Source organism: Bos indicus x Bos taurus, chromosome 9, assembly GCF_003369695.1.
Source record: "Bos indicus x Bos taurus breed Angus x Brahman F1 hybrid chromosome 9, Bos_hybrid_MaternalHap_v2.0, whole genome shotgun sequence".
NCBI lineage: Eukaryota > Metazoa > Chordata > Mammalia > Artiodactyla > Bovidae > Bos > Bos indicus x Bos taurus.
In genome coordinates, this window is record NC_040084.1 from 39,835,895 (window position 1) to 40,412,610 (window position 576,716).

A 576,716-nucleotide genomic window follows, 5' to 3' on the forward strand; every position below is an offset into this window, starting at 1 on the left:
TCTACAGACAGGGAGCCTGGTGGGCTACAGTCCATGGGGTCCCAAAGAGTCAGACACAACTGAGCACACAGAGCATCCTCCCAGCACGTGGATGTGCTCACCAACCTGGAAGCTCCCCAAGCCCTGTTTAGGGATTTTTATGGTGATTTCATTGCAAGGGTATGATTGATCAAATCACTGGCCATTGGTGACTGAATTCCATCTCTAGCCCGTCTCCTCAACCCTCTGCAGAGACTGAGCGGGGGTGGGGTGGGAGTGATGTTCCAACCCTCTAATCAAGGCTTAGTCTTTTTGGAGGCCACTCCTGATCCTGAAGCCACCCAGAGGTCCATGAAGACTCACCTAATGAGCACAAACTCGGTTATGGTTGAAAGGGGCTTGCAGTGAATAACAAAAGACACTCTCTGTCAGTCAGAAAATTCCAAGGGTTTTAGGAGCTCTGTGCCAAGAGTGCGTGGAGAAGGACACAAAGACCAAACATAATTTCCTACAATATCATAATGAATTTTGAATTTTGATCTACTTATACACAGGCACATACACACTAAATAGTCTTAAAATATTGGAGCTGGAGGAATGCTCAAGAGGCCTAAGTTAACCAAGTGCACATAACTTGTGAGAGTTAGACCTGGGCCTCAGATTTCCTTACTTCTATTTAAAGATACTTTACAATATGTCATAATTATTTTTAATTTCTTTGAAGATGTTTACTGCTTTTGTGACTTCAAGGATCTGACATTTCTAGTTTTCATATTTTAAAAAGATGAGTCCTCCAGACTTTGGGGGAAATGGGACACCTGAGGGAGATCAACATTCATGTAGTTTTTCTCCAATGATCAGTGCAAGACATAGTATACAGAGACAGCTATTTATATCATGCAGATTGGAAAAGACTTGGAAACTGTCCCATCCAAAAATGCTCTTTACTGCTCTGTTCAAAGACCTGAAATAAATCCTATTACTGTAAATCTCTTAAGAGCAATGCAGATATTTCTAAGGGAGGTATGTCCACACTCTGAATAACCATTACTAACTCTTGAAAAAATGAATTTATTAGGTTCCTACCTCCAGGTCAGATTTCAAGAGCAAGTTCCTACAGGAATGGGACTAAGGATAATAAATTTTGGTAAAAAAGAAACTTCTAAGGATCAGTTTAATCATCTGTAAAATGAGTGAGCTGGACTGGTGTGTCCGCAGATTTTCTTCCTACAGGGCTCTGCTAAATACCTTATTTCATTTATTCCATGGAAAAACTGGGATATGTGGGAAAGTGGGGGGGGGGGTTGCTTTTCTCACTTGTCAGATAATGAAACTGAGGCTCAAAAGAGGGGAATCTCTTATCCAAGATCACCAGCCAAGGATTCTGCTTCACATGATTATTTAACTCCAGGTTCAGTGACCTTTCCACTGTATCATACTTATTCCTCCATCTTTTGAACCATATTAATGGTATGGTGCTGGGATTCAAAACAAAGATGAGGCTCCTGCCCTGTTGGGGTCTGCAGCCATTCACATCAGATCAGTCGCTCAGTCGTGTCGGACTCTTTGCGACCCCATGAATCGCAACACACCAGGCCTCCCTGTCCATCACCAACTCCCGTAGTTCACTCAGACTCACGTCCATCGAGTAGGTGATGCCATCCAGCCATCTCATCCTCTGTCGTCCCCTTCTCCTCCTGCCCTCAATCCCTCCCAGCATCAGAGTCTTTTCCAATGAGTCAACTCTTCGCATGAGGTGGCCAAAGTACTGGAGTTTCAGCTTTAGCATCATTCCTTCCAAAGAAATCCCAGGGCTGATCTCCTTCAGAATGGACTGGTTGGATCTCCTTGCAGTCCAAGGGACTCTCAAGAGTCTTCTCCAACACCACAGTTCAAAAGCATCAATTCTTCGGTGCTCAGCTTTCTTCACAGTCCAACTCTCACATCCATACACGACCACAGGAAAAACCATAGCCTTGACTAGATGGACCTTTGTTGGCAAAGTAATGTCTCTGCTTTTGAATATGCTATCTAGGTTGGTCATAACTTTCTTTCCAAGGAGTAAGTGTCTTTGAATTTCATGGCTGCAGTCACCATCTGCAGTGATTCTGGAGCCCAGAAAAATAAAGTCTGACACTGTTTCCACTGTTTCCCCATCTATTTACCATGAAGTGGTGGGACCAGATGCCATGATCTTCATTTTCTGAATGTTGAGCTTTAAGCCAACTTTTTCACTCTCCACTTTCATCAAGAGGCTTTTGAGTTCCTCTTCACTTTCTGCTATAAGGGTGTTGTCATCTGCATATCTGAGGTTATTGATATTTCTCCTGGCCATCTTGATTCCAGTTTGTGTTTCTTCCAATCCAGCGTTTCTCATGATGTACTCTGCATATAAGTTAAATAAACAGGGTGACAACATACAGCCTTGACGAACTCCTTTTCCTATTTGGAACCAGTCTGTTGTTCCATGTCCAGTTCTAACTGTTGCTTCTTGACCTGCATACAAATTTCTCAAGAGGCAGATCAGGTGGTCTGGTATTCCCATCTCTTGAAGAATTTTCCATAGTTTATTGTGGTCCACACAGTCAAAGGCTTTGGCATAGTCAATAAAGCAGAAATAGATGTTTTTCTGGAACTCTCTTGCTTTTTCTATGATCCAGTGGATGTTGGCAATTTGATCTCTGGTTCCTCTGCCTTTTCTAAAACCAGCTTGAACATCAGGAAGTTCACGATTCACATATTGCTGAAGCCCAGCTTGGAGAATTTTGAGCATTACTTTACTAACACGTGAGATGAGTGCAATTGTGCGGTAGTTTGGGCATTCTTTGGCATTGCCTTTCTTTGGGATTGGAATGAAAACTGACCTTTTCCAGTCCTGTGGCCACTGCTGAGTTTTCCAAATTTGCTGGCATGTTGAGTGCAGCACTTTCACAGCATCATCTTTCAGGATTTGGAATAGCTCAACTGGAATTCCATCACCTCCACTAGCTTTGTTCATAGTGATGCTTTCTAAGGCTCACTTGACTTCACATTCCAGGATGTCTGGCTCTAGGTCAGTGATCACACCATCGTGATTACCTTGGTCATGAAGATCTTTTTTGTACAGTTCTTCTGTGTATTCTTGCCATCTCTTCTTAATATCTTCTGCTTCTGTTAGGTCCATACCATTTCTGTCCTTTATCGAGCTCATCTTTGCATGAAATATTCCTTTGGTATCTCTAATTTTCTTGAAGAGATCCCTAGTCTTTCCCATTCTGTTGTTTTCCTCTATTTCTTTGCATTGATCGCTGAAGAAGGCTTTCTTATCTCTTCTTGCTATTCTTTGGAACTCTGCATTCAGATGTTTATATCTTTCCTTTTCTCCTTTGCTTTTTGCTTCTCTTCTTTTAACTGCTATTTGTAAGGCCTCCCCAGACAACCATTTTGCTTTTTTGCATTTCTTTTCTATGGGAATGGTCTTGAGCCCTGTCTCCTGTACAATGTCACAAACCTCATTCCATAGTTCATCAGGCACTCTATCTATCAGATCTAGGCCCTTAAATCTATTTCTCACTTCCACTGTATAATCATAAGGGATTTGATTTAGGTCATACCTGAATGGTCTAGTGGTTTTCCCTACTTTCTTCAATTTCAGTCTGAATTTGGCAATAAGGAGTTCATGGTCTGAGACACAGTCAGCTCCTGGTCTTGTTTTTGCTGACTGTATAGAGCTTCTCCATCTTTGGCTGCAAAGAATATAATCAATCTGATTTTGGTGTTGACCATCTGGTGATGTCCATGTATAGAGTCTTCTCTTGTGTTGTTGGAAGAGGGTGTTTGTTATGACCAGTGCATTTTCTTGGCAAAACTCGATTAGTCTTTGCCCTGCTTCATTCCATATTCCAAGGCCAAATTTGCCTGTTACTCCAGGTGTTTCTTGACTTCCTACTTTTGCATTCCAGTCCCCTCTAATGAAAAGGCCATCTTTTTTGGGTGTTAGTTCTAAAAGGTCTTTAGGTCTTCATAGAACTGTTCAACTTCAGCTTCTTCAGTGTTACTGGTTGGGGCATAGACTTGGATTATGTGATATTGAATGGTTTGCCTTGGAAACGAACAGAGATCATTCTGTCGTTTTTGAGATTGCATCCAAGTACTGCATTTCGGACTCTTTTGTTGACCATGATGGCCACTCCATTTCTTCTGAGGGATTCCTGCCCGCAGTAGTAGATATAATGGTCATCTGAGTTAAATTCACCCATTCCAGTCCATTTCAGTTTGCTGATTCCTAGAATGTCGACATTCACTCTTGCCATCTCCTGTTTGACTACTTCCAATTTGCCTTGATTCATGGACCTGACATTCCAGGTTTCTATGCAATATTGCTCTTTACAACATCGGACCTTGCTTCTATCACCAGTCACATCCACAGCTAGGTATTGTTTTTGCTTTGGCTCCATCCCTTCATTCTTTCTGGAGTTATTTCTCCACTGATCTCCAGTAGCATATTGGGCACCTACTGACCTGGGGAGTTTCTCTTTCAGTATCTTATCATTTTGCCTTTTCATACTGTTCATGGGGTTCTCAAGGCAAGAATACTGAAGTGGTTTGCCATTCCCTTCTCCAGTGGACCACATTCTGTCAAATCTCTTCACCATGACCCACCCGTCTTGGGTTGCCCCAGGGGCATGGTTTAGTTTCATTGAGTTAGACAAGGCTATGGTCCTAGTGTGATTAGACTGACTAGTTTTCTGTGAGTATGGTTTCAGTGTGTTTGCCCTCTGATGCCCTCTTGCAACACCTACCGTCTTACTTGGGTTTCTCTTACCTTGGGCGTGGGGTATCTCTTCAGGGCTGCTCCAGCAAAGTGCAGCCATTGCTCCTTATCTTGGACGAGGGGTATCTCCTCACCGCCGCCCTTCCTGACCTTCAATAAGACAAATACTTAGCCACATCATCACCTCCCTGCTAGAGAGAGAGAGAGAGAGAGAGAGGGAGGGGGGGGGGAGAGAGAGCAAAGGGGGAGAGAGAGAGAAGGAGAGGGAGAGGAGGATGGAGAGTTGGGAGCAGGGATCAGCAAAAGCATCACATAAGAGGTATATCACTGAAGCTGAACTAGGAAGGATGAGCAGGTGTTTGGTATAAAGAAAGGTTGCGCCAGTGCTCTCAGGTGAAAAGACTTCAACTTAAAATGGAACACAAGGTGCTCTGTCAGTTTTCTGCTGCAGACAGAGACAAACTATGGGGCAGAGGGGTCTTTCAACCTCTTTTGGATAACATCATTTGTCATCCCCTTGTTCAGGTCTGCGCCAGATTGTTGAGGGTCATAGACTCCTTCTAACTGGCTCCTCTGCCATCACTGTGCTTAGTTGTTCAGTCATGTCCGACTCTGCAACCCCATGGTCTGTAGCCCGCCAGGCTTCTCTGTCCAAAGGGATTTTCCAGGCAAGAATACTGGAGTGGGTTGCCATTCCCTTCTCCAGGTGGTTTTCTGAACACAGGGATCAAACCCAGGTCTCCCACATTGCAGGCAGATTCTTTACCATCTGAGCCACCAGGGAAACCTCCTCTTCCATCCCTATGTGGTCCTTTATTTAAAGGGCTATATTATGAAAGAAGATGGAAAGTGACAGACAATGCCATAACTTTTTCAGTTGCTTAATACTTAGTTTTACTTCCCAGATTATGGTGTAGGGGATTGGAAGCCCTCTTGAAGTTTTCACAAGACTCAGTAACCCACCCAGATAACAAGTGAAAGACAAGAACAAGTTTTCATCATTGATCAAAAAAGAAATCCATCATGGCTACAGCCTGGACCAGCTGGAGCTTTGGGTGAGGGCTTCTGGAGCAGGTTGCTACCTGATGGTTTTGAGACACCTCATTGTGCAACCCTCCCCTTAACATCCCAGTCTCATAAGAAACATACTTCAGAAGCAGAACTAAGAAGTATCTTTCTTCCCTTCCTCACACTTGCTTCAAAAAACAAATTTTGACCACTTTGGTTAGTATCATGCTGACATACAACTACCTTCAAGGTGTCAGTGGTTCTCTAGCTCACTTACAGACCTGAAAACACAAACACACACAGAGAGACTTCTTGCACTTCCTTGAGTGAAATCCATCTTTTGCTACATTCTTTACATTTCTAACACAGATAAATACTAAGGGTTCCTGATCAAAACTCCAATTCATTTCATGCTCTTAAAAGAGACAAAGGTTATTCCAAATCTTCTGCAAGTTCTACAAATGCGTTTTGTTTGCTTGCTTGCTTTTATGGTAAGAGGGGAACATTGCATTAACCTGAATCTTTAACACATTGCAATTGTTTATAAATCAGTACTTTTAAAGCTACTCCAGAAAGAGTCCTTGGTGGGTGTGCAAGTGAAATATACCCAAGAAAGACTGTGCTGTGTAGGATAAGAGAAAATTACATAGCTCCTGAAAGAGAGAGGGGAGGGAAGGTTAAGGCAAAAAAGAGGAAGGAGGAAAAGAGAGGAATCTGAGTGGCCAGGCCACCATCTTCCCTGTCAACCAGGTTTATAACCTCAGGGACTGCTCACCTCCTGACATTGATGTGCCCTCCCCAGGCAGTCAAAACCTGCCATTCTTCCTTCTCTGCCATTTAAGTGGGAATTCCCTTCATTCTGTTCCTACCATCACATCTGTAACCTGGATCCTCAACACTGAACTCAGAATACATCAGCTTCCCAGCTGACCTTCCTACCACCAAATTCTCTACTCTCTGTCACACTCCCACTATCAGACCAATCTTCCTAAAACATTTTGTTCACCACACTGGACAAAGCCTTCAGTGGCTCACCACTGCCCTTTAACTTAAACTCAATCGTTTTAGCCTAGAATTCAAGGCCTCAGGCGTGTGGCCCTAACTTGTCCTTTTTGGCCTATCTTCATAGCATTAGCTTTTAGTAAACACTTACCAAAGATCAGGCACTCTGTTAAAAGCTTCTAAATGTTATTTGTCCTGTTGGGATCCCTTTCCAGGTAAGATGTTATGACCCCCACATTTGTGAGATCCTGTCGGGTGGCCATTGGGGGGAGCTGAACATGTGATGCAGCCCAGCCAATCAGAGCATTCGTCCACCAAAGGCCAGCCAATCAGAACATTCTACTCGCCGTCTCTCCTCACCGCCCCGCCCCCCCCTCCCCGCCCCCCGCCCCACAACCCATCTCCAAGCCCAGCTGTAGGAAATTTGAATTTTAGGTGTGGGAGAGAGTGGGTTTCTTTCTTCTGGAGTTAAATCTACACAGAAAAGCATAAAAGAGATGAGATAAAGAATGACAGAGGAGGGGGAAGCCTGATGACATTGTTTGTCCCTCTGGATCCCACCACACTGGCAGCTAGTTCTATATCTGGACTTTTCCCATAAGGAGTCAAAAAGTCCCTTCCTTACTTAAGCTTGTTTGAGTTAGGTTTGCTGTTATTTGCAACTGAAATGTTGATTAGAGCCCTTTACAGGGCTCTGATTTAACCCTTAACTCATTTAACCCTGACCACAGCCCCGTGAATTAGGACTGTCACTTTCAACCAATTTGATGGGGGCAGTGACACCAGAGAGATGTGACTTGCTAGAGGTCTCACAGTTTTTAATGTGGAGATATTTTCAACCATGCCTTTAATGGTGTCTTCTAAGACCCTTCAGGAAGACATGCCCTGTGTTTCTGTGTGCCAGGCACCAGGCTGAGCACCACACAATTCTGCCATCCCATCTGCTGCTGTGCTGCACACCAGGACCTCACACAGGTCCTGACTTTTTACACCTGGATCTTTACTCAGGCTATTTTCTCCACTTCAGATATGCAGATGACACCACCCTTATGGCAGAAAGTGAAGAGGAACTAAAGAGCATCTTGATGAAAATGAAAGAGAAGAGTGAAAAAGTTGGCTTAAAGCTCAACATTCAGAAAACTAAGATCATGGCATCCAGTCCCATCACTTCATGGCAAATAGATGGGGAAACAGTGGAAACAGTGGCTGACTTTATTTTGGGGGGCTCCAAAGTCACTGCAGATGGTGACTGCAGCCATGAAATTAAAAGACGCTTACTCCTTGGAAGGAAAGTTATGACCAACCTAGAGAGCATATTCAAAAGCAGAGACATTACTTTGCCAACAAAGGTCCGTCTAGTCAAGGCTATGGTTTTTCCAGTGGTCATGTATGAATGTGAGAGTTGGACTATGAAGAAAGCTGCATATTGAAGAATGATGCTTTTGAACTGTGGTGTTGGAGAAGACTCTTGAGAGTCCCTTGAACTGCAAGGAGATCCAACCAGTTCATCCTAAAGGAGATCAGTCTTGGGTGTTCGTTGGAAGGACTGATGTTGAAGCTATAACTCCAATACTTTGGCCACCTGTGCGAAGAGCTGACTCATTTGAAAAGACCTTGATGCTGGGAAAGATTGAGGGCAGGAGAAGGGGATGACAGAGGATGACACGGTTGGATGGCATCACCGACTCAATGGACATGAGTTTGGGTAAACTCCAGAGGTTGGTGATGGACAGGGAGGCCGGGCATGCTGTGGTTCATGGAGTTACAAAGAGTCAGACACGACTGAGTGACTGAACTGAACTGAACTGAGCCTGGTCCAACTCTGCCTGGCTATATTTACTTATCCTTCAAATTTGAAATCAGATGTCAGATCCTTCTAGAAGTCTTTGAGGTTACCCCACCCAGAAGAAATTACTTCCTCCTTTGAGTTTTAAAGACTTTGACTTGAACAGGGGGCAAATGGGTGTCTTCCAGAGCTTACTGCCTAGTAACTTGTGGGCATTTCTTATGGACCTTCAAGGACTAGTGGTTTGAAGTCACCAGATTTCCACTCCAGTCATTTCAATGGTAACTCTGCAAAGCCACACTTTTTTTTTTTTTTTAACCATACTTTTTTTAAACAAGTAGTGCCAGTGTTGTCATGAGCAGTAGCTTTAGAGTAAGACCGGGCTACATTGGCACCTGGCTCTGCAACTCTCAAGCTTGGGCAACCTTAAACAGATTGCTTATTCTCTGGGACTCACATTTCTTACCTGAGTATGAGGATGAGAACAACTTTGATCTTAGAGAGATATAAGAAGTAAATGAGATAACCAACATTAAGTTCTTAGCATAGTGCCTGGCATATAGCATATATATCTATTTCTATATCTATCTATCAAATTTTTATGTAAGGGATCATACCTTCTACTCATGTTGCCTCCACACACAGAGAAGAGACAAATAAAACATATATTTACTAAATGAAGGACCAATCTTACAAATAGCCACTCCCTTAAAACTTCTCCCAGGCTTCTACCGAAAATGACCAATAGCAGGTGCTTGAGGAAATGAAAGAGAATTGGAAGAAGCAAGCTGGGATAGAGGTGGGGAGAAGGAAGAGGGAAATGCTGGTCAGGAAATAAAAGCCCCTTCTAAGAAAGAGTATCCTAAGAGCAGTGAAGGTAATCAGGGTGAGCAAAAACCAGAATTATTTTTGTTCCTTAGACTACCCCCCGCCATCTCTTACTTGTCTTCTCTCAGTGGATATCAGGTGAGATAGCCAGTGACATAGGCTCTAGTATCTTTTGAAATTGTGCAGCATTCCCCCTTCAGTCCTCCTCTTGTAAGTGGGCACAGGGCAATTGTGCTGCAGTAGTTACAGCTTTGGAGAAGCCAATGGCAACCCACTTCAGTACTCTTGCCTGGAAAATCCCATGGACGGAAGAGCCTGGTAGGCTGCAGTCCATGGGGTCGTGAACAGTTGGACACGACTGAGCGACTTCACTTTCACTTTTCACTTTCATGCATTGGAGAAAGAAATGGCAACCCACTCCAGTGTTCTTGCCTGGAGAATCCCAGGGACGGGGGAGCCTGGTGGGCTGCCGTCTATGGGGTCACACAGAGTCGGACACGACTGAAGCGACTTAGCAGCAGCAGCAGCAGTTACAGCTTACAGTGCTTGCAGCTGCAGCAACTTCCTGATCTCTGGGCTGCAACTATGGTGGTGTGACCTTGAAACAAATATTCAGGTTGTGGCCCCTGACTTCTCCTCCAGCCCTTCCAACAATATTGAAAGTATACAGTCCCTTTTATTGTATCCCTCTCTTCTTGAAATACGTAGAGAGGTTTCTGTTTCCAGCACTAACTTCTACTCAATACATGTAATATATTTAAAACAAGCATATTAAAGTTAGTTTTAAATGTTAGTCAATTTAAAGTTTATTTTAAAATATGTTTATAAAATTATGATATATAGATAAACGGTCACTAATGGCTGTATACTAAAGAAAGGACTTGGAGCTTCATTTTATTGTCATCAAGAATCTGACATCGAGCAGCAGCTGAGCTGTGTCCTGAAGAATTCATTGATTTGGCCAGAAAGTGGGGTGCTGGGGTGAGGTCAGCTTGGACATATACATTTGGGAGTCATTAGTATTAAGTTTTGAAAACCAGAAGACTAGATCATGGGTTTGCAAATCCATGCAAACTTTTTTCTGTAAAGGGCCAGATAGTAAATATTTTAGGCTTTGTGGGCCAGTCTGTCACAACTACTTAGGTCAGCCATTGTAGTTTGAAAGTAGTTATAGATAATCTGAATGAATGAACGTGACTATGTTCCAATAAAAGTTCATTTGTATAAGCAGGTGGCAGGCCAGATTTAGCCTGTGTGCTATAGCTTACCAGCTCTTGGACAACACGATGCTACTCGGGAAAGTGTAAAAAGAGACAAGAGAGCTCAGAGTCCTGGGGTTCTCCAACACTTAGGGAAAATTGAAAGAGGAAAATCAAGAGGTTAGGATGGCATAGACGCAAAGGAAGATGTTTCAAGAAGGACAATATGATACTGTGGTGCTAGTAAACATTCTGAAAGATTTTGAAATGCCCTCTCAAAAAAAAAAAAAGAATATTTGTTTAATACCCTTTCTTAGGGTTATCTTCATATTTCATAGGATTTGACCTTTTTATAACTTTGTAAGTTGTCAAAAACTAATAATGCAATAATTCTTGTTCATAGAAATGAATTGTTTCCTGTGGAAAGCATTGATAGTGTTGGTGGTAATGGTGAAATGCATTTACTCTTTGGATAGACCATTTCTGCATCTATTTGTAACTTGTTATAGCATTCCTTATTGCTTTAAAACATGGACTTTATTGAATTCTTCTTTGAACTGATTGTAATATCTTATTAATGTTCTTATTAAATAATGAGTAAAATAAGATCATTGATAAGTGTTCATTGTATATTTGTATGTGAGCCATGGTTTTAATAACTTTTTTAGCGGTGGAGATTGGGTAAAATAAGGATTGAAAATTGACCATTGAATTTGGCAACACAGGTCATGGCGACTTTAATAAGTTACTTTGGAGGAAGGAGTAGTAAAAGATTGGAGTAGATTGCATAAAACTGTAAAAATAAAGACATAGGCACAGGGAAAATAAATAGACCAATGGAACAGACTTAGAGATTACAGAATAAACCCAAAGGTGAATAGAAACTTTATAGATGACAGAGGTGGAAATGTAGTGAAAAGGATGGAGTTTGTTCAATAAGTGGCGCTGGGACAATATTTTACCAGTATGGAGAAGCCAAAATTGAAACTTCGTGTGTGTGCTAAGTGGCTCTAGTTGTGTCCACTCTTTGCAACCCTATAGACCATAGCCCAGTAGGCTCCTTTGTACACAGGAGAACTGAATCTTTACCTCAAATCAAATAATCTGTTCTAGTGGCTTTAAGCCTTACATAAGAAAAGCCAAAGGCTAAAACTTTCAGAAGAAAATAGAATATTTTTTTATTTCATGGTAAAGCCAAAAATTTTAAACCAGGTGCAAAATCACAAGCTATAAAGGAAAATATTTATGAATTTGACTTCATTAAAATAAAAAATACCACTTCTGATCACCAAAAAACCATAAAGAGATCGAAAATACACTTATTTCCAGTGCTTAAGTGACAAAGGTATCTGGACTATGCAAAGAACTCTTACAAATCAAAATAAATAAAATAAATCTGGTAGGAAAATGCACAAAAATATGAATAGGCAATTCTCAGGAAAGAAAATCCAAATGATCAATGAACATATGAAAAGATGTACAACCTCAGTACTAATAGAGGAAATGCAGATTAAAACGGCAGTGCAATACCATTTCACATCTCTGAAACTGACTAATATTTAAGAGTTTGATGAGCCAAGTATTGGTAAAGAAAGGTACAGGGAAATTACAAATTTTATACTCTTCTGATTGGAAGTCAAGTTGGTGAAACAACTTTGGAGAGCAATTTGGCAATAGTTGCTAGTTGATGCATGTACTTCACTACACAACTCCATTCCTAAGAATATACTTTGGAAAAACTCCAGTATATGCACATAGGGACTCTTTACAGCAGCACTGCTATAGTAAAAAATCAGAATACAATCTGCAAGTCCATCAATTAGAAAACTGTTAAGTAAACTGTAATCTGTTGGAACAATGGAGTACTAAATAGCAAAGAAAAAGAAATGGACTAGTTGTTGTTTAGTCATTAAGTTGTGTTTGACTCTTTTGCAACCCCATGGACTGTAGCTCACCAGGCTTCTCTGTCCATAGGATTTTCCAGGCAAGAATACTGGAGTGGGTTGCCATTTCCTTCTTCAGGGGATCTTCCTGACCCAGGGTTCTAACCTGAGTTTTCTGCATGGACAGGTGGATTCTTTATCAATGAGCCACCAGAGAAGCCCACATTCGGGTAACCAAGTTGGTATTTGCAGAGTTGGAGAATTAGATGTTGGTATGAGGAAAACACCCACACATTTCATGTCAGAAGTGTTCTATGATATATAGAAAACTATAAAACACTGATGAAAGAAATCAAAGATGACACAAATAGATGGAGAAAATACCATGTTCATGGATCAGAAGAATCAATATAGTGAAAATGAGTATACTACCCAAAGCAATCTATAGATTCAATGCAATCCCTATCAAGCTACCAATGGTATTTTTCACAGAACAAGAGGGCAATGGCACCCCACTCCAGTACTGTTGCCTGGAAAATCCCATGGATGGAGGAGTCTGGTAGGCTGCAGTCCACGGGGTCGCAAAGAGTCGGACACGACTGAGCAACTTCACTTTCACTTTCCACTTTCCACTTTCATGCATTGGAGAAGGAAATGGCAACCCACTCCAGTGTTCTTGCCTGGAGAATCCCTTGGACGGAGAAGCCTGGTAGGCTGCAGTCCATGGGGTCACACAGAGTCGGACATGATTGAAGCGACTTAGCAATTAGAACAAATAATTTCCATAATTTGTGTGGAAACACAAAAAAACCTTGAATAGCCAAAGCAATCTTGAGAAAGAAGAATGGAATGGGAGGAATCAACCTGCCTGACTTCAGACAATACTACAAATCTACAGTCATCAAGACAGTATGGTAGTGGCACAAAGATAGAAATATAGATCAATGAAGCAAAATAGAAAGCCCAGAGATGAATGCAAGCACCTGTGGACACCTTATCTTTGACAAAGGAGGCAAAAATATACAATGAAGTATAGACAATCACTTTAGCAAGTGGTGCTGGGAAAAGTGGTCAACTACCTGTAAAAGAATGAAACTAGAACACTTTCTAACACCATGCACAAAAATAAACTTAAAATGGATTATAGATCTAAATGTAAAACCAGAAACTATAAAACTTCTAGAGGAAAACATAGGCAGAACACTCTCTGACATAATCACAGCAAAATCCTCTATGACCCACCTCCCAGAGTAATGGAAATAAAAGCAAAAATAAACAAATGAGACCTAATTAAACTTAAAAGCTTTTACACAATGAAGGAAACTATAAGCAAGGTGAAAAGACAGCCTTCAGAATGGGAGAAAATAATAGCAAATGAAACAACTGACAAAGAGTTAATCTCAAAAATATACAAGCAGCTCATGCAGCTCAATACCAGAAAAACAAATGACCCAATCAAAAAATGGGCCAAAGAACTAAATAGACATTTCTTCAAAGAAGACATAAAGATGGCTAACAAACACATGAAAAGATGTTTAACATCACTCATTACCAGAGAAATGCAAAATCAAAACCACAATGAGGTATCATCTCACGCTGGTCAGAATGGCTGCCATCAAAAAGTCTACAAACAATAAATGCTGGAGAGGATGTGGAGAAAGGGAACCCTTTTACACTATTGGTGGGAATGCAAACTAGTACAGCCACTATGGAGAACAGTGTGGAGATTCCTTAAAAAACTGGAAATAGAACTGCCATATAACAAGCATGACCATCCCCATGGAATAGACCATACCCTTGGAAAAGAAATGTGAAAAAGCAAAATGGCTGTCTGGGGAGGCCTTACAAATAGCTGTGAAAAGAAGAGAAGCGAAAAGCAAAGGAGAAAACGAAAGATATAAGCATCTGAATGCAGAGTTCCAAAGAAGAGCAAGGAGAGAAAAGAAAGCCTTCCTCAGTGATCAATGCAAAGAAATAGAGGAAAACAACAGAATGGGAAAGACTAGAGATCTCTTCAAGAGAATTAGAGATACCAAGGGAACATTTCATGCAAAGATGGGCTCGATAAAGGACAGAAATGGTATGGACCTAACAGAAGCAGAAGATATTAAGAAGAGATGGCAAGAATACACAGGAGAACTGTACAAAAAAGATCTTCACGACCCAGATAATCACGATGGTGTGATCACTGACCTAGAGCCAGACATCCTGGAATGTGAAGTCAAGTGGGCCTTAGAAAGCATCACTATGAACAAAGCTAGTGAAAGTGATGGAATTTCAGTTGAGCTATTTCAAATCCTAAAGGATGATGCTGTGAAAGTGCTGCACTCAATATGTCAGCAAATTTAGAAAACTCAGCAGTGGCCACAGGACTGGAAAAGGTCAGTTTTCATTCCAATCCCAAAGAAAGGCAATGCCAAAGAATGCTCAAACTACCGCACAATTGCACTCATCTCACACGCTAGTAAAGCAATGCTCAAAATTCTCCAAGCCAGGCTTCAGCAATATGTGAACTATGAACTTCCAGATGTTCAAGCTGGTTTTAGAAAAGGCAGAGGAACCAGAGATCAAATTGCCAACATCTGCTGGATCATGGAAAAAGCAAGAGAGTTCCAGAAAAACATCTATTTCTGCTTTATTGACTATGCCAAAGCCTTTGACTATGTGGATCACAATGAACTGTGGAAAATTCTGAAAGAGATGGGAATACCAGACCCCCTGACCTGCCTCTTGAGAAACCTGTATGCAGGTCAGGAAGCAACAGTTAGAACTGGACATGGAACAACAGACTGGTTCCAAATAGGAATAGGAGTATGTCAAGGCTGTATATTGTCACCCTGCTTATTTAACTTCTATGCAGAGTAAATCATCAGAAACGCTGGGCTGGAAGAAGCACAAGCTGGAATCAAGATTGCCGGGAGAAATATCAATAACCTCAGATATGCAGATGACATCACCCTTATGGCAGAAAGTGAAGAGGAACTTAAAAGCCTCTTGTTGAAAGTGAAAGAGGAGAGTGAAAAAGTTGGCTTGAAGCTCAACATTCAGAAAACTAAGATCACAGCATCTGGTCCCATCGATTCATGGGAAATAGATAGGGAAACAGTGGAAACAGTGTCAGACTTTATTTTTTTTTTGGCTCCAAAATCACTGCAGATGGTGATTGCAGCCATGAAATTCGAAGACGCTTACTCCTTGGAAGGAAAGTTATGACCAACCTAGATAGCATATAAAAAGCAGAGACATTACTTTGCCAACAAAGGTCTATCTAGTCAAGGCTATGGTTTTTCCAGTGGTCATGTGTGGATGTGAGAGTTGGACTGTGAAGAAAGCTGAGCACTGAAGAATTGGTGCTTTTGAACTATGGTGTTGGAGAAGACTCTTGAGAGTCCCTTGGACTGCAAGGAGATCCAACCAGTCCATCCTGAAGGAAATCAGTCCTGGGTGTTCATTGGAAGGACTGATGCTAAAGCTGAAACTCCAATACTTTGGCCACCTCATGCGAAGAGTTGACTCATTGGAAAAGAATCTGATGCTGGGAGGGATTGGGGGTAAGAGGAGAAGGGGATGATAGAGGATGAGATGGCTGGATTGCATCATCGATTTGATGGACATGAGTTTGAGTGAACTCCAGGAGTTGGTGATGGACAGGGAGGCCTGGCATGCTGCGATTCATGGGGTGGCAAAGAGTCAACTGAGCGACTGAACTGAACTGACTGATGACCCAGCAATCCCACTGCTGGGCATACACACTGAGGAAACCAGAATTGAAAGAGACATGTGTACCCCAGTGTTCATTGCAGCACTGTTTACAATAGCTAGGACATGGAAGCAACTTAGATGTCCATCGACAGATGAGTAGATAAGAAAGTTGTGGTACATATACACAATGGAATATTACTCAGCTATTAAAAAGAATGCATTTGAGTCAGTTCTAATGAAGTGGATAAAACTGGAGCCTATTACACAGAGTGAAGTAAGTCAGAAAGAAAAACACCAATACAATATATTAACGCACATATGTGGAATTTAGAAAGATGGTAACAATGATCCTAAGTGCAAGACAGCAAAGGAGACAAAGATATAAAAAACAGTCTTTTGGACTCTGTGGGAGAAGGCAAGTGTGGGATGATTTGAGAGAATTGCATTGAAACATGTATATCACCATATGTAAAATAGATGACCAGTCCAAGTTTGATGCATGAAATAGGGTACTCAAAGCTGGTGCACTGGGATAACCCAGAAGGATGGGATAGGGAGGGAGGTAGAGGAGAGTTCGGGACAGGGGAATACATGTACACCCATGGCTGATTCATGTTGATGTGTGGCAAAAACCACCACAATATTGTAAAGTAATTAGCCTCCAATTAAAATAAATAAATTAATTTAAAAAAGAGAAGTGTTCTATGGGCAGAAACAGATCATAATACTTTCTATTCCAGGTTTGTTGAGTGTTTTTATTATGAAAGGGTGTTCGGGTTTTTGCCAAATTCTAATTTTTTTTGGTATCTATTGAGATGATTATATGGTTTTTCCTTTTTAGTTTGTCATTATGGTGAATTTTATTGATTGATTTTTCAGATGTTAAATGACTCTTGCTTTCTTGGGGTAAACCTTACTTGGTCATGATGTATTGTCTTTTTTATATAAAGATGCATTCAATTTGCTAAAATTTTGTTAAGAATATTTTATATCTATGCTCATGAGGTATATTGGTTTGTAGTTTTCTTATGTCCTGCCTGGTTCTGGTATCAGGGTAATAGAATGAGTTGGGAAGTATTCCCTACTCTTCAGTTTTCTTGAAGAGTATGTGTGTGCTGAATAAGTATTGTTTCTTTCTTAAATGTCTGGGCCTGGGGTTTTCTTTGTGGGGAGTTTTAAATTATTTATTTATTCATTTTTGCCTGTGCTGGGTCTTGGCTGCAGCACATGGGCTTTCCCTAGTTGGAGTGCAAGGCCTCCAGAGCGCGAGGGCTCAGTAGCTGAGTCTTAGCTGTGGCTTAGCCCCACGGCATGTGGGATCTTAGTTCTCCTACCAGGGGACTGAATCCATGTCTCCTGCTGCTGCTGCTGCTAAGTCACTTCAGTTGTGTCCGACTCTGTGTGACCCCAGAGACGGCAGCCCACCAGGCTCCTCCGTCCCTGGGATTCTCCAGGCAAGAACGCTGGAGTGGGTTGCCATTTCCTTCTCCAATGCATGAAAGTGAAAAGTGAAAGTGAAGTCACTCAGTTGTGTCCGACTCTTAGCGACCCCATGGACTGCAGCCCACCAGGCTCCTCCGTCCATGGGATTTTCCAGGCCAAGAGTATTGGAGTGGGTGCCATTGCCTCATGTCTCCTGCATTGGAAGGCAAATTCTCAACCACTGGACCACCCGAGAAGTCCTTGAAGGAAGGTTTTCAACTACACATACAATTTCTTTAATAAATACAGAGCTGTTTTGGTTATCTTTTTTTTTTTTTTCTTGAGTGGGTGTTTGTAGTTTGTGTCCTTCTAGGAATTTGTTCTTTTTATCTGTGTTGTGCTATTTCTATTTGCTGTAATCAGAACAGCAGAGCTATTTCCCCATAGTTCTCCTTGCCCCCAACCCCCCATATCTTTTCCAGGTAAATCTCCTATTGGTGCTTTGAAACAATATAGGGTCTTGACTGGGCCCTGTGGTTCCCATCTTTCCCTCCTAGGGTCAGCTTTTGCCCAAACTTCTCACTCTCACTCTGTCCTCCTCTCCCCACCACTTGAACCTCCCAAGCAACCTTTGCAACCTTAAGACTTTCTGGTTAGCAAGAATCTACCCAATTATAAAAAAATCCATTCCAAATTGCTTATTATTTAATGGATTAATCATTCCAGTAGTATTTGCATTTCAAAAGAAAATAGAATTATTCATAGCAAAAATAAATCTTTAATGGTGTTATTTCCGGCTCTGTGGCAAGTAGGTGAGGGAAGTACTTTGGGTGATGGGCTTTCCTCTCTTTCTAGTGTAAGTTGGCTGTTTTCGCTATTCTGCTTGTTTCTACCCAGGGAGTTCCCTTTGCCCTTCGGTTATTACAAGATGTTTCACACAGTTCTGCAAGATCCTGCCACTTCTCAGGGTCATCAGAATCCATTCTTTGTGCTCTGCTCTTGTAGGCCCCAAACGGGTGGACTTCTCTCAGAAAACGATGTTTGTGCCCAAGAGTGGAGTCTGCGTTCCCCACCTTGGGCTGCCGGGTGGACCACCCTTCCCAGGCACCGGCGCGCCTCTCGAGAGCGGCGACCGAAACAGACGCGGTGTTAAGGGTCTGATGGGGCGGCGGGGAGGGCGCGGGAAGTGGCGGGGCTGGGGATGGCGCACCGTGCCACCGCGGGCTCCGGGAGCACGGCGCGCCGCGCAAGAGGCTGCTGCGGCGGGGACTCGCTAGAGGGGAAGACAGAGGAACAGAGCCTGGCCCCGCGCGCGGCTCGAGCCCTTTGACGCGCGGGAGACGCCAAAGCCGGGGCGGGCGGGCCGGCGGGGGCCGGGCGGGGCGGGGCAGGGCACCGCTGTGCCCGCAGTCCCCGGCACTAGGCGAGCTTGGCGCGTCCCGCTTCGGAGCGTGGTGCACGGCGGCACCATGGGGTCCAGCAACTTGGAGCTGATTTTTGACAGCGTGGGGCACTTCGGCAGGTAGGGAGATGGGGTAGGGGTGGAGAGGGAGGACGGTGCCGGGGGAGCCGGAGCTACGTGGGTGGAGGCGCCGGTGGGGTCTGTTTCTTTCCGTTGCGGTGGGGTTCTTGCGCGCGCAGAGCTCGCGATCCGAACACATCTCCCCACCCCTCCTTTCCGGGAAAAGTCCAGAGGCCTGGGTCTTGATTCTTGGCCCCGGACCAGGGCCAGTTCGAGATCCTCTCGAACTCTGGCGGCCGGACGCCCCCAGAGCGAGCCGCGGGCGCTGGGGGCTCGCTTCGGGAGTGGTGTGTGCGGGGTCCCCCGGCGCGCCCTCTGCCGGTGCCGGAGTCCGAAGCCCCGGCTGCAGAAGCCAGGTCACAGGAGGAACGCCTGTTCTTGGCAGCTCATTTCTCTTATCTGCCAAATGGGCTCCTCTTTCACTTCCCCAGACGGCTGCTGTCCCGCCCCAACCCGTGGTAGAGTCTCCTTCAGTGCCTGGCAGGTATTGAATTGCTCTAGGAACAACCGTTTAAAGTTTGTTCGTTCTTTTTCTGTGTGTGTGTGTGTGTGTGTGTGTGTGTGTGTGTGTGTGTGTTTTCGATTTATGGAAACCTAGTATGTGCCAACTACACAGTGCGGAATCTTACAAAGGGGTGGAGGTGAATCCTTATTTTAATGATTGGGAAACCGAGGCTAGGTCAAGGACCCACAGTTACTGCAGGGTGGGACCTAGGTTTGACCTTTGTATGATTGTCACCCTCTTTTCATTTGTCAAATTAATTTAAAAAATTTAAAGTGTATTCATTCATTTATTTATTCATTCATTCTTGGAATACTACTTTGACCCAGAACGTTTTGGGAGAAGGGGTAGCTGGGCGAGGAGCCATAGAAAGTGTGGATCCAGAGGTTTGGGGCTCAGTCTGAATCCTGGCCTGCCACTCACTGCTAAGGTGACCCTGGGAATACTGTGTCTCAGTTTCCTATGCACAAAGTGAGAATTATAATCATTCCTGCCTTTAGCTCCCTTCCAGGCTCGTGATGAAGAGCTGATGCTGTGCTGTTCTCCAGGGTGAAAAGTTGCACAGATGTTGGTTATGATTCCCAGTGTCCACAAGAAAAGAGTGGTGAAGCAGGCCGGGAAGGGGCAGGAGGCCCCAACTCTCCCCTACTTCCTCCTGATACCTGCATTATTGAATGTTCAGTTGTGCCCGGCTCTGTCCTAAGTTTTTTGTACATGTTACCTTCTTTTACCTTCATCGCAGCCCTTTGAGACTAGTGGTAATCACTCTCATTTTACACATGAGGAAACCAGGTCTTGCGCCTAAATCACAAATCTCTTAGTAGCAGAGCAGAATTCGATGTCATTGGATGTCCATTGGCCTCCGCAGCCCATGCTGTCAACTAGACGCTCTCCTGAGTGCAACCCTGGGATTCAGCCAGGTCCTTCATTTATTATCTCATCTTATCTTCCTTGAAGCAGAATAGCATAGGGATTACAAAATCAGCTCTGGGAATGGATGTCCAAGTTCCAATCCTGGCTTACCACGTATTAACTATATGGTCTCACGAATTTGACTTACCACTTCCTCATCTGTAAAATGGGGGTAATGATAGTACTACACATGTTTGTTATAAGGACTCCACATGCAGCTCTCATTTCATCCTCATGATAACCTTAAGAGGTAGTAGTTACTAATACCATTCTTTCCCCATGTATTTTAGGGATTAATCACCATACTCAGGAGCTGTAACAAAGAGACCCCTCAATTGGATTTTGTTTCTGGTAACTGTCCAGGGCAGTTGTGCTCCATGGTGTCATCCAGGGACCCAAGTGGGTGAGGCAACTCCACCATCCACAGCATCTGGGGCCGCTGCTCCGTGTCCTCACCCACATGGTCAGATGTGGCTCCGTGTGGTGGGAGAAAGGGAGAATGGGCCTGGGGAGACAGCTCTTAGCCAGTCACAGTAGAGTATGCAAATCTTATCATTCTGTAAGTTATCAATAAATCATGACTATTATTGTTACCTGAGTCCCCATTCTGGTAGGAAAGGTAGATTGGGAAAGCTACTTATAGGAAGGAAAAGGGTAACATGTCAATGCTTATAGCAAAAGGTGAAAATAGTGTGACCATATCATAGCAGCCCATATTTTCTCTGGCATTCACTCTCATTGGTCTCTTTATTGTCTATAAATAGAGAGGGAGGTTATCGTGTATTGTTATCTAGTCTTAAGGAAACCTAGCGACAGCGTTAAGTAGAAAGCCCTAATTGTCTCTCATTTCTCACTGGTCATTTCTAAGGTGAGGAAACACTGTCCAAATCACCTTTAAAAGAGGAAAGCAGGACACCTAAGAAGAATTACGTGTTGTTCAATACAAAATACAAGTTTGTATTGAAGTTACAAACTCTCCACGGTTTAAGCCCCATGTCAGAGGGAATTGAGGAAACTGAGATTCAGGAATAGTGTTGAGGGAACTAAGAGCCTGGATCTTTGAGTTATCTTGGAATAAAGACAGAGAGAGTTTAAAATTTCAGAGTTGGAATGATGAGCCTGTGGCTGACTTAGATGTATGGATATAGGTGGTGGCTTTTTTTTTTTTTCAGTCAGTATATGACCCTTTACCCACTCCAGTGTTCTTGCCTGGAGAATCCCAGGGACGGCGGAGCCTGGTAGGCTGCCGTCTATGGGGTCGCACAGAGTCGGACATGACTGAAGTGACTTAGCAGCAGCATATGACCCTTTTAGGCTCTTTTTTGACTTCACCTTATGAACATCATAGTATCTAACACTTACACGTACATAAAGGGTAAGGATCTTGCCCAAAAGACCCAGGCGGTAAGTAACCGGAGACAAGCTTCAAACCTTGGTAGTCTGGTTCTGGAGTCCATACTGTTAACCACAGTGGTATAATACTAGTTATGTTTTACTGTGGGCTACCCAGGTAGTGCTAGTGTTAAAGAACCTGCCTGCCAATGTAGGAGACATAAGAGATGCAGGTTCAATCCCTAGGTGGGGAAGATACTGAAGGAGGGTGTGGAAGCCCACTCCAGTATTCTTGCCTAGAGAATCCCCATGGACAGAGGAGCCTGGCAGGCTACGGTCCATGGGGTCACAAAGAGTTAGACACGACTGAAGCGATTTAGCACATACACAGGCATATTCTATTATATAGAATGATATCAATCTAGGACTGAATGTAATTTTCTTTACCTGTCACCCAGATAGCATAGGTCTGTTTCCTGGAGGTTCTGGTCATCTTTCTTTTACTTACCTCTGGTTTTCCTGTCTATTCTTTTTCCATTAGGGTTTCTCTTGGCTGTGGGCATAGTGATGTGTTGTGTCTAAGTCTGTTGTTCTGAAGGAGCCTTGGGCTGGGTAGACGCTTGGTGGACAGCAATCTTTATAAGGGAGAAAATGATTTGTTAGAATGCTAGACACCTAAGGAAGTAGGATTTTCTTTTTTTTAGGAAGTTATCCCTGTGACTTCCCTGGTGGCTCAGGTGGTAAAGAATCCTCCTGCAACGCAGGAGACCTGGGCTTGATCCCTGGGTTGGGAAAATCCCCTGGAGAAGGGAATGGCAACCCACTCTAGTACTCTTGCCTGGAAAATTCCATGGACAGAGGAGCCTTTTGGGCTACAGTCCATGGAGTCACAAAGAGTCAGACATGACCGAGAGACTAAGCAGAGCACATCCTTGTGACAGGAAAAGGGAAATTTGAACTGAAAGCGTGCTTAAGACCTTCTCAGCCACCTGTGGGCGGGGCAGAGAAGACAGATCCTAGCTTCAGAGGCCTGCCAGGGGAGGCGCTCTGTTGGGGGGACTGGGTGTGAATGGAGAACGTGAATAGAGAACTTGTGCAACTCTGTGGAAAAAACTAGTGACAACCATGGGGCTCAGGCTGGCTGGGGAAGGAGTGAGGCCAGGAAGGTGGCAGTAAACTAGAGAAGCTGGTGGGCGCCAAAGGCTGGAGCCCAGAAGAGTGCCAGGGATGGGGCCAATGGGAGGGGCGTGGGAGCTGGGAGGATGGGAAGCTGTGGTCAGACAATGTGAGTTTTGCAGCAGGGGAGCCTCTCCAGGTGATGAGACTACTTAGGTACCAAACCTAAACGCCTCCAGGGGCAGGCAGGTAAACTTCACACAAACAAAACAAACATCACAAAAAAAAATCTGTCTGCTCTTTGTGGGGACTGTGTCGAGTTTGAGCACTGGAATTTGTGAAGTGGGGAGGAGTTGAAGTATAAAATTGTATGTCATATATGATGTATGTTACCTTCTCAGTCATATTCATAGGGTTGTCATTATGGGATGCCTCTTAGGTCCCTAACAGGATTTGGTTGCAAATGGTGATTGCAGCCATGAAATTAAAAGATACTTACTCCTTGGAAGGAAAGTTATGACCAACCTAGACAGCATATTAAAAAGCAGAGACATTACTTTGCCAACAAAGGTCCGTCTAGTCAAGGCTATGGTTTTTCCAGTGGTCATGTATGGATGTGAGAGTTGGACTTCGAAGAAAGCTGAGCACCGAAGAATTGATGCTTTCGAACTGTGGTGTTGGAGAAGACTCTTGAGAGTCCCTTGGACTGCAAGGAGATCCAACCACTCCATTCTAAAGGAGATCGGTCCTGGGTGTTCTTTGGAAGGAATGATGCTAAAGCTGAAACTCCAGTACTTTGGCCACCTCATGTGAAGAGTTGACTCATTGGAAAAGACTCTGATGCTGGGAGGGATTGGGGGCAGGAGGAAAAGGGGATGACAGAGGATGAGATGGCTGGATGGCATCACTGACTCAATGGACGTGAGTCTGAGTGAACTCCGAGAGTTGGTGATGGACAGTGAGGCCTGGCATGCTTCGATTCATGGGGTCGCAAAGAGTCGGACACGACTGAGCGACTGAACTGAACTGAACTGAACTGATTCCTTTATTCAAGCTAAGCATAATGGAGACCCTTCTCCGTTTTTGCCTATGTGTGTGTGTGTGTTTTAGCCCATAGGTCAGCTATAATAACTTGTTTCTTTTCCTCTCTCTTTGCAGATACCAAATATTCCTCTATTTCATATGTGCCTTCCAGAATATCTCTTGTGGTATCCACTACTTGGCTTCTGTGTTCTTGTCAGTGTCCCCCCAGCATACCTGTAGGCCCCCAGGCAATGTGAGTCAGGTTCTTTTCCAAGACCTCTCTACTTGGCAGTTGGAGGACATCTGGACCCAGTTCTCCGTAGGCCGTGAGGATCGCATTCTCGTGCAGCTGCAGGATGGGGAGATCTGGGAGCTTACCAGCTGTCAGAGGTTCCGGAGGGATGACCAGTCGAGCCTGGACTATGAGTACAGCGGCCAGAAGAGCAGCTTCCCTTGCTTGGATGGCTACATCTACGACAGAAGCAAGTGGCTCAGCACTGTGGTGACCCAGTGGGACCTGGTGTGTAACCGAGAGTGGTTTGGAAGGCTGATCCAGCCCACGTTTATGTTTGGAGTCCTGCTGGGAGCAGTGATCTTTGGCTACCTCTCCGACAGGTAACGTGAAGTCTTTTGTATTGTTTCATCCATCCATCAGTGTAGGGTTCGTTTTCTCATCTCATTGTCTTAGGGGACAGGGAATTATGTTCAAAACTTTAGTCATTTTCATACTTCCTATCTAAATACGTACTTCTTTGCTGATCTGGTATTTAGGGACACAAAGTAACATTAAGGGGATGGGTTCTGAAGACAGTCCGCCTGTGTTCTGCCATTAGCTGCGGACCTTCGCTCATTGCCTGACCTGCATTTCAGAATCTTGTGTGTAAGCTGGCAATGAAAATAACAATACTCATCTCAGAGGGTTATTGCAAAATTAACACAGAAAAGTACCTTGGACATATAACCACTCAGTAGCTACTGGTTATTACTTTGAACATTTTTTCTTTAAATAGACTTGCTTTTTAGGAGGATAGTCTGGCCCTATGCAGTGATGTCTATGAAATTTTGTGATGTAGCAACCAAATTTTTAAAAAATATACTTTAAAATGAACATATAGCTCTTAAAATAAGGCAGAGTTCGTCTGTGTATGGACATGGACCACACTTTTAGTGCCTGTCCCAGAGCACAGAGATAAACTTATTTATTTGACACCATAGTTGTGAATTTTACAGGCATGTCCTGGGCACTGGGAACCTAAATACAACTGATTAGGTCAGAAATCCCTGCCCTCAGTGTGTGCTAGTCACATGGGACCAACAAACACGTCGAAAGAAAAATTACAGGGCTTTGTTGTGTCTGGGGCCATATTAGAAGTGAAGGCCATGGAGACAAGACTGCTGCTGCTAAGTCGCTTCAGTCGTGTCCAACTCTGTGTGACCCCGTAGACGGCAGCCCACCAGGCTCCACCGTCCCTGGGATTCTCCAGGCAAGAACGCTGGAGTGGATTGCCATTTCCTTCTCCAATGCAGGAAAGTGAAAAGTGAAAGTGAAGTCACTCAGTTGTGCCCGACTCTTAGCGACCCCGTGGACTGCAACCCACCAGGCTCCTCCATCCATGGGATTTTCCAGTCAAGAGTACTGGAGTGGGGTGCCATTGCCTTCTCCACTATGGAAGCCTAAAGGGAGGAGGACCCAGGTCTTTCCCCCCACCTCCCACATCCCCTTCAGGAGATGGGGTTTGAATAATGAAATTGCAACAGAAGTGGAGTCTATTAGTAAAATAGTTATTATTTGGTGACTGAAGTTACCATTTCAGTTTTTAAGAATCTTCTGCTTCATAAACTTCCGGGGAAGGATGGAAGTTGGGTTGTCAGTGGGGAGAGGAGCAAAACAGGAGTCGAGGAGATAGATACTCCCTTTTGGAAAGTCCATCAGTGAAGGAAATGCAAGATGCAAGGTGGCTACAGGAATGATGGGGATCCAGAGAAGGTTCTTGTCTTTGGCTAGAAGAGACTTCAACTGAAAGGGAGGAGTCAGAGGAGTAATTGGTAGAAGTAATTGGTAGAATAAGGCCTCAGAGGAGATGGGAAGAGACATGATCCAATACAAAGATTGCAGAATGTATTTGAAGAGAAAAGAGTGTGTGTCTCTGGACAGGAGGGAAGGAAAAAAGGCTGCAGGCAGCAGCAGGTCTTGTTGGCAGCTGGGCAGAGCAGGAAATTGCAGAGCTTTCTCTTTGATGTTCTCTGTTCTCTGCTCACCATCAAGAGAGTTGCTCATCTGTTACAGAGAACAAAAACGTTGTGGGTAGAAGAGGGATGGATGAAAATAGTTTAAAATGACATTCAGGGCTCAAATGAGATTGGGAAACCTTTATATGTAGGGCCAACAATCCCTGCTAGTGCCCGTGGGAGCAGAGCAGGCTGAGGCTGTGAATTTGACAGTTTCCAATTTGCTTACATACTCTCTGCCACAATGGGCAAACCTTTTGCTTGAAATCTCAGGACTGTATTCTTTTGCCTTAAAATGATCTGTCAGGGACTTCTTACAGGGAGAAAATATTTGCAAATCATATAGCTAAAGACAGTCCAGTATCTAGAATACATAAAATACTCTTAAAACTCAACAATAAAAACACCAATAACCCAATTCAAAAATGGACAAATGATTTGGATGGATATTTTGCCAAAGAATATATACAGATGGCCAATAAGCACATATAAAAATGTTCAACATCAATAACCATTAGGGAAATGTAAATCAATACTATAGTGAGATACCCCTGGTCACTAGAATGGCTGTAATCAAAAAGATAGTAACAAGTGTTGTCAGTAACAAGTATGGATATGGAGAAATTGGTGGGATGGTAGAATTAGGGCAGCCACCCTGAAAAACAGTTTGGCAGCTCCTCAAAAATTAAACATAAAGTTAGCATATGACCCAGCAATTCCACCCCTAGGTACATATCCAGGAGAATTGAAAACATAACTTGACATAAAATCTTGTTCACAAATGTTCATGGCAGCATTATTCCTTATAGCCAAAAAAGTGGAAACAATGTCCAAATGTCCATCTAGGGATGAATAGATGAACAAAACGTGGTATAGCCATGCAATGGAATATTGTGTGTTAGTTGCTCAGTCGTGTCTGACTCGTTTGTGACCCCGTGGACTGTAGACCACCAGGCTTCTCTGTCCATGGAATTCTCCAGGCAAGAATACAGGAGTGGGTTGCCATTCCCTTCTCCAATGGAATGTTATGAGTCATAAAAAGGAATGAAGTACAGTAACATGGATGAACCTTGAAAGCATAATAAAATAAGCCAGGTCTTATAGTGTGCAATTCCATTTATATAGAATGTCCAGAAGAGGCAACTCTATAAAGACAGAAAGTAGATTGTGACTGTCAGGGGACAGAGGGAACAGAGAATAAGAAATGATGATTCCTGGGTGCACAGTTTCTTTTTGGAGGGATGAAAATGTCTTGGAACTAGATAGTGATGAGTTGCACAACTCTGTGAATCTACTAAAAAGCCACTGAATTGTATACTTTAAAACTGTGGTCCCCAGCCTTTTTGACATCAGGGACTGGTTTCATGGAAGACAGTTTTCCCATGGACCAGGGAAGGTGGGGGACGGTTTCAGGATGATTCAAGTGCATTATGTTTATTGTGCACTTTATTTCTATTCTAATGCTGCTGCCGATCTGATCTGACAGGAGGTACAGGTCTGCGGCCTGAAGGTTGGGGATCCCTGCTTTAAAAGACTGGATTTTATATCATGTGAATTACATCTCACTTTTTAAATCTGCAGGCATGTAATTGTTATTTGTTTGCTTTTTAAAGAAGGAAATACCCTTCCCAATTATGAAAATATAGGGCAAATAGGCAACTTATTCTACTAGCAGAATGTCGCTAGACTTCTGTTTTTAGAGGGACTTGTTAAGAGTTGCCTCCCCCTTGGTGGGCAGAGCCAGCCCAGCAGGGAAGATGACCCAGCAGGTAACAGAGCATATCCTGACAGGGAAAGGACAGATCTTCCCTCTCCTTGGTCCTTTGGGGACCACCCAGAGTGATCGTGTGTGTATATTCGCAGCTTAGGTGGAGACTTGGCCACTGAAAAACTGGCCTTTTGAAAAAATTGTGTGTTAACTCATGATTTACCCAAAGTAAATAAGTCAAATACATAAGCTACTAAAAATATAGGTAAAATTTATCTTTCTTGAATTAGAGTGGATGTTTTAAACTGTTGCAGCCACACCTTTCTCCTTCCACTGTGTGATTCTTATTTTTCAGGGCAGGAAGACGACTTGTTTTGTGGGCCTCAAGCACCGGTGTATTTTTGTTTGGCATAGCGGCGGCATTCACATTTGATTATTACAGCTTCATAGTCGCACGCTTTCTTCTTGCTATCGTGAGTTGGGTTGTTGTTGGGGTTTCTGTTTGTTTGTTTGTTTTTGCCTCTTTAATTCCACTGCAGTATTTTTATATTAAACCTTAACTCTCTTAGTTGTGCTTATTGAGAATCTAATGAGATAGAGATCAAGGACTAATCTTTGTTCACTGCCCAAGTCTTTCTGTAGAATATTAGTGCCCTGGAGAAGGCAATGGCACCCCACTCCAGTACTCTTGCCTGGAAAATCCCATGGATGGAGGAGCCTGGTAGGCTGCAGTCCATGGGGTCACTGAGGGTCAGACACGACTGAGCAACTTCACTTTCACTTTTCACTTTCATGCCTTGGAGAAGGAAATGGCAACCCACTCCAGTGTTCTTGCCTGGAGAATCCCAGGGACGGGGGAGCCTGGTGGGCTGCCGTCTCTGGGGTCGCACAGAGTCGGACACGACTGAAGTGACTTAGCAGCAGCAGCAGCATGCTTAAAATGGAAGCTGTTAAATGAAAAATTGTTGCTTAGCAGGCTGAAACATTTCATTTGACTCTGTGATCCACATTCTGTGCCTGACATGTGATCCACATTCCACCATTACTAGCAGCAGGGATCTGTGAGACATCACTTCCAGTTGGCATTTTACTGGAGATTCTGGCCAACTGTTGTTGTTGTTTAGTTGCTCAGTCGTGTTCAACTCTTTTGCAACTCCGTGGACTATAGCCCACCAGACTCCTCTGTCCATGAGAATCCCATGGATTCTCCAGGCAAGAATACTGGAGTGGATTGCCATTTCCTCCTCCAGGGGATCTTCTTGACCTAGGGATCGAACCCTCGTCTCCTGCATTGGCAGGCATATTTTTTACCTCTGAGCCACTAGGGAAGCCCATTCTAGCCAATACTGTAAGGCAAAAGATAGAGAAGAGACAGGGAAAACAAGAGGAAGAGAGGAAAGCACAAGGGGACAGAAAGAAAAAAAGTCATTGTTTATACCCACTACAAATAATAGCTACCAATTATTTTACTTCTGAGCAGTTATGTCAGTCTAAATGTATGCATGAGCCAAACAGACAGTTAAGGCATATTGTTAAGAATGTCATTTGTATAATGTGCAGGAAGGGTGAAAACAAAGCTTCAGACCTTTTTGTTCTGGGGAACAGGAGAGGATAGTGGAAAGGGCATGTGTTTGAATTCCAGCATTGTCATATATTGGCTTCTCGGCTGTGTGACCTTGGGCAAATGCCTTATCCTCTTTGAACCTTAACTTCTGATCTGTAAACTGTAGAAAAGAATACCTATTTCACTGGGTTGTTACCAGGACTCACTTGAGATTCAGGGAAATGTCTGCAGTTCAGTACCTGGCATGGAGTAAAGCTGACTGTTGCTGGAAGTGGACCAGGGAGTTTCCACACTCAGCGAGGCTTCCGGACAGGCTCCACACTACCTCACAGCAGCAACAGCGATTCTCTTTGGAGGTCACTGTTCAAGGATAACAGAGTGAAGTTTTCTCTTCTGGAGGAGCTTGTGATCTTGCTGAACACAGAGCAGGGCATGCATCCCCTCTCACCGGAGCAGATGACCTAAGGGTGTGGGGAGAAGCCAAGGACTTCAACCTCAGAAGAAGAGGTCACTGTGCCCCCTCCAAGGGCAAGGTGGTATATTCTCTTTTGGAGTCCTCATCAACAGCTAGGAGGGGCCCCTAAGAAGCCACACTTAGATGGTCAAGGATAGAAGGATGCATTAAAAACAATTTAGGAGAATCGAAGGTGTTGTATCTTTAAAAAGTGTAATATTTTGGGGAATGCAGAGAGTTTTTAACACAAGAGATAACAACCAGCAGTTCTGTCTCCACTAAGGACAGAATAAGAGGAAATGACTCTGTAGCTTCAGGGTGAGGTTTGATAATAAACCTTCTGGTGGGAATGATTGTACAGCAGAGGCAAAGATAGGTCTTGAGAGAGTGTGGAGTCCTCTTTTGGAATAATTAAGAGAATAATTCTAAAATCTTCTTGGTCTTGCGAAATACCTTGAGTTGATTTCCAGAGCCAAGAAAATCAGACAGCCACCCATAGAATAAATACTTCTGTAAAATGTGGTATTAATTTTCTGTGGCTCTTTCCTTTGGTTTTTATGGGAAATATATTTGTGATGCAATTCTGATTAGGGAAGATGCAGGCAGATTCATTTACTCAGCATATTTATTGATCTACCTACAGTCATGCTAAGTAAACCTGACCAGGATGTTTCAATAACCCTATAGTGTAGCAGGAAGGCAAGATGCTGACGGACCATTGTAAAAAATCCATACAGTGTTGACAGTAAGGACCAGCAGTGGGGGGAGGGGCTCCACACAGTGGGGGATGGGATGGGGAGTCTAGAGAGTCAGGGTCTTTTTAGTCTGAGGGATAGGTGAGAGAAGAACCTTATAGGCAGAGGGAGTAGCAAGTGAGAAGGCCCAGAGATGTGAAGGAACTGAAGGTCTACATACCAGGAGAATAGAGAGGAGGTGAAATGCACGGTGAGGCTGAAGGAGAGAGAGCTGACTAGGCAGACCTTGTAAGATGACAAAGGGTTTGCCTGGTTTCCTAAAGGTAATGAGAATCCTCTGAAGGGGTTCGGTGAATTCAGTGGTGAAGTGGTCATTCTGACTGCTGTGTCGGAGGTGGGGTCAGGGTAGATGTGAGGAATTGAGTATTATTACTGGAGGTGACAGGTGCAAATGGGATCAAAGGAGTCTTTCAGAATTATTCAGGCAGTTGTGCATAGATTGTTTGAACCCAGTGACAGAAGTAACTGGTAAAAGTGGGAGGGAACTCCGAAAGAACTGGCCTTGAAAAAAATATCTTGAGGACTGATGTTATAGCTTACCTTAGTGAGGAATTAAAGGGGAAATTTGTAGCGTTTGAAGGTTTAAATTTACCAAACCACTGGATTCTTCGATATGGGAAGCCTCATTATCAGGCTTCATTATCTGAGTCTTGCAATTACAAGGTTGCATGGGGAAATAAAAGCTCAAAATGTGCAACTGACCATTCATACAGTCATCCCTATCAAGCACCTCTCTGCTTACTGCTACTGGGCTAACCTCTTTCCAACTCTGATGCAAAATGAAATTGCAGATCTTACAAAAGATGCTAAGCTACAAAGAGTCTTTGAAAGCAGCGGGAGAAAACTGCCTGAATGCTATACAGATCCCTTGACCAACTGGGACCTGGTAGAGATAGACCAATTAACTTTTGAAGAAATGATATCCATAAAGATAATGACAAGACAAGCCTTCAAAAGAGTATGATTTGAATATCAAAGGATTAAGAGAGGACTTTGGGGAAGTCAGTGGTACCCCAGAATAATTTTTCAAAAATTAATTTTATGATTTAATTTATATTAATAAAAGTCAAATGTGAAATAATTTTGTAGAACTTCTAGTCCTTTCACCACCACCCTCCTCCACAAAAAAAATCCATTTGTTTCATTCTTTGTTTATTCCTTGAGTAGTCACATAGTATTATTATAATCTGAATTTTGTTAAATTTAATATAGGCCTGCTTTTAAAATAAAGTTTTTCCTCCATTCTTTTTAATGTTCTAAAATGCATATTATATTATTTACCATCATAACTATTTTAAGTATTTACAGTTCAGTGATATTAAATACATTCATACTGTTGTACAACCATCCCCACCATCCAACTCCAGAATTCTTTTTGTCTTGCAAATCTGAAAGTCTATATTCATTAAACAGTAGCTCCCCATACTCCTTTCCCCGCCAGCCCCTAGCAACCACCATTCTACTTTCTGTCTCTGTGAATTTGACTACTCTAGATACTAGGCCTGATATAAATGGAATCATACAATATTTGTCTTTTTGTGATTAGCTTATTTCACTTAGTGTAATGTCCTCAAAGTTAATTCATGTTGGAGCGTATGTCAGAATATTCTTTTCTTAAAGCTAAATAATACTCCATTGTGTGTTATCTATTCATCTGTTGATGGATTGCTGTTGATGGGAGCTTGGATTGCTTCCGTATTTTAGCTACTGTGAATAATGCTGTTATGAACATAAGTGTAAAAATATTTCTTTGAGATCCCACTTTAAATTCTTTTGGGTATATTCCCAAAATGGGATTTCTGGATCATAAGGCAATTATATTTTTAGTTTTTTGAGGACTCTCCATACTGTTTTCCATAGTGGTTGTACCATTTTACATTTCTGCCAACAGTGCATAAGGGTTCTGATTTCTCCATATCCTCACCAACACTTACTTTATTTTATTTTATACTAGCCATCCTAATGTCCATGAGGTGGCATATCAAATCATGATTTTGATTTGCATTTAACCTAATGATTAGTGATGCTGAGCATCTTTTCGTTGCTTAATGGCCATTCCTGTATTTTCTTTGGAGGAATCCAAGCCCATTGTTGAATTTGATTGTTTGTTTGGTTAGCAGATATTTGGTCCTATCCAAACCATCCATAAGATATTTGGTCCATGCCAAAAGGTAGTTGATATCTGATCTTATCCAAAACCATTTGGCTTGGACCAAATATACTTATAGGTCTTTTGGGTAGGACCAAATTTCCAGGACCTTTTGGTGTGGACTGAATGTTTTATGAATGTTTCTGACAGGACCAAATATCATGTAAGGTTTTGTTTTATTGTTGAGTTTTAGAAGTTCTCTGTGTATTCTGGATATTAGTCTCTTATCAGATATATGATTTGCACATCTCTTGTTCCATAAGTTGCCTTTTCACTCCACTGATAGTGTCTTTTGATGCAAAGACGTTTTGAATTTCCCCGAAGTCCAATTTGTCTGTTTTTTGTTGTTGTTGTTGTTGTTGTTGCATGTCAAAATGAAATTTTAATCAAATCTTTTTTCTTCTCACTAATTACTATATAAATGGTTTTTTCCCATTTAGAATTTAGGATTTAATAAAAAAGGCTCTTCTATGTATAGATAAATTAATACACATATTTGCAGGGACCTGAGATGTAAATTCACACTGTAAAGGAAATGAAGCAAAAGGCAGTGTCTAACATTTATATCACACAAAACCACTCAAGCTTTGCCTTTTGCAGTAGACAGGGTGTGGGGAGATGAGAGGACACGTTTAAAGAAGAAGGATGGATTGGATTAAATTCCATTGTATGAATGTGATATGGGTTTCAGAAAACAAAGCTTTCTTTTCTTTCTGGTGTGATTTGTAGAGGGTCAAACTCCTTAGTAGTTATGTGTGTGACCTTAAATCTGGCCCACCCTCCCTGCTTTGTTTTGCAGTCTGGAAGTGGCTATCTCGTGGTGGTGTTTGTCTATGTGACAGAATTTGTCGGCATGAAGTCTCGGACGTGGGCGTCCATCCACTTGCATTCCTTTTTTGCTTTTGGAACCATGGTGGTGGCTTTGACGGGCTACTTCGTCAGGACCTGGTGGATCTATCAGATAGTCCTCTCCTCCGTGACTGTCCCCTTTGTCTTGTGCTGTTGGATGCTCCCAGAGACACCTTTTTGGCTTATCTCAGGGGGAAAATATGAAGAAGCACAAAAAGTAATTGATACGATGGCCAAGTGGAATAGGACGAGACCCTGTAAACTGTCAGAAATTTTGTCACTGGATCACGATGGTTCTGCTGGTAATAAGCCCTCTCAAGTTGAGAAGCACACCCTGTCAGAACTGTTTTATGACTGGAGTATTGGAACAAGGACACTTATTCTTTGGCTGATTTGGTTCACAGGGTGTTTGGGGTTCTACACCTTCTCCTTGAATTCTGTTCATTTGGGAGGCAGTGAATATTTAAATCTCTTCCTTATGGGTAAGTGGTTAAACTATATTAAGTGTAGCTGCGAAGTGAAATTTCTACCAAGTTTTGAGAGTGTTTCTATTGTCTTTATTTCTACCAGGAACAACACTGCCGGCTATGTCATTATGGTCTTTTTTAGTATTTTGTGTGTGTGTGTGTGTGTGTGTGTGAGTAGCTCAGTCATGTCCGACTCTTTGCGACCCCATGGACTGTAGCCCTCCAGATACCTCTGTCCAGAATTTTCCAGGCAAGAATACTGGAGTGGGCAACCATTCCTTCTCCAGGAGATCTTCCTGACCCAGGGATTGAACCTAGGTCTCCTGCACTGCAGACAAATTCTTTACCATCTGAGACACCAGGGAAGCCCCTTTTAGTGTTACACAGGTATATATTTTCTTTTAAAAAAATGCAAAATTGAAGACTTGAGTCCCTCCTTCCTTTCCTGCCTCTTCTTGCTTACTTCCTTCCTTTAAGCCCATTGCCATCCCAGAACTGTAGTTCAGAGGTACCTTCTATAACCTTTGGCCTGTACTTTCAGATTTCTTTTTATGCATCTCCATACATTTGTACAGATAAATGTTTTATATTTTAACATAAATGAGATTATTCACTACATATTTTCTTTGCAAGTTTCATTCCTTTTAAAATTCAACATGTCTTGGAGATCTTCTGGCATCTTTCTACCTTCTAATTTAGGAATTTTAGTCAGTAAAATAACCTAAACACGTGCAACTGTAGTTTATGATGTCATGCTTCTTTTAATTCAGTGGCGGGTTAAAATAGCTCTGAAGCTGTGATAGCCTGAGCTGAGTGTGACTCCTAACCAAATTCACACCAGACATGAGAGAATTATCAGAAATGCATTTGTGCAGCTGGTTATTTCTGTGTAGGCTACTTGCATTTGATATCATCCCCAGAAAAGTTTGCTTTAAAATTGTTATACATAAATATCATCCTTTCTCATTAAAGTGCTCTGATGAGACACCTGTTTTTGTTGATTCTAGCACAAAGAAATTATAAGTCATTTTAAGAAAAAGAACTACTCTTTTTTGAGAGGGGACAGACCAACAAGTTTATAAAAAGAGCCCATCTTGACTTCAAACACATTTTATGAACAAGTGAACGCATTCTATGTGTCAGTTTGAGAAACAGGGATTGAACCCGGGTCTCCCGCATTGTAGGCAGACGCTTTCCCATCTGAGCCACCAGGGAAGCCCAGTATTTCTAGAACAGAGCAGCAAATGGTAGCAGAATCAGGTGGGGTGGGGTGTGACATCAGGAAGTTTAGGAATGCTGGGGTTTTAGATCTTTATGATATAGTCTGTTCAATTTGATGGAGATGTATCACTTCTCAAGGAAACAGGCAATCTCATAAATATAAAAATGTTTCCAAGACAAATAGCATTGTTTTATAGCCACTGGGCTTCCCCGATGGCTCAGGAGTGAAAAAACCTACCGACAATGCAGGAGACGGGGGTTTGATCCCTGGGTCGGGAAGATCCCCTGGAGGAGAGTATGGCAACCCACTCCAGTATTCTTGCCTGGAGAATCCCATGGACAGAGGAGCCTGGTGGGCTACAGTCTACGGGGTTGCAAAGAGTCAGACAGGACTGAAGTGACTGAGCACGCACATAGTCTCTACTGCCTTTGCCTTTTTCATGTCATGACCCTTGCCAGTAGCCCTCTGCTTGTCAAGCTCTTCTAGTCAGTACTTTTGTGCTGTGCAAATTTTGAAGAAGATTTCAGCTCCTGAGATGGTCAGGGGATTTCAGTTCAGGTTTTGTGCTACTTGCAGGTGATGAATGCTACAGTAGCCTCAGGACACACGTTTGGGGTTATATAGAGATAGGATCAGAATGGGGTCTGAGTGATTAGAGAGATTATACATTATAAAAGTGAAGAAAATAATGGCACATTGTCCTAATCCCAGAAGGGTTCATTGGTTGCACCATTTCTAGCCCAGACATAGTCAAGTCAAAAATATAGACGCGGCATCTCTACAACAACTCAAGAAGAATCAAGGTGAAATATACTTGACAAGGTCTCTTCAGCTTTCCCAGTAGCTGTGCAGCTTTGCTGCTGCTGCTGCTAAGTCGCTTCAGTCGTGTCTGACTCTGTGTGACCCCATAGACGGCAGCCCACCAGATTCCCCATCCCTGGGATTCTCCAGGCAAGAACTGGAGTGGGTTGCCATTTCCTTCTCCAAGGCATGAAAGTGGAAAGTGAAAGGGAAGTCGCTCAGTCGTGTCCGACTCTTAGCGACCTCATGGACTGCAGCCTACCAGGTTCCTCCGTCCATGGGATTTTCCAGGCAAGAGTGCTGGAGTGGGATGCCATTGCCTAGGCTCCAGGAATTCAACTGGTGGCCTTGCACACAGTGCTGGAGAGAGGAGAGTCCTGAGTCAGACGTGGAGGGAATCACACATGAGGGAGGGAGGTGGCAGGAAAGGCTTGGCTCCCAAAGACCAGTCCCTGAGCTGTCACTTACTCATTTGGCTCAAGTCATTTAGTGTTGGGAATGATTGAAGGTGGGAGGAGAAGGGGATGACAGAGGATGAGATGGTTGGATGGCATCACCAACTTAATGGACATGAGTTTGAGTAAGCTCCAGCAGTTGGTGATGGACAGGGAAGCCTGGCATGCTGCAGTCCATGGGGTCACAAAGAGTTGGACAAAACTGAGCGACTGAACTTGGAGAAGGCAATGGCACCCCACTCCAGTACTCTTGCCTGGAAAATCCCATGGATGGAGGAGCCTGGAAGGCTGCAGTCCATGGGGCCGCTGAGGGTCGGACATGACTGAGCGACTTCACTTTCACTTTTCACTTTCATGCATTGGAGAAGGAAATGACAACCCACTCCAGTGTTCTTGCCTGGAGAATCCCAGGGACGGGGCATCCTGGTGGGCTGCCGTCTCTGGGGTCACACAGAGTCGGACACGACTGAAGTGACTCAGCAGCAGCAGCAGCAGAGCGACTGAACTAAACTGACTAATTTAATGTTAGTTGGAAAGTGGAGGTGATAATCCAGGCCTATTCCTAGGAGGTTCTTTTGAGAATCATTGTTTTATTTGATCTTGAAAAGTCCTTAAAAAAAAAAAAAAAGCAGAGTAATAGATGAACCTACTGTTTGGTCCAGATGCACCAGACCTTACAGCAGGGTCTGTGAAGGGGAGGCATTTTCTCTGGAGTTGTTTATTTCTCATGTTAATGAAGAGAAGGTCAAGGCTATGGTTTTTCCAGTGGTTATGTATGGATGTGAGAGTTGGACTGCGAAGAAAGCTGAGCGCCGAAGAATTGATGCTTTCGAACTGTGGTGTTGGAGAAGACTCTTGAGAGTCCCTTGGACTGCAAGGAGATCCAACCAGTCCATCCTAAAGGAGATCAGTCCTGGGTGTTCCTTGGGAGGACTGATGCTGAAGCTGAAACTCCAGTACTTTGGCCATCTCATGTGAAGAGTTGACTCATTGGAAAAGACCCTGATGCTGGGAGGGATTGGGGGCAGGAGGAGAAGGGGACGACAGAGGATGAGATGGCTGGATGGCATCACTGACTCGATGGACGTGAGTCTCAGTGAACTCCGGGAGTTGGTGATGGACAGGGAGGCCTGGCATGCTGGGATTCATGGGGTCACAAAGAGTCGGACATGACTGAGCGACTGAACTGAACTGAACTGAATTGAAGAGAAGGGAGACTCATATCTCCAGAAGGGCTCAGAATGTTATTTTTTGTCTTTGCCCAGCCTTTTTTTTTTCCTGAGCAGCTGCAGCAGAGTTTAATTTCTGATGTACTGCTAACTCAGGAAATATGTATCCACCGCAGTGATATGTTCCCAAAGCCACAGAAGACATGGAGACCCAGACCTGCCAGTCCAGGTGCTAATAGCATTCTGTGGTTAAACAGGCAAGCGCACACCAGCCCTCAAAGGCAGTGGTGGGTAGCGTCCTGAGGTTAGGCAAGCTGCAGAGTGTCGAAAGAAGGGACCTTTCAGTTACGTGGACAATCTAGGCTAATAAGCAGTGACAAGTTCTCAGAGGCTACTGGGTTTGCTCAGTTTTGCTGAGAAATCTTGCTTGCTCCCTGTTGTGTTCTGGGTGATAGATGTAAAGCTTTTTGGTTCTGGATCTAAGATTCAAACTTTGGTTCTTCAACGGAAGGGCTTTTAAGTCAGTTCCGGACTTTGTTTTTTGTTGAAGGGGAGTAAAAGGAGATCCAAGACAAGGTCCTTGCTCAGTGGGGGATTCATATTAGCTTAACTTTTAGGTTTAAAATCCATCAAACAGTTATCATTACTTTATGTACCTAGCTGCACTGAATTTTCTACCTTAATTTCTAAGTTCGAAGTTACTGATACAAACATTTCCCCATAGTTCTGTCAAGCAGAAGAAGCCAAAGATCAGAAAAGATCAGTGTTGGCTATTAATTTACATATTTGTTCGTTCCATTGCCTTGCCCTCCAGGCACTGTGCTGTGTCCTGGGAGCTTCCAGCCTCACTGGGGATAAGATTCTGAGGAGAGATGATAAGTGCTAAGCAGATTATGTGAGCATTAGTGCACATCACAGTAAACATTCTCCCCACTCCAGTGAGTTTAAAAGTCATGGGCCTTGCTGCCTCTTAGGTAGTTGTTAGATAGTTCTTAGAAGTCCGTGAGATCAGAGAGAAGGCTGACCATTCCGTTGGGTTAGAAGGCAGGGTCCCCCTGTTCAACTGGATGCTCTGGCTTATAGAGATGTGTCATTTTGCTCTATCACAGGTGTAGTGGAAATTCCTGCCTATGTCCTTGTGTGCTTGGGGATGGACCGTGTGGGGAGAAGAAACATTCTGATTTTCTCCCTTCTGTCAAGCGCAGTGACCAGTGGTGTGATTATGGTGATCCCCAAGGTGAGTTCTTTTATGTTTTACTTAGGGAATGGTTAGTTATACTGTGACAGTTTGATGGGGACATTTTCAGCTTATGAATACGAAGATGAAATAAGACATAGGGATAGATTATATACATAATATTTTAAATGTTTTCTTTAAAAAAACCCATTCCTTCTCTGTTATAATAAATAGTAGAAAATTTAAGGGAAAAAGAAATGTGGGAGTTGGGGGCGAAGCCCCAAATCCAACTTCTCAGAGATGGTCAGTGTTGTACTGTGTAAACATGGTCATCTTGAGTGAGGAGAGTAGATTGCACTTTGCAGTGAGTATCGTCATCTTAAACTTTTATTCATTCATGAAAGTTCTATCCAGCATCTAGTATGTACCAGATTCTTTTCTAGGTACCGAAGACGTGCAGTAAGTCAAGTTTCTCTGAGTAAAATGAAGAAAAACAAAATTGAATGAGGGATGGAGAGTGAGTGTGTTTGGAGGGGGAATGCACATGCGTACTGTTATTTTATCTAAAGTGGTTGAGGATGGTGTGCCTCTCAGAGAATGTGACATTTGATCAGAAATCTGAAGGATCAAGGGAGTCATGGGGACAGATGAAAGATACTATGAGTCTTATGTTCAGAATTGTTCCAGTTTAAACAGTCTTGTTTTTCACTGTGGTAGGTTAGTAGTTTCCAAGTTCTATTGTGCGTGTATTTCCCAAGGATCTTGTTTCTAAGAATGTAATTTCTTAGTGAGAAACGGTGCCATAAACTACTGAAATGACTTCCTCATTCCTGTATTTTGGCAAACTCTTTGGCCTAGAATACCTCTTGCACCCAGAAGAACTCTTCCTTTTTTCACCCCAAATGTTACTAGAACCTGTATTTTCATTCTCAATATAGAAAATATGGTCACTATAACAATACTTTAAAATAATTTATATTTTATATATATAATTATAGTGATTATATAATTATAAAGCAATAGTATCTCAACATTTAGATCAAGGCATTTTAAGTTTTGTATATTGTTTGAAATCTAATTTAAGCTAACCAGTGACTTCCTTTTATGCTTCACTTAATTATCAGTGAATGGTGAATCAAATATGCTATGGATTGAAAATTCCAGGTGATTGATACATGCAACTGATTCACATTAGTTAAAGTTACTTAAGACTTGGAGGTCTCTGCCACTTTGAGGGAGCTTCATCCATACCTTTTTTGCATGTGTTTTAAAGCAGCTTGCAGTTATATTAGTTGAGTTGATGGCAACTGTCTTTGAGCCAGTGAGGATTTAGGGGAACCCTAGAACCTTTCACCTCTACAGTGGTTAAGCCCCAGCAGTAATGTGGAAGACCAGGAAAGTGGCTGATGGCATTTCTAGAAATAGAGCACTAACCCTTAATCACAAAAATTTCCCCTCTAATAAAACTTCTCTCCAAATGGTAATGTCAACACAATACAATTTTTCTGAGTTCCATTAATTCATTCAACAAACACTGAATGCAAAGTAATGACGGTGATAGGAGACACTGGCTGCTTAATACAGGCACCCCCAAATCTCAGTGAGTTCACATCATAGATGTTTATTTCTTGCTCACAGAAAGTTTGATGTGGCTCCTCGCTGGTGGGTGTAGGGGTGGTGAAGGGGGTGTTTGGCTCCCTGGAGCCACTCAGGAACACAAGTTGACAGAGGTACTGCCACCCCTAATGCATGAACTCCACGGTCACCTGGGTCTCAACACCCAGCTGGCAGACAGGGGAGGAGAGAAAAGATGGACTGTGAGACGTCTCTGAGAACTACTTCAGGAAGTGGAATACATCAAGGATGACAGCAGAAACTATCTGGGAGGCTCTTATTCCACAGTGTCTCTTCCCAAATGGCTTTTCTTAGTTGGTAATTTGTAATCTGCTAGGCAGAGGAGGCACAGTAAAACTTTTCTCTAAATCTCATAAAGAGGGAAAGCTTTTGCAGACCATGAGCAGAATTTACAAAATAGATTCAAACAAAAATGAAACTGTTCTGAAAGACACCAGAGGATGAGAAAGTTTTAAGTAATAATTTTGAGGATTTTCTCTTTTTCTTTTAAAAATATTACTTGATGACAAAATGATGGTCTATTTTACCAATATATACATTTTCAGGATTACCATGTTTGGCTAGTGGTGGCAAGTATGGCTGGAAAATTTTTCATCGGGGCAGCATTTGGCCTTATATACCTTTATACAGCGGAGCTGTATCCAACCATTGTAAGGTAAGAGTTACTTATTTTTGTGTTGTTTTCTTATTATCTTTCACTTATGTGTCATATCCTTACATTCAGTCTCTGAGTATAAATGCTTTCTTTTGTAGAAGTAGGGGAACTCAGAGATGTGGGAAGATTACATGATGATACTAATTCTGAATCAGAGGCTTTGTCTATACGTCATTAACAAGGATATTAGAGAATTTGTTTTGAAATAATGCTGCTGCTAAGTCACTTCAGTCGTGTCTGACTCTGTGTGATCCCATAGACGGCAGCCCACCAGGCTCCCCCGTCCCTGGGATTCTCCAGGCAAGAACACTGGAGTGGGTTGCCATTTCCTTCTCCAATGCATGAAAGTGAAAAGTGAAAGGGAAGTCGCTCAGTCATGTCTGACTCTTTGCGACCCCATGGACTGCAGCCCACCAGCTCCTCCATCCATGGGATTTTCCAGGCCAGAGTACTGGAGTGAAAATAATGCTGTATTGTCCTAAAACCATTTAAAATCTCAAACACCGTTGACTTACACCGACTCAGGGCTAATGTTCTAAGGACATGTCTCTTGGTGTCCTGATGTCAGTTGTGTCAGGGCTGCCATAACAAAACACCACAGATTGAGGGCTTCAAACAATAGGAGTGTGTTTTCTCATGGTTGTGAAGATTAGAAGTCTGAGATCAGGAGTCTGGCATGTTTGGTTTCTCCTGGAGCCTCTCTCCTAAGCTTAATAAGAGATACTTACTCATGTTGAACGGCTTCCCTGGTGGCTCAGATGGTAAAGAATCTGCCTGCAATATGGGAGACCTAGGTTTGATCCCTAGGTTGGGAAGATCCTCTGGAGGAGGGCCTGGCAACTCACTCCAGTATTCTTGCCTGAAGAATCCCCATGGACAAAAGTGCCTGGTGGGCTACATCCCACAGGGTTGCAAAGAATTGGATATGACTGAGTGATATCATGTTGGAAGCACATTCTTTGCTTCCTACTAGAAATTCTATTGGAGAAGGCAATGGCAACCCACTCCAGTACTCTTGCCTGGAGAATCCCATGGACGCAGGAGCCTGGTAGGGTGCAGTCCGTGGGGTCACTAAGAGTCGCACACGACTGAGCGACTTCACTTTCACTTTTCACTTTCATGCATTGGAGAAGGAAATGGAAACCCACTCCGGTATTCTTGCCTGGAGAATCCCAGGGATGGCGGAGCCTGGTGGGCTGCCGTCTATGGGGTCGCACAGAGTCGGACACGACTGAAGTGACTTGGCAGCAGCAGCAGAGATTCTATAGTTGTCTATAAATAAGTTTTAAAGGAAAGTACATTAAGATATTGCTTGACTTTAAAAAATTGAAATAGAATGATCCATAGATATAAATCTTTTGGTTTCCCAAATCCCCACTTCCTATTCTAAATAAACTTCAGCTGTAGAAGACTGATGTTATCCTTAGTGTTAGACTGAATGAGTATCGTAAGAGCTTCATTTGCATAGCTGACGAAGACTGGTTTACCTTTCTTTTGTCTTGAATTATCTGTGTGTTTGTAGACACTGATATTTCACAGAATGTGAATATAAATCATGAACATGTGTGCTCAGTCGCTCAGTCATGTCTGACTCTTTGTGACCTCATGGACTGTAGCCTGCCCGGCTCCTCTGTCCGTGGGATTTCCCAGGCAAGGATACTGGAGTAGGTTGCCATTTTATCTTCCAGGGGAAATCATGAACAACTCTTGAAAAATTAAAGTTAATTTCCAAGTATATTAAGCTGACTTAAGCTTTAGTATTTATTCCCTGTGGGGAGGGTGGACGGGGATCTGGGCAGCTGTTCTCTCACTGTCTGTATCACATGTCCCTTGTCTTCTGTTCCTGCTGCTGTCTTAATTCTCTCTGTGTTTCCAGGTCGCTGGCCGTGGGGAGTGGCAGCACGGTGGGCCGTGTGGGAAGCATCGTGGCCCCATTGTGCATTTATCTCTCCAGCGTTTGGATCTTCATGCCACAGGTGTTCATCAATTTATAGAACTTGACTGAGATAGCGGTGAGGCACAGCAGCCAACTGCCTTCTATATTTTGATTTATTAGGCTCCAACTTATAATTTGGTTTGGGGATTTCTAGCATCCTTGTTCGGAGAAGGCTATGACACCCCACTCCAGCACTCTTGCCTGGAAAATCCCATGGACGGAGGAGCCTGGTGGGCTGCAGTCCATGGGGTCTCGAAGAATCGGACACAACTGAGTGACTTCACTTTCACTTTTCACTTTCCTGCATTGGAGAAGGAAATGGCAACCCACTCCAGTGTTCTTGCCTGGAGAATCCCAGGGACAGGGGAGCCTGTAGGGCTGCCGTCTTTGGGGTCACACAGAGTCGGACACGACTGAAGGGACTTAGCAGCAGCAGCAGCAGCAGTATCTTTGCTAACAGCTCATCAGTTGTTAAGTAGGGTGGTGGTTGCTGTTTCTCTTGTTTGTTGATTGCCTTCCCCCCTCTCCCCACTGTCAGCTGTTAATTGCAACTCAAGTAGGCTCAAGTAGGGCCTCTCCTCAGCACATCACAAAGCCAGGAGCTCTGGTCTCTGGTCTCTGAGCCTGTGCTCCTTCATCGGGATCCGCCGACTGCCTCCCACCCCAGCCTTTGTGATGTCTAATCAAGGCCAGTTCTGGAGGCTGCTGCTTCTGGAAGAATCTGGTGGTATCTGGTGGAAAGGTGTAGGGGTGTGTGGTTTGCAGCTTATCTGAAACTTGAGGGGCTCTTCCTGGTCGGGGCTGCCTGTGTGCCTCCTCTGGGCGCTGGCAGTGTGAGCTGTTCACCTGCTTATGAAGCCTGAGGGCGCTTCTGCTCAGTTTGCAGATTCCCTCCTGGCCCGGTGGTGAGTTTGGGAAGGCATACAGAGCACTGTTACACAACCGGGGCAGGAGGAAGACAGGTGACGGGAGTTGAGGGGCAGGGAGGTGGGGATGGTGGGGGTGGCTGGAGGTGCTGCAGTGACTCCTGGGGGAGCCCCGGGGGTGCTGGTCCTCTCCCTCCTCCTCCAGGCTCCCTTTCTGGAACTTCCTGCTTGGAGCTCTCTCTAGGCTGTTCGCTCTCTGTCGTCTCTTTGTTTTTCTGATTGCCTCACTCTCCAAGAGCCATCCTGGCTGTCTTTCCCAATCGCTGTGTGGATAACTGCTTCTGAGTGCTGACTTGGCTTCCAAGCTGCAGACTCACTAGTCCTGTGGATATCCTCCCTGGGCATCTTATAGCTTCACCATTTCCCAAACCCAGCTGGCTCCTCCTTTTGTCTCCACCGTGAGGTGGGAGTTCTTGGCCTCCCACATGACACTGGAGCGCCAGCTTTTATCCCCGCCCACCCCACTCCTCTCAATCCATGACACCAAATCCTCCTCGCTCAAAACCTCCCGATTCACCTGCTTCCAGTCCAGCTCCTCATCACTGCCTGCCTCCCAGGTTCCCTCCCCTCACTCTACCCCCACCCCCACCCCCACCCCATCAGGGTAGTTTGCTGAACCCACAGCTCCAGTCCAGCTGCCCCTCACGTTCAGCACAAACCCCAGCTCTGCCTGATCCTCACGTCCTTTCCAGATTGACCCCTTCCCATCTTCCCTATTTTGTTTCTTCACACACTTCCTCTGCCTCTCCACACCCACCCTGCTCTCAATGATACCCTGCCCCACCTCCTTTGCTGGAACATCCCCTCTGCAGAGAATGCTTCTTGCCCACCTCCCCCAAGCTTTCATGTACCTTTTTTTTTTCCCTTAAGAGAAAGAGACCCCTTTTCCACAGACTTTCTGTAACTATACAAGTTAAAACCAGGAAAACTGATGGGGCTAATTGACTAAACCAGGACCCCCTCCTGTGGAGGAGGGAGGGACAGGCTTCTGGGGTTCGAGCAGTGTTTTCTTGTGGGTGATCAAGACCATGATATGTTTGCTTTGTAATTATTTCTTTTCTTTTCAAACTTTAAACTTTTGTATTAGGGTAGAGCCTATTAACAATGTTGTGGTAGTTTCGGGTGAACAGTGTAGGGACTCCACGTACATATACGTGTATCCATTCTCCCCCAAAACCCCATCCAGGCTGCCTCATAACATTAGCAGAGTTCCATGTGCCATACAAAAGGTCCTTGCTGGTTATCCATTTTAAATATAGCAATATGTACTATAATTATTTCTTAAACTGTACATTTGTTTTATGCATTTAAAACGTATATTTTATGGTAGATAGGTAGATAGATATAGACCTTTTTTTTTTTTCCTTTTTAAGAGGTAAATCCAAGAACCATTAGGACCCAGGCTGCCTCAGAAGCTGGCACTGCATCTGGGTCAGAACCGTGAAGGGCTCCCAGAACTGGAAGATGCATTATGGCTGCAATTTCTCTCCAGTACTCCTAAGAGGTCCCTTTCACAGCATCTTCCCAGGTTTGGCAGAGAGCAGTTCTCCTGGATGATGGTGTCCTGGAGCTTTAAGTGGCTGTGACTTACACAGCTGGGGAGCTGAGACCAAAACTGGTCCCACTTGCTTCGTTTCCAGTTTGTCCTCCTGCTCTGACTCTGCCGGATGACTAGTGGGGGCTGAATGCTCTAGGGGTGTAGATGAGGCAGCCCCCATGTATTGATAGCTTTTAGGACACGGAGCAAACCCCACTTCTTCAAGAAGGCCACCCAGACCCAGTGACCCAATCTCCCTCTTTCCCAGGTCCGCATAGCATTTTGTGTGTACCCTTTCCACAGCCTACTGTGGCACTTTGGCTGTAACATTTGCACGTCTTTGTCTCCCATTTAAACCGTTGAACTCTTGCAGAACAGGGCATTTTGTATCAACACAATTGGGTCCAGTAAAGCATTTCTCTTACTTTGTTTGCCATTCATGTTATAATTTATAATATTTAACATTTTAAATGAGATACACTGGCTTTTATAATTTAGATTTGCCCTAAGCAACAATAACAGTGAAATTATGGGTGTTATACTAGTTACATGGCGAAGGTAATGGCAACTCACTCCAGTATTCTTGCCTGGGAAATCCCATGGACAGGGGAGTCTGGTGGGCTACAGTCCATGGGGTCGCAAAGAGTCAGATACTACTGAGCGATTAACACACATGCATACTAGTAATATGTGTTATACACTAGCAAAATCCTACAAGTAATAAATTGTTGGAGATGACCTTAAAAAAAAAAAAATCATTGTGCACCCACAGGTGGTATGCATCTACTTTTTGGGAATCATTGGTTCAACGTGTTTCTCTCTTATGTCTCTGCAACAGGCACCCAGTCAAGTGTGCTTAAGTCGCTCAGTCGTGTCCAACTCTTTGCGACCCCATGAACCAGAGCATGCCAGACTTCCCTGTCCATCATCAATTCCTGGGGTTCACCCAAACCCATGTCCATTGAGTCAGTCATGCCATCCAACCATCTCATCCTCTATCGTCCCCTTCTCCTCCTGCCCTCAATCTTTCCAAGCATCAGGATCTTTTCAAATGAGTCAAATCTTCACATCAGGTGGCCAAAGTATTGGAGTTTCAGCTTCAACATCAGTCCTTCCAATGAACACCCAGGACTGATCTCCTTTAGGATGGACTGGTTAGATCTCCTTGAAGTCCACGGGACTCTCAAGAGTCTTCTCTAACACCACAGTTCAAAAGCATCAATTCTTTATAGTCCAACTCTAACATCCGTACATGACCACTGGAAAAACCATAGCCTTGACTAGATGGACCTTTGTTGACAAAGTAATGTCTCTGCTTTTTAATATGCTGTCTAAGTTGGTCATAACTTTCCTTCCAAGGAGTAAGTGTCTTTTAATTGCATGGGTGCAATCACCATCTTCAGTGATTTTGGAGCCCCCCAAAATAAAGTCAGCCACTGTTTCCACTGTTTCCCCTTCTATTGCCATGAAGTGATGGGACCAGATGCCATAATCTTCGTTTTCTGAATATTGAGCTTTAAGCCAACTTTTTCACTCTCCTCTTTCACTTTCATCAAGAGGCTCTTTAGTTCTTCTTCACTTTCTGCCATAAGGGTGGTGTCATCTGCATTATATGAGGTTATTGATATTTCTCCCAGCAATCTTGATTCCAGCTTGTGCTTCCTCCAGCCCAGCATTTCTCATGATTTACTCTGCATAGAAGTTAAATAAGCAGGGTGACAATATACAGCCTTGACGTACTCCTTTTCCTATTTGCAACCAGTCTGTTGTTCCATGTCCAGTTCTAACTGTTGCTTCCTGACCTGCATACAAGTTTCTCAAGAGGCAGGTCAGGTGGTCTGGTATTCCCATCTTTTGGAGAATTTTCCAGTTTATTGTGATCCATGCAGTCAAAGGCTTTGGCATAGTCAATAAAGCAGAAATAGATGTTTTTCCAGAATGCTCTTGCTTTTTCCACAATCCAGCAGATGTTAGCAATTTGATCTCTGGTTCTACTGCCTTTTCCAAAACCAGCTTGAACATAGGGAATTTCGTGGTTCATGTATTGCTGAAGCCTGGCTTGGAGAATTTTGAGCATTGCTTTACTAGCATGTGCGATGAGTGCAATTGTGCGGTAGTTTGAGCATTCTTTGGCTTTGCCTTTCTTTGGGATTGGAATGGAAACCAACCTTTTCGAGTCCTGTGGCCACTGCTGAGTTTTCCAAATTTGCTGACATATTGAGTGCAGTACTTTCACAGCATCATCCTTTAGCGTTTGAAATAGCTCAACTGAAATTCCATCACTTTCACTAGCTTTGTTCGTAGCGATGCTTTCTAAGGCCGACTTGACTTCACATTCCAGGATGTTTGGCTCTAGGTGAGTGATCATACCATCTTGATTATCTGGGTCATGAAGATCTTTTTTGTAGAGTTCTTCTGTATATTCTTGCCACCTCTTCTTTATATCTTCTGCTTCTGTTAGGTCCATACCATTTCTGCCCTTTATTGAGCCCATCTTTGCATGAAATATTCCCTTGGTATCTCTAATTTTCTTGAGGAGATCTCTAGTCTTTCCCATTCTGTTGTTTTCCTCTGTTTCTTTTCACTGATCACTGAGGAAGGCTTTCTCATCTTTCCTTGCTATTCTTTGGAACTCTGCATTCAGATGCTTGTATCTTTTCTTTTCTCCTTTGCTTTTTGCTTCTCTTCTTTATGTTCCTCATTAACAGAAGATGAAAGTGGAAAAGATGTTTTTAAAAAATAAGCCAAGACACATAGAAGAAGATAGATAAATCTATAAAAGCAAACTGCTATAAAGTCACTAAAACCAAATAAAGATTTTTTTTTAAGGATATCCATAAAGATCCATTACAGACTATAAAGTTAAAAGGGATTTTAAATTTTATTTAACAGCTACTCTAATAGTGCATGTTATATGACAAGCTCTATTTCACTTGCTTTACGAAAAGCAGTCTTCACAGAATGTTGTTTTTGTTCAGTTGCTCAGTCGTGTCCGACTCTTTGGGACCTCATGGACTGCAGTACACCAGGTTTCCCTGTCCTTCACTACCTCCCGGAGTTTGCTCAAACTCATGTCCACTGAGTCAGTGATACCATCCAACCATCTTTTCCTCTGTAGCCTACCTCTTCTCCTGCCCTCAAGCTTTCCCAGCATCAGGGTCTTTTCCGTTCATAGAACGTAGGTGCTGTTTTTGCTATCACTATTTAAATGACATGTTCTGTGCTGTGCTTAGTCGCTTAGTCGCTTAGTCATGTCTGACTCTTTGTGACCCCATGGATTATAACACGCCAAGCTCCTCTGTCTGTGGGGATTCTCCAGGCAAGAATACTGGAGTGGGTTGCCATGCCCTCCTCCAGAGGATCTTCCCAACCCAGGGATCGAACCCATGTCTCTTACATTGCAGGTAGATTCTTTACAATCTGAGCCACCAGGGAAGCCCTTAAATGACATACCTGGGTTCAAATCCAAATACCATGCCTTTTTCGTAGGTTAAACAAACAGTCCTAAAGGGGGTGCAGAGAAAAAAGTTCTTCCACTTTGACCCTCATGCCCCCTCCCCCAGGACCACCTCTGTCATCACGGTCTTGTGTGTATTTGCAAAAATATTCTGTGAATGTGCTTCCTTTGGATGTAGCAGATGTAGCTTGTTATTTTTAATGAGTAAAAAAATAAATTATTAAATTTCTCATTAAGCTTATTTATGGGTGTCAAACTGCCCAGGGAGCCAGTATTTTCCTTTCGAGGAATAGATGTAATTATCTAGAAGATAAGTTTATATTTTCTCTTTCCAGAAGAAGTACATGAGCATCATTCCTTCTGTTGCTTTTATTTTCAACCACTATTTTTAAGTAATCTAAGGGAAAAAGTGGACATCTAATTCACATAATCTTTGTATTTGTGAACTCATTTGGCAAAGGTTGAGTGTTGATTTTGAATTAGGTGATAAGGAGCAGGGATGAAAGAAACAGCATTTGTCCTGAAAGATTTCCAAACTGGTGTGGAAGGCAGAGGTCCCAGAGAAGAGGGCTGGGGTAGGGAATGTTGGGGTTATGGGGTTGCAGGAGAGGGCTACCAACCCAGCTAGGGCCAGAGGAAAAGTTTCCTGCAAGAGGGGCCTTTCATCTGTGTCTGGAGGGGCCGGTGAGAGTCAGCCAGGTGGAAGAGGAGATAAGGGAATTCCATGCAGAGGCAACAGAAAGGCAAAAACTTAGAGGGGAAAAGAAACATGGCCAGTTTGGGTCTGGGTGCAAGCATTGCTGCCAACACCCAGGGTGGTGTGGGTGTCAGGAGGTAAGGGTGAAAGGATGCAGGGATCTCAAAGGAGGTCAGAATATCAGACTAAAGGCGGGTTGGAGCGGACAGAATGGAAAAGTGTTACCCCCTGGACCCGTGACAAGTTGGGTATGGTGGAGGGGGACAGCAGGAGGGGTGGAAGGTTGTTCTCAGGGCTGTAGGGGACTCTAGGAGGAGCAACAAGGCTGAGGTGGGGAGGAACAGTGCACTTGAATTGTGGGTGAGGAGTGGGAGGTGCCTGCTTGATGGCTGGGGAGGGGGCAGCGGGGTGAGGGGCAGAGGGGAGGCTGGTGCCTTTACAGGTCTGGAACTCCGAGGGGTACAGGCTTGAGAATCAGCTTATGACGGATGAGGGAAAAGGGAGGGAGACTGAAGAGCAGAAGCCTGGAAACAGTGGCATTTAGCGCCAGATGGGAAGAGGGGTTCAGGGCAGAAACTGAGGGGGCAACAGGGGAGGTGACTGGGACCCCAAAGGAGGCAGGGAGGCGAGGAAGGCAGAACGGCTCCCAGCTTCCGGCTGTCAGGTTTGGCAGCTAGGAATCTGTGGCCTGGGAAGAGCAGCGTCCATGGGTGTTGGGTGGGGCCATGCTGCTGGGGGTGGGGGAGGCGGGGGCGGGCAGGATGGAAGGAGAAGCAGGGACTGCTGTGGAGAAGATGGGCGGGGGCTGCAGTGGATGTGGGCTGAGGCGGAGAGCCTCTTGCTTGTTTCAGAAGATAGAGAGTAGTAATGACAGCTACCGTTTATTGGCTCCTCAACTGTTACTGTTTTAAGTGCCCTAAATGTGTTATTTAATTTAATCCTTTCAACAGTCCTTTGGGGGCAGGTAGTATTATTTGGAGAAGGCAATGGCACCCCATTCCAGTACTCTTGCCTGGAGAATCCCAGGGACGGGGGAGCCTGGTGGGCTGCCGTCTCTGGGGTCTCACAGAGTCGGACATGACTGAAGCAACTTCGCAGCAGCAGCGGCAGTATTAATTATTTCTATTTTACAGATAAGGAAACTGAGGAGCAGAAAAATTAAGTCACCTGCCCAGGGCCATACAGGTAGCAAGTACAAGTTCCCAGGCAGAGTGGGTACAGAGATTGTAAGAAGCTCAAGAAATTTATTTTTACTGAGGGAAACTAGCCAGTGGAAAGGAAAAGATCAAAAGTTTGTGAGAAAGAAGGGAGATCTATTGATGGGGGAAGACCCCGCCCCTCCACCGCCCTCCCCCAGGAGAAGGTGAGAGGGGACAAAGGCTCCTCCTGGTCAGGGGGAGGGAGAGGTGGGATTGAGGGGGTTGTTGGAGTGCTTGTGTGGGGTAGCGAGGGCTGGCCATAGGGATGGGGGACCTGCTTGGAGTGAAAGGAGAGATGCAAGGTTCTGAGTTTATTCAGTGCCTGACTATTCTCACTACTCACTACTATGCTTGCTCCTTGGAAGAAAAGTTCTGACTAACCTAGACAGCATACTTTTCAGCAGAGACATTACTTTGCCAGCAAATGTCCATCTAGTCAAGGCTATGGTTTTTCTAGTGGTCATGTATGGATGTGAGAGTTGGACTATAAAGAAAGCTGAGCACCGCAGAATTGATGCTTTTGAACTATGGTGTTGGAGAAGACTCTTGAGAGTCCCGTGGGCTGCAAGGAGATCCAACCAGTCCATCCTAAAGGAAATCAGACCTGAATATTCATTGGAAGGACTGATGTTGAAGCTGAAACTCCAATTGTTTGGCCACCTGATGCAAAGAGCTGACTCATTTGCAAAGACCCTGATGCTGGGAAAGATAGAAAGCAGGAGGAGAAGGGGACAACAGAGGATAAGATGGTTGGATGACATCACCAACTCAATGGACATGAGTTTGAGTAAACTCCGGGAGTTGGTGATAGATAGGGAGGCCTGGCATGCTGCAGTCCATGGGGTCACAAAGAGTCAGACACGACTGAGTGACTGAACTGAACTGAATTGAACTGATTCTACCAAGTTAAAAAAGAAAATCCAGTCTTGTCTTGAATTGTCCATTTGATTCTATTTCTTGTTTAGACTTGTTCAGTGTTTTTCAGACCCTGACAGAGGTCTCTCTTGGGATTTCTACGTCCTTTGTAATATCACTTTAAATTCTGTTACTGTTTCTTGGCTTACTCATGCATTTCTGGAATTAGGTTATCAGTGTTTTGCAAAACAAGTCAAGAACTGTCTTCCCAGGTCACATCTGTACCTGATGTGGCCTCATGTCGTGTCTCAATTTACACTGCATCTCAGAGACTATAAAAGCACCAAACATGCAGATTTATCAGAAAGCCTATGCCTTAATTTATTTTTATGGGCTCTTCTCAGTACTTTTTGCTAAAGGAGTTTAAATTATGTAAAAACAAAGTTTTTACAGACTATAACCAGATTTAGTTCTAAAACCCACCCATATCTTCATAGTGGTCAACAGAGAAGAGATATACAGACTTTAGTTTTTTAATGTGATTTGCATTTTTGAAAGCAAACACCTTGGTGGTAGTCTAAAAGGTTGCCTTTCATGTGTCAAAACCTGGAAGGTAAAGAAATACTGAATTTTTATAAGAAATCACTTGGAAACTGTCGTTCAGTTCAGTTCAGTTCAGTCGCTTGGTCGTGTCTGACTCTTTGTGACCCCATGAATTGCAGCACGCCAGGCCTCCCTGTCCATCACCAACTCCCGGAGTTCACTCAGACTCACGTCCATCGAGTCGGTGATGCCATCCAGCCATCTCATCCTCTGTCGGCCCCTTCTCCTCCTGCTCCCAATCCCTCCCAGCATCAGAGTCTTTTCCAATGAGTCTAGTCTTCACATGAGGTGGCCAAAGTATTGGAGTTTCAGCTTTAGTATCATTCCTTCCAAAGAAATCCCAGGGTTGATCTCCTTCTGAATGGACTGGCTGGATCGCCTTTCAGTCCAAGGGGCTCTCAAGAGTCTTCTCCAACACCACAGTTCAAAAGCATCAATTCTTCAGTGCTCAGCCTTCTTCACAGTCCAACTCTCACATCCATACATGACCACTGGAAAAACCATAGCCTTGACTAGTGGACCTTTGTTGGCAAAGTAATGTCTCTGCTTTTCAATATGCTATCTAGGTTGGTCATAACTTTCCTTCCAAGGAGTAAGCGTCTTAATTTCATGGCTGCAGTCACCATCTGCAGTGATTTTGGAGCCCCCAAAAATAAAGTCTGACACTGTTTTCACTGTTTCCCCATCTATTTCCCATGAAGTGATGTTCCCCCCACACAAAGTAGCAGCTAGTTTCCATTGCCTCTGTTTTGTTTCCCCCTAAATGCTACAGATTTTGGTTCATTGAACTGTTCATTGGTGCATGCATGCATTTATTCAGTCCCCACCATTTACTGAATACTGATAGCGTGTCCATTATTGCGGGCAGGAGCAGGGTTGACTAAGACAATCCCTGACCATCAAGTCCAAATCCAAGATGCTGGGTTCTCCCATGAGGCTCTGGAGCCTGGCAAGACAGGGCAGGGAGTTTTTTTTCTTCAGTGTAGCTCCTAGGACTGTGCCTACAAGAGTAATAATGCAGGCAGTAACTGGGATTTATTGAGTAGGTGCTCCATGGTGGTTGATGAATGATCAGATTAAGCTTAGTCAACTAATTAAAAGTAACCAAAAAGGTCATCAGTTCAGTTCAGTCGCTCAGTCATGTCTGACTCTTTGTGACCCCATGAATTGTAGCACGCCAGGCCTTCCTGTCCATCACCAACTACCGGAATTCAAAAAGGTCTTACTGAGAAACAAAAATGCCAGCTGTTATGTCAATTTCAATTCTATTGCCCTCTGAACAAAGTTCAGAAATGATTATTCTCTGAAGAGCACATTTCTTTCTGGATGTGTCACTTTTGGTTTTTTTGCTTCCTTCTAGTTGCTTGTTGGGACTTTGGCCTTAGTGAGTGGAGTTCTAACATTCTTGCTTCCGGAAACCCTCAGGAGGCCTCTGACAACTACTTGGGAAGAGACTGAAAAGGAGAGCAGTTCAGGCAAATTACTTTCCACAACCAGTAATACTGTGTTAGAAAATGTCACAGTGGAGAACTCTGAGGATTCTAGTCTTAATAAATAAACGGGCCAGAAGTGCTATCCAGCACCCAAAATATTGTTTAATGCTTTTGTATTAGAGGAACATTATTCTCATCTCCTACATGTCATGTATATGTGTCTTTTTAAAGTTTTTGTAAGAAAGTTTTGAAACAGTTGTTTTGTAAAAGTAGAAGAAATAAAACACAAGATGAGAATTCTGGTTTTTTTTATACTGCTTTCTTACTGCCACAAAATACTTTTCCGTGTTTGTTCTTCTGTGTCATTAATTCTTGCAGGACTGAGGGACTGCTACACGGCTCCCTTCAGTATTGGGACCCCCTCCCCCCAACACCTGGACTGTTGACTGGGAGGAGGGGGCATGTGAGAGTGTGTTTCTTTTGACAAAACCACTTGCTGATTCTATTTATGATATTCCTTCCTCTCTTAGGAGAATCATAGCTCTAAATTCAAGTCTTATTAAAAATGCTCCATCAAAAAGCACTTGTCTAACTATAAAAACTATAGTTATCTTGCTTTCCAGCACCCTGAAGGCTTGAATGTACAGACAAATGTACTTATGTTTGGTCTACTTAAGGGACTCACACTTGGTAGGGGCCAGGAGTGAGTTTCCTTGTCTGAATTTCCTATTTTTCCTAAATTTACCAATTTCTCCCCATAGGTCTCATTCCTTGTGCATAGAAGCTGTGGCATTTTGGTGTTACAAAAGTATTGCAAATTTTTTTAACTTTCTAGATCATCTAGGAAATTGACATCTGGATGTGTTCCCAATATAAAATAATTTTTAAGTATTGTTACCTTTTAAAAATAATTTATAGAAAGGTTTTACTTTCTTTTAAACTAATAAATTTTGTTTCCTTAGCTTCACTTATATTTTGCAAAAACAGTGTAAGATCCTAAACATTTCAACTGCAGAAATATGGCATATGGTATTATCTATTATAGGAGTATGCATTCCATATAAGTTGCACATAGGTTTGGGGTATTTTCTTTACTTGGGTTTCATCAGAAATTCGTAATTTTTGTTTTCTTTGCTCTTGAAATTTAGCTGTTGGATACATCTTATGTCCAGTATATTAAAATTAAGGAAGCATTAGTGTTATCTGTAGAGGCAAGTGAAAGAAAGATTATGACAATTGTAAAGGAGTACGTCAAGGCTGTATATTGTCACCCTACTTATTTAACTTATATGCAGAATACATCATGAGAAACGCTGGGCTGGAGGAAGCACAAGATGGAATCAAGATTGCCGGGAGAAATATCAATAATCTCAGATATGCAGATGACACCACCCTTATGGCAGAAAGTGAAGAGGAACTAAAGAGCCTCTTGATGAAAGTGAAAGAGGAGAGTGAAAAAGTTGGCTTAAATCTCAACATTCAGAAAACTAAGATCATGGCATCCGTTCCCATCACTTCATGGCAATAGATGGGGAAACAGTGGAAACAGTGTCAGACTATTTTTGGGGGCTCCAAAATCACTGCAGATGTGATTGCAGCCATGAAATTAAAGGACGCTTACTCCTTGGAAGGAAAGTTATGACCAACCTAGATAGCATATTAAAAAGCAGAGACATTACTTTGCCAACAAAGGTCCGTCTAGTCAAGGCTATGTGCCGGGGTCCAGCCCCAGAAGGATCCAGGGTTACCCTCAGGATGACGGCATCGGGAATAAGAGAGAAAGAGAGAGAGAGAGAAAGAATGACACGGGGAGACCAAGCTTCGGTGAACGAGGCCCATAACTTTATTTTCAAAAGGAACTTTTATACCTTGACTTGTACATAGAGGCAAATGAAAGATGCAAAGTCATACAGAGTCAGCCCAAACATTACATCTGTTTTGTCTTTATCGAAACCAGGATTTTTTCTGCATACCTTTCCCATAAACAATGTTGTGTACATTATCTTCTGGCCTTGGAGGCCTGTGGACATTTTATGACTCTTTTTTGATAAAAGCTGCTCAATAAGAAAACTTATTTTCCCTTGAAGTGTTTTTTCTTTATATTTCTAATCTATGTCAGCCTCAGAAAGTGCTAAACAGAGTTACATTCTCAGGGAGCAAAGGTGCAGTGAGTTACAACAAAGAACCAATTAGCTCAAAGGTCTGATGTGGTTAATTCCAAGGTTGCTACTTGTTTTTCTTACATTCCAACTATGTTAACCAATACACTCCCAGGTGCACAATGGATAAGAGATATGGGAACTTGGCAGCAAGCATTGGCTCAACAATGAAATCCTACACCAGCACTACTCTAATAGTTTTTAACTCTTCGAAAGGCTCTATATTTTTAGAATGTTTTAGGCTTCCCGTGTCTCTCATGGTTGGGAGGCTGTGAACAATCACATGCGCAGCTGCAAGAATCTGGATAAACCTGTCAGGCAAGCTAAAAGCCATCAGAGGGGTTTGAATTGAAACACTCCTATCATGCCCAGGAGACCTATTAACTAAAGCCCTAAGTTGACTTTTTCCAGAGAAAGGCGGTCGGGGATAGCCCCCTGTTAATGTCAGAAGAGTTGGTGAAAGGCACAAAATAGTAAGACAGACAGATTCTGGTTTGGGGGTAGATGCTCGAGCAGATCCAGGGGGTCCCTCGAGTTCTGATCTGCCTTGCTCGTCAGATCTCTTCCACATGACCTTGTCATGGGTGGGATCTCCCGTGGTGGCTCCCGGCAGCTCTGGTTTTTCCAGTGGTCACGTATGGATATGAGAGCTGGACTATAAAGAAAGCTGAGTGCCAAAGAAATGATGCTTTTGAACTGTGGTGTTGGAGAAGACTCTTGAGAGTCCCTTGGACTGCAAGGAGATCCAACCAGTCCATCCTAAAGGAGATCAGTCCTGGGTGTTCATTGGAAGGACTAATGTTGAAGTTGCAACTCCAGTACTTTGGCCACCTGATGAGAAGAGCTGACTCATTGGAAAAAACCCTGATGCTTGGAAAGATTGAGGGCAGGAGAAGAAGGGGACGACAGAGGATGAGATGGTTGGATGGCATCACCAACTCAATGGACATGGGTTTGGGTGGACTCTGGGAATTGGTGATGGACAGGGAGGCCTGGCGTGCTGCGCTTCATGGGGTCACAAAGAGTTGGACACCACTGAGCGACGGAACTGAACTGAACTGAGAGATACTGTAGTTTAAAAAAAGGGATTTGACTTGAGTTATTTAGACTTTTTATATTAATTCAGTTCCCTGGATAATCACTCAATTATTCACTTGGCCTTTCTGCTTGTAAAATAAGAATAAAAAACTTTTTTTCCTTTTGTAAAAGAAAAGAAAAAACAGATAGGAGGATATGAGAAGAAAGGAGGAAGACATTTTATAATCCTTTCTGTCGTCTTATTTTGTCTCCCTTTCTTTTATTCCTTCAAACTCAGCCTGTTCTACTGTCATTTAGTTTTCATTTTAGTTAATATTTGATATTTTATTGACTTTCTTTTTTTGTTCTGGGTTAGTTTTCTAGGTAAAGTACCACAGACAAGGTGATTTAAACAATGGAAATTTATTTCTCACAGTTTTAGAGGTTGGAACTCCAAGATTAAGGTGTTGCCAAGGTAAATTTTGTTCTGAGGCTTCTTCTCTTGGCTTGCAGGCAGCCACCGTCTGGCTGCGTGCTCCTATGACCTCTTTTGCTCTTGCAGAGAAGAGTGGCGGAGGGTGGTGGGGGAGATAGAGCAGGTGTTTTGTTGCCCCACCTTATAAGGGTACTAATCCCTACTCTCATTACCTCGTTGAATTCTACATTTTGTCCATAATACTCATGTGTGTGTTTGGTGTATGCACACAAAGTCACTTCAGTCATGTCCGACTCTGCGTCCCTATGGAACGTAGCCCCACCAGGCTCCTCTGTCCATGAGATTCTCCAGGCAAGAATTCTGGAGTGGGTAGCCATGCCCTCCTCCATGGGATATTCCAGACCTAGGGATCGAACCTGTAGCTCCTGCGCCTCCTGCATTGCAGGCAGATTCTTTACCTTTGAGCCACCAATGTCCAGTCCAAAAAAAACCCATCACATTTTGCACTGGCAGTGGATGCAGGGAATATAGGCTTGGGGCTCCCAGCCCAGTGATGGCAGTGACTGATCTCTGGGTAATTTCTCCTCCATTTATTCCACCAATCCTTCCTATACTTTTGTAACTAATGCCCTATATTCAATTTCTCCTTACTTGAAATATCTTAGAGTTTTCTGTTTTCCTATTTTCTAATTACTTTCTACTGCTTATTGCATAACATAAAGGAAAGTGCTTGATTTTTGTATGTTACTGTCTCAACCTTCATAAAAAGTGTTACTAACTCCAAAGGAAAAGAAAACACACAGCATAACAATTCACACATATTAGTCATAGAGAAAGCCAAACACACTTTGTTCCTCTAGCATTTCTTAATATGTACAGCTTTCTGATTTTATACTTGAAAAAGAATAATGTATGTCTGTAATAATGTGTGCTCAGTTGTGTCCGACTCTTTGTGACCTCATGAACTGTAGCCCACCAGGCTCCTCTGTGCGTGGGATTTTCCAGGCAAGAATACTGGAGCAGGTTGCCATTTCCTACTGTAGATGTTTATAATCGTTGGAACCTGGCTGTGTATGTAGCACATCACATCTATCTCCGGTTGTAAACATTTCAAGGAGCACTTTACCACAGACTTGGAAAGCTCAGAGAAGAGCCCACATACTAGTAGGTAAACTTCAGGCAGGTGACCTCATTACCAATGGAGGCATGTGGATAAAACACAAAACAAAGTAAACCTGGCCATCAGCCTTCTCACTTGGGCAAATCAATTTCTCTCTGCTTCGGTATTTTCATTAGAAAATTCAGGATCATATTAAAACGTCACTTCTTTATCCACATATCTCCACTGCCCCTTACATGTCATTGCCTGTTGAGGTCAAGTCGATGCATGGACCACAGTTATGCTGAACTGGTAATAAGTAAGGTCACCAGAGATACTATATATCTACATCATTTAATGCCACATTGCACAGCCCAGATGCGGTACTGTGCCGTTTCTCCATGCGCTTTGTATGATTCCACCATGCTGTCAAGGAGTGTGGCGGGCGTCCTGTCCAGCCTTGGTCTTGGCCAGTCAGCATTTGGAGCCTGTCATGCTGTCCCTGTTCTGAATCAATTGTGTCCTACAATATACGTTTCTTCCTTGAGGACTCGCAGTTTAGATGGTTCTGGTGGTAGTTTCGGCCCGTAAAAGCTGCAGTGAAGACTTGTGTGCTCAGTCACTTCAGTTGTGTCCAACTCTTTGTGACCCTATGGACTGTAGCCCACCAGGTTCCTCTGTCCATGGGATTTTCCAGGCAAGAATACTGGAGTGGGTTGACATTTCCTTCTCCAGGAGATTTTCCCGACTGAGGGATTGAACCTGCATCTCCTGCATTGCAGACAGGTTCTTTACCCACTAAGCTGGGATGCCTGCAGGGAAAATTTGCTGTGAGGCCAGTAAAGCACAAATTTCAGACTTAATTCCCTCACTTGCACACGCTTTTGAGAAAGACCTTAGCAATCATTTGGTCGTAAATCTTGGTAAATTTTATAAATTTTGCAAAAGTAATATATAGTAACTGCAATCAGTGAAGACTGCTATCTCTTTCCACTCTTTTCCTTCTGTAATAGGTCATCTCTATCAGATGGCATCAAAGTGGTCACAGACATTTTTTTCTTTAATGATTTTGTGTATAGACATAAAAGAGAGCTTTTAAAACTGTAGAACTTCAGACCCCCTAAAAGCTGAATCTGTCCTCCTCCCCCCACCCCTCCAATCTTTGTTAAAAGCTATGTTGTTAGGTGTAAGTTCATATTAAAAATATACTCTGAATGTATTTAATTGAATGGTAGGTTCTGAGGGACTGACTTGTCCCCTTTTGATTGGTCTTATCAAGTATAAACTTACCACATACTCAATACAAAGAGTTCATTCTATAAAATGGCAATATGCAAAGAGGGTTACTTAGATTCTTGTGGGTGGTTAAGAGGAACTTTTCTTATTTAAGATTGTGAATGCTGACTTAGAAGCCATGGTAACTATGGCTAACGATGGTTACTCCTCCAACTGAGTGTCTGGGAGTTGTAGGTGTTCATGTCTTACCTGAATTTTCCAGAAGTCAGTAACGACTGCTCATTTTATCTCTGAAGTCCACACTGCACCAGTATATGATGACAATTTCTAGTTCCCTAAAGTAACTCCATCCTCTTCATTCATTCCCTGCCTCTCCCTGGGCCCACCTACCCCATTAGGGACCAAATGCCAGAGATTTTCTTGGATGTACAGTTAAGCCTTAAAAATCTTATTTATAAGGAAGAAAGAGTTCAATCATAGACTCTGCTTTCCTTCTGTGTCCAAGTCAGAGCTAAGCCAATGTATCAGAGGCTTTAATCTCCCTAAACTCACCCCTTCCATGCTTTCCTGCCCTAATCTGCAGCCATACAAGGCTGAATCCCTGGTCCCATGAGCCTCACTTCCTCAATAGCCTCCAAAGAATTGAAGTTCTCTTGGCTTAAAGGCCTTGATTTCCTGGCAAACTAACACACCAGCAAGGCTAACATGTCTCAAGCAGTGCAGGAGGAACTGGTGGGCAGGGAGGCCCCCAACACGCTGCACAGATGAAGCTCCGGTGACCTCCAGAGCCCAGAGTAAATTTGGGCTGAAAAACTGTTGGGCAGGAGTGTGAAGCTGACCTCACCTACAGTCTCAGGGAGATCACATCACCCCCTGGACCTCAGCCCCTTGGCATCCGCATGTCTGTGAGTCTATTTCTGTTCTGTAGATAAGTTCATTTGTATCATGCTTTAGATTCCACACCAAGTTATTTTGTATGATGTTTGTCTTTTTCTAACTCACTTTGTTTAGTATGATAATCTCTAGGTCAATCCATGTTGCCGCAAATGGTGTTATTTCATTCTTTTGGCTGAGTGGTATTCTATTGTATATATGTACCGCATCTTCTTTATTCACTCCTCTGTCACTGGATATTTGGGTTGCTTCCATGTCTTGGGTATTGAAAATAGTGCTGCTATGAATACAGGGGTAAATGTATCTCTTTAAATTATAGTTTGTCTGGATATATGCCCAGGAGTGGGATTGCTGGATCATAAGGCTACTCTACTCTTAGTGTTTAGAGACACTTCCATACTGTTCTCCCTGGTGGCTGCACCAATTTACATTCCCGTCAATAGTGTAGGAGGGTTCCCTTTTCCCACACCCTCTCCAGCATTGGTTATTTGTAGAAGGAATTTTGAGCAGGTGCTCAAAAAATTTATTTCATTTCTATTTTCAGATGGGGAAAATGAAACTCAGAAGGTGGCTTGTTCAAGGTAAAACAGACAGGTCTCCTGATACCAAAGTACGTGCTTTTGTTAAGAATTTGAGCCTTGGAATCTAACACTCATATGAAATTTTGCCACTAAAGAGACTTTGGGACTGTCCTTAGTCTTTTGGAGCCTCTATTTGCTCATCTATAGAATGGGAGTACTATTAATAATACCTCATAGGCTGATTGTGTTATATGGTGTCATGCATGTGTCTGGCAAAGGGTTAATGCTAAATACATATTAGTTACAACATTATTATCACTATTTCGACACTTCAAACGGCTTCCCTGTAAACAAACCTGTTGACTGTAAAGTGTCTACTGCACATGGACACTCAGCAAATATTTGAATACATGGGCAAAAACAATCATTTGATTCTTATCCTAGATTACCTTCTGAATCATTTTTCCAGCTGCAATCAGGTCATCAACTTGATGATCAACAAACATTATTCTGCCCTCACGCTCCACCCTCCCCTCACTCCCCCCTGCACCAGCTGACCCAGCAGAGCCAGGCACCAGCGGGAGAGGGCAGCCAACACTGCTGGGGAAAACAGTGTCTGCTTCTAGTCGGGACTTGCTGGAATCTGGACAGGTTCACCCCTTATTTGCCACGCTTACAAATCAGCTGGAGAAATACCAGATGTGTGGCAAGGCAGAGGGTTTGTAAACTAGAAAGAGAAGGGCTGCTAAGCGTGGACCAGCCAGGGGACCGGCAGAGCTGCAGTTCCACGGGCGAGAGGAGGTCAATTGCTCATTTCTCTGGAGAATTAAGTGACAGAGACACAGGCGAATGGGCCAATGGAGGTTCAGCATAGAGGGAATGTCCTTAACAAACTCCCCAATGGGAAGCAGTTTTGCTTTTCCTGGCCCTCAGGGCGCTAGACCAGCCACTAGCTGGGAAAACAAGCGCTGGTGCCAGAGCCTTCTGTGGGTTCCAAGGCTGCTTTTTCAGAGACAGGTACTTGAATCCTCCCTGCTTTCGGCTCAGGGGTGGTTCTGGACCTACTCCATGAGTTTGGGGTGTGTCTCCGTGGGGTCAGGTGACAGTGATTCACAGGTCACTGGGCCAGAAAGTACCTACCTTGCTGGGTCATTTTTTCTTTCCTGGTAGCTGGATATTCTCAGCCACGGGTTACTTTCCCTCTCAATTTATTTGAGCTATTTTAAGAAAGTTTCTGGGAAGGGGAGGCCATTGTGAAATAAGAAAGCTGGTAAGGGGACAGGTGTCTGCCTTCTGCCTCTGGGGGACATGCACGGGGCTACGCTCCAAAAGCTTGCCCCTCACATGTGGGTCTGCTGCTTGCCCGGGACCCGTCTCTTCCCTCTGCCCTGGCAATCCTGTTCTTTCTCAGCTAGCCAGCCCACTGGGGAGCAATCAGATAAACATATGGCTGAGGAAACCGCATAGTGCCTGAGAAACCAAAATAACATGCACTAAACCACATTGGAAGACTCTGATATCTCTCAGTGCCAGAGACCTTCAGAGAGAGAAGAGAGCACTGACTGCCTTTGCGCTGCTCACAGTGAAGGAGCCACCCAGCCCCCTCCTGAGAAAAGGTGAATTTTATGTGCAGGTGGCCATGATTTGTACCATGTGACCTGATGCCCTGGCTATTGCTGATTGGATAACGACGGGAAATCATGCCAAGGAAGATTTAGAGCCTCTCTCAGCCCGATAAACTGGGCTGGGGCTAGAGCTTTGTTTAATAGGGATGATGACGACCAACTGGACTAATTGCATTTTTTTTCTCTCTGGAGTTCCACCTGAGACCTATTAGGGGAAGTTAGCAAGAACCAGAAGTGGAAAGATAAGCAGGGAAGCATAGGAGGACTTGGGTGCTGACAGTGGACAGGGCTCAGTGGACTCCTGCTGCTAAGAGGTGAGGGGTTGGGAGGGCTTTGAGCCCTCATCAGTCCTCTGGTTTCTACCCTGGGAAGAGAGTATCAGGATGCCCAGCCCAGGCCCTGGATGTCTGTCTCCTGTATTTCCATAGGGACTCTCAGAAGAAGTCTCCTTTATGAGACAACCTCAGTGCATCACTTATTTACCACCTGCAAGAACTAATAAAAAACTCACGAGGCCTGGCTTAGAGATGAAGGAGTTGAGGCAAGGAGCCCATGGTTGTGCCCCAGGTTATAGAATCAGAACTCAAATCTGTGAAGGAATCCAGGCTCCTTATCTGGAAAGCCTGCTGTTAGAGGGTGAGATTTGAGGACTGGAATGTTGGGGAGAGTGGAGGGTTGGGGTGTGGGTGAGGGGGGTTGGTTTCCAGTTAAGAGTGAAGAGCAGGAGAGGAGATGTTGGGTTCGGTGGTTCAGACCTGGTGTCACATCGTTACAATTAAAAAGCAGTTTGTAAACAGTAAGAGCTGAGTTCTAAATTGCCTGTGAGCCATGCCCTCTCAGTGGCTGCTCCTCAGGAGGTCTCTGGGAGCAGACGCAGCAGTCCTGCTGCTCTTGTCCACCTCGCTGACTTCACCAACCTTCCCTTGGCCGTGCCCACAGGGAAGGTGCTTTAGGAATCAGCAGAAATCTCCTCCCAAATGCAGACGTACTTGCCTGTCCTGTGTTCTCAAGACAACTCCAGGCTGGTTTGGGGCTAATGTCTAAACTCCATGGAGACCTGCTTGCCCTCACTTTTAATGGGAAGAGAGCCCACAGGAGCTTTCTTTATCCCATGAGAAATGCTGGTAGGAAAGGTCAGATTTGAAGAGGCTGTGGACCTAGGGAAAGAACTCTCAGGGCCAAACTTTGTTCTGGATGGAATAATTCTTTTTTTTTTTTTTTTTCTTTTTTGGCCACGCTGCATGGCTTGCAGCATCTTAGTTCCACAACCATGAATTGAACCCACGTCCTCAGCAAGGAAAATAAGAAGTTCTAACCACTGGACAATCAGGGAATTCCCAAGGATGGACTAATTCTTAAAACAAGGTTTTGCAGCTCATACTTTGCCTCCTCACAGGCCCATGGATACAGTACGGATTGCAGTTGTGGGGGCTGGCGTGATGGGGCTTTCTACTGCTGTGTGCATTTCCAAAATGGTCCCAGGATGCTCCATTACAGTCATTTCAGACAAATTCACTCCTGAGACCACGAGTGATGTGGCAGCTGGAATGCTTATTCCTCCTACTTATCCAGGTGAGAGAGGGATTTTTGCTCCTCTGTCAGATATGATAGATGTGAGATAGAATGGTGTTGATGTTGGTTGACTGCCGTTTACAAAGACAGCTGGACATTTGTGTAAGTGTAACGTGTGCCTTTGACATCTTGTTGGTTCATCTGTTAGGAAAGATTCAGTTATGTTGCAGGATAGAAAGAACCTCCAAATCTTAGCAGCTTAAAAAGCAAAGGTTTATTTTTCTCTCATACTATATGTGGATTGAATATCAGCAAGGGTTCTGTTCAGTACCCAGGGGCCTAAGCTGATGAAGCAGCCACAGTCTTGAAGGTGATCAAGCCTGTAGCTGGGTGGGTGAGAGCTTTGGGGCTCCTGCCTTAGCAATTAAAGGCTCTGATCAGGAAGCAACATTCATCACTTATGATGACAGCTCATTGGCCAGTGCTAGTCACATGCTCCCACTCTTCAGAAGGAAGCCAGGAAGTACAATTCTATAAGGCTCCTAGAAGGCAGACAGACAGAAGCACTTGGTGAACAGCACTAATGGCTGCCACAGTTGGTAACTCTAAATCTTTCCACTGATAACAGTAATAACCATCAAGTCAGAAAATACTTGTAATGGGACTAACATCGTCACTTCTAAGCCAGTATAAAAAAAATTGGTCAATATGTATTCAGGACTAAAAATGCATTAATTTTTAAAAACATGTCCATGCATCTTTTCCATTTTGTATTCTTCATAAGAAATGGGAGGAGGAGGAAACAGAATTTAATAGGAAACAAAACCACTTTGCAACTAATGAAGTTTATACCCACTGTCTCCATTTCTTCATTTCCACTCTCTTTTCTCCCCTTTAATTTTTGTTTTTGTTTTTGCATCAAGGTTATACGAGCACACAGTCTAAGTAGTCAAACAGTTATAAGTTATTATCACCCCCCACCCCCAACTGCCCCAGCAATCTGGACTATGAATTGCCATGTCCATTTAATCCAGAAACTTATGTCTCCAGTCCAAGGTACAGTCTCTGAGTTACCCAACTGCTGACTCCTCCCTCCTGCTGTCTCTGCCTCTCTTTCTGGAATTGCTGTTATGCTGGGCCTCCTGGTTGGATCCTCCATACTCTTAGCTTTTTTCTCTTCCTATTTCTATTCCTCTTTTTATTTACTTTCTAGGAGAATTTTCTCAGTTTTTTCTTTTCCCTTGCTGTTGGATTTATTATTTTTCATATAGCGTTTTAATATTCCAAAGCTCTTTTTTAGTCTCTAAATTTCCCTGTGTTCTAACATACTATTTATGTTGTATGGTTGCCATCTTATCTTTCTGAAGACACTAGTCATGGTTTTAAAAAAGTTTCTTCTCCCTGCACAGTTTCTGTTGTCTCCAAGTTGTGTTTTTTATTTGATGTGCTCATTTTTCATGTTACAGGTTTTCCTTGGCTTCGTGGTCATCTTTACCTGTCTGTTGACATTTAGGAGCAGGGTCCTGACAGGAGTTTCTGAGCCTTGTATGGCGCTTGTTATCTTGAGGCTCATTGCACTGGGATGGGGGAGCTGTTTGGTTGAGGAACCTCTGATGTCACTGTATTTAGTCTTTCTTCTTGTGTAGGTCATGTTCCCCAGAGAAGAGGCTTTCTGTCTCCTGGCTGGGGTGGGTGAAGGCCTGGCTGGCAGCATTCTAGAAGGAGGAGGAGAAGCGGTCTGGGGTCTTAGCATCCAGTTTGCATGTGTTCCCTTAACACTCTTGTTTTTACTATGGTATCCTGACTTTTGTGCTTAGGGTTCCTACCCCCAAGCCCCCCCTGTTTCACCTAACAGAGAATAAACCCATCTTCTGCCAGGGTAGGAAGGGCTGTGACCTCAGCACTGCCATCTAGGAACTTGGCTTTGTCAGCAGCAGGTGCTGATGTACCTCCTAGGAGCTGCCTCGCAGGAAACAAGCACAGGAGCCTGGTGTGTGTACAGAATGCTAGTTCACTCTGGACACCTTTCTTGTGACCAGAGTCCTGGTGTCCATTTTCCAGGCATTTCCTTGCTGTGTCAGGACCAGGTGAGTGGTGAGAAGGCTGCCCAATAATCATGGAATCATCTTCAAAGAAGGAGGCTTACCTGGGAGATCATTCAGTCCATGGAGGCCCAGCTTACCCTTTGACGGGGTGGTCAGGGCCCCTGGATCAGGGTCTTTCTCTCTAGTGCTGCTGATAGACTTTGGTTTTCTCCCTGAGCTTCTTTTGGACCAGCCCCAGTGATGTCAATACTATATGGGGACCATCCTGTTCCATAGGGTTTTTATAAAGATTAAATGGGTTAATACTTGTAAAGCATTTAGAACAGTGCTGGGACACAGAGTTATGTTGACATTTCCTTTTTTAAAATTAATTTATTTAATTGGAGGCTAGTTACTTTACAATATTGTGGTAGTTTTTGCCATACATTGACATGAATCAGTCATGGGGGCATGTGTCCCCCCATTCTGAACCCACCTCCCTCTTCCCTCCACCCTTTTCCCTCCCCTCTCCCCACCCCATCCCTCTGGGTTGTCCCAGAGCACCGGCTTTGAGTGCCCTGCTTCAGGCATTGAGCTTGCACTGGTCATCTATTTTACATATGGTGATATATGTTTCAGTGCTGTTCTCTCAAATCATCCCACCCTCGCCTTCTCCCACAGAGTCCAAAAGTCTATTCTTTACATCTGTGTCTCTTTTGCTGTCTTGCATATAGGATCATCATTACCATCTTTCTAAATTCCATACATATGCGTTAATATACTATATTGGTGATTTTCTTTCTGACTTACTTCACTCTGTATAATAGGCTTCAATTTCATTCACCTCATTAGAACTGACTCAAATGTATTCTTTTTAATAGCTGAGTAATATTCCATTGTGTATATGTACCACAACTTTCTTATCCATTCGTCTGCCAATGGACATCTAGGTTGCTTCCATGTCCTAGCTATTGTAAACAGTGCTGTGATGAACATTGGGGTACACGTGTCTCTTTCAATTCTGGTTTCCTCAGTGTGTATGCCCAGCAGTGGGATTCCTGGGTCATATGGCAGTTCTATTTCCAGTGTTTTAAGGAATCTCCATGCTGTTCTCCATAGTGGCTGTACTAGTTTGCATTCCCACCAACAGTGTAAGAGGGTTCCCTTTTCTCCACACCCTCTCCAGCATTTATTGCCTGTAGACTTTTTGATGGCAGCCATTCTGTATGTCGACATTTTCTACTGTCAATACTGATAGTCTGGCTACAGTTTTCTTTTACCAGCACTTGAACATGAATTAGGTCACCAGATTTGTTTTACTCATCATTGAACTGGGATTGTCTGTTCTTTTGAGATGACTTTTGCAGTGTGTGAGTAGCAGTCACTATTTTGTGTCTTCAAGTTTGGAGTGGGAAGGGAGGGTACATTTCAATATATCCTCAGATCAGATCAGTCACTCAGTCGTGTCCGACTCTTTGCGACCCCATGAATCGCAGCACGCCAGGCCTCCCTGTCCATCACCAACTCCTGGAGTTCACTGAGACTCACGATTGTTGGGGTGTAATCCATATGAGGTCTAATTCAGTTCTTTGTGGCTTATTTTTTAATTTCCTCCTTATTTCTGAACCAGTTGATCCAGTCTGCAGTTTTGAGAATGCATTCACATGGGCACTTATTTAAAGACAATAGCAGAGATCCACTAGTAAAGAAACGTTTCCTGGCTCCTGAACAAGTGAATTGCTTTAAAGCCTACTAAGGAAATGCCCCCATTCACTTGGAAACAGGATGCCTCCAGGGGCTTTTCATCTCTACTTTCAGTGAGCTCTAGGGACTTCTCTCCAAGCAAAGCTGACCCAGGATCCTCTGCTCTGCTGCCCTTGTCTGCTCTGTGGCTCCCCTACATTTCAGCCCCTCAGGATTACTGTTCCTCAGTCCCTGTCCTGCCCCTGGATTCTCTTTCATGACCCTCCCTCAGGGTCAGATGGCCAAATACTCCATCCATAGATTTATCTACGCTTCTGGGTCAGGCTTGCTCTCTGTGCCTACACTGGGCACTATTATTTTGAGGCTTGAACCCTGATCCTGATTTCCTCCCTGGCAGGCCTGGAACCCTTCCAGAAGCTGTGTCCAGGTCCAATCCTGGACAAGGATGCCTGGGGGGTAGGGGACACTGGTCCACAGGACTCTGACAGAGAGGAGGTTCCTGGCGTGGTCCCTGCATACCCCTGGTGACCCCAGGAATGCTGCTCCAAGCTGGTCTGTGATTCCATGGAGGGGGATGGAGGTAATGGCAGCCTTGGATGGGGCTGTAGGGAGCTTAGTTTCACAATGCAGGCCTCCTCTCCTTGTATCAGGAGGGTGAGCAACCTGGGTTTCCCACTCATATGCTGTCTGTTCTTCGACCTGGTTGACCTGGGCTCCAAAGATCTCCCCTTGTCTCCTGCTGTGCTTTCAGCTTCCAGGAAAGAGGCCCTATGTTATTTCTCTCATCATCTCAATGGTGTAGCCAGCTGCTTGCCTCAGCCAGATCAGCTAACGTGGCTCAGGTTGGTTATGGACATTTCTAGGGCCTCTGGAATACGCTGAGTGCCAAAGACCCCTTTGCAGGTGGCCTGTGTATTAGACTTTTCCCTCATTGGTTGATTTCCCCTCTGTTGATTAGTCATTATATGAACTGAATCTGATAGAGCATGTCAACATTCAAAACTTCGGTCATCGTTCACCACAATGTGGTACTTTATCTAAATGTTTCTCCCTGCCTTTTTGGTTTTTGCCAGTTTGTAGAAAGAAGCTTCTCTCAAGCACAGTCATTGTCATCAGTTCCCTTTTTGTTCTGCTTTGTTTTTCTCCACCATCGCAGACACACCCATTCAGAAGCAGAAGCAGTGGTTCAAAGAGACCTTTGATCACCTGTTTGCAATAGTCAATTCTGCAGAAGCTGAAGATGCTGGTGTTATTTTGGTGTCTGGGTAAGAGAGGAAATCTGAAATTATTTTGGAATTTAGAATGATCTTAACACACTTTAGAGTTTAACAGAAAATATTACTGAGTACCTGCTGTGAGCACGGGGTAAATGTCTGAGACATAGAGGTAGACTTATCCGCCAGGGCGTAGGCAACATGGATCTGGATCTGGTTTGAGTTCAGGAGAGAGAAGAGGGCTGGAGATGTAGCCTTCTGAATGTTTGGCCTGTAGATGAAAAAAGGGAAGTGGGTGATCTAGTACAGGAGAGTGTTCAGAATGAGACAGAAAGAAAGCCTGGTATTGAGACCTGCAGCAAACAATCTTTACATCTTCCACAGGACCTGTGTTGAATGAATCACTTAGAGATATAAATTCCAATACCTTAATGACCACACCATTAGAAACCATGTATAGCACTCAAATGATTTTCCTTGCTATTTTAGAGCAGCCATGCTTTACAACATTTATTCCTATTGATGTAATGAACCCAATACTTATAAATCCAAAGATATGCCTAGCAGCTATTGATAGTATGATTATAGGCTTCTTATTAACAGCTGATATCATTCCACTTCATCAGCTCCAACCATGACTTAAGGATACAGGGTATGACCCAGCAATCCCACTGCTGGGCATTCACACAGAGAAAACCAGAACTAAAAGAGACACATGTACCCCAGTGTTCATTGCAGCACTGTTTACAATAGCTAGGACATGGAAGCAACCTAGATGTCCATTGGCAGATGAATGGATAATAAAGTTGTGGTACATATACACAATGGACTATTACTCAGCTATTAAAAAGAATGCATTTGAATCAGTTCTAATGAGGTGGATGAAACTGGAGTCTACTTTACAGAGTGAAGTAAGTCAGAAAGAAAAACACCAATACAGTATATTAATGCATATATATGGAATTTAGAAAGATGGTAAGGATGACCCTACGCACGAGACAGTAAAAGAAACACAGATATAAAGAACAGGCTTTTGGCCTCTGTGGGAGAAGGCAAGGGTGGGATGATTTGCAGGAATAGCATTGAAACATGTATATTACCATATGTGAAATAGATTTCCAGTCCAAGTTCAATGCACAAAACAGGGCACTCAAAGCCAATACACTGGGACAACCCAGAGGGATGGGATGGGGGACACATGTATACCTGTGGATGATTCATGTCAATGTATGGCAAAAAACTCCACAATATTATAAAGTAATTAGCCTCCAATTAAAAAAAAAAGGATACAGGGCTTCACCTAACAAATCCTGGCCTTTCTTATCAATGACTTTATGTGATCATCTACAGTTTCACTCATAATTCACACCCCTGTCTCCTGCACTCCGCTCATTGCTTATTCTAACTTATATATTTTGTTTGAAATTGAGGCCAACATTTAAACTTTTGATGATTTGTTTACAGTTTATGTAAAGCATTATGCAAAACAGAAAAATCTTTCCCCCAGATGCTGCTGCTGCTGCTAAGTCGCGTCAGTCGTGTCCGACTCTGTGCGACCCCATAGACGGCAGCCCAACAGGCTCCTCTGTCCCTGGGATTCTCCAGGCAAGAATACTGGAGTGGGTTGCCAAATAAGAAAAGCTGGGCAAGAGCTTTTTAGAAAAAGAGAGTTAAATTCAATCTTTAAAAGACACACAGCTTTTTAAATGTCTTATTCCAATGCCTGCCCTCCCCCTACCCCAAACATTTTAAATTTAGCTACTGAATAATATGAATCTAAGTGAACAGAAAAATAGATTTTTTTTCTCTGTACGGGCATAAGAAGTGTGTTTTTAAAATGCTTTAGAGAATGTTACATGGGTTTTACTAGAAATCTCATAAAACTTCAGGAAATTTTTCCACTTAATGTGTTTGAGTTGGCAGATATTTCAGAGTATTCCTACTGAAGAAGTGCCATACTGGGCTGACGTGGTGCTAGGATTTCGAAAGATGACCAAGGATGAGCTGAAGAAATTCCCCCAACATGTGTTTGGTCATGCTTTTACGACACTCAAGTGTGAAGGCCCTGCCTACCTCCCGTGGTTGCAGAAAAGGTTGGTTGAAGTAGACTTTACTGCTTCTTTTGTCTGTCCTACCCACAAATACATTCATACCTTCTCATAACATAGAGACTAAATTCTCTGTTGTGCCTCAGAGCTTCTGTGCACTGTGCCTTGTTGTGTATCAACAGCTGGGGCTTAGTAAACAGTCTGTGAGACACTGTGTCACAAGGAGTGAGTCACACCCAAGTTGGTAACACGTCCATTTTCTGCTTCCCTGTGCATCCTGATGCAGGGGTTGGTCCCTCTCTCCCCACCACTAAGACCCCCTCACTGAAACAGAACCTGTTTCCTCATCTATAAAGTGAGATATTTGGAGAATATGCTTCCAGCTATTCTTTAGAGAATCTTAGGCTTATTATACATTATTTTTGAATTTTTTTCTCATTAATGAAAAAGAAAATAACTCCATTATTTTATTTTGTTATTAACAAGGACTTTAAAACTGAGGGCTTATCTAAATTAGGTAATGTCTTCCTTACCAAGTTCAGCCCAAATTCCAAGAACTTGTATTTTGGCTTGGTTTTCAGGACTTCCTGTTCCAGTTGGTTAGGAAACACATCAAGGGTATCATTATTTAAGACACATTAATAAATCTCTCTTGTTGCATCTGGAAATTGCAAGCATGTTGAGGGTTGTGAAACTGGCCCTTTCAGTGCCTGAATCTGTATATTTGGTAGATGCATAGGAATAATGCAAATTATTATATAAAAGTTGGAAAAGTGACTTGAGGTAAGCAGTGGCAACCATGACTTAGTCCCAGATGTAGGATATAAGATAATTAAATGGAATAATTAATTCCACAATTCTTTGTTGAGCTTCTGTGTATTCCTAGCACTGTACCAGAAGCTAGTCAATTCTACTGAGGGTGATGGTGTATGTGTGTGTATGTGTATTGATATACATGTTAATTAACAATTACAGTAACATGTATGCTGAGTGTTAAATACAAATTTATGAGGGTGGATTGGGAGCACAGAGGAGGGAACCTAAGTCTGTTAGGCACATGTTGGGAACATCATGATATATTTTTGTAGCTTTGTAAGTGCTCATCTCACTTTTACCTCTTAGCAATTTATATGGGGCTTTTTTTTTTTTTTTTTTAAGTTCCAGTTTCATAAAACCTACACTTTTGTGCCTTGTTTGCTGGCCCATAAACCCCTGTTTATATGTGAAATTTAAGCCACTGTATATCAGCTAATAAATGAATATTTGAGCCATCATGTGATGGAGTTACCCATCAGCCAACATTCCAGTTTTCAGGGCATCACCATCTTTTCTGAGTGGCAAGGTTAGATAGTGTTGCACTTTTGTCTTTATGAGAATACCTAGAAAAAGAACTTTGGAAGTGCCAATGCTATTGATACCTAGTTAAGGTATCATTTATCTTATCTTAATAAAATTAAGGGGAAATTATTAGGCAAGCCAGAAGTTACAGAGCTTTACTGTCAATATATGCATATTTATTTTGGGCCACACTCAACTAGTTTCACATGAGAATGTATATTACCTGAACAATTTGTTCTGCCTACTTCTAAAGTATCACCTTCTAGGAAACTTACCCCTTATTTCCATTATAGCTTTATTTTCAGTACTAACTGTGGGATCTGAAGGCCTGGGGAAAATCCTGATATCCTCTCATTAGTTGGAAGCCTGCTGTCAGCATTTTGCTTTACTTAAAATAAAAGTGGTACTTTGTGCCAGTGGGAGCCACCTCCTGACTGCAACACCATCGGGCCTGGTGACCAGCCAGCTGGGGTTCGTGCCTTGGAGCACGCTTCTTCCTGTCTGGTTTTAGGTGACAGAGTCAAGTTGAAGAGGCCCAAGGGGCTGCTCTTGCCCCAGAGAGTCTTGGGGAGGCCTTTTAAGGTCTATTTGTTTGATACACACCTCGACCAGTAACAGTGGGTGGGAACATGAGTGCCTCGGGCAGACAGTACACACATCTGCTGCAGGAAAGCCACGAGGAGACCCTTGTCCTAGCCGTCCACCGCCCCCCCCCCACCGCTTTGACCCCTCTAGGCCTGTAATACCTCAGGCTTCCGCATACTGCGCCCCCCACCCCAGTGAGGGGGCATGTAGGGGCCTCCTCTCTGTAAGATTAGCTGTCCCCTCTTCCCTCAGGCCCTGGCATCTGACCAGAAGGCCAGTGTAGAGGAGGAGGAGGGTCATACCTGAGGAAGACTTTGTAGGGCTGGGACTCCTCTAAGCCCAAGGCAAACCTCTAGAATCAAGGACCTCAGGCCAAGAAGGAGCCCAAGCCGTGTTATGGTGAGGGCGTGGGGTCCTGGGGCTCACTCTGTAGGCTGCCACCCACTCTCCACCACGGGGATGACCCAGCTGGGGAGCCACACAATCCCTGCTTGTTCCTCACGCCCAGGGTCTGTTCTATTGCCTCCTACACCCCTGCCACACAATGTGAGTGTTCAGCCTAAAGCATTCTGACTCAAAAAATGGGCATTTCACTCAGCAAGCCACACAACAATGCCTTCAATCTAAGCTCTATCCTTCTGAAACAATATTAATTTCTAGGAAAGAAAAAAACTGTTCTTAACTGCAAATTAGATCCGTAGTGTTTTTCAAAGAACAGAAGAAATCATCTCCTCAAAAAAAAAAGTATACCCAGTAATACCCAGAACAAACAAACGAACAAAACCCCCTGAAGGTTAATCAGTCATGCAGATCATGTTTTATATCGTTGGCCAGTGGAGTCATATTCTGCTGCTTTGTACTTGCCCTTCCAGGAAATGAATCATAGAGGCAGTACGTCAACTGAACCTGTCTCTTCTCCAGGCATCCTACCTAAATAAATCATCCCAGCTGGAGCAGGATGGTCCTGTCTTGGGCGGCATTCAGAAAGTGGGTGCCCCATTTCAGTGCTGGGGGCCCTGTGATTCTGGTGCATTGCCTCCTTTCCAGGGGGCCGTGCCTTAATTCCGGGGCCCAGCACTGAGCACAGCGCTAACTACACCTTCTCTCTCCTCTATGGAGTCTTCTCAGTTACTTTCCAGTCTCACATCTCCTACAGTTTCTGTTCTCCTGCTTGGCCTGACTGACAGCAGAGCCTACACCACTCCCTCGGCAGATGGACAGAAATGTGGATTGTACATCAGGCAGGAGTCTCTGCCTTACAAATGTCCAACTTGCAAAGGTCCCTTCCTGCTCACAGTGGACTCCTGCTTCCCCACATCCAACATACCCTGTGCCCGCTAGAGCAGTCTTCCTTTTCCAGGGCCCTAGGCTGCGGTCCATGGGGTCGCGAAGAGTCCGACACGACTGAGCGACTTCACTTTCACTTTTCGCTTTCATGCATTGGAGAAGGAAATGGCAACCCACTCCAGTGTTCTTGCCTGGAGAATCCCAGGGATGGGGGAGCCTGGTGGGCTGCTGTCTATGGGGTCCCACAGAGTCGGACATGACTGAAGTGACTTAGCAGCAGTAGCAGCTTAGCAGAGAATTCCTCCTTCGCCCAGCATTGGCTGCTGGCCCCTAACCAGACAAGCCATGGGCAAACATTGGCCTCAGATACAGGTCTAGTGTGAGCAGGTTTCACACCGCCCCCCGCCCCCTCCAGGCTTTCTCCCTGGTTATGCAAAGATGAGGTGGAAGGGCACCAGCCAGAAAAGTGGAAAATGATGTTTATTTTTTCTGACGATGGCAACAAGGTTAGTAGGGAAGAGATGTGGGGCAATGGCCTTGGGGGCTTCCACTGGGCCTCCAGTCGCTGCCCTAAGACAGTTGCAGGAGGAAAACCCCACCTGCTGGACTGACTAAGGGTGCCCAGCTGCTCCCCTCTGGACCACTCTGCCCACAGAAACCTCAGGTCTCCTCCATAAAGGGACCAGAAGCTGCTCTGTGCCTGAACAGGGCTTAGGTCAATTAAAACAGACAAGTTTACGGCATGGACAAGGTAGAGATGGATCTTCTGAGAAGTGGGAGATAGAATTTATTTCCCACTTATCACAGTTTATTTTATTAGAATATGCATTGCAACACAATGAGTGAGCAGTAGGGATTGTTCATCGGATGAGGTTAAAACTTTCAGGTTAAAATTAGAGTATATATGGAGAGAGAGTTATATGCTATATATTTAATTGCTTTGTAAACCTAAAATGCATTTAAAAAATTCTAACTGTGAGAAGTTATTTTAAATATATTAAATATATTTATAATATATTAAATATATTATATTATAAATAATATATTTATATTCCTGACACCAGAATATATATGTTATGTATCATATCATATGTATAATGTATAATTTATATAATATATAATTTTATATATTATAAATATAATATATAATGTATATTATGTGTTATAAACATAATATATAATGTTATATTATATATTATAAATATAATATATAGTGTACATTATGTATTATAAATATATAATGTTATATTATATATTATAAATATAATATATAATGTATATTATAAATATATTAATAGCTACATTGCATTTCTAAGAATAAACAGTGGATTTTCCCCATGAATCTATATGCATAGCATTATTTGCCAACTGAGATTTTCCATTAGTTTTTTTCTCCTCGTCTTCACACAAATGGACTGAAAATAGTTAATTTTCTGATTGCTGTTAGTAAAATATCCTGTTTCAGGCTTGAAGCAAGGATGCCAATGTGGTACCACTCTCAATCTGTTAGGATTCTTCAAAGAAGCAGAACCAATAGACTATATATATACATATATATATATTTAAAGAGATTTACTATAAGGAATTGGTTCACACAGTTATGGAGGCTGAAAGTCCTGAGATCTACAGGGTGAGTTGGCAAGCTGGAGACCTAGGAGAGCCAACGATGTATGGTTCCATCTGAAGGCTGGCAAACACCGGACCCAGGAAAAGCCAGTGTTTTAGCCTGAATCTGAAGACAGGAAAAAGCTGACATACCAGTCTGAACGCAGTTCAGCAGAAGGAAGGTCAGCCTTTTTGTTCTGTTCAAGCCTTCAACTGGTTGGTTGAAACCCACGTGAAGGAGGGCAATCTACTCTACTCAGTCTAACATGTAAATATTAATTGTATCCAAAATATAGTCATAGAAACACCCAAAAGAATGTTTGGCTAAGTATCTGGGTACCTCCATGGTGCAGGCAAGCCAAAGCATAGAATTAGTCATCATATACCCAAACTAGGATTTCATACTGTCTTCAGTATTACCCAACATTCATGTCAAGTTCACTAAGTATTGGGTGCTGAGCTGGGTCATAGGTGTAGTGAGAAGCGTAAGACACTGTCTCTCCTCTTGAGAAATTTTTGGTTTATTGGTATGGGTCTCCTATATCTTGTGAAGCATGTGCGTGCTCAGTCGCTCAGTTGTGTCTGACTCTTTGTGACCCCATGCACTGTAGCCCACCTGGCTCTTCTGTCCATGGGATTCTCCAGGCAAGAATACCAGTGCTGGTTGCCTTTTCCTTCTCTAGGGGATCTTCCCAACCCAGGGGTTGAACCTGAGTCTCCTGTGTTTCCTGCATCGGCAGGCAAAGCTGATTCTTTACCAGCTGAGCCACCAGGGAAAGCCCCTGTGAAGCACTGTCATGCCCATTATTTCATCTGAACTTCACAACCATCTCTGAAGCAGGCAAGGGAGGTGTCACCCCTATAACCCAGATAAGGAAACTGAGGGTCAGAGAAGTGAGATGAGTTGGGCAAGACCTCAAAGCTAAGCTAATGTGAGGCAACTGGGACCTAAATCCCCTGGTTTCTGATTTTACATCACCTCTCATGTGGAACTTCCTTCATTCTGCCAAGCACTTACACTTCTGTCTCCCAGCTCCTTTGTCAAACTTGAGGAAGGGCACTTTGCCTCTAAGCAGTACCTTGAACACAGGCAGTCAGTCTGCATCTGCTGTACAGAGCTGCTGACAGTCTTCCTCTCCTATTAAGTCTTCTATATTCTACAAGTGACCTATGAATAAGATTGTTATTGTTTCATAGGTACATAGTTTCAGTTTCACAAGATGAAAAAAGTTCTGGAGTTGGATGATGGTGGTGGTTGCGCAACAATGTGACTGTATTAAACTTAACACCCTTAAACTGTACACTTCAAAATGGTCAAAATGGTGAATTTTGTGTTACATGTATTTTACTACTATTAAAAAAGATCATAGAACCTAGATGAACTATTTCTTTTCATTATTGACGACTTGGTCTGAAAAATCATTACCAACCACGACTGTTACTTAGTCCATCAACTGTAAATATTTTGGGTTCCTCTCTTGCTGGCATCCCTGTGGGAGATGTAAGTGGGGGACAGTGCATGTGAGCCTAACCATCTTGTTAGGGAGATAAGGGTATCACAAAGGAACATGCAAGAGTTAACAATATGAGACAAAAATGTTGGAGGCGGTAAATCTAAGAGCTAAATAAGTGGCATAAAGCAAAAGCGCTTGGGTATTTTAAAAAATACATCAGGTTAACCTGATATTTATTTAGCATCTAGAATAATATAGGGCTTCCCAGGTGGTGCAGTGGTAAGAACCTGCCTGCCAAAGCAAGAAACACAAGTGGGATCCCTGGGTCAGGAAGATCCCCTAGAGTAGGAAACGGCAACCCGCTCATGTATTCCTCCCTGGAAAATTCCTTGGATAGAGGAGCCTGGCGGGCTACAGTCCATGGGGTCTCGGAGTAGAACATGATTGAGCACACAGGAGCATGAGAATGATATAGAAACTCCATTAAATATAAAAAGGATCAAGCATCTAGTTTGCTTTGCGTTTCTGAAATAGGTTTTTATTTAGGTTCAACTTTAGGAACCTCTGGTTTGCAAGGATGTGAGACACTCAGATAGAGTACCACCTGCTCGGGCCCTGGAAGCGCTGGAGGTATTTGCTCATTGGACGGTCACCTCAGTTTTGTTTCTGAATTCCTGTCTGTCACTTCTGTAAGGGGTTGAGCAGGACGCTGGTAAGGCTCGCCTCATGGTCTCTTGTTCTCCTTAGGGTAAAAGGAAATGGGGGCCTGATACTCACCCGACGAATAGAAGACCTGTGGGAGCTTCACCCGTCCTTCGACATCGTGGTCAACTGTTCAGGCCTTGGAAGCAGGCAGCTTGCAGGAGACTCAAAGATTTTCCCAGTGAGGGGCCAAGTACTCAAAGTGCAGGCTCCCTGGGTCAAGCACTTTATCCGAGATAGCAGTGGGCTGACATATATTTACCCTGGCGTATCCAATGTAACCCTGGGTGGCACTAGGCAAAAAGGAGACTGGAATTTGTCCCCAGATGCAGAAATTAGCAAAGAGATTCTTTCCCGATGCTGTGCCCTCGAGCCCTCTCTCCGTGGAGCCTATGACCTAAGAGAGAAAGTGGGTTTGAGGCCCACTAGGCCAGGCGTACGGCTGGAGAAAGAGCTACTAGCTCAGGACAGCCGGAGGCTGCCTGTGGTCCATCACTATGGCCATGGAAGTGGGGGCATCGCCATGCACTGGGGCACTGCTCTGGAGGCCACCAGGCTGGTGAACGAGTGTGTCCAAGTCCTTAGGACTCCTGCTCCCAAGTCAAAGCTGTAGGTGACCCGAAATGATAGCAAATGGCCCCAGAATCTATTAATCAAAATGTAACTTAAGTACCAGAAGAGATTCAAGTAACTTTTCTGTTGAATGAAAGTTTAATTGGACACGATTTTGTTTTCAAAATTAGAATTGATGCAATAGGTATCAGTAGACTTAAACCTACTACTGATCTAACTTAGTACTAGTTAGTACTAGCTATGACATAGGGCGTTAAGCTCTATTTTTGTTTTTAAAAAAATACTTGCTATAAATATTTCTTTTAAATCTCAGGTCCAAGGATCTAAGCTAATTCACACGGATGCAAGAATTTTGATATATTTTTTTGGCTTATAAATCCACAGGAGGAGATAATGTATGGAAAACACTTAACTCACTGTCAGTTGCAGAGCTGCCGTGATGCTCATAGGTTGTAGTCAAGTGAACACTATAATCCTTAAAAATTACACGGCGATATACAATTCAGGCTCATTCCACTTAGTGGAAGACAAAGGATGAATCCTGCTAGTGTTAATGGCAACCTCTACTTCCCCTCAGCTGGCAGATGGTAGAAGATAGTGATGATGTGTTGTTTACAGGTGTGGCATCAACTCAATTGCTGTCTGGGGTCAGCCACCTAAGGGGTGTACTTTCCATTACCACAAATAATTGAGAGGTGGCTTACTGGGTGGTTGACTTTGCCTAAGCATTTTTGAAGATTGAATTTCATGTGCAGCCAAAGAGCTAATTTGCTAATTAAGATGGAACAATCACTCTGGATGAAATATAACCGAAGAGTTTTCTGCAAGTTGTTAAAAAGTACTGAGAAGGAGTGGGAGTATGTCTCATGACACAATGATTTTGGAATTACTGAATTAATAAATCTAATCTGGATTCTTGGCTTGGTCTTTAATCCGTTCATGTGTGTTGTGAATACTCATGAGGGTTTTTGGCTGAGTGAATGATAAAGGAGATGCTATTCATTAAGATAAGGAAGCTTAGGAGAAATATATGAAATTTTTTTTTAGTGAGAATAGTTTGTTTTATTTATTTTTTAACATTGGAGAATCTCTAAGTTTGACTATATCTAATTTAAATATAGGGCCTAAATAGTTGTCATAAGATGTAATGCGTATGGTGTTTATGCAATAGTTATTGTCAAAAAGGTGTATGAAAAGTGTATACACGAAGATCAAAAAATATATGTAATTCTATTTTTAATTTTGGGGGTATATTTCTCACGTTTAGTAACAATAAGTTCTATTTTAGACATCTTGAGGGGAGTATGGGGTTGGCAAACAGCATGGGAAAGAGCCCCCAGCACAGCTCCATTCTTCTTGTTTTGTTCATTGAACTTTTGTATGTGATTTTGTGTGGGAAAAAAAAAAAACCTGTGCTGGAAGAGACAAAGATGGAGACAGAGCATGCACGCCGAGCTCTTGATCACCCTTGCAGTAATGAAATTCCCAAGTTAAATCAAGGGTGGATTCTTTTCTATGTATTTCCATCAGGGGGCGTTGTTGTATCAAGTTCAGATATACTGGTACATTTGAAAATTTAGAAATGGCTAGAAATAAAAATTGGATATGGAGGTGTGTGGAGTATGTGGGTGATTCTTCTGAGGTTTTAGAGTTTATATGCTCAAACTTCAATTTTTTTTGAATTTTGTTTAGAGTATTTGAGAAATGTACAAGCTCAGATGGACTGAAAATACACACATACACACACACCCATCCATATACACACGTGCACTCACTACACATGATCTGTGAGAAATAATATGATAAAATGGTATTTTGAAGAGGGCATTTAACAACTTTTTAGTGGTTAAAAATGAAAATGATGGGACTTCCCTGGTGGTGCAGTGACTAAGACTCCGTGCTCCCAGTGCAGGGGGCTCAGGTTCAATCCCTGGTCAGGGAACTAGATCCTACATGCTGCAACTAGGAGTTCCCATGCTGCAACTAGGAGTTCCCATGCCACAGCCAAGACCCGATGCAGCCAAATAAATAAATAAATAGAAATATTTTTTAAAAATGAAAATGCTCGGAACAGGTAGATTTTGGTCATTTTTACAAGTCTTAAGTGTACTCAGTTGTTCCTTATGCCCACCGTTTAGATCCTGCAGCATTTTCATTTCCTGTAGGTAGGTTCATACTCTATGATTATTGCCTATTTGCAACAGTCTAAGCAATTACTCTAATTTAACTCTTCATTTTATATTCCTAAAGCCTAACATTATAAGACTGAAAAATTAGAGGCTTCTGGAGAAAGTGGTCATGGCTACATGCCCTGATTTCATTTTTACTATTAAATATGTGATTCTTCTCTTAAATGTTTGTTTATTTTGATCAGTTGCTGGGTTGCATGTTATAGTCACCTGGGAAATTTTGAAAAACTAATGATTCAAGCCCTTCTCTAATAAATTAGCATCATTGGGGTTGGGTGGAGCTCTGGTATCAGTATTTATTCGTAACCCACAGAGTTCTATCCAATAGCTGGGACAGAAGGTTATGAGCACTGCCTCATTCCTCTCCTCATTGGGCTCTGTCACTACTGTAACCACTCTTCTCTCCCTTCTTCCTCTGCACCTTGGGGCACTGAGCTAAGAGTGATGTGCTCACATAAGCAGGTATGTCCTTAGACACGCCTGGGCAAGGTAGCAGGAATTATCTGTTTCTCAAAGTGGCTCTCTAGAAATTCTGGGAACCGTCTTGCTCGCTGTAGCTCAGCTGCTCAGAGACAGCCATCTGCTCAGAGACAGACAGTCTCTCTGAATGAGAGACTGAATATACAAATGAACAATGGCCAGACTATATATAAAGGAACTCTGATCCATGGCCTGCAGCAGCTGGCCCAGGAAGCCACCTTCTTCTTTATAATCACCAGCGAGGGAGCCAGTCTGCTACAGGTCAGATTTGTAAGATGCTAAATTGCTGTCTCTTGTAACGATCCAGAAAGCTTAACAATCATTTCTGGAACAATTGGCCCCAAATGGTCAGTACTTGGTTAATAACTGAGAGTTTCCCTAAAATTTGTCCTGTTTTCAACTTAGGACCAACCAGAGAAAGCCAAATACACCCCTATCCAATCATGCAGGATGCCCCTCTTTGGAGAAAGGCATATGTTTAAAACCTTTTAATTATGTATTGGAGAATAGCCAATTAACAATGTTGTGATAGTTCCAGGTGAACAGGGAAGGGATTCAGCTATACATACACATATATTCATTCTCTCCCAAATTCCCCTCCCATCCAGGCTGCCACTTAATATTGAGCAGCATTCCATGTGCTATACAGTAGGTCCTTGTTGGTTATCCATTTAAAATATGGCAGTGTGTACATGTCTATTCCAAACTCCCTAACTATCCCTCCCATGCATTCTTCCCCCTAGCAGCCATAAGTTCTTCTTTAAGCTTGTGAGTCTCTCTGTTTTGCGAGTAAGTTCATTTGTATCATTTCTTTTTAGATCCCACAGGTAAGGGATGTCATATGATATTTCTCCTCTGACTTGCTTCACTCAGTATGACAATCTCTAGATTCATCTATGTTGCTATAAATGGCATTATTTCATTCTTTATAATGCTTTTACTTTTTCATTGCTGCGCAGGCTTTTCTCTAGTTGCAGTGAGCAGGAGCACCATAACTCTGTAGTTATGGCGCACACGCTTCTCACTGTGGTGACTTCTCTTGTGTAGTATGGGCTCTAGGTCAGCAGTTGCAAAGCCTGGGCTCAGTACTTGCGGTTTCAGGGCTCTAGAGCACAGGCTCAGTAGTTGTAGTGCCTGGGGTTATTTCCCCTGTGGAATGTCAGATCTTCCTGGATTAGAGATCAAACCCATTTTCTCCTGCATTGGCAGGCAGATTCTTTACCACTGAGTCACCAGGCAGGACCTGAGGATGCTCCACTTCTTAATAGCCTGCCAACAGCTTCTGCACACCCGGAGCCTCTATTCAGGGGATACCTGAAGTCTTCTCTTTCGTGACTAAAAGACTTTCCCACACTTCTGCCTTCCTTGGAGAGACGGTGACTGACTCCCTTGCTATAGCAAGCTCTGAATAAATAGTCATTGTTTTTCTCTTTTGGCTGGCCTTTTTTACTGTTTGTTTACACAAAGATTTCCTGTTTTGTAAGTTGAAGTCTTAGATCACTATGCTAAGGCCAAGAATGGGCCCCCATTTTCTATTACAGTCCATTTAAAACTTTTTCTGAACATAGAGAACAACAGATTTCCCTCTCAAATCCCCTTCTTCAAGTGTCTGACATTTGTGGCTGAGCCAGGACCTGCTGTGCCTGTGACCCCGAGGGATACAGCAGCTTTGAGGGTACTAGCATGTACGTACGATGCTTCTTCAGCAGACAGAGTTTATGTACAGACTTTGAGGATTTTATTTGCTTTGCAAGAAAAGAAGTTAAGCAGAAAGGCCATAGTCCAGTAGGACATGGTTATACAGAAGAAAGGCTATTTAAAAAAATGATATAGATTGTTCCTTCTATTGAATGTTAAAGTTTAAGTGTTAGTCACTCAGTCTTGTTTGACTCTTTGGGACTGCAGGGACTGGGGCCCACCAGGCTCTTCTGTCCTTGGAATTCTCCAGGCAAGAATACTGGAATGGGTTGCCATTTTCTCCTCCAGGGGATCTTCCTGACCCAGGGATTGAACTCGTGTTTCCTGCATTGCAGGCAGATTGTTTACCATCTGAACCACCAGGGAAAGTGAAAGTGAAGTCGCTCAGTTGTATCTGACTCTTTGAGACCCCATGGACTGTAGCCTACCAGGCTCCTCTGTCCATGGGATTTTCCTTCTTGAACCACCAGGGAAGCCACAAATAAACACACCCTCTTGGCCTGGAGATGCCAGGGATTGAACCTGGTCTCATGCGCTCTACCACTGAGCTACATCCCTGTTTATGCATTCAAACCAACTGATAGTCGAACCATCATTTTTCTCAATCCATTAAGAGCTTTTAGCGAAAAGGAAGAAGATGATGGTGGGACCTGTGTCCTCTGGGAGTTGTAGCTCTGGGAAACCTGTTTCAGGATTCTGAAACAGATAGTTGAAATGAATGTAGCAACACTTACACTATTTTTCTTGATTCCTCTCATCTTTCTTCTTGAGAATGTAAATGATGAAACCTATTTGAAACCTATTTGAAACCTATTTCCTCTGGGTATCATTCACTTACAAAAAGCCAGTGGAGATGTTTAAGTCGTCTCTTTCTTCCTGAAAAATCTCTGCAGTTTGCCACCAGGCCTGGGGGCTTTATTATCCTAAGCGACTTTGCCATCTACAAATCACCGCCCTAAGTAGCTAAAGGGAATGAGTTAGCCAGAGCTCTGAAAAAGTGTAACCAGTGTTTCTTTAATATTAGTAGAACAATTGACTTCTGCCTGGGCAGGGTACCTGTAGACCTGCCTCGCAGTCATGTTACCTACAACTCCACCACTCAGAGCCTAAATTTCCCTTGAATTACAGTTTTTACTCTGATGGTGTCACAACACAGACACCAATCTGATACCTGATTCTAAGATATCAGTCTACCCTAGAACTTATCATGCATCCTAGTATTTCTCTCCCATACAAAGCCAAGTGGTCTGACAATGGAACTAAGCTAATGGAATATTGTGATGAATATTCTAAATGGTTTACCTGCTCTACTCAGGTCCCCTTTTCTGGGAAGTCTACTCAAACCTGAGAGTTCACTATCTGGGCAGAATCCCTGTTACCCTGTCTCTCTGGTTATAGTTAATGGATCTGAGGAAACTTTTGATTACTTTTAGGTTCAGTTGCAAGTAACAGAAACTCCCCCAAAGCGAAAGTGAAGTCGCTCAGTCATGTCCAACTGTTTGTGACCCTGTGGACTGTAGCCCACCAGGCTCCTCAACCCACAGAATTTTCCAGGCAAGAATTTTGGAGTGGGTTGCTATTTCCTTCTCCAACCAAGTAGTTGCTTAAATAAGATGGGCATGCATTTCTCTCTCACTTGGTAGAAGCCTGGATTTAGGCAGTCCTGGGTCGCTGTGGGAACTTTATCAGTGATCCAGGCTCTTCCTGCTCACATTCTGCTGTTTCAAGGGTGTGGCTCCAAGATGTCAGTTGGAGCTCCAGTTATTCCATCATCACATCCACCCCCAAACTTTCCAGAAGACTCACAATAGTTTTGCTTGTATCTTATTGCATAACCCTACACTAGATTCAAGTGAATCTGGGGGTGTAGTCTTTTGATTTGGTGAGCAATGTAAAAGTTAAGGTTTCAGCAGGCTCTGTGAAAAGTATCAAACTATAAATTGGATTAAGCTAGTCAGATTCTTAAGAATTTGTACCAAGGGATTCTAAATCCTGATAATGGCAGGCTCTGGAGACACATAGACTTGGACCAACAGTGCAGATTGTCCAGGTTTATGTAAAGGAAGCCAGGCAAGAGGGAGGAGACAGATACAAGCAGACAAGGTGAGAAGGAAGCCCAAGGGGACATGTGCTTCTTGGGAAGCATCAGGAATGACCCAGGTCCTGACCCAGTTCCATTTCTCGTGAAGTCTGACTTCATGAGACTGACTTCATGGGACTTCAGAACTGACTTCAGGCAGTTCTGCACTCCTCAGAAACCTCACGGTTTTAAAAACTGCTTTTCAAACATTATGGTATTGAGAAGAGAAAGTGGGGACTTCCCTGGAGGTCCAGGGGTTAAGACTCCATGTTTCCATTGCAGGGGACACCGGATTGATCGCTGGGGAATTAAGATCCCACATGCCCTGCAGCAAAGCCAAAAAGGAAAAAAGATGAGAAGAGGGATGGAAGCTGGAGGGTTTCAGATTCCTCCCAAAAGAAGTTATTTTTCCTGGAGCAATTAAGGATATATTTTATAGCTATAACAATAAGATCTTAATGTAATGAAGCAAATCCAGCATTTGCTGAATTCTATCTTTTACTTAAAAATTTTGTCTTCTTTTCCCAAACAGGGACATTTTACATATCCTTATATCCTTATCTCCTTTATAGTTGTCATCACCCATTGTTAAGATAGACAAAGTCGAAACTACTCAAACAAAGCTCTTGTGTTCTTACATTGCTGCTATCCTACCTTCTGAATATATTATCAGTCCCTGGTCAAGATCATATTATAACCAATGGTGTTCTTGCTGTACTGTGCTTAGTTGCTCAGTCATGCCCAACTCTTTGTGACCCCATAGACTGTAGGCTGCCAGGCTCCTCTGTCCATGGGGATTCTCCAGGCAAGAATACTGGAGCTCTTAGTGATGCTTATTTTTTCCTTTAGTTACTATAATTGAATTAAGGCCAATTTGTATGACTGTAGGAGTAATACCTGTATTTCATTTCCTGTCCGTGGATTCTGTGGGGAAGTAGTTTACCATAATCTGCCTTTCTCCTTGAACCCATTAAGTAGATTCTTTCCTTTCAACCAAAAACTTTTATCTAAGTCTTCTTATGTAAAAAAGAAAAAAATTAGTGGATCTCTGGGATGAGAAAACAGATTTATACTAGCCACTAGACCAGGGGTAGCAAAATGCTTTGGTAAAGGGTTCAATAGTAAACATTCTAAGCTTCACTGGCCATGCAGTCTGTATTGCAGCTTCCTCAACTTTGCCACTATAACCTTGGAGCAGTCAGATTATGTGTAAGCAATGGTCATGACTACGTACCCATAAAATGCTATCTACAAAAGCAGGTAGAGGGCCTGATTTGACCTAAAGGCTGTAGTTTTTGCATGGTGGCAGTGATGGTGCAGAAGTGTGGCCAAGAGCAGCTACCCTACGTCCAAGGTCAGGGTCGGTGGCTGAGAGGAGCTACCCCACGTCCAAGGTAAGGAGCAGAGGCTGTGATTTGCTGGAGCAGCCGTGAAGAGATACCCCATGTCCAGGGTAAAAGAAACCCAAGTAAGATGGTAGGCACTGAGAGAGGGCATCAGAGGGCAGACACACTGAAACCACAATCACAGACAACAAGCCAACCTGATCACACGGACCACGGCCTTGTCTAACTCAGTGAAACTAAGGCATGCCGTGTGAGGCCACCCAAGACGGACGGGTCATGGTGGAGAGGTTTGACAGAATGTGGTCCACCAGAGAAGGGAATGGCAAACCACTTCAGTATTCTTGCCTTGAGAACCCCATGAACAGTATGAAAAGGCAAAAAGATAGGACACTGAAAGATGAACTCCCCAGGTCTGTAGGTGACCAATATGCTACTGGAGGTCAGTGGAGAAATAACACCAGAAAGATTGAAGGGAAGGGGCCAAAGCAAAAACAACACCTAGTTGTGGATGGGACTGGTGATAGAAGCAAGGTTCAATGCTGTAAAGAGCAATATTGTATAGGAACCTGAAATATTAGGTCCATGAATCAAGGCAAATTGGAAGTGATCAAACCGGAGATGGCAAGAGTGAACGTCGACATTCTAGGAATCAGCGAACTAAGATGGACTAGAATGGCTGAATTTAACTCAGATGACCATTATATCTACTACTGTGGGCAGGAATCCCTTAGAAGAAATGGAGTAGCCATCATAGTCAACAAAAGAGTCCGAAATGCAGTACTTGGTTGCAATCTCAAAAACGACAGAATGATCTCTGTTCATTTCCAAGGCAAACCACTCAATATCACGGTAATCCAAGTCTATGCCCTGACCAGTAATGCTGAAGAAGCTGAAGTTGAACGGTTCTATGAAGACCTACAAGACCTTCTAGAACTAACATCAAAAAAGATGTTCTTTTCATTATAGGGGACTGGAATGCAAAAGTAGGAAGTCAAGAAACACCTGGAGTAACAGGCAAATTTGGCCTTGGAGTACAGAATAAAGCAGGGCAAAGGCTAATAGAGTTCTGCCGAGAGAACACACTGGTCATAGCAAACACCCTCTTCCAACAACACTAGAGAAGACTCTACACATGGACATCACCAGATGGTCGACACCGAAATCAGATTGATTATGTTCTTTGCAGCCAAAGATGGAGAAGCTCTATACTGTCAGCAAAAACAAGACCAGGAGCTGACTGTGGCTCAGATCATGAACTCCTTATTTCCAAATTCAGACTAAAATTGAAGAAAGTGGAGAAAACCACTGGACCATTGAGGTATGATGTAAATCAAATCCCTTATGATTATATGAAGTGAGAAATAGATTTAAGGGACTAGACCTGATAGACAGAGTGCCTGATGAACTATGGACGGAGGTTTGTGACACTGTACAGGACACAGGAATCAAGACCATCCCCAAGACAAAGAAATGCAAAAATGGCTGTCTGAGGAGGCCTTACAAATAGCTGTGAAAAGAAGAGAAGTGAAAAGCAAAGGTGAAAAGGAAAGGTATATCCATTTGAATGCAGAGTTCCAAAGAATAGCAAGGAGAGATAAGAAAGCCTTCCTCAGTGATCAATGCAAAGAAATAGAGGAAAACAACAGAATGGGAAAGACTAGAGATCTCTTCAAGAAAATTAGAGATACCAAGGGAACATGTCATGCAAAGATGGGCTCAATAAAGGACAGAAATGATATGGACCTAACAGAAGCAGAGATATTAAGAAGAGGTGGCAAGAATACACAGAAGAACTGTACAAAAAAGATCTTCATGACCCAGATAATCATGATGGTGTGATCACTCATCTAGAGCCAGACATTCTGGAATGTGAAGTCAAGGGGGCCTTAGGAAGCATCACTATGAACAAAGCTAGTGGAGGTGACAGAATTCCAGTTGAGCTATTTTAAATCCTGAAAGATGATGCTGTGAAGTGCTGCACTCAATATGCCAGCAAATTTGGAAAACTCAGCAGATCCAACCAGTCCATCCTAAAGGAGATCTGTCCTGGGTGTTCATTCGTAGGACTGATGTTGAAGCTGAAACTCCAATACTTTGGCCACCTGATGCAAAGAGCTGACTCATTGGAAAAGACCCTGATGCTGGGAAAGATTGAGGGCAGGAGGAGAAGGGGACAACAGAGGATGAGATGGTTGGATGGCATCACTGACTCAATGGACATGGGTTTGGGTGGACTCCGGGAGCTGGTGATGGACAGGGAGGCCTGGTGTGCTGCAGTTCATGGGGTCGCAAAGACTGAGCAACTGAACTGAACTGAACTGAACTGTAAGTTTGCTCCGCGCTGAACTATAAACTCCATTTGGGCAGGGACATATCTGATTTGTTTAACAGTTTATACCCAGCTCCAAATACCAGGTCTGTTGCTCGGTAAACATTTGACTTGATGAGTAAACTATCAATGTGACAACAAATGACAGATTATTCCATCTTAAATTTGAAAAAGAAACAAACAAACAAAAGTGTCTCTCCTGTTGGCTTTCTGACTGATTTTCCTTAAAAATTGTGAAAATCTATGTACTACTAAAATCTCACAATTTGAGAATACCACAGAGAATACATTCATGGCCTGGATTCTCAGGTGACTGAATTATGTAACCAACTATAAAGACTAGGATGAAGAGAATTTCTTAGGAGCAAAGCCATAATGTTTGTGCCCCTAATGGAGTCTGTATATCTCTGGACATTCTACTATGTCTATGTCTGTCATTCTACTGGACAAAGGTTTTGTCATTATGGAACTTACAGTCAATTGGGAGTGGGGTGTATGTGGTTGGATCCAAGCAGACCCCAAACACAGAAGAAGCCCACGTGCCAATGCAGGTAGATGTAAGAGACACAAGTTCAGTCCCTGGGTTGGGAAGATCCCCTGGAGGAGGGCAACCCATTCCAGTATTTTTGGCTGGAGAATCCCATGGACAGAGGAGCCTGGTGGGGCTAACATCCATAGGGACGCAGAGTTGGACACGACTGAAGTGACTTAGCATTCAGCAAGCTCCATGAAGAAGTGGCCCAGGTGCCCATGGTCTCCACTCCGGCTACACTGCCTTCTCTCTCCCAGGCTGCACCTGTGAACTCAGATGCAGTCCTGTATCATCAGTGGAAGAGAAGACTCGGGTGTGGTTTACAGATGGTTCTGTACAACATGCAGGCACCCTCCAAAAGTGACAGCTGCAGCTCTACGGCACATTCTTGAAAGAGCCTGAAGGACAGTGGTGAAGTGAAACTCTCCAGTGGGCACAGGTTTGGGCAGTGCCCCTGGTGGTGTGCTTTGCTTGGAAGTACCACCTGCCTTGGGTCCCTCAAGCCTCTGAATCAACAAGGCAAATAAGGGAGTTCCGGTGTGGACTGAGGTGACTGAGCCTGACTACTATGGGGAAATTGGACTTCACAGTGGAGGTAAGGAAGTACAGGAGATCCCTAGGGCAGGTCTTAGTATCAATATCACCGTACCCTGTGATCAAAGTCAATGGAAAACTATTAATTCAACAACCCAATCAAGGCAGGACTACTAATGGCCTAGATACTTCAGGAATGAAGGTTTGGGTCATGCCAGCATGTGAAGAACTACAACCAGCTGAGGTGCTGCTGAAGGTAAAGGGAGTACAGAATGAGTAGCTAAAGAAGGTAGCTATAAATTCCATGTGACCAGTTAATAGAAACAAGGACTGTAGTTATCATCAGTATTCGTCTTTATTTTGTTATGAATACGTTTGTGTGTATGTGTGTGTGCTATTTGCAGCACAGTAATTAATGTTTATGGTTATTTTGGGGGGTCATTGATAAAAAATAAATTGCATTTTGTCTTTATTTTTTTGAGGCTGGGAAAAGTGGAAAAAATGTTTCACAGAGAATAGTTAAGAGAAATGTGTTTTCATACTTCAAGATTAGCCTTCAGTTTAATTGGAACTTCACTAGTCAGGAATACAATGTAGTAGACTCGTTAAAGCCCTTTTGAGCCAGGCCCCAACATGAGTCCTTTTGTTCACTGTCACTGGAGCCAATAGAACGGGACTGAGTTCTGTTCAGAAGTAAAGGAAAGCTCCGAACAGAGAATGGAGAGCTGCAAACCTGTACTGAAGCACAAGCTCCTGCCATGAGCCAAGGGCGGGGCTGTGGGGAGGGGAAGGGGCAGAGCTCTCCGGGGAGGGCACAGCTCCTGGTCATATCCCTAGCTGGTGTCTCTGCACTCCGGGAGCCACTGCCATCTTGGATTCAGGTGGTGTGTGCGGCCGCGTAGCTGAGGTCTTTGAGGCAGACATTTTACACTAGGAACTTGATTCTGAAGTGACGGGTGCGAAGTCTCTGCACACCATACTCTATGGGCAAATGAAACTAGACAAAGCACAAAGTGGGGGGCAGGTGGAGCGGAGCAACGTTAGACTTTATTACCAGTATATTTTGGGGGAATTGTTATCGGGCTTTCATAGATTCCGTGAATTGGTCAAAACTCATTCTATGTCCTTATAATGTGTTTTTCTGTGAAATAGAGTCTTGAAAGTTAAAAACTACATTTCCGGGGGGAACAAGATGGTGGAGGAGTAGGTGGATGTGGAGTATATCTCTCTCCATGGATACATCAGGAATATATCTTCAGACACAGACGTGCATGCACAACACTAGCTGAGAGTGGACAAGAGTACCTAACCAGCAGGAAAGAATATATAGAAGCGTGCAAAACTCAGTAGGACAAAGGAACTAGGGGAAAAAACAGGAATGTTACTAGGACTGGACCTGCCCTTGGCAGGTGGGGGAACTGAAGCAGGGGTATGATCCCCACATTGGGGCAATTGTCTGAGTCAGAGGAGAAACATTTAGGGTTGAGAATGAAACAGCTGATCTGTGGAACAGCCTAAATGGAATGAGAATCAGACAGTCCTTGCTGCAGCCATACGTACCCAGGACAGTGATGCAGGTACCTAGAAGGCGAAGCAGCTGGGGGCTGGAGTGTAGGGATTGTGGAGCAATCACAGGGCAAGGCCTGCTGTTGGCTGTGGAGAGACAGACGGAGGGGACATGAGGGAGGAGACTGAGGTGGGAAATGCCTGTGAAGGAAAGCCAGGCAGCCATGGAAGCAAGGCAATACTGCTGAGTCATGCATAGGGGGTAGAGCTATCACCATAGCCTCTCTCTTCCCACACGCAAGCATCAGCAGCTGAACAGTAGAGAGGCTGGCCCATCAAGTGCCTGAGGCAGGGAACAACAGAGTAGGACCCCATCCAGGGTGCCCCTTTAAGTGGCTGACTTAATGATATACAAAGTAGGACCCCAGCCGGGGGCGCCCCTCTACCTGCCTGATGTGTTGAACAACAGAGAAGGACCCCAGGCAAGGGAGCCCTCTAAGTGTCTGAATGGGCGGAGCTACAGAGAAAGACTAGCCAAAGAGGCCTTCTGATCACCAGCTACCAGAAGCTCGAAAAAAGACTGATAGGGCCATAACTCATGTAGCTGAGGCAGTCTGTGTCCCTGAACACTTGCTCCCCATGACCAAGCATGTGTGCCACTGTCACACTCAACCCTCACTGGGGCAGAGCTGCCACAGGCAAAAAAAAAAGTCTTGCATCTGTGCATGTGGGGTCGTTTTGGTTGTATCCAACTCTTTTTGACCCTGTGGACTGTGGCCTGCCAGTCTTCTCTGTCAAGGGTGTTCTCTAGGGAAGAATACTGAAGTGTATTGGCCAATACTTGTTGCCATACCCTTCTAGAGCACTATATTTCCTGCTGCTCTAGCTGCCAACTCCCCTGAGTACCTGGTGCTGCCAGAACCCTTGTGACCCAAGCAGCTGTACCACTCTGCACCTGGCCTTCACCGGGGCAGACCCAAGTCCTCCAGGGCAGCCTCAGGAGCAAACCCCAGTGGACAACCCACATTCCGTGAAAGCGAAATCTCTCAGTCGTGTCCAACTCTTTGCGACCCCATGGACTGTGGCCTGCACCAGGCTTCTCTCTCCATGCGATTTTCCAGTCAAGAGTACCAGAGTGGGTTGCTATTTCCTTCTCCCACATGCAGAGGTGGAAATAAAACCACAATTGAAACCCAGGGGCAGTGCGGCTAAGGAAGAAGACCCAAAACCTTCCCACCAGCTGTACAAGCTGCAGATTAAATCCACATGATCAACTAGGCAGACTCTGCGTCTATGGAATATATAAAAGGACATTGAGAGCTCCTACAAAAGAAAACGCACTAGTTCTGATAGCTGTGGACATTGGAGACAAGAACACATAGGAGTCTGACCAGATTAGAATCTGAGCTGCCCCCACAGAAGGTCCACAGACCAGCACAGTGTTGGAGAGCATCCTAGGGAGGTGAGGTGGACTGTGACTCTCAGCGAGGGAAAGCATCCTGACAGCAGTGACTCAAGAAAAACATTTATTATTCTTATGTTTTGACTTATTCTGTAGTTTGTTTTGGATTTTTTTCCCTTCTCTTTCTCCTTTTTACCCCCTCCCCCTCACCACCATTGTAGTTGTCCATTTTATTGGCATTATGAAATCTGATTAAGCTTTTGAGTTCTTTTTTAATCACACTTTTTATTGTTATAAACCTCTGCCTCTATGTTGGGCTTTTGCAGTTCTGGGCGTTTTCCCTTTTTTTTTTTTTCTTTCTTTCCCCTTCCTTTCTTTTTTAATTTTTTAAACCTATTATTATTGTTTCTACATTTATTCCTTTTTTTGGCTTTCCTACTGTTCTTTCCCCCTTGCAGTTAATTTTTAATGTATATAAATCTTACTTATCTACCTCTATTTAACTTTGCATATCTAGTCTTTCTTTCTTTTTTTTCTTTCCTTTCCTCTCAACATATTTGTTAGTTTTGTTTTCATTGCTTTATTCCTCAGTTGGCACCTTGCTTTAGTTTTGTTTTCCAGTTTGTGCTTTAGTTAGTTTTGTTCTTAACTGGTAGATATAATTTTTGGTTCCCTTTGTTCACCAGGTCAACCTACTGTACTTTATTTTTGTTGGACTGTTTTGGTTTTGCTATGGATGTATATATATGTGTGTATATTCCATTATTTTAATTATTATTTGCCTGATTTTTAAACTGCCATCTGTCTGGGGTTCATCTTTGGTTTCTTGTTTTTGGGTATATGTTTTAATCTCACTTAATACCATAACAAACCACTTGTGGAATCTTCGTTCTTGACCAGAGATCAAACCCTGAGCCTTTGGAGTGGGAGCACTGACTCAAAACCCTAGACTACTGGAGAAATAACCCTAGGGAGTATCAAATAATGAGAGCTCCCAGAAAGGAAACCACTTGAATACAAGACCCAGCATCATCCCATCACCAGTAGTACCCTGTGCAGGAAGCTTCATCCAAACAGCAAACAAAACAAAAATGCAAACCCAATCACCAGCAGACAGGATCACCACCTCACTCAGCCTTGCCCATCAGAGGAAAAACAAACAAACAAACAAAAAAATTCAGCATAAATCTCACCCAATATGAAGCTTAAACAAACCACTGCACAAAACTTAGGAGGGGGCAGAAACCAAAAGGAAGAAAGAATTCAACCTTGAAGATTGCAAAAAGGAGACCTCAAAAACAATAAGTTAAAAAAAAAAATAATGAAAAGGCAGAGAAATACCACACAAATGAAGGAACAAACTAGAAACACAGAAGTCCAAATAAATGGAAAGGAAATAGGCAAACTACCTGAAAAAGAATTCAGAATAATGATAGTAAAGATGATAAAAAATCTTGAAAACAGAAGGGAGAAAATGTATGAATAAATTAACGAAGACCTAGAAAAATTAAAGAATAAACATACAGAGACAAACAACACAATTACTGAAATTAAAAATATTCTAGAAGGAATCCAGAAGGAATGATTATTCCCTGGTGGCTCAGATGGTAAAGCATCTGCCTGCAATGTGGGAGACCCAGGTTCAATCCCTGAGTTGGGAAGATCCCCTGGAAAAGGAAATGGCAACCCACTCCAGTATTCTTGTCTGGAAAATTCCATGGGTGAAGGAGCCTAGTGGGCTACAGTCCATGGGGTCACAAAGAGTCAGACGCGACTGAACTTCACTCACTCACTAGAAGGAATCAATAGCAGAATATCTGAAGCAGAAGAATGAATCAGAGAGCTGGAAGATAAAATGGTGGAAATAACTTCTGAAGAGAATAATAAAGTAAAAAGAATGAAAAGATGTGAGGATAGTCTCAGAGACCTCAGGGACAATATCAAATGCTCCAACATTCAAATTATGGGGGTCCCAGAAGAAGAGAAAAAGAAAGGTATGAGAAAATTTTTGAAGAGATTATAGTTTAAAATTTCCCCACCCAAAAATGGAAAAGGAAATAGGCAATCAAGTCCAAGAGGTGCAAAGAATCCCATACAGGATAAACCCAAGGAGACACATACTAATCAAACTAAAAAAGATTAAACACAAAGAAAGAATACTAAAAGCAGCAAGGGAAAAGCAACAAGTAATATACAAGAAACATTCTGCTTTATTGACTATGACAAAGCCTTTGACTGTGTGGATCACAATAAACTGTGGAAAATTCTGAAAGAGAAGGGAATACCAGACCACCTGACCTGCCTCCCGAGAAACCTGTATGCAGGTCAGGAAACAACAGTTAGAAATGGACATGGAACAACAGACTGGTTCCAAATAGGAAAAGGAGTATGTCAAGGCTGTATATTGTCACCCTGCTTATTTAACTTATATGCAGAGTACATCATGAGAAACGCTGGGCTGGATGAAGCACAAGCTGGAATCAAGATTGCTGGGAGAAATATCAATAACCTCAGATATTCAGATGACACCACCCTTATGGCAGAAAGTGAAGAGGAACTCAAAAGCCTCTTGATGAAAGTGAAAGAGAAGAGTGAAAAAGTTGACTTAAAGCTCAGCATTCAGAAAACGAAGATCATGGCATCCAGTCCCATCACTTCATGGGAAATAGATGGGGAAACAGTGGAAACAGTGTCAGACTTTATTTTTTTGGGCTCCAAAATCACTGCAGATGGTGATTGCAGCCATGAAATTAAGAGACACTTACTCCTTGGAAGGAAAGTTATGACCAACCTAGATAGCATATTCAAAAGCAGAGACATTACTTTGCCAACAAAGGTCTATCTAGTCAAGGCTATGGTTTTTCCAGTGGTCATGTATGGATGTGAGAGTTGGACTGTGAAGAAAGCTGAGCGCCGAAGAATTGATGCTTTTGAATTGTGGTGTTGGAGAAGACTCTTCAGAGTCTCTTGGACTGCAAGGAGATCCAACCAGTCCATCCTAATGGAGAGCAGTCCTGGGTGTTCATTAGAAGGACTGATGCTGAGGCTGAAACTCCAATACTTTGGCCACCTCATGCGAAGAGTTGACTCATTGGAAAAGTTCCTGATGCTGGGAGGTATTGGGGGCAGGAGGAGAAGGGGATGACAGAGGATGACATGGTTGGATGGCACCACCAACTCGATGCACATGAGTTTGGGTGAATCCCGGGAGTTGGTGATGGACAGGGAGGCCTGGCGTGCTGCAATTCATGGGGTCGCCAGGAGTCAGACATGACTGAGCGACTGAACTGAACTGAACTTAACTGAACATACAAGGGAAATCCCATACATTTAACAGCTGATCTTTTAGCAGAAACTCTGCAGGTCTGATGGAGAAGGCGATGGCACCCCACTCCAGTACTCTTGCCTGGAAAATCCCATGGATGGAGGAACCTGGTGGGCTGTAGTCCATGGGGTTGCTAAGAGTTGGACACGACTGAGTGACTTCACTTTCACTTTTCACTTTCATGCATTGGAGAAGGAAATGGCAACCACTCCAGTGTTCTTGCCTGGAGAATCCCAGGGACGGGAGAGCCTGGTGGGCTGCCGTCTATGGGGTCGCACAGAGCTGGACACGACTGAAGCAACTTAGCAGCAGTAGCAGCAGCTGCAGGTCTGAAGGGAATGGCAGGATACATTTAAAGTACTGAAAGGGAAAAATCTACAAGCAAGATTACTCTAGCCAGTAAGGATCTCATTCAAAATTGATGAAGAAATCAAAAGCTTTTCAGACAAGCAAAAGTTAAGAGAAGTCAGTACCACCAAAGCAGCTTTACAACAAATGTTAAAGGGACTTATATAGTAAAGAAATACAAGAGAAGAAAGAGATCTACAAAGTCAAACCCCAAACAATTAAGAAAATAGCAATAGGAACATATATACCTATAATTACTTTAAATGTAAATGTATTAAACTCTTCAACCAAAAGACACAGACTGGCTGAATTAATACAAAAATAAGACCCATATATATGTTGTCTACAAGAAACCTACTTCAGACCTAAAGACACACATAGACTGAAAGTGGGAAGATGGAAAAATATATTCCATGCAAATGGAAAGCAAAAGAAAGCTGGAGTAGCAATCCTGATATCAGACAATATAGACCTTAAAGTAAAGAATATTACAAGAGATAAGGAAGGACACTACATAATGATCAAGGGCTCAATCCAAGAGGAAGACATAACAATTGTAAATATCTATGCACCCAGCATAGGAACACCTCAATACATAAGACAAACACTAACATACATAAAAGGAGGAATTGACAGTAACACAATAATAGTAAGAAACTTTAACACCCCACTCACACCAATGGACAGATCATCAAAACAGAAAATTAATAAGGAAACACAAGTCTTAAATTATACATAGATGAGATGGATCTCATTGGTATCTTCAGGACATTACATCCAAATGCAGAAGAATATACCTTATTTTCAAGTGCACATGGAACGTTCTCCAGGATAGACCACATCTTGGGTCACAAATCAAACCTCAGTAAATTTAAGAAAATTGAAATCATATCAAGCACCTTTTCTGATCACATTGCCATGAGAATAGATATCAATTATAAGGGGAAAAAAAGCATAGAAAACACAAACACATGGAGATTAAACAATACATTTCTCAATAACCAACAGGTTACTGAAGAAATCAAAAGGGAAATCAAAAAATTTCTATAAATAAATGACAATGAAAACACAACAACTCAAAACCTATGGGATGCAGCAAAAGTAGTTCTAAGAGGGATGTTTATAGCAATACAATCCTACCTCAAGAAAGAAGAAAAACATCGAATAGACAACCTAACTTTACAACTAAAACAACTGGAAAAAGAAGAACAAAAAAACCCCAAAATTAGCAGAAGGAAAGAAATCATAAAGATCTGAGCAGAAATAAATGCAAAAGAAATGAAAGAAACAATAGTAAAGATTAATAAAACTAAAAGCTGGTTCTTCGAGAAGATAAACAAAATTAACAAACCTTTAGCCAGACTCATCAAGAAAAAAAGAGAGAAGAATTGAATCAACAAAATTAGAAATGAAAAAGGAGAGGTTACAACAGACAATGAAGAAATACAAAGGATTATAAGAGACTATTATGAACAACTATATGGCAATAAAATGGATAACCTGGAAGAAATGGACAGATTCTTAGAAAAGTTCTATCTTCCAAGACTGAACCAGGAAGACATGATACTATACGTAGAAAAGCCTAAAGATAGTATCAGAAAATTACTAGAGCTAATCAGTGAATTTAGCAAAGTTGCAGGATACAAAATCAATACACAAAAATCACTTGCATTTCTATATGCTAACAATGAAAAATCAGAAAGAGAAATTAAGGAGTCAATCCCATTCACCATTGCAACAAAAAGAATAAAATATCTAGAAATAAACTTACCTAAGGAGATAAAAGAACTGTACATAGAAAATTATAAGACACTAATGAAAGAAATCAAAGATGACATAAACAGATGGAGAGATATTCCATGTTCCTGGGTAGGAAGAATCAATATTGAGAAAATGACTAAATACCAAATGCAATCTATGGATTCAATGTGATCCCTATCAAACTACCAATGGCAGTTTTCACAGAACTAGAACCAACGATTTCACAATTTGTATGGGAACACAAAAGACCCAGAATAGCCAAAGCAGTCCTGAGAAAGAAGAATGGAGCTGGAAGAATCAACCTTCCTGACTCCAGATTATACTACAAAGCTACAGTCATCAGACAGTATGGTACTGGCACAAAAACAGAAATAAAGACCAATGGAACAAGATAGAAAGCCCAGAACTAAACCCATGCACCAATGGGTACCTTATTTTTGACAAAGGAGACAAGAATATACAATGGGGCAAAGAGAGCCTCTCAATAAATGATGCTGGGAAAACTGGACAGCTACATGTAAAAGAAAGAAATTAGAACACTTCTTAATACCATACGCAATGATAAACTCAAAATAGATTAAAGACATAAGTGTAAGACCAGAAACTATAAAACTCTTAGAGGAAAACATTGGCAGAACACTCAATGGCATAAATCAAAGTAAGATCCTCTATGAGTAATGGAAATAAAAACACAAGTAAATAAGTGTGACCTGATTAAACTTAAAAGCTTTTGCACAGCAAAGGGAACTATAAGCAAGGTGAAAAGACAGCCCTTAGAATGGGAGAAAATAATAGCAAATGAAACAACTGACAAAGGATTAATTTCCAAAATATACAAGCAGCTCATACAACTCAATACCAGAAACACAAACAACCCAATCAAAAAGTGGGAAAAAGATCTAAACAAACATTTCTCCAAAGAAGACATAGAGATGGCTAACAAACACATAAAAAGATGCTCAACATCATTCATTACTAGAGAAATGCAAATCAAAACTACAAGGAGATATCACCTCACACCAGTCAGAATGGCCATCATCAAAAAGTCTACAAAAAATAAATGTTGGAGAGGGTGTGGAGAAAAGGGAACACTCTTGCACTGTTGGTGGGAATGTAAATTGATACAGCCACTGTGGAAGACGGTATGGAGATTCCTTAAAAAACTAGAAATAAAAGCACCATATGACCCAGCAACCCCACTCCTAGGCATATACCCTGAGGAAACCAAAATTGAAAAAGACACATGTATCCCATTATTCACTGCAGCACTATTTGCAATAGTTGGAACATGGAAGCAACCTAGATGTGCATTGACAGATGAATGGATAAAGAAGTTGTGGCACATATACACAATGGAATAGTACTCAGCCATAAAAAGGAACACATTTGAGTCAGTTCTAATGAGGTAGATGAACATAGAGCCTATTATACAGAGTCAAGTAAGTCAGAAAGAGAAAGATAAATATCATATACTAACACATATATATGGAATCTAGAAAAATGGTACTGAAGAATTTATTTGCAGGGCAGCAATGGAGAAATAGGCACAGAGAATAGACTTATGGACATGGGGAGAGAAGAGGAGAGGGTGAGATGTATTGAGAGAGTAACACGGAAACTTATATTACCATATGTAAAATAGATAGCCAACAGGAATTGCTGTATGTCCCAGGAAACATGTACACCCATGCCTGATTCATGTCAATGTATGACAAAAACCACTACAATATCGTAAAGTAATTAGCCTCCAATTAAAATAAATAAATAATTTTTTTTTAAAAAAGGAAACCCAAAGAGGGACTGTGTATCAACCTAGAGGGGTGGGATGGGAAGGGAGATGGGAAGGAGGCTCAAAACAACAAAATTCTATAAAGCAATTATCCTTCAATTAAAAAATAACTAAATTAAAAAAAAACAAAAAATGAGCTACATTTCCTTGGGAATTCTCTGGTGGTCCAGTTGTTAGGATGCGGTGCTTTCACTGCTAGGGCAGGAGTTGCATCCCTGGTCAAAGAACTATGATCCCACAAGCGGCTTGGTATAGTGGGGGTGGGGGAGGGGCAGACCTACATTTTCTAGACTGTCTTACAGCTAGGGTGCCATATGTGGTTTAGATTCTTTTGAATTTGTGTATTTGCATGAAGCTTGGATTTGAAACTGAGTTAAGGGTGGGAAGAGGTAGGGCCAGAAACAACCAGCTCTGCTGGAGTAGATGGTGGCAGAGGCATCATGGTTCTACATTGGCCACTTTCTGGTTCTGCTGCATCCGACAGCAATGGCAGATGCTTTTTCAAAATTGGCAGAGGTAGTTGGGTGTTGTTCTTAGAAGCTCAGTTAGTACCCATTTCTCTGCCTTTCCGTTTTCTGCTTAAAGTGTAGCATCTGTTGTCTTCAAGCTATATACCAACCATGCCAGGTGCCTGAGAAGCTATATTCTTCACCACCCAGTTTTCAGTGCATAGAACCATGCAGTCCAGTAACCAAGGTTAGGTTAGCCTGTAAATAGAATAGGTAGCCCCCAAATCCAGTGACTTCAGGGGATGTCCTCTGTTCCCTGAGTTTACTGACCTCATATTTCACCTGAAATTCCAGTCTTAGGATTTCATTTCTTTAGTTTAAAGCCTCCTTGTCCCCCTCCCCGTCCCCCTCTTCCCCACCCGCCCGGCTCCTCTAAGCTATTCCTATGTGCATCACACCCATGTTGGACTTTCTCTTACTGTATATAGTAATCTTTAACATTAATGAAATTTCTCCTCTGTGTTCACTAGTGATATGTTGTGGGAGTAAATAGCCATGAAGGATGGGCAGGGAAGAATATCAGAGTCAAAAGGAGATGCTAACAAAGTAAAATTATTTGGGAAGGTGTAACTCCTTAAGCAGATGTTATTGGTTTTCACCTTAATATGCATGAGTTATTGGTCTCAGTTGATTTCTGGTTTTTATTCTGTAGAGCTGGAGCTGAGGAGAGTCATGGAGTAAAAGGTGAAAATGCTTGGGAAATCCACATTTTTCGGGTCTCTTCTGGAGTTGGAAGTGTTTGCTACCTAGGGAGTTGGTGTACAGAGCATGGAGATATTGAAGATACATTTGCTGAGAGTAGGCATGCCTTTATTCTTTAGAGCTTAAGTTAAAAAACAGTATATGCTGATATGGACAGATGTGAAGAGGGTGTGTAAACAGTGGGCAACATTTGCTAGTTCTTATACTTGGAAGTGGGCTTCCCAGATGGTGCTAGTGGTAAGGAACCCGTCTGCCAATGCAGGAGACATAAGAGACGTGGGTTTGATCCCTGAGTTGGGAAAATCTCCTGCAGGAGGGCATGGCAACCCACTCCAGTATTCTTACCTGGAGAATCCCATAGACAGAGGAGTCTGGCGGGCTACAGTCCATAGGGTAGCAGAGTCGGACATGACTGAAGTGACTTAGCATGCACACATACTTGGAAGTAGGTCTTCCCTGGTGGGTGGTTTAGTTGCTAAGCCATGTCGGACTCTTGCAACCCTATGGATTGTACCCCACCAGGCTCCTCTGCCCATGGGATTTCCCAGACAAGAATACTGGAGTGGGTTGCCATTTCCTTCTCTAGGAGATCTTCCAAACCCAAGTATCCAACCCAGGTCTCCTACATTGCAAGTGGTCTCCTGCATTGCAAGTTTGATTCCTGGGTCTGGAAGATCCCCTGGAGGAGGGCACAGAAACCTACTCTAGTATTCTTGCCTGGAGAATCCCATGGACAGAGGAGTCTGGCGGGCTACAGTCCATAGGGTCACAAAGAGTCAGACATGACTGAGCAAGTGAACACACACAAACACACTTGGAAGCACACAAAGGAAAATGTGTTTAGAGGAAAGGAAGGGAGTGGGTAATGGGAGTGTTCCTACTCAGACAGGGTAGAGCTGCTGGGATTTCTCTTCTGACTAATCCAAGAAGGGTTTGGAGTGGGTAGTACAATTCTTTTTTTTTTTTGGTCAGTCACATATTAAATACTTTTGAGCTTCAAGTGGAATGATTTTAAGGAGCTATTTAGAGGCAAGGTAACTCACTGGTTGGTCAGCAGAATCCTGGGCTTTTAATGGGAGAAGGCTGTGAGATGGGATCATTATGACTATTTCAAAGTTTCAATGAACAAGTTTATCCACAAAGCATTTCTCCAGTCTTTCCTAGGAGAATTAGAAACACTTTCACAACTATCTAATTTTAATCTCTCCAACATCTTTGTGAGGTAGGTAAGAAATATTTTTGCACTTTTTTTTTAACAGATGATAAAATTTCATGACAAGTAGTTTCCAAAGAAACCACGTGGGGCCAAAGTGTGAAGCCAGTCCGAACAGTCAGTCTTCTGATAGCAGAGCTGTCTTTCCTGTTGCTGAAGCATCTTGTTCAGCAAGATAAACAAGATGATTGTCCTTTCTTATTTCTGTTCTGATCTCATGGCTATCGATGGCCTTCAGAGTGGTCATGCAGGGCTTTCGTTATGGTTTAGTCACTAAATCGTGCCTGACTCTTTGCAACCCCATGAACTGTAGCCTGCCAGGCTGCTCTGTCCATAGGATTTCCCAGGACAGAATACTAGAATGGGTTGCCATTTCCTACTTCAGGGGATCTTCCTGACCCAAGGATCAAACCCACACCTCCTGCTTGGCAGGCAGATTTTTTACCACTAAGCCACTTGGGAAGCTCAATGCAGGGATTCAGTTCAGTTCAGTTCAGTCACTCAGTCGTGTCTGACTCTCTGCAATCCCATGAACCGCAGCACACCAGGCCTCCCTGTCCATCACCAACTCCCGGAGTTTACCCAAACCCATGTCCATTGAATCGGTGATGCCATCCAACCATCTCAACCTCTGTCATCCCCTTCTCCTCCTGCCCTCAATCTTTCCCAGCATCAGGGTCTTTTCCAATGAGTCAGCTCTTCACATGAGGTGGCCAAAGTATTGGAGTTTCAGCTTCAACATCAGTCCTTCCAATGAACGCCCAGGACTGGTCTCCTTTAGGATGGACTGGTTGGATCTCCTTGCAGTCCAAGGGACTCTCAAGAGTCTTATCCAACACCACAGTTAAAAAGCATCAATTCTTCGGCACTCAGCTTTATTTGTAGTCCAACTCTCACATACATGACTACTGGAAAAACCATAGCCTTGACTAGACGGACCTTTGTTGGCAAAGTAATGTCTCTGCTTTTTAATATGCTGTCTAGGTTGGTCATAACTTTCCTTCCAAGGAATAAGCGTCTTTTAACTTCATGGCTGCAATCACCATCTGCAGTGATTTTGGAGCCCCCAAAAATAAAGTCAGCCACTGTTTCCACTATTTCCCCATCTATTTGCCATGAAGTGATACAGGGATTAGCATCAGCCTATAATGGGTTCATAAGAGTGTTAATTATGAAGGCTTTCCTCTGGATCTGAGAGTAGACTGTGCATAGAATATGCTTTTCTTTTTCTTTTTAATTTTTTGCTGGGTTCTTAGAGAGGTTTCAGAGCTACAGAAAAAATATCTGGTACATGAAGCTGTAGAACCTTAGGAACTTTTATTCAGCAGCTCAAAAAGCCTTTCCTGGAGCATGAACTCTAATGAAAGGCAGAATTAAAAGAAAAGACATGGCTAATCATTATCTTCCTACCTTCTATTATTGTAGAAATAATTCTATTGATCTGCTCCGCTAAGTTTTACCCCGTCAGTAACAAAGACTTAATTTCTAACAACAGCGGATGAATAATAGACGAACAGCCAATTTATGCTGGGATGTTAAAGCCTGAAAGATAATGAAACCTCTCCTCTTTGTTTAAAATAGGATTTGAAACAGGCTACATAAAAATAGCTGTATATCATTAGAGCTTGGTGGTCAACAAGATAGAGACCTTTGTGTTAAAGGGAATTTTCTCTTGTTTTAAAGACAGATTGTGGATTTAGTTTTGATTTTTATTTCCTATCAATGAAACCTTAAGATATTTTCTTTTCATATTTAATTTCACTGTTAAGAAAAGCTTAGGGCTGAAAGACCCTTGTGAAACAACACCCTTTTGCTTTTAAAGCAGAATTAGGCAAATTGAAGGATTTGATTGGTCATATAGATGCCTACAGAGAAGGCAATGACACCCTACCCCAGTACTCTTGCCTGGAAAATGGAGGAGCCTGGTGGGCTACAGTCCATGAGGTTGCTAAGAGTCGGACGCGGCTGAGCGACTTCACTTTCACTTTTCGCTTTCATGCATTGGAGAAGGAAATGGCAACCCACTCCAGTGTTCTTGCCTGGAGAATCCCAGGGACGGCAGAGCCTGGTGGGCTGCCGTCTATGGGGCCCCACAGAGTCGGACACGACTGAAGCGACTTAGCAGCAGCAGCATCATAGATGCCTAATGCTCTCTAGTTCCCTTTATGCTTAAATTGAATGCTGGAATACGACTGCGTGACTTGCAAACTATTTTCATTATCGTCCACCAAATTTAGGAAGGTTCTCATCTAACGTAATAAATATACAAAATCAAGATTCACTTAAAACTTCACTAGTGTTGATTTTAAGAGCTTCAAGAAAGACACATGAGATGGACGACGAGGCCACTCTCAGTGCATTCTGTGAGGCTGAAAAAGTGAGAGGATTGGTTCTGAAATAATTATGCTATGCCATTATTAAATTTCCTGTGAAGAAAATGTATAGTTGGACAATGACCACTTAATTTTCTTAGATCTCTGGGTTCAAATCTTATAAAATTCTATACATTTCTAAGTGTGTGATCTATAGTAAAGAAAGAGGTCCATTCCAGTCTTGGGTGATAAGGAGTAGAGAAAGACCTAGAAAAGCATTCTGTTTTTGTACTCAGCATTTTATGTTCTGAAGATGTAGAACAAAACTTTTTCATCATCGATGTATCTGATGTTTTGTGTTTTAATGTTTGGTACTGTTTTAATTTTGAAGTATACAGATGGGGGTTTGGGATCCACAATCAGTATTCTTGAGGTTTATGAAAGTCTTAATCAGGCTCTACCTTAAACCTATACCAGTGTCTTCTGCTCAAAAACCATCAATAAATCCCATTTCCAATGAATAAAATCCCAACTATTCAGCCTGCTTCTTTCCAAAGCTTCCCAGGACCGTCCTGTCTCTAGGACATGGTGAATTAGCATGACGAAAGGTCCAGAGACAGGAAAGCAGAGGGGGTGTTTGGGGTGTAGCCAATGGGGGCTCCTGGCTGGAATGTGGGGAGCCTGAAGGTTGGGTCCATTTTTACCAAGTCTGGTATCAGAGGGTTCTTCAAACCCTCTGATACACTTATTTTACACAACTCCTTTTTGTGCCAGAGACTGGTTAGAGCAGGGAGGCAAAAATGAATAATTATCATCCATGTCGCCATCCCTGCCTCTACTGTAGGACTTAGACTGGTAAAGAAGCCCTGCAGAGGCAGTTAAGTGCTGTGATACCTGATGGGCCAAAGTTATGGCAATAATGGGAATTTGTTTCCTGGTTTTTACATACTATTTCCCCACATTAAAGGCTGAATTAAAAACCCACAAAGACATCAAAATAAAAGCTGCAGCTATTAAAAACCCATTCCAGTGACCTCATACTTTGTGGTTGAAGCAGCTAATGGTAGCTACACACCCGCAAGTATTAGCAAGACAGAGAAACTTGTCCCCACTGTTTGCAGTCCTTTTCTTTTCTTTTCTGCCGGCTGCCTTTTGTGACGGGAACTATTTCTCCTGTGTTCTCTCCTAGCAACAGCAACATTCTTTAGGACGGCATTTGTCTCCCGCTCTGAGCAACTGTCTAAGTCACTGGGGAAGAGGGGTAGGTGGGGGCGGGGCTGGTTGCTGTCCTTCTGCTCCCTCCTGGGAGAGAGCTGCTCTCTGGAAACACTCAGGAGGCTTCTGCACTGTGAACATTCCTGAAGGAGGTGTGGGGAGAGGTGTGTTCTGCAGTTGGGTTGGTACCTGCTTGATGGTGCAAACTATAGGCAAGTGTTTGGGGACCAGGACTGTGGCTGTTCTGAGGGGCTGGTGAAAAGCAGTCAGAGATGATTGAGCTGGCGCAATATGAAGAGCATGCTTTAAAGAGAAAGTGTAAAAGTGAGCAAGCGAACACAGTGAGAGAGTTAAGGGGAAATGGTGGTCTGCGTCCATGGCACACCAAACCCATAGAAGTTAGAAATGAAAGGAAGAATGGACACAGCTTACAGTACTGCAGGTTGAAGTGGGAAGGAAAAGACCCACTAGTTAAATTGCATCAGTGTGCTTTCCGAGAAACAAAGGAAACCTTAGGAAGATACACCCTGGCTGTGCCGATTCTGAAAGAAAAAGACAATGGGCTTGGGTGGTGACACCAGAAGCAAGTGGTTCTCATTTCCCCTCTTATGCCAGTAAAGACTCAGTAAGTTCAAGCCCCAAACGAACAATCCAACCTAAAGGCAAAAAGAATATAAACTAGTGCAAAACTAAAACAAAAGTCCTTTCTGACTTACTATGAAGTAACACATTACATATGACAGGAATTACCGTAGGCCAGGAACACTAGGTTCTTTAAATACATTAACTCATTTAATCATCCCAACAACTCTATGAGGAAGTTACTAGTATTATCTCTGTTTTATAGATGAAGAAACTGAGGTACAGAGAAGTAAAGTAACTTGCACAGGGTGACATTGGTAGTGAGTGGCTATAAAGAAAGCTGAGCGCTGAAGAATTGATGCTTTTGAACTGTGGTGTTGGAGAAGATTCTTGAGAGTCCTGTGGACTGCAAGGAGACCAAACCAGTCCATCCTAAAGGAGATGAGTCCTGAATCTTCATTGGAAGGACTGATGCTGAAGCTGAAACTCCAACCCTTTGGCCACCTGTTATGAAGAGCTGACTCATTTGAAAAGACCGTGATGCTGGGAATGATTGAAGGCGGGAGGAGAAGGGGACGACAGAGGATGAGATGGTTGGATGGCGTCACTGACTCAATGGACATGAGTTTAAGTAAGCTCTGGGAGTTGGTGATAGACAGGGAAGCCTGATACTGGAGTCCACGGGGTTGCAAAGAGTCGGATACAGTTGAGTGACTGAACTGAACTGAACGCTTAGATTAGGGTCTTCTGCTTCACCTCGTCTTTTGATCTTCACCTCATCTTTTGGCTTTGTTTCCTTTACCTGTCTTCCTGAATCCATCTCTCTTTAACTCTCTGGAATCCTTCAGTGAGCTGAAGGGCATTGTGTCCCAGTAAGGGTTTTGCAGATTTCTAGGTGCTATCATTTAGTTAGAGAAAGCAAGGAGCAGCTTTGCCCATACAATATTCCTGTGGCTGACTCCAGCTCCTTTTCCTTTCATTCTAGAGCTCTGAGAAATTCCCAGAGCAGATAGGGGAAGAAAACTCTCCTCTTGGACTCCCTACATCTTCCCATCAGGTGTCATGGGGAAGAAAAGAACAGCAGACAAGGGAATTTCTGAGTTTTGAGTATCAGGACCCTTTGTCAGTGCCTAACAATTTGTTAGTAACTATACTTAGAGGATTGAGGGAGAACATTTGCACCCACGTGTTCGTTCAGTTCAGTTCAGTTGCTCAGTCGTGTCCAACTCTTTGCAACCCCATTGACCGCAGCACGCCAGGCCTCCCACAAACTCCCAGAGTTTACCCAAACTCATGTCCATTGAGTTGGCAATACCCTCCAACCATTTCATCCTCTGTCGAGCCTCTCAAAATAAAGTCAGCCACTGTTTCCACTGTTTCCCCATCTATTTCCCATGAACTGATGGGACCAGATGCCATGATCTTAGTTTTCTGAATGTTGAGCTTTAAGCCAACTTTTTCACTCTCCTCTTTCACTTTCATCAAGAGGCTCCTTAGTTCTTCTTCACTTTCTGTCATAAGGGTGGTGTCATCTGCATATCTGAGGTTATTGATATTTCTCCCAGCAATCTTGATTCCAGCTTGTGCTTCATCCAGCCCAGCATTTCTCATGATGTACTCTGCATATAAGTTAAATAAGTAGGGTGGTAATATAGAGCCTTGACGTACTCCTTTCCCTATTTGAAACCAGTCTGTTGTTCCATGTCCAGTTCTAACTGTTGCTTCCTGACCTGCATACAGGTTTCTCAGGAGGCAGGTCAGGTAGTCTGGTATTCCCATCTCTTTCAGAATTTTCCACAGTTTATTGTGATCCACACAGTCAAAGGCTTTGGCATAGTCAGTAAAGCAGAAATAGATGTTTATCTGGAACTCTCTTGCTTTTTTGATGATCCAGTGGATGTTGGCAATTTGATCTCTGGTTCCTCTGCCTTTTCTAAAACCAGCTTGAACATCTGGAAGTTCACAATTCACATATTGCTGAAGTCTGGCTTGGAGAATTTTGAGCATTATTTTACTAGCGTGTGAGATGAGTGCAATTGCATGGTAGTTTGAGCATTAATCTCCCTGCTACAAATCACTTTGAAGTCAAAAAGATTCCTGGTTGAAACTTTCCTACAGTTGGAATGAAAACTGACCTTTTCCAGTCCTGTGGCCACTGCTGAGTTTTCCAAATTTCCTGGCATATTGAGTGCAGCACTTTTACAGCATCATCTTTTAGGATTTAAAATAGCTCAACTGGAATTCCATCACCCCCACTAGCTTTGTTCATAGTATTTCCTAAGGCCCACTTGACTTCCCATTCCAGGATGTCTGGCTCTAGGTGAGTGATCACACCATCGTGATTATCTGGGTTGTGAAGATCTTTTTTGTATAGTTCTTCTGTGTATTCTTGCCACCTCTTCTTAATATCTTCTGCTTCTGTTAGGTCCATAGCATTTCTGCCCTTTATTGAGCCCATCTTTGCATGAAATGTTCCCTTGGTATCTCTAGTTTTCTTGAAGCAATTTCTAGTCTTTCTGATCTATTGTTTTCCTCTATTTCTTTGAACTGATCACTGAGGAAGGCTTTTTAATCTCTCCTGGCTATTCTTTGGAACTCTGCATTCAAATGGGTATATCTTTCCTTTTCTCCTTTGTTTTTTGCTGCTCTTCTTTTCTCACCTATTTGTAAGGCCTCCTCAGATAGTCATTTTGCTTTTTTGCATTTCTTTTTCTTGGGAATGGTCTTGATCCCTGTCTCTTGTACAATGTCACGAACCTCTGTCCATAGTTCATCAGGCACTCTATCAGATCTAGTCCCTTAAATCTATTTCTCACTTCCACTGTATAGTCGTAAGGGATTTGATTTAGGTCATACCTGAATGGTCTAGTTGTTTTCCATACTTTCTTCAATTTAAGTCCAAATTTGGCAATAAGGATTTCATGATCTGAGTCACAGTCAGCTCCTGGTCTTGTTTTTCCTGACTGTATGGAGCATCTCCATCTTTGGATGCAAAGAATATAATCAATCTGATCTCAGTGTTAGCCATCTGGTGATGTCCATGTGTTCATGGACACCTTGTAATAACTGCTTCCAACCTTCTACAAGCCCTTCATCCCCCTCAACCATCACCATGGCCTAGGAATCTCCATGTCAAGGCGTCTAAAGATTTTATCACAGACTACCTAAACCTTGTTTAAAAAAGACTTTAAGAACTCATCTCTGACTTAATCTCTGGAGGTGGGGCTTGTAAACCTGCATTTTAAATAACTCCCAGGTGGTTCTCACTCACACTTAAGTTTGAGAGTCTCTGCATTGTGATCTGAAAGTAGTATAGTTAGTTCTTCTGCTCTCTCTTGGGCTAGAGTGGTGATGTGAAGAAAAAGCAAAACGACTTTTGACCTCAGGATTTTTAATATATTCACAAGCTAAGTTGAAATGACAGAGCCCTGAGATGTTTGCCTTTGGGCATGCTGTGCTTCACTTTATCCTGTCAGTTCCCTGGTGATCTTTTCTGACCTTAAAAGGCTTTTTAAGCCCTTGACTTTAGGAAAGTTTCAACCAGGAATGTTTTTGACTTCAAAGTGATCTGTAGCGGGGAGATTATTTCTGGCATGTGTCATAATGATAAGATGAGCTGAGAGTGAGAGAGGGGAAGTGCTCCCAGGTGGTCCTGGTCCTATGAAACAGGGAGTGTTTTGATCATTCTTAACTTAAGCTGCTTTACTGTCACAAAATCCAGGAATGTCTCATCATGAGAGTTGATGTCCATAAATAAACCTAACTAACAACGCTTCAGATATGTTTTCAGAATCCAGGAAAGTGTTTGTGTGTGTGTGTGTGAAGTCTTTTATGAACTTCCTGTCCAGGCCTAGAGCTATCAGGCCTCATAGATTTCACCCTGTCCATACACGTCTTTCCCCCAACACACATGTTTCTTTTTTTTAACCAATGACTTGGGTGAAGCATTCCCTGATCCTTCCCAAGTTCCTTGATGGGAAACGGAACCAGGTTGGAAATATTACTCGTGAGCCATCCAACATGGATTTGAGTATGATAAATTCTGGGAGACAGTGAAGGACAGAGGGGCCTGGTGTACTGCAGTCCACAGGGTTGCAAAGAGTCAGACATGACTTAGCAACTGAACAACAGCAACAACTTTATTGGTTAGGGTGGATAAGCACCAGGATTTGCTGGAGGAAATGTATTTTCTTGGGTCTGATTTCAGCAGGGTTGCTTGTAGTGTCTGTTGTTTGTCGGCAGTTCTAGGCCCATTCTAGGTCCACGAGGTCTGATTCAGGCCCATTCTGAGACTGTAACTCTGGCTGGAACTGAACCCACATGGCCAGGACTCCAACCCATCCAAAACCAAGCTTTGGACTTGAACCTATAGTCTTTTAACTGAGATCACATTTGGTTTCAGGACATAATGAAGCTCAGGTTCTTGATGTCTTATCACAAAAAAGAATTCAGTAGGAGACAAAGTGATAGGTGAGAAGTGAATTTATTTAGAGAGAAACACACTCTACAGACAGAGTGTGGGCCATCTCAGAAGGTGAGAGTGGCCCCCAAATATGGCCTGGTTAATTTTTATGGGCTGGGTAATTTCATAGACCAATTTAAGGGTTTCCCTGGTGGCTCAGTGGTAAAGAATCTGCCTACAAACGCAAGAGACGTGGGTTCCATCCCTGGGTCGGGAAGATCCTGTGGGGAAGGAAATGCAGCGCACTCCAGTATTCTTGCCTGGGAAATCCCGTGGACAGAGGAGCTTGGTAGGCTACAGTCCATTGGGTTGCAAAAGAGTCTGACATGACTTAGCAACTAAAAGAAATAACGATTATTTCGTTATTGGATTATTCCAACTATTTTGGGGAGGGGGGTAGGGATTTCCAGGAACTGGGGCACCTCTCACTTTTTTATTCTTAACAGTTGGCCTCAGAACTGAAATAGTGCTGGTGGATATGTCACTTAGCTTGCTGACGTGTTGTTCAGTCACTAAGTTGTGCCCAACTCTTTGTGAACCCATGGACTGTAGCACTTCAGGATCCTCTATCCTCCACTATCTCCCAGAGTTTGCTCAAATTCATGCCATCGAGTCAATGATGCTATCTAACCATCTCATCCTCTGCTTCAATTCTCTGAGTCATTGATGCTATCTAACCATCTCATCCTCTGCCCCCTTCTGATTTTGTCTTCAATCTTTCCCAGCATCAGGGTCTTTTCTAATAAGCCGGCTCTCTGCATCAGATGGCCAAAGTACTGGAGCTTCACCTTTAGCAACAATCCTTCCAATGAATATTCAGAGTTGATTTCCTTTAGGATTGACTCGTTTGATCTTCTTGCAGTCCAAGGAACTCTTAAGAGTCTTCTCCAGCACCACACCTCCTGTGTAGAGGAAGGATAAAGCAAGTCCAAACTGCTTGAGTAAGACAAACACCAAGAATGAGAGAACACAACATTAGGGGATCCAAAAGAGGCAGGAAAGAGTTCTTTCCCAAGCAGGCCAGGGCACAGAGACATCCTCTGGGCATTTTCCATAAGACTAGCCCAGAGCCAACTTTATTAGGCTGTAGACTGGGCAGGAGTGTGATTTTTAGACAGAGCTCCCAGCCCCAAAGAGTGGTTCCAATGTCTGTCATTCTATTATACTTTGTTTTTCTAGGTCTTTAAAGTTTTCATCTTGATGATTTCTTTCTTTAATGTGGATACTTCTCATGAGGCCTAAGTCATACTGAACTAATATCTTGATATTTAGCTACATCCTTAGGGTGGAGAGGAGGAAACTAATTGACAGTTCAGTGTACACAATCCTATCTAAGCTGAAGCTTGAGATGGGTGTTGAAAGGGAAATAAAGTGTGTTTCAAGTGTAGTGATAGAAGTAGGAGGGAACTAAAAATAAACTGATTAGTTCATCTTAGAAGCTGGCTCAAGCTATCCTTTGAGGTTTCCCACTGATAACAAAGGAGTATTTGATGGGCTTTAAATGGGATTAATGCAGTCTTTTTTGATGGACTGAAAAAATTAATAATAGCCTTTCACATTGAAAGACTTTCAATTTTGCTTTTACTTAGCAATTCTACTCTTAAGAATTTAACATGATAAAATAATTATTAATACTTTGGTTTATTTGGTTTATTATTCACTCTTCAACAGTTATTTATCGAGCACATACTACATTGCCAGGTGCAGTTCTAAAAACTGAGGTTACAGCAATAATCAAAGCAAACAAGTCCCTGACCTCTCGGAAGTCTCTTCCAACTATGTTCTAGTTGGAAGAGACAGGTAATAAGTATGGTGTTACCAAATCTCATTGACAGTTTTCAGCCCACATTTTATTGGACTGCTCTGTGTTTTTCTTCTAGAAATACTTTTTTCACTTGGTTTCTGGGACACTACATTCTTACTTCACTGACTCTCTCCAAATCTTTTGATGGAGTCTTCTCATCTTCCTGACCTTAAATTGGTCATCCCCAGAGCTAAGCCTTCAAATATTTCTTCCCTCCCTCTCTCAACATCAATATACTGATGATTCAAATTTATATTCCCAGGCTTCACTGTACCTCTGAATTCCAGTCTTTCAAATCCAACTGCCTACTTGACATCTCCATTTGGATGGCTTCCCAAATATAATATGACCACAAAAATCAAACCCTTGATTTTTCACCCCACATGACTCTTACTGAGCAGGGTGATTATTGAGCCTTTCCCTTCTCAGTTAATGGCAACTTCATTTTTCTAATTACTCAGGTAAAACCTTGAAAATATCCTTGACTTCTTTCTTTTTCTCATTGTCTACCTCTGACCCATCAGACTTAGCTACAAAGATGTCCATCACAGCATTGTTTAGAAAATGAAAACCTGACAATGATCTAATCATTCAACAGTGAGATTGGCTAAATTATGGTACATGCAGCCATTAAAGATGATGCTCTAGGTTAACAGGTAAATATCTAAAGACATTTCAATTATGGAACATTTCAAACATACTCAGTAATAGAGAGCTGAGAATCCCCATCACCCAGGTACAACAATCATCAGCCCACAGACATTCTTCCTTCATTTACATACCTGCTTATCTCTCACCTCTCCATTGGATTGTTTTTAAGCAAATCCTAGACATCATCTTATGTATTATATGATAAATTACATATTTAAATATGATTTACTATAACCCTGACCACATGGAAACAGGGCCTCACCTGTACAGTAAGAAAGTTGTACATCTTATTCCAAACAAGTATTGGTTTGTCTGGTATTTTTAGAGCTTTACTCTGTTGAAGTGATTCTCAGCTAAACATGTCTGTTGTAGCCTTGGTAAGTATTTCCACTTTTGTTATTTATTAGTGGTATCTTGTTTTGAAGTGTCAAATGTTGTGACTAAAGTAAAATATCATTGTAATTTAAAGTGAAAAAAAAAGATTTAAATATTATATAATTATATATTAAATAATAATATATTTATTATTTAACATATGTAAATATTAATATTATGTTACAAAAACAGATTATAAAGAAGCACAAGTTCACTTTTGTTTTATATGTATATATTGTTGTTGCTTAGTTGCTAAGTTATGTCCAACTCTCGCCATCCTATAGACTGTAGCCCCCCAGGCTCCTCTGTCTATAGGATTTCCCAGGCAAGAATACTAGAGTGGGTTGCCACTTCCTTCTCCAGGGGATCTTCCTAACCCAGGGGTGAAACCCATATTGGCAGGTAGATTCTTTAACACTGGGCCACCTGGGAAGTCCATATAGTACATACTATATACACAGCTTCCCAGGTGGCACTAGTGGTAAAGAACCCACCTGCCAATGCAGGATACATAAGAAATGAGGGTTCCATCCATGGGTCAGGGAGATCCTCTGGAGGAGGGCATGGCAATCACTCCAGTATTCTTGCCTGGAGAATCCCATGGACAGAGGAGCCTGGCAGGATACAGTTAATAGGGCTGCACAGAGTTGGACACGACTGAAGCGACTTAGCACACATGCACACACATATGATGTGTATGTGTGTGTGTGTGTATATATATATATATATATATACACATACATATATAGTATTGGGGCTTCCCTGGTGGCTCAGATGGTAAAGAGTCTGCCTGCAGTGCGGGAGACCCGGGTTCAATCCCTGGGTCGGGAAAATCCCTGGAGAAGGAAATGGCAACCCACTCCAGTATCCTTGCCTGGAAAATCCCATGGACGGAGGAGCCTGGCAGGCTATATATAGTCCATGGGGTCACAAAGAGTTGGACACAACTGAGCGGCTTCACTTTCACTTTCATATATTATATGAATAGGAAAAAATCTGACAGGATAGCTATATCTGGATTGTGATATTATGAATTATTGTTGATATCTTCTTTCGCTTGTGTATATTCTCCACAGTGAACAGGTATTACATGGAGAAAAGAGAATGGGGTTTGGGGGAAGATGTTAATGATAGCTTTGTATCTTTCTAAATTTGATTAATTGAGGTTGGTTACTTCACATTGTGAAATAGAAACAACCACCTAGCCAAAGTAAGGATCCTAGTTAGTCAGCTTCTGTATTCTCTCTGGACAGCCTCTAATCAAATGTTGCTACATTAATATCCACGGCTACAGTTGTTCAGTTGCCAAGTCCTGTCCGAATCTTTGTGACCCCTTGGACTACAGCGTGCCAGGCTCCCCTGTCCTTCACTATCACCTGAACTTTGCTCAAATTCATGTCCATTGAGTCGGTGATGCTATCTAACCATCTCATCATCTGCTGCCCCCTTCTCCTTTTGCCATCTATCTTTGCAGCATTGGGGTATTTTCCAATGAGTTGGCTCTTCGCATCAGATGGCCAGAGTATTGGAGCTTCAGTATTAGTCCTTCCAATGAATAGTTAGGGTTGATTTCCTTTAGGGTTTACTGATTTGATCTCCTTCCTGTCAAGGGGACTCTCAAGAATTTTCTCCAGCACCACAATTTGAAAGCATCAGTCCTTGGGCACTCAGCCTTCTTTATGGTCCCTCTCTCACATCCGTACATGACTATTGGAAAACATAACTTTGACTATAATATGGACATTTGTTGGCAAAGTGATGTCTCTGCTTTTTAATATGCTGTCTAGGTTTATCATAGCTTTCCTTCCAAGGAGCAAGTGTCTTTTCATGGCTGCGGGCACTGTCCACAATGATTTTGGAGCCCCCAAAATTAAGCCTGTCACTGCTTCTACTTTTTCTATTTGCAGTGGCTACAGTTGGGTTTCTCAACTTCAGCTCTATTGACGTTCTGGAGTGGATAATTTTTTGTTGTGGAAAGCTATTGTTTTCACTGAAGGGTGTTTTGAGGTATCCCTTGTCTCTACCCATTAGAAGCCAGTATCATCCTCCCTTGACTCTCACCGGTTGTAACAAAATGTCTTCAGAAATGGTCATTTGTCCTCTAGAAGGCAAAATTACCCCTGGTTGAGAACCACTGCCCTGCAAGCAGCATGTGTATAAATTGAAATACATGGTGTCTAGGAGATTAGCAGTAAAAATGTCCTGTTTCACTCGTTTTTGTTGGCTGAAACCTCAAGGAGGATGTAATTTATGATCCAATGAATGCTGCTTTTGTGGTGTACTGACCTCCATATTTAATTAACCAACCTACAAGCCAGTGGTGAATGATTATCTGCATTTTGGAAACATATCCATAAACGACTGAGACGAGTTCAAGTCTATAACAAAAGCAAAGGTGAAAAATTGCTTGTCAGCTCTGTGAGGGATCTTTAGATTCGTCTCTCCAGACTACCAACTGGTGCATTTCCTGATTCATTACCATCAACAACACATGGAAATACTGGATATAAGTTTAAAATGGGAGATTCCTTCCTAGAAAATTAATGGTGCTACATCCATATAAACTGTTCCTTTTTATTAATAATAAACACATAGAGACAGCTGTAAAAGATAGGAGAAAAGGGCCTTTACATAGTACATTTTATTTGGATAGTAAATATGCTCCCCCCATAATGGAAACATTATTAGAGAGCCATAGACATGAGATAAGGGAAAACATGAGTTCATTTTGCCCATTCTCTTCAAGGGCTCCAGTGTTCTGTGTTCCTCTCCTCCACTCCTAGTTCAGAGTCTCATTAAATATCCCCATTTTAATATTATAGGATACTCTTCATGTTTCCCCTTGAAGAATTCAACAGATAGGCAGAAGGTATAAGTTAGTGGTATCATAAGCTTCAAAAGATGACTTTTTTTGTTAGTGACACTATGATGGCAGCATAGAAATTAAAACTTCTAGGAAAGTCTGTATCAGACATTGGTGATCCACAATCACAAGCACAAGACAAATCATATCTTAAACAGCTTCACACAATTACATAATTTAAGAGTGCAATCGTATATGGAATTTAGAAAGATGGTAACAATAACCCGGTGTACGAGACAGCAAAAGAGACACTGATGTATAGAACAGTCTTATGGACTCTGTGGGAGAGGGAGAGGGTGGGAAGATTTGGGAGAATGACATTGAAACATGTAAAATATCATGTAAGAAACGAGTTGCCAGTCCAGGTTCGATGCACAATACTGGATGCTTGGGGCTAGTGCACTGGGATGACCCAGAGGGATGGTATGTGGAGGGAGGAGGGAGGAGGGTTCAGGATGGGGAACACATGTATACCTGTGGTGGATTCATTTTGATATTTGGCAAAACTAATACAATTATGTAAAGTTTAAAAATAAAATAAAATTAAAAAAAAAAAGAGTGCAATCGAGGGATCTTGAGTTTTAGTGGTTTCTAGCAACTGTTGGGTACTCCTAGTTCAGAGAATACAGTGTAAGATAAATATCTTAAACAAATATTGTTATATTTTCTAATATTTTGAGGCATCTCTGGTCTCTCCCATTAGGTGCCAGTAGGAGAAGGCAATGGCACCCCACTCCAGTACTCTTGCCTGGAAAATGGAGGAGCCTGGTGGGCTACAGTCCATGAGGTTGCTAAGAGTCGGACACGGCTGAGCGACTTCACTTTCACTTTTCGCTTTCATGCATTGGAGAAGGAAATGGCAACCCCCTCCAGTGTTCTTGCCTGGAGAATCCCAGGGACGGGGGAGCCTAGTGGGCTGCCGTCTATGGGGTTGCACAGAGTCGGACACGACTGAAGCGACTTAGCAGCAGCAGCAGCAGCAGCAGCAGCAGCAGCATCCTCCCCTGACCCTCACTGCTTGTAACAAAATGTCTTCAGAAATTGCCAATTGTCTTCTAGGAGGCAAAATTACTTCTTCCTTTGGAATCAATGCTTAAAGCTTGTTTTTCATAACATCCAGAGTTTTCTTTAATGGTAATTAATAAAAATAATCACTATTAATTGAATAACTTCTATAACCATGCATTATATAGGTTTTGAACATTTAATTTTTATGCAATCTTTGTAATCCTATGAGATATATGTCTATTTACACATGAGAAAACTGAGACTCACAGAAGCTATTTTGCCCAAAGTCTCACGGTTTCTGAAAGGCAGGGTCCTGATTCAGTTCAAGTGTAACACCACAGCTCATGTTGTTTAATTAGTCAAGGGATGTGATGTTTTGTCTGAGAGTTTGTGTCAGGAAAAGTGAACTTGATCGGTATCTTTAAAACAGAGCCTATCTGCAATAGCCAGAGAGTTACATCTAGGAAAACACCAAAATTCAACCATAATGAAACCCACAGGAGCCTGAGGACCTAGAGTGCTCAGAGAGTGGACTGTATCAGGTGGAGAAGTTTTGTTACATGCAGATAAATAGCCCAAGTGCTTTGTGCAGTGACAAAGATTCAATTGGGTCTTTCTTAAGCCAGAAGGATTTTAGAAAGGAGGGCTCCTTATGGAAAATTCCTGAAATTGAGACGGAGAGTGTAATTTCCCACCTAGGGGCTGCAGGGTTCCATATTTGTTCTCTGTTGTTCATGCTATAGGCTGTCCATGGGGTCAAGAGTCAGACACAAGGGAGAGACTGAACAACAACAAATAGGCTGTCAAAGGCAGAGGGCAGGTCAGCAAGGGTAGTCTGACATAAAAGCATGGAAAATGAAAGCATAGAGGATGAAAAAATATGCCACAGCTAAAGAAAACAAACTCAAACCCAAACCTCAATTGGGTTGTGAGAAAGAAGTCTACTCACAATTGAAAAGGAACAGTCAACCCTGGACTTCAGGCTGTGAGCATTCAGCCTGATTAATTAAGGTCAAGGTGGTGATGGAAATACCAGCTGGGGAGCATTTTGCTGAAAGATAAATTTGTTCCTCTGTATCTCTGCAAGACAGCAGGGAGGTGTATGTTGGGAGCTAAATTAATTTGATTTACATCATGCCATGGTAACTTCTGTTCTCTCTCCCTGCTGTCAGATGTCTTAGCTGGCTTTTCCCCCTCCTCCTTCACCCCCACACGTTTCATAACACGAGGAGAAAGCACGGGTTGGCTTCAGGCAAAATTTAGAAATGGAATAACTTTAATTTGATTATTCTGCATCCAGCGCTATTCTGTCCTCCCCCTTTCCCTTCTTTCTTGAGGGAGAGAAGTTGTAAACCTGAGCATATAAGTGTGATGTATTTTTACAATGTGCTTCATGGCACAAGCTGCTTGACAATCGGAATTTGTTCCTTGCAGCAAAACCTGGCAGCTCACCTATCCTCCTCCTGTGTTTCTTCAACAACACTAGTACTAGAAAATGAAGTTATGGCCCAGGATCCCGTTAGGACTGTGCTTTTTCTGGCCATGTAGTTTTCAGGCTCCGGAGCCTGGGCTGGAGGGCGCCTCCTCGGGGACCCTCGAGGTGGGGCTGGGCCCGGAGTCTGGCTCGGCTGAGCCGCCTGCGTCCCTGGGACCCCGCCTGGCCCGCCGTTCCGCGCGCCCTTGCCAGCCGGGCTGGATAAGGTTACGCCGAGGCTTCCTTGAACAGAGGAAGAGAGGCGGGTCAGAGCCCGCGCCCCGGCCCGCGGGGGAGTTTCCACAGTTTGCAGCTCGGGCCCGCGGGGCCACATCCCTGCTGCGGGTGGGCGCGTGCGGGCGGCGGAGCGGAGCCCCGGGCCGGGCCGGGCCCAGCCCTCCATGGCGCGGGAGAGGCTGCCCGGGAGGGGCTGCTGTGCCCTGCGCCGCTGTCTGCTCGCCGCCGCTCTGCTGCTTGGCCTGCGGCTCTGCGCGGAGCTGCAGCGCGCCGGGCCCCAGCCCCCAGCCCTCAGCCCCCCGCCAGGCCAGGCCCCCCGACCGCCCGGGTCGCACCTGCAGCCCGCGCCCGGCCAGCTGCGCGGCGCCAGCCGGAGGCAGGTGACCTACGTGCGCAGCGGGCGGCGAGCGCCGGCGGGGGGCAGCAGGAGTGGGACGCCGGAGCCTGGCTGCTGCGCCCTGCGCGGGCGTCCCCGCCTGAAGGTCAGTTGCAAAAGATGCAGTCTTGGTCTTTAGACCGGGATCCCCCTCCCGGACTCGCTCCAGAGCCCTCAACTCCAGGCCTCCGCGGACTGCCCAAACTGCGACCTTCAAAAAAAAAAAATCTTCTGCTTCCTCTCTCACCTCTGTGCTCTCTTAAGCAGCACCACTGGTGGCATCCTTTAATGCCCAGATACGATGAAGTGGGAGCTGGGTTCATTCAATAATCAACCAGTATTTGCTGAGCGTTCACTGTGTGCCAGGCCCACTGTTAGGCGGGCATCCAGCAGCGAAGCGCCAAGCCCTGCTCTCAAGGAGCTTACTTTTTGGGGGGAGGAGGGGAAAGGGCGTGAGCAGTGGACAAGGCAAGGGAAAGAAAGGAGTTCTGGTTTTGTTTGTATTTTCTGCTCTCCCGGTTTTCTCCGTGAGGCCTGCACAAAGTTGAGTAGGTAGCCACTGTGAATTGCTTTTCCACTCTACCTTCATGGCAGTGATGAAGATCCACTCAGTCGAATTTTCCTTGAATTCCACCGCAGACGTCGTCGGCAGGGTGGTGAGCGGAGGGTGAGAAGTCCAGCCCCCAGCACCACTTAATGGAAAATTAATTGGACCTGGAGGACTGAAGTAATAATTCGGATTTGTCTTAGAACACAAACAGTGTTGGTCTCCCTACCTCATTAACTTCTTGGCTCAGGCATTGAGTAGTTATTTTATTCAGTTTTGACCTCTTGAGTTTTAAGCCTCTGGCCTCCTATCCACCTCTTGGAGCTCAGTAATTTACTTGGTACTTGGGAATGAAAAGATTAAGAACTGAAGGTCTGAGCTTGCCTGGTCTTTATACATCAACCCTAACCACATCCTTTGGGGCAACTTCTTTTGCCTTGCTTTTCCTCTTTTCTTTTAAACATCCCCCTATTGGGGAGAGAGAAAAACTCTTCCTTGGACTCTGCTGCTTTCTTTAACTTCTAACCTACTTTTCAGTGGCACGTCTGCCAATTTCTTCTACTGTTTTCCTTTCTCTCACTTCCTCTTCAAGCCTTGACCTCTGTCTTTCCACACCGCTGCTGTCCCTGTCTAATCCATCAGTGTTATCTTCCTGGATTAATTCAGACATCTATATCTGAAACCTCATTTCCTATATTAAGTCTTAATTTGCTCTTCCAGAACGATGTAGTCACTTCCTGCATTCTTCTAATGCACTACCATGTTTTGCCAAAGGCTTTTAAACACCCTTTTGCCAAGGGCTTACCAGGACAATCCTGATGACCATGCTGCACCAGGGCCTGGGGGCACAACATGAGCTCAGGGTCTAGTGGGGAGGCCCAGAGCACAGACATCCAATAATGTGACAAACGCTGTAATTAAGATCTGAACTCTGCTTGAGGAGTCAAGAAAGGCTAACCTGGAGGGGACATTTGACTCAGGACTTGGTATTGCTTAGGAGTTCACGTTCTTTTGTCCCTCTGGATGTTCTCAAATGTTCCATCCTGGGCACCCCTAACGCAACCTTGCACTTGGCATTTCACATCTGCTCTCAGCCTCCATTGCTTCTCTTTTACCTGTTGAAGAATCTTTCTTAAATCTTAGCTTCCACTTCAGACAATAGAATTGATAACTGGAGCCTCAAATGGAAAGGTTTGGAATGCATAGACTCAAAGGGCCTCTGGAGGGCAAGTTCACATCTGCTTCCTTTAGGAGGCTGCTGTAGTGATTCCTGCTGGAGACAGTGGTGACTTAGAGTGGTTTAAGTGGAGGTGTGGGAAGTGGTCCAACATTGGATATATTTTGCAGGAAGATGAGAAAGGAGTAGTTTTTGTTGTTTTGTGTTTTCGGGGGAGTAGATGGAAATCAGGAGTTTTGTTTTAAACATCTTGAGTTTGAGTTATCCTTTGGATATCCATATGGAAATGTCACATAGGCAGTTGGACATAGGAGTCTGAAACTGGAGGAAATGTCCAGGCTGAAAATAAAGACGTGGGAATCCTCCGTGTACAAGTGGCTCTTTCAAAGCTGTGAGACTACAGGAGATCATCTGGGCAGTGAGGGTTGCTCACAAAGACAGAGATGCAAGTCTGAGCCCTGGGACTCAGTTTTAAAAGTAAATTTTAAAGTAATTTAAATTAAATTTAGTAAATTAAATTTAATTTAAATTTTAATTAAATTTAATTTAAGTTTTAATTAAATTAAGTTTTAAAAGTAATTTAAAAGTAAATTAAAAGAAAAAAAAGTACATTAAAAAAAAAGGAAATATTTGCATAGAACCTTACATGTTGTAAGCATTCAATAGTGGTCGCTTTAATTTTCACTAATCTGTCCCAAGTCTTTAGCCTCAGCCGTTCCCTAAATATCATTTGTTATAACTTCTTTCCACTCCTTTGGTTTATGCTGATTCTTTTACCCCCATCCTATGATTCATGCCCTTTCCATCACTGAACATTCAGGTCAAGGACGGTGGCCCAGAAACCTTTTTTCATCATTCCTACTTCCTTGCTAATCTTTGACCAGTTTGGGAGACAACATAAATGCGTTCTGATTTGCGAGTTGCTTTGTATGTGTTGTGACCTAATAATCTATTTTAGATTGAATGTTTTGTCTGTGCAGTTGTTCATGATGGAAAGGATCACATTTCCTAGTGACCCTTAGTAAATGTTTATTCCCAAGACATCAATAAGTAAAAAATAAGAATCTTATTATTTCAACCTATTATGTGTAATTGTAAATGTCTTTGGTTAAAAATATATAAGAAATAATTGAGTGAACATAGAAATTAAAATAACTATTTTTTAAGTATTGTTTTAGGTTTTATTTAGCCTCTTAAAGAAAAAAATTTCCCTGGATTTTCTCCCCCCTAGCTAGTTAGTTATTTTCATATTTTCAGGGTATACAGTATTACTTTCCCAAATTCCTAGATAGTGGGAATCTTGAATTTGTTTCATTTTTCCATTATTTCACAGTCAAATTAAAATGTTCCTCCAAAGTGGAAAGAGCAGCTATCTAGTCTGTTCTCCCAGTTTAGGGAACAGAGTGGAATGTCCCCTATCTCTCCAGGGATAAGTCTTGTTCCTTTTTAGCCTCGCATTGAGATAAGGTGAAATATAAACTGAATGCACAGTTAATTAATATAATAAATTTAGAAGTAATGTGTTAAATTCCTTGAATCCTATTTTATTTAAATTTTGTTTGTTGGGGATAATGATAAACAATATTATTTAGGTTCTTGGATACTTTGCCGTAGGCATCTACCAGATTGGTGAAGGAGAAAAAGTTCCATTCTATTTTGAGGATGGCTTTCTGGGTGAATGAAAACCTGTATGAAATAATTGGGTTGCCAAGTGTTTCTTGTCAATGTGCTTCCTTTGCAGGTGTTAGAGGCACAAAAATTCAGCAATTATATTGCCACTTTAATCATAGCTTATGCTTCTCTTAAAGCAAATAATCTGTTATAAAAAAGAGAAATGTGTAGTCCCCATGTAATTCTTTTCCTCTTTTCTTATCCTCTTCTTTCACCAAGCTATACAAGAAATAGTTCTAAATATTAAACCCTCTTTCACATCAGAGGTTCCAATCTTACAGCATTATGAAATGAGGGCAGATGATACATGGTGGATAAACACTGCCCTGTGGGATTAGGACTCCCCTAGAATCCATACATTTTTCTATATTACAGAAACTTTAAGCATACAAATATCACTATGATTCTTTTTTATTCTTTTACTTTCTCTCTGTTTTCTGTGTTTCTTTCTGGTTTCTCTTTCTTAGATATTTACTATGATTACATGGCTTAAGTTCTTCTGGAGGACATAAATAGAGGACTAATGATGGTCTCCTTGATTATACTTTTTTCTACAATCTTGGGTAGATGTTTCTTTTACAAGTAGGGAATCTACCTGAAAGCAGCAAAATATATGGCTCATATGCCCAGGAGAAGTACTGTTGACAAAAAAATTAATCAGTAGTCAATCTGAGAAAGAAATGGAAAATTTTACTTGAACCAAACTGAGTATTATAACTCAGGAGACAATCTCTCAGAGACCTTTGAGAACTGCTCCAAAGAGGTAAAGGGGGAGGCCAGTATAAGCGATTCTCTAGAAATGGTAGTGCAGTCAAGCACACAGCTTGATGGAGAGTTACTGTGATTCATAAGTAACAGATATCTTTAAAGGTTTTAGCGCTTTTCTAAGTATGGGTTCATGAATTTTCTCCTGAAAATATCTATCTGAAGGCCTATCTTTTCTTAGAGCACAGAATGCCTTATCCTGATTTTGTCCTGAGTTCCAGGGTATTGTAGGTCAGTGAATGTAGTGGCTAATGACTTGATTCTTATAGAACTGGATAGTAGACAACAGTCTCTGTTTTACAGTCCCCTCCCTTTTGGTCTTAATTTTGACCAAGGTTTGAGAGGCATTTCACGACCAACTTGTCCCAAGGCGCTAGGAATGCTCATTCCTAGGTCAATCAGGGATTTCATTGATAGGCTGCTCAGTGCCCTGTTACTGCACTTGGCCCTGTTAACAATAGTCAAAAGCCTCTGGACCATCTGTTTTACTAGTCAGTTATGGTCTAGGATGTCTCTTGTTGAGTCTTCTTATATCTAAAGTTACACTGTTATAATCTTTGATCTTATAGGACAATATATTTGGTCAATTGTTTAAGCTTGCCTAATCATCATTAATTTTATTGGAGGCTCCATCACACATTTGGTAGTATAAGAAATAATAATCTTGTGAAATAGGTAGAATACAAATAATATAGCTAGTAACATTAATAAAGTCCTAAGTGAGTATTTAAGGTAAGAATTTCCATTAAGGGAGGCCCAGTTCTCTCCAGGTCACCTGACCCAGTCTGTTCTGTAGCAGTTGCTCTCCTTTCAGTTCAGTTTAGTTTAGTTGCTCAGTCGTGTACAACTCTTTGTGACCCCATGAACCACAGCATGCCAGGCCTCCCTGTCCATCACCAACTCCTGGAGTTCACCCAAACTCGTGTCCATTGAGTCGGTGATGCCATCCAACCATCTCATCCTCTGTCGGCCCTTCTCCTCCTGCCCACAATCCCTCCCAGCATCAGGGTCTTTTCAAGTGAGTAAGCTCTTCGCATGAGGTGGCCAAAGTGTTGGAGTTTCAGCTTCAGCATCAGTCCTTCCAAAGAACACCCAGGACTGATCTCCTTTAGGATGGACTGGTTTGATCTCCTTGCAGTCCAAGGGACTCTCAAGAGTCTTATCCAACACTACAGTTCAAAAGCATCAATTCTTCGGCAGCTTTCTTTATAGTCCAACTCTCACATCCATACATGACTACTGGAAAAACCATAGCCTTGACTAAACGGACCTTTGTGGATAAAGTAATGTCTCTGCTTTTTAATATGCTGTCTAGGTTGATCATAACTTTCCTACCAAGGAGTAAGCGTCTTTTAATTTCATGGCTGCAGTCACCATCTGCAGTGACTTTGGAGCCCCAAAAAATAAAGTCAGCCACTGTTTCCCCATCTATTTGCCATGAAGTGATGGGACCGGCTGCCATGATCTTAGTTTTCTGAATGTTGAGCTTTAAGCCAACTTTGGGGAAGTACTAAATTGGCATTGTACATAAAGTTACCAAAAAGTCTGTGTGTATAAGCTGAGTGGTGGGTCATCATGGCATTTTACAGGATTGAGAAAAGAAGGTTGCCTTCTAAGAAATTACGTGGCTAGCTCCAGAAGAAAAAAAAATAAGCTTTCTGGTTAAGCTGATATTTCTGCCATTGGGGTGGTCTGGTTAATGCATAATGCAGGTGCACAGTGCACACTAGAAGGGAGGGAGGAGGTCCAGACGGGCAGAGAAAAAAGTTTATTTAAATTTTTATTGTCTTGCCTTAAAATATAAATTTTGTTTCATCAGAACTCATACAGGAGCAAAGCTTCCTGAAGAAATTTCTTCTCTCTTATCGGAGATATTTTGCTTGACATTTAATATGTTGGATAGAAAAGTGACTTCTGAGTCACAGAGCTACAGAACCCAGCAAAGTGCTGGCTTGGTTTGTTAGTTACAGATCGTTTGGAACAGTGTGTCAGGGGGAAAAATGCTCTTTCCTCTTCTCCTGAAAAACCATATGGCAAGATTCTGTCTTGTCTTCATCACTTCTTGTCATCCTCTTAATTTTCTCATTCCATGATTGTCTTCAAGAAGAATGAGGAAAAATGGCATAGTAGGCCCTTGATATATCCAACTGCCTTAAACATCATTATTCTTTACAAAATACTTGAAGGTAGGTTTGAATTGCTTGTAAAATAAGGCCCAGCAGTAGTTTCTAGCTTCTTTAGGCTTCTGCTATTTCCCTACACGTCTGTCCTTCAGGAGCAACATTCATTAATCCTCTCACATTGTCCTCAGGAGGCACAGCATTTTCATTTTAAACAGTCGTGGAGGGTAATTGAATGGATTCCAGCAATATGTGGGTGTGAAATAACACTTGCTTAGTTTCGCCAAAAAAAAAAAAAGCAGGTTCTGATGAAAACTTTGATGGAGAGTAGGCTTCTGCACTCCTTCCAAACCTCACAGCTCCTCTGAGAGCATTCTGTGGGCAAAAGAACTGCTAATGGAGGCCCCACTGGTTTTCAACAATTGGTGATGGAGATTTTAGGTTTTCTGTGTGCAATTTGTCCAGTTCATTTTCTCCAAGAAACAGGAAGCCTTATCAGTTTTCTCGAATTGGATTTCATTTTTGGTCTGTAAAGAGAATCAGAGCTGTGTAGTTCAACTGGAGACTGGTAGACATTTGATTTTTTTCCATCTGTGTTATGACACTTTCGGAGTCCTTGTGCTTAGAAGTAATTTGGCTCTTTATTCTGTGATTCGTAGGAAGTAACAGGTGCCTGCTTCATTACCATGAAACTCACATTAAGGCATATTATCTACCAGCGTTGATAAGCTTCTCTTAAAAGCAGCCGTTGAGTTCTTTTAGATACCTCACATCAATCGTATTAATGACCTGTAGAATTTTCTACTAAAACAAGGAGGGAAAATTTGCTGTCCAAGAAGCGCTTTTATCCTACTCAAATGATTGAAACAAAATTGACTTTTATGAGGTTTCTAGTCTATGACCATATGTAATTTAAACTAAAAGCAAAGTGGCCTGTTAGTTTACGACTCAAGGAGGTAAATTGGGCCTGTGAAGAATTTTGTTTGGGCCACACAGTGTTTCAAGTAACTAAACATAAACATCTTCAGATGCAGCATATAGTGTCCAGTGGAGTCCAGTTCGGCACTGTCTGCCTTCATATTATCTGTCTGATCTGTAAAGGCATTTGAAGTTTCAACCCCTGAGCCAGGTGTCAAAATTTGCAACTACTTTTCCTAAAAAGTGACAAACAGGTTAATGCTGCTAAGCTCAGTGGCAGCTTGGTACATAAATACTGAATACACAGAAGCTAAGGATCCTTTTATGTCATTCCTAGTCAAGAGAGTTCAGTAACCTAAGGCTGGAATTGGCTACTGGGGAGAGTAAGGTTTAGGGGAGTATACTTAGTTGATACAACATTCTTTTGGTTATTAAAAAAAATACTGGGGCCTAGCTTAAGCAGAAAAAAAGAATTTATTGAGAAAATTTCGGAATTTATCACTGAATTGTAGGAAGAGGTAAATGATTATGATGTTGAGGAGAGAAGGAATAAGGTTACTCTGGAAATCTCAGCTTTCCTTGGCCTTCTCCCCACCGTGCCACCATAGTGAGACTCACCTCCCTTGACTCCTGGGCTGGGTCCATTAGATACTCACGCTGGGTCAACCAGTACTAGCCACAGGCCACAAACCTAGCCCAGTATCCAAACTGCACCTCCCCCTCCCCGTCCAGGGAGCCATTCTTAGAGAAAAGAAATTTTCTGAGTGCCATAGGTCTTTTTTTATACATAATAATCTCAGAGCTTAGCCTCTGTGCCTTTCCCTTTGTGTATTTCTTTATTGGTTAACAGTTTCTCTATTTAGAACTGTTAGAGATAAACTCGGAGAAGGCAATGGCAACCCACTCCAGTACTCTTGCCTGGAAAATCCCATGGATGGAGGAGCCTGGTAGGCTGCAGTCCATGGGGTCGCTGAGGGTTGGACATGACTGAGCGACTTCACTTTCACTTTTCACTTCCATGCATTGGAGAAGGAAATGGCAGCCCACTCCAGTGTTCTTGCCTGGAGAATCCCAGGGACGGGGGAGCCTGGTGGGCTGCCGTTTATGGGGTCGCACAGAGTTGGACACAACTGAAGCGACTTAGCAGCAGCAGCAGAGTTAAACTTATTTCCAAGTAGCACTCATCAATAAGTTGGTAACTTGTGATACTTCTGATTTTTTATTCAGTTTGGCATATATACACAAGATATATATCTATGCAATGTTTTTCTTTTCTTTTTAAGTAAGACATTATTTGTGAGGACTTTTGTGGAGAAGATGAATATCATCAGTATTCAGCTCATGATCCCCACTAGGGTTCTCAAACCAAAGTTAGGGTTTTATGTTCTTTGTTTGATTCTTTTGTCTGTCAGTTCAGAGAGTTATTTTGTAAAAAAAAGATCTGAAAAATTCTTCAGAGCATCTGAATATTTACAGTCCTCTTTGCAATTAGTCTGGGATTCTTCAACATATGATTACTTCTGTATCAAGGCTGTAATACAGATCGCAAATGACAGCACCCAACTGAAGCTAGTGAAAGCAGGGATTCACTGGAAGGTCACTTGGGTAGAATTGAAGGAAGACCCGCAGAAACCAGAACAGCTCTCAGAACTTGATTATGGACTAAAATGAGTATTGAGGACATTGGTTATCCATGTTACCCATTTGTGGTGGTGATTTAGTTGCTAAGTCTTGTCTGACTCTTGTGACCTCATGAACTGTAGCCCACCAGGGTGCTCTGTACATGGAATTCCCTAGGCAAGACTACTGGAGTGGGTTGCCATTCTCTTCTCCTCTCCAGAATTACCTATTATCAAATATATAATGGGTATTTGAGCTTTCCTCATAGCTCATTTGGTAAAGAATCTGCCTGCAATGCGGGAGACCTGGGTTTGATTCCTGGGTTGTGAAGATTCCCTGGAGAAGGAAATGGCAACCTACTCCAGTATTCTTGCCTAGAGAATCCCAGGGATTCTGTCAGACTACAGTCCATGGGGTTGCAAGAGTCGGACATGACTTAGCGACTAAACCACCACAACCAGTGGGTATTTATCATTCTTCTAGGCCATACCTTTGAATTCCCTTCCTGTGTTTGAGGAATTCTCCACCTTTCTAAGAAAAAAGGTAAAGAATAAATTTCTTTGGCTCTAAGGAGCATTCTTGTGACCTAGGCGTCACCATTCACATACACCTTCATGAGAGTTTGGATTGGACTTTAGAGACTTGAAGAAGCAAGTTTCAGCACAAGGACCACAGAGCCTCTGGTTCTAGTGGAGGCATCCAGTGCCAAGGGTGGTGGAATGAACAGTGGTGTCTGTGCCCAGTGGTGGGGCAGTGCAGGCTACACTGGTGCCCTTGCTGGTATTCCTCCTGCCCTTGAGATTCTGTAAGCTAATAAATCTTTAGTCAATTCCCTTTCTACTTAACTAGCCAGAGTGGTTTCTATTGTTTACAACCAAGAACCCTGGCAGATCAATAAATTAGAGTTGGCAGTTTGGAAGGTTACAACTGTAGCTTTCCCTCTTCAATTTTGCTTGCTCTATTTAATTCAGATTTTGGAACATGATGATTGGGGTCTGAGTAACTATGGGCTAATGGACCTTTCCCTGACAAGATAATAACATTTAGTGCTAGATACTAAATCATACAAATCTGCTAACTTATCACTAGAGACACCAGGTTCTTTTTCATGGCGTTCTTTTGGGTATCTGGCAGCAGAGGCCAGTTTATGCTGTGATCACAAACAACCCTCGAATCTCAGGGCTCTTACTGACAAAGGTTTGTTTCTTGCTTATGCTGCGTATCTGTTGCGGGTTGGCAGGGGTGGGGCGCTGCTCTGTGCTGTCTTCATCCTCTCTCTAGACCCCAGACTGGAACATTGCCTGTCACCTCGGCAGAGGGATAACTGCTTTGGAGGCTCTTGTGTGGCATTTTTAACTGTCCTGGCCAGAAGCCAGACTTAGCACTTTGCTCACATTCCAATGACTAGAGCTGGTTGCTGGGCCCTACCCATGCAGGGGGCCTGAGATCTGTCATGTGCTCAGAAGTCAGAGAGCAGGAACTGTTCGGTGAGTAGCACTTATGGCCACCACACTATGGTAACCCTTCAATCATCTGTATCTAAATGGACATCATCTAGGTCATGTCTCATGCTCCCTGTTTCCAGTGCCTCGCTGAATCTGCACATTTGGTAGTATTGAATAAAGCATGGGGGGCTCTTTTCAGGGGGCATAGATCTAAAATGAAGCAGACGCCTGAATTTAGCAGAACAGTGAAATAAAACAAGACGCGATTTACATCTTATAAACAGTGCTGTAGCATGTCCTGCAGTTTGTTAAGTACAGTGATTCTCGTTGACATTGTTTATTCTTTGTGTAGAGCAGTGATGGGGTGATGATCTGTAGGTCTTTTTTTCTGGGGGAAAAAAGGCAAGTTATTTGAATAAATAAAACCATAAGTGTAAATGAAACAAAGGCCTCTAGTGAGGTGAATCAAGCTTTGTGTTTAAAATGCATCTTCATGGCAATCACTTACTTATTTTTGGTTAGAGCAAGCTGAAAGGCTTCCAAGCATGTTTTCAGAATCTGGTCACAAATCAGAGACAGTATTCATGTTGTGTAGTGTTTGTTATTGCACACAATAAGACAACAAGTATTTTTAGTTTATTGTTCATATACTTTGAGTTGTTGTTATTGCTGTTCAGTCGCTAAGTCATGTCTGACTATTTGACCCCATGGACTGTAGCATGCCAGGCTCCCCTGTCCTTCACTATCTCCTGGAGTTTGCTCAAATTCTTGTCCATTGTCTGTTGACCCCTCTCCTTTTGGCTTCAGTCTTTCCCAGCATCAGGGTCTTTTCCAATGAGTTGGCTCTTCTCATCAAATGCCCAAACTATTGGAGGTTCAGCTTCAGCAACAGTCCTTCCAATGAATATTCAGAGTTGATTTCCTTTAGGATTGACTGGTTTGATCTCCTTGCTGTCCAAGGGACTCTCAAGAGTCTTCTACAGCACTACAGTAGAGCATAACAAATCAATTAAAAATCCTAATTAGCAAAAACACATACCCGTTGAGTGCAGAATGATTTGGTTACGTATGAAAGGAGGCCTCTTCATTCAGCAATTTTAGGGGTAGAATATGGAGAAGCCAAGTAACACCTGAGGTCCTAGGGGACTTATTTACATGGATTTGCAAATGTCATGAAAACTTTTTATTATCATGCATCCTCACCTATAAGAGGGGCTCATAATTTTACACTTGATGTCAGAAGTTTAAATTCTGCTCCCCTTACTTATTGAATGTGGACAAGTGACATACCCTGTCTGAACTTTAGTTTCTTCCTCTGTAAAAAGTTAGTACTTAACTCATGAAGACTAAAGGAGAGTGTGTAGGTGAAAATGCCTGGCCTATGAAAATAGTTCTGTAAATTAAGTTGTCTCTGTTCAACCTTGTATTGCTGTGATGCTGGCTCCTGAACAGCAAACACATGTAGGCCCATGTAACTGGGTAGTATGAAGCACAATATTCATTGAAATTTTTAATATTCCTTTTATTATTCTTGAAATTTATAGCATATATAATATGCTTTGCTGTCAATATTTCCAATGCTGAAAAAATCTTAAGTAAAAGCTGGAAATAAGCATTAACTTTTTGTTAGCATTTTAATTATAAACTTATTCCTCATGTAAGTCATTTATTATAAAATTGCTAGGGCTTACCTGTTCCTATCAGTTTGTGATTTTTTTTCCCTCAAAACCAATTATAAATATCATTTAAAATATTTCCATTAAATAATTTTGGCCTGTGTTAGGGTTGACAGTATGAAATGTGTTTCCAAGCTTTTGGAATACAATTTTCACTTAAAAGGATGCTTACAACTCGCCTATTTAATACTGCCACTTACTATAACTCTGCTACTTCTTTACTTTAGGGGAGTCCACTGGAGTAATTGTGGGTTAAGGAGCTAATAATTTCTCTATTTTTCCGGTTCCATCTTCCACATTTTAGTCTAATAATAAAGTGCATATTATTATACTTGGCACTTTATATTCATTTAAAAGACAAACTCAACCAACATGATAAACTAAATCTAAGTACAGACCCTGCATATCATATTTTGCATACTATAAGGACTTCAAAATACTTACAATTAAAGTGAGGTGTTAGGGGGCCACTATGCTAGTATCCTTTCATTTAATTTTCACAAAAAATCTGTGAGGTAGGAATTGTCCTCATTTTTCAGATGAGGAAGCTGAGGCTCAGAGACATTAATAAATGTGGGTAAGACATAGCCAACGATGAGATGAAGGTGTAAACTCAATATCCATGACTCTCAATTTGCCCACTGAAAAGGGCAACGGACAACCAAATCTCATGTAAGGTAGATCCTTTACTACCTGAAAATTAAAATCTTCTTTTAAACAAAAGACACAAAGTTAAAAGGCAAATCATAGGCTGGGAGAGAGTATTTGCAATGCATATCATGAATAATGGCTTCCCCAATGGCTTAGTGGATAAAGAATCCGCCTGCAATGCGAGAGACACAGGACATGCAGGGGGTTTGATTCCTGGGTTGGGAAAATCCCCTGGAGATGGGCATGGCAACCCACTCCAGTATTCTTGCCTGGAGAATCCCATGGACAAAGAAGCCTGGTGGGCTATAGTCCAAAGGGTTGCAAAGTGTCGGATATGACTGAGCAACTGCACACATACATCACCACAAATAAGGGGTTAATACCCTAAAGTTTTTTAAAAAACAATAAGAAAAAAAAGATAAACAACTCAACAGAAAAACAAACAGTCTTAACCAGGAATTAACAGAAGAGGAAATCTGAAAGACTAATATATAAATATATATATTATGTAGATTATACATATAGTATATATAATTACTAGATAATATATTATAATACAGTTATAATATGGAAAGAGAGAGGTGAGTACAGAGAGATGATAAATCCTACCAATAAGCAGAGGAAGCAAATCAAAGCACAATGGGATTATATTTTATTGTCCCCCAAGTCACATTGGAAAGAGTATACAATGTCTGATAAAATGAAGAATGAAGAATATTGAGGAAAAGGAACTCCTTACTAAACTACTTTATCCAAAGTAGCTCCCTATCCTGGTTGCTCTCCTGATACCTCCTCTTATATTCTCTGTGGCATCCCCACTCTCTGACATTTTTTCTTTCTCTAATTCTTGTTTACAGTTGCATCCCCTATAAAGGTGGCGGGGGGGCTCATGTGTCCTGGTCACTAATCTATCCCCAGAGACTATGATAGAACCAGCATAAAGCAGGTGCTTAGTAAATAAGGCTAAAAAATGGTTATTTCAATCACTGGGGTAATAGACCAGTGTGTTTGAGGAACATTTGGATCTTTCAAGAGCTATTCCAAGACCCCCTCCAGATCTCTAATTTCTGGATCAGGATTTTACACCCAGACTCTTGGAAGAGAGCTCCCAGCATTGACTTTGCTTCAGACTATGGTACTGCAGAGATTTGGAGCCATATCCAGCCTGTACCCGTTTTGTAATGGCCCATGAGTGAAGAATGGTTTTTATAGATGAATATTTGCAATTGATATGATGTTAGGAAACACTAACTTTGAACCCCAATGAAGCAAAATGCTATCTAAAAATAGTATACTATATTACCAAAAATGTTGTACAGTTTTTATTATATTTTGAATTTCATCAATAAAAATGTAGAAATTTGTCTTCTCATTATGTAAGAATCTATTTAATATCCTTGATTTTGCCTCTTGGCTCACAAAGTCTAAAATATTTACTATTGGACTCTTTACAGAAGACATTTGCCAACTCCTGCTCTGGGAGTAGCCTCAGGCCCACCTAACTAGACTAAGATTGTGGGGGAGACCATTGACCTACCGTGGCCCCAATCTAGTCCTCAAGACCCTTGTGCTAGAGTTTTGCAATCTGCAGCATGAGAAGAATGGGCCGAGGCTTTCCGCAGGGATACTGAAGACATGCTTTAGTCCTCTCTAATCACTCATGGGAATGTCATCATAAAGTCACCCAAGGTCTTTGTTTTGAGGCCATTTCTAGGCAGTGAGTGTTAAAATAATTTAAACCCTGGTGTTTTCCTGTTACCCACACATATATAATTGTTCAGATTTTATTATGACAGTCAGATGAACCCTTTTTTTCCAGCTCTGAGTTCACTCTTCGTTTAATACTTAAAATGGTTTGAACTGTGTGCTGTGAGAGATCCAGTATTTTCTAGTAATATCTAGCATTTAAATTTTCTGATCACTCGCCTAGTTAAATATTTCACCTCTGGCCACTGCCATCTCCTCGGTGTTTTGCACTGCCCACTTCTTTTATCCCCTAGAATGATCTAGGCATTACTGATAGTCTCAGGGTAAGAGAGGGAGATGTCAATGAAGTTCAAAACAAAAATCAACATAAAACTGATTCAGGATTTCTTGCCCATTGTGAATTTCTTACGCTGTCTTTTCTTCTTAGGCTCCTATACTATTGATCTTGCCTTCTCTTATTTACACATCAGTCCCTTTCTTCCATTTTTCAAGCCTTCAAAGCATCACTCCCCATCCAATGCTCTTGAGCTTACAGCAAACAAATCCTAAATGTATGTCATTTTCTTACTTAGGCAATTTAGTTTTCTCCTCTGCATCCAGGCCCAGCATCGGGATGAATTAAGCCACTCTGGCAGGAAGGCAGAATTGGTTGCAATCAGTGTTGATTTTCAAAAATCAAGTTTCCTACATGCTCTGTATGATTAGACAAGCCATATAATGTGCTCAGCATAGTGCCTTGGATGTACATGGTTAGCACTCATTACGTGTTGACTGTGCCCACTTAGGTCCAGTGTTGTTCCCCTCATCCTGGCTATGGCTACTGCTGTTTTGTGATGTAGGGGAAATATATTACTAGTGACGTTTTGGGAACAGTAGTATATTGCTTCATGCATATCTTCTTTTTCCCTTCTTATGCATCTTCGTTACTTCCTTTGGCTTTTGGGAACCCTGGTGAACTGTATTTCCTTCTGTCTGCTGTGGAAGGTAGTTTACACAGAGTGCTAACATGAACTTTAGGGTTCAAGAGCGCCTAGAAATTACCCATCTAGGTATATACCCAAGAGAATTGAAAACATGTTTGTACAAAACTTGTACATGTCCTGATCCATGCTACAGTGTGGATGAACCTTGAAAATACTGTGATAAGTAAGAGAAAAGAGCCCCAGAAGGCCACACATTGCATCACTCCATTTTAATGAAATAACCAGAATATGCAAGTCTATAGAGGCAGGGAATGGATTAGTGGTTGCTAGGGGCTGGAGAGTGGAGAAGGCAATGGCACCCCACTCCAGTACTCTTGCCTGGAAAATCCCATGGACGGAGGAGCCTGGTAGGCTGCAGTCCATGGGGTCTCGAAAAGTCGGACACAACTGATCGACTTCATTTTCACTTTCATGCATTGGAGAAGGAAATGGCAACCCACTCTAGTATTCTTGCCTGAAGAATCCCAGGGACAAGGGAGCCTGGTGGGCTGCTGTCTATGGGGTCGCACAGAGTCGGACACGACTGAAGCAATGCATCAGCAACAGCAGCAGCAGGGGCTGGAGAGAGGGGAGGGAAAGTGGTGAATGGGGAATGGCTGCTACTGGAAATGTTTTTTTTTTTTTCAAGGTGATGAAAATATTCTGGACTTAGTGGTGATGGTTGCCTAATCTGTGTATATATCAAGTGCCACTTAATAGTTCACTCTAAAAATGGTAAATTTTATGGTGTGTTAATTATATCTGTTTAAAAATATTCTCAGAAACCCATGGAATGAATGGCAGGTGTGAAACCACATGTTTTGCTCTGTCCAGATAAAGATAAACTAACTGTGCAATAGCCCTGGAACCCAGTCTGATGGTGCTCACTACTGGGCATGGGCACACTCAGTGGAAAGGTGGAGCCCACATGCTTGCTTTCCTAGGAAGCACCTGGTTTGGTGTCTCAGTGTGGTTACCTGACTACTGGTGAACTGGCTGGTGCTCACTCTCTCATCAGTGCCCCAAGCCTGGAAGATGCATTGTAGCATCAGGCACATACAGCCCTACGTTAGGAATGCAGGAGCTGGCTGTTTGCCAGATAAAGGGGATGCCCCAGCTGCCATTACTGTGAGCTCGCTGGGCTCTTAGTGCATCAGTTTTTTGCATAGAGTCAGAGTACCAAGTGTTTGTCAAAAGAAATGGTCAGTCACTGGTCGGCCCACTGCCCCTCTCCTATGAGTGAGTGCTTCTGCTTAAGGACTTCAACTCCCTTGGCTCTTTCTTTTTCTTGCCTTCGTTTTCACCCAAAGGACACTTGTCACCTCATTCATGATGACTTGTGTGCAGGACACATCCTATACGTTTTGGAGGGCGTTTGTGTTAAAGAGAACAGCAGTTATGCTAATATCTTACTTGTATCACTCTCCCCAGCTTCCACAGGCTTGCTCTGATGTTATTCTACTGGTTCTCATAGTATCTTAATGAGTGAGGTTCTGTTACTTCCATTCCATCAAGAAGAAATCTGCTTAAATAATTGGTTTCAGGAAAATAGAATTATACCCCAGGTTGACTGAGGTCATATTTAGTATAGTGTTTACTATGTGCTGTGACTACCTCCATGCTGAAATCTGTATCTCAGCAAAATCTGTTGACAACTGTAGATGTGAAGTTTGATACAAAGTCTTCTTAGATATTTCCCAAGTCAAATAATGTATTTTAAAGCTTACTTTTAGCCATTTTGTCAGGTTGGGATTTCAAGCATGCCTTGCATTGCTTAAGAACAAATTTGAACTGATTACATAATTATGATAGGGAATGTTCTTTTGAATAGTGAATATTCATTTTGCACAGAAATAGTAAAAAATGGCTTATTTAACTAATGTGCACTTAGAGGACATAACCTCAATCAGGAGCAGACAGCTACATCAGTTTTGATACTGAAGTGCTTGAATTTATTTGGGTACCCTGGATACAGAGAATTGTTTTGGAAAATCTGAGTGCCTAGGCCTTCCTCCTGGACAAAGAATGTTCTTATTTATAAAACCAAACCGCCAGCACAGATTGGAGCCTATTTAACACATACAATATAGTATCATTCCTCGTTATAGTGATGTGTTAAGACAAGGAACAGGAAAAAAAAGTACTATCTCTATGTATGATTTGTTACTTTAAAAATATAGGCAAGCCAGGATGCTGTTAATAAAAATAAAGACACATATGTTTGGTCAAGTTATTAGCCTAATATGAAAAGCAGATCAAAAGTGCTTGTAAGGTTTAAAAAAATTTTTTTAATAACAAAGTCATATAGGAATGGGAGAAATGTTGTAAGGGAAATTGGAAAGTTAATTTTCCCTGTCTTTTATCAGATGAGTTTTTAGATTATAGTTATTTTGAAACCAAAAAATTTCAGTTTAAAAATAGAAGTGAAGAAATAGGAACAGATTGGAGTTTGGAGGGAAAAAAACTAAATCGAAAAAGAGAAATATAACAGGAAGTCTCTGTACAGGGAATGCTTGTGTTCAGCTTCTTCTCAAATTTCCTCTGGTTTACGTAGACAACCAGATTGGTGAAGGCTTGAACTGAGTTCAGAACAATGAATCTTCACATTCTTTGAATTATGAAAATTTGATGAAAACAATTAGATGAAAGCTATGGATAAGTGTTCCAGAATACTGAACATCTGTTTGCAGACATATTTGTTTACAGTTGATTTCAGGGGGTTCACGGACCTCAGAAAAACTCTTAACGTGAGAGTGAATCAGAATCACTCATAGGGGTTTTCAGAATACGGATGCCTCAAGCCCCGCCCCTGCCACCTCAGGCCTCCTGTGAAGGACCACTCCCTCCCTTGGGAGGCTTGAGTGCTGGGTTAAGACAGGTTCAGCTATGATTTGAATGGTTGATTTCTGAAGTTGGGAGTAGGTAATTTAATAACTAGTGTTGGTCTCTAACTGAGAGGTGTGCTTGTGTTATGGATGGGCTTTTGTCTGCTGTAATCATCTCAACTGGGCTGAATCCTCAGGAGGTAGAGCTCAGAGTCCTGGTTAACAGCCTGTGGAGTTGGCACCAGCCCAGGCCTGCCCTGGTGTTGAGATATGTGCTGAGAGGTGCAGCCCTACTGATGGCCTATTCAGCTCTCCTGGGTCTCAAGCTACATCTTAAAGAAGAGCCCCATGGTTTGTTTTCAGAATTGTAGCCAATGGTTCCTCCCTGTTATTGATTTTTATGTCATTTCATTTGTAAAGTCCTTGTTCTATGCTAAATGCTAAAAAATTTTAGCATTGCTAAAATTTTATAGCTTCTTGAGAAGCTATGTTTATTATGTTAGAGTTCATCTCTTCCAGTCTTCTGCCTTGTCCACAGTCCTGCTTTACGTTTACATTTCCTCAGCTATGCACCAACATTAGTCCAGCATCTAAGTTAATTGGTAATGTTGCACTCTCTAACTATGCACTTATGGAATCTCTACAACCATAAAATTAGCAAGTGGACCCGTATACATAGTCATCAATTCACAGTAATCAGTCAATTACATAGACGGTGGTTAAAATAGAGAATAGTATACGCACAGTCCATTTGAACTTAAAACATATGCAAGTGCATTTGTTGGCCAATCTTTGGCTGTGAGTATGTTCCCTTGCTGGAATTCTTGGAAAAACCCATTTGAACTGTATCACCAACCATTTCCAGTTTTGGTTTCTTAAGTAGAGCAAGAATTTGACACTTCTGAAGCAATCTGAGTGCAGAACACCTCTAGATTTTAGGGATTCTGTTATTCTTTTTTACAGTTACTTCACCCATGCTTAACGCAACAGTATTTAAAAATAGCACCTAGCTTTTTCTCAACTTGGTTTCCATAGAAAAGAGAACCCGTTTTCTTTCTGTGTACAGATTTCATCATTTTACCTAAATTTTAAGGAAATGATGTAATTTGAGTAGCTTGTACAACTGACATAAACTGGTTTGGGAACAAATCAAATGACTCCTGGTAAAAATATGACTAAAGCGGTAGCAGCAGGAGTGCACAGGTAGAGAAAATACTGTCAGTTCATCTGACAAGCTGGTGTTGCACAGACAGATTAAGAGTGCTTCTGCTGTAATATACGCTGAAGACGAAAACTGTGTACTACATTCTAAAGTATGTTGGAGTTTATTTATAAAGTGAATTCCTATGATGAGGAATTCTGTTACTTTTAAGAGGATCTACACAGCATTGCTGTATAGACTGAATGAGTAAAACTAGATCAGGTCAATTATGAGCAGAAGGTCAGTCTCTGCAAGGCTTTGTGGGATCAAACCCCATGGCAAACATAGTTTTCACCTTTGTGCTGTGCTTAGTTGCTCAGTGGTGTCTGACTCTGCAACCCCATGGACTGTAGCCCGCCCGGCTCCTCTGTCCATGGGGATTCTCCAGCAAGCATACTGGAGTGGGCTGCCATGCCCTCCTCCAGGGGATCTTCCCAACCCAGAGATCGCACCCAGTTCTCCTGCATTGAAGGTAGATTCTTTACTGTCTAAATCACCAGGGAAGCCTGTTTTCACCTTTACCGAAGCATTAATTTTTCTGCATTTAACAAAATTTATAGTAACAAATATTTATAGTTTCAAGGCTGCACGCCAACAATCTTTAGAATTATGAAAACAAACTTTCTATTTTATAGAAAAAATCTGTGCTCTTTTTAACAAATAGATTTGGATAAAACCTAACTTTATGATTTCAAGATATAGAATATATGCAGATTTAACTTAAATTTTATAACCAATATGTAGATATTTATTAGCCTTTTAATATATTAAAACAGATGTTAATTTTTTACCTGCATAATCTCTAAATATTTTTATTGGAATATAGTTGATTTACAATATTGTATTAATTCCTGCTGTACAGCAAAGTGAATCAGTTACATATATATATATATATATATATATGTATTTCCACTCTTTTTTAGATTCTTTTCCCATATAGGTCATTACAGAGTATCGAGTAGAGTTTCCTGGGTTTACAGTAGGTCCTTATTAGTTATTTATTTTATATATAGTAGTGTGTATATGTCAATCCTAATCTCCCAATTTATCCCTTCCCCGCTTTTTCCCTTGGTAACCGTGGTTTTTTTTTTTACATCTGTGACTCTTTTTCTGTTTTGTAAATAAGTTCATTGTTATCATATTTTTTTGGATTCCACATATAAGTGATATTATTTATTTGTCTTTCTCTGACTTCACTTAGCTGTGATAATCTCTAGGTCCGTCCATGTTGCTACAAATGGCATTATTTCATTTTCTTAGTGGCTAACTAATATTTCATTGTATATATGTACCAAAACAAATGTTAATATTGAATGAAATATCTTAAATTCTCAACAATGCTTGTTTTCTTTCTTTCAAAATGCTTTCTTGGAAACTTTCCCGGTGAAGTTCCAACTTCCCCAGTGATTAAGACTCTGTGCTCCCAATTCAGGGGGCACGAGTTCAATCTCTGGTTGGGGAACTAAGATCCTGCATGCCCAGTGGTACAGCCAAATAACAAACAAACCCACAACAACAGTAAAAAAAATAACAAAAATAAAAAACTCCCCAATGTTTCTTAAAGTTTCTCTCAGAATTCCTGCTAAGCTACTTGTCATCTCTTTTACTTGAATTTGAATCAAAGACATTTAAGTTTGATAACAATTTATTTCCACTGAAATAAATAAATAGTATTTATATTTAGCTAGATTAAGATATTACTGTAAGTACCTGCTAGTAAATTTCCCTACTTTCTTCCAAAGTAGTATAAAAAAAAATTATCCTTAATCCTAAGCATTCTATTATGTTCTTTCCTCGCTGGCATTTAAATCAATGTAAAAACGTCTCTTGAAATCACTTCTGTGGGGGACTGCAAAAGAACTAAAACACACTGTGTCCTCACAAGGCTTGTAATCTGGTTCTAGAAACAAGATTGACACATTTGAAACAAATTATATCAAACATCTGTTGTTGTTATTCAGTCCCTGCATCATGTCCAACTCTTTGCAACCCCATGAGCTGCAGCACGCCAGGCTTCCCTGTCCTTCACTATCTCCCGGAGTTTGCTCAAACTCATGTTCATTGACAGTGATGCCATCCAACTATCTCATCCTTTATCACCCACTTCTTCTCCTGCCTTCAGTCTTTCCTAGCATTAGGGTCTTTTCCAGTGGGTCGGTGCTTTTCCCATCAGATAGCTAAAGTATTGAAGCTTCAGCTTCAGCATCAGTCCTTCCAATGAATATTCAAGGTTGATTTTGTTTGATCTCCTTGCTGTCCAAGGGACGCTCAAGAGTATTCTCCAGCACCACAGTTTGAAAGCATCAATTCTTCGGTGCCCAGCCTTCTTTATGATCCAGCTGTTACATCCATACAAGACTACTGGAAAAGCCATAGCTTTGACTATGTGGACCTTTGTTGGCAAAATGATGTCTCTGCTTTTTAATACACTGTCTAGGTTTGTCATAGACAAACCTATGACTAACAAACATCTGATTAGTTATAAAATGAGAAGTTTAAGCAATAGTTGCTGAAGCACCTGCTTTGCCTAGTTTATTTTGTGTATAGTAGAGGCTTGAGTGGAGAAGGCAATGGCACCCCACTCCAGTACTCTTGCCTGGAAAATCCCATGGATGGAAGAGCCTGGAAGGCTGCAGTCCATGGGGTCACTGAGGGTCAGACACGACTGAGCGACTTCACTTTCACTTTTCACTTTCATGCATTGGAGAAGGAAATGGCAACCCACTCCAGTGTTCTTGCCCGGAGAATCCCAGGGATGGGATCGCACAGAGTCGGACACGACTGAAGTGACTTAGCAGTAGCAGCAGCAGAGGCTTGAGTGATTAAGAAATTTGGGAGAAGTATGTGGGACTAAAACTGGATTCTGATGAGTAAGTGGAATTTGAACCGACTGGGGAATAACAGAGAGAATTTTGGTTAGGAGGAAAGAGGCCTGGCCTGACACTTTAGGGACAAGATGCTCTCAGGAAACAGACTAAAGAGTAGGATCTGTTTGTGTCCTTCTGGTCTTTATCTGAGCATTTCCTAATTTCCCTGAATCTTGTCCTGGCAATGGATTGTCTTTGGTTACACTTCTTTTCTTTCCTTATGGGAGAATCTCCATAAGACCAATGGTCTGTTCTAGCCTATCATCCAATCCCTAATGCCATGGCACTGGAAAGGGTGTGGGGATACATTTAGAATTATGATAGCCATCTTTTACCCGGTGCCTTTTAGGGACCTGTATCAGTCAGGATAGGCTAGGTTATGCAGTAACTAACATCCTCAAAATTTCGGTAGGTTAAAAGAAAAAATATTTATCACTCATACAGTGTTTTCCGTGGGGGTTGGTGGGAATGAGAGGCACGATCTCATCTTCTTGCTATCATTCTGAGACTCAGGCTGCCCTTGTCTCAACTTGGATATACCATTGTCATTCATCAGAAAGGCCTAAATCTTTTCTAATCCTTCTGTTTAACTCACTGAATATTTGTCATGTATGACATTTGCAGAGCCACTGGAGAATTTTCTAATGTATTCCACATCTTCTGGATAAAGAATTTCCTGAGTTTGTTACCCATTGCATCAGTGAGTGTGTTAGTACAAGACACCCATTGTGGTTTTTACCTGGGAATCCCTTCTAAGTTGCTATTGGGCATACAATGTCTATCTTAAGAGGAAAACTAGACATGGCGAAGATGAAGCACTTGAACCTGGGATGGAGGCGGCATCGTCTAGCAGAGCAAGGATGCAACTAGCAGCCTAGAGCCCTGCCCCCTCCTACCTGTGTGGCTTCTGTGTCTCTTCAGATCTCTGAGCTTCATTTTCTTCACCTATATTATTAATATAAAGGAGTTGGTCTAGATCACCCTTAAGTTCTCTTTGAATACAATGATTCTCTGCTACTATGAAACAAATAAAATTTAAGGCTAGAGGTAGTTTCTGTCCCCTGTAGTCTATAACCTGTTTGCTTTTAAAGCTCTTCCTTGTTGATGGAAGTTTGTTTGTTCTTTGATGCAAGAAGGTGTTAGTCCTCCTTTCCCGTACATTTGAGAAATATAGTCAGAATTTCTCATCAGCTAGATCAGACAATTTGTCCCCTTTAGTCTTGTTATTCAGTCTGATATGGGGAAAGGGGACAGGGCTGAGGTCAGATAACACTTTCGGAGCTTCACTTCTAATCTTGGAGAGTCCCACTCTTGTTCGCCAAAGAATTCTCAGTTCAGAGTCACAAACCCGGCAATAATTGACCTCTGAAGAGGTCTGCTTTCTTCAGCAATTCTTCATGTTCCCGAAAAGGGCCACTTAATGATAAAGACTGTAGATCTTTCCTTCCATTTAGGGTTGAAGCTTAAAGTGCTTTTGGTTCCAGAGTTGTCCAGCCAGCTCTCTCTCTGCCTTGTTTTATACTGCTGGCAGCCTTCCACAGATGAAAAAGAAACGTTTATTGGGCTGGTTCTACTTGTCAGGCACTATAACTTACAGTGCACTCAGACAGAAAAATGTTCTATAAATATAGAATCATGTGAGGAATGTCCCAGAACCAGAGTCTTATCTTTAATTGCCAGCAGGATTCACTCAGGCTACCAGATACTGTATCATAATCAAAAAGACCAAGGCCAGAGAATGGCAATATGGACAATATGAGACACAGACAATATGAAGATGACAAGTTAGTTAATAATGAATGAGCGTACACTTAAAACTGAGAAATGCATATATGTATACATACACACGTACAAACACACATACATATGTTGTGTGCAACCGATGGCTTATATACAGGGGGATGTGACAGCCTCATCAGGAAACTGATGATACCCTTGGACCAAGTGTGTGATTTTTCTAGTGTCCTGAACCCACTTTCTTTTCCCCTCACATTCACCCTGGCTGTCCTCCTCATGGCAGAGCACCTTGTCTTGCTTGCTCCATCCTTTTCCAAAGAAGACTGGATGATACCCAGCATCATCCAGCGTCACTGGGTGACTTTCAGGGACGGCTTGTGTCCCATCCATGTGCTGTGCCACGTGCAGCTGCTCTTCCCCACATCAGCCTGCAGGGTGGCCATTGGATGCTACAGCTCTGCACCTAAGATGTGGCCTCTGGGATGCATTCTTTTTGCCATGCATCCCATCCCACTGCACTTGGTGATGCTGGGTGACACATTTTAATTCTTTGTGGTAATAAGAATCATGCCTTGTTTAGGCTCTGGAACTCAAACACTTTCCCTCTGAAACTGCTCAGCAGCACTGAGCTTTACCACTGACAGGCTTTCCGCTCAACATTGTGCCACAGAACCTTGTAAGAGTCTCCGAGGCTGAGAGGCTAAGGTGACATCTGTTTGTCCGTGACTGCCAGCGGCAGGATCAGACTGAGGGAACCTGTGGAGAGACTTGTGGTTTGGCACGAGGTTGAGGACTCATGTGGGCTGAGAGCCGCTGAAGAGTCCTGGGCACCACTTTATGGACAACCCTGGGACCTAGGTCAACGTGTGGGGAGTATGGAGATTTGCTGTGCAGCTGTGAGGGGAGAACCCTTTTTCCTCTCATGCCCCCCTTTTCTAGTTTTCCTTCTCCATTCTTCTCCCCACCCTCTGCTAACTCCACATCTCCTTTGGCTTTGGCAGCTACTCAGGATCCGAGGATCCTTGAAATGGGTTTATAGGGGTCTTGCAGACCTTCCATCCTGAGATGATAATGTTTTTGAAACTGGTAAATATTTGGGGGATATTAACTGGCTGGAGTTTTCAAACTAAAGTAAATCCATGACCTCATAACAGATTGATGTTGATTCAGATGATGTTAAGCTTCTAGGACTTTGAATCTCAAGAGGTGTAGGTAACTTATATGTTTTTAATACAGTGTGTGTGTATGTGTGTGCACTTGCACACGTATAAGGGAGAGAGAGAGAATTCTTAAAAATGTGATAGATGCTGTTTCCACATTCCTATTTGCTTTCTTAGACAAACAGTCTTCTATACTTTTACTTTTGTAAGACAAATGAAACCCTTCCTTTACATGGTTGATATGTAACCCTGGTAAGATCCATGATTGATGTTTGAGTACCACTGTGTATGCAGTTGTTATATAGTTTCTCCATCATGAAAACAAATAAAAACCTCTGCATTTCACTGAATCTACTCCAGGAGTTTGGCTTCTCTTTCTATTGTCCTATGATAAAAACCTAAAATACATTATATGTTTTATTCTCTTCACTACCCTTTTCTGTGTATCAGTCTCACCCAGACGTGAGCTATTTTGCCACACACAGAAAACATAGTGAATTTAAAAATGTCAGTTTGAAAACGAAACCCAACTCAAATTTGGCATTTCTTTCCAACTTACCAAGATAACTTAGAGAATAAATCTAGAGCTGAGAATTTATTCCTTCTTGTCCTTTTATTTTATTTAGAAAAATTTCTTCCTAAAAGTTATCAGGGCCTGCTTGAATGATAGTGCATTTTTTTCTCGTCAGAGTTGATTTCATTTCTGGTTCCCTTGCTTCCCAGCCTACACTCTGTGTAACGTTGCAGAGGCGGCAGATTGATGGGGAAAGGATTCAGAATGTGCTCTGGATTGGGGTTTCAGTGTGTGTGCTGTCTGCTGCCAGAGACATTTAGCAGATGGACTTGGGAAGGTGGGACTGGGCCTGGATGGGGAGGGGGCCTCAGGGTAAGAAGCGCTTTATGAGCTGGGCTGGCTCTGCCTTCTCCATTTAGCCATTAAGACCCTGGCCCACTATGAAGTCTATCACCAGATAAAAGAGACTCAGCTTTTGCTGTCGTTGTCTTTCACTTTCAGCAGTTTGATTATGATGGGTACGGGCGTGGATTTCCTTGTGCCTTTCTGTTAGGGGTTTGCTGAGCTGCTTGAATCTTTAGGTTTATATCTGTTGTCAAATTTGGGAATTGTTTAGCCATTGTATCTTTAAATATTTGTTTCTGTACTGCATTCTTTCTCTTTCTCCTCTGGGATCCCAATAAGTGAGTGTTAGACCTCTTGATATTGTCCCACTGGTCCCTGAGGTTCTTTTCATTTCTTTTTCAAATCATTTTTCTCTTTGTTGTTCAGATTGGATACTCTCTGTTTATCTGTATTCAAGTTCACTGACTCTTTCTTGTGATATATTCTTTCTGCTATTGAGTCCATCCACTGAGATTTTTATTTTGGTTATTGTATTTTTCAGGTCTAAAATGTCCTTTTGGCTCTTTATATATCCTGTTTCTTTGCTGAAACTTTCTATCTTTCCATTGGTTGCAAGAGTGTACACTCCTCTTACTTCTTGGAGTGTTCTGTAATACTTGCTTTTAAGTTTTTGTCAAATAATTCCAGGATCTGTGTCACGTCATTGGCATTTGTCGATTGTCTTTTCTCCACACCAATTGGGATTTTCCTGATTCTTCAAATGCTGAGTAGTTTTGAGTTATATCCTTTTGTGTGTATAATATCATGGAGGCTTCTGTTGTTGTTCAGTTGCTCAGTCATGTCCAACTCTTTGTGACCCCATGGACTACAGCCTGCCAGGCTTCCCTGTCTTTTACCATCTCCCAGAGTTTGCTCAAACTCATGTCCATTGAGTTGATGATGCCATCCAACCATCTTGTCTTCTGTTGTTCCCTTTCCTTCTGAGTCTCTGAGTTATGTTTAAATACTATAAATAATGTCCATATATCAATATTTGTTTTTCCACGTAGTTGAGCTGGTTGGGTTCAGGTCTCAAGGTCCAGCCAGCCTTTTATGAATTAAGATTTCACTATCAGTTGTCAGTTATATTTTTAAAATTTTGCAGTGTTCTTTGGATCTGTCCCACATGCATTACACCCAGTGGCCAGACTCGGACCTGGTGGAGGTCTGTCTATTGGCGGTTCTCCAAGTCTTTGATATGCTAACAGATGCACATGCGCATGCACATATCTAGGTGTCTGGGGATGGGGGAGGGGATTGGTTCTAGCACGCCTGCAGATAAATCAAAATCTGTGGATGCTCACTTCTCATACAGTGATGTACTACCATTGGCCCCCGGTATCCCCAGGATTCTGCATCCACAGATATTGAAGTGAAAGTGAAAGTAGCTCAGTCGTGTCGAACTCTTTGTGACCCCATGGACTATACAGTCCATGGAATTCTCCAGGCCAGAATACTAAAGTGGGTAGCCTTTCCCTTCTCCAGAGGATCTTCCCAACCCAAGGATTGAACCAGGTCTCCCACATTGCAAACAAGTTCTTTACCAGCTGAGCCACAAGGGAAGCCCAAGAATACTGGAGTGGGTAGTCTATCTTCTCCAGCTGCTGCTGCTGTGTCATACTGGTTGTGTTCGACTCTGTGCGACCCCATAGACGGCAGCCTACCAGGCTCCTCCATCCCTGGGATTCTCCAGGCAAGAACACTGGAGTTGGTTGCCATTTCCTTCTCCAATGCATGAAGTGAAAAGTGAAAGTGAAGTCGCTCAGTCGTGTCTGACTCAGCGACCCCATGGACTATAGCCTACCAAGCTCCTCCGTCCATGAGATTCTCCAGGCAAGAGTACTGGAGTGGGTTGCCATTGCCTCCTCCATCTTCTCCAGCAGATCTTCCCAATCCAGGAATTGAACCAGGGTCCCTTGCATCGCAGGTGGATTCTTTACCAACTGAGCTATCAGGGCTGATATTGATATTGAGGGCTGACTGCATTATCTAGTTCCCTGTGTTTCTGAACCTCTGGCTAGAAAGGTTAGACTTTAGTTACAACACCCTTCCTGTGACTATATGCAAGCCCAAAGTCAAGCTGTTTGAGAAGAGAGAAAATACTCAACGAGGTTTTTCCCCTGCCCTCTTGGGGCCACAGCTTCAGATCAGAGAAGAAATTTCCCTTTCCTAAGAGTTTTAGGTGCTTGCAGACTCCTGCTGTGGCTTCCACTACAGTGGGATTGCCTGGGAGTTGGGGTGCTAGAATGGAGGAAAGGAAATACAAGAAGAGGGGTAAATAGGGAATCCTCCTACTTTCTCTGAGCATTAGGAGACCCTTCCCCCCTTGAGCCTGAGCTAGAGGGCTTCTCTGGAGCTCTTGGTCTGTGCAGATGTCTGCCTGCAGTGTGAGACCACCTTGAGTGGGGGCACGAGGGGGATGCCAGAAGAAAACCAGTGGTGCCCTTACTGCTGCTTCCTGATACTTTGAATTCTGGTCTTCTTTCCCAGCCCGCCTGCCAGTATTTACTTTTCAGATTTCTCAAATAGCTGCTTTGATGCATTCTATCCAGGTTTTATTGCTGTATTCACTGCCAGACACAGGGTGAGGGTGTGCTTACCCATGTTATCCAGAACTGAAACTGAGATTTTTTTGGTAACAAAATTTTTGCATGGGGAACCTGAATTTTAAACGTGTGTAACTGACCCTTAATCTTTCTAAAGCAGGGCCCATTCTGAGAGAAAGATCAGTTACATGAAGCTGAGGGGAGGGACATGTGAGCTGCCACCCCAGAGACTCTGAGAATCACACTTGAGTGAAGTCCTAAAAACTATGATTATCCCAGGGCGTCCCAGAAAGGCAGTGGCTGGTGCTCACACGCTCCCCGTTGTGTCTGGATGGCTGCTCTGTCCAGGTCCCATTCTGTGCCTCCCCCTCCCCCAACAATTCCCCCAACTCCCCTTCTCCTTCTAAAAAGGAACAATTTCCTTCAATCTTTGTTTCCTGCCGGCTAACAGATGCTCTTAATTAGCACAAAATTGCTAAATAAATAGATTTTGCTTGTTTTGAGTTTGTTTTTTTCCAGAAAGCTTAGGCTTTCCAACATTAACTCATTGCACACTCTCAGCGTATTGTTTAGTTTGAGTCAAGGACTCACAACCTTGTTCTTTTCCACAGGCACAACCATAATGCAGAAAATCAATTGTTAGCTATCTCCCACAACAGAAAATTGCTGTTTCTAAAACCTTTCAAGAGCTTACTAGCTGTGGGGAATGTGAATTTGAGAGTACCGAAACTTGGCAAAAATACCCCAGACACTCTACCAATTATCAGTCACAATAAAGAAACTGATCATTTAAATCACTTATCATACAATTTCATCCCCAAAGAGCTGTAGAATTGAGACACAGAGGAATGGACCATTAGACTCTTTCTTTGGTTTTTATTTCAAAAGAAAGTAAAAATATGTATGCTTGTCTAAAACTTGCTTGTACAACTGGTGGTGGTACTGTTGCCAGTCTGACCATTTCTGTGTGGCCTACGTGAGGTCATTCATGGGTGTGGGAGAAATGGCTTGTGAAGAAGGAAGCTTTTATGCCAAATTTCAAGGCAAAGAAAGCTTTTGCACAAGACAGAATCCATGATTCTCTTTTCAGGTCATGGGTGGGTTTGCTTTTATATGTATACATATATTTTAATGCAACCAGTTTTGCTTGGGGCTTATGGTCTTGAATTAATATATTTCTATTATGTGCATATGTGTAAGCTGGTAGGCAAAAGAGTATTTTAAAAGATTGCTTTATTTTTTGCATTATCTTTTAATAGTGAAACCTTGGAATTCGGTTTCTTTGGCTTGAAAGAATCATTTTCTTTATCCAGAAACAAATTTGATGCTGAAGTCATAAATTATAAAAATATGTGAAAGCCTCACGGTTGTGCTTGTTGCAGTTTTTGGAGCCAGATCCATTATCTCTGTGCACCGACTTGGGCTGACTCAGCGATTGCTTTTTACCCTTTGGGAAGAGACTCTCAGATGTCTGCAAAATAGCCCCCAAACAACATGAGTTAGCTGTGTATAGAATCCTTTGCTTAATGTTAATTTTTTGGAAATTTTTTCTATATAATCAAACCATTTCCCCTCGTTAGAGGAAGCCAGTTCACTTTGCAATGCATGTTTCCTGGAGGAAGAACCAGATAAATCCTTCACAGACAAAAGTGGGTGGGGACTGCTTCCTTTCCTCTGAAATCTGGGTCCCTGCCTTTCCTGGGATGCTTATCTCTGTTGAAGGAGGTGCTCCTTTGTATGAGTGGCCTCGTGGTTTATGTATGGGGCAGGACCACGGATTGCAAAGGAATTGAGCAACCCCCTGGCTCCACCCCTGCAAGGGCTCAGGAGCCTGAGCACTTCTCTGTGGCAGCACATTGTGGAGGCTCCATTTGACACCAGCTCAAGCCTGTTGGGGACAGATGGATCTGCCCCAATCCCCAGTGACAATACCTCCACCACCTTCTGCTTAAGCTGCTCCTTTACTGATCTGAAGAGGAAGTGGAGGCAACAGAGGGGACCAGGAATCTACCTTCCCACCCCCTGGGGGTGGGATGGGGGTAGCCTTGTCTGGTCACTTGATATTTGGAGCACATGGATAACAGTGTACTTTGGCATTTAGGGAGTTGTTTGGGGGAATTGTTTCTTTTTAAAAGGAAAAGACATTTTTTTTTTTTTTGCCTTGTTGTAGTAAACAGTGTTTTAAGGTGCTCCAAGAATTCTGTTTGTGGGACTTCTTTTTTGTTGTTGTTTTCTTTGTTTGTGGGATTTCTGATGGACAAATATTGATGTGTGCACTAGAGAATTAAGACAAATGATAATTGAAAGAGATGATAAAAGCTAGTGGTTTCCTTGGGGAAATAATCACAAATTGCTGTCAGGCTGATTCCAATGAGAACATTACTTTATGTGAAATGTTTTCTAAACAGCTCAACCAAAGCGTTAAGCCAGAGCACTTTTGAGGGCATCTCTCTGCTGTATATTTCTATTATATCCCCACCTGAGACCCTTCAACTTATTCACCATTCCAGCTGTCGCGTTTAGCTTTGTCATGGTCAACACTCAGTGGAACTGAGAAATATCAGATAGCAAGATGGATATAGTTTGTGGATTCTTAATATAATTGTATAGTTTTATCATATTGAGTCATCCCCCCCATAGATTCACTATTATTGATCCAGAATGTTACCTTTGTGTGTTAGCCCAGGTTAAGTGCTTCTGCTATGTTTAAAGTGTCTCTTTAATGAGAATTTTGGGCTTCTCACATTGGAGACTGCTTCCCATGATCTATATTTGTATTTTCCGGCATTTATTTTGGATTGGCACTTGGATCCTTCACCTCTCTTGTAACACCATTGTGCCTATAGAGGTTTCAGTCAGAGCTCTTGTGGAACTTTGTTGCATTTATTGGTTTACACAGCTGTGTCCTATATTAAATTGTAACCCAGATCCTGGCACAAGGCACAAATGACCACTGAATGAGTGAATGATTCCCTGGTCAAGTCTCAATGCCTCTTTCCAAAGGATGCTGTGTGGGAGAACTTCCACTTGCCTTTCCAGGCCCACTCTCCATCTTGATCCCCTACTCCGTGCCCCAGCAGAGGCTGACCTGTGGACCAACCACAGCCTCCCGCTTCTTTAGCTTCTCCTTCCATTTGACAGTTAGGGTGAGTATGTACTTTCATAGGACTGTATGTGATAGGGTTGGCTGTAATTCTATCAAACACCTTCTCCATGCAGTTTCCCTCTTTGGGTTCCACAAATTTCCCCCTTCTCCTGCTCCTTCCTGCTCAGGATTTGGAAGGGCTCCCTGGTGCTACCAGCCACAGGTATTGCATTACTCCTTATTAGTTTCCTAAACTCTTTCTTCATGAGAAACATTGGGCTGGACGAAGCACAAGCTGGAATCAAGATTGCTGGGAGAAATATCAATAACTTCAGATGCAGATGACACCACCCTTATGGCAGAAAGTAAAGAAGAACTAAAGGGCCTCTTGATGAAAGTGAAAGAGGAGAGTGAAAAAGTTGGTTTAAAGCTCAACATTCAGAAAACAATCATGGCATCCGGTCCCATCACTTCATGGCAAATAGATGTGGAAACAGTGTCAGACTTTATCTTTGGGTGCTCCAAAATCACTGCAGATGGTGATTGCAGCCATGAAATTAAAAGATGCTTACTCCTTGGAAGGAAAGTTATGATCAACCTAGATAGCATATTAAAAAGCAGAGACATTACTTTGCCAACAAAGGTCTGTCTAGTCAAGGCTATGGTTTTTCCAGTGGTCATGTATGGATGTGAGAGTTGGACTATAAAGAAAGTTGAGCACCAAAGAATTGATGCTTTTGAACTATGGTGTTGGAGAAGACTCTTGAGAGTCCCTTGGACTGCAAGGAGATCCAACCAGTCCATCCAAGGAGATCCAACCAGTCCATCCTAAAGGAGATCAGTCCTGAATATTCATTGGAAAGACTGATGTTGAAGCTGAAACTCCAATACTTTGGCCACCTCATGCGAAGAGCTAACTCGTTGGAAAAGACCCTGATGCTGGGAAAGATTGAAGGCAGGAGGAAAAGAGGACGACAGAGGATGAGATGGTTGGATCGCATCACTGACTCAATGGAGATGAGTTTGAGTAAACTCTGGGAGTTGGTGATGGACAGGGAGGCCTGGCGTGCTGCAGTCCATGGGGTCGCAAAGAGTTGGACACGACTGAGGGACTAAACTGAACTGAAACTCTGCCTGCACCTTTGTAAATAGTCTCTCTACTAAATTCTTCCCATCGTATCCTGCTGGGACCTGACCGACATTTCCCAGCTCACCCAAGATAACAAAGTTTTTTGTAACCTAGATATCATAATCTGCGTCTCTTGCATTATTTCAAGTAAACACTCTCTTCTAGGATGGTCTACAACCAAATCAGAGTCAGATAGAGCAGGGGTCAGCAAGCTCCAGCCTTGCAGGCCAAATCCAGCCTGCCAGCTGTTTTTGTAAATGGAGTTTTATTGGAGCACAGTCCTGACCATTTGTTTACTTACTGTCTTTGGCTGCTTTTGAGCTACAACAGGCGGTGAGGAATTGCAGCAGAAACTGCATGGCCTGCAAAGACTGAAATATTTGCTGTTTGATCTCTTATAGAAAAAATTTACAGATCCCTGATTTAGAGGAAAACCATAACGTGAAAACTTTATTGTTTTCATCAAAAGCCTCCTGGGTCAGGCACTGGGGTACTTGTCAGGATCCCATGAGACTGACCTGGGGAGTTTGAAACCCCAGGCCTGGACAAACTTGCAGGCAGCTTTGTGTTGCTGTGCTGACAGCAGCAGCAACCTGGAAAGTCAGTCTTCATCATTAGATGCAAAAGGAGTGTAACCAAGCAAAGCTAAGAGGCATTTGTCTGTAATTTATGATTTCATAATTAATAATTCCCTGGAAAGAATGGCTTTCCCTAATGTTTCAGCATTTCTCTATCAAGCTTATTTTGTATATATCTGTCTCCCCCACCAGACTGTGAGTGCCTCTCAGGAAGTTCTGGGTTTTATTCATATGGGTGCCAACTAGTGCCTGGCACAGAGTGGCTGATGCTCAATAAATATTGTTTGACCAAATGGTAATCAACAACTAACTTAGAGAAGAAAAAAAGAAATAGCGGGGTGGGAGTCATTAACTGGGAAGATTTATTGCTTAATGTTCTCAGACTCTCTCTGGCTGGAGTCTCTGCCTCCTCAGCCTTCATAAACAAGAACAGCTATATGAAAAGCCTATTTCCTAAGAAAAGGTGCCCCTCAGGGCAGACTGACTATATAATTTGCAGGGCTTAGCACAGAATAAAAATGTTGAGCCTCTCGTTTAAAAATTAAGAGTTTTAAGACAGTGTCAGCACTGAGACAAACACAAGCACATCTAAGAATGTACAACCTGCGTGCCTACGAAACTGGCCCTGCGCTGAGGATTCCTGAGGACGAGGCAGCCTGTGGGTGATCAGTGAGGGTTCTTTCAGTCCAGAGGACTGCAGGGTGCTCCACCACTATTTGTCTGGCTGCTGAGACTGTGGACTCTCAGGACTTGGTACAGTGATATGAGTCTTATAATGCCTAACCTGGAATAATGCTTTATCACTTACATAGTGTCTGCATTTATCTCAGACCCACATGCCAGAGTGTACTGTGCTTCCCCAAGCCCACACATTTGGCTTGACACTGACTAATCAGCTTGGCCTTCATTCTTCTTGCTATCTGTTTAACCCCAAGTCACCTAGGCCACCCCGTTTAGGGGCAAAAATATATATATGTACTAAAGTGCCCCGTTTCCAAGGCAATGCCAAATAATGTACCAACTACCACACAATTGCACTCATCTCACACACTAGCAAAGTAGCGCTCAAAATTCTCCAAGCTAGGCTTCAACAGTACATGAACTGTGAACTTCCAGAGGTTCAAGCTGGATTTAGAAAAGACAGAGGAACCAGAGATCAAATTGCCAACATCCACTGGATCTTTGAAAAAGCAAGAAAATTCCAGAAAAACATCTACTTCTGCTTTATGCACTATGCCAAAGCCTTTCACTGTGTGGATCACAACAAACTGGAAAATTCTTCAAGTGATGGGAATACCAGACCACCTGACCTGCTCCTGAGAAATCTGTATGCAGGTCAAGAAGCAATAGTTAGAACTGGACATGGAACAACGATCTGGTTCCAAATCGGGAAAGGAGTATGTCAAGGCTGTATATTGTCACCCTGCTTGTTTAACTTATATGCAGAGCACATCATGTGAAATGCTGGGCTGGATGAAGCACAAGCTGGAATCAAGATTGCTGGGAGAAATATCAATAACCTCAGATACGCAGATGATACCACCCAACTTATGGCAGAAAGCAAAGAAGAACTAAAGAGCCTCTTGATGAAAGTGAAAGAGGAGAGTGAAAAAGTTGGCTTAAAACTCAACATTCAGAAAACTAATGGCATCTGGTCCCATCACTTCATGGAAAGTAGATGGGGAAACAATGGAAACAGTGACAGACTTTATTTTTCTGGGCTCCAAAATCACTGCAGATAGTGACTGCAGCCATGAAATTAAAAGACGATTGCTCCTTGGAAGAAAAGCTCTGACCAACCTAGACATCGTATTTAAAATCAGAGACATTTCCTTACCAACAAAGGTCCACGTAGTCAGGGCTGTGGTTTTTCCAGTAGTCATGTATGGATGTAAGAGTTGGACTATAAAGAAAGTTGAGCACTGAAGAACTGATGCTTTTGAACTGTGGTGTTGGAGAAGACTCTTGAGAGTCTATTGGACTGAAGGGGGATCCAACCAGTCAATCCTAAAGGAGATCAGTCCTGAATATTCATTGGAAAGACTGATGCTGAAGCTGAAACTCCAATACTTTGGCTACCTGATGGGAAGAACTGACTCACTGGAAAAGACCCTGATTCTGGGAAGGATTGAAGGCTGGAGGAGAAGGGGACGACAGAGGATGAGATGGTTGGATTACATCACTGACACATGGGCGTGAGTCTGAGCAAGCTCTGGGAGTTGGTGATGGACAGGGAAGCCTGGTGTGCTGCCGTCCATGGGGTTGCAGAGTTGGACGTGACTGAGCGGCTGAACTGAACTGAACTGAACAGAAAGTGCCCCAGTACGTCTGTTTAGATGTTTCTTTTTGGGTGACAGACAGTTCTTGCCATAAAACCTGTCTTTGTCTCCTGTGGCTGCTGTCACAAAATACTACAGACTGGGTGGCTTATAAGCAACAGAAATTTATTGCTCACCGTTCTGGAGGCTGGGTGTTCAAGATCAGTGTGCCAGCATGGCTGGATCCTGGTGAAGGTCCTCTTTCAGGCTGCAGGTGGCTGCCTTCTTGCTGTGTCCTCACATGGTGGTAGGGCCCAGGGAGCTAGAACACTAATCCTATTCATGGAGGCCCCACCCTCATGATGTAAGCACCTCTCAAAGTCCTGCCTCCTAATATTATCACATTGGGCATTAGGATTTCAACACAGGAATTTTGGGGGTGGGGACACACATCCAGACCATTGCAATGTCTGCCTGGAGAACAATGTGTGTGCATGATCCTTGTTTTGGCCCCAGAACCCTTTCTGCAAGGTGGTTGGGATGGGCTCCTGAACCCGACTTTATGGTGAGGAGGGGGACAGGGGAGGGCCGTGTACATGAATGATCCCCAGAACCCTCCCCTGCCCCCTTCCTCACCATAAAATGAGGTTTGGGAGCCCATCCTAACCACTTTGCAGGAAGCTCTGTTCCAAGACTCCCAAAGTCTTTCCTCACATGAGATGTTCACCCTGCCATCTGCTAGGGCTTCTCCTTGCCCAGGCCCCTGCCCTTCCCCATCCTACACCCTGCACCGTACTCTGCCCTTGGGATCACAGTGAGTCTCCTGGAGGTTTCCGGTGGTGACCACTATGGTGGGAAACTTGAGCTCTAGAAAGGATTTCATGACTAGAGCTTCCTTTTGACTGGAGGTATCCCCAGTTTTGATTCTTCTAGATCACCACTACTTTCCTCCAACCCTTCATCTACTCTACCTTGCCACAAAAGGAGGCTTAGTGTTCTGATCACTCCACTCCTGGGAGCTCCTTGCATCTTCTGCTGAAAGTTGGAGGTTGTCTGGCAGTGCTAGAAGGCCACCACTGCCAGCCCTGGTGGTGCAAGCTCCAAGGTCTGTTGGCAGATGCATGGTGCCAGATGACAGGGGCACTGAGGTCTGGAATACCCAGTGGCACCCCTTGTCCTCCCCCGCATTTCCCTCTGCTAGGAGCAGGGGGTACCCGAGCACCCTGAGGATTCAGGCATTACGGTGTCATGACAACAGAACAGGCCCTTAGGAGGCACCTATTTCTAAAGCTGTAACCCATAGACCGTGGAGGTTTATTCCACAATGGGGAGAAGCTCCGGCTAATACAGAGCTGCAATTGAGAGAGCCTGATGGGGTCAAGTGGAGTTTGCCTTTGATCAGAAGCTTGAGACAGATATCCCATCTGGCTTTTGCAGTCTCCTGCTAAAGCTGGTAGCTGGGCTTTCTCAGGCCTCATTTGTCTCCCTGTGACTGATGTGGCCTTCATGCTGCTGCTGCTGCTGCTGCTGCTGCTAAGTCGCTTCAGTTGTGTCCGACTCTGTGTGACCCCAGAGATGGCAGCCCACCAGGCTCCCCCGTCCCTGGGATTCTCCAGGCAAGAACACTGGAGTGGGTTGCCATTTCCTTCTCCGATGCATGAAAGTGAAAAGTGAAAGTGAAGTCGCTCAGTCGTGTCTGACTGTGACCCCATGGACTGCAGCCTATCAGGCTGCTCCGTCCATGGGATTTTCCAGGCAAGAGTACTGGAGTGGGGAGCCATTGCCTTCTCCGGCCTTCACAATGGCAGCCCCAAACCACCTCCCTGATGCTCAAGAGCGGCAGTGTTTATTTTGCAGGCGGCAGTCTTACCTTCCTAATACTCTGCACCCTTCCCACCCCCCACCCTAACTTCCTGATCCTTTTCATACTAACCTATGTTTTCTCCTTGCAGGGTCCCCGGTGGCAAATAGACCTCCAGCCTTGGGCAGGCCCTGCTCGCTCCCTGGATGAAGAAGCCTTGAGGTTCCTGAGATACATCAGCACCATTCAGGTTGTGTTTCAAGCACAAGTGGGTTTGGAAACTGTAAAAGATGCCAGCTGCCCCTTTTAAAGGATTTGTCAATAAGGGTCTGGGAAGTTTCTCAGTGCCTCCTGATAGATGCTTGATAGGGACAGTTTCTGAGGCCTTACTGCTTAAATATATCTGCTCACCTAGAGGCAGATAATAGGTGCCTTCCATCTGCTTTGGCATCTTATCCCTTCCAGGAGTATCATCACCCCGAGATGTTTTAATGATTCATTGCAATGTGTTTTAAAGATCCACTTTAGAAAATTGCTTTGGGAAACCATTTGAAGTGACAGATTCTTGCCCCTGAGTAGGCAGTCCAGTGTGTCACAAACCAAAACCATCATCTGGAGATTCAAGTCCCAGTTTGGAGAAATCTGCCTTTTCACTTTTCTGCCACAGAAGGTTGGCAGACAGAGACGCGTTAGGCCAGAGAGCCAAGGAGACTTCGCAGGCAGTCAGAAGAGAAGCTAATGAATCCGAAGGCTCTCTGTTCCTAGGGCCCTTTAAATCATTACTGAGCACCGCCTTCATTAGTGACTTAACGCATTGTGGCAGCTCCTGCCCGGTGCCCCGAGCGGGCAGAGACTCTTCATTAAGGAAAGTCTATGGCTCTTGACACATTAATCAGGAGGGTCCATTCTCCAGTAGCCTGATCCTGAGGAAAGAGAGATGGAAAAGGAAATCAAGGCCTGAGGGAAACTTCTCCCTGGACTGAGAGTGCTAGTAAATTAAAAACTCAGACTGCCTGTGAAGCTGCAGCCCTGAAAGCCGTACTGTGGAGCTGTGTGGTACTGAGGGGTCCCCGGGCCTTTTGATCTCCCTCAGCCCACTGGCTCTTGACATCCCACTCTCTCTGCCCAGCCTCACTGGTGGCCAAGCCCATTTTTCATCCATGGAGGAACGTATATTTCTGGAATTTTAGAAGGCTAATTTAGGGGTAAAAAAATTTTCATTTTTCATATGATGCAGTCAGACAACCAGAGATTTCAATACTTGTCACCTAGACATGGAAGTAAAAGCTTGTTGAATTCATCATGAGTAATGGGATGATAAATTGGTCCCTGTGCTTTACATAATTTCATCTTATTTTGCTGCTGCAAATTAATTTGGTGGACTTACACTGACTTAATTAAAATACTGAAGTTTTAATTTTATAGTTTGGTTTTACATAAAGAATAAGAAACTAGACCTCTTAACTGTGACTTTAAGAAGCCCTTAAAAGCCCCAGAGAAAGGTGTTAAAAGTATGAGTTGAATTTGAGAATGGTTGGCTTAACCCCCTGCCCCACCCCCCTGACACACACAAAAATTGACCATGTGAAAGCCTTGAAATTCCATTTTATATGTATTTCAGGTTAATGTTCTGTAACTTATAAAAGGCAAATTAACTTAGAAGAAGCTCTTGAGGCATGAAAGCATCATTTCAAGTCCCTCTTCAAGTTTTCCCATGAGTTATGGACTGAGAGGGAAAAATGCTTTTAAAAAAAGCATCCTGTGATGTGGTCTGATGTTGTGATCCTGGGCAATTTATTTTGCTTGTCTGGTCTGACTGTTCTGATCTTGGAAAGGAAGAGATTGTATCAAATTATTTCTAAGGTCCCTCCCAGCTCCATGAGCTTTTACCATAAGACTGGTGTAGAATTATTATTAACCAAGTATTACCGAACACCTACTCTGTGCCAGAAATGTAGGCCTTGGAAATAGTCTCTGCCTTCAAGTGGCTAACAAACTAGTTGGGAAGGTAGATAAATGGACATATAATTATTATTCACAGTGAGAAGTATAATAATAGAGATTTCGTTGTTGAAGCTCACTAGAAGGCTTTGCATCCTCTAGAAGGCACTAGATAAAGTTCCAGACCTCACAATGGTTTTGTAATCAGAGATCATTTTAACAGCTAAAGTCCTGTGCTTTTGTGTGCTTCTGACTCACTAGCCCAGGAGGTGGGAGCTCATCAGAGATGACACTAACTGGTTTAATCAGAATCCCACTAACCAGTGCTCCCTCCTCTTTTCTCTGTAGTGCAGAGATTTTCAGCTGTGTTGGAACCTTGTGCCTCTTTTAGAACTCATCTCGACAATGAAAGCCTACAAAACTGGCAGAATATTAGAGTCCCTATTACCTAAAATTTTCACAGTTAGCAGTAGTGAGTCATAATGGACAAGCAAAAAAAAAAAAAAAACCACAACAATAAGCCAAAAAAACCTCTGTAGTTATTTGAGCAAATTCCACCTCCATCCTCTTATGCTGGCTTAATATATATATATATATATTTCCCTCAAATCCATATTCAGGCTTGTACAGCAAAACTTAGCATTTGATATGTTCATCACTGATTTATTCATTCATCAATTCAGCAGACATTTGTTGAGTATTTGCTCTGAGGAAGATACGGTGTTAGGCACTGGCTGGGATGTCAAACTTGAATTAAATACCCCCACACACTGGTAAACAGCTAGGGAGCAAGAGAACTGTTGTTCTTTAACAGAGTGGACAGATAGGTGGGTAAGCTTCCCCAGGCCCAGGGAGCTTGGGAACAGGAGCACAGGGCATAGGACAATGTGACATTAGACTGTGGTGGGGAAGGTGCCCATGGACTTGTGCACTGCGGTGACCTTAAAGGTGTGGTTGGGGACCTGCATTTTTTAATGAAACACCAAAGGATATGGTATTTGGTTAGAGTGGGCAGAATATCAGATTCAGTTTTAGTAGGTATTGTTTTCTAGTGTGAAAGGCTGTGATTGCATCTCTGAGTTCTGGCATAGATGATCTGCTGCTCATAAGAAATGGTTAAATCAGAAACCCAGTGCTCTGTTCTAAAGGAAAGCTCCAGATTCAGCTTTTTATGGCAACCCCCAAACCATATGCCTTCAGGAAGCATGGCTTGCGGTACAAAATTAATATAAGCACCAGTTGCTGTTTTGTTGTTTTTTTAAAGTATATTTTAAAGTCAGCCTATCTATCTATCTATCTAATCATCTACCCATCTAACTGTTTCTAAGAATGACATAAGAACCTACGGCTCTGGAGATTCAGATTTTGCACATTTATTAATAAAACAATAGTTTCTATTATATTTACTGCTACACACACATACACACTCACACAAATTTGGATAAGAGCAACAAAAATACAACTCTTTCCTTGATATTTTACCTTTCAAAATAATGTATTACATTAACATACAATTTGATTATTGAAGTGATTCTTGCCAACGTACCCAAAATTTAAGGGCTCCCTTTGCCAGATTCTGGTTATGAGTTGGCAGAAATGCTATTTAGGCTTTTGGGATACAAAATGAAAGGAAAATAAATTAGATCTCTTCAAGTTAAATTAACTAAAAGGCATTTCAGGAAACACTTTTTTTTTCTTGCAATCTGTTTTCCTTTTCCAGGTTTAATTCTTTTTATTTGGCTAAAATTACAAGGGGAATTGGAGGGAGAAAAAAACCCTATATTTACCTAAATTAGAGCTTAGCTAGGACTTACTGCTCTCATTGGTTTTGCTTGCAAGTGACTTCACTGAAGCCCTGGACATAAATCTCAACAAGAAAGTTTGAAAAATCAATATTTAATTAGTTTTTAGGAGCTGAATTTTACTGAGTACTCCTAGTTGTTTTCAAAAGTTAATGTCTATAAATGAGATGATTAATAAATGGTTAAAATGGAAAAAACAAAGAAAGCAAAAACAACACCCAGTGTGGATGTGACTGGTGATGGAGGTAAAGTCCGATGCTATAAAGAACAATAGTGCATCGGAACCTGGAATGTCAGGTCCATGAATCAGGGTAAATTGGAAGTGGCCAAACAGGAGATGGCAAGAGTGAACATCAACATTTTAGGAATCAGTGAACTAAAATGGACTGGAACGTGCAAATTTAATTCAGATGACCATTATTTCTACTACTGTGGGCAAGAATCCCTTAGAAGAAATGGAGTAGCCCTCATAGTCAACAAAAGAGTCCGAAATACAGTACTTGGGTGCAATCTCAAAAAAGACAGAATGATCTCTGTTCATTTCCAAGGCAAACCATTCAATATCACAGAAATCCAAGTCTAAGCCCCAACCAGTAATGCCAAAGAAGCTGAAGTTGAATGGTTCTATGAAGACACACAAGACCTTTCTAGAACTAACACCCCAAAAAGATGTCCCTTTCATCATAGGGGACTGGAATGTAAAAGTAGGAAGCTAAGAGGTACATGGAGTAATAGGCAAATTTGGCTTTGGAGTACAAAAAGAAGCAGGGCAAAGTCTAACAGAGTTTTGCCAAGAGAACGCATTGATCATAGCAAACACTCTCTTCCAACAACACAAGACAAGACTCTACAAATGGACATCATCATATGGTCCTACCAAAATCAGATTGATTATATTCTTTGCAGCCAAAGATGGAGAAGCTCTATACAGTCAGCAAAAACAAGACCGGGAGCTGACTGTGGCTCAGATCATGAACTCCTTATTGCAAAATTCAGACTTAAATTGAAGAAAGTAGGGAAAACCACTAGAACATTCTGGTGTGACTTAAATCAAATCCCTTATGATTATACAGTGGAAGTAACAAATAGATTCAAGTGATTAGATCTGATAGAGTGCCTGAAGAACTATGGATGGAAGTTCATAACATTGTACAGGAGGCAGTGATCAAGACTATCCCCAAGAAAAAGAAATCCAAAAAGGCAAAATGGTTGTCTGAGGAGGACTTACAAATAGCTGAGAAAAGAAGCTAAAGGCAAAGGAGAAAAGGAAAGATATACCCATTTGAATGCAGAGTTCCAAAGAATAGCAAGGAGAGATGAGAAAGCCATCCTCAGTGATCAATGCAAAGAAATAGAGGAAATCAATAGAATGGGAAAGACTAGAGATCTCTTCAAGAAAATAAGAGATACCAAGGGGACATTTCATGCAAAGATGGGCACAATAAAGGTCAGAAATGGTATGGACCTAACAGAAGCAGAAGATATTAAGAAGAGGTGGCAAGAATACACAGAACTATACAAAAAATATCTTAATGACCTAGATAACCACAATGGTGTGATCACTCATCTAGAGTCAGACATCCTGGAATGCAAAGTCAAATAGGCCTTAGGAAGCATCACTATGAACAAAGCTAGTGGAGGTGATGGAATTCCAGTTGAGCTATTTCAAATCCTGAAAGATGATGCTGTAAAAGTGCTGCACTCAATATGCCAGCAAATTTGGAAAACTCAGCAGTGGCCACAGGACTGGAAAAGGTCAGTTTTCATTCCAATCCCAAAGAAAGACAATGACAAAGAATGTTCAAACTGCCACACAATTGTACTCATCTCACACAATAGCAAAGTAATGCTCAAAAATTCTTTAAGCTAGGCTTCAAAAGTATGTGAACCATGAAATTCCACATATTCAGGCTGGCTTTAGAAAAGTCAGAGGAACCAGAGATCAAATTCCCAACATCTGCTGCATCATTGAAAAAGCAAGAGAGTTCCAGAAAAACATCTATTTCTGCTTTATTGACTATGCCAAAGCCTTTGACTGTGTGGATCACAACAAACTGTGGAAAATTCTTCAAGAGATGGGAACACCAGACCACCTGACCTGCCTCGTGAGAAACCTGTATGCAGGTCAAGATGCAACAGATAGAACCAGACATGGAACAACAGACTGGTTCCAAATTGGGAAAGGAGTATATCAAGGCTGTATATTGTCACCCTGCTTGTTTAACTTATATGCAGAGTACATCATGTGAAATGCTTTGCTGGATGAAGCACAAGCTGGAATCAAGATTGCTGGGAGAAATATTAATAACCTCAGATATGTAATTGACACCACCCTTTTGGCCGAAAGCGAAGAAGAACTAAAGAGCTTCTTGATGAAAGTGAAAGAGGAGAGTGAAGAAGCTGGCTTACATCCAGTCCCATCACTTCTTGGCAAATAGATTGGGAAACAATGGAAACAATGACAGACTTTATTTTTGGGGGCTCCAAAATCACTGCAGATGGTGATTGCAGCCATGAAATTAAAAGACGCTTGCTTTTTGGAAGAAAAGCAATGACCAGCCTGGAGAGCATATTAAAAAGCAGAGACATTACTTTGCTGATAAAGGTCCATCTAGTCAAAGCTATTTTTTTTTTTTCCAGTAGTCATGTATGGATGTGAGAGTTGGACTATAAAGATAGTTGAGTGCCAAGGAATGGATGCTTTTGAACTGTGGTGTTGGAGAAAACTCTTGAGAGTCCATTGGACTGCAAGGAGATCAAACCAGTCAATCCTATAGGAATCAGTCCTGAATATTCATTGGAAGGACTGATGCTGAAGCTGAAACTCCAATACTTTGGTCGCCTGATGGAAAGAACTTATTCCTTTGAAAAGACCCTGATGCTGGGAAAGATTGAAGGCAGAAGGAGAAGGGAACGACAGGATGAGATGGTTGGATGGCATCAGCAACTCAATGGAAATGAGTTTGAGTAAACTCCGGGAGTTGGTGATGGTCAGGGAGGCCTGGCGTGCTGTGGTCCATGGGGTCACGAAGAGTCAGACATGACTGAGAGACTAAAATGAACTGAAAATGGAAAAACTTCTGTGTTATATGTTTGCACTAGGAGAGAAAAGGGGAACAATAACAGATACTGAATGGAAAAGAATGTTTTTCCAACAGGGATATCTGAACAAGAGGAAGTCTGTGGAAGAAGAAAGTGTTAACTTTAATAGGATAAAAGCCCACTCCCTAAGGGTCATAAAGGAGGAGCAGCTGAGCCTCAATGCCCTGAATCTTGACCATTAATATTTACCTGGCTCTTGGGGGGCCTCTGGATAACGGTACTGTCACCTCTCTGGCCCCTTGTTAGGGGCAAGGTTGGAAATGCTGCTGTTTTCAGTTGAAAGCTCTAGCTCAAGCATAGCCTCTTCCCTTAATTTGCTAAGGCACGGGTGAGGCCAATCTGGAACGTTTCTGTGGAGCTTTGCAAAAGGCTGCCAGGAAACTCTCAGGACCTCCTGCATAAGAATCACCTAGGAGAGTTTATTAGAGTGCATGTTCACATGCATAAGACTCAAGGATTCTGATTTTATAGATATGGAGTGGGACTCAAAAATTTTTAAGTACTCCCTCATCTATCAGGATGTAGGTGGCCACACCTTTAGAAATATGGTGGGAAAGGCTAGATATTGTTCAGTTGCTAAGTTGTGTCCAACTCTTTTCAACCTCTTGGCTTGCAGCCTGCCAGGCTCCTCTATCCTTCACTGCCTCCCAGAGTTTACTTAAATTCATATCCATTGAGTCAGCGATGCTATCTAATCATCTCATCCTCTGCTGCCCTCTTCTCCTTTTTCCTTCACTCTTTCCTAGTGTCAGGGTCTTTTCCAATGAGTAGGCTCTTCACCTCAGGTGGCCAAGGTATTGGAACTTCAACTTCAGCATTAGTCCTTCCAATGAATATTCAGGACTGATTTCTTTTAGCATTGACTGGTTTGTTTTCCTTGCTGTACAAGGGATCCTCAAGAATCTTCTCCAGCACCACAATTCATAAGCATCAATTCTTCGGCACTCAGCCTTCTTTATGATCCAACTCTCACATCCATACCTGACTACTGGAAAAAAGACAGCTTTGACTATCTGGACCTTTGCTGGCAAAGTGATGTCTCTTGTGTTTTAACACACTATCTAGGCTTGTAGTAGCTTTCCTTTTAAGGAGCCGAGTCTTTTAATCTCATGGGTGCAATTATCATCTGGAGTGATTTTGGAGCCCAAGAAAATAAAATCTGTCACTCCTTTCACTTCTCCCCCTTCTATTTTGCCATGAAGTGATGGGAGCAGATGTCATGATCTTAGTTTTTTGAATGTTGAATTTCAAGCCAGCCTTTTCACTCTTTCACCTCATCAAGAGGCTCTTTAGTTCCTCTTCACTTTCTGTCATTAGAGTGGTATCATCTGCATATCTGAGGTTGTTGATATTTGTCTTGGCATTCTTGATTCCAGCTTATGATTCATCTAAGCTGGCATTTCACATGATGTCCTTTGCCTATAAGTTAAATAAGCAGAATGACAATATATAGGCTTGTCTTACTCCTTTCCCAGTTTTGAACCAGTCAGTTGTTCTGTGTCCAGTTCTGATTGTTGCTTCTTGACCTGCACACAGGTTTCTCTGGAGACAGGTAAGATGGTCTAGTATCTTTAAGACTTTTCCACAGTTTGTTGTGATCCACACAGTCTAAGGCTTTAGTGTAGTCAATGAAAGAGAAGTAGATGATTTTCTGAAACTCCTTTGCTTTCTCCATGATCCAACAAATTTTGGCAATTTGATTTCTGGTTCCTCTGTCTCATTGAAACCCAGTTTGTACATTGGGAAGTTCTTGGTTCACATACTGCTGAAGCTTTGCTTGAAGGATTTTGAGCATTACCTCGCTAGCATGTGAAATGAACTCAATTGTATGGTAGTTTGAACAGTCTTTGGTATTGCCCTTCTTTGGGATTGAAATGAAAACTGACCTTTTCCAGTCCTGTGGCCACTGCTGAGTTTTCCAAATTTGCTGGCATATTGAGTGCAGCACTCTAACAGCATTATCTTTTAAGATTTGAAATAGCTCAGTTGGAATTTCATCACCTCCACTAGCCTTGTTCATAGTAATGCTTCCTAAGGCCCATTTGACTTCACACTCCAGGATGTCTGACTCTAGGCAAGTTATTGCAACATTGTGGTTATCTGAGTCATTAAGACCTTTCTTGTATAGTTCTTCTGTGTTTTCTTGCCATCTCTTCTTTTTTTTTAGGGGGGGGCATGAATACAGTGGGTTTTTTTGTTTTATTGTTTATTAGATAACAATACCCTCAAGCCCTTTATCATCACCATCAAGGCTTAGAAATAATTCCTAAGTAAAGTTGACAAAATCAGAATATTTTAATATATTTCAGTGAAAACAAGCTTGGAGGTCAACTAAAAAGGCCACTGTCAAACAAACACAAGGAAGTTACCTGTCAAATTTTCTCCTGGGGGAAAAAAATACATCAGAATAGGGAAAAAATCGATACACAACAAGAAATGCCCAACAATTAGTCGCTAGAAACATGCAAATTAATTATACTATTTGTCAATCACCAAATGAATACTTGAGACTTGGGATGTTTTAATCCAGAAACTTAAAAAGTAAAAATGTTACATACCTTATTTAACAGCATGAAAAGTAATTTCAATAGTAACAAAAACTAATTGAACTAAGAACAGCTACTCATCTCAGTCAATTAATCTGTGTTTAAAGTTTTGATTTGGGCTTTTTTGTTTCTTTTACTATATTCCAGGAGGGACATTTTGGATATTTTATAAATGGCGAGTCAACATAACCAATGTTATTAACACACATGCTACTAGGCTAAAATCTCCGTATCTCAAAAATAAGGTTTGCAAGCATCAGTGGACAAGCCAAAGTTCTTAGACATGGACAGGTGAAGACATGGGCCATCACGATGCTTGATGCTGAGTATGGGATTATGGTCTTGTCACTCAAAAGCAAAAGAAACGCAGCTCTGTACTATCACAAACAGCATGAGTCTCCACTGACAGCGATAAAACTTAAATTCTGCTTCACGATAACAGGAACTTTTTATTTACCACCCAACACACACCATTATGCTGAAAGGGCAAAGCCCAAGAAAATAGTTTTACAAGATGATTCTTTTAGAATTACATTACTTGGATAAAGTAAATGTTATTAAAACCAAATCTTCTGCATATCAATTACATTTCTACATGGTACAATAAAAATCTGTTAATAGTAAGAACCAGAAACTGACAGAAGTACATTTTAAAGTCTAGAAGCAAACACAAATTAGCAAGAAATTAATAAGTTTATCCTGGAATGGAAGGTTTCGGAGGGCAGAAACCATGACTTTTCATTCTGAAAAATCATACAGAGTGAAGTAAGTCAGAAAGAGAAAACCAAATACTGTATATTAAAGCATATATGTGGAATCTAGAAAAATGGTACAGTATGGACACCAAGGAGGTGAAAGAAGAGGTGGAGTGAATTGCAATTGAATCAGATACACTACCATGTATAAAGCAGCTAACTAATGAGAACCTACTGTATAGCACAGGGAATGCTACTCAGTGCTCTGTGGTCTTCTAAAAGGGACGGAAATACAAAACAGAGGGGTAAATGTGTATGTACAGCTGATTCACTTTCCTGTACAGCAGAAACTATACCACACTGCAAAGCAATTATACGCCAATAAAATTTTAAGTTAAAAAAAATCTAAAACAAAACAGTCCATTCTCCACTTCCAAGAGTAAATAAATGCCTGTGCCTGCTTGTTAGGTCACTTCAGTCATGTCCAACTCTTTTGCAACCCCATGGACTACATAGTCCACCAGGATCCTCTGTCCATGGCACCCCCCAGGCAAGAACACTACAGCGGGCAGCCACGCCCTCCTCCATGGGATCATCCCAACCCAGGTGTCAAACTCATGTCTCTCATGTCTCCTACATTGGCAGGTGGGTTCCTCACCACTAGTGCCACCTGGGAAGCCAGTAAATGGCTGTATCCTACTCTATATAATAAAGTACATTCCCACAAAAGTTGACTTTTAATTTTTTTATCTTGGGTGGATTCATTTTTCTATTCTCTGATGTGGCCCAAGTGTCACAAGCTGTGCAGTGCATTGCCCCCAGCATCTCTGACTTTGAAAATCCAGGCAGTTCCTTAGAGCACCATGCAGCCTTGGATCTACAGCAGGTGGGGTCACAGCATAAGCCAAGAAGAGAACCCAAAATCCAGGGCAATTCAGTCGGAGTCAAACGCCTATGGGCTTCTCAGGTGGCTCAGTGGATAAAGAATCTGCCGGCGATGCAGGCGATGCAGAAGACACAGGTTTGATCCCTGGCTCGGGAAGATCCCCTGGAGGAGGGCATGGCAACCCACTCCAGCATTCCTGCCTGGAGAATCCCACGGGCAGAGGAACCCGGCGGACTGCCATCCACAGGATCGCAAAGAGTTGGACATGAGCGAAGCGACAGAGCATGCACACACACGTACAAACGCCCGCACTGACCCCTGCATGTCATGCTCTTCAGTGCTTCAATCTCACGCTGGAGCTAAAAGAGAAGGGTTCCTACTTCCATGACTCTCGAATTGAGGGACTTATAGCCCCAGAGATGGTGAGCCAATTTGGATTTTCCGTACTTTCCCTGAAGACAGACTCTTCTTTCATGGATGCATATTGTGTCCATGTAAGGCAGTGACTCCTTATAGCCATGTTCCTTTCCTGAGGATTGAACCATGATTCCTCTTCTAACTGGATATTAGGTACCTTTAAAATGTTCACCTTCCTTAAAATTTCTGGAACCACATTCTGACAGACTGCAATCCTCTTTCTATAGATGATCCCTGTTGACACATCTTTTCTTTCCTCCACAATTTTTACAGAGATGACATTTTTATCCATGGGGTTTGGATACTTGTCCTGAAGGATCCCGGACGAGCCCCCAAGATGAAAGGTTGTTGTTGAATCACGCGAATACACCGGGATTCTTGGCCCCCGGAGGAGAAGAATTCAATCCGGGGCCAGAGACGAGGCTTGATCGCTCAGAGCTTTTGTGTAGTAAAGTTTTATTAAAGTATAAAGGAGATAGAGAAAGCTGACATAGGCATCAGAAGGGGGCAGAAAGAATACCCCCATCTCTTCTTAATCTAGAAGATTAAGAGAGGCTAGAGTTAGGTGTAAACGGTATTGGGGGGAATATGATGAACAAGCAGCTGTTGACATCCCTGTCTTTTGGAGGTTCTCAGGGAGGGTCGGAGAAGGCAATGGCAACCCGCTCCAGTACTCTTGCCTGGAAAATCCCATGGATGGAGGAGCCTGGTAGGCTGCAGTCCATGGGGTTGCTAGGAGTCGCACACGACTGAGTGACTTCACTTTCACTTTTCACTTTCATGCATTGGAGAAGGAAATGGCAACCCACTCCAGTGTTCTTGCCTGGAGAATCCCAGGGACGGGGGAGCCTGGTGGGCTGCCGTCTCTGGGGTCGCACAGAGTCGGACACAACTGAAGCGACTTAGCAGCAGCAGCAGGGAGGGTACATAAAAAGAAACAATAGCAAATGGGATCATCATACCACTTTAATAAAGATACCCCAGGAGGCTACCTTAGAATAAATGGTTCAGGCTTAGGAGATCCAGGCATGCCTTTGGGACTCACCAAACTGCCCTGGGTCTAACTGACTGACTGCAGGAGGTTGGGCATGGAACTGAGTGCCAAAGAAGTTTTAAGGCATCACAACATACCTACTAGTAAGAACAAGCTTGATGAACACTGAGTTTTGACTATTAGATTAGCACCCTCTCCTTTGGATGGGTGGGTAGGGACAAGAAGTGGAAGGCAGTGGCATACTTTCCATTTATTTGTGGGAGAATAGTAAGAAATGAATTCTACAAATTGACATGTTGACAGATCCAGTTAATAAATGTGCTCTCTACTAGTTGCTTGGGAGAAGATTCAATTCCATTTTCTATTATTATTTTTCCTTTGAACAGTGATTGCAGATTGAGAAGTAGAAAAAAAACTGGGTTGAGGATGTTGACAAAAATTAGTCAATAGTCAGTCTGAGGAAGAAATTGAAAATTTTATAAGCCAAACTCAGAATTATAAGCTTGGAGATGGTCTCTCAGCTTCTGAGGACTGTTCTGAGTGGGGAGGTTGGTAGATATATGATTTTGACAACAGGGCATGTGCCTGTTGCAAGCACACATCTTGGCAGAAAGTTACTGTTAATAGTGAAAAACACATATATTTTAGTTAATGGTTCTAGTGCTTTTCGTAGTATGGGAAGATATAGGAAACTGGATCCAAACGTTTTCCCCTGAAAATATCTAACTATCTGAAGGCCCATTCTGCCAGTTTTTCCAGAGCACAGAATGTCTCATTCTGATTTTTGCTCTGAATTCCTTTCAGGGTGTTTTGTAGGTCAGTGACTGCAGTGGCAAATAACTTGATTCTTGTAGAACTATATAATGAATAACATTCTTTATTTTACAGTCCCTTCCCTTTTGGTCTTAATTTTGACCAAGGTTTTGGAGGCATTTCATGGCAAGCTTGTCCCAAGGTACTAGGAATGCTTAGTCCCAAGTCAGTCAAGGATTTCATTGTTAGCCTTCTCAATGTGCTATTACTGGACTTGGCCATCAAACTCTGGACCATGTGTCTTACTAGTCCATTATGGTCTAGGAAATGCTTACTTCTTGTTTTATCTAGAGTTACACTATTATAATCTTTGATCTTATAGGACTATATATTTTGTCAAAAGTTTTAAGTTGCCTAATCATCATTACTTTTTTTGGAGGCTCAGTCACACATTTATTAGTACAAGAAATAATAATCTTGTAAAATAGAATACAAGTAATAAAGCTAGTAACATCAATAAAGTCCTACAGACGTATTTAAGCTAAGAACTTCATTGAGGCCCAGAATCTCCCCAGGTTACTTGACCCAGTCTATTCTGCACCAGTTGCTTCTTTAAGGAAAATGATATATTGGCATTGTACATAGAGTTCACCAAAGATGTCTGCACATACAAGGTGAGTGGTGGATCATAAAACTTTATGTTGAAATTTTTATTGCCTTAAAATTTGAATTTTTGTTTCATCAAAAGAAAAGTACAAATAAATATTAGGATTTCACTTTTTAAACTTTCCTATAAAAGCTCCAAATTCTAGCAAGAAGTGCTCTCTCAGTCATTGATAGTGTTAGGATGATTTTGCCAGGTCAGCCCTGCTGCTGCTGCTGCATCGCTTCAGTCGTGTCCGACTCTGTGCGACCCCATAGACGGCAGCCCACCAGGATCCTGTCCCTGGGATTCTCCAGGCAAGAACACCGGAGTGGGTTGCCATTTCCTTCTCCAATGCATGAAAGTGAAAAGTGAAAGTGAAGTCGCTCAGTTATGTCCCACTCTTAGCGACCCCATGGACGGCAGCCTACCAGGCTTCTCCATCCACGGGATTTTCCAGGCAAGAGTACTGGAGTGGGGTGCCATTGCCTTCTCCAGGCCAACCCTAGATTACAGCAAAAGTAAGGGAGACACTGGCTCCACATAATATGCTGTTTTCAGATTAACATTTTGGAAAATAAATTAAAGAATTTAGCAAGCCTAGAATACCTTCTTAAGAAAGAAATCATTTACCATTATGTTTTCCAATGAGTTAAAGCAACGAAACTCAAAACATCCTTTGCCTCTGGAGTGGTCTGTTGTCTGCGATGTGACAGCAAGAACTGCATGATTCATGGGGCATCATGATGACTATGAGAGTTTTGAGGCATTAGAGGGAAACACTGTTGTTCAGTATGATAAATACCTTGGCCACAGAACTTGTTTTCTTTCGTTCCAACAGCCTCAGCCGTGCATACTGTGCCAGGCTCAAACACAAGGCAGAATTCCTTGTGAAGTATATTTACTTAGTGTGCATTTGAAATTAGAAACTGGCTTCCTTCTGCTTGACTTAGATACATGTTCCCTTTGGTTTTCTTATCTAATTTTGATGGATGAGTTAAGAGAAGTGCTTTGGCTAGATCAAGAAGAGCCTCCTTCCCATCTGGGGCTCTTGCCCATCCCTGCTGCTGCTGCTGCTGCTGCTAAGTCGCTTCAGTCGTGTCCGACTCTATGTGACCCCATAGACAGCAGCCCACCAGGCTCCCCTGTCCCTGGGATTCTCCAGGCAAGAATACTGGAGTGGGTTGCCATTTCCTTCTCCAATGCATGAAAGTGAAAAGTCGAAGTAAAGTCGCTCAGTCGCGTCCGACTCTTAGTGACCTCATGGACTGCAGCCTACCAGGTTCCTCCGTCCATGGGATTTTCCAGGCAAGAGTACTGGAGTGGGGTGCCATTGCCTTCTCAGGAGCCCATCCCCGCAGGAGGAAGCTTATTGGACGTGTATCACAGACAGTACTATCTTGTTAGTCAGGGCTTGTATTGTTCTCACTTGACCTCTGATCAGTTGTTTACCTTGATTAACACATGCTACCTTTTTGGAACATGTTGGCCTAACCTTGTCTAAGGAGTAAATAATCTTGTGGTCTTCTAAGATCCATGCCCTCAGCCATATCTCACAACTTCTAATAGGAATGCTGTGAGTAACAGACCTCTGTGGTTTGGGAGCACTGTTCTCCACGTCTGGAATGCTTCTTGGTCTCAGCCTCTTATTCAACTTCTGTTCCTCCTCCAAGACTAACACACCCCTGTAGAGCCTTTCCTGGCTTCTTCTCTCTGCCATCCTTGCTCCTGATTTGTTGTCCTCTGTATACTCTGTGCAAAAGGCTATAGTAGTTTTTTTTTTTTTTTTTTAATAGCAGTTCTTAACTTCCCTTCAAACCTCCCTCTAATCTCCATGAGGTTACCTATAATCTAGTATTTGAAATTCCTCCAAACATTTTACAGCAATCCTGTGATTCCCTGGGGAGGGGGCGTGGTTATCAGTGGAGAAGGATATAACTCTCCCGTTATGGTTTTCAGTGACCAGGAAAGCAGTAAGTCTCTACCTGCCATCTATCATCCAGTACTTTAAATTATTCACATTGATTTCCAATCCTTACAGATTGAGTGTGATCACATGAGCACAGACAGCCTGGCTACTGACTCCAGCCCTACAAAAAAGCCCTGGCCGGTCTGTCTTGATGACAGGTTTGGCTTAGTTCATCAAATCCGCGATAAGCAGTGCCGCCTCTATTCGTTAGGGTAAGTACATTTTATAGCCAAAAAACAAAAAACGCGCCTGTAGGAAGACAAGGTTTTTTCAGCAATACAAATTATGAATGGTTGCAGGGTTTACCAGGTGCTCTGCTTCTTTCCTGCCATCATTTCAGACTCCTCTGTGTTATGTAACCTTAGCACTTGCAGAGCACCAATGGCCAGGGCCACTGTCTCTCCCATTCTGTTGGTAGTAAATTGACAACTTCCATTTTCAGCCTAATGATGATCTCCTTGGTGAAGCCAGTGATTCTCAGCTAGGATTAGAGCATTCTTATGAGAAACAGAAAAATATTAAGAATGCCTCTAGAAAAAAATAACGGTGAGTATATTAGAAATTTTATACATAATTATGATGAGTGATCCAGGACAAATGGCCTCTGTTGGAATTTTTTTTTATTTTATGTGAATGGTAAATATGTGTATACTTTTAGACTAAAAAAAATAAAAATAAAAAGAGGAAGCGTCTGTGAAAATAACAAGGTTTTGTCAAAACTGGGGGAGATACTGATATTCAGTTGTTCAGGCTGAAAATGACCTAAATGTTCAAATAGATTTGGAGGGCTTGTTGTGAAAGGGTACGTATAAAATAATGAGACTATTTACTCAGTGCATCAGTATTCATATAAACAGTCCTGAAAATTTACAAATTATATATATCTCACAAAAAATAAAAGGCAAGAGAGGGTTATTTTTGTTTGGAATACCCTGTTGTGTTGACTCTAGAAGCTGTGAGGTTAGTTTCTCAGGCAAGATCCCTGGAGTCCTTTACAAAATACTGGGGACCCTCACAAGTGTCATGCTTGTCCCTCACCAATAGGTTTCATCTCCTCTGTAGTTTACATTCAGGCTCATGAGTGACAACTGCTAACCAGATTCTTAGATGATGAGGGTTCAGAGCCAACGTTTGGGTGATACAGAGGCTCACCCAAAGGTGCTAATTCCATAGAGGATCACGATCACTGTCAAACTTTACCAAGCAAGAATTCTTAATTGTAGTCATTGTGGATTTAAAAAACAAACAAACAGAGGTTTCAAATAAGAGTCTCAGGATAATGGAAACATTCTTTTATGGGTTAAATGAAGAGCCATGGTGTTTATCAGTGAGGCGTGGTACACACTTCAGTTCAGTTCAGTCACTCAGCCGTGTCCGAATCTTTGTGACCCCATGAATCACAGCATGCCAGGCCTCCCTGTCCATCACCAGCTCCCGGAGTTCACCCAGACTCATGTGCATCGAGTCGGCGATGCCATCCAGCCATCTCATTCTCTATCGTCCCCTTCTCCTCCTGCTCCCAATCCTTCCCAGCATCAGGGTCTTTTCCAATGAGTCAACCCTATGCATGAGGTGGCCAAAGTATTGGAGTTTCAGCCTCAGCATCAGTCTTTCCAATGAACACTCAGGACTGGTCTCCTTTAGGATGCACTGGTTGGATCTCCTTGCAGTCCAAGGGACTCGCAAGAGTCTTCTCCAACACCACAGTTCAAAAGCATCACTCTTTGGTGCTTAGCTTTCTTCACAGTCCAACTCTCACGTCTATACACGACCAGTGGAAAAACCATAGCCTTGACTAGACGGACCTTTATTGGCAAAGTAATGTCTCTGCTTTTCAATATGCTATCTAGGTTGGTCATAACTTTCCTTCCAAGGAGTAAGCATCTTTTAATTTCATGGCTGCAATCACCATCTGCAGTGATTTTGGAGCCCCCAAAAAGAAAGTCTGACACGGTTTCCACTGTTTCCCCATCTATTTCCCATGAAGTGATGGGACCAGGTGCCATGATCTTAGTTTTCTGAAAGTTGAGGTTTAAGCCAACTTTTTCACTCTCCTCTTTCACTTTCATCAAGAGGCTTTTTAGTTCCTCTTCACTTTCTGCCATAAGGGTGGTGTCATCTGCATATCTGAGGTTATTGATATTTCTCCTGGCAACCTTGATTCCAGCTTGTGCTTCTTCCAGCCCAGTGTTTCTCATGATGTACTCTGCATATAAGTTAAATAAGCAGGGTGACAATATACAGCCTTGACATACTCCTTTTCCTATTTGGAAGCAGTCTGTTGTTCCATGTCCAGTTCTAACTGTTGCTTCCTGACCTGCATATAGGTTTCTCAAGAGGCAGATCAGGTGGTCCGATATTCCCATCTCCTTCAGAATTTTCCACAGTGTATTGTGATCCACACAGTCAAAGGCTTTGGCATAGTCAATAAAGCAGAAATAGATGATTTTCTGGAACTCTCTTGCTTTTTCGATGACCCAGCAGATGTTGGCAATTTGATTTCTGGTTCCTCTGCCTTTTCTAAAACGAGCTTGAACATCTGGAAGTTCGTGGTTCACGTATTGCTGAAGCCTGGCTTGGAGAATTTTGAGCATTACTTTACTAGCATGTGAGATGAGTGCAATTGTGTGGTAATTTGAGCATTCTTTGGCATTGCCTTTCTTTGGGGTTGGAATGAAAACTGACCTTTTCCAGTCCTGTGGCTACTGCTGAGTTTTCTAAATTTGCTGGCATATTGAGTGCAGCACTTTCACAGCATCATCTTTCAGGATTTGAAATAGCTCAACTGGAATGCCATCACCTCCACTAGCTTTGTTTGTAGTGATGCTTTCTAAGGCCCACTTGACTTCACTTCCAGGATGTCTGGCTGTAGATGAGTGATCACACCATCGTGATTATCTTGGTCATGAAGATCTTTTTTGTACAGTTCTCCTGTGTATTCTTGCCACCTCTTCTTAATATCTTCTGCTTCTGTTAGATCCATACCATTTCTGTCCTTTATTGAGCCCATCTTTGCATGAAATGTTCCCTTGGTATCTCTAATTTTCTTGAAGAGATCTCTAGTCTTTCCCATTCCGTTGTTTTCCTCTATTTCTTTGCATTGATCACTGAGGAAGGCTTTCTTATCTCTCCTTGCTATTCTTTGGAAGTCTGCATTCAGATGCTTATATCTTTCCTTTTCTCCTTTGCTTTTTGCTTCTCTTCTTTTAACTGCTATTTGTAAGGCCTCCCCAGACAGCCATTTTGCTTTTTTGCTTTTCTTTTCCATGGGGATGGTCTTGATCCCTGTCTCCTGTACAATGTCACGGACCTCCGTCCATAGTTCATCAGGCACTCTGTCTATCACATCTAGTCCCTTAAATCTATTTCTCACTTCCACTGTATAATCATAAGGGATTTAATTTAGGTCATACCTGAATGGTCTAGTGGTTTTCCCTACTTTCTTCAATTTAAGTCTGAATTTGGCAATAAGGAGTTCATGATCTGAGCCACAGTCAGCTCCTGGTCTTGTTTTTGCTGACTGTATAGAGCTTCTCCATCTTTGGCTGCAAAGAATATAATCAATCTGATTTTGGTGTTGACCATCTGGTGATGTCTATGTGTAGAGTCTTCTCCTGTGTTGTTGGAAGTGGGTGTTTACTATGACTAGTGCGTTCTCTTGGCAAAACTCTATTAGTCTTTGCCCTGCTTCATTCCATATTCCAAGGCCAAATTTGCCTGTTACTCCAGGAGTTTCTTGACTTCCTACTTTTGCATTCCAGTCCCCTGTAATGAAAAGGACATCTCTTTGGGGTGTTAGTTCTAAAAGGTCTTGTAGGTCTTCATAGAACCGTTCAATTTCAGCTTCTTCAGCGTTACTGGTTGGGGCATAGACTTGGATTACCGTGATATTGAATGGTTTGCCTTGGAAATGAATAGAGATCATTCTGTCGTTGTTTTTTTTTTTTTAATTTTTTTTTAAACTTTACATAATTGTATTAGTTTTGCCAAATATCAAAATGAATCCGCCACAGGTATACATGTGTTCCCCATCCTGAACCCTCCTCCCTCCTCCCTCCCCATACCATCCCTCTGGGTCGTCCCAGTGCACTAGCCCCAAGCATCCAGTATCGTGCATCGATCCTGGACTTGCATCTCGTTTCATACATGATATTTTACATATTTCAATGCCATTCTCCCAAATCTTCCCACCCTCTCCCTCTCGCATAGAGTCCATAAGACTGTTCTATACATCAGTGTCTCTTTTGCTGTCTCGTACACAGGGTTATTGTTACCATCTTTCTAAATTCCATATATATGTGTTATTATACTGTATTGGTGTTTTTCCTTCTGGCTTACTTCACTCTGTATAATAGGCTCCAGTTTCATCCACCTCACCATCCACCTCATTAGAACTGATTCAAATGTTTTATTTTTAATGGCTGAGTAATACTCCATTGTGTATATGTACCACAGCTTTCTTATCCATTCATCTGCTGATGGGCATCTAGGTTGCTTCCATGTCCTGGCTATTATAAACAGTGCTGTGATGAACATTGGGGTACACGTGTCTCTTTCCCTTCTGGTTTCCTCAGTGTGTATGCCCAGCAGTGGGATTGCTGGATCATAAGGCAGTTCTATTTCCAGTTTTTTAAGGAATCTCCACACTGTTCTCCATAGTGGCTGTACTAGTTTGCATTCCCACCAACAGTGTAAGAGGGTTCCCTTTTCTCCACACCCTCTCCAGCATTTATTGCTTGTAGACTTTTGGATCGCAGCCATTCTGACTGGCGTGAAATGGTACCTCATAGTGGTTTTGATTTGCATTTCTCTGATAATGAGTGATGTTGAGCATCTTTTCATGTGTTTGTTAGCCCTCTGTATGTATGTATAGCCCTTTGGAGAAATGTCTATTTAGTTCTTTGGCCCATTTTTTGATTGGGTCATTTATTTTTCTGGAGTTGAGCTGCATTCTGACGTTTTTGAGATTGCATCCAAGTACTGCATTTTGGACTCTTTCGTCGACCATGATGGCTACTCCATTTCTTCTAAGGGATTCCTGCCCACAGTAGTAGATGTAATGGTCATCTGAGTGAAATTCACCCATTCCAGTCCATTTTAGTTCGCTGATTCCTAGAATGTCGATGTTCACTCTTGCCATCTCCTGTTTGACCACTTCCAATTTGCCTTGACTCAGGGACCTAACATTCCAGGTTCCTATGCAATATTGCTCTTTACAGCATCGGACCTTGCTTCTATCACCAGTCACATCCACAACTGGGTGTTGTTTTTGCTTTGGCTCCTTCCCTTCATTCTTTCTGGAGTTATTTCCAGAATATTTTTGGTGGTACACAGTAGGCACAATATATATATTTGCTACATAAACATTGCCTGAGGTAAGAAGACTCAAGAGGGAAGCTGGTTCTGCCATGAATTAAACTAGGAGGCTAAAGATTAGGAAATGAATTGTTTAGCCAGTTGATTAGAACAGAGCTCTTTTTTTCTTGGAGCCCACCAGCTATGTTGCAAGATTGGAGAAAGAATGGGAAGTTGTGACAGTAGAGTTTATTTTACATCATATTAAAAATGCATGAAAGTAGGTCATAAAAATAATTGCATAGTTCTACATGCAAATTAAAGATCTCAGCTTGGTCCTATTTTCTTGCTCCAAACTGCCTGTATGTTTTGCTTAATATTTTACACCCTGGAATAATTTCATTTAAAGCATATAACTGAGTAAAACAAAACTGGGAAAGCTGTTTTGGGGGAAATTCTTCAAGTTCCTTTTTGCTTTTCTTATATTTCAAAGCCATTAGATAAAGTCGTTCTGGTGTAAAATTTCAGATTATTACATATAAAATGTAGTTTCTTATTTTCATTTAAATATTCACTATTCAAAATCAACTTTGTAAAGAGCAGATAGGAACAGTTCAATTCTACTGGGAAAAGAAATGGATTGGTTTTAAGGGCCAACATTTGATTCAAAACCTAACAATGCTTTAATTGAAAACTGGAAGAAAATATTTCTTATGCCCTAAAAAAGAATGCTTTGGATTATGGGTGTTTATGTTGATTGTATTATTACTCAGGATTGAGAATCTTCTCAGGTGACTTGTTTGCTTCAGTTCAGTTCAGTCGCTCAGTCGTGTCTGACTCTTTGTGACCCCATGAATCGCAGCACGCCAGGCCTCCCTGTCCATCACCAACTCCTGGAGTTCACTCAAATTCATGTCCATTGAGACGGTGATGCCATCCAGCCATCTCATCCTCTGTCATCCCCTTCTCCTCCTATCCCCAATCCTTCCTAGCATCGGGGTCTTTTCCAATGAGTCAACTCTTTGCATGAGGTGGCCAAAGTATTGGAGTTTCAGCTTTAGCATCGGTCCTTCCAATGAACACTCAGGACTGGTCTCCTTTAGGATGCACTGGTTGGATCTCCTTGCAGTCCAAGGGACTCGCAAGAGTCTTCTCCAACACCACAGTTCAAAAGCATCAATTCTTTGGCACTCAGCTCTCTTCACAGTCCAACTCTCACATCCATACATGACCACTGGAAAAACCATAGCCTTGACTAGACGGACCTTTGTTGGCAAAGTAATGTCTCTGCTTTTCAATATGCTATCTAGGTTGGTCATAACTTTCCTTCCAAGGAGTAAGCATCTTTTAATTTCATGGCTGCAATCACCATCTGCAGTGATTTTGGAGCCCCCAAAAAGAAAGTCTGACACGGTTTCCACTGTTTCCCCATCTATTTCCCATGAAGTGATGGGACCAGGTGCCATGATCTTAGTTTTCTGAAAGTTGAGGTTTAAGCCAACTTTTTCACTCTCCTCTTTCACTTTCATCAAGAGGCTTTTTAGTTCCTCTTCACTTTCTGCCATAAGGGTGGTGTCATCTGCATATCTGAGGTTATTGATATTTCTCCCGGCAACCTTGATTCCAGCTTGTGCTTCTTCCAGCCCAGTGTTTCTCATGATGTACTCTGCATATAAGTTAAATAAGCAGGGTGACAATATACAGCCTTGACATACTCCTTTTCCTATTTGGAAGCAGTCTGTTGTTCCATGTCCAGTTCTAACTGTTGCTTCCCGACCTGCATATAGGTTTCTCAAGAGGCAGGTCGGGTGGTCTGATATTCCCATCTCCTTCAGAATTTTCCACAGTGTATTGTGATCCACACAGTCAAAGGCTTTGGCATAGTCAATAAAGCAGAAATAGATGATTTTCTGGAACTCTCTTGCTTTTTCGATGACCCAGCAGATGTTGGCAATTTGATTTCTGGTTCCTCTGCCTTTTCCAAAACGAGCTTGAACATCTGGAAGTTCGCGGTTCACGTATTGCTGAAGCCTGGCTTGGAGAATTTTGAGCATGACTTTACTAGTGTGTGAGATGAGTGCAATTGTGTGGTAGTTTGAGCATTCTTTGGCATTGCCTTTCTTTGGGGTTGGAATGAAAACTGACCTTTTCCAGTCCTGTGGCTACTGCTGAGTTTTCCAAATTTGCTGGCATATTGAGGGCAGCACTTTCACAGCATCATCTTTTAGGATTTGAAATAGCTCAACTGGAATGCCATCACCTCCACTAGCTTTGTTTGTAGTGATGCTTTCTAAGGCCCACTTGACTTCACTTCCAGGATGTCTGGCTGTAGATGAGTGATCACACCATCGTGATTATCTTGGTCATGAAGATCTTTTTTGTACAGTTCTCCTGTGTATTCTTGCCACCTCTTCTTAATATCTTCTGCTTCTGTTAGGTCCATACCATTTCTGTCCTTTATTGAGCCCATCTTTGCATGAAATGTTCCCTTGGTATCTCTAATTTTCTTGAAGAGATCTCTAGTCTTTCCCATTCCGTTGTTTTCCTCTATTTCTTTGCATTGATCACTGAGGAAGGCTTTCTTATCTCTCCTTGCTATTCTTTGGAAGTCTGCATTCAGATGCTTATATCTTCCTTTTCTCCTTTGCTTTTTGCTTCTCTTCTTTTAACTGCTATTTGTAAGGCCTCCCCAGACAGCCATTTTGCTTTTTTGCTTTTCTTTTCCATGGGGATGGTCTTGATCCCTGTCTCCTGTACAATGTCACGGACCTCCGTCCATAGTTCATCAGGCACTCTGTCTATCATATCTAGTCCCTTAAATCTATTTCTCACTTCCACTGTATAATCGTAAGGGATTTAATTTAGGTCATACCTGAATGGTCTAGTGGTTTTCCCTACTTTCTTCAATTTAAGTCTGAATTTGGCAATAAGGAGTTCATGATCTGAGCCACAGTCAGCTCCTGGTCTTGTTTTTGCTGACTGTATAGAGCTTCTCCATCTTTGGCTGCAAAGAATATAATCAATCTGATTTTGGTGTTGACCATCTGGTGATGTCTATGTGTAGAGTCTTCTCCTGTGTTGTTGGAAGTGGGTGTTTACTATGACTAGTGCGTTCTCTTGGCAAAACTCTATTAGCCTTTGCCCTGCTTCATTCCATATTCCAAGGCCAAATTTGCCTGTTACTCCAGGAGTTTCTTGACTTCCTACTTTTGCATTCCAGTCCCCTGTAATGAAAAGGACATCTTTTTTGGATGTTAGTTCCAAAAAGATATTGTAGGTTTTCATAGAACTGTTCAATTTCAGCTTCTTCAGCATTACTGGTTGGGGCATAGACTTGGATTACCGTGATAGTGAATGGGTTGCCTTGGAAATGAACAGAGATGGGGAAGGCAAATAGCCAACTGACAACATCTCAGTTGATGCTGAGGGAAGAAAGAGACCCAGGCCACAAGTGGTGGTTCTGAAATGAAGCAGAAACATTTGGGAGTGTTGGGAGAATTGTGAGGTAGATGGGCTGGGCAGGAGGCAAGTGGGTCATGGTGCTCCTACATTCAGGCCAAGCTCTAAGCCCCAGGGCTGCAGTAGCAGACCATCCAAGCCACTGCTGTGCTTCGCCATTCCTATCCTAACTGAGTGTAATGAATGAAGCTGCAGCTGGAGGTGACCTTCTAGGAGTGTGAGGAAGAAATAATCTCAGGACATACTGATCAGAAGGCAGAGGCTGAATACCCTTCTCTGATCTGTGTCCTACCTTTCTTCCACCTCCAAGGAATGAAGGAGGTATCACCTCTACATTCTCTCTAATGTCTGAAATTTCTTTACTAGGAATCAAAGCTTTTTATTCTGCAGTTAATGTACAAGAATTTTTCTAGGAGTGTACTCTGAGTCAAGTTCAGTTGAAAATTTAAAGCAGATCCATTTTAGTTTTGAAAAGGGATAGAACAGATAGGGGAGGGCCCTGAAAAGAAAGGTTATGTTATGGAGAAGGGGAAAGAGAAGTTAAGTGAGAAGAGGCTGTGCGGTTGCTTGACTTCAGATGGGGTCTGCCCTGCAAGTCTTCTTGTATATAAGGTGGATGGGTGATGGTGGGGAGATGGGGTAGAAATGAAGATGGTAGCTAAAGTCAATTAGGAAAAATCACCTTTTAATCCTTTATATCAAAGATTATATTTCGGGGGTAGGAGTGGGAGTAGAGGAGAAAATTTGAGAAGGGATAAATCTTTTTTGCCTCTTCTTTAGTTTTCTGACATGATGTACCATTGGTTTTAAGACGTAAATTCTCAGCATGAGACAAGAAAACTTGATATGTGGTTTAGGCAACAAGAGCCAATATCTTAGGCAGAAAATCTGGGGCTTCTGGTTACCCTGAGCCTTTCAAGAGGAATGAATGAGCTCTGGAGCCAAAATTTCTATCTTTTAATAGTTTAATTAACACAGTAAGAGCTCATTTTTTATATGAATGAGGAATTAGAAAATCATGTTCCCAAGGACTCTTTTTAGACAATTTTTTCCCCTAATCATCTTCCCCATGAAATTTTAATGCTATACACTATATCTATTTATGTAACATATATATTATCTATACTTTAAACATATACTTCAAGAATCAATCCCCGCTCCTCGCTTAGGGATGATATCATTCCTGTTAAGAATATATGTTTTAGATGAAAATTTTGGCATTTTATGCAAGGTTATTTAATAAAAATAAATAATTATAAAATATTTTTATCCACTATTCATTGTCATTTATGCTTTGGAAAACCTATTACTTTCTCTCTGACAGTGGTAAAAGAATCCTCCTGCAATGCAGGAGATGCGAGTTTGATCCCTGGATTGGGAAGATCCCCTGGAGGAGTGCATGGCAACCCACTCCAATATTCTTGCCTGGAGAAACCCATGGACAGAAGAGCCTGGCATGCCACAGTCCATAGGGTTGCAAAGTCAGACACGACGTGGTGACTGACCACACACAGTTACTTTCTCTCTAGTAGTTGGCAGTTTACAGATCTAGGTGATTATTTGTCCAGATTGTCTGGTTCCTGCTGGAACGAGGAAAGGATGACTGATACTCCTGGGGAAAATACAAATTGTCTTACTTCTTCCAACCTTTCTGTCTTCAATGATGAGAGTTAAAAACTTTCCCTATATATGGTCTGATTTTTTTTCTTTTTAGTTTATTAAACAGCTTTATATTGAGATATAATTCACATACCACACAATTCATCCATTTAGGGTACGATTCAGTGGTTTCTAGTCACTGCAGTCAATTTTAGAACATTATCATCACCCCAAGAAAGAAAGGCCTGTACTCAGTAGTGGTCACTCCCAATTTCCTCTTACCAACTTCCGTCTTTTCATCTCCCACTTCTAGGCAACCTTTAATCTATTTTCTGTCTTTATAGTTTCACCTATTCTGGACATTTCATATAAATGGAAGCATTTAATACGTGGTGTTTTGACTGATTTTTTCATTTAGCATAATACTTTCCAGTTTTATCCATGTTATTACATGTATCTGTACTTCATTCCTTTTTACTGCCAAATAATATTGCACTGTATGGATATAGCACACTTTATTCATTCATTAGCTGATAGACGTTTGGGTTTTTTCCACCTTTTGGCTACTATGAATGATATTGCTGTGAATGCTCATGTATGGATTTTTGTGTGTGGACATATGTATTCATATCTCTTGGTTATACACCATTTTATGTTCCCACCAACAGTGAATGAGGGTTCCAATTTCTCCATATTGTCATCAACACTTACTATTATTGGTCTTTTTGTGTATAGCCATCCTAGTAGCTGTGAAATGGTATCTCATTACAGTTTTGTTTCTCCTACTAGTTAGTGATATTGAGTATCTCTTCATGTGTTTATACTCTGAGTTTCTGCATTTTAGGGAACATAAAGGACAGTTACCCTAATACTCCTAGAAATATTTTTAAAAGAGTAATCAAGGATTTTAAAGTGCCACATACATCCCTTCTGTATAAGGGTATCTGTATCCCATACTGATACCCTTCAGTAGCATCAGAGGGCATGCAATTGCCAGTACTGTAGCTAGTCCAATGGACACTTTTACGCATGTGGGAAAAGGCATCTCCTCCCTCAAGAACTTTTACTACCATCTGTTGGATAATCATTATGATGACTAGGAGTGGTGCCCCCTAGAGTTGTTTAGTGTACAACCCACACAACTACACTTAGGGATCCTGGTTGTTGCTCTCTGAGGAGGGCTAAGATGGTTATTCTGTTATTCTGTTACCTTTGGGTATTTAGCCCTATAATTTGCCCTTTCCTCCCTTCCTGTTTCTTCAACAAATCCCTCAGATTTGACAACCCTTCTGTGCTGAAGAGTTTGTTGTGATCTCAAACCTTTATGTCAACATATATGGAATAATATTAATATTTGTTAATATAAGCCGAGTTATATAATTTATTCTCTCCTCCATATAGAGGGATAGGTTACAATGTTCATGAAGGCTTATATCTTTGAATATACGTATTGACAGCTTACCTGTTTCAAAAATGGCTTGTAGCAGAAATTTCTAGTTGTCCACCAATATTCATTGTTTCATTCTTCTTTGGTAACAGAACCCCAGAGTTTAGCAGGGCACACAGTCACCTTGCCAAAGATTGCGTATTCTAGACTTCCTTGCAGCTGCAAGGGGCCGTGTGACTAGCTTTTAGCAATAGGATATGAGTGCAAGTGATAGGAGCAATTTCTAGGCCATGTCACGAGGAGGAAAGGATGTGACTTTCACCTCCCCTTTTACTTTTCCTGATAGCTGGAGTGCAGTTATGTTGGCAGGAACTGGAACAACTATCTTAAACCTTAAGGTAGAAGCCATACCATCATGATCTGTATTTATAATATACACATAAAATATATATTTAAAAATGTCTGTAAAGAAAAATTTTTCCACAGTGAATTCTCTTTTCAGTTAAATAAGAGCAGAAAATAGTTTCCTTATAGACTAAATACATTTTTGGTATAAATAATAATTTTATTTTAGTTTATTATAGATATTTGTTCAAAAATATTTCTTCTTTACTACTTATGAGTTTCTCCAGATCAAGCATCAGGTTAATTTATCTGTCTCTGGTGTCTAGTGTAGTGTCTTGAACATATAAAGTGTTAAATGTTTGTAAATATACACGAATATCTCAGTGAAATATAGCCCATTCCATGTCACATTGGATATTGGACTGTATATTCTGGCACTTCCAGGCCCTACCTAATAGTTTTCTTTCACTTAGTGCAGCATTTTGTAGGTTTATCTGTCATCATTCATCTATCCCCTCAGCACTAAGGATTCAGAAATAAGCAAGATTGACACAGTCCTTTACTTTATGTAGCTTTATTGTCTGCTGCTGCTGCTGCTGCTAAGTCACTTCAGTGGTGTCCAACTCTGTGCGACCCCATAGATAGCAACCCACCAGGCTCCGCCGTCCCTGGAATTCTCCAGGCAAGAACGCTGGAGTGGGTTTCCATTTCCTTCTCCAATGCATGAAAGTGAAAAGTGAAAGTGAAGTCGCTCGGTCGTGTCCGACTTTTCATGACCTCATGGACTGAAGCCTACCAGGCTCCTCCGTCCATGGGATTTTCCAGGCAAGAGTACTGGAGTGGGGTGCCTAGCTGACAATTTTGTAGACCCCCAAGTTCACAAATATTCCTTCCATAATTCTGTGCCCTGCGCTTATTTGCAGTGAGGTAGAGTGTAGAGCGCACATGCTTTGGAACTGCCTGGATTGAACGTGAGCCTTGCCTTTGCCCCTTTGGGCCACTTTTTGCATCACCTATCTGCATCAAATTTGTTCCTGCTTTTGCATTTTACTCCTGCCACAAACTTGACTCATTTAAACTAAGTGTGAAGAAGTACCATTTTGAATAAAGGAAAATAAGAATTACAGGCATTGATTAAATAAATGTAGTTTATTACTTTCCAATACAGTGCATATTATATATTTAAATTAAGTGGATTTTATTCAGTAAAGGTAGCATAACAAAAAATTTGCAAATTTCAGTAGTTTCATGTTATTTAGTATATCACCCAAAATAGTTCTTCGTCATCTAATAACTAACTTATATATGTATATGTGTACTTATGATATTTCTAATAGAGAATCCTTGTACATGTGTAGAAAATTTCTGGAAGGATACACAAAAAATTGCTAAGTGATTATCTCTGGCAATTGATGGCTAAAATTCTAGTACTAGGAAACTTTTACTTTTTGTTTTATATATTTATGTACAACTTGAACTTTTTAAAGTGCATTTGTTATTTTTTTAACTATAAGAAATGAGTTTAAATTGAAAACATATCAATGTATAATATAATGCTTACTAAAAATTAGTTATACAACTGTGTATGGCTATTCTTAAAATTTTTTGAGGCCTTGATTAAAATATATACATGTTTTACAGTGGAAGATCTTTTCTTGAACTGATATTCTGAAAATTCAAAGAGAAATAAATCATTCACATTTATTTACTCTAGACTTTATCTACAAATTATATTTAATGAGTACTTTTTTGACCAGTGTTTTGATCTCTTAGTAAAACTACCAAACTTCCATTTTTCTGTTGAGTTCCATATTTCCATGAAAACACAAGTTTGCTCACCTAAATTTTGATAAATTCAATTACATGAAAAATCTTTTGGGACAGGTGATTTCTATAACATTCTGATCTATATAGAAACAAATCTGACTACTAAAAAATGCTTTGTAGTATCTCAGTTCAGTTCAGTTCAGTCACTCAGTTGTGTCTGACTCTTTGTGACCCCAAGAATCACAGCACACCAGGCCTCCCTGTCCATCACCAACTCCCGGAGTCTACCCAAACCCATGTGCGTTGAGTCAGTGATGCCATCCAGCCATCTCATCCTCTGTCGTCCCCTTCTCCTCCTGCCCCCAATCCTTCCCAGTATTAGGGTCTTTTCAAATGAGTCAACTCTTCACATGAGGTGGCCAAAGTATTGGAGTTTCAGCTTCAACATCAGTCCTTCCAATGAATACCCAGGTCTAATCTCCTTTAGGATGGACTGGTTGGATCTCCTTGCAATCCAAGGGACTCTCAAGAGTCTTCTCCAACACCACAGTTCAAAAGTATCATTTCTTCGGCGCTCAGCTTTCTTTACCGTCCAACTCTCACATCCATACATGACCACTGGAAAAACCATAGCCTTGACTAGACGGACCTTTGTTGGCAAAGTAATGTCTCTGCTTTTCAATATGCTATCTAGGTTGGTCATAACTTTCCTTCCAAGGAGTAAGCATCTTTTAATTTCATGGCTGCAATCACCATCTGCACTGATTTTGGAGCACCCAAAAATAAAGTCTGAACTGTTTCCACTGTTTCCCCATCTATTTCCCATGAAGTGATGGGACCAGATGCCATGATCTTAGTTTTCTGAATGTTGAGGTTTAAGCCAACTTTTTCACTCTCCTCTTTCACTTTCATCAAGAGGCTTTTTAGTTCCTCTTCACTTTCTGCCAAAAGAGTGGTGTCATCTCCATATCTGAAGTTATTGATATTTCTCCCGGCAGTCTTGATTCCAGCTTGTGCTTCCTCCAGCCCAGCATTTCTCATGATGTACTCTGAATATAAGTTAAATAAGCAGGGTGACAATATACAGCCTTGACATACTCCTTTTCCTATTTGGAAGCAGTGTGTTGTTCCATGTCCAGTTCTAACTGTTGCTTCCTGACCTGCATACAGGTTTCTCAAGAGACAGGTCAGATAGTCTGGTATGCCCATCTCTTTAAGAAATTTCCACAGTTTATTGTGATCCACACAGTTGTGGTATCTATTGCTTCCCTAATAGCTCAGTTGGTAAAGAATCTGCCCACAATGCAGGAGACCTTGGTTCAATTCCAGAGTTGGGAAGATCTCCTGGAGAAGGGATAGGCTACCCAATCCAGTATTCTTGAGCTTCCCTTGTGGCTTAGCTAATAAAGAATGTGCCTGCAAGGCAGAAGACCTGGGTTTGATCCCTGAGTTAGGAAGATCCCCTGGAGAAGGGTACCCACTCCAGTATTCTGGCCTGGAGAATTCCATCGGACTGTATAGTCAATGGGGTCACAAAGAGTTGGACGTGACTTAGTGACTTTCACTTTTACTATTGCAACTCTTGGATTTACATTTAATGCCAGGTTTGTCAGTTAGCTATTGCTGTGTAACAAGTCGCTCTAAAACTCAGTAGCTTAAAACCATTATTTATTATTGTTTATATGTCTGCAAATCAGTTGAATTTCAATCGATCCAGGTTAGGTTCAGCTGAGAGACTCTACTTCAGGCTGAGATGGCTGAGGGCAGCTCTGTGTTTCATAGAAGGTCAGTGGATTGTCTGGGGCAGCTCTGCTTCTTGTTTTTAGTTTCTTTTCTGAGCCCAGCAAACTATCCAGTATGTTTTTTAATCACAATAATGGTACAAGAGAGTAAACTAAAGTGCTCAAAGCCTAGGATTAGGACTAGCATCATGTCCCTTTCTTCTAAAATGCAAGTCACATAGTCAAGCCAAAAAATCCAGGGGCAAGAAAGGACACTCCATCCATGGTGAGCATGGCAGTAGTGTGGATGAAGGGGTGAAGAGTTAGGCCCAGCAAGTCAGCTTGCAACCCCAGATTAGATAATGAACAAACTGGGAAAAAGCTCAGATAGAGACTATGGTGGTCTGAGCTGTGTGGGCTCAGGAGGAGGTTCAATACAGGAAACAGGATCTCTTGGGTAGAAGGAATGGGAGTGTTTGTGAGAAGAGTGCTGAATCTTTTTCTAGCCAAAATTGTCAAGTGAATTAGAGCTGAAGAATAGCAGAAGGCTGATATGACATGGGTCCAATGAGAATGAAGCGATGTAGTGGGAATAAAGGGAAAGAAAGAACAAGGCAAATAGAGTATTAAGAATGTCTAGGTGGAAGATCTCTGTACTGAAGACTTATTTTGGTTAACTAAATTGTCATCTAATGAGCTTATATATTTCCAAATGATAAAATAGTCTAAAATAGTAGAGTCTAAGAGAATGATGCATTTCTGCACTGGGTTCAAGATTGGCCAATGCATTACTGGTACTTGGCGATCTTGGTATCTTTAATCACATCTTTTGGGCACATTTGGGCAGAAAAGTCATACTTACTATTAAAAAATCATCCTCTCTTGGTTAATTTAATGTTTTTCATTCAAAATAATGATTTAATCAAAGCTATGAATCTTACATCACTAAGTAAGAAATATTTCTCAGTAAATTAGAAATTTAAAAGTATATGAATATTCCACAATGTGTTACCTAACTGGGTGCTTAAGTACAATTAATTCCAAATTTCTTCCCCTCGCTTGAGTGAATTGAGGTGATATACCTCTTTTGCTTCTTGAGTACCAGATTCAGTAGAACCACAGACGTCTGCCTTTTTTCTTTAACTGTGCTATTTAAAATATACCCCATTTCTAAAGAAAGCAGCTGTTGTTTAAGTCAAACTGCATGCACAGCACCATGGCCATCACAAGGAAGACAAATTACCTTGTTAGCAGAATGCACCTCTCCCTAAGGGAACTGATGCTTGGACTTTTTATTTTTGACATATTCTGAGAATATCTTCTGAGACGACTAGATAGTCTTTGTTTCATTGATACTATAGCTTATATCTTTAAAAAAATCAATTTGATATGCTTTTACATGTTTGAACATGTGATTCTCTAGTCTGCATTTGGCACCTAATTTCTCTCTTTTATCCAGAAGCTTTTAGCTTTAATGCTTTTTGTGAAGGAAGGTTTATTGAATGTGTATAACCAGCCATGTTCTAAAATAGGAGAAGGCTTGATATGGCTAAGAAAGTTGGCCTCGGCACTATCGTTTCTGTCAGTTAACACTTTTTGTTCATTATATTTTTTTTGTTACTAATTTCTGTCCTCTTTCTTTCAGCCTGGGAAGTGATGATACCCATTTTGAGGTTGGCATGGCCAGCAATGGATGTGAAGTCCATCGTTTTGATCCTAGTGTTAAATCAGCTCATGTTCTGGAAAGTGAGCGTCTTTGGTTTCACCGTTTGTCCATCGATTGGCGGGACCCCCATCCAGCTGTTGCTGCCCAAAAGCCGTATGGCAACACCAGAAAACTGGGAGCCATTTTGAATGAATTTGGGCATCACAAGGTCAGATGTTTCATTTGATTTCATATTTAAAGTGAACAAACTCATAAGCTGTTTGCTTGTTTTTTTAATGCAAATCAAGGATTGGATAGTTGAAAGTTCAGTTTTAACCTTATTATTATTTATAGAGTCTGCTCTGTAGATATAAAATTTTGGCAAGGATAGAGATATTTAAATTGATTTCAAGGTTTTAGTTGCTGTTGAGTAGTGCTTAAGGTTTTGACCAAGACTCGGCAAGGAGAATAAGAAACTAACTCTGATGGTGGGCTCAAGAGTACCGTTTCCATTTGGCAATTGATTTTAAATTTCCAGACAGAGCAAACTACTTATATCTGCTTCAAATACAAAAAGTAATCAGAGCCAGGTTTATGTTTGATAAGAGATTGCTTGTGTATCATGTTTCTCACTGTTGTAACAATGATTTTGGGTCTCCAGGCTCTTAAAGGTCAGAAGATATGTGTAGCTTTGATTAAAATGTACTTTGTAAAACTGAATGGATATTATGTGTATTGCAACTGATACAGTTATATCAAAAGATGTCAAATCTCTATAAATATTGTATTGTGAATGGATAGCAAAAGGAAACTTTATCTTTGAACTGTGTTTTTTGAAAGCAGTTTTTAGTGTAAATGTGACCAACCGCATTCTGTACGTAGATGCTAGAGAAATTCTCCTGAGTGTAGTTGTCTTGCATTTGATTGGCAACCCTTCTTGGGCTTAGCCTCCCTTGGCTTATTATCCCCAGAGATGGCATGTAATTTAGGACATGCCAGAATGGGTGTTCCTGAGACACAGTATATATATGGAATTCAATTTTAAACTTGAATTGGCTGCTTGATCTTTAATAAAAAGACTTCCTCTGCATTGCTCTTTTTCCTTCCCTTCCCCCTCTTCTTCAGCCTCCTCTTTTAAAAAAATCCAAAAAACAGAAAAAACTTTCTTTAATTGGACAGCAGGAACTTCTTCAAGAACAACTTCAAAGAATTTTGTGTTCTTTTAACATGTGTTTTGAATTTTGTGTTTGTATTTTGATTTGCCATTGAGAGAAACTAGCATGGTAGTAGTTAGGAGCCTTAATGAAACACATATAGGAGTTTGGGGATAAAAATCTTTGAACAGAACCCAAAGAAGTGAAAGCATTTTTCAGAATATTATTTTGTTTTTGCTGTTTGTTACCTTCATAGATGGTTTTTTTGGTGGCTGAAGATTATTGCCTTGACCCTTTGACATGTCAACTCTAGATTGTTCAAAGAGCTAACTACTCATTCTTTGCATTCATCTAGGAGTCTTACTGCTCCGCCTTCATGCTTTTTATACCCTGGTCCTCCACCCCCATTCTTCAAAGAAAAGACTGAGTGTCTAGAGGTGAAACACAAAGCCATTTTGCTTTTTTTGATAATATTTTAGCCAAAGATTTGGTAAATGTGAGGCTAAAATGAGACTTCAAAAAGTGATCTGTGGATATAATTTATCTATGCCACATATTGTATGAAAAATGTCTACGAGGTAGGCACCTGAATTGTTTCACTCCATGGGAGCTGCAGTGGGCAAACCTTTATGCTGTAGATAAAATATCATGCTTCTTATAACACTGCTTCTCACATAGAAGAAATATTTACAGAGACTCCTAAAAAGGAAAAATGTTTTAAAGGATTTTTTTTATATTCCTAGGGCTATTATTTTTATTGAAAACACTAATAATGACATGTAAAAATTATTAAGGTGGTAATTTTATGTTATGTGCATTTTACCACAAAAAAAAAAAATGGAGGAAAGAAAACCCCATAAATAATGAAAGTGATCTGGCTCAGAATTGCCATGTATGTATTTTCCCCTTAAAAAAAAACATCCCTTGTTGAAAATTTAAAAGATACTGATATTCTTTCATAAAGATTTTTTTTGGGTAAATGCTTTAAAACAAAAACAACAAAATCTAAAGCCATTGGTGACTGATTGCTTCCATTAGGAACATGCTTCTAGGAGCTACGTGGTGCCAGATAAAAGGAAACCTCGGTTCTGGCCTGCAGCAGACAAGGTCAGTTTTCATTTTTCAGCATGTGTACAGACCCTGATAAATAGGATGTATCTCTGGCAGGGAAAACAAATAGGAAAAACACACTAAAAAATGTCAGTGTGTTTGCCTTGCCTCCTTCACTTATTTTTCCTGAAAGTGACTATAGAAACCAAAGGGGTTTTGTTATTTTGTTTTCACTTCAGGACTTTAAAATATCTCATATAGTTTTGTGATTTTTCCATTTTAGGCGGTTATTTTTCTTATCTTTAATACCTAGATTCCAGTCACTCAGGCAAAAATGTAGGCAAAAATGAAAGGCAGAGTCTTAAGATGGTGACAGTAAGATGCATATGGCTTTCATACTGCTTTTAAAACTCTCTGGTAATTTTAACTTCAAACCGTAAATCAAAAAACCTTTCTAAAGCATCAAGTGAGAAGCAGCTGCATCAGCAAAAACATGTGCTTGAGAAGCCCAGTCTGTCAGGGAATAATATCACCTGGATTTAGCATTATTTGGAATGATTAACTGTCTCCTTTTGGCTGAGTGCTTATTGCTGTAACTAGGCATCCGAATTTTTCCGGAATGTGATTAGAAATATCGAATCTGAGGTTTCTGCTTATATTAATCATAAGACTTTATTACACAGAGTATCCCTAAATGATCCAGGCTGGTTAATGAGAAATTATTTTCAGTCATAATCATGCTGATAATAATATGAATAACAGGACTGCATTAGAGCTTACCTTTGTAAGACTCATTACTCTAGGTTTGAGGCATGGGTTCTCAAGCAAGTCATTTAACCTTTCTGGCCCTCAATTTGATTGTCAATAAAATGGGGACAATGATACTACCTAAATGGATTGTTTCTGAGAATTAGAGCAGAGAACACAGGGTGAAAACTTCCAGCAGAGTGCCTGGAGTGAATTTGTCATTTGATTGTAAATTGAAATTATTTATTAATAATTTCAGTAAGTTTTTTAATTAATTTATTTTTTATTGAAGGATAATTGCTTTACAGAATTTTGCTGTTTTCTGTCAAACCTCAACATGAATCAGCCATAGGTATACATATATCCCCTCCTTTTTGAACCTCCCTCCCATCTTCCTCCCCATGCCACCCCTCTAATAATTTCAGTAAGTTTTTACTAAATTTTATAGAAGCTTTTTTACCTTTCTTTGTTCCAGGGAAAATATATCAGTGATTTCTCTGGAAATTGCTAACTGCACCTAATGCTAGTTACGAGTTTTTTTTTTTTAATGAAATCTTTGTGTGAAATTGAAGGGAATTGGTCCTTCAGATTTGGTCATAGACTATTCTTGTTAACTGACTCAGGGCACCAAACAGCTTTGCTGGCGATTGTATAGAAAGTAAATACTGTGCTGTATGCAAGTGAAAGAAGCTGCTGAGAAGTAATACAGAGCTGATGTAGACCTTGTGGCTGAGGATACCAGTCAGGTGATGAAGCTGGAGCTGGACTTCCTGCCTGTTCAGCCCTGGCAGGTAAGTCCTCCCTTACCCAGGACTCTGTCCCCAAGGTTGTGTGTTGCCTTGGACTCTGAAGGGAATGCCACTTTCTGCTTCCCTGGGCAGAGAGCCTGCCATTAATTACAAAACAACAGTTCTGTTGTGTGGTTGGTGCTGTGTTTAAGAGAATACAAACTTTGAAATTAAACCACAGAAAGATTCCCTTTACTTCTTGCTTATCAAGTTTGCACATATAAGCAATATGTTGATACTCCACTACCCTGAAATGCTTATTAGGAATACTGTTCCTGCTTTGGTGTTGGAAATGGAAAATGATAGACACTTTCAGGAAAAACATTCCACCATGTGTATATATTATGTCTCTTTTTATTTCTAGAAATCCCTTTTGCCTTAAGTTCTGTTTTGTCTGCTGTTGATTCTGCCATACAAACTTTTTTTGGGGGAGGGGGGTTAGTTTTATATGAAATGCTATTATAGAGTCCTTTATTTTCATATTTTTTAGATACAGTTTTAGTTTGTGTACAGCCTGTTGTTATTGTTTTCCAGTCACTAAGTCGTGTCTGACTCTTTGTACTGCAGCACGCCAGGCTTCCCTGTCCTTCACGATCTCTAGGAGTTTGCTCAAATTCATGCCCATTGAATCAGTGATGCTGTTTAACCATCTTATCCTCTGCTGTCACCTTCTCCTCTTGCCCTCAGAAGACCAGCATCAGGGTCTTTTCCAATGAGTCATTTCTTCGCGTCAGGTGGCCAAAGTATTGGAGCTTCAGCTTCAGCATCACTCCTTCCAATGAATATTCAGGGTTGATTTCCTTTAGGATTGACTGGTTTGATCTCCTTGCTGTCCAAGGGACTTCAAGAATTTTCTCCAGCACCATAATTTGAAAGCATCACTTATTCGGCGCTCAGTTTTCTTTATGGTCCAGCTCTCACATCCGCACCTCTCTACTGGAAAAATCATAGCTTTGATTCTATGGACCTTTGTTGGCAAAGTGATGTCTCTGTTTTTTATTTATTTATTTTTTTAGAATTAAAAATTTTTTTTTTAAATTTTACAATATTGTATTGGTTTTGCCATACATCAACATGAATCCGCCCCGAGTGTACACATGTTCCCCATCCTGAACCCCATCCCCCTCCCTCCCCCTCTGTTTTTAAATATGCTGTCTAGGTTTGTCATAGTTTTCCTTCTAAAGAACATCTTTTAATTTCATGGCCAAGTCATCACCCACAGTGATTTTGGACCCTAAGAAAATAAAATTTGTCACTGCTTCCACAGTTTCCCCTTCTATTTGCCATAAAGTGATGGAGCCGGATCCCATGATCTTAGTTTTTTGAATATTGAGTTTCAAATCAGCTTTTTCACTCTCCTATTTCACCCTCATCAAACTGCTCTTTAGTTCCTCTTCACTTTCTGCCATTAGAGCGGTATCATCTGCATATCTGAGGTTGTTGATATTTGTCTCGGCAATCTTGATTCCAGCTTGTGATTCATCCATCCCAGCACTTCACGTGATGTACTCTGTATATTGGGATTTCCTGATAGCTCAGCTGGTAAAGAATCCACCTGTAATGCAGGAGACCTGGGTTTGATCCCTGGGTTGGGAAGATCCCCTGGAGAAAGGAATGGCTACCCATTCTAGTATTCTGGCCAGGAGAATTCCATGGACTGTGTAGTCCATGGGGTTGCAGAGTTGGACACGACTGAACAACTTTCACTTTCACTCTGCATGTAAGTTCAGTAAGCAGGGGGACAAATATACAGCCTTGTCATACTCCTTTCTCAGTTTTGAACTAGTCTGTTGTTCCATGTCCGATTCTAACTGTTGTTCCTTGACCCACACACAGGTTTCTCAGGAGACAGATAAGGTGGTCTGGTATTCCCATCTCTTTAAGAATTTTCCACAATTTGTTGTGATCCACACAGTCAAAGGCTTTAGCATAGTCAGTGAAGCAGAAGTAGATGTTTGTCTGGAATTCTCTTGCTTCTTCTATGATTCAGCGGATGTTGGCAATTTGATCTTTGGTTCCTCTGCCTTTTCTGAAACCAGCTTGTACATCTGGAAGTTCTTAGTTCACATAGTGCTGAAGCTTAGCTTGAAGGATTTTGAGCATAACCTTGCTAGCATATGAAATGAACACAATTGTATAGTAGTTTGAACATCTTTGACATTGTCCTTCTTTGTGATTAGAATGAAAACTGACCTTTTCCAGTCCTCTGGTCACTGCTGAGTTTTCAAAATTTGCTGGCATATTTACTGCAGCATTTTAATAGCATCATGCTTTAGGATTTGAAATAGCTCAGCTGGAATTCCATCACCTCCACTAGCTTTGTTTTAGTAATGCTTCCTAAGTCTCACTTGACTTCACACTCCAGGGTGTCTGTCTCTAGGTGAGTGACCACACCATCATGATTATCTGGGTTGTTAAGTTCTTTTTTGTATAGTTCTACCGTGTATTCTTGCCACCTTTTCTTAATCTCTTCTGCTTCTTCTAGGTCCTGGCCATTTCTGTCTTTTATTGTGCCTATCTTTTCATGAAATTTTCCCTTGATATCTCCAGTTTTCTTGAAGAGATCTCTAGTATTTCACATTCTATTGTTTTCCTCTATTTCTTTGGATTGTTTGCTTAAGAAGGTTTTCTTTTCTCTCTTTACTATTCTCTGGAACTCTGTGTTCATTTGGATATATCTTTTCCTTTCTCCTTTGCCTTTCACTTCTCTTCTTTCCTCAAATATTTTTAAGGCCTCCTCAGACAACCATTTTGCCTTCTTGCATTTTTTTTTCCCTTTGGATGGTTTTGGTCATCACCTGCTGTATAGTGTTATGAACCGCCATCCATTGTTCTTCAGGGACTCTGTCAGATTTAATCCTTTGAATTTATTTGTCACTTCTACTATATAATCATAAGGGATTTGATTTGGTCATAATGGAATGGCCTAGTGGTTTGCCTACTTTCTTCAACTTAAGCCTGAATTTTGCAGTAAGGAGGTGATAATCTGAGCCACAGTCAGCTCCAGGTCTCATTTTTGCTGACTATATAGAGCTTCTTCATTTTTGGCTGCAAGGAATATAATCAATCTGATTTTGGTATTGACCATCTGGTGATGTTTATGTGTAGAGTTGTCTCTTGTGTTATTGGAAGAGCATGTTTTCTATGACCAGTGTGTTCTCTTGAAAAAACTCTGTTAGACTTTGCCCTGCTTTATTTTGTACTCTGAGAAGAAACTTCCATGTTACCCAAGTATCTCTTGACTTCCTGCTTTTGCCCTAAACATACTTAAAATTTAGTCAGACTGTTCAACAAAATTAATTTACTCTCTCAATGAAGTAATGTTCCAGTTATTGTTTTGGTTGGCTGTTTTTCATCATTTGATTTTGTATTTTCAAGTTCAGTCTGTTAGCTCATTTTCAGTGGAAGGTTTTTGGTTTGGTTTTGCTTTTTTCTTTACTTTTTTGTTCCACCCTTCTCTGCCTAGTGATTTTACAATAGCCTTCAGGACCCGGTCTTATATAAGCATCTGGGGGCTCCTGCTTCTTCAGTGATAATGGGAATATCCAGTTACTGAATCGTCTGGACCTGGCTCATTTGCTGTTTGTAAGAGTGAGTCTGTCTTCTCTTACCTCCCTAGACCAATGACTAGTTTTAAGCCATAGCCCCAGTTAGTGGTTTTCAGCAGTTTATTTTGGTCTCCTTTCTGAGTCCAGGGAACTCCACTTCAGCCTTTGGCTTGAATCAGTGAATGTGGCTCAGCTGCTTTGTCATGGAAGTACTTTTAGTTTCTGTTCTTTGTAGGAGATGCACCCCAGGACCTCTGCTACCTGCTTTATAGCAGAGCCCAGCATGTCCCGGCTTCAGTCCTGCTTACTGCTCTATGTTCTGGCCCCTGGAGATGTTCACCTTGTTTTTGAGCCCTGCTTTGACCTTTCTGTCCCCTCCCTCCCTTAGCATTCTCTTTTTTGCTTTGTGTTTGGTACAATGGGGAGGGTGTGCATCTTGCCTTCATTTTTTTTTTTTTAACTGATTCACCTTCCTTCCTTAGAATTACCTACAGAAATAGTATCCACCAACTCAATAGTCAACTGTTCCAGTTGTTTTCCTATATACATTAAAAATGCCTTAATAAAAGATTTTGAAATGCTTATTTATATTGCCTCCAATCATATTCTGTACCAATGTTTCTTGTATATTATTATGTATGTGAACCACCTGGAGAATCTAATGAAAAAGTAGATGTTGACTTAGGAGGTTTGGGGTGAGGTCCGAGACTCTGTATTTCTAGGACGCTCCCAGACAATGCTGATCCTGCTGATTAGGGACCATACATTGAGTAGCAATGTCTGCACCACAGTCTGAGAAACACAGGAGCAGAGGCTATTGACAGTAAATGTCATCGCTCGGACCTGAGCCTCTCTGTGCTCTCCAATGTCCTCTCGCTCTAGCCTGAGTCCTTACCCAGGGTGGAGTGAGGCACATCCATCCTCCAGGTCATTTTCTCCCTATGCCAGCCTATTATACCAGCTTTCTGTACTAGACATGCTGTTTTTCTGGGACAAATTTTTTCTCAGGAGAAATTTTTTCTTCTCCTTCATGAAAATGTCACCTGGTCATCTGCTATACCCGTGCAAGGCCCAGACACACCTGAGTCCTAGATGGCTAATGGCTTTAGCCTGCAGGTGGACTTCTGCTTCTCAGGCGTGTGCTCCCATCTAAACTGTGTATCCAAGATACCCTTTGTTGTATATCGCCCCATCCTGACTACCTAGTGAAGTGCTCAGGAAATATATCCTTGTCCACCTGACTTTCTCCCTGGTACCTTTCTAAATAAAACAGGCAGGATATCAAAATTTGAATAATTTTCCTTTTCCTACAACCTACTATGGAATTAATCAGTAGCAGCATGAGTATCCAGAGGCTTTAGTCACTGATATTTCAAAAGAACATTTGGGTAGAAAACTGCATGGAAACAAGATATGCTGTGATAAAGGTAGAAGTCCAGGTGATTCTTTTACGGTCCAGAGGAATCTTAGACTTGTTTATAGTCCTTTTATTTCAAAGAGAGATGTGTATCTTTCTGTGTATTTGAAGGCAATTTCATCTTGCAGAATAGCTATTATATTTAATCATGATGGTGCTGTGTTTCTGTGAAATAAGCCAGTGGCAATTTAAGAGTAATGAGTCATTCATGGTACTGAATTGCGATTTGAAATGCAGAGACATCTTTCTTCCTCCATCAATCTGCAGTGGACCCTAAGCACAAGTCGTCCTGAAGACGTGAGTCGAGAACTTTGTGCACTCAATATTGAGGAAACGAGTTTTGGGTTTTTACCATATTTACTCATCTATAATGGTGAGATTTGCTGTGAAACAAAAAGTCTTGACTCTTCTTAATGATTTTCAAACCACTCAGTGAATCCGGATTGAGCTACAGTTTTTGTTTCCTTAGATGTTCTCTCCTTTGGTTTCCCTTGGCCAAAAGCCATGACTGGAAAGATTGTGTGTGAACAGTGCTCTGGAATCTGGAGACCCACTCTCACCTGTGTAATTACAGGTTCTCAGATTTCAGAACACCAGAAAACAAACCAAAAGTAACAGTAACATGCCACAGAGAATCCAGTCTTCTTAAGGGACCTTGACTCAGATGTCAGACCCAGGACCAAGCTCAGAGATTCTGATTTAGCTAGTCTGGCATGGAGCTCAGGAAATCTGTATTTTTAACCAACCCCACCCCATTCTTCCCCAGGTGGTATGAAGATCACCATTTGAGAAGCCTCCATGGATAGAGAGGACTTCAGAAGCTCAGCTTCCATTTGCAAATCGCTCATCCCCTGCTATGCATAGGATGCTTTAAACAGGAAGGGGGTCCAGATCCTGGCCGTCAGCTTTTGGGGCCACTCCCTGGCTCCTCACTAAGTCTCTGTGGCCTCTGTGCCTTAGTCTTCCTTATTGTAGGGTGAGTGGTACAGATCTCTGCCATTTGAGAAGACTGTCCAGCAAATAAACTGATGCTGGTGATAGAGATGAATGAGGGGTATTCTTGGAGCCAGCTTTGGGACTTTATTTTATAGAGCATTGTGACTGACTCTCGCTCCTTCAAGACTTTCCGAGGGACCTGTTATTATTACCAAAGAGGAAGATTTCACATATGGAGGAAATTAGCCTCCAGAGAGCCGGCATTTGTTTTTCTTTGTTGCTGTGTACCAAGGTTGGCACATTTGTCTGAGAATCTTGCCATTTTGACAACCTTTGGGGAATGAGAGCTAAGTGAATCCTGAGGGAGGCGAGGGAGGCTCTAAGCTCCAGGTGCCCATAAAAGTTTCCTTTTTCATGACTCCTTTCCTAACAGTAGGTCGACAGAGGAATGTTACTACATTTGGCACTATGCAGCTCAGATTCACTAGGTCAGGCAGCTTGGCAAGTTACTTTATGTGTGTTAAAAAATGCTTAATGCCTTTTGACAGTAAGAGCCCCAAGAAGTTGCTATCATATTAATGAATCCTCTGAGGGAGAGATTCCTGAACAAATCTGTGAGGTCACACCCAGGTTGGTGATTTCTGCCTCAGGAGCACAGCTATGTCAGCCTCTGAGGTGCCCATGCATAATAAACCACCCATGAAGCCGGCTCCAAGTGCTTGGGGAAAGGTGGTCACACTTTTAGTTGGAGGTTAGCTGATTTATTTTTCAGCGGTGAAATATTAGAAAAGGAAATTTTCATTTGCCACTTTTTAGTTAAAAACATAAGGACCTTTTTAAAAAACACATATTTCCTAGCATGGAGTGGCATTCAACATTTTTGCAATTAAAATGATAATGAAACATTTCTTATAAGAACTTCTCTTTAAAATCAGTGCGATAGGTTCACAGCACAACATTAGAAGGAATTATGTAAAGCAGCCTCTCTGTTCCAAGTTTTATTTTAAGATCTAATTTATTCCAGATTCTGCAGGAAAAAACCATTCATGTGACAAGCCTGCTAACAGATGTCAATTTAGTTTTATAGCACATGCCTGCACTTCAGAGTCAGAAAATGGAGATTATTCTTTTTGCCTCTGTTTATTACATGGCGCAGCTTCATAACATTATGCCCTAGAGGACAGCTGATTAATAACCTAGAGGCAAGCAACTTATCACCTGCTTTCCTCTTCTGCAGTGTTGAGTGTAAGCTTTATTTCATATTACCCTTTTGGATTAAGAGAGGAGCTATAAAAAGCAAAGGTGACAGAAAATGGATTTTTCTATTATAATATCATGTAGGTCAGAAGACAGATTATACTGTAGTGAAGAGAAATAAAAGAAAAAATAAGAATTAATCAACTGAATAGAAGTGAATCTATTTTGTGGTGTTGGTTGATAAAACAAAATAATTCTATGTGAAAAATGTTATGTCAAAACCAGTCATAGCAAGAACTTTCCACTTCATATATCCAGGGCCCATTTCTCAATATTTACATGGCATAGTAATTATTGGTTTATATGTTACACTTCTCTTCACATTCCCATCTGTCCAGTCCATCCATCCATTTATCCATTCCTCCATCTGTCTATCTAATAAATATTAAGCATCTTCTATATGCAAGGATTTGTGCTTAAATAATAAAAATATAGGGACAAACAAGTCTTTTGTTAATTAAAAATTGTTTAAAATTGTAGTGACGTGCAAGGGATGATGCTGTAAAAGTGCTGCACTCAGTATGTCAGTACATTTGGGAAACTCAGCAGGAGCCATAGGACTGCAAAAGGTCAGTTTTCATTTCAATCCTAAAGAAGGGCAATGCCAAAGAATGTTCAAACCACCATACAATTGCGCTCATTTCACATGCTAGCAAAATTATGCTCAAAATTCTTCAAGCTAGGTTTCAGCCTTCTGTGAACTGAGAACTTCCAGATGTACAAGTGGGGTTTAGAAAAGGCAGAAGAACCAGAGATCAAATTGTCAACATTTACTGGGTCATAGAAAAAGCAAGGGAATTCCAGAAAAAACATCTGTTTCATTGACTACGCTAAAGCCTTTGACTCCGTGGATCACAAAAAACTGTGGAAAATTCTTAACAAGATGAGAATACCAGACCGCTGTACTTGTCTTCTGAGAAACCTGTATGCAGGTCAAGAAGCAACAGTTAGAATTGAACATGGAACAAGAGACTGGTTCCAAATGGGAAAGGAGTACATCAAGGCTATATATTGTCACCCTGCTTATTTAGCTTATATGCAGGGTACATCATATGAAACATTGGTCCTGGATGAATCACAAGCTGGAATCAAGATTTCAGGGAGAAATATCAGTAACTTCAGATATGCAGATGATACCACTCTAGTGGCAGAAAGTGAAGAGGAACTAAAGAGCCTTTTGATGAGGATGAGAGGAGAATGAAAAAGCTGGCTTGAAACTCAACATTTAAAAAACGAAGATCATGGCATCTGGTCCCATCACTACTTCATGGCAAATAGAAGAGGGAAAAGTGGAAGCAGTGACAGATTTTGTTTTCTTGGGGTCCAAAAGCTCTGTGGACAGTGACTGCAGCCATGAAATTAAAAGACGCTTGCTCCTTGAAAAGAAATCTTTGACAAACCTTGATGGCATGTTAAAAAGCAGAGAGATCATCAGAGAGTCTGTGTAGTCAAAGCTATGGTTTTCCCAGTAGTTATGTATGAATGTGAGAGCTGTACCATAAAGAAAGCTCATGTTTACGAATTGTGGTGCTGGAGAAGACTCTTGAGAGTCCCTTGGACTGCAAGGAGATCAAACCAGTCAATTATAAGGAAGTCAACCCTGACTATTCATTGGAAGGACTGATGCTGAAGCTGAAGTTCCAATACTGTGGCCACCTGAGGTGAAGAGCCAGCTCATTGGAAAAGACCCTGATGTTGGAAAAGATTGAAGGCAAAAAGAAAAGGGGGCAGCAGAGGATGAGATGGCTAGATAACATCACTGACTCAGTGGACACAAACGTGGGCAAGCTCTGAGAGAGAGTGAAGAACAGGGAAGCCTGGCGTGCTGCAGTCTGTGCGGTCACAAAGAGTCAGACATGACTTAGCGACTGAACAACAACAATAGAAAATTTACTATCTTAACTATTTTTAAGTAGTGCTGAGTATGTTCACATTGTTGTGAATCTCTAGAACATTTTCATCTTGCACAACTGAAACTTTACACTCATTAAACACAGATTTCCCTCTTCCCCCAGCCCTTGGCAACCACCATCCCACTTCCTGTTTCAATAAATGTAGCTATGCTAGGTGCCTCTTATAAATGGAATCATACAGTACTTTTCTTTTTGTGACTGATTTATTTCACTTAGCATAATGTCCTCAAGCATCATTCATATTGTGGCATGTTTCTTTCTTTTTAAAGCTGAATAATCCTTTCTTTTTAAAGCTGCATAATCCTTTGTATGTATATACACAATTTTATTTGTCCCTTTATCTGTCAGTGGACAACTGGGTTTATTTCACCTCTTGCCTATTGTGAGAATGCTCACAGTGAGTGTGCAAATATCTTTTCAAAATCCCGTCTCTAGTTCTTTTGGCTGTAGACCCAGAAATGGAATTGCTGGATCCTGTGGTAATTCTATTTTTAAATTTTTTTGAGAAACTGCCACACAGTTTTTCATAGTGGCTGCACCATTTTACATTTCCATGAACAAGTATCTTAAGATTTAACACATGTCTAAAAAGACAGAAATGTGATCCTGTAATGAGTGCTATAAAGAAGCGCAGGGTTCTATGGGGAGTGTTTAATAGAGAAATCCAATCTAATATGCCATTTATTTTTGTATTCCTGATGCCTACAGGTGGAGCAGGGCATGGCAACCCATTCCAGTATTCTTGCTTGGAGAATCCCATGGACAGAGGAGCCTGGTGGGCTACAGTCCATAGGGTCTCACAGAGTCAGACGTGACTGAAGCAACTTAGCAAGTGTGCATGCGTGCACACACATATTGTCTATAGTGGGAACTCCGTAAGTGGTTAGTGGATGGGAGAGTAGGCCCTGGAGACCATTGGTGATTAGGCCCTTTTCCTTTGTTTCCTTCCTGCTATTCAGCTGCCCTCTGTTCTATGGGAATGGGAATGGAGGTCAGGGAGAGCATTTGTTAACAGATTACTAGCTTTTTCTTGGCTGCCTCTACTGCTCTTTGGTGAGATTATGGAAAACATTTCCCCAGTAATGTTCTTTTTCTTATTCTATGCATCGTCTAATATTCAGAGATGTTGAGATGTTGCCACCAGATATGTCCCTGCCTTTTCTTTGGGGGAGAAAAAGAAAGCTGCCTGAGGATGTCAGATGAAAATGTAGTGGTGTTTGGGAGTCATGGGGTATTCAGGGAGAAATGTTCTTTCTATTCTTAGAACACTGCCTCTATTCCCTAAAGAATTTTATTCTATAAAGATAGCAAGAGGGCCTCTCACTCATTTTCTCATTCCACTAACATTTTGCTCAATTTTGTGCTATTTATAGATATTTTGAATTGAAATTTCATTCTTGAGATTTTTCAAGGAGATTTCAGATATTTAATATTATATAGGCATTTATATTTGGAGATAAACTTCTGGTTTTTGGTTTTACAGATGGAATCTGTTTATCTTATCCCTAAACCAATGAAAGACATGGTTAATATTCTGTCCAGTTTTTAATTTTGCTAGCAATTGAGGAAGAGAAAGAAGCTGGCTGCCAAAAGTCTTTGGCAAAGCTCTTTCCTTAGAAACTTTGTATTGGTTTTATTGTTTGCTATGGCATCATTCTGATGTACTAGAGAGATCCAGTTAGATATCCAGGGGTGTTCTCCCAGTTGCTCTGATCACAGTATTTACATGGAAAACAACATTGATGACATTTTCTGAATGCTGTTTGAGGGTAGGTGGGAGTTTGGGCCATGTTGCCCTGTGGGGAGGGGTCACTGGCTCTCAAGCCCAAAGGACCTTGATACCAGCCTTTTCTCTTGTTGGTTGTGTGAAAGACACAAGCAAATTAAGCCCTCTGAGCCATGTTTTATTTTTCTGTAAAACGAGGATGATAGTACGTTTTATGTGAGATTGTTCGTATTAATGACAGAAGATCTATGAAGAACTTAGCACACAGTGTCTGGGCAGTTGATCCCCAGATAGGGGCTGTTTATTAAATAGTTACTGGGTTGAATAGATTGGAATTGCTTCCCTAGTGGCTCAGACTGTAAAGAATCTGCCTGCAATGCAGGAGATCTGAGTTTGATCCCTGAGTCGAAAAGAGAAGGAAATAGCAACCCATTCAAGTATTCTTGCCTGCAGAGGAGCATGGCTGGCTACAGTCCATAGGGCTGCAAAGAGTCAGACATGACTAAGCAATTAACAGTTTTTTAGGAGCTGTTTTTTAAATAGTTATTGGGTAGAATTGATTTGAATTATTTTAGGCCAATATTCAAGTACTTAGAATGGAGTATTATAGCATAGATCATTTGGTATATTCAACAGGCAGGGAACACAGCCCCACCCATCAACAGAAAGTTGGATTAAAGATTTACTGAGCATGGCCCCACCCATTAGAACAAGATCTGAACAAGTTTTCCCCACAGTCAGTCTCTCCCATCAGGAAGCTTCCATAAGCCTCTTATCCTTTTCCATCAGAGAGCAGACAGAATGAAAAGCCCATCACAGAAAACTAATCAAACTGATCACATGGACCATAGCCTTGTCTAACTCAATCAAACTATGAGCCATGCTGTGTAGGGCCACCCAAGATGGACAGGTCATGGTGGAGAGTTCTGACAAAACGTGGTCCACTGGAGAAGGGAATGGCAAACCACTTCACGATTCTTGCCTTGAGAACCCCATGAACAGTATGAAAATGCAAAAAGATATGACTCTGAAAGATGAACTCCCAGGTCGGTAGGGGCCCAATATGCTACTGGAGAAGAGTGGAGAAATAACTCCAGAAACAATGAAGAGACAGAGCCAAAGCAGAAACAACACCCAGTTGTGGATGTGACTGGGGATAGAAATAAAGTCTGATGCTGTAAAGAACAACAGTGCATAGGAACCTGGAATGTTAGGTCCATGAATCAAGGTAAATTGGAAGTGGTCAAACAGGAGATGGTAAGAGTGAACATTGACATTTTAGGAATCAGTGAATTAAAATGGACTGGAACGGGCAAATTTAACTCAGATGACCATTATATCTATGACTGTGGGCAAGAATCCCTTAGAAGAAATGGAGTAGCCCTCATAGTCAACAAAAGTCCGAAATGCAGTACATGGGTGCAATCTCAAAAAAGACAGAATGATCTCTGTTTGTTTCCAAGGCAAACCATTCAGTATCACAGTAATCCAAGTCTAAGCCCTAACCAGTAATACTGAAGAAGTTGAAGGTTAACAGTTCTATGAAGACCTACAAGACCTTCTAGAACTAACACACAAAAAGGATGTCCTTTTCATCATAGGGGACTGGAATGCAAAAGTAGAAAGTTAAGAGGTACCTGGAATAACAGGCAAAATTGTCCTTGGAGTACAAAATGAAGCAGAGCAAAGTCTAGCAGAGTTTTGCCAAGAGAACGCACTGGTCATAGCAAACACCCTCTTTCAACAAAACCAGAGAAGACTCCACACATGGACATCACCAGATGGTCAACACCAAAATCAGATTGATTATATTCTTTGCAGCTAAAGATGGAGAAGCTCTATACAGTCAACAAAAACAAGACCAGGAGCTGATGGTGGCTCAGATCATGAGCTCCTTATTGCCAAATTCAGGCTTAAATGGAAGAAAGTAGGGAAAACCACTAGACCATTCAGGTATGACCTAAATTGAATCCCTTATGATTATACAGTGGAAGTGACAAATAGATTCAAGGGATTAGATCTGACAGACAGAGTGCCTGAAGAACTATGGACGGAGGTTCATGATATTGTACATGAGGCAGTGATCAAGACCATCCCCATGAAAAAGAAATGCAAAAAGACTAAATGGTTGTCTGAAGAGGTCTTACAAATAGCTGAGAAAAGAAGAGATGCTAAAGGCAAAGGAGAAAAGGAAAGATATACCCATTTGAATTCAGAGTTCCAAAAAATAGCAAGGAAAGATAAGAAGGCCTTCCTCAGTGATCAGTGCAAAGAAATAGAGGAAAACAACAGAATGGGAAAGACTAGAGATCTCTTCAAGAAAATTAGAAATACCAAGGGAACATTTCATGAAAAGATGGGCTCAATAAAGGACAGAAATGGTATGGACCTAACAGAAGCTTAAGATATTAAGAAGAGGTGGCAAGAACACACAGATCAGATCAGTCTCTCAGTCGTGTCCGACTCTTTGCAACCCCATGAATCACAGCACGCCAGGCCTCCCTGTCCATCACCAACTCCCGGAGTTCACCCACATCCATCGAGTCAGTGATGCCATCCAGCCATCTCATCCTCTGGTGTCCCCTTCTCCTCCTGCCCCCAATCCCTCCCAGCATCAGAGTCTTTTCCAATGAGTCAACTCTTCACATAAGGTGGCCAAAGTACTGGAGTTTCAGCTTTAGCATCATTCCTTCCAAAGAAATCCCAGGGCTGATCTGCTTCAGAATGGACTGGTTGGATCTCCTTGCAGTCCAAGAGACTCTGAAGAGTCTTCTCCAACACCACAGTTCAAAAGCATCAATTCTTCGGCGCTCAGCCTTCTTCACAGTCCAACTCTCACATCCATACATGACCACAGGAAAAACCATAGCCTAGACTAGATGAAACTTTGTTGGCAAAGTAATGTCTCTGCTTTTGAATATGCTATCTAGGTTGGTCATAACTTTCCTTCCAAGGAGTAAGCGTCTTTTAATTTCATGGCTGCAGTCACCATCTGTAGTGATTTTGGAGCCCAGAAAAATAAAGTCTGACACTGTTTCCACTGTTTCCCCATCTATTTCCCATGAAGTGATGGGACTGGATGCCATGATCTTCGTGTTCTGAATGTTGAGCTTTAAGCCAACTTTTTCACTCTCCACTTTCACTTTCATCAAGAGGCTTTTGAGTTCCTCTTCACTTTCTGCCATAAGGGTGGTGTCATCTGCATATCTGAGGTGATTGATATTTCTCCTGGCAGTCTTGATTCCAGCTTGTGTTTCTTCCAGTCCAGCGTTTCTCATGATGTACTCTGCATAGAAGTTAAATAAACAGGATGACAATATACAGCCTTGACGAACTCCTTTTCCTATTTGGAACCAGTCTGTTGTTCCATGTCCAGTTCTAACTGTTGCTTCCTGACCTACATACAAATTTCTCAAGAGGCAGATCAGGTGGTCTGGTATTCCCATCTCTTTCAGAATTTTCCACAGTTTATTGTGATCCACACAGTCAAAGGCTTTGGCATAGTCAATAAAGCAGAAATAGATGCTTTCTGGAACTCTCTTGCTTTTTCCATGATCCAGCGGATGTTGGCAATTTGATCTCTGGTTCCTCTGCCTTTTCTAAAACCAGCTTGAACATCTGGAAGTTCATGGTTCACGTATTGCTGAAGCCTGGTTTGGAGAATTTTGAGCATTACTTTACTAGCGTGTGAGATGAGTGCAATTGTGCAGTAGTTTGAGCATTCTTTGGCATTGCCTTTCTTTGGGATTGGAATGAAAACTGACCTTTTCCAGTCCTGTGGCCACTGCTGAGTTTTCCAAATTTGCTGGCATATTGAGTGCAGCACTTTCACAGCATCATCTTTCAGGATTTGGAATAGCTCAACTGGAATTCCATCACCTCCACTAGCTTTGTTCGTAGTGATGTTTTCTAAGTCCCACTTGACTTCACATTCCAGGATGTCTGGCTCTAGGTCAATGATCACACCATTGTGATTATCTGGGTCGTGAAGATCTTTTTTGTACAGTTCTTCTGTGTATTCTTGCCATCTCTTCTTAATATCTTCTGCTTCTGTTAGGTCCATACCATTTCTGTCCTTTATTGAGCCCATCTTTGCATGAAATGTTCCTTTGGTATCTCTGATTTTCTTGAAGAGATCCCTAGTCTTTCCCATTCTGTTGTTTTCCTCTATTTCTTTGCATTGATCGCTGAAGAAGGCTTTCTTATCTCTTCTTGCTATTCTTTGGAATTCTGCATTCAGATGTTTATATCTTTCCTTTTCTCCTTTGCTTTTTGCTTCTCTTCTTTTCACAGCTATTTGTAAGGCCTCCCCAGACAGCCATTTTGCTTTTTTGCTTTTCTTTTCCATGGGGATGGTCTTGATCCCTGTCTCCTATATAATGTCACAAACCTCATTCCATAGTTCATCAGGCACTCTATCTATCAGATCTAGGCCCTTAAATCTATTTCTCACTTCCACTGTATAATCATAAGGGATTTGATTTAGGTCATACCTGAATGGTCTAGTGGTCTTCCCTACTTTCTTCAATTTAAGTCTGAATTTGGCAATAAGGAGTTCATGGTCTGAGCTACAGTCAGCTCCTGGTCTTGTTTTTGCTGACTGTATAGAGCTTCTCCATCTTTGGCTGCAAAGAATATAATCAATCTGATTTTCACGTTGACCATCTCAGAAGAACTATACAAAAAATATCTTAATGACCCAGATAACAACGATGGTGTGATCACTCACCTAGAGCCAGACATCCTGCAACGGGAAGTCAAGTAGGCCTTAGGAAGCATCACTATGAACAAAGCTAGTGGAAGTGATGGAATTCCAGGTGAGCTATTTCAGATCCTAAAGGATGATGCTGTTAAAGTGCTGCACTCAGTATGCCAGCAAATTTGGAAAACTCAGCAGTGGCCACAGGACTGGAAAAGGTCAGTTTTCATTCCAATCCCAAAGAAAGGCAATGTCAAAAAATGTTCAAACTGCTGCACTATTGCACTCATTTCATACATTAGCAAAGTAATGCTCCAAATTCTCTAAGTTAGGCTTCAATAGTATGTGAACTATGAAATTCCAGATGTTCAAGCTGGATTTAGAAAAATCAGAGGAACTAGAGATCAAATCGCTAACATCTGTTGGATCATCGAAAAAGCAAGAGAGTTCCAGAAAAACATCTTTTTCTGCTTTATTGACTATGCCAAAGCCTTTGACTGTGTGGATCACGACAAACTGTGGAAAATTCTTAAAGTGATGGGAATACCAGACCACCTGACCTACCTCCTGAGAAATCTGTATGCTGGTCTAGAAGAAACAGTTAGAACTAGACATGGAACAACAGACTGGTCCCAAACTGGGAAAGGAGTACATCAAGGCTGTATATTATCACCCAGCTTATTTAACTTATATGCAGAGTACCTCATGTGAAGTGCTGGGCTGGATGAAGCACAACCTGGAATCAAGATTGCTGGGAGAAATACGTATCATCATGTCATCAGATATGCAGATGACATGACACTTATTTTCAGAAAGACAAGAAGAACTAAAGAACCTCTTGATGAAAAGGAAAGAGGAGAGTGAAAAAGTTGGTTTAAAACTCAACATTCAAAAAGCTAAGATCATGACATCCGGTCTCATCACTTCGTGGCAAATAGATGGGGAAACGATGGAAAGAGTGAGAGATTTTATTTTCTTGGGCTCCAAAATCACTGCAGATGGTGACTGCAGCCATGAAATTAAAAGACACTTGCTCCTTGGAAGAAAAGCTATGACCAACCTGGATAGCATATTCAAAAGCAGAGACATTACTTTGCCGACAAAGTCTGTCTAGTCAAAGCTATGGTTTTTCCAATAGTCATGTATGGATGTGAGAGTTGGACTATGAAGAAAGCTAAGTGCTGAATAATGGATGCTTTTGAACTGTGGTGTTGGAGAAAACTCTTGAGAGTCCCTTGGACTACAAGGAGATCAAACCAGTCAATCCTAAAGAAATAAGTTCTGAATATTCATTAGAAGGACTGATGCTGAAGCTGAAACTCCAATACTTTGGCCACCTGATGTGAAGAGGTGACTCATTCATTGGAAAAGACCCTGATGCTGGGAAAGATTGAAGGCAGGAAGTGAAGGGGATGACAGAGGATGAGATTGTTTCGTGGCATCACCGACTGAACGGACAAGAGTTTGAGCAAACTCTGGGAGTCGAGGTCACAAAGAGTTGGACATGACTGAGTGACTGAATGGAACTCAACTGAAGTGGACTGCAAGGAGATCAAACCAGTCAATCTTAATGGAAATCAGTCCTGAATATTCATCGGAAGGACTGATACTGAAATTGAACTCCAATACTTTGGCCACCTGATGCGAGAGCTGACTCAGAAAAGACCCTGATGCTGGCAAAGATTGAAGACAGGAGGAGAAGGGGACGACAGAGGATGAGATGGTTGGATGGCATCACCAACTCAGTGGACTTGTTTTGAGCAAGCTCCGGGAGTTGGTGATGGACAAGGAATCCTGGTGTGCCGCAGTCTATGGGGTCACAAAGAGTTGGACACAACTGAGTGACTGAACTGAATTGATTGCTCTCCTGCTTTCCTAGTGATATTGAGGGTATTTCCAATAAGCCAACCATTTACTCCAGAAATTGTTAGAGAGTCAGTATTCTGGATTGGATTTTGGAAGTGTTTAGAACAGCAGCAGTGTAAATCTGATGTCCAGACACCCCTTCAGTGTCCTTGGGATTTGTCTTTCTATGGTGATAGCAATAAATATGAATGGTGTGCATTTCAAATAGTTCACCTGCTTCATGCCCATTAGTAGAAATCTTGTAATTCAGTCATTTTTCCCATGTCCATCTCTTGGGTATAAGCCCCATAAACTTATTGAGTATACTGTTGTGGAATCATTTGGGTGGTGAGTGTTAATGTCTTCCAATGTATTTTATATAACAATAACTCTTTAATACTTGTGACTATATTTGTCTTTTGACATTTAGATTCCTCTAGGTTGATCTTATGGCAACCCACTCCAGTGTTCTTGCCTGGAGAATCCCAGGAATGGGGGAGCCTGGTGGGCTGCCGTCTATGGGGTCACACCGAGTCAGAAATGACTGAAGTGACTTAGCAGCAGCAGGTTGATCTTTCTCTCTCTCAAACCCTCTGTTAGGTAATTTTGACTCCTTTTTGGAGACATATCAAGTATAACACCTTGTTGGGTGAACTAAGTTCTAAGGAATATTCTTAATAACTAAATTTTCTAACTAAATAAAAGAGGTTCTGTTTCCTACCCCTGTCTTTATTGTTCTTCTGCTGTGCTAGGAACACAGGGGAATACTTAGTACTGTATTAAGTATAAACAGGTCATCTGTTGTGCAAGGTCTCAATTCAGTTTTCAACTTCTTCATTTTCCACCACTTTTCTATGGATACTCTATGCTCAAATATAACTAGTCAATTTCATTTCCAAGTTATCAAAACTACCTCATCCCATGTAGCTTCAGTCACAATTCCTTTTATCATTAATATTTTCTCTGTATCTGAACAAATCAAAATTTCACTCATCTTTCAAGACCTATTTCAAATGCTGTCTCATTTCCAAAGCTTTTCTAAAAACTATTTGTTTTAGTGTTTTTTAATTATGGAGATGACATATGTTCATTATAGAAAATCTAGATTACAGAGAGTACAGAAAGTAAAAGAATGAAAATTAAAATCACCTTTCATTTTACCTCTAAGATATATACATATAGTCATTTTTTTCATATTATTCTCCCTATTGTATATGTATTTTAATAAAATTAACCTGGCATCATACTCTATGTCTGCATCTCTATTCCGGCCTTGAAAATAGATTCATCAGCACCATTTTTCTAGATTCCACATATATGTGTTAATATATGATATTTTATTTTCTCTTTCTGATTTACTTTGTGTAACAAGCTCTAGGTTTGTCCACCTCAGTTCAAGTGACCCAGAGTCATTCCTTTTTATGGCTGATTAATATTCCATTGTACATACACCACAACCTCTTTATCCATTCTTCTGTCAGTGACATAGCAGGGGAAGAAGAGGGTGGGGCGAACTGAGAGAGTAACATCGAAATACATACTTTACCATGTGTGAAATAGACAGCTAGTGGGAAGTTGCTGTATAATACAGGGAACTCAACTCAACCTGGTGCTCTGTGATGACCTAGAGGGGTGGGAGGAGGGTAGGGTGGGAGGGAGGAGGAAATACATGTGCACTCATGGCTGATTTACATTGTTGAATGGCAGAAACTAGCAACACTGTAAAGCAACTATCCTCCAATTAAGCATATAAAAATGCATGAGAAAAAAAATGGAATTACGCTGTGTATGCTATTTTGTAATCTGCTCTTTCATTATTGACTTTATTTTTTTAGGGTAGTTTTAGGTTCATAATAAAATTGGGCATAGGGTACAGAGATTTCGGTATGCTCCCTGCCTCCATACATGCATAACCTCCCGCGTTATCCACACCCCCCACCAGAGTGGTCCATGGTTTGTAATTCAGTCTTGGTGTTGGGCAAACATAATGACATGTATCATTATTATGGTATCATACATAGTATTTCCACTTCCCTAAAAATCCTGTTTCCATCTATTCATCTCTCCCATTGCCCTCTCACCCCTAACTTCTGGCAATCACTGATTTTTTTATTGCCTCCATAGTGTTGCCTTTTCCAAGATGTCATACAGTTGGAATCATACAGTATGTAGTCTTTTCAGATTGACTTCTTTCACTTGGTAATATGCACTTAAGTTTCCTTCATGTCTTTTCATGCCTTGATAACTCATTTTTTTGGTGTTGAATAATATCCCATCATCTGCATGTATCACAGTTTATCTATTCACCTATTGAAGGATATCTTGATTGCTTCCAAGTTTTGGCAATTATAAGTGCAGCTGCTATAAGTATCCATCTGCTGGTTTTTGTGTGGAGACAAGTTTTCAACTCTTTTGTATCTTATACAAAGAATATGTTTAGTAGTGTATGAAACTGCAAAACTGTCTTCTAAAGGGGCTGTGAAAGTGAAAGTCATTCAGTCGTGTCCGACTCTTTTCGACCCCATGGACTATAGTCCATGGAATTCTCCAGGCCAGAATAAAGAGGCTGTACTATACCATTATATATTCCTACTAGCAATGAATGAGAATTCCTGTTGCTCCACACCCTCGACATCATTTAATGGCATCAGTGTTCCAAATTTTGGTCATTCTAATAGGTGCATAGTGGTATCTGATTGTTTTTTTTTATTGTTGTTTTAATTTGCATTTCCCTGATGAGTGACATATGATGGGGAATATCTTTTCATATGCTCATTTGCCATATGTGAATCTTCTTTGGTGAAGTATGTATTATGGTCTTTGTCTCATTTTTAATCTGGTTGTTTGTTTTCTTATTGTTGAATTCAAAGAGTTCTTTATTTTTGGATGTGTCCTTTGCAGATATTTTTCCCAGTCTGTCACTTATCTCTCTTCTCTTGACATTTTCTTTCACAGAACGGAAGGTTTTAGTTTTAATGAAGTGCAGCTTATCAATTATTTCTTTCATGAATCATGCCTCTAGTGTTTTATCTAAGAAGTCATTCTTACATTCAAGGTTATCTAGATGTTCTTGTATGTTACCTCCTAGGAGTTTCATAGTTTTGTATGTTACATTTAGGTCTGTTATCCATTTTGAATTTATTTTTGTAAAGAGTGTAAGGTCTAGATTCAGGTTTTTGGTTTTGTTTGTTTGTTTGTTTGTTTTTGCAGGAGATGTCAAATTGTTCTCATACCATTTGTGGAAAAACTATTTTTCCCCAATTCTGTCCTTTGCTCCTTTGTTAAAGATCAGTTGACTATATTTATGGGGTTCCATTTCTAGACTCAACATTCTGTTTCATTTATCTATTTGTCTATACTTTTGTCAATACCACACTGTCTTGATTGTCATAGCTTTATGTGCTGTGCTGTGCTAAGTCACTGCAGTCATGTCCAATTCTGTGCAAACGTATGGACTGAAGCCCACCAGGCTCTTCTGTTCATGGGATTCTCTAGGCAAGAATACTGCAGTGGTTTCCCGTACTCTCCTCTAGGGAATCTTCCTGTCCCAGGGATCAAACTCGCATCTCTAATGTCTCCCTGCATTGGCAGGTGGTTTCTTTACCACTAGGGCCACCTGGGAAGCCCCCACCATAGCTTTATAGAAAGTCTTAAAGTCAGTTAGTGTTCATCATCCAACTTTGTTCTTCTCAGTCAATATTACATTGGTGATTCTGGATTTTTTTCTTCTCCATTTAAACTTAAGGATCAATTTATTGACAAAATAAATTGCTGGGATTTTGGTTAGGGTTACACTGAATCTATAGATCAAATAGGGAAGAACTGACACCTTGAAACTGTTGAGTTTTCTAAGCCAGGAACGTGGAATATCTCTCCATTTATTTAGCTCTTACTGGATGTTGCTCATCAGAGTTTTGTGGCTTTCCTCATTTAGATCTTATACATATTTTGTTGGATTTGTATTTAAGTATTTCATTTTGGGAGATGCTAACATAAGTGGTATCGTGTTTTAAATTTCAAATTCCACTGTTCATTGCTGGTATATAGTCTTATTCACTGGACCACCAGGGAAGTCCTTATAATTCCTTCTATATATTGTTGGGTTTGATTTGCCAGTCTATGAGCAATTATGATTTTATCTGGCAGAATATCTGTGGAGCTAGAATGGGTATAACCAATGGGTGACCAATTTATGACTTCATAAATATTGAGTGACTAGTTTTCATCATGTGTATGTTTAGTGACAATTTTAATACCTCATGTATATTTAATGTTTAGTGACAGTTTTAATACCTCACGTATATTTAATGTTTAGTGACAATTTTAGTGTTTACTCAGCATTTCTATCCCTTCCTATGTTCAACACATCTGTATATTTTATTTATGCCTAATGATCCCTGGATCGGGAAGATCCCCTGGAGAAAGAAATGGCAACCCATGCCAGTATTCTTGCCTAGAAAATTCCATGGACAGTGGAACCTGTCGGGCTACAGTCCATAGAGTCACAGAGTCGGACACTACTGAGTGATTAAGCACACACAATGTTTCATAAGTTACTTATCTGTACTTAGCACATATTACAAATTCACCTAAGCCATTTGACTTCTCATTTTCTGTAGCAGAATTGAAATTCTCAAATAAAACAACAAATGCACATTACTAATTTAAAGTTTAAAATTGATAAAATTGTGTTGATTAATTTTTTTGGTCCACTTTAGCACTTAAGTGTTCAAACATCCCCATTCAGTGTTCCACAGGAGCCTGAGACAGTCATTAATAAGCCATAGAATTAATAATAAAAAATTGAGGGAGCATAGTGAGGTAATTCACAATTCTATAAAATCATTCTGAACTTCACTCTTGTGGCACTGAAATTATTCAATAGTTTTAAAAGACAGAACTGGGTATATGCACTTATCTTAGGACCCTCCGTGGAAATTGTTTTTGTTTTTTAAAAGCAAGATTTCTTATATGAATTTATTGTCTTATCAATCAAATCCTTTAAAATTAATCTGCAGAAAAAATTATTTTGGCATATTTTTAAACCCTGTTGTGCCCAAGACAGTACTTTCTGACAAGTAGGAATTTTTTTCCTGTGGTTAGATTCTGTTTAATTGAGACCTTGCTATTCAGCTAATGACTATCATTTCAGATACGGTTGTACTAGAAGGTCTGTGTTTGAGGTACAAATTCTCTGGCTTTAGGTACAGGACAATAAGGATCGTAAAATTTCATAGAAAATTGAAGTTGCTGAATCACAGTCACCCCCTCCTTTAACCATTGGTCTCAGTTTCTTACCTAATCTAGGTTTTGTCGTGAAAGTGAAAGTATTAGTCACTAAATTGTGTCCAACTCTCTGCAACCCCATGGACTGTAGCCCACCAAGTTCCTCTGTCCATGGGATTCTCCAGGCAAAATTACTGGAGTGCGTAGTCATTTCCTTCTCCAGGGGATCTTCCCAACCCAGGGATCGAATCTTGGCCTCCTGCATTGCCTGTGGATTCTTTACCATCTGAGCCACCAGGAAAGCTATAATATAGGTTTTAATACGAGCTATTTCAAAGAGGAAAGTAAGGAGATAAAGTTTAACCTCATCTAGTTTTCTTGTAAAAATTGATATGTGGAGAGGCCAAAAGCATGAGCAAGGGACGCAAACAGAAGGAATATTCTACCCACTGGAGGTTCTACTCTCAGAATCTCCTTTTTTCATTTAACAGACAGGGAACCAGAAATGAAGGACCCAGCACACTCGGTGAAATAATTACTTAGGGCTCATAGAGTTACAGGCAGTAGAGGGGCAGGGATTTGGCCAGCAGTGTGATTTTTACATAAAACAAACATGTGCTCATGTCATGGATAGCACTTTCAGTAAGCTGGCACGGCAGTTTACCCAAACTTTTCTCTCTCATGGTTGGGTCTACGACACACAAAAATTGAAGAACTCCATGTACAGAAAACCAATTATCGTTCTTTTTGCTTCTCACACATTATTATTAAGGATATTCTTTTATTAATGCTTAGGGGAATGTCAGAATAATTTTGAATGGTTTAGTTCAGACTAGATTATTCCAGTTTATGTCATTTGACATGCTCAGATAAGTGTATTTAATTAAGGCAAATTCACTTATTTTTAAGAAGACTCCATATTCAGTAATCAAAATGAAGATATTATGGATAAGAAAATCTCCTATCCAAGTAGAAGAATGTTAGTGTATTGGAACAGCAAGATATATTATAGGAACTTTAGTTTTCTATAACATTTCCTGACAAAGATTCCTGAACTGTAACTTAAAATCGACTTTTTGAGGGAATTTTCCATTTAGAGTGGATTTAAAAATCATAGGTATGATATAGGGTAGCAGTTTCCAAGAAATTATTGAATAGCAAAGAATAAATGAATCCTGTTCCCTAGGCAACCACATGGAGGGGTATAACATCCCTCACGCTCCTGAAATGAAGTTTAAAGTTGCTACTATTTTGGGTTTTGGCTTCCTCTGAAAATGGCTTTTATGCCTTGAAATTTTTTTTTATATAATGAAGTTTGAGCCTGTTCCAACTCTTCTCTCTGTAACATTAGGCTTGTATATAACAGCCTCTCTATCCTTTGATCTCAGCATGTGTGACTATAAGAGGAATGGCCACCCTGGAAATCAGATCAAATTGGGGGATGGAAACTCGTACCATGAGAAGTGAGGGTAGAGCAGAGTCATTTCTAACCATTCAGCAGGCTTTCATAATTTCAGGAAGAAAAGTGCTCTGGGGTTTTCTGATTCACACAATCTTTTATGGCTTTTTTTTTTTTTTTAAGCTAATATGTTATAGGACGCTCAGCTTTTTTTAGGAAAAAAACATTTTAATGTTGAGATGGGTGCATTTCTTATTTTTTCAATAGGTTTTTTGTGTGAGTGCCCAGTGCTGTCTATTTGGGCATTTTATCTCCTATGTGAGTCTCCCAATGTTGACATCCTTTCTCATCTGTCACTCTTTTCTCAACCCTTGTCCTCCTTGCTCTCCTGCCCTAAATCAGTTTGTTTTTTAATGACTGCTTTTCACCATACCAAAAGTGTATATACTGAGTGATTGTGATCTTCTGAGCGCTGACCCTCTAGGGAAGGTACACTGTGAAATCTCTGCATATGAGCCTGGTGTGGGCAACATTTTAGAAATGGGAGGTCTGGTTGCTGACACCATCTCTTCCATCTGGTGGGGCTGGTGGGGTCTAGTGACCCAGAAAGTCCAAGGGACTTCAGGAATGCCTTCCAATAAAAAATACCTCCTCAGTATTCTGCTAGTTAGATTCACTTGAGTTAATTAGCTAATCTTTTAAAAAGGCCTCTCTCTCTGTAAGACTGAGCCTATTCTTGTCCAAACATCAACTTCTTAAATCATATAATCTTATTTGTTTCTCAAGTAGGTGGCTCATAATTCTTGACTGAGGGAGTGGAAGTTGGCCCAGATGGAAAAGTAGGAAATTTTTGTTTCTGGTTTGGTGAATGTTCTGTAGCAAAGAGCTTTGTCCAGCCTGAGGGCATTTGAACGTGAATGCTGTGGGTGTGAAGTTAGAGGAGGTGAGAGAGGAAAGCAGGAGGAGGGCAGGAAAGAGAAATACTTAGGTATAGATTTCCTTCTTTGTCATTTCGATTGAGGCTGCAGACGTGCCCATCAGAAATTTCTTAGCATGCTTTCCTTGTGCAAGGCGGCCATATGTTGTTAATGCTTGTTATGTGCTAAGCACTCTGAAATATTTCGTATTCCATGCCACAGACAAAGAAAGCCTGGATTTTTGTTGTTGTAGTTTACTTTTGTTGGATACTGTTGAACACTTTTTAGGTATTCACTAAACCCTTTTCGAGGCTTTCCTGTAAATCAGGAAATGAACCAGCAATGATGAGCAGCAATGATGAGGGTCCTTGCCCTTCATTGTCTCTATGGGGAGACAAACATTTGTGCAAAAATTATCTAGAAATGTGCTAAGAGCTAATGCAAGAGAAGCAGAAGAGAGAAGCATAGCTCCTTTTTGTTGGGGGGTCAGGGAGATATCAGCTCCAGGTACATGGAATACAGGGTTTCCCTGGTGGCTCAGCAATAAAGAATCTGCCTGCAATGCAGGAGCCACAAGAGACTCAGGTTTGATTCCTGGGTCAGGAAGATCCCTTGGAGGAGGGCATGGCAACCTACTCCAGTATTCTTGCCTGGAGAATCCCATGAATAGAGGAACCTGGCAGACTATAGCCCACAGGGTCACAAAGAGTCAGACACGACTGAAGCAACTTAGCACACACACATGCAGGGAGATCACAGAAGAGATGATATCTTAGCTGGCTCTTGGAAGTTGAATGGGGAGTTGTCAGAGGCAGGAGGGAGGGGAAATAATATTTGCAAGAATGGAGACTTAAGAAGGAGAATCGTGAATTGCAAAAAGGTAAAAAATTCAGCAGAGCTGGCACAAAAGGTGATCTGCGGAGAGAAGGAGGATGTGAGGCATAAAAAGGAAGTTAGGTCCAGGCTGTGAGGGACCTAGTGAGCCCTATAAAGAAGGCTGGATTTCATTTTATAGGTATAGGGAGCCAGCAGAGGCCCTGAAACAGGGGACTTAAATAATTAAGTTTTAAGTTAGGCAGATAATTCTGGAAACATTGTGGAAGGTGGACAGTTCAAGGCTGTGATCTCTTGAGAGAAACCATAATTAGAAATATTAGGCAAGCAAGTATTAAAAAGATTGATAAGAGCCAGTGCTGGTGAAGGTAACATCAGTCAGCCTTGGCATTTTAGCAATAGCTATCATATCTATCAGTCTCTACCAAAACTTAAAATGTGGGCAGGAATAAGGAACTTTTACTTTTTGTTTTATACATTTCTGTCCCAGCTGCATTTTTAACAACCATTCTAATAAAACAAAAAAATTTTTTTTTAAAGTCAAATCCCACTGCACTAAAATAAAGCCACAGCACAAAACATTTTGAAACTCTATTTAATAATTCATTTTAAAAGAAATATTCATTACTAAAACATTTTAAAGTTGCTCTGGGGCTTGCTATAAACAAATTTGAACTAGGTTTTTGTCTATGAAGAAAAGAGAAATAAGTCACATTACCCAGAAATAATGAAAGCTGGTTTTGCATTATCAACAATTTCTTATTTTCCTCCAGGGATCTGACTAATCCATATTATAGATAACTCAAAATAAATATTTGATATTTAGCTATGAAGTGTGTACTTATAACTGCTTTTGAATGTGAGTTTTAAAATTACCCCATAGATAACTGAGAACTGACTTCAAAAAATATATAAACTATATAGATTTTTTTTTTACAATAAACTATGGTCTCTCTTTTCTTGATCCTTCCCTGTAATTTTTTTTTTCAATTTCAAAAGTATCTGGGTGACAACTTCTAGCATATAGATCAAGAAGCTCACAATTGATATATTAATAGTTCATCATTCTCAGTTTTTTAAAACAACAAATTAAGGATATATGCTCTTAACTAAAGACTTTAAGAAGCTGTTTTCATCATGAATTTATTAAACAGCCAGTCACTAAGGAACTCAACTGAATTTGGTGATGCACTTCAAAAGAACCAAGATGGTACTACTCTACCTCCCCTTATGAGAAATAAGACAATTAGACTACCTTTGTCTCCATTTAAGCATGTATGGAAAATACTGGTATGAGGATCACTAATAACTGAAGGAATTTGAACTTGCTAAGTAAAATGTTTTTGTAAGAGTTTTGGTTTTCCAGCAAGTTTACATGTTATTACTACATTATTCAGAGAAGTAGCCAGTAGGCTGTCATTCTGTTAACATGATTCAGATCTATCCTTGATGCCTGAAATATATCTGCCTGAAACCACCCACTCTCTGAAATATAGAGCATCCATTTTAGGGAAGTTGTTCATGATTACAGGTTAACAACAGACCGGCCGCCAAGCTCTGCAAGTGGTGTACACACGTTAGGTAAATGGCACCCTTTCTTTTGTTTCTATTGAAAAAATTCCATCTGGAAAGCTCCTCCAGCTCTGAAAACACTGCATTGCCTCATGGCTGAAAAAAGACGAATAAGAGGATAGAGAATCCTAGGAACTTCGTTTTTGAAAAGTATAAAAACAGCCACCACTGAAATCAGGCAAGATGATGAAGTCCCTTGTTGACAGCCCATAAAACTTTGATGATTACTTCCACTCTGTCTGTGCTGGGTCAACACACAGGCTTAAAAAAATCTATTATATGTATTGATCTCTTTGATTCAGTTGGAAGTGTATAGATTTGGATGATTTTCAAAGATGATCATCTATCAAATGTCCCACATGTCTATTGATAGCAACCAAAGTATTAAAGGCATCTTTTCACTTTAACTACTGGACAGCCATTCTACTGTTTTTCTTGTTGTGTGACTGAGAAATAAGAAAAGATTTTAGGGCTGTTAGAAAGGAGAAATCTCAAGTAGAAGTCCTCTATAAGGCACATGGCAGTTGGAGGATTAAGCTGAGTCTCCTCTCTCTCCTCCTTCTCCTTCACATCCTCTTCTTTTGCCTCCTCCTTGTCAAATAAGTGAGGCTCTCACACACTTTTATCTTGATAAAAGTTTAAATGACTCCTCCACTCCTCTGTATGTGCTGTGTCTCTTCCTTTCTTTTGAATTTGCAATCTTTCCTGCTTGTGTAATTCAGAGATTGCCTGATGTAATCAGTAGACATTATAAAACATGAAAAAATACAGATTTCTTACTAAACTCATATTAGCATGAAAAGATAATGACAATTCTTTTTTTTTTCAGTAAGGTCAGTTCTCATCACATAACTCTGTGGAGGGTCAACTGAATGGGTGCATCTTCACTTCTATGGCGCAAAAAGTCTCAAGACAGCCCAGTGAATTATGCCTAAGAAAAGTCTGGGCTATTTACAGATGTCTCTTGAATGTTCCAGTCAAACTGTTGAAATGACCTTTGCCTGAAAAAAAGGGGCTCCATACATGAGGATTAAGCAGATGGTCTTTTAAAGCAAAACAAAAACAAAAACTCCCCATTAGAAACAAATTTCAGAATTATATATACTGTTTGATCTCAATTCTTTTCTCAGAAATATAACCAAAAAGTGTATAGTTAATTCCACCTCAGACTGGGTTTTTGAACAATTTTTTCTTCTTTATATCTTTCTGTACTTCCCCAATTTTTAACAATTGAATGTCTTATTTTTATAAACACAAACAAACAGCATCCCAAATTATTGTCCTCTAGACAATGGAGAGGCTTGAGGTAGATGGAATATCATATATTTGTTTCTTGGCATATTAGGGTTCAAATTTTTTTTTGGGGGGGACAATTTAACATGTGACATGGTATTGGCTGTAGACCTGGCCCTTTTGATCAGACCTGAACCTGAAATTAAGAATTAAAGGGAATTCACAACCCTTCTTTGGTGTGGAGGGGAAGAATTAATGGGAGGAAATCCCTCTTCAGCAGGAGCAGCAGTCTAGTGGCTGTTGTTTCAGTCTCCACAAATGCAAATGGTGGTTTTCTTCTTATTATGTATTTATATTAATTTGTATAGAACATTATAAAACATGAAGTGGCAAAGAAAATGCCCTAGCCCTAAGTTATGCCTTTTGGTCTTGCAAAAGTTATGAAATGAATATAATGACACTGTTACTATTCTAGAAAAATACATGGAACAAAGGGAAGAGGGCACTAGTTCTAGTGATAAAATAAGCTGAAACTGCTAAAATGTGGGTGCTTTGGCTAAAGGCAGGCCTAATTGCTGTCTTTGGTGGCTCAGACAGTAAAGAATCCACCTATACTGTAGGAGACTTGAGTTCGATCCCTGGGTTGGAAAGATCCCCTGGAGAAAGAAATAGCTACCCACTCCAGTATTCTTTCCTGGAGATTTCCATGGACAGAGGAGCCTGGTGGGCTATAGTTCATGGGGTTGCAAAGAGTCAGACATGACTGAGCAACTAACACTTTCACTTCACCCCCAAGAATGGCAGCAGGGGGACCATGCACATGCTGGGAGCTCAACAAAGACGTATTAGATTAATAAGCACTCCATATGTGGTTTCCTCCTGTCATTTTTGCAAGTTCAGTTCAGTTCAGTCACTCAGTCGTGTCTGACTCTTTGTGACCCCATGGACTGCAGCATGCCAGGCTTCCTTGTCCTTCACCAACTCCCAGAGCTTGCTCAAACTCAAGTCCATCAAGTCTGTGATGCCATCCAACCATCTCATCCTCTGTCATCCCCTTCTCCTCCTGCCTTCATTCTTTCTCAGCATCAGGGTCTTTTCCATTGAGTCAGTTCTTCCATTCAAGTGTCCAAAGGATTGGAACTTCAGCTTCAGCATCAGTCCTTCAAATGAATATTCAGGACTGATTTCCTTTAGGATTGAATGGTTAGATCTCCTTGCAGTCCAAGGGACTCTCAAGAGTCTTCTCCAACACCATAGTTCAAAAGCATCAATTCTTTCAAAAGCTCAGCTTTCTTTATGGTCCAATTCTCACATCCATACATGACTACTGGAAGAACCATAGCCTTGACTAGACGGATGTTAGCAGAGTAATGTCTCTGCTTTTTAATATGCTATCTAGGTTGGTCATAGCTTTTCTTCCAAGGAGCAAGCATCTTTTAATTTCATGGCTGGAGTCACCATCTGCAGTGATTTTGGAGCCCAAGAAAATAAAGTCTGTCACTGTTTCCATTGTTTCCCCATCTATTTGCCATGAAGTGATGGGACCAGATGCCATGATCTTAGTTTTCTGAATGTTGAATTTTAAGCCAACGTTTTCACTCTCCTCTTTCACTTTCTTCAAGAGGCTCTTTAGTTCTTTGCTTTCTGCCATAAGGGTGGTGTCATCTGGATATCTGTGGTTATTGATATTTCTCCCAGCAATCTTGATTCCAGCTTGTGCTTCATCCGGTCTGGCATTTTGCATGATGTACTCTGCATATAAGCTAAACAAACAGAGTGACGATATGGAGCCTTGATGTACTGCTTTCCCTGTTTAGAACCAATCTGTTGTTCCATGTCTAGTCCTAACTGTTGCTTCTTGACCTGAATACAGATTTCTCAGGAGGCAGGTAAGGTGGTCTGGTATTCCCATCCCTTTAACAATTTTCCAGTTTGTTGTGATCGACAAGTCAAGGGTTTTGGCATAGTCAATGAAGTTGAAGTAGATGTTTTTCTGGAATTTTCTTGCTTTTTCTATGAACCAGTGAATGTTGGCAATTTGATCTCTGGTTCCTCTACCTTTTCTAAATCCAGCTTGTACATCTGGAAGTTCTCTGTTCAAGTACTGTTGAAGCCTGGCTTGGAGAATTTTGAGCATTACTTTGCTAGCATGTGAGATGAATGCAGCTGTGCAGTAGTTTGAACATTCTCTGGGATTGGGATGAAAACTGACCTTTTCCAGTCCTGTGGCCACTGCTGAGTTTTCCAAATTTGCTAGCATATTGAGTGCAGCACTTCAAGAGCATCATCTCTTAGGATTTGACATAGCTTGGCTGGAATGGCATCACCTCCACTAGCTTTGTTCATAGTGATGCTTCCTAAGGCCTACTTGACTTCCCATTGCAGGATGTCTGGCTCTAGGTGAGTGATCACACCATCGTTGTTATCTGGGTCATTAAGATATTTTTTGTATAGTTCTTCTGTGTGTTCTTGCCACCTCTTCTTAATATCTTAAGCTTCTGTTAGGTCCATACCATTTCTGTCCTTTATTGAGCCCATCTTTGCATGAAATGTTCCCTTGGTATTTCTAATTTTCTTGAAGAGATCTCTAGTCTTTCCTATTCTGTTGTTTTCCTCTATTTCTTTGCACTGATCACTGAGGAAAGCCTTCTTATCTTTCCTTGCTATTTTTTGGAACTCTGAATTCAAATGGGTATATCTTTCCTTTTCTCCTTTGCCTTTAGCATCTCTTCTTTTCTCAGCTATTTGTAAGACCTCTTCAGACAACCATTTAGTCTTTTTGCATTTCTTTTTCTTGGGGATGCTCTTGATCACTGCCTCATGTACAGTGTCATGAACCTCCATCCATAGCTCTTCAGACACTCTGTCTATCAGATCTAATCCCTTGAATCTATTTGTCACTTCCACTGTATAATCATAAGGGATTTGATTTAGGTCATACCTGAATGTTCTAGTGGTTTTCCCTACTTTCTTCAGTTTAAGCCTGAATTTGGCAATAAGGAGTTCCTGATCTGAGCCACAGTCAGCTCCTGGTCTTGTTTTTGCTGACTGTATAGAGTTTCTCCATCTTTGGCTGCCAAGAATATAATCAATCTGATTTTGGTATTGATCATCTAAAGATGTCCATGCGTAGAGTCATCTCTTGTGTGGTTGGAAGAGGGTGTTTGCTATGACCAGTGACTCTATATGACTGTATAACAGAGTGTCTTGGGAAAACTCTGTTAGCCCTTGCCTTGCTTCATTTTGTACTCCAAGGCCAAATTTGCCTGTTACTCCAGGTCTTTTTGCAAAGGGAAGTGTAAATCTCTCTCCACAGTATCATATTTAGTGCTTGGTTTCCTTAATATTGTGAGGGTATAAGAATATGGTGTTATGAAAGTCTTTTTTTGATGAGAGACCCAGTTAGATTCCTGATTGCACCACTTACTAGTTATGTGCCTTGGGTTTAACTTCTCTGAGTCTTGGAACTCAAATTTCTATGGAAACTGCTTGGATTTGGTTTTAGCTTTACCCCTTACAAATTGTGTGGCCTACCTACATCTCAGTTTTCCCATCTGTAACGTGAAGATAATCAAATGCTTATTTCATTTGTGTTGGGGATGAGTTGGGGGCATTGCATGAGAAGTGCTTAGCATGCTGCTTGGGTGGACACATAGTAAGTATTTAATTAAAGTTGGCTATTACTTTTTTTGTTACCAATAGATATAAGATAGAAATCTGTGTTTTGAGGGATGGCACATCTAAGGCAAATGTTACGGGCTTTTAAATAATATCCAGTGAGAACCAATGAATGGTTATTTCTACATTGTTGTCTTAACATTTTCCCTAAGATGAAGCTTCAGATGCAATCTGTATCTGAATATCTAGCAGATTTCTTTGGGTATTTTAGGGGTAATTTCCATATGTGATGGTCGGCACTGATATTTCTATGTATAAAGTTTTTTTCTCCCCTCATTGTAATTGCTACATAAATTTAGCAGGAAGTTAAAAACTGATACTGCTTGAATTTTTTTCTTATAAGTTTTTAAAAAACCTTTTCATTTTTTCCTTTATTTTCTGGCTTTTAGCTATACATGTATTTATAGTTTGTTATCACTTAATCCTCTCTTTTCACTTGAGTTGAAAACTGTACATATATCTTGATTATAAGGAGAAGTGATTTTTACCTAATTCTGTATTTGCAATTTCATATTCTTTTTTTAAAGATGGTCCTCAAATAAAACAAGCTTCAAGCTTCACAAAACCTGATATACCCTAATTATGTTACACTTGTTTTGCAGATGAAAGACTTGACACATTCAACTTGAAACTGCCTAAAGTGAATGTTATTATGGGAACATTATAAGACTAAAGATACTTTATTTTCTTGTTCCACTTGTTGTTCAGTCACTCAGTCATGTCTGACTCTTTGTAAACCCATGGACTGCAGCACGCGAGGTTTCCCTGTCCTTCACCATCTCCTGAAGTTTGTTCAAACTCCTGTCCATTGAGTCGGTGATGCCATCCAACTGTCTCATCCTCTGTTGTTCCCTTCTCCTGCCTTCAGTCTTTCCCAGCATCAGGGTCTTTTCCAATGAGTCAGTTCTTCGTATCAGGTGGCCAAAATATTGGAGCTTCAGCTTCAGCGTCAGTCCTTCCAATGAATATTCAGGACTGATTTCCTTTAGGATGGACTGGTTTTATCTCCTTGCAGTCCAAGAGACTCTCAAGAGTCTTCTCCAACATCACAGTTCAAAAGCATCAAATCTTTATCTTCTTGTTCTACTTCAGGCCTGACTAAATTTTGCTTTCCTTCTTCAAGGAAAAACATCTGTTCTTTCAGTAAAAACATACAGATGTGTAGGATTCATTGAATGGTCAAAATAAGTCAGTATCTGGCTTCTTATGCATATACTACACTTTCAAATGTATAGAATAGATAAAGAAGAGTACTAACTTCATTAACATGATGCCTCAAGCCTAGATTTTTTAAGGCTAAAGGAACTGATCAGGTGTGATTTTTGCAGATCTGTTTTGTTAATGCATTGTAAATTTCTGGGTTGACAGAGGAAGGGAGAGTGCAGTGTAGTGGTCATGAGAATTCTGAAAGGAGAGGAATTGCCATGGTTTTGGAGTATAGGAGGAGGAAATAAGAAGGAAATAGGTAGGGGATCTACAGGAAGAGTGGCAATTCCAGAATTAGAAAATTGCTTACTAACTCAGTAAGTGATGAATAAGTTAACTTCTAACAGGCATGGGTTGCTGGGCTGTTTCACTGCCCCTAAGTACTTCTTCACAGAAGACTTCATCTCTAAGTAAAATTTCCACAGGGGCAACAACAGCTAAGAATACCATAATAGGTTGAATATATTTAAAATTAGGTTAATTTACATGTGAAAAAAATTATATTGGTTTAAACAGTAGGAAAATTGTCTTCCTCTCTCATAAGAGAATTCTAGAGGTAGGTAGTACAAGTCTTGTATAGAGACTCCATAGTCCTCAGGTATCGAAACTTCATCCAGTTCTTCTTTCTTCTTAGGGTGTAATCCTTCTCCTCATGGTCCAGTATTGCTGCTGCAGCTCCAGCCATCACATACTCCAGGCAAAGGGACAGAGGAAACACTAAGTACAGCCTTTTCCTTAAAGGGAACTTACTGGAACTCCCACATGACACTTTTACTTTTATCTCTTTGGTCAGATTTTAGACACACAGCCAAAAGAGAGATGAAGAAATATAGTCTTTTATCTGGGCAGCAATGTGATCAACTGGAAATGACGGTTTTGTTATTGAGAAAGAAGAATGAATAGTTATGTGGGCAAGTGATATCTCTGCCATGCTATAGTTCCCTTTAAATTAAACAATAGTATATGTTGCTATTTTTCTCTGCTAAGAGGAAAGCATTTTATGGGATATGAATTTGTATTAATGTTCTTAGTGGTGAGCTGGTATTGATCAGAAGCAAATTTAGAAAACGCCAGATTGTGCTTTTCCGGGTACTTCTGGTGCAGAGTGATTCTTGGCAGAGAGAGATCTTGAGAGAAGAAAGGAATCATGCTTCGTTCTCAAATATTGTAGCAGTCATTAAATAAAACACTTCACTAGTCCTTAAGTCTCAAGGAAAATGAAGCTTAGAGTTGTAGACTTGTCTCAAAGCTGTATTAATGTTTGATGAATGTTAATGGGGATGTGTGTGTGTGTGTATGTATATTGTATAGGTGTATCTAAGACTCAGAGCAGAGAGTGATGTTTGAGATGTAGAATATCTGCCACTGATGAATTAATTTGTGATCTTGGACAAATCACTAGGCTTCAGTTTTCCTTGTCTAGAAAATGAGAAAGTTGGACCAAATGTTCACATATAGCTACTAGCTCTAATCTTCCAGAACCTGGATCCTCGGAGGTCCCTTTAACTGTTTGTCCATTCACCTATTCATCCACCTCTCTATGTATTCATTTTTTCAGCCATCCACCTGTCATCTATTTTTGATAATGCCTGGTAGTGAACTAGAAGCTAAGGGTTCAAAAATAAATAAGTTCCCTGGTGGTCCAGTGACTAAGACTCTGTGCTCCCAGTACAGGAGACCTGGGTTTGAGCTCTAGTCAGGGAACTAGATCGCATATGCTACAACTAAGAGTTTGCATGCCACAGCTAAAGATCCTACAAGTTGCAACAAAGATCTAAATGCCGCAACTAAGACCCAGTACAGCCAAATAAATAAATAAGTATTTTAAAAATATACAAACTAAAGATTATAAAAAATAAGTTAATGGCTTCATGCAGCTTAGTGTTCAGTCTAGGGCATAAGAATTCTACCTATTTTGCCCATTGTCAGATGGAAATGTAGTTGAAACTATTTTCAATTTCACCTGCCAATGTGCTGTATAGAGATGATTCTTAACTATCATGTTTGAAATATCTCTGTATATTTCCTGTACAAACCTTTAATTCTATCCCTGAGTTATCTCCCCAAACATAACTGCTACGGTGCAGACAAGGCACATTTTAATGTTAGATTAAACATGATAATGTTAACTGAGGGGAGGGGTGTGAAGGGATTATGGACTACATTAAGAATTGGTAAAATTAATAGCTAACACCAAAGGAGCACATACTCTGTGTTAGGTGCTGTGCATGGTGAGTTATGTACATTTCTCCTTTAATCTCAAGAAAGCCCTGTAGTAGAAAGCCTGTTGTTTTCCTCTGATCCATGGGATAAGGCAACTGGCCTCAGAGGCAAGGTCCCAGGAACTTCAATTTTCATAGAAAAGTGCTCATGGGCATAAACACACATTTTTTTGTACACAGTTTCAAGGAGTTACAAGCCTCACCAACACCTTGATGATATGTTTAGGAATCCCTGAGCTAACTGTATGCTAATTAGGGAAACAACTGGTGTTGGGGAAACAACTGGTGTTGGGAAAACAACATATACCTTCTCAGGCCAAAGATTACCAGCGTGTAGATACTTTCTGCATGTGCTTATGAGGTCAGTTCAGTTCAGCTGCTCAGTCGTGTCCGACTCTTCACGACCCCATGGACTGCAGCACGCCAGGCCTCCCTGACCATCACCAACACCATTACTCAAACTCATGTCCATCGAGTCGGTGATGCCATCCAACCGTCTCATCCTCTGTTGTCCCCTTCACCTCCTGCCTTCAGTCTTTCCCAGCATCAGGGTCTTTTCCAATGAGTCACCTCTTCACAACAGGTATCCAAAGAATTGGAGCTTCAGCTTCAGCATCAGTCCTTCCAATGAATATTCAGGACTGATTTCCTTTAGGATTGACTGGTTGGATCTTCTTGCAGTCCAACAGATCTTCAAGAGTCTTCTCCAATGCCACAGTTCAAAAGCATCAGTTCTTTGGTGCTCAGCTTTCTTTATAGTCCAACTCTCACATCCATACATGACTACTGGAAAACCCATAGCTTTGACTAGATGGACCTTTGTTGGCAAAGTAATGTCTCTGGTTTTTAATATGATATCTAGATTTGTCATAGCTTTTCTTCCAAGGAGCAAGCATCTTTTAATTTCATGGCTGCAGTCACCATCTGCCGTGATTTTGGAGCCCAGGAAAATAAAGTCTCTCACTGTTTCCATTGTTTCTTCATCTATTTGTCATGAAATGATGGGACCAGATGCCATGATCTTAGTTGTGCTGAGGGCAAGTCCTTTGAAAACCATAAAAACTCAACCAATGTCATCAGCTAAGTCCAGTGATTCTCAGTATTGTCTAATGGTTCTCAAAGTGTCATCCTTCAACCAGTGACATCACTATCAGCTGGGGTCCTGATGAAAATGCAAACACTCAGGCCCCACTCCAGATCCACTGAATCAGAACCTGTGCGTTCACACCTCCCCCCGCTCCCGCCCCAACCACCGGCCTCAGCTGATTCATGTGATGCTCACTTGATGTATCTGATGCATGTGATACTCTGAACAGCACTATCCAATAGAACTTTTTATGATCTTGGAAATTCAAGCAGTTGCCTGGTGCTTTCCTTGTTGCTATCTGACTCTGTTCTGGGCCAGGTCCCTTTTTGCAACTTCAATCCCGCCTAAATTTGTTCTTGGTTCCTTTCTGTTGCATGTCACCAGTAGACCTCTGACTTTTTTTTTTTTATTGATGGATAATTGCTTTACAGAATTTTGTTGTTTTCTGTCAAACATCAACATGAATCCCCGCTGACTTCTTTATGTGTCACTGGCTCGCCCATTTCTGTCCCTGACCTACGTTTCTGCTGCTACATGTTATCCCAGTCCAGAAGTTTCTCGCCCAGCAGCTTCAGGTTAGCTCCTTTGGAATAGGCTAGATATTTGACAAAATAAGTCTTTGTTTGTAAATGTTTCCCTAAATTCCTTTAAAATTCATTTACAGAGTGTTGCTCCTTGTAGAGGTCACTTCTGTGAGCTGGTTACTACATAAAATTATTTTCTTTTATTATTAGTTCAGAATTGGTCCTACATTAGCTTAGAGTGACCCTTCATATTTCCTGTACTATGCAGGGCAAGTCTTATCTCCCATTTCTTAGTGGTAGCAGATATTCTGTAATGTTACATTTTTTCCAACGAATGGTGATAATGGGGCCTGATTTAGTGTGTTTAAATTCTAAGGCTCTTAAAGACGTTTTTAATCCTCTTGTTCATTTAAGATGGATTAATTTCTTCTGTTTTTTTTACAAAACATGATCCTCTTTCTAATGTGTTCATTCAGGTTTTAATTTTGTAGGTGCAGAGATATATCTTGCTTTAAGAAGATGCTATTTAAAAGCCTGAATGTGCCTTGCTTTAATCATTAAATAACTTTTCATAATTAAACTAAAAGAGGTTGTATTGATAAAATAATTTTAAAATTATGATTGAATATTGACCTAAACCACAGTGAGTATGGAGAATGAATATAGCATTTATTTTTAGGGTGGTAGGTAATTGCTGATAGATTAATATTAAAATATTAAAATTTGTGAATTTTAATTTTAATTTAAAATATTAAAATTTGTGAATAACTCAGTGAGTAGTTAAATCAGATCAGATCAGTCACTCAGTCGTGTCTGACTCTTTGTGACCCCATGAATCGCAGCACGCCAGGCCTCCCTGTCCATCACCAACTCCCAGAGTTCACTGAGACTCACATCCATCGAGTCAGTGATGCCATCCAGCCATCTCATCCTCTGGCGTCCCCTTCTCCTCCTGCCCCCAATCCCTCCCAGCATCAGAGTCTTTTCCAATGAGTCAACTCTTTGCATGAGGTGGCCAAAGTACTGGAGTTTCAGCTTTAGCACCATTCCTTCCAAAGAAATCCCAGGGCTGATCTCCTTCAGAATGGACTGGTTGGATCTCCTTCCAGTCCAAGGGACTCTCAAGAGTCTTCTCCAACACCACAGTTAAATAAATAATAATTTAAAAAATAGAGCCTAATTCCAAAACTCAATTTCCACACTCTTTTTCAGGAATCTGTCTTTTACAAACTGTGAGATATATCTGTAAATGCCATATACATAGTATATGATTCTGGCTTCAAAACCAGACTGCCCATGTTAAAAGCAAGCAGCTGTGTTTGTAGGTCAATTGTGGCACAAATGAAAGAAGTCCCTTGTTCTGTGTTAGTTGATTGATAAGCTGTGTGGTTAATATTGACATTTTATTGGTGTTATGTAGTTTTGGCTTTTAGCCAGAGATTTTGATTAATATAATGATTAATTAGGATGGCGATTATAAAGGATGGTAAGACACTTGCTCCTTGAAAGAAAAGCTATGACAAACCTAGACAGTGTCTTAAAAAGCAGAGACATCACTTTGCTGACAAAAGTCCGTATAGTCAAAGCTATGGTTTTTCCGGTAGTCATGTATGAATGTGAGAGTTGGACCATAAAGAAGGCTGAACACTGAAAAATTGATGCTTTCAAATTTTGGTGCTGGAGAAGACTCTTGAGAGTCCCTGGAGATCAAACCAGTCAGTCCTAAAGGAAATCAACCCTGATATTCATAGGAAGGACTGCTACTGAAGCTGAAGCTCTAATACTTTGGCCACATGATGTAAAGAGCTGACTCATTGGAAAAGACTCTGATGCTGGGAAAGATTGAGGGCAGGAGGAGAAGCGGGTGACAGAGGATGAGGTTAGTTGGGTGGTTTGGTGACATCGTTGACTTAATGAACATGAGTCTGAGCAAACTCTGGAAGATAGTGAAGGACAGGGAAGCCTGGAATGCTGCAGTCCATGGGGTCACAGAGTCAGACATGACTGAACGACTGAACAACAATAAATAACCAGTTTGAAGCTTTAACGCACATTTTATGGGTGGAAAAGAGAATCTATCTCCTTTTAAAGGTTTAATATGGAACAATAGGGAGCTTCCCAGGTGGCACTAGTGGGAAAGAACCATGCAGGAGACCCAGGTTCAATCTTTGGGTTGGGAAGAACCCCTGGAGGAGGGCAACCCACTCGAGTATTCTTGCCTAGAGAATCCCCATGGACAGAGGAGCCTGGTGGGCTACAGTCCATAGGGTTGCAAAGAGTCGGACACGACTGAAGTGACTTAGCATGCACACACGCAGCACAATAGATAAAGCGTTTTCATTAAAATGTTTTAAATAAATTTTATATAAAGACAGTTTAACATATACTTAGTTAAAATTGATTTGCTTGTTTTTCTCTTCTTTAAATGGCATGCAGTTTTTTGTCTACTCTAGTGAATCACCGGGACATAAAAACATAGGTTTGTTTAGGAATGCTCCAGAGTATCATGTGGCTTTAGGGTAATATAAACAAGCCAGTGATGGCCTAACTAATAACAGTGGAGGGGATTTTTGTGGTGTGTCTGTCTGCACAGATTCCCAGTCTTAGCACAATCTGGTTTGTCCTCAGTTTCTCGAGAGCAGTGACAGGAAGGGGCTACTGGTTAGTAAAATTATTAAGAGTGTAAACTGTGTCTATGTTTTGAACCTGCCAGTTCTCTTCTGGAAGTATTCATATTCTAGGGAAAGAATTGAACAGGCTTAAATATTTAGCTGCAAGTTTATTGAACACCTCAGTTGACAACATCATCCAATTGGAAAGAACCTAAATGACCATTAGAAGGGGGATTTGATTAAGTAAATTAAACCAATATCAGATCAGATCAGATCAGTTGCTCGGTCGTGTCCGACTCTTTGCGACCCCATGAATCGCAGCACGCCAGGCCTCCCTGTCCATCACCAACTCCCAGAGTTCACTGAGACTCATGTCCATCGAGTCAGTGATGCCATCCAGCCATCTCATCCTCTGTCATCCCCTTCTCCTCCTGCCGCCAATCCCTCCCAGCATCAGAGTCTTTTCCAATGAGTCAACTCTTTGCATGAGGTGGCCAAAGTACTGGAGTTTCAGCTTTAGCATCATTCCTTCCAAAAAAATCCCAGGGCTGATCTCCTTCAGAATGGACTGGCTGGATCTCCTTGCAGTCCAAGGGACTCTCAAGAGTCTTCTCCAACACCACAGTTCAAAAGCATCAATTCTTTGGCCCTCAGCCTTCTTCACAGTCCAACTCTCACATCCATACATGACCACAGGAAAAAGTTGTTAAAAACACAAGTTATAGACGGAGGCTTCCAAAAAAATTTTTTTTCTTAGCAGGAAATCTCTTTATCAAGCACAAATTTGCAAAGGATTCTAAGCATATAAAAGAGAGAAAAGGGGAGCTGCTCCTGTTGAACCAAGGTGGAGGGTCTGTTCCTCCCCCGCATCTGCCTCAGTACTGCAGGGGCCTCACTCACCTGCATCACATTCTTATGAAAGCTCCCAGGGACACTGTTTGAGAGAACATTTTAGTTGAAAATGTGTTGGCCTGAAAAAATATTCATGGTCTGTTACATTAAAAAGCAAATTTAAAACAGTATAATTCTAATTTTATAAACAGCATGTGTATCTGAATTATTCCCATGTAGGCTGTAAACTGTGTGTTTTGTGTGTGTGTGTGTGTGTGCGTGTGTGTTGAAGGCAAAGAAAAATGTCTTGCAAGAAATATACCAGGTGTTTTTAAACTCTAGATCACAGGTATTTTAATTCCTTTTCTTTTTGCTTATCTTTAGCTTTAATTTTTATATAATGACTTTGTACCTTTTTTAAGGTTTATTTAGTTTTGGTTGTGCTGGTCTTCACTGATGTGCTCAGGCTTTCTCCAGTTGCACTGAGTGGGGGCTACTCTTCCTTGTGGTGCACTGGCTTCTCACTGCAGTGGCTTCTCTTGTGGAGCACAGGCTCCAGGCGCACGGGCGTCAGGAGATGCAGCTTGAGGGCTCTAGAGCGCAGGTTCAGTAGTTGTGCTGCATGGGCTTTAGTTGCTCCAGGGCATGTGGGATCTTCTGGTGAAAACGTGAAAGTCTTAGTTGCTCAGTAGTGTCCAACTGTTTGCAACCCCATGGACTGTATCTCACTCACCAGGCTCCTCTGTCCATGAAGTTCTCCAGGCAAGAATACTGGAGTGGATGGCCATTCCCTTCTCCAAGGGATCTTCCCAGACCAGGGATCAAACCCGCGTCCCCTGCATTGGCAAGTGGATTCCTATCCACTGTACCACTAGGGAAGTCCCGTACTGTTGTAGTTGTTGTTGTTTTATAAGAAAATATTTTTGGTTAAATATACATTAAAATCTAGAAGTCACAGCTTTGGAATATATAGTATTTGACACTATGCAATTAACTTTTAACATTTCAAAAGAAGGTTTGCATAAATGGCACTTGGTCTCTGTTCTAGTTATCTCCTGCTACATTATGAGTCACCCGCAAAACTTAAGTTTTTTAAAACAACAGTAATTGATCATTGATCTCTCCCAGTTTCTGGGGGTCAGTGTTTGGGGAGGGCTTTTTTGGGTGGTTCTGGCTCAGGGTCTCTTGTCAGGTTGCAGTTGGATGGTGGTTGGAGCAACTGGGGTCGGTCAGGCATCACTCTCTGCAAATTGATTCAGAGTCTCTTTTGTGTGGTCTCTCTGCAAGGGCTAGTTTGGGCTAGTTTGGACTCATAGCATGATGGCCTCAGGGCACTTGGACACTGCCTTGTGGCTGAAGTTTTTAAGAGAGAGAGTATCAGTGAACAAAGCCTGTGCTTGGGTATCATCACCTAGAGTCACTTCTACCATACTTTAGTAGTCACTGGTCATGAGTCCATCAATATTCAAGGGCAGGATCACAGAACAGGATGCATAATTGTGGAGCTGAGTACAAAGTGAAAGTGTAGGGTCACTTGTTCAAAACATATTAAGAAATTCAAGTCAGCAAGAGTAGAGCATGAAACCAAATGTTGAGCCCTTCTAAGTGTGGGGCCTGGTGTGACTATGCAGGTTGCCCACCCCAAGAAGCCATCTTTGGGGAGGGAACATCAACTTCATCTGTTGGTGGGAGGAAGGTCAAGGCCATATTGTAGAAAAGCATGTGAGATGGGATTTAATGGTGAGACCATCTTTGCAAAATAAAATCTGCCACAGATTTTAATTGCCTTCAATTAATGTGAGGTGGCTCACATTTTTACCACCCAGCACTGGAGTTAGCAGTTAGTTATGGAGGAAGACAAACCTAGACAGTGTATTAAAAAGCAGAGACATCACTTTGCCAACAAAGGTCCATATAGTCAAAGCTATGGTTTTTCCAGTAGTCATGTATGGATGTGAGAGTTGGACCATAAAGGAGGCTGAACACTGAAGAACGGATACTTTCGAACTCTGGTGCTGAAGAAGACTCTTGACAGTCCCTTGGACTGTAAGGAGAATGAACCAGTCCATCCTAAAGGAAATCAGTCCTGAATATTCATTGGAAGGACTGATGCTGAAGCTGAAGCTCCAATACTTTGGCCACCTGATGTGAAGAACTGATTCATTGGAAAAGACCCTGATGCTGGGAAAGATTGAGGGCAGGAGGAGAAGGGGATGACAGAGGATGAAATGGTTGAATGGCATCACCGACTCAATAGACAAGTCTGAGCAAGCTCTGGGAGATGGTGAAGGTCAGGGAAGCCTCGCATGCTGTAGTCCATGGGGTCATAAAGGGTCAGACACGACTGAGTGATTGAACAACAACAATGGAGGAGGAGGAACTGCTGATCTTCTCCAGCAGCTGGCCTGCATCAGCAATAACAGGGATGGATTTTAAAACTCTTTCTGAAGAGATACTGGTTGCTTCTAGATAGTGTACAGCAAAAGTACCTGTTTTATATCTGTTATGGACTGAATTGTTTCCCCACCAAAATTCACCCTCAATATGACTGTGTTTGGTGACAGAGCCTTTAAGGAGGTAATTAAGGTTAGTTGAAGTTGTTAGAGTGGGCTGCTGTTCTTGTAAGAAGAGGAAGAGATAGCAGGAGTGCTCCTGATACAGAGGAGAGGACAATGCCCTCATTGTCCATGTGAGGACAGTGAGGAAGCAGCCATCAGCAAGCCACGGGGAGAGGCTTCCGGAGAAATCAAATCTGTTTACACTTTGATGCTGGACTTTCAGCCTTCAGAACTGTGAGAAGACAAATTTTTGATGTTAAGCCACTCAGTTTGTGGTATTTTGTTATAGTAGCCCTAGTAGACTGACATAATATCTAGGACTTATACATATACTTGTTCTTTTCAGAATTTTCTTTATTAGTCATCCTTAATTCATTGGATATCCCAGATTCTCTGTCAGCTTCCAAAGAAAGCCAGATCTAATAGAAAATGCCATGTTTTAATTAACCTGCCTTTTTTGGGGGGAGGAGGGGCCACACTGAGTGGCTTGGAGGATCCTAATTCCTGAATCAGGGATTGAACTCAGCCTTTGGCAGTGAAAGCATGGAGTCCTAACCATTGGATTGCCAGGGAATTCCCTAATGTCCTTTCCTTAATAATATTCTGATGACTAAATGCTTTATTATTCAGTTTTCCTGGAGTATTGCTTGTGTCCAGTTAAGGCTCATGTCTATGGTAATACTGTAGTTCACTCATGGATTTGTATATAAAATAATATTTTTTTCAAAGATTGAAGTCAAGTATATGCAGACATGGCCATGAACAACGACCATCTCACTCTTTCTATGTATGCCACTCCTCCTCTCAAAAGGGGCATCTGTTTCATCTCCCCTTGAATCTGAGCTAGCCTTGTGGTTTGCTTTGGCCAATAGAATGCAGCAGAAATGACGCTGGTGATTTCCAAACCCAGGCCTTTAAAGATGTTGCAGCTTCCACTTTTGCCCTCTCGCTAGTCTGCAGGCATGTAACAAAATCCGCCTACCCTGCTGGAGGGCCCTCTTGAAGGGGAAAAGACTCAGGTGGGGAGTGTAGGCATGAGGAAGCTGACTACTTGAAGGAGTTCTAGAGGAGGGAAAGGAATGAGTTAGGGAACAGGAAGGCATCAAAGACAAGCTGCACCTGCTAGGCCTCATTGTGTGGCTGAGAAAGACCCGGGGATTGAAGCATAGGGGTTTTATGATGGTGGTTTTAATTGGCTTTGGAGGCTTACTGATCTGCTTTAGGTTTGACACTTAGCAAGACTGGAACTTTCAGTGTTGGCTGGGGTAGGGACGGACAGGATAACACCCACAGTTCCCTCAGATAGCTGCTGGCGCTTAGATCTGTGGTACAAGACACTTTCCCTAGGCACTGGCCCCGGGAAATGGGCTCCTGAACACATACTACCTTGCCAAAGCTCTATAGCAGTAGCAATCCCCCCCACTCCCCCCCGCACAGCCACATACATATGCTGAGGTCGAAACTCCTAGCTCCTCAGAATGGGATCTTAACTGGAAATAGGGTCAGGGTCAAGACAGACGATAATTAGTTTAAGTGAAGTCATAATGGTGTAGGATGGGTCCCTAATCCAGTATGACTGGTGTCCTTATAAAGGGGAAATTTGGACTATAGAAACAGGAATAACATTGTGTAAGATGAAGACAGATCAGAGCCATGCAGAGGCCAAGGAATGCCAAAGATTTCCAGCAAACCACCAGAAGCTATGAGAGGGACATGAAACAAAGCATCCTCTATAGCTCTCAGAGGAACCAACACTGTTGGCCACTTTGATTTTGGACGTCTAGTCTACAGAACTCTGAGACAGTAAATTTCTGTTGTTGAAGTCACACAATCTGTGGCACTTTGTTATAGCAGATCTAGCAAGCTAATAGTTGTGCCAATAAACTTTACCACCAACCCCCCTTTCCTCTCATCTTTGCAGTTCTGGGTGGATGAACACAGGATAAACTTGTACCCATGAAGAGGGAGCTGTCAGATAGCCTCACATCTTAATCCAGTTAAAATTAAAATTCTCATTTCCTCAAGAAATTCTATTAAAGGTGATTTATTATATATTTCAGGCACAAAGGAAAGGAGGTAACTTTGATGGGACCTCTGAAGTTATGCTAAGTAGGCTGCTTCATCTACTTTCTTTGAGAATATGTCTGGTTATTCCAGAGTTTACAGAGAGCTAACATTTAGTTGTTTTTTTCAAGAAACCTGATTTAACCTAACTGTATTAGGATTGGCACTTGATTATTCTGATATAATAATTTGCATGATTTTTAGTGCCATAATTGTTGAAAGCTGATATTAAAATGTTAAAAGTGGCATATCTTATTCAGAGATGTTTAGCACCTTATAATAACAATAATATTGGGTGCATTATGCAGTAATAATGGAAATTACACTTGCAAAATTGTTGTGGTAATAGAACATTCTAAAAGGCAAGAAATAGAAAAAGCACCCTGGAAGAGAAGACCATGTTTTATTCATGGCTTTTTGGCTATCTGCGCTCCGAGGCTGGAAGATAGGAAAGAGCTGTGGCCTCCTCAGTACTGTGTTCTCCCTGGGCTGCATGGTCGAGATCAACTTATATCATTCTGATGCTGCTGCTAAGTCACTTCAGTCATGTCCGACTCTGTGTGACCCCATAGACAGCAGCTCACCAGGCTCCCCTGTCCCTGGGATTCTCCAGGCAAGAATACTGGAGTGGGTTGCCATTTCCTTCTCCAATGCATGAAAAGTGAAAAGTGAAAGTGAAGTCGCTCAGTCGTGTCTGACTCTTAGCGAACCCATGGACTGCAGCCCACCAGGCTCCTCCGTCCATGGGATTTTCCAGGAGAGTACTGGAGTGGGGTGCCATTGCCTTCTCCAATCATTCTGATAGAAATGGAGAATTCTATCACTGGATTAAGAAGAGGGTGGGGAGTGTGGTCACATTTGAAATACTTTTTGTAAATGAAAATTGAATTTCTAAAGAAAGCATGCATTTACTATGACTTAACCTAATTATTTTTTCCCAGTTGCTTATAACTTTTGATTAATAGCTTATTTAAAAAATATGTTTGGAAAGAATATGTTAGGTATGTTGGTGGCTTATTTAAAAAATATGTTTGGAAAGAATATGTTAGGCATATTCCCCTATAATTCATCAGTATAGTTTTTAGGTCAATTTTAGGCTGATTAACTTTATCCTGCCCCTTTAATACTTTAATTTTTATAGATCACATTCAATATATTCAAACTCAGAGAAAGTCATGGTGAGAAATGAATCTATAAAGAAACCTAAGAAATTCTTCACTGTGTGAATTGACACAACAAATATTGGCTTTGAGTTTTGGATATTTTCTGTATAAATTAGAAAATTTTGTGAAGTTTTGATTTAATGTTTCTTTCAGCAGCTTACTTATCCTAATTCAGGAATATTCTGCTTAAAACTTCAAAGATTAAACAAAGCCAAGGGATGCACCAGGGCAGCAGAAATGACAAAAGAATGAATTAGCTCTGTTGTATCCAAGTCATGAGAATTATTCCAGCCTTGTGTATGTTCACATGGAACCTTTTCTAAAAGGTCAGTTCCTTTTAGAAAAGAAGATTGTTTTTGTCTTTTTTTAAACTTTTTCTCTTTGATTTTAGAACCATTGAATTTAAGAAAAAAAGCTGGTTTATGGATATCTAGGCAACCCACTCCAGTGTTCTTGCCTGGAGAATCCCAGGGACAGGGGAGCCTGGTGGGTTGCTGTCTATGGGGTCACACAGAGTCGGACACGACTGAAGCGACTTAGCAGCAGCGCAGCAGCAGCCTTTTCCAAGGCCTCTTGATAGTCTTGGGGTTGTTACCGTCACTGTTTCCCTGGTGGACCAGGAGGTACTGTTCAAGGCAAGAGAGTGAAAGCCTTTCCTGACGGGTCTCAGGATGCAGGGCAAAGATCATTTTCTTAGAGCAATTGTATCTAAACTCCATGTTAACTTCTCCAGTCAACTCTGAAATCACATAAGGAATTTTACCACTGGCAGCCTCATGTCTCAGCTGCAAATGAGAAACTTGTTAAATAGACATGCCCTGAGAGAAAGGAGAGGCTGGGGTAGGATTGGTCTTGGTTCTTGTCTATTCTTCTGAAAAGTCACTTTCAAGGCAGAACTTTGGTAACTTCAGTTGGCAGCTTCCTGAAGAGCTGTTTGGGGTTTTGTTGTCACCTCTTGGAACTATAGGCTTTGTTCTGTTGCAGTGATTCCTTCCATCTTAATTATTCCGGTTTGTGTCTGAATGTGCCAGCCTTCTTCTGTGTGATCAAATTATCCCCTTTACTCCCCCTTCCCCCATTTCTTGGCAGCAGGAAAGTCCTTTTTACCAAATCCTTGCCTACCTAGAGGGCTGTTTTGCTGAGATAATGTATTTGGGAAAGTGATTCTTTAAGCTGGAAAATGCTCTGCTGTCCAATGTAAAACGGTGATGCTGGTAACAATACTTGGACTCAGAGACCCTTATTCCCTCACCAATAGCACCTTATTTTCCAAACCAAAAGCCTTTTAGGAACTCTGATTTACCATTTTTCCTTTTGTGGTTTATGGGAATTCAATATCATGTCATGATTAAGAACATGGGCCATGTAAACAGACTCAATTCATGTTTCACCACTGTCTCTTCAATTGTGTGACCAAGGATGGGTTACTCTCTGAGCCTGATTTCCTCAGCTTTAAATAGGGATACACCCTTGCAGAATTGTTGAGAGGAGTAAATGAATATTGCAAGGTGAAGCACTTAGCATAGTGCCAGGATATAGAAGCATTTGGTAAGTAATTAGCTTTCATTGCTTTCTGGAGGTGTCTGGTATTCTGTTATTCTAATGGATTTTGTGCAAAGCCAGCAGAAAGGAGATCCTTCTCATAACTTAATGGCAAACTCTCTCCCATTTTACTTTTCATCCTGTATTCCATCTCACCTGGAATGTGAACTTGTGTTCATTAAATGAACAGGGAATGGTTTTATTAATTTTTTCTTAGAATGCTATACTGACATATACTTTTTTAAAAAGTCACGGAATACTGTTAATACTTTTTTTTTTCCAAGTCGAGTATTCAGAGAGCTGAGAACTCTTCCCCTAGCTTTCAATCCTGATGAAATTGGTGGGGGAAAAGGGGTTGTCAAGGTTTTTGAGGTGGTTTCTATAGGCAGTGGCCCTCTGCCAGTCCTTCTCTACAGGCCACCATTCTGCCAGGACTGAGTTCCCCTAAGCAGCATATTGGTTGCTGGGGAGAAACTGTGGACATGGAGATATACATGCTCCAGCATTTCCTTCTTGGACATCCATGCCCACTGGGCAGAGAGTAAAAGGGTCCATCATGATTTCTGGCTGCTATTTCATTATTTGTGTGTGGAGTGAGGTTAGAGAATCATGTCATAAGTGGCCATTTGAAAAAGACTTCTAACTCTAAAATTTGAAAATTTCTGCTCTTTTGGGAAGCAGCTATATAGTGATGCTCCTGATAGCAATGGTATTTTTAACAATGTTTACTGACTCTGCTAATCTCATTTCATCATTTTGTTACAGATTGATGTTCTCAAAGCAGATCTGGAAAGCGCAGAATGGAAAGTTTTGGAAAATCTTATTCTGGAAGATGTCCTCGAGCAAATTGGACAGCTCATCTTTGAGATCCATCTCCACTGGCCCGGGTTTGAGGTCAGTGGCAGTGACAGCAGTGTTGTGCGGTTCTGGTACAGCCTCCTCAAAGAGTTAGAACTACAGGATTTCAGGCTTTTTCACAGCTACAAAGATTTATCTAAACCTCAGCTTTTCCTGAAAAAAGATATTTTCAATGCGAGTAGCTGTTATACTCTGGGTTGGGTGAATACAAGATGGAAATAGGACACAGGATCTCATCAAGACCTCAAGGAAATATTTGTAGCAGGGAACATGTCCATGATTCTAGTTATTGGTTTACTTGTCTAGTCTCCCACTAGCCTGTGACTTGCTTGAGGCAGAGGTTGTGTTATTGCCTTTGTAGTACATGTAGCTTGGCACATGGTAGGGAAACAGTTAATACATGTTGAGGGGACAGACATAGGCGTCAATCTCCATCTGCCCAAACCTAGGCTCTTTGCCTATTTGCCTCCAACAGAGTGGAAATGCTTGTCTTTCCTCACCTCAACTTGGAAGATAATCCCCCATTTATCTCAGTTTTCCCTAAAATTAATTATGTATCTATAAACCATGAGTTCACCACCATGAAAAAGAAATTATATAACATTTCTATTTTTACTGGGTTGATGAGATCCTTAAATATGTAGCCTGCTGTTTAAAATAAGGCCTTCCATTTGGTATTCACTCACCTCTTTCAAGGATTTTCTTGTTTACTGTGTCAATAACATTCTTTACAGCCTTGTAGATTTCCGTCATTCCTCCTCAACCTTTGCTGAGGCCATGCTGTGACTTTATAAGAACCACTGATTCTGGTTTCTATGAATGCAGACACACCAAATTCTGTGACTGAGTAAGAAAGACTAAACTATCATGTTCTTCAACTCAGGATTCTTTTTATGTTCAGCCTAAATCCCCTCTGTTCCCATGAAACTAAATACAAAACAGATTTGAGTGTCTTCAAACCTGATTTCTCAACTACAGACTTGCCTATGGTGTTATTTTTTTCTTTAATACATTATCTCCAAAATCAAATGAGATTTTCCTTTCTGCCAATTGACATTCATTGTAAGCCTGTGGCCTGAGGGTCAGATTCTGTCTTTTTCCTGGGACAGATACAGTGTGGTAATACCAAACACACTGTATATATTTTATATATTTTAAAAAATTAAGCAGAGAATTCATATTCTCAATAGTTTGAATGATCTCCAACTTTTCCGTCTACAGGAATTAGACATTTACTTCTATAAATGATTTTCAAAAATCCTATTTCAAATAAATTAATTAAATAGTATAAAAATAAATTATTACCTTTGATATATTAAATACATCTTCTGGCATTTTCTATATCCCAAGAGAACAGTAATATATACACTGTTTAAGAAATTTGGGGAGAGCATAGAGTACTGATTACTGCTAGACCTTAATTCCTTATCCCCATTGTTTTACCTCCTTCTACTCTAAACATTCCCTGGGTTGGCTTTTTTGCTTTTTGCAGTGGTTTGAAAATATCATTCCTCAGGTGAGAAGCCAAATATAATAGAGTTATATCGTCTTACTAACTTGACTTCAAAAGGGAATAAGACTTTCTGAATTAGTAGTGAAGATTTTTTAAAAATATAAATGAGGTTTTTTACATTAAAACTTACAGGACACTAACAAAAGTCATTGATGTGAGAGGGCCAGCTTGAATAAGTTAGCAGTTTAGTTGCTTTCAATGTCCCTAGTTGCTTTCAATGTTTTGTACTATTTCAAAAGTACAAAAAGTCCATAAAACTCTAAAGTGGTTTATCTTGTTAGTTTGCATGGTATAGCCTCCAAAACAAAGTTAACTTTAGTCCTAATCCTGTTTGGATTATATCATAAATTGCCTTTCATTTTTAATAAAAATTTTATATATTAAACACAGTAGATCTTTTTTATTTAAACCTTTTAACCCTTCTTGTACACCAAGGTATGAGGTATACTGCTTCCCTGGTGGCTCAGCTGGTAAAGAAATCTGCCTGCAATGCAGGAGATCCAAGTTTGATCCCTGGCTTGGGAAGATTCCCTGGAAAAGGGAATGGCTACCCACTCCAGTATTCCTGCCTGGAGAATTCTATGGACAGAGGAGCCTGGCAGGCTACCATCCATGGGGTCATGAAGAGTCAGGCCTGACTGAAGCAACTAAGCACATGAAGTATACTAAGTGTCTAGTATGATTAGGTTTTAGATGTATTCATACTCATACCAAGGTTCCTAATTCATGGTCTTGAAGAGTAAGAACATTACTGAAAGCTCCCTTTGTACAGCTTAAGTTACCACTTATTCCAGATTGGTGGTACAGAACATCGACTTCATCACACTATATCTATCTATATATGTATCTGAAGCAAGAATGGGTGTACTGTTGAGAAAAAATAAAGACAAACTCAAAATAAATCACAAACACACCCACCCACACCTACCTACTTAGGCAGCCTGTTCAATAGTTATTTGTACTTATTTTATGCTTTTTTCTATGACTGTCCTTCATTCCCTTCATAGATAGTTTGAAATTTGTGATGAATATTCTGACTGTTGCTATGGTTTCCCTGCCTCTAGAATTATTATGATTATTGTGTGGGCCAGGGTTTTTAACCTGAGTGTTATTTCCATTTGGGTTGGATCATTCTTTGTTGGGGGAGGGAAGGAGGGCTAATCTGTGCATTGTAGGATGTTGGGCAGCATCCCTGGCCCTCACCCTGGAGGCCAGGGCCACCACAAAAACGAGACAAACAAAATGCAAAAAACAAACAAGCAGAATCAAGAGCTGCTATTTTCTTAGAGCTTACTATGTGCCTAATACTGTGCATAGATTATTCCTAATCCTCCAAACAACAGTATAAGAAAGTGCAGTTTTTCCAATTACACAGGTAAGGAAACTCTGAGAGGTTAAGTAGCTTATTTAGATTATTCTAATGGTGGAGTAGTTCACATCTCAGCCTGTCAGATCCCAAAGCCCATGCAGATCCCTCCACAGGGCTGCTTCAATAGCATTTGACAAATGCAAAGACATTTTTGCCTCCCGGTTAGTAAATGGGAAGGAAAGTCTACTAATATACCAGGACCAGACCTGCAGATCTGTTAGAGTGGGGATCATTTTTGTAGCAGGCAGGTTTAAACAATCTATTCAATTAAAATATGTCCACCAAATGGAAGCTTACTGAAAAATATGGGGTCCCAAAAGCTTCTCTGACAATATATTCAGGTTGCCAAAAAGATCTTGCAAGGCTTGGAAGTGACTCTTGGCCCTGGCTGGTCCCACATGGCTCCTGGATTTCAAGAAGGGCCCAGTCACTTGGAAGTACAGCTTGCATTTCCTTTGTTTCAAATTCGCCTTTGACGTTCAGATATATGAACTCAGATGCGAATATCTGTGACACACATCTCTTAATTAACTCCTACCAGAATTAATAAATGAATCTGAAAATACAAATTTAATAATGCTCTTATCAAATGATTCTGTTTTAGACGAAAGACATATGAGGATTTAAGAGAGTCAGAGGTCAACCTTTAGGCACAAAGTCTATGTCACAATCTGAGATTAAAGTAAAAGAAAAACAATTTTCTCACTCTCCTTTTTCTTAGAATGATTGTATTTTATGTAGTTATAATAGGTTATCAATAAATATCTGTAACTATTTGACATGTTCAAATAAAGGGAGCCAGGAAGACATAAACAAACTTCTGTTAGACTAAAGGTCCACTAGTCTTTGCATCAGGCTAGAACAAAAGCAAATTTATGAATTTACAGTGTTTAGTTCAAATCAGTTATTCATGTAAGCATTTCTGCTTTGGCTATAAGATTGTATTTATTATATAGTAAATACCATGCAAGATTTGTGTTTCCTAAATACTACGTTTGGATTTTGTAAAGCTTGAATTAATACCAGGGAACCAGCCTCATCATATTTCTCCAGATGAAAAATGAAAGCCTCATTGATAATTCTATTGCTACTTGACCATACAGTGGTACCTACAAGCTCAATTATGTAATATAATTCTCTTCTTTTAGTGATAAGTTTATGTTTGTCTTTAAGCAATAAAATAATTCTTTTTTGTACCAGCCAGTTGCTGGTTCTTTGTGAATTCAGTACGTTTAATTATATGCTAAAATATGTTCCTGTTTCTCACATTTAAAAAGGTATTTGAACTTACCACATGAAATTGTAATCCAAAGATTCAATATATTCTTAAACTGCCTACATTTAGAAATTATAGAAATTATTGTATTGTATTTCTGTCCTTAAGTAAATCAAGCAAGCTAAATATTGTCACATTTTATGTTAAGCACAATACAGGGAAATACGAGTGCTCAACAAATACCTGTTAAAACTAACGCTGTGTTAAACTAGCAGCTTCATATTCTCATAAAATATTTTAAGTTTTTCTTAGTGATAGCTTTTGTGAAATAAGATTGTCTGAAATAGTAAGGGATTTTTTTTTTCTTGCTAAGTTTAAATTCTAGACTATTTTAATAGAGAAGCTTAGTATGTATATGCTGCTGCTGCTGCTAAGTCGCTTCAGTCATGTCTGACTCTGTGCGACCCCATAGATGGCAGCCCACCAGGCTCCCCCGTCCCTGGGATTCTCCAGGCAAGAACACTGGAGGGGGTTGCCATTTCCTTCTCCAATGCATGAAAGTGAAAAGAAAGTGAAGTGGCTCAGTCGTGTCTGACTCGTCGCAAATCCACGGAATGCATGCAGCCTACCGGGCTCCTCTGTCCATGGGATTTTTCAGGCAAGAGTACTGGAGTGGGGTGCCATTGCCTTCTCCTAGGTGGGTATATATCATATAATATCCAAAAGTCTAAGTGAGTTCTATAACATTAGTGAGAAACCACAATTTTGTATCAATAAAAATAAGCTATCTGTACAAGAAAATATTATTTTTCAAGGATTGATGTCAAATCAAACATTGTTTCCTCAGGGACCCCCCCTTATTGAAGGCCCCCAGTTATGTTTCCCTACAATGTCTTCTGGGCTTCCCTGATGGCTCAGCAGTAAAGAAGCGGCCTACAGCCTGCAACGCAGGAGACGTGGTTTCAAGCCCTGGGTCAGGAAGATCTGGAGAAGGAAATGGCAACGCACACCAGTGTTCTTGCCTGGGAAATCCCATGGAGAGAGGAGCTTGGCGAGCTACAATCCACTGGGTCTCAAGAGCTGGACACGACTGAGCGACTAAACCACTACCATCACCACAGTGTCTTCTGTGCTCCCCAGCTTCACACTCCATTTACTTTCATGAGTCTGCTTATGTGATGACTTTCCCTCCATGAGGGTGGGAGTCATGTCTGTATCCCCAGGGCCTACCATGGGACCTGCTGGGTCAAATGTGCTCCATAAATATTGTTGAATATGAATATAAAGAAAGCTATTTCACATAGGATTTTTTCAGTGAGATTATTTCATCATTGTCATTGACTTTTTTTCTGATATTAAAAATATCTTTGGAATTTAGATGAATCAGTCTCTCTCTTTTTGGTTAATTTAAAGCACAAGTCCTTTTCTTGACATGGTTGTTTATTACACTACTTGCAGTAGTCCTCATTCCTGATTAAAGATGCTAACCTGAAGATCTTTCTTGACCTTGGGGACTTGAGAGCTATGTAATAATTGAATCAAATAAGTACGGTAATAATTAAAGGCTCAAGTATTGTTAGAAGTTATCCTAGGATACTAAACCTCAGTCTTCTTTTCTCATTACTCATTCTTTTTTTTTTAAACAGAGAACAACTTTTTAGAGTCACTGTGTTAGATCACAACTCACAGTACCATGGAGAATATTTTTCAGTTTATGAGAGAAAGACAGTATGATGATGTAAGGCTACTTCTGTCAAGGGCAGGGGCAGGCTTTCCTATAAAAGTGATGAAAACCACAGTGGTTTTTTAGGACAAAAAATATTAAGATAGTTTTTCAAAGAGTAAAAAGGAGAGAGAGCATATTATGTTGTCCAGGCTATTTGACTGAAGTCAGAAAAGTCCTTCCCACCAGTTAACCATTTGGTCTAACTCGAGTGGAACAGGCTGTTAGAATGCCTTTTAGTTACAGGTTCTGTTTTACCAAAGGAGGAAATAAACACAGTCTATTAACTACCTCAGAGAAAGCAAGCTGGAAGCCACAAAAATCACGACACAAATATGACAATTTTAAAATACACAATTAAGTGGAAGTATGTAGAGGAGACAGGATAGCGGGATGAAGGGAGAAAGATTCTGACACTGCTGCTAACTAGCTGTGTGATACCAAGCAATTCATCACCCTTATTGGCCTATTTTCTTATCTTAGGTTGGAATATTTGATTTCTAAGTTTCTTCTAGTTTAAGAATCTCATTCTTCTAAGATTTTTGTGATTAGAGAAGGCTTAGAGGGTGGTTAGGTAATTTCTTGATTTGTGTGCTATAAAAGGGAAGTCTTAGGATAAATTCAAGAGAAACCAAATGATATGTTTATTCACAAGAAAAGGCCTAGATTAAAGATGAATTCGTTATGATGGCTCTCCAGTCAACAAGTGAAGTACCCTTAGGTAAAGTACCTTTTTAGGCAGCACACTTAAGCTCCCAAGATTCTAAAAACCAGAATGTTTCAGACTGCACTTGTTTATACTTGTTTTTAGAATGTTCTAACAAAAAAGTGGCAATATTCAAAGATACTAGATTAAGGATGTATTTTCATGGTGATCTTTATGTATATGTGTGAATATATATGTATGCATGTGTATAGACACATGCGCGCACACACACACACGTTTCTGTATATATATGAATGCCCAAGAAAGAAAAACCTTCAGACACAAAAGGTTCAGAGGGACCCTAGAACCTGAGAGGCAGCAGGAACCTACACTGCAGTGGTCTTAAGAGTTCAGTATAACAGTTAAGGGGCCAGGGGCCTAGAGCATTAGAGATAAGGCTTGTGGTTTGGCGCGACAGGATTGGAGCTGATAACCTGTAGCAGTGGGCCCTTTGGAGGGTGACAATCTCAATGGAAGAGGGTTCTAATAAAGGACCTCTATCCCCTTCTTGCAAGCACAAGGAAGTCTACCCTTCCTGTAGCTCTGTAGAAAATCAAAGTTTGTTCTAAGAATTTGAAACCTTCAGTCTAAGAAATTGAATTTATAATCACATGGTTTGGAAATCCATTAGCTGAAAAATTTAGATAAAAAACTGGTTCTAGGGGGTGCTGTCTCAGAGCAATCTTTTGCTAGGTCATTCATTTACCCAATGATCAAGTAAATATTTGATAACATGAATTTTGAGCCAAGTGCTATGATGGAATCTTCCTTCCATTGGCTCCTCTCTTCTTCTTAGGTCCCCTTAGTATTTGCCTTGTTTATACTGTATTTCATCAGTAATTTTATGATCCATTAAGAAAGAATGCTGCCAATTAAATTATGACACATCACTGATTTTAAGATATAGTTGTATTTCAAAGATGACAAAAATGAGAAAAACATGCATTGTTGATGAAAAATAGCATCAGGTTTCCCTAGGTCTCTTTGAGACCCAAAGTTAATACTGCTGATGGATATTTTGACCTGGATGGCACTTCACACTTCCCTCTCCATACCTGAATTCATTATGGTTCCCTAATCATCCACTACTTTCTTCTGAATTCTGTATCTCAGTAAGGGGCACCATCTCCAGGTAGTTCTTAGTCCACATTATAAGAAACAGTATTTTTCAAGTAGAGTCTCTATAATTGTTGCTGGTGTTGCAATTCTTACAGCTACCATAGGGTTTGTTATTTCACTGTCCATGTTTTCTTCCAGGTAATTAATAGCTAAGAACATCAACCAGCCTCACAGAGCATCCTCAAAAATCACTCTATACTTTCATCCTTAGAGAAATGCCTGTTTGATACTACTCCATGTTCCCTATCTTAAAACTGGCTCCTTATTAAGGACAAAATATTCCCAGCTTGTGCTTCACTAAGTAAATATTCATTAAATTTTCTACCAAAGCATCATTACTATCCTTAACTTTTAGGAAGGAAATCTGTCCTGGGTGTGACAAAAGGGTTGCAGTGAGGAAAACGAGCCAGATGGTAATCACTTATTTTCAGTCACAATATGATCTTGAAATTTTTAATGCTGGAAAAGAACCCCACACATTTGTGTACTCTAAAATAGGTGCAATCAAGACTCAGTGGCACCAACTGAATAAATATGGACTGTGTTAAAACTTACTCTGTGTGCTCTGAGAGCATTGTCTTGTATTTTTGTCATTTATTTAGGATAAGCCCATTAATATACTATACTCACCTTTAAAGCATCATTTCTCCCCAGAAAAATCAAAGTGAAAGTGAAAGTCGCTCGGTCGTGTCCAATTCTTTGTGACCCCAAGGAGCCCATGGAATTCTCTAGGCCAGAATACTGGAGTGGGTAGCCTTTCCCTTCTCCAGGGGATCTTTGCAACCCAGGGATCAAACCCAGGTCTCCCGCATCGCAGGCGAATTCTTACCAGCTGAGCCACCAGGGAAGCCCAAGAATACTAGAGTGGGTAGCCTTCTTTCTCCAGCGGATCTTCCTGACCCAGGAATTAAACCAAGGTCTCCTGCATTGCAGGCAGATTCTTTACCAACTGAGCTATCAGGAAAGCCCAGAAAAATGACCCATTTAAAATCTGCAAATGGTTTAATCTGGTGTCTCAGAGTTGAGACTCAAAAGGAGACTAAGAACAAAAATGTTGATAACACTTTCTACAAAAATGCTTTATTTAAAAATACCATCTTTTTTTAAAAAGAGACAACTTTTATATACAGTTCCTTAGTTTAGAAACAGTTAAAAACACAATAAAATAAACCCAGATTTAGAAGTTATGATTTGTAAAATACATAATACTGGTCCTGAACAAGACAGTTCAAATGTATGATTAATTCTTTGTCCCATCACATTTCAGTAATTCACATTTGTTAAAACCAGTGGTTGGGACTACAGAAAAGCTCCTGATTGAATTTTTTTCCTCTTCAGGAAATGGCAGCCACCCTTCCCAGCAGATCAAGAAGTAGAAATGGCAGCAGCAAGGCAGTGTATTATTTGAGTGCTGTGTCCAAAATACATCTCTACAGCTTTTATTCTCTTTTTAAATTTTATTTGAAATTTATATGTGGCTATACCACCTGGTCATCTATACCAGGTCTTTTTAAATTTTAATGTTTAAAAATGGAAGTTCGAAGGGCACGGAGTATAAATTGCTCTTGATAGCACAGGACTCAGGGCTAATGAGTCCTAGGATATCAACACTCAACAAGATTCTGGTCTCCAAGTCAGCAGTCTGAGCAGCTATGAGCCAATCTTTTATCACGTGGCACTGAAATATTTCACACTACATTCAAATATCTGATATAGATTTGTAAAAAAAGAAAGGAGAAATGGCTTGTCAAACTAAAGTGCTATTAGCTACTATATTTAAGAAGCTATCTTGATTTCACAATCTGAAGTTAAAAAAAAATCTTTTTTAAACCAATCACAGTCCTTGCTTCTCAAATTAGGAACCCATCTTCCCAGAGTGTCAATTTTACCCAAAGATTTGGAAAGAAGTTTAACATTTTTCTAATCTTAAAAAGTTCTATTGAATATATTCATAAGCAAAATCAGATTAGTTTTCAAGATAAAACATATAGCTTCAAAGAAATTACAGGCTGACATTTTGAACTATGTTCTCACACCCAATCTCCTATGAGGAGTATTTCAATAGTAACTTCTGTGAACAGTGACCTAGGAGACCCTGATTTCTGAAAGTGTAGCCAGGTCCTTACTGGACAGTAAATACAAATACAATTCAAAGTCTTGATTCATTCTCTTGAGTTCCATTTTCAAAAATAATGTGATTCTCTGATTATATATAGTCCTGTCTATACCGATCAAGAAGAAAGCCAAGGAAAGAACTCTGGACTGATTTTTATTTTACACTGTTTAACAATTAGAGAAATGCTGCAGTCAGAGAAGATTGCTGGCTTACAACTAAGCAGACACAACATAAGTTATAAAAAAATAATGGAACTCCTGAATCAAAAAGATTAGAACTGACCCATGGGAAATAATGGGAACAGTAATTGTGGGTGGTTTCTATCCTTCTTTTCAGATTCACATTAAATCATATCATCCCTGTTCTTTCCTTTCTGTTGAAGAGGTAATCCATTAGGGATTCCTCCTCAGCTCCTAAAAGATCCTTTTAGTACATCATGGGGGTAAACCCAAACCGCCTGCCAGCAATAACCACCTGTCAAATGTAAAGTCAATGGTCATTCTCTGTATAAATAACATCTATAAAGAACAAAATGAAGTTGCTGATGAAATTATATGAGACAAATTTACAAAGTTTTTTTTTAAAACAATGGTTCAACTTCACAAGACCATGTAAGAAAATCATAACCTGTAAATCAAGTTGTCATCCAACACCTTTAATAATTAAATATAGTTAAATATGATATTGGATCAAAAATGATCCTAGTTTAAGGATTAATCCCATTAATCCCACAATTTAATGAGACCATCCCAACCACAAGTTATGACTTTAGATGTTTCATGAGGATGCCACACTGCACCTATACACACTTTATCGTGAGCTTTAAATCTACTGTAGAGTTTTGTGGTCTTCCAGTCCCAGATGTTTAACTTTCCATTTCCATCTCCTGAAATCACATAGCTGTAATGAGAAGAAAAATAAATTCAAATAATTTAAGCACCTTAAAATGGTAAACAAGATGAGGAACAGAGAAACAGTTTATATTTCTTACTTTAACATAAAAAAAAATCAATGTGACTGTATAATATTTGAATAATAAGGTAGTGTATAAAGCATCCTATAATTTAATCTTCTATCAAAAAACCTCCCCATTGAGTGACCAGTCTAAGACAGAAAAATTACTTTCAACTTGGAAAAGTGGGAGACCCATGGGCCACAGTGAATGCAGGATCACAATCACTCTCTAAGACAGTCAGAAACAGTGTAAGGGGGTCAATTTCACACACATGTAGACCGTGCACACACATGTAGACCACGCACACACATGTAGACCAAGCACACACATGTAGACCATGCAAACACATGTAGGCTCATTCAACTATCATCTTTGTAATTATTTTTGGCTCCAAAAGCTTCTGAATATGTCCAATACTCATTCAAAGGTAGGAGTCTAAGTGCCAATTACCAGGCTAAACATACAAGGTTACAGGAATTTATGAATTAGTGACACCCATATATTTTAGCTAACAACAGTGGAATGAATACAGAGTTTCACTCTTAGAAAGGCTCTAGGCTTCAAAAATCTAGTGTGACTGAGAAACATTCAGAGGCTGGATTTGAGGTTTTAGCACAGAAAAGCTGTAGTGAAGTTGTTAACTTCAACCCCATAATACAGGATTAATTCCTCTGGGGCTCATTGAATCATAGCAATATAGTGATTATAGTCCTCTCAGCCTTGCTTAGAAAAGTAGAAAGAAAGAAAGATATTGCCTATATGGACAGGGACTCATTATGTGCTTAAAGGGTACAGAACTAACAATGTAGAGAAATATACTGAAGAACTTAAAAAAAAAAGCGCCAAATATAACTGTCTTAATTTGTTCTTGTCTTTTATCTGGCATTTAGACAATCTGAACAATTCTCATACAATTACATATATAAAAGTGATTTGTACAGTCAGTGTTGCTATTTGTATAGTAGTAGTTTATATCATCATATATGAATACGGGAATAAATGAGAAAGTTTAAACTTACCTCATGTCTGGTGAAAAGTCTACTTGACAAGCATAGCCTGCTACCATATGGCCCTTAAAAATTTTCTTCTTATTCAATCTAAATCTGTTCTGTGCTCCAAAAATTAAGATTTGGTTGTCCATTGATTGGCACGCTAGCCATTTCCCTGTAAATTCAATAAATGAGACATTTTAGAGGAAGACTGAAAAATTTAAAAAGACTTTTATTTAAGTAGGTTCAGTCATTAATATTATTTTGTTTCCAACCACTATATAATAATAGGAAAATAAATTTACCATACTGCCTGTGAAGTGTTACAGATTTGTTGAAAGTGAGTAATAGAGTAAGGGATTTTGCTCATAAAATCTTGTATCATTTAGCATTTTTCCTATAAAAGCTTTCTTCTGTTTAAATAAGGATATACAAAAACTTCCTGAGTTTAGCATTAATAAAACAAAATTAAATTTTAAGAAATGAATTTGTAATAAATATAAATAATAGAACCATGGAGAGAGAAAGACTATTTGTGTTAACTACAGAAAGAGGAAAGATGAACTCCAGGTGAGAAAACCTAGGATTATTAAATAAAACTGTACAAAGATATGATAAAAAAAATCTTTAGTAACTTCAGTAAAAAAAAAATTTAGTAAAACAATTTTAGTAATACTGTAGTAACACAATGCTTTTTTAAAAAGTTTTATTGAAGTAATAGTTGATTTACAATGTAGCATTTAATTTCTGCTATATAGCCAAGTGACTGATATACATATATTCTTTTCCATTATGGTTTATCAAAGATATTGAATATAGTTCCCTGTGCTATATGGAGGACCTTATTGTTTATCCATTCTATTATATAATAGTTTGTATCTGCTAATACCAGACTCCCACACCCTCCCCCCATGTCCCTTGGCAACCACAAGTATGTTCCCTATACCTGAAAATATGTTTTTGTTTTATATATATATATTCATTTGTGTTCTATTTTAGATTTCACATATGTGTGATATCATATAGTGTTAGTTTCTCTCTTTCTGACCTACTCCACTTAGTATGATAATCTCTGTTGTTATTTAGTCACTAAGTCATGTCCAGCTCTTTTTGAGACCCCATGAACTGTAGCCCACTAGGCTACTCTGTCCATGGGATTTCCCAGGCAAGAAATACTGGAGTGGGTTGCCACTTCCTTCTCCAGGGGTTCTTTCTGACAGAGTCTGAACTTGCACTGAGCCACCAAGGAAGCCCATGATAATCTGCAGGTCCATCCATTCTGTGCAATAGCATTATTTCATTCCTTTTTATGGCTGAGTAGTATTCCATTGTATATATGTACCACATCTTTATCCATTCATCTGTCAATGGACATTAAGGCTGTTTCCATGCCTTGGGAATTGTGCAGCCATGAACACAAGGGTGCATGAATCTTTTCAAAATACAGTTTTGTCTGGGTATATGACCAGGAGTGGGACTGCTGAATCATGTGGCAACTCTATTTTTAGTTTTTTGAGGCAACTTCATACTGTTTTCTATAGTGGCTGTACCAATTTACATTCCCACTAATAGTGTAAGAGTCACCTTTCCCTCCATACCCTCTCTAGCATTATTTATAGACTTTTTAATGACATCCATTCTGATTGGTGTGAGGTAGTACCCCACTGTAGTTTTTGATTTGCACTGCTCAAATAGTTAGTGATGAAGAGCATCTTCTAATGTGCCTATTGGTCATCTGTATGTCTTGTTTGGAAAAATGTCAATTTAGGTCTTCTGCCCATTTTTTTTGATTTAGGCCACATTGCTTTCATCTACCTAGGATTCACCAAAACCACTAGAGTCTAAACTGAAGTATCTTTGTATCCTATATGTTATAGACATTATAAAGGATGACCCTAACAATGTTCATAGTCAGACTAAGTAAGTGGCCTTGTTCAAGATGGGCACAGTATTGATGACAGATGGTTTAAAAATACACTGTATGAAATGTAGGTGCACAAATGTGACTGTATACAATATGGTGATTATCAGAACAGCACCCTGTGAGGTTGCTCTTCTCATAAAAATCACAGGACACTTGACAATTGTCCACCGATTTGCCTATGGTAGATGCTTCGACTGGAAGAGCAAACTCTTGCTCCCTCTTCCTTGCTCTATTCTCACAGCAGCTACATGAGCTAACAGTGGCTTTGATGACCATGCTGCCCAAACATCAGGTCCTCCACTTTAATATCCTCATATAAAATTATATCAGTATATCTGGAGTACTCGTACTTAAAAGGCCATGAGTTACTGAATAGAAAACAGTATTAAGCAGACTTATCTTTTTAATTTTTGTCTGAGAAAATCTTTTATGGTGAATTGCTAAGGTGTTCTCATATAAGGAACCAGAACAAAATTACCTATTCCCCAAAAGAAAAAGAGCTCACAGTAAATCACTAAATGAGTTGCTGAACATGATTCTGTTGGAAGAATTATTAAAAAAAAACAAACCCAAAACCCTGATTCTCAGATGGAAATCCTTAGATGCTTGGGCAATGTTGCAAATCATTGTTTCTTTTATTTTTACCTTTTTAAAAAAAAACAAGAGAATGGGTGAGGTGACTCATACATGAAAATCAGTGATTATTTCTAATATACAAGTATGGCACTGTGACAGACCTCCCCCAGGAGGGAATGGCCAAGGCTCTTTTGAAAACAAAAATCACACAGTGTCTTAGAAGCTCATTTAAAAACACTGTAACTACTAACTCACCATTTGGAGACAAAGTCACTGCAGGCATTGAGTGCATACTGGGTTCTGCTATATACTTGAAATCCACAGGGATATCCCTAAAAATTAAAAATAACATATCAGAATAGTAACTTTTAAAAGTACTTTTAGAAGAATAATCTCTGAAACAAAAGAGATGCTCTTGAAATTATATATTTAAACTTTCATGAAACTTCCTGGAGGAAGGAAAACCACGAAACGACATTCTATTATTATAAAGCTTTTACTTATACAAATGACTTTCCATGATAATTACAAGTGTCAGTGATTTAGTTTTCTACTGCTATTTGATTTTAACTTTTCCCTTTATGTTAAAAAATAATCTGTTATTATAAGTTCTCTAATAATGAACTCATCTAAAAATGTACCATGGTAGACAGAATCAAGACGTCTGAGGCAAGCCTGCACGGAAGTATTCTTTTACCCGCCAATCAACCATAACTCGGCACTCTGCAAGCAGGTTCAAGTGCTAAAGAGCCTTCAGCAGTGCAAGTAGATGGTAGGCAAAGCCGCACAGGGATCTGCAAGCAGGCCGAGCCCATCCAGAAATCTCATAATTTCTGGCAGATTAAGCACCTGGACATCTTCTATTTTCAGCTTACATGTAAAGTATTCCAAATGTGTACAGTGTAGGAGAAAAAACATTAAACATTTTTTATGAGAATAAAAGATTACAAAATAAAAAAGAATAAAATGAAAACAACAAAAATTCAAAACTAGTCAAATTCAAAACCTAAATCTAAAACCATCCAAAGTTCTAAGTGTCTTTTCATTTTTAATACTCTCCATGATTAAAAAAAAAAAAAATTCAGTAGTTCTGAAGGATTTTGATCTTGCTGCTTTTCATGAGACATCAGAAATGTTTTTTTTAATAATGCGTGGGGAATGTAATCTGATGACTAATACGGAATATAAAGCACCAATTTCAATTTCAAACTATGGTTCAAGTTCAAAGACTGATTAATTAGAAAACAACAAAGACAATAATAATAATATGCCTTTTAAGTAAGGATCTTCTGTATCCATCTATCACCCCAGAAGAAGTAAACAACTAGAAAAAACTTCTGTCACAGTCTTTGTTGGAGGAAAATATTTTCTGGTATAACCTGAGGAACAGTAAGATTTATCAAATCTCAAACCCTTTATATCTCTAAATAACAGTGAGAAGTGACTTCAAAATGATCCAAATATATTGAGACGAGCTTAATCTTAAAAAGGTTCAACTGCTTTTCCCTTCTCATATTTATTATTAGTAGCTGATAATTTTATAACATGATTTTAAAAAATAAGAGCATTTTGTAAATTAAATTAACAATACTTCAGGTTCATTATCAATCCATGTTTTACTAAAAGTAAACAAAAAAATTTAAACAGATCCTTTATTTCAAGGACTCCTGATACAATGAGCTCTACAACAAGAGATTCTCTATATAAACAATCTGAACACCTATGAACTTCATAATTACTAGTAAAAATGCTAGGTGTAGTTCTATTTAATAATACTGTATTCTAATTAGAAATTATAAATCAGTATAATAAGCTTGTTGGACTGTGAAGAAAGCTGAGCACCGAAGAATTGATGCTTTTGAACTGTGGTGTTGGAGAAGACTCCTGAGAGTTCCTTGGACTGCAAGGAGATCCAACTAGTCCATTCTAAAGGAGATCAGTCCTGGGTGTTCTTTGGAAGGAATGATGCTAAAGCTGAAACTCCAGTACTTTGGCCACCTCATGGGAAGAGTTGACTCATTGGAAAAGACTCATGCTGGGAGGGATTGGGGGCAGGAGGAGAAGGGGATGACAGAGGATGAGATGGCTGGATGGCATCACTGACTCAATAGACATGAGTCTGAGTGAACTCCAGGAGTTGGTGATGGACAGGGAGGCCTGGCGTGCTGCGATTCATGGGGTCGCAAAGAGTCGGACACGACTGAGCGACTAAACTGAACTGAACTGAATATGCCACAAACAGGGCTTCCCTGGTAGCTCTGCTGGTAAAGAATCCGCCTGCAATGTGGGAGACCTGGGTTCAATCCCTGGGTTGGGAAGATGCCCTCAAGGAGGGCATGGTAACCCACTCCAGTATTCTCGCCTGGAGAATCCCCATGGTCAAAGGAGCCTGGCGGCTTCCAGTCCATGGGGTTGCAAAGAGTCGGACACGACTGAGTGACCAAGCACAGCACAGCATGTTACAAATAATCTTCAGCTTGGAAATGAAATCATCAAAAAAAAAAAAACCTAACAAAAATGTATGACATTTTTAAAGATAAAAGAGTAGTGCCAACCTCTGAAATTTTCTTTTAACAAAAATAAATGCCTTTGGGAGAAAACATGCCTATGATAGCTCATGATATAGGATACCACAGGATGCTCAATATCTAATTACATCTCCTGTTCTCCTTTAAAACTGTGTAACAGGCTTAGTTTGTATGATATTGTTTAAGAAAACCAACTTTCCTTTGGATAAACCAGGAGGATGGATATTATGCTAAGTGAAATAAGTCAGATAGAGACAGACAAATACTACATGGTATCACTTATTTGTGCAATCTTTAAAAAAAATAAAATCAAACTCACAGAAATAGAGAGTAGATGGTGGCTGCCAGGGGATGGGTGGAGGGGTGAGTAGGGAATTAGGCAAAGCTAGCAAAAGGGTGCAAACTCTTAGCTGTAAGATGAATAAGGTCTGATGTTCTAGTGTATACCATGGTGGCTATTGTTGATAATACTGTACTGCATAACTGAAATTTGCTAGGAGAGTACAAACTAAGTGTTCTCACCAAACAAAAAGTAAATATGTGAGGTGATGGATATGTTAATTAACTCAGTGTGAAAGAGTTAATTAATTCTTTCACACTGTATATCGAATCATTATGTTGTACACTTTAAATACATTATAATTTTATTTATACCTCAATAAAACTGGGGAGAAAAACAGAAAAGAAAATCTCTAGAACTAGATTGATCTGAGTTTTAAATTCTGGCTCTTTCAAGTTTCTTGGGAACTTGGGCAGATTACTTAATAATATATCTCAGTTTTCTTATCTAAAAAACAGGAAAAGCAAATATACCTGTCTCATAAGATTACTTGCCCATTAAATGAAATAGTTCAGGCAAAATGCTTAGTGTGCCTGGGACACAGAAAGAGCTCAATAAATACAACATCATTAATAATTATGACAATAACGATTTTCTTATATATCTAGTCTGTGCCAGGCACTGTGCTGGTGTTGGAGGCAGATGGCGAGTTGAGGCAGTTCTTTCTCTCATGGTTAAGAACTTGTCAGGATACAACACTGTAAATAAACTATACTTAAAAAATACATATATACCCTACGCCCCATTAAAAAAAAGAGGAATAAATAAGCAAGAGGAATAAATAAGCAAGCACTATTAATAAAAAGCTGTGGGAAGCAAAGGGTTGTTTGTGTGGGATGATAGCGAAGAGGCACCTAATCTCATGTGAGGATTGGTTAGGAAGGCTCTAACGGCAAGTGAGAATTGAACTGAAATCTATAGGATGTCATCATTCATAATGAATCAGTGTTTTGACTCTTAGGAGTATTTCTTAATATCTGAGAAGGGAAAAAAGTCTGTTAACATTTAATTTAATCAAAATATTTTGCTCACCAATGCTCTAATTTAGGAAACACTCACAAGTGTTCTAAAAGCCCTGTAACTGGTGTGTATCATTTAAACAGTTAACGATTTCTTTTATACTACTTCACATTTTCAAATGGAGCTGAAAATACCATCCAAAGATACAAACACCTGAAAGTCACCTGAAAGTTTAAATGTAATCAAACTGTTAGAGTACATAAAAACAAAACAGTTATATGTATGCTAAACTAACTACTTTGTTGTACAAATGGTCTAAGGTGGCCCATATGAAATGATGTCTTAATCGGGTCCTCAGCATGTAACATCATTTCTGAAGTAGGAGAGATCTTAGTTAAAAGATAGTCTCAAATCATGGACCTTAAGAATAATGCTAAGACTTTACGAATAATGCTAAGACTATGTATATAGTAGTCAACTCTCCATTAATTGGAGGTAATGTGGAGGGAGTGTGGGAGAAACTGAAGTTAAATTACATTAAGTCTTCAATTACCCAAACTGTCCTGATGTGTTTACAGATGTGCTCAGGTCCTTCTCTGGTGGCTCAGATGGTGAAGAATCTGTCTGCAATGCAGGAGACCCAGGTTTGATCCCTGGATCAGGAAGATCACCTGGAGAAGGAAATGGCAACCCACTCCAGTATTCTTGCCTGGAGAATCCCCAAGGACAGAGGAACCTGATGGGCTACAGTCCATGGGATCACAAAGAGGTGGACACGACTGAGAGACTAATTTTTACTTTTCACAGGTCCCCAAACAGACTCAGTTTCCGGAGGAAACTGATGCCTGTAGTTGAAGACATCTCACTTCCTACAGCAGAACAACTTCTGGGGGTAGAAAGACACTCTCTAGTCCTTGAAGGCTGTAGCCACAGTTCGGCTATGTCTTATAAGTAACTATAAAAACAAGCTGGGTTCCAACCAAACATTCACTCTGACAAAAAGATTATTATGTACTACTTTGAAAATCGATTATAAAACATGATCTATGATAGATACTTAGTGACATTATTATTTCTTGACTTTAGAAAACTGTTTTTTTTTTCCCCTCTAGGAAAGCATAATTAACCAATATATTCTGATTATACTCTACAAGTAAAACATTTGTATTCTACCATTATAGGCTATGAACAGCAGGACATAAGGATGATGACCTAGGGCAAGTTTTTGAGTAATCAAAATGCAGATGTTTAGAAAATCAAGAGATTTTAAAATAGTTTCTTATTTTCTAAGGATAGGATCTTATACGCAATCCCTAGCATAAGCAATACAGTCTATATGTGTATCATCCCTACTTTTTGCAAAGATGAACAAAATACCTAATAAAGAATGTAAGACAGCACTATATAAGCTTTTAATTAGTATTAGAAAAATGACTCAAAATACATATTCTTTAGATAGGTTAAAGACTATGAAAAGTAGTGTGCTTAAACTTTAATTTTCATATTCTGGAGACTTGAATAGTTAAAACAATTTGATCGACAGGCCAGTGACCACAGTTGTGAAAATATTCAGATTGTTGTGTATTATCAGGCTTTCTCTTTGGCTACAAAATTTCAAGTTGTTTGCTTTATATAAATCAGATTTTTACTGATAAAAACTCACCATTCCCAAACTCTTAGGCTCTTATCATCAGATGTGCTTACAAATCTCCTATTCTCATCGACAAAAACAATGGTGTTGACAGCTCCCAAATGCCGATCATATTCCTGCACAATTTCTCCACTTCGAATGTCCCACTGTATATCAAATAAAGGAAAGGGCAAAGACAGAAGTAGAGCAGACTTATGAAAGCAAAGGTCATAATCATGATAAATGGAGAAGGAAAAGAAATCTCAATATCATCTTTTTTTTTAATTTTTTAACTTTACAATATTGTATTGGTTTTGCCATATATCAACATGAATCCTCCATAGGTATACACATGTTCCCCATCATGAACCCTCCTCCTTCCTCCCTCCCTGTACCATCCCTCTGGGTCATCCCAGTGCACCAGCCCCAAGCTTCCAGTATTGTGCATTGAACCTGGAGTGGGGACTCATTTCATATATGATATTATACGTTTCAATGCCATTCTCCCAAATATCATCTTTTTATACATTTACTGCTTTCTGCTAAGACTAGAGCATCAGCAGACCCTAAAAAGTAGCAAACATTAAACAAGTTAATATTCCTTACCAGTCCCTGATACAATGTAAAGCTCAGGAATCTTAATAAAAATATTATGAAAAGACTTACTTGCACAATCTTCTTATCAGACATCCCAGCCACAAACAGATTTTGCTTATCTTCATCAGGATTAAATTTGACACAATAGGGTACTTTTCGGTTTGTAAATCTTGATATACACTGTCCTAAAACCAAAGACCCAAGTTAAAGTAGGTAAAATAAATTTGACCATTTAAAGACAACCTTGGAATTAAGATCTAGAGATCACTTGCTAATAAACTGGAGAAATGGCAGCCTCTTTGTTCTTTACTGCAAACTACATTGTTCCTTTTCATGAATTTTTAATGATTAAAAATAATATTTTCAAAAGTAAATCTGTATCATCAGTTGCAGAGCAGACAAAACTCTCCAGGTAATTAAAACATGCAGTAAAGAGTTGAGGACCACTGCCGAAGAGGTTAAGAGTATGGGGTTTAGCATTAGAAAGATGTTGGTTTAAATCCAATTTGACCATTACTAGCTGTGTAACCCTGGAAAAGTTACCTCTTAAGCCTCAGTTTCCTCATCTATAACAATATTTAAATTCATAGTGAGTGATATTGTTAGGGCTGAACAAGATACTGCATATAAGTGCTTAGTATAATGCTTGGTAAACAGTGTTTAGTAACTATTAGCTATTTTCTTTATCCTTAAAACTCAGTAGGATGAAAGATGGTTCTCTGATTATATAAAATCACACTAGCCACAATGTGCTAATGTAATCAGTACATCTGTGAATATATAAAACCAATCTGCCCATGGAAGTTTAGACCTACATTTTAACTAATTGGGACAATTAAATTTAATTCTGTTCATCATGTATTTATTGTGCTTCTATTATTGTACAATGCAGCATGGTAGCTTATGTAGGGGATAACCTAAAGATCAAATACATAGTCTATGGAAAATTTCAAATTTCCTTATATATCAATATATTTGCTTTATAAACTGTATTTCATGGAAAGGAAGTTTCATACTCAAAGAGCTACTTTTACAGCTCAGTTTCAACTTTATATACATTTTGTGGTATTAGCTGACGGCCAATGATATGAGAATCAGCAGTTAGAGAAGGTACCATTTTGGCACAGAAGACCACTCACATTGTTCCATTTAAAAGAACTAATTTCTAAGGTAAATATGTGTTAGTATAAGTGAGCTCTTACCTGTCTCAGTGTCCCAGAGCTTAAGATACCTGTCATAAGCTGCGCTGAGGAACTGTGTTCCTGCAGTATTAAAGCAGATGTCCCTAACAGCTTTACTGTGACCTAAAGGCAGAGACAATAGAAATGGAGGTGAGGTGAAGAGTCTTCATTTAAAACATAAGCATCATAAGACAAACAGCATTAAATAGCGTCTTCCAAGCCACGCTGTGAGTCAAAATCACTGGAACTCTACCTCCTGATTTACTGACTCAGAATATGTTATGTGTAGGCTACAGAATGTAGGTGTTTTCCCTCCCTTTGAAAAGCTCCTTAGGTGATTCTGATGCATAACATTTAAGTAAGAATCAAGAGAAAAGATCTAACTTTGTTTTAAAAGGTCTCTCATGGCACTCTCTTAATAATGTAATACATAAAGCTGATGACTGGTCAAGAATCTAAGAAAACGTAACAGTCCAATTATTGCCAATGAAAGAGAAATGACTGGTGACATTTTTAAGGTTCACTCTGAAATTACTAGCCAAGCTGGAAGTGAAAACAAAGTGACCTAAAGCTGATGTTCATGAAAATTGTGGCCTCTGTTCAATAATTGTGTATTTCTGGGATTATATTACTGAATTTCATAGAAGTGGATTCAGCATCTCATAGACTAAACGTTTTTAAAAACAAATATTAACTACATTTAGTTTTAAAATGGCATTTGACAATAAATTTATTTCAAGGTGCTTTGCTTAGAAATCAATCTTACTGGACCAATCAACTCTTTTGAAAGTTATAGGGGTAAATAAAATGTGACTAAATGAAAGCAGAAACTTTCCTATTTTTTACTATCCCACTATGACCAAGACAATTGTACAAAATGTGCATGGCACAAATGGTCAACAGGAGCCCTAAATCACCACCACCACTGCTGACCTCTCGTCATGGCAAGCAGGCATTCTTTCCTACAGCAGGAGTCCTGGTCAGAGCTGTTATCATCTTTCTAAGTAGGAATTTTCAGTTTTCCAGTGAAAAGCAGCAAGAGCAGGGGGGAGAGACGAGGACCAAATCCCCTACATCACAGGAGACATTCCTGTATGCTGCCGAGAGCCTTCCCAAAAGTCTTCTGGGCTGCCCTGGCATCTCGGACAGTATTTATTTGTGCAATGAGGCCCTAAAATCGTAACAAAGCACTACAGAATGGACTCCCACTTAAATCTAAAAACAGAGCCAATATAATTCAAATACCGTTTCATTTCGGTATAGTTAAATTTGGAAATGTAACCAGTCTTCATGCAAAATCTGACAAAGACAATCTACCAAAAGGCTAGTCTGCCACAAAGCTGTCCTCTTTTTGGTCTACTTTCCTTCAAGGAGTTCTCTCAACCTTTTCTTTTTACCTGTGTTTGCTGCCAATTCCTGGCCTCTCTTGAAAGCTCAACATCTGGCTATCTAATTGCTTACAAGACATTTTCATCTCAATATCTCAAAAGCAGCTCAATTTCCCTGAGTCTGAAACCTTATAATCTTCCTAAGATGAATGGCACCACCATTCATCCAGCCACCTGGATTTCCACCTCACTCTTTTTACACTCACTTCTATGCAGATGCTACCACGCTTATGGCAGAAAGTGAAGAGGAACTAAAAAGCCTCTTGATGAAAATGAAAGAGGAGAGTGAAAAAGTTGGCTTAAAGCTCAACATTCAGAAAACGAAGATCATGGCATCTGGTCCCATCACTTCATGGCAAATAGATGGGGAAACAGTGGAAACAGTGTCAGACTTTATTTTTTGGGGCTCCAAAATCACTGCAGATGGTGATTGCAGCCATGAAATTAAAAGACGCTTACTCCTTGGAAGGAAAAGTTATGACCAACGTAGATAGCATATTCAAAAGCAGAGACATTACTTTGCCAGGCTATGGTTTTTCCAGTAGTCATGTATGGATGTGAGAGTTGGACTGTGAAGAAAGCTGAGTGCCAAAGAATTGATGCTTTGAACTGTGGTGTTGGAGAAGACTCTTGAGAGTCCCTTGGACTGCAAGGAGATCCAGCCAGTCCATTCTAAAGGAGATCAGTCCTGGGTGTTCTTTGGAAGGAATGATGCTAAAGCTGAAACTCCAGTACTTTGGCCACCTCATGCGAAGAGTTGACTCATTGGAAAAGACTCTGATGCTGGGAGGGATTGGGGGCAGGAGGAGAAGGGGATGACAGAGGATGAGATGGCTGGATGGCATCACCGACTCGATGGACATGGGTTTGGGTGAACTCCAGGAGTTGGTGATGGACAGGCAGGCCTGGCATGCTGCAACTCATGGGGTCGCAAAGAGTCGGACACGACTGAGTGACTGAACTGAACTGAACTAGTTACTAAGAGCCACTGCTTTTATTTAACTCTTCATTGTTCCTTTCCTCTCTTTCTGCTGCTTTAGTTCTGGCTCTCATCATCTGTAATCCAGACTAATGAAATAACTTTGTAAATCATTTTTTTGTCTCCAGGTCTGCCCCACCAAAGTATCCTCTATACTGCCATTGTGATCTTTGTAAACTTCAAATCTGATCATGATGCTTTCCTGCAAGAGCTGTTCAGTTGTTGGCTTCCAAAGACCCCCAAGACAGACCAAAGGTCTTTCACACTCTGCCCATCTCCACTGCTTTTCTCCCCGCTCACTGTATTCCTCATGCTATGCAGTTCTCATATCACTTCTGCTTCAGCTTCTGTTGCTCTCTCTTCCTAGTTCTTTGCTTACATGGGAGACTTACCCCTCTTTCAAGACTCACTCAAGTCTGCTAAGGCTTTCCTTCACATCAGCAGCAAAATCAGTAGTAGTAAAATTACTGTTGATGATGTTACTGTAGTTTAAAAAGTCTTTCCGAACAGATTTATAGCCAGAGAGAAAAGAAATATTACCAATAAATGTTCGCAGACAGCGCCTGTCTCCATAAACCTCCCATAGCTAGAGGGGAAAAAAAAAAACAACACATAGAAACGTTAAATTTAATACAAGGCTTTGATAAAATGACAACTTTCAACCACTAACAACAGTCATATGCCAGCTATGTGTGTGTACAGGGAACTTAACCAAGGCATTACATATCATTAAACACATTGTTTGGTGCTATTGCCTCAGAAGGTAAAGAATCACCTGCAATGCAGGACACCTGGATTTGATCCCTGGGTAGGGACGATCCCCTGAAGAAGGGAACAGCAACCCTTTCCAATAGTCTTGCCTGGAGAATTCCATGGAGAGAGGAGCCTGGCAGGTTATAGTCCATGGGGGCCAGAGTCGAACACGACTGAGTGACGAACACTGTCACTTTTTGTTTTTTTCACTTTTGGTGCTATTAGTCTGTGTTACACTATCTGGATTACACACATACTCGTGCACATGGATGTATAAACACTTCAAACTCTGAAATTAAGAGAACTTAACTTACATGGAACTTATACAGGTGCTTTTCATTTTCTTCTTCTTTTCTCTATTTGACATTTTCTGTGATGAAAAGTTTCTACTTATGTAATATTATAAACTAGCTTTATAACACGCACATATGGACACCTTATCTTTGACAAAGGAGGCAAGAATATACAATGGATTAAAGACAATCTCTTTCACAAGTGGTGCTGGGAAATCTGGTCAACCACTTGTAAAAGAATGAAACTAGAACACTTTCTAACACCATATACAAAAATAAACTCAAAATGGATTAAAGATCTCAACGTAAGACCAGAAACTATAAAACTCCTAGAGGAGAACATAGGCAAAACACTCTCTGACATACATCACAGCAGGATCCTCTATGACCCACCTCCCAGAATATTGGAAATAAAAGCAAAAAAATAAATAAATAAATAAACTAGCTTTAAAAGAATTAAATGTTATTAAAACTGCCATGTTATAACATTTTGGTAGTGAAAAGTTTTTTTTTTTAAACTCTTCTGAAGTATTAACTATTATAAAAGCTGTTATGAGTGCTTGCTTTCGCAGCACATATACTAAAAGCTGTTATGAAAATGAAAATCTAGACTAAAATGTAACAAGCTCATAGATCTCATTACATCTACAGCGAATTAATACAACCGCTTTGAAACTACCTTTATTCTTGCCTGCCTCAAATCCAGTCCTACACAGTGCTGCTAGTGATCTGAAACAGAAAGCACTTCCTGGCTACCCAGTGCCTGCAGGGTAAAGCCTCAGTTCCTGCAGCACACCAGGAAAACACGCCTGGACCTGGTTCCCTGTTATGACTGTAGTCACTCTATGCCTCTCAGAACCTGCAGTTTTCAGCACACACAATACCGATGCATTCTATTTACTCCTCTCAGACATACTCTACTCCCTGTGTCCACTCCCCCCAACCCATCCCTTACTTACACTTCCTGTTGGAGTATGCCTCCTCTCTGAAATCAGAACACCTCCTCTACAAGGATCATTTACAACATAATGAAATGATCACCATAACAGCAGGGACAGTGCCAAAGTAATTTTTTATCCTCAGTCCCTTGTAAATAATAGGTACCTAATAAATGTACAAAAAGTGTACCTAGACATGAACTCAACTGAATTCTATGCTGGTCTAACTAGGCAAATAGAAGGCTTTAATCTCAATTAACATAGTCTGTATAATTTGAAAGTTAAAGGAAATGAGTCTTGCTACTCCAAGCTGCTGGTTTGTCATTTTAAACCACTAAGTCAAGACAAATGCCTAAATTGTTGCTCTCATAAAAAAATGCTCCCTTTATATTAATATATTGTTACTACCCATGAATTATTTACAAAGGATAAAATTTTCATGAATCAACTTTCCAAGACCACTATAGGGTTGATATTTATTGACCAGTATAATGATCTGGACACAGAAGACATATAAAAGATAAAAACCATTCGACCAGATTTAAGTTTTTAAAAGGCTTTTCCCATATCAAATTGACATGTATTGGCAACTGAGTTTTTTTTCTACCTCACACTATTGCTGAACATCAACTAAGGTAGACCTTCCCAAGACTATATAAAGTGGGAGAAGAGGCTGGGAGCAATTCTGCTACCAGCATTTGGAAGAACAAAAAAGTGAATTATATTATTTACTCTCTAAAAATGGGATTTCTATCAGATATCCTCTCTACCTCTAAGGTACTGAGAAACAAATGAACTCCGTTACATATCCAACACCTCTATAAAAATGCATTATTGGTGATTAAATATTCATGTGCCTAAAGCTAACGTGAGTGATTATGTTCTAATCAGCTATCTAAGCTTACAAAGAGCCTAGCCAATTGGACTACAAAGCCATATCTGAATCAACATGTTTCATAAACATGCTGCATAAACTGCTGCATTCACAGGGCTTAAGAGAAAATAATTAGCCTCTAATTGCCTAACAAACTCAGATCTATTTATAATTAACCAAATAGATTTAACCAAAGCACTAGCTTTGTAGCACTTCTACTCTATTACTGAAAACTCACCTTAATTTTACAGTCCATGGAACAAGACAGCAACAAATGGCCAGAGAGAGGAAACAATCTGACTGCACTGACGCCCTGTAAAAAGGTATTGCAGTTATCAATCAGAAGCATTCCAAAGCTCAGCTAAAATTAAACAAAAGGGAAAGACAGTGTATTTTTAAACCACATAATTTACTATTTTTTTTTCATTTTAAAATTCATACCCTGGAATAACCTTCAGAAGTATTCTAAGAGCAGCCCTTATTGACACTAAGCTTTTCAAGCCTTTTTGAACCTTCATCAGTGGCTCCCTCACCCAGGGGAATTCTGAGTCAATCATGTTGCTCATGCCCTCGCTCCTCTTCCTTCTTTTACTTAGTTCCTTTCTTCTTTGCTAAGAGCTGGAAATTATCAGTTGGAATAGTGAATATGACAAAGAATAGTAACATCAAAGTTTTCAAGTGCCTTGTCTCTGCATTACTTTAAGTATTATCATAGTGTATACACCAGGGAGCATCTAATCTTTGAAGTGTGATAACCCTAAGAGCTAAGGCAAAATTACTGCGACTTTGGTGCTAGTATCAGCCCACTACTCACTGAATTGGTGCCCAACAGGAAGCAGATAATGGCAGGAACTTGGAAGCGAAGGCCTGGGCTAACATAAGGGGGTAAGACACCAAATCATGAATGCTTATGTCATGACCCAATCAGATGACCCTGAAGACTGAGTACTCACTTGTGACTCACATGTGTTAGTACCTCCAAAGTGACTCCAGTTTATCTTTAATGACTTCCTTGCTCTATCTCCCTTCTCTACATCTTCACTAGAAATACTGAATGTCCCACATCAACAGCTGAAGATTTATGTTGGCTTCACTGTTATATTAATGCATTACAACAAATAAAAACAACTAATTCATTTACCTTTGTGTGTCCAGACCACACATGAATTTGTTTTTTGGGAAGATAACATTTCTCAGGTGGCACAGTTGACCGCAGATTAACACCAACATCCTGAGGTATGTGAAGATAGGACCTGCCTTGATAGTCATACATTTCTTTAACTGAAACAAGAAGGCAAAAGAAAGCAGTGAAAAAATAAAAGCTGTAGTTATGAAATCTATATTCTTAAAATAATAAACACTTGGTTCACAAGGATATCACTGCATATTAAAATTTAGGTAATACTATTTTGATGATGTTAAGACCAAGAGACAGCTAAAATTTAACTGCCTGAAATCACGGCTATTATTTCAAACAGAGGTAGTATTTTGGAATCCCTAAATTTCCAGAGAATATCAAACCTTTAAATAAGCTCTTACTTCCTTTATCCAGTTTTAGTAGCGTGTACAAAAGACTCTACTGCAGTATAATTATTGAGAGAAGAAAAGATAACACTTGGGCATTATGAGTCACTGGCAAAGAATCAGAAGCAAAATAGGATTAAAAGGAAGTTAAAACAAAAGTATATAAACTATCCTTTTCCCTGTTTTCCTCCCTTATGCCCTTCCAGGTTCCTTTTCCAATCTCTTTTCTACTTTCAACTAGATTTACAATGAAGTCACATCTGAGAATTAAATGACATAGTATAATATGTATCAAAGCATTTAGTAGCATGCTCCACAGAATAAGCACTCAATAAATGTTGGCTGTTACTGTTATTATGGCTGTAAGCACACAGTACTAAACAGACTCCTTAGAGATAAAACGAGAGCTTGAGAAACTAAAACTAAATATGACCTCATTAAATATATATTTGATAAGTGGTATAACATTAGAGTAATCAATACTATCTGAACTGGATTATTCTTTATAGTCTGGTAACCACTACATAATTTCCCCAATATAACTAGTTAGTAATAAACCAGGTAGTCTAGAATATTTATAATTTATTTTGGTGAATATGTATTTCCTTCTGCAAATCAAAATAAGTATGAGCATGTAAATCTCTAATCTACTTACCTGAAAACAAAGTTTATTCTTTAAAAGTGTTCTTTAGTAACATACCTGTGATCATACCTGGAGAAAATTTGGCTTGGTTAAAAAGAAAAGGTTAAAATGACTGGGGTACTAATTATATGCCAAAAAGAGTCAACTTTATCTTAGGGAAGCACAGATTGTGAACCATAATCTCCTTTATCTATCTTTAAAAAAAATTCATTAGTAATTCAAAAAAATAATCTGTGGCCATCTCTAATTATAACACAGAGGAGTTTGCTATAATTTCTTTGGGATGCAAATTGTCCAATATAATTCTTAATATAATGATTCCCAGTAGCTGATTAGTAAAGGCAATTAATATATGAACAGAGAACAGAGTAAATATCTGAAAGTTTATCACAAAAAAGAAGAGGCATAAAAAATATATTACCATGTAAGATTGTCTTTTCCTCTCCAGGTTTCTCTTCTTCCTGTTTGCCTTTCTTCTGCCTCTTTGCTGTAATTTCATCCAATTCTTTTTGTTCTTCCTAAGGAAATTAAGGAGTGAATTTTTAAAATGGATGTTCCAGAACCCCATCCTGGCCACTGCTGATCATAAATGCTTTACAAGGAGGTGCACTTTTTTGGTGAAGCAATAGCTGCAAGTATATCTCCCAGGATAACAATCTCAACTCTTAGGCAGATTACAAAATGGCATTAAACACACAGTGTTTTTGAACTTTTAAACTCATTTAATACAAAACCTCTCCTTCTAGAACAGCTAGGAGTAATTTAATGTATTATGATAATTATGTAAGTGAAAAAAATGAGGTAATTAGAATACCTAGTATATACCAGAAATACAGTGAATTTGAGTAAACAATGTTCTTCATAAACAGATTTTAATAGTCATAAGGATATAAGCAATGACTACAGATTTGTGACACAACTTTTACGGGAAGAGCAGTAAAAGGAAGTGGGTGGTGGTGGATAGTCGCTAAGTCATGTCCAACTTTTGTGATCCCACGAACTGTAGCCCACCAGGCTCCTCTGTCCATGGGGTTTCCCAGGCAAGAATATTGGAGTGGGTTGCTATTTCCTTCTCTAGGGCATCTCCTCAACCCAGGGATCAAACCTGGGTCTCTTGCATTGCAGGCAGATATATATATATTTTTTTTACCAGATTCTGCCATGAAGGAAGCCCAAAAGGAAGATAAAGTGAGTGAAATCGTTGTGTCTGACTCTTTGCGACCCCATGGACTGTAGCCTAACCAGGTTCCTCCGTCCATGGGATTTTCCAGGTAAGAATACTGGAGTGGGTTGCCATTTCCTTCTCCAGGAGATCTATCCGACCCAGGTATTGAACCCAGGTCTCCCGCATTGTAGGCAGACACTTTACGATCTGAGCCACCAGGGAAGATCCAAAAGGAAGATAGGGTAGTAATAAATCCTTATAGTAACTGAGAAGTCAAAATAAATAAAGAGCAGCATATGTGTATTACTGAGATAATTGGATATGAGATAGAGATAGAAAGTAAGCATCCTGAGGACAGGATTTTCTCTTAATCTTGTTCATTGCTGTATCCCTAAGACCTAGAATAGGGACTGGCTCATAGAGACAGTAGGATTAGGAGGTGGAGAGGGCAAGGTAGGGTTTTATAGTTTTACTTTATACATTTCATAGTATTATGAAGAACACATATATAGATATACTACTGGAAAAAGCAAGAGAGTTCCAGAAAAACATCTTTTTCTGCTTTATTGACTATGCCAAAGCCTTTGACTCTGTGGATCACAATAAACTGTGGAAAATTCTGAAAGAGATGGGAATACCAGACCATCTGATCTGCCTCTTGAGAAATTTGTATGTAGGTCAGGAAGCAACAGTTAGAACTGGACATGGAACAACAGACTGGCTCCAAATAGGAAAAGGAGTACATCAAGGCTGTATATTGTCACCCTGCTTATTTAACTTCTATGCAGAGTACATCATGAGAAATGCTGGACTGGAAGAAACACAAGCTGGAATCAAGATTGCCAGGAGAAATATCAATAACCTCAGATATGCAGATGACACCACCCTTATGGCAGAAAGTGAAGAGGAACTAAAAAGCCTCTTGATGAAAGTGAAAGTGGAGAGTGAAAAAGTTGGCTTAAAGCTCAACATTCAGAAAACGAAGATCATGGCATCCAGTCCCATCACTTCATGGGAAATAGAGGGGGAAACAGTGGAAACAGTGTCAGACTTTATTTTTCTGGGCTCCAAAATCACTGCAGATGGTGACTGCAGCCATGAAATTAAAAGACGCTTACTCCTTGGAAGGAAAGTTATGACCAACCTAGATAGCATATTCAAAAGCAGAGACATTACTTTGCCAACAAAGGTTCGTCTAGTCAAGGCTATGGTTTTTCCTGTGGTCATGTATGGATGTGAGAGTTGGACTGTGAAGAAGGCTGAGCGCCGAAGAATTGATGCTTTTGAACTGTGGTGTTGGAGAAGACTCTTGAGAGTCCCTTGGACTGCAAGGAGATCCAACCAGTCCATTCTGAAGGAGATCAGCCCTGGGATTTCTTTGGAAGGAATGATGCTAAAGCTGAAACTCCAGTACTTTGGCCACCTCATGCAAACAGTTGACTCATTGGAAAAGACTCTGATGCTGGGAGGGATTGGGGGCAAGAGGAGAAGGGGATGACAGAGGATGAGATGGCTGGATGGCATCACTGACTTGATGGACGTGAGTCTCAGTGAACTCCGGGAGTTGGTGATGGACAGGGAGGCCTGGCGTACTGCACTTCATGGGGTCGCAAAGAGTCGGACACGACTGAGGGACTGATCTGATCTGATACTACTTTGTTAAAATTTTAAAAAAATTAAATAAACCCATCATCAATTCTAAAATCATAGAAAGGCTGATTTTGTAATTACTATCTGAACATTGGTATCAGAAAAGCAACCTCCATGGCACCTTAATAGTATTATCAGGGTGATTTTTATTACCAATTGTTCAATACTGTATTTTAGCTAAAAATTATGGAAGAAAATAAATCAGAAAAATATAAACAAAAATTATTCCAAAGAAAAACAAAGGAATCTTATAGTATTTTCTCAGTTAACTAAGGCAGAGAAATTCTGATGAGTCATTTAGTTCTCTAAGGAAACCTCATTTATTAACACAGATATCCTTCATTGAGACATAGCATACAGTTGAACTGGCAGTGAAAAATGTCAAAGCTTACTTCTGAAGGTTTGGCTACATCTTTTTCGTCCACATATTTTGCCCAAGGTCCCAAGAAACCATCAATATTAGATGCATCATTTTCTTTAAATTTTTTCCTCTTTTCTATTTTCTTCTGACCAGTTTCAAACACAGTTAAACCTACATTAAAAAGAAATCACAAATATGGGTATTTCCTAAAGATATACACACACACATATATTTTCATAGATTTATTTAAAACACAAAATAAAAGCTATATGAATCCAGACATATGGACTCATGCTATATATAGAGAGACTCAATCTTCTGGGCAAAGCAGATTTCTACTGCTGCAACTGCAATATTTTACAAATTCTAATATATGTGAAAAAAAGACTCAGCTATGTAATCCTGCCATGGTACACAATCTTTTTAATTAATCACAGACCTTTATCAGTAGATTTTACCACTTTCTGAAAGAAACAGCAATTTAATAATGTTAAGTAATGGAAAATTTACCTCTGAAAGCAAGAATAAACAAATTTCTAATTTAAAGCCAAATTAGATAAAATTTCATTAATAAGTGTTCCTTGCTTCACTTGCTTCACTATATTATAATACAACAATATAAAGAAGGTTTCACAAGAATCTGTATTTCTTCCAAGTGAACTCAATCTAAACTGGACCTCTAATATCATAAATCTTAACAGGAAGAAAGAGGATGTTTCTAGTTGGGATTCTCATTTGATCAATAGAAAGTGGCATGCTGTGTGTAGTCATTAAATTGGAAAAAGAAAGGTTTACCAGAGCCATAGTCAAAATTTCACTGTTAACTGAGAATTTAGCTACATAAAGATGTAACTTGTAGAGGTCTAACAAAGAGAAAAACTTACCTATATTAATTCAAATCAGTTTCCTTTAGGCTGTGTTATAACAAAAGGTTGTTAACATCCTATTTTTACAACAATCTAGCTCATAAACCAAAGGCAGCTTGATCATATAGGCTATAGAGTTACTAAGTGCCCTCATACAAATAGCATATTCTTTTTCTATCCAACATTGTATGTATAAGATTCCAAGGGGCTGATGAGCTTTGTGGCAAGTTAACATTTAGAGTATGATGCTTTGTCTTATAGTAAGTACAAAATGAACACAGGCACAAACATATGTTTTAAAACACATATTCAAACTCGGCTTCAAAGCAACCCTTAAAGGCAATTTCCACAGATATGCACAATGATATTTTTTTCTGCTCTGTTAAAATGGAGCTTTACATTAGTGTTGAGAAATAAATTGCTAAAATTAGTTATACATTCATTTTCATTTCTTAAATGATTTCTACAATGTTGGCACTGTGCCAAGAACTCACCCTCCCTGCCATAGGTATGACTATCTTCCCTACAAGGCTGCACACCTAGTAAGGAGCAAAAGCAAGCTCTACACTAACTATATAAATACATTGCTCTAAACTATATCACTCTACTGTCTCAAGTTTAAAAAAATCAGGAGTTAAATTAAATACTAGTTCTTTCCCTACTTTCCAAAGTCAACTTACAAACAATAAGTATAGTTATGTATATTTGATATTAAATATTTCAAATAAGTTACCTTGATTTTTTTCAGCTTCTTCTACAGAACCAATATACTTAGTAGACACTTGATGATTATCTAATGAAGGGTCCAATGCATAACCTGAAAGGAAAAAAGTACAAATTACTGATTCCATTTTTTTCCCATTTACAATTCATTTTAATTCTATGCACATTTACTCATTTTACATTTTCCTTCCCAAGATGTTGAAAACAGCTTCTTTTGTTTGTCTTCTTGTGACTTTATTTCTTCCTTATTTTCTGAAAGTGTCACAGCTTCTTTTATCATCAAGATGTACATAACAATAATTCTATCAAAAGCAAACCAAATTTTCAATTGTAAAGTTGCCTGTGACGGGCAGCTCAAGATAATTTTAAAGGCCTTCATTGTGTTGGATCTCTCTGAGCTTATCTCCAAAAGAGTTATCACTTTATCACATTCAACTGTCCACTCATACTCTGAGGACCAATTCTTCGTGGGCCATGTTTCTATTCAGAATCATTAACCTGAAGGAACAGGCTAGGAAGCCAAGAAGAAAAGGAAGAATAGGACAAAAGAATTCACACAAACCACTGAGAGACTAAGAACTCAGATAAACACCAAAAATGGGAGCTAAAAACAAAACAGTAGCATAAGTGAGTGGGACGATACAATAAATGAGACTATCTTCTCAGATAAGGAGTAAAGGTGGCTGTGATAAACTAGATAAAATAATACACTTAGATTACAACACTGCTACAACCGTTTAAAAATGGGAAGAAATGTAGGGTTAATGTTTGTTCTGTATCACAGCAGAGTTACAGAGTGATAAGTATGAGACTTGGGTAATGCTGAATTCCTGTGCCATCTCCTTCATGTCTCATGTAACACTAGTACAAGGTCTCAGGAAGGTTTGCTCCCTGGTACTAAGCACATTGGAGAAGGTAACAGAAAGGTCTGTAGCTTTACATTCCATATATAAGAGTGAGAAGAAACAAGTAGATAGGATCTGGAGCTAGACAAGAATTTTTCATGAAAAAATGATAAAACTTTTAAATTAACACAAAGTTATACTTGCTTATTACCTGGAGGGGAAAAAAAAAAAAGGCTGCTAAACCTGAGGTTGGTTAACTTGTTTACTAGTTTAAGTTCAAATAAATGGTGCTCAGTTCTAAGATTTCCATAAGACCATACATTTCTTAGTTTGCAAGAGGCTACTTTTTTACTCCAGGCTGCCTAACATAGTATATCCCACATTCACTTTTTATGTCTTTAACCCACTAAATAGTTCATTCTGTGTCCTAGCCCACTCTCTCTTGATGGAAGAGGCAAAAAAAAAAAAAAATCAGCTATTTTTTTCCCCCCAAATAAGCTATTTCTGAATCTAGGCCTAAAGCCAACTGAATAGCTCTAAATGCTTACTCTTGCTATAGGATAGCTTAAGAAAAGTAGGTATCTGTATGAACTTTGTAGGTATCTGCACTGACTTTTACTTGTTTAAAGATTTAAACTATCTAAGCTATTGCTTAAGGCCCTTCTTTCTAAAGTCTAAAAAAAATATGCAAAATCTTTATAAGTTTGTTTCATTATAGGCTAGGATATAATAAATTCATGATGTAACAGGGTTGATTTTTATGTACTGCACATATATTTTAGGTTTACATGGAATCTCTTATATGTAAGCAATGGGTACAATGCATTTATTTTGTTGGACTGGAAGTGTTATTGAACTCTTTTTGGAGATTTTAGAGGTATAGAGTCTTTCGCTATGAATTTTGTCACCTGGCTTGGTGAAATATAATTTAATATATGACGATCTTTTTTACAACCAGTTTCCAATATATTGTGGATAAACAACTAAGACTATATGTACTAAACCTCTAAACTAATTCAGTGAATCAGTTTACATCACTCTTTAAAAACTAGAAAAAAAAAGAAACCCTTTCCAATATTAGAATAATTACGTAAATTGAGATAAAACCAATCAGAGGGTATTACATAGCTCTTAAAAATAATAAGCTTTGAGATCATAAAGTAACACTGAAAAATGCTTATGACAGAATACTGATTTTAAAAAAGCTGCAAAATTTTCAGTTTAGAAGGATTATAGCTCTATAATACAAAATATGTATAATAAAAAAGACTTGGAGGAATAAATTTCACTAAAAGTAGGCATATCAGTATGGTAGGGTTATAGGTAACCTTTTTTCCCTCTTTCCTAAATGTTTAAAATTTATGTCATTTTTTAGTGAAAACAACTATTATTAAAAAGCATCACTGCATACATATTTCACATGATACTGCTTTCTTAACTTTTGTGGGGCCCTCCCTTAAAATAATGGAAGTTAATGGCAGATAGGACAGAAAAAGATTACAACTACAACAGGCATAAAAACATTCTCAGTTACTTTGCTTAATCACTCTACCAAAAAGTTCTTCAAAGCAGAAGGTGATCAATGTATCTCTCAACCTACACATGTAGATTATATGAAGAGAAAGAAAATGCACCACCAAATATGAACAAATCTGATATAAGTGACCAGACTTCTGTTCTGTAGAACCAACAACAAGGACAATATTATAAAGACCATCTTCTTTCAGAGGGGATTCCCAGCTTTGTATACACGTTAACTTGTAGCCATTCCATTTCTTGATATCCCTCAGTAATCAACAGAAAACTTTTCAGAGAGAAGATTTGAGAAAGAGAGTGAAGTCAACCAGTACATAAAAAAATTAAAATATAACTCTTAAGACTCTCTCCCTCTTTAGTCGCTAAGTCCTGTCCAACTCTTGCGACCCTATGGACTGCAGCCTGCCAGGCTCCTCTGTCCATGGGATTCTCCAGGCAAGAATACTCTTCAGTCTATCCTGTTATTAACCAATTTCAATAGCAATCTGCATATAACAGTCATTCAGTAAGAAGTGCTATCAAAAAGTAGAACAGAAAACATTCTGTTTTTAAGACTGCAGAATATTTCTAGTATTCAGAAATCAGAGCAGGTTTAGAATGACAGCTAAAAACACTAGTGCGCCTTCCCATCTGTATATTTACAGATATGTATAAGAAAACACATTACCCTTTTAAGGCATCCAGATTAATAAATTTAAAAAGCCAGAAGATAAAATTGATTATTACACACACACACACACACACACACACATCATTTCTAATAAGGTTTAACTTGAACTCTCTTATCACCTTACCATAAGTGGCAAAAGTTCTTCTTTGCTGTTCAAACATAAAATCATTGATATGGGCTGGTTCAGCATATCCAGAAAGCATATTTCTAGGGGCAGCCATTTGCTGGGTTCTGAAGGGATTTTCTGGTCCAAACTGCAATGTTATGAGGAAAAAAACAATAAAAAAATTCTCAATAGAATGAGTAGAATTATTGCACAGTGTATTTTCAACTCTAAATTATCAGGGGCCGATTAACCTATTTGCAGACTTGCTCCCCTCACACGATTCAGGACAACCAGTCAGTGGCTTGTTAGCACTGTTTGTCAGCCACTAGCACAGGAGAGCAATTAGCTCACTCTATATGCAGCTATTTAAGTTTAAATTAATTAAAATATTCAGTTCTACAGTCATTCTAGCCATATTCAAGAGCCCAACAGCCACATACAATTATTGATTGCTACATTTTCACCACTGCAGGAAGTTCTATTTGATAGTGTTGCTCCAGATAATTGAAACTCACTATAGTTTTGTCTAAACCATGATTTGGGGATTTTTGGAGTGGTGATATAATTACAAAAACATATGTTTCTCTGCTACTTGATTATGAGTTTCTCAAAGGTGCAGACTTAGAACCCTCATACTTTCCATACTGTCTGGCATATAGAAAACACTAATGAAGGAAAGATTAATCAAAGCCTGACTGGGGGAAGAAGACAGGAAATAGACAATAAAAGTAAACTGCTTGAAAAAGTCCTAGGAAAAGACATTACAAATGTAAACACAACTTTTCCACTCTGAAAAGTCACACTATGAATGTCTGAAAGTTACACAAAATAGTGCCATTATTACCTATTTGTTTACAATGTTTTGAGTTCCAGAATGGCTTTCCAAATGTTATTTAATTTGATGTATACACAAATTCCGGAGAAGGCAATGGCACCCCACTCCAGTACTCTTGCCTGGAAAATCCCATGGATGGAGGAGCCTGGTGGGCTGCAGTCCATGGGGTTGCTAAGAGTCGGACACGACTGAGCGACTTCACTTTCACTTCTCACTTTCATGCATTGGAGAAGGAAATGGCAACCCACTCCAGTGTTCTTGCCTGGAGAATCCCAGGGACGGGGGAGCCTGGTGGGCTACTGTCTATGGGGTTGCACAGAGTCGGACACGACTGAAGCGACTCAGCAGCAGCAGCAGCATACACAAATTCTGGAAAGTTAGAGAGGTATTCTCTTTCTCATGTTAGAAATGAAAAAAAAGTCAAGATGACATATCTTACCTGCCCAGAGTCAATAATTTGCTTAATGCTATTAAAAAAGGTATTAGGAAAATTCAGTTCTTTTCAGTTTTAAAATAAAGAATAAAATGAACTTCCCACTTTGGAAACCATAGAACTATACAGGTCAACTGTTATGATGTTAGAACTGTCATGATGTTAGAAAGATTCTGATGTTAGAACATCTTAGGTCACTACCATGAGAAACCACCTTTTCCATTATATACTTCCAGAGCCATAAATATAAACTACTGACCTTTTCTTAACCAGAATGCTGTGTTCTCTATATATCAACATTATACTATGCACAGAAGTCTGAATTTAAAAGTTAGATTTGCCGTATAATTTTTTCTGCTTTAGAAGAAAATAAATTACTATAATATTCCTTTCTATTGACAGCTTCCATTTCTAGGTTTAAAATGATTCAATCTTAAGATATCTAATTTATAGATAAATATTTTATTACTATTTATTCTAATTAAAATGTAGGACAGGTCAAGACTTCACAGCCCATATTACTTCTTCCTGTGCTGATAGGTGGAAATGCAGGGGAAAAAAAATTAAGATTGCTGAATGCTGGAAGTTACAGTTAACTTCATTTAGTTATTAAATTTATTACAAAAATAAGAACATTCATTAAATTAAAGATAATGAAACAACTTAAGTTTTCCAGATGATCTAATTGCTATAGCCAGTTAACATCTGCAAAGCGGCATGTGATATTTCTGGGGATAAAAAAATTCTAAAACAATAAAAATCTCCATTGCCCATATCATTACTCCTATCATGTATAATTAATTACCAATCATTACGCTTATAACTTCTGATTTGAAAAAGGAAAGTACATTTCCATAGTCTAATTTTATTAAGATTTTACAAAAAGAGAATAATTCTTCTACAGGTCATACATGTCAAACTGTCCATCTTTTACAAAAAAATTCTCAGTGTTATGAACTATGATTTCCATAAGAATATAGATCCATATATTCCAGTAAAGTATATCTTGTGGTACTATTCTTTTTTTTTTAATCAAACCATTTTATTGAGGGGCTTCAAGGGAGGGTTGAAAAGCTGAAAGGACAATTAGATCTGACGTCCTACTCCTGGCTGGGATATGCCCAGCTTCATAGCCACTGAAAGCTGTGGTGCTATTCTTAACACAGTCTGAAAATTTATATGTGCTTGGACTTAACTTATATGCAGAGTACATCATGAGAAACGCTAGGCTGGAAGAAGCACAAGCTGGAATCAAGATTGCCAGGAGAAATATCAATAACCTCAGATACGCAGATGACACCACCCTTATGGCAGAAAGTGAAGAGGAACTCAAAAGCCTCTTGATAAAAGTGAAAGAGGAGAGTGAAAAAGTTGGCTTAAAGCTCAACATTCAGAAAATTAAGATCACGGCATCTGATCCCATCACTTCATGGGAAATAGAGGGGGAAACAGTGGAAACAGTGTCAGACTTTATTTTTTGGGGCTCCAAAATCACTGCAGATGGTGATTGCAGCCATGAAATTAAAAGACGCTTACTCCTTGGAAGGAAAGTTATGACCAACCTAGATAGCATATTAAAAAGCAGAAACATTACTTTGCCAACAAAGGTCCGTCTAGTCAAGGCTATGGTTTTTCCGGTAGTCATGCATGGATGTGAGAGTTGGACTATGAAGAAGGCTGAGCGCCGAAGAATTGATGCTTTTGAACTGTGGTGTTGGAGAAAACTCTTGAGAGTCCCTTGGACTGCAAGGAGATCCAACCAGCCCATTCTAAAGGAGATCAGTCCTGGGTGTTCACTGGAAGGACTGTGATGATAAAGCTGAAACTCCAATACTTTGGCCACCTCATGCAAAGAGTTGACTCATTGGAAAAGACTCTGATGCTGGGAGGGATTGCAGGCAGGAGGAGAAGGGGACAACAGAAGATTCTCATCATTCGTCATGCTTGGATGGCATGACGGACTCGATGGATATGAGTTTGGGTAAACTCCGGAAGTTGGTGATACACAGGGAGGCCTGGCGTGCTGCGATTCATGGGGTTGCAAACAGTCGGACACGATTGAGCAACTGAACTAAACTGAACTGAATTGAAGCTGTGACAACAACAACGACAAAATCTTCCACTGAGACAGGCAGCTGTCTGGGGTAGGATTCATCAACATCTAGCTCTCCTTAACTTTCTGGTTACTGGCAGCCATCAGAGCTTACTTCAAAGATATTGTATGTCAACAGAGGAAGCCAGAGAATGTTATTCAGCAGGGCTCAGCTCTTAAAAATTATTCTCCCAGATGTTCCTGTTCTGTGTGAATATGCAACTCTTAATTCTAGGTTAGCCATTAAAAAATAAAACAATGCCTATTTAAAAATATACAAAGCTGATTTGTAAATGCTTCTTTTCAATTTTTGGTAGTTAACCCAGTTTAAGTGTAAATATATATTCAAATGATTTTTAAAAATAGATATTCAAGTTAATTAGGTATGAGTATTCAATAGTTTTTAGCTCAGATAATACTGAAGTACACTGTTCAGTTCAGTTGCTCAGTTGTGTCCGACTCTCTGCGACCCCATGGACTATATAGCACACGGGCTTCCCGGTCCTTCATTATCTCCCAGAGTTTGCTCAGACTCATGTCCATTGAATCAGTGATGCCATCCAACCATCTCATCCTGTTGCTCCCTTCTCCTCCTGGCCTCAATCTTTCCCAGCCCAGTACAGAAGTACACTGTAGTCAACTGCAATTGTAAATCTCCCATATAAAATATACGTATTTAAGTATTAATTCAGCCATTGTACCAAAAAAGAAAATGTTTCTGATGTAAGCAAGCTTTCATTTGAGTGAAGCAGTGCTTTATTTATAAACTTAGGAGAAAAGCATTTTTAATTTAAGGCATTAGCTGATAAATCTAAGAGACCATGTATTATAAGGCAATGGTTCTCACGTTTTTAGCAGGCAGAGTACTTGAGGGTTGATGCCTTAGTAGTATGGGGCTTCCCCGGTGGTGTTAGAGGTAAAGAACCCACGTGCCAGTGCAGGAGACTAAGAGACATGGATTCGATCCCTGGGTCGGGAAGATGCCCTGGGGGAGGGCATGGCAACCCACTCCAGTATTCTTGCCTGGAGAATCTCACGGACAGAGAAGCCTGGAGGGTTATGGCTCACAGGGTCACAAAGAGTTGGACATGACTAAAGTGACTTAGCATGCATGCCTTAGTAGTATATTATAACACCACAGGAATTAAGAAATTTCATTAAGTAAAAATTGACTATATGAAATAAAACTGTAAGTTCACAGATAGGAAAAAAACCCCTAAGTTATTGAACAAGTAATTATTCTTAGATTGTTGCTAAGTTTTTCATGAATATTTATTGCAGTAATCAATGTATAAAACATTTATAAACAATTTTAAGGTGAGAAGAGTATATTATTATTTTCTACAATTTTGGAAAAGATCACCGCAATTCAATTTTATTGGCAGAATACCTCAATCTTGTAAGACATAAGCACAGTTTAAATATTACAATAGCATATTTTATTAGTGATCTATGACCTTGAACCTCAGTTTCCTCATCTGTAAAATAAAAGTTCTCATCTATCTGACTTCTGAAGCCCATTCTAACATTAATATTTACAGCAGCCCTTCTGGTCAGATCTTAAACAGTAACTGGCATTTCCCCCCTCTAAACTTTTATATTTCTTCTATTCTTAAAAGTAGTGTTATTTTAAGGAGTCTGAAATTTTCTCTGAGGCTTATGGGCTTCTAGAGAAGCTAACAAATATACTTTTCTCTAAGTGGATCCAAAATAAAATAGCAATTTGTTAATTTATAATAGTCAAAACTGCAAACTACACTGTGGCCTTCTAAATGGTCTCATAGTTATGGAGTGATTAAGAATGATCAAATCCCCAAATATGGCACCTGCAGGCAGTATAATCTCAGTTAAATTCCTCACTCTAAAATAGGGATACAAGTACTTCATAGGGTCGTAGAGAGGGCTAAAGGAGATAAGGCATACAAATCCTTCAGGGTGGTACCTGCCATAGAGTTATAAGTGGTTGTTTTATTTCATTAGTCTCCATCCCTGTTCTTTTCCATCATGCAAATCTTTAAAATAAATCTTCCTAAAAACTCATCTATTAAATCAAGACCAAACTCGCTACCTTGGTCCCCACAGCTTGTGCAATACCTTCTGTACAAAGTGCTGTTCTAGTCTTAGCCTGTTCCCCTCTACTAATAATGACTAAAGCACTACTGTTCTTTATATTTTGTGATTTGGCTTATGCTGTTCCCTTCTGCCTAGAACCTTTCCTCTAAAGGCCTACCTAGCCATCAATGTCAATAATATTAACATAAATAATAATAAAGGCTATAATTTATTAAATGCTTATTATTCTGTACCAGAGAGTTTCCTAAGCACAACATATCTTATCTCATTTATTTTTATAATTTAGTAAACAGAAATAATCTTCATTTTACCTATGAAAAAAAATAAGATAATTTAAGATCACAAAAGAACTAATAAGTGGTCTGTGTAGCCCCACATCTCATGTTGTTAACCTGGACTGTATTGGTTGGTCATTCAAAAAAAAAATTGCTAGTTACACACACTATAGAAAATAGTCTGGTCTCTCTCTCTTTTTTTTTTCTTAAAAACAAAACAAAACAAAAAAACATGTGGCATATCCTCTCTGGTAAACACTAGCATGAGGAAAGGGATTAAATCTTGTTTCTAATGATGGATTTTCAAATCATGAGAACTTGAATTTCATCTAGGAAAGCTCTGGTAACACTTTCCAGACTTTGGCAAGTTATGCAGATTCTAGTCAAAAAGTTCAAAGTCGGTAATTTATGTCACAGACAATTTCTTTATAAAACTAATTTTTCTTCATTTTTCAGTCTCATCACTATTTTCTTAAATTGTTGACAATAAGCATTGAAATGTTCCTAACATAAACCAACTGATACATCTAATGTGAGGTTCCCTAACATAGGGTGGGGGGAGAACAAAAAATTAAAGGACTGATAACCCCCAAAACAAGAATGATAAACGTACTGTCTTGTCAATAGCATCCCAAATTTTTTGACCTTTTGAATTTTTCTTGAAAGTTTTGAAAAATAATCACATAGCAGTATGTTAGTTATGCACAGGATCTAAAATTTTAAGAAAAACAGGCTTTATAGGAAATACACTAACAGAAGAATGTCACACATCATGTCACTTTCAAATTTTCTCATTTTCTGAATTCAGTGGCTAAACTGAAGTACTTTACATTAAAAAAATATATATATACATAATAAAAACATATATATAATATACTACCTCTCTTTAAAGCACCAGCTAAAATGGTGCCAAGAGCTAGGAAACAGCCTATAATTCAACAGGTATAAGGATTTAAGAAATAATGGAATAAAATAAAATTGTACCACTCTCGAGAGCATGAGAATGAGATTTTCGCTTATTGCACACTTAAGAGAATACCCAGAGCACTAGCACTGACACCCTTGGAGGCACTACACGGTGCCACTGCCGAATTTTAAGTGACCGTGGAAACCTAAGCAGGCAAAGATTACATGAAATAGCCTATCAAAAAAAAAAAAAAGGGCAATGACTATATGCCAAAAAATGAATAAACATTAAAAAGTACTTTTTTCTCTACCAGGATCAATAAGATACAGCTCCTCATCTCTATCTTTAAAATGCTCTGAAAGATCCTGCTACTGAACTGGTATTATTACTACTTTTTATAATGATCTTTTTCTGACATCTGTATTTTATCAATCAAGCATTCTTTTCTCCTTTTTAAAGGCTAAATATCTAGAAATCTAATCTTTTCTACAAAGGCTTTCCGACAATTTTCATTATTTGTTTTTTTTTTTCTGCAGCTTTTTTAGTGCTTCCATCACCATTTATCATCAAGAAAAAGAATTCATAAGATGTCTGACTCAGAGCAAGCAATAAACAGTGTGACTATTTTGAGCCATGACCACGTCAGCATGGCATCTCTTTTTATTGTTTAACACAGCAGCATTTGTCACTAGATGTTTCATAATATACTATGCATTAATGATGCTAATCAACCACAATTTTTTCCCTCAGTTAACTTGTAACACTCCCTTATCAACACTGAGAGGAAGATGTTAGCTAAGTCTGCCTCTAAGAGTTAGATATATCCTTACAAAAGTGTACTATTTAACTTTTGGAGAATAGAAGGATGTATTTTCCCTTCTTTTTTAAATTGAGATATAAGTAACATATAACAGGAGATATTTTCTGACAGTTTAAACGGTGTACTTTCATGAGAAAACTGAAAAATTCACCAACTGTTTATGTACCTAAGTATGGGCTTCCCAGGGGGCTCAGTGGTAAAGAATCCACCTGCTAAGCAGGAGATGTGGGTTCGATCCCTAGGTCAGGGATCCCCTAGATAAAGAAATGGCAACCCACTCTAGTATTACTGCCTGGGAAATCCAATGGACAGAGGAGCCTAGTGGGCTACAGTCCATGGGGTCACAAAAGAATTGGCTTAGCAACTAAAACAACAATTTAAATACTTCAGCAAAGTACACTCTTAATCTAATACATTTTCTTACCTCAGGAGCAAACATGGTCTCATACGTAGGATTATACTGAACCTCTTTGACAGCAGGGTCAAGGTGAACTCCAGTCTCCAAATCTTCCTATAAGAAAAGCAAATGAACACTAAAGATATGACAAGTAATTATGATATTTTAGAAATTACATTAAGGTCACACTAGCCATCTTAACACCAATTTTATGAAGATTACACTAGTACTTTATGATTAATCATTCTAATAATCAAAGGCTAATAAAAGTACATAATGTAAACAGTTACAGGGGTTAGAATGCATAACAAAATGTTTTTCCTTCCAAAGCACGGACTATCTTATCTGAACAAATTAAAATTTCTAATTAAGTCAACACCACTCAAAGCCTTAATGTAAGAGAGTCCAAAAGAGAGTCCTTTTTTATTAACTCAAAACGTCTGATCTTCTGGTTCCAAATTCAAGAGAAGCACGCCTTCTTTATTCAGCACACCTTTATTAGATATGTACTGAGATGGACTTGGTCAGGGACTGCAGAGGAAACAGAAGGGGGTGTCAGGGCCCAAAACTTCTAAATCTATGTGTTATTATCTACGTCAACTCTTATATTCATCCTCCAACTTAATGAACATAAAAATCTCATCTCCACCAGAGAATCACTGGTAGTCTATCTTATGTAACCCCACCACATGAACAATTATAAATTACAATTTTCTAGCCTGGATCTCTTCCCTGAACTCTAGGGATTTATATATCTGAGCTTTCAACTCAACATCTTTTCTCCCAGGATGTCTAATAGGTATTTCAAACTTAATATATTCAAAAAGGGAACCTCTGGTTTCTCCTTCCTCAGTGACTCCTGCTCCTACTGCTGCTGCTAAGTCACTTCAGTTGTGTCCGACTCTTTGTGACCCCATGGACTGTAGCCCACCAGGCTCCTCTGTCCATGGGATTCTCTAGGCAAGAATACTGGAGTGGGTTGCCATTTTCTTCTCTAGTGACTCCTTCTAGCCTTCTCTAAGTGAACCATAATTCTACCCTTACATCTGTTCAGGTGAAAATCCCCAGAGTTATTCTTGACTCCTTTCTTTCACATTGTACATCCAACCCATCAGTTCTGGACACCCAGAGTTCACCCACTTTTCAAAGTCCTCTTTCACTATCACCTCAGTCCAACTTATCTTCTTGCACCTGGATTATTGTAATACCCTCTGAACTAGTCCCCGCTTCTGCCCTTGTCCACCCACACCTCACTCCATAAAGAGGCCAGTGTGAGTCTTTTAAAATATTAGTCAGATTATGTTACTCTTTCACTCTTAAACCCTCTGGTAGCTTCTCTGCTTAGGGTAAGAGCTGAATGAAGGCCTGCAGGGCTCATTACCAAGCTGTTCTCAGAAAGTATGGCTCCCAAAAGTAGTTTTTATAGGGCACTGCTGTCTTCCTGGATTGTCCCACCTCAAGCATTTACTATTAAAAACGTGCTATCGCTACATGCTTTATTTACATATCAAACATGTTATAAATAAATTTCCTTTAATTTAATTAGGGTATTCAAGTTATATTTTTAAATTTTTAAGGAAGTTATATATCATATATGATTTGCATTTCAGTAAAGCTGAAATGACAAAATTGCCATCATAAAATGAAAAAGTTTGAATCTAACTGGTTGAGAATTTACCCTCCATAATCTGTCCTTTATCCTTACCAACTCTGTCTTCACCTAGCTCTGTGCCTGTGCTCACTTTACTCCAGATTCTCTGGCTCATTTGTTATTCCTGGAATTCACCAAAAGGCAATCCTATTTCAGGCTCTCTGCACTTAACTCTTCCCTCTCCTTGCAATTTTCTTTCTCTGGATAGCCACACAACTGTTCTCTCTCCTTTCAGGTCTCTGTATGGTTTTTCTATTTTCCCTTTACCCTGCTTTATTTTTCTCCATTTTATTTATCACCACTTGACATATTTATTGTCTACTTCCCTCTATTAAAGTATAAGCTACAGAAGTTGGACTTTGTATACACAAATGTGTCCTTGGCCCCTAGAACTATCCCTAACATACCACCATCTTTATCCTGCTGGCCTCTTGCTGATGTTAGGATACATCTGTCAACATAATGCAAAGATAATACAAAGCAATATGGCAAATTTTGCAGGACAGGTAGGATATCAGGAAGTTGACAGTGATGCTGGAGAAGCAGTGTCACAGACAAACGAAGATCTGGTAGGGTCAGACCAGTTAACGACCAAAGGTAGAAACCTGATGGGAAAAATAATACTATAGGCAGTTATGGTTCCAGAATTTTGTCACTACTAAAACACCCTTCACCAAAGCAGGCAACTTACTCGACTTCACAAAAATACAGTCCGATCTGACTCCCTTAAACATCCTTCCTCTCTGTTTCAAAATCGTCTACATCTTTATCTTAGCCTTTCTCTTGACTTCAACCTCCACCCCCAATTTTTATGTGCAGTCTTGACCACGCCTGGCCTCTGCATCCACATACTTAACAGCCTATTGAAATTCATTATATGGATATTTCACAGCATCAAACACTTTGCTGTGTCCAAAACAGAAGATATTCTTCCCTCAACTCTGCTGTCACACACTAACAAAGCAGGCACTGAGTCTTACTGATTCTACCCCTGAAACATTTCTAAAGCAACCCTATTCCCCATCTCCGTTCTCTACCTCCTAATGCACACTTCATATCTTGCCTGGTCTATTATAATACATCCTTATCTGCTTTAATGTGTCCCGTTTTTGGCTTATTAAACTAATTGCTGATTTTTAAAAATACCAAGCACTTTCATGTTTTCTGTGCTGTTGGCAATATTACTTTGGTCCTTGTGCATTTCCCTTCATTATCTGATAATATGTCATCTTCTTTTCCCTGATACTTTTTTCCTCTTGGCCCAGGAAAAATGTTTTTCATCCACAGTTCCAAAAGATGTTGTTCATAACTCCTAATAGACCTTGTAATATATTATTTATTGCACATGACTTTTACTTATATTTCATATCCTTACTGTCTAGTAGAATGCAGGGCATTAAGTCCATGTTCAATAAATATTAGTTAAATGGAAAGAAATGACAGATCCATAGACAAATTAGAAGATGAAGGCTGACCAAAGATCACTGAATTCTGCATTTATGTCACAAAAAATCTTGGCCAGAGCAGTTTTGGTAATGGGGTAAAGTATGGAGAGCCTGTTGCAAGGGGCCGAGGTATAACGGAAGATTTAGGAAAAAAAGACAGTAAAATTTTTTGCTCTTTCAAGACATCTGGCAGTAAATAAGAGATGAGGAGCCAGATTGAAGGATTTTAATGGTAAAATTCTGTTTCTTTCCTTTTTAAAGAAAAGGCTAAGCCAAAGATTCAGTCAGTCATAAGCTACAGGAAAGGCGCAAGTAGGGAGAAACATATGATAAGAATGAGGGAATAATCAAAAAGCTGTGGTCATTCTGGAAGAGGGGTGGGAAAGGAGTGAATCTGGGAAAGAGCCAATTAGCCTCTGAAAAGAGGAGGAGATGAAATAGAGACTACAGTAACAAGAATGAATAATGGGTGATAGATGTTTGGAGTTGGTGGGAGATTTTGGGAGTCACAGATGATCTTTTAATTTTCTTTATGTAGTTAGGAACACAGACATCTTCAAAAAATAAGGGTAATATCTGGATTCACTTATTCATTCAGTAAATACTGCCTGAGTGCCTACTATGTGTCAAACACTGTTCTAGGCCCTGTAGAAACAGACAAAGCTCCCTGTCCTTATAAAGCTTATATCCTAATGAGGAAGACAGACAATAACCGATATAATAAAGAAGTGAATTTGCTAGAAGAGGGTAAGTGCTATAAAAAGGAGCATTTAACAAGAACAGTGCCAAGATCAGGGTAGACACAGTATGTCACATAATCCTTGCAACACTTTTGTGAAGTAGTAGCAAGCTTAAGTCACCGACCCCAAGGTACCAACAGAGTAAGTAAGAAAAGGAAAAAGTTAAAGTAGCCACAGTGAACAATGTTAAAGATACCTAATTAGTGGCAAACAAACAAACAAACAAAAATCACTGAGTATGGGTCAGGGTTTTTAGTTACAAGTAAGTGAAACGTTGCCTGGAAAATCCCATGGACGCCTGGTAGGCTGCAGTCCATGGGTTCGCTAAGAGTCGGACACGAATGAGCGACTTCCCTTTCACTTTTCACTTTCACACACTGGAGAAGGAAATGGCAACCCACTCCAGTGTTCTTGCCTGAAGAATCCCAGGGACGGGGGAGCCTGGTGGGCTTCCGTCTATGGGGTCGCACAGAGTCGGACACGGCTGAAGCGACTTAGCAGCAGCAGCTGCAGCAAGTGAAACGTTCACAGGCTGATTAAACTATATTGAATCCTTTTGAGTTTCTCTTGGAATTCTCAAAGGTGGAGAATTAGCTTGGGGGAATAGGCGCCAAAACAGGGTTAAGTAAATAGATGGAATCATAATTCAAAATCAATCATATCTCAAAACCAGTCCAGTGAGAACAAAAGGTCACTGTTACCAAACATGATTATTAAACACTGGATGCTGTGATCAAGACTGCTGGTTGAAGGAACTAGATTATGCTGGTCACCACTGGTTGCCATGTAAAATGTTCTTTCTTTGCTTCCTCGTGGATTAGCTTTAGATTAGAATTTAGGTGGGTGCATCTGTCTGTCCCAGCCCAAATCACAGCCCTAAGCCTTAGCCAACAGGGAGCTGGGAGAATGAGAATCTGGGTTTTCAGCTTCTGAGGCAGGGAAGGGTGTTAACACTACAAGGGAAGGGCGCTCCAAAGCTGGGCCACGTACTTACGTGATACATATACGTTACCCCAGAAAGCATACCAAATCTTCATTGACTATAGAGAGTACATAGGGCTTAGCATCAAAACACAATACCATAAAGTTAAGCTGCATAAAAATGAAATTAAATTATTTTCTTTCTTAACATTCAACTTATACTGATAAACTGCTTAAATGAACAAGAGGCTCAGCCACATTCATACCTCCCCAGTGGTTTTTTTTAGAAAACAGTTGCTAGAACCACTTTATAATATGATTTACCAGATCTTTCTGATTAAGGGTATTTTAAATATTCTAAATTTGAATTACTTTAAACAGAGTACCATGAGACATCAAGTTTTAAACACAAAATACAATTTAAAAAGAACTACTTTTAAGAAGCAACAGTGGCAACTAATAAAAAATATAAATAGGTCCCAGTTTCTGGTTCCTGCTAATAAAATTACAGAACAAACTGAACAACTCTTCAGAAACTGAAGAGTTATTAATTTTACATTTAATTAGAAAAACTTGGACAACATCACAACCTTGTTTTAATACCCACGAGGAGTTCAGTAACAATTAGGCATGCAATTGAAATTAGCAGAGAATTACAAAGGATTTCTATTCAGCTTCAATTAGCCATGAAAATTAAAGTGCAGTAAGTGAAGGGCACCCTATGGGTCAAATAAGTTTAAACAGGTTATCTTTTGTTGATTCAAAGTAATTTGAGAATAAAGTTAAACATTATGTACATTTTAGTCTTTTTCACATTTCTTAGCTGTTATACAAATAAGAAAAATGGATGCAAAAGCACTTTGTAAACTATAAAGCAGGACATAAATATTAACCATTGTTACAGACTATCAATGTTATAGGTTTTTGTCCCCAGAAAGTGAATATGACTAGACTTCTAAAATGGGAGCTTAAATGGCTGAGATAAAATAACAGAAATTCATATGAAGATACCTTTTGAGTTTTGCCCTTAAAAAAATACAGAGGAAAAAGACTATAATAAAAAATAAAATGTTTTCTATTTCTAAAAAATTTGGCCCAGGGTTACAAGTGCAATTTCATAATTTTCAAATCTGGGGGTTTTGTAGTTATCTTTTTGTGTCTGATTAGCTTAGATGCATTGTGGTCAGAGAATGTGATTATGATTTAAAATGTACTGAGATTTATTTTATGGCCTAGTACATGGGGCAGCAAACTACAATTATTGGGCCAAGTCTAGCCCACAGTCTGTTTCTGTATCAACAAGCTAAGTAAATGTAAGATACTTACATTTTAAAGGGTTGTTTTAAAAAAGAAAGATGGAAAGACAGTAAGATGTGACAAAGACTGTATGTGGCTAGCATGTTATATGCGAGTCATTCAGTTGTGTCCAACTCTTTGCGACCCCATGGACTACAGCCCACCAGGCTGGAATTTGCCAAGCCCACCTGGAATTCTCCAGGCAAGAATACTGGAGTGGGTAGCCATTCCCTTTTCCAGGGGATCTTCCCGACCCAAGGACTGAACCCAAGTCTCCTGAATCACAGACGAGTTCTTTAACATCTGAACCAACAGGGAAGCTCAGTGGCCAGCAAAGCCCAAAATATTTACTATCTGGCCCTTAACCAATCCTTGGCCTAGTATATGGTCAGTTTTTAAAAAATGTTTTATTAGTGCTTAAAACAATTTTCTACATTGAATGCTATGTCCTTTATACCCTTTAGATACAGTTTCCTAATTTTGTTGTTTGAATTTTCTATATCATTACTGATTTTGTTTTGCTTATCCTATCAATTATTGAAAGAGGTATATTAAAATCTTCTGCTATAATTGTAAACTTGTCAATTTCTCTCATAGTTATAAAAATTTTTGCTTTAATATTTTGAGCTTTCTACATTATTGTGTGCTAAATTGCTTCAGTCATGTTTGACTCTTTGAGACCCTATGGACTGTAGACTGCCAGGCCCCTCTGTCCATGGGATTCTCCAGGCAAAAATACTGGAGTGGGTTGCCATGCCCTCCTCCAGGGGATCTTCCCAACCCAGGAATCGAACACGTCTCTTATGTTTCCTGCATTGGTAGGCGGGTTCTTCACTAGTGCTACCATTAGATGCACATAAATTTAAAATTGTTATATACCCCTTTGTGAATTCAGCCTTGAATCATTATGAAGTGATCCTTTTTCCATTTAAGTCTATTTTATTGACCCTAATACAACCAATACCATTTTCTTTTGCTTGGAATTTGCCTGATATACCATTATGAAAGTAGTAAGTCAAAAAATTAAATAATGGAAAAAAAAAACCTCCACAATTTATTATTATACTAGCATAAAACTAAGATGCACCTAGAAATGTCTGTGGGGATTCCTAGGTGGTGCAGTGGTAAAGAATCCACCTGCCAATGCAAGAGATGCATGCAGTACAGGTTCAATCCCTGGGTCAGGAAGATCCCCTGGAGTAGGAAACAGCAACCCACTGTTCCACAGAGGAGCCTGATGGGCTACAGTCCACGGGGTCACCAAGAGTTGGACACCACTGAGTGACTGAGCACACACACAGAAATCTCTGCAACAAAACTGTTCAAGATATTGATGCAGGAAATTATACACTTTCAAAGAAATTAAAAATCTAAAGAAGACCTAAATGAATGAATAGATAGAACACTGTCTTCAAACTGATCTATCATTCAATTCAATCTCAAACAATATCCCACTTGGATGTTAGCAGAACTTACAAGTTAATTATAAATCATATGTAGAATTACAGGGGACAAGAAAAGCCAAGACATTCTTGAATAACAAAAAATGGATAGAGGTGAGAGGGTAGAACAACCTACAAAGATCAAAGCCATATTATTAAAAATATTCATACCATACACAAAACTTAATTCCGTGGATTTATGGCTTAAATGTAAAAGCAAAAATATAGTGCTTTCGAAAGACAAAATAGGAGCATATTTTTATGGCTTTGGTAAAAGAATTTATCCAACAAGGAAAATCTGTGGCTTATTATTTCTCCATAACAAGACACAAATTTGCAACATACATAATTAACACAGGATAATATCCAGAATATATAAAGATCTCCTACACATTAGAAGGAAAAGACAACCCAATAGTAACTTCAAAAATAAAAACACTAATAAGATATATGAACTCTCATTAGTGTTCAGTGATATGGATTAAAAAACATTGCATAAGTTCATACTTTGCCAAAATGTTTACTATTAGTCACAACTTGACAATTACAGATGAATGTATTTGTATGCGTCACATCTTTCCCCTGGATATTTTTCCACCATTAAATTTACTAGGTATAAGCTTTTCAAAATAAAGCTTATTAACAAACAAGTGATCATCAATATCCCTTACTCTCAGACACTAGAGCACTGGGGCGGTTTAGCCCCAGCCCTATCTCTGATGGACCTCTGATACTTTATTCAATCTTTTCTCCTGGATTATTTTACTTGTAACATGAAGTGATTGAACTGAGTTCTACAGATGTCCCCACACTCCCACCCGTTCGGTATACATTGAATCTCAATGTTCGTACTTTTTCAAGACTTTGTTTTCCACTTATTCTTTCATTCCTTTACTCACCTTCTCTCTCTCTCATAATTTTGTATATGAGGCATTGAAAACATGAAAACAAATATACACAACAACCTCAGGTCTCTAGGGTCTGGTCCAGAGGAAAAAAAAGATTAACAAATCACAGCAATGTGGCAAATGCTGTATATACAACTGAAGTGTGGGAAGGGGGTTGAGGTAGACGGAGGAGGAAACATGCGCTGAGACTGAACAACAGCAGAGTTTTGGGGGGTGGGAAAGAAGGGAGGCATGAGGCAAGGGATTTCCAGGCACAGAGGCTGCTGCTGCTGCTAAGTCGCTTCAGTTGTGTCCGACTCTGTGCGACCCCAGAGACGGCAGCCCACCAGGCTCCTGTCCCTGGGATTCTCCAGGCAAGGCACAGAAGCTAGTGTGAGCAAAATCTTGAGGGGGATAAAAGACAATAGGTTTGAGGGCTTTGTGGAGAGGTCATCATGGGAGAATGGCAGGCCTCATATGTTATTAATACATAAGGAACTTAGAAATTACTGGGCAGGCAATAGAGTGTCTTTGGCAAGGAAGTGATATGATAACACTGGAATTTAGAAACTCATTCTGAGCGCATTGTGAAGTGAAACTCGGGATATGGAGCTGGGAGACAAGAAAGAAGGAAGTAGAAAGTCCAGTTAGAAAGTTATTATAATTGTCTTGAAGAAAAATTATAAAATTATAAGAATCTGAACAGTGGTAGCAGAAAAGGAAAAAGAGATGTGATAAATAACATAGGCACTATTGAGTAATGGTTCCTATTCATTACCAGGACCTATTACCCAATAGTAGGAATTCAGAGAGAAAGAAAAGTCAAGAATGACACTTGAGAGAAGTGAGGAAGATATAAAGTAGGCTGCATCAGTAAAAATAGAGAAGTAGAAATTGATTTGAGAGACATTAATGAAACAGACATGTTAGAACCATTTGATTGATAAGCTTCAGGGGCTGAGGAAGAAGGAAAAGGAAGACCTCTCTGTTCTAATATGTAGGTTATAGAATCATTAATTCAAATGGGAAAAACAGGTAAAGCAGATCCTGAGGCAAAGAAAATGCTTATATTTTAACACATTGGATTGGAGGTGACTGTGAGCCATCCTGGGAGAGAGGTTAATAGTTCTGAAGCTAGCAAGGAGTTTAGAATGGATAAAGATAGTGTGCCTGGCACATGACTTATGAGATAATTACTAATGTTATCTCCTACTTTACAGATGAGAAAAAAGTTAGACATGGAACACTTAAATAATTTATCCAAGGTCACAATTCGGGTAACTCATGGAGGTAAGATTTGAATTCTGGCAGTCTTGATACCAGAGTCTGTACGAACCATTTCAGTATTCACCTGTGAGTCATCAGAAGTACTGCAGGTTGAAGGCCTGGAGAGTATGAGGGATGCAAAACGGACTAAGAGTCTCAGGAAACATCAATATTGAAAGGGAGGGCAAAAGAACAGGAAAGAGAAGGCTGAGAATAGACCCATGGAAGCCAGAGGGAGAGAAAGTTTCCAAGAACTATTTAATACTGTCACTTGATGCACATAATCAAGACAACAGAACTTGACAACTGGAAGCCCAGTGACATTACTCAGAGAGAGTAAGTTTCCCAAGAGGCTAGGGCAAGGCTGCATTGAGTTGAGGAGAAAGTGAGATAAAGTGGGAGAGCTCCAAAAAGCTGAGTTTCGAGAAGAATGAAGACTCAGGAGGCTGTTGGAGGACTCTAAGTTTGAGGTGTTTGTTTTGTTATAAAAATAGAAGGATTCTAAGTATTCTTTCATACTTGATGTCTCTTTAAAAAGTAAAATCCACAAATAGCTCACTAAAAACCTGTAAGAGACTTAAGTTATAGCACCTGACTTGGGAACATCATAATTAGAAAGAAGTTTTTGCACACTGCCTCCCCTCACCACATCCTGAGCTCCTGATCCACCCCCATTAGGCTCTACTGGACCAGTACTACCAACTGGTAGATACTCTACTCCAGCTCCAGACACAGACACGTTTCCTCAGTTCTTCAAAGACATTCATCTCGTTGTCATCTCAAGGTTTGCTACCTCCTTTTGCTGGGAAACACTTGCCTTATTGTGCACTTGGCTGCTGCTGCTGCTAAGTCACTTCAGTCGTGTCCGACTCTGCGTAACCCCATAGACAGCAGCCCACCAGGCTCCGCCATCCCTGGAATTCTCCAGGCAAGAACACTGGAGGGGGTTGCCATTTCCTTCTCCAATGCATGAAAGTGAAAAGTGAAAGTGAAGTAGCTCAATCCTGTCTGACCCTCAGGGACCCCATGGACTGCAGCCTTCCAGGCTCCTCCGTCCATGGGATTTTCCAGGCAAGAGTACGGGAGTGGGGTGCCATTGCCTTCTCTGCCAATTGGCTGGCTGTTTCCTATTCCTCAAAGCCACTTTTTCAAGAAGACTTCCCTAAACAATCTAGAGAAGTCAGGCTCCTACCTTATTCTCTATTACAGAACTCTATTTCATGGAGTTCTGTTTTTCTCCTTCACTCTGTAACCACTTCATTTGTTCACATTTTACTGGCTGCCTTTTCCACGAAAACTAACACATCAAGGTATCAAAGATGTCTGGCTTATTGGCCTCTGTGTCTTCAGCTCTTAGAACAGTTCCTGGGAAGTAACATGTGTTCAATAAACACTTGTTAAAGGAACTATATAACCCAATTTCTTCCTCTATCACCTTCCTCAGTTGGGAACATGCACACTATTTCTTAAATTCAAGGTCTTTTCTCACTGCCTTGCCTTATATATGCACTTTTATTAGACACCAAGCTTTATTTAGTCACAATAATCCTCTTATGTATGTAGGTGCTTTAAAAATTATACCTCCGTTGTACAGTCTCAGGTGAGGAGACTGAGGAGGCTGTCTAACTTGTCCAAGTTCAAACAAGTGGTGGAGCCGGGATCAGATTCTAGTTCTGACTTCAAAAACAAAACAAAGCCAGGCCGCTGCTCATTTAAAGCGAGGGCACACACGCTACTCTGGGAAGTTCTGATTTAGGTTTGTTTATGTTGTTACACCCGGAGAAGGCAATGGCACCCCACTCCAGTACTCTTGCCTGGAAAATCCCATGGACGGAGGAGCCTGGTGGGCTGCAGTCCATGGGGTCGCTAAGAGTCGGACACGACTGAGCGACTTCACTTTCACTTTTCACTTTCATGCATTGGAGAAGGAAATGGCAACCCACTCCAGTGTTCTTGCCTGGAGAATCCCAGGGACGGGGGAGCCTGGTGGGCTGCCGTCTCTGGAGTCGCACAGAGTCGGACACGACTGAAGCGACTTAGCAGCAGCAGCAGCAACATGTTGTTACACCTACTCTAACCAGGGCACATCCTAATCCAGAAATTCAAATTTCACCCCCTCTTCCCGACTACGGGAGCCAAGAGCAGGGAGTGGAGGACTGTTTCGAACTTCCAATTCCCAGCTTCTCCCGAGAAAGACCTACAGAGGGAGTGGAATCCAAGCGATAGCCAGCTGTCAGGACCGAGGAACAGGTAACCGGGGTTCTAACAAGTGACTGTCGGATTTTGGAGGAGAAACCGACAGTTCCCGCAGCGCACCAGTGGCCAAAGCGCTTACCTTAACTGCCACCTCCGGAGCGGAGTCCACTGCCACTGCCAGAGAGGGCTTATCCGAAGACGATTTAGTTAAGTGCATGAGGGAATCCGCGGCTGGCAAGGAACACCGCCCGCCCTCACTGTCCGAGTCCGATTCGGACCCTGAACCCGAACCATAAGAAGCAGCGAGAGCTGCAATCGCAGCCGACATGACGGCAACAGATAATCTGTGAAGACCAGGCCCTGGCGGAAGAAGGAGCAGCTTTAGGTCCTGACAGATTGCAGTAATAGACATTATTTAGTTCCTCTCCTAAGAAACCATTTATATTTTAAAACAATCAACACAGTCGATAAACTAGTATTAGAATAAGTGCAGTGGAACTCGAGATTTGGAAATATCTACCTAGGGAAACAGAGACTATTATAACAGCTTACAACTTTCGGGACCTATGTGACTAGATTAAAGACTACGAGTTCCGAAATACCTTGAGGCCGCCAAGTGCTACACTCCCGGCGTGCAGCGCGGCGGGAAGTGGAAGAAGCACCATGGGGATTGTAGTTTGGAGCGAGGGGCGGGGCGGGGCAGGCAGGCCCCTCTTTGACCCCGCCCCTGAATGGTTGGTTCATTCAATTGGCTATCATCTTCCCTCATTCCCCGGCCAAGCACTGTTCTCACCGTCCCCCTCCCCCAAACTGAGGATTGGGCAATACCATATAAGCCTCAGGAAAGGGGGGGGAAGAGCGATATTCATCCCCACTGATGGGTGAGTGGGTGGGGGCTGAGTTTCCCACCACAGCTGCACCTGGGCACTGAGAGCTGAAGAGGAAAGTGAGAATCTTAAGTGGGAAGACGTTGACTGACGGGGAATAGCTCCTGGTGGGAAAGATGGGGGATTAGGTGGCGAGAGTCCAGCGGTCCCCCCCCTGCTTCAGGCGCGGGTCTCCGCGTCCGGTTGTGGAGCGTCGCGAACGAGGAGGGGGCGGGTGGGGGGCGGCGGCGGCGGCGACTCACGGTGTTGTTCGCTCGCGCGTCGAGCACACGGTGGGTCCGGTGACTGGCGGACGTCGCAGGCGGCGTTCCCCGTGGCCCGGTTCCTCGACCACTGCCCACAGCGGGTTCCACCCGGGAGACTGACGCTCCTGGAGGCTCTAGGTGGAGTCCCGGGAGCTGAGGGGGACAGGCAGCCGCCGCCGAAGCATGAAGAAGGGGTAAGGCAAGAGCCCCTCAAGATTTCTCGGTGAGCGCGAGTCTCTGAGGAATTGTTTATCAGGGGGTCAGGGTACCGGGAGAGGAACTCTCCCCCACTGGCCAAGAACGGAGAGAGGTGCGCTTGGAGCGCTAGCCAGCCAAAGGTTGTGGGGATGGGCGCGCCTCCCCCGCGACGGCCCCCACCCCCATTCGCGGGTTTCCAGAGCTCCGGCCGCCCACCCGCCAGCGGAGCTGTGGACCTAGGGACCCGGCGGCCGGAGGGCGCGCCTGGTTCTCGGTTGCGGGGACCGCCTCGAGGCTGCTCTAGGCGGGGAGACTGCGGGTCTCACCTGAGGTGCCACCGCCTGAGCGCCCCTGCCCCCGCGACCCGCCTCTGTGCCTGCTCGCTCCGGGGGAGCCTGCGGCACCGGGTGCTGGAGAAGCCAGGCTCGAGCTACGTGCCCGAGGCTCCGTAAAGCCAGCTGGTGCGTTTGCGTGTTTGAGCCGCGAGTCTGTGTCTCTAAAGACACAACATAACGGTAAAGCGAGTGCGGGGATCCCTTTCTTCGCTGGAAGAGGATGCGAAGCGGGCTGTCGTCTCCGACGCCTCCTCTGGGGAGAGGGGGGCCTTGGGCAGAGTTAGGGAGCTGCTCACCCAGCTCCGACGTCGGCGGGACTCGCCCATTGTGCCACCCGGATAATTATTCAACTCTGCAGCATCCATTGCACCTTTTCCCATTTTTCTTTTCCCCTTGCTATAGCATGCCCCCTAGCTTCGGTACCCTGACGCCTTCTGTTGCACTTGCGGATGATGAACTGGAATAATGGCAAAAAGAAAGCACATCTGACCTGAGCATTCACAACCTATCTTATAGCCGATTTATTAAAGAATCCCCAACTAGACTAGATACTTGAACACGATTCAGTTTGATTCTCTCGTTTTCTATGCAAAGTGTGCCTAGGTTTATATTTTAATTTTTTTTTTTTTGGTGTTATATCCACGTGTTAGCTAAGTCTTGTTTCTGTCCAGGAATTGATGTATTGGTTTATTGGTTATGCAACCCATCTAATGTTCTTTAATTTGTATAGGAGATAACTTTCATTTTCCTAATTGTTGATAGCACTATATCATAGTTACGGACACAGTTTGTCTTTCGAACTCTCAGGAACTGTTTTTTTCCCCCTTATGCTCTAAGTTTCTGTTAGGAAAAGTGTTTTTCTTTACTGTCCAATATTTGGTACCAAATTTCTCAAGTTTTGAATAAGGAAAGTTTTGTATATCTTTGTTTTTCAGTAATGGAATATTTGATTGCTAATCCTAGGCTTCGGTTGAATGAAAGGAAGCATTTAGTATTTAAGATGGGGTTTTAACTGAAATAACGATACATTTCCTAAATTTATCTAATTTTACTTTTTATTCTCCCTTTGCAATGTCATGTATTTAATTACTTGTCAGAGGATTTCTTCTCATTTTTTTTAACTTCTGTCTGCAAGGATGGGTAGGCTACAATTTTGCATGATCTACCTGAAAGATAAAATATTTTTTAGAAACGGAAGAAACAACTGTTGGTTATTTGATTATTATGCTAAAAACTGTTTACATCTCATTATTTAAAAATAAATGATTCGTTACCAAAAATAAGTGTTTTATTTTTCTTTTTTGTAATCCTCCCTTTCTAGCTTTTCTTATTTTAGATTGTTGGCATAACCCTCTTGGTAAAACGAATTTGCACATAGGCATTGCAGAGGCAGTTGTTTTAAGGTACAGTAATTGTTTTATGGCACTTGGAAGTGGCCCACGTATAACTTGATGATGTAGAATCAGTTGCTTGTTAGGAAATGACCATGCAGTTTATAAAATGGACACCTTGCCTTGGTTTCCTTATATGTAAATGGAAAAGTCCATTTATGCCACCAGCTGGTATGCATAAATTAAGTAAATATGTTTTCATGATGCTTTTAAATATTTTAAAATACTTATTCACATATTTTAGCTGGTGAATGGTGAAAATACTTCAGTGTAAAATACAGTGAAAAATGTCATTAGGATTTTCTGTGGCATGTTAGAATGGCTGATTTACATTGAATTTTGCTTTGAAACATGGCTCTAAATTGAATGTTTCTCATCCATCATATTTTTAATAATTGCAAATTTAAAAAGTAATAGTTAATACATATATGTAGTTTTCAGTATAGGTTTAGTTAATATTGATGAAAAGTTACATGATTTGGTAATAAAAAGTAGAGTATTGAATAAAGTTTGTGAAAAAGAAAATCTCCGGAAAACATTTAGACCTTTTTCATTGAAAAACTTGCAGAAGACACAATTCAAAATACGTTTTCAATTTGTAATACATTGATGTTTGTAGTGTAATGTAATACATTGACTTTGTAATACATTGAAAATACATTGATCATTTGTAAGGTATGATATGGAGCTACTTTATTCAGGTTTGTAAATAACCATATATATGTTCAGAGAGTGTATCAATATAATACCATATTTAATTACACATATCTCTTTATTGTCAGAATAAGGTATTGCCAAGTACTTGATTTTCATTATTACAATATCTAGTAGCTTTTGATTTCCTTTTTGGAGGGTTAATTCAATTAATTTTCATAGCAAAAACTGCTATTAAAGTATATTATTACTTTTACCAAAACAATACTTTTAATTACTTTGTGGTGAAATTTCATATAAATGATAAGACTATTCAAATATTTTTAAGGTTATTACTGTATAGTTTCCTTTTTAAGAATTAATTTTATGACGCTTTTAATGTTTCCTTAAATGACCAACTGAAATTCAGCTGTCATTATTACTTCATAAATACAGTTAACTCAAGATTTATCTAAGCTCAGGAGATGCCAACTCAGGAGATGCCAACTCAGGAGATGCGGGCTGGATCCCTGGGTCGGGAAGATCCCCTGGAGAAGAAAATGGCAATCCACTGCAGTATTCTTGCCTGGGAAATCCCATGGACAGAGGAGCCTGGGGGCCTGCAGTCCATGGGGTCACAAAGAGTTGATTTGAACATGACTGAGTGACTAAACAACAACTGAAATTGCTAGCATAATCTTAGCAAATAGTATAGATTTAATTTTTGTTGGACTAATAAAATGAGAGAATGAAGAATATCCATTGATTTAGTGTACCATGTAGAAAAATTTTAAAAGATATATCAAATTTTCAATTCAGAAAGCATATAGCTTTATCTCAAGAGAAAAGAAAAAAAATGTATTGGGAAGTTCTTTGAACTTCACTTACCTATTCAGGTATAATTCCTTTACCTACACATTTTTTGAACTAGCATTAGAGATTGCATAATGTATACGTTGCCAACCTTTCATTTATGAGATGATAATTTCTTCTTACCTCTTATAGGTCACTTCATGAAAATGTACACTGAAGGTTTTTTTTTTTTTTAATTCCTAAATTATATGAGTATAGAAGTGTGTATGATTCTTTTTTACATACTTCATTTTTCCAGTAAAATATTAATAAAAAGATGTATATAGATTGTATCCTGTGGTAAATGTGCCCAAATACCTAATTTTAAGTGACCTTTAGTGTAGAGCTTTTGCTTCCCTGGTGGCTTAGAGGGTAAAGCATCTGCCTGCAGTGTGGGAGACCCAGATTCAATCCAAGACCTAGGTTCAATCCCTGGGTCGGGAACATCCCCTGGAGAAGGAAATACCCACTCCAGTATTCTTGCCTGAAAAACCCATGGACCGAGGAGCCTGGTAGGCTACAGTCCATGGGGTCACAAAGAGTTGGGACACGACTGAGCGGCTTCACTTCACTTGAAGAATTTTGTGTTTTTAGTCTGTCACACTTAGTTTATAATTTTGAATCTTTGTGTATTGGTAGTTTGTAACTTCCAATACAATTTATTATATTTTCAACTTGTAAAATGGTTTAGAACTTGGAACTTTCTCTGAAGCAAATTGCTTGGTGGTTAGATTTTCAGGCAACTCACCAAATTTAACCCATAATCAACTTGACTGATAGGAGTAGACTAATAATACTAGAGAGTTGTAAAGTTATGTTAATAATATTGAAAGTCCCTTTGATACTGTGTATAACAGTCTTTCTGTGGGAAAATCAGTATCTACCTTGAAATTCTAGGAATACATTTTTTTGTGTTAGATGTGACAGTTTTATTAGGAACTTGTCCTCTGACACTCATTGGACATGAAGAAGATCTTCCTCAGCGTTATATCATCTTGGGCAAGAGGTTAGAGTATGAGAAACTGGAAGGAGCTAGGATCGTCTTTGTAACGTTGAATAAGTAATTTTACCTCTTAAGGTCTTTGGTTTTCTCATTTATAAATTGAGAAGGTCGAGGTAGATGATCTCTGAGGTTCCTTTTGGTTACAAAGAAAATTCAAAGGTGTTTCGAAGCTAAGTGTAACCCTTTGTTCTGAGAGTTCATTTTCCCTTTCTAATGTCACTGCTTATATACTTTCTGTCAGAAAATTTATTCTTTCTGGATCTACTTCTGAAAAGATTATACTGTTAATCTTTTTCTCATATACCTATTCTTGGAAGCAAGACTTTTTAGATTTTTAAAGTTGTTAACGGCTGCTGTTTTGTTTGCGTTTGTTTTCATTTTTTTTTTAAACTCCCAGCACCACCAAGAAACAGAATTAAGGTGATTTTCTTTGCTTTCCTCTTTAGAGTTTTTTACTGACAGCCTATATGTGAGTCAAGGTATACTTTAATTATACTTTGGAGAAAGAGCATACCCAGTGTGTCTCCAGAGAAATTTTTTTAGAAGGCAAAATATTGAAATGAAGGTTGTGGAGTCGGTATATGAAGGTAAAGAGATGTCATACGGCTTGATAATAGAGTTGACAGATAATGTGTGGGGAGACGTGGGTTCAATCCTTGGATCAGGGCAATCCCCTGGAGAAGGAAATGGCAACCCACTCCAATATTCTTGTCTGGAGAATTCCATGGACAGAGGAGCTGGTTGGGCTACAGTCCACGGGGTTACAAAGGGTTAGACATGACTTAGTGATAAAACAACAACAACTCTGTATTTTTATTTGCTAAATGTGGCAGCCTTACCTTGGATGCTGTGATACTTTGGGCAGAACAAGAGTGTGGGTGTGGGGCTTCCCAGGTGGCACTGGTGGTAAAGAACTGCCTGTCAATGCAGGAAACCTAAGAGATGGGGGTTTGATCCCTAGGTTAGGAAGATCCCCAGGGGAGGGCTTGGCAGTCCACTCCAGTATTCTTGCCTGGAGAATCCCATGGACAGAGGAGCCTGGTGGGCTACAGTCCATAGGGTCACAAGGAGTTGGATGCGACTTAGCATGCATGCATGCGTGGTGTGTGGTTGGAGGCAGAGTGAGAAAATCGTCTTCCCTGAGGACAGAACAGTTTTGTTGTTGTTATTTTGGTTGGTTGCTTTGCTTTGCTCTGCTTCATTTCTGTGTTTCTAACACTTGTTCTTTAAGCTAAATGGATATTTGAGCTGATATAATTGGAACAGAAGAGCAGGTAACTAATTCTCTTAGGGAGGTGGTAAGATCAAGATGCTGTGAGAAAAGAGGTCATGAAACACAGCTCTGTTTTTCATATACACTGGAGTATTTTGTAGGTTTTTAATTAAGTTCTTATTTGGAGGTTAATAATATTTAAGAGTAACAGGTAATATGGTCTCCTGAGAGGAAAAGAAGTACCATTGCTTGCTTGCTCTATGTGCAAGCTACTGTATAGATAGTTAAATTTATTATCGTATTTATTTGATATCATAGTCTTATGAAGATTTTATGGAGGAAGAGGGTTAACTGAATTAAACAAGTTTATTCTGCTCAGTGGAAGCACAGGTTCTCTGGAAACCACTCTCTTCCCTTTCCCCAGTAAGTTACTACTGAAGCAGCCATATTAGTAGCTTGATAGTAGTAATTCTGCTTGCCTACTACTACCTTCTACCCTGATTTCTGAGGGTAGTACGTAGTAGTAAATAAGGTATTGGTGATTGTCAAAATCACCACTAAATTTTGACAATTTAGTGGTGATTATCTCATGCTAAACCAGTTATTCATTTAACACGTAATTGTTGGGGGCCAACTAGGTGCTAGACACAGAGAATAAAGAGTAATACAGAGGTCTTGATTCTTTTGGAGTTAATAGTATGGTAAGAGTCAGAAAGTAAAAACATGCACATGTTTATTATTGGACTGGGATGAGTGCTATAAGGGACAAGAACAGGCAACCTAGTTACCTTGAGAATCAGGGACAACTTTGAGGAAAGATGGGTGGACATTAGCTATGTGAAAAAGGAAGAGAATGTAAAGAATACATGGAAAATGATTTTGAGATGGGAAAGAGCTTAGTAGGTTCAAGAAACCAAAAAAGGCCAGAGTTGTTAAAGCTGAGCAGGAGGGATTGTGGCTTGATAGGTGGTTGTGGAGGTAAACAGGAGCCTGATCATGCAAGGCTACAGAAGTTTTGGTTCAGTGAAAGTTATGGATTTTTATTGTAAGTGTATTGGGGAAGGCCATAAAGGATTTTAATAAGGGTAATCACTGAATCAAATCTGACTTTTAAAAAGATCACTGTGGCTTGGAGGGGGTCAAAGAGATCAGTCACAATTCTGCCCATTTTTGTACTTTATTGGTTTATTTCCAGACACTGCATTGAGCTGGGTATTCAGGTTTTCCTGGGTCCCAAGTGTCCAGAGAATGGAATAATTTGTTTTCTCTTCAGTGGCTGAAGCTGTAAGACACAGAACTGAGAAACTGTTACTGGCTTTGTTTCTTGCCAGGTGAAGTATTTAAGTAGGGGCATCTTGAAGAAAGAATAAGAAGCAAATACACAGAGTCCTGGCTGTGTTCAAGTGTCTTTGTCCATGGTCCTGAGATTGGGTTACAAAAGGCACCGTAATATCTCTGTAATAAGTCGTGCTTTTTACATAAACTGGTTGGAATGATATTTTTGGTACCTGGCAATCAACCAGTTGAATCCTCTCATGGATTTAGTAATTGGTACAAGGTCACAATGCTAGTAAAAATGGTAGAGGTGGAACTTGAACAGAGATTTCAAAGTCCCATTTTTTCCTATTGCCCTATGCTGTCAAGCCACCACTCCTTAAATTCGTGATTCTAAAGGGATTCTAAGGACGTGGGTGTTGAGTGTGATGACATCTGTTGGATGATGGCAGCAGTGCTTTATTTTGTTTGTTTGTCAATGGGACAGCTTCCTGACATTATTTTCTCTTAAGTAAGTTACTCAGGTCTACTCTAATAAGTTAATCTTTCTGTAACGATTAACTCATTAAAAAAAAAAAAAGGAAAAGCCTTGTGTGTCAGGAAGTGGATTAACTTATTTGATTCTTCTACTGAAAAACATGAAGTCTGTTATGTTTTCCTGTTAGACTACAAAAATAAGCTTTTTTGTTTTCCACTCCTTGATGAGACATATGTTGCATTGTATCTGGGTTTTTTGTTTGTTTTGATAAATTTTTGTAACATAAATGTGCTTTATCTCCAGATAAAGCTGGAGAATTTTAGAAAGGTTAAGCAAAATGGGAGGAATGGGAGAAGCATTTTATATTTTAGTTGAAGACTAGCACACATTTATTTTAAAAGCCAAAACAGAAGCTGTGTGTGATATATCATAATACATGGCTAGAAGACATTTTCAAAGAACACTCTTTTGGTTTCATTGGTTTTTCTCTGTTGATTTTCCTTTCTCAATTTCATTGATTTCTGCTCTGTGTGTTTTTTTTTTTTTTTTTTAATTCTTCTGATTAATTTAGACTTATACTGCTTTTTCTAGTTTCCTAGAGTGGAAGCTGAGCTTATTGATTTTAGATCTTCTTTCCTAATATGTACATTCAGTGCTGTAAATTTCCCTTTAAACCTTGCTTGCGATAGATCCCACACATTTTGACAAGTGATATTTTCATTTTCATTTACTTCAAAATACTCAAAAATTTATCTTAAGACTTCTTTGACCCATATGTTATTTAGAAGTGTGATGTTAAAATATTTGGGGATTTTCCAGCTGTCTTTATGGTATTACTTTCCAGTGTAATTCCATTGTGGTCTGAGTGTATGTGTTGTATGATTTTTGTTCTTTGAGGGAGAGGGAGGGTGTTTTACCGACCAGGATATGGTCTGTCTTGGTGAATGGTCTGTGTGAGCTTGAGAAGAATCTGTGTTCTGTGTTGTTGGGTGAAGTACTATGTAAATGTCAGTTACATCCAGTTGACTGATGAATCTGCTCAGTTCAACCCTATCCTTGTGAATTTTCTGCCTGTTGGATCTGTCAATTACTGATAGAGAGGTGTTCAAGTCTCTATAATAGTGAATTCATCTATTTCTCCTTGAAGTTCTATCAAATTTTGCCTCACATATTTTGGTACTCTGTTGTTAGATATATATTGATTGGCCAGAAAATTCCTTTGGTTTTTTAAGTAAAAATGGAAGACACGTTTTCCATTTTCACCAGTAACTTTATTGAACAACATTTTCACCATTTTGTTCCACTACCTTCTGCCATTTTCCAGGCAACTTCATAATTCCATCTTCCCAAAACTTTTTTATCTTTTTGAGCAAAGAACTGTTCCAGCTGCCTTTTACAGTCTTTCAGGCAATTGAAATTTTTTCTCTCAAGAGAATTTCGTAAAGACCAAAATGGACATCTGAAGGTGTGATGTCTGGTGAATATGGCAGAGGAATCAGAACTTCAGTCAAACTGTTAACAGTTTTTGCCTGGTCATCAAAGAAACATGCAGTCTTTCATTATCCTAATGGAATATAATGTATTTTCTGTTGAATAATTCTGGATGCTTTTCATCAGCTGCTGCTTTCAGTTGGTCTGACTAGGAGCATTACTTGTTGGAATTAATCATTTGGTTTTCAGAAAGAGCTCATAGTAGAGGACTCCTTTCCAATCCCACCATATACACAACAAAACAGCACCTTCTTTGGATGAAGACTAGCCTTTGGTGTGGTTGGTCATGGTTCATTTCGCTTGCTACACGATCTCTCCCATCACACATTATTGTCCAGTGTTCACTTTTCATCATCTGTCACAATTTGTTTTTAAAATCAAATTTTTTTTTTTACATTTAAGTAGAAATGTGGAACTACTTGTCAGTATTTTTTTTCACTTATGTGGAACCCAAACATCAAATAATAACATAACCAAGCTGATGCTAATGATTTTTAGTGCTTGATCCAGATATTTTGAGTATGTTGGCTTTCTCCTTCATGGTATAATGTTGACTGTTTTCAGTTAATGTCTTGGTTTGATCGTTAACTTCAACTGGTCTACCTGACTGTGGAGCATCGTCCAGGGAGAGATCCTCAGCACCAACTTCGTAGATCACTTTTGACACATTTGATCAGTCACAGCACCTTCCCCATGCACTGTGAAAATATTTTTTCCATTTAAGTTTCATTTTACCTTTCTTGAAATAATAATCCTAAAGGAAATCAGTCCTGAATTTTCATTGGAAGGACTGATGCTGAAGCTCCAGTACTTTGGCCACCTGATGCGAAGAAGTGACTCATTTGAAAAGACCCTGATGCTGGGAAAGATTGAAGGCAGAAGGAGAAGGGGACGACAGAGGATGAGATGGTTGGATGGCATCATCAACTCAATGGACATGAGTTTGAGTAAACTCCGGGAGTTGGTGATGGACAAGGGAGTCCATGGGGTCACAAAGAGTCGGACACAACTGAGCGACTAAACTGAACTGACTGAAATAATAAAACATAACATGCTGAGAAGCTTGCTTTTTTCTTCCATATTCAATATTAAAATGGCTACACAAAAATTCACCTCTTTTGATAATTTTTTTTTAAATGCATGCTGATATGACAGCTAACTGTCAAATTATAAGCTAACAAATTATTTTGAATGAAGTTAAAGACAACTAACCAGCCACTAGGGCTGTCTTATAGGAAAAATTGAACGAAACTTTTGGCCAATCCAATACATTAAGGATTGTTATGTCTTCTTAGAGAATTTATACCCTTATCATTATATAATGCCCTTCTTTATCCTTGAGATACTCCCCTGCTTAGAAGTCTGCATTCTCTGAAATTCTGTGTCTTTATATTTAAAGTGAGTTTCTTGTAGACAACATTTGGTTGAGTCTTTTTTCTTGTTTATTATTCTTAGTGTATTCTGATATTCTCTTTTAATTGGTGTGTTTGAATCATTCGTGTTTAAAATATCTATTGATATAGTTGGATAACTACCATATCTGTAAATGTTTTGTATTCATTGTATTTGTTCTTTTAAAATATTTAGAATGTTGGAACTTTTGAAATATTTGACTAGTTTAAAAGAGCAGTGGAATAGATAAAAATTAGAATTGTTCTAAAATTTAAGACATAGATTGATTTAAAATAAAGATGTGTTATTAGCAGTCCCCTGAAGAAACAGAATGGTTACCCATGTGGCTAAATTGCTCTTGACTTAAAGGTGACACCAGTAATAACAGGGGCACCATTTTTTGAGCACCTGTTATGTGCTAGGCACTGTTCTAGGCATATGATGTAATTCTCACAACAACCCAGGGGAGAGATGTAATTCTCACTTATCAGATCAAAACTAAGGTTTGGGCATAGTCTGCAACAGTCTTTCACAATCGTAGCCACAATCTAACTGCCTGGTCTCTCATGCTTACTCCTGACTCAGGTATCCTCTAGATGTAGTGGGAAAATGGGATTATTTTGATTTAGTTGGTAGGTGGCAAAATTGGACATATGTGTTAGGGGTTGGTTCCAGAGTTCAAACCACTTGTGGAGTAAAAATCATGTACCAAATTATTGTACCATAAATACAAAGAGTTGAATGAAAATGGCTATGTCATATCCTTTTGATGAAAATCTAATTATTTTCCCAACAATTTGTACACAATTGAAAGTTTACTGAATTGTAGAGAAAAGAGTACTTTGCTTTAAGATGATCTCAAATGCTAAGTGATTTGGTGGTATTAGAAACAGAGAAGTCCAAAAAAAGGAGTAAATTTTCTTTGAGGAATGAGGAGTTAATAATGGTGAAATTGGTTTTGGATATATTGAAAATGAGTTAATAAGACATTGTGTTGCAGTCTGTCAGACAGATAGCATAGGTTTGAGTGTTTACAGGGATGTTAGGGTTGTTTATATCAGTAATTTAAAGGGATAGTTCAAAATCTGGACATAGATGGATTTATGAAGAAGAGAAAGTATAGAATGAACTAGGGCATAACAAAACTGTTGACTCATTATTTACAGAGTGGAAATTTAAAAGACAGCAGAGGATGCTGATGATGTGATCAGAGAAGATGTAATCATTATGAATATAATGGTATTCATATCAGAATATTATTCTGATATGACCCTTCAGTTGGGACCAGAGGATAAAGTAAGGCCTTGTGATCTGGGCAATTCTCTTTGGAACAGGGATCTGAAATGCTAGTGAGGTAGGAAGGGAAGCAAAGCCAAAAGTATGTTGATGGTTTTGAAAATAGAGAAGAACTAAAGGATCACAGGGACTTGATAAGGACAAAGAAAGTTAATAGTGAGGAATTGGAGGGGTGAAATAGGATATTTCAGTCAGAAAGGAACATTTCACAGATGGAGATCTTAGAGGCAGAACTCTGAGAGTCTATATAGACACTGATGTGCTTAGTAGTAGAAGGGAAGGGGCCACTCCTCAGTCCTCAGGACTGGAAGCACTGATGTTTGAGCCCTCAAGAGAGAGAAGGTATATTTTAAGAAGCTTTGCTGTAAGTCTGTATGCCTCTAACCATTGCTCTGGGGTCAGCAGGCAGTGCATGCCACATCATTTGAGGTAGGAATCTTGGAGGGAGGAAAAGGATCATGCTTTACTTGTGAATGATCAATTATAAATATAGTTGTCTTCTTCTTTGCAAAAATAAGTGTTTTTTCTTTGTAATAGAAGCAGTCAACAATTGTTGGAGATCAGTGTTAATATAATTTTTATCATCAGTATAGTCATGGAAGTAAATGAAATAAAGATTGTCTCTTAATGGTTATGTATATAAAGGACTTAGTTTCATTGACATTAAAAAGAAGATTTAAGTTTCTATTTTGTAATTTTATGCTAAGTACAGAAAGATGACAGTAATGACCTGTCATCAGTTGAACATGAATTTTAATGTATATTTCTTGTAGTAGAGATGGATTTCTGAGTTCTCTAATTTGAAATTAATTAAATCTGCTCATTAAAAGTCTGCCTGTTATGTGAGAGGTCATATTAAGAGCAGAAACTGCTGGCTTAAATAATATTTACTCTAATATCCTTATGGAGTCTTTTTTAGGATAAAATGAGATAATTGTTATAAAAAAGTCTTCTGAAACAAGTCCAAATTAATGTAAGTTCTAACTGTTTTAGGCCCATATGGGACTAGGACCATGGATAAGGTCATAATTTACATTTTTAATGAAATATTTAGTATGGTATTTAAATGTTTCTAATGTAATAAATGACTGGAATAAATAAAAAATATTTGTTTTGGTATTCATCAGTTTAGCTTTATTATTTTTAAGTAACTCCCTATACCAGTAATACTAGTAATGATTTATTGAAAATTAAGTAACTTCTTTTCAACTTTTTTTGTGTCTGTTTGAATCTGTTTTTCATCAGCACCTGCCTCCTCAAATGATAAAATTATCTATAATTGACCTTATTTGAGGATTATAGTGAGGCGGTCAAGTCCTTTAATTTAAGATATAGATGTATCTTACTTTAAGAACATTTAACATGAAACTGCTAATGGAGTGAATATAGATACAAATATGAAAAAAGGTCCGAGGACTGAGTCCTAGAGTACTCTTAAGATTTGGAAGTAGAGAAGTTGTGAAGGAGGCAGGAGGAAAGCCAGGAACTTGAGGTTTCCCGAAAGCCACAATAAGTAGTTTCAAGGAATGAACAACTATTAAGAGGTTTAGTGAAAAGAGACTTCAGAATTAACCGCTGGATACAGCAGATTATTGACCTTAGTCAGATGGTTTGCTACAATGCTGGAAATGAAAGCCCGAATAGGACAGATTTAAGTGAGAATTGCAGGAGAAAAATCAGAGAACTAATTCAAAGAATTTTGCCAAAAAGGAGAGCCAAGAAATCAGGAAGTGGGGGATTAAATGGCTAAAGGCAGAAATAGGACCGAGAGAAGTTTGTTTTTGTTGTTGCTGTTTTGTAAGATGGATGAAATTATAGCATGTCTCTATATTGATGACAGTGATCTAGTAGAGGGAAAACAGTGATGTAGAAGAAAGAGGGGATAATTAATCCCTACTGCTTAAATAAGATTTTGGAACTGGCCTGGAACTTTTGCCACCACGTGAAATGGTATCTGTGGAGAAATTTTTCACTTCAACATAGGCAGATTACAAATGACTAGTTACCCAATTCATCTGCTGTTTTATACTTGTAGATTACTTTTAGTGATGAGATGGAAATTGTTAAGGCTACATACTTAACAGTTTCCTATTGTGATAACTGCATTTATTTTCAAGTAAGGAATAGGATAGATAATAATATGCTAATAATAGCAGATCTCACTGATCTACTTGAGCTTGTCTGAATTTGCATTGTTTTAATCCATTAGTCTTAACGATTTTTTGCTTGCACATTTCCAGAAAGAAAATGTACTCTTTTACACATTGAAGTTGAGTAGTATAATGTTACTGTTGTAAGTTTAAATCATTTTCTTGTTAACAGGTAATAGCAAATAAGCATTTATAGCAGGATATGAGCATTAACTATATTGGAATAAATGGTTATTGCTATTTGACTAAATGAGTTTTTGAGAGCTATATCAGAATATAATTGATGTACAATTGGATAAGTTTTGACTTATGGATACGCTTTGAAATCATCATTACAATCAATATAATGACCCCCACACACACAAACCAATTTTCTGTTCTTTGTTTGTAATTCCTGCATCCTGTCTTTCCTTACTCCTTCCATCAATCCCAATCCCTACCCTAAGCAAAACCACTAATCTGCTATCTGACATAATAGGTTGGTGTGTATTTTCTGAAACTTGATATGAATAGAATCATACAGTGTAGAGTCTTTTTTGTTTGGCTGCTTTCATTTAGTGTAATGACTTTAAAATTTATCTGTATTTTCATATCCATCATTAGTTCATTTTTTACTGAACACTATCCCATTTTATAAACATTGTTCCAGTGGATAACAGTTTGTTTTTTATTGGTCTGTTGGTGATCATTTGGGTTTCCAGGTTTTGATTATTACAAATACAGCTGCTGTGAGTTTTCAAAGAAAGTACCAAAGTGTCTTTCAAAGTGGTTATGTCATTTCATAGTATTTCTACAAGCAGAGTAGGAGTTTGGTTGCTCCACATTCTTGCCATTTTAGTTTTAGCCATTCTAATAGGTGTGTAGTGGTATCTCCTTGTGACTTTAATTTGTGTTTTGCTAAAGAGTAATGAGGGCTTCCCGGGTGGCTCAGCTGGTAAAGAATCTGCCTGCAATGTGGGAGACCTGGGTTTGATCCCTGGGTTGGGAAGCTCCCCTGGAGAATCGAAAGGCTACCCAACTGCAGTATTCTGTCCCGGAGAATTCCATGGAGTATATAGTCCATGGGGTTGCAGAGAGTCGGACATGACTGAGCGACTTTCACTTTTAAAGACTAATGATGTTGATCATCTTTTTAAATGTTATTTGTATATTTTCTTTTGTGAAGTATCTGTTCAAATATCTGGATATTTACCTTTGGGTTGTTTTCTAATTGAATTTTATTGTGTTTATTTGTGTTAGTTGCTCAGTCGTGTTGGATTTTTTGCGACCCCATGGACTGTAGCCCACTAGGCTTCTCTGTCCATAGGATTTTCCGGGTGGAATAGGTTGCCATTCCCTTCACCAGGGGCTCTTCCCGGATTGAACTCAGGTCTCTTGAATTGCAGGCAGATTCTGTACCATCTAAGCTACCAAGAAAGGTTTCTTCATTCTAGATACATCAAATATGTGATTTACAAATATTTTCTCACAACCTGTAAATTGTCTTTTCATTCCCTTAATGAGAAAGCAGAAGGTCTTAATTTCGATGAATTCTGGTTCAAAAATTTCTTTTTTTATGGATTGTGCTGTTGGTGTTACATCTAAAAAATCTATGCCTAAGTCAAAGCAGTAAAAATTTTCTTTTTTCTAGACGCCTTATAGTTTTACATTCTACATTTAGGTATGTGACTCATTTGTACATGGTAAGAGGTAAGGATCTAAGGTTTGTTTTTTTTTAATAGCGATATCCAATTGTTGTAGCACCATTTAAAAAAAAAAGAATGTCAACTTTGTATCTGTGGAAGGAATCAGCTGACCAAATAATTCATCAGTTGGGTTATTTCTGGACTCTTTTCTGTTCTATTGGATATTTGTCTCTCTTCATACCAGTACTACACTACCTAGAATAGTGTGGCTTTATAATAAGTATTGAAGTCGAGTAGTATAAATCCCTTAATACTGCTTTTCTTTTTCAAAGGACAATGTATTTCTTCTTTTGTGAGGTTCACTAAACCTTGTGTCTTTTCAGGATTTTTCCATTTCATGTAAGATGTGGAATTTATTAGTATAAGTTGTATGATATTTCCTAACGGTTCTTTTAATATCTGTAGAATCTGTAGTGATAGCACTCCTATCATTCCTCAGATACTGTCAGTTTATATATCTTTATATGCCACCCTTCCCCATCAGCCTGGCTAGTGGGTTATCGTTTTTTATTGACGTTCTCATTATTTTTCTGTTTCAATGACTTTTGCTTTCACCTTCACTATTTCCTCTTTTGCTTACTTCCAGTTTAATTTGCTTTATTTTTTCTAGTTTGTTGAGGTGAAAATAGTCGAGGCCATTCATTTAAGACCTTTCTTGTTTTCCAGTGTAGACATTTTAATGCTGTAATTTTCCCTTTATGTACTACTGCTTTAGCTGCTTCCCTCATACATTATGATACTTTTGTTTTCATTTTCATTCAGTTCAAAACAACTATTTTTTCCCTTTTTATTTCAATTGGAGTTATTTGGAAATATATTTCCTAGCCTTCAACTATTTGAGGATTTTCCATAGATCATTTTGTTGTGATTGCTAATGTAATTAGATTGTGGTCAGAAAACATACCTTGTAGGATTTAAATCCTTTTACATTTATTCTTATTTTATGACTTAAAAGTGGTCTCTCTTGGTAAATGTTATTTGTATACTTGTAAGACTTAAAAATGTGTTTTGTATTGTTTTGGGATAGGATGTTCTATAAAGTTCAATTATCAAGTTGGTTAATGGTGTTCTTGCTTACTCACTGTCTGCTTGGTCTATTAGTGATTGAAAGATGTTGAAATTTTTAGCTATATCTATGGACTTTTCTGTATTATATTGTACTTCTGTTACTTTTTACTTTATTGAATCTATTTATTTGTAAAGTAAATAAACATTTTAGATTATGTATTCATGATGAATTGACAGCTTTGTTAGTATGAATATCTCTAGTAATATCCTTTCTCCAAAATCAACTTTGTCTGATATTAATGTAGTCACTCCAGCTTTTTTTTTTTTTCTTTAGCATGGTATATCTTTTTCTGTCCTTTTACTTTTAACCTCTTTGTGTATTCATGTTTAAAATTGTTTCTTATAGGCAGCATGTGGATGGGTCTTGTTTTTTAATTCAGTCTTACAATTTCTACCTTTTAATTGGCATGTTCAGATCATTTATGGTTAATGTGATTATTGATGACAGAGTTTAAATCTACCATTTTGTTATTTTCCTTTTGTTGTAATGTTCATAAATGTCTTATTTCCCTTTTCATTTTCTTTTAGTGTGAGTAAATTTTAAAAATTTATGGCTATGCTGGGTCTTCATTGCTCTGTGGATTTTTATCTAATTGTGGTGAACTGGAGGTACTCTCCAGTTGTAGTGCACAGGCTTCTCATTGCAGAGCACATGCCTTATGGCACGTGGGCTTCAGTAGTTGCAGTGAGTGGGCTCAGTAGTTGTGGTTCCTGGGCTTTAGAGTACAGGCTGAATAGTTGTGGCTCACAGGCTTTGTTGCTCCATGACATGTGGGATCTTCCCAGACCAGGGATCAAACCCATGTCTCCTGCATTGGCAGGCAGATTCTTTACCACTGAGCCACCCGGGAAGCCTGAGTAATTTTTTTTTAATGATTCTGTTTTTTCTCCTTTGTTGGCTTAATAGCTGTAACTCCCTGTGATATTTTAGTATTTGTTTTAGAGTTTTAAGTATACATTATTAACTTATCATAGCTTACTTTTAGGTGGAATGGTGAATTTTTCACAAATCAGTTCGTTCAACTTTCAGATTATGTCACTGCTGCTGCTGCTGCTGCTAAGTCTCTTCAGTCATGTCCGACTCTGTGTGACCCCATAGACGGCAGCCCACCAGGCTCCCCCGTCCCTGGGATTCTCCAGGCAAAAACACTGGAGTGGGTTGCCATTTCCTTCTCCAATGCATGAAAGTGAGAAGTGAAAGTGAAGTCGCTCAGTCGTGTCCGACTCTTAGCAACCCCATGGACTGCAGCCCACCAGGCTCTTCCGTCCATGGGATTTTCTAGGCAAGAGTACTGGAGTGGGTTGCCATTGCCTTCTCCAGGAGTCATATCTACCTGGATTCAAATCCCAGCCATGATACTTAGTGTAGAAGGTATACTTCCTATACCGTAGTCTTCTTATCTGTAAAATGGAGTTAAACTCTTTCATAGAATGGTACCTGACATACAGTAAGCACTATAATTTGTAGCTGCTTTTATTAAAAATTATGTTGATGAAAATCTCTTATGAATCCTAGCTACCTTGACATCATTCTTCTCCCATCACCCTAGTGAAAGTACCTATTCTTTAGATTAGTCATTTGTCTGCTACGCTTCTGCCTTTCCCAATTTGAATCAATCCTCTTGCCAAATTAATCTTTCTTCAATATAACACCAATCATGTAATATCATTTCTCAGTTCAAAAGTATTTCCACCTGACTGGTCACTTCCTCCAGAATTAAGAACAAACTCTTCATCCTGACAAGCAATATAGCCCATTGTATCTGTCTTCATCTTTCCTTTTCTTTCACTACTGTTTTACTTTTAGTCTATATAATTCAGTCAAACTGCAGTCTCTTTCTTCTCCAAATATAGTTTCCTGTCTCTGAATTTGTTGTTGCTGTTTTGTATGTCCCTATAAAATTTTGAGAGCAAGTATGTCTGAAAATTACTTTTTGGACCAGTGTTCACCTGTCATAATCCTTTACATCTTTGAAGGCTCCCATCAAATATTGGGTTGGCCAAAAAGTTTATTTGGGTTTTTGTAAGATGTTGTATAAAAACCCAAACAAGCTTTTTGGCCAGCCCAATACTATTTATTTCATTGAGCTTTTCCTGATACTTAACTGGTTGTGGTTTTTCCATTCATTATATTTCTATAATTCTCCTGTGCTTTTCTTGTATCACTAGCCTTGTACTACCTTTGTTTATACAGGTCCACAGTTCCCTCTCTGTAGTTCTAAAGTTCAAAAGACTCTGAAAACTAAAAGTTTCTTTTAAAAAAAAAAAAAAATCTAATTTAGTGGCTCTGGTGGGCAAAATGATAGACCCTGAAGAGGTCCATATCCTAATCCTGGAACCTGTAAACATTACATTACTTGGTAAAAGGGGCTTTGCAGAGATGATTAAATTAAAGATCTTGCAATGGGGAGATTAGCTTGGATTACCCAGATGGGCTCAGTGTAATTTGCAAGAGTCCGAGGGAGGCAAAAGAGTCAGAGAAGAAAATGTCATGGCAGAAGTAAAAATTAGAGTGATGGGACTGCTAATTATTAAGATGAAAGGCCAGGAGCCAAGGAAAGCAAACAGCATCCAGAAGTCAGGCAAGGCAAAGGACAGATTCTCCCGTGGATCCTCTAGAAAGAGACCAGCTTTGTAGACATCTGGGCTTTAGCACAAGGACAGTTGTGACTTCTGGATCTAAAAGATAATAAATTTGTACTGTGTCAGTCAGTCAGTTCAGTCGCTCAGTCGTGTCCGACTCTTTGCGACCCCATGAATCACAGCACGCCAGGCCTCCCTGTCCATCACCATCTCCCGGAGTTCACTCAAACTCATGTCCATCGAGTCTGCAGTGCCATCCAGCCAGCTCATCCTCTGTCATCCCCTTCTCCTCCTGCCCCCAATCCCTCCCAGCATCAGAGTCTTTTCCAATGAGTCAGCTCTTTGCATGAGGTGGCCAAAGTACTGGAGTTTCAGCTTTAGCATCATTCCTTCCAAAGAACACCCAGGGCTGATCTCCTTCAGAATGGACTGGTTGGATCTCCTTGTAGTCCAAGGGACTCTCAAGAGTCTTCTCCAACACCACAGTTCAAAAGCATCAATTCTTTGGCGCTCAGCTTTCTTCACAGTCCAACTCTCACATCCATACATGACCACTGGAAAGTCACTATATTTGCTACAGCAGCAGTTGAAAACTCACGTAGTATTAATATTTGACCTGAATGGATATGAGGCTATTTATAGTCTATATTTATACCAGTTAGTGAATATTCATACATTTCACTATGAATAAAAGTAATAATGTTGGATCATAGGGTGCCTACCTGGACCTTAGTGAATGATTTCTTAATATACAGTATATATACTATATTACCTTTCTAAAATCTGAGAAATTCTAAATTCTGAAACATATTTTCCCCCCAGTGGGTTTAAAAAAAAAGTTTGTGGACCTAACGCTATTTATACTAATAATCTCTCTTTCCCTCTAAAAGATTATAAACTACATGAGGGCAGAAATTAAAACTTATTATTCATCTTTGTGTCTCCCAGTTCGATGACTTACAGGTAATATGTGTGAAAAAAATATTTTTGAATTAACCTTAAGTATTTGTAAACATCGTGGGGAATATAAAGTTGTGGGAGACCTGTCCCAAATCATCTCAGATCCTAGTGAGGAATATAAGTCATGTATTGGCTCATAATGAGACACTACAATGTAAGTAACATACAAATAGCATCAGAAAAGGACTGAAGTAATCTGTGAAAGTTCCACTAAAGAGGTGATTTTTTTAGCTGTTACAATGACTACCATTTGTATAAGATCTACTGTACTAGGTTCTTAATGTTCATGACTAAATCCCCACAAAAATCTTATGATAAAACAGATACTTAGGGATATTGCATAACTCAGTCCTAAAGGTGAGGACTTAAGACCAAATCTCCTATATTGAGATTTGGTTCATCCTTCAAGGAGAGAATGGCACGAACAGAAGTGTGAAAGTAGTTGGAGCATAAGTTCAGAAAACTAGATTATTTTAAAAAGAGTTTATTTACATAATACTGTAATTGATCTAAAATAGAGGTCTCTGTTAAATAAAGTGTTAAGTCTTAGTCTCTGGTTGCTGGAATTTGGGATAATTTTATTTTCATGTTTGTCAATATTTTTCAAATTTTCTTCAAGAAACATACCAATTATATAACTGGCAGCAATAAACATTATTTCACATGATTAAAAGATAAGTATATTTTTTCTGAATATAGTTGGAAAAACATTTGATCCTAGCTACTATTTGGTATAGTTTTTTAATTTAGTGAGCTATCTAAACTTACTTCACTTTAAAGTAACTTACCTTAGCAATTCCCTCTTTCAACTGCTTGCAGAGAACCATCATTTAAAAATGTGTTTCAGCATTAGTTACTGCTTTTATGCCAGAAACAGTGTAATTGTGTCTTTGGAAATACACTGTATTGTGTTTGAAATTAGTATATAAATTCCATCTCTGTGTATTTCAGCAACCTAGTATTTAATGTGAAAAATGTTCCTGTAGAGAAACAGAAGAGGTGAGGAAAGCCTATTGTGAAGAATCACACTAACAGCAATGTGGTTATTCCTGCGTTTGCAAGAGGTAAACTTCTAATCCTACCTAGATACTCTAGGCACATAGGAACTAGGTTTTATTTGTTATGTATGTATGTATGTGCTTAGTCATGTCCAACTCTTTGCAACCCAATGGACTGTAGCCCGCCAGGCTCCTCTGTCCATAATCATCTAAGATGATGGTAACAAGTACTTATTTTAGGCAATAAATTTTATTTTCACGTTGGGTGTTGACTCTGGAAACATTTTCATTTTCATTCACTCTAATAAATTTAGTTTTGTCCATCCCTCTTTTACTATCTGCAGTTATTGGCAAATAAACCAATATGGTGCCATGCAAAAATTAGATATTGATTATTTTAAAAATGTTCATTGAACACTTGCTGTGTAGCAAGAAGTATGCTAAATATTTGTACAGTAATGAATGAAACAGTACTCTTATGGAACTTACAGGCTGGTAGGAAGGATATAACCAGTAGATAAACAAGTAAATATGTATTTATAAATTTAAAACATGCTGTGAGGGAAACAAATAGGACACCATGATAGGATAAGAAGGGGACCTATGTAAGAGGAATTCAGAAGGGCCTTTTGAGCTACGAGAAATGAAAAGAGGCCAGTGATGCCAAGAGGGAACGGTGCATACAAAGGCCCTACAGTGGAAAAGAGCTTGGTGTGAAAGGAAAAGGTTGGTGTGACTGGAGCAACAAAAAGAAGGGTTGAAGGTGAGAATGGAAAGGTCTTAAAGGCTACAGTGAAGAGAGTACATTTAGAATAGGGAAGCTGTTGGAAGGGTTTTAAGCAGAAGAAATAATGTAATCAGACATATTTTAAGAGTATCTTGAGCTCCTCTAAGAAGACAGTAATGGATGCAGATAGATGAAATGAGTCTAAGTTATGGTCTGAACAAGAGACAGTAGTAGCTTGGTTCAGCATAGTGTTAGTGAATTAGTAGATATATATTTTGAAGGTAGAATCAACCCAGATGTAGGGGATGAATAGAGATAGGAGTCAAAAGGATTAATAGGCTTCTGACCACGATAATTAAATGCATATTTGTGAATATCTGTTCATACATACAGGTGATGCAATTTGTTGAACTTGGTATTCCATTAGCTATTGCAGGGTTTAATGGTAAAAAGGACTATATTTTCATTAAAATGGTAGATCCCAGAAATTTCTCTGAAAATAAATGCTTTCCTTATCAAACTTATTTCTTCAAGAGAGGGATCTTAAAGTTTTTTAATATAGTTTATAAAAGCTGATTGTCTTGTTGTATCTTCAGTATACAGTACAGTGACCGACATAGACAACAGACATTCAGTAGTGATTCATTGAATAAATTCTTCATTTAGAAAGAAAAATAACGTTCCCAGAATCAAACTGAAAGAAACGGTGCCAGTGCCATGAAGCAGTTTTTCATTAAAGTTGACCACAGGTGATTTGTTAGGTTAGGTAGACTGTGACAAAGAAATCAAGCAGATATGATTTAAACTTACATCTCAAATCATAAAATACTTTGTTCTGTGACATTATTTAGAAGCTACTTTTGGAGGCGTTATAGGATCTCTAGGATCTTGGAATCAATTTCTGGACAACATAGGATGAATGGAAAAAACATTGAACTAGGTAGGACCTAGGAAGCCTGATTTCCAATTTTGACTCTGCTATGTATACTTCGGGCTAGTTACTAGCTCCCTATACTTCAGTTTCCCCACAAAAATAGGAATAGTCTATATCTCTCTTGAGGACCTTTTTGTAATGATTTACTGTAATGATTAAATACATAAACATTTACATCTACATATATATAGCATTTAAAAGACCTTTATGGTACCCAGTATATAGGTCTCTGGATAAATTGTGAAATGACCACACTAAGCAGCTCCTTGACTTTGTTTCTCCATCCTTTTAAGTGTGGCTTTGCCTGGTGATTGTGCTATGGCTAATAAACTCAGTGGAGGTTATGTTTGGTGAGTTCTGAGCCTGGGCATTAAGAGGTGTTGCATGTTTCCATATGTAGTCAAATCTAGGCTAGCCAGATAGATGATGAGAGATCCTTTGGAATAGAGACAACCATCCCAGCTGAGCCATCTTAGACCAGCCTGTCTACCTGGCAGCTGGCCACAGCATATGAATGAGCCTGGCCAAGATCAGCAGAACTGTTCAGCTGAGCATAGCCTAGATTGCTGACTCAGAATTGGTTGTTATTTTAAGCTACTAATTTTTGAGGTGGTTTTGTTATGTAACAAAAGCCAGTTGATGCAATCAGTGTCCTTAGTAAATCTTACTAAATTAATAGAAAAATAGAATTTATCGGGGTGCTGTTATTTACCAGACACTTAAAAATTTTTACATGTACTTCTCTTGTTTCTAATTCTTAAATCTGCTCTTAGTAATCTTTTGAGTAGTGTGATTGAATTTTAGTCTCCCTGACCCAAAGTCCATGGCCCTGTCCAATAAGCCATGCTACCTCTCAAATGAGATTATTTAGAAATGTTTTATAAACTTAACACTATAAAGTGTTACGGTAGATGAAATTATTATAGCATATATAGTGTCCTTTCAGATTGTAAAGAAAAATATTCAGATTTCCTTAGCCAATGGAAACCAATGGGAACTCCAGAGTAGGGTTGTAAAGAGGATGAGTAGACATACAGCCCCCTGGATCTTAGTGGTTACAGAATAAGGATTTATATTATATTGTTTGGGGTGTATTAGCAGCTTTAGTGACCAGTTTTTCAGTGTTTATGTTAACGTTCCTGTTACCTAATAAAGGATTTGAATTTGTCACTGCCTTCCATGGAGTTGTCCATTAGGGCAGAGTTTTGTGCCATGTCAGTTTATAGATGACAGGCCTTCCCTGTGTCTTGTCATGAGTGTCCCTGGTAGCTCAGCTGGTAAAGAATCTGCATGTAATGCAGGAGACCCAGGTTCGATTCCTGGGTCAGGAAGATCCCCTGGAGAAGGGAACTGCTACCCACTCCAGTATTCTGGCCTGGAGAATTCCATGGACTGTATAGTCCATGGTGTCACAAAGAGTCAGACACAACTGAACGACTTTCACATCACTTATGTCTTGTCATATGTGGCTACATGCTTGCTAAGTTGCTTCAGTCGTGTCCATCTCTTTGTGACCCTATGGACCTGTAGACTGCCAGGCTTATCTGACCATGGGATTCTCCAGGCAAGAATACAGGAGTTGGGTTGCCATGCCCTTCTCCAGGGGATCTTGCTGACCTGTTCCAGATCAAATACCAATCCAGTGGTTGTGATCATATTACCAGATTTAGTTTAATTGAAAGCAGAGTGGTACAACTCATTAGTTTTATTCTATGCAAAGCTAATTTTGTTTCTTTAGAAGTGGGGGAGGGGGTTGTGTGTATCTCTTACCTCTCACAGGATAATAAACTACTCCAAAACTTCATGGCTTAAAACAGCTATCTTATCTGTTTATGATTCTATAGGCCAGCAGTTTGGGCTAGGATCAGCTGAGCAGTTCATCTGCTGACCTTGTCCAGGCTACTTACATGACTGCAGTTATCTGGTGGCCCAGTTTGGGTTGGATAGTTTGAGGAGGTCATCTAGATTTTCTGCTGTGCTGCAGTACACGGGCTTGCAAAGAGTCGGACACGACTTGGTGACTGAAAAACGAACAACAGTCTGAGAAGACCTCATTCACATGACTGGCAGTTGGTTCTGGATATTGGCTGGGCCACGTGTCCCCAGAAGGCTATCTGAGCTTATCTGTGGAAGAGTTCAAAAAAAGCATTTATAGGAGATGTTAGGTCTCTTGCCTGGAGAATCCCAGGGACAGGGGAGCCTGGTGGGCTGCCGTCTATGGGGTTGCACAGAGTCGGACACGAATGAAGCAACTTAGCAGCAGCAGCAGCAGGTCTCTTGAGGCCTAGACTTGGAGATCACACAGTGTCACTTCCACCACATGATACTGTCAAAACAAGTCACAAAACCAGTCCAAATTTAAGGAGTATGAAAATAACGTAATGAAGAGTTACAAAGAATTTGCAGTCATTTCTAATTTACCATAGGTCCCGAGGCACTTAAGTTTGCATGAATTGGATAATACCTATGGGTAATAACACACAATTATTAAAAAATTACCACACAAATTTGACTTGTGTTATTTGGTAGAATAATGTAGAGAGTCATAGCCCTGGGGGAGTGTGGGAGGTGATAAGAAGATGGAGACTAGGTTTATACTTCCTTAAATGGCATAGAATAGCAAAGAGAAATGTTATTTGCAAGGAATGGATTCTTACAAAAACAAAAAATTTCACAGTTTTTATCTTTTTTAGAAGACAATTACATGAAGGTAGACTTTAAGTAATCTGAAAACTAGTATTTTTCTTTTTTAATCTTCATTTTTAATTGCAAAATTACTCCTTGCAATCTTGTGGTATAATAAGAAACATGTAGTTGGTCTTTGTCCCTGGTTCTTGGCACAAGCTCCTAAAACTTTTGAGTATCTTTTTGTATGCAAATAAGATGACTAGTTGGAGAAGGCAGTGGCACCCCACTCCAGTACTCTTGCCTGGAAAAAACCTCATGGATGGAGGAGCCTGGTAGGCTGCAGACCATGGGGTCGCGAAGAGTCAGACACGACTGAGCGACTTCACTTTCACTTTTCCCTTTCATGCATTGGAGAAGGAAATGGCAACCCACTCCAGTGTTCTTGCCTGGAGAGTCCCAGGGACGGGGGAGCCTGGTGGGCCACCGTCTATGGGGTCGCACAGAGTCGGACATGACTGAATCGACTTAGCAGCAGCAAGATGACTAGTGGCAGGGGGCCCCTAGATACCCCTTAGATGGGGACCATAAAAACCAAGACTTGATTAAGAAACTTAGAACTTTCAACGTTACTCCCTAACCTCTAAGAAAGGAAGAGGGTCTACAGATTGTTAACCATCAATGAACAATGATTTCATCAACCATGCTTATGTAACGAAACGTCCATAAAAACTCTTACTAAACTACAGGATTTGGAAAGCTTCCAGATTGATGAACACACTGAGATGCTGGGAGGGTGGTGTGCCCAGACAGGACATGGAAAGTCTGCATGAACTTCTCCAGACCATAAGATTCTCCAAAACCTTGCCCATATTTGTTGTTTAATCACTAAGTCATGTCCAACTCTTGCAACCACATGGCTGTTTTTGAGTTGTATCTTTTATATCAAACCAGTTAAAATAGTAAAGTGTTTTTCTGAGTCCCTTGAGTTGTTCTAGCAAGTTAGCAAACCTGAGGAGGGGGTCATGGAAACCCCTGATTATAGCTTGTTGGGGAGAAAAATGGAAGGCCTAAGACTTTTAACTGGCTTCTGAAGTTGGGGGCAGTCTTGTGGAAGTGAGCAGCCTGTGGGGTTGTGCTGTCTCCAAGTAGTTAATGTTGGAATTAAATTGACTTGTAGGACATACTGGGTGACTCAGAATTGATGCTTTTGAACTGTGGTGTTGGAGAAGACTCTTGAGAGTCTCTTGGACTGCAAGGAGATCAAACCAGTAAGTTCTAAAGGAGATCAGTCCTAGGTGTTCATTGGAAGGACTGGTGCTGAAGCTGAAACTCCCAATACTTTGGCCGCCTGATTGCAAAGAACTGACTCATTGGAAAAGACTCTGATGCTGGGAAAGATTGAAGGCGGGAGGAGAAGGGGACGATAGAGGATGAGATGTTTTGGATGGCATCACTGACTCTATGGACATGTGTTTGAGTAAGCTTCTGGAGTTGGTGATGGATAGGGAAGCTTGATGTGCTGCAGTCCGTGGGGTCGCAAAGAGTCCAACACAACTGAGTGACTGAACTGAACTGAGGTGACTCAGTGGATAAAGAATTCTGCCTGCAATGCAGGAGATGAAGGCAGACGTGAATTTGATCCCTGGGTCTGGAAGGTCTCCTAGAGGAAGGCATGGCGAACTACTCCCGTATTCTTGCCTGGAGAATCCCATGGACAGAGGGGCCTAGTGGGCTACAATCCACAGGATTGCAAAGAGTCAGACACAGCTGAAGCGACTGAGCATGCATGCACGTAGGACATACTGAATTGACTTGTAGAATGCTCAGTTGTTGTCCACAGAGAACTGGAGAACTGCTTGGTATGGAAAAATTACCCATTTATTGTCAGAAATGAGATGTGGGTAAAAACAGCACAATACTTGTGTTCTGCTGCGTGTTTTAAAAAATGTAACATTCAGATTTGATTATTGATTATGTTAAAGACCAGAACAGTTTTTCTGAAGATTCAACAAAGCACACACATAGTGGATTCTGTGGTCATGCAAAATAATAGTTCACAAAAGGGAAAGTGGCAGAAATTCAGAAAACTGCTGTTCCCTTTCATCCAAATATTGTTCTTTAGAATGGAAAAAAGCTATTCTAATTATAAGATTGTGTAGCCCTTTATCCTTGGAAAATTCTTAAGAAATACAAAGTTTTTTCATGGAAATAATCATTAGCATCTTTGAGTTCTTATTTGCTATGTTTCGGGCCTTCTCCTAGTCATTTTAGTGGCTCAGACAGTAAAGAATCTGCCCGCAATGCAGGAGACCCGAGTTCAATCCCCGGATTGGGAAGAAACCCTGGAGAAGGAAATGGCAGCCCACTCCAGTTTTCTTGTCTGGAGAATCCCATGGACAGAGGAGCCTGGTGAGCTATAGTCCATAAGGTTGCAAAGAATCGGACATGACTGAGCAACTACACAGAATCTTTACAAACAACCCAGGTGGTGCTACTGCAGGAGATGTAAGAGATGTGGGTTTGATCCCCTGGTTGGGACAATGCCCTGGAGGAGGACAGTAATGGAATACCCATTCCAGTATTCTTGCCTGAAGGATTCCATGGACAGGGGAGCCTGGCAGGCTACATTCCATAGGGTTGCAATGAGTCAGACACAACTGAAGCGACTTAGCACACATTCACACCCGACCAACCAAGTGAAGTAGGTAGTATTAATCCCAGAGACACAGAGAGGTTAAAGTCCTTAGTACAGTTTGTAAGTGGCAGAACCATACTCAAACCCCATCTCCTTTGTTGTCAGGCTCTGTATCCCTAAACATTATATCAGATCAGATCAGATCAGTCGCTCAGTCGTGTCCGACTCTTTGCGACCCAATGAAGTGCAGCACGCCAGGCCTCCCTGTCCATCACCAACTCCTGGAGTTCACTCAGACTCACGTCCATAGAGTCAGTGATGCCATCCAGCCATCTCACCCTCTGTCGTCCCCTTCTCCTCTTGCCCCCAATCCCTCCCAGCATCAGAGTCTTTTCCAGTGAGTCAACTCTTTGCATGGGGTGGCCAAAGTACTGGAGTTTCAGCTTCAGCATCATTCCTTCCAAAGAAATCCCAGGGCTGATCTCCTTCAGAATGGACTGGTTGGATCTCCTCGCAGTCCAAGGGACTCTCAAGAGTCTTCTCCAACACCACAGTTCAAAAGCATCAATTCTTCGGCGCTCAGCCTTCTTCACAGTCCAACTCTCATATCCATACATGACCACAGGAAAAACCATAGCCTTGACTAGACAAACATTTGTTGGCAAAGTAATGTCTCTGCTTTTGAATATGCTATCTAGGTTGGTCATAACTTTCCTTCCAAGGAGTAAGCGTCTTTTAATTTCATGGCTGCAGTCACCATCTGCAGTGATTTTGGAGCCCCCAAAAATAAAGTCTGACACTGTTTCCACTGTTTCCCCATCTATTTCCCATGAAGAGATGGGACCGGATGCCATGATCTTCGTTTTCTGAATGTTGAGCTTTAACTTTTTCACTCTCCACTTTCACTTTCATCAAGAGGCTTTTGAGTTCCTCTTCACTTTCTGCCATAAGGGTGGTGTCATCTGCATATCTGAGGTGATTGATATTTCTCCCGGCAATCTTGATTCCAGCTTGTGTTTCTTCCAGTCCAGCGTTTCTCATGATGTGCTCTGCATATAAGTTAAATAAACAGTGTGACAATATACAGCCTTGACGTACTCCTTTTCCTATTTGGAACCAATCTGTTGTTCCATGTCCAGTTCTAACTGTTGCTTCCTGACCTGCATACAAATTTCTCAAGAGGCAGATCAGGTGGTCTGGTATTCCCATCTCTTTCAGAATTTTCCACAGTTTCTTGTGATCCACACAGTCAGAGGCTTTGGCATAGTCAATAAAGCAGAAATAGTTGTTTTTCTGGAACTCTCTTGCTTTTTCCATGATCCCGCGGATGTTGGCAATTTGATCTCTGGTTCCTCTGCCTTTTCTAAAACCAGCTTGAACATCAGGAAGTTCACGGTTCACATATTGCTGAAGCCTGGCTTGGAGAATTTTGAGCATTACTTTACTAGCATGTGAGATGAGTGCAATTGTGCGGTAGTTTGAGCATTCTTTGGTATTGCCTTTCTTTGGGATTGGAATGAAAACTGACCTTTTCCAGTCCTGTGGCCACTGCTGAGTTTTCCAAATTTGCTGGCATATTGAGTGCAGTATTATATAAATATTTGTGTGCGTATTTATTGATTGATTGTACCACACGACTTGTGGGATTTTAGTTCCCTAACCAGAGATTGAACCCAGGCCTTTGGCAGTGAAAGCATGGAGTCCTAACCACTGGACTTCCAGGGAATTCTCATTGTTTTGATTTGTAGTTCTCAAATGACATATGATGTTGAGCATCTTTTTATATGCTTCTTTACCATCTATATATCTCTTCTGGTGAAGTGTCTGTTTAGATCTTTAGCCCAGTTTTTAACCAGGTTATTCTTTAAAAAAAAAAAAAAAAAACTTAACAATTGCTTGTATACTCTGGACAACAGTTCTTTTTCAGTCCTTTTCAAATGTTTTTTCACAGTTTGTGACATGTCTTCTCATTCTCTTGATGTCTTTTGTAGAGCAGAAATTTTTAATTTTAATAAAGTCCAGCTCATCAGTTATTTTTTCATGGATCTGAAAAGTCACTGCCAAACACAAAGGCATCTAGATTTTCTCCTTTGTTATCTTCTAGAAGTTTTATAGATTTTCATTTCACATTTAGGTCTGTGATTCATTTTCAGTTAATTTTTGTGAAAGGTGTAAGGTCTGTGTTTATATTCACTTTTTTACATGTAGATGTCCAGTTTTCCAGCACCATTTGTTAAAGACTCTGCTCTCCATTGCACAGGCATATCTTGGATATGTTGTGGATTTGGTTCCAGACAACCCCAATAAAGTGTATACACATTTAAGCTAGTCACATGAATTTTTTTTCCTTCTTAGTGCATATAAAAGTTATGTTTATGTTATACTTTAGTCTATTATGTGTGGAATAGCACTATGTGTAAAAAATAATACATTAATTGAAAAATACTTTATTGCTAAAACTACTGTCATCTGATGACACAGGGTTGCCACAAACCTTCAATTTGTAAGAAATGCAGTATCTGTGAAGCACAATAAAATGAGGTGTGCCTATTATTATTTTACTTTTCTTGTCTAAAATCAGTTGGCGGTATTTATGTGGGCCTGTTTGTGGGCACTCTGTTCTGTTCCATTGATCTATTTGCCCGTGCTTTTGCCAGTATCGTACTGTCTCACTTACTGTAGCTTTATACTAAGGCTTGAAGTCAGGTAGCATCAGTCTTCCAACTAATTTTTGTTCCCTTCAATATTACATTGGCTGTTCTGGGTCTTTTGGCTTTCCATATAAACTTCAGAATCAGTTTGTCAGTAGCTACAAAATAAATTGCCAGGATTTTGATTTGGATTGCATTGAATCTTTAGATCAAGTTGTGAAGAACTTATATCATGACCATATTGAATCTTCCTATCTATGAATGTGAAATATTGCTTCATTTATTTAGTTCTTCTTTTTCTTTTTTTCAAATCAGAGCTTTATAGTTTCCCTCATATAAATCTCATATAAATTTATACCTAAGTAGTTTGGGGCTTGGGGTGCTAATGTAAATTATATGTTATTAATTTAAATTTACAGTTGTTATTGCTGGTATATTGAAAAACAGTTGAGTTTTATATATTAACCTTGTATCCTGTTGTCTTGTTATAATTTATTAGTTCCAGGAGTTTTTGTTGATTATTTTGGATTTTCAACATATATAGTCATGTTATCTGTGAATAAAGACAGTTTTATTTCTTCTAAATCTGTTTATTTTTTTCCTTTTCTTGTCATATTGCTCTGGCTAAGACTTTGAGTAGGATGTGATGATATGGGACATTTTTGCCTTGTTTCTAACCTTGGCAGGAAAGCTTCTAGTTTCTCACCATGAAGTATGATGTTAGCTGTAGGTAATAGCTTTAGCTGTTGGTGGTAGTGGTGGTTTAGTCACTAAGTCATGTCTGACTCTTGCAATCCCATGGACTGTAGCCTGCCAGGCTCCTCTGTCCATGGGATTCTCCAAGCAAGAATACAGGAGTGGGTTGCCATTTACTTCTCCAGCTTTAGCTATTAGATGCTGCTTATTAAGTTGAGGAAGTTACCATCTATTCCTGGTTTGCTAGACATTCTGAATTTATCATGAAAAAGTGTTAGGCTTGTCAAATGTTTTTTCTACATAATTAATATGATCATGTGACTTTTCTTCCATAGCAGGTTGATGGGATGGATTCAGTTTGATTGATTTTTGACTGTGGAACCAGTCTTCCATGACTCAAATGAATCCCACGTTGTTGTAGTGTGTAATTTTTGTATACCTTAATGATTTTGCTAAATTTTTGTGGGGGATTTTTGCATCTGTATTCATCAGAGGTGTTGATTTGTAGTTTTCTTTTCCTGATATTAGTATATCTTTATCTGGCTTTTGTATTAGTGTAATGCCAACTTCATTGACTTAGGAAGTATTCCTTCCTCCTTTATCTTTGTTTAATGACTTTTGAAGCAAGCCATGTGCTGTCTGCCTGATAAATCTTAATTTATATTTTGTCTGTTTTGAGAATACTGTATAATGAAAAAATGTGATTAGGTAAGAATAGACTCACAGAAGAGGAATCATGAAAAATAGGGTAGTTGGAATACAGAATGAAGCAGGGCAAAGACTAATAAGAGTTTTGCCAAGAAAATGCACTGGTCATAACAAACACCCTCTTCCAACAACACAAGAGAAGACTCTATACATGGACATCACCAGATGGTCAACACCTAAATCAGATTGATTATATTCTTTACAACCAAAGATGGAGAAGCTCTATACAGTCAGCAAAAACAAGACCGGGAGCTGACTGTGGCTCAGATCATGAACTCCTTATTGCCAAATTCAGACTTAAATTGAAGAAAGTAGGGAAAACCACTAGACCATTCAGGTATGACCTAAATCAAATCCCTTATGATTATACAGTGGAAGTGAGAAATAGATTTAAGGGCCTAGATCTGATAGATAGAGTGCCTGATGAACTATGGAATGAGATTCGTGACATTGTATAGGAGACAGGGATCAAGACCATCCCCATGGAAAAGAAATGCAAAAAAGCAAAATGGCTGTCTGGGGAGGCCTTACAAATAGCTGTGAAGAGAAGAGAAGCGAAAAGCAAAGGAGAAAAGGAAAGATATAAACATCCGAATGCAGAGTTCCAAAGAATAGCAAGAAGAAATAAGAAAGCCTTCTTCAGCAATCAGTGCAAAGAAATAGAGGAAAACAACAGAATGGGAAAGACTAGAGATCTCTTCAAGAAAATCAGAGATACCAAAGAAACATTTCATGCAAAGATGGGCTCGATAAAGGACAGAAATGGTATGGACCTAACAGAAGCAGAAATATTAAGAAGAGATGGCAAGAATACACAGAAGAACTGTACAAAAAAGATCTTCACAACCCAGATAATCATGATGGTGTGATCACTGACCTAGAGCCAGACATCCTGGAATGTGAAGTCAAATGGGCCTTGGAAAGCATCACTACGAACAAAGCTAGTGGAGGTGATGGAATTCCAGTTGAGCTATTCCAAATCCTGAAAGATGATGCTGTGAAAGTGCTGCACTCAATATGCCAGCAAATTTGGAAAACTCAGCAGTGGCCACAGGACTGGAAAAGGTCAGTTTTCATTCCAATCCCAAAGAAAGGCAATGCCAAAGAATGCTCCAACTACCGCACAATTGCACTCATCTCACATGCTAGTAAAGTAATGCTCAAAATTCTCCAAGCCAGGCTTCAGCAATATGTGAACCGTAAACTTCCAGATGTTCAAGCTGGTTTTAGAAAAGGCAGAGGAACCAGAGATCAAATTGCCAACATCCGCGGGATCATGGAAAAAGCAAGAGAGTTCCAGAAAAACAACTATTTCTGCTTTATTGACTATGCCAAAGCCTCTGACTGTGTGGATCACAAGAAACTGTGGAAAATTCTGAAAGAGATGGGAATACCAGACCACCTGATCTGCCTCTTGAGAAATTTGTATGCAGGTCAGGAAGCAACAGTTAGAACTGGACATGGAACAACAGACTGGTTCCAAATAGGAAAAGGAGTACGTCAAGGCTGTGTATTGTCACCCTGTTTATTTAACTTATATGCAGAGCACATCATGAGAAACGCTGGACTGGAAGAAACACAAGCTGGAATCAAGATTGCCGGGAGAAATATCAATAACCTCAGATATGCAGATGACACCACCCTTATGGCAGAAAGTGAAGAGGAACTCAAAAGCCTCTTGATGAAAGTGAAAGTGGAGAGTGAAAAAGTTGGCTTAAAGCTCAACATTCAGAAAACGAAGATCATGGCATCCGGTCCCATCTCTTCATGGGAAATAGATGGGGAAACAGTGGAAACAGTGTCAGACTTTATTTTTGGGGGCTCCAAAATCACTGCAGATGGTGACTGCAGCCATGAAATTAAAAGATGCTTACTCTTTGGAAGGAAAGTTATGACCAACCTAGATAGCATATTCAAAAGCAGAGACACTACTTTGCCAACAAAGGTCCATCTAGTCAAGGCTATGGTTTTTCCAGTAGTCATGTATAGATGTGAGAGTTGGACTGAGAAGAAGGCTGAGCGCTGAAGAATTGATGCTTTTGAACTGTGGTGTTGGAGAAGACTCTTGAGAGTCCCTTGGACTGCGAGGAGATCCAACCAGTCCATTCTGAAGGAGATCAGCCCTGGGATTTCTTTGGAAGGAATGATGCTGAAGCTGAAACTCCAGTACTTTGGCCACCTCATGCGAAGAGTTGACTCATTGGAAAAGACTCTGATGCTGGGAGGATTGGGGGCAAGAGGAGAAGGGGACGACAGAGGATGAGATGGCTGAATGGCATCACTGACTCAATGGACGTGAGTCTGAGTGAACTCCGGAAGTGATCCGGAATGATGGACAGGGAGGCCTGGCGTACTGCGCTTCATGGGGTCACAAAGAGTCGGACACGACTGAGCGACTGATCTGATCTGGAGCAGAATTCATCTCTATGTTCTAGGACCTGTCCCCCAAAAAAGAAAGTATTTTTCATAAATAATCATTCTTTTTTTTTTTTCTCTCACAAATCTTTTAATAACAGTAAATGAAGGAAACATTTAACAGTAAGTGCCATGGTGAGGGTTCCTTTTCATTCAGGGATCAACAACAGAAACACCTCAATCTAACATTCAGAGTGTGAAGTACACAAATTAATTAATAATCATTTATTTCCAAAGGTGACTGCAGAAACCATTTTGGTACAATCAAAAGGGTTTTACAAAACAGAGAAAACATTACAAAATGTCCCAAGAGGTGAGCAAACTGGCGGGGTCACAGAGCACCCAAGAAGCGGCCTAGCGAAAGTACTCATCTACTCATTGCAGCTGGTTAGGGGACTCACAAAAACTGGTTCTCCAAGGGAGTCACTGTGGGGGCAAGCGCCAGGGAGGGGGTCTGCCCAGGACACAGCAATCTCCCCTTGATAAATTCAAATTACTTTTAAATAATTCAAATTACTTTGTGTGCGTGTGTGTGTGTAGCAGAGGTTTATCTAAGTATGAAAAGGACAGAGAAAGCTTCTGACATAGACATCTGAAGGAGGACAAGAGTGGCTCCCTCACTAGTCTTAGCAAGGGAGCCATATTCTTTTTTAAATTGGTTATTACAATAAATCAAAAGAATGTCTCAAGGTGGTAAAGATCTTCCTAGACCCACTCCCACAATTTACATTTTAAGATGATAGGATTAGAGCTAACAACAGAAAGATCTTACCAGACCCACACCCATAGTATACATTTTAAGATAACAGGATTCAATTCAGTTCAGTTCAGTAGTGTCTGACTCTTTGGGACCTCATGGACTAACGGGATTAGTCAGGTTTTCAAGAAGGAGAAACTGTCTTCAAGCAGGATACATTGTTGTTATATAGTCCTTATATAGAGAGTTTAAGCTGAGTTGTTTTGTTGTGTAATCATCATCAGCTCAGGGTTTTATGTGACTAAGACTAAGGAATGTAGAAAAATATGTTTGTCCTTTTCTCCTCCTTGAGAATTCCAGACCTCTATCTCTTCCTTCCGAGAAGGCAATGGCAAGCCACTCCAGTACTCTTGCCTAGAAAATCCCATGGATGGAGGAGCCTGGTAGGCTGCAGTCCATGGGGTCGCGAAGAGTTGGATGCGACTGAGCGACTTCACTTTCACTTTTCACTTTCACACAATGGAGAAGGCAATGGCAACCCACTCCAGTGTTCTTGCCTGGAGAATCCCAGGGACGGCAGAGCCTGGTGGGCTGCCATCTGTGGGGTCGCAAAGAGTCGGACACGACTGAAGCGACTTAGCAGCAGCAGCAGCATCTCTTCCTTGAGAGCCCCAGACCTCTTCTCCTCCTCAGGGACCCTGGACTTCATATCAGCCTACCTAGGAATTGACTCATTCCCCTCTTTTTTCTTTTAGAATATGTTGCCAAGGGAAAGGGGCATCATTTTAGTTCTATAACTACTTCCTGCTATTGAGGAGTGTCATCCCTAAATTGTTGAAGTACATATTCTCCTCACCCTCATACTGAGGGTCTTTGATCCAGGGGCCCCAAGTAACAGTTGGAGAAGGTTGTGACACTCATAGGAGCTTGAACCATCATTTGTAACCTAAAAGCTTTCAGATGGTTAGAAACAAACCCCATTTTACAGTTATAGATGTAAGCCAAAATAGTCATTAAACCAGTTAAAACATAACCGAAATTAAAAGTCACATTATGTCCATAGTTAAGGTACAATGTGTTATATCAGTCCATTTTAGGATTGTTAGATGTCATCAGATTAAAGAGAGGCATCACATGTAATTGTTGTTGGTGAAGATATTGACAGAGTTGAGGAAAGTCTTTTCCTTGAAGTAGAGAAACGCACCATGTGAAGCCTTCAGTTGATGAGGAGGGGAGTGTTCCGCACACCCAGCAATTAGATCAATTGTGTAATGTAGCATAGGAATGAGCCCAGAACAGGAAGGCATTGTCTTGAGGGTCAAACAGCGGACTCAGGACTTTTGGAGTCAGCAGAAGCAAGCCCGTATAGCTTGTCAAACTTATCTGGTAAGGACCTTCCCAGGGGAGCTCCAGGGATTGTCTTGCAGATCCCAGTGTCTTTATCAGAACCTTGGTTTCTGGTTCAAACAATGGCTTATTTGACTCAGAGGCTGGGTCAGGAGTCATATCCTTGTAAATAATTCAAATTAGTTTTAAAAATGCTTCTGAATGTATTTTCTAAAATATATTCACAGAAATGCCCAATAATAACATGAATATATCAGTGAGACAGATAGAATTTGAATTTCACTACTTGCATTCTTTCAAATTGAACCCGGGTCTCCCACATTGCCGGTAGATGCTTTACCATCTGAGCCACCAGGGAATCCCAGCTAATAAACTTTAGCTTTATTAATGTCTGTTAATGGTGACAAGGTCCACCTATTATGTGTTTTGTTTTAGACCTCTTTACTTGCTTATGCATGTGAAACTTAACTGTTGAAGACTGCTCATACAGGCTCGGTTCTTGCCGAACTGTGGTCTTTCTGTAGAGGTCAGTTTAAGGCTGGGCCATGTTCTTGTTGTCAGGTAGCCTGTTCATAGAGGACAAAGCAACATTGTTCATAATAGTAAATGAGAAAACTGGAATGTAAGCATCTTTGTAATAATACATTGAAAATGCTTTAAGAATATCTATATGATACTGTATTTTATTAGGCATATAAGCAACAGAATAAAACCATTGAAAAGAAAGATACTTTGGGAAAAAAGTAAAATTTAGAAGAAACTTAAGTCGCTGCCTACTGACCCATCACCCTTGTTACCATTTAAACTGTAGAATCCTAGTTCCTCCACCATTTTTTCCAGGTACAAAAGAGGAGAGTTCACAGCTTCTCCTGAGAACTACTTCTGGAACTCAAAAGAATCCCTTTGCTTTTTTGCAGTAAAGGTACCACTAACTCTTTGCCTGCCACTTATCCTCTCCCTGCCCTGCCCTTAAAACAAACTTATGTGTGTTATTTATCCAAGAAAAACAAACATATGTTCACACACAGACTTGTACAAAAAGTTCATAGTCACTTTATTTGTAATAGCCCCTAACTGAAAGTAACCCAAATGTCCATCAACAAATGAATGGTGAATTATGGTAAATCCATACTATGAACAATAAAATTCAACAGTAATAATGAATGATTTATTGATACATGCAACAACATGGATGAATCTAAAAAAATCACTTAGGCTAATGGAAAGACAGGCAAAAAAGAGTAAATATGATTCCACACATATAGAATTCTACGACAGGCAAAAAAGAGTAAATATGATTCCACACATATAGAATTCTACAACAGCCAAACAAATCTGTAGTGACAGAAAGCAAGTGCCTGGTTGATTGCAGGCAAGAGTAGAGGGAGAGATTGCAAACGGGCACAAAGAAAATGTAAGCAGCGACTGTAGTGATTTCACAGTGTTAAACTGTTAAAACTGCTTTAAAACTAATTAAAATTGTACACTTATAAGTATGTACACTTAATTTTCTGTTGCTGCTTAACAAATTACCACAAATTTGGCAGATTAGAACAGTGTCTATTAATTATCTCACAGTTTTGTAGGTCACCAATTTGAGTGGGCTTGGTTAGTTTGCTGCTTAGCATCTTATAAGGCTAAAATCAAGGTGTTAACTGCACTACATTCATTTCCAGAGGCTTTGGATGGAAAAAAATCAGCTTCCAAACCCATTCAAATTGGCAGATTCAGTTCCTTGCAGTTGTAGAACTGTTTCTGTTTTTCAATATGCTATCTAGGTTGGTCATAACTTTCCTACCAAGGAGTAAGCGTCTTTTAATTTCATGGCTGCAGTCACCATCTGCAGTGATTTTGGAGCCCAGAAAAATAAAGTCTGACTCTGTTTCCACTGTTTCCCCATCTATTTCCCATGAAGTGGTGGGACCAGATGCCATGATCTTCGTTTTCTGAATTTGAACTTTAAGCCAACTTTTCACTCTCCACTTTCACTTTCATCAAGAGGCTTTTGAGTTCCTCTTCACTTTCTGCCATAAGGGTGGTGTCATCTGCATATTGTACTTTATTTATACCTCAATAAAGTTTGTGTTTTTTCCCCTAAAAATAAGACAAAGGACATAATGATAATAAATGTTTTCAAAGGGATGATTCTAAAACTCAAAAGAGATGTAATTTGATTATTCTCACTGATTCAGCGTAGCATTTGCAAAAAATTTCCATGTCCAAGTCAGGGAAGAGAATTAAAATGTTAATAATATGCCTAGCACCTTTTCAGTATTGGTATTTTTTCTTTTCACCTGTAATGAGAGGAAACTATAAAATGTCGAGGATGTAACTATGAATCATACATAATAGAAAAGATGATTTTGGAAGTTTTACAAGTTCTTGACTCAAAATTGCTGACTAATTAACATTGTAATTTAATTGTATGTCTACAAATATAAATTTAATAAAATTTCTATTCATTATTTAAACTTGTACAGTAGATGAATTAAATGTAGCTATGAATTTTGTTGTTTCTGTTATTATTAAGGCCAATCTTGGAATTCTTGAGTTTATAGAATTCTTATATTATAGAATGTAGGGAATACTGTTTCTGTATCATGGAAAAGGTTTTATTTACTCATCATTTACTTTCTAGAAAGGATTAAAGAATGATGTATTTAATATTTTATTATAATTATTTAATGGGCAAAAATTTTAGGAATTTAGAAATTTTTGAAGACGAGAAGATTTACAGTAAGATGTGATTAGTCTTGGATCATCAACTTATTAGTATATAATACCAGAGTTAGCAAGGCTGTCAAACAACTGGAATGCTCATAAAGAACTGGTGGGGTGGAAATTGGTTCAAGCACTGTGGAAAATTACTTAGCATTATTTACTAAAGCTATACATATGTATGCATAGATCAAACTGCCAATATCCATTGGCAAGAGAAAAAGCAAGAGAATTCCAGAAAAACATCTACTTTTCCTTCATTGACTATGCTAAAAAAGCCTTTGACTATGTGGATCACAACAAACTTTGGAAAATTGTTAGAGATGAGAATACCAGACCACTGTACCTGCCTCCTGAGAATCTGTATGCAGGTCAAGAAGCAACAGTTAGAACTGGACATGAAACAACAGACTGGTTCCAGACTGGGAAAGGAGTACGTCAAGGCTGTATATTGTCACCCTGCTTATTTAACTTATATTCAGAGTACATCATGAGAAATGCGGGCTGGATTAAGCACAAGCTGGATCAAGATTGCCAGGAGAAATATCAATAACCTCAGATACGCAGATGACACCACCCTTATAACAGAAAGTGAAGAGGAACTAAAATAAAGAGCCTCTTGATTAAAGTGAAAGAGGAGAGTGAAAGTTTTAAGAGCTGGCTTAAAACTCAACATTTAGAACACTAAGATCATGGGATCCGGTCCCATCACTTCACGGCAAATAGATGGGGAAACAATGGAAACAGTGACTTTATTTTCTTGGGCTCCAAAATCACTGCAGATAGTGACTGCAGCCATGGAATTAAAAGATGCTTGCTCCTTGGAAAAAAAGCTATGACAGACTGGGACAGCATATTAAAAAGCAGAGACATTACCGACAAAGGTCCATCTAGTTACATTTATGGTTTTTCCAGTAGTCATGTATGGGTGTGAAAGTTGGGCCGTAAAAAAAGCTGAGCACCGAAGAATTGATACTTTTGTACTGGGTGTTGGAGAAGACTCGAGAGTCCCTTGGATATCTAGGAGATCAAATCAGTCAATCCTAAAGGAAATAAGTCCTGAATATTCACTGGAAGGACTGATTCTGAAGTTGAAGCTCCAACCCTTTGGCCACCTGATGCAAAGAACTGACTCATTGGAAAAGACCTCGGTGCTGGGAAAAATTGAAGGCAGAAAAAGGGGACGACAAAGGATGAGATGGTTGGATGGCATCACCGACTTGATGGACATGAGTTTGAGCATGCTCCGGGAGTTGATGATGAACAGAGAAGCCTGGCATGCTGCAGTCTATGGGATTGCAAAGAGTCGGACACGACTGAGCTACTGAACTGATACATATATATGTTTATATATATCCTATGAACCAGCATTTTACTGCGTCTAGTCATTTTACGTATTGTTATTCGTTCACTAAGTTGTGTCAGACTCTGCGATTCCAAGAACTGCAGCAACCCAGGTTCCTCTGTTTTTCACTGTTTCCTGGAGTTTGCTCAAATCATGTCCATTGAGTCAGTGATACTATCTACCTATTTTATTCTCTGCTGTTACCTTCTGCTTTTGCCTTCCATCTTTCCCAGCATCAGAATCTTCCAGTGAGTCAGCTCTTCCTATCAGGTGAGCAAAGTATTGGAGCTTCAGCTTCAGCAACCATCCTTTCAATGAATAGTCAGGATTGATCTCCTTTAGGATCAACTGGTTTGATCTCCTTGCAGTCCAAAGAACTTTCAAGAGTCTTCTCCAGCACCACAATTCAAAAGTCTCAATTCTTTGGCACTCAACCTTCTTTATGGTCCAGCTCTCACGTCCATATATGCAACTGAGAAAACCGTACCTTTAGCTATACAGTCCTTTGTTGACAAAGTGATGTCTCTGCTTTTTAATGTGCTGTCTAGGTTTATCAAGCTTTCCAAGAAGTCAAGCATCTTTTAATTTTGTGGCTGCAGTAACCATCTGCAGTGGTTTGGAGCCCAAGAAAATAAAATCTGTCACTGCTTTTACTTTTCTCCTGTTCTATTTGCCGTGAAGTGATGGGACCGGATGCCATGATCTTGGTTTTTTCAGTGTTGAGTTTCAAGCCAGCTTTTTCACTTGTCTCTTTCACCCTCATCAAGAGACTCTAGTTCATCTTCACTCTCTGCCATTAGAGTAGTTTCATCTGCATATCTGAGGTTGTTGATATTTCTGCCAGCAATCTTGATTCCAGCTTGTGATTTATCTGGCCCGGCATTTGCATGATGTACTCTGCATATAAATTAAATAAGTGAGGTGACAATATATAGCCTTGTACTCCTTTCCCAATTTTGAATCAGTTGATTGTTCCGCGCCTGCTTCTGACTGTAGATTCTTGACCCACATACAGGTTTCTGAGGAAGATAGGTAAGGTGGTCTGGTGCTCCCGTTTCACATATACTTCATAATAAAAGATAAGAGCTTTTTAAAATTCTTTAAAGTTGAATGTTTGTGATCATTTACTCCTTCAGAAGACTTGTGTGTTCTTTATTGAATTTCAAAGTTCAATTTTTTAATTTGATTGTATTTTATCTTTTAGTTCTACTTTTGTGTTCCTTTCAGGCATGTTTCCTTATTTTTCCTCTCTTATCCTTGACTTAAATATCCCATCTCCTTGACATTTTGTCCATCATAGACATAAGTGTTGTCTGATTCAACTTTCTACAGTTATGGTATAATGCTCTGTAATTGTGCTGTCCTGTAATTGAGTTGTCCTCTGTAATTGCACCCACAAGCCACATGTGGCTATTGAGTACTTGAAATGTGGCTTAGTGTGACTGAAAAACTGAACTTGAAATTATTTATTTTTAATTTAGCTACATGGTGCTAACAATTAATATACCATAGGTCTATATCAACATTGTCTTCCTTACCTCTTTAGCTTGTTTTGATTTCATTCTCTCTGCATAACTAATAATTTATCTTGTCCTACTTTTAGACTGTAGCCATATGTTAATTTTTATTGTTTTAAAATTTTTAGCATTTGTCTTTGTTTCCTTATTTACCTTGTAAGCTTCTGGGTCATGAAAGTATTTTATTTGTTGAAGAAACTCACTCAGGAATTGGGGAGCTTCAAAATACCATTGAAAATCTTCTAGAGTATTGTGAGATTTAAAGGCTGATTTGTCAAGAACATAAAATGGAATTTAAAAATACTAACAGATTAAGAGTATAACAGTGAAAATCTGGCAGTCTAAAGTTTAGTATTAACTCTGATGTTAATTTTGTGAACTTGGACAAGTTTTTTAATTTTCTGAGGTAAATTTGTTCATCTAAAAAATGAGAGGTGAAATAGCTGATTTTTAATATGTTGTCCAGCTTAAGAGTCTTGAAGGAGGTCTGCTATTTTGAATTGAAAACTATTAACAGTGGGGATTAATGTTGATACTGGTTTTATACTTTGAAAACATTCAAGAAGAGAAAGCACATGTTGAAATGCCAGTACATTCCTCTGTGAACTGAAATGCCAAGATGAAAAATTATGTGAAGATCTAATGGAACTATGAGTGAACAAATGAACTTCGTTGTAGTAAACTTTGAATACAACTAAGGAAAAATGGGAGAAGGAAATGGAATGGCAGCCCACTCCAGTGTTCTTGCCTGGAGAATCCCCGGGACTGGGGAGCCTGGTGGGCTGCCATCCATGGGGTCACACAGAGTCGGACACGACTGAAGCGACTTAGCAGCAACAGCAGCAAGGAAAACTGAAACTGTGTTTAAATGCTTATGTATTCCAAGTAATTAGTTAGAAGTCCAAGAATAAAATTTAGGAGTAAGTGTCAACTTGTTATAATGAAGGAAACACTGACTTGAAAGTCAGAACTGAGATTATTATCCTGTGGTGCCAATAATTAGCTGTGTGACATGTGGTAAAGTTTGAAGGGGTATTTTAATTCTGCATTCCATAGCATCATCTCTTGACATCTTCAGGATCATATCATAAACCAGAGTGTGCTCATACTCTTTCAAAAGACCTAGAAATAATTTCACTAAGCCTCATGACACTGTTTATCTATGTCAACTGGCAGACATACAAGCCTTGTTTCTGTTATCTTCAGAACTCACATCTTCTTATTTGAACAGTTCCTTATTTGACCTATTTCTCTGTCTTTCTCACATCTTTCCTTTATACTCCAGAGAGCTTCTGTCTCTGACCTGAAGACTTCTCTGTGCATAGTCATTTTCATCCTTTTCTCCAAACTTAAACCTTCTATCTCTTTGCCTTAACTGATAACTGTCCCTAAAATTAGTTTCGGCTTAATCTCTTTTGGGGGGGAGTGCTGTTTCCATGCATCCCATATAGAAAGTTTGGAAAGATTTGGTCAGCATCTTTTTTACTCTCTAACACTGCTTCCATATACTTTTTCCCCTTTAAAATGGGTCAGAGAGTACTAACTATCAAGTCTATCTTCTAACAATCAATGTTGTTGAGAAATTCAAATAAAGTAGTAGTCATTGTGTACTCACTATACGCCAGGGTCTCCCCCCTCCCCAGCTTCATTGAAATGTAATTGACATATAACATTGTATAAATTTAATGTGTACAATAAGATATGATACAAATATGTACTGTGAAATGATTACCACAATGAGATTATTGCTTATTTCATCCGTCACTTCACATAGTTACCTCTTTTTGTTATTGTGAGACCAGTTGAGATCTACTCTCAGCAGCTTCTAAGTACATAATACAACATTGTCAATTACAGTCACTATGCTACACACTGGATCCCCAGGATTTATTATACCTGGAGATTTGTATTCTTTGACCATCATTTCCCCATGTCCCTCAGTCTCCAATCCCTGGCAACCACAATTCTACTTTCTGTTTCTGAGTTCAGTTTTTTTGGACTCTGCATATACATGATGTCATATATTGTTCATCTCTATCTGACTTATTTCAGTTAGCACAATGCCCTCAGGGTTGTCTCAGATGGCAGGATTTCCTTCATTTTTATGACTGAATATTATTTCATTGTATATACTGTTTATATCACATTTTCTTTATTTTTTCATCCATCAGTGGACTTTTAGGATGTTTCCATCTTGCGTATTTAATGCTGCAGTCAACATGGGGTTGCAAATATCTCTTCAAAAATAATGATTTCATTTCCTTCAGATGTATACCATAAAGGAGGATTGCTAGATCATGTGATAATTCTGTGTTTAATATTTTTGAGGAGACTCCATTCTATTTCCATAGTATCCATTGATACCATTTCCAAAGTATCAATTTACATTTCCATCAGCAGTTTATGGTGGTTCCCCTTTCTCCACATCCTTACCAGTATTTGTTATCTCTTGTCTTTTTGAGACTAGCCATACTACCAGTTGTGAGGTGTTATCTCATTGTGGTTTTAAATTGCATGATAACACCTATATGTGGAATCTAAAAAATATAACAAACTGGTGAATGCAAAAAAACAAAGAAGCAGACTCACAGATGTAGAGAGCAAACTTGTGGTTACCAGTGGGGAAAAACAATATAGGGGTGGGAAAGTGGGAGGTACAAACTATTGGATGTAAGACAGGTTCAAGGATGTATTGTACAACACAAGGAACATAGCCAGTACTTTGTAATAATTGTAACCTTTAAAATTGTGTAATAGTTTTTCTAAAAAAAAGGAGGAAAAAATGCATTTCCTTGATTAGTGATGTTGAGTATCTTTTCGTGTACTTGTTGATCATTTGTGTGTCTGTCTTTGGAAAAATGTCTGTTCACTCCTCTGCCCAAGTTTTAATTAGATTGGGATTTTTTTGCTGTTGAGTTGTATGGGTTCCTTATATATTTTGGATATTAACCCCTTATTAATTTAATGGTTTGCAAATATTTTCCCCCATTCCGGAGGCTGCCTCTTCATTTTGTTTACTTTGTTGTGCAGAAACTTTTTAGTTTGATGCAGTCCCTCTCACTTATTTTTGCTTTTGTTTCTTGTGCTTTTGGTCTTATATCCAAAAAAAAAAAAAAAAAAAACACGTTGTTAAGACCAATGTCAAGGAGTTTTTTCCCCTTTATTTTCTGCTAGGAGTTTTACATTTCAGGTCTTACATATAAATCTTTAATTCATTTCAAGTTAATTTTTGTGAGTGGTGTCAGATAGGGGTCTAGTTTCATTCTTTTGCATGTGAATGTCTACTTTTTCCAATATCATTTATTGAAAAGACTATCTTTTCCACTTGGAGTATTCTTGTTTCCTTTGTCAAGTATTAGTTGACCATTTACACTTGCATTTATCTCTGGGTTCTTAATTCTCATGAGTCTGTATATCTTATTTTTCTGTCAGTACCATAATTTTAATTTCTATACCCTTTTAGTATAAAATCAGGAAGTGTTTGCTTCTAGCTTTGTTCTTTCTCAAGATTGCTTTGGCAGTTTGGGGTTTTTGGTGTTTCCATGTGAATTTTTAGAGTTGCTCTTTTTATTTCTTTGAAAAATACCATTGGAATTTTAATATGAATTCAGTATATTCAAAATGCTTTTGTGCAAGGTAGGAGGACTTGCCCTATTGGATATCAAGACTTACTGTAGAGCTCTACTAAGATTAGCTTTAGGTGGACAGATAAGTGAAATACTGTAGAACCTCCAAATGGATTTAAAGGATACATAGAAACCTGGTTTATGAAAAAAGTGCCATAGTAGAGCAATGGGGAAAGAATAGTCATTTCAATGAATGGTGTTGAAATAATACATAAGAAACTTGACTGCTGCCTAAAACCATTCACAAAAAATTAATTCCATGTCAATTATAAATTAAAAGTACAAGGCAAAACAACAAAGCTAAGAGATAAAACAGAAGCTCATACTTGTGATCTTAGTGTATAAAATGATTTTTTTTTAAACTGCTTTTATATTAAACTTAAAAGAAAAAGATTGTTAAATTCCATCACTTTCTCATAAAAGACATCAAGAGCGTGAGATAGCAAATGACACAAGAGAAGATATTTGCATCATATATAACCTTCAAATGGCTCATATCCAGTGTTCTTACAAATCAGCCCTAACACAACAAATAGTAAAAGGAAGATAGGCAAGAGCATTGGATAGACACTTCTCAAATGAGGAAAAACCAAAAGATAAACACATGAAAAGGTGCTTAAACTCTCAGTAATTGGGGAAAACATAAAACTGCAGAACGCTGTCACAACTTACGTACAAGAATTGCTAGATTTTTTTTTTTTAACTGACAGTATCAAGTGTTGTGAGGATGTGGAGCAGCAGCAACCTACTACACTGCTGAAAGGAATATACTTTGGTACAACTTCTCTTGAAACAGATTGACATCATCTCCTAAGGATCAAGCTGTGCATGTCCTTAACCTAGCTATTCTCCTGAAGTATACTTCCAACAGAAATGTGTGCACCAAGACACTCGTACATGAATGTTCATAGTATTGTTCATAATAACCTCAAACTAGAAACAACTCATGTATATAATATCAGCATTAGAATGGGTAAATAAATTGTGGTGTAATTATACAGTAGACTATCTTACAGCATTGAAAATGAACACCCTACAGTTACACAAAGTGACATAGATGAATGTTACAAGTATAATGTTGACTGTAAAAGGCAAGACACGAAGTAATAATACATAACATGGTTCTATTCACATAAACTTCAAAAAGCAATAAAAATAAAATGTTAATGTTTAGCGTTACCTGTTTAAGGTGTGAAAGTGTAAAGAAAAACAAGGAAATGTGTATTGTAAGAGAATAATGGTTACCTTTGGGGAGGAAAGAAGTAAGGGTGATTGGGGAGGAGACCAAAGTGGGACCGTTCTGGGATTTTTTTTTCTTATTATGTTTTTTCTTATGTTTTGGCTCCTAAGTTAGCTTGCATGTTTGTTTAAATCATTGAAGCTGTACAATTTTGTATACTTTTTTAAAAGCGAACTTCATATTTTACAATTGTAAAAAGGTTTAAAAATGTAGAGAAAATACTGGACAAACCAGTCAGAGGAGACAGATTTCATGTAAAAGTTTGTTTTTAAAGAATGTTCATCAGTAACACTTACATGCAATTAGATTTATCCAGAACTTTGCATTTGGTAGTGATTAAAGCTCAGTAAATAATAAATGCCTTCCTTCAGTAAGCATTGTTTACCAGTAAATAAGTACAGGCAGTCCTCATTTAGTATGGTAGTGTGGGACCAAAAAAAATGCCTGTATAAGATAATAAAACTGTACAAATTCATCTTATTAATCAGTGCGAAAAAATTACAGCTGCTAAGTCACATCAGTTGTGTCCGACTCTGTGTGACCCCAGAGACAGCAACCCACAGGCTCCCCCGTCCCTGGGATTCTCCAGGCAAGAACACTGGAGTGGGTTGCCATTTCCTTCTCCAATGCATTAAAGTGAAAAGTGAAAGTGAAGTCGCTCAGACGTGTCCGACTCTTCGAGACCCCATGGATTGTACCCTACCAGGCTCCTCCGTCCATGGGATTTTCCAGGCAAGAATACTGGAGTGGGTTGCCATTGCCTTCTCCAAGGAAAATAAAAAAATAGTAAGCTAATATAATTTAGTATAATGTTTATAAATGTATTAGAAAGAGAATTACAGTGCTGTATTTCTTGGTAAAAAACTTAACCAAGAGTAGTTTGAACAGTGCTTTGCCTTCTCCTTATATAGAAAAACAGAGCCAGTAGAATAAACATCTTTTCTGTGCCTTGCAAATTGTCTTATTCTTTTCTACTAAATTTAGATCAGCTTCCAACATTTTATCCTTTTGCACATTGTGTCGTGAAATAGCCCTCAGTCAGTTCAGTTCAGTTGCTCAGTCATGTCCAACTCTTTGCAACCCCATGAACCGCAGCAGGCCAAGCCTCCCTGTCCATCACCAACTCCCAGAGTTCACCCAAACTCAAGTCCATTGAGTCGGTGATGCCATCCAACCATCTTATCCTCTGTTATCCCCTTCTCTCCTGCCCTCAATCTTTCCCACCACCAGGGTCTTTTCAAATGCGTAAACTCTTCGCATAGGGTGGCCGAAGTATTGGAGTTTCAGCTTCAGCATCAATCCTTCCAGTGAACACCCAGGACTGATCTCCTTTAGGATGGACTGGTTAGATCTCCTTGCAGTCCAAGGGACTCTCAAGAGTCTTCTCCAACACCACAGTTCTAAAGCATCAATTCTTCGGTGCTCAGCTTTCTTCATAGTCCAACACTCACATCCATACATAACCACTGGAAAAACCATAGCCTTGACTAGATGGACTTTTGTTGGCAAAGTAACGTCTCTGCTTTTTAATATGTTGTCTAGGTTGGTCATAACTTTGCTTCCAAGGCATAAGCATCTTTTAATTTCATGGCTGCAGTCACCATCTGCAGTGATTTTGGAGCCCCCAAAAATAAAGTCAGCCACTGTTTCGCCATCTGTTTGCCTTGAAGTGATGGGACCAGATGCCATGATCTTCATTTTCTGAATGTTGAGCTTTAAGCCAACTTTTTCACTCTCCACTTTCACTTTCATCAAGAGGCTTTTGAGTTCCTCTTCACTTTCTGCCATAAGGGTGGTGTCATCTGCATATCTGAGGTGATTGATATTTCTCCCAGCAATCTTGATTCCACCTTGTGCTTCTTCCAGCCCAGCGTTTCTCACGATGTGCTCTGCATATAAGTTAAATAAACAGTGTGACAATATACAGCCTTGACGTACTCCTTTTCCTATTTGGAACCAGTCTGTTGTTCCATGTCCAGTTCTAACTGTTGCTTCCTGACCTGCATACAAATTTCTCAAGAGGCAGATCAGGTGGTTTGGTATTCCCATTTCTTTCAGAATTTTCCACAGTTTCTTGTGATCCACACAGTCAGAGGCTTTGGCATAGTCAATGAAGCAGAAATAGATGTTTTTCTGGAACTCTCTTGCTTTTTCCATGATCCAGCAGATGTTGGTAATTTGATCTCTGGTTCCTCTGCCTTTTCTAAAACCAGCTTGAACATCAGGAAGTTCACGGTTCACATATTGCTGAAGCCTGGCTTGGAGAATTTTGAGCATTACTTTACTAGCATGTGAGATGAGTGCAATTGTGCGGTAGTTGGAGCATTCTTTGGCATTGCCTTTCTTTGGGATTGGAATGAAAACTGACCTTTTCCAGTCCTGTGGCCACTGCTGAGTTTTCGAAATTTGATGGCATATTGAATGGAGCACTTTCACAGCATCATCTTTTAGGATTTGAAATGGCTCAACTGGAATTCCGTCACCTCCACTAGCTTTGTTTGTAGTGATGCTTTCTAAGGCCCACTTGACTTTACATTCCAGGATGTCTGGCTCTAGGTCAGTGATCACACCATCATGATTATCTGGGTCGTGAAGATCGTTTTTGTACAGTTCTTCTATGTATTCTTGCCACCTTTCTTAATATCTTCTGCTTTTGTTAGGGCCATACCATTTCTGTCCTTTATTGAGCCCATCTTTGCATGAAATGTTCCCTTGGTATCTCTAATTTTCTTGAAGAGACCTCTAGTCTTTCCCATTCTGTTGTTTTCCTCTTATTTCTTTGCATTGATCACTGAGGAAGGCTTTCATAGCTCTCCTTGCTATTCTTTGGAACTCTGCATCAGATGCTTATATCTTTCCTTTTCTCCTTTGCTTTTTGCTTCTCTTCTTACCTAAGAATTCCTTTATTGTGAAGTTTTTTGCTGTTGTCCCTTCTTTTGGGACATCTTTTTGTGACAACTACTTCCCTCGTTTCAATAATTTTACCTTCACTAAATTCCTCTGACTGCGTCTCTAGTGTCTCTCAAACAGTGGTAGTGGCAACATTCCCACAATCAACTATTTTTTTCTGTTAATCCATTTATATTCAGTTTGAATTTCACCCCAATGTCATCATTTTTTCTTTCTTTGCCACATTTTTATCATTATCAGCCAGTTCTCTCAATTATCATTTTGTAAAATTTCACATGAGTTTATCATTGGGAGGCAAGAATATAAACCAACTACATGCTTCACTATCTGTAGGTGAACTAACAGATGAGAAGTTACCTTTTACCAACAGAGTTCGAAAAAAAGTGATGTGATTGGTCACTGAAATGATGTTCCTCTTATTAACACAGTGACTTGTGAACTGAAGTGCCAGCAAAGAAATTTGTGTTTATGTAGTTACTCACAGTATACTGTAGTATGAAATTAGAACCATGTTGTTGGGGGACTGGTATTTAACTGAACTGTGGAAGCTGAAATTTGTGCATATGGGAAGCCTTGAAAGTGAGGACTGACTGTAATTCAAAGAAGGTTGATCAGTTAAATAAATATTTTTTGGTTGGTTTTGATGAGATTGAGGATTACATGGACAATTTGATTTTTGAGCTATTGAATGCCTAATACATTTTATGTGGAAAAGTAATTTTGATGCTAATCTTGCAGCTTCTTTAATCCTCTTAGGTTATTCCTTACAGAGGACCTTCCATACTAACTTTCTAGAACAAAAACCTCTAGTTTTTTGTAAAAGTAAAATCAGTGGTGTTAAGAGAATAATAGTGGTAATGATTATGAGTTCATCGTGAAGCAGTTGACATTGAAAGTAAATTTTAAAAAATGTTTCATATAGTATTGACATTTTAATAAATGAAGATAAAAATGTTATATCATTTTTATTTAGTCAGGTTGACTCCATTTTCACCGTCTTCATACTAGCAAATATTTTATTATGAAATGTGAAAGATAAGGTCTCACTCTGTGTTGGTTAAAACTGAAAAGTTAATTTATTATATGATTTCCTACAGGTGAACTGGCACAAAGGTTGATCTCAAGATGCCATTAGTGAAAAGAAACATTGATCCTAGGCACTTGTGTCACACTGCACTGCCTAGAGGAATTAAGAATGAACTGGAATGTGTGACCAATATTTCCTTGGCAAATATAATTAGACAACTAAGTAGCCTAAGTAAGTATTTTTACATCAATTAAAAATATTACTCACAAACCAGAATTACACATTGGGGTGTTAAAATAATATTCTTGTGACTAATTGGGGTGGGGGGATAGTTAATAAGAAGATATCTAATTATTTGGGGGGGGAAAGTGTCATTTTTAGTAAAATTAATGCATTTTAGAATCATTTCTTCTCTTGGATCTGGGAAAGGGAAATAAGGTCAGAATCTTTTAGGAACAAAATCACATGATGCGTAAGAATTACTGAGATTGTTTTTAAAATATTATTTGGACTATATAAAAGGTGGTGGTGGAGTTGTACTTTTGCTTGCTTGTTATCGCTATTTACTTTTCTAGAGGCTTCAGCTATTTGTGTTTTGGGATACTAGTATCTCTTTATATATCTTATTAGCCTAGGGAAATATTTTTATATTATCAAATATCTAAAAGTGAACGATGTGGGATAGTAACTGACTAGTCGGAGGATTAGGTTAGTCAAGTGGATTGTCTAAAGGATATTAGGATATGAGTCAAGTGTCTGATTTGCAACCTGATGACAGACAGAAGGCCAGCAGGCTGCCCAGATAATAAAGGCCAATAGAAGGAACAGGTTAAGGGAGGAGGTGAAAGTCAGTCTGTTTCCATTATAAGATTTTATAACAGAGCTGCTAGGTTAAGGAATTAAGTTATTTCCCATTTATTCTAAATGTAATGTTAGAAAAAAATTTTTAAATCCAGTTTATCTTTTGAATTGAAGGATTTTCTTTTTATTAGACATTTATATTTTATTTTAAAGATAAAATAAGATGTTTTTGGTCTAGATATCATCTCTAAGTAGTCTTACCCACCTACACAGATTGTCCTTACTAGCCAGGATTGACTCCTCTTTTCTTTTCCTGTTAACTTTTGTCCTTTTATAACTGAGTACTTAACACAAGGTAAAATGAGGTAGTTAATCTGATTTGTTTCAAGTGAGAGCATTTGGACATATTTATGTAGCCAGAGCAACATAAAGTTGTATTTTCATGTTCTTGGTGAGAGCACTAAATTTCTACATTGCTTGTGAAATAGTTGTAAGAGTAAATTAAAAGAGTGTTTATTTGAATTTAAGTATATTCTTTGTTCCACTTGGTGTTTTTTTTTTTTTTTCTAGGTTAGATATTGGCTGTGAATCACTAACATATTGTTTACTTGTTTCTTTCTTGAGCAATTCAGTATAGACCTAGAAAATATTAATATATGATTAATATATTGTTTAAAGTCATTTCCTAGTACTAACTGGTTTTATGATATGTTATATTCTAATAATGTAACATAACATAACCATATAAAATTTATATATGCTATATGTAAATGGGTGCATCAGCTTGTTAATATTAAGAGCATAGAAATGACATTAATAAATTTGGTTAAAATATTTCTTTAAATTAAAATGAATGTTAGATCTAATATAGGCATCTTATTTTAGGTGTATTTTCAATATAGAATTTAGAACTAATGTAATGATTAAGAGTGTCAATTTTGCAGTATTAACCCATTTCTCACATAACGTAAAGGTAAAGAATTTTCATGTCTGATACAGACAGTCCATAATAAGCAACATCTGTCAGCCAGCACATGGTTATGCTGTAACCAAGCTCTGAAAATAGAAATACATTGTAAAATATAACTAAATTAGGCTTTGAGTGCTTCAGACTTGGAATCAGAGACTATAGAAGCATTTTCATGGTAGTTTGTAGAGATTCAAAAAAGAGAAAAAGCATAAAATATTGTAGCAAGGTATAACATTAGTTTACCACCCTAAAATTAAGCTCTCTGGCAGCTTTCCCACTTGACATAGTTGAGAACCTGGAATTAAATTTAAAAGGCCTCAAGATAGCCAGAATAAACAAGTCCAGGCTGAAGACCATGTACATAAAATAGCCAGTCGATCCCTCTCCAAGTTTGTTTGCTTTTACTTTGATAATTCAGACAGGTTGATGATGTGGTTTCCAAACATTCATGTTTCAGAGAATTAAAGAGGAAATGTGGGGGGAGGGGGATGCCAATAACAGAAATAGGCATACTGAAGCCCATCAAAAGGTGTAGTTTATAGTGAAGGAAGAAGTGACATTAGAGGAAAACAACATTAAAAACTGGAAAGAGGCCATTTAATGTAACCGCATTTAATGTAAAATTATACACTTTAATGCTGTTGTTTCTCATAATCAATTTATGACTGTGAGTCCTCAGAAACAGGTTAAATTATGTTTAATTTTTATTTAAGACAGGGAAACTTAGAGTAGATTTTATATCAGTTTCCATCCAAAACAGTTAAAATAATAATGCGTTAAATAATCTCTGAATTACTTATAAAGCTAGGCTATTCAGAATGGTTCTGCGTAATACATATTTTCACTTTGGTGCTCATCCTAGCACCAAAAGTGCTGTAGCACTTTCACAGTAGTGAAGGTCGACTCCAGGGCTCAGGTAGCTTGGGGCTGGACATTGTTCTGACCTCTTCCTTGCAAAAATATACATCCAGTTCAGTTGTTTTTCCTAGTAGAACACAGTTTTGTTTTATAATAGATAATTACTGAAAACCTAGAATTTGCTTTATTTAAATTTCTTCTGCTATACCAAAATTTTCCCCATTATTACTACTTCTACTTTAGTCGCTCAGTCATGTCCAACTCTATGCGACCCCATGGGCTGTAGCCTACCAGGCTCCTCTGTTCATGGGATTTTCCAGGCAAGAGTACTGGAATAGGTTGCCATTTCCTTCTCCAGGGGATCTTCCTGACCTTACTGTCTGAGCCACTAGGGAACCCCATGTCTTATTTAACAGCCATTGGAACTCTAATTATATGAGAGATCTTTTTACCATTTTCTCTTCCCAAGGCCTTTCTCTTGTTGAATATAGCCACTTTGAGCTGCCAAGATGAGCTGATAGAGCCTACTTCTTGTTCTCAATCAGAAAAATTCACAGGTAGCAACATAGATGGGTAAGAGGGTAGATAAATAGATTGGCTCTCTTTGCGACTCTATGGACTGTAGCCTACCAGGCTCCTCAGTCTGTGGGATTTTCCAGGCAAGAATACTGGAGTGGGTTGCCATTTCCTTCTCCAGGGGATCTTCCTGACCTTACTGTCTGAGCCACTAGGGAACCCCATGTCTTTTTTAACAGCCATTGGAACTCTAATTATATGAGAGATCTTTTTACCATTTTCTCTTCCCAAGGCCTTTCTCTTGTTGAATATAGCCACTTTGAGCTGCCAAGATGAGCTGATAGAGCCTACTTCTTGTTCTCAATCAGAAAAATTCACAGGTAGCAACATAGATGGGTAAGAGGGTAGATAAATAGATTGGCTCTCTTTGCGACTCTATGGACTGTAGCCTACCAGGCTCCTCAGTCTGTGGGATTTTCCAGGCAAGAATACTGGAGTGGGTTGCCATTTCCTTCTCCAGGGGATCTTTCCAACCCAGGGATCAAACCCGGGTCTCCCGCATTGTAGGCAGACACTTTACCGTCTGACCCACCAGGAAAGCCCCGTAAGACTAATTAGATAGTAGATAATGGACAGATAACACTGACTATTTTGCTGTGTGATGAAGGTACATGTTTTTTGTCCTAAAAGAACACACCCCATGTAGTTGAAGAGTCTAATATGATGAATGCTGAACCTATTCTGTGAGTTTCAGTGTAAGCATGTATATAATTAAAAACCATGAGTTTTAGATTATAGGAACTGAGAAAAGAGAGATAAGCATAGGTGAAGTCATAAGAGGAGGCTTACTGAATGAATGTGACTTGAACTGGGCCTTTAAGGAACAGAAGAATTTGGAAGATGTAGAGGAATGAAGAAGGAAGGCATTTCGACTTGTTCGAAGAAGTAGGCAAATGAATGGAGGCAAAAATAAATATATGAGAGGTTTTTTTTTTTTTTTTGGCTGCACAGCATGTTGAGGTCTTAGTTCCCCAACTCGAGATCCCTGCAATGGAATCAATCACAGTCTTAACCACTGGACTGCCAGGGAAGTCCAAGTGAGAGGGATTAAAGGTACAAATGATATTAGATATGTATGGTGGAGCTTGATAAAGAGGATAGTGTTAGATGAGAGGATTTAGATTTTAATATCAGAGATGAGACCTCATAGCTTCTTGGGTAGAGACGGTAGTATAATAAGTTTAGTTGAAATTCAGGTACATAGACAATTAACTTTCCATTGCGAACTTTATTCATTTCATCTGTCTCTGGGGTAGAAGGAGAAGGTAGATTTAGAAAGTGAGAAGGGACATGAAAATAGAACAAATGGGATGTCTATTGTACGTCAGTGCTTTGGCACTTAAACCTGAAGTGGGGGAAGTGTAGACTCTTTTTTAAAAAATCTGTTTAAAAAAGAAAAACAACAAACCCAAAACCTGTGGGCTCTCTTTCCCAAAATATACAAGTGCATTAAAAATCTGCATATAATTTCAGGTGGTATACAGACTGTAAGTTAAAGATCCGTGTATTAAACTAAGTTCTTTCAGGAATAGAATTGTCTCTTCCATCTTTGTATCCCTAACATTTGATGAATAAATGAGTAACTTTATACTTGCCTTTTCTTCCACCTGTAATGCTTCCCTTATCTGCCAGAGAAACTATCTCTGGAAGTTTCTCTAATACCATCCCACACCCAAAAGTTTAGATGCTTCTTTCTGTGTGCTCTGTGGCTCTGACCTTGTTTTATAGTAAGAGCTGCCTGTTGTTAAGCTCCTGTCCTGTATCAGATACTCTACCCATTGCCCTTTCCCCTGACTGTTTTTTTTTTTTTGCTTCTTTTCCTTATAATTTCTTTGAAGGAGATATTTTTATTTCTATTTTACAGGTGAGGAAATTTATGCCAAGGCCTCAGAGTGAATGGAACAAAGATTTGGACTTAATTGTTAAATTGGTTTTCAGTTTTATTTAAATGTCTGTTTCTCCCTCTGTTCAAAACTCGTCGGTTGCAGAGACCTTCTTCCAATCATTTTTCTGTCTCCAGGGTCTAGAACGTTGTCTGGCATTTTGGTTTAAAGAATATATGTGAGCGAGTGAATATGTATAAAATTATCCTTTTTCTCTTAATTTTAAAGAAATTAAAATTCTGATTTTTTTTGCCTAAAGATTATAAAATCTTCTAGGATAGGAATTTTATGTTTTATTTTTTGGTGTCTTCAGTAGGAAATAACACCTACCAGGCACAGCGTGAACCCTCAGTAAACGTTTGTTGATTTAACTGATAATGTACTAAAGTGCTTTGGAAAAAAACAGCCATTGTTCAAATGTAAACTGGTGAGATTAATGAATTCATTATGTAAGTATGTAAGTACCCTCTTACAGGATATAGAGCTTACTGTTGAGCCTCATTTAACCTAGACAGTATGCTTGGGTCTAAGTTGTCTTGATTTAGGAAGATAATTTTTTTTAATTCAAGGTGTAGATAGTAATTGACTTATCTTTATATTGTGAGTATTCATTTGTTTATATATTATAAATACAATTGAATATTTTTAAATTCTAGGTCATCTGAAACTTCTCCCTGGCTTTTTTATTAGATAGAAAATTTTATTTCTCCTTTTCAAATGGGATTATTTTGGTTTATTCTTTTCATAATGGAAATTTACATGACTGGAGGAATACAGTGATTCTAGATTTGTGATTTTTTAAGAAACTAGAATGAGATAAAATGTAAAATATATCTCATAAATTTTCAGAATCTATGTTTTGGGCATACCTGAGATTTGGTTATCTATTAGGTTTATGAAGAATCTTGCATTGTGTTACTTGGCCTGAAATTCAGTTCTAGTATAGACTCTGTTTATGATTGCTGATTTGGGATTAAGAGATGTATTATTTATATTTACTTTACATCATAACTTTTCTAACCCTTAACAGGTGTATAAAGGGAAGTGAAAGTGGTGTATAGATAGGGGTGAAACAGGAGAGTATTTCCATTTTAGCCACAAGTCACCTACCAGAAAGTGGTAGATCTAGTATCTAAAGCCATATTTCCTAGTGTTTGTTTTTTCCTACTGTATCACAGTTAGATTACCGTAGGTGAGGGTTTAAAGTTTAAACTAGTTTCAAATAAATATCGAATTCATTGGGGCAGCATTTTAAATGTTAAATTGGTTTATATTTATCTCTGATAACTTTAAGCTTTATGGTATATGTTTCATTTTTGCTTAGGTAAATATGCTGAGGATATATTTGGAGAATTATTCAATGAAGCACATAGTTTTTCCTTCAGAGTTAACTCATTACAAGAACGTGTGGACCGTTTATCTGTCAGTGTTACACAGCTTGATCCTAAAGAAGAAGAATGTAAGTTTATGCATATTTTCTTTCACATGTATGTTTTTGGTTAGGTAGGATGAGTGAAATATATATAAGAACAGTATTATACATGAATTTATTAAAAAAAAAAAAAACACTGGGAGAAATGTGCTTCAGTTAATCAAAGAGACACACAAAAAACGTGAATTTACTACAAATCTTTTTTACCCACGACCTTTGTTGTACATGTTCTGATAGATTGATGGCTTATCTATAAATGCCATTAGCATGATTCTCCTGAGTTGTCTACTCTTTTTTTCTTCTTTTTGTATATTAAATAGCTCTTCATTTTTTGACGTAAAATTTTTTTAAGCCAGACTTTTCTTCCATTTTCTTTCTCTTTTCTTTCTCCCTTATAATTTTTATTTATTTATTTATGACTGCTGGGTCTTCACTGCGTGAGGTGGAGGCTTCTCATTGCAGTAGTTTCTCTTGTGGCAGAGCACATGCTCTAGGCATGCAGGCTTTAGTGATTGTGACCTGTGGGCTCAGTATCGCCCTTATAATTTATTTGTATACTTTTGTCTTAAAAATAAAAATTCTTTGAAAATTATCTGAAATTCTTAGGCTTGATTTTTTTTTTTTTTAAGAATGAAATTCCTTTTATATGTGCATATTGCTAAGTCACCAGAATCTGATCTGGTTATTTAAATGTTAATTCCCATTTTAAATGAACATTCCCTCCCCCCCACCCCCCTGCAAAAAAAAACCTCTAAATTGCTAATATACAGGACAAAAATGTTCTCTACTGAGATATTAAGCTAGGGATATCAGGCTTAAAAAAATCACATTACAGGCTAAAATAATGGTAAAAACTTTAGTGGTAAAATATTTCATGCATTGATAGAGTACATTGAATGTTGTTTCTCAAATGGCTCTGGTTTTTTTTTTTGTTTTTCTACCAAGAGAAATGAAATTATTAAGAACATAATTTTTACTTATCTGCCCTAGAGAATTATAATTGTAAGTTATTTATCTCTAAACTTGAGCAATAAAAATATTAAAGGATATCACTGGAAAAATCAAAAGGTAGTTTTGCTACCTTTTATATAGCAAATATATAAAATATAATGATGTTTTAGTGATTGAACCAACAATTTCTGACATAACCTAATTTAATGCCTAAATAAGGAGAGGTGAATACTTCCTATGCCAAGTTTCCTCTGCATGCAAAGATATAAACTCATAGGTCTAGATATGAGAAAAAAACCAAAACAGTACTTAAAAAAAAAAAAGAAGAAAACTTTATTGAGGTATATTTCATATACCCTACAATTAACTCTTGTAAAGTTAAAGTGTATGACTCAGTGGTATTTAGTATTTTCACTGTTACATGACTATCACCACAGTTGGTTTTAGAACATTCTCCTCACCCCAAAAAGAAACCCTATATCTAGTGGAGTTACTTCTCATCTCCCCTTCTCCATGGCCTCTAGCAATCACTGTATACTTTCTATCTCTTTGGATTTGCCTATTCTAGACATTTCATATAAATGGAATCTTATAGCATATGATTTTCTGTGACTGGCTTCTTTCATTTCTTAGAATAATATTTTCAATACTGGTTCATTTCATAGAATGTATTGACATTTCCCTGATGACTAATGATGTTGAGTATCTTTTCATGGCTTATAAGCTATTTAGAGACAAGTCACCCAGCAAGAAAGTGGTGGATAGGATTAAAACCAGGGTTTTCATCCTAGTTACTCTGAGTGAAGTGGACCAAGTGCACAATTTTGAGAGACTGTACAAACAGGGAGTGGATTGTTGGCATTTGGGTGACATGAAATGAGGGAAAGTCAGTCTGGTCATTCCAGATCTTTCTTTTGTCCGGGATATCTAGATGTCTGTCTCATACCTCTTGTTTTTAAATGTTAACAACTGCAACTAGTTCAGTTAAAAGCAAGTAAAACAAAATGATTCTCTTTGTGCAAAGGGCTGGATCTGGACTTTACATTGTACCAGAAGTCTTATGACAGAATTGTCATAGATAGTTAGCATGTGCTTGTTCCTTTAATAAAACTACAGTTAAATGTAATTCACAGTGATGTATAAATGTAAAAAAATAAAAAAATAGTGATCTGATATTTTTAAGGAAACAGGGTTTAAATGATTTACTGGTCATTTATGTATCTGCTTTTGGAAAACTTTTCAGATCCTTCTCCTATTTTTAATTTGGATTATTTTTCCTTTTACTATTGAGTTATGCAAATTCTATACATATGTATTCTGGATCCAAGTCCCAAATCTTATGATTTGGAAAGATTTTCTCTCATTCTGTGGTAATTTTTTTCTTGGTGGTATCCTTTGAAACTTATTTGTGTATACATGTTCAGTTACACATCATGAAATTCTTGAAATAAAAATCACTGCTAATATTTAAAAAAGATTTTATGGCCATACTTTCAAATATATGATTTGTATTCAAAATTTCTTTTTTAAATAATTTAAATATGTAAGTTACAAGTGCTTTTCATCTAAAATATATACAAGCAGCTTTTGCATTCCCATTAAAATTGAAAATGAAAATATAGATACTAGTAAATAAGATAGTTTTAAGTGTTTAAAAAAATTCTTAATGTGCCAACAACTATCAGAATTGTTTAGTTTCCTTTAAAATTATATGAAGCATTGGGGAAGAATTCAGAATCTTAAAGTTGAACTACTTAATTTGAAATTGTCTTGGGGATGTTGGATAGAGGAATTTTCAAAGTTATTTAACCTATATTTTTTTAATTCCAGTAAAGTTCAAATAAAATAACATTGTGAGTAGAATAATAAATTACAGAATGTAACATCAGTATTTTGGGTTTTTTAATTACCATTAAATAGTAACAGAACTATCATAAATAATTTAGAATGGGTAAAAAACTGAGTTTTAAACAAAGATCTGTGCAATTATATTTAGTTCAATATGTTTACAAACATTTTGCTGACTTGCTGGGTTATATAACACTAATATGTCATTGTTGGCAACTGCAAGGGGCTTTGTCACATTGGTCTGTTAACAAATGAAAGAAATGATAATTAAGAGGAACTGAAGAATGAAAAGTGCTTATTACTTTACATGTTCTTTATACTCTTTACTAAGAAAGTTTTGGGAGATTAAACACTAGGTTTTATATTTAATAGTTAATAAGTGAGATAGGAGAGTGGCAAGAATTGGTTCATTTTGATTGCAGAAAAGAGAGGCCACTTCTAACATGAGCCAGAGGAACAGTATACGGTATTGTGGCAAAGAGATTAGCCTCAAAGGCAGACAGATCTGCGTTTTCTGTTCTAGCTCTACTGTTTATTAACCAATTTATCTTGGCCCAGTTATGTAATATTTTCTATGTTTACAAACGACATAATAACTCCTATCTCATTAAGTTATTATAAAGGTTAAGTAAAAATTAGTGAAAACATCTACCACTGTAGTTTGTACTCATTAAATATCTGTCATACTACTCTTTAGTGATAGTGGAAAAATTTTTTTTCCTTCTTTGAATTTTATTTTGTTGTTTTTAAGTGTGTTACAAGTCAGGTAGCAGTGGAATTGCTGGGTTTGCAGTCATATTGTGGCTGTTGCACAGCCAGCCTTACTGCTTCACTTATTTCATAGATCCAAACATTTGTGTTGAGTGTATTTTATTTGTGAGGATGAAAGAGATACTATTTTAGGGAGAAAAATAATTTAAGACTAGTTATGATTATTTAGTACTGACTTTTTATGGCATAAAGCATATGTCATACTAAAAACTAAAAACCATTTGCAAATATGTATATTTTAATATAAAGTCACCTAATTTTTTAATATCAAGAAATCACTCAAAGAGTTAAGAATCTAGTATTTTGGCACATTTTTATTTAAACATGCTGCATAGTCCAAAAGAAGATGAGTAAATAAAGTTATTTTAAATTCTCATATGTATCACTTACTTACTAGAGGTACTGTAAGTAATAAATTGTATTACTTACTAGAGGTACTAATGTATAAGACAGGTTCAGTCTTTAAGAACTTGTAGTTAATTGGAGATCTTTATAGTACAAGATAAAAGAAAAGTGAAACAGGCAATAATACAGATTGCCCAGTACTTGAAAATTTCATTTTCTTTACAATAGATTTGTTTTAACTTTATAGTCCATGTTATAATATTTATAATCTCTATAGCTAGAGGGCAATACTGTATTTAGCCCAGAATGCCACTAATAGTGAAGTAATTCCTTCAGTGTTATTGGTATAAGCTAAATAAAAGTAATAAAGGGAGATGGAAAAAAGATTATAGGAAAAAAAGAGGAAAATGTAGTTTGATGGGCGCTAGTATGGTAAGTAGAGAAAAGAAAAAGGTGTTTTGATGGAAAATGAAAAATGTGCTTCAGGTGTCATTAGAGCTTTCTGAGCCTTAGAAATCAGAGGTTGCATTAAGGCCCATCTAATTGGGAAAATAAAGCACAAAATGATTTGTGATGTAATAATAAGAGCATTTATTTTAAAAATGTGGTTCCTGATTCATAAGCCACCTCAGTCACAGCCTTTTGACTTTTAAACAAATGCCATGTATGAATTTGTCCTTACGTTAAATCATGTTAGTAAAATAAAATGATACATGTTGGATTTTTGTTTTAGTATCTTTGCAAGATATAACAATGAGAAAAGCTTTCCGAAGTTCTACAATTCAAGATCAGCAGCTTTTTGACCGCAAGACTTTGCCTATTCCATTACAAGAGACATATGATGTTTGTGAACAGCCTCCGCCTCTCAATATACTCACTCCTTACAGGTCAGTAGGCTAATAAATAAGAAGGCTGGTTACTTATCTCAGACTTCAAGTTCAAAGAGGTCTAACTTTAAATGTTAAATCCCCAAACATTTTTTATTTCACTGGATTCCTGACCAGTGCAGAGACCCCTCCGTAGCTAACACCTTTAGAAAACCTTTGCTTTATTTACTAGGTGAGGTCCCAGGATTCTGGCATACAAATCAAAGGAGTTGTTTTGACAAATGTTTTTAAGAAAAGCCAATGGCAAATCTTACTCTAAAGGGATGAGGAGTTGTTATTGTCTTTTTAATTTAATTTCTAATTTGATGGAAAACAAAAAATAAAGAGTTCAAAATCTCACCACATTAATAAAATAAATATCATTTTTTCTTGTTCTTATCTACTCTTTATCTGTATGTATCATATTTCTGTGTTATGACTATGTAGTACCTGTTTTTAATTTTTTTTTTTTGCCATTTAAAAAAATCTAGAGTTATTCAGCCTTTCTTTGAGTCACATAAATTGTTAAATGAGGAATTTAAGAGGCACAACACATACCCTAAATGAAATGGTATTTGGATAGTTATTTGAAACTATGTCAGTATGCAAGTCATTGGATATAACTATTACTATTAGAATGACTATTTGGTGACATTTTTTTTCTGTTTGATAAGACTATAAGTAAGAAACCCTGTATAGTTTCTCTGTTCTGTCATCTTTTCAGGCTTTTATCTTCGGCAGAATCATTGGTAATTATTGAAATTTCCCACAGGACTTATAGAAAACCTTGTATCCAGTAGAAGTTAGGGATGAAAATTGTCCAGTTGTACTTTAAATTATTAACACAAACTGCAAAACTTCTGGTTTTCCGGTTTCCTTAGTTTCCTGTCTGATTTATGAGAAATGTTCTATTGGTGCATATTGTGATTTACTTTGCCAGTATTTTTACACATGCTGTATTTTCTTAATGTAAGAAGAAACAATTTTAGTAAAATAATTTCTATTCTGATTGCCTAAGTCTTACTAATGTATATTTTCATTGATATTTTATATTTCAGAGATGATGGTAAAGAAGGTTTGAAGTTTTATACCAATCCTTCATATTTCTTTGATCTTTGGAAGGAAAAAATGTTACAGGATACAGAGGATAAGAGGAAGGAAAAGAGGAAGCAGAAGGTATTACAAGAAATTCAGAAAATTGAAGTTAGTTTTCATGTATTTGTGTTTTGTTGCATATGTGGAACCTTATTAATTCTGTACTTTGACAGTTTTATTTTATTTGGTCCATATAGTAACCACACAGAAAGATCACAGTCCAGTGGGGTGCAAATATGGTGTGATAAGTGTCCTAACAGAGGTATGCACAGAGAGTTTGAGTAGCACAAACGAGCACCAGCTTTAGACAGGGTGGGCCTGATAAACACTTCAACAAAGCTTGTAATGAATCTCAAAGAACAAATAGGAATTAAGTGGACCAGGGAAGAGAAAGGCATTCTACTGAAAAAGAACAAAGGAACATTGTAAAGTAGATTAGTTAATATTATCTTACCACAGAGCATATCCTAAATGCCCTGAAAAAGTTATAACATGTTATCTGTCTGCTGTATTGTCATTTTCTGTTTTCTGATGAAATTCACTTGGATCTGTTTATTCCATATTAATGATAACTAGAAATATAAAAAGAAGCAAAGTTGGATTTAGGCAGAATTATGAAGGAGGAGCCTGATAGACTGCAGTCCATGGGGTCGCTAAGAGTCGGATACGACTGAGCGTCTTCACTTTCACTTTTCACTTTCATGCATTGGAGAAGGAAATGGCAACCCACTCCAGTGTTCTTGCCGGGAGAATCCCAGGGACAGGGGAGCCTCGTAGGCTGCCGTCTATGGGGTCGCACAGAGTCAGACACGACTGAAGCGACTTAGCAGCAGCAGCAGCATGAAGGTGGCAAAGTTTGTCTTTATCATCCCTCTGTTTCTCCTGTAGCTACTTCTGCTTTCCCTGCACTACCCCATAATGCTGCATGTTATTATTTTCTGCACTAGACAGTGTACCAGTGTTCTAGCCAGAATTTGCAAACTGGTGACTGGTAGCCCAGGCTACGCTTGCAAGCAGTTTTGTTTGACAAACACAGTGGTTTTTAAACTTTTGAACTGAAATCCCTTAGATGGCCATGCCCATCTAGTTCCCTGCAGGCCTCATCTTATATCTGACTGTTACCATTCAAATATGTTACCTGCTTGACCCCTTTGGCATTTGACTTTTTTGTACCTTTCCTTTCTATACTTTTTCTCCCACAGTTTGAGTCACTTTTTGTTTTATTTTTCAAATACCCTATTTTCTGTTGAGTGACACGGTTATTATGGTTTAATTGGGTAATTGGATTTTTTTTCTAATGTATTGGCTAGCTAATTAGTCACTTCTCAGATCACATAACCTTAGTACTAATTTCAAGTTTGGGCTGGAAAAATTGATGGTAGAAATTTCACCCATTATATCAAAAACTAATAGATGAGGGAGCAGAGTTGACAAATCTTTTTTCATCTGAAAGGACTTTCTGACCTCAAGTTTTATTCCTCAAATATACTGTTTTTATCTGATATATCAATTCCAAGTAGAGGTTAAAAAAGCATTAGAAAATGGGATTACAAGCAAACTCCTAATATTTAACTCTGAATGCACAAATGAACTGTCTCTGTTGTTATTTTTACTATACTATGATGGGTTGCTTTTTCGATATTGATGTTAGAATTCTATTTTGATTGTTTTAACCTCTTTTTAAAAACATAGAACTTCAGCATTTGGCTTTGTTTCAATACATCTGTTATAGCAGAAAAATCTAGATCGTCCTCATGAACCAGAAAAAGTGCCAAGAGCACCTCATGACAGGCGGAGAGAATGGCAGAAGCTGGCCCAAGGTCCAGAGCTGGCTGAAGATGATGCTAATCTCTTACATAAGCATATTGAAGTTGCTAATGGCCCAGCCTCTCATTTTGAAACAAGGTTTCTTTTCTTTTGTTTGTTTTTTAACAAAATTAATGATAAAACACTGGCTTTATTTCTAGTATCTATGTGTCTAAGTCTTAGGTCCTGAACTGTTGAATTGATAGACGCTGTTTCTATAAGTATTGAGATGATTTTGAAACCCTAACCACTTTGAGCCTACTGAAGTCTGATCTTGGGCAGGTCATTTTTGTACCTGGATTTCAGTTTCGTCATTTGTAGAAAGAAGTGGTTGAAGCAGATGATCTTCAGCTTCATTTTAACTTTCATATAAAGTCTCAGGTCCTTCTCAGTAGTTCAGGCCAAGTCTGTTAAAATTTCATAACAGAGTAATGGGGGTCTGGATTTTTTTTTTGACGTTATTGATTCACTATATATAAAATAGGAGTTGAGAAGGGGTTATATTTTTGTTCTTTTTCTTTCCCCTGATTCCCTTTCTGTGTCGCATTTTCTACCTCAGATATATCAGGACTTTCAAACAAAATAACTCATCCCCTTTTGCAGAAATATACAATAGGTCCTTTTCCTTTCTCAATAGCCAAGGGCCCTATCTAACTAACATGCAACCCTAACAAACATTATACTAGTATCTCTCTGTGAAGAAATTTGTGTACAGTTGATTTTAGTTATTATTATATATCTTATAGTTATTGATTTTTTTCAATGGAAAAAGCACTTGAGACTTTCTTTTGAATAATACCTATAAATGATTGGGTCATAAATGTAAATTATCTTGTTCTATTTTAAGAGTAATATACATGATACTGTCTACATACAGTACTGAAAGATGCTGAAAGAATTGATTTTTTAAATTAACAATCGATAGACAAACATCTGTTTCTAATCACTGTTAAGTAATTGAAATATTGCTGACCCAATAGCATAAATATAATCATTTCTAATTTGCTTTATACACATCTTTTAAATCCAGCTTTGTCCGCAGAGTACACTATAGTCAGTAAACATTTATAAATCTTCACATGCCCAAAGTATCTAAAATTTTGCTTAAATCTGTTTTAAGTCACATGTTATGTTACTCGGCTATTTTCTGAGTACTCTAAACACCTTTGAAAACATGAAAAAGACAAAAACAATGTAGTTAGGGATCTCTGTGCTACTAGTATCATTGAGACCTATCTCCCCTGGGTTCCAAGACATTTGGAAGTCATTTAGGTTTAAAAGAACAACAGGATATTCTGGTGTATAAAATTTTCATATTCTAGGTTTTTGTCATTAGCATCTTATTAAGAAACTAAACCCACTCCAGTGTTCTTGCCTGGAGAATCCCAGGGACGGGGGAGCCTGGTGGGCTGCCGTCTATGAGGTCGCACAGAGTTGGACACGACTGAAGTGACTTAGCAGCAAGAAACTAAATAGAGGCAGATAGCTTTGAACACAACTTGCCTAAAAGTTAACTACTGTCTTGTTTATCAGATTATGAATGTAACACTTTTTACCTTTGTGAGCTGTTAGTATTATATTGTAAAGTAATAAAATAACTGAAGGTCATCATAATAACTTGAATCAGCAAGGAAAGGTTGCATTATGAGCAGCATTCTGTGTTTTAAAAGCAGGATAAATTTCTGAAAGAAGTTTCCTAAAAGTAGTTAAAATATTGGCATTCAAAGGATAAACCTTAAATATCTCATGTAAAACACTTTATTTCAGCAATAATTCAAGAAAGATACACTAATTTATTATTTTTTTCTAGACCTCAGACATATGTGGATCATATGGATGGATCTTACTCACTTTCTGCCTTGCCATTTAGTCAGATGAGTGAGCTCCTGACTAGAGCTGAGGAAAGGGTCTTAGTCAGACCACATGAACCTCCTCCACCTCCACCAATGCATGGAGCAGGAGATGCGAAACCCATACCCACCTGTATCAGGTATGTCAGAACAAGCACATAATGTGTTTATCACAGGTGTTGGTAGCCTTTTTCTTTAAGGCCCTTGTAATAAATATTTTCGGCCTTAGGAAATATGGCTTCTGTCACATCTGCTCAACTCTGACACTGATGAATGGAAGCAGCCATGGACTATACATAAACAAATGCATATGTTTGTGTTTCAGCAAAGTTTTATTTATAAAAACAGGGATTAGTTAAGATTTGGCCCATGGGATGTAATTTGCCAGTCTCTGATAAGAGCTCACACATTCTCTTGGGAAAATTTAGCTAATAATCATTTAAAGATAAATGTGTTTTGTTTTATTATAGCTTTGTTCTCAAGCACATGATGTGCAATATATTAATAAAAATAAGAATTTTGGGTATGTGGTTAAGGACAAAGAAATGGGAATCAAAGATTTAATTATAAATGTTAATTTGATGTTGGGGAAATAACTCAAGAATTTGAGAGAGAATAAGCAATTGCTCATAATAATCTTTCAGTAAAGCTTTTTGAAGTTTAATTTTGTCCAGCATTGCCCACATTACAATTTTTAGTAGAGAATTAGAAATAAGCTTTACAGTTTTCAGTTAAAAAAAAAATCAAGCTTATATATCACATACTCAATTTGATGTTCCATCCTTAGGAAGGAAGAGGGACATCAGTTTCCTTTGTGGTTTGTAATTAGTTGTCACTGATTTAACTGAAATGACATATGATGAATCTTAATAGCTTCAATATGAATACAGTATTATTTGGGCCACAGGTATTGCTACAAATGTTGTAGTATGATAAATATTGAGCCATTATGAAGACTCATATTACAGTGTAAAATTGAGCATTTTATTTATCAAAGTAAGTATAAAATGCTTATAGATATGAAAGTTGTGTGAGCAGATGAGTCCATTTAGAATATTAGAAATCACAGCACCATGTATTAATTTTTTTAATAGAGTACTTTTGGTTTTCATTTCATTCTAAATATTGATGAAGAATTTTTAATTTTTATAGGAACATGTTAATGCATCTACCTTGATATAATTACTGGTAGCCATTTATATTTTGTGTGGTTAGTCTTTTCTCTTTAAATAACTTGCTAGGATCTCTTTTTCATTTCAGTTCTGCTACAGGTTTGATAGAAAATCGTCCTCAGTCACCAGCTACAGGCAGGACACCTGTGTTTGTGAGCCCCACACCCCCACCTCCTCCACCACCTCTTCCATCTGCCTTGTCAACTTCTTCATTAAGAGCTTCGATGACTTCAACTCCTCCCCCACCAGTACCACCCCCACCTCCACCTCCAACCACTGCTTTGCAAGCTCCAGCAGTACCACCACCTCCAGCTCCTCTTCAGATTGCCCCTGGAGTTCTTCACCCAGCTCCTCCTCCAATTGCACCTCCTCTAGTACAGCCCTCTCCACCAGTAGCTAGAGCTGCCCCAGTATGTGAGACTGTACCAGTTCATCCACTCCCACAAGGAGAAGTCCAGGGGCTGCCTCCACCCCCACCACCACCTCCTTTGCCTCCACCTGGCATTAGACCATCATCACCTGTCACAGTTGCAGCTCTTGCTCATCCTCCCTCTGGGCTACATCCAACTCCATCTACTGCCCCAGGTCCCCATGTTCCATTAATGCCTCCATCTCCTCCATCACAAGTTACACCTGCTTCTGAGCCAAAGCGTCATCCATCAACCCTACCAGTAATCAGTGACGCCAGAAGTGTACTTCTGGAAGCAATACGAAAAGGTAATATTCTCAAGAGCCTTTAAAAGCAATAGTAGCATTGAGAACCTTTCTGAATATTTGAGACAGTAATGTTTTCTTCATTTGTAAAATTTTAGATGATCATGTTTTTTGCACAAATAGCCTTTAGAAAGTAGAGCTATGGTCAGTTTATATTTTAAGTAATTTTCAAGAAAATTTATCACATTAATCATTTTATCTTCATACTTAGTAGGGATTCTTAAAATGTTTAGGTAATGAATGGGAAATTTTAAATATCAGACTTAAATGTTATGGAAAATTTAGTTAAAACTCTTTGTATTATACTTAACATGTATATTAACTACTTTAAAAATGGTATTTTCTTCAGTGTTAAGGCTGTCCATTTGGTGTATAAGTGACACTTGCTTTACTAGTACCTCAAAAGGATTTAGGTTCCTACCTTAGTAACAAAGGAGCAACATGTCATACTATATGCCAGGCACTAACAGTATAGAATGAACAATAGTGCCTTTCTCTCAAGTACTGGGGAGAATAAAGCCACAGAAAATATGCTCAACATTGTTTAACTATTTGACCATAGAGGTAAATAACAAACAAAAAAATGTATCACCTGGTTAACTTTAGGTGACGGTGAGTAGGGAAGCACAATAGACTGTTATGGCTAAATAAACTATAGACATCCTCTGGGATATGTGGTAAGTTTCATCAAATACTATCACAGATAATAACGTAATAAAAGAATTAATGTCTCTCTAAATATGATTCCTTCAAATTGTTTTTAATAGGTCTTGCTTTTTACTTTCCTGTTAGTATTTCTTATGTGTACTTGATTTTATTACATTAATAATGTCTAATAATATAATATCTACTACTAATAATGAAATCTAATATATCTAATAATAATATCTAGTGTTTTGGTTTACAATGAACGTTTGGATTTACTCTCTCAGGTATTCAGCTACGAAAAGTCGAAGAGCAGCGTGAACAGGAAGCTAAACATGAACGCATTGAAAATGATGTTGCCACCATCCTGTCCCGTCGTATTGCTGTGGAATACAGTGATTCAGAAGATGATTCAGAATTTGATGAAGTAGATTGGTTGGAGTAAGAAAAAATGCATTGATAAATATTACAAAACTGAATGCAAATGTCCTTTGTGGTGCTTGTTCTTTGAAAATGTTTGGTCATTCCAGTGTTTTGCTTTCTTTTCCTTAAGGTAAATAACCCTTTTCCTCCATAATTTTTGATTTTTAAGAAAAATATTAGCACACATTTCAAATTAAATGTTTTACAGTGGCTTATCTTTTTTTATTTTTCCCTGAAAAGACATCATTTGGTCAAATAAACCACTAAGTATTAAGCATGGACAGCTGTTGTTAGAGTAGCAGATTCAGTTTTTTGATATATCTTAATTGTGCACTTTGTGAATTTTAATTTAAAGAAAGCAACTGAGATTAAAAATCTTGCGGGCAGCTGTATCTATTAATGAGCCTTATCCCATTTCCTGGTGTTTTAAAAGAAGAAACACTGCCTTGATTATATGAATACACTCAGAAAGTACATTTAGCTTGTAGTATTGAATTCTCTTAAAGGAATGCTTGAATTTTTTTAATTATTGTTTTATTGTTTTAAAATACTTGCCTTATTTGAATGTTTAGCAGTATCCCCTTCCTACTTATATATTGTGTGATACAATTTTGCTTGCTGGTAAGAGTTTAAAAAATTTCCATGTGAAATACACTGACATAAACCATGTAACTTACATAACTGTTAAGAATAACAGTCTGATTTAATAAATGGTTCATTTTAAAGGTTCATGGGTGTTTCCTCTTTGAATAAAACTTTCTGATAGTTTATCAAATAATATAAGCTCTAAACAGTCAATGGAAAATTTAAAAGCTACTTATGCTGTATAATTTCCTTAAGGTAGCTTTTATGTCATTTTTCCTAAAGTCAAAAAATCAATATTTTCCAACTCCTTATGCTCATAAATTAAACTCTGAACTTGCTCTTTAATTTTAGCACATCTTGACTTCAGTTCAACAGCATTCTTGAAATTACACTTTGCAATGATAAAATTAGTTGTTAATATTTACACAGTCCAGATTCAGGGATGGAGGAGAAATAGCATCCGTATCAGATTATTTAGTATGAAGAAAAGACTAAATGATGTTTTGGTAATTTGACTGTGAAAATGACTGGAATCTTTATCCTTGCCTATATCGCATCAGTAGAGGGGTCCTTCTTACCCAGTTTCACCCATTAAGAAATGGGTTCTGTTCTCACCCACTTTGAACCTGAGTGTCCCTGAAGCTTGTTTTGGCCAAATGTGGTGAAAGTAAGTTCAGCATGGCCTGCTAGAAGTTCAGAAACCTCATGCAGAGAGCTATCCCCAATGAGGCCAACTTAGACCAGCCAGTTGCAAGCTCACCTGCTGGCTGACTGTAGACAGATGAGCAAGCATAGCTAAAATTAGCCCAGCCCAGAACTGTTCATGAGTAAAAATAATTTCATGAGTAAAAATAAATCTTTATTGTCTTACACCTAATTTTTGAAGGATTTATTTGAAGGATTTTTGAAGGATAATTTTTGTGGATTATTTCACATAGCATTGTGGCAATAGGCAGCTGATACATGAGGTCATTGGTAGCTTGTTAACTTGAGGGTTATCTATGGAGTTAACTAATGATCTCTAATCCTTGTAGAAGAGGAAAGATGAACTAAGTCTTCCTGTAGCAGTACAGTAAGGAAATAAAAAATAATTCTTGATGGGTTTAATAAAAAAAAGATTTGCTTTGCTTTGTTGGGTAGATTTGCCTGGACCTAGAACAAGAGATTAGATAGCCATTTGAGGTTTCTTTCCAACCTTACAAACCTATATAGTGTTGAATTTAACTCAAGAAAACATGCCATAGTTTAAAGTTTGTCTTTACAGATGTGCTTATGGTCAAAAGGTAGTAGCTAGTAATAGTTTTTGTAAAGCTCAGTTGTGGCCAGATAACTGAAAAGGGAATGATACTGTTGTTGGTGAAGTTAAAAGTGATTTAAAAGGAAATGGTTGAAGATTTTTTTTCTTTTTTTTTTAACTTTAAGTTTATATTGAAGAATAGTTGATCAGCAATGTTATGTTAGTTTCAAGTGTACAGCAAAGTGATTCAGTTATACATACCTATTCTTTTTCAAATTCTTTTCCCATTTAGGTTAGTACAGAATATTGAGCAGCATTCTCTGTGCGATACAATAGGTCTTTTTGGTTATCTGTTTTAAATATAGCAGTGTGTACATGTCAATCCCATACTTAATAATAGAAGTAGATCTATTGTAAAACCTGGCAGTATGTGTCATAAATAGTTTATGATAATTTTTTTTTGTTTTTCAGAACTTTCCTAGAAGATCAGAAAGTACCCACAGACTGAAGAGGCCATACATGTAGTATTTGTTTTAAAATCAAAATAACCTTTCAGACTAGAGACTTTGGAGCAAATCATTGAGTAGTTAATTTTAATACCCTAAGAAGAATCAAAGTTACTGGGTAATGACCTTTTTTTTTCCCTTACTGAATTATGTTACTATTCCACAAGGTCATGCATAACCTTAGAATTAGAAAAAAAAATGAATTATATATCATGGAGAAATAAGTGGCTTCATTTGTTATGGTTGAAGTCACCCATTTACCTCCATGTTACCAAATCCAGTAAACACTGTTTAGTCCTTAATTTATTTGATCTTTCTATTCTGCATATACTCTACCTCCTTGAAACTGTCAATCCCTCTGGCTTTTTTTTGTAACACTGTTCCTTCCCCTTATAATAATGGTGGAACAGAAGAGGAGGAAGAAAATACTTAGCAGCAGTAGAATTTTGAATGAAATTCAGTCATTGTGGAAAGAAAGGAAGTATGTCTATCACTGTTTCTAAGTAAGAGATATTTATCTGTAAGCTGCTGATCTATAAGCTATAACTACTACTTTTCATAATTTATAATCTATTTGGGCAGATGAGATGACTTCTGAAGCACTTCCATGTTATAAATGTGTGTGGCTCAGTGATAAAGAATCCACCTGCCAAGTAGGAGATACAGTGGATCTGAGTTCCATCCTTGGGTTGGGAAGATTCCCTGGAGAAAGAAATGGCAACCCACTCCAGTATTCTTACTTGGGAAATCTCATGGACAGAGGAGCCTGATAGGCTACAGTCCATGGGCTCGTAGCAAAGATATGAAAAATTTTCATTTCAGTTCCATTCTGTAAAATTTGAAACTCTACCTTTTACTTCCACTTTTAAAAAGCCCTACCCTTTCTTCAACAGCAGTCCCACATCTATTTTCACGAACTCTCAATCGCAATATCTACAGTTCATATTTCTTTTTAGTTTCTCTTAATTCTCTTATAGGCTGTCTTCAAGTGATTCTTAAGCCATTTTGCATCACAGTTATCAACTATTTGAGCTTGCCAAATAGGTTACTCACAAGACAGCAGGGGCCTTGTGTTAAAAGGCAACTCACAGTATCTCTTCTTATAAATGGGTTCAGAAATATCTCCTTTTTTGTTCTGTCCACTAAGGCTCTTAAAATCATATCTTCTTAGACCGTATGCCTACATTAAAAATTTTCCCCCACTAATCTCAGTAACAGAATTGACACAGAACTAGTCCTAACTTCATTAAAACTCTGTGTGTGTGTGTGTGTGTGTGTGTGTGTGTGTGTGTGTGTGTAATTTAAGAAATGGAAAGCATAGAATCAACTCTTTTGGCCAAAAGGTGAAAGTTATTAATATTCCTGAAGTAATTTGTTAAGGCAGAGAGCAAAATAGATCAAGTGTTTTCATTTAATGGGAATTCTGATGAGTGACTTTCAAAATGTAGCTTTGACTTTGACTTTTTAGTAAACATGCTGCTGCTGGGTTTTTTTTTAGTTTATTTTTCACTCTACTGCCTTTATATTGACTCCAGATTTTTTTTTTAACTACCTCTCTAAACTGAAACAAGAGTAAATTAATTAATGCTCCTAAGTAATTCAGTAAATTCCTTTCAGAATTCATGATCACTGTGTTACCTACTTTAAAAAATGCAAATAAAATTATGCAAGATGTTAATCATGCAGTATCAGAATTGAAAGACAGTTTTGCTATATTGAAATAATGAAAATGAAATATCAAATTACTATATTTCTAAAGTGTGTCATATGACTGTAATGAACAGAGGTCGTCTTACTGAAGCCAAACAGAAGGCATAGAACCCTTGTAATACAAAGAATAAGTCTTTTCCTCCCTTTATTCATTGCTGTACGAAGAATAAATTTATTTATGTTCTCCATGACTTGGCTGTAGAATGCATCAGTAATCTCTGTTGCTTTTCAAGCCTGACAACCAGGCTCTGAATAAAGAATGAATACCAGCCTTGAATGAACATTTCAGGCACTTTTTTTTTTTTTGCAGACTAGTTATCAATACCTTTTTCTCATTATTGTAAGGCCAGCTGCCCTGACTCTTTTTCTTTAGGAAAAAAAATTTAAACCCTACTGAGCATGTATTGAAGTCATTTTTCTCAGGATGTTTATACTTCTTTTTCCTATAATAAATTTGCTTAGTAGTAATGATTTTGAATACGTTATAGGCTATGTAAACATGTTTCTTGTGTGAGTGTGCACTATTCAAAGACTTCCTGAAAAATTTGTAATTTATCTAGCCTGCCTTTAGGCTAGCTGTTTCAATACTGCTCTTTTGATAAAGGCTATTGATGTAATCCGGAGTAATAAAATTATACCTTTCTGGCCTGGAAACAATATAAAAGACACAAGAGTCATCAAATCACAATCTGTCTTCTGTTGTAACAGCTTCCAGTATTACTTAAAAGTGTCTAGTTCATTCTTACCTATGAAAGCCATGAATGTTACACTTTTAACTTAAAAAAAAATCTGTTTGTGTGTCTTAGTCACTCAGTCATGTCTGACTCTTGCAACCCCATGGACTGTAGCCCATGAGGCTCCTTTGTCCATGGGATTCTCTAGGCAAGAATACTGGAGTGGATTGCTATGCTATCCTCCAGGAGATCTTCCAGACTCAGGGATCAAACCTGGGTCTTCTGCATTGCAGGCAGATTCTTTACCATCTGAGCCACCAGGGAAGCTAAAAAAAAACAAAATCTATGGCAACTTTTAATCTAGACCAAACCAGATAAATGAGTACATCTGTCATTAATGGTTGGATGGTTTTCTTTTCTTTTTCTTTTTACATTTATTATATTTCTGTTTATTCAACAAAAATTTTTGATGCCTGAAGTTACTCTGCTGGGTATTGGGGAACAACAGTGAATAGACAGAGCCCTACTTTCTGAGCATAAAGTTGAATTAACAAAGAACAATGAATGTTATGTTAGGGAAGCTCATAGCACAGAGACCAAACCTAGTCTGGGAAGTCAGGAAAGGCCTTTAAAAGGAAATGATATTTACAGTTTGAGGTGGCCAAGGCAGGTGAATATTGGTGAGAGTGGACAGTCTACCAGACAAAGGAAATGGGTGCATGCTTATCTGGAAATGCTTGGTGCAAGACATGAAGGAGTGGAATAAATAGAAATAAATTAGGTTAGCAAGAGCAAACTGTGAGGTATTAGGAACCATATTATGGAGCTTGCATTACATTTTGTGGGCAGTAAAATTGAGGAAGTAACATCAGACGCACAGGGAAGCCTGGCGTGCTGCAGTTCGTGGGGTCGCAAAGAGTTGGACTTGACTGAGCGACTGAACTGACTGACATCAGAATAGCATTTTGAAAACATAATTGGCAACTGCAAAGTGGTATATGAGTTAGAAATACATTTGGAAGTCAAGAGACCAGTCAGGCAGGTACAGTCAATAACAGGTAATAATTGGGGATGATGGTGACAGAAGAGACAGATAATGTGATAAATTCAGGACATATGTAGGATGTGGAATACACTGGATTTGGTAATTGGAGAGGAAGGAGTCAAGGATAGTTTCCAGGGTCCTGGCCTACTGATATAAGGACCATTAAGAGGAAGAGCATAGGGATGATAAGTAATGCAGTTTGGGACATAAGGCAGGGAAAGGACTACTAACATGGTTGGAGAAAAGGATTTATCTTACATTTTAAAAGGAAACCTTGCCTGCAGGAAGGAGAAAAGAATGCATGTAAAAGGATTTGAAGATCTGGTGCCAAAAATTTTTGGTTTCCTTCTAATGACATCTGTTTTCTCTTCAAAGTAGGTGACAACACTACTCATGGTGAGAGAGGAGCAGAAGTGACAACAGTGTTAAGAAAAGTAGAGAAGGTTTGAAGTAGTCATTGTGAAAAATGAGAGAGAGAACTTTCCAGGGAAATAGGAAATTGTCATACAACATTTAAAACATGGTTGAGATTGGTGGCCGTGAATTTATAGTGGCTGTAGTCTGCAATATGTGATTTTTTCCCCCCCAGCAATTGGAAGACAGTTGTCAGAAAGAGACAGCTAGATTTATTCAGAGTTGGGTTTGACTGTATTGTGAGATGGAAGAGTTATATCTCTAAGGAAGGTTGACCTATCTCCTTTGTATCTTAATGCCATAATTAAACTTCCAGTTAAAGTTCTTCTCTTCCAGAGTACCATAATGCTAGTTTGAGCTCCTTTTCTCTTAAGTGCCCTCCAGTAGGCTCTCCTGGATTGTCAGATCATGCAGATGAATCTTTAAGGCAATACTAGGCACTACGGAGGCAATACTTGATTTTCTTTCTACCTCAGCTTATTATGCAGTTTCTTCTTTCTATCCTGTTATACCTGCAGAATCTCTGCTCTATTCCCATTTTAACATGCGCAGCTACCCTGTATCTTTCAGATCTAGAAATCTTCTTCTAAGGATTCTGCCAAAGATAATTCTGCCATGAAGGTTTGTAATTCAAAACAAAGCTGAAGCAAGGAGGGAGGCTTTGGGGAATTAGACTTTTTTATCTATCCCTTTCATGTCTTGGTTATCTCTTCTGCCTCATTTACTTTGTTGGCAGGAATCCATTTTCTTTTGAAGACACTCAGTTCAAAAAATAAGTATAATACTATGTGTGATTCTATTAATTTTGTTTTTTTGGAGCATATTAAAATGAAGCCATATTTTTAGGTTTGATTGCTGGATTGGTTAATTTTCTGCAACTCTTTGGCAATAAACAGTTTTGGGTTTTTTTGTTTTTTTGTTTTTTTACCCTTAACCAGCCATCTCAGAAATGTCTGGCTTAGGGTCTCAGTAAAAAAAAATCTGAATAATTCAATTGAACTACTTAGAGTTGTCAATAAAATAACTCAAGGGCATACTAAGCAAATACTAAACCTTTCATCTTGATGTCAAAGACCAGACCATTCCTTTTGTTTGTTTGTTTGTTTGTTTGATCTTTTTTATTGCAAAACATGCATACAGAAAAGTGCATAAAATTTTCAGCTCAGTAATCTTACTACATTGTGAATACCAATGTAACCACCATCCAGGTCAAGAAACAGAATATTGTTGGTACTCCAGAAAGCTTCTCTCACGCCCTTCCTAATTATCACCCCTTCCCTCCACTCCAGTCCTAATTTATGGTAATCATTTCCTTGCTTCTGCATAGACTTATACTACCTAAGCATGTTAATTTTGCCTATATGTTAAACTATATAAATGGAATCTTTAATATGTACTTTTTTAGTATGGTTCTCCTACTTAAATTTTTATTTGTGAAATCAGCTATTTTACTATATGTAAACTGCTTTGTTTATTTTCATTGCTAGTGGTGATCTATGGTATAAATAGACCACAGTTTATCTACTGGACTGTTGATGGATATTTTAGCTTGCAGTTTGAAGCTTTTATGTCTTAGGCTTGCAATGTAGGAGAGCTGCCTTCAATGTAGGAGAGCTGGGTTTGATCCCTGGATCAGGAAGATCCCCTGGAGAAGGGAATGGCAACCCACTCCAGTGAAGAATACCATGGACAGAGAAGCCTGGTGGGCTGTAGTCCACGGGGTCACAAAGAGTCAGATACCTGAGCGACTTTCACTTTGAAGCTTTTAGAAGTAATACTGTTGTGAACATTTTTACATATGTTTCTTGTTCATGTGCAGGCATTTCTGTTAAGTAAATACCTGGGAGTGGAATTGCTAATTCATAGGATATGCATATCTTCAGCTTTAGTAGTAATGCCATGAAAGTGAAAGTCAAAGTCGCTCATTAGTGTCTGACTCTTTGTGACCCCATGGACTATACTGTCCATGGAATTCTCCAGGCCAGAATACTGGAGTGGGTAGCCTTTCCCTTCTCCAGGGAATCTTCCCAACCCAGGAATTAAACCCAGGTCTCCTACATTGCAGGTGGATTCTTTACCAACTGAGTCACAAGGGAAGCCTGTGAATACTGGAGTGTGTAGCCTATCCCTTTTCCAGCAGATCTTCCTGACCCAGAAATTGAACCGGGGTCTCCTGCATTGCAAACAGATTCTTTTAACAGCTGAGCTATTAGGGAAGCCCAGTAATGCCATATGATTTCCCAAAGAAGTTGTACCAACTCATACTCCTACCAGCAGTCTGAGAATTCCTGTTGCTCTTTATCCTTGCCAGCTTCGGGTATTACTCTGTTTAATTTTAGCTATTCTAATGGGTTTGTGGCAGTGTCTTGTAATGGTTTAAGTTTTCTTTTTCTTGATTATTAATGAAGTTGAGTATCTTTCCATGTTTTTATTAGGCGTATCTTCTCCTCTGTGGCTTGTCTTCTCAATTTAATGGTGCTCTTTGAAAATAAGTTACTAATTTAATGTAGTTCATTTTATCAATCTCTTTATGGTTAGTGCTTTTTATGCCGTGGTTAAGAAGTATTTTCCTGTGCCAAGGTTGTATGATTTTCCTATGTTGTTTCCTAGAGGCTTTGTTATTTTACCTTTCATAATTAGATCTATAATCCATCTAAAAAGTGATCTTTGTGATCCATAGGAGGTTAAGTTTCATTTAGTTTTTATAAAAATATGGAATAAAGTTTTAGCACACCATTTATTGAAAAGACTGCCATCTCCCCATTGCTTTACAGGGCCAATTTATTAAAAATACATAAACACAGACAAAAAATAAATATATACAGGTATTTATATTGATATATGATTATATGATATGACCATATAATGATAACAGATGATGTACAGTGATAGATGCAAATACATGAGTCTATTTATAGACTTTATTCTCTTCTACTGGTCTATCCTTATACCAATATCATGGCTTTTCTAATGGTTATTATAAAAAGTGTTGATATCCAAGAAATCAAGCCCTTCTGCCTTATTGTTTTTATTTAAGATAATCTTTACTATTCTTGGCCTTTTGTATTTCTATATAAATTTTAGAATTAGATTGGCTGCTCACACATCGGACATTCAAGAGGCAGAAATGGCTTTATTGGCCTTGGTAAGTGGAAGCCTATTTCATGGGATTCATTTCTGCCACCACAGCCACTCTGTTCACACGCCCTCATGCAAATTTTCTTAACCTTAGTATAGCAGACCTCCATCTGAGCATTTAAATGTCTTTAGAACTCTGTGACTCTAATAAACAGATCTTCAGTCGGCTACTCAGTTGTATCTGCTCTTCCACAGTTAGAAATAAGGGCCTTTTTGTAAACTACCAAACTAATATCTTACCCATAGACTTTAATGGCTTATTAACAGCCCTCAGTTTCTCATCCTTCCTGTGTAGAGCATCATAGCAGCTTGACAGTAACCAACCAATCCCACTGTCTTTTTAGATGTTGTTCTCCCCAGTTCATTGAGATGCCTGAATCATCACACAGGCAAGGGCAATCACCTCTCCAGCAAAACCCACCAAATGGTTTTTTCAGGTCACCACTGGTAAAATCTTTAGCAGTTTGGCCACTGCCCTGTGCCAGGGACTATCCATGCCCCATGTACCACTAGAATGACATTCCTCTTTGCCTACCAGGTAATGAATAAGCCAGTCAACAACTCCATCCTGTCACTTGTGTTCTTAGTTCAGTCCCGTCACCTATGTTAGTTTAGAGTCCTCTGAGATCTGTATGCCAAGAAAGGAGTAGATGTACTAGATACTTGTTGAGGAGAATGCCTGTGAAGGAGAAAGGGGAGAGAGGCCAGAGAAAGGATGTGAAGAGCCTTTGGTTGGTAAAAGGAAAGGAGGGAAAAGGATGATTGGCTGAAAAGTATCTTGAACTGCAGTGCTATTCTAAGCAAGTTTTGGCCAGGCCTATGGGGACTCCTTACACCAAAGTTACCTTGTTAGAGGAATGGGCCAGTATTACTAACCACACTGTGCTGAATCGTTGGCGAAAGGTAAGTGAAAGATCGTTAGTGAAAGGTAAGCTTGGACTTTGCAAGAACATGGTAGTAGATCTAGAAGGGTAGCAGCTGGGGCCATAGCCAACTATGCACAGATTGCTTTCTTGCCTTTGTCAAATAAATTGAATGAGTGTATGGTGGGCGGGGGCTCTGTTTCTAGGCTCTGTACTATTTCATTGGTTTAATTGTGTGTCCTCTGCCAGTGCCACACAGCTTTGATTACTGGTACTTTTTGTAATTCTTGGAGTCAGGTACTGTAAACCCTCCAACTTGTTCTTTTTCAGGATTGTTTTATATATTCTAGGTCCTTTCTATTCCCATGTGAATTTAAGCATAAACTTGTCAGTTTGCATAAAATGTTTTTCCTGAAAATTCTGATTAGAATTGCTTTGAATCTCTAGCTCAGAATTGACAACAGTATTGATTCCTCCTGTGGCTCCATAGTGAACATGGTCTGTATCTCTTAATTCTTGACATTATTTTGTAGTTTTCAGTGTAGAGGTTTTACATGTTTTCTGTTAAATTTATATTGAAAGTAGCATATTTTTGACAGTATTTAATTTTTAAAAATTTTATAGTTGTTTGATATTAATATATGAAAGTACAGTTATTTTTGTCTGTTTGCTTTGTGGCCTTCAGATTCTCCAAACTCACTTACCAGTTCTATTAGTTTTGTAGAATCCATAGAAATTTCTATGTAAGCAATCATATTACTTGTGAATAGAAATAGTGTACTTCTTTTCTGATATGTAAGCCTCTCATTTCTTTTTTTCATTCTATTACCCTGGCTAGGACTTCCAGTACAGTGTTAGAGAGGATTGCTAAGAGCAGACATCCTAGCTTTGATCCAGTCTTCAGCGGAAAAGCATCCATTAAGTTTGATGCTACCATTAAGTATGACAATGACAGGGTTTTTGTAGGTGCCTTTTATCAGACTAAGGAAAGTTCTTATCCAGCCCAAATTTGCTGAGAGTTTTTATCTTGATTTGGAGTTGCATTTTTGTCGGATGCTTTTTGTTGAACTGATGATTTTTCTCCTTTCTTTTATTAATCTGATGCATTGCACTGATTGATTTCCAAACATTAAATCAACCTTATAGAATAAGCCTTTGGTTGATCACTTTCTTTTTTAGGTATTGTTAGATTTGATTTGTTAGTATTTTATTAAAGGTTGTTGGAAGCCCTCTTCAGGAGGGTTAATAGTTTACTTTTTTTTGGAATGCCTTTGTCAGATTTTCATGTGTGTGTTATGCTAGCCTATAAAAGCCTTTTTTCTGTTTTCTGGAAGAATTTGTTTAAGATTGGTACTTTCTTTTTTCATGTTTGATAAATTTCACCAATGAAACCATAAATGTGCTTAGAGTTTTCTTTGTGGGTTGGCTTATTTTAAGAGATATAACTTCTTTAATAGACACTGAGATTTTCAGTTGTGTCCTTTTCATCTAAATTATTTAATTTATTGGCATCAAGTTGCTCATAATATGTCTTTATTGTCCTCTTAATGTTTTTAGACTCTGTGGTGATATTATGAGTGTTGTTTTTTTTTTTAATTTATCTTCCTTGGAATCCAGAAGGGCTTCTTGAATCTGTGGCTTGATATCTATCATCAGTTTTGGAACATCCTCAGTCATCATTTCTGTAAAAAGTTCTTCTGGCCTATTTTCTTTCTTTTCCTCTTGGAACTCCAATTACCTACATGTTAGATTGTCTCAGTGTCTCCTCTTTGTCTCTTAATCTTTGTTTCCTATTTTTCATTCCTTGTGTTTAATTTGGATATTTTCTTTGACCTTCTTTGTAATTCACTTAATCTGTGTCTATCATCTCTTATACCCATTGAATAAATTCCTGATTTCTGTATGTATTTATCATTACTAAAATTTCCTTTTTTTTTTTTTTTTAGTGTTTCCAGTTTTCTGTCAGTTTCCAGTTTTCTTTTAATCTTTTCTTCTGTTTCCTTGAAAATAATAAGGAAAGTTCTTTTATAGTCTGTGTCTGATCATTCCAGTATCTGGAGTAAATCAGGATAAGTATTCCCTATTTCTAATATATATTTTTTCTATAAGTTCTATTTCTGTTGTCTCATATACCTAGTTATTTGTGATTATAGGAATAATTTGAAGACTTTTTTTAAAAAATGATATCTTCTTTCAGAGAGTATTTGGTTTTACTGTTTTCTTGTCCAGCAATCAGTATAGGATTTCTTCAGTCCAATTTTAGGAATGGAGATATTTCAAAGTTGAATTGCAGCCCTTACAGAGCCTGTCTATTGATTTGACCTTATTCCTAGGGCACAGCCCCTAAGGGTCCTAACCTAAAGTGAAGAGGTTCACCTGGCCTTCCTCTGTGGCTGGTTCCAGACTCCAGTTCCTATCCTCCTAGCACCATGAGGGTATCAGAAGAACTGCTTATTTTTCTTAGTAACTCCGTCAGGAATCATTAAACTCATCCAAGAGAAAGTAACTGGGCCATCAAATTTCCCCAGATCTTGACCTGGTAGTTCTTTTACTATCTTCTTATCTCCCAAGTAGTTTCAAGTGTATATCTTTAATATTAATATTTTGTCCAACTTTCTAATTGCCCTCAACAAGGAGGTAGATCCAAATTACCTAATACCACTTTACCAGAAGAGATGGGCCAGTCTAATCTCTCTCTCTCTCTTTTTGTTCCTTTATCAACAAAAAGGAAATTAGTATAAAGTCCATTTCTGGCATTAATAAAAAGTAAAAATTAGTAACCAGTGTTTTTCCATCTTGAACATGAGTTACACAAAATGCACCATTTCCAAATTTTAATTTTGGAAGTGAGTTCTTTAAGCTCACAATTAAACTGTTTGCTGTGAAACTGCATGCAGCTGCATTTAAAGACACATCAGAACAAAAAAAGAGAACTGTGAACAATCCGGGTTATTTTTAACTAACAAAGGCAAGTGTTCAAAAGCATAGATACAGAGGCTTACATAAGTGAAGACAGTGCATCCATGGAGTTTTCTGAAGAATGAGAAAAGGCAAATGACAAACCTGTCAAATGGCTCCCAATTTACTGCTTGGGGACTTACAGGATGCTATTTGAAGTTATACAACTTGTAAAAACTACATCATAAATCTAAATTCCCCAATGGCACTTTACTTTGAAGCATTCTTGCTTCAGAGAGGGCAAGTGAGTTTGAAGCATTTATTTATACTTCCACTTCTATTTTAACGTTTTGGTGACTGTAGCATCTTTGTTAAACACAAATGGGGCCCTGACAGGCATCACTGACAAAACCTCTGCTGGAGGATAGACACTGTGTCTTATGCACCTTTCTACTCCCAGTTCTTGGTATAATAAGTCTATTAAGATAAAATATTAGCTATCTAGATTGCTTAAGACGGAGAAGGCAATGGCACCCCACTCCAGTACTCTTGCCTGGAAAATCCCATGGACGGAGGAGCCTGGAGGGCTGCAGTCCATGGGGTCGCTGAGGGTTGGACACGACTGAGCGACTTCACTTTCACTTTTCACTTTTATGCATTGGAGAAGGAAATGGCAACCCACTCCAGTGTTCTTGCCTAGAGAATCCCAGGGACAGGGAAGCCTGGTGGGCTGCCGTCTATGGGGTCACACAGAGTCAGACACGACTGAAGTAACTTAGCAGCAGATTGCTTAAGAAGTAAATCATTTAGATAAATCCCCTTTACAGATAACTAAGAGTTAAAATTTTATATATTTTAGAGGAAGTATTAGTATTACTATCATTTCTACCCCATCCTCCCACCAGCCATCTGTTGTTTTTGTGCCAGGTAGTTTACATTCTTCATCTCATTTAATCCTCCTAACAATAGGATGAAGCAGGAACTGGCATTATCTCCATTTTGCAGAGGAAGGAGCCAAGGTTCAGAGAAATTATGACTTGCCCATGTCTCATAGCAATAAGGAGTACAACATACATTTGAATCCAGGTCTGTCTGACTCCAAAGCCCATGTCCTTACCCACTAATATTACTGAAAGCTACTATGCATTTTTCGTCTTTTTAAAAAGAATATTCTGGAAATTCTCTCCATTTAAAAAATGATACTACCATAGCATATGATGATGTGTGCATCTGTGTGTGTGTGTATAAATCCCTAAGAAATATAGAGCATTGTTGTGCCTAGCTTTGTACTCATGATATACTATGTGTATTCATCTGCAGCATGCTTTTTTCTTCAACAATATATTTGTGAGTTTTATCTATGACAGCTCTGGCTCGTTCATTCTCCCTTCCAGAGTATTATGCCAGAGTATGAATAGATTATGACTAATTTATTTTTTTTTCCTCTTCATGACATTTACTATTAACAGATTGAACCATATGAAATTTCTCTTTTTCCAAGAAAAGGTGATTAACTTCCTTTTTTTTGTTGTTGTATTTCTTTTTCTTTTAATATAAATTTATTTATTTTAATTGGAGGCTAGTTACTTTACAATATTTACAATATTGTATTGGTTTTGCCATACATCAACATAAATCTGCCCCAAGTGTAGATGTGTTCCCCATCCTGAACACCACCCCCCCTCGCCCCCACCACCTCCCTCCCCGTACCATCCCTCTGGGTCATCCCAGTGCACCAGCCCCGAGCATCCTGTATCATGCATCAAACCTGGACTGGTGATTCGTTTCACATTTGATATGATACATGTTTCAATGCCATTCTCCCAAATCATCCCACCCTCGCCCTCTCCTACAGAGTCCAAAAGACTGTTCTATACATCTGTGTCTCTTTTGCTGTCTCACATACAGGGTTATCGTTACCATCTTTCTAAATTCCATATATATGTGTTAGTATACTGTATTGGTGTTTTTCTTTCTGGCTTACTTCACTCTGTATGATAGTCTCCAGTTTTATCCACCTCATTAGAACTGATTCAAATGTATTCTTTTTAATGGCTGAGTTGACTCATTGGAAAAGACTCTGATGCTGGGAGGGATTGGGGGCAGGAGGAGAAGGGGACGACAGAGGATGAGATGGCTGGATGGCATCACTGACTCGATGGACGTGAGTCTGAGTGAACTCTGGGAGTTGGTGATGGACAGGGAGGCCTGGCGTGCTGCGATTCATGGGATCACAAAGAGTCGGACACAACTGAGTGACTGATCCTATCTGATCTGAATACTCCATTGTGTATATGTACCACAGCTTTCTTATCCATTCGTCTGCTGATGGACATCTAGGTTGCTTCCATGTCCTGGCTATTACAAACAGTGCTGCGATGAACACTGGGGTACACGTGTCTCTTTCAGTTCTGGTTTCCTCAGTGTGTAGGCCCAGCAGTGGGATTGCTGGGTCGTATGGCAGTTCTATTTCCAGTTTTTTAAGGAATCTCCACAGTGTTCTCCATAGTGGCTGTACTAGTTTGCATTCTCACCAACACTGTAAGAGGGTTCCTTTTTCTCCACACCCTCTCCAGCATTTATTGCTTATAGACTTCTTTCCAAGCAGCCATTCTGACTGGCTTGAAATGGTACCTCATTGTGGGTTTGATGTGCATTTCTCTGATAACAAGTGATGTTGAGCATCTTTTCATGTGTTTGTTAGCCATCTGTATGTCTTCTTTGGAGAAATGTCTGTTTAGTTCTTTGGCCCATTTTTTGATTGGGTCATTTATTTTTCTGGAATTGAGCTGCAAGAGTTGCTTGTATATTTTTGAGATTAATTCTTTGTCAGTTGCTTCATTTGCTATTATTTTCTCCCATTCTGAAGGCTGTCTTTTCACCTTACTTATAGTTTCCTTTGTTGTGCAGAAGCATTTAATTTTTTTTTAATTAATTTTATTTTATTTTTAAACTTTACATAATTGTATTAGTTTTGCCAAATATCAAAATGAATCCACCACAGGTATACATGTGTTCCCCATCCTGAACCCTCCTCCCTCCTCCCTCCCCATGCCATCCCTCTGGGTCGTCCCAGTGCACCAGCCCCAAGCATCCAGTATCGTGCATTGAACCTGGACTGGCATCTCATTTCATACATGATATTTTACATGTTTCAATGCCATTCTCCCAAATCTTCCCACCCTCTCCCTCTCCCACAGAGTCCATAAGACTGTTCTATATATCAGTGTCTCTTTTGCTGTCTCGTATACAGGGTTATCGTTACCATCTTTCTAAATTCCATATATATGCGTTAGTATACTGTATTGGTGTTTTTCCTTCTGGCTTACTTCACTCTGTATAATAGGCTCCAGTTTCATCCACCTCATTAGAACTGATTCAAATGTATTCTTTTTAATGGCTGAGTAATACTCCATTGTGTATATGTACCATAGCTTTCTTATCCATTCATCTGCTGATGGACATCTAGGTTGCTTCCATGTCCTGGCTATTATAAACAGTGCTGCGATGAACATTGGGGTACACGTGTCTCTTTCCCTTCTGGTTTCCTCAGTGTGTATGCCCAGCAGTGGGATTGCTGGATCATAAGGCAGTTCTATTTCCAGTTTTTTAAGGAATCTCCACACTGTTGTCCATAGTGGCTGTACTAGTTTGCATTCCCACCAACAGTGTAAGAGGGTTCCCTTTTCTCCACACCCTCTCCAGCATTTATTATTTGTAGACTTTTGGATCACAGCCATTCTGACTGGTGTGAAATGGTACCTCATAGTGGTTTTGATTTGCATTTCTCTGATAATGAATGATGTTGAGCATCTTTTCATGTGTTTGTGAGCCATCTGTATGTCTTCTTTGGAGAAATGTCTATTTAGATCTTTGGCCCATTTTTTGATTGGGTCATTTATTTTTCTGGAGTTGAGCTGTAGGAGTTGCTTGTATATTTTTGAGATTAGTTGTTTGTCGGTTGCTTCATTTGCTATTATTTTCTCCCATTCTGAAGGCTGTCTTTTCACCTTGCTAATAGTTTCCTTTGATGTGCAAAGCTTTTAAGTTTAATTAGGTCCCATTTGTTTATTTTTGCTTTTATTTCCAATATTCTGGGAGGTGGGTCATAGAGGATCCTGCTGTGATGTATGTCAGAGAGTGTTTTGCCTATGTTCTCCTCTAGGAGTTTTATAGTTTCTGGTCTTACGTTGAGATCTTTAATCCATTTTGAGTTTATTTTTGTGTATGGTGTTAGAAAGTGTTCTTGTTTCATTCTTTTACAGGTGGTTGATCAGTTTTCCCAGGACCACTTGTTAAAGATTGTCTTTTCTCCATTGTATATTCTTGCCTCCCTTGTCAAAGATAAGGTGTCCATAGGTGCATGGATTTATCTCCGGGCTTTCTGTTTTGTTCCATTGATCTATATTTCTGTCTTTGTGCCAGTACCATACTGTCTTGATGACTGTGGCTTTGTAGTGGAACCTGAAGTCAGGCAGGTTGATTCCTCCAGTTCCATTCTTCTTTCTCAAGGTTACTTTGGCTATTCGAGGTTTTTTGTATTTTCATACAAATTGTGAAGTCATTTGTTCTACCTCTGTGAAAAATACCCTTGGTAGCTTGATAGGGATTGCATTGAATCTATAGATTGCTTTGGGTAGTATACTCATTTTCACTATATTGATTCTTCTGATCCATGAACACGGTATATTTCTCCATCTATTAGTGTCCTCTTTGATTTCTTTCACCAGTGTTTCATAGTTTTCTATACATAGGTCATTTGTTTCTGTAGGTAGATATATTCCTAAGTATTTATTCTTTTCGTTTCAATGGTGAATGGAGTTGTTTCCTTAATTTCTCCTTCTGTTTTCTCATTATTAGTGTATAGGAATGCAAAGGATTTCTGTGTGTTGATTTTATATCCTGCAACTTTACTATATTCATTTGATTAACTTTCTAATATGCTAAAATGAGTGCATGAACAGTGTGATTCATGAAAAAATGACCCTTCCTGCTGTGACTTAGATATTTCAAGGACAGGGACAAGGTACACAGCAACAAGGAGGCTTTTCAGAGAAGACGTGGGAGTAGAAATGCCCTCCTGGGAACTGGAGTGAGGTGACTGAATAGAGGGAGAAGCTGGGGTCGCTCAGCTCACTACTGTGAGAACCCTGACAGCAAGGGCATGGCAGAATGAACTTGGAGCCTGGAATCGCTGGTGGAGGTGGTCGGCTCTGGTTGGTAGATTGGACCAGGAGCTAGAGGCCCAGAACTGGGAGTGAAAGGCATGTTGATGATATCCTGGTAGAGCCCAGAAGACAATAGACAGATTGGTCTAGGAAGGCTCATAAAGCAATTTTGATGTAAAAGGGATGGGCCCAGACAGGGAAATACTCTTTTTTTCCAGAAACACGAGCAGTCTTTCTGGAAGTCTAGTGTGGGGTAAAAAGCCCTGGGCAAAATGAGTAAAGTGGCTCAACTATGGTAACAGATGGACACTAAATTTTTGGTGGTGAACATGCTATAGTGGATATAGAAGTCTAACTAAAGTGTTGAACATGTGAAATTTATATAATGTTACAAGTCAATGTTCAGTTCAGTCGCTCAGTCGTGTCCGACTCTTCGTGACCCCATGGACCGCAGCATGCCAGGCCTCCTTGTCCATCACCAACTCCTGGAGTTCACTCAAACTTATCTCCATTGAGTTGGTGATGCCATCCAACCATCTTATCCTCTGTCATCCCCTTCTCCTCCTGCCCTCAATCTTTCCCAGCATCAGGGTCTTTTCAGATGAGTCAGTTCTTCGCATCAGGTAGCCAAAGTATTGGAGTTTCAGCTTCAACATCAGTCCTTCTAATGAACACTCAGGACTGACCTCCTTTAGGATAGACTGGTTGGATCTCCTTGCAGTCCAAGGGACTCTCAAGAGTCTTCTCCAACACCACCACAGTAAAATAAAAAGCCCTTAGGATAAGCAAGCAGCGCCCCCTATCCCTTCCCCACTTCTACCCCCAAGGGCTAAAAACTAGGAAAGCGATTTACAGGGTGGGCTAAACAAGACAGTTTAGTCTGTGTCAATTATTTGAGTTACTAAGGTTGGCCTTACACTAAAGATTCCAACAAACAGCAATCATGCTATGTTACACAGAAAGGGGATGAGTTAGGGGTTCAACTATGAAGGAAGAGAGTAAAACATTAGGAACACAAGGGAGCAGCTGTTCAGGTTAAATTACCTCATCCCATTTTTTTATGGGAGGTGAGAGGAGGAAGGACTTCTGAATAACAGCTAAAAGTAAAGCAAAGCAAATGGTAAACCATGACCAAAGGGCAACAGTTCAAGAGAGAGAGGAAGCTATGGGACCTAGCTTTTATCACATGGGAAAAAACAGCATTCAAGATAATCATAGGGCTTTCCTGGTAGCTCAGTGGTAAAGAATCCACGTGCCAGGAAGGAGACACGGGTTTGATCTCTGGTCCAGAAGATCCCACATGCCACGGAATAACTAAGCCTATGCACCACAGCTACTGAGCCTGTGCGCTGGAGTCTGGGAGACTGAAAGCTGTATGCCCTAGAGCGGCTCTGCCATAAGAGAAGCCACTGCAAGAAGAAGTCTATGCACCGCAACTAGAGAGTAGCCCCCTCTCACTGAAATTAGAGAAAAGCTGTTGCAGCAACAAAAACCTAGCACAGTCAAAAATAACTAACTATATAAATTTTAAAAGTTAAAAAAAAGATAATCATAATTCCGTCTTAAGAAGGGAATATTTAATATTTAATGCTTTTTTTAATAGTCGAAACATATATTCAGATTCTTAAAAATCTTATAATCCCAATTATGCAAATATAAACAGAGAACATTTGGATGAAATTTGTTAAAATATCCCTGGATCATAAAATTATTATTTTCTACAAATAATATGCATTTTCTACATAAAAATTTTTTTAAAATTCTACCAAAGACCACACTGGTTGAATAGCTAGGGCCAGCCTAAGGCGGGAGAGAAGGAAAGATATATGTGTATCTACATGCATACACATACACACACACACACACACACACACACACACACACGTATGTTTGTGTATGTGCAGAGAGTGTTTTACATTCTTCCCTCCCACAGTAAATTTTTCCTGTCTCACAAGGTCCTTTTCATCTCATCCCATCCCACACATTCCTTCCTAATAACTACCTCAGTGCTACCTCTGTCCATTGATATGGCAACTGTGCAGCTTCCTAATGTCACTGTGTCCCACCCATAATACTTTACCCTCAGTGTCACCAAAAAATTCACCAGTCGTCTTCCGTTCCCCAACAATCTTATTATATGCTGACAGTAAGCTAACAAGCTAAGCACCAAAAAAAGTTTATCACTAATAATTTGTCTTATTACCTATAGATGAGCTTCCCTGATGGCTCAGTTGGTAGAGAGTCTGCCTGCAAAGCGGGAGACTTGGATTCAGTCCCTGGGGTGGGAAGATTCCCTGGAGAAGGAAGTGGCAACCCATTCCGGTATTCTTGCCTGGAAAATCCCATGGATGGAGGAGCCTGGCAGGCTACAGTCCACAGGATCACAAAGAGTCTGACACAACCAAGTGACTGACACACACATAGAATCGTTAAAAGTTTGGATGCCTCTTAATTCATACCCAAGAGCTGATATTGTGGATTGATTTTTATGGTTTGAGATGTTTTTGTTATTTTGTGATTTCAGTTCTGAGAGAGAGCCTGTAAGTGGTATCTCAACAAACACAACTGCAGAGTAAGGAACATCATGCTTAGTCTAACTGTGGCCAGCTGAGCTCTTCCAGCCCTCATGTTACATGTAATGTGACCCTGAAGAACCCTATTTTTCTTTGGTAAAACTCACATTATTATATGTGTGGCTTTTTGAGGTCTTTGGATAAATTGTGCCAGGTATTCCATTATCCAGTATAAGGTATAGACTTTATAGAAGTAGAATAAAAGTTTAGGTAACATGAAATAGGATATGAAACAGAGCATTATGAGGTTGATTTGAAGTTAAAGTACTTCATTCAGTTCCTTGGAAAGCTGATTGAAGGGAGAAAATATATATTATGCATGTAAATTTATTTAATATATTCTAGCATGAGCTACCTTTTAGACATATTTTATGTGCTTCTGTGTAATTCATCAACAAGATTTATTAGACCTCTAATATCAGTATTTGATTCAGCCTTATATTTGCAGCAGGAAATGATTTGTCTTCTCAAAGAAAATGTGCAATCTCTGGGGTTCTTTCAACTATGCTCCATTTTCATACCTAAAAATAATGCTATCAAAGTGAATTTTTTATCAACAGCAGTACAAACTGTCTGAAGGTTATATATAGCTTTAATTTGGTGTTTGTTAGCTAAGCTAAAAGGTAAAAGTACTAAACTCACTATATTTCTTTCCTGGAATCCTGCTGACCTCCACAGAGAGAGAAATTGTTTAAAACAATATGGAATAGAAAATTTTCCTGCAATGGTATTGTAGAAAAAGCTACCCTGGTTAATTAAAGGCCAAAATATAGAGTAAGTGATATCTAAATAATAATACTTCTAAGTGAAGTATTTTCAACCACCCAGTTTAAATGTTTTAGATTACCACTAGTTTTCAACACACCAATAAACATTAATTAACACTTATGTGACAGGCATTTCATACTACAGGCAAAGCACTTAGTGTAAATATTCAATAAATATTTGTGTAGCTCCATAGTGTAAGAATAGTAACACCTCATGATGAAAATACCCGTTCATTCAGTATCTTCTAATGTTCCCAGGTCCTTGGTGGTATCAGTTTTTGCCAAGCTCTGAGGTATCACAGATCTGCCTTTCATTGAGATGATATATTCAGATGGACCTTGTATCTCCTTTAGCTGAAGAAACTAATATTGGCATGTCACCTCTTTCAAAAATTACTTTGGCATATACATTAACAAAAAAAGACATGGATATAGAATATATTTCTTTTTTAACTGCTTTGTCTCCATTGTCAGGGATGCTTGCTTGAAGCCAGAAGTGAGAAGTTGTTGGCTGAGTTGAGTTTAAACTGAATTTCCTGCCAGTGGACGGTAGACAGTAAAGGGTATAAAAAGGCTTTGTCTTATGCTGATGGGCAATGAGAATTTAAAAATAACTCTGAAGGGTCTCCTGACATCTCTGCCATTTAGTGTGTAGCCTGACTTCTTATAGTCCCTTGCCATATGTGATGCCATTATTAGCCCCTGGGACATCAGAGAGAAACTTGAAATGGTTAAAGAAAGAAACTGCAGAGATACTGCTTTTTTATTTTGTCTGATTTTAACAAACTAAAATTAATTGCAAAACTGAATGCTCGCAAAATCTGAATTTGAAATGTTACAATTAGTAAGTAAAACCACTAACTGCTGACACTCATATGGAATTAGCTATCTGCAATGCATTGTCTCAGTGCTGTATGTGTTTTACATCATTTCATCTTCACAATCGTTCTGTAGGGTGGGTATTAGTATGGTCACAGCAAGTTAATGAACTGTCTTGAGGTCATCTAAACAGTAATTGGCAAAGCTAGTAAATGCTTGAACTTAAATAGCCTGGCTGCAGAGCTCTTTGCTTTTCACCGTTATTCCATTTCACTTTTTATACAGTGTGAATATTTTCAACATCAGATGCCTGGAGGAGGTGAAGCAGTATCTCATTTAGCTGGACCTCTGGTGCTGCTGCTAAGTTGCTTCAGTCGTGTCCGACTCTGTGCGACCCCATAGACGGCAGCCCACCAGGCTCCCCCGTCCCTGGGATTCTCCAGGCAAGAATACTGGAGTGGGGTGCCATTTCCTTCTCCAATGCATGAAAATGAAAAGTGAAAGTGAAGTCGCTCAGTTGTGTCCGACTCTTAGCGACCTCATGGACTGCAGCCTACCAGGCTCCTCCGTCCATGGGATTTTCCAGGCAAGAGTACTGGAGTGGGGTGCCATTGCCTTCTCCGATTGGGCTTCTAAGTTATTGCTAAGACCCAGGCATAGCTAATTACTTTTTGTTGGGCTGCTTTCAGTCCTGCCTTCACACAGATTAGAAAATGATCTCTTTCCCAGATGTGCTCAGGGACCTCTGGTAAACCCAGCTATATTGGAATTGGTGACTGTTGGTTGTATCCATTCATTACTGAGGTCCTGCTCTGGTCTGAGTGGGCTTGCTCACTAAGCTGTTTCAGTTGCATTCAACTTAACTGAGACTGTGGAGAACTCTCTCTTTAGGAATCTGTTCAGGCACAAAAAGCTTTGAAATAAGTAGTCCCAATGGAACATAATTAACCTTGTGATTAACCAGTTCATCTGAAAAAAATTCACCCTAGGACCCATTAATTTCACTCTTGTAGGTGCTCTCTTTCTTTGTCTTAAGGCTTATTTCTTTGTGAGTCTCCTTTTTAAATATAGCTACTCCTGAGAGAGGGCACAGCTTTGCCTTTATCAGCCTACACCTGATACTGTTCATCACTTTGGCAGGGTTATATGACAGGCAGCCGCATGGCATCAGGCAGAAGAGTGAAACAGAAAAAGTGCAGAGAAGCGTCAGAGACAAACTATTGCCTCACAGATCTTCCCATGCCTGGTCTGCCTCCGTAATTCGATGAGTATTCGACCTAGAAAAAAAAAAAAACAAGGCTTTTGAAAACCTTTACAAAGAACATCCTGTTTAACAGTGATCCCATCATTCTTCTGATTGCTTGAGCTTAAAATCTTCGACTCTAAGGTGTAGAGTTGTTTACTCCTTTCTTTCCACTCCCCAAACCTAGTCAGTTATCAGGTTGCATCACATTTCTCTTTGCATGGTCTCTTTTGTTTACCCCTTCCTTTGAACTCCAACTTTTAGCATTATAGCTCAGACCCTTGTCACTTGCCTGAATTACTAAGTGAAATGTTGCTCAGAGTGACCATGGATCATAAATTCCACTGAAATGTGTAATTCCCAAATGAGGTTAGGCACCCCTGAATGGCCTCCTATTCACAAGCATTGTTTCGTTCACTTCAACTGTAAATTCAGGGCCACTTCCTAGTGAAGGGCACTTTCACGAAGGAAGAACAGGAAAATATGCTGAATGGGGTCAGGGACCTAGGAGGCTTGGGGAGCAGCTATAAGATTTGGAGAGCTCCACCCTCAGTACAGGAGAAGGCAATGGCACCCCACTCCAGTACTCTTGCCTGGAAAATTCCATGGACGGAGGAGCCTGGTGGGCTGCAGTCCACGGGGTCGCTAAGAGTCAGGCACGACTGAGCGACTTCACTTTCACTTTTCACTTTTATGCACTGGGGAAGGAAATGGCAACCCACTCCAGTGTTCTTGCCTGGAGAATCCCAGGGACGGGGGAGCCTGGTGGGCTGCCATCTATGGGGTCGCATAAAGTCAGACACGACTGAAGCGACTTAGCAGCAGCAGCAGCACCTTCAGTACAGAAGAGAAAGGAAGAGAGCAGGAAGCTCTAAGTACTACTGAGCGAGGAACTCAGAAACGTGATTTTGATAGCTTTTAAGGCTCTGGATCCTCTGAACCTTGTTGCCCTTTTAATTCCCCCTTAAAAATACCTAGAAGAACCTGCATGCTTAATTTTGAAGATGAAAGAGAAAGGGAGCAAAGGCATGTTACTGGTTAGTATTTAGAAGGTTGCCATTTAGGTAAATCTGTATGTTTAATGTTTGTATATGCAGAAACCATTTCTGCAAGGAAACGGCAAAAGCTGGAAACTGGGCTCCAGGGAGGAAAACTGAGGCTGAGAGGTAGGAAAGTAGAGAGACTCATTTTTTACTCTGTATTGAATGTTGTAACATGTTAACAAAACATATTTTCAAAATTAATAATAAAGTAGGGAGAAAACAGTATAGAGGTACATGCTCCTCCTATAGCTCTTCTGTGTGGAATGAGAACTGCAGAATGAAAGATAAACTCCCTGGGGGACCCTGGAAAGAAAGAATGAGGTGTGTTGGAAATCTGTGATTCAGGATTAACCCCAAACTGGGAGGTTAAGCAACAGAAGACCTGGCTCTTTACAAAAAACAATATGTAAAAATCTCCCTCCAGTTAATTTTGGAAATAGCAACCTGACCACAATTTTCCTGAAGCATACTATTCCTCACATCATGTTCCTGCTCAAACGCCTTCAGTGGTTTTGGAGCTTCCAAAGGTTTCAATGGTGAGTGGGTCCCAAATACTATTTTTTTTCTCGTTTCCTTTAGATGATTCTAATGTATAGGCAGAGCTAAGAATCATTGTCCTGATCTAAAAGTAACCTAAAAGTCGAAAGTCAGTAGGTGATGTCAAGGAGAACACCGTTTTAGGGCTTAGCATGTGGGAGGAGATGCAGGCACTTCGAGTTTGGCCTCAGCCTTCCGCAGACCCACCTTGCAGTGGATTTGTGTGGAGAGTTCCTGTGGAGAAGAACTAGACCAGCACATGGACAACTGATAGCATCCTTGTGAGACCCAGATTGGATTCTGAATACAAATTCTAAATAAAGTTAAGAAAAAGAGATATAGCTATGTTCAGATATATATAGGTAAGAGATAGGTTCAGGCTTAAGTCTGGCACAAAAATGTACAAATCTAATGCATGGTAGATGCATACCACTTCCTCGAACTGTTTCTAAAAGCTCCCTGGACAAAAGGTGAGTAAACCAGGTTCAGAGTCCAATAAAAAGCTTGTGATGAGAGAGATGTCCATTCTCCAGAATCTACCTGATGGAACAACCATAGGAAATAGCCAAGAAGAGAGTTCGTGTTGGCTCTGCCACTGCCTGGTAATGTGGCGGTGGATGTCTCTCAGATTCTCTTGGCTCCAGTGTCTCCATCTGTGCTGTGAGAGGAGTTGTTCTGTGCACCTCAGCTCTCCATGATTCTCTGAGGAGCACTGTGCTACCTCATTACTGGTTGTGACTGTAGGGTCTGTGCACATCGCCAGGCTTTGCATTCCACCTCTGCCACTCCCCTGCTGAGTGTGTGACCTTGGCCAAGTTTACTGACCTTTCTAAACTTCAGTTTCTTCATCTGTAAAAATGAGATATTAGTATTTATTTCATCGTGATGTTGTGAAGATTTAATGAGGAATGCACATAAAACACTTAACACAGTGCCTGGTAATAAATAATCATGGTCATTATTCTTGATGTAGAATCAGAAGGCACCATCGAGTAAGATAGAGACTAGCCAGGCCCATACTTGTGTTAGAGAGGAGGAAGCTAGCTCAGAGAGTCTGAGTCGCTCAAGGTCATAAATTTCACCTTATGTGCTTAGGGATTGGGACATGAGAGTGAGTCCTAGCAATAGTATTTAAGCACCAAGACTCCCATCAGGGGTGCACACAGTAGTCAGTCTTTGAATGTGGCAGAATTAAGGAACATAGCAGGTACAGTCTGTACCAGGTTTAAAATAAGCAAAATTCAGTAGGAACAACAGAAAAAAAAACGTGTTAAAGGTACTTTTTAAGTTGCCAGTACCGAATATCTTGAAGAGAAAGGATTAAAAAGGAAAATACATTTCAAATACAAAAGGTGTACTTTGTCACTTAAACTGAATAAAGTTACAGACACTTTAAATCTGACCCTCTTTTATGGGGCGTGTGAGACAATTGGCCTTAAATTAGCAGCTAGTAGTTGAGACTAGTTCCACCATGAAACTTCCTTGCTACCCACTCTGCAGAGGCAGTTACATCTCACTGAAATCTTTCAAGCCAACTGGAGAGAACAAGGAACAAAGACTTGGACCCTCCCCCCTCCCCATCTGTCCATTGCCTGCTGTGAGTGACCTTAGCCAAGTCACCCAATTTGAACCAGGTGAGTAGCCTGCTAAGAAGAGAGCCTGCAGGTGATCAAGAACATGGACGCTGAGGTAAGAACCTCAGGTTGAATCCTGGCTCCATGTCTCACCAGCTTTGTAACCTTGGACATGTCCTTTAGCCTTGTTGTGCTATGGTTTCCTCATTTATGAAATGAGACTACTAACAACACCAAGTCACCAGATTGCTTTGAGGAGTAAACAAGTGAATGCCAAGTGTGTGGCAAATAGCTAATACCCAGTACATTGTGGGTACTACTAAAACTTCTGTAATGACATGGAGGAAACTTTTTAGAAGCTAGAAGAGGGGTTCTTCTAGGACAGGCACCTGTATTTGGAAGATGACTTGGTGAACAAGCTTGGAGCAAGGGAGCTCACAGGACCAGGGTGAGAACTGTTGATATTTGCTCTTAGAGGAGGAGAGTATATATCTCCTTTGGAGAGAGAAGTCCCTTCTAGATCCAGAATCCTATATTCTAATTCTGTCCAGGCTCTTCTGTTAACTAGATTTCTGAAATCCATTTTAAATCTGAGACATGGGAGAACACTATGTTTTTGACCCCAGAGGTGGTTAATTTTCCAACAGAAGGACTTACTTTACAACCTGATTTGTTACAGGAACCAAATTATTTAGCAACAAAGTCAAAAGCAGTTTAAAAACTGTTGAACCACTACATGTCACAGCCAGCGTGTTACACAAAGTATGGTTATTTTCTTCATGTGTGTGTTTATTCACTCATTTACCAATATTTACTGACCGCCCACCATGTGCTGGGCACTGTTTTGAGTCCTGGGGGAAAAGCAGTGAACAAAAAGTCCCTGTTTTTATAAATCTCACATCTTCCTGAGGAAGATGGATTTCTATGATAATATAGGTAATGATTAGTGTGGCAAAGAAAAGTAAAGCAGGATAAAGGGATAGAATGGATGTGGGGGCTAATGTTATTAAGTAAAATAGGCAGGGAAGTTGTCTCTAAGGAGAGAGTGGAAACTTGGAGAGAGGGAATGCGCTATTACAGTGATCTAGACAGTAGTGGCAGCAAGTGTGAGGCGCTGAGGTAATGAGTGAAGCAGCAAAGAAAACCAGTGTGTTAGAAGCAGAGTGAGCAAAGGGGAAGGTGGTCAAGAGGCAGTTGGAGCCGAGGGATGCACCCGATCACGTGGGCCCAAAAGCCACTGGCAGGAGCTCCAGCTTCTATTCAGTGGCCAGAAGACACTGGAGGGTCTTGAGCAAGGTAGTAGTAGGATCTGATGTGTGTTTTTAAAAGATTCTGGCTGTCATGTGGAGAAAAGACTAGGAAAGATCAAGGGCAAAAGCAGAGAACTCAGGCCACTGAGGAGGCCACAGTCCTAGCAGGCATGTTGGTGGCTGGCAGGGAGCAGAGGATGGGCTGAGGAGCATTCCTTTTGGGATGTACTTTGATGGGAGAACCAGCCATCTGCTACGAGAAGATGGTCTGGGGCATGGCATGAGTGTGGTGCCTGTTAGATCGACATCCACATGGTCACATTGAGATGGTGGTGACTATGTCAGTCTTGAGTTGCAGATACAGTGAGAACCCTGACACTAAATAAGATCACATAAAAAATTAAGAGAAGGGGGACCTTCCAAGGCTTAGATCACCTAGAGTTGGGAGAGAGAAGGAAGATCCTGCAGAGAGGAGGGAGTGGGAGCAAGCAACCAGTGAGGTGGCAGGAGAACAGGAGTGAGTTCTCCAGTCAAATGGAGGCCATGGTTCAGGACAGGCAGGGATCACCTGTGTCCAGTGCTGTGGTGAGGAGGGTAAACCAAGCCTGAATCCCTGTAACATTAAGCTCACCAAGCCCATTCCATGTGAGAGAGGCCTCCCTTCTACCCACTTCAGAGACCAGATTACAAAAGGTCACTGGGGCTCCCAGTGGGGAAACCTTTGTCTCACCATGTCCAAGGAGCTTCTTTGGCTCCAGGCTTTTTAATGACAACTGTAATTGATGAGAAGAAATGAGCTCACCCCGCTGTGTGTTCAACTATCTGCAGTTTACTAAAAGTTCATTTCAGTCGCTCAGTCGTGTCCGACTCTTTGTGACCCCATGAATCGCAGCACGCCAGGCCTCCCTGTCCATCACCAACTCCCAGAGTTCACTGAGACTCACGTCCATCGAGTCAGTGATGCCATCCAGCCATCTCATCCTCTGTCGTCCCCTTCTCCTCCTGCCCCCAATCCCTCCCAGCATCAGAGTCTTTTCCAATGAGTCAATTCTTCGCATGAGGTGGCCAAAGTACTGGAGTTTCAGCTTTAGCATCATTCCTTCCAAAGTTAATCCCCCCCAAAAAATTATCGCAACTACAAAAATCTGATACGTGGTGGGGTTCTGGTGTTAACTCTAGTCCCTCCTCTCTGTGGAATTGTGAGATTTTATCCAAGAGACTGACAGAAATACCCTGACCCTGCCTGGGTCCAGTTCTTGAGTGTGTGCTGATCTTTTCTGTAATCATGTGCCAGTTTTCATCAGAATAGTCACAGCTGGGTGGATGTATTCATGACAGAGAATTCCCATTCTGTTTGCAGGAGTTCAAAACCCTCTCTTTATGTCCACCTTCCTCAGTTGCACTTATTCTTGTTCCTAATCTGCTGCTTCACAGACCCATGTGGTGCCGGAACTTAAGGAGGTCTGCTTTCCTCTGTGTGCCCTTTGTGGGCTAGCCTGCCACCTCTCCTGAATGGCTGCTCTCTCCCTGCAGTGTGACAGTGGGAGGGCTGACAGGGCCCACCTGATTTCTGGCAGGGGAAGAGCAACTTCTAAAGCAAGTTGCTATAGTTACCAAGTCTTCCCCAGTGCATAGCAGTTGCTGACTCTGTGCTCCTTTTTTTTTTTTTTTTTTGCATTGCTCTATCAGACACTCTCCGTGGTACAGCAGCTTGGGGTTTTGTTAATAATCATTTCATGCCCACTTAACACGTGGGCCACGCACAGAGTGAGATGCACAGGGACTCTATTATGGGGAGCACACACGTACACCCACATGCCCATACATGCATATTTCAAGTTTGACATGCCTTAAATCACAGATGTTTTCAACCAGGATTTCTTGCACTGAATCCATTTTGGAAGGCTTTCTACGATGATAGCATATTGTATATGAAATCATTTCGTACATTCCAGAGAAATGTTTGTTTCTATGTTTCTGAACACAAATTATGTGCGTGGAAAGTTTCCCCAATTCTCTTCTCAGTAATTATCTATTTTCTATCTCTAGGAGAAAAAAATAATGAAAGTTGATTGTAGATTAAATGATTCATTTGTGAGCATTTTTGAAAGTTAATGTTTCAAATCAGACCCATTGTTGAGCGTTTTCCATTATTTGTGCACGATGGTAATTACTAGAAATTGTGACATTTGTAGCCTAATTGAGCGCCTGTCTTTTCTGGCACAAATGTTCTAAGTAGAAATTCAGAAAACTAATGTGGTGGGTGATGAAGATTATATGACCATTATAGAGCCTTTCCCTTTACCCAACTCTCAAGGAAAACACAGACCCAGACCCTTAACTGAAAGTGGAGTTAGTTAGCCTCTCAAGACAGCCATGCTGCCGGGGCTGTGTGTGCTCCTGGACCTCCCCTCCCAGGCTCCCCAGCCCCGTCCTCTCCTGTCCTTCCCAGGCTTCCTTGCCTGGCAGGGCACATGTGCTGCTAAAAGTGCACAGGCAACCAGCCCACCCTCTGAGCTGACAGATTCTTGGCTTTGTATTGTGCTCAGGTTGCACTGTGAAGTGAGGCGTTGGTGGCAGCCCTGGCTCTTTGACTCATCATTCATGTGTCCCCTCCTCCTGCAGCTTCCCTGATGGCTCAGCCAGTAAAGAATCCACCTGCAATGTGGGAGACCTGGGTTCGACCCCTGGGTTGGGAAGATCCCCTGGAAAAGGGAATGGCTACCTGCCGGGGACCAGCCCCGGCTGATCCAGGGTATTCGAAGGAGAGACGGCATAGGCGAGGATCAGGATACAATAGCTTCAATTAGATATTAATTAAAGATATAAAGAGTAATAGAATAAGGATAGCTCAGTAGGAAAATTCAGTGGAGAAAAGAGGCTGAGTAGCTTGGTTTACGCGGGAGACCAATAAAACTTCAAGACAAGAAGTTTGCACCACTTACGTAGGCCGCAGGCGTCCTTCCGTTCTCCCGAAGGAGAGGAGACACTGAGGCCTCCCCGGTCGGATCTTAGAAGCCCAGGCATAATTAGTAAGCATGGTGGGTTCCGCGCTCCAGATGGAGACTCAGCCAGAGTGAGAGAGAGAGCGACATGGGGAGACAGTATTTCAAGAAACTGATCCCAATTCTTTATTTTCCAGAGTCTGTTTTTATACACTAAGATGTTATACAAAAGTCACGTGGGGACAGCAGTCCTGACTTTTATTAAAGTCAGGTGCTTCACACAAATGTATACAGAGGTCTTAGAGGTGTTACATCATCTTCTGGCCAGGGGGGCCTGCTGACAATTTACGACCCTCTCCTTGTGACAGCGGTCAGTCAATCAGGACACTTATTTCTCCAGGGCTGATTATTCTCAAAACAGACGCCACCCAAATAAAGTTACATTCCTACAGGGTGAGGGTGTAGTGGGTTTTAGTTAAGGAAAGAATTTACTTAGCCTAAGGTCTAACGTGATTAATATCAAAGGTTAATACTTATTTCTTCTATATATTCATTAATGTGTGTAAGGGCAGGGGATGTGGAGACTTAGCAACAAACATTGGCTCAACAAATGAAAAACCCTTCACCAATACAATTTCTAATTAGCCCATTATACTTATACTAATAGTTTTCTAACTTTTCTAAGGAACCTGTTTTTAGAAGGTTTAAAGCATCTCGTGCCTCTCATGGTTGGGAGGCTGTGAGCAATCACATGTGGCCGGATGAGCCTGTCAGGCAGGCTAGAGAACCTTCAGAGGAGTTTGTAGGTTAAAACACTCTTGTCACACCCAAGAGTTTTTATTGACTGGAGCTCTAGGTTAACTCCTTCTCCGAAAGAGGTGGTGGGGGACAGCCCCCCGTAAAGTCAGAGGTGTAGGTAAGAGCACAAAGTAGTAAAGTAGGCAGGCTCTGGTTATGGGGGTAGACGCTCGAGGATTTCCAGGGGGACTCCTGAGGCTCGATCCCGCCTTTGCGTATGTCGAGCCTCCTTCCTCATGACCTTTGCCATGGGCGGAGTACCTCACTCTGGCCCCCAACAGCTACCCACTCCAGTATTCTTGCCTGGAGAATTCCATGGACTGTATAGTCCATGGGGTTACAAAGAGTCAGACCTGACTGAGCAACTTTCACTTTTCACTCCTCCTCTGGCAGATTGACTTAGGGATCACTTCCTCTATCTGAAGGTGAAGCCTTTACCTGTCCCGATTCTTAGGTATGCCAGCTGGGCCACCCACAAGGAAGGTCAGCCTGGGGACTGCATAAACCCAGACATGCAAAAGTGACTGCAAGGGGGAAAAAAGCAGCTGTGTCTCTCTTCCACAGGGGTGGGTGTCTGTGTCTGGCAGGTGGGCTTCTGAGTCTGGCGGCTGGGTTTCAGTGAGCTATTTCTTACAGGAGGTGAAAAAACACAGGTGTGATGTTGAATTTCCAAGATAGGTTTCTCCAAAGACAAGCCTGGATAAGAGTGACCCTAGCAGGGGAGGGGAGGCACCTGCAGTGGCTAGCACCCTGAAAGTTCCAGGTTCCTCTGTCCATGGAATTCTCCAGGCAAGAATACTGGAGGGGTAGCCATTCCTTTCTCCAGGGGATCTTCCCAACCCAGAGATTGAACCTAGGTCTCCTGCATTACAGGCAAATTCTTTACCATCTGAGCCACTAGGGAAGCCTGAAAGTCTCAAGGGATGGAGTAAATCCATTCAGCCTCTGTCACCCCCTCACCCAGCCCCTAGCCATCAGGAAGGCTGACCCTCTTTCCCCCAGACTTGTACTCTGCAAGCAGAATGGGGTCCCTCTGTCACTCCCATCCAGGTTGCATGCCCTATTTTTACCAGCTCACTAGGCTACTTGAAGCTAGTTCCACACTGTCTGCCAATAGTCCCCCAGCCCCCAGGAAGGCCCCATGTGAGACCCAAATTTCAAAGCACTTCAGGCCCTCTGGAGGAAGAAAAGGAAAAGACTAAATCAGTCTCCTCAAACTCTTATTCCTGTCTCCTGCACCCAGGAAGACCATCAGTGTCTGCTCAGGGTTCCCCTTCCTGCTCTGCAGCCTGGAGCTCTCTTCAGGCAGCTGACTGCATCACGTGTTGGACTCACCTCCTTTATTTCTCTTCTCAGGGATGGCTGCTCTGTGTTGCCTGTTTTTCAGTGTCTGAAAACCATTGTTTCATATACCTTGCCTGTTTTAATAGGGCTTTAAAGCAGGGGGACAAATCTGGACCTCACTGTGGTCAGAAGCAAAATCCTCTTCTTCATGAAACACATTCTTTTCCATTGGATTCCGTGACCTGACATTCTCTTGCTTTGACTCCTGCTCTCTAGGAGCTCCTCTTAAGTCTTCCCGGCAGGCTTGTGCTCCCCAGCCTGCCATTAACTGTTGGAGCTCCTCCCTCATCCACCACCCTCTTCTCTCCTCCCACTCTCTAACTGCTCCCTGGACACGCTTGTCCAGGCCCAGGGATTTGGTAACCACTCATATCACAAATGAGGTTCCTAGTCCAGAGCTCCTGTCACAAAAGCCCAACTGCCTCTGACTACACAACCTGACTGCCCCCTCAAATTACATGTATCTGAAATGTACTAATTACCTTTTCTCAAACTTGATCCTCCTCTTATTGTATAACCAGTTATGAAGGCAAAACCCATATATCTTCCTTGACACTTGCTTCTCTCTCAACCTGTATCAAATCCACCAAGTCTTTGTTAATCCCTCTTCAGAAAGATCTCTAATACCTCTTCCCTCTTCCTCATCTGCATACCATGGTCTAAAGTGGTAATTCCTAACTGACCTTCACCATCTCTTCTATTTTATTATTTGCTACAGGCAATAGTGATTTTTTTTTTTATAATGTAAATCTCCTTTAAATACTTTAAAGACTTCCATTGTTCTCCCCATCTGGCCCCTCTCTAGCTTTGGCTCACAGCACCCCTGTCAGTCTCCCCTTCCCACTCTCACTGGCCTTCTTCCAGTCCTCAGAAGCCACACTGCCTCCTGCCACTGCTGTTGCCTGCCCAGAACAGCCTTCGCTCACTTTGCCTGCTACTCCTCCAGAGTCAGGGCAGCCTGACTAGATCAGGGCCCCTGTTACATACTCTCACGGTTCCACCTACTCCTTTTCCTGGCACTTGGCACAGTTATAACTTTACTTTTATTGGTTAATTCTGTGATCAGTGTTGATCTTTTCCCTAGACTTGATAAGTTCCATGATGGTTTTAAAATCTCCCCCCGCCCTCCACTACCATGTTCCCGGCTCTAATGCTCAGGGTTTGGGCTCCGGGATATTCTGCAAGGCGCTTGAGTGTAATGGTGAGTGCCCAGAATGCAGGAGGAGCTGCCCAGCTTCCCCGCCTGGGGAGGGCCTCAGCAGGAAAGTCACAGACCAGGAGTAGAGGGACCACAGCTGTCCACAAAGAGGAAGAGCGGACAAGCACCCTGGGGAGTATCATGGTCCAGGCGCGGGTTGGGAAAGAATTTCCAGACATGAGACAGAATGAGAGGGAAATAATGTTTGTTAGAATGGGAGTCAGTTAGCAGGCCAGCTCAACGGAGAACCAACGTTGAACAGGAGTCCTTAGTCCACTTTTATAGCCAGGGTACAAGGAGTGGGATATGGAGTCTTGTGGGTCATTTGCTGTTCGGATGAGGCATGTATACTGGGTAGGGGGAAGAGTAAGGCAAATACCTTCTCCCTATGGGGTAGGAAGGGAGACAGGGTATACTGCTCAGGAGGACCTGAAATCCATTAATAGTTACAACTTGGGAGATGGAAGGACGAAAAGGGTTTGGTTTCTCTGTTCCTGCATTCCAAGACCCTCCTGGGTTTTATCTACACTTTCGTCCTTGGATCACCACAGGGAGGCCAGGGCACCACAAAGTACTGTGTTTCAGACGCTGACGGTATGTTTCTGCTGCGTGACAGAACTCCTAAGCTTTCAAGGTGATACACTCAACTTTGTCTTCCCAATATTTTAATAAAACCTTTAGACTAAAAAGAAAAAAAAGAGAGAAAGAAAAGGCCAGGCTCGACAGCTGGAGCCATCACCTCAAAGACTCACAGAGGAGGCTGCCACTGTGAGCTGCGGGCACGTGGCTGGCACGGGGCAACACCAACCAGCTGCAAGTGCCCTGGCTGCGATTCCTCCTGAGTGACAGCACCTCTCCGGCCCCGCCCTCTCTCCTCCTCTGCTCTGTCACTGGTCCTCTTGGGAGAGAAGCACCAAGGCAAGCACCTGGTCTGAACCGGCCCAAGCCTGAGACTGAGAAACCACACACAGGCCCTGGGTAACCGGGGGTCCATTGCAAGAAATGAGCCACATGGTTTGTGCAGAGCCGGGGGTTCTTTGCATTTTCTACTTGATGCCACAGCCCAGCAGGCTTTTGCTAAGGGAGAGCCGCAGGCCCTCTGAGTGAGGTGGGGTTGACCTCACTGCACAGGGTGCTTCCTGACAGCAGGCAGGCTCAGGGTGTTTCTGCGACAACAAAGAACGTGACCGCCTCTTTAAAAGGTGCTAGGCAAGGACCTTACACTTCAGAGAATATTTCAGCAAGCAGACACGTTAAATGTGGCTACAAGAGGGGAGGGAGGGGGTGTATGTTATAATGAAGGCCCCAGAGGGAGCATTATTAGCTGTGCTCTGACAGCAGATGGCATTTGTTCTTAAAGAATGCATCAATTCCTGACTCTGCCTTGGAATCTGAAAACCAGCACCACCACCGCCTCCCTCCAACCCCCAAGCTGTGAGGTTTTCAGGAATGGAGAAGACTGAGGTGGAAGTCTAGCAAGGAGAAGGGGCCCTCCTGGGACAGCCGTTCCTGGAGGCCAGTTGACTTCCCTTCCTCCTCTGAACCTGGCAGGGGAAGCACAGCCTCAGCCCTGAGGGGAGTGCCAGTCAGCCAGAGCCCTCTTTCGCAGCCCTGGAGTCTGGCCTAATGCCACTGAAATTGCAAAGGCATTTGAAGCATACCTCCGTGGCCTGCAGCTCCTCACTTCTCTTTGGGAATTTTCAACGTGGACGAGATGGTAACCCTGGTGCAGAGGTGTGTGTGTGTGTGTGTGTGGTGTAATGTAACTATAGTTTGGGGGCATTGTGCCTGGTAGGGAGGACCTGGGAAGAACAGTTGAATGAATGTTATTACTACACATTCCTGTCCTCACTGGACAAAAAAATTACAAAGGTTTGGGAATCAGATTGTGTAATCAATATCATATTTACTATTCGACCAAGTTACTTAAGCTCCCAGAACCTGTTTCCACATCTACAAAGTATGAATAAATGATATCTATCTCATGGGGCTTGTCTTAGGAGTCGGTCTGTGAGGAAGACATCTGTGTGCAGAAAGTTCCTGGGAGAATGCTTTCGTGGGCCAACACGTGGAGGGGAAGGCAAGGAGCAAGGTGAGTAGGGTGAGAAATTAGGACCCTCAGCCCCAAGATCTCAGCTAGTTTCACAGGGAGCACCAATGGTTGACCTTTCAGAGCTGTACCACCTTGAGTCAAGAGGGCCAGGCCTTCATACCTCACCCAGATCCCGCATCAACCAGCCGCAGGATGCTACAGTAAGGAAAGTGACCCAAATCTGCCTAGCCCTCGCTACCAGCTGAGGAGGGCCTGGGCAGTGAACTGTAGCAACTACTAAAGGTGTAGACATAGCATCTGTATAATAAGGTAAGAAACATTAATAAGCAAAACCTAACAGGTTCATCTTTTCCCAGCCTCATCATTGAAAAAAGTAGCCTTGTGTCATTAAAGTTCTGAGCTGGCCTCCTGAAATTCAAAACCCCACAGGGGAGAGAGAAAGCTTTTATGTTTCAAACTCATTGAGTAATAAGATGACAGAGCATCTTTTGACTAATGAAGCAACTTCTGGCAAGCTCCTAGATAGCTTCTGGATGGGGACTGGTAGCCAGAAAGAAAAAAGCCTTGATTAGAAACTTGGAACTTTGAACCTTACTCTCCAACCTCCAAGAGGGAAGAGGAGCTGGAGTCAGTCATGTTCAACTCTTTTTGACAGTATGGACTGTAGCCCGCCAGGCTCCTCTGTCCATGGGATTCTCCAGGCAAGAATACTGGAGTGGATTGCTGTGCCCTCCTCCAGGGGATCTTCCCGACCCAGAGATCAAACCCAATAATCTTTATAATAAACTGTGTTACTAAGTACAGTATTTTCCTGAATTCTGAATCATTCTAGCAAATTATCAAGCCTGGGATGAGGGTTGTGAAAAACCTCTGACTTTGTAGCCAAGTTGCACAGAAGTGTGAGTATCCTGGGAACCCAAATCTTGTGACTAGCATCTGAAATGAGGGCAGTTTCCAGGCCTAAATCCTTAAACCTGTGGAATTTGACCAACTCTGGGTAGTTAGTGTCAGAATTGAATTGTAGGGCACCTAGAAGGTGTTAGGGAGTTGGAGAAGTAGGGTTGGAAAAGAGTCCACGTATTTGGTGTCAGAAGGAAAAAAACCACTCTCACATAAAACCCAGAACTAAAATTCTATCAGCATGATAAAGGGGACAGAGTGGAATGGAGGCCAAGAGGATGTGAGATTAAGGTAAAGTAAGGTGGGGATACATAAACAGTGGTTAATTGGGGGAAACTAGGTATATGCAGTAGAATTGAGGAACAGAGAAAAGAAAGTGGAGCAAATAGCAAATAGTCAACAACATGGATAGATCTTGAGGGCATTGTGCCAGTTAGAGAAAGACAAATACTGTATGATCTCATTTGTATGCGGAATCTAAAGAAAAATGAACAGAGAACAGATTGGTGCTTGCCAGAGGCAGGTGAAATGAGTAAAGGTGGTCAAAGGTACAAGTATAAAATAAATCCTGGGGATATAGTGTATACTGTGGTGATTATAGAAAATAAATTAATAAATAGTGGAACTAGAACAGCAAAAAGGTTAAACTCACCAAAGGCAGAGATTCACAGAGTATATTAAAAAACAAAATATGATACAAAAATATGTAGTCTACAAAATTTATGAAAAAATAAAGTCAATAATTAAAGTATATTAAAAATATATACTAGGTAATTATAAATGAAAAGAAAACTGGAATAGCAATATTAGTATCTTACAAAATAAGGCAAAAAATACCACAGAGGACAGGTGGTAGACATCATATATGCACAAAAGGAATAACAGAAAACAAAAAAAGATCTGTCCACTACAAGCATATATATGCCTAGTAAGAAAGTGTTAAAGAATGGCAGAAAAAAATAGATGATCCCACGATGGGATTTTTTTCCAGTACAAACTGACAGATCTTTGGCAAGAGTGATCAAGAAAAAAAAAGAAGAAGATGACATAAATTTTAAAATATAGGATTAAAAAGAGAAATAACTATAATGGAGAGGTAGGATAAGCATGTAGACAGACACGTATCTACCACTAAATTGGAAGGTCTATGTGAAAGAAATGAATTCACAGAAAAATATGAACCATTAAAATGGGTACAGGAAAAAACTGCTTGAACTACATCAGTTCAGTTCAGTTCAGTCGCTCAGTCGTGTCTGACTCTTTGCGACCCCATGAACCACAGCACGCCAGGCCTCCCTGTCCATCACCAACTCCCAGAGTCTACACAAACCCATATCCATTGTGTCCGTGATGCCATCCAACCATTTCATCCTCCGCCATCCCCTTCTCCTCCTGCCCTCAATCTTACCCAGCATCAGGGTCTTTTCCAATGAGTCAGCTCTTCGCATCAGGTGGCCAAAGTATTGGAGTTTCAGCTTCAACATCAGTCCCTCCAATGAACACCCAGGACTGATCTCCTTTAGGATGGACTGGTTGGATCTCCTTGCAGTCCAAGGGACTCTCAAGAGTCTTCTCCAACACCACAGTTCAAAAGCATCAATTCTTCAGCACTCAGCTTTCTTTATAGTCCAACTCTCCCATCCATACATGACCACTGGAAAAACTATAGCCTTGACTAGATGGACCTTTGTTGACAAAGTAATGTCTCAGGTATTAAACAAATTGAGAAGGTGACCAAAGGTCTATTTTCCAAAACACCCCAGGCTCATGCACCTTTCACCAAACTTTCAAGAAACAGATATTCCTATCTTATACAAATTGTATCAGAAAATAGGAAAAAATGAAAGTTGCCTCATTTGTTTCATGAATTTAGTCTTGATTGCAAAGACAGAAGACAAAGAAAATTATAGACTTATTTCACTATGAACATAGATACATAAGCAGAGAGTAAAATATTCACTGATACAGCAGTTTATTTAAAAGAATTATACATCAAAATCAAGTGAGGTTTATCCTGGGAATAAAAGGATGGCTCACCATCAGAAAACCAATCAATGTAATTCCCCACAGTCCACATATATAAAGGAAAATTATATAATTATCTCAGTCTCTGCAGGAAAAAGCTTTGGAAAAGAATCAATACTTATTTATGATTAAAAACTCTTAATCAAACTAGAAAATGGAAGGAACATCCTTTAATTGATAAAGCTTACATAGCAAAATCTTAAAGCAAAGGCACACTTATGCATATTATGAAGAAACTCTAGATACAGTTCCTTTCAGATAGGGATCAGAACAATAGCCCAAAGACAAAAGTGAACACTACTGCTACTGTTAGTACTAATACCCCTTAATACTAATTTCAGAGGACTAGCAGTCCTGGACCCACTCCAGTGTTCTTGCCTTGAGAATCCCGAGGGATGGGGGAGCCTGGTGGGCTGCTGTCTATGGGGTCGCACAGAGTCGGACACAACTGAAGCGACTTAGCAGCAGCAGCAGCAGCAGTCCTGGACAATATTGGGGAAAAATACGTGTGTGTAAATATCGAAAGGGAAGAGTTGAAACTTTCATTATTCTCTGTAGATATAATCATTTTTCTAGAAAAATAAATAGGAATTTACATTGTTAGCAGTACAAAAATTTAGCAATACTACCGGATAAAGATCAACCTGTAAAAAAAAAATGGTATCTCTTACACCATATAATCAGAATTAAGATACCATTCATAATAGAAACAAAAAAGCCATAAAGTATACAGGAATTCTTTCTTGACCAAAGCTAAATGCTAACTCTATGAAGAAAATGTTGAAACTGTTAAAAACACCATCAGATCAGATCAGATCAGATCAGTCTCTCAGAGATTACCCGTACTCTTGAATAATGTGATATGGGATTATAAAGATGTCAGTTATTCCTCAAAGTAAGTTATAAATCAAATACAATTTCAATTAACATTCCAGCTGAAGTTTTTTTTTTGAGGAATTTACTTAACTTTAACATTTATATGAAGAAAAAATTCATGACTAATCAACCTTGAAAAAGAGAGTAAAGATAGGGAGGGAGGGGCTAATTCTACTAGACACAGTATTACGAAACCAAATTATTATTTTTTTAAGTTTAGATTTGGAATAAAAACAGACAAACAGATCAAGGAACAGAATGGAGAACTCAAGGACAAATCCAGGTGCATGCGAAAACTACAGGATAGAGGTAACAATCAGCAGCAAAGGGCAGACTGTTGAGTAAAAATGCATTTGGAGGTCTGGTTCATTTCCTAAAGAAAAATAAAACTGGATTCTACCCAATGCCATATCACTCACTGGTGAACTGGAGATAAGCTAAAAATGAAAATATAAAAGATAAAATTATAAAGTGGATCCAAGATAATACAGGAGCTATCTTCATGACCCAGGGAAGCAATCTTCATGACTTCATGAAGCAGGGAAAAACTTTTTAAGCATAACCTTAAAAGCACAGATCATGTTGCAAAAATAACAAACAACAAATAAATGAATTGGATTAACCCCAAGTTAAATGTTACTCTTCAGTGAAAAAATTAATGGAGAGGTGGTAGAATGAGAGCAAACAGTTTTGAAGTCTAAACTAAATCTGGGATTGATATTTAGCCCATACAAGAACCTTTGCAAATAAAAAGACAGAAGCCCCAGTAGAAAAATGGGAAAAAGATAGAAACAAGCATTTATAGCCAGCCCAGAAGATAATCATCTAACACTGGGCAATATATAGGAAGTGAAGCTTCAAATAATCAGTAATCAGACAATGCAAATGAAAACAATGAGATATTACTTTAACTGGGGCTTCCCTGGTAGCTCAGCTGGTAAAGAATCTGCCTGCAATGCAGGAGACCCTGGTTTGATTCCTGGGTCAGGAAGATCTGCTGGAGAAGGGATCGGCTACCCACTCCAGTATTCTTGGGCTACCCTGGTTGGCTCAGCTGGTAAAGAATCCTCCCACAATGCAGGAGACCTGGGTTTGGTCCCTGGGTTGGGAAGATCCCCTGGAGAAGGGATTACTTTAACTAGCCTGCAAAAATATGAAGTTGGATAACGCCACATATTTGTAAGAATGCAGGAAACCTTATGCACTGCTCAACAGAAGGAATGACTGGTTCATTTTTTTCTGGAAAGAACAGAAAGGTTTTCGGTCCTACTTAGAAAAATGCAGCATATGCATTGCCTATGACCCATCAGCTCTCTCCTGGGTGTTTATCCCAAAGAAACTCTCACCAGATCCATGAGGAGATTGCTCATTACAGTATTGTTTGTGGTGCACTGGAAATGAACTCAGTGTCCCTCACAAGGACAGCAGAGGTAAAATGTGATGGGGTACTGCCTGGGTTACTTTGCAGCAGTTATATTCATCCAGGTTACTTCCAGAGAACAAACTGGATGGATATTCAAATCAGTGCGAACAAAGCAACTGAGAGTGTGCTATGGAACACAATATCACTCACTTAAATAAAAGTCCAAGTATACGAAACAACATAAAATTTATAGAATGCAAAAATACATACATGGAAAATATTAGAATGTCTGCCTATGTGAATGTGATAAGAGGAAAAGTGGGTGTGGGTTATAAGGAAAGAGGAATAAATGTTTAAAATAAAATTAGCAAATAAGGAAATAGTATGTGGAACTCATAACAACTTGGGTAGAGGTTATTTTAATAGACACATTGCTAGAGATGTTTCTGCTTAGTCATTGTCAATTTTGATTAATCTGCTTTGTGCAAAGATAAAAGGAAAAAATCACTATCACTTCCAATTGTTCCCATGATGCCTCAAGATATCTCATATGATGAAGCTTAAAGGGTCATTTTAAAAGCAAAATTATATGTTAACCAGTTTAATTGAGATATAATTCTAAAAAAATATCCAGTATCTAAGAGGGAAAGAAAAATCACCAAACCAAATGATGATAAGACAGTCATCCCAGTATGGTGAAACATTTAAAATAGTTACTGTCATCTGTAGTTTTTCCTGTATATCTTTTATACAGTTCATGCGCAAATGTAAACTCATTTGCTTTCCTTTAGTCCTCTGCAGAAGGTGCTCACTATTTATATGAACACCAACATGTTTGACTTCTGTTTTAATCACCTTCTGTTTTAGTCTTGCTCTCTCAAGACTCCTGTCTGGGACGAAGCCCTGGCCTCCTGGGAAGGCAGATCAGCCTCTACCCCCACCCGCCTGTGCTGACTGCTGATTTCTTGAAGGCTTTTTTTGTCTCCACAGATCCATTAATAAAATGCAAATTGCTTTTTGAAGGGAATTCTTAGTCGAAGCAGACTGGCCAATCATCTCTCATCTCATGTGTGTGCGGATTAGCTGGAAGGCAGCCAGCAGCTGGACAAACGGGGAGAGGAAGGGGGAGGATTAGGATGGAAGAAGAAAAACACATGTTTGCTTCCTTACGACTTTTTCAGAGGCTGGTCATCTCCCACTAAGCTTCAGTGGCATTTGAAAGACTTGAGCCAAGTACATCGTCCACTGTGCTGACTTGACGGCTTAGCTGGGTCCGAATGAGGCTGATGTTCCTCTTTTCACAGATTCCTTGGGACCTTGCTTCACATCTTTCTTCCCTGAGGTGGGAGCTCGCTCAAGTCACACTAAGGTTTGATGGTGCTGAGGGGGACTCACGGGGACTATGGATTGGATTGGGATGTTATTCATGCATCTCGCATTTGGCTTGCTTCCCTGCAAGGGCTCAGCCCTGAGGAGAGATTTCAATTTGAGATGGACTGCTACCCAGCTCCTTTTTTCACCTTCTCTGCACATATATTTACTAGCATCTGGTCCTCCTTTCCAGACCTCTCTCTCTCTTTCCTGATTTTGCAGTAATAAAATACATGACTCCCCTTTCTCTCACACTGTTGTTTTCTGCATCCACAAGAACTGGGGAGACCCTCCCAAGGCTTTCTCAGGGGTATGTGTGTGAAAAAAACAACTTGTGTTGATGTTTTTGCAGATTATTAACTCAACGTTTTATTTCACAGATAATATTTTTTTACTCTGTATAAACACATGTAGGAAAAATTTGACTTTTAGAATTCATCAGTTTTGAACATGAGTTCACTTTGCAGAGATGTGGTGGGTGGGGGTGGGAGTGGGGCTGGCTCTTGCCAGTTGCACATTTCTCTCCAACTCCATGCTCAGTAACATCACGGTCACTTGAAACTGGCCACAGCAGAAGTATTTACACCTCATATATTGGCAAACACTACATATCAGGGCTTCTTGGTTTGCAGGGCTCCAAAAGTTACTTAACAGGGACTTGGAGAGAGAAGGTAGAAACCATGAAAAAGAGACTCTCATTTGGGTAGAATATGTCTCAAACTCTCACCTTATCACTGGGTGAGTCTTAATTGAGAAGAGAGATTTTCTGTTGGTAAGTGTGGCTGACAGGTTATTCCAATGATTGGAAACACTGGAGTCTGAAGCATAGACCAACCAAGCCCAATTCAAAGGACATCTGAGGATGAATTAGGTGAAATAAGTAAACACATTTAAAAACTGAAAGATGTGTTTAGTGAGCATAGAAGTGTTTTGAAAATTTTATAGGATAGGTTCTTTTATATTACAGTAATTTACAATTGATTTTATTATTTTGGCAAATGTGTAACATTTTTATTTGAAGAAGTACAAATTTTTATTTGTACAGGTGACTGTACATGAACCTCTGAACCCACTTAGTTCTTCCATTTCTGAAGCTGACTGTCCAACCTGCAAGGCCCTGTTTTACTAGGTGAGAAAAAAAGTCCCAACTGGTGCCACAAACCCTCAAAGTTCCAGGGCCATGTACCAGGGTGTTCTGGGCACTATTTCTTCTTCCTGTGGGGAAGCCCCAGTTCCTGAGCTCTTTGGAGGGTCTGGGCTCCTAGTGGCAGCAGTAGCCAAGGGTAGTTTGAGCACACCCTACCTTCTGTTTGAAAGGTCGGGAAGGCACAGTTCAGACACGTGTGGGGAGAATGGGTGTGCAGCCATTTCCAGTCATTCTCTGGCTTGGATGCAACTCTTTAGCACAGACCCAGTTAATTGTTGCAGAGTGGTAATGACCCACTGGGGAATGCCTCAAAGCGAGCTCTTTCTATTCATTTTTTAAAAACCAAACTGTTTCAATATAATTTTCGATGTTATGCTTGATTCAAAAAATTCACTTACAATGTCTTGTAAGTATGTGTTATTAAGTACCCAAGACCACGTAGTATTGGAATTGCAAGTCCCCGCTTGCCCCACCCAGCAGAGTGCCTATGAGGGGAAGGCACTCGCCCAGGCCACAACTAATCAATAGTCAGGTGAAGAAAGAGCCCAGAAGCTCAAGACTCCTTTACTCCTCTCATCCTACATAACTTCCATAAATGTACAGTCATCCCTTGATATCTGCTGCTGGTTGGTCCTAGGACCCTGAGCAGATACTGCAGATGGTCCAGGCTCTCATAGTCTGCCCTCTGTGGGATGCAGAACCTGCAGATATGGAGGGCTGACTGTCTGTGAAATGGGCACAATGATTTTGAGAATAAGGAACTAGTACTGAAAGGTATTTTTAACCCTATTTACTAGTTATTTGTGTAAAATGGACACATTGGGCAGAAACATAAGACACTGAATTTTCTAAGTATCTAGCACAAGTAAAAGGCTAGAGTAATATTTATAAAACCTTTGATAAAGGAAATGCTTGCATTCAAACAGGGATTCTGGTTGATCAACAGGTGGCAGTATTTCCCTGCCTAATACTGTTCGTGCACCTCTGGGTTAAATGCTGATAAAGAGCTTTAGAAATGCTAGCAGGCTGAAAGGATGAGCTAATACCTGACTGTGCCCTGGAGGTGCCCCTGCACCTACCTGGCTGCATTGTAATAGAAGGGTCACCTGGCAAAGTACCCTCTGCCAAAACATTTGCCCTCATGTCTCTGAGGTGAAAGAATTGAGGAGGAAAGAGAAGAGTGCTGAAGTGTAATTTATAAAATACTTTGAAATATATCTTTTCCATTTGCTTTTAACTTAAAAATGCAGTGGGGCATACTTGAGACAGGAAGTGAGATTCGGGCAGGTGTTCCCAGGGGCAGCTGGTCCGGTGTGGGGGGCCACTGTCCTGTGACCAGGATGGAGCCCGCAGAGTCATTGCCCTGGAGGGACAGGTTAAGCAGAGAACGAAGGACAAATCACACTATAGCATACATATCATTGCATCCTACTGTGTGCCCCAGGGAGCCAAAAAGCTAAAAATAACAAGAATAATAGTAAACACCTACTGTGGCCTTTCTATGTGCCTGGCATTGTTATAAACTTTTCACATAAACTGTTTTATTTCTTACAACCACCTGTGAGGTAGATACTGTTATTAAATCCATTTGACAGATGAGGAATTCAAGTTTCAGAGACAGACAGTTGACTGTGTAACTAGTAATGGGGCCAGATTGTGAATGGCAAACTCAGGAAGTCTGATTCTGAGCCCTGCCTCTGGTTGGTTGATTCCAGCTCTCTGATCCGAGGAGACCTTCAGGCCTTAAGGAGCCTAGGTCAGCTGCATCGTTCAGGTCAGTCCCTGTTTCTTTAGAAAGAGTGGTGCTGTCTGTTGGAGGAGGAACTCTGTGGAGTTAGCTTCCAGTGCCCAAGCAGGGTTGCCAATCCAGGAGTGTCATCACTGGTGAGAATTACACTCACCTTTTTGAATAACAAGCACAGATTCTTATGTTTGCACTAAATCGCAGGGGTCAATACCCAGAGTAAAAATGTTCTGTGTTTTGTGGGCAATCCCCCAGGGCTGTATGGGATCCCCACAATCAAGGAGGTACCAGAGAAGCCATTGTCTAAGCTTTGATTTAGTGTAAACAACACTGAAACCATTTCAAGCTTGAGGAGCTCTTGTGAGGGTCTGCAGACTGAGGAGCAGCATTCTCTGACAGACACCGATGAGCAGTGATCAATCTGGGATAAAACACCTCACCTTGGTATTTGTTTTTTTGTGCCTTATCTACTCCACTGAATGTGGTTTGGATTTTCATTCATTCATCCTTTTGAAAGCATTTACATCTTATGTACCAAGCTCTGTGCTCAGCATGAGAAGAAGAATAACAATAATAAGCAGGGGCAGCAACTAATATTTATTAAATGCTTATCATATACCAGGTCCTGGACCAGGTATCTTTAAGTATTATGAAGCTGTGTCTTTCATAGTGGGTGGCTGTGGTCTCTCTGAATTCTTAGCAAACCCTGTGAGGAAGGCACTATTAGTATCCTTATTTGCATATGGAGAAATTGAGGCCCAGAAAGGTTAAGTAACATGTCCAAGGTAATATAGTTAGAACATGTGGATCTAGGACTTGAGCTCAATAGTCTGAGTCCTCGGGTTCAACCACTGAGTTCTTACTATGCTGACTATGTATGGCATGTGAATGTCCCTTAGGAAGATCTACAAGGTGGTTATCAAAGAAGATGAATAGCAATCATCAGTAAAAAGCTAGAGCCATCTTTGTGATGGAGCCAGGATTTGAACTCAGATCTGTCTAACTCCAGAGGCTGGCTCTAACCAGTTGTGCTACACTGCCTGGTGGAATGTGTACTAGGATGCAAGTTTGGGAACTGCAACAAAAGCTGGAATGAGAGTGGACAAGATAAGCTAGCGGTTTATTTCTCTTACATCACAATTCAGGGCTGTGTGGTGGTTCTGTGGTGGTGGTGGACACCAGGCTCCTTTCATCTCAGCTTACTGCCACCCTCAAAACTCAGCTTCCGTCTTATGTGTAAGCTGCTCTAATATCAATGACCAGGTCTGTGTCCCAGCTTTGGGAAAGGAGGAAGGAGAAGGGGAAAGCAGTCTCCTTCCCTTTGAGGCCACCATCTGGAAGTCATTCACATCATTTCCTTTTATGTGACCATCATCAGCACTTAGTCACAGGGCCGTGCCAAACTGCAAGGGAGGTGGGGGCGTACAGTGGGAATAAGAACAGCTGAGGGTCTGTCAGAAGACTACAGCTTAGAGAATTTGAGGCAGCCCATAATATATCCCTAATAGATTATTATTATGTGCTGGAGACACAACGCAACTTTGGAATTAGGCAACGTGCCTTTTTTTTTTTTTGCATCTTGCAGGATTGAACCCAGACCCTTGGCAGTGAAAGCACAGAGTCCAACAGCTGGACCACCAGGGAATTCCCAATAATCTGCCATTTTCTATCTATGGGAGCTTGGTCTTTTTTAAAAAAGAAAATTTATTTATTTGGCTGCGTGGAGTCTTCGTTGCGGCATGTGAACTCTTAGTTGTGGCATGTGGGATTTAGTTCCGTGACCAGGGATCAAACCCATGCCTGCTGCATTGGGAGTGCAGAGTCTAAACCACTGGACCACCAGGGAAGTCCCAGGAACTTGGTCTTCAGATGCCCTTTCTGAGACCTGGTTTTCTCATTTGGTGAAGTAGGAAGGTGGGTCTTCAATTTCAGGGTCTCAAATCCCTTCAGAAACTCCGATTCAGAAATTCCAGGGTGGACCTCAGGAGTCTGCGTTTTAAGAAGCCTCCAGGTGATTTTGGGGAAGGTAATCTGATGGCCTCACGCTTGCTGGCCCTGCTCAGAGAAGCCAGTGGATTTCTAAAAAGATAAGTATTCATTTTATCTTATTTTATAATAATTTTAAAAACTAGTAATTAATAGAGGACAGAGCAAGCCACTGGTCACATTGAGCCATCCCTGTGACCCAATGAAAGTCCCAGTCTTCAACACCAACCTGGGCACCAACCCCCTTCCCAACCTGCAGAAGTGTGGTGTTGTTGATTTTATTTTTTGTTGATGTTTCATGTCCCTGGGTGAGGAAGATCCCCTGGAGGAGGGCATGGCAACCCACTCCAGTATTCTTGCCTGGAAAAATTCCATAGACAGAGGAGCCTGGTGGGCTACAGTCCATGAGGTTACAGAGTCGGATAGGACTGAAGCAACTTAGCACACATGCAGGCATGTTCCCAAATATAAAATAACTTGAAAAGAAAGGATGACTTATCTCTGACTTCACACATTTCAGACCTTGATTCTCCTTCACTACCCTACTCTTCACATTGCTACATAGCTCCCGACCTTGCACTTCTGTGTGAGGAGGGCAGGGGAGAATGCCAAGTGAGCAGTGGCAGATTTCCCGCAAGCCCTTCCTTAGGGTAGCTAGCAAGAATCTAACAAGACATGGAAGCAACTGTGGAGCACATAAAATGTCCCATGAAACCCAGTTAAATGTTAAGCCTGGGGCCCAGGACAGAGGCCCACCTCCTTTGCTAAGAGGTAGGAAACACAGGGGGTTTCCCAGGTAGTGCTAGTGGTAAAGAACCCTCTTGCCAATGCAGGAGATGTAAGAGATGCAGGTTCGATCCCTGGGTTGGGAAGATCCCCTGGAGGAGGAAATGGCAAGCCACTCCAGTGTTCTTGCCTGGAGAATCCCATGGACAGAGGAGCCTGACTGGCTATGGTCCATCAAGGTTGCAAACAGTCAGACACGACTGAAGGGACTCGGTAGGCATGCACAGGAAACACAGGCTTTCAAATAAAAACAGCTTGGGAAAGGGCTGCTCCCCCTTATGGCAATTTCTGCCCCCAGGAGAAGGAAGGCAAACTCTCACAGTCCAAAAGAAGAGTGTGTGAGAGGAGGGGAGTTGGGGCCTAAGGTCTTATGTGGGCTGGTAACACCGTGGTCCAGCCTGATGGCTCTAGTCTTGGGACTGGTTTCTCAGCAGAGCTGTTTGTGTGTCAGGAAATTACTTCTTGACAAATTAGAGGTGATAATGGGAGAATACCCGGCTGTGTTTTGAGAGCACTGAGAAGGCAGTGGGACGGAAGAGAGAATTTCTTCGCTTGCGTCTGCCAAGCCAAGAATGTAGGTCAGATTGGCTTACACAGAAATTGGGGTTTAGGGAGTCACAAGGAGACATCCTGCTCAGGGGCTCAGTATTATATTTTATGCTTTTGGCGGGGCTGCAAATCGGCTGTTGGAGATGAAGGGTTGGGCTGGCTGGTTTGTAAGATCCCTCCCAGTGATAACTTTCTGTAATGATTGTCTGTGGCTTAAAGCACAGACCCTGCAGCAGGGCAAGGACCCTTGGGAGGGGTAACACACCATCCTGACCTGTTTACTATTCCATGGTGAGAATTCGTTCATCAGCTCATTCCATAGACCAGATGTCTGGAACTATGGGAGGGAGACCAGCGCTGGCAAGTGTGAGGGGGTATAGGATGGGAGAGTTCAGAGCTCTGTCCTTGCCCTCTCCCCTCTTCCCTCAAGGTGAGGGGCCCTAGCAGCCTGTGAGGGGAATGAGGGGCACCACAAAGCGGGGTGAAGCGTGTCAAAGAGAAATTTTGTTACAGACCCACCCGTGTCAGTCCCCAACAAGGATTCTCCTGCCCAGCAGTGCCTTCTATTTGTGCCAATAGAATGAAACCAGGCTTGAGTCAGAAGCAAAGGAAAGCTTTATCGTCCAATCAGAGAATGAATGGAGAGATGTGACCCTGTGCCGCAGCACAAACTCTCCCCATGGGTCACGGGTTCTTGGAACCATCAGTGGGGAGCGGGGCGGGCTAGAGTTCTCGAGCCGCTGCGCTGCATCGCGATACCAGGCTCAGTGTCTCTGCCCGCAGCCGCCGCCACCACCAACACGTTGAATTGCAGTGCTATGCCCAGCACTGGTGCACACTACCTGCCTGGCTGAGGTGCTGGGCGCAGCTGGTTCATACCAGGAACTCTGGTCGGAAGCGCGGAGTGCACTTCCAGTGAAACTACACAAGCGCAAAGGAAAACAAAACAAGGTTAGACTTTATTTTATTACCCAGATCCTATTTTTATAATATTTCCCAGAGATTGTTAATGTGCTTCACTGGTGACAAATTCAGTTGCTTCATGAGCTGGTCTACAGCTGACCTGGAGTCCCCTCGAGTCGTGTATAGCTTCTGTTGCCAGAAGCCTTACTGAGGTGGGAGGAAAGTGATGCAGTTCCACGATCTGGTGCTAACGTGACCGCCCTCAGGACTCCCCAGGATCTGGGCCATCTCAAGAGGTAGCAGCACTGGCAGTGACCGTTCAGTGCGCCAAGGTTGGCTCTTTCTTCTCCCCACGCCCCATCCTTCAAGTTTCTTTCCTTCCTCAAATATCTCTCGAACACCTGTCACTCTCCAGGTGCTGTGGGACAGACATGAACACACACACACCAAATCCCTGTCCTCAAGGGCTTACATTCACAGGAGATGAGATTCACAGACAGACACTTTACTAGGTATTTGTCTCGAATCCTCCTAACAACTCTGCAAACTGGGATTACTATTTCCATTTTACCAACAAGGAAATATAACCTAGGACAGGGTCTAAAGCCCAGGGTCTAAAGTTCTTATTCTGCAGGATGGATGAGTGAATAAACTAGTGAACAAACATGAATGAACAGAGACAGCGAAGATGTAAATGGCTGACACGAGACCACACAGCTGCTACGTGACATAGCCTTGGTCTGGCTCCCTGGTTGGCCTTCCAGACCAAGTGGGGGTAGAGTTGCTGATTCTGGAAATGAAGGCAGGTGGACATCTCCCTGCTGAGCTCATTAATGGTTTCACCCTAGTCCTTTCTTTTTGTCAATCTCTCCCTTCTCCTCTCCCATTCCCCGTTCATTTCTCCCTCTTCCTGTCTGCTTCTTGGCCAACAGCAAGGCTGTCCTTCCCAGGAGCCTTCAGGCCTATAGAAACAGCTGCCTCCTAGACAGTGGTGTGAGGGGATGAGGGAGCCAAGGAGAAGGAAAGAGAATCCAGTCATTCTCCCCTTGGTCCCACACACCCAAGGAAAGGGCGTCAGACAGGGCTGGTGAAAACTGATACAACAGTTGGACTGGAATATATCCCCCCAAATTTACACATTGAAGTCTTAATCTCTAGTACCTGAAAATGTGAATGTGTCTGGAGATTGTGTTTAAAGAGGTGATCAAATTAAAATGAGGTTGTTAGCATGGGCCCTAATCCAATATGAAGAGGATTATAAGAAGAGGCCCTGAGAACACACAAGAGAGACGCCGAGGCATACGTGTGTGTAGCAGTGACCATTCTGCACAGGCAGCAAGAAGGTGGCCACTTGCAAGTCAAGGAGAGATGTTTTAGGAGAAACCAAATCTGCCAATACCCTGATTTTGGACTTCCAACCTCTAGAACTGACAGAAAAAGTCTGTAAGGCACGCAGTCTGTGGTGCCATTTTGTAATGGCAGCCCTAGCCGACTAACATAACTCTCATTCTCACATCCTCAAATAACTTAGCTCATCTGTAGAATTAAGTGTCTGAAGAAATGACCACACACACACTCTTGAGGCAGACATTCAAATTGAGTGGTTTCTATAAGTTTCATGTACTAGGAACAGCTCATTTCTCATCTCAGCTTCAGATAATTGCATTAGTGCTGCTCACACTTCAGCAGGCACACTCCAGATCCCCCTGGAGGGCTTGATGAGACTGAGATTCAGGGCCCAGCTTCTGATGCAGTGGGTATGGGGCACAGCCTGAGAATCTGCATTCATCCCCAGTTTCCAGGGTGCTGCGGGTTCTGGTGCTGTGGGCTAGATACTGTACTTTGAGAAGCAAAGAATCATATTTTAATTCTACCATTCAGTTTTTAAGTGGCTTCTGCTTGTTTAAAAGGTCTCAGAGGACATTTAGGAAGCCTTCTTCCCCATGTCCTCTAGTGGGGAGTGGGCACTGTGGGTCAGCATGTATAGCTGGGTGGTGTGGGGCCCCATTTATCAGACCCCCTGGCCCTGCCCACCAGAGAGGGTTGATAAATGGTGTGGTCATCTGAAAGGGCAGAATAGCAGGGCGTGGGGGGCCCCAGGAACAGGGTAAATGGCTGTCATGCATCCATGGCTATTCTGAGGCTGAGAATTTATGTAACTGGAACACAGAGTCTTAACTCCCAGGGCCAGGGAGGGATTTGGGTCAACAGGAAGTTGAAAATGGAACTAAAATGAGCCCGAGGAGCTCCACTCACGTGAAGCAGAACTTGCTTGGCCTCCAAGTGGACAGTATGAACTAGAAAATAATTAAATGTTGTCTGGTGCTCATGCAACCTGCAGGTTGGGACATTCACTCAGGAGTGGATTCAACTCAGCTGGGAGCAGCTGCCAGCAGCGGTCATGTCCTTTTCATGAAATTTCTGACTAATTGAAATAGCAGCTTGTTCCAAGGTCAAAAACTTTCTTTCCATTTTGTTGCATATGAAAAGGAAGCTTACAGAGGTGTCATTTTTCAAAAACCAGAGGGACACTTGGTGCTGTGGTTGAATCTTTCACTGGTAAAGAATTCAGTAATACCCCCATCTTGCTCCCCTCCCCAGAGGAAGCCACTTCTGGAGTGTTTCTTTTCAGACCTTTGCTATACATTTGGTGTAACTAGTACCTGTAGAACATTTTTTGCCAGGCTGTGAATTTCTTGAGAGCATTAGCATGCCTTATTCATTTTACTGGACCTAGCATGAATTAGATATTCGACAGCATGCATCAAATGAGTTGAGTAAAGAAATATATGAAATGAGCTGATTCATTTTTAGTGAAGTGGGTAGGAGTGAGGCCAATAGCACTAGCTACCAAGAGGCTGGGAAGCACAGATACTCTTTCCTACTGAAGTAATGTTGATGTTAATTTCCTTCAAAACAAAACCCTGACGTTTGTAGAGCTTCACAGTGCACATTTTCTTGTTGAAGAGTCCTGCCGCTATTTCCACGTCTCACAGAGAGCTTTGTCACAACTTTACCTCATATGTGGGTCTGAGAGATAACCACAGACGTGTGTCCCGGCTTTGAGGGTGGCTCTGTCTGAAGCAGGTGTGAGCTGCCCCCCTCCCTCAAGCACTTGCCTTTTGGGGGGTGACTTTGAAAATGAGAGGTAGATTTCCACTGCTAACACCCCACAGCAGCTCCCACTCAACCTGCAACACTTTCACCTGCTGTGGTGGAGCCAGAGCTGTCTGACCCAAGCTCTGGTGGCTTGCGTCTCTGACATGCTTTGCTTCAGACCCTGGACACTCTTGAAAGTTCCCTCTCTGTTCGGTGTGTGTATGTGTGCATTTGTGTGTGTGTGTGTGTGGTTTATTATTTTTCTGACCAGTTTTCCTATTGTGACAGCCTGCAAAGACCTGTGGGTTAAAGATGCCTACTCTTTTGCGTTCTTTCAAAACACACACAATATCAGGGTGGAACACATATTCCCCCTTCTCTGCTTGTTCCAGGTTTGCTGCTCCTTTAATACAGAAAGGCTTCCTTTTATACACTCCAGGCAGAGGGATTAGTCTTAAACCCTTGTGCTGATTTTACTTGAAGGCAAGCATTCAGTGAAGGTAGGTGAGACTGCTTTGCATTTTAAAATCATTTTAAGAGCCATAAATCACAGGTGTGTGCTGGCCCAGTTTGCTTTCCTATTTTTACATCAAAGTGAGTCGAGGAGCCCATTTTACCTCACTGGTCTCCATAAGGCAGGGGGACAACTAGCAAAGGGTGCAAGGGAGTGGGATCCTTGGTGTCTCCTCTCTGAGGTTTGAGTCTCTCTAACCCCACTGAATGGGCTTCACAGGTGACACAGTAAAGAAACCGCCTGCAATGCAGCAGACACAAGAGATATGGATTCAATCCCTGGGTTGGGAAGATCCCTTGGAGTAGGAAATGGCAACCTGCTCCAATATTCTTGCCTGGAAAATTCCATGGACAGAGGAGCCTGGTGGGCTACAGTCCACAGGGTTGCAAAGAGTCAGACGCTACTGAGCAACTTGAGCACAGCAGAGCTCAGCAACCCCACTGAATAAATTTCCTAAAGGCAAAAGAAGCGGTAGCATTTCCAGGCTACCCTTGGCAAGCAAGCAAGGCATAGGTAATAACCAAACTCCTGGAATACTTTCTTATTTAACCTCTTAACCAGTGCTTGCTGAATTCAGTTGAGCACTGAGGAAGACAACTCACAGGTACAGGGTGAGCCTGCACCTTCCACACAGCTCTCCCTGACTGCCTGTTTTCCCCATTCAGTGTTATTTCTCCTTCTCCTCTCTGCTCCCAGAATGCTCTGCCTGCTCCCCCACTAGAGCTTTTACCATGTGTTACCCTGAGTCGTAGGTATTTGTTACATATCCTATCCTGTCCTTGTAAATCTCTTAAGAGAGAAGACTGTGTCACAGAGGACATACATTTGCAGCATAGCAACTGCCTGAGGTTTACTGAATTGAAATGAATTTTAAATTTTTACTATTTCAAATGCTCTTCAAAGCCAGTTCCTGGTGTTCCTGGTTAGGGAGTGGAGGTGAGCTTCCAATACCTGGGAGCAGCTGTGTGTGTGTGTGTGTGTGTGTGTGTGTACGTTTAGCTGGTCTGGCTTTACCAAAGGGTCTTCAGTCCCAGGTGGAAGTCCACACTTCTGTTCTTCCTTAGGGATCTGGACTGACCCATGGGTTGCCTGCCCTGCAGATTTTTTCTCTTTCCCTGCTCTTCCTGGGAGTGAGGCTCCATCCTTGCCCTTTCCAGCTTCTGCCACGTGCTGCATGAAGCTTCAGACAGCACAGGTCTGTTTTTAGATTTCTGCCTCACGTGTGTTCAGTTAACTTAATGAGCTCTCTATAGGGGTAGCTTTCTTGAGAGACCGTTGCTAAGGGCCAGTCACATGTTTCTCACTGTGTTGTGATGGAAACGTGATGAGATGCTGATCCTAGCTTGGCAGAATCTGCTGGAGTGTCTGGTTAGAGTGGCCTCTTCTGCAGGAGCCTGTGGGATTTCACAGGCCAACAGATGCAAACTTGTGATTTCAGTGAAGGGACAAAGGGTGGTAAAATGCCAGGAGGGGGTGGCACAGGAAGCCTTCAGAGCCAAGCAGTGTGAGGGCACGTGTCCACTTCATCTGCTTTGCCTGAGTGCCACCTGTGGTGAGCACCCAGAAACAGGAGCCTGTGGCCCCTGCCCTCCCAGAGTGTGGGAGCTGGGTGGGGAAGTGAGAGTAGTCAGAAATAGTTAATTGGCAATCTGCAGATGCGCATTCTAAGGGCAGAAAGTGGTTGGGGGGGGTGGATCCCAGAGCAGAGAGAGTATGGAGGGCTGGAGTGGTCAGGAAAGGTAGCCTTGAAGGGAAGGAGCTCTCAGAAGGGCAGGATGGATCAGAATAAATAGTAACTGGAGGCGGTAGTGAGTCCCTTGGCAAAATGATGGTGATGGTCATCAGTCATTGACCTCTGTGTCTGGGCCAGGCCCCCTTCTAGGTATTACCTCTTTCTGTCCTCACAATCGCCAGAGAAGTTTGTGCTTTTGTCCTGATTTTATAGGTAAGAACTGAGGCCCAGAGAGATTACATTCACTGTCCATGGTCACACAGCTGGTAAGCAGCCATCTGTAGTTAACCTCAGGTGTTCTGACTCCAAAGCATGTGTTGGGATCAAAGGGAGTAGCAGGGAGACCTGTCTGAGTGAGGATGAGACCTGGGAAAGCATGGAGAAGGTGACAAGTCCGTCTGTGGAGAGCCAGGACGGCTCCCAAGGGGCTTGGCCTGGATCCTGTGGTTAAGAGGTCTCCAGAGGAGGGGTGTACCTTCACGTGAACCACAAAAAAATCCCTGGCATAGACTATATTAGTGTGTAAATATAGATTATACACACAAAATATAAAAACTGTTAAAGAGTGAAGTAAAACTCTCTCTCTCTCTCTCTCTCACACACACACACACAAAATGTATCCTTAAGGTGGAATTCTTAATGTAGAACATATAACAACATATATTATATAATATGTGAAGTAAAGTGAAGTGAAAGTTTCTCAGTCGTGTCTGACTCTGCGACCCCATGGACTGCAGCCCACCAGGCTCCTCTGGCCTTAGCATTCTCCAGGCAAGAAAACTAGAGTGGGTTGCCATTCTGTCCTCCAGGGGATCCTTCCCAACCAGGGATCAAATCTGGGTCTCCTGCATTGCAGGCAGATTCTTTACCATCTGAGCCACCAGGGAACCCTATATAATATGTACTAAATATTAAACATATATTACAGAATCCTACAATTTATAATTTAACACTTTCCATATTTTGTGCTTTATGAAGTATACAATATACTGCTATAGTACTGTGACTTACATATAGTTAAATGTGTATATATTGGGGGGCACAAGTGCACAAATGTTTTACTGATGGGGTATGAAAATGGTTGGGTGTCTACTGCTGCTGCTGATGTTTAAGGTATGAAGTCAAGACGTGTCCCCATAAGTCTCAGAAATTTACACCTCACAGAACCCCAGAGGGAGGTGGAAGCTGCAGGGGTGGGCAGTGTGACTCCTTCAGGCCTGGAGTGTGGTGAGTCACGTAAGTATGAGGCTGTGGGCAAGAGGGCAGGACTTGAAATAGGACTCAGGCCCTAGTTGGGGAGGACAAGGCCAGGAGGCAAAACCTGAAATCCCACTGGGTACTGTGACGTGTTCACAGCCGCTGCTGTGGCTCGGAGATGTCCAGGTGCAGGGCAGTGTCACACAGTGAGGTGGGCAGTGGGATTGGGATGGATGTCAGGATAGAGCAGGTTCCAGTCATGGGTGTGTGTCCAGGCCGGGAGAATCAGTAGGAGCAAAGCAGGGCTCCATGCTCGGTGTGCTGAGACACTTGGCAGCGTCAGGATTGAAAGTAAGACGTGGATTTGAGGACCACAACTGGTACAGCAAGTGGGTGAAGAGAGGTCATGTGGTCTAATGGTTAGAAGCATGGGCTTTAGAGTCAGAGCTGTCTGGGTTTTAAACCCACCTCTGTGTCTTGCAGCTGCATGAACTTGGGAGAATTCCTCAGCCTCACTGAACTTCACTTTCCTTACATGTAAAAGGATTAATGATGCCTACTTCATAAGGTAGTTGTGAAGATTGAGTGGAATCTACTGTGTATGTGGTACCATGCAGTAGATGATAATTGCTGTGATTATTTTAGAATTATTGTTATTTTAGTGAGTTTTTGGGACAAGACAGCAGCCTGGAAATCATAACTGAGGCAAAGGCCAAAGGCAGGCCTGCCACTTGGGTGACACCAGTCCCTTCAGTTCCATTGGCCTCTGGTCAGGGAAAAAAGGAGGATCACAGATATAAAGCACCAGTTCTGGTGTGACAGCAGCTCGCTAAAACCTGAGTGAGCATGAATTGTGAGGAAGTTATATATGTTTATATAAGTCCCTGATAGCAGTTATCACAGGGCCCACCTCCCCTCTCAGGGTCTTTGCACTAGTTCCTCCCTCTGTCCAGTCTGCCCTTACCCTGGTCTTTACCAAAGTGGTTCCTTTTTGTCATCTTCGCATTTTAACTATGAAAAGTGAAAGTGAAAGAATTAGTTGTGAAAGTGAAAGAATTAGTCGTTTAGTTGTGTCTGACTCTGACACAATGGTAACTGTGTGCTAACATGGACTGTAGCCTGCCAGGCTCCTCTGTCCATGGAATTCTCCAGGCCAGAATACTGGAGTGGGTAGCCATTCCCTTCTCCAGGGGATCCTCCCAATCCAAGGATTAAACCCGGGTCTCCTGCGTTGCAGGCAGGTTCTTTACCATCTGAGCCACCAGGAAAGCTCCAATTTTAACTATGACTGTCCTGGAAAAGCCCTTCCTGACCATTCACTCTAAAGCTGCTACCATTTATAGAGCACTCTACCCAGTTCCAGCAGAATACTCCTTTTCAAATACATGTGGATTATTCACCAAGTTTGGCTGTATGCTGGCCATTAACCAATAAATTCAAAGGAAAAGAAGGAAGGTATTGTTAGGGGCTGGGTGAAAACACTGAGTCGCACCGACCACTAAAGTCCTGTACCCCAGCAGGAGTGGACTGCAAATTGAGCTTCCTACCAACTAAAGAAAAAACGGAGCATAATCACAGTGGCTATGAGAAAAAAATTAGCCTATTGCTAAAAATGGTGTGTTTATCACATCATCTCTCTGGGAAGAGTTGTCAGGCAGAAAAGAGACTTTTTGATGTTAACTTATGGAGGGTCTGTCAAGGGAATCTGAATGCTTATTATTATCATCATAATTGCTTTAGACTTTGTAAAAATTCTGTCTTAGTCTATGTGTGAGTTGGATACCATGACTACTGAATACTTAGTTTTTTTCAGCTCCTGATCAAACTGAAAATCATGAACTTGGCAAAAGGTTTTGAACCCAGATTTCACTGTCCCTTGGTCTCAGAAGTATCCTTTTCTCCCCCAGCTTTAATAAGATACAATTGACATAGATCATTGTGAATGTTTAAGGTATATAATGTGGTGATTTTATATATGTATATGTTGCAAAATGGTTGCCACAATAAGGTTAGTTAACACATCCATGACTTCACATGATTATAGTTTTGTGTGTGTGTCTATGTGATGAGTACTTTTAACATCTCTCTTTGCAATTTTAAAATATACAATATGGTATTACTAACTATAGTCATTGTGCTATATACATCACGTCCCAGAACTTACTCACCTTATAACTGGAAATTTGTACCCCTTGACCACCTTCACTAATTTCCCCACCCCTTGCCCCTGGCGATCAACAGTCTGTTCTTTGTTTCTATAATTTGGTTCTTTTTAGATTCCAAATGTAAGTGAGGTCATTCAATATTTGTCTTTGTCAGATTAATTTCTCTTAGCATAATGTGTTCATTTCACGTCACAAATGGCTGAATATGTAATATTCCATTTTGTCTGTGTATGTGTACCACATTTCTTTATCCATTCATTTTTTGGTGGACACTTAGATTACTGGGACTTCCCTTTTGGCTCAGAATCCTCCTGCAATGCAGGAGACCCAGGCTTGATCCCTGGGTCGGAAAGATACCCTGGAGAAGGAAATGACAACTCACTCCAGTATTCTTGCCTAGAGAATTCCATGGACAGAGGAGCCTGGTGGGCTACATGGGGGTCATAAAGAGTTGCTTTCGTATCTTGGCTTTTGTAAATAATGTCACAATGAACACAGGGGTGCAGATATGCCTTCAAGATTGTGACTTCATTGCCTTTGGGGATGTACCCAGAAGTAGGATTGCTAGATCATATGATAACTCTATTTTGAGAAACCTCCATACTGTTTTACATAGAGACTACACTAATTTACATTCCTACCAGCAATGTACAAATGTTCTCCTTTGTCCACACCTTTGCTCGCATTTGTTATCTCTTGTCTTTTTGATATAGCCATCCTAACAGTTTTGAGGTGGTATCTCATTATGGTTTTCATTTGTGTTTCCCTGATGAGTAGTGATCTTGAGTACCTTTTCAGGTACCATGGCCATTTGACCATCTTTGGATAGTCTTTTGGAATAAAATATATTCAGGTCCTTTGCTTGTTTTTTATTTGGATTGCCTGGTGGTATATTTTGTTTGTTTTTTGCTTCGAGTTCTTTGAGTTCCTTATATATTTTGGACATTAACCCCTTATCGACGTGGTTTGCAAATGTTTTCTCCCATTTTGTAGGTTTCCTGTTCATTTTGTTGGTTATTTCTTTGGCTGTGCTGAAGCTTTTATGTAGTTTGATGTAGTCCCAATTATTTATTTTTGCCTTAGTTGCTTGTGCTTTGGGTGTCATATCAAAAAAAATCCTTGCTAAGACCAGTGTCAAGGGGAGAAGTACTTCCTTATTGAAGTGGATCCCAAAGAAGAATAGACCTCTTGGTCTCCAGTGCAACTGAGCAGAGATAGCCTCTCTGGCATCTAGCAGAGAGTGAAGGATTGTGGGAATCCAGAGCTGGGGCACTGGATTCTTTCAGGGCATCATGAGCCACAGAAGGTATTCCAACTGGCCTTGGTGAGAGAATTGGCATTCATCACTCAATTCTTCATTCTTAAAGAGATTTGCAATTTAAAAATCATATTAAAATGGACAGTAATTCTAGGAAAGAGAGCTTCCATTTTACATTTTAACTTAATGAAAGAATAAAAAGTAATAACTCAAATGAGTACTGATGTTTTCATATTATATTCTTGAGAAATCTATAATCCATTTTGTTAGAAGATACATGCATTTATTAGCTATAAAATTTTAAACTTTTAATTGCATTGATAAGATATCATTATGTATAGCTACTAATATAAAATGGAAAAAAATTCACCCAAAATATTTCCACCACAATATATCAAATTGTTTTCATTGTTTTGTACTTGTATGCTGCTTTGTGGGCTTCCCAGGTGGTGGTAGTGGTAAAGAACCTGACTGCCAAAGCAGGAGACGTAAGAGACAAGGTTCAATCCCTTGTTTGAGAAGATCCTCTTGGAGGAGAGCATTATATATATATTTTTATATATATACAAACTTTATATATATATATAACCCACTCCAGTATTCTTGCCTGGAGAATCCCATGGACAGAGGAGCCTGGCAGGCTACAGTTCTTGAGGTCTCAAGGAGTTGGACACAAGCTACTTAGCATGCATGCATACTGCTTTTATGCTGAATGTCAAATCATATAAACATTTAATATTTGTACAGTGTATTGTCTTTTTAAATGATAATATTGTATTAATTACACATAGCATAAGTTGATTATTTCCATGCTGTTGTACACTTTGGTTGTTTCCAGTTTTTCACCATTATAGATATTGCTGCAGTAAACCCATTTTTTTTCTTTTGAAATAGTTCCCTCAAATGGTATTTCAGAGTGTTTTGTATTCTTTTATGAGATGATCAGTCATGTGTGGCCACAAGAGGAAAGAGGCTCAAGGTAAAAGAAAGTGTATTATACTAACAGGTCGTAGAGACAGGAAGAACAGCATGCCGCCCCGAGACACGTAGAAAACACCAGGAAAGTGTTGGTCAGGAAGCAAATGATGGAATGGAGGAGAATGCTTAGGCTTCAGCCTTCATTGGGGTTTCTAGGGGAAAGGCAAGGCAGGACCGGCTGAGAAATATCGCTTTCCTTTATGGGATGGCAGGGATCTCTCAGGCAGATTACCTAGCTAGTGCTGATCAGATGATTCCTGATTGACTGCTTTAAGATTCCATTTCTGAAAAAGGCTAAAACTATAATTAAGTCTTGATTTTGTGAAGTGGGGCTTAGCATAAGCAATGCCATTTTGGGCCTGTTGTCTTGTTTTTTTTTTTTTTAACACTTTGATCATTTCATAGCTTTAAGTTAATCCCCCAGAGATCTGATAATTACTCAGTTTTGTTTTCTGCTAGTTTTTCTGTGTGTAAGGAGAACTGTTTAACTCTTTAGCATCCACATGGGAATTTATTTTCAGTGTGTGGTATGAAGGGTTAATCTAAATTATTCTTTCCGAATAGCTTATTCCATCCCAATAATATTGAAAGAATTCTTTTTTTATCATTATTTTGTGATGGTTCCTTTATAATATATTACTTCTCACAATCAGAGTAAGTCTCCAATTTCTATTCTCTATTTATTTACACATCTATCTTTTTGTCAGTAACCTGTTGTTTTTATTCATTGTTTTAAATCATACTGAAATACATGATATAACTAGTGTTCTTTGCTTCCCTTTAAAAATATGTTTTGTTTGGTTAAAATTAATTGATAATCATAATATACAATGAGTACTGACCCTGCTGTTGACATTAAGCTTTCCATTTAATCATTGCCACAACTCCATAAGGTAGAATTATTACTATCTGCAGTAAGAGCACAATTGGCACTTTATTCATGATCTAGCAGCCCTCTCAGGCCCAAATTCGGGGCATATATGAGGCCTCTTCGTTTGTCTGTCATAAAATCTTTTTGTTGTCTTTATATAGGTCTCACACATGGCATGCCAGACTTCTTTCTCAGTACATTCTGTATTTTATTGCTTTTGTGAGTAGTGCCCTTTCTGCTGCAACTACATCACAGGATTCCTCTGGCAACAGCACCCCTCACACATTTTAATTTCCACAAATTGCAGGCGCATGCCACGGTCAGAACCCACCCATGCATGACTCTGGCCTTGTCATAGCCAGGCACCCTTTCCTTCCATACTGACATAGATATGCACGTGAATTATGTTCCTTTCTAATGATTAGGTTGGTGCAGACGTAATTGCGGTTTCAGACCGTGAATTTTAAATCATTATAACTAGGCTCAAAGCACGTCTTTATTAATCAAAATAGGCACCGTTTTTTGCCAAAGAGAAATAAGTTTGTTTATTCCTATAGTGTAAATATCCATGCTTTGGGATTCAGTGGACTCTTGGAAAGCATCTTCTGCCTCCTGCTGGTTGTGGGGGCGTTTTCCCTGCAAAAAATTGTCGAGATGCTTGGAGGAGTGATAGTCAGTTGGGGAGAGGTCAGGTGAATATGGCAGATGAGGCAAAACTTCGTGACCCAATTCATTCAACTTTTGAGGCATAGGTGTGCGATGTGTGGTCAGGCACTGTGGAGAAGAACTGGGTCTTTTCTGTTGACCAATGCCAGCTGCAGGCGTCGCAGTTTTGGGGGCATCTCACTGAGTTGCTGAGCATACTTCTTAGATGTAATGGTTTCTCCAGGATTCAGAAAGCTGTAGTAGATCAGACTGGCAGCAGACCACCAAACAGTGACCATGACCTTTTTTTGGTGCAAGTTTGGTTTTAGGAAGTGCTTTGGAGCTTCTTCTTAGTTCAGCCACTGAGCTGATCATCACTGGCTGTCATATAAAATCCTCTTTTCATTGTGCATCACAGTCTAATTGAGAAATGGTTTGTTGTTGTTGTATAGAATCAGAGAAGACAACACTTGAAAATGATGATTTTTTTGACTTTCAGTCAGCTCATGAGGCACCCACTTATCAAACTTTGCACCTTTTCAATTTGCTTCAAAAGCTGAACAGCTGTAGATATTGAGTTCTTGGGCAAACTTCTTGTGTAGTTATAAAAGGATCAGCTTTGATGATGCTCTCAATTGGTCATTGTCAGCTTGTGATGGCCAGTCACTATGCTACTCATCTTCAAGGCTTTCAATTCTTTGCAAAACTTCTTGAACCACCGCTGCACTGTACGGTCATTAGCAGTTCTTGGGCCAAATGCATTGTTGATGTTGTGAGTTGTCTGTGCTGCTTTACAACCTATTTTGAACTTGAATAAGAAAATTGCTTGAATTTGCTTTTGTCTAACATCATTTCCCTCAGATGTGCAGATGACACCACCCTTATGGCAGAAAGTGAAGAGGAACTAAAAAGCCTCTTGATGAAAGTGAAAGAGGAAAGTGAAAAAGTTGGCTTAAAGCTCAACATTCAGAAAACGAAGATCATAGCATCTGGTCCCATCACTTCATGGGAAATAGATGGGGAAACAGTGGAAACAGTGTCAGACTTTCTTTTTGGGCTCCAGAATCTCTACAGATGGTGACTGCAGCCATGAAATTAAAGACGCTTACTCCCTGGAAGGAAAGTTATGACCAACCTAGATAGCATATTGAAAAACAGAGATGTTACTTTGCCAACAAAGGTCCATCTAGTCAAGGCTATGGTTTTTCCTGTGGTCATGTATGGATGTGAGAGTTGGACTGTGAAGAAAGCTGAGTGCCGAAGAATTGACACTTTTGAACTGTGGTGTTGGAGAAGACTCTTGAGAGTCTCTTGGACTGCAAGGAGATCCAACCAGTCCATTTTGAAGGAGATCAGCCCTGGGATTTCTTTGGAAGGAATGATGCTAAAGCTGAAACTCCAGTACTTTGGCCACTCATGCAAAGAGTTGACTCATTGGAAAAGACTCTGATGCTGGGAGGGATTGGGGGCAGGAGAAAAAGGGGACGCCAGAGGATGAGATGGCTGGATGGCATCACTGACTCGATGGATGTGAGTTTGAGTGAACTCCGGGAGTTGGTGATGGACAGGGAGGCCTGGCGTGCTGCGATTCATGGGGTCACAAAGAGTCGGACATGACTGAGCGACTGAATTGAACTGAACTGAACATCATTTTCTTAGTCTAAAATAAATATAAAATAAACAGCAAGGAATAAGTCATTAGCACAAAAACATAAAGTGAGAAATGCCATTAAAATGATGTGTAACATAACATTTATTTAAGAATGTATTCCCATATCAAACGGCAAAGTTCAACAATGCAAAACCGCGATTACTTTTGCACCAACCTAATATTTCATTTTATGGGAAAAGTAGGTTTCCAGGCCAGTATGAATAGAGAACTGGGGAAGGTGTGGAGTGGGAGGAGGTGGAAGAATGGTGTTTTACAACCAATGCAGAAATGACTCCAGGCACCTCCTGTTGTAACCAAGGAAAACAGAGTGGTCCATGGACCCACCCCACAAAGAAGGGAATGCTGCTTTTGTATATGCACTGGGGTAATTCCTTGCTAGCATTCTAGATACAACCACTTATATTTGGCTGGAAGAGTCATTCAGTTAGAAACATTATTGAGCCCCTTTTCTGATACCTTTTTGTTGTTGTTATTTAGTTGCTAAGTTATGTGCAACTCTTTGTGACTCCCGCGGACTGCAGCATGCCAGGCTTCCCTGTCCTTCACTATCTCCCAGAGCTTGCTCAAACTCATGTCCATTGAGTCAATGATGCCATCCAGCCATCTCATCCTCTGTCATCTCCTCCTCCTCCTGCCCAGCATAAGGGTCTTTTCCCATGAGCAGCTGTTCACATCAGGTGGCCAAAGTATTGGAGCTTCAGCTTCAGCATCAGTCCTTCCAATGAATATTCAGGGTTGATTTCCTTTGAATTGACTGATTTGATACCCTTGCAGTCCAAGGGACTCTCTTCAAGAGTCTTCTCCAGCACCACAGTTTGAAAGCATTAATTCTTCGATGCTCAGCAGTCTTTATGGTCCAGTTCTCACATCCATACATGACTACCGGAAAAATCATAGGTTTGATTATCTGGTACTTCTTAGGTACAACTTAAATGCAACTACTGTCCTCCCAAAGAGAATCGGCCTGCAATGTAGGAGACCCAAGTGATGTGAGTTCGATCCCTGGGTCAGGAAGATCTCTAGAGGAGGAAATGGCAACCCACTCCAGTACTCTTGCCTGGAAAATTCTGTGGACAGAAGAGCCTGGCAGACTATAGTCCATGCGGTTGCAGAATTGGACATGACTGAGCACATGGCACATACTTTTGTTTTCTCTCTCCAGGGAGAGAATGGATCTCAATGAACAGTCTGGAGCATAAACAGCTCTTCAGACCCTTCCCAGGAAGACTATTTATAGTAAAATAATGAATATTTTTTACAGCAGAAATCCTTTTATCATTTCATATTAGAAAGAGCAACAGGAAGCCAAGGGTGGACAGGATGTTAATAATACGTCTTTTACCCAGGCCAGGACTACACAGGGTGAAGACCACCCACATCACACCCAAAACTCCAAAAGAATCAAAACATGCATTTGCCACACTCTTGGCAAGCATCACACACGGGCCTTGTGGCGACTCTGTTCGACTGTGATGTCTGTCGCTAACACTGTGACTATGGCAAGTTGGTTAATTTGGATGAGTCTCTGTTTTTTAGGTGTCAAGCAGTAAATTTAAGAAAGTATAGCAAAAAAGAGTTAGCCTAAGTGCCTGACTGACAGGAATTTTGAAGGCTTCTTTCCACTTTGAGGCACTAACATTTTAAAGCCGCACTGTCCAATAGAGTAGCCGTGAGCCATATGAAGCTATTTAATTAAAATAAAATTTAAATTTTATTTCTTCAGTCCCACTAGCCACATTTCAAACACTCAACAGTCATGGTGGCTAGGTGCTACCATATTGGACAGACATACAGTATGTTTTACCATCAAAGAAAGTTCAATTAAACATTGAACAGCATTGCATTAAAGCAGAGGTCAACAGACTTTTTCTACAAAGGATAAATAATATTTTCAGCTTTATGTATCATAGGTCTCAGCTGCAAGTATTTAGTTCTGTTTTTGACTGAAAATAGCCATAGACAATATTTTTTTAAATGGGCATGGCTGTGTCCCAATAAAATTTTATTTATGAAAACTGGCAGCAGGTCAACTCCTGCTTTAAATACCTGAAGAACTTTTGATTCAAGCCTCTTTGCAACCTCTAGTTCAGCTTTCTTACACTGCAGATGTTTTCACAGAACCCCCATGGATGGAATGCTTGGCCTGAAGTGATAAGCCACATCTCTAAGGAGAGTCACCCCGACTATAATTCAGTTGAACTCATATATAACCATAGGATTATACAGCTACTTGGTGGCCTCATTTCTAGCCAATGTGCTAGGGTTATTGATTGTTGAATAGTCAGTTCTCCCCTTGAGAGACATTGTGGCTGACACTGCTGGGCACACACTCAGTATCTATTCTCACTCCTTTTCTTACTGTTATAGAATCCTTATGCAAGGTGAAAAGAAGTCACTTCCCTCTAAATCAGCATGAACATAACGTGGTTTTGAAATCACACAACTTGGATTGGGACTCGAAACCATGGGCTGGGACTTGAACACACTGTCTTTTAACTGAAATTGACCATTTGTTCTCAGGACTTAATGAAGCTCAGATTCTTTATGTATTGCTGTTGCAGAAAGAATTCAGTGACAGATGAAGTGATAGGTAAGAAGTGGAAACAGTGTCAGACTTGATTTTTTTGGGCTCCAGAATCACTGCAGGTGGTGACTACAGCCATGAAATTAAAAGACGCTTACTCCTTGGAAAGAAAGTTATGACCAACCTAGATAGCATATTCAAAAGTAGAGACATTACTTTGCCAACAAAGGTCTATCTAGCCAAGGCTATGGTTTTTCCAGTAGTCATGTATGGATGTGAAAGTTGGACTGTGAAGAAAGCTGAGTGCCAAAGAATTGATGCTTTTGAACTGTGGTGTTGGAGAAGACTCTTGTGAGTCCCTTGGACCGCAAGGAGATCCAACCAGTCCATTCCAGAGGAGATCAGTCCTGGGTGTTCTTTGGAAGGAATGATGCTAAAGCTGAAACTCCAGTACTTTGGCCACCTCATGCAAAGAGTTGACTCATTGGAAAAGAGTCTGATGCTGGGAGGGATTGGGGGCAGGAGGAGAAGGGGACGACAGAGGATGAGATGGCTGGATGGCATCTCTGACTCGATGGACGTGAGTCTGAGTGAACTCCGGGAGTTGGTGATGGACAGGGAGGCCTGGCGTGCTGCAATTCATGGGGTCGCAAAGAGTCGGACACAACTGAGTGACTGAACTGAACTGAACTGAAGAAGTGGATTTATTTAGAGAGATGAACACTCTATAGATAGAATGCAGTCCATCTCAAAAGGCGAGAGTGGCCCCAAAATATGAGGTGGTTGGCTTTTATGGGCTGGCTAATTTCACAGAGCTAATGAGTGGGAGGATATTCCAACTATTTGGGGGAAGGGGCAGAGATTTCCAGGAATAGGGCCACTGCCCACTTTTTGGCCTTTTAAGGTCAGCCTCAGAACTGTCATGGTGCCTGTCGGTGTGCTGTTTAACATGCTAATGTATCACAATGAGTGTGTAATGAGGCTCAAAATCTACTGGGAGTTGCATCTTCTGTCATCTTGGGCCTAATCAGTTCTAACCAGTGTTTGTCTTATCCTTAACAGCTACATCATGCTTTTAAAGGTTGTGCCCTGTCTTTTTCCCTCCTGTTTCAGTTTGAATCCCAAATCTAACTCCTGAACAATTTGATTAATTATTTGAGCCTTAGTTTTATGAGCCTTAGTTATAAGCCTCATTTTTTGTGAAGAAAGGCGCGCAGCTTTCTTCACAGTCCAACTCTTGCATCCATACATGACTACTAGAAAAACCATAGCCTTTACTAGACGGACATTTGTTGGCAAAGTAATGTCTCTACTTTTGAATATGCTCTCTAGGTTGGTCATAACTTTCCTTCCAAGGAGTAAGCGTCTTTTAATTTTATGGCTGCAGTCACCATCTGCAGTGATTCTGGAGCCCCCAAAATTCAGTTTTTTATAAGCCTCAATTATATGAGCGTTAGTTTTCTCATCTAAAACTTATTAATACAAGTAATAGGAAAAAAAATCAGCTTAAGTGCCTGATTGACAGGGATTTTAAAGGCCTGCATCCACTTTAAGAAGCACTGACATATTATCTTCACAAGATTTTTGCAAGAATCAAAATAAGATCATACAGATTTTAAGCATGTAGAAAGTGTCATGAACAATATCTCTCTTTTAAAGACACAAAAATTCTTTCAAAGTATTACCAAATTAAATCCAGCAACATACAAAGAAGGCCGTCATAGCCAAGTGGAGTTTATCCCAGGAATGCAGGTTTGGTTTAACATACAAAAATCAGTCAATATAATCTATCACATTAAACAGACTAAAAATGAAAAGCAGTATGTTCATTTTAACAGATCTAAAGCATTAAAGCAATCAGATAATATTCAACACTGATTTGATAAAGAAAAAAAAGAAGCATCTCACAGTAAACAAGACATACAAGAAAATATTCTCACCAAAATAAGCATTGTCAGCAATAGAAAAAAAGAAGAAGAAAAAAAGAAAAAACAAACCTATAGCTAACATTATATTAGATGGAAAAAGACTGAGTGCATTTGCCCTAAGATTGGGAACAAAGTAAGGATGTCTACTCCTATCACTTGTATGCAACGTTGTACTGATCCTAGCCAGTCTAATAATAATAAAATTAGAAAAGAAATAAAAGACACAGCAGAAAGGAAAAAATAAAACTGTATGTACATATGACATTATTATCTATGTAAATAAATCCTAAAAAACTACAAAAAAATCTGTTAGAATTAATAAATGAATTTAGCAAGTTTGTAGGATAAAAGGCCAATCATCAAATTTTTATATCTGATCAATGAATAATTTAGAAACAAATTTAATAATGCTATTTATAATGGCATCAAAATTATGAAATATTTAGGAATTTGGCAAAATACATGGAAGACCTGTACAATGAGAGAAAATTAAAGAGGCCTAAATAAATAGATATGCATACCATGCTTATGGCGGAAAGACTAAATGTTATTATGATGTCAGTTCTCCCCAAATTGATCTATAGATGCAAAGCATTTCCAATCAAAATCCCAGAAGGAGTTTTGTAGAAATTGGCAAGTTAATTTTGGAATCTATAGAGAAATGCAAATGATCTAGAATAACAATAATAATTTTGAATTAAAATTTGATTTTGATTAATAAGAATGTATTTGGAGTCCTTTGTTTATACTGCATGATTTTATAATTTAATATAAAAGTTTTAATCATGACAGTGAAAATATAGAAAAATGTGTAGTTCTGACAACTAATGCACCAAGCATTCAGGAGAAAGTCACATTGTGTGGGCTGAGGCAGAGAAGTCTTCATGGACCAGCAAGGGCAGGGAACTGCAGGATACACACCCTATATCTAAATCTGAAGATCCGAAGTACCTATAGAACTTCAAGGTGTAATTGTCTGGATTATCCAGAGAAACAGAACCATAGAAGGTGTATATATAGTTATGGAGGCTGAGAGTCCCAAGATCTGTGGTTAAAAAGTTGGAGACCTGGGAAAGCTGGTATTGTTGTTCAGTTGCTCAGTGGTGTCTGACTCTTTGCGACCCCATGGATGGCAGCGTGCCAGACTTCCCTGTCCTCTATCTCCCAGAGTTTGCTCAAACTCATGTCCATTGAGTCAGTGATGCTATCCAACCATCTCATCCTCTGTCACCCTCTTCTCCTCCTGCCCTAAATCTTTACCAGCATCAGGGTCTTTTCCAGTGAGTCAGTTCTTCCATTCAGGTGTCCAAAGGATTGTAGCTTCAGCTTCAGCATCAGTCCTTCCAATGAATATTCAGAACTGATTTCCTTTAGGAGGGACTGGTTTGATCTCCTTGCTGTCCAAGGGACTCTCAAGAATCTTCTCTAGCACCACAGTTCAAAAGCATCAATTTGGGCTTCCCTGGTGGCTCAGTGGTAAATAATCCACCTGCCAATGCAGGAGACAAAGGTTCCATCCCTGGCCCAGAAAGATCCCATGTGCTGCAGAGCAACTAAGCCCATGTGCCACAACCACTGAGCCTGTGCTCTAGAGCCTGGGAACCACAACAACGGAAGCCCATGCGCCCTAGAGCCTGTGCTCCTCAACAAGAATCCACTGCAATGAGAAGCCTGCCTACCTAGAGAGTAGCCTCCAATTACCACAATTAGAGATAAGCTCTCACAGCAGTGAAGACCCAGCATAGCCAAAAATAAATAAATAGAAGTATTTTTTTTTAAAAAGCATTGATTCTTCAGTGCTCAGCCTTCTTTATGGTCCAACTCTCACATCCCTACATGACACCTGGGGAAACCATTGCTTTGACTATATGGACCTTTGTTTGCAAAGTAATGTGTCTGCTTTTTAATACACTGTCTAGATTTATCATAGCTTTTCTTTCAAGGAGCAAGCATCTTTTAATTTCATGGCTGCTGTCACCGTCCACAATGATTTTGGGAGAACTGATGATATAGTTCCATTCTGAGTCTGACAACCCAAGGACCAGGAGAACTGGCCGTGTAAATTCTAGTCCAAGACTGAAGGCAGGAGAACACTGGTGTCCCAGCTCAAAGATAGTCTAGCAGAGAGAGTGAATTCTCTCTTTACTCAGCTTTTGTGTCCTATTCAAGCCAATGAATTGATCAAACACCACCTGCATGAGGGAGGGCAATCTGCTTTACTCAGTCTCCTGACCCAAATCTAGTCTGAAGAGATCTCTAGTCTTTGGACTAGAGATCTCTTCAAGAAAATTAGAGACAGCAAGGGAACATTTCATGCAAAGATGGGCATAATAAAGGACAGAAACAGTATGGACCTAACAGAAGCAGAAGATATTAAGAGGTGGCAAGAATACACAGAAGAATTGTACAAAAAAAGATAATGACCTGGGTAACTATGATGGTGTGATCACGCACCTAGAGCCAGACATCCTGGAATGTGCAGTAAAGTTGGCCTTAGGAAGCATCACTACAAACAAAGTTAGTGGAGATAATGGAATTCCAGCTGGACTATTTCAAATCCTAAAAGTTGATGCTGTTAAAGTGCTGCACTCAACATGTCAGCAAATTTGGAAAACTCAGCAGTGGCCACAAGTCTGGAAAAGGTCAGTTTTCATTCCAATCCCAAATAAGGCAATGCCAAAGAATGCTCAAACTACCACACAATTGCACTCATCTCACACGCTATCAGGGTCATGCTTAAAATTCTTCAAGCTAGGCTTTAACAGTACATGAACTGAGAACTTCCAGATGTACAGCTGGATTTAGAAAAGGCGAGGAACCATATATCAAATTGCCAACATCCATTGGACCATAGGAAAAGCAAGAGAATTCCAGAAAAACATCTACTTCTCTTTCATTGACTATACCAAAGCCTTTGACTGTGTGGATCAAAACAAACTGGAAAATTCTTCAAGAGATGGGAATATCAGACCACCTTACCTGTCTCCTGAGAAATCTGTATGCAGATCAAGAAGCAACAGTTAGAACCAGACATGGAACCACAGACTGGTTCAAAACTGGTGAAGAAGTACGTCAAGGCTATCTATTGTCACTCTACTTATTTAACTTACATGCAGAGTACACATGCAAAATGCTGGGCTGGATGAAGCATGAGCTGGAATCAAGATTGCTGGGAGAAATATTAATAGCCTCAGATATGCAGATGACACCACCCTTATGGCAGAAAGCAAAGAGGAACTAAAAAGCCTCTTGATGAACATGAAAGAGGAGAGCGGAAAAGCTGGCTTAAAACTCAGCATTCAAAAAACAAAGGTCATGGTATCCAGTCCCATTGCTTCATAGCAAATAGATGGGGAAACAATGGAAAGAGTGACAGATTTTATTTTCTTGTGCTCCAAAATCACTGAGAACCATGACTGCAGCCATGAAATTAAAAGATGCTTGCTCCTTGGAAGAAAGTGAAAGTGAAGTGAAGTTGCTCAGTTGTGTCCAACTCTTTGCCACCCCATGGACTGTAACCTTCCAGGCTCCTCTGTTCATGGGATTTTCTAGGTAAGAGTACTGGAGTGAGTTGCCATTTCCTTCACCAGGGGATCTTCCCAACCCAGGGATTGGACCCAGGTCTCCCACATTGCAGGTAGAGGCTTTACCGTCTGAGTCACCAGGCTATGACAAACCTAGACAGTGTACCAGAAAAGAGAGACATTACTTTGCCTGCAAAAGTCTGTATAGTCAGAGCCATGGTTTTTCCAGGAGTCATGTATGGATGTGAAAGTTGGACTCTTAAGAAGGCTGAACGCTGAAGAATTGATGCTTTTGAACTGTGGTGTTGGAGAAGAGTCCCTTGAACAGCAAGGAGATGAAACTAGTCAATCCTAGAGGAAATCAATCTTGAATATTCATTGGAAGGATTGATGATGAAGTTGAAACTTCAATACTTCGGCCACTTGATGTGAAGAGTTGACTCCTTGGAAAAGACCCTGATGCTGGGAAAGATGGAAGGCAGGAGGAGAAGGGGACGACACAGGATGAAATGCTTGGATGGTATCACTGACTCAATGGACATGAGTTTGAGCAAACTCCAGGAGATGGTGAAGGATAGGGAAACTTGACGAGCTACAGTCCATGGGGTCACAAAGAGTAAGACACGACTGAGCGACTGAACAGCAACTAATTCAAATGTTAATTTCATTCAGAAACACCCTCACAGACACATTCAGAAAAATTTTAACCAGATCTGGGCACCCTGGGGTCATTCTTACAAAAAATGAACCACCACAGAAGGCTTTGGTCTACCTTGGAAAACTCTGATTCTGTGGGTCTTGAATGAAACCAAAGAACTATATTTTTTAATAAATTCCCCCAATGATTCCGAAATGCAGGTGTCTTTAACTTTGGTTCTCAACCAGAATGCATACGCAATGTGAAAATTCAGCACTTGGGAAGGGTTCCAGCACAGATAAGAGGAGAAAGGAAACAATTTGCTTGTGAGCATACCTTTCATATGCAAACCAACCAATCCAAAGTCCATACCTCCAGGTACCTCCTTCATTAACTCACACAGGAAGCCAATATTCCCTCTACCCTAAGTCACCGAGGGACAGTTAGTGGACAATTTGGGACGAGCCTGTATAGCCCACATTTTTCAAACTAGCCAGTCCTAAACTGCTTACCTTGCTCATCCATTCCTTTCTATGAAAACCACAATAAAGTCTTGCCTATGCTTTGCCTCACTCCTGCTGCCTCCTGCCCAGCCCTGGTGCTTCCCTGTGTGGAAAGCTATACCTCTTGCTTGTAGAGAATCGTGAGGAAAAGCTCCTTCCTCCATAACTGTATTTTCCATGTCTGTCTGTCTTACTATACCTGTTTAGAATAAATCTTAGGTACATTTTAAAACACTGTGTGTATAGACTAACAGGGAAGAGATCGAGTGTTTCTTTGCTAACACTCTGTTTTGATTTTTGTCTTCACAAGCTTTATGGGTAAGAGGGAACCTTACCAACAAAGAAAGCCAGACTCAGGGCGGGCCAAGAGCAGTTACAACCATGGGCCAAGGACATAAGTGTGGACTCCTATTGGAGCATGCTGCTTGTGTACCCAGCCAGACCTCTTATTATCTTTGTTGATGTTATAATGCAAGTGCTAAATCTGAGAAAGTGTCAGGGGGAAGCTGCGCATAATTCTATCAGCAGTTAAGGGGCTTCTGACTCTTCTGAAAGGCAAGAGACAGACTCTTCCTTCACAAGAGCTAAAGATAGCAGGAAGACACACTTCTGATTTTCATTTGAAGCCAATTTTATTAGATGACTAATTTAGGAGAAATAGAATGTAATCTCAGGCTTTTGTGACAACGAGTACATTAGATTTGGTGCTGCTGTCCCAGAAGTAATCATTTGCCAAAGCCTCAAAGAGGTAGGTTAGGGGCTGTTTGTTCAATGCAGGAAAAAGAAATCTATGCTAGATAGTTGAATGTCAACATCATTCAGATTTATGAGTTTTCCTCTCTCCTTCACCCTACTCTATCTTTCAAATCATTTTGAGCTGATAATGAATACAGTTAAAAAATTTTTTTTATTAGAGCATAGTTGACTTGCAATGTTGTGTTAGTTTCTCTTGTACAGTATGTGTCCACTCTTACTTATATTCTTTTCCCACGTAGGTCATCACAAAGTATTGAGTAGAGTTCCCTGTGCCATACAGTAGGTCCTTATTAATCATCTATTTAACATATAGCGTGTATGTGTCAATCCCAGTCTCCTCATTTACCTCTCCTCTCTCTTCCCCCTCTGGTAACTATAAGTTTATTTTCTACACCTGTGACTCTATTTCTGTTTTGTAAATAAGTTCATTTGTACCATTTTTTTAGATTTCACATATAAGCAGTATCATATGATATTGTTTTCTCGTCTGACTTCATTTAGTACTGAACACAATTTTGATCTACATTTTTGTTTCTATAGTCTAGTTATTTTTAATAACTAATTGCATTGGTTCTCTCTAATATGTTTGGCTTTCTCCAATAGAACTTCGCTATTACAAGAAGAAATTTTTCCTTAGAGATAAAAGGCTCTAAAATCCACAGTGCTTGGAAGTGAGTAATGTGCGGATTGGGGATAGTTTGCAGAGTTTAGATGGCCTCTGTAGATGGTGAGCTGAAAGTCATCTTAAGGTTAAAAATGAGTTGTCTTTGTATGAAGTTCTCAAAGATATCCAAAGTTTTCACTGCAATTATTCTGTAGAAGTTACCTCATGTGTTTTCCTTTCTCTGCTTCCCCAAGGTATACAGAAAAACATTCTATAAAATGTTACTCTTTGAGAAGTTTGACCAGTTCTATCAATTCTTTCCTTTGTAGATTTGGTACAGATTTGAAATTGGTAACTTGTATTTGCCTCTTTCTTTTCTGCTGTGAAATTTTGCAGTATTTGCAATGTCAACTTGAACCATTTCCAAGTTGTGCTAATTTGATGATTAATGAGAATAAAATGAGGAGTTTTTCAGTTTGAGGATGCCAAGTGAACGCTCTGATTCTCTGCAGAATTTGGTCCTCATAATTCAAACCTTTCCTGTTCTGGTCATCCCTTCCAACCTTTAAGAAGCCCTGTTATAATGTCCCAGGCTTCACAGATGATGCTAGTGGTAAAGAATCCACCTGCCAATGCAGGAGACATAAGAGATGTGAGTTTGAACCCTGAGTTGGGAAGATCCCTGGAGGAGGGCAACCCACCCCAGTATTCTTGCCTGGAGAATCCCATGGACAGAGGAAGCTGGCAGGCTGTGGTCCATAGGGTCGCCAAGAATTGGACACTACTAAAGTGACTTCAGTGCAGTTCAGTTCAGTTGCTCAGTCATGTCAGACTCTTTGCAACCCCGTGAACTGCAGCACGCCAGGCTTCCCTGTCCATCACCAACTCCCGGAGTTTACCCAGACTCATGTTCATTGAGTTGGTGATGCCATCCAACCATCTCATCCTCTGTCGTCCCCTTCTCCTGCCCTTAATCTTTCCCAGCATCAGGGTCTTTCCAAATGAGTCAGCTCTTCACATCAGGTGGCCAAAGTATTGGAGTTTCAGCTTCAACATCAGTCCTTCCAATGAACACCCAGGCCTGATCTCCTTTAGGATGGACTGGTTGGATCTCCTTGCAGTCCAAGGGATTCTCAAGAGTCTTCTCCAACACAACAGTTTAAAAGCATCAATTCTTCACTGCTCAGCTTTCTCTATATTCCAACTCTCACATCCATACATGACCACTGGAAAAACCATAGCCTTGACTAGACAGACCTTTGTTGACAAAGTAATGTCTTTGCTTTTTACTATGATGTCTAGGTTGGTCCACCTGACCTGCCTCTTGAGAAACCTATATGCAGGTCAGGAAGCAACAGTTAGAACTGGACATGGAACAACAGACTGATTCCAAATAGGAAAAGGAGTACATCAAGGCTATATATTGTCACCCTGCTTATTTAACTTATATGCAGAGTACATCATGAGAAACGCTGGGCCGGAAGAAGCACAAGCTGGAATCAAGATAGCTGGGAGAAATATCAATAACCTCAGATATGCAGATGACACCACCCTTATGGCAGAAAGTGAAGAGGAACTAAAAAGCCTCTTGATGAAAGTGAAAGAGGAAAGTGAAAAAGTTGGCTTAAAGCTCAACATTCAGAAAACTAACATCATGGCATCTGGTCCCATCACTTCATGGAAATAGATGGGGAAACAGTGGAAACAGTGTCAGACTTTATTTTTTTGGGCTCCAAAATCTCTACAGATGGTGACTGCAGCCATGAAATTAAAAGACGCTTACTCCTTGGAAGGAAAGTTATGACCAACCTAGATAGCATATTAAAAAGCAGAGATATTACTTTGCCAACAAAAGTCCGTCTAGTCAAGGCTATGGTTTTTCCAGTGGTCATGTATGGATGTGAGAGTTGAACTGTGAAGAAAGCTGAGCACTGAAGAATTGATGCTTTTGAACTGTGGTGTTGGAGAAGACTCTTGAGAGTCCCTTGGACTGCAAGGAGATCAACAGTCCATCCTAAAGGAGACCAGTCCTGGGTGTTCATTGGAAGGACTAATGCTGAGGCTGAAACTCCAATACCTCATGTGAAGAGTTGACTCATTGGAAAAGAGTCTGATGCTGGGAGGGATTGGGGGCAAGAGGAGAAGGGGATGACAGAGGATGAGATGGCTGGATGGCATCACAGACTCGATGTACATGAGTTTGGGTGAACTCTGGGAGTTGGTGATGGAGGCCTGGCGTGCTATGATTCATGGTGTCACAAAGAGTCAGACATGACTGAGCAACTGAACTGAACCAAACCGAGGTTGGTCATAACTTTCCTTCCAAGGGATAAGCATCTTTTAATTTCATGGCTGCAGTCACCATCTGTAGTGATTTTGGAGCCCCAAAAAAGTCAGCCACTGTTTCCCCATCTATTTGCAATGAAGTGATGAGACCAGATGCCATGATCTCAGTTTTCTGAATGTTGAGCTTTAAGCCAACTTTTTCACTCTCCTCTTTCACTTTTATCAATAGGCTCTTTAGTTCTTCTTCACTTTCTGCCATAAGGGTGGTGTCATCTGTATATCTGAGGTTATTGATATTTCTCCTGGCAATGTTGATTCCAACTTGTGCTTCTTCCAGCCCAGCGTTTCTCCTGATATACTCTGCATATAAGTTAAATAAGCAGGGTGACAATATACAGCCTTGACATACTCCTTTTCCTATTTGGAACCAGTCTGTTGTTCCATGTCCAGTTCTAACTGTTGCTTCCTGACCTGCATACAGGTTTGTCAAGAGGCAGGTCAGGTGGTCTGGTATTCCCATCTCACTACTAAAGTGACTTAGCACACTCTTTGTTCAGTCTTCCCTCCAGCTCTGGCCCTGACCTCCTACTCAAGCCCAGGTCTGCATTTTAGTCATTTCTTACAAGTCTCCATGTTAATGTCCCTGGAGCTGGCTGTGTTTCTCTGATTGTAAATCTCTAACAAGTAGGAAACTCTATCTGACCTAGTCTTCACAAAAGAAGCTCGGAGGGAAGAGATAGGGCTGGATTTCTGTCCCAAGAAAGGTTTGACCATTCAGCAAGCTCAGAACATCACAGTTTTCTCTGTCCTTGAATCAAGGAAACAATACCAGAAACACCCTTTAGACAGGAAACCAGAAACTCAGTTGGGAGCCTGAGTGGGCTATGGACTTAAAATAGGAAGTTGTCCTTCGCGATTGGAAGAGGCTAATGAGAAGCAGCCAGATTCAGAGATAGGGTGGTACGACACCTAGGAAGCTGGGCTAGAGGGGAACCCAAGAATCAGACCTGTGGTCCTCTGAAGACTAGAGGAGGTGAGCATATCAGACAAATCCAGCAGAGGTAAGTATGGGATGGGGGAGAACTTAGGGTCTTGTCACTCTAACTGCATTCTGTGGAATGCTCATGTCCTGGGAGAGGTAGATACGTCTGCCATGAAAAATAGCTCTTTAATCAAATACATTTGGAGGGAAGTGGGCAAATGAAGTTCAACAGGTTTCTTAATTGCAGAAAATGCTCACGGCCTTTAACAAGCTAATGTGCGTGGTAAGAGTACACGATGTTTCCCAAAGGTACCTTGGTCCTGTAACAACTTTTCCCTCTCCTTCCTTCCCTGTCTCTCTCTCCATAATAAGGGGCTGTGGAGTGCTACAATTGTGTGATACAATTCCTCCAACAATTAGTTATTAAGTGAAACACTACCTCCTCCATTACTATCAAATAAAACCATGGTGCAGGACTTTCTGGTCCATAGAACTAGAACTGTGGCATGTGTGGGGGCAGGTGAAGAAGATAAGATAAATTCTCCATGCAGACCAGTCAATTGGCCTGAGGCTGGGAGCAAGATCTATGAAAGCAAGGCTTGAAACAAGGCTGCGTACACAGTGGGTGCTCCCAAATATGTGCACACAGACAACCAGACACCCCCATCCTGGGTGATAAGCAGAAGTGCCTCATGGCCCAGGCTGATTATAGACCCTGGAAGGGATTAAGGACCCCTCAGAGAAAGTGTGAAGCAACTTTGCACATCTGTTTTCACACTGTAGGCCACCACGTCTCTACAATCTCTGAGTCAGTTGTATAACCTTTGAGGTACTCTTTTCTAGGAAGGCATGTGGTTCAGGGGAGAGAGATCACTCTACCTGAGAAATATAGGGGTAGAGCCCTGGCACCCTTCTCTTCTATTTCCTCATCTCTTGGAGGGAGGGCCCTCCTTCGTAAGGTTCTTATGGGGACTAAATCAAGCACACCCATTCATGAGTGGACTTCCTAGCGGAAAAGCACTATTTGAGTTTGAGACTGTTCCCAGGAATCACCACCCTATGGAAGGTTTGCAGAGGGCAGAGCAAGGAGGAGAGAGGTAAGGTGGGGAGATTTGTTTGCCTGAGACCTTGGCTCACACTTGGAGCAACACTTACAAGAGTGATTCACTGGAGGGCTGCTGGTGAGTAGGGCTCAGGTGAAGCTCGGAGGATTTCTGTCCATGGTGCATGTTACTTGTAGATTTCTCTTCCTGAGACATAGTCCCTGCTGACCCTCCAACTCACCATCCCAGAGAGGTTATAGGATAAGATTTCCAGGTGCTCAATATTAGGGTCACTGCAATAGGGAGTGACTTAGCTAATGGTTCTGTGACTTCAGGGTGTCCCTTTTAAAATACATTGCTGGGCCCCATCCCCAAATTTTTAATTCAGCAGAAATTTGTGTTTCCAAAAATTTCCCAGGCTATATTGATTCTATTGGTTCTGGTCTATGGCTTGAGAACCACTACCTTGTGCTGACCAGATTGGAGTCTAGGGGGCTCTCACTTGAGAGTTTAAAGATTTAAGCTGTCTGCTGGCCTTGGTGCCCCTCCTGTAGCCCCTTCTCTGGAAATTGCTCACTAGTGCTGATGAGTCAGCACTGTCAGTGAGGTCTGGCTGTCCACTGTGCATTATGTGAGGATGGGCAAAGAGCTTGCTTGTTGGGCTACATAACCACCCAGCCCGCTAACCCACTTGGATCATGGAGTAGATATAGGACTGCATTGTGTTTGTTTTCTCAAAGAAGAAAACAGATGCAGGCATTCATTTTCCGATTTGGAATGTTAGCCGAAGTCTAACTCAGGGCACTGCTTCTGGGTTTGTTCAGTTTATAGGGTGCCAGTTCTGTGACCCGAAAATGCTCTTCAACCAGTAGGTGGGCTCATGCGCCACCACGGTGGTTACAGCCAGGTGATTTAGTCATTGCTTGCTAGCCCCCATCCCCAGTCTGTCCTTGTGTGTTGCCAAGTTACTTGCCAGCATTAGCTTTCTCACCCTTCTGTCCTTGCCACTGCTGGCCTGACCGCCCCACCTGCTCTGGAGTCACTGAGCAGTCGTTGTCCGCACTCGGGCGTTATTTTCACATCACCGTCCCTCCAGATGCAGAGTTGGCTCCTGATGTTGATTCTCATGTAACTTTTCCTCACCTCGTTTCTCTCCTTTTCCATTTATTTGGTTTGTGTCAATCCCTTTTTATCCCTTTGATGCCCAAAGGCTGGAGTTCAATTTTCCTCCAGATTTTATCTTAAGGAAGTGGTATTAAGCCCTGTGAAACTTGCTTTATATGAAATAATAATTCTTATTCATGTCACTAAGGTGCTTTTGGTCTAACTGCATGATTTTGTTTCCTGTAAAAAAATGTAGCAACTTAAGAAAATGTATTTTTAATAAACTTTTAAAAGATAATCTTATTGAGATATTATTCACATACCATGCAATCCACCCAATTAAAGCATACAATTCAATGATGTTTAGTATATTCACAGATCTGTAAGACCATCACCACAGTCAATTTTAACATTTTTCATCACCTCAAAAAGAAAACCTTGTAGAGGACTTGCCTACTGGCCCAGTGGTTAAGAATCTGCCTTCCAATTCAGAGGATGCAGATTCCATCCCTGGTGGGGTAACTGAGATCCCATATGCTGTGGGGCACCTAAACCCATGTCCCCACAGCTAGAGAGAAGCCCGTGCCTCACAGTGAAAGATCCTGCACACCTCAGCAACTAACAACTGATGTAGCCTTGAATAAGTAAATATTTTTTTAAAAGCCATCTATACCCTTAGTTGGGCTTCCCTGGTGGCTCAGATGTTAAGAAATCCACCTGCAATGCAGTAGATGTGGGTTCGATCCCTGGGTTGGGAAGATCCCCTGGAGGAGGGCATGACAACCCACTCCAATATTTTTGCCTGGAGAATCCCCATGGACAGAAGAGCCCAGTGGGCTACAGTCCATGAGGTTTCAAAGAGTTGGACATGATTGCGCGACTAAACATAATACACACATACCCTTAGTTATCTCCTTATCGCTCCATCTACCCATCTCCCAGTTCTAAACAACCACAAATCTATTTTCTCTATAGACTTCCATTCCTTGGGAATGGAATCATGTAATATGTGGTCTTTTGTGATGGGCTCTTCTCACTTAGCCTAATGTTTTTAAGGTTCATCTGTGTTATAACATGGATCAGTACTTCATCCCTTTTATGGCTGAACAATATTTCATCATATGAACAGACCATATTTTGTTCATTCATCAGTTGATGGGCATTTGGGTTATTTTCACCTATTGGCTATTAGGAGAAGGCAATGGCACCCCACTCCAGTACTCTTGCCTGGAAAATCCCATGGACGGAGGAGCCTGGTGGGCTGTAGTCCATGGGGTCGCTAGGAGTCAGACACGACTGAGCGACTTCACTTTCACTTTTCACTTTCATGCATTGGAGAAGGAAATGGCAACCCACTCCAGTGTTCTTGCCTGGAGAATCCCAGGGACGGGGGAGCCTGGTGGGCTGCCGTCTCTGGGGTTGCACAGAGTCAGACACAACTGAAGCGACTTAGCAGCAGCAGCAGCATTGGCTGTTAAATTTTTTAGACACTTAGGGAATCTAAGCTGGAACTGAAATGGGTCTTGAGATTGGGAATCCCAACCCTTTACTTTACAAACGAGATGTCAAGGGCTCTGGGGGTCCCAAGTTCAAACCAGACTTTTATCCAAGTTCACTCTGTGACTCTCTGACAGCCCCCAACCCCCCATCTGACTTCCAGGTTGCTGTACATCCTCTTTCTGTGGAAATAAATCTGTTTGAGAAATTTGAAAAATTACTTAGTGTTTCCCAAAACACTTCTTGGCTTTGCAAATGTTTTGACTTCTACCTCCTTCCAATAGTCATTAGGAATGGTTGAAAGAAGTTACCGTTTTTTATGTGTATTCTTTCTTAACATTGTCACCTTCCATATTGAAATAAAAACTTGTGTCCAGTAACTGCTTGTTCTGTGATGAAACGGAATAAGGATAAAAATACTACTGGAGAGAGAACGTCTGCTTTCATGCAATGCTTCTTCATTGACTTTACTTTTAAAAGGCCCCCAAAATGGTTTTATGAAGACAAAATACATCTTGAATAGAAGCAGATAGGCCTCCTTTTACTGTGGCTTCCAGATCTTTCTCTCAAGGGTATCTTTCATGGTTCCCCCCCTCTACCCCCACCCCCACACACCAACAAGCTCATCCTCTACCCTCCAGGACATCTCACAGGATCTAGGGTGGGAAGATAGCTCCTCTTCTCCCATGGAGGGTCAGGTAATCTTGATTTAATTCTAACAAAGTTTCTGCAGAGAAGTAACAATTAATTAAAGATGAGAAACAAGCTGCTTCCTGATTTTCCTTTTTCTTCTACCGGCTATGGGAAAACCAGATCAGTGAGCCATAAAAGTGACACAGTTCACACTGGGCAGCCCAGTGACTCACAAGAAAGCGAGACTGGGTTATTCTATCCTAATGTGAAATCATACAGTTTAGAATGAAGAGGACGGGGCCCATTCACAAAAGTACCGCATATGATAACTTGAAATAAATCCAAAGGTATTAGTAGGTATTTTTACATGAGATGAGAGTAAAAATAGAATCAGACTATTTAAACCCTGGGGACATTTAAAAATACATAGGTGGAAATACTGAGGTTGGATGGGGAATATGCATTTCTCAAACTTTCCAGGCGAGGCTGAGGTTGCCAGTCAGGGGCCACACTTTGAGAACTACTGGTCTGGAGAATTTTCCAGCCCCTGGTTTTCCCTTTGTTGTTCCTGATCTTTCCCCCTTTTGTCCCCAATAACAATATACTAGGGAAAGCAAAGAACATGCCCTCTTCTTTGAGTTGGCTTTATAAAATCATCCACAAATATTTCCCCCAATTCTTACATTTCAAAAGGGCCTTGTTGCATGCAAAAACAAATTCAAAATTGTTTGTATTACCAAAGTGTTTGTAGTAGAATCAGCACCAGTGGAACAATGTAGACTCTACTAAAATTTGCACCTTTGGATATAAATGTTGTTTGGATAATGCTAGTAAAAAATTAGTAAAATAAAATCCCAGGGCCCATTGTCTTATAGTTCCTTCTTGTATTTAGTAAGCACCTTCCCTATTCATATGGGTGTCTCCAGAGAGTAGGGGCTGCATAGGCTGATTAATCTCTGCTCTCACTTCTGGGATCTTCCTTGGAACTCAAAAGCAGTGGGAACTGAATGAGGAGTTGGGTGTGTGGTTAAGAGGAGTAAGAGGGGACTGTTTCTTTTTACTTTCCAGTTCACCGGATGTTTCCTTTTCCCAACCTAAATACTTATTGGGGAAGAATGAGTTTGTAGCCAATACTGATAGAATTTTTATTTCTCTTAAGACTCAAAACCTTTGCTTTTGGTCATTTGTTTACTCATTCACAGAGGATAAAGAGACAGGAACACCTGGAGAAAAGATTTATCGCCTTTTGCTTTAGTAATGGGGTGAGGTCACAGCTGAGTTCTCAATTCAGGACAGTCATGAAGAGCATGCCTGTTTGCTCCCCAGCCTCTGGACGAGAATACACTGCATATGACCTTGACCAAAACAATAATAGTTTTAAATTATTAAAAAAATTTTTAAACAGCATGAAAAAATTCTTAAACCTCAAACAGGAATGCATTTTGGTCTGAAAAGATGGAAATGTGATGAATTCCCCTCTTCACCCACTGGGTGTCTCGGGACAGTCCTGAGGTGAGCCTGGGTGGTCACACTGTCTCAAATTTGGGACTTCCCTGGGTTCACGTTTCTTAAAGGGCCTGTCATGCCTCCTAAGCAGGAAGCATTCACCTCTGAACAGAAGTGAGGGCGGAGGAGGCTTTGTTGGCGATGTAGCTGTCATATCCTATTAGTGCATGGGTGGGTCTCACCGGGTACAGGAGGTATGTCATTTATAGACAGAAATTGCATAATTAGGCTTGATAGAATTTTGACGCTTTCTTGGCAGTGCAATTTGTTCATCAAGTAAAAAGACTCTGAGAAGTTGGTCACATGGAATTTAGAACTCCTAAGTTCTACTTGGTGGAAATGGGAACTCGGGCGTTGATTTGATTTAGAGCAATCATAAAGGCTTCCAGAAAGACCCACTTTTGCCTTTCGCTTCTGACCCCATACACTCAGGTTTAAGTGGGAAAAAGGACATAGAAGAAGCCAGATTTCTTTCCAAAATTGTTTGAGAATGTGGACCATATGTGTTGACTTTAGCTCCTTCCTATTAATATTTTTACTGACGTAAGGTTGATTTACAATATTGTGTTAGTTTCAAGTGTACAGCACAGCAATTCAGTTATTTATATATAAATTTATATATGTCTTCTTTTTCAGATTCTTTTCCCTTATAGGTTGTTACAAAATATTGAGTAGAGTTCCCCGCCCTATACAGTAGGTCCATGTTGGTTATCTACTTTATATATAGTTCATTAATTTTTTTTTAAAGTCATTTTTATTGTGAAGTATAACTCACATATGGAAAAGTACATCAAGCCCAAAATATATAGCCCGGGTAATGACTGCAAAGTGACTGCAGTGTCTCTACCATTGGTAGAGACTTTTGAGCTTCATCATATAAGCAGACACAAACAACATGCAGTCTTCCAGCTTCTTTCATGAAGCGCCGTGTCTACGAGATTCATCCATGTTGTTGCCTGTTGAAATAATTTTTCATTTTAATTTTTGAAATAGAATTCTATTCTGTGACTAGGCCTCAATTTTTTCCCATTCTACTGTTGATAGCTCTATAGCTGTTTTCACTTTTTGACTATTACAAATAGTGCTGCTGTGGACATTTTTGCATCTGTCTGCATATCTGAAGCATCTGATAGCCTTGCAAAGCCTAAGCTCTGCTTCAGAAAATTCCAGTTCTGTGGCAGTGAACATGGCTGAGGCGCGGGTTATGCATTGCCCCAACTTTAGTAGATGATGGGAAAATGCTTTGTGAAGAAAGTATAACAATCAGTCATGCAGTGAAGTAGTTGTATTCAAGATCTGACATCTTTTATTACTAGTCAGGTCATTTTAGGATCACCACCACCAGGTGAGCATTGATAACATACCTCAGGGTATGTGTGAAAACTCTTGCTTAGTGAAAAGACCTGGTTCTGCCTGCTTCTAATTATACACTTTTAGAAATGTCTCCAGAAGAACTTGTTGGAATGGCTTTGTTACAATAAGCAACCAGGGGAAAAGGTAGAATGTGATATTTCACCTAGGATTGAAAATACCTTTCAGTGATTTTCTAGAATTTGGCCAAACACAAATTTTTATTTTTCTGTAGACTGATAAGGAGGAAAAAAGTCCTGTTTTGAATTTCAACAGACTTAGAGGAGAAAAAACACAGATTTATGGCAACATGTTACCAATGTGACATTATACTCGGCCCTTTTTAAACCTTTTTTTATATTTTATCCAAACAAAGAGTTTTGAGATAAGAAAGCAATAGAGCTCTGGGCATACCTGGTTCCTGTGAGAGCTGTCACTCGTATGGGGAAAAGACCACAGAGGCCTCCATACTCTCTCCTAGCAGATCCAGATGTTGATATTGGCATAGGTGAGTTTACACAGCAGTTCTATGCAGAAAGCCAAAAAGACTCATTCTCCTCTACACACAGTCTCAACAGTATGCACAGTTCCAACAACTGTATGCCATCATCAAACAAAAAAGCCAACACCACTTTTGAATTTTCAGGGAGGTTGTGTTTTTTTGCCTCTGCATCTTTTAGGATGAGAAAGAGCGAGGATTTGTGCTTTGGTGTCCTTGCATGCTACCAGCGATTCCTTAGCAATAGGAGCATTCACCACTTCCACGTGAGCTTTGGGCACGTGACTGTGTATACCAGTCTTCCAGCTGGCGTTTTAATTTAAGATTATATGCCAGCCAAGGTGGAAGAAATCCAAAAGGCAGCTTGCAAAGAAAGAGGAGGAGGATTCATCAAGTGGTAGCAACACACCTCTGAAGACTTTAAACAAAGCAGCACATTGACCCTGCAGCCCCCAAGCTGGGTAAGACCATGACGGGATCTTTGCTAGTGCCAAGAAGTTGCTGAATAATTGAGTTGTTAATAACATCTTAGTGTTTGTAAAAACCACACCACTGTCATGGGTAAATTAATTGAGCTTCCACATTCTCAAAAGAGAAAGTTAATAGAGTCTCCCAAAATAGATTGCTTAACTAAAGAACTGCTTTTAAATATTTAGCAAACTCCATTTGAGTTAGAGTGGTTGAGAGTACAATCAACCGACAGTGTGTATGAACAGCTCTGGAGGTGGGATGGTGCAGGGTTTCAGAAAACAGGCTCTGGAGTCACATACCTGGGATAGGGCCCCAGTATTACCACTTCTAGCTTGGGTGACTTTGATAAATCTCTTAGCTACTTTTTGCCTCAGTTTCCTAAGTTATATCTTCTTTATAGGGTTGCTGTGGGCATTAAATGGTAAAGCTAGTGCCTAACACATAAGTAGGTGCTCAAGTAATACTCTCACATTTATTGAGGGCGTATATATATTTTATTATATTTACATGTTGCTGCTAAGTAACTTCAGTCGTGTCCGACTCTGTGCGACCCCATAGACAGCAGCCCATATTTATTAATAAAATATTAACATTTAATGTGAGAGTAAGGATGCTGTAGGCACTAAGGAGGTCATGGTCATGATCCAAGGAATGGCTTTTCAGGGTTAGTTATAGCCTGGACTCCTCAGAGTCAAGTTCATATTGATTAAGTAGGACCCAGGTGACCTTGGGTTTTCCAGGTGGCACTAGTGGTAAAGAATCTGCCTGTCAGTGCAGGAAACACAAGAGAAGCAGGTTTGATCCCTGGGTCAGGAAGATCACTTGGAAGAGGGCACAGCAACCCACTCCAATATTCTTGCCTGGAGAATTCCATGGACACAGGAGCCTGGCGGGCTACAGTCCACAGGGTCACATAGAGTCGGGCGTGACTAAGGCAACTTAGCACAATACAGGTGACTGTCAATAATGTACTGTTTTCTGGCATCTTATTGTGACACCCCCAAACACCTAGTGACTTCTTGGATGATTACCCCTGGGCCTGTCTGCCAAGAGGCCATTCTCACAAGTCTAGTGAGACCTGGCCTGTCATCACTCAGAAAAGGGACCCCAACCATCTTCCCTCTGCGCCAGGGGGCTCTCTCTTCCTCCTCTGAGCTCTTATCCCTTTAATTTCAATAATTCTGAATCTCCCTTCTTTCTTTGCTATGACTTGAAAATCATTCATTTCAGTATGTATTGGGCACTAACAATGTTAAAGACAGAAGTACTGAGGATACTGTAGTGGGCTTTGCATTCTTGTGAGGGAGACAAATAAAACCCCAGTTAACAGACAAATAAATAAAATAACAATAAAAGATGGGAGGTGACATACTATGAAGGAAGCCAGAAAGTGATTGAGAGAAATTTAACAGGAGAACAGAGGCAAGTGAAAGTGTTAGTCCCTCAATCATGTCCGACTCTTTGCAACCCCATGGACTGTAGCCTGCCAAGCTCCTCTGTCCATGGGATTTCCCAGGCAAGGATACTGGAATGGGTTGCCATTCCCTTCTCCAGGGGGTCTTCCCGACCCAGGGATTGAACGTGGGTCTCCTGCATTGCAGGCGGATTCTTTACCCTCTGAGCCTCCTTGATGGGAAGGAAGGAAGGAAGGAAGGAAGGAAGGAAGGAAGGAAGGAAGGAAGGAAGGAAGGAAGCCAGAAAAGAATTGAGAGAGATTTAACAGGAGAGCAGAGGAAAGGGAATGCTGATGTAGGTGGTCAGGAAAGAGCCTTTCAGAAGAGGTGACAGTGATGGGCTCCTCCAATGAAGAGAGGTGATGTTGCAGAAAGTGAGTGGGGTGGGGGTGCATTCCAGATGGAGGGGACTCCTGAAGTGGGGACAAGAAAGAGAAAGGAGCCAGTGAGGTGGGGCAGTGTGAGCACGGGCGGGGGCGGGGCGGGGGGGCAGGTGTGGGGTGGGGACAGTAAGAGGAGTGTACAGGGCACAGGGTGTGGGCCTTGTAGCCACAGAAAAGGGACACGCTGGTTCTTAGTGTAGTGTGGCTGCCTGACTCTTCTGGCAAGGCATCTGCACTGTTTCTTTTCATGTATCCCAGACCTCTGCTCCCACCCAAAACTGGTCACATCACCTAGCACAATGCCATGGACATAGCAGGTACAATGATACTTGCTGAATGTGATGGTAACTTCTGGTAGTTTGGGTCTGCATTAGTTCAGAAACAAGGAAAATGAGAGCTGGTAGAGCGCCTAGCTGATGATTTATCTTTGCACTTCATTTTACATTTGGAAATTTCTCTTTCGTAGCTACATGGCCTTGTCTAGTGCAGGAGATAATTTCCTGAGTAAATTTTGTGTAGATATAAATTCTATTTTACATACAGTAGAGGCACTAGCAGATTGAAAAAAATTCAACTTTGGATCATTTCTATAATTCAGATCTATGAAACGTGAATAATGAATTTTCCGTCATTCAGATACAAGTTTGCATTCTTGTACACGTCCAAGTGCATGACCTGGGCCCAGAGTCCTTGGGCTGCCCTCACTGCCCAATTGATTATTAATATCTTTCACCTGAGCACAGCTCTTCTTGACCAAGGATGGGAGGAAGTTACTGCCTTTCATAGCAAAACGGTAGCAGAGATGAGAATTTTTACTTATCACCATTTAGGGAAAGCACTGGGGACCTACAGGCATTGTATTTAATGCATTATATACATTCCTTATTTCATTTTCTGTTTAACAGATGAAGAAACTGGTGTTCTGGGAGACGAAGTGTTACTTCATATTTAATATTTTGGCACAAGCATGGACACATAACTCATAGTACACTATAGACTTGGCTGGAATGTTTAAGTAAGTCTATGCTATGAGTTGAGGGAAAACAGAAGGGAAATAAACACAGATAGGAAGATACTATTATTAGTTTTTTAGACTTACAAAATACAGATCACTCATCTTTAGTTCATAGTCCCCTAACTAAGTGATTTCCACCTAGGAGAACTTTATAAAAAGACATATTCCCATCCCACCCTTAGAGGTTGGTCTCTAAGACTGGTCTCTAAAAATCTGCATATTTAAAAAGCTCTACAAGGAATAGGATATGTGATGTGAAGGAAAAATATTGCCTGCTCTATCAGTAAGCAATGATGTTGTAGCCATCAAGCCATCACATTACAGCTGCTGGCCCCATCAGTGAGCCCAGTGGAGCTCAGGATAAAGACAAATGGGCTGCCCACTGCCAAGCCCTCATCAGTGCAGCCGCCCCCAACTGTGTACCCTGAGGGGATTCAGGATGGAGAAAAGCCGGTGATACTGGCTCCAGATAGCTGAGGTGCATATCAAAGGAATGATTTTAGTGAGCCCAGACTTGCATTTTTCCATACACAGAAAAGTGCTAAGTTCCTTAACTGAGATATCTGGTTTTCTATAATTAACAGTAATCTTCTGATGTTTTGGGGCTTCCTTGGTGGCTCAGATGGTAAAGTGTCTGCCTGCAATTCGAGAGACGCAGGTTCCCTGAGTTGGGAAGATCCCCTGGAGAAGGAAATGCCAACCCACTCCAGTACTCTTGCCTGGAAAATCCCATGAATGGAGGAGCCTGGTAGGCTACAGTCCATGGGGTTGTAAAGAGTCGGACATGACTGAGCAACTTAACTTCACTCACTCTGATGTTCTGGATGGTCTTTGTTGCAAAAACTCCTATATATCTTGGCTCCAACCCTTGCCTCTTTGGAGCAGTCTCTCAGAGTTATCTGAGATGCTGTGCCCCAGGCTTGAAGTCCTTAGAATATCCACCGAATACAGCATAAATCTCAATGTTCAGGTTGTGCATTTTTCTTTCAGTTGGGAGTAGGCAGGTTTAAGAATAGGAAGTACCTTGCTGCTTGGTCCCAACCTGCCTCATTAAGGTATACGCAAGTTTTCTCTACAATTCAGACCATTCTCAGAGAGCTTTGAACTCCTAGGGTACCTAATTCAAGAAAAAAAAAGAATTTCTCCTCCCACTGGGATCCTACTTGTTGCTAAGATCAACTTCTTCCTCAAGGAAAATGGCATCCATCTATCAGGCCCTGACCAGATTTAAGTACAACACAATCAAACCAACATTCAAGCAAGGGGGATATTCCAGGGCTTGGAACTAGCATTGTCGTGTCATCACAGACCAAAATCTGGAACATCCCAGCCTCTTCCCCTTAACCAAAAATTTCCTTCCTGGGCTCTATTCACTAGGAATGCTGCTTTTTTGCTTCTGAGGCTAGCAAACTAGCCCCTGAATTCTGTTACATCATGGTCAGCATTTGAATAGCTGTTTTCCTTAGACGGGGTTTCCCTGGTGCCTCAGTGGTAAAGAATCTGCCTGCAATGCAGGAGACATGGGTTCAATCCTTGGGTCAGGAGGACCCACACAAATAATTTGGAGAATTATCATCTCTCATCTGCATGATTAAACTCACTTTTTAGGCTATTTGGGGGCTTCTCTTGTAGCTCAGCTGTAAAGAATCCACCTGTAATGAGGGAGACCTGGGTTCAATCCCTGGACTGGGAAAATCCCAGTATGCTTGCCTGGGGAATCCCCTAGGACAGAGGAGCCTAGTAGGTTATAGTCCATGGGTCGCAAAGAGTTGAACATGACTGAGTCATTAAGCAAAGCACAGCACAGCACAGGCTGTTTTAAATGGCTCTTGAGGGAACTTTGTTTATCAGTGATCACATTTACTAACTTCTCATTGCTCCCATTGGTTAATCTACTAAATCTTCCCAAGCTTCTGTAATGAAAGTTGCTCTAGTGATAGGATGCATTGCAAGTCTCAGGAGCACAGTGAGGGTGGGGACCAAGACTTAGGCATCCTTGACTTTTCAACAATCAGTCCCTAGCACTGATAATGTTGGATGGAAAATATAACTCCAGGTTAATTTGGTTTGCAGTGACTTCCCATGGTTTCCCTGGTCCCTGAAGCATATATGCCTGAAGCATATCTTGCCCTGATGTTACCCCCAGGCAGGTCAAGCTCCAAATGCCTGCAGACTAACAGAAGAATTTCAGCCAAGTAGGATTCAATTTATGCAATTATTCTAAGTGGGTGTGATAGAGTAATACCCCTGCTTGTAGTGCTCAAACAAAACAGTTTTTTCTCCAGCTTGTAAACTTTTGGATGGTCAAAGTCATCTTTGGAGATTTTGCTCCTTTTGCTTTAGCAAGGAAATTGCTTCCTTCTACTTTCTGATTCTGAGGTTTTTATTGATGATGGGTGATGAGATGACCAAAAGTGGAGGTAGACTCACCTCCAGCAGAGAGAGTATATGAACAACTGGACTTGTGTGTGTAGATTTACAAGCTATGGGACCCTGTTTTCATGACTGAAAACAATCTGAGGAGTCATGAATTGAGAATTTGAAGTGGATGTCACTGAGGAAAAGCAAAATACTTAACAAGACAACTTTTCTGATCTTAACCACATTTCAATCAAAAGCAAATCTAACATTCTGTGTATAAATAGGACAGTTTCTCATCATGAACTTGAACAAAAGGGTCTCATGACAAGGTGCTTGCCTTTTTTATGCAAATATAAGATAAATATTCATGAAGCTTTATTTTAGGGAAAGAAATTTTAAATGGCAAAACTAATTTAAGTTTTATTTCACATGTGCACAAATATCTTAAATCCTTCTGGGAACAAGGTAGGGGTATAATTATACATTCTTAAATGTGCAGGTGTAGGTGTGCTTGTACGTATATGCCCACTTTCAGCAAGAATCAGGTATTGAATCATGTTTACTGGGTTAATTCTTATTCAGTGAGGGGCCTGAGGACTTGGAAAAATCACAGAATTATTGTTATATGGAAATCTCATAGTGTTTAGCCATGAATTCCTTGGCCCTACTAATATCTGGGTGACAGGTGGGCTGTGAGGGATCACCCAGAAGCTCTGGAAAGGGGACCTCAAACTCCCGGCACTCTGAGGACTAACTCACCCATGCTTCTGTGGTGAGTACAGTGGGTCTGAAGACTCAGTTCTAGACAAGCTGTACAAAACATTTGTAGATATTTGCAGTGTAGACACTAAAGATGTTAAAAACGAAACAAGGCTAACTAGCTGGAATTCAGTTAGATTTTTCCTTTTCTAATGCTAACTTAGTAATCAGTTTTGTTTTCTTTCTACTGTGTTTGATATAAAGTTTGTCCTTTTTATTATGGAAAATGTCAAACACACCAAAAGTGGACAGAAGAGTATAACAAATCTTTATGTACTCAGCACCCAGCTTCAGCAGCTATCAACTCATGGCACATCTTTTTCATCCATAATAATCCACCTCCATTCTCAGATTAATTCAAAGCAAATCACAGATATATGTAGTATTATTTAGTCAAAGTTTTTGGTTTTAAAATCAGTATTTCAATAACCAATCATTTAGAAATCAAAAGTACTAACCAATTATTATCTAGTTATAATCTATTGGGCTGACCAAATCCAGTTGCTAGAGAAAACAAGAAATAATTGTTTGACTGAATTTAGTTTCATTTTCCTAAATAGTTTGTGTAGCCAGACACAACCTCTGTTTATAAACTTTTCTGAACATAAAGTAGCAAGATGCTAAATCAGCTTTAAATTAGAAAATATTAAATACTAACCCTAATCTTCCAGATACATCTCCTAGGAGACGTGTTCTACATGTTTTATCTATGTGAACCACTCTGGGACTTCGTTTACCTTATGAGACATTTGCAAACTTCCATGTCTATAATTTCAGTCTTTCATCTGTTGTTTGTGATTTACAGTGTATGAAAATTGTTTTCCCAGTGTTTATAAATTATACTATAGGAGAAAAATTAGGATAATTGCAAACATTTATGAAACTTTTGTGAAGTTTTTCTGGGTGTTGAATATATTAGAGCCTGTTTCTCAATTTAAAATGGTGTTTGATCTTATCAATTTAATGAAGAAGGTTTTAAATATAATTTGTCAAAAGTGGTGATTGTGCCTTTTTAAAACACCTTTTTCATTTTACTCAAATATAGCTTGAAAACTATTTAATTATCACTGATTTGATTATAATATAATCCACAAGGGAAAAGAAAATTTTTCTTATTAATTTGGACACACCTAGGTGATCAGTCTATGGAGAAGGCAATGGCAACCCACTCCAGTACTCTTGCCTGGAAAATCCCATGGACGGAGGAGCCTGGAAGGCTGCAGTCCATGGGGGCCTGAAGAGTCCGACACGATTGAGCGACTTCACTTTCACTTTTCACTTTCATGCATTGGAGAAGGAAATGGCGACCCACTCTAGTGTTCTCGCCTGGAGAATCCCAGGGACTGGGGAGCCTGGTGGGCTGCTGTCTATGGGGTCACACAGAGTCGAACACAACTGAAGCGACTTAGCAGCAGGTGATCAGTCTAAATTTTAAATATGTTTAAGGAAATACAATTTTTAAAAACTATTTTTAAGTACACAAACCAAAGCTGAGATTGAGATGTTTCCACATTATAAACAGAAGAAAATAAATATTTGAGTAGCTTCTAATTGCATAGAGCATTTCAAAGGACTATATTTTTTGATAAGCAAACTAAATATCTCTCTCTCTATGTTTAATTTGCTTGGCAAACACTTTCTTCGTAAATTAGACAAAGGCAAAATTTTAGTCAATCCAGCTGGGATTCAAAAATTCTAAATGAGTATAATGCAAATTAATGAAAATTTAATATACAAAAAATTATAAATATCTGAATACTAGAAAGTCAGTTAGAGGAGCCAAGTTTCCTTGGCTCTTGGGTGGTTGGGGTTTCATCCCTTCAAGCAAGTTAGAGGGAAGTGGGCAACTTGTCTTAATCTTTATAAAATCTACTAAAAAAATTAACCCGTACACTTCCCTGTTTTCTTAAAGAGAATTAATCAAACATCATTTGTCCTTTTCTGTGTGATTCAAAGCTAATGTTTTTTTTTTTAACTTTTATTTTATATTGGAGTGTAGCCGATTAACAATATTGTCATAGTTTCACGTGGAAAACAAAGGGACTCAAAGCTAATGTTTTGAATAGCAGTTATTTCAGAGTTGTTCAGAGGACTCTTAAGAGCCAGGGGTATTCTTTATCCATTCAAATCAAGTCTCAGAAAGAGACTATGCATATGAGTGTGCCTGCTCGCTGAGACGCCTTCATGCCTCTTCCGCTCCAGGCCCTCACTATTACTTCAGTCATGGTCTCCACCTACAGAAAATTATTCCACACCACATGCCCCAACTTCTAACTCGATACTTCTGTCACCTTCTGTCTCCTTAGGAAATCAGATGATCATGTTTATTAGAAGGATGTCTAAAGTAAAACACTGTGGCTCTGTGTGAGGGCCTATGGGCTCTCCTGTGAATGGAGTGAAAGTGAAAGTGAAGTCGCTCAGTCCTGTCGGACTCTTTGTGACCCCCGTGGACTGTAGCCCACCAAGCTCTTCCATCCATGGGATTCTCCAGGCAAGAGTACTGGAGTGGGGTGCCATTTCCTTTGCAGGACATTAAATGGGAGTCTTTATAATCTCCTGTTTTGGATGCTCAGAGGTAGGTCCTATGCACTTTCTTGTTCTTAACTGGGTCCCAGATAGGTGAGGGCTGAGGCAGCAGTATTTTAAGCTGGAGTGTTTTTTTGTTTGTTGGTTGGTTTGTTTGTGTTTTACTAAAGTATAATTGATTTACAATGTTGTGTTAATTTCCTCTGCACAGCAAAGTGACTCAGTTGTACATATACAGTCCTTTCATCTTCTTTTCCTTTATGGCTTGTCATAGAATATTGAATATAGTTCCTGGTGCTATGCAGTGTGACCTTGTTGTTTATCCATCCTATATGTAATTGTTTGACTCTGTAAAACTCAAATTCCCATTCCATCCCTCTCCTACCCTCAACCCCCCTTGGCAACCACAATTCTGTCCTCTATAACTGCGAGTCTGTTTTTGTCTCATAGATATGTTAATTTGTATCATAGTTTTAGACTTCACATATTTGTCTCTCTCTGACTTATTTCACTTAGTGCAATAATCTCTAGGTCCATCCATGTTGCTGCAAATGGCATGATTTCATTCTTTTGATGACTGAGTAATATTCCTTTGTATATTTATACCACATCTTCTTTATCTGTGCATCTGTTGATGGACATTTAGGTTGTTTCCATGTCTTGGCTGTTGTAAATAGCACTGCTATGAACATAGGAATGCATGTATCTTTTCGAATTAGAGTTTTCTCTGGATGTATAGCCAGGAATGGGATTGCTGGATCATATGGCATCTCTATTTTTAGTTTTTTGAGGGACCTCTGTACTGAACTTCCTGATGTTCAAGCTGGTTTTAGAAAAGGCAGAGGAACCAGAGATCAAATTGCCAACATCCACTGGATCATGGAAAAAGAGAGTTCCAGAAAAGCATCTATTTCTGCTTTCTTGACTATGCCAAAGCCTTTGACTGTGTGGATCACAATAAACTGTGGAAAATTCTGAAAGAGATGGGAATACCAGACCACCTGATCTGCCTCTTGAGAAATTTGTATGCAGGTCAGGAAGCAACAGTTAGAACTGGACATGGAACAACAGACTGGTTCCAAATAGGAAAAGGAGTTCGTCAAGGCTGTATATTGTCATCCTGTTTATTTAACTTATATGCAGAGTACATCATGAGAAACGCTGGACTGGAAGAAACACAAGCTGGAATCAAGATTGGCGGGAGGAATATCAATAACCTCAGATATGCAGATGACACCACCCTTATGGCAGAAAGTGAAGAGGAACTCAAAAGCCTCTTGATGAAAGTGAAAGTGTAGAGTGAAAAAGTTGGCTTAAAGCTCAACATTCAGAAAATGAAGATCATGGCATCCGGTCCCATCACTTCATGGGAAATAGATGGGGAAACAGTGGAAACAGTGTCAGACTTTATTTTTCTGGGCTCCAAAATCAGTACAGATGTTGACTGCAGCCATGAAATTAAAAGACACTTACTCCTTGGAAGGAAAGTTATGACCAACCTAGATAGCATATTCAAAAGCAGAGACATTACTTTGCCATCAAAGGTTCGTCTAGTCAAGGCTATGTTTTTTCCTGTGGTCATGTATGGGTGTGAGAGTTGGACTGTGAAGAAGGCTTAGTGCCGAAGAATTGATGCTTTTGAACTGTGGTGTTGGAGAAGACTCTTGAGAGTCCCTTGGACTGCAAGGAGATCCAACCAGTCCATTCTGAAGGAGATCAGCCCTGGGATTTCTTTGGAAGGAATGATGCTAAAGCTGAAACTCCAGTACTTTGGCCACCTCATGCGAAGAGTTGACTCATTGGAAAAGACTCTGATGCTGGGAGGAATTGGGGGCAGGAGGAGAAAGGGACAACAGAGGACGAGATGGCTGGATGGCATCACTGACTCAATGGATGTGAGTCTCAGTGAACTTCAGGAGCTGGTGATGGACAGGGAGGCCTGGCGTGCTGCGATTCATGGGGTCGCAAAGAGTCGGACACGACTGAGCGACTGATCTGATCTGTACTGTTCTCCTTAGTGGCTGCACCAATTTATGTTTCCACCAACAATCTAAGAGGGTTGCCTTTTCTTCACATCTCCAGTATTTGTTGTTAGTAGACTTTTCAATGATGGCCAGTCTGACTGTTATGAGGTGGAACCTCACTGTAGATTTGATTTGCATTTCAGAATAGTATTCTTGTATTTACCACCTTGTTGTTCCTCTTTAAACTAACAGAAAGTATGCTGATTAGAATCTTTCATTTATCACACACATTGGAGAATGTAGTAATGGTAAGAAATTCTGAGTCCTTGGAATAAAATAGATTTATTACTAATCAAGTCAAGAAGATCCAGTTTAATAATCACTTTAATTTAGAAACATATTTTAACACTTAAAAAATTCTTGGCCTTCATAGCTATGAGACAAATGGTGATTTTATTTAAAATTTTTTATCTCTCTCAGAAAAATTAATGAAGCTATTAATAGCTATTAAAATAGATGAAACTCATTTCAGCACTTTGGGGGGCACATTATAGTATAACTATCACACATCATAGATATTAAAATATTTTTATTAACTTAAAAAGTTTGCTCTCTATGTTTTCAAAAGTTTTGAGATGATAGCTGCTAAAGCTGGGTGATGAGTACATAGAGATTTGTTGTACTCTTCTGTCTACTTTTGGTGTGTTTGATATTTTCCATAATAAAAAGGACAAACTTTATATAGAAGACAGTTGAAAGAGAATTTTGGTATAGTGTCATAGGTTAAATAATTCCTACTCCTTCTCAAACTTGTTTATGTCCTTGTCCCTGGGGCCTGTGTTTGTTACCCTACCTGGCAAAAGGGACTTTGCAGATATGATTAAGTTGAAGATCCTGAGATGGGAAGATGGTTGTGGATTATCTGTGTGGACCCAGAGTAATCCCAAGGGTCCTTCTAAGAGGGAGGCAGAAGGGTCGGAGTCAGACAGAGAGGGTCATATCATGAAGGAAGCAGAGGAAAAGGAGGTGATGAGATACAGAGCAGTAAGGCAAGGAATGAGGAAATCCTCTAGAAGCTGGACAAAGCAAGAAATGGATTTTCCCCTAGAGGCTCTGGGAGAAAACAGCTCAGTGACTGTGGACTTTTGGGTTCTAGAACTGTTAAGAGAATACATTTATGTTGCTTTAAGCCACTAAGTTTATGATGATTTGTTACAGCTCCAATAGGAAACAAATACACATAGGAAGTAAACATACTAAGGCCCTTCTGCTTAAAAATAAGCAGATATTAACTGAATGTGCAAATAATGTAGTTAGTTCAGATTTTACCTCCTCATTCTGTTTATTCTTAAACATAATGGTAAACATAAGCTTTCTTATCTTTTTCAATTTCTGAATTCTTAATTTAGAATTAACATAACGGAAGGAAACATTCTTCTTAAGCCTTTTAAACCTGCATGGATAAAAGCTGGCCTTGCCCTTCAGCAGGCTCCTGGGTACCGTGACTTCCACTATTTACTGGTATGACTTTGTATAAAACTCCACCAGCAAGCGTATTTTTGAGTGAGTCATTCCTAGTCCTAAAATGTGTTGCGGGGTGGCTGTTCTTACAGAGAGATGATTGCTGCAGGCCCACGCCATCCCAGCTCTCGCTACGATGATTAAGAGTTGATTAAGAGTTGACCTTGTTGCTGCGTATTAAGAATCCTGGCAGGAAATTGAACTAGAAATTTGGAACAAGAGGCCAAGTGCTACATTTTTAACTTTTGTAAGAAGGTAAAAATACTATGTTGTCTTTAATACTAGACAATATAGCCTTCGTTTTATAATTTCTTTACTATAAACCAATATTTCCATTATTAAATTTATGTGCTTCATCAAAAATAATTTAAAATACAGAGAAAATAAAATTAAATATGCCCCTAGCTTAACAGAACCACTCAGCGTTTGGTGTATTTTTCTTTAGCTGCCTTTGAAAATCTAAAGAGCTTGGTTGCAGTGTGAAAGTGAAAGTGCTAGTCGCTCAGTCATGTCCAACTCTTTGCAACCTATGGACTGTAGCCCTCTGGACTCTTCTGTCCAAGAATTCTCTAGGCAAGAATATTTGAGTGGGTTGCCATTACCTTCTCTAGGGCATCTTCCCGACCCAGGGATCGAACCCAGGTCTCCCTCATCGCAGGCAGGTTCTTTATCGGCGGAGGCACCAGGGAAGCCCTGGTTGCAGTGTGTCTTTATGTAAATACTATTTCATGGACACCTTGTTTCTATGGACATCTGCTGTTCATAAAGATTACAAATAAAGAACCTTCAGAAACAGGTGTGTTTCTCAGGCTTCCCAGCTGGCCTCTTGGCTTCCCTCTGCCTCTGGGACTCCAGAATTTTCCCAGGAGTGTGTGATTTATCTATGCTGTTTGCAGCTGCTTGAGGATACTCTAGGATGCTGGCAAGTGAGGGGGAAACCTGCTATCCTAGGGCCTTAGACAGTTGGAAATTAACTTGATTAACATGTCAAGAGATCAAAGTGAAAAGAATTTAATGCCCCTTTCGTTTAAAAGTTGGAAATAGTCTCTTTTTCCTTTTTAACTACTTATTTGATCAGCTGAGCCATTACCCTCTGCTGTGATGTGCTGACAGCATCTAATAACATCACTATCCCAGCCACCAGAATGGTTTGGAGCCCCATCCGCAGCCCTCCCATTGCCACCAGACATGTCTCCATCATTTAGCTTTCAGCTAATTAAGCCACTTAACTAGATCATTTTCAAGGCTTCTGGGCCAGTGGCCATAGCAGTGCCTAAGAAAGAAGGTATTTCTCATCATGAAGAGGAAGCAAATGCATTCCTTATCCCTCCTTTAACATGTATGTTTTAAATACCTTTTAAACACAGGGCTTATCTCAGACCTTGAGATATGGTGGTGACAAGATGGACAGCGTCCCTTGGAGCTAAGAGTCTAGAAAGGAGAGGCAATTTAGAGAAATAATTGCCAGAAAGGGTGAAGAATACCAGGGTGGGGGGTGCTCGGGGCAATTGGAGAACATCCTGTGGAGACCTAACCCTGTCCGAAGGGGAGGAATGTGTAAACTAGGACCTGAAGTATTACTCACAAGTTGGGAAGAAGGTGGGGAGGGCAGGGGAAAAAGATTGGGGTTGAAGGTAACAGAACATACAAAGCCTTGGAGGCGGATGAGAACAGCATATTCAAGTACTCTAAGGCATTTGGCTTGGCTGAGGAGAGGTCTGAGGGGAGAAGACGTCAGGGATTAGATGATGAAGGTTTTGGCTGGTCACGTGAAGTAGTCTGACTTTAGTGGCAGTGAGGGAGCTACTGAGGGTTTAAGCAGAGGAGCTGACAAGAATAGCTCACTTCTTTGTTCTTTATACGCCTTCCTCTAATGCCATTGGAACCCTGTGGTCAACTTTTAGAACATAAAATTCCACCGGTTTTCAAAGCAGTTCTGCCTTAGTCAAAACCAGAAAGCACAGGGCAGCCTCTGGATACAGTGAACCCTGCTCAAGTTATTTAAGCAAGGGATTCCCTGAGGAATAAACTAGACAAGCTAATTCTCAGCCAACACAACATTTCTCTAAGCCCCATCACAGATGGGATCTTGGCTGACCAGCTGCTCAGAACAGAGTAGCAAGGCTAAAAGAAAACTCAGAACTTATCTCAGTCCAAACTCCTCATTTTGTAGAGGAACAACCTGAGACCCAGAGGGGTGAAAGGCTTCATCTGAGGTCTCATGGCCATGCAAAGAAAGATTCAGGGCTGAGGCCTACGTCTGACTCCCAGAGTGCCAGCCCCTAGTGAACAGAAATTATACCCTCTTGTAGTACAAAAGCCTTCAATATATATTAGAACTACCGTTTGAAGATTTTAGATGGGTCTCCGTATCTAGGGCTTCTGAACTCTCTTACATCCTTGGCACCAAAGATGGCTAGAATGATGATTCTAAAGGATAGGATATAGTTTAGGGTGGGGTTGCTGTGTGGCAAGGCTATCTGCAAGAGGGCTATCTGAAACTCTGGCCCACCCAGCCCTATGTGGAAGTGGGGAGAATGGGTCAGAGGTATGGGGAGGTGATCAAGTGAAGTCTGGATGATGATGCAGAGGAGGGTGGCCCATCTCCACCCTTGTTCTAATGACTAGTGTCTAATGTGTCTAGCAGAACTGTTGAAATCCTCTTTGTACTTTTCCATGGCTCTGTTTCCAGCACTTTCCACAATGTGGAGGTGTTGGACCTGAACATTAAACTATGATTAAAATAATCAATAAGAACCTCAAATAAGAAGACTGAAAGAGAGACAGCGAGTCTAGATAGGTCCTCAGCAGAGTGCAGGATGATGGACACTGACTCGAAAGGTCCATGTTCAAAGACAAAAGTGCCAAAGTGGGAAGCTGTGGGGAAAGGAGAGGAAGGAAGGAACAAAGAGGAGGGTCTAACAGACCTCTTAAGAGCTGACAGACCCAGGAATAGCTAACCATGGTGCTTCCATCCTGCCCTAAGAATAGAGAGCAGTAACTGCAGAGCAGAATGGCCCTTAAGGGGAGAGAGAGAAAAAACTAGTTAGTAGAGCATCATAGCTCTCTGGGGCATTTTGTTGTTGTTCAGTCGCCCAGTCACGTCTGACTCTTTGCGACCCCACGGACTCCAGCATGCCAGGCCTCCCTGTCCCTCACCATCTCCTGCAGCTTGCTCAAGTTCATGTCCATTGCTTTGGTGATGCCATTTTAGTGTGTGGCAAACAGCCCTCTACACGCCTGAGTGCAGCACCAGATCAAGGCAGATCACAAGAGATGATATTCGTAATGATGCCATTAGGTTAACGACAGATTAGGCTAGGGTCAGCAAACTTCTGTGAAGCGCCAGAAGCTATTTTACTCTGTGTGGGCTATACACTAGCAACTCTATCTTCGTAGTGCAAAAGCAACCACAGATAATATATAAATGAATAAATTGCCTGTGTTCCAATAAAACTTTATTTACAAAAATTAATGTGTTCTATTTACTAAAGCAAGAAGATAAACTGTATATTTTTCTAGGAGCTATTTGGTTACTAGAAAGGTAGCCTACTTAAGTTAGGTAAGGTCAGTTTTTCAAAAAAGAATTCAATAGGTGTCTAGCCTTGTAGACATCCAAAATGGAGAACAAAATTCAGGCAGACCAACAAGGACCAGATGCAAGGAGTCAGGAGATAAACTGCTTCTTCTATTTCTAGTGTAGCTATATGTCAGCTCCATTCACTGCTTCTCTGTCTCTCAACTGATGGTCTCTGCTTAATACCAGTGCAAACATTTTGTTAAATGTGGTTAAAACACAGAAGTTCTGACTTTAAACTTTCAGTTCAAGGGTCCACCATCTTCTGAGTATTTCAGTGTCCCTATCCCAAATTTTTGGTAGAAAGTGTCTAGTTGGCTCAGCATGGTTAAGGTTTCCATCCTTGTCTGATGAGCTGTGGCCTGTGGGGACAAGTTCATGTGGTAAAAGTAAGGAGGCCAGAACAGGAAGCAGGCGTGTGCATTTAGGGCAGATGGAGGTGGGGTGAGGACACAATGATTAGCATCACTACTGCTTCCGTTTTGCTTTATGGAAAATTTCAAATGCTCACCCTTCTGTGACACTGGGCAATTAATATAGAGACAAAACCACTATGGAGAACAATAGATACTGCTTAGTCAAATGTAGCAATTGTTTGGCTCAGAAATCCTGGGTCAAGTGATCTAGTAATTCTACTCCTGAGTATACATAATTCAAAGAAGTTCCCAAACTGGTCAATAAGGTGTGCCATTCCTGGGAGACTGGAATGTGGTGGAAGAGTACTGTGAAATTCAGCACTGAGTAGCATAATCTGTAGAGTCTACACAAGGGAAGCTCAAAGGCATGGCACTCAGAGAATAAGGTAAGAACACAAGGAGATCTCACACCGCACAGCACCACTAATGTAAGTTTAAAATACATGTACAGGAAACAGGGAAAGCATACATTCTGCAGGAAAAATTTCCAAACAAAATGATGTTCATTAAACATACATTAGGAACTTCTGACTATGATGGACTAGCTTGTAAGAAACCAACCCTTCCATCAAGAACAACTGCAAATGTTGAATAAAATACATATTTGAAAGTGACTTTGTTTAGAAAAAGGATCTTTGAAGACATGAGCCCTAAATCCAACAAAAAAGTCCTTGTAAGAGGCAAAAGTGGAGAGGACACAGAAGAGAAGAACTCGTACAGATGGAGGTTGAGACTGGAGTTATGCAGCTATAGGCTGAGGAATGTCTGGAGACACCAGAGCTGCAAGAAGCAAGAAAGGATTCTCCCCAGAGCCTTCAAAGGGAGTGGCCCTGCCAAAACCTTGGTTTCAGATTTTGGCCTCCAGAGCTGTGAGAAAGTACATTTCTGTTGTTTTTAAAACCACCCAGTTGGTAGTGGTTTGTTACGGCAGCCACAGGAAACCAATACAGTACTGTTACCATTCCCCAAACAACGCAAAGACCGTTAATTTTCTCCATCAGTTTTTTCCTAACTCATAAATTTCTACTCATACAATGAAATATTGTGTCCTACATTTTACTTCTACATATATTCCAAGGTCAACAAGACATTGTGGTTATTATTTTGTTGATATCTGATATTTTAATTTGAAAAAGTACCTGACTTGCTAGATGTAACATGGCATCTTGCTATTTTATTCACATTTCTTGGGTAATATATTTAAACAGTTCATCTTCCTTTTTGATTTTTGTTGAATTTCCTATTAGCTTTGCTTGATTGTAAAAATTCTTCAAATGTAAGGGAGTAACCCTCCTTTGTTATATGTATATTTTTTGTTTTTTTAATAATTTCTCTATTATGTTCTTTTTCTTTTAGTTTTTTTTTGTGGCCAATATGGCACATACTTTTAATTTCTTATGTACTTTTGTGACTTAGTTCATTACTTTCAGCTCAAAAGTTCTCCCTACTCCAGAGATGTCCAAGATAGGTACTCGTATTTTCTTCTAATTTTTTAATAGAATAAAATTTAAACTTTAACTCACTAATCTATATTAAACTAAATTGTAGAAGGTAGGAATCTCTTTTGATTCTTTAGGCTAAAACTTCACCAAAAGTCTTTAATGGGCTTCCCTGATAGCTCAGTTGGTTGGTAAAGAATCTGCCTACAATGCAGGCGACCTAGGTTTGATCCCTGGGTTGTGGCATGATTTAGTGGCTGAAGGTGGTATTTCACACATAAACAAAACACAGAAGAAATCCTGGACTGAATTATAGGGCCCAGAGAGTTTGGCTCTGGTGTTTACAGCTGATGACAGCTTGTCTACCAATCCACTAAGTGCTTAGCCAAAGATTGTCCTCCACAACAATGGAGCCGGAAGATGCCACCGGACTGCTTCCTGGGTAGTATTATCCTGTCTTGTGAGCTCTAGTAAAAAGAAAAAAGGCAGTCCAACTCTGAGCTTTGGGAGAATAAACAAGAGTCCAGGGTCAAAACTGCCTTCTTCCACTACACTGTGGGGCCAGGCTCCTGGAGTGGAGGGACCATCCACTCTGAGACCGGGCTTTGCAATCCAGAAGAGAGAGCGTCAGGCTTTGCAAAGACCTCCATCAGTACCCTCCTTGCTGAAAATCCAGCCTGAATCCCCAGTCCTAACCACACTCAGAGCTCTAATCTAACTAGAGTTGGCCTGGAGTCCTGGTCCAGCTGCTTTCCTAGGATGTAAGAAGGAGACATCTCTGAGGACAGAGGGAGGGGCAGAGAGAGGCTAACAGAATGCTGAACACGTCCTGTGACAAGGAAGGAAAACAGGAAACCTGGCTAAATTGAGTTCAGATGTCTTCTCCATTTACAAGCTGTACAATCTTGGGTAAATGGCCCCTTTTCTCTGAACTGAATCCAAAGACAATATCACTGTCTGAAACCTGAAGGACTTGGGCAACATGGTCTCTAAGGTCCCTACCAGGCCTGATTGGCACAGATGCTACAGCCAAAACCCCCAGAAGGGCCAGTTGGCTCCCTTGACAACTGGAGAGGAAGGAAATCACAGATAGCCGCAGGCTCCAGGAGTTAAGTGCAATCTGCAAGGCCCAGGCAGATTAGTTTTCATGTGCACACTGCGTGATGTAGAAAGTTCTGTTGGTACGGTACCAGCCTGTCCAATGACACCTGTCCCACACCGATTAAATTTCTCAGCAACAAAAGATAGTGTTATCAGCTTTCAGCTGTTTCAGTAATAAAGTGGATGTGCATTCATAATGGTGGAAATGTAACTTATCAGTAAGTTATGAAACATGACTATATAACTGTCTTTACCTTCTGCTATCATTTTTACAAGCATCTTTGTGTTTTTACAAAACACAAATTGGCAAAATACAAATTTAACACACTTTCAGTACAGGAAAGAATACTATTTCATGTTTATTTACTGTGTGCTCTCATTAATAATAATCATAAAAATATCTAGAAGCAATTATTCTTTTAATACAAAGTTCACTGGAATATTACAGTAATACCCCACTACCAGGCACTGTAGTCCTTCTTGAATTTGGTTTCACTAAGACTTAACCCAGCACACACAGAAAGGCTTCCAGGACATGGCTCTCACTTGCATACTCAAATGGCCATAAACCCTTTTCCCCCAACGCAACATGCCCAGACTGATAAGTAACTCTACTCAGAGGATTCTCTCAGTGACTGTAGGTCCTTCTCCCCACTTCCTTATACCTACATGTATGTATGTATTCAAATGTGTTCAGCCAGTCAATATTCTGGGAATGTTGGCTCTACACCTCTGGAGTTGATCCGAACAATGCATTTCTTATAGCTGCATTTCTCTAGAAAATAAGCCAGTTCTGCAGAGCATCCTGGATCACAAACCACTGCTGGGTGTGTAGTGTATCCTTCTAGTGAGTGAACCCTGCTAAATCACAGAAAATGGAGACTCCCAAGTATGTGTCTGTGTGTGTGCAGTTTGATTTTTTGTTTGGTTTTATGTACCAAAAAAATTGGTTTCAGGAAAGCAGAGATGAGATAACCAGCATCAATGTTGCTCTGTTCAGGTACTCCTACATATAATGATTCTATCTGAAAATTAAAGATCAATATTTTTTGGCAAATACATAGATTTAAACGTTCATTGGAGAAAAAGGACATAATACTGATTTGAATTGCTGTTTTGGAGAAAAATCTCAACTATGTATCAAAATGCTATATAAATAACATATGTTGTATTCAAATTACTTTCAAAGCAGTAACTAAAGATATTGAAATGGCACCTTTTGAGATTTGTAGGTTACTGAAAACAGATAACATATGAAAACTATTTTGTGGGTGCAATAGAAGGAAACTTGAAAAGCAGAATGCACTTAAAGCTGTAAAATCTAGACTAGGTGAATTCAGTATTCATGAAGTCTGCTTTCATAAACAGTAATAAAAATAACAGTTAAGGCATATATGGTGCTACCATGTACCAGGTACTATTGAACTTTTTATATGAACCCATTTAACCCTTACAACAACCCTGGAAGGTAATTACTATTGTGTTTCCCCACTGAATAAATACAAATTTTCCCAAGGTCTGACAGCTGGTTAAAAAGCCAGACAACTACATCATGGAAAATGCTGTCTTCCTCACTCTCTCTCTCCATCTTCTTTTCTCTCTACTCTTACTTTGCAGGAGCATTGATCCAATTGGTTCATCTAGTTAAGTGGCCAAGTGCAGACTTCCTTCTTTCTGGCTGGAGTAGAAGGGACAATACTGCTCCTTGTCTGGAGGACTGGCCAGTTCCTTCTGGATATCCTCTGAGGCAACCAGATTCAGGCTAATTGGCCGCTGGGTTGGCCTCCCCACCCCCAGCCTTCTCTCTCTCTCTCTCTTTCTGATTCTCTTCTCATATCTGAAAGTTTGGTGTTGGTTTCATTTTGTTTTGTAACCAGTAATGGCAAGATCTGAGACCTGGATTTGTGTATTGAGGGCTTAAATTGGGCAAAGAAATCAAGCTTTGAACTGAGGCAGTTTACACTTGGTTTAAGAGAAAAAGACAGTCTATGTGACCCAACCCAGTTTCTAAGGATGCTCTGCATTTAGGTTATGTGCCAAAACCATAGCTCAGTCACAGCTAACTTCTTTCATCCTTCCTTCTCTTCAACAGCTAATGATTTTGATTGGCTATTGTCCCTCATTATTTCTCTAGGGCTTCCCTGGTGGCTCAGATGGTAAAGAATCCACCTGCAATTCAGCAGACCCAGCTACACAGTAAGTTTGTGGTAGAATTCAGATATTTCTGGATTCTCTGATCACCATCAATTAGCACTCTATTGCTCAGTTTTTCCCACAAAAATCTCAACAACACAACCAAAACAGGGGTTTGGGATTGTTAGCCTGTTTATGGAGAAGGGTTTGTGCTAAACCTTCACAGTTCTCCGCTCCTGTGTGACCAGGGGCAGAGTCTGACTGAGGTTAGAAAATCAGGCTGCAGTCTGGAACTGCATTTCCTTCATGTTCACTTCGAGTCTTGACTTTTTTACACTGTGTTCTACCAAATGAACTCAACAACCCCATAAAGTAAAGTTTTATTAAAAGAAAATAAAATTTTGTCTAGTCTTAAATAATTGAAAATTTGGGTCTGAATCTTATAAATCTCTTCTGTCTGCAACTTGATGTTCAGTTTGGAATGGCACAGACCACGTAGTTGCTCTTGAAATCTTGAATTTTTTGAATTCATCCATTTCTGATTTACCTTTCTTTCTGAGTATTCAGGATTATTATCTTTCCCCATGCCGTTATAGTTAGGTTGGCTAGGTGATTAGCTATGCACAATGGGCTGTGAATGGAAGTGTCATTTATGGGCCAAAGCATTTCATTGCTGGTTGAGTCCCTCCAGTCCTCCCTTGCCCTAGTGATTATAGAGATGGCCTCATGTTGTAGAGAGAGAGCCAGAAGATGGATGGCTACTTTGCTGCTTATACAACAGTTGTCTTGGGAAGTTGCCCAGGCAGTGCAGTTAACCTTATGTAAGTGAGAAATCTTTGCTTTGTTTAAGTCACTGTGATTTTGGGGATTGTTGTTACTGTAGCATAACTTATCCTGATTCATGAATCATGCCATGTTGGAACTTCATATTTTATTTTCATATGGTATTATTTTTAATTAGATTCTATTTTACTATGGTTCTTTCTCTGACACATATTTATTACAGCTTTATTGAGGTATAATTGATGTATGGGGTTGCAAAGAGTTGGACACGACTGGGTGACTAATTCTGATGTGTAATAAAATGTACATATTTAAAGTATACAGATTCATGAGTTTTGACATATATATATGTCAAACCCATGAAATCATCATCACAATTAAGATAATGAACCTATCACCCCAAATGTTTCCTTGTGCCCCTTTGAGATCTCTGCCTCTCTCGCTTTCCCCTCCCTACTCCCCTAATCCAACCATTGGCCTGCTTTCTGTCACTATACATTAATAAAAATGGAATCTTACAATATGTGTTCTTTTATTGCCTGGTGTCTTTCACCCAACATAATTATTTGGCAATTTATCCATGTTGTTGTGCATATTAATGGTTCATTCTTTTTCATTTCTAAGTAGCATTCTATTGTATAGATGTACCACAATTTGTTTATTTTTATTCACTTACCTGTAATGGACATTTGAGTTGTTTTCAGTTTTTGGGTATTGCAAGTAAAATTGTTATAAACGTTTATGTGCAAGGCTTTATATGGACATATGCTTTAATTTCTCTTGGATTAATCCTCAAGAGTGGAATAACTGGGTCATGTAGAAGGAGTATGTTTACCTTTTAAAGAAACCACCAAACTTTTCCCCAGAGTGTTTGTACTATTTTACACTCCTGCCATCAATACAAGAACATTCCAATGGTTCTGCATCCTTGCAATACTTGATATGCTCTGACCTTTAATTTTGATTAAATGATTACACTATTCCAAGTTCACAGCTTTGTTCCCAATGCCATCAACTTAGGTTCTTGATACTTCTTGCAGTAGTCACTTACCTGGCACTCCTCCTTCAGATAAATTGAGAGTGTCAGATGGGAACTTTGTGAACTTCCTCCCACCATCTATAAACTTAGCTCTATCAGTTCCACTTATTCCCACCTTGACTCCTGTCAGAGCAGAGGAGTCATGTCTCCACCACCTCCCATCTAAATCCCTCTCTCTCTCTCACACTACATTTTGGACCCCATTCTCCTGTGAAGACTTATTCTGGGAGCTTTCTCTGCTAGCTTCCATCTTTCCAGTTACAGGATATCAGTCTTATATTCAGTTCTTGCCCATCTTTAAAAAACAAAACAAAGATTATCTCGTGACCTTATCTTCCCTCAAGCTACCACCCTATTTTTCACCTTTGATTTAAAGTTAAATATACTGAAAAAAATTAGAAAATTCCCATTGCCTCCACAACTTACTGCAGTCTAGCTTTTAACCCGCTTTCTGTTTAAGTTGCTCTCACTTAGATCACCAATGACCACCATGTTCCTAAATCTAGCACATTCCAAACTTTCTCTTACTTGAACTGTGGGCAGCCTTTCCATAGCTGATCACTTCCTTTTTTTTTTTTCTGGTTATGCCCCTCCTCTGGCTTGTGTGATCTTAGTTCCCCAGCCAGGGATTGAACCCCAGGCACTGCATAGTACAAGGACAGGGTCCTAACTTCTGGACTGCCGGGGAGTTCCCAGTCACTTCCTTCTTAAAATATTTTTCCTCTTGGTTTTCCCAGGGTATCCCCTCAATTCTCCTCCTTAGTCTTCTTTTCTCCTTTGCTTTCCTTCACTGTACCCCCATATGTTATTGTGTCAAGACTGTAACTTTGGCCTTTTCTCAATCCCTCCCGTGGCTTTATTCTGATGTCTGACTAGCTTAGTTGGTAAAGAATCTGCCTGCAATGCAGGAGACTTGGTTTGATTCCTGGGTCAGCAAGATCTGCTGAAGAAGGGAATGGCTACCCACTCCAGTATTCTTGGGCTTCCCTGGTGACTTAGTTGGTAAAGAATCTGCCTGCAATGCAGGAGACCTGGTTTGATCCCTGGGTTGGCCCCTGAAGAAAGGAATGGCTACCCACTCCAGTATTCTGGCCTGGAGAAATCCATGGACTTTGTAGTCCATGGGGTCCATGAAGTCGGACATGACTGAGTGGCTTTCACTTTCATTTTCCTGTGGCTTCACTTACACCTTAAGGTCAATGATTATCGAAATTCTGTCTCCATTCATGCCATTCTTGCCAGCTCCAAATCCACAGGGCTGCCTGCCTCCACTTGGATATTTCCACAAATCCCAACATTTAATATGTAGAAAACTTGATTCGGTGCCCTCTTTCTCAAATCTGCCTTTCCTGCTATGTTCCCATCATAGTGTATCCACCCTTTGAGCATCCTTGACTCCAAACTGTTGCTTAATTCTTACAATCACTCACTTAGTCAGAGACACTCTTCTTTGAGACCTCTTGGATCCATCCCCTTCTATGTACCTCCTTTGCCTTCTTAGCTGATGTTAACATCACCTCTCACCTGGATTGCTATAACTGATCTCCAAAATAGTCTCTTGGCCACCAGCCTTTCCCACCTGCAGTCCATTCCCAACACTGCTCTTTGTAATCTGGCTCTTGCCTACTTCTCCAGACTTATCTCCTATTACTTCCTCTCTAGATTCTAGATCTTAAACACTCCAGCTGTGCTGAATGGCCTGCATTGCTCTGAATGGGCCATACTTCTGTGCTTCCTGTTGTCCTCTTGGTCTGGAACATTCCCCTTCAATGTCCTTTGCCTTGAAAATGCTTTTTGTTCTTCTTGACTCTGCCCAGTATTGCCTTTCTAGTGGATTTCCATAGCATTTCCCTGACCTTCATATGGGATCCCTACTCTCTATGTATGCCTTTATTATTGCGCTTTTCATTAGTACTGTTCTCAGAGCTGTGGCTGTTACCTTACATGGCAAAAGAGACTTTGCAGATGTGATTAAATCAAGAATCTTGAGATGGGGAGGTTATTCTGGATTATCTGGGCGAGTCCTAAATATAATCACAAATGTCCTTATAAAAGGGAGGTAGAAGGAGATTTGACCATAAAAGGAGGCAGTGTAACCACTAAAGCAAGATAATACACTGATGGTTTTGAGGATAAAAGAAGGGGCCACAGGCCAAAAAAGCAACTCTAAAAGCTGAAAAAGTTAAGGAAACAGACTCTTCCCCTAGAAGCTCTAAAGAAAGTGTAGTCCTACTTAAATCTTGGTTTCAGACCAGTGAAATATAGTGCAGACTTCTGGTCTTCATAACTGTAAGAGAATAAATATGCATTGTTTTAAGCTACCAAGGTTGTGGTCATATGCTACAACATCAATAAGAAACTAATACCTTGGGCCAAGTGAGGCCCTGCCCTGGGCCTCATGCTGCAGAGACCTCTGCTGTATGCCCATTCCAGCTGTGGGGGTGAAGAGTCTGTCCTCACTTCTAGGCCAGGCGCCATGTACCCCAAGACTCCCAAATTCCTTACTAAAGAAATTCTTCCTCAAGACCTATTTATTGAGCCTAAATGCCTCTTCCCAAAGTTGGTTCTTTTGAGACAGACTATACTGCCAGTGGGCTCATGCTCTGATTTGAAGGATAGTCAAAGGAGCAATTATTTGTGGGATGAACCACTGTATAGACAATAGACTGAAGGGCACAAGAACTGAGGCTAGGAGACCAAAGAGAAGGCTGCCACAGTAATTCAGGTAAGAGATGATGATAGAGATGGTAGAGATGGTGAAAAGTGGCTAGAGTCTAGATATATTTTAAACATAAAGGCAACAGGCATCCGTGTTGGATGGGCGGTATGAAAAATAGGGAAGGGTGTGATTCCAAGGTTTCTGCTCTGAACAACTAGAAGGATGACGTTGTCATTAATTTAGATGGTAAAGAAGGGAGAAACAGTGCTTACTGAGATAAAGATTAGTGGCTTTATTTAAATGTATTAAATTTAGATGCTTATTACTTATCAAAGTGGGTAAGGTGTTGGATGTTGAATCTTGCTTTTTGCAAAGACTATATGCTTCCAGAAATTAGCTTAAAGTCTTAAAATAGAGATTATTAATAGATGCATCAAGTAAACATATGACATTCCTTCATAGAAATGTTTCAAGACATACTCACAGTTTTGTATCCTTACATCGTCAGATAGGTGAAGATGCAGCCCATTGACAATACACAGCCTGACAAGCTGTGTAAGCCAGGAATATTAACAGCCTGGTTGTTTAGTATCTTCTTGTTCTTAGCTCTTTCAAACATTTAGGGCAGATATTGAATATTAATACCAAGTGGATTGAAGTCAGATCCATGGTCTGTCTTACTATCTTAGTCTTGAACTTTCTTAATCTGCTGATTGCAAAAATTTTTCTCTGAAATTTTAACATGTATAATAATTTGACTTTGTTCCACCTTGAAATTATGTTGTTTTCCCTACCACATGTTTGGAAAGTTTATAGCCAGAGCTTTTGTTATTTCAGTCTGCTTGAATGCATCCTGGATACTAATAGGGCCTGAGAGAGTGTCTGATGTTGCTGAATAGTCTATAAAGGTTGTTCATTAGAAAATGTTAATTTGATGAATGAGCAATAATGCTGATCTTCCTGGATCTCAATTCATAGACACTATAAAACAATAAACCTATAAATCTTAGTGTGTTTTGTAGTGTTAAAAAGGTCACAGCTCTGTTGCAAGATATTGGAGACTAGATTGTTTATACATTTTCTCTTGTGCATTCTATAATCAATACCCATTCCCCTCATTCTCCTGAAGTTTTTCTTGTCAAGTTCACCAATGATAGTCACATTACAAAATCAATAGCCATTGTTTTTAATCCTCATTTTACTTACTCTCTCAGCAGGGTTTGACCAATTGACTACTCCCTCCTGAAACACCTTTTCTCCTTTATTTTGGGTCACTGTGTTCTGCTAGTGTGATGGTTAATTTTATGTGTCAATTTGACTGGACCACAAGGAGCCCAGACATTTGGTTATACCTTATTCTGGCTGTGTCTGTGAGGGTGTTTCTGGGTAGGATTAACATTTGACTCAGTAGACAGAGTAAAGCAGATTGCCCTCCTAACTGTAGGGGGGGCCTCATCGAATCAACTGAAGACCAGAAACAAAAAAGAACTAAGCCCTGCTGCCTGATTGACCTGAGATGGAACGTTGGTCTTTTTCTGCCTTTATGTTTCTAAATGAAACAACGGTTCTTCTTGAGTCTTGAACCTGTGGGCTCTCCTGGTTCTCAGGCCTCTGTACTCAGATTGGAACTACACCATCAGTGCTCCTGGGTTTCCAGCTTGTTCCTATTGACTGTAGACCTTGAGACGTCCCAGCCTCCACAGTAGCATGAGACAATTCTTTATAATAAATTTCTTCATATGGATTTATTTGCTTGTAAACTATCTCCCCTACTAGAGGATAATGCTATGAGTAGAGTAACCTTTTGTCTGTTTAGTTTGCTTCTGTATTCCCAGCATTGGGACTGTGTCTAGCAGATAGTAGGTGTTAAATAAATATTTGTGAACTATATAAAAATTTTTGCTTGTGTATATTTTCCTAAGGCCTAAGGCCAGTGACTATTTGTGCTTGTGTGCATATATCTTCATAGGTGCTCAGAATTTGTCCACATATATTATTTATCCTCACATGACCTGTAGGAAGGGAAGGAGGGAATGATTTAACTATGATTCACATGTATTGGTGGAATGGGAAAGTTTAGTTCTTGAGGTTATTAATTTAATGTCCTGTGCTTTGCAGATAAGAGTGCCTCAAAGTGGGCTGCTGGGCTTACCTTCATTTACCTCATATATACACAGTATATCTTGAGGTCTTGTCTTTGAAGAATTTATTTATTTTATAAGGCTGTGCATTTTGCTACAAGACCTGGCCAGTAACAATATGCTCAGTCAATATGAATTTTCAACATTAAAATTCTTTCCAGACTGGAAAAAATACACCTAAAATTTGTGGCTCGAGGGTTTGTAAGCACACATGTGGTGAGATGAAGGAATGGTTTCAGACATCCTTTGGGGCTTGTCTTCCAAACCCAGTAACCAATTTGCACTGATATACAAATAACCCTTTAGTGGCCTGTGAATGCTATTATGTGAGTAATTATTCCCTTCCTGACTTCCCCAATAATCTGGATTAGGTGTTTCAATGATAATTTATGAGCAAGTGTGTATGATTTTTTTACATTAAGATTTTCACAGGATGGAGATGGTACATAATAAACTTTTAAAGTAAATGCACTAATAATTCATGTCTTAAATAGTAATTCTATCACCAGTCACATGCCAAAATTGCATTTTTATAATGTGTTTATTTGTGTACAAAATATGTTGTAATTTACTGATGTATATGCAGCAAAATATTCTATCACATACAACAAAAATACACTTTTTACCCCCTTCCCCTGCCCTTGAAAATGGCAACACTGTTTTGGCAGTTGAGCAGCTAAAAATAAAGTGCTATAATTAAGCAGTATTGGAATGTCTTCACTCAACAAATGTGATGTACAATTTGAGTATACAACCACATTTTTGTTAGTTTTTTTCACAGAACAGGAAATTCCACATCCTGAACACCTCCAGAAGATACAAATATTTGTATATATATGTACACATGTATACACTGTATATGTAAAGTGCCAACAAGCCTCTTTGTCTCTGTGAGTTTGTTGTGTTTATGTTTATTCTGGCTTTCCAAAATCAGTCACACTATTGGGATCTCAGAGTTCATCAGCAGGCACCGAGAAGCTCACCAAAGGCTGGCTTGTTAGGGGTGCGGTGTTGGTTAGAGGGTGGAGGGAGCCATCAGACCTCACTGGGGGACCTGGAGCGGAAGGGCACTTTGGACTGGAAACAGCCACAAAACAGGAGCCACAGGGCCCGTTGGATCTCCTGGTTGCGGAAGGCATAGATGATAGGATTGATCATAGAGTTGTAGGTTGCGGGCAGCAGGGTGGCGTAGGTGTAGACATCTGGGTCCTCGTGGCTACCTACCACGCAGTAGATGGCAAAGGGCAGCCAGCTGGCACCGAAAGTGCCCAGCACCACTGCCAGCGTTCCCACACCTTTTTTGGTGGCAGCAAGGTGGGGTGGCGCCAGGCAGTGCTGCTGCAGCGCGATCTGGTGTGCGTGCCGCCAGACCACCTGGCAGATGCGCACGTACAGGTGCAGCATGATGCCGAAGACCGCAAAAAAGGTGGCAGAGAGCAGCGCCACATGGCTGCGCGTCAGCGGGCGCACCACGCTGCAGGCGGCGCGCTCCGCCAGGCAATTCCAGCCAAGCACCGGCAGCAGCCCGAGGCCTAAGGACACGGTCCAGGTGGCAGCAAGAAGGAGGTGCACGCCCATCAGGGTCCGTCGCGAGTAATAGGTGAGTGCGTTATAGAGGGACAGGTAGCGGTCCACCGTGATGGCCAGCAGGCTGCTGACTGAGGCAGCGAAGGAGGTCACAAGGAAGCCCACAGTGAGCAGGCTCACGGTCTCTGAGGGCACCACGTATTGGAATACGAAGTGCAGAATGAGACCGCAGCCCGCCAGCAGGTCGGCGGTGGCCAGGCTGCCCACCAGCACGAACATGGGCGTGCGCAGAGCAGGGGTAGACGCGATGAGCGCCACTACCAGGGCATTTTCGCCTGCGATCACCGTCCCAGACATGCAGAGCAGTACGTCCCATGGATTCACTGCCGAGAGCAGCAGCCCCGGCGGCCCCGCTGGCAGCTGCGAAGACAACTCCAGCGACGCATTAGCTGCGCCGCCGCCCCCCAGCGCCGCCGCCGCTGCGGCTGCCGGGTGCCCCCATTCACCGGTGTCCCGCGCTCCTGCTGCGGTGGCTGCTGCCGCCGCACCCTCGGCCGCCACTGCCACCACCTGGGAGCCGTTGAGCGAAGATACGCTCGCGTTCATCGCGGCGGGACGTTACACCCTGCGTGGAGAGGGAGAACAAGTGTCAGGTGTGCGGTTCACCCCGCCAGGGGACTTCCCCGGGTGCTGCTGCCCCGCTCGTACTGCCCATCCCGCCTCAGAGCAGAGCGAGGAAGCAGTGGTAGAGAGCCAAAAATAAAAAATACCTGTTGAGTGAGCCAGTGAGAGAGTGAAAAGCACAAGGGATGCCGCACTGGTATCTGAGTTTTTGCACAGATAAAGACACGAAGAACATTCACTCACATTCACACAGATCACGTAAGTGTGTCCGTATTTGCAACCGCATCTTGTGCACCAGACTATTATTGTCGGCCCCAGAGAGTCCTGCCCGGGCTCTGACCGGCTTGGTCAGGCGCTCTCAACTAAGCGGCGGAATCGCTGTCCGCGGTGCTGAAAGATAAGTTTCTGCGCTCTGGGAACACAGAGGACCCCGTTGGCTTCAGAGACCCCTAGGAAAGAGGTTTGGAGGGAGAGAAACTGGAATGTCTTTTTAGGTGGAGAATGTGGAATCAGCTTGGCTCCATTTCTCCGGGGTGAGAAGGATTCATCCCCTGGCCATCCTTCACCCCTTCCCCTCTGCACACCCTCAAAGTTCCTTTAGAGAGCCCGGTTGCTCACCTGGGGAGTCAGGGCTTCAGGAAATCGCTGATCATGAGCGCTGCGATGGGGCGCCAGGCTGCGCTCCCCGCGCGAACAGAGCCGACTCCTGAAGGAGGTGGCCCGCCCGGCATGCAGAGGAGTGCCGCGAGCTTGTCGCTGTGCGGGTGCTGCGGAGAGTGAGAGATACAGTCAGTAGAAGAAAAAGCGGCTAAGAGCAGCGCGCCCGCTGGAGATTGACAGGCAGGGCGCGGTGACGTCAGGTTCCTGGCTCCAGAGTGCAAGCCAGGCGCTCGCTCTACTTGCCCGCCCATCAGCTACCTCCCTCACCACATACCCTCCCCAAACGATGTTTCAGAGGATTCATAGAAGGAGAAGTCGGAGGGTCGCCGCCAGCTCGGAACCTCCAGGAATAGATGGGAGAAAGAGGCAAAGGGGAAAAGAGTGAAGACTAAGGGAAGGCAAGGAGGGTGAAGTGGGAGGGGAGGGGTGGGGGATGAGATGCACTAGCCAGGCAGCAAGACCCAAGCCGGAGGTCACTGAAGGGGGCAGGTTGAAGAAAAAGCCCTGGAGAAGAGGGAGCTTGGTGCAGAGAGGTCCAATCAGAAAGGTGTTACCTTAAAAAAAAAAAAAAAAAAAAACCTTAGGGGACAGGAATGAACTGGTATGGAGGGGACAGTGAGGGTTTCTTAAAAGGATGTTTGTGGTACCCTTGTCAGCTGAGTAGAGCTAGAGAAGAAAAGCTGAGTTGTGGGGAACAGAGAAAAGATGGGACATTTGAGGAAAGCAATGTCTTCTTTTGACGGTTACCTGTGCAATCAATTCTTCTCTCTCCCTCCATTTCTTCCTCTCTCTCACTATCTTTCTTGAACTCTGCACAGAGGGTTTCACCATGATCTCCCCAGCCAAATGTTCCCCGATCACACTAACTGATAGTGCTCTTGGAACTTGCTCTTTAATTAAAGACCAGGTCTGTGTCTTGTTAGAAAAGAAGAAAGCAGCAAAATGTGATTTACTTTCCTGGCAACAGACTTTGCCCTGTTAATTAGTACCCTATAAAACAAATTACAGGATGAAAATAGTGATAACTCAGCTGCACCAGACTTCAGTAGGCAGGAGTTTTATTTTCAACTTGGATAACTCATGCTTTTGGTTTAAAGGTGTTTTGTTTTGTCAGTAAAATACAAGTATTAGACTTCTTTTTCTTTTTTTTTAATTAGCCACAATCTCCAGTACCTGTACTTGGGGGAAAAAGTTAGAGTAGTTGACTCCACCTAAGGCTCTGGAATAAACGATTTCTTATTGGCATGATGGCATTATATCAGAGCCACAGACATGATTTTCAGGGGCCACATGCTCTAGGCAAGGTGAAAATAGACATTTGCTACTGGTGCTTCCTATACTTTTCCGTGTAACTTCTTTCCTCTCCTGGCTTCACTTTGCCTCAAAAAGAAAAAATATATATATTCAAACTTGTGTACAGGCTGGAGTGGAAGGTAGAATTTTATCCTGGCCTTCTCCATTTAAATATGCCCCCTAAGTCCAGACTCATCTTGCCCTCCTATCTCAGTTCAGCTATACTTAACTGGAAAAAGCAGGAAAACTAATAGGACCATTCAAATCTTTGGCTGCAATAGCTAGTGTGGGTCCATAAAATGAATTTACACACAATTTCTCCATTGGGAGAGTTTATAAAATTCTTGTGAATTTGCAATTTGGCTGAAGTTCTGTTTCTGGAAGTGCCATTTTGAGTTTCAGTAGAAGATTATCAAGAATGTTATTTCAGAGCTGTCAAGCAAACTGTCAAACTGCAGATTTCCCAAACAATCAGATGAAAACCCAAGGGGAGGAGGATCTTTCTTAGTATCTGAATGTGTTACAGTTTTACGTGTCACAATGCAGTGCTAAGTGTGAGGTTAAGATTAAGCAGAGATCCTGTGTTTCAGACATTTTCAGGCTGTCACCATCGCCAAGAATGGATTGGCTTTTCAGTAGTTTCAGGGGGAAGATGACATATGTATATTCACGTACATTAATGCTGGTTGTGAGGGTTTTTAGACTATCTTTCAGTCATGCCAGTCTGTGGTTACCTCTCTCAGATACTAAATTGGGTCCTGACAACAAACAGGGCATTCTTTCAAGCTCCACCTTGTTTCTCCCATATTCACTTTTGTCTCCTGGGAGGCAGAAGATGGGAAAGAAAAAAGGTATGTAGTTCATTGTGTATGGTCAGGAATTAGATGTACTTCACTGCCTACTTTGCCCACAGTTCCCCACAAGAGCCTGCCCTTCCAGTAGTCTCCTAGAATGTTCAACCTGTGAACTTTGTGACAATTTCCACTCCTGGCCCAGCTTATGGAAAGAGGTTGATGCCTGACCCAAGGTTAAACAAGATCAGCCATCATTCACTGGACCAGTGACAGGACATCATTCAGGACCATTCCTGAAAATTTAACTAGGAAACATTGTGACAGTTGTCAGTCAGTGTTGGGCTTTGAACCTGAAAGAGCATGATAAGTTAGGGCTGGATCACTCACGTTGAACCTTGTGTGAAATGAGAATCAGAGGAAGACAGCTGCAATAGAAGAGTGAAGCAGATGTGCAGAGAGGAAAAGAGATAAGGGAGATCAAATGACTGAGATGTGGAGGGAATGACCTCAGTCCCTGTGTGTCTGGTTGCCAGCTCTGGGAGTCTAAATCTCTAGATCCCTTGAAATGGCTATTTGTAGTCTCTACTACAAACCTTTCAAACCTTGAGGTTCCTTGAGTGGGTTTCTAATCTGTGAATTGTTGATACTTGACTGAAGCACACAACTAAATGTATTATTCATCCACCAGGTTGTTTGATCCAGGTTATGTTTTGTGGTATGCAGATTTTGATTTTCAGCTTATAGGCACAGGTTAAACTCATCATTACCACCCCTGTGACAAACCCAACATATCCTCTGGTGCCTTTGTATTAGAGCAATATCCAAGCATGAACACAAGGAAATTTTCCTTCTCTGAGATTATGCTCAGGAATTACAGTCTGTCAAGCACAACTCTTTCTGTAACTCCCTTGGCTATTTCTTGCCTGTTTCAGTCTCGACCAGTGGTTCCCAACCCTGGCTGCATTTCCAAATTACCTAGAAAGCTTTTTAAAATGACTGACTTCTGGATCTTTCACCCAGAAATTCATTTGATCTGGAGTGAGAACTAGGCATCAAGCTTCCTAAAGACTCTGATGGGAAACCAGGGTTGAGAACACTCATCTAAGTAATCATACAATCTCCTTGTGAGTTTAGCACGCAGTTTAGATTTGGAGTTTGGAATAGTTCCAATAAAGGAATTGTAGCAACAATCCAACTTTAAATCATTTGGTGTAATTTCATATTCAGGACACTAACCAATCCTCAGTAGACCTTTAATTTTCCACACTCACAAGAACCACCTTTACGGCCCAAGACAACGGCTGACACGTGGTCCCCTTTTGGCCCTGACGAACTCAATGGCTCCATCAAGGAGCTCTAAATTCTGGTTGCCCCAGAACCTCTATTTTTCTGTAGCTTTCAGGTATTTTTCCTGTTCCTTCTTGTGGGTTCACAGCCACTTCCCAGGTGTGCCTTCTCATGGCCCATATCTTTGCAAATCAATTATGTTTTAGAAAACCAGAGTTGAAGTCAGCCAAGCTGTCTAGACCTTATAAAACTAGGTTGGGAAGACCCATACCACCAATTCTGGCCTCTCTCTCTGAGCATCTACACAAATACACACACATTCCTTCCACTTGGCTCTTAGAGACAAAAAATACAGTTTTCTACTGGGAAGTATAAGTCTATTTGCTGGTATACAGATACTTGTGCTGACAGCTCAGTAAGAGAGCAGGTGCTTAGTGAGATATATGAAGCTGTTACTAAGAAAGATTATTGCTGAAAGAGGCAAGAATCACAAAGGGCCACTGAATACACTGTTTGGCCAAAACGAAGGTGGTGGGTGGAAGCAATCTTTTGGGGACATATGCTGAGGCAAATGAATGATATTTAAAATATCTCCTTTTCTTTGCTTTCATCAGTCCACATGCTTTCCTCTCCCCATAAGGCATTAACGATGGATCATAATGTCCAAGGTATCTACTTTCTCAGCCTGTCCAAACACATGAGAGATACTCCTGCTCCACACCAGGTGAGCAGTCTTGACTTCAAAAGGCCATTATCCTGGGAGCTCAGCATCACCTGATATTCCCACCAAATTTAGAAAAGGAGCAGACTACATTACTTGTCCATATGATGCAGAACATTATGCAAGACAGTTGAAATTTTTTATTTAATTCAGTTGGTGAGCAGCTCTGTTTTTTGCATGAAAGAAAATCAGGAAAAATAATAACATTTAAAGACATATGTTTTGGTGGTCCAGTAACCAAGACTTCATGCTCCCAATACAGAAACCCCCGGTTGGATCCCTGGTAGGGAAACTAGATCCCATGTGCTGCAACCAAGAGTTCACATGCATGCTGCAAGGAAGGTCAAAGGTCCCTCATGCAGCAATTAAGACATGGCACAATCAAATAAATATTTTTTAAATAAATAAAATGCACATTAAAAAAATATATATATTTTCATATATGATGAAAATAACTATTAAGTTTTGTGGAGATATGTGTAGTCTTGCAACTTAGATTACCAGCCGGATATGAGAATGATAAAGTTGGGTCTATTGGTATATTTGAAAAGTAACGAGGAGATAGTCTTTTAATCTGCTGTGCCCTACATTTTCAAAGTGCTTTGAAGCTCACACCATGGGTTCAAATTCATATTCTCATTTTATTCTTTGAAACAACTACATGGAGTTTGGGGTTATTTTCTTTGAAGATTGGACAACTGAAGTTCAGAGAGGTGAAATAAGTTACCCAAGGGCACACAGGACACCAGCAAGTGTATTGTGCACAAGACATAAGCAACGTCACAGGAAAGCAAACACACGTGGACTCAAGGTGTGCAAAGGCATGCAGACTCCAAAACTCAGAGATGCTTTGCCTTGGATAGATGTAGCCAAAATGAGGTCGTTTATAACTTCAAAATTACTATGAACAGCATTTATAGATGACTTCTTCTGTTTTATAAGCTGCTTTTTAAAATGTACTGTTAAAAAAACTAAAGGGAATTTTGAAAGAAAAACTTTCACCCATATTCCCATCAGCTAAAAAGGATTGCTTCCTCCACCCCAACAAGATTGTAAATTTCTTGAGGGGATGGACAAGTTCTAATTAATCTTCCCATCAGTATGATCTGTCACAGAGGAGGTGTTCAATACATGTCTCGTGAATGATCATTTCCCAAACTTTTCCACATGCATATATATTTGATGTAGATGCATATTATTTGATGTAGAAATATTGCCTAGTATGCATGTACTATATGTACAGTGCACAATTTCAGCTTTTACTTTGTAATTAAGGGTGTGTTGTCAGTTTTTCTGTACGTTGTATTATAATTATTTTTCATACTTTTGCCTAGCCATTCATTCATTCAGTATACCCTTACTGAGTACCTATTATTAGCTAAGCATTGTACTAGAAAATCAAGATGCCATAATAGGCCCCTGTTCTCAGGAACAAGTAAATGGATTCTGTGGAAAAAGCGTGGTACATATTATAAAAAGAATTGATCACAGGGGTAATGAGGGCACTTGGGAGAAGACTATCAGTCAGCCTAGAGAAATCAGGAAATGCCTCTCAGAGGTGATGATGGAGATGATGCCCAAGCTGAATCTTGAAGGATGACTCACAGACATGGAAGGTAAGGAAGACATGGAGGTGTTCTAGGCAGAGAGAGCTGCCTGTGCGTGAGGTCAGGTAAGGCTGGTGCAGGTCACTGGGACCATGGGCAGTTATTTGTGGCTGGCATGTCAGAAAAAGAGGACAGGAGCAGAGACACATCAGATAGGTGGGCCAACTCATAAAGGCCTCCTGTATCATGGCACGAGTTGGATTTTATCCTGAAGGTAATGGGGGGCCAGTGATAGATTTTCTTAAGCAAGGCGGTTGATATAATCAGATTTGGTCCCTCTTACAACTTATGGAGTGAATGGAGTAGAGAAGAGCAAGAATGGGTTTAGGTGAACCTGTTAAGAGTCTATTGTGGTTATCTGTACAGGAGATTATGACCACTTAACAGTGGGTAGTGATGGTGGTGATTGGAGAAGTTGATGAGTCCTTCACATGTTTCATACAGTATATTAAAGCATTTCTAGCTGCTAAGATTGCTAGTTTTACAAATCTTGGAAGCATAAGATACTAGAGGATTGTCCCTTACATAAAACTCAATACAGGTTTTCTGATCAGCAGACAGGCCTTTCACATTTTCAGTCAGAGACCCACCCAGCTCCTTCTGTCTTAGCTCTGCCCTCCTCTAGAACTTCAGAGTTTTTAAGCATTCACCATTCTGGGGACTGAGAAATGAGCTTGCAGTATTTTATGGGACACACTGGAAAGTGAGGAGGTAGATCAGATCAGATCAGTCGCTCAGTCACGTCCAACTCTTTGTGACCCCATGAATCACAGCACGCCAGGCCTCCCTGTCCATCACCAACTCCCAGAGTTCACTCAGACTCACATCCATCGAGTCAGTGATGCCATCCAGCCATCTCATCCTCTGTCGTCCCCTTCTCCTCTTGCCCCCAATCCCTCCCAGCATCAGAGTCTTTTCCAATGAGTCAACTCTTCACATGAGGTGGCCAAAGTACTGGACTTTCAGCTTTAGCATCATTCCTTCCAAAGAAATCCCAGGGCTGATCTCCTTCAGAATGGACTGGTTGGATCTCCTTGCAGTCCAAGGGACTCTCAAGAGTCTTCTCCAACACCACAGTTCAAAAGCATCAATTCTTTGGCTCTCAGCCTTCTTCAAAGTCCAACTCTCACATCCATACATGATCACAGGAAAAACCATAGCCTTGACTAGAAGAACCTTTGTTGGCAAAGTAATGTCTCTGCTTTTGAATATGCTGTCTAGGTTGGTCATAACTTTCCTTCCAAGGAGTAAGATAGACATAGATAAAAGGAGAAAAGGTATGTAGGATGACTTCTGGTTTTCAGGTGTTGACAGGATTGGACTAGAGAGGGGCAGAATGGCTAATGTGATTATGGACATACCGAGTTTAGGGTAGGCCACCCAGTGCAGTCCCCAGTATGACATCAAACAGAGAGATTGTGCTGAAACTTAGCAGAGAGTCTAGATTGGAAAAGCTGATTAAGGTGCCATATAATACTACTAATGAGGCTGCTGCTGCTACTGCTGCTAAGTCACTTCAGTCGTGTCCGACTCTGTGCGACCCCATGGACTGCAGCCCACCAGGCTTCTCCATCCATGGGATTCTCCAGGCAGGAACACTGGAGTGGGTTGCCATTTCCTTCTCCAATACATGAAAGTGGAAAGTGAAAGTGAAGTCGCTCAGTCATGTCTGACTCTTAGCGACCCCGTGGACTGCAGCCCACCAGGCTCCTCCATCCATGGGATTTTCCGGGCAACAGTACTGGAGTGGGGTGCCATTGCCTTCTCCAACTAATGAGGCTACCATTCACCAAATGTGTACCATTTGCTAAGGTACCCTAAGGAGTGGACCCTATCATTATCCTCATTTTACAGAGTAGAAACAGGATTAAAGGGCAAAGTGAGTTTCCCACATGGTTGGAAAGTGAAGGAATCAGAATTTGAATGTCATTTCTCTTGACTCCAGTTGAAGGGAACTAGTAAACCTAAGTGAGGAGAACCAAGGGCATTCCCTTGGAGAAAGCAGTCTTTATAGTATGCATGGAGGACAGGGTCACCACAGTGAAGCTGAGAATAGTCAGAGAGGCAGGACATGTGATGGGAACCTAGCCTCAGTCAGAGAAAAGAGAATGCGTATGGAGATCAAAGCGAGAGTGAGTTTCAGAAAGAGAGTCAAATTACACCCAGGGAGGTCAAATGAGGTAAGATCAGGGAAGGAAAATATTACCTGAATTTAGCCAGAAAGTTTTCGGTGACTTCAGTAAAAAGGGCAGGAATAGCAGGCAGCCAGGTGAAGTGAACAGGTTGTAAAAGAAAGGGGAGAAAGGGGAGTACAGATGTCTCTAAGAAGCTTGGCTGCGAGGGGAGTGGTTGGCTAGAGATGTGAGTTCAAGCTTTTCCTTTAAAAATGGAAGAGATTTGAAGGGGAAAGGGATGGCTGAGAGGCCAAGGTTGATTTCACAGAGAGTTGCTATTTGAGCTTCTCCATCTTTGGCTGCAAAGAATATAATCAATCTGATTTCAGTGTTGACCATCTGGTGATGTCCATGTGTGGAGTCTTCTCTTGTGTTGTTGGAAGAGGGTGTTTGCGAAGCCCAGTGCATTTTCTTTGCAAAACTCTATTAGCTTTTGCCCTGCTTCATTCCGTATTCCAAGGCCAAATTTGCCTGTTACTCCAGGTGTTTCTTGACTTCCTACTTTTGCATTCCAGTCCCCTATAATGAAAAGGACATCTTTTTTGGTGTTAGTTCTAAAAGGTCTTTAGGTCTTCATAGAACCGTTCAACTTCAGCTTCTTAAGTGGTACTGGTTGGGGCACAGCCTTGGATCACCGTGATATTGAATGATTTGCCTTTGAAATGAACGGAGATCATTCTGTCATTTTTGAGATTGCATCCAAGTACTGCATTTCGGACTCTTTTGTTGACCATGATGGCTACTCCATTTCTTCTAAGGGATTCCTGCCCACAGTAGTAGATAAAATGGTCATCTGAGTTAAATTCACCCATTCCAGTCCATTTTAGTTTGCTGATTCCTAGAATATCGACGTTCACTCTTGCCATCTCCTGTTTGACAACTCCACTTTGCCTTGATTCATGGACCTAACATTCCAGGTTCCTATGCAATATTGCTCTTTACAGCATTGGAACTTGCTTCTATCACCAGTCACATCCATAACTGGGATTGTGGAGTTATTTCTCCACTGATCTCCTGTAGCATATTGGGCACCTACCGACCTGAATTTGGAAAACTCAGCAGTGACCACAGGACTGGAAAAGGTCAGTTTTCATTCCAATCCCAAAGAAAGGCAATGCCAAAGAATGCTCAAACACACTTGCACTCAACACAAATGCACAATTGCACTCATCTCACACACTTGTAAAGTGATGCTGAAAATTCTCTAAGCCAGGCTTCAGCAATACATGAACTGTGAACTTCCAGAGGTTCAAGCTGGTTTTAGAAAAATCAGAGGAACCAGAGATCAAATTGCCAACATCCGCTGGATCATGGAAAAAGCAAGAGAGTTCCAGAAAAACATCTATTTCTGCTTTCTTGACTATGCCAAAGCCTTTGACTGTGTGGATCACAATAAACTGTGGAAAATTCTGAAAGAGATGGGAATACCAGACCACCTGACCTGCCTCTTGAGAAATCTGTACGCAGGTCAGGAAGCAACAGTTAGAACTGGGCATGGAACAACAGACTGTTTCCAAATAGGAAAAGGAGTACATCAAGGCTGTATATTGTCACCCTGCTTATTTAACTTCTATGCAGAATATACCATGAGAAATGCTAGGCTGGAAGAAGCACAAGCTGGAATCAAGATTGCTGGGAGAAATATCAATAACCTCAGATATACAGATGACACCACCCTTATGGCAGAAAGTGAAGAGGAACTAAAAAGCCTCTTGATGAAAGTGAAAGAGGAGAGTGAAAAAGTTGGGTTAAAGCTCAAGATTCAGAAAACAAAGATCATGGCATCTTGTCCCATCACTTCATGGGAAATAGATGGGGAAACAGTGGAAACAGTGTCAGACTTTATTTCTTTGGGCTCCAAAATCACTGCAAATAGTGACTGCAGCCATGAAATTAAAAGACGCTTACTCCTTGGAAGGAAAGTTATGACCAACATAGACTGCATATTGAAAAGCAGAGATATTACTTTGCCAACAAAGGTTCGTCTAGTCAAGGCTATGGTTTTTCCTGTGGTCATGTATGGATGTGAGAGTTGGACTGTGAAGAAAGCTGAGCACCGAAGAATTGATGCTTTTGAACTGTGGTGTTGGAGAAGACTCTTGAGAGTCCCTTGGACTGCAAGGAGATCCAACCAGTCCATCCTAAAGGAGACCAGTCCTGGTGTTCATTGGAAGGACTGATGCTGAGGCTGAAACTCCAATACTTTGGCCGCCTCATGCGAAGAGTTGACTCATTGGAAAAGACTCTGATGCTGGGAGGGATTGGGGGCAAGAGGAGAAGGGGACGACAGAGGATGAGATGCCTGGATGGCATCACCGACTCGATGCACTTGAGTTTGGGTAGACTCCGGGAGATGGTGATGGACAGGGAGGCCTGGCGTGCTGGGATTCATGGGGTTGCAAAGAGTTGGACATGACTGAGCGACTGAACTGAACTGAACTGAACCGCTATTTGATAGAGTGAGATGGTGGAGAAGACAGAGAGTCTGAAGACAGTGGAGAAATCAACCTGAGAAAGGGACAAGGACAGGAAAGACAAGGAATGCAGGTGGGGCCATACATGTAATTTTAAGTAGGGAGCCAGGAAATCAATGGATTGCCTTCTAATTCCTTGTGAAATCTGGGGAGGAGGACATCAGCTAATAGTGAGTTGACAAATGGAATGGACTCTACAGTTAACATTTTGATGGTTACACAATATTATATACATTGAGGACATAGAACAACATTTAACAGATGAATTCTCCTGTTAAACAACATTCAGACTGTTTACGTTTGCATCTGTACAAACATATAATGATTACTTTCACACAAAGGATTATTTTTATTCATATGATTATCTTGACATGAAAATTGTCAGCCAAAGGGCAGAAACATATTCATGGCTCTTGAAATGCACTGCCAAATTGCTTTTCAAATGACTATAACAATGCCAATAGCACTTTGTCAGCATACCAATTTCCCTAAGGCTTTGTTGCACTGGGTTTTATTATTTTAAAATGCTATTTGAATTCAGTGGGCATTCGTGGTACCTCATTAATGACTTCAATTATATTTGATGACCACTAAGGTAATGGGGGCTTCCTTCATAGCTCAGTTGTTAAAGAATCTGCCTGCAATGCAAGAGACCTGGGTTCAATTCCTGGGTCAGAAAGATCCCCTGGAGAAGGAAATGGCAACCCACTCCAATATTCTTGCCTGGAGAATCCCATGGACAGAGGAGCCTGGCAGGCTACTATCCATGAGGTCACAAGAATTGGACACGACTTAGTGACTAAACCATCACCAAAGTGATGGAATTCCAATTGAACTATTTCAAATCCTCAAAGATGATGCTGTTAAAGTGCTGTACTCAGTATGCCAGCAAATTTGGAAAACTCAGCAGTGACCACAGGACTAAAAAAGGTCAGTTTACATTCCAATCCCAAAGAAAGGCAATGCCAAAGAACGCTCAAACTACCACACAATTGTACTCATCTCACATGCTAGTAAAGTAATGCTCAAAATTCTCCAAGCCAGGCTTCAACAGGAAGTGAGCCTTGAAATCCCAGATGTTCAAGCTGGATTTAGAAAAGGTAGAGGAACCAGCGATCAAATTGCCAATATCCATTGAATCATAAAAAAGGCAAAAGAGCTCCAGAAAAACATCTGCTACTGCTTTATTGACTATGCCAAAGCCTTTGACTGTGTGGATCACAATAAACTGTGGAAAATTCTGAAAAAGATGAAATGCCAGACCACCTGAGCAACTGTATGCAGGTCAAGAGCAACAGTTAGAACTGGACATGTAACAACAGACTGGTTCCAAATTGGGAAAGGAGTACGTCAAGGCTGTATATTGTCACCCTGCTTATTTAACTTATATGCAGAGTACATCATGAGAAACGCTGGGCTGGATGAAGCACAAGCTGGAATCAAGATTGCCGGGAGAAATATCAATAACCTCAGATATGCAGATGACACCACCCTTCTTCACAGAAAGCGAAGAAGAACTAAAGAGCCTCTTGATAAAAGTGAAAGAGGAGAATGAAAAAGTTGGCTTAAAGCTCAACATTCAGAAAACTAAGATCATGGCATCTAGTCCCATCACTTCATGTCAAATAGATGGGGAAACAATGGAAACAGTGACAGACTTTGTTTTTGGGGGCTCCAAAATCACTGCAGATGGTGATTGCAGCCATGAAATTAAAAGACGCTTACTCCTTGGAAGGAAAGTTATGACCAACCTAGATAGGATATTAAAAATCAGAGACATTACTTTTCCAACAAGGGTTCATCTAGTCAAAGCTATGGTTTTTCCAGTAGTCATGTCTAGATGTGAGAGCTGGAGTATAAAGAAAGCTGAGTGCCGAAGAATTGATGCTTTTGAACTGTGGTGTTGAAGACTCTTGAGAGTCCCTTGGACTGCAATGAGATGCAACCAGTCCATCCTAAAGGACATCAGTCTTGAATGTTGATTGGAAGGACTGATGTTGAAGCTGAAACTCCAATAGTTTGGCCACCTGATGCAAAGAGATGACTCATTGGAAAAGACCCTGATGCTGGGAAAGATTGAAGGCAGGAGGAGAAGGGGATGACAGAGGATGAGATGGTTGGTTGGCATCACTGGCTCAATGGACATGAGTTTGAGTAAACTCCAGGAGTTGGTGATGGACAGAGAGGCCTGGTGTGCTGCAGTCCATGGGGTCGCAAAGAGTTGGACATGACTGAGTGACAGAACTTAACTGAACTGCAGGTTGACCATTTGTCTCTCTTTTTTAAACAATCTGTATTTTCTTTTATTTGAATTATCTATTCTTAACCTCTATCTGTTAGGACTTAATGCTATTTTTATATAGCTGACAAAGTCTCCAGTAGATATTAATCATTTTCATGTCCAAGTTGAGGGAAATTGTCTCCATTTTTCCTTTTTAGATTTAGTTTTGATTGTTTAGAGATATTACATTTTTTTAAATTTTATTTTATTTTTAAACTTTACATAATTGTATTAGTTTTGCCAAATATCAAAATGAATCCGCCACAGGTATACATGTGTTCCCCATCCTGAACCCTCCTCCCTCCTCCCTCCCCATACCATCCCTCTGGGTTGTCCCAGTGCACTAGCCCCAAGCATCCAGTATCGTGCATCGAACCTGGACTGGCAACTCGTTTCTTACATGATATTTTACATGTTTCAATGCCATTCTCCCAAATCTTCCCACCCTCTCCCTCTCCCACAGAGTCCATAAGACTGTTCTATACATCAGTGTCTCTTTTGCTGTCTCGTACACTGGGTTATTGTTACCATCTTTCTAAATTCCATATATATGCGTTAGTATACTGTATTGGTGTTTTTCCTTCTGGCTTACTTCACTCTGTATAATAGGCTCCAGTTTCATCCACCTCATTAGGACTGATTCAAATGTATTCTTTTTAATGGCTGAGTAATACTCCATTGTGTATATGTACCATAGCTTTCTTATCCATTTGTCTGCTGATGGGCATCTAGGTTGCTTCCATGTCCTGGCTATTATTTTTATGAAGTGTTTTTTTTTTTTTTTTTACAGTAATGTACCTGAGAAAGACACATATGTGGCTTTGCAGTAGAGTTTTCCTGTCATTTATTAGGAAGGAGAGAGAACAGAGATTTTCTGGGGAGACAGAAGGTTCTGGGAGGGGAATGGGCCCTGAGGCAGGCTACAGTCTCCTCTGAGTGTCAGAAGCCCACCTTCAGGTAAAAGCCTGTATGATTTACCACAGGAGGGTGTTGGCACATGAGGACAACAGAACTTTGGGCAGAGATGGGAAACCATGGCTCTCAAATTTTGGCATAGGTCTCTGCGGGTGTGGTCACAGGTTAGGGTTTCAGCTGCAAGGGAGGCCAATAGGCTCTGGGCGATGGAATAGCCCAGCCCAGAGAGAGCGATACAGACCAGCCCCAGTAATGACCCAGTTGGAACACAGCCTGCTGCAAACCCTGAGAGAAAAGGAGCCCTCAACAGAGGTGATGGGGAAAGGGACATCACAATCACTTAGACCCTTGCCAGGGGCCAGGCCCATAACCTAGTTTTACCCACTGTGCTACTGTGGGACCATTTTTATTATTCCCATTTAACATACCAGGAAGCAGAGGCTCAAAGGGGTTAACTAACATTCACTGTTACATAGCTTATGAGAGAGTCCATCTGGTTCTCAAGCCTCATGTTCCTAAACAAGGCCTCAGCTCTGAGAAGGGGGCCTTAAGTGGCCCTGGCATCAGTACAGTGTGTGGCCTGGGGAGAAGAGATCAGTCCAGTCGGTGAGCATCTTCTGGAGGATGCAGCCAGTTAAGTGGAGGAGTTTGGTTTTGGTGAAAGAGGAAATGGAGACCCAGAGGAGGATTCTCAGCAGAGAGTTGGTTTAAACTGATATTTTAGGAAGACAGTAGGGAGTGAAGAGCAGAAGCACGCTGTTTTTCTGTGCCACACTTGAGGACACCAAGTAAATATAGCATCCTGTTCAATGAGAGCAAGTGGAAACTTCTGAGTTGCTGCTAAGGCACCACTCTGGATGTATCTGAACTGTAATCCCCTCATCTTTCAAGAAGGATTCTGAAACTGAGAAGAGGTTGCTAGGGGAAATAAAGCTTCAGTATCATAAACAACAGAATCTATAAAGTAGTTTTCCCAAATGAGCTTGATTCTCAAGCCAGGAGAAGTTGAGTGTTTGACAGGAGATAAGGAGGAAGCCAGCAGGGATCTGCCTTGCCCTCCTCCCTCAGACTTTCTTCCCAAGTATCACAGAAGTGAGTCCTCACCAAGAGTCTTCTTCCAACCTGCATTCTCAGGATATCCACAGCCCCAGTGTTTCTTCAGCCAGGGACCCAACCCTCTCATAGATTTGGAAGCTCTCCTGGCTCTTTACTTGATGTAGATTTACAACCCTACCCTGAACCCCGAACTGAATGAGTCTTCAAGCAAGAATAATTGATTTAAATGACTTACATAATATGCTTATTTTATAAGTGGATTAGATTTTTATTTTGAGCTTAAAAAAAAAATAGACATCTACATTGGGACTTCCCTGGTGGCTCAGTGGTAAAGAATCCACCTGCCAATGCAGGAAATGCAGGTTCGATTCCTCGGTTGGGAAGATCCCATGGAGAAGGAAGTGGTAACTGACTTCAGTATTTTTGCCTGGGAAATCCCATGGACAGAGGATCCTGGAGGGCTATAGTCCATGGGGTCACAAAAGAGTCGGACGCACTTAGTGACTAAACAACAACAACCAAGAAAACCACATATAGCCATAAAAAGACATTCACAACACAAAAACACGAGAGTGTATACAATGTGAGCTCAGTTTTATAAAATAAATTATATATATTTACATACATATGCTATGTATCAAAGTGTTAATTAACAGTGTTACCTCAGAATGGAGACTATATTCTTTTTATTTTTAATGTGTGACAGAAACCACTAACTATCTTCCAATATCCATTCTTCCTTTATTCTATAGCAATGGAGCCTCCAATTTTAGTTGAGCACCTAGAATACATAGCATATATTTAGCTACCATATGAATAGCCACCTAGAATAGATAGCATATTTTTAAGCCTCCCTTGCAGCTCGATGTGGTCATAGTAACTGTTCTGACCAGTGAGATACATTAAGTGGATGTGTTATATATCACTTTTTAGAAGGTGTCCTTGAAAGGAACAGACATGCCTTCTTCTCATTCCTCCTTGCTGACTGGAATGTGAGCATGATGGCTGGTGCTAGAACAGCCATCTTGGACTCTGAAGTGGATGCCATAATGCTGAAGGTGTTGGAGCAATTAAGAGAATAGAAACTGGGTCCTTCATGGCTGTGGGCCATTGCACCAGACCTGGATACCCTGTATCTACATGAGAATTATTCTTCCTCTTCATCTTATATAATTCACTACTATTTTGAATTTTCTATCACTTCACAGCTGAACCAACTCCTAGATATTTTTGAAAGCTAAGAAATACATAGGGGTATATTGAAAACTCTGGTCCAAAATCGTATACATGGAGTGATTTTCCTAGCTGTGAAATCTTTCACTGAAACCGCTTGTCTGAAGTTTCACTCAGATCTACTTTCACACTCCATTCAAACATATTGTATCTTGTCAACACTTAATACTGTGTTTACTTTTCTTTTTTCTTTTTTTGGTGGAAAGGACACATGGTCTCATCCCTAGTCCACAGACTGTCTCAATTTTAATTCAAAAGTTTTCACAACTCTCCTGAGAATAAGGTATTGATGTAGCTCCACTGCAACAACTTGGGAATGTTTGTAGTGGCCTTTTGGGCTTCCCTGTTGGCTCAGTGGTAAAGAACCCCCCTGCCAATGCAGGAGATGCAGGAAACACGGGTTTGATCCCTGGGTCACAAAGATCACCTAGAGTAGGAAGTGGCAAGCCTCTCCAGTATTCTTGCCTGGAAGATTCCGTGGACAGAAGAGCCTGATGGGCTATAGTACATGGAGTTTCAAAGAGCTGGACATGACTGAGTGACTGAGCATGCATGCATGTGTGTAGTAGCCTTTTAGGTTATTAGAGACCCGTGAATTGAGATAAAACCAAAGTTGAGATGGTTTAGGCAGCCCTTTCCATGCCCAAGTGAGCTGCCTCTATCAATATATTGAGACTGTGGCCTGTGAAGACCAACAGGAAAGCCATAGTGTGTGTGTGTGTGTGTGTTGCACATGCTTTACATGGGTGTGCGGTGCTCATATGTTGTGTGGTTTAACATTTGGGTGATGCACATGTGTTTGTGAGGTGTTTGTGTGTTAAGCATGTTTTGTGAGCTATGTATTTGTGGAGCCTATGTGTTATATAGGGGTATGTATTTGTGAGGACATATGTTGTGCTTCTGTGCCACATAAGGGTGAGTGTGTGTGTGTGTGTGTGTGCATGCATGCACATATATCATGTTGACATGTGTTTGCAGTGTCCGGATGTGTGCGCTTGTGCTTGCACACACACATGTGTAGTCCTGTTACATAACGGTGACAGAAGAGAAGCCTTTCATTAGTGGGTCCTAAAGAAGATTGCAATTGATTTAGGAGACATGCCAGAACCAGTCATATGGAAGAACCTCCACCTCCATCATTCCACCTCCTCATACAGTTCTAGATCCTAGGTGTCCCCATTCATTCCTATTAATAATGGAGTGTTTACATTACATTTGCTTATGTAAACTGCAGGCAGGCACCAGCAATTTAATTTTAAGTTGGCTTCGATTCAGCTGCTACTTTTGCTTTTGCTGCTCAAAATGACTAAAAGCCATTTTAAGTTAATTTTTCCCCAGGCATTTGCTTACACTGTGAAGGGAAAATTATTCTGAAACATAAGGAATACTTAAAATAACAAAATAAAAGGGAGATATCAGATGAAGAAAAACAGATGTTAACGAAATATAATGTTGACATTTTAGCTATTTTCATACTCTTGGTGTGAACAATATTCTTCAGCATCTTACTCATCACCACTTTATCTCCACAAAGAATCCGACATTTCCTGCTCTCTGATTCACTCGCTACTATGACTGTCATTCCTGAGCAGGTCTGGGTTCACAGGATCCCCCTAAAAGGGGAAAAACCATTCCTGTGGGAATATTTACAGATTACATCTCTACGCATCTAGAGATCCCTGATTCTATGGGACCATCTGACCTCTTGAAGTTTTTCTCACACAGACCACAAAGATGCCCATGGCCTTGGAGGTTTCTGAGGAGAGGATGCCCAGACTCTGCATTTCCACATTGTGCCAGGAAGGGCCAGGTGCCCCCTAGGTGGGGCTGTTGAGCACTGTCTGGGAGGGGCACTTGTCACACTTTGATGTGAGGAGGAAATAGAGCCCACAGGAAGGCATTGGAGGGTTTCTACAGCCTGGTGTTCCTCCTGGCTGCACATCTGAGAATATGCCTGGACTGCAAACATGGGATCATTAGCATGTGGCCGTTATGCATAAAACCCTGTGAGGGATAGACTGTTACCCTTATTTAAACAGAGGTTGAAATTCCCTTGTCTAAGGTTATTCATGTAGTAAGCATCCATAATGGGATTTGAATCCAGACAGTCCAGTTTCAGAACTCTGCTCTTAATTCTAGCTCCCTCCTGAACACTTGGAACAATACCCATGCAGAAACCAGGTGGAGATGGAGGCACAGATTTGACACCTGTTCTGAGAGGTTTTGAACCAAGAACTTCCAGATGTCCAAGCTGGGTTTAGAAAAGGAAGCAGAACTAGAGATCAAATTGCCAACATGTGCTAGATTATAGAGAAAGAAAGGGAATTTCAGAAAAACTCATTGACTGCACTAAAGCTTTTGACTATGTGGATCATGATAAACTGTGGAAAGCTCTTAGAGAGATGAGAATACCAGACCATCTTACCTGTCTCCTGAGAAAGCTGTTTGTGGGTCAAGAGGCAACAGTTAGAACCCTGTATGGAACAACTGATTGGTTCAAAATCAAGAAAGGAGTATGACAGGGCTGTCTGCTGTCACTCTGCTTGTTTAACCCATATTCTGAGCACATCATGAGAAATGCCTTCCTGGATGAGTTACAAGCTGGAATCAAGATAGGCAGGAGAAACATCAACAACCTCAGATATACAGATGATACCACTCATATGGCAGAAAGTGAAGAGAAACTAAAGAGCCTCTTGATGAGGGTGAAGGATGAGAGTGAAAAAGCTGGCTTAAGACTAAATATTAAGAAAACCAAGATCATGGCACCCGGCCCCATTACTGCATGGCAAATAAAAGGGGAAAAGGTGGAAGTAGTGACAGATTTCCTCTTCTTGGGCTCCAAAACCACGGTGGACAGTAACTGTAGCCATGAAATCAGAAGACGATTGCTTTGGCAGGAAAGCGATGACTAACCTAGACAAGTGTATTGACAAGGAGAGACATTGCTCTACTGACAAAGGTCCATATAGTCAAAGCTATGGTCTTCCCAGTGGTCATGTATGGTTGTGAGAGCTGGACTGTAAAGAAGGCAGAGCACTGAAGAGTTGACGCCTTTGAACTGTGTTGCTGGAGAAGACTCCTGAAAGTCACTTGGACAGCAAGCAGATCAAACCAGTCAATCTTAAGGGAGATGAATATTCACTGAAAGGACTGTTGCTGAAGCTGAAACTCCATTATTTTGATCATCTGATGAGAAAAGACGACTCATTGGAAAAGTCCCTGATGCTGGGAAAGATCGAGGGCTGAAGGAGAAGAGGATGTCAGAGGCTGAGATGGCTGGAGTGCATCACCGATGCAATGAACATGAACTCGGGCAAACTCTGGGAGATGATGAGGGACAGGAAGCCCTGGTGTGCTGTAGTTCATGGGGTCACAAAGAGTCAGACACAACTGGTGACTGAACAGCAACAACAGGTGAGAGGTTTAGCTCATGAGTGAGCTTGATCAACAGCCTAGCAGCCTGGTATGATGTTGTTCATTTATTAGGAATAATCTTGTGAAATTAAGAAAATTCTCTCTTTCTGGAAAGTGTTTAAAATGCTGCCAGGTAGCATAGGGAGAAACATAGTTCTCTAGAGAGAATTTCTCTCAGCTCTCACAGATAATGAGGGAAATCATTGGGACATCCTTTGGACTCTACTTGCAAAAGAGAACCAGAAACTGAACACTTCTCACCTCCTCTATGGGTAATCCTTGAGCACCTTCATTCTATTCTCAACACTGAGGACAGAAAGAAGCTCTTTTAAGGTGCAAGTTTGATTCTGCCCCTCCTTCACTGTGACTACTCTATAATTGCAACTAGGACTCCCACCCCCTGCTTTCCCCTTTTCTACTTTTTCCTGCTCTGTATTTCCCCCAGTCCTAATCAACTTTTAACATACTGTATAATTTCATTATTGGGTTGGCCTATACATTTGTTTGGGATTTTCCATATGATATTATGAAAAACCCAAACAAACTTTCTGGCTAACCTAATATTGATTATGTTATTGTTTATTGTCCCCTCCCACTAGAATGTAAGATCTTTGAGGGCAAGGATCATTGTATTGCTTACTAATGTATTCCAAGTGCCTAGACTAGGCTGAAAACAGTGGACCAAGGGACCCTTGATGTTTCTTTTGAAGAAAGGAAGTGCCAACAAAAATGGACATGGGTTATGAGAGATTTATAAATCTAGAGTTCAGGGAAGGGATCTGGGCTGGAGATATGCATATGGGACTCAGCAGCTTATAGATGGTGTTTGAGGCCACAGGTCTAGATGGGATCACCAGGGCAGCAGGAGGTTATGGATAGAGAACAGAACTGGTATAGGCCTGAACCATAGGACCTCCTCTGTTAAAAGGCAAAGAGATGAGAAAGAAAGAACAAGGGAGGCTGAGAAGAAGGAGCCAGAGAGGTAGAAAGAAAAGTGGAAGAATGTGATGTGCTTGAAGTCAATTGATGGAAATGTTTCAAGGAGGAAATGATCAGCTACATCAAATGGGTTAAGTAAGGCAAGGACTGATTACTAGAGAGAAGAGTTCATTTGAGACATTGATACCAGTCACCAATTCCCCTGTTCCTTCTCCAAATTTTCTCTCAAATCAACCCCTGCTGCTCACCCTGTTTCAAGCCTCCATCTTCTCTTGCCTTGAAATTGCTGAAGTCCCTTAACCCGCTCTGCTTTAGCCTCGACCTGCACTTTCCATTACAGTAGCCATTAGTCACATGTAGCTACTGAGCATTTGAAAATGAGGCCAGCATGATTTGAGATGTGCTGCAAGTATGCACTGAATTTTGAAGACTTTGGGGGAAAAAAAAGAAAAATGTAAAAATATCTCGCTAGTAATTCTTTACATTCATTCTTGTTGCAATGATAATAATTTAGGTTTTTTTTTTAGTAAAACAAAATATATTCTTAAGATTATTCCTGGGTTTTAAATTTTTTGCATTTTTAAATGCGGCTGCTAGAAAATTTAAAGTTACATATGTGACTTGCGTTTGTGGCTCTTATTATTTCTAATGGATAGTGCTGGAATAAATTATTTTCCACACTGCACCCATGGTAATCTTTTAGAAGGGCAAATGAATCATGTCACTGCCATGCTTCTCCCCTTCAGTAACTTCCCAAGGAAATGTTTTTAAGATAAAACACCACATCTTTACCATATAAGGCTCTGAGAAGGGGCCCTGATCTGTTGCTCATCTCCAGACACTCTCTCTCTCAGGGCACATTGGCCTTCCGTCCCGCCTGGGGTCTGCTCAGATGCAGCTCTCTCTGGCTGAAGTCCTCTTTGCACTGCTAACACATCTCCCTAGACTCAGTTTAAATGTTTCCTTCTCAAGAATCTATCCCTAGTGCTCAATCTAGGTTAGGTACTCCACTTCTAATCTCATGCCTCCGGAGCTTGTCTCATATAGCACTGGTTTAACTTGCCCACCACTATTTGCATAATCAATTTTAATCTTTCTCCACCAGACTGAACATTCATTATTTTGTTTGCACTTAACATGATAAACAAAAGTTGAGTTCCAATGTTTTACATTATATTGATCCACCTTGAGATTACTTCTGCTCTTTCTTTTTTCTCTCATTAAAAAAAAAAAAAAAACACATAGAACTTTGTTTTAGAGCAGTTTTAGGTTCACAGCAAAATTAAGAGGAAGGTACAGAGATTCCCATATACCTGTTGCCCTTACATGTGGGTAGCCTCCTTCATCATCAGCATCCCCCACCAGGATGGTACACTGTTGTAACTGGTAAACCTACCTTGACACATCATTATCACCCAATGCCCACAGTTTATATTAGGATTCACTCTCAGTGTTGTACATTCTATAGGTTTAGACAAATGTTTAATGACATATATTCACAACAGTTTTCCCAACCTGGGGATCTGGCAAAGGGACTGAGAACCCCCAGGGAATTTGACTTTGGAGGCCAGTGGGATTTGATTACAGAACTTACACAGGACTGGGGATAGAGACTTTTGGGGGGCAAAAAGAAAACTTCATTCACCGGAACCCAGGAGAAAGGAGCAATGACCCTACAAGAGACTGACCCAGACTTGCCTGTGAGTGTCCAGGAGACTCCAGCAGAGGCATGGGTCAACAGTGGCCTGCTGCAGGGTCAGGGGCACTGAATATAAGACATTTTGAAGGAGGTCGCCATTATCTTCATTATCCCTACCATAGTTTGGTCTTAGGTCAAAAAACAGGGAGGGAACACAGCGCTGCCCATCAACAGAAAATTGGCTTAAAGATTTACTGAGCATGGCCCCACCCATCAAAACCAGACCCAGTTTTCTCCACAGTCAGCCTCTCCCATCAGGAAGCTTCCATAAGCATCTTATCCTTATCCATCAAAGGGCAGACAGAATGAAAACCACTATCACAGAAAACTAACCAAACTGATCACATGGACCACAGCGTCGTCTAACTCAACTAAACTATGAGTCTTGCTGTGTAGGGCCACCCAAGACGGATGGGTCATGGTGGAGATTTCTGACAAAACGTGGTCCACTGGAGACGGGAATGGCAAACCACTTCAGTATTCTTGCCTTGAGAACCCCATGAACAGTATAAAAAGGCAAAAAGATATGACACTGAAAGATGAACTCCCCAGGTTGGTAGGTACCCAATATGCTGCTGGAGAAGAATGAAGAAATAATTCCAGAAACAATGGAGAGACAGAGACAAAGCAAAAACAACACACCCAGCTGTGGATGTGACTGGTGTGGAAGTAAAGTCTGATGCTGTAAGAACAGTAGTGCATAGAAACCTGGAATGTTAGGTCCATGAGTCAAGGTAAATTGGAAGTGGTCAAACAGGAAATGGCAAGAGTGAACATCGACATTTTAGGAGTCAACTAAAATGGACTGAAAGGGCTTCCCTGGTGGCTCAGAGGTTAAAGCATCTGCCTGCAATGCAGGAGACCGTGGTTCAATCCCTGGGTCGGGAAGATCCCCTGGAGAAGGAAATGGCAACCCACTCCAGTACTCTTGCCTGGATAATCCCATGGACAGAGGAGCCTGGTAGACTACGGTCCACGGGGTCGCAAAGAGTTGGACACGACTGAGCGACTTCACTTTCAAAATGGACTGGAATGGGCGAATTTAATTCAGATGACCATTATATCTACTATTGTGGGCAAGAATCCCTTAGAAGAAATGGAGTAGCCCTCATAGTCAACAAAAGAGTCTGAAATGCAGTACTTGGGTGCAATCTCAAAAACAACAGAATGATTTCTGTTCATTTACAAGGCAAATCATTCAACATCATAGTAATCCAAGTCTGTGCCCCAACCACTAATGCTGAAGAAGCTGAAGTTGAATGGTTCTATGAAGATGTACAAGACCTTATAGAACTAACACCAAAAAAAAAGATGTCTTTTTCATCATAGGGGACTGGAATACAAAATTAGGAAGGCAAGAGATACCTGGAGTAACAGGCAAGTTTGCCCTTGGAGTACAAAATGAAGCAGGGCAAAGTCTCACTGAGTTTTGCCAAGGCAATGCACTGGTCATAGCAAACACCATCTTCCAACAACACAAGAGAAGACTCTGCACATGGACATCACCAGATGGTCAATACCAAAATCAGATCGATTATATTCTTTGCAGCTGAAAATAGAGAAGCTCTATACAGTCAGCAAAAATAAGACTGCGAGCTGACTGTGTTTCAGATCACGAACTCCTTATTGCAAAGAAAGAAAGGTTAGTTGCACAGTCATGTCCGACTCTGTGATTCCATGGACTGCAGCCTGTCCCACTTCTCTGTCCATGGAGGATGTCCTGCTCCTCTCTGTCCACTCCAGGCAAGAGTATTGTAGTGGGTTGCCATTTCCTTCTTCAAGGGATCTTCCCAACCCAGGGATCAAACCCAGGTCTCCGGCATTGCAAGCGGATTCTTTTCCCAGCTGAGGCACAAGGGAAGCATAGACATAACCTTAGGAGTTGCTTCCACTGGGGATCGAAACCAGGACCTTCTGCGTGTAAAGTAGATATGCTAACCACTACATTATGGAGCCATGAGCTATTCAGAGTTAAATTGAAGAAAGTAGGGAAAACCACTAGACCATTCAGGTATGACCTAAATCAAATCCCTTATGATTATACAGTGGAAGTGAGAAATAGATTTAAGGGCCTAGATCTGATAGATAGAGTGCCTGATGAACTATGGAATGAGATTCGTGCCATTGTACAGGAGACAGGGATCAAGACCATCCCCATGGAAAAGAAATGCAAAAAAGCAAAATGGCTGTCTGGGGAGGCCTTACAAATAGCTGAGAAAAGAAGACAAGGTGGCAAAGGAGAAAAGGAAAGATGTAAGCATCTGAATGCAGAGTTCCAAAGAATAGCAAGGAGAGATAAGAAAGCCTTCCTTAGTGATCAATGCAAAGAAATAGAGGAAAACAACAGAATGGGAAAGACTAGAGATCTCTTCAAGAAAATTAGAGGTACTAAGGGAACATTTCATGTAAAGTTGGGCACAATAAAGGACGGAAATGGTATGACCTAACAGAAACAGAAGATATTAAAAAGAGGTGGCAAGAATACACAGAAGAACTATGCAAAAAAGATCTTCACGACCCAGGTAACCATGATGGTATGATCACTCACCTAGAGCCAGACATCCTGGAATCAGAAGTCAAATAGACCTTAGGAAGCATCACTATGAACAAAGCTAGTGGAGGTGTTAGAATTCCAGTTGAACTATTTCAAATTGTAAAAGATGATGCTGTGAAAGTGGTGCACTCAATATGCCAGCAAATTTAGAAAACTCAGCAGTGGCCACAAGAATGGAAAAGGTCAGTTTTCTTTACAATCCTAAAGAAAGGCATTGCAAAAGAATGTTCAAACTGCCACACAATTGCACTCATCTCACACACTAGCAAAGTAATGCCAGGCTGGATGAAGCACGAGCTGGAATCAAGATTGCCAGGAGAAATATCAATAACCTCAGATAGGCAGATGAGATCACCCTTATGACAGAAAGCAAAAAGAACTAAAGAGCCTCTTGATAAAAGTGAAAGAGGAGAGTGAAAATTTTGGCTTAAAACTCAACATTCAAAAAACTAAGATCATGGCATCCGGTCCCATCACTTCATGTTAAATAGATGGGGAAACAGTGCAAACAGTGAGAGACTTTATTTTCTTGAGCTCCAAAATCACTGCCGTTGGTGACTCAGCCATGAAATTAAAAGATGCTTGCTCCTTGGAAGAAAAGCTATGACCAACCTAGACAGCATATTAAAAAGCAGAGACATTACTTTGCCAACAAAAGTCCATTTAGTCAAAGCTATGGTTTTTCCAGTAGTCATGTATGAATGTGAGAGTTGGACTATAAAGAAAGCTGAGCACTGAAGAATGGATGCTTTTGAACTGTGGTGTTGGAGAAGAATCTTGAGAGTCCCTTGAACAGCAAGGAGATCAAACCAGTCAATCCTAAAGAAAATCAGCCGTAAATATTAATTGGAAGGACTGATGCTGAAGGCAAAAGTCCAGTACTTTGGCCACCTGATGTGAAGAACTGACTCATTGGAAAATACCCTAATGCTGGGAAAGATTGAAGGCAGGAGGAGAACAGGATGACAGAGGATGGATGTGATGGTTGGACTGCATCACCAACTTGATGGACATGAGTTTGAGCAAGCTCTGGGAGTTGGTAATGTACAGGGAATCCTGGCATGCTGCAGTCTACGGGGTCACAAAGAGTCAGACACAACTGAGTGACTGAACTGAACTGATCCACCATTTTAGTATCGTACAGAATAGTCTCAATATCCTAAAAATTCCCTATACTACATTTAGTGACCCCCTCCCTCTATTTAAACCCCTGGAAACCATTGATTCTTTTTTTAATTAGTAAATTTTCCCACAGTTTTGCCTTTTGCAGAATGCCATATATTCGGAGTCATATAACATGTAGCCTTTTCAGATAGGCTTCTTTCTCTTAACATTATAACTTTAAGATCTTGCTGTGTCTTTTTGTGGATTGATAGCTCATTTCTTTTTCAGTTCAGTTCAGTTCAGTCTCTTAGTCGTGTCTGACTTTTTGCGAACCCATGGATTGCAGCATGCCAGGCCTCCCTGTCCATCACCAACTCCCAGAGTTGACTCAAACTCATGTCCATTGAGTTGGTGATGCCATCCAACCATCTCATCCTTTGTTGTCCCCTTCTCCTCCTGCCTTCAATCTTCCCCAGCATCAGGGTCTTTTCAAATGAATCAGCTCTTACCATGAGGTGGCCAAAGTATTGGAGTTTCAGCTTCAACATCAGTCCTTCCAATGAATATTCAGGAATGATTCCCTTTAGGATGGACTGGTTGGATCTCCTTGCAGTCCAAGGGATTCTCAAGATTCTACTTCAATACCACAGTTCAAAAGCATCAATTCTTCAGTGCTCAGCTTTCTTCATAGTCCAACTCTCACATCCATACATGACTATTGGAAAAACCATAGCCTTGACTAGACAGACCTTTGTTGGCAAAGTAATGTCTCTGCTTTTGAATATGCTATCAAGGTTGGTCATAACTTTTCTTCCAAGGAGTAAGCGTCTTTTAATTTTGTGGCTGCAGTCACCATCTGCACTGATTTTGGAGCCCCCCAAAATAAAGACTGTCACTGTTTGCACTGTTTCCCTGTCTATTTGCCATGAAGTGATGGGACCAGATGCCATGATCTTTGTTTTCTGAATGTTGAGCTTTAAGCCAACTTTTTCACTCTCTTCTTTCACTTTCACCAAGAGGCTCTTTAGTTTTTCTTCGCTTTCTGCCATAAGGGTGATGTCATCTGCATATCTGAGGTTATTGATATTTCTCCTGGCAATCTTGATTCCAGCTTGTGCTTCATCCAGCCCAGTGTTTCTCATGATGTACTCTGCATAGAAGGTAAATAAGCAGGGTGACAATATACAGCCTTGATGTACTCCTTTTCCTATTTGGAACCAGTCTGTTTTTCCATGTCCAGTTCTAACTGTTGCTTCCTGACCTGCATACAGATTTCTCAAGAGGCAGGTCAGGTGGTCTGGTATTCTCATCTCTTTCAGAATTTTCCACAATTTATTGTGATCCACACAGTCAAAGGCTTTGGCATAGTCAATAAAGCAGAAATAGTTGATTTCCTGGAACTCTCTTGCTTTTTCGATGATCCAGCAGATGTTGGCAATTTGATCTCTGGTTCCTCTGCCTTTTCTAAAACCAGATTGAACATCTAGAAGTTCATGGTTCACATATTGCTGAAGCCTGGCTTGGAGAATTTTGAGCATTACTTTGGTCACGTGTGGATGAGTGCTATTGTATGGTAATTTGAGCATTCTTTGGCATTGCCTTTCTTTGGGAGTGGAATGAAAACTGACCTTTTCCAGTCCTGTGGCCGCTGCTGAGTTTTCCAAATTTGCTGGCATATTGAGTGCAGCACTTTCACAGCATCATCTTTTACAAATTGAAATAGCTCAACTGAAATTCCATCATCTCCACTAGCTTTGTTCGTAGTGATGCTTCCTAAGGCCCACTTGACTTCCCATTCCAGGATATCTGGCTATAGGTGAGTGATCACACCATCGTGATTATCTGTGTCGTGAAGATCTTTTTTGTACAGTTCTTCTGTGTATTCTTGCCATCTCTTCTTAATATCTTCTGCTTCTGTTAGATCCATACCATTTCTGTCCTTTATTGAGCCCATCTTTGCATGAAATGTTCCCTTGGTATCTCTAATTTTCTTGAAGAGATCTCTAGTCTTTCCCATTCTATGGTTTTCCTCTATTTATTTGCATTGATCACAGAGGATGGGTTTCTTATCTCTCCTTGCTATTCTTTGGAACTCATTTTTCTTTAGGACTGAATAATAATCCACTGTCTAGATGTACCACAGATTATTTGTCCATTCACCTACTGAAGGACAGCTTGTTTGCTTCCAAGTGTTGCCAGTTATGAAGAAGTTTCCTATATACAACTGTGTGCATGTCTTTCCACTCTCTTTTCCAGGGAATTTTCCTGACCCAAGAATCAAACCCAGGTTTCCTGCATTGCAGGCAGTTTCTTTACCATCTGAGCCACCAGGGAAGCGTTTTGGTGTGTACACAAATTTTCAATTTCTTTGGGTCAATTTTTAAGATATTTTTAAGATAGAGAGACTTCCTTGCTGTATTGGTTTGGAGATTTATTTTTCTTATTCTTTTAAAACTAAAATAATATTTGCACAGACAGAAATTCACAAATATTAAGTGATTCATTGACTTTTGACAAACTTATACATTCACATAATCAACATTCCACTCAAGACATTAAAGATTTCTGTCACCCTCACAAAGGTTCCCTTGGGCTCTTTACAGGAAGTCTCTGCCCTCTGACACAACCACTCCCTGATTTCTACTGTAGATTAATGTTACCTCTTCATAATTTTCCTATAAATAGACTCATACAGAAATCATTGGTTTATCTGTTTGTTTTTTCACTTTGTATCATGTTTTTGAGATTCATTCATGTCATAGCTTGAAATCAGTAGTTTGTACCTTTTTACTGCAGAGTAATTGACTGGAAATATTACAACTTATTTATTATTCCCCCCTTGTTAGATATTTGGATTATTTCCTGTTTGGGGCAATAATGAATAAAGCTACTATAAATAATCATGTATAAAATTTCACAGACATTATCATTTTCCTAGTAAATACTTAGTAATGGAATGACTGGATTATATGGTACTTATGTTTAGCTTTATAAAAGGCTGTCAAAACAACATATGAAAGATTCAGTTCTCTGTGTCCTCATAAAAACTTAGCATTTTCAGTCTTATTAATTTTAGTCATTGTGATGAATGTAGGAAATCTGATATCCTGGGATATACCCCCTGGTCACGATGTATCTTTTTTATATATTGCTAAATTCTCTTTTCTAATATTTTACTGTGTGCATTTTTGCATCTATATTTATGAGGATTATTGATTTGTAATTTTCTTACAATATCTTTATTGGATTTTTGTATCAGGATCATGGAGGTCTCATAAAATGAATTGGAAAGCGTTTTCTCTCTATTTTTTGATGGATTTTGTTTGATGCTAGTAATATACATAGAATTTACCAGTTAAACCATCTGGGTGTGGAGTTGTCTTAGATGTTTATAATTGTAAATTCAGTTTCCTTAATATAGGAGATATTCCATTAAAAAATTATTTTTTCCTGTGTCAGTTTTAGAAAATATTACACAAGGAATTTATCCATTTAATCTAAACTGTCAAATTTATATAGTGATACAAAATTGTTCATGTGTGTGCTTAATTTCTCAGTCATGTCCAACTCTTGTGACGCCATGGACTAGCCCACCAGGCTCCTCTTCCATGGGGATTCTCCAGACAAGAATACTGGAGTGGGAGGGTATCCCTTCTCCAGGGGATCTTCCCAACCCAGGGATTGAACCCAGGTCTCCCACATTGCAGGAAGATTCTTTACCAGCTGAACCATCAGTGAAGCCCAAGAGTACTGGAGTGGGTAGGCTATCCCTTCTCCAGGGGATCTTCCCAACTCAGAAATCAAACCAGGGTCTCCTGCATTGCAGGCTTTACCAGCTTACAGGGACTTCCCTGATTATTCTTTTACCATCTGTAATGTTGTCCCTCTTTTATTTCTGATACTAGTAATTCGTGTTCTACCCCTTGCTCATTATCTTTATCTCTTCCTCATCAGTCTTTTACTTTTTACAGTTTATTTAGTTTTGGCTGTGCTGGGTCTTTGTTGCTGCGCACAGGCTTTCTCTAGTTGTGGTGGGTGAGCAGGGACTACTCTCTAGTGGGACTATGCGGACTTCTCATTGCAGCGACTTCTCTTGTTGTGGAGCACAGGCTCTAGGCATGCCAGCTTCAGTAGCTGTGGTGCACGGGCTTAGTTGCCCCATGGCATGTGGGATCTTCCCAGGCCAGGGATCGAACCTGTGTCCCCTATGTGGGCAGGTAGATTCTTAACCACTGGACCACTACGGAAGTCCTCCTTATTGGTCTTCTAGAGGTTTACTAACTTTATTGAACTTGTCAAAGAATGATCTTTTGGCTTTGATGGCTTTTGACTTTTTTTTTTTTTGTCAGTTTTCCAGTTCATTTTTGTTCTTACCATTGTTATTCCCACCTTCTATTGTTTCTGGTTTAATTTGCTTTTCCTGAGTTCAAGTGGAAGCTTAGGTTATTTTTAGATTACTTAGTTTAAAGTTTTCTTCTTTTCTACTTCAAGTATTTAAAGCCATAGATTTCTTTCTAAGTTCTGTTTTAATTGTATACCACAAATTTTGGTATGTTGTATTTTCATTAAGTTTGAAATATTTTCTAATTTATCTTGTGATTTCTTCTTTAGCCTAGAGGAAAGAGGTAAATTATTTAGAAGTATGTAGCTTAATTTTCAAATATTTAGGGAGATTTTCTAGATAACTTATTCTTATTAATTTCTAATTTAACTTTGTTGTGGTTAAAAAAACATAGTCTATTACTGTTTCATTCCTTTGAAATTTACTGAGATTTAGTCCATAATCCAGCAATTGATTTATTCTGTTGAAGAGTCCATGTACACTTCAGAGAATGAGTATTCTGCAGTGGTTGATTGTAATGTTTATAAATGTTAATTTTGTCAAGCTGGTTGCTAGTATTATTTAAATATTTTATATTTATACTTTTCTTTTTTCTTTTTTAGTATAGTTGTTCTATCAATTAGTGAGAGAGGAGTGTTAAAACCTCTAACTGTAATTGTGAATTTCTCTGTTTCTCTCTTCAGTTTTGTCATTTGCTTCATGTATTTCTAAGCTCTGTTATTAGGTACACCTCCATTTAGGGTTGTTATATTTTCCTGATGAATTGTCCCTTTGTTCATGTAAAATATTTCTCTTTACCTCTTTTTGCACACTTACCATGAAATCTATTGCATTATTTTACTAGGGCTGTCATAACAGGGTCCTACAGATGGGGTAGTTTAAACAACAAAAATCTATTTCCTCAAAGTTCTGGAGGTTTAAGTCCAAGTCAAGGTGTCAGCAGAGTTGGTTCCTTCTGAGGTCTCTCTTTTTGGCTTGCAAATGGCTATTTTCTACCTGTGTCTTCACATGGCCTTCCCTCTGTGTCCTAATCTCTTTTTAGGACATCAGTCAGATTGGATTAGACCCACCTTGTCGACTTCATTTAACTTAATTACCTGTTTAAAGACTCTCCAAATGCATTTGTATTCTGAGGTTCTGGGGACTAGGACTTCAACTTAAGAAGAGTTTTTGGCGGGGAAGGGAGGTGACACAGTTTAGCCCATAAGATCCACTTTGTTTGATGTTACAGCCACACCACCTTTTTTATGTTTAACTGTTTGCGTGGTATACCTTTTTCCATCCTTTTACTTTCAACCTGAGTCTTTGAATTCAAATGTATCTCTTGTGGATAGTATATACTGTATCTTGGTCTTTTATCCATTTCTGACAAGCTTTGACACAACTGGAATATCTTGTTTTTTAACATTTCATGTATCTGTTGGTATGATTGTGTCTGAGTCAGTCTTCTTGGTATTTGTCTTCTATTTGTCCCATTTGGTGTTTGTGCCTTTGTCCTTTTCTGCCTTCTTTTGGGTTAATTGGATATTTTTACTGTTTTATTTTATTTCTCCTCTTGGTGTATAGTCTTGTTTTCTTAATAGCTGCTTGGCAGTTTTAAATGTGCATCCATAACTTATCACAGACTACTTAGAATATCATTTTATTTCACTTATAATATAAGAATTTTACAACAGGATACTTGATTTATTCTTACTTCTGTCCTTTTTGTTATTGTTATCATATATTCTACTTATATTTTGAACTATACAAAACATTGTAATTTTTCTTTTGTCATTTGTCTTCTAAAGAAGTTGGGAAAATAAAAAGGGTGGTCTTTTGCATTTGCCCACATATTTGGCTTTCTAGTAACTCTTTATAGATCTGAATTTTTATCTGATATCATTTTCTTTAAGTCTGAAGAACTTCCTTCAGCATTTCTTTTTTTAATGTATTTTTAATTGGAGTATAATTGCTTTACAATGTTCTGTTCGTTTCTGCTGTACAGCAAGATGAATCAGCTATAGTGAAAAGTGAAAGTCACTCTCCTTCAGCCCGACTCTTGAACAGCTGTATGTATGCATATGCTCCCTCCCTCCAGAGCCTCCCTTCTATCCCCTGCCCCACCCCTCCAGTCATCATGGAGCACTGAGCTGAGCTCCCTGTGCTGTACAGCAGCTTCCCACTCGCTGTCTGTCTCACACGTGGTGGCGTATATGTCAGTGTCGCTCTCTCAATTCATCCCACCCTCTCCTTATCCCCCTGTGTCCTAAGTCTGTTCTCTATGTCTGTGCCTCTATTCCTGCCCTGAAAATAAATGTGAACCATCGGTAGCATTTTCCTAGATTTCATATATATGTGTTAACATATGATATTTGTTCCTCTCTTTTTGACTTACTTTACTCCGTATAGGTTCACCTTCAGTATTTCTTATAGCACCGTTCTGCTGGCACTTAATTCTCTAAGAATGTTTTTCTGAACTTTCTGAGCCTTTTTTCCATTGTCTTTCTGGATTTCATTGTTTCTCATGAGAAGTTGATTAATAGTCTTATTATTCCTCTGTATATAATACATCTTTTATTTCTGGCTGCCTTTAGTATTTTCTCTTTATCTTTGGTTTCATTAATTTTATTATGATGTGCTTTAAGTGTGTGTGAGGAGTTTGGTTTGTTTTATCATAATTAATTAAAATGGGGTTAAAGAATAAAGTATCACATTTATAGTGCATCTCCTTTTGACAAATGCCACATCATGTCCTGATATATAAATGTTCTTCTTTAGTCCTTTCCTTGCATTATCCACACCTCCTCATTGAGGCATTGAGGCTAGAAATTCTGTATTTAGCCACAACAGAATGATTGACAATGGACTTATCTTCTAGCCATGAACAACAATACAATTGGATGAGAGAAAGGAAGCAAATGTGTCCCAGCAGACAGCACAGTGCCTTCTGGAGGGAAGAGAAACACCCAAAGTCAGCTCCATGCCCACCCCCACTCCCCTCTCCTCTCCTTCCTTTCTGCTTGGGCACCTTCAGACCTTGGCACAGAGAGGGGCAGGATGAGTGCAAAGCTAGTTTGTCTAGGTGAGGGAGGCAGAGCTCAGAGCTGGGGGCTGCTGAGTGGGGATAGAATAGGCACACAAAGGGAGTCCCCTTGGGCCCTGGCTACCCAGGGCTGGAGGGTGTAGAGTGAAACATCACCAGGCCTAAAGAATCCTGTGCGTGGGGGCTGAGGACTGAGTGTGGACACCAAGGCTTACAGTGCTAGGAGACACAGGAGTTTAAGCCCAGTCGGGACAGAGAAAACATCCTGAGAATGACAAGTATTCGAGTGAGACCTAAGAAAGCTTACACCTTAACATAAAGTACCATTTTCAGGGGTAAGGACTCTGCCCTAAAGACAAAGTACAAACCTGACACCGACATGTCCACTCCCCACACTCAGTTGTTCTCCAAGTCTCCTCTTCCTCTTTCTGTGCATCTAATCGTACTAATCAGAGAAGGCAATGGCACCCCACTCCAGTACTCTTGCCTGGAAAATCCGAAGGACGGAGGAGCCTGGTAGGCTGCAGTCCATGGGGTCACTAAGAGTCAGACACGACTGAGCGACTTCACTTTCACTTTTCACTTTCATGCATTGGAGAAGGAAATGGCAACCCACTCCAGAGTTCTTGCCTTGAGAATCCCAGGGACGGTGGAGCCTGGTGGGCTGCCGTCTATGGGGTCGCACAGAGTCGGACACGACTGAAGTGACTAAGCAGCAGCAGCAGCAGCAGCAGCAATCATACTAATAATGGCCAGAATTTGGGGGTTGGGGGTTACCATGAACTAGGCAGGCCCTTCCAAGTGTTTTACTTTTGTTGATTCATTTTTCATCCCAAGAACACTGTGAAGCAAGTAATATTTCCCTCTCCATTTCATAGATGTGGAAACTGAAATACCAAGAGATGAAGCAACTTGTCTGGTGATATGAAGTTAATAAGGAGCAACACTGGGTCTTGAACCCAAGCTAGCTTGATACAGGCTGAAAAATCTCTAGTTCACCTTTTCTTCATTTCCTGCCACCACAACCTTTGTCAGACTCTCCTCACCTCTTGCTTAGATTTTTATAATGATCTTCCTGTAAAGTTCCCTGCTTCTATATTTAATCACAGAGAACTTCTAAATTTGCTAAGTTGATCATACAATTTTTTTCTGCTCAAATTCCTCTAATGACATCACCTATAATCAATTATGATCTGGTGTCCACCTGTCTATTCAGAATTTTTCCCAGCACTTTCTTCCTGCCTCTTTCTTTCTCTCCCTCATTCTTTATTTCCAGCTTTTATGATGGGTAATTGAAAAATGTGAAGAAGGCTGAGCGCTGAAGAACTGATGCTTTTGAACTGTGCTGTTGGAGAAGACTCTTGGGAGTCCCTTGGACTGCAAGGAGATCTAACCAGTCCATTCTGAAGGAGATCAGTCCTGGGATTTCTTTGGAAGGAATGATGCTAAAGCTGAAAGTCCAGTACTTTGGCCACCTCATGCGAAGAGTTGACTCATTGGAAAAGACTCTGATGCTGGGAGGGATTGGGGGCAGGAGGAGAAGGGGACGACAGAGGATGAGATGGTTGGATGACATCACTGACTCAATGGACGTGAGTCTGAGTGAACTCCGGGAATTGGTGATGGACAGGGAGGCGTGCTGCAATTCATGGAGTCGCAAAGAGTTGGACACGACTGAGCGACTGAACTGAACTGAACTGAATATATTGTAAGTGTATAATGTGATGATTTGATATGTTGTTGTTCAGTCATTAAGTCATGTCTGACTCTTTGCGACCCCATGGACTGCCACACCCCAGATGTACTTGTCCTCCACTATCTCCCAGAGTTTGCTCAGATTCACGTCCATGGAGTTGGTGATGCTATTTAACCATCTCATTTTCTGCTGTCCTCTTCTCCTCTTGCCTTCAATCTTTCCCAGCGTTAGGGTCTTCTCCTATGAGTCGGCTCTGCATCAAGTGGCCAAAGTATTGGAGTTTCAGTTTCAACATGAGTCCCTCAACTGAATATTTAGGGTTGATTTGTAGGCTTCACTGCTTTGATCTCTGTGCAATTCTTTGGCAGATTTGACATTCATATACACTGTGAAAGGGCTTCCTAGGTGATGCTAGTGGTAAAGAACCCACCTGCCAGTGCAGGAAACTCAAGAGAAGCAGGTTTGATATCTGGGTTGGGATGATCCCCTGGAGGAGGACACAGCAACCCACACCAGTATTCTTGCCTGTAGAATCCCATAAACAGAGGATACAGTTCATAATGTCGCAAAGAGTCGGACACAACTGAAATGACTTAACACACACACACACACACTGTAAAAATATTCTCACAATTGAGTTGATTAGCACACTCATCACCTCACATATTTACCTCTTCTTGGGAGAGGAGGTGAGAACACTTAAGTTCTACTCTCTTATAGAATTCCATTTATAGTTAAATTTCAGTTATTATCAACTCTAGTCACCACATTATACACTGGATCCCCAGACTTTATTCATCTTATAAGTGAACATTTGTATCCTTTCACCAACCTCTCCCTGTTCCTCACCCCAACCCCCGCTCCCTAGCCCCTGGCAACCACCCTGTTCTACTCTTGGCTTCTATGTAAGCATGATGTTTCTCTCCTTCATTCTTTCCCACTTCAGCAAGACACACCTATATGGTTAAAAAATCATGTTATTTCATGCCTCTCACATTGTTCCCTCTGCCTCAAATACTTTCCCTACTCTCAGCCTGGGTGTCTCTCTGGCACGGATCTTTCTTCACCCAAAGAATGAACGTACATCTCCCATCCCACCTGTTCCCCAGCACCTGGCACAGGATGGACCTAGTAGGCACACAGCAAATGCTCTTTAATGTGGTACAGGGCAAACTTCTACACAAGCTGCCCCCAGGTGGGCGGGAGTGAGGGTGAAGGGTGTTTTGAGAAACCCAAATACACCAGGAAAGGACAGGAGGAAGATGGCAGAAAGTTTGTTTTGCTTCACAACCCTGCATGGCCCTGCTTTATTAGCAGAAGGCCGACAGCCCACTTGGCCAGCGTTCTCACAGGAACTAGAGATTTCTCTGCCTCATTTTTAAACAAAGCTGAGTTCCAGTTGACGATTTCATTGTTCTCTGCCTGCCTCTTTTGCCTAATTGTTTCTCCTAGGGATTGTCTTTGTCTTGGGAGAAGGTTTTCACAAAACACAACTCATCACAAAGAGCTGTGGAATCGTTTCTGGGGCAAGGCGGAGGGGGGCTCCTTGTCCCTGCCATGTGTGGGTGGAGAAGCAGAGATCCTGGAGCGATTGCCCTTGCCCACGGTGTGCACGTGACTAGGAAGGGAGCTTTGTTAATGGAGGTGTAGCTGAGCGAGCTGACTCTCCTCCCCACTTGATCCTGCCAGAAAATCATGTCAGTAGAATAACTATTGTTTCTGATCTTTAAAAACAATTTTCATCTTTAAAGAATTTTTACGAAGTTTCTGAGAAAGCGACTGTTTGACCAACATTTAGCTTTGGGGAGATGTGAGGGGTAATCAGCAAACCAACCTTGATGACCAGTGGAGGGGCAGGAGCCCTAGCCAGGACTTGTCCAGACCAGTTTCACTAAAGGTGTGCTGTCCTGGAGTGAACGGTTGTGGACTCAGGGTGCTTTCTGCCAAGGAAAGCCAGTCTATCATCTGACCCCACTAGTAAGCTCCAGGTTCCTCTGATTGCTCCGCAGGGAAGCTCTCTGCCTTCAGCCCAGGTCAGGTACACCACCCATGGCGTTTTGCATCTGTATTTTCCCTCCACAGCACTACCAGTTTGCAAGGTGCATTTGAAGGCTTCTCTTATTGACTACCTCCTCCACTGACCTTGAACTCCCTAAGGAAAGAGTGTGTCTGTTTTATCTGGTCTCCAGTCCAGAGGGACATGGCATGTGTTTAATAAATGTTATGCCACCTTGGCAGCTCTTGGGGTTCTACAAAATTCTTTTCTCATGATGCATTATTCCTCATTCACTAGATAACAAGGACCTCATCGGTTGAGACAAGGCCACTTCTGAGCTGCATGTCCAGGAGTGGAGGTAGTTGGCATTGACAGTCACAAGCTCAGTCTAAGCCAGTTTCCCTTCCATCTTTGCTGTGGATTGTGCCAAGCATTATGGCAGTATCTTGGTCAAGGCCAAACTGTGTCCCCTCAACATTCATATGTTGAAGCTCAAACCCTCAAAGTGACTGTATTTGAGAATAGGGCCTTTACAGAGGTAAAGTTAAATGAGGTCATATGACCTAAATGAATTCATTGAGGTCCTAATCCAATAGGTCTGGAAAGGCCATGTGAGGACAGAGAAAAGGCAACCATCTGAACGGCCAGGAGAAAGGCTTTAGGGGAAACCGAACCTGCCAACACCTTGATCTTGAATGTCAGCATCCAGAACTGTGAGAAAATAAATGTCTGCTATTTAAGCCACTTAATCTGTGATACTGTTATGGCAGCCCTAGCAAACCAAAACAGGGCTTTACTATAAAAATAAGTGAATGGTATGGAAATGTAAGGGAGAGAAGCATTGCTTCTATGGCATCTTGAAAGTCTTTGAGAAGGAGGTTATATTTAAGCTGGTCTTGAAGAAATGAAGGAACGTTAGCTGATGACTATGGAAGGAAAGTTATGATCAACCTAGATAGCATATTCAAAAGCAGAGACATTACTTTGCCAACAAAGGTCCGTCTAGTCAAGGCTATGGTTTTTCCAATAGTCATGTATGGATGTGAGAGTTGGACTATGAAGAAAGCTGAGCACTGAAGAATTGATGCTTTTAAACTATGGTGTTGGAGAAGAATCTTGAGACTCCCTTGGACTGCAAGGAGATCCAACTAGTCTATTCTAAAGGAGATCAGTCCTGGGTGTTCTTTGGAAGGAATGATGCTAAAGCTGAAAGTCCAGTACTTTGGCCACCTCATGCGAAGAGTTGACTCATTGGAAAAGACTCTGATGCTGGGAGGGATTGGGGGCAGGAGGAGAAGGGGACGACAGAGGATGAGATGGCTGGATGGCATCACCGACTCAATGGACGTGAGTCTGAGTGAACTCCGGGAGCTGGTGATGGACAGGGAGACCTGGCGTGCTGCAATTCATGGGGTCACAAGGAGTCAGACACGACTGAGCAACTGAACTGAACTGAATGGAGTGTCTTTGGATACCAAGCATGGCCAGAGGCTTTATTTGTGTGACCTCCCTTGGGGGTGGATGACAGTATCCCTGGGAGGTCTCTAATCTCCTATTTCATGGAGGAAATTGAAGCTGACTGAAGTTAAGTAATTTGCCTAAGCTCAGCAACCCCCTCGCTGGGCTGGAGGAAGCACAAGCTGGACTCAAGATTGCTGGGAGAAATAGCAATAACCTCAGATATGCAGATGACATCACCGTTATGGCAGAAAGTGAAGAAGAACTAAAGAGCTTCTTGATGAAAGTGAAAGAAGAGAGTGAAAAAGTTGGCTTAAAGCTCACCATTCAGAAAACAAAGATCATGGCATCTGGTCCCATCACTTCATGGCAAATAGATGGGGAAACAGTGGAAACAGTAGCTGACTTTATTTTTATGGGCTCCAAAATCACTGCAGATGGTGATTGCAGCCATGAAATTAAAAGACGCTTACTCCTTGAAAGTAAAGTTATGACCAACCTAGACAGCATATTAAAAAGCAGAGACATTACTTAGTCAACAAAGGTCCATCTAGTCAAGGCTATGGTTTTTCCAGTGGTCATATATAGATGTGAGAGTTGGACTATAAAAGCTGAGCGCCGAAGAATTGATGCTTTGAACTGCAGTGTTGGAGAAGACTCTTGAGAGTCCCTTGGACTGCAAGGAGATCCAACCAGTCCATCCTAAAGGAGATCAGTCCTGGGTGTTCATTGGAAGGACTGATGTTAAAGCTGAAACTCCAGTACTTTGGCCACCTCATGCGAAGAGCTGACTCATTTGAAAAGACCCTGATGCTGGGAAAGATTGAGGGCAGGAGGAGAAGGGGACAACAGAGGATGAGATGGTTGGATGGCATCACCAACTCAATGGATATGGGTTTGGGTAAACTTCGGGAGTTGGTGATGGACAGGGAGGCCTGGCGTGCTGTGGTTCATGGGGTCATAAGGAGTCGGACACGACTGAGTGACTAAACTGAACTGAACAGCAACCCACTCCAGGATTCTTGCCTGGGAAATTCCATGGATAGAGGAGCCTGGAGGGCTACAGTCCACGGAGTCACTAGAGTTGGACACAACTTAGCAACAAAACTGCCACCACCACACCATTAATAAGTAGTAGAATCAGAGTTTGCCCCCAGAACTAGTTTATACCAAAGCTGCTACTCTTTCTATTACACTAGGCACAGTGTGTATCAGATAGTAATAATAATACCTACAATAACTATAAGCCTGGCATGCACATAAATAATACACATCATCCAATTTAATCATTTCCAAAAAATGATGGAGACACTCTGATTATCTTAATTTTATAAATTACAGAGGAAAAACACAGAAAGACTTAATAACTCATTCAAAATCATACAGTTAGTAAGGATTTAGGAATTGGACCCAAGTTGTTTAACCATTTCATTTAATTTTTTCATATGTGTACATGTATGGAGAGTTGAGGGAAGGGAGGAGTGGGACTGAATGTTGCTAGTTTTATTGTTTGGGGGCTGAAGGTCCTTTAGGATAAGAATTGATTGGCAAAATTCTGTATGAGCAGTAATAATAGCAATAATCAATAATGTTAAACAGAGCCAAATATTTGCTTTCTCTGTGGCAAATCAGTTAGGGTAAGGACAGTGTGTCTCCATAAATCACTTCCACTCCCTTGAGTGGGTGCATCATCTCTAGTGGGTCTAAGAGTGAAACATCTGGTCTCAGTTCCTAGAGGTGGGTGCTTTGGTGACTAACAACTAACCACCTCTGAGGACACAGCAGATCTCTGGGCCCTCAGCCTCACAGCTGTGTTTGCTACCAACTCTGTATCTAATAGTCATCCCCTAGCTTGGGAGTGAGAACCAGGCTGGAAGCTTAGGTTCCTGGAAACCTGAGGAACCAAGCCTCAGTCTTATTCCTGCAGCAGCAGGCAACCTGTGAGGTTGAAGGAGTGGGACAGCCGCATTTTGGCCATGGGAACTGCTAAACCGTCAGTGCTCTGTCACTGCAGATTAATGGTCAATCTGTGTAGGATGGGCAGAACTTTGCTTAGCTCCGTATGCAGAGTTCCCTCAGAAACAGGCCCAGGGTCTCCCTGGCTTTCTATTCCTGCCTCTGCCACACCTGTGGGCAGTACCTACAGGAGCCTGGAGCAGTTGCTGGATAACAAGTCATCTTGATATCCTCCTTGTAGTTTATAGATTTCTCTGCTTGGATCCCCTGTCTCTGTGTCTGTCTTCCCTGTAGCAGAATTGGCCAGACCTGGACCAGAGACTCATTAGGACTCCGTGCTCCCTCCAAGGAGATCCTCCCTGAGAACCTCCTTTGAGAGGAGGTTCACTCTCACAGTCACTGCCCTTTGAGAGCCTCCACCTTCCAGCATGGCTAACGTGTCCACTTCATCACATTAAAATATGTATTCCAGAGGCAACTCTTTATGGAAGGGTTTACCAGTTCATCCATGGGTTATCTGGAAGTTTTCCTCTTCTCACTCATGCTGTTATATTCTGGCCATTTTCTGCTAGGAGTCAGAGGTTTATGGGTAGAGAAGAGAAATCTATGTGCCATGATTTTGGAGTGGCATGGACCAGGACATCCATGAAACCTCAAAATACCCCTCTTTGACTTAAGGGTTATTTTGAGCTGAAGGCAATTGAGGAACAGCAAACATGGGGAAGCTCTAAAAACAAAGCATTTTTCTCTTCTGTAAGGGAAATTTTACATTTATAAGTGCAATTTGAGTTCATAAATGAGTCTCCCTCTCCTGAAGTAGGAAGAGAAGGACTCTTAATAACCCATCAGCGGATAAGGCAGGGACTAACATCTGCAGAGCAGACCTTTCTGAACAACCCTTGTTTACCTGCTTTTCCTGGTTACCTTTCCAAACCTTATCCCCATGGCCCAGAAGCCCCAAACCTCTCGTTTCTTGGGCTAGCCTCTTCTCCACACTGTTACTCTTTAGGGTGGTATATAAGCCCCCACGTTCTAAACTCCTCCTTGAGCCACATTTCCCTTTGTGAACTTCCATTATATATACACAATTAAATCTATTTTTTTCTCCAATTAAAAAAAAAATCTTTTGGCCATGCGGCATGGCATTCGGGATCTTAGTTCCCAACCAGGGATTGGACCTGTGCCCCCTGCACTGGCAGCACAGAGTCTTAACTGCTGGACCACCAGGAAAATTTCTCTCTTGTTAATCTTTTATCAGTTTGACTCAAGGATCCCAGACGTTGAACCAGGAGGGGTGAAGAAGAATATTCTCCTTCTACTACAAAGCGGTGATTGGGATACCCAACTCACTCTGGAGGCTACAGCTGGAACCTTGGGATGTCAGACAAAGTCAGCAAAAGTTGAAAACTCTCACTACATAAGCCTCCCAGATTTCATCCTATAGGGTTCAGTCGATAGAGGGCAGCTAAGAATCTCATGTTTTCCTTTCCAAATTTAGGTTATCAGGAGAAAAATGTTGGTAAGAATCACTTACATTGTGACTCATGTGAATTTTGTTTTGAGTACTTATTGGTTGGGCTTCCCCGGTGGCTCAGCAATAAAGAATCCGCCTGCCAATGCAGGATCTACAGACCAGGGTTCAATCCCTGAGTCGGGAAGATTCCCTGGAGGAGGGCCTGGCAACCCAGTCCACTATTCTTGCTTGGAGAATTCCATGGACAGAGGAGCCTGGCGGGCTATAGTCCATAGGGTCACAAAGAGTCAGACATGACTGAAGAGACTTAGCATGCAGGCATGCACTCATTGGTTATTGGTCCTTTCCTGCTTAGGGACATTTACAATTTGTCTTGCTCCACATCCTGACAGCTTGGTTTGGCTTTCTGCCTACCAGTGGGCACAGGTTGGTAGGCCAGCGTCTGTAGATGGCAAACCGTTAGGTTGGAGGCCCTGAGAATTTGTAGATAGCCGTACAGAAATGTGGGGTGCACCCACAGTGTGACTGATGTCTTCCTGACAGTTGCCTGTTGCAGAGAGTTTATGTAAATCTTTCTTTCAGTTATCATTGGGAGAGACTTTGGGTCATGCAAGCTACATTTTTTGCACTGTCTTTGGGAATACGTCTGTGTCCCTGGTTAAGTTATAAAAAGGCTTATTGGTTGTCAGAACTAGAATAGGCATACTTTTGTTTTGTTTTAAAGACCCAAATGCCTTTTCTTTAGTCTAGCCTCTTTTCGACCCTCTATTGCCCTTTGGGGTGGCATCAGTTCAGTCGCTCAGTCGTGTCCGACTCTTCTCGACCCCATGAATCGCAGCACACCAGGCCTCACTGTCCATCACCAACTCCCGGAGTTCACTCAGACTCACATCCATCGAGTCAGTGATGCTATCCAGCCATCTCATCCTCTGTCGTCCCCTTATCCTCCTGCCCCCAATCCCTCCCAGCATCAGAGTCTTTTCCAATGAGTCAACTCTTCGCATGAGGTGGCCAAAGTACTGGACTTTCAGCTTCAGCATCATTCCCTCCAAAGAAATCCCAGGGCTGATCTCCTTCAGAATGGACTGGTTGGATCTCTTTGCAGTCCAAGGGACTCTCAAGAGTCTTCTCCAACACCACAGTTCAAAAGCATCAGTTCTTCAGCGCTCAGCCTCCTTCACAGTCCAACTCTCACATCCATACATGAACATAGCCTTGACTAGACGAACCTTTGTTGGCAAAGTAATGTCTCTGCTTTTGAATATGCTGTCTAGGTTGGGCATAACTTTCCTTCCAAGGAGTAAGCGTCTTTTAATTTCATGGCTGCAGTCACCATCTGCAGTGATTTTGGAGCCCAGAAAAGTAGTCTAACACTGTTTCCACTGTTTCTCCATCTATTTCCCATGAAGTGATGGGACCGGATGCCATGATCTTCGTTTTCTGAATGTTGAGCTTTAAGCCAACTTTTTCACTCTCCACTTTCACTTTCATCAAGAGGCTTTTGAGTTCCTCTTCACTTTCTGCCATAAGGGTGGTTTCATCTGCATATCTGAGGTTATTTATATTTCTCCTGGCAATCTTGATTCCAGCTTGTGTTTCTTCCAGTCCAGCGTTTCTCATGATGTACTCTGCATAGAAGTTAAATAAGCAGGGTGACAATATATAGCCTTGACGAACTCCTTTTCCTATTTGGAACCAGTCTGTTGTTCCATGTCCAGTTCTAACTGTTGCTTCCTGACCTGCATACAGATTTCTCAAGAGGCAGGTCAGGTGGTCTGGTATTCCCATCTCTTTCAGAATTTTCCACAGTTTACTGTGATCCACACAGTCAAAGGCTTTGGCATAGTCAAGAAAGCAGAAACAGATGTTTTTCTGGAACTCTCTTGCTTTTTCCATGATCCAGCGGATGTTGGCAATTTGATCTCTGGTTCCTCTGCCTTTTCTAAAACCAGCTTGAACAACTGGAAGTTCACGGTTCACGTATTGCTGAAGCCTGGCTTGGAGGATTTTGAGCATTACTTTACTAGCGTGTGAGATGAGTGCAGTTGTGTGGTAGTTTGAGCATTCTTTGGCATTGCCTTTCTTTGGGATTGGAATGAAAACTGACCTTTTCCAGTCCTGTGGCCACTGCTGAGTTTTCCAAATTTGCTGGCATTGGAACAACAGACTGGTTCCAAATAGGAAAAGGAGTACGTCAAGGCTGTATATTGTCACCCTGCTTATTTAACTTATATGCAGAGAACATCATGAGAAACGCTGGACTGGAAGAAACACAAGCTGGAATCAAGATTGCCGGGAGAAATATCAATAACCTCAGATATGCAGATGACACCACCCTTATGGCAGAAAGTGAAGAGGAACTCAAAAGCCTCTTGATGAAAGTGAAAGTGGAGAGTGAAAAAGTTGGCTTAAAGCTCAACATTCAGAAAACGAAGATCATGGCATCCAGTCCCATCACTTCATGGGAAATAGATGGGGAAACAGTGGAAACAGTGTCAGACTTTACTTTTCTGGGCTCCAAAATCACTGCAGATGGTGATTGCAGCCATGAAATTAAAAGACGCTTACTCCTTGGAAGGAAAGTTATGCCCAACCTAGACAGCATATTCAAAAGCAGAGACATTACTTTGCCAACAAAGGTTCGTCTAGTCAAGGCTATGGTTTTTCCTGTGGTCATGTATGGGTGTGAGAGTTGGACTGTGAAGAAGGCTGAGCGCCAAAGAATTGATGCTTTTGAACTGTGGTGTTGGAGAAGACTCTTGAGAGTCCCTTGGACTGCAAAGAGATCCAACCAGTCCATTCTGAAGGAGATCAGCCCTGGGATTTCTTTGGAGGGAATGATGCTGAAGCTGAAAGTCCAGTACTTTGGCCACCTCATGCCAAGAGTTGACTCATTGGAAAAGACTCTGATGCTGGGAGGGATTGGGGGCAGGAGGATAAGGGGACGACAGAGGATGAGATGGCTGGATAGCATCACTGACTCGATGGATGTGAGTCTGAGTGAACTCCGGGAGTTGGTGATGGACAGGGAGGCCTGGCGTGCTGCGATTCATGGGGTTGCAGAGAGTCGAACACGACTGAGCAACTGATCTGATCTGTTCTGAGTGCAGCAGGATCATCTTTCAGATTTCTCAGAGCTCCACTGGAATTCCATCACCTCCACTAGCTTTGTTCATAGTGATGCTTTCTAAGGCCCACTTGACTTCACATTCCAGGATGTCTGGCTCTAAATGAGTGATCATATCATCGTGATTATCTGGGTTGTGAAGATCTTTTTTGTACAGTTCTTCTGTGTATTCTTGCCATCTCTTCTTAATATCTTCTGCTTCTGTTAAGTCCATACCATTTCTGTCCTTCAAGCCCATCTTTGCATGAAATGTTCCCTTGGTATCTCTAATTTTCTTGAAAAGATCTCTAGTCTTTCCCATTCTGTTGTTTTCCTCTATTTCTTTGCACTGATCACTGAGGAAGGCTTTCTTATCTCTTCTTGCTATTCTTTGGAACTCTGCTATTCAGATGCTTATATCTCTCCTTTGCTCCTTTGCTTTTCACTTCTCTTCTTTTCACAGCTATTTGTGAGGCCTCCCCAGACAGCCATTTTGCTTTTTTGCATTTCTTTTCCATGGGGATGGTCTTGATCCCTGTCTCCTGTACAATGTGACAAACCTCATTCCATAGTTCATCAGGTACTCTATCTATCAGATCTAGGCCCTTACATTTATTTCTCACTTCCACTGTATAATCATAAGGGATTTGATTTAGGTCATACCTGAATGGTCTAGTGGTTTTCCCTACTTTCTTCAATTTAAGTCTGAATTTGGTAATAAAGAGTTCATGATCTGAGCCACAGTCAGCTCCTGGTCTTGTTTTTGCTGACTGTATAGAGCTTCTCCACCTTTGGCTGCAAAGAATATAATCAATCTGATTTCGATGTTGCCCATCTGGTGATGTCCAGGTGTAGAGTCTTCTCTTGTGTTGTTGGAGGAGGGTGTTTGTTATGACCAGTGCATTTTCTTGGCAAAACTCTATTAGTCTTTGCCCTGCTTCATTCCATATTCCAAGGCCAAATTTGCCTGTTACTCCAGCTGTTTCTTGACTTCCTACTTTTGCATTCCAGTCCCCTATAATGAAAAGGACATCTTTTTGGGGTGTTAGTTCTAAAAGGTCTTGTAGGTCTTCATAGAACCGTTCAACTTCAGCTTCTTCAGTGTTACTGGTTGGGGCATAGACTTGGATTACTGTGATATTGAATGGTTTGCCTTGGAAATGAACAGAGATAATTCTGTCGTTTTTGAGATTGCATCCAAGTACTGCATTTCGGACTCTTTTGTTGACCATGATGGCTACTCCATTTCTTCTGAGGGATTCCTGTCCGCAGTAGTAGATATAATGGTCATCTGAGTTAAATTCATCCATTCCAGTCCATTTTAGTTCACTGATTCCTAGAATGTCTACATTCACTCTTGCCATCTCTTGTTTGACCACTTCCAATTTGCCTTGATTCATGGACCTGACATTCCAGGTTCCTATGCAATATTGCGCTTTACAGCATTGGACCTTGCTTCTATCACCAGTCACATCCACAGTTGGGTATTGTTTTTGCTTTGGCTCCATCCCTTCATTCTTTCTGGAGTTATATCTCCACTGATCTCCAGTAGCATATTGGGCCCCTATTGACCTGGGGAGTTCCTCTTTCAGTATCCTATCATTTTGCCTTTTCATACTGTTCATGGGGTTCTCAAGGCAAGAATACTGAAGTGGTTTGCCATTCCCTTCTCCAGTGGACCACATTCTGTCAGATATCTCCACCATGACCTGCCCGTCTTGGGTTGCCCCACGGGCATGGCTTAGTTTCATTGAGTTAGACGAGGCTGTGGTCCTAGTGTGATTAGATTGACTAGGTTTCTGTATTGTTTCAGTGTGTCCTGTCTCTGATGCCCTCTTGCAACACCTACCATCTTACTTGGGTTTCTCTTACCGTGGGCGTGGGGTATCTCTTCATGGCTGCTCCAGCAAAGCACAGCTACTGCTCCTTACCTTGGACGAGGGATATCTCCTCACCGCCGTCCTTCCTGACCTTCAACATGGGAGACACTGCTCCTTGGACGTGGGGTTGGTCCTCCCAGTCGCCGCCTCTGGCCTCAGACGTGGGGTTGGTCCTCCAGGCCTCCGCCCCTGGCTTTGGGCGTTGGGGCGTGGGGTAGCTCCTCCCGGCAGGCCGCCGCCCCTGACCTCGTTCACGGGTATCTCCTCTCGGCCACTGCCCCAACTTTGGACGCAGGGTAGCTCCTCTCGGTTGCCGCCCCTGACCTCGGACTTGGGTAGCTCCTTTCAGCCATTCCTGCACCGTCGCAGCTTGGCACTCTCGGCCGCTGCCCCTGACCTTGGACGTGGGGTAACTCCTCCTGGCCACGGCCCTTCGGGCATGGGGTCCTCCTGGCTTCTGCCCCTGACCTCGGACGTGGGGTAGCTCCTCTTGGCCATGCTTCGTGCGCCAGTCGCAGCCACAGCCACCCCCATATAAACCCCCAAATCCTATCTCTGCGCATAATTTTTAAAAAATGTTTTCTCTTATTAGTCTTTTGTCACTTTTATTTCCAGGGCCCCAGATGGAGAACCCAGGAGGGCAGAGGGAAAAGTTTTTCCCCTCCCCTACAGGAGTTGAGTTTATTGAGTATACTAAATTTTTTTTTCTCAGTTTTGTGGTCAGAGGTGAACAGTTTGCAGAATTACAAAGTGAAATATTAAATAAACCACAGTCACCCGCCCCAGTTGTCTTCCTCTTCATGAATAGAAGGCATGTGGCAACTCCATGCAAAGACTGCCCAGTGCTGCTTTATTCCTGGTCAGTCTTTATTTAGTGTCCTCCTATCCCCCTGGATTTCACACCTTGCTTCCACAGATCTGGTGGAACTATAAGCAATACAGGATTGGAGAAAATGTCAATTAACTAAGAAAGTGCTATTCAGCAGCCTTTAAAGAAGCCACCTGGAAGATTTCTACCAAAGACCACAAAACATGTTCATGGGTCTTTTCTGCCTGGATGCCACCCAACACACACCTCATCTCAAAGAGCAACATCCTTGGTGTCCACTGTCCCTCTTCTCTCTCACCCTGCCCATAAGGAAGCTCTCTTCTCCCCAGATTCTTTGCCTCTGTCTAGGGAGTCTTTCCTCCTGAGGAAAGTGTGGCCTTGAGACTGGAGTATCAAGGGGAAGACAACCAGAGTGTATGGAGGATTACCACTGGCCAGGCACTGAACTAGATGATTTCTCTACTTTTTGTACTAAATCTGTTAAATTATCCTGCAGTGTAAATCCTGTTTTAGAAATGAGAAGTCTAAAATTCAGAGAGACTAAGGGATCTGTTTGCTGCCATACAGCTGGTAAAACCCTCAGCTAACTTCCTCTGTACTCCAGTCAGTTTTTCCACTCAGGGTAGAGTCCCCAGAACAACAGGACCTTGCTAATCCTCACAGCTATTCATGACAATCTCATGGCTCAAGCATGGAAACCAAAGGAAATGGAGAGTGGCAGCTGGTGTTTCAAGCCTAGGTGCTAACACTTGCCATTAGCTGCCAAACAAAACAGAACTGATCAGAGAGTCCAGAATAACCAGAGGGTTTAGGAAAGCCATCAGGAATGAGGAGGTTTCAAACCTCTTTCGTTCCTTGGATGTCCTTGAAAGAGTTTAGAAATATTGCTGTGAAGACCTGGCTGTGTTTTCTGAACAGGCAGATCTGGAAGCTAAGTGGAGGTTAAGGTGTGCTTAAGAACATGATCATTTCCTTTTCAAGGAGAGCTGTGGTCTGAAGAAGAAGAACTCACCTGCTGCATTCTGTGATCCAACAGGAGAAGCAGACTTGAACTGCCATCTGTCCGTTGCTATGGGAACAATTTCCTACACATTTACAGAAACACTCAGGTCTGGGTAAATGCTGCCATTGTCAACGCATGTCCTTCAGCTGGCTCATTTGGAGAAAGAATGGCAAAGTGATCGCGTGACACAAAGATAGAGCCTGAAGCTTTCTTTCACCACTTGAAAACTAATTGATAGCCTCATTTTTCTAATCATAGGGGTCCCTGCAGGGTCTGCCCTGCAGTACATTCAAACTTTCCCCTTGGGCTTGTTTCCTCGGTGAGCACTGGTTGGTGAGGGAGGTGCTGCTGGTTCAAGTCAAGGAATGCATACTGGTGACTCTCATCCTAGGAGCCTTGGTTCAGTACAAGCACAAAGGAGCTATGGATGAGGAGTGGTGTATGCCCATACTTAGTCACACCACACACACCCACACACACACACACACACAGCCCAGTATAATTATTTTATGCTCTACCATGTTCCCTTCCCAGAGGTCACATCACATTTGGTCAGCAGAATCCACCAAACATTAGTCCTCAGGAAAAGATTGCTTCTTTCTGCATTGAGACCCAGAGTCTGCACACCATTTTTATTTTGCATTGCTGTGCAGGATATTTACTTTTTCTTTTTGGCTGTGCCACACAGCTTGTGGAATCCTAGTTCCCAGAACTGGGATTGCACCTGGGTCCCCTAAAGTGGACGTGTGAAATACTAACCACTGGACCACCAAGGAATTCCCTGGACATTTGAATTTTAAAGGAGCATGAGGACATTTTGCCCAGGGTTGTTTTTCAGTTGCTAAGCTATGTCAGACTATTTGCAACCCCATGGCCTGCAGAACACCAGGCTTCCCTGTGATTGATCATCCCCTGGAGCTTGCTCAAACTCTAGTCCATTACATTGGTGATGCCATCCAACCATCTCATCCTCTGTCAATCCCTTCTCCTCCTGCCCTCAATCTTTCCCAGCATCAGGGTCTTTTCCAAGTGTCTGCTCTTTGCATCAGGTGGCCAAAGGATTGGAGCTTCAGCTTCGGCATCAGTCCTTCCATTGGTTTGATATCCTTGCAGTCCAAGGAACTCTCACAAGTCTTCTCCAACACGACAGTTCAAAAGCATCAATTCTTTCCACTCAGATTTTATGGTCCAACTCTCACATCTGTTCTTGACTACTTGAAAAACCATAGCTTTGACTCTGTGGACCTTGTTGGCAAAGTTATGTCTCTGCTTTTTATTATGCTGTCCATACTTTGGCCACCTGATGCGAAGAGCTGACTCATTTGAAAAGACCCTGATGCTGGGAAAGATTGAAGGCAGGAGGAGAAGGGGACGACAGAGGATGAAATGGTTGGATGGCATCACTGACTCAATGGACATGGGTTTGGGTGGACTCTGGGAGTTTGTGATGGACAGGGAGGCCTGGTGTGCTGCAGTTCATGGGGTCACAAGGAGTCGGACATGACTGAGTGACTAAACTGACTGACTAGGTTTGTCACAGTTTTTCTTCCAAGAAGCAAGCATCTTTTTACTTCATGGCTGCAGTCACCATCTGCAGTGCTTTTATAGCCCAAGAAAATAAAGTCTGTCACTGTTTCCATTGTTTCCCCATCTATTTGCCATGAAGTGATGGGACTGGTTGCTGTGACCTTAGATTTTTGAATGCTGAATTTTAAGCCAGCTTTTTCATTCTTCTCTTTCACCTTCATCAAGAGGCCCTTTAGTTCCTCTTTGCTTTCGGCCTAATGGGTGGTGTCATCTACATATCTGAGGTTATTAATATTTCTCCCAGCACTCTTGATTCCAGCTTGAGCTTCATCCAGCCTGACATTTCACAGGATGTATTCTGCATATAATTAAATAAGCAGTGTGGCAATATACAGCCTTGATGTACCTCTTTCCCAGTTTTGGACCAGTCCATTGTTTCATTTTCATTTCTGTTGCTTCTTTACACACACACACACACACACACACATATATATATATATATTTCTTTTAATTTATTTTTTTATTGAAGGATAATTGCTTTACAGAATTTTGTTGTTTTCTGTCAAACCTCAACATGAATCAGCCATAGGTATACATATATCCCCTCCCTTTTGAACCTCCCTCCCATTTCCCACCCCATCCCACCCCTCTAGGTTGATACAGAGCCCCTGTTTGAGTTTCCTGAGCCATACAGCAAATACCTGTTGGCAATCTTCTTTACATATGGTAATGTAAGTTTCCATGTTACTCTCTCCATACATCTCACCCTCTCCTCCCCTCTCCCAATGTCCGTAAGTCTATTCTCTATGTCTGTTTCTCCATTGCTGTCCTGTAAATAAATTCTTCAGTAGCATTTTTCTAGATTCCATGTATATGCATTAGAATACAATATTTATCTTTCTCTTTCTGACTCACTTCACTCTGTATAATAGGTTCTAGGTTCATCCACCTCATCAGAACTGACTCAAATGCATTCCTTTTTATGGTTGAGTACTATTCCATTGTGTATATGTACCACAACTTCCTTATCCATTCATCTGTCAATGGACATCTAGGTTGCTTCCATGTTCTAGCTATTGTAAATAGTGCTGCAATTAACAATGGGATACATGTGTCTTTTTCAATTTTGTTTTCCACAGGATATACGCCTAAGAGTGGGACTGCTGAGTCATTTCTAGTTTTTTAAGGAGTCTCCATACCATCTTCCATAGTGGCTGTATCAATTTATATTCCCACCAACAGTGCACAAGCGTTCCCTTTTCTCCACATCCTCTCCAGCATTTATTGTTTGTAGACTTTATGAAGATGTCCATTCTGACTGGTGTGAGGTGATATCTCATTGTGGTTTTGATTTGCATTTCTCTAATAATGAGCGATGTTGAGCATCTTTTCATGTGTTTGTTAGCCAACTGTATGTCTTCTTTGGAGAAGTGTCTAAGTCTTTTTCCCACTTTTTGGTTGGGTTGTTTTTTTTTCTGGCATTGAGTTGTATGAGTTGCTTGTATATTTTGGAAATTAATCCATTGTCACTTGTTTCATTTGCTATTATTTTCTCCCATTCTGAGGGTTGTCTTTTCACCTTGCTTATAGTTTCTTTTGCTGTGCAAAAGCTTTTAAGTTTAATCAGGTCACACTTGTTTACTTTTATTTCCATTACTTTAAGAGGTGGGTCACAGAGGATCTTGCTTTGATTTATGTCATCGAGTGTTCTGCCTATGTTTTCCTCTAAGAGTTTTATGGTTTGTGATCTTACATTTAGGTCTGTAATCCATTTTGAGTTTATCTTTGTGTTTGGTGTTAGGAAGTGTTCTAATTTCATTCTTTTACATGTACCTGTCCAGTTTTCCCCGTACCATTTATTGAAGAGGCTCTCTTTGCCCCATTGTATATTCTTGCCTCCTTTATCAAAAATAAGGTACCCATAGGTGCATGGATTTCTTTCTGGGCTTTCTATCTTGTCCCATTGTTCTATATTTCTGTTTTTGTGCCAGTACTCTACTGTCTTGATGACTGTAGCTTTGTAGTATAATCTGAAGTCAGGAAGGTTGATTCCTCCAGCTCCATTCTTCCTTATCAAGACTGCTTTGGCTATTTGGGGTCTTCTCTGTTTCCATATGAATTGTGAAATTTTTTGTTCTAGTTCTGTGAAAAATGCCATTGGTAGTTTGATAGGGATCACATTGAATATGTAGATTGCATTTGGTAGTATAGTCATTTTCACAATATTGATTCTTCCTACTCAGGAACATGGACTATCTCTTCATCTGTTATGTCATCTTTCATTTCTTTCATTAGTGTCTTATAATTTTCTCTGTACAGTTCTTTTGTCTCCTTAGGTAAGTTTATTTCTAGATATTTAATTCTTTTTGTTGCAATGGTGAATGGGATTGATTCCTTAATTTCTCTTCCTGATTTTTCATTGTTAGTATATAGAAATGCAAGTGATTTCTGTGTATTGATTTTGTATCCTGCAACTTTGCTAAATTTACTGATTAGCTCTAGTAATTTTCTGATAGTATCTCTAGGGTTTTCTATGTACAGTATCATGTCATCTGCAAACAGTGAGAGCTTAACTTCTTCTTTTCTGATATGGATTCCTTTTGTTTGTTTTTCTTCTCTGATTGCTGTAGCTAGGACTTCCAGGACTATGTTGAATAATAGTGGTGAAAGTGGACACCCTTGTCTTGTTCCTAATCTTAGGGGGAATGTTTTCAGAGTTTCACCATTGAGGATAATGTTTGGTGTAAGCTCATTATATATGGCCTTTACTATGTTGAGGTAGGTTCCTTCTATGCCCATTTTTCAAAAAGTTTTAATCATAAATGGGTGCTGAATTTTGTCAAAGGCTTTTTCTGCATCTATTGAGATTATTGTATGGATTTTATCTTTCTATTTGTTAATATGGTATATCACATTGATTGATTTGCATATATTGAAGAATCCTTGCATTCCTGGAATAAACCCAACTTGATCATGGTGTATAAGCTTTTTGATGTGTTGCTGAATTCTGTTTGCTAAAATTTTGTTGAGGATTTTTGCATCTATGTTCATCAGTGATATTGGCCTTAGTTTTCTTTTTTTGTGTTGTCTTTGTCTGATTTTGAATCAGGGTGATGGTGGCCTCGTGAATGAGTTTGGAAGCATTCCTTCCTCTGAAATTTTTTGGAAGAGTTTTAGGATAGGCATTAGCTCTTCTCTAAATGTTTGATAGAATTCTCCTGTGAAGCCATATGGTCCTAGGGTTTTGTTTTCTGAGAGTTTTTTTTTTTTTTTTATCACAGCTTCAATTTCAATGCATGTAATTGGGTTGTTCATAATTTCTATTTCTTCCTGGTTCAGTCTTGGAAGATTGAACTTTCCTAAGAATCTGTCCATTTCTTCCAGGTTATCCATTGTATTGCTATATAGTTGTTCATAATAGTCTCTTATAATCCTTTGTATGTCTGCATTGTCTGTTGTAACCTCTCCTTTTTCATTTCTAATTTTGTTGATTTGATTCTTCTCTCTTTTTTTCTTGATGAGTCTGCCTAAAGGCTTGTCAATTTTGTTTATCATCTCAAAGAACCAACTTTTATTAATCTTTACTATTGTTTTTTTTTTATTTCTTTTGCATTTATTTATGCTTGGATCTTTATGATTTCTTTCCTTCTGCTAATTTTGCAGTGTTTTTTCTTCTTATTCTGGTTGTTTTAGATGTAAAGTTAGGTTTTCTATTCAATGTTTTTCTTGTTTCTTGAGGTAGGATTGTGTTTCTATAAACATCCCTCTTAGAACTGCTTTTGAAGCATCCCATAGGTTTTGAGTTGTCATGTTTTCATTGTCATTTTTTTGTGGCAATTTTTTGACTTCCCTTTTGATTTCTTCAGTAACCTGTTGGTTATTTAGAAATATGTTGTTTAATCTGTGTGTTTGTGTTTCTTACAGCTTTTTTTTTCTTGTAATTGATATCTAGTCTCATAGTGGTGTGGTCAGAGAAGATGCTTGATACAATTTCAGTTTTCTTAAATTTACTGAGGTCTGATTTGTGACTCAAGACGTGGTCTATCCTGGAGAATGTTCCACGTGCCCTTGAGAAGAAGGTGTATTCTTCTGCATTTGGATGGAGTGTCCTGAAGATATCAATGAGATCCATTTCATCTAATGTATCATTTAAGACTTGTGATTCCTTATTAATTTTCTGCTTTGATGATCTGTCCATTGGTGTGAGTGGGATGTTAAAGTATCCTACTATTATTGTGTTCTTGTCAAGTTCTCCTTTTATGTCTATTGGTGTTTGTCTTATATAGTGAGGTGCTCCTATGTTGAGTGCATGCTGCTGCTGCTGCTAAGTCACTTCAGTCGTGTTCGACTCTGTGTGACCCCATAGACGGCAGCCCACCAGGCTCCCCCATCCCTGGGATTCTCCAGGCAAGAACCCTGGAGTGGGTTGCCATTTCCTTCTCCAATGCATGAAAGTGAAAAGTGAAAGGGAAGTCGCATAGATATTTACAATTGTTATGTCTTCCTCTTGGATTAATCCCTTGATCATTATGTTGCGTCCTTCCTTATCTCTTGTAATCTTCTTTATTTTAAGGTCTATTTTGTCCGATATGAGGATTGGTACTCCAGCTTTCTTTTGTTTCCCATTTGCATGGAATATATTTTTCCATCCTCTCACTTTCAGTCAATATGTGTCCTGAGGTCTGAAGTGGGTTTCTTGTAGACAGCATATATATGGGTTTGTTTTTGTATCCATTCAACCAGTCTGAGTCTTTTGGTTGGAGAATTTAATCCTTTTACATTTAAAGCAATTATTGATATATATGTTCCTATTGCCATTTTCTTAATTGTTTGGGGTTGACTATGTAGATATTTTTTCTTCTCTTGTATTTCTTGGCTATATAAATCTCTTTAACATTTGTTGTAAAGCTGGTTTTGTGGTACTAAATTCTCTTAACTTTTGCTTGTCTGAAAAACTTTTGATTTCTCCATCAATTTTGAATGAGATCTTTGCCGGGTACAGTAATCTTGGTTGTAGATTTTTCCCTTTCAGTACTTTAAATATATCCTGCCATTCCCTTCTGGCCAGCAGAGTTTCTGCTGAAAGATGAGCTGTTAAGTGTATGGGGTTTCACTTGTATGTTACTTGTTGCTTTTCCCTTGCTGCTTTTAATATTCTTTCTTTGTGTTTAGTCTTTGTTAGTTTGATTAGTATGTGTCTTGGCAGGTTTCTCCTTGGGTTTATCCTGTATGGGACTCTTTGTACCTCTTGAACTTGATTGACTATTTCCTTTTCTATGTTGGGGAAATTTTCAACTATAATCTCTTCAAAAATTTTCTCATACCCTTTCTTTTTCTCTTCTTCTGGGACCACTCTAATTTGAATGCTGGTGCATTTGATATTGTCCCAGAGATCTCTGAGACTATCCTCAGTTCTTTTCATTCTTTTTACTTTATTCTACTCTTCAAAAGTTATTTCTGACATTTTATCTTCCAGCTCACTGATTCATTCTTCTGCTTCAGATATTCTGCTCTTGATTCCTTCTAGAGTACTTTTAATTTCAGTAATTGTGTTGTTTGTGTGTGTGTGTTTATTCTTTAATTCTTCTAAGTCTTTATTAATTGATTCTTGCATTTTCTCCATTTTGTTTTCAAGGTTTTTGATCATCTTTACTATCATTATTCTGAATTCTTTTTCAGGTAGTTTGCCTATTTCCTCTTCATTTATTTGGACTTCTGTGTTTCTAGTTTGTTCCTTAATTTGTGTAGTATTTCTCTACATTTTCATTATTTTTTTTTTTAACTTATTGTGTTTGAGGTCTCTTTTTCCCAGGCTTCAAGGTTGAATTCATTTTTCCCTTTCGTTTCTGCCCTCCTAAATTTGGTCCAGTGGTTTGTGTAAGCTTCGTATAGGGTGAGATTTGTGCTAAGTTTTTGTTTGTTTTTCCTCCGATGGGCAAGGCTGAGTGATGTGGAAATCCTATCTGCTGATGATTGGGTTTGTATTTTGTTTTGTGTTTTGTTTAGATGAGGTGTTTTGCACAGGGTGCTACTGGTGGTTGGATGATGCCAGGTGTTGTACTCAAGTGGTTTCCTTCGTGTGAGTTCTCACTATTTGATACTCCCTAGGGTTAGTTCTCTGGTAGTCTTAGTTCTTTGAGTCAGTGCTCCCACCCCAAAGGCTTGATCTCTTCTGAATCCACCACACACAGGAGCCAGGAAGATAGTCCTAAAATTCCAAACCCAGCCGTGGTATTTCTTCAAGACAGTCTATAGTTCCTTCTGGTTCCTCTTTCCAAATAGAGGTCTGCAGACTCCATGTAGACAGGTGTCTTTCTTGGCTTCCTGAGCTTGGTGAGAGCTGAGTCTAGAAGCACTTTCTCAGCTTGAAGAGACCAGCAGGGTAGCAGGTAGGTGAGAGTCTGTTGCTTCTTGACCTGCATACTGATTTCTTAGGAGGCAGGGAAGGTGGTCTGATTTTCCCATCTCTTGAAGAATTTTCCACAGTTCGTCATGATTCACACATTCAAAGGTTTTAACATAGTCAATGAAGCAGATGTTTTTTTCTGGAATTCCCTTGCTTTCTCTATGATCCATCGAATATTGGTAATTTGATCTCTGGTTCCTCTGCCTTTTCTAAACCCAGCTTGTACATCTGGAAGTTCTCGGTTCACATACTGTTGAAGCTTAGCTTGAAGGATTTTGAGCATTACCTTGCTAGCATGTAAAATGAGCGCAATTATGTGGTAGTTTGAACATTCTTTGGCATTGCCCTTCTTTGGGATTGGAATGAAAACACATTTTCCAGTCCTGTGGCCACTGCTGAGTTTTTCAAATTTGCTGGCATATTCAGTGTAGTACTTTCACAGCATCATCTTTTAGGATTTGAAATAGCTTAACTGGAATTCCATCACCTCCACTAGCTTTGTTCTTTTTCAAGGTAAAATTTCCCAAGTAGTGGCAGCATCAACATATGTAGGAAGGAAAACTGGAATAAGACTTGAAAGTTTTGTCCGGCCACTGATCTAGCTATGGGACCTTGAGCAAGTCACATGGCCCACATGGATGACATTTTTCTCATCTGTAAAAAAGAGTGATCAAGCCTCCTTCACAGCCAGATTGATACAGTTAAACTAAATTGGTTCATCCATTGAACAATTATCTAGGGTTGGAAATATCTCAAATGCACATGAGACAAAATTTCTCCTCTCATTCTAAGGTACATACATAAATGAAAAATAATAAATAGGGTGTAAATAGTATGCTTTTGAGCTATTTCAAATCCTAAAAGATGCTGCTGCTAAAGTGCTGCACTCAATATGCCCGCAAATTTGGAAAGCTCAGCAGAGGCCACAGGACTGGAAAAGGTTAGTTTTCATTCCAATCCCAAATAAAGGCAATACCAAAGAATGTTCAAACTACCACATAATTGCACTCATCTCACATGCTAGCAAAATAATGCTCAAGATTATAGAAAGAAAAGAACTAAAGAGCCTCTTGATGAGAGTGGAAAAGTTGGCTTAAAACTCAACATTCAGAAAACTAACATCATGGCATCCAGTCCCATCACTTCATGGCAAATAGATGGGGAAACAATGGAAACAGTGACAGACTTTATTTTTTCAGCTCCAAAATCACTGCAGATGATGACTGCAGACATGAAATTAAAAGATGCTTGCTCCTTGGAAGAAAAGCTATGACCAACCTAGACAGCATATTTAAAAAAGAGACACTACTTTGCTGACAAAGGCCCATCTAGTCAAAACTATGGTTTTTCCAGTAGTCATGTATGGATGTGAGAGTTGGGCTATAAAGAAAGCTGAGCGCTGAAGAATTGATGCTTTTGAACTGTGGTATTAGAGAAGAGTCTTGAGAGTCCCTTGGACTGCAGGGAGATCAAACCAGTCAATCCTAAAGGAAATCAGTCCTGAATATTCATTGGAAAGACTGATGCTGAAGCTGAAGCGCCAATACTTTGGCCACCTGATGTGAAGAACTGACTCATTGGAAAAGACCCTGATGCTGGGCAAGATTGAAGGCAGGAGGAAAAAGCGATGACAGAGGATGCTAATGTTGGATGGCATTCCAACTTGATGGACATGAGTTTGAGCAAGCTCCAGTAGTTGGTGATGGACAGGGAAGCCTGGTATGCTGCAGTCTATGGGGTCGCAAAGAGTTGGACACAACTGAGCGACTGAACTGAACTGAACTGATATAGTATGCAGACAAATGAACAGGGGAGTGTGGAAGAAGTGACTGGACATTTGCTTTAGACTGGGGTGAAGGTAGTCAGAGCACATATCTCTGAAGAAGTAGCATTTAAGCTGAGTTCTGAATGACAGGAAGGGACCTTCCAGGCAAAGTTGACGGGAAGGTCAATCAGTAGAAGACACATGTATTTCAAAGGTCCTTTTACATTAACAAAGTTGTAGTATTCCAGAAACTAAAAAAGGCCATGGCTGGAATGTGATGAGTGAAGGAGAGAGAGAGCCAGGGGCCAGGGTCCTGCAGCCCTTTGTAAATCCAGGTAATAAATTGAGATTTTTTTCTAAGAGAGATAGGAAGCTATAGGAATGGTTTCATGAGAGAAGGGGTGTCATGATTTTATTTTTGTTTTAAAAAGATTTCTATGGTCATTCTGAGGAAAGTGAAAACCAAGCAGAAAGAAGAAAACAAGTCAGGAGGCTGTTGCATGAGTCCAGGTAGATGATGATGATAAATTGGTCCAGGGTAGTAGGAGAGAGATGGATAAGAATGGATGCTACTCAGTTATGAGTCTTCCTGATGGATTGGATATGAGGGGGAAAGAAGAATAAAGATTTTTGGCTTGAGCAGCTGGTTGAATGAAATGGGGAAGCCTAGGAAAGGTACAGGTTTGGAGGGGTCAATGATTCTTTTCTTTTTTAAAGACATTTTCACTTTGCAATGTCTTTTAAGTATCCAAGGAGAAATGTTAGCCAGGCAGTTGGGTATTGGGGTCCAAAATTCAGGAGGCAGGTAGGAGATGGAGATATAAATGAGGGATTTATGCATAAAGGAGTTGTTTAAAGCCATGGAGCTGGATGAGTTACCTAAGAGAAGATACACAGGGAATGAGCCCCAGAGCTCTTCAACATTTAGATGATGGTGAAGAAGAGGATGCAGCAAAAGAGACAGAAGTAGTAGTCACTGAAGTCAGAGGAAATGCAGAAGAGTGTGGTGTCCCCGAAGGCAAGAAAAGAATGGAGTGTCTGACCAAGGGTGAGTGGTCAACTGAGAGGCCAAGAGATCAGAAAAGTGACCCTGAATCTAACTGTGTGGAAGCAGTCTCATCAAGCAGTTGTATAGGATGGAAAAGAACATTGAAAACCATGAAGTGCTGTCAGTGCTTCTTCAAAGGAAGATGTACCCAAAGAGAGCTTTCTCAAAATACACATGCCTGGACTCGGCCCCTGATCAGTTTAATAGAAATCATTGGGGTGCTCTTAAAACCTCCGAGGCCTCCCTAATAGTAGCCTCCATGTAACCGACAGTATGTTATTGCTCCTATTACCTCTGTGTCCCCCTCCCAAGTATATTCTGTGTCACTTTTACCCTTTCTACAGATGTCTTGGGGGCAACTCTATGGGAGGACAGTTTACATTCTTATCACTAGTTATACTGGCAATGTATAGCAATCATGTTCAGTGACCCTACTGAGATATTTCACATATAAGAATTCTTTGCATTGTCCAAATACCCTTGGACCTCTGGAATTAATAACTGAAGAATTCATAGTAAATATTGCAGATAGGGGTCTCTAAATTGGTTAATGAAATCTTCCCTCTCAAATATGAATTCAAGTTGGTTTAGATGAGAAAATAATTGATAATTAAAAACATCCTACAAGTCACTGTCAAGGCACCGCAAACAAGGTATGTTCCAACCAATGGCAGAGAGCCATTGGTGACTGGTGGCAAGAGGCTTGCTCACCATTCCTTTTCTTTTCATCCAGCTCTGTACTTTTGACTTTGTTTTCATTTTCTTCTGTTTTAGGGGCTCTGGATCAATGAGAAGATGTGGAGAGGGTGAAACGGTGAAGGGAATTTTTTTTTTTAATCTTTTAAGGGCTTTATTGATTTTAAAAATATGGTTTTGAGAGTAATAATGGTATGACAATTGCTTCTGAAGAGGCTGCTGATCTTCTGAGGAAATGGTTATAAACATATTATTATGTCAGTTATCACACAAATAATCACATGGCCCTCTTTTCACATGTATACAGCTGGACGTGGCTTAGGCAGGCTGTTATGGGAGCATGCTTCGCTGTGATATCTTTTTTTTTTTTTTATTTTTTATTTTAAACTTTACAATATTGTATTAGTTTTGTCAAATATAGAAATGAATCCGCCACAGGTATACCCGCGTAATGAGCACAAAGCAGAGGTAAACACTGAGCTAATTAAATCTACTGTGGGTGCTCATCTAGAAGGCACAGCTAGCCAGCGGGAAGCACGTATGTCACACTCACTCACTCTGAGCCTTTGAGTATGTGAAATGAGGACAGTAAAATGAGTTTTGATGATAGAGAAAGAAAATGAGGGGGAGAATATCCTAGATGCAAACTATCCGAAAGTTACTAAGAAGAAGGGAATACCGATTATTATCATCATAGTTCACCAGGAACCCTGCGTTAGCATGGCCTTGCCCATAAACTGGATCTCCAGAGGAAACTGGAAAATTAGTTGGAAAATTAGTTTTCATGGACAGGAAAGAGGAAGCTAGGTGGTTTGAGACTAAGTTTACAGAATGGGCATTGTTGAGGTGTAATCAGTTAAGCCCTACTAGAAGTAGAGTCCAGTGGAAACAGCCACCTTAGTGAGAGAAGCCCAGATGCAGTTGAAAGAAGAGAGAATTGATGTTAACACCTCTTTACCTCAGGATCCAATGGGTAAATTATCAATAGGAGTCTCATTGTACAGAGGTTGACATAAAGACTTCCCCAAAGGCTCAGCGGGTAAAGAATCCACCTGCAATGCAGGAGACACAGGAGATGCGGGTTCAATCCCTGGGTCGGGAATATCCTCTGGAGAAGGAAATGACAACCCACTCCAGTACTCTTGCCTGGAAAATCCCATGGACAGAGGAGTCTGTGGGCTACAGTCCATGCAGTCTCAAAGAGTTGGACATGACAGTGAATAATAACACTATGGTGATTATACCCAAGAGGGAAAGGGAAGAAATGCCTTTAACTCCCCTGATGATCTACACCACTTTTCACATTTTCTTCCATTTTCCAAAGCTCCTACTCCCTTAGCATTATTCCCCTCTTCTGTTAACTCTGGGCTTAGCCTCAAGAATGAGTGGGAAGAATATATTCACAGGAACCTGAAGAATTAACCTAACCTCTTACGTGCTCCTTGTAAGTGCTTGCTAGGTCCAAGGAGACAACAGGCCCCTTTGACACACAGGTGGAGGGTTTAGAGAAACTGAAAATGTAAGCTCTTACATGGACCACTGCATCCAACCTCATTGGTTGTGGAAAGTTTAATGGATATGGGGCCCATGAGAAAGACCTGGGCCCTTCCGAGTAAGGACCACATTCACTCACTCAACGTTCTGAATGCACTCAGTGGGCAACTGCCACAGCCAGAGTCTGTGGGAAGATCTTGGTAAGCAGGAAGAACAAATCAACAAACTATCTCAACATGCAAAGTCAATAACTTGTCCTAATAGTGTTATGGCACTGAAGAGGGTATAAATCATCCATCTTTGGGCCTGAGGACCATAAAGAAAGGCTTCGTGGAGGAGACAAATTCTAGATTCCAAAAACCAAGTAGGAGAGTTTCCCAGGAGATATGTTGTCAGAGAAAGAAAGGCTAGGAGAAATGAGAAAGGAAGGAAGAGAGAGGCATTCCCGAGAGTGAGAACAGCATGTGCAGAGGTACAGAGGCATTGCACGGCAGGGTTTGCTAAGGAGGCCACAGCACATGGTGGACATTACTACTGTTTAACAGTTTCTGGCTCTCTTTTTTTTCCCTGAGCACATGAAAGGTTACACTTCTCACCCCCTTTGTGGGGATGTGGTCCCACAGGGGACTTGGTGTGACTAAGAAATAAATATCTGGTATGTTAAGCCGCAGAAATTGGCCGGGATAGACCACGGGGTGGGGATTTGGGAGCAGCTTCTTTGAGTGCTAAGGAGTTTGGACACTCTGGGCCATGGGGAGATGTGAAAGGTACTTTAAAAATGAGAGTGACATGATCAGGTTTGCTGGCTGAATTGGAAAGAAGTGATAGTTAGGAGATAATTGAAGCCACTGAGTAATATCAAAGACTTGAACTAAGGCTATGGAGGTGAGTTGAGAAAAAAGTAATATGGTGAAATTAAGACGGCTTAGTGACTGCTTAGATGAATGGAGAAAAAGAAAAGGAAGAATGTAGAATGACTTTCTGGTCTTTGGCTTGGGTGAACATATGATCCCTTCATCATTAAACAGAATTCAGAATGGTGTACAGGTTTGGGTGATAGATTATTTATTATTTTTTTCCCTATAAATTTCCCAGAAGAGCTTAGCATTACATTGAGTAAAAGCTTAAGTCCACAGGTTCAAGCTTCCATGTTCTTCCTCTAAAATGTGTCCCAGCCACATCATGGGTCCAGTACCACAAGCAGAATTATTCCTAAGAATCTTTCATGACGTTGATGGAAAAAACTGTCAAGGCATCCCTCCAGAATGTTAGGCTGTGAAATCAGGGTCTACCCTGCCTTCACACTGCACACTGTGACTTCTGGTGAAGTCATATCACTTGGAATAGCACATAGTAATGATCCAGATGCTGTTAGACTCCAAAACCTTGGAAGGCAATGGCTGAGGAGGACCACGTAAGCAGGGACAAATGATGATCTCTGGAACTTCAATGAGAAAAATGAACCCATGGCACCAGCTCTTATCCAGCCCAACACCCTTTCTAGCGTCCCCTCCCTCAGAGTAAAAAATACATGAAAATTAGAGGGTACGATGATTAGAGGGTACAATCCTTAGAGCTTGTCCCCCTCACAGGCTTTGGATCTCAGTAGAGGAGTTAAAGACATAGGTTGACTTCACTACTTACATAATATTTTCAAATGGGCCCATAACCTACCCTTTCTGAACCTTGTGTTTCTCATCTGCTGCTGCTGCTAAGTCACTTCAGTCGTGTCCAACTCTGTGCGATCCTATAGACGGCAGCCCACCAAGCTCCCCCGTCCCTGGGATTCTCCAGGCAAGATCACTGGAGTGGGTTGCCATTTCCTTCTCCAATGCAGGAAAGTGAAAAGTGAAAGTGAAGTTGCTCAGTCATGTCTGACTCTTAGCGACCCCATGGACTGCAGCCTACCAGGCTCCTCCATCCATGGGATTCTCCAGGCAAGAGTACTGGAGGTTTCTCATCTAGAAAGTGCAAATAACCTGCCTCATAGAATTATTGTTATGAGGATTAAATAAGTAAGGTAAGGGGGAAGATTCCTACTCCCACCTACAGCTTCGTGTATGGAAAAGTGATCTAAAAAATGGAAAATGGGAGCACCCACCTGAGACAGTTTTTAATGAAAGAAGAGGAACTTGGAAAGCAAATTCAGGAAGGAGCTGGAACTATGGAGTTGATTGTAAGGACTGTATACCTCTAATCTCCCAGCTACAAATCTCTAGTATAAGCTTCATCAGAGTCTGTACCCAGAAATACTGACTCACTTGGAGTTTTCTTTCATTCTTGGTTGCTGTGTATAAGTCCCACATGCATGATAGATTTTATGCTTGGAACCATCTGTCTACCAGGGCTTTTGTTGTTGTTTCGTTGCTCAGTCCTGTCCAACTCTTTGCGACACCTTCACTATCTCCTGGAGTTAGCTCACATTCATGTCTATTGAGTCAGTGATGCCATCCGACCATCTCATCTTCTGTCATCCCCTTTTCTTTTTCTGCCCTCAATCTTTCCCAGCATCAGGGGTTTTTCCAATGAGTCAACTTTTCACATCAGGTGGCCAAATGATTGGAGCTCCAGCATCAGTCCTTCCAATGAATATTCAGGGTTGATTTCCTTCAGGATTGACTGGTTTGATCTCCTTGCTGTCCAAGGGATTCTCAAGAGTTTTCTCCAGCACCACATCTCAAAATCATCAATTCTTTGACGCTCAACCTTCTTTACGGTCCAACTCTCACATCTGTATGTGACTCCTGGGAAACCCACAGCTTTGACTAGATGGACCTTTTTTTGGCAAAGTGATGTCTTTGCTTTTAAATACATTGTCTAGGTTGGTCATAGCTTTTCTTCCAAGGAGCAAGCATCTTTTAATTTCATGGCAGCAGTCACCATCTGCAGTGATTTCAGAGCCCAAGAAAATAAAGTCTGTCACTGCTTCCATTTTTTCCCTCATCTATTTGCCAGGAAGTGATGGGACTAGATTCCATTATCTTAGTTTTTTTAATGTTTTAAGCCAGTTTTTTTCACTCTCCTCTTTCACCTTCATCAAGAGGCTATTTAGTTTCTCTTTACTTTCTGCCTAATGGGTTATGTTATCTGTGTATCTGAGGTTAATGATATTCCTCCTGGCAGTCTTTGATTCCAGCTTGTGCATCATCCAGCCTGGTATTTACCATGATGTACTCTGCATATAGGTTAAATCAGCAGGGTGACAATATACAGCCTTGATGTACTTTTTTCCCAGTTTTGAACCAGTCCATTGTTCATGTCCGGTTCTAACTGTTGCTTCTTGACTTGCATACAGGTTTTTCAGGAGGCAGGTAAGGCCTAACATAGGGATATTATCTCTAGCTATAGATCAAAATCTCACTTCAGGTCCTGTAGCTTCACAATATCTCTGGACTCATTCTGAGGGGAACATTTCTGCTTATACCCATGGCTCTGATGATGTGCTTATACCACCAGAGTATCCTTTCAAAGAGGAGAAGGAAAGCCAGAGGCTCAGGCAAGCTGAAAATGTAGCTGATTAGCAAAGCAATCACATTTTCTAAATATCAAGTGCAGTGCAATCTCCCAGATGTTAATATTCAAACAGCTTGTCACAGGGTTGAGCATACAGCAGGCATTAGGACACACTAGTTCTGAATGGTTCAGAACAATATTCCTAGGAAAAGGAATTTGGCAATATCTATTGGTGCCTCAGTGGTAAAGAATTCACCAGCCAATGCAGGAGATGCAGATTCAGTCCTGGGTTTGATCCCTGGGTTGGGAAGATCCCCTGGAGAAGTAAATGTCACCCCACTCCAGTTTTCTTGCCTGGAAAATTCCATGGACAAATGAACCTGGCGGGCTACAGTCCATGAGGTGACAAAGAATTAGACACGACTTAGTGACTAAACGATAAGATCAAGCACAACTATAGATGCATTTGCCCTTTGACCCAGTCACCACACTTCTAGAATTATACCTCAAAGATATTAGAAAAACTACTGGGTGATATATGCATAAAACTATTCACTTAGTCCAATGTGTAATAGCCAAGACTGAAACCAAATGTCTATAAACAAAGAATTGGTTGAAAAATCTGTGGAACATGCTTATAATAGAATACAACTGTCAAAAAGAATGACTTAGTGACCCTAGTACGTAGGGTCACTAAGAGTTGGACATGACTGAAGCTACTGAACACATATACATATAATACGTGTCACACATACATACATATACACACAAACACAAACACTCATTTTATAAAAAGTTTGAAGAAGAGAGAGAAACAGAGGCAAGGGAGTGGCTTGGGGACTTGGGGACATTTCAGATCAGATCAGATCAGTCGCTCAGTCGTGTCCGACTCTTTGCGACCCCATGAATCGCAGCATGCCAGGCCTCCCTATCCATCACCAAGTCCCGGAGTTCACTCAGACTCACATTCATCCAGTCAGTGATGCCATCCAGCCATCTCATCCTCTGGCGTCCCCTTCTCCTGCCCCCAATCCCTCCCAGCATCAGAGTCTTTTCCAATGAGTCAACTCTTCGCATGAGGTGGCCAAAGTACTGGAGTTTCAGCTTTAGCATCATTCCTTCCAAAGAAATCCCAGGGCTGATCTCCTTCAGAATGGACTGGTTGGATCTCCTTGCAGTCCAAGGGACTCTCAAGAGTCTTCTCCAACAGCACAGTTCAAAAGCATCAATTCTTTTGTGCTCAGCCTTCTTCACAGTCCAACTCTCATATCCATACATGACCACAGGAAAAACCATAGCCTTGACTAGACAGACCTTTGTTGGCAAAGTAATGTCTCTGCTTTTGAATATGCTATCTAGGTTGGTCATAACTTTCCTTCCAAGGAGTAAGCATCTTTTAATTTCATGGCTGCAGTCACCATCTGTACTGATTTTGGAGCCCAGAAAAATAAAGTCTGACACTGTTTCCACTGTTTCCCCATCTATTTCCCATGAAGTGGTGGGACCGGATGCCATGATCTTCGTTTTCTGAACGTTGAGCTTTAAGCCAACTTTTTCACTCTCCTCTTTCACTTTCATCAAGAGGCTTTTGAGTTCTTCTTCACTTTCTGCCATAAAGGTGGTGTCATCTGCATATCTGAGGTTATTGATATTTCTCCTGGCAATCTTGATTCCAGCTTGTGTTTCTTCTAGTGCAGCATTTCTCATGATGTACTCTGCATATAAGTTAATAAACAGGGTGACAATATACAGCCTTGATGAACTCGTTTTCCTATTTGGAACCAGTCTGTTGTTCCATGTCCAGTTCTAACTGTTGCTTCCTGACCTGCATACAGATTTCTCAAGAGGCAGATCAGGTGGTCTGGTATTCCCATCTCTTGAAGAATTTTCCACAGTTTATTGTGATCCACACAGTCAAAAGCTTTGGCATAGTCAATAAAGCAGAAATAGATGTTTTTCTGGAACTCTCTTGCTTTTTCGATGATCCAGTGGATGTTGGCAATTTGATCTCTGGTTCCTCTGCCTTTTCTAAAACCAGCTTGAACATCAGGAAGTTCACGGTTCACATATTGCTGAAGCCTGGCTTGGAGAATTTTGAGCATTACTTTACTAGCGTGTGAGATGAGTGCAATTGTGTGGTAGTTTGAGCATTCTTTGGCATTGCCTTTCTTTGGGACATTTAGACCTCTCTGAATGCATCTTGTTTGTGGTTTGATTTTAAAACCAGTAAGTGTTTTATATAATTTTTAATTAAAAAGAATCCCCTAAAAATGGACACCAAACTGAAAGAAAAAGTAATTGTGTATCTAGTGGGTGGCACAGCCACTTACTAGAGGCTTATTTCAGATGACTCTAAGTCACAGTATTTTCACTACACACTTCTAGTGGGGCCGATCACAAGGACGTAAAAGAACCACAAAGATGTCAAGAAGCCTGAATCTGCATTCAGTGATCTTCTTATCAGTGGTAATATTGATATTATTATTTTGAAACCAGAAAATAAGATGAAACAAGTATATTTGCTCAAATCTTGTTAGGAAGGAACCAAGATTTTCCATGTAAAAAGATGAAACATAGACATATACATGAATAAAATCAGGAAGTTTAAATAAAATCTTGTAATTCTTCAAATTGAAAATATTCGTATTAATTCACAATTTACTCTCCTTTTTAAAAAACTTTGATATTTCCTAGTGACGTGCACTGAAAAGATTTAGAAACAATGGTAACTCAATAACAACATCACCCCTAGTCCTTAGATTGTAGTCTCTAGATTCCATTTCCCGCTAAAAGGAACAAGGCCTTCTTGAGCTGGAACATCTTGTCATGCCTGAAAGCAAGGAAGCTGTCAAAGATTATTGTCACATCAAAATGACATGGTAGCTAACCTGAAGGGGCCCCCCACTTACGAAAGAGAAAACGGTTTGAAATTCAAGGAAAAAAAAAACCCACTGGAATGGATTGAAATACATCAATATGTAAAAGTCCCTGTGTTCATAATGATACTTCCTATCCCCTATATACACTCCATACCCCCTACACAGGCTCCATACACCATGCACACACACACACACACCCCACTGCCACAATAGGGAAAACGTCTTGAGTTACTTTGGAAGTTACCAGAACACCGGGTCATCATTCTGAAAACTGATGGTGAAAGAAAAGGAATCAAGTAGTCCTCCTCAAGCCTCATAGTTTGTACCTCACAGCAACCAAAATATTTGCTATAGGGAAGTTCTTTATGTAAGAAACACAGCTGGTAATGCAATAGGAATGATAAAATCGGGAACTCACCGGTGTGAAAATCCTGACAAAATAACAGTTCAAGGTGATAGTCACCAGTCGCAGCTAAAGCCGTTAGGTTAAAGGTTGACGGGGAATTCAGTGATCCTGTTGACACCATCTGAACCAAGGTCAAGGCTAAATGAACCAGGTGTTACGTACATCCCGATGTGACGCAAATGGAAGCGCACAGCATCACCTATGAAGTTTTGTCCTCCATCTCCCCCAAAACAAAGAACCCGAATGTAGTCCAACTCTAGATCTAATTCCCAGTTCTCAGGAAATATGGGACCAAAAGGAACACATTAAATGACACATTGAGCCACTGAATCAGAAACATGAAGTGTGTGAAATTTTACAGGTTAAATCATGTAGTTTAATTTAGAGATAAATTATTCTTTTTAAAAAAGAGAAGTGAAACAATTGTGGATAAAAAGAGATTTAAGACATATCAACTTGAAAGATATACAAGTGTTCATTATAGTATTCTTTCCACTTCTCTGTTCAAATTTTTTTAGAAATCAAAGGGAGGAAAACAGCTATTAGCCAAATGAGATGTGTGGCTCTTGTTTGGAGGCAAATCTGAACAAATCTTAATTTAAAAAGATATATCTGAGACAACCAGGGAAAATGGAACATGTGCTTTATTGTAAATTATTGTTGATTTCGTTGAGTGTGAAAACTGTATTGTGATTATGTTTTTAAAGTCATTATTAACATATAATGAAACAGTAATAAATGAAAACTTATTGATACAGAGCTAAGACACTAGGGTACAGGAGCAAGAACGTGTTAGGTGTTGTTGGAACTAGGATTAGGGCTCAAATTCTCGTCTCTCCATCTTTTAACCAGGAGGACTTACTTGAGTTTCTTGAGTTTCTCTTAACTTTGTTGTTTTTGTTTAGTCGCTATTTCCACCAAATACCACCTTCCTTGTAGGACTGTGAGAATTAAATGAAATAATGTTCATGATAGTGCCTTATACATAATTGATATTTAACAGCACTTTAAAAAAATGCAAATTTATCCCTTACAGATGGATTTGCACATAACCTATGTCAATATCTTTATCTAGTGTCTCATGATAGATTTTCAGGCATTCACTAGAAGCTAATGACTAAGTTACTCCTTACATCACATGATGCCTGTAGTTACTGGTCCTGAAAGAATTATATTATAAAGGGGAGAAATCAAGGAGAGATTTGAAGGAATGGGCAGTCCCATCCTGGCCATATCAATGAGGTGCTCATAGAGTGGTCAGATAAAATGAGTTAACGCTTATAAAATGCTTGGACAATGCCTGGCTCATAGTAATATAATAAAAGCAACAGTTAGTAATAATAATAATGACCTAGCAGAATACAAGCCAACTTCCAACTTCCTCAAATTCTTCCTTTTTCTGTTTCTCTGAACTCCCTCTCAGGTACTGAGGTGACAATCTATAAATTGATATATTTTTCCTAGGCTTATAAAGGATGACTCAATCTCTTAATTCACAGATTCTGCTCTTGTCTTGGACTTGAGCCATTTTGAGTTTCCATTTTGACTGCATTATCGCTAATGGGTCTTTGGCTCTCATAGTTAACAATTGCCTTGACTATAATGATGAGGGAATCAATGGCCCCATGGGGTCCTCACCCAGCCTCATCCTGCTCCTCCAACGGAAGCCTGGTGCTCATTGTAGCTGGTGGTAATCGGGGATAGAGACACTAGTCCTTTGCTAATATCCCTGAGAAGTTCTCAGAGAAGAGCCTGGGCTAACTACCACCCTAGGAAGTCTGCCAATTTGTATCCTTTTTGCTAGAGAGGAGATTTCTATGCATTTCAAATTCTTCCCCTGACCATGGACTAAGCCTAAGTCTCCATGAAACATGTACTCAGTGAGTTGCTCTATGGATGTTCATTTTGGGCTTGGAGATGATCCAAACAATAAATGTGGACTTAGAAATGTGACCTGTATAAGAACTTTGTGACATTGGTAAAACATCCAAAGACAGTTTGCAGTGATCCTATGGTCCTGGATCATATCAACCTTGGAGTAAAACATTCCACTGTCTTTATGTCAACCTGAAACTGCAGGAACCTCAGCCCCTTAGAGCTTCCCTGGTGGTTCAGTGGTAAGGAATCTGCCTGCCAATGCAGGAGGCGCAAGACACATGGCTTCAATCCCTGGATCAGGAAGATCCTCTAAAGAAGGAAATGGCAATCCACTCCAGTATTCTTGTCTGGGAAATCACAGGAACAGAAGAGCCATGGACTGAGCCGGCTACAGTCCATGGGGTCACAAAAGTTGGACACAACTTAGTAACTCAACAACAACAAATAGCCCCCTAGAACCCACTGCATTCCCAGGCTACATCCTACTCATTCTCACAGTCCTAGCCTTCCTGGCAGAGTGGTGACCATTGCTAGCCTCTTCTCTCTCTGGGTTCTCACCACAGTTCTGCCCGGAGGCCTCTGTTGCTCACTGTGGAGTGGGGGTGGAGATATCACTACAAGGCCTGCTGAAGGCCACTCTGCTGCTTCCCCTGTGCTGTGCGTAGTTGTACAGTTATGTCGGACTCTTTGCAATCTCAAGGGCTATAGCTCATTAGGCTCCTCTGTCCATGGGATTCCCCAGGCAAGAATACTGGAGTGGGTTGCCATGCCCTCCTCCAGAGGATCTTCCCAACCCAGGGATCAAACCCAGATCTCCCACATTGCAGGTGGATTCTTTACCATCTGAGTCTCCAGGGAAGCCCAAGAATACTGGAGTGGGTAGCCTATCCCTTTTCCAGGGGAGCTTCCTGATCCAGGAATTGAGCCAGGGTCTCCTGCATTGCAGGTGAATTCCTTACCAGCTGAGCTACCGGGGAACCCTACCTCTGATACTGGCTAATCCTCTGATATCACTTTGCTTCATTTATTTTTTGAAATATTTATTTTTTTGTTTGGTTGCCCTGGGTCTTAGTTGTATGTGGGATCTTTGATCTTTGCTGTGGCATGTGGGATCTAGTTCCCTGACCCAGAAAACCTGGGCCCCCTGCGTTGGGAGCATGGAGTCTTACCCACTGGACCATCAAGGAAGTCCCCTCATTTTGCTTTCAATTAACAAGGATAGGGGTTGTGTTGCCAGCTGGTTACTCCTTGGAGGAAAGCATGTGGGTAAGATGACTGGGTACTTGCCCAGCAGCTCAGCAATAAAGAATCTGCCTGCAATGCAGGAGCCACAGAAGATATGAGTTCAATCCGTGGGTTGGGAAGATCCCCTGGAGAAGGAAATGGCAACCCACTCCAGTATTCTTGCCTGGAGTATCCCATGGATAGAGGAGCCTAGCAGGCTCAGAGAGTCAGACACAACTGAAGTGACTTAGCATGCATGTGTGCAAGACAGATGGTGAGGTTCAGAGGCACCGGGCCACACTGCCAGTATTGACTGATGAGGCCAGATCAGGGCTTGAGTTTCAGGGAGACAGGTCAATGGGAACTGAAACAGGACTTCGAACAGAGAGGACTTCTTAATATGACCCAAACAGCAGCTAGCAATCCTCTACTGAGAGAAGTCTAGCAGAAGCCCTCTGCTGGGGCTAAAGTTACCTGACCTAGTGGGGTTTTCTGTCCAGGACCCATTTTCTAGAAATGGACAAATCTCTTACCATGTAGCAAGCCGCATTTGTCAGCACCTTATATAGCTTCTGTTTCACAGCTGCAGTCACACAAGTGTTATTCACTCACTTGTGTCCGACTTTTTGCAACCCCATGGACTGTAGCCAGACAGGCTTCTGTCCATGGAATTCTCCAGGCGAGAATACCGCAGAGGGTTGCCATGTCCTTCTCCGGGGGATCTTCCTGACCCAGGGATCAAACCGAGGTCTCCCACGCTGCAGGCAGATTCTTCACAACCCAAATGCAAATCCCAGTTCTACCACTTAACATACATGTCTTTAGACTTGTTATTTAACATCAGTAAGCCTCATTTTCCTCATATTTGTTTTAGGATATTCCTTTCCTTGAGTTTTTTTGGAACATTAAATGCTTGTAAAAACCCTTGGTGCAGAACCTGGCACATGGTGAATGTTCAATAAATGTTTTGTATCACCACCACCACCACCACCACCACCACTATGATCACAACTATCAGCATTTTTATGAGCCCCAGAATTCTGTACAGTATTGTATCTGACATTAATAAAACCACACATGACCCCTTCTCTGCATGGACTTACTTATTGTCCAGCAGCCAATGTTAAATATGAAGGTATTCAAATATTTATTCACATTTTCTGAAGATCATTAAAGCCTGTATCTCACCACAGTGCTTTCCAAACCCTGCTTCCTATCCCACCCCGTTCCCTCACTGCCGCAAGCTTCTCTAGAGCCTCTTCCTAGCAACCAACTCCCTAACCCTTTCCCCCATGAGGCCGGTTCATCTTCCTGTCTCCTTCCCTCCCACCCCTGTGTCTCTTTCAGTCTCTGCAGCCTCTCAATACAATGCATTTGAACTCTGTTCTCTCTCATAAGGGATGTAGACAAGAGATGCTTAGCAAGAGGGAATTCTCCTTGGGCAGCAGCTTGGGGGATTCCTCAAAGAATAAAAATAGTAAAAATAATGTCACTGGACATGTACATAGTACTTTAACATATATTATCTCTTTTTTTCTTAATATATATTTTTTTAATTGAAATGTAGTTGACTTACAATGTTTCAGGTGCACAGCAAGGTAATTCAGTTATATATATACACCTATATTATTTTTGAGATTATTTTCCATTATAGATTATTACAACATATTGACTATAGTTCCCTGTGCTATATAGTAAACCTTTGTTGCTTGTTGCATATCTATTTTTTAAATTAGAAATCTAGTATTCTATTCATACTGAGTCAAACAAGTGGAATCAAAATGTCATAAAGTTTTTAATTAGGCAAAATTTCATAAGTTTTCTAAAATATGTATATTATACATACTATTTAAATATATGTATACAAAAGCTTTTCTACTATGCTTGATAAAGGCTTGAGAAATAACATAAAAAAGAGATGGAGAAATTAAACTAAATGAAAACATAAAGTAAATGAAATGGCACTGAATATCAAATAGAAGAATGAAGCATACTAGATAAAAATAAAAGGTCATCATATAGTCCAGCTGTTTTTTTGTTTTGTTTTTCTTTTTCTTTTTATTATTATTTTTTACTTCACAACATTGTATTGGTTTTGCCATACATAAACATGCATCCACCACGGGTGTACACGTGCTCCCCATCCTGAACCCCCCTCCCACCTCCCTCCCCATACCATCCCTCTGGGTCATCCCAGTGCACCAGCCCCAAGCTTCCTGTATCCTGCATTGAACCTGGACTGGTGATTCATTTCTTATATGATATTATACATGTTTTAATACCATTCTCCCAAATCATCCCCCTCTCTGTCTCCCACAGAGTCCAAAAGACTGTTCTATACATCAGTGTCTCTTTTGCTGTCTCGCATACAGGGTTGTCGTTACCATCTTTCTAAATTCCATCTATATGCGTTAGTATACTGTATTGGTGTTTTTCTTTCTGGCTTACTTCACTCTGTATAATCGACTCCAGTTTCATCCACCTCATTAGAACTGATTCAAATATATTGTTTTTAATGGCTGAGTAATACTCCATTGTGTATATGTACCACAGCTTTCTTATCCATTCATCTGCTGATGGACATCTAGGTTGCTTCCATGTCCTGGCTATTATAAACAGTGCTACGATGAACATTGGGGTACACGTGTCTCTTTCCCTTCTGGTTTCCTCGGTGTGTATGCCCAGCAGTGGGATTGCTGGGTTGTATGTCAGTTCTATTTCCAGTTTTTTAAGAAATCTCCACACAGTCCAGCTGTTTTTAAACATGACTGCTCATTAGAAACATATCTGAAACTCTGGAGGAAAATAGAGCAATACCTGGGCATTTGTATTTTTCAAAAAATTTCAAGATAATTCTGATATACATCTGGATTTTTAAAAGTGATTACATGTTTTTCTATTAAATTGTAGTTTGGGTGATATCAGTTCATTTCAGTCACTCAGTCATGTCCAACTCTTCATGACCCCATGGATTGCAACACGCCAGGCTTCCTGGAGCTTACTTAAACTCATATGCCATCCAACCATCTCATCCTCTGCCATCCCCTTCTCCTCCTGCCTTCAATCTTGCCCAGCATCAGGTCTTTTCCAATGAGTCAGTTCTTCCCAGCAGGTGGCCAAAGTGTTGGAGCTTCACCTACAGCATCAGTCCTTCCAATGAATATTTAGGACTGATTTCCTTTAGGATTGGCTGGTTTGATCTCCTTGCAATCCAAGGGACTCTCAAGAGTCTTCTCCAATGCCACAGTTCAAAAGCATCAATTCTTTAGAACTCAGCTTTCTTTATAGTTCAACTCTCACATCCATATATGACTACTGGAAAAACCATAGCTTTGACTATATAGACATTTGTTGGCAAAGTAACGTCTCTGCTTTTTAATATGCTGTCTAGGTTGCTCATAGCTTTTCTTCCAAGGAGCAAGCATCTTTTAATCTAATGGCTGCAGTCACCATCTGCAGTGATTTTGGAGCCCCCCCCTCCAAAATAAAGTCTGTCACTGTTTCCATTGTTTCCCCATCTATTTTCCATGAAGTGATGGGACCGGATGCCATCATCTTAGTTTTCTGAATGTTGAGTTTTAAGCCAACTTTCACTCTCCTCTTTCACTTTCATCAAGAGGCTCTTTAGTTCTTCTTCACTTTCTGCCATAAGGGTGGTGTCATCTGCATATCTGAGGTTATTGATATTTCTCCCACAGTCTTGATTCCATCTTGTGCTTCATCCAGCCCAGCATTTCTCATGAGGTACTCTGCATATAAGTTAAATAAGCAGGGTGACAATATACAGCCTTGATGTACTCCTTTCCTGATTTGGAACCAGTCTGTTGTTACATGTCCAGTTCTAACTGTTGCTTCTTGACCTGCATACAGATTGCTCAGGAGGCATGTAAGGTGGTCTGGTATTCCCATCTCTTTCAGAATTTTCCAGTTTGTTGTGATCCACACAGTCAAAGGTTTTGGCGTAGTCACTAAAACAGAAATAGATGTTTATCTGGAATGCTCTTGCTTTTTCTATGATCCAATGGATGTTGGCAATTTGATCTCTGATTCCTCTGCCTTTTCTAAATCCAGCTTGAACATCTGGAAGTTCATGGTTCATATACTGTTGAAGCCTGGCTTGGAGGATTTTGAGCATTACTTTACTAGTGTGTGAGGTAAGTGCGATTGTGGGGTAGACTGAACATTCTTTGGCATTGCCTTTCTTTGGAATTAGAATGAAAACTGACCTTTTCCAGTCCTGCAGCCACTGCTGAGTTTTCCAAATTTGCTGGTATATTGAGTACAGCACTTTAACAGCATCATCTGTTAGGATTTGAAAGAGCTCAACTGGAATTCCACCATCTCCACTAGCTGTGTTCGTCGTGATGCTTCCGATTCAAAATTCTATTATTTTTCTGTTGACCAATCATGATACAGTGATATTAAGTGAGTAATAGTTACATAATCACAGTAGTAAAAGATGTTTATCAATTTTCACACTCAATTGCCAGACAAAAAATGAATGATAATTACAATTGCAAGCCATGATAGGAACATGATTAACCTAACAATATAAAATAATTGCATACACTTTGGGAGGTCAAGCAGAGTGATGTGGTAAGTGGAAGTGCATCTGTGCACATGTTTTCATCTGCCCAGCCAGTCTGTATCTTTTGGTTAGTGCATTCAGTCCATTTACATTTAAGGTAAGTATTGGTATGTGTAATCCTGTTACCATTTTCTTATTGTTTTGGGTTTATTTTCTGTAGGTCTTTTCCTTCTCTTGTGTTTCCTGCCTAGAGAAGTTCCTTTAGCATTTGTTGTAAAACTGGCTTGGTCCACTGAGTTCTCTTAACTTTTGCTTGTCTGGAAAGCTTTTGATTTCTCCATCAAGTCTGAAGGAGAGTTTTGCTTGGTTGTTGGTTCTTCCCTTTCATCACTTTAAATATATTATGCCATTCTTTTCTGGCTTGTAGAGTTTCTGTTGAGAAGTCAGCTAATAACATGATGGGAGTTCCCTTGTATGTTATTTGTCTTTTTCCTTTGTTGCTTTTAATTTTTGTCAGTTTGATTACTATGTGTCTTGGGGTGTTCCTACTTGGGTTTATCCTGCCTGGGACTCTCTGTGATTCCTGTACTTGGTTCACTATTTCCTTTTCCATGTTAGGGAAAAGTGAAAGTGTTAGTTGCTCAGTCGTGCCGAACTCTGTGGTTTAGTTGGTAAGTCGTGTCCGACTCTTGCAACCCCATGGACTGTAGCCTGCCAGGCTCATCTGTCCATGGGATTCTCCAGGCAAGAATGGTGCAGTGGGTTGCCATTTCCTTCTCCAGGGCATCTTCCTTACTCAGGAATTGAACCCAGGTCTCTTGCATTGCAGGCAGATTCTTTACCAACTGAGCTACAAGATAAGCCCTCCCTTATAAGGGAAGTTTTCAGCTATTATCTCTTCAAATATTTTATCAGGTCCTTTCTCTCTTCTCCTTCTGGGACCCCTATAATGCAAATATTGGTGTGTTTAATGTTGTCCTGGAGGTCCCATAGGCAGTCCTCTTCTTTTTTTTTTTTTTTCATTCTATTTTTCTATATTCTGTTCTGTGGCAGTGATTTCCACCCTTCTGTTCTCCAGGTCATTTATCCATTCTTCTGCTTCAGTTATTCTGCTATTGATTCCTTCTAATGTATTATTCATCGCTGTTAGTTCTTTAGTTCTTCTAGGTCTTTGGTAAACCTTTCTTGCATCTTCTCCACCGTTTTCCTGAGATTCTGGATCATCTTCACTATTGTAATTCTGAATTCTTTTTCTGAAAGATTGCCTATCTCTACTTCATTTACTTGTTCTTCTGGGGTTTTTTCTTTTCCTTTCATCTGGGACATAACTTTCTGCTTTTTCATCCTGAATTACTTTTTGTAATGTGGTTTTAGTTCTAGTCACTGTGGGATCATGGTTCTTCTGTCTGCCCTTTGATGGAGGAGGCTAGGAGGTTTGTGTAAGCTTCCTGATCAGAGGCACTGGCTGTACCAGTTCCTAGTTGGGTCTTGCTCTGGCAGGGAGGGCCTTGCTCAGTGAAGATTTAATCCAGTTATCTGGTGATGGGTGGGGTTTTGCTCCCTCCCTGGTAGTTGTTTGGCTTGAGGCAACCCAGCTCTGGGGTCTACAGGCTCTATGGTAGGGTTACTGGTGACTTCTAAGAGGACTTACACCAAAGGGGAACTTCCAGGACTGCTGCTGCCAGTGCCCCTGTCCCTGTGGTGAGCCCCTGCCAACCCATGCCTCCACAGGAAACCCTTCAACACTAGCACGGAGTTTTGGTTTAGTCTCCTGGACTGGTTCAGCAGTGGGGTCACTGCTCCTCTCCTCTGGGTCTTGGTGCATGCAAGATTTTATTTGTGCCCTCCAAGACTGAAGTCTCTGTTTTCCCCAGTCCTGTGGAAGTCCTGTAATCAACCTTCACAACAATGGGAGAACTTCTTTGGTATTATTGTTCTCCAGTTTGTGGGTCACCCACTGGGTCACCCACCCAGTGGGTGTGGGATTTGATTTTATCGTGATTGTGCTCTTCCCACCACCTCATTGTGGCTTCTTGTTTGTCTTTGGATATGGGATATTGTTTTTGGTGGATTCCAGCATTCTTCTCTCGATGGTTGTTCAACAACTTGTTGCAATCTCTTTTTGACTTCTAATTTAATTCTGAGTAAATTAGTGATTCTGATTAAAGCAACATTCTTTTTAATGGACAGGTAGAGAAGACAGGAAAAGTCAGAAATACCAACAGGTATTTGGCCCCAGGAATGTATGAGTCTTCCCTGAGGCCATAACTGATCAGTCTAGGGTGGGTATTTGACCCCAGATCTCCACCAAGGGCTTTCAAGAGACCCTTGAACTTAAGACCAAGAGAGATTTTGACATCTGAAACTGTAGATGGCAAAACTGGGAAACTTTGCTTTTTCATCAGTTTTATTGACGTTGTGTTTGTTTTGCCATGAAGATAAGCTAACATACAGCAACACAAAGCATGAAGCACAAGAAAGGAAGTAGGTAGAAGTAAGCAGGTGGAAGAGTGTCCCTATCTTCTGGTCCTTCCAATCTATTGAGGGTCCTAAGACCCTTAGTGACGTTCCTGTCCCTTCTTTCCATAATTTCCTCCTGGTATAAAAGCATGTTTGAGCTTTGCTTCTGTCCCTTATAACAGAAAAGTCTTCACCCACACCCCTGGACTGAGACATGGCCTGAAACACACAAGGGTTGCAGTGTGCAGGCCTCAGCTATTGGCAAGTCAAGCCAAAGTGAAGGATGATAGTGTTGCAAGAGGCAGCAATGAGGCAAGAAAAGGCCTCAAGTTTTCTTGAATGTGATAATGGTGACCAGCAACTTTACCTGTAGTGCTGAAAAAAGGCCAAGTTCATCTGAAGCCTCAGCAGAGGCCAATATTGAGCTGTGCACAGGGCAGGGGCAGGCCTGGGAGGTCAGTGAGAACCACAGCGCACACTTAGAGCGGGGGTGCAGGCTGTCTCCCCTCTACCCCCAACCTCAAGCCCTGCTCCAGTCTCCATAAATCCTTGTTCTTGCCTGCCTGCCTCTGCTGCAGCAAGTGGCTCCACCAAGCATTTCCCCTGCATGGGGTTTTTCCCCCTGCCTCCTAGATCAAAACAAGACTACAGGTTTCCTTCTCTGCCCCTCCCAGGCACTGAGTGGACCCTTGGCATTTTCAAGGGTGTGTCAGGCAGACAGCCTCTTTTGAGTCTGAGCAGAGTCACTGCACATGTACAAAGTACGCTTGCCTGTGGCCTTCTGACCTGGCCCTCCCTCAAACCCTGGGAGTCTCCTAAGGGAACCTGCACACCCACTCTTTCAGCCATCACTGTCCTGTTTAAATGTGAGATTTGAGAGCTAAGATAGGAAGCTCAATTTTCAAGTCGCTTCCAAATGTTGCTGTCTTTGGTTCAATCTGGGGCATGTTGTGAGTAATAGTCATTTATTCCTGTAGGTGTTACTATTATAAAGTTTCCAGTATAGGAAAAATGAATTTGACAATATGCCTGTGTTTAATGATTTAGTTAAGCAGTACCAGCTTGATTCTACAATTGAGGTCACCAATCAGGAGTAATAAAAAGGAATAAGTAATGCTAACCAGGCATATTTTAGACTGTGTGGTTTAGACTTAATCTTTTAGAGCAGTTTTAGGTTCACAGAAAAATTGAAAGTACAGAGTTCCCATATAACCCACTCACCATCGTCTATCCCCCTACAGTCAATAACCCCCACCAGAGTGGTACATTGGTTATAATTGATGAACCTGCATTGACATATCCTAATCACCTAAAGTCCACAGATTATATTGGGGTTCACTCTTGGTATTGTGCATTCTGTGAGTTCGGACAAATGTGTGATGACACGTATGCACTATAATAGTATCATATAGAACAATCTCGCTGCCCTCAAATTCCCCTGTTCTCCATCTACTTACTCTTTTCTCTTTGAACCCCTGGCAACCACTGGATTCTTTTTACAGTCTCTGTCATTTTGCCTTTTACAGAATGTCATGTATTTGAGATAATACAGAACGTGGCCTTTACAGACTGGCTTCTCTCACCTAGCAATATACGTGTAAGGTTCTTCCATGTCTTTCATGACTTGATAGCCCAGTTCTCTTTTGTGCTGAATAATATTCTGTTGTCTGAATCTCCAAGTTAATTTATGCATTCACCTGCAGATGAGTATCTTAGTTGATTTCAAGTTTTGGCTGAAATTATAAATAAAGCTGCTATAAACATTCATGAACAGGTTTTTGTGTGGACATGTTTTCAACTCCTTTGGATAAATACCAAGGAGAATGGTTGCTAGATCATATGGTAAGAGTATATTTAGTTCAGTAAGTGTCTAATACACATTTATGGTTTTATCCTCGGGGTAAAGCTCTAGTGTCACTTGGGTGAATCTCATGTTTAATGGTTTGGCAAACTGAGACTCCAAGAGGTGAAGTGACTTCCCCAGATCACCAGATTTGGAACCACAAATCTGTCTGGGAGGAGAAGTCCTTCACCACTGCTGAATCTCAGCCCCGGCAGGCGTTGGCCCCTGGCAGGCAGACCTCCCTGCTGGCTCCCTCTCCAATATGCCTCTTGGGCTGTGACTGGCCAGGATGCCCAGAAGGGGATGGTTCAGTGAACCCTGCTGCTCACCATTGAGTGCTTGTAGCAACTCTTGTCCATTGCTCACTGCTCTCTCCCCAACCCCATACTCCACACTCCTGACTTTTGGGGAACAAGATATGATTTTGTTTCTCAAAGGTTGGGAAGCTGCCAGCTCCACAAGTATGGTTTGTCATTGGTTCAGACCAGTTTATCACGTAAATGGTAAAGCCCCTTATCTTGTATCTGAGTCCCTGTAGGCTGTGTCATTCTGTGGATGCCCGGGGCGTTCTCCTGTGAGAACCTGTGTAATGCCAGGGAAGGAGGCCGAGTAGTTAGAAGATGGTTTGTGGCCATCATGAGCACACTGAATGGCAGTAGAAGGGAAGTCTGGACCTGTTTCATCCTTGAAGGACAAGCAACCCACAACAATAGGCAATCAGTTGTCGTGTGGGTTTCTCTCCTTTTTGGAAAAAACAAAAACCTTTTGAACTCTATTTTTCAGCAATCATCTGTTTAAAATCACCTCTTCGGAACGGCCTCTTTGTACTCCCCTCAGCGTAGTGCTTTGTGTTTCCTGTACAGGGTGTCCTCTTCGGGGGACACAGGGAAGCCATACAAATAAGGACTATGCACATTTTGTTGTTCTCTTAACAGATATTTCATGCCTGAGAGGACAAATCACTCAGAACCTGGGAATTTTCTATTCGGTAAAATAGATGGGAAATTGCTGGTGGCGTGATTAGGATTGTCTTTTCATAATTATGACTGAGATCAATTTATCCAGCCTGGGTAGCTATAGAAAAATAGGAGGGACAAGCTGCCAAAGGACACAGCCCTTCATTTCTTCCTCACATCTTAATTTCTTATTTCATGCAACAAGGAGGCAGATACAAAAGAAGGCAACAAAGTGGCTTTTAAACATTAGCTAAGCATCAGGTGTACCCGACTCCACGGGGCCAGAAGCTCGGGCACCCTCTCATGCCCTCAGACCTTGCCCTATTCCATTGGGTTCTTCCTGAGCTGTCCTTTATAATGAAACTGTATATGTTTCATATATAATTAAGAATCAGGATACGTTGATCACTCAGATGAGGGTGGTGAATGTTTGTGATGTTCCCTTTGAGCAACCATTCCCTCTGAATCAACCATTCGGTGATTCAAAACTCTTAGAAAGCTGATGGGTAAAGCAGAAGGCAAGGACAGGGACAATGAGTGACCAGCCCTGACAATGCTCTTCTGTCCTCATGACAAAGCATCCTGCAGTGTGCAGGTGTGGCACTGAGACTGTGACTCAGGAGCAGTGAGCTTCAAGTTTTTGACAATATAGGTTCCTCAGGGCTGGTGACAGATGCGGGACTTCTGTGTGCCTGTGCTCAGGGGAGCAGGAATGCTAACAATCAACTCCTTCATCCAGGGATCCAGACATCTGTGGACTCAGGGGGCAAAGAAAGGACTGAGTGAGAGAAGCTGGGAGAGTGGGTCTGAGAGGGCTTCCTGGTGGACGTGACCTTTCTGTAGGATTTCCCTGGTGGCTCAGAGGTTAAAGCTTCTGCCTGAAATGCAGGAGTCCCAGATTCGATCCCTGGGTCGGGAAGATCCCCTGGAGAAGGAAATGGCCACCCACTCCAGTACTCTTGCCCAGAGAATCCCATGGAGGGAGGAGCCTGGTAGGCTACAGTCCATGGAGTCGCAAAGAGTTGGACACGACTGAGGGACTTCACTTCCCACTTAGTGCAGAGAGCTGGGACAGAGAAGAGGAGAAGGCGTCTCAGCTTGTGCTCAGGCTGGACATGCATCCCGGGATGCTCTGTGATGGGAGGAGTTTATGAAATTATCTGGGCTGGAAGGAGAGATCCAGGCTGATGATGATCTTGTGGTGTCTGGAATGGAGTTAGATGGTGATGAGAGAAAGCGAAAGCACCGTCATTCATACCAGCTGAGGAAATATCTCCATTTCAGGCCTGGAACCTCCACTGCTTGAACATGCTTTGCAGATGGTAAAGTGAAATCAGACTCATGTTCTTACCTTTAGCCAAAGCTTTTTTTTTTTTTTTTTTTCCAGACAGGACAGGGGAATTTTCTGCCCTTCTTTACTTTCTTTCTCCTACTAAGAAAAATGTGATATATTCAACTGTGGCCAGAAATGGGTCTCTCTGAAGTGAGAACCCTTGCCCTCTATCTCTAGGAAGTCTTAAAATGTTTTTAAAACCTTTAAAAACATAAGAATGATTCTATAAGAGAGCCTTTCAGGATGCTCATCTTAGTGGATATTTATTTGAACAAATATTTATACAGGCTTATTGTGCATGAGGTGCATTGCTGGGTGCTGGAAATAAAGGCACCCAGGGACTGGAGTGGGAATCAGGATGTGCACATACCTGCAGGGGGACGGGACCACTCACGCTGGAGGGTGTGGACGCCAGATGTCCTAAACATAGGGGAGCCACCTTGGCGCCTTCTCCTCTCTGGTCCTTCCTTGCTTCTATTAACTGACTCCAGGCTCTCCCTGCAGGAAAGAAAAATCCTCTCGATTCCTCAATCGAGACAGCACTGACTCTTCACCCCTCAGCATCTGAAAAATGGAGATAATAATGCCCATCTCCCAGAGTTGTGAGAGTTGAATAATTGAATACACACAAAGTAGTCAGAACAGTGCCTGGCACATAATAAGCACCCAGTAACCATGACTATTTTTATTAATTCAGTCTTAGGAGGGAGTGGGAGGCTAATGCATCTACTCAGACCATGAATCCTGAATCAGAACCTAATCAGTAACTATTGCCGTAGAGATAGCACATATTATTAAAGGCTTTAAAAAGCAGATTATTAAATAGTAATTTTGTTGTGGTTCCTAATTTGGGGAAAGTGTGTATTTTTACAGAAAGATATGTAGATGTTATGGGCTGGATTGCATACCCCTAAAATTCACATGCTGAAGCCCTAACCCCCATACTTCAGAACCATGTTTGGACTGTATTTGGAGACAGGGTTTTTAAAGCAGTAATTAACATGAGATGTTAAGATGTGTCCTAATCCAATAGGATGGGCATCTTTAGAAGACGAGGAAATTCAGACTCACACGTGCACCCACACAGAGGAAAGATTATGTGAGGAGTGAAGACAGTCTCCTGCAAGAAAAGGAGAGGTCTCGGGTCTCAGGGAAAGCAAACCTGCCTGCATCTTCACCTTGGACTTCGAGCCTCCAAGACTGAGAAAATAAATGCCTGCAAGGAGATCAAACCAGTCACTCCTAAAGGAGATCCACCCTGAATACTCATTGGAAGGACTGATGCTGAAGCTGAAGTTTCAATACTTCGACCAACCTGATGCAAAGAGCCGACTCACTGGAAAAGACCCTGATGCTGGAAAAGATTGAGGGCAAGAGGAGAAGGGGATGGCGGAGGAGAGATGGTTGGATGGCATCATCTACTCCATGGACATGAATCTGACCTAACTCTAGGAGAGAGCGAAGGGCAGGGAAGCCTGGTGTGCTGCCATCCGTGGGGTCGCAAAGAGTTGGACACAACTGAGCGACTGAACAACAACAATTTAAGCTCCAGTTCATGGTACTTCGTTATGGCACAGTCCTAGCAAACTAAAACAGTGGAGAAAAGTTTGGAAGAATCTGCTTCTAGTGGTTATTCTCAGAGTGGGGGAATTTCAGCAGATTTCAGTTTAATTTATTTTAGAACAACCTTATATTTCTCATACAAATTTTCACAAAGAATTACAAGACAAAGCAATGCCCTCAAACTGAATTCCCCTGCATGGTTAGATTTCAAATCCCTGTTTGCTGCTACTGTGTCCCATGGCTCTGTGCGGAATGTGCGCTGTGGACCAGCTGCACCATTGACTGACCTGCAGCCAGCCTGCCGTGGTCTGATGCAAAGACTATCACAGAAATAATAAGGATCTGGATCCATAGGCTTTTACTGGAAATTGAGCAGGATTTCTGAAGATGATTTCATTCAGAAGAAAAGAGGGTCTATTTTTACTTAATGAATATTTGAGTCTTGGTCACATGTAAAATGTTAACTTTTCTTATGAGAATTATTCAGAGAAATAATTATTATCTGAATAATAATTATTCAGAAATCCTCCAGATCCCTGCATAGCCTAGCACCTGTCCCGAGAGTTGATCACGCTCCTTTGCCCACACTGGTGATGGGTTTTCTATGCCTGATCCGTAGCTGTCGCTCCAAATGAAAGAATGTTAAGACTGCAATCTCTCCACTCTCAAAGCTTCCAGCTGCTTTTGCCTTCCTCTTGCACAAAACAACTTTGGCTCCTAGCTACCTGTGGCAACGGGACTTTAGACAAATGACAGTGGGAAGAGAAGGGGTGGCCAGAGAGGAGGAGAGTTTTATCCCAGAAGAACAGCCAAAGAGATGAAAACAAGTCTGCATGGAAGGGAGAAAACAAGAGCTAAGTTCTCATCAAGGGCCGGGCCTCAGTCTGCTGCATTAACGCCTCATGAGGCAGCACAGAGGATTGTGCTGGTAACAGATGCCCCCCTACCTCCTCATTTGCCCCCTTTTCGAGCTGGCAGCTCTCCCAGCTTGTCAGCAATAGCACAAGGGGAATCTTCCCACCAGGCAGATCCTTCCCAGGGAGCCGTTCACATGGAGGGGTACTCAGATTCTAGCCAGTAGGGGGCGCTGGGAGGGTTTGAGCGGCTTTGTGGATCTTGATGGGATTAGAGAGGTAATAGGAAAGGCTGTCCCGAGACAAGGCTGAGGCCCTATGCCCCTCATCCTACTCGGTGCTGGCCCAGGGCCCCCATGGTGCTGCTCCGGGAGAGTGGGAAGAAGCAACTCCTGAGCACGGCCTTGTGTCAGACACCCAGCAGGAGTTTCCTGCATCGTGTCCTGTGGCCCCTGTGCTGCTGCTACTGTCCTGAACTCACAGCCTGAACTTGTGACTTTGGCTGAGTCCTCAAGCCCTTGCAGCTTCTGTAAAATATGGAAGCTTTATTTCCCTCATCTGTAAAATACAGCTAAGAATGTATGTACCTCAAGAGTCTGTCATGAAGATAAACATTCAGTTAATTAGCCATAATTAAGGAGAATAAGGCAGAGTTATACGTACCAATGTGAAAACAGCTCTAAACTATCTTGTTTAAAAACAAGAAAGTGAGGAGGAGATAGCAGTAGCAGACTAGTGTAGTATACTGCTTCTTGCATGAAACAGAAGGCCGTATCTGGTCATGTGTGTGCTTGTGTGGCTGAGCCGTAATCGGAGATTTTAACTTGTTTTCTGTACCTGTATATTTTCCTCCTTCACCTTGGGCTTGCCAGAAGGAAGAGCCGAATTTTACCTGGTGGCGGCTCCCCGCCTGGAGACACCTTCAAGGCTCTGGAGCCTGGGGTGGGGTAGGGGAGTGTGATGACTCTGCCTGTAGCTGGTGACTCAGTTGGTAAAGAATCTGCCTGCAATGCAGAAGACCTGGGTTTGATCCCTGGGTTGGGAAGATCACCTGGAGGAGTGCATGGCAACCCACTCCAGTATTCTTGCCTGGAGAATCCCCATAGACAAAGGAGCCTGGCGGGCTACAGTGGATGAGGTCGCAAAGTGTCAGACAAGACTGAATGACTAAGCACAGCACAACAACCCCATCAGAACCACTACAGCTATTTCTTAGGCCAGCAGCCTAGAAACAGGACTCCGCTACATCACAGCCAGGTGCTCACCCATCACCCCTGACAACTCCTGGCTGCGCCCCACAACTCCTGGCTGGGCCCCCTTGACTTGGCTCCATCTCTGACTAATTTAATATATACATGTATCCCTCATGCCCCTGCAGTGACCCAGCAATCAATCAAGGAGAGTCGGTGGGACCTGGATACCTGGGGATGGACACTTGGATTCTCCCTCTTCCAGCTGTGGAAAGACATGAGGACCTCTCAACTGTGGTTCTCTGGAATGGGGCACCAGGAGCTGAGGTGGGAGAGAAGTGATTATTGAAACCCCCACTTCTTAGTCCTCCCCTTTTTGGCCTGCCTCCTGGGCGCCACCCTCCCCTGGCTCTGTTCCTCCTTCATCTCACAGCTGCTACATCCTAGCAGACGCTGAGAGCCTGACGGTTCTTCGTTTGAATCTCAGCTCCATCACCGTTGTGACCATGAGCAAGTCATTTAATCTGCTCTCGTTAGTTTCCACATACATGAAATGGTGAGAATTATAATACCCACTTTATAGGATGCTGCTGCTGCTGCTGCTAAGTCGCTTCAGTCGTGTCTGACTCTGTGCGACCCCTGAGACGGCAGCCTACCAGGCTCCCCGGTCCCTGGGATTCTCCAGGCAAGAACACTGGAGTGGGTTGCCATTTCCTTCTCCAATGCATGAAAGTGAAAAGTGAAAGTGAAGTCGCTCAGTCGTGTCCGACTCTGAGCGACCCCATGGACTGCAGCCTACCAGCCTCCTCTGTCCATGGGATTTTCCAGGCAAAAGTACTGGAGTTGAGTGCCATTGCCTTAGTGAAGATTAAATAAGATAACATGGGTAAATGCACAGCACAGTGGCAGGTGCATAACAAGCACTTAGTAAACATTAACTAGAATTACTGAGGAGGTATCATTAAACTAAACTAATGGGAATAGTTTCATTACAAGGATAATAAGAGATAGTGGACCCCTTATAACATTTGCTCTCTGAAAAGCAAGCCGATCATTGTCCATCAGAGACTGGCTAAAATAAGAGCTGAAGTTATTCCCCCATGGTACTCCCAACTCTCTGCTACAATGAGAAGGAAGACTGCCTGGCACAGAGCAAGTATTTAGTAGCATTTTATTGGATAGCATTGGGGAAATATAAAACAAACAGCATGTCCTCTTAACCCGGAAAACCCCTCTACAAGAGTAGCAGAAACAAAACAAAGAAAACAAAAGTTTTATTGTTGAATAAGCATTACACCAAAATGTGATGCGCATCGAAGAGGGTCAGAGTATGTCACCCCAAAACATGTCACTCTGGCATAAGGATTATCTTGAGCTGGAGGCAATTGAGAAAAAGGAGACACAAGGAAAACTGTGCCCTCTCCTTTCTGCTAGGACTCAGCTGGGGCATGTGGGATCTAGTTCCCAGACCAGGGTTTGAGCCCAGGTCCACTGCATTGGGCTTCCCATGAGGCGCTAGTGAGAAAGAACCCGTGAGCCAGTGCAGGAAATACGGGAGATGTGGGTTCGATCCCTGGGTCGAGAAGATCGCCTAGAGCAGGACATGGTCACCCACTCCAGTATTGTTGTCTGGAGAATCCCATGGCAGAGGAGCCTGGCGGGCTACAGTCCACAGGGTCACAGAGAGTTGGACACGACTGAAACGACTTAGCATGCATGCATGCCCCTGCGTTGAGAGCTAAGAATCTTAGCCACTGGACCACTAGAGAAGTCCTAAACCCAAGCCCTCTTGATGTGTAGATTTATAAATAGAGGGACAGATGGATGAATTGAACCTGGGAGGAAATGAAGAGCTTTTAAAACTGCAAATGAGCTTGAAAATTAATGCTGGATGCTGTGGGAAGTCTGGAAGATAGTACGCTTGTCAGAAGGGAGATACTGTCTCTAAGTTCAGCAAGGTAATTCCTTCTCCATGCCCTTTTCACTCCAGTGTCTGGGTTCAGTACACATCATCTCAAAAATTCCAACGTTGGTAACAGTTTTTGATTCGTTTCAATGGTAAAATTGCAAACTAAAATGATTGCCAATTTTAATTTTTGCACTCAAGTCATGCCCTCAATGATTTGTTTTCTGTGTCTTCCCCGACCATCCCGGTTTTGGAGGAAGAAGCTCAGTGTGGTTCCCAGCACACAGTCAGTTTCCAGGAGACAAGTGCTGAGATTTTACTTTTAACACCCCTTTCCCTTTAACTTCCTTGGCCCATCATTCAAAACCTTGTCAGAGGACTTTCTGGAGGGAAGAAATTTCTTCCCTTTCTTTTTCTCAGAAAGATGGCTCTGCAATTTGGAAATGTTACTTTTAAAATATTTTATGATTTAAAAAAATTTTTTCCCAAAGAACATAATATTTGCTCAATAGCATTCTGATATTGTGCAGTGTAGGTGGTAAAATTTTAGAATTGTGTCTGATCCTACCCTCAGGCTGGCGTTCCCATGCTCACTTACCTGATTTACTATGAGGATTTTAGGGATACCACACACGTGTGTGTGTATAATACATGTAACACAACCAAAAAGCATTTATTAGGGCCCCATGGACATGAAATGTTGCCATGGTCTTGATACTGAAAATCAGAGTAATCTCTGCCCTGCCTACTCTCAGTCATGCAGAAGACAGACTGAGAGGCAGAAGAGGAAGGGCTAGAGGAAAGGAGAATGAAAAAGCGAGCCCCTTTGCCAGAGAAAACACAGCCCAATCACATGGACGTGGCTTCAGAAATCGGCACAGGCAGAGTCTATTTATTGACATGGTGGACTGTTACAGGTAGAATTGTGTCCTCCTACCGAAAAAAAAAAAAAAAAGAAAGAAACTGAACTCCTAATGCCCTAATACCTGTGAATCTGACCTTATTTTAAAATAGGGTCTTTGCAGATTTAATCATGTTCCAAGGAGGTCATTAGTTCAGTCAGTCAGTTCAGTCGCTCAGTCATGTCTGACTCTGCGACCCCATGAATCACAGCACGCCAGGCCTCCCTGTCCATCACCAACTCCTGGAGTTCACTCAAACCCACGTCCATCGAGTCGGTGCTGCTATCCAGCCATCTCATCCTCTGTCGTCCCCTTCTCCTCCTGCCCCCAATCCCTCCCAGCATCAGAGTCTTTTCCAATGAGTCAATTCTTCGCATGAGGTGGCCAAAGTACTGGAGTTTCAGCTTTAGCATCATTCCTTCCAAAGAAATGCCAGGGATGATCTCCATCAGAATGGACTGGTTGGATCTCCTTGCAGTCCAAGGGACTCTCAAGAGTCTTCTCCAACACCACAGTTCAAAAGCATCAATTCTTTGGCACTCAGCCTTCTTCACGGTCCAACTCTCACATCCATACATGACCACTGGAAAAACCATAGCCTTGACTAGATGGACCTTTGCTGGCAAAGTAATGTCTCTGCTTTTGAATATGCTATCTAGGTTGGTCATAACTTTCCTTCCAAGGAGTAAGTGTCTTTTAATTTCATGGCTGCAATCACCATCTGCAGTGATTTTGGAGCCCAAAAAAATAAAGTCTGACACTGTTTCCACTGTTTCCCCATCTAATTCCCATGAAGTGATGGGACCAGATGCCATGATCTTCGTTTTCTGAATGTTGAGCTTTAAGCCAACTTTTTCACTCTCCTCTTTCACTTTCATCAAGAGGCTTTTTAGTTCCTCTTCACTTTCTGCCATAAGGGTGGTATCATCTGCATATCTGAGGTTATTAGGTTAGGTTATTAGATTAGATTATTAAGGAGGTCATTAGAATAGACTTTAATCTGATATGACTGCCTCCTTATAAGAAGAGGGAAATTGGACATGAAATGCAGGGAGAACACCGTGTGAAGACATAGAGACATGCAGACCCAGAGGAAAGATGCCACATGAAGATGGAGACAGACTGGAGCTCTGCTGCCACAAGCCAAGGAGCCTCTGGGACTACCCAAAACCGAAAGAGGAAAGGAAGGATCTGCCTCCGGATGCTTCAGAGCAAGCATGGTCCTGCCTGCACATTGATTTTGGATGTCTGTTATAGCAGCCTGAGGAAACTAACATGTGGATTCTGTAGGGTATAATCAAAAACCAATTTTATTTTATTTTCTCTACTGCTAGACCATTCATGCCCATCCCTGGATGAACTCTCTAGATCTCAATGCTTTTTCTGGGCATTTTGAGATATGAGTGGTCCAATTCTGTCTAAAGTCAAAACTTTAGTCTTCATTCCCAATTGTAGACTTAACTCAAGGTCAGAAACGTGCAGTGGTGAAAGGCAGCATAGCTGGCTTCTTCACTGCTTCCCCACTGACAGGCCAGCCACCTCATTTTCTCCTCACTCATTTTATTGCCTCTAGGGTTGGAGTAAGGGGGCAAATAAATTGGGAACAAAAAAGGGCTTTATTTGATGTGTGCACTTATTATTAGATGGTGAATTCTC

General features: G+C 40.8%; 6 protein-coding genes across 19 annotated transcripts; 4 read left to right on the plus strand and 2 right to left on the minus strand.

The window, feature by feature from the left end:
* The first annotated feature begins 18,949 nt into the window (after window positions 1-18,949).
* On the plus strand, window positions 18,950-54,203 carry SLC22A16 (solute carrier family 22 member 16). Of its 2 annotated transcripts, none has more exons than XM_027551212.1 (8): window positions 18,950-19,084; window positions 24,105-24,584; window positions 28,262-28,379; window positions 33,628-34,159; window positions 38,901-39,028; window positions 41,149-41,258; window positions 43,135-43,270; window positions 53,829-53,906. In XM_027551212.1, exons 1-7 carry the CDS (start codon window positions 19,032-19,034, stop codon window positions 43,250-43,252), a joined length of 1,539 nt encoding a protein of 512 aa, XP_027407013.1. In that variant the 5' UTR covers window positions 18,950-19,031; the 3' UTR covers window positions 43,253-43,270; window positions 53,829-53,906. The 2 variants fall into 2 exon arrangements, with proteins under 2 accessions (XP_027407013.1, XP_027407012.1); XM_027551211.1 differs by having other exon boundaries at window positions 18,951-19,084; window positions 43,135-43,234; window positions 53,829-54,203.
* Window positions 54,204-62,097: 7,894 nt separating this feature from the next.
* Window positions 62,098-79,854, plus strand: DDO (D-aspartate oxidase). 4 transcript variants are annotated; one of them, XM_027551213.1, is made up of 6 exons: window positions 62,098-62,280; window positions 62,791-62,879; window positions 64,285-64,460; window positions 69,285-69,393; window positions 71,259-71,435; window positions 78,407-79,854. In XM_027551213.1, the coding sequence occupies exons 1-6, from the start codon at window positions 62,113-62,115 to the stop codon at window positions 78,972-78,974; spliced, it is 1,287 nt and encodes a 428-aa protein (XP_027407014.1). In that variant the 5' UTR covers window positions 62,098-62,112; the 3' UTR covers window positions 78,975-79,854. The 4 variants fall into 4 exon arrangements, with proteins under 4 accessions (XP_027407014.1, XP_027407018.1, XP_027407015.1 ...); XM_027551214.1 differs by having other exon boundaries at window positions 62,209-62,280; window positions 62,675-62,879; XM_027551217.1 differs by lacking the exon at window positions 62,791-62,879 and having other exon boundaries at window positions 62,173-62,280.
* A 39,840-nt stretch (window positions 79,855-119,694) lies between these two features.
* On the plus strand, window positions 119,695-248,427 carry METTL24 (methyltransferase like 24). 4 transcript variants are annotated; one of them, XR_003512589.1, is made up of 7 exons: window positions 119,695-120,142; window positions 157,532-157,630; window positions 173,201-173,340; window positions 190,347-190,575; window positions 192,539-192,607; window positions 193,921-194,088; window positions 242,860-242,942. XR_003512589.1 is itself a non-coding variant. In XM_027551219.1 (6 exons), exons 1-6 carry the CDS (start codon window positions 119,825-119,827, stop codon window positions 247,958-247,960), a joined length of 978 nt encoding a protein of 325 aa, XP_027407020.1. In that variant the 5' UTR covers window positions 119,695-119,824; the 3' UTR covers window positions 247,961-248,427. The 4 variants fall into 4 exon arrangements, 3 of the variants coding, with proteins under 3 accessions (XP_027407020.1, XP_027407019.1, XP_027407021.1); XM_027551219.1 differs by lacking the exons at window positions 192,539-192,607; window positions 193,921-194,088 and adding an exon at window positions 247,898-248,427 and having other exon boundaries at window positions 242,860-242,988; XM_027551218.1 differs by lacking the exons at window positions 192,539-192,607; window positions 193,921-194,088 and having other exon boundaries at window positions 242,860-244,854.
* Window positions 248,428-251,655: 3,228 nt separating this feature from the next.
* On the minus strand, window positions 251,656-299,744 carry CDC40 (cell division cycle 40). The gene is made up of 15 exons (XM_027551222.1): window positions 299,524-299,744; window positions 287,568-287,654; window positions 279,727-279,856; window positions 276,562-276,645; window positions 274,994-275,133; window positions 272,208-272,304; window positions 270,761-270,900; window positions 269,858-269,932; window positions 267,302-267,347; window positions 264,416-264,517; window positions 263,283-263,398; window positions 262,650-262,783; window positions 257,414-257,490; window positions 254,689-254,833; window positions 251,656-253,614 (listed from the first exon to the last, which is right to left on the minus strand). The coding sequence occupies exons 1-15, from the start codon at window positions 299,710-299,712 to the stop codon at window positions 253,437-253,439; spliced, it is 1,740 nt and encodes a 579-aa protein (XP_027407023.1). The 5' UTR covers window positions 299,713-299,744; the 3' UTR covers window positions 251,656-253,436.
* Window positions 299,745-300,291: 547 nt separating this feature from the next.
* On the plus strand, window positions 300,292-371,073 carry WASF1 (WAS protein family member 1). 6 transcript variants are annotated; one of them, XM_027551224.1, is made up of 10 exons: window positions 300,292-300,739; window positions 321,471-321,583; window positions 351,409-351,569; window positions 357,751-357,885; window positions 362,507-362,660; window positions 363,698-363,842; window positions 365,467-365,639; window positions 367,351-367,530; window positions 368,651-369,279; window positions 370,209-371,073. In XM_027551224.1, exons 3-10 carry the CDS (start codon window positions 351,437-351,439, stop codon window positions 370,364-370,366), a joined length of 1,707 nt encoding a protein of 568 aa, XP_027407025.1. In that variant the 5' UTR covers window positions 300,292-300,739; window positions 321,471-321,583; window positions 351,409-351,436; the 3' UTR covers window positions 370,367-371,073. The 6 variants fall into 6 exon arrangements, with proteins under 6 accessions (XP_027407025.1, XP_027407024.1, XP_027407027.1 ...); XM_027551223.1 differs by lacking the exon at window positions 321,471-321,583; XM_027551226.1 differs by lacking the exon at window positions 321,471-321,583 and having other exon boundaries at window positions 365,470-365,639.
* Window positions 371,074-484,147: 113,074 nt separating this feature from the next.
* On the minus strand, window positions 484,148-486,587 carry GPR6 (G protein-coupled receptor 6). 2 transcript variants are annotated; one of them, XM_027551229.1, is made up of 2 exons: window positions 486,395-486,587; window positions 484,148-485,777 (listed from the first exon to the last, which is right to left on the minus strand). In XM_027551229.1, exon 2 carries the CDS (start codon window positions 485,756-485,758, stop codon window positions 484,661-484,663), a length of 1,098 nt encoding a protein of 365 aa, XP_027407030.1. In that variant the 5' UTR covers window positions 485,759-485,777; window positions 486,395-486,587; the 3' UTR covers window positions 484,148-484,660. The 2 variants fall into 2 exon arrangements, with proteins under 2 accessions (XP_027407030.1, XP_027407031.1); XM_027551230.1 differs by lacking the exon at window positions 486,395-486,587 and adding an exon at window positions 486,020-486,367.
* Window positions 486,588-576,716: the final 90,129 nt, after the last annotated feature.

What these genes read in the sequence shown, in the direction of transcription:
- SLC22A16 (XM_027551211.1), top strand. Translation starts at nt 19,032, where the DNA reads ATGGGGTCCAGCAACTTGGAGCTGATTTTTGACAGCGTGGGGCACTTC. An exon ending in CTGTATCCAACCATTGTAAG is followed by an intron (nt 41,259 to 43,134) that starts GTAAGAGTTACT and finishes CTGTGTTTCCAG; the next exon opens with GTCGCTGGCCGTGGGGAGTG. An exon ending in TTTGGATCTTCATGCCACAG is followed by an intron (nt 43,235 to 53,828) that starts GTGTTCATCAAT and finishes GCTTCCTTCTAG; the next exon opens with TTGCTTGTTGGGACTTTGGC.
- GPR6 (XM_027551229.1), bottom strand. Translation starts at nt 485,758, where the DNA reads ATGAACGCGAGCGTATCTTCGCTCAACGGCTCCCAGGTGGTGGCAGTG.
- WASF1 (XM_027551224.1), top strand. Translation starts at nt 351,437, where the DNA reads ATGCCATTAGTGAAAAGAAACATTGATCCTAGGCACTTGTGTCACACT. An exon ending in TAGACAACTAAGTAGCCTAA is followed by an intron (nt 351,570 to 357,750) that starts GTAAGTATTTTT and finishes ATTTTTGCTTAG; the next exon opens with GTAAATATGCTGAGGATATA. An exon ending in TCTGGAAGCAATACGAAAAG is followed by an intron (nt 369,280 to 370,208) that starts GTAATATTCTCA and finishes TTACTCTCTCAG; the next exon opens with GTATTCAGCTACGAAAAGTC.
- METTL24 (XM_027551218.1), top strand. Translation starts at nt 119,825, where the DNA reads ATGGCGCGGGAGAGGCTGCCCGGGAGGGGCTGCTGTGCCCTGCGCCGC. An exon ending in GCGGGCGTCCCCGCCTGAAG is followed by an intron (nt 120,143 to 157,531) that starts GTCAGTTGCAAA and finishes TTCTCCTTGCAG; the next exon opens with GGTCCCCGGTGGCAAATAGA. An exon ending in GATACATCAGCACCATTCAG is followed by an intron (nt 157,631 to 173,200) that starts GTTGTGTTTCAA and finishes CAATCCTTACAG; the next exon opens with ATTGAGTGTGATCACATGAG.
- DDO (XM_027551213.1), top strand. Translation starts at nt 62,113, where the DNA reads ATGGGCCAATGGAGGTTCAGCATAGAGGGAATGTCCTTAACAAACTCC. An exon ending in CAGCCCCCTCCTGAGAAAAG is followed by an intron (nt 62,880 to 64,284) that starts GTGAATTTTATG and finishes GCCTCCTCACAG; the next exon opens with GCCCATGGATACAGTACGGA. An exon ending in TATTCCTCCTACTTATCCAG is followed by an intron (nt 64,461 to 69,284) that starts GTGAGAGAGGGA and finishes CCACCATCGCAG; the next exon opens with ACACACCCATTCAGAAGCAG.
- CDC40 (XM_027551222.1), bottom strand. Translation starts at nt 299,712, where the DNA reads ATGTCGGCTGCGATTGCAGCTCTCGCTGCTTCTTATGGTTCGGGTTCA. An exon ending in ATGTAGCCAAACCTTCAGAA is followed by an intron (nt 272,305 to 274,993) that starts GTAAGCTTTGAC and finishes TAATTTCCTTAG; the next exon opens with GAAGAACAAAAAGAATTGGA. An exon ending in AGTGACTTTGTCTCCAAATG is followed by an intron (nt 254,834 to 257,413) that starts GTGAGTTAGTAG and finishes TTGAATTTACAG; the next exon opens with GGAAATGGCTAGCGTGCCAA.